At 38.5% G+C, this 553,402-nt stretch overlaps 5 protein-coding genes and 1 long non-coding RNA gene across 30 annotated transcripts; 3 read left to right on the top strand and 3 right to left on the bottom strand.

Moving 5' to 3' along the window:
* Positions 1-10,502: 10,502 nt before the first annotated feature.
* LOC113260350 (uncharacterized) lies at positions 10,503-41,427 on the bottom strand. Of its 3 annotated transcripts, XR_008956320.1 has the most exons (4): positions 41,147-41,427; positions 40,700-40,772; positions 13,251-13,340; positions 10,503-12,693 (listed from the first exon to the last, which is right to left on the bottom strand). It is a non-coding gene; the product is annotated as an uncharacterized LOC113260350 (long non-coding RNA). The 3 variants fall into 3 exon arrangements; XR_008956319.1 differs by lacking the exon at positions 13,251-13,340 and having other exon boundaries at positions 40,588-40,772; XR_008956321.1 differs by lacking the exon at positions 13,251-13,340 and having other exon boundaries at positions 10,503-11,521; positions 40,704-40,772.
* LOC113260347 (serum paraoxonase/arylesterase 2) lies at positions 41,221-67,709 on the top strand. The gene is made up of 9 exons (XM_026506066.4): positions 41,221-41,383; positions 50,159-50,229; positions 56,305-56,360; positions 60,422-60,587; positions 61,126-61,252; positions 62,774-62,974; positions 65,505-65,586; positions 66,329-66,457; positions 67,077-67,709. Exons 1-9 carry the CDS (start codon positions 41,310-41,312, stop codon positions 67,233-67,235), a joined length of 1,065 nt encoding a protein of 354 aa, XP_026361851.1. The 5' UTR covers positions 41,221-41,309; the 3' UTR covers positions 67,236-67,709.
* A 9,964-nt stretch (positions 67,710-77,673) lies between these two features.
* On the top strand, positions 77,674-117,841 carry LOC113260329 (serum paraoxonase/lactonase 3). 8 transcript variants are annotated; one of them, XR_007188130.2, is made up of 10 exons: positions 77,703-77,834; positions 79,380-79,450; positions 86,238-86,293; positions 91,376-91,541; positions 96,139-96,265; positions 99,671-99,871; positions 100,894-100,975; positions 101,231-101,359; positions 112,745-112,893; positions 113,116-117,841. XR_007188130.2 is itself a non-coding variant. In XM_026506032.4 (9 exons), the coding sequence occupies exons 1-9, from the start codon at positions 77,761-77,763 to the stop codon at positions 103,937-103,939; spliced, it is 1,065 nt and encodes a 354-aa protein (XP_026361817.1). In that variant the 5' UTR covers positions 77,674-77,760; the 3' UTR covers positions 103,940-106,566. The 8 variants fall into 8 exon arrangements, 7 of the variants coding, with proteins under 7 accessions (XP_026361817.1, XP_057160175.1, XP_044242572.1 ...); XM_026506032.4 differs by lacking the exons at positions 112,745-112,893; positions 113,116-117,841 and adding an exon at positions 103,781-106,566 and having other exon boundaries at positions 77,674-77,834; XM_057304192.1 differs by lacking the exon at positions 112,745-112,893 and having other exon boundaries at positions 116,978-116,998.
* A 5,463-nt stretch (positions 117,842-123,304) lies between these two features.
* PON1 (paraoxonase 1) lies at positions 123,305-156,212 on the top strand. 2 transcript variants are annotated; one of them, XM_026506017.4, is made up of 9 exons: positions 123,305-123,533; positions 131,031-131,101; positions 132,598-132,653; positions 133,821-133,989; positions 139,128-139,254; positions 142,459-142,659; positions 143,969-144,050; positions 152,906-153,034; positions 155,807-156,212. In XM_026506017.4, exons 1-9 carry the CDS (start codon positions 123,460-123,462, stop codon positions 155,963-155,965), a joined length of 1,068 nt encoding a protein of 355 aa, XP_026361802.2. In that variant the 5' UTR covers positions 123,305-123,459; the 3' UTR covers positions 155,966-156,212. The 2 variants fall into 2 exon arrangements, with proteins under 2 accessions (XP_026361802.2, XP_026361810.2); XM_026506025.3 differs by lacking the exon at positions 142,459-142,659 and having other exon boundaries at positions 123,318-123,533.
* A 2,380-nt stretch (positions 156,213-158,592) lies between these two features.
* PPP1R9A (protein phosphatase 1 regulatory subunit 9A) lies at positions 158,593-457,210 on the bottom strand. Of its 15 annotated transcripts, XM_044386596.3 has the most exons (23): positions 457,046-457,193; positions 456,147-456,353; positions 453,249-454,869; positions 302,569-302,701; positions 294,269-294,389; positions 272,630-272,734; positions 253,789-253,924; positions 249,876-249,938; positions 248,795-248,860; positions 229,353-229,508; positions 214,347-214,400; positions 211,535-211,764; positions 209,945-210,041; positions 209,666-209,837; positions 192,962-193,119; positions 192,164-192,461; positions 181,101-181,188; positions 180,912-180,995; positions 170,868-171,066; positions 168,703-168,822; positions 167,606-167,629; positions 166,313-166,495; positions 158,593-164,934 (listed from the first exon to the last, which is right to left on the bottom strand). In XM_044386596.3, the coding sequence occupies exons 3-23, from the start codon at positions 454,641-454,643 to the stop codon at positions 164,725-164,727; spliced, it is 4,092 nt and encodes a 1,363-aa protein (XP_044242531.1). In that variant the 5' UTR covers positions 454,644-454,869; positions 456,147-456,353; positions 457,046-457,193; the 3' UTR covers positions 158,593-164,724. The 15 variants fall into 15 exon arrangements, with proteins under 15 accessions (XP_044242531.1, XP_044242529.1, XP_044242538.1 ...); XM_044386594.3 differs by lacking the exon at positions 456,147-456,353; XM_044386603.3 differs by lacking the exon at positions 456,147-456,353 and having other exon boundaries at positions 192,164-192,407.
* Positions 457,211-534,273: 77,063 nt separating this feature from the next.
* Positions 534,274-534,729, bottom strand: LOC113266778 (galectin-7-like). The gene has a single exon (XM_044389111.2). The coding sequence runs from the start codon at positions 534,727-534,729 to the stop codon at positions 534,274-534,276; it is 456 nt and encodes a 151-aa protein (XP_044245046.2).
* Positions 534,730-553,402: the final 18,673 nt, after the last annotated feature.

The following is a 553,402-nucleotide window of genomic DNA, read 5'->3' as shown; positions in this document are numbered from 1 at the left end:
ATACATATACTATATGCATACATAGGGGAAAAAAGTCTGTAAGCATCTATTTCCAAATATCATGAGCTTTTATTTCCTTGTGGTAAGATTACATTTGATTTCTTTTTTATCTCTTTCTTATTTTCTGAATTCATCTACAATGAGTATATATTACATTTGTGATAAGAAAGTGTTTCTGTATATGTATAATACTAATATGTATATAGGGATAACTTGTTAACTCAGAATAACGACAGAATTGTGAGTTCCAGGAAGTAAGAAACTGAATTCTTCTATGTCCTTGGTGCCTAGCATGAATGAATAAATGAATAAAGAGTTATTTATTGATTATTTACAAGGTCCTTAGCACAGTGCTTGGTGGCAAATAAGACACCACTGTGTCTTTGATATCCACGTGGGAACTCATGTAGAAATACAGCATTTATTGATATTACTGATATGTTTTATCCCTTTTTGACAAAACTAAAAGGGAAAAAAAACATTCCTGGCAGAAGAAACAAAGAGATCAAGGAGTTTTGCATTATTGGAGGCTAATTTTTGCTAAAGAAGTCCACCAAAATGGAATCTATGGAAAATGAAGACCAAATTTCACAAGATGGGGGCGGGGGGAAGCTCATTTTAAATTCATCTTAAAAAATAAGGGCAAAAATTATGGGGAACATTTTTTCACCTAGTATTTAACAACATTTAAGTTGACAGAGCTATGTGTATTCATTGGACCACAAAACAAATAGTTTACTATTTTCGAGGTAAGATCATTCTTCTGATCCAATTTTATAATAACATGAAGCAATATCCTTTACCTTTGGAGTGACTTTTGTCAAATTAATATAAAAAAGATCATATTTACAAAAGTGTTCAAGAGCTTCATCAGTTTTGCCAAGGGCCCGTCTTCATTGTTTGACATTCCGGTGACTTTCAAACCCAGTGGCTGCAGTTCCCACTGAAATACTTATTAATCCTTATGTTTTCAAACTCTCCTCATTCGATTATTAACTAATGAGGATTAGTAAATAGTTTTGTATGTTATTTGGGCAGTTCCCTTACATTTTCATCAACTTCATGAAATCTTACCTCATTTACAAAATGCGCGATTTCACTTTGCAATGGACGGCAGGTAATCAGAGTGAGCTCTGGACTCTGCAAAGATGCGTTGTCAGATTAGAGTTTGCCCCCCCACTTAGGGCCCAAGAGAGTGAACAATCAATTGAAAGGCCCCGTCATTGTAACGGTAATGAAGTTTTAAATCTAACCCTACATTCCAAATCTTACATTTTTCTGCTTTCAAGAATATACAATGAGTTAAAGGGAAAGGGAGGCAAATACCATGAATATTGAAAAGAAAATACAAGATAATACGTGATTCTCACATCCTGGTTCACAAGCAATCCATTCCATTACCGGAAAATGAGAGTCAGTATTTTCTTTGTTACATCGAGCCAAAATTGCCTACCCATAATTTTTTTTTCATTGGGTCTAATTATGAACGTGCAATCATACATTTATTCCATTCTCATCCTTAATGAATTTCTGACATTTGAAAATAGCATCCTATCTCTTAACATTTTTTTCCTTGACTAGTATCAACTGGTCCCTATTTGGGAGTGGTTTTCAGAATTCTCTTGTCCTGCCTGCTCTCCCGGATCCTCTCTAGTTTATTGTTGAATGCCCCTCTTAAATTTGGGGGCCTAAAATGGAACATAATATGCCTAGAGGGAGCTGACAACTAGGGAGTATGATAGGGACACTGGGGGACACTGCTTTTGTTGATATTGTTTTACTATTCCTAGGAGGCACTTTGCAAGCGTGCCTCATGCTACAGTTGTAATTTCTTCCGCAGATACTTACCGAGCATCCGCCATGCGCCAGACGCTTATTCGGAGCACTGGCGGTACAGCAGTGAACAAAACAGACAAAAATCCCTGCCCTGTGGGTCTTAGTGTTGCTAACGGATTTAAGGAAAACTGGAAGTCCCCAGACCTCTCCAATCTCCTGTATACCAGGATTGCTCACAAAGCTGCAAATTCACTAAATTTCGTAGAGAAACAATGTAGTTTCTTTATATTCGATTAACTGCTCGGATCCTCCCTTTACGGGTTCTGCACCTTAGTGGCAAAGGGAAGGACAACTTAATATGTTTAGTCTGATTCAAATTTTTAGCAGTCTCTTTAGGTAAATGTTCAGTCGCTGTGAATAAAATTCTCTACCGTTGAGAGTTCTGAGTTTCCCTCTAAGATGGTTTCTGGAAATATGGGATATGTATAGGAACAATATTCAAAATACTAATATTTAACAACCAGGATCAGTTAGAAGAGACTTTGACCGTAAATAATCAGTATGGCCAGACTAGTGTATAGGAGATGAATATCAGTCAGAGGTAGGAGTGTAGCTGCTATGATCTCATGGGGAGAGGGAGGGTCCTCAGATGGACTCATTGTCCTGGAAACCCTCCCGGATCTCCACGGCAGAGTGGCAGAGTGGCTCCTTTAAATTGTTCCTGACTCTATTCAGATTTCCAGCTCCCACCATCAGAGCACATGATCCCGGTCAATTGTCTCTAGATGTGATATCTTCAAACACGGCAGCCTTCTGATTACGTTAATGCAATGTATACACAGGAAACCCCAAGTCCTCTCTTCAGGCACTGCCACTTCCTCACACTTCGTGAGGAGCTAAGCCTCCTTCTTGTCATCTGTTTAGGGCCAGAATGGACACAGACCTAAGCTGAGGGTTGGGGTTCTCCAAGGAGTCTACACTCTTCCTGACGCTGGCCACTCACCTCCATGTCCTTAGACCCTCTCAGGCATATCTGGTTGTTTCTAGGTCTTCTCCCCCGCCACTGCTCTCCCAAAGTTCAACCCTGGATGAACATTTTAAGTGTGTGAACACGGATGAGAACACGGCATCCAATCTCTCGATCAACCTGTAGTTCTTCTCCCTCAAGATGTCCAGCCTTGCTGGCTAGAAAGGTCCAGTCTTGGATATTTTGCTTCCTCTTTAACTTTTCTTTTTTTCCCCTTAGCAAGCTTGACCTCCCACCATAGGTGGAAAAGTTGTCACCTTTGCATTGTGGAGGAAACTCTGTGATCCTGAATTTTTGGGCATGGTCCTCGATACACAAAAGAAGGAGTTAAAGTGATCTCGAAAAATCCTTATTTTCTTAATAAGCCTGATTTTTACAACATTGTCTTTCTAAAAGTGAGCATTGGGTCTTAAATTTGATCAATGGCCAATTTGTCCTAGGCTGTTCCATACTTTCTTTCCTTGGGTTGATAGACTTCAAGACTTGGCCCTGAAAGCTATAAAAAATGTGATTTTAACATAAGTAAAAAGCATTGATTTAATATTTGGAAACAAATTTACAGTTTTAACCTAGAGAAAGAACCTTGTTTCTTCCCACAGAAGCTATTTCAGTCCCATCTCTTGGCCATAAAAATAAACACATCTAAACTTGGTGGAATAATTTGAGAAAACAGCGAATTTCCATGCAGAAATGTATAAAACTGAGAAAGTTACCTGTATTATGATGCTAAAAAAAATCAATCATTGACCAACTTACTTGAGCAGCAGAGGATAAAATCAAGAGATAAGCACTTGCACTTACAAAACAAATAGCAGTTTAATTAAATTGCCCATCAAAGTCACTCTAACATACAGGAAGCCAGGTGACCAAGGCGAATAAAACAGAGACCTGCCTTTATTATTCAGATCATCCCTTCAAGCCACCATCTCTCTAAACCTCGGGAGGCCATATTTTCACAGTGGTCATGTTTCATGCTGTCCATCCGGGCCTGTCAGAAATCCCTGTCTCCTCAACTCTTAAAAATGAAAACTCTTCAACCTGTAAGACGAGTTTTTTATTAGTGTTTCACGACACAGCCGGGACAGTGTCCTCTGCCCTTGGAACAAAATGAAGAGCTTTCTGACAAGGCGATGATATTGTGGCAAGTGGCCCATAAGACCCTCTCGTACTCTCTGGGGACCTCCGGGGGCCGGAGCGATCACGGAAACTTGGCGGCGTGTTTTCTTGATGCCCGTGGACAACACAATCTGGCCGCCTGGCGTATCTTCTCTGGAACACAAATAGCCCCTTGGTCCTTTATGGCATTTAAACATGAATTTGATGCTATTAAGCCAGCAATTACCCGTCAAATGCAGTCATAAGGAAGAAATTCGAAGCCAAGGTTTCTAAAATATACCTACAGAAACGGAAATTTCTATGAAGACGGATCCCCACTGGGCCTCCCTGACTTCCCCCGGCGGATGAATTAGGGTGTCCTTGCCATCAGCTCACGGAAATGGTTGATACAGCGATCTGATATCCCTTTCTTCTTAGTTGTTATCCTTGAGTCCACCATGTATCATCTTACTCGTTACATGTCATCTGGGTTTGTTTGCCAGTGTTTTGTTTCTGTTCTTGTGAGAACTTTGTATAAAGAGCTTTTGGGTGTAGGTGACACCAACAAATGGAACTGGCTTAAACGGTAAAGAAGGTTTATTCGTTCACATAATGGATAATTTTGCGGCATGGGTTTCAGGAGAGCCCTGATCCAGGGCTCTGCACTGTCAACAAGGCTCCTCCAAGTTGGTGGTATATGTTAGTAGCATAATTCGGTTATGGTTACTTCTGGTGTACAGATTCGGAAAACCAAGAACCAAAGACTATAAGTGATTTATTTAAGGTCAAATGGCAAATAAATCACAGATCCTAGACTCAAGCCTACATCTAGAGACTCTAAAACCACTGACATTGTAGAGCTGAGACTTTTTATACAGTTTTGTTTAGGTTAATAACGGACATTATATTACGATCACTGAGTACCCTGGGGAAAAAAATCTGCTTATGTTTATCTCTTAATTCAATGAATATTTAGAGAACTTATTGTGGGCCAGTCACTCTTTAGCTATCTCTTGCTACATAACAAATAACCCCAAAATGTACTGGCTTCAAGCACTAATAATAGTATCTCTCATGGTTTCTGTGAGTCAGGAATGCAAGACAGGACACAGTGGGAAAGGCTTGTCTCCGCAAATGCTATTTGAGGCTGTAGCTGAAAAACTCAAAGGCTAGGAGTTAGAAGATCCCCTTCTAAAATGGCTTGGTCATTTGGCTGGCACGTTGGTGCTGACAATCTGGTTCCTGTCCATGGACTCCATGGTGCTGTATGAATGTCCTCATGGTACAGCAGCTGTAGGAGATCAGACAATTTAAAAAACAGACAGCAAAATAGATAGTTTGTCAGGTGGTAATACACGCCACCGAGAAAAATCAACTCGGGAAGGTCTAGGGTCATAGCCCACCCACAAGTTACTCTTGTACAGATTAGAAAAAGATGGGCTCCTCTGGGCCTATAAATAAGGAAAAACATCCTGTACTCCCAGGCTGGGCCTGGAGAGGTGTTACGGCCCTGGAAAGCATTGCAATTTCAAATATATGATCAGGGAAATCCTCACTTTTCCTGAGCAAAAACTTGAAGGAAATGTGAGACGAAGTCATGCTGATCTCTAGGGGAAGAGCTTTCTAGGCCACAGGAACAGGAGACGTGAAGACCCTGAGATCAGGAAAAGAAGGTGGCCCTAAGAGGCCATCTTTATTTAGATGCTTCCACCTCTTTTAGGTATTTTTAAAGCTCCATAAAGCATAGGAGTGTAAACTTATGGATACCCATCTATTTCATTTTTTCTGCTTCTTGAACCCAAGTGCAATTCAATTCTCTCAAAGTTTAGCCTAGAACAACATCTTCATATTTGCTCTATGTCTGGCCTGATACCTTGTAGGCTCTCAAAAATGGCTTATAACAGAGGATAATTTCATATTTTCCACAGGTAAGCAGTAAAATGCACATTTTATTTTATCTATGGGTATTCAATCCTGAAGTGGAGGAAACACGAAGAAAAATTCCAAACCACATTAGGGTTCCAATTCTCTATCTTCCAAGGCCACTATGTGACCCTCAATCTTAGAGCATGGCAATAGGATTATAACAAAGACCTAAAAAAAAAAAAAAAAAAAACTAGTAGAATTAGAACTATACTTTTATAACAGTGCAGATCAATTCTGTGTTAAGCATACTATTTCATGAGAATAATTCCCAAGGTTGTAAGAATCAAATGAAACAATGTACATGCTTTGCACATTGTAAAGCATTCTAGAAGCATTACAGGACTACTATTGCTGCCTTTCATATCACTAGAATAGCAGAACTTCCCAACTCTCCTGAGGAAGACTATATCGTGTTACTGTAAAAGAGCGTGGATAGGGAAACCTGGATGGTTTCCAGTTCCGGTGATAATTAGCTGTGTGTTTGAATAATTCAAAATACCTCTCAGTGACTCAGTTTCCTCTAAGTAAAATAAGACATACTAAACCCACTTCTCAGCCTGTAGTTTCTTTCTCTCATTGAATAGAGTGTCTCCTGGATACTGGCAAAACTTGGCAATGTTTTACAAGGGCAGAAGTTTTTGCTGTGATTTTCTGAACAGGCTGCCCATGACCCTTGCCCACAGACAGGGTCAGTTCCGTCTTCAACCAGTGGGGGGCGCTGGAAGAACTCTCAAAACCAGGCCAGTTCCAAAGTCCTGCACGTCTATACTCTCGGTGGTAATTACAAACCGGAAGTGTGCATTTAGCACAAAATCTGTCTTTAAAAAGTCCCACAAATGGCTGAAAGGATTGCTTTGTAAACAACAGGGGTCAAAGTCCTACTCAAGCACATCTTCGCTTAGAACTCTATTTATGGCCTGGCATCCCTCACTTTGGAACGCTGGGGTGATTCTTCGGCCACGACTTCGCACTTCTTGAAACTAATATGAGAACAAACCAGCTGTCTTTCACGTGAGAGTATTTAAACTGAATTTGTAGTGAATCACTGAGCTCTCCCGGAGCATCTTGGTCACTGGCACGACGTTAGATTGTTCTCTTTCATTTGCTCCCTTTATGGGTGGCGGATGATACAATGGCTGGATTGACAGAAGTAATAACCAAGCACTGGTCCACCTGAATTTTGACAGACTATACATCGAATGTCATCGTTGACTGTGAAAGACAAGGTTTCTTGAGATGAAACATCCCGCGCACACAGCGGGGGCATTAGCTCTGTGCTCCAGGTCTCCTAGCAACTGCCCTGCATTTACGTGCCCTTCCGGCACAGTTTAAACATCAACGCCAGCTTGTATTTCCATCCCTCACCCTGTTACACGCGTCACGAAATCAACTCCAGGGAATAATTTACCATCATTTTGTCTCATCAGAACATTAACCTCACGATTGTGCTCCAAGCGGTATCTGCATCCTCTTCTTACTTTTGACAAATTTATGAAGCAGAAGGTGTAGTTAGGGAAGAAAATTGTCCTTCCCTTTCAGGTATTAAAGACATCAGAGTGTTCTGAATTGTCTTTTCTAACATTCTGGGACTTTTTTTTTTTTTTTTAAAGACCTACAGCTCTCAGAAGCCGGTAAGCTGTTTGCCAATTTCAAAGATTCATCAACTTTATTTTCTGTCTGTGGAGATAACCTACACTGGGAATGCCCACAAAGTGCATGAGAGCCGTTTGCGCTGGAACGGTGCTGAGCCCAACACATAATCTCTGCGTTCTTGCGGAGAGAATTTTGCATGAGTCATGCAGACAAAGCTTCACTTAGGGCTGGGGGAGGGGCTCGGGAGGAAGGAAGAGGATATTTACAGGAAAATCACAGGGAAAGAAAAACATTCTTGCTTTTTAAAGAATGTGTTTACTTGTCAGGTTAGAATCACAGAATTATCGACTGGAAAGCAGTTTTGACTGAAGTGTATCAAACCTAACTCCATTTAAGAAAGTAGCGAGGCCACACAGCCTATGTGACTTGCTCAAAATTACATAGTTAATTAGTGGCAAACTGAAGGCTCCAACCTAGTGTCGAGCTTCATACTTTTAGTTTCTGAACCGCACCGTGCTGTCTGCCTACAGTTCCTTACGTCACCCTGAACGGGCTTACCAGTGTGCAGAAAAAAAGAGGCAGCCACGTTGGTTTACATGATAAAGGTATTCTACTGTCTTTACAGTGGCTACATTTATGAAAACTTTACAAATTTATAAAGTAAGCAGAACCATTCATTATTTTGTAGATGTGATATTTTTAATGTGGTCCCTATATACTTGGGGGATTCAAAAACTGACACAGAGTTCATCCTTTGGCAGATACCTTCACGATGCTACTTTAGAAGTGAATCAACAAACCCAGCTTCAAACAACAAAGCACATTTTAAAGCTGCACACATTTCTCTGGAGAGAGCATCAAAATTAAAACCGTGCGGCCGGCTGTCTCTTAGAAGCTGTCTTTACCACGGCAGGCCGCATGATGGCAGTGTTCCTCGGCAAATGAAGCCGGAAGAACAGCGGCAGGATCCCTGAGGAGGGAAAAATCTGAGCCAATGCAGATAAAACGTGATCTAGATTAAATCGCAAATATAGATTAAAATTTGGGGGGGGTATCCACCTAAACCATATCTTTCCTTATCATATTTTCCCAACAATGAATTTCCCTGTTCAGAATTTGCCACGGATTTATGATGTTATAGATGAATTTCAAGACCTGAGTGGCTAACACATACATACATATAAATTAAACGTTGTTTGGAGGAGGAGGGGGGGGCTGCCCGTTTCTTGTTTGTTTTCACCGCAGTGGTAGTAAGAGCGCTTAAAATAATAAACTAAATACGTTTTGTACCGTGTATCTTCAGATTCTTTCCAGACCGTTATTGTTTTATGAATCTCTGTCTTTTGGTGTGGGAAAGCAAGACGAGCTTGCTTCTCATGCTCACAATTTTCCTTTTAGGCTGAAAATATTCCCTGTAAGACCAGAGTGAGATTTCCTGAGTGTCTTCTAAAAAGGCGTGAAGCCACAGATGGAAGTTAAAGCAGCAGCTACTGTCAGTCAAGGCCCCAGGCAAGACTGTGAAATCAAAGATTTGTTCCCGTTTCCCAGCCCCAGCCCTTTCTAGTGTTGTATGCTGCCCCTTGATAGCTCCAGGGGGTAGAAGAGCTAGGCTCGTCCTCGAGATCTTCCTTCTATTTCTTGATCCCTCCTAGGTGGATTTTGTATTTTAAGCACGGGTTGTAAGCTTTCTATAAATCTTAAAGAGAACGAATGTCAGTTACCTGCAAGGGAATATTCTGGGACAAGTGTGGAACGTACGCCTAACTCATAACAGCTAATAGCCTTGGCCAAAAGCTATCCAATGACTCTCTGGCCTTGCCTGGCAGCCCTGTCACTGCATCCACAACACAACAACGATTGACCAAGTTATTATTGTGTCTGACACTGTGTTAGGTGTTACGTGTGGCAGAAAGAGGAGTAGGGAGCAGGCTTGATCTCAAGAACTCAGGGTCCAAGCAAGACAATACTGGCTACACAAGAAGGCAGAATGGGGTATACTGTGAAAGACACATCAAACCCAGGAGGGGAGCAGCTGGAGCATTATGCAGGGAGAGATGGCACCTTCCAGTTGAAGGACCGAGAAAGATTTCAGAAAGGAAATGATATCTGACATAAGATTTTGGTAGAAACCAAGAAGCTCTGGTGACTTGATACATTTGATTATGCCATGGTGCCATCCAGGAATGTGCTCTCTCATGTATCTCCACTTACCAAAGGCCCTTCCCTGTCTTAACTTACGTCAGTTGTCCCTCATGCAGAGAGTGAGGGCATGGGGGAAGAGAATGGTAATCCAATTTCACTAAGATAAGAAGAATCTGAACAGGAGAAGATAACGTTGGAAACATGACTTGGGTCTACAAATATAGGAGGACTTGAGTGCAAATAGAACAGTTGACATTAAATTCAACCTGTAGCGGGGATCACTGAAGCCTGCCAATAATCCAGGTGGCGATTTTACTTCCAAATTCAGTTTCCAGCTGGGTATGGGGAGGGACTATTAAGGAAAGATAGTCATTAAGTATAATTTATGATCTATTTCCTTGCAGCCTGGATTATGATAGCAGTTCTCAAACTTTAAGATATTTCAGAATCATCTGGAAGGCTTGTTACATCACAGGCTGCTGCCCCCCTCCCAAAGTTCTGATTAAGTCTGAGAATTTGTTCAATGCCAATGCTGCTGGCTGGGGGGAGCACACTTAAAGAACAGCTGGTTTATGGGCTCTATAGACTACTTGCCAGGTTAAAGAAAGCCACTGTAAAAAATATTTCTTAAATCCCCCTTCCTTGATTATTGTTTGTATATTTCAATGATCAGGAACATCAGATCATTTTTTCTCTTAACCACATTCCTGTTTGGGATAAAAACCATTCTACTCATGAAAACATGGTATGCATAATGATACAGAAACAAATCTTAAAAATTTGTTTAATTTCCATTTCACAGACCTCATCGATTTGCAACTGTATATTAAACATCATAACCAGTTATCGGGGATGAGAATAACTTAGAATTTTGAAAAAAAAATTAAAAATAATGAAGACACAAGAGAGACATTTAAATGATAATGAGCAAAATGACTGATTATCCCATTTGTTAAATTTTATTTCTTTAAAATATTAAAACATGCAAGTTATGATTAAGTACTATCCTACTTTTATATTCTGACAAAAAGAAAAAGAAAAGAAAGAAAAATGCAAATAGCCAAAAAGAAAAAAAAAATACAAATGGCTGGGGCAATCGTTAAAGTGAACAGCCAGGAAAAGGTAAGGCTAAAGGTCAGGACACTTAGGCTCTTGGGAGCTAACGGGAGGTGTGGAAAGTGTATCAACCTGACCATGTGATCTTCAGTCTGGGCCCTAGCAATCATGGGTGTGTCCCAACTCTTAGCAAATACCACACATAAAAATCCAGCTTTACAGAAAAGGTCAGGATTCATTGAATGTTAAAGCTGGAAGGAGTCTTTGAGATAATTTATGGCTTTATTTCACAGTTGAGGAAGGTGCAGTCTGAAGATGAACCAACGTGCCCAAAGGCACCCAGTTTCTTCTTTCCATCCCCCGCCCCACGAACTCCATAACCAGTGAGTAAATACCCTTCCCCTCTCCGCTTTCCCACAGCATTCACGGGCAAAGACCACAGCCCGGCATTTGCTTACACCAGCCCTGGAGTCCCTCACTATTGTTCCCCATCTGTTGGCTCTGTCTCTCCAACAATGATTGCAAATGCCTCAAAAACAGGAGCGGCTTCTTCATCCCTTTCCTGAATTCCCTATGGATACATTAAGGGGCTGATTATTCCGTTTATTAAAAAAAAAAAAAAAAAAAAAGAATCTCCAAATTACAAAAGCATTCACAATGGGATCTGTATTCTATAGGCTCTTTCAGGTTGCAAGAGCAAGGGAGACCAATTGTGCTCCCCTCGCTAATGGGGGTTTATTGTGAGGACAAACAGGACGCAGACTCAGCAGCTGCACACACAGCCGGGCCCCACCGGGAGCTCCTCGTGGCCCGTCATTGTCCCGGATGAACCTGGAGCTCCTGGCCGGCCATGCAGCTGCTCTTCTGACTTAACAGCATCCCCTCTCTGTGCCTCGGGTCCTTCACCTTTAAAAGAGAGATGATAATAATACCTATCTCATTGGCTTGTTGGGAGGATTAACTGGGTTGACATATGCAAAGCCCTTACAAGGGTGTCTGGGGCATAGTAAATGCTAGAAGATGTTGGCCGCTGTTATTCATTCAGCGTAGCCCCACAGATCTCCTTGAATATGAGGTTTGGGGCTCCTCTGAATGATAGAGGCACAAAATTCTCTTTTTTGTCTTTTTCAAGAAGTGGGCTGTTTCTCCCTTAGAGTTTCTGCTCACTGGTATCATTACTGCCCTGGTTGGAGAAAATCAGCTCACCACCCTTCACTTCGGAAAAGGCCTCAGAGCAACCGATTCCATGGAAACTCGCCATTGGTGAGCAATTATTTATTCTAGTGCCAAACCGCTCGAGCATTGAGAGACCAGAGAGAGGACTTATCAGATGGGCTTCCTTGTACTGAGGCAGTTTGAGTCTTCTCTACAAGTTTTGGCAAATCTCAACTATAGCATGCCGAAATTATGCAAACATCGTGGGATGGCAGATACAAATGTCCGGGAGGAGCCGAGCTGGAATTTTATACGGAGCCCTCTGTTCCTCTGCAGGGGTGATCCTTGGGGCCAGACAGGAACCTAGCTGAGGTTAAGAGTGTTTTATCATTCCGCAAAGAGGCTCCCTGGTCGTTAACCCCGCTGTTGAATTTGGAGCCTGTCCTGAGCCTTTTTGCTCCAGGCTGTGCACGTGGACCTTGGCAGAGCTTCGTTAAAGCCCCTATTAGTGAGAGCTGACTGCTTTCCCCTGTGAAGAAAAGTATTACATTGCAGTAAAATGCAAATCCACTAACAGGCAACTGCAGATTTATCGCACTGCAGTTCCAGAGGAATCACGGGGAAATAGAATCTTCTCTCCCCCGGTAGACCGGAGCTGCAAACTTCTCCAGATTGCTCAGGATTTCCACAGAAGACTAGCTATGTAATTTGCAGGGCCGAGTGCAGAACAGAGACGCAGGACCTTTTGTTCAAAAAGTAAGACTTTCAAGATGGTGACAATAGAGTGTTAATCCAAGCGTGGGGTCATTCAGACCGCAGGGTCCCTAGCGACAGCCCAAGTCACATGCCCACGAAGCTGGATCTGATTCTGTGGGTCACTGAAAAATGACACTTTCCGTTGTGATTCGGACGCATCATATGGCCTATGGGGAGACAATGTGAGCACAGAGATCAACCTTATTTGCCCAAGTCCCTCAGCCCTGGGCACAACCACCAGATTGGGGGGGGGGGGGATCAAAATGGCCCATGTTGCTGTGCCTCCACCTACCTTTACTAGTGGTAGTGTAAGTCTGCCCCAAACACACACACACACACACACACACACCTCCCTTCGCTGTGGGTCTGAGAGCGCTCACACTGCCCCTCTGGTCCTTGTGTTCTCTGGGGAGCATCCAGTAAGAGATCAAATGACACAGTGCTTAAGACCCTACAGACTACTTGTGCAACCCTGGGCAACTTGCCTAATGTGTCTGTGCCTTAGTTTCTTTATGTGTAAAGATGTGGATAACAGTAGTCCCTCCCCGAGAGAGCATGGTATGTTAGCACACACAAAGTGAGACTCGTCCTCGGCATACAGTAGGTGCTCCAGAGGCTTGAGCTGTTACTAACCTGCTGCCTTTGCACCCCCACCCCCAGCAGACTCCTGTGTTGCTACCAGCACTGTCCTCAGGACTCCGGAAGTGAAGGTTGGGGCCTTTACCTATTGAACAAGAGGGCATTGGGCCAGGACTCCAGATTCATCAAGGGACAGATGTTTAGATGGTTGTTTTTATTTCCAGATGAGGTTACACTTCAAATGTAAAAAACAAAAAACAAAAAACAAAAATTTAAGTACAGTACAGCACAACGTTGGCACGTCTTCATTTTTAAATACACTGGGGCCTGAACAAATGGGGGGGGGTGCTGATCAGCCGTGTCAAAGGTCCTTGACACAACCACTCCTGACCTTCCTCTCCTTTCCTTAGTTAGAAAGGCAGGAACTGGAATCCACATTGTTTTGCAGATGAGGAGCCCACAGGAAAGAGGTGGGAAAGAACAGGGGTTAAGAATATCTGTACTCCCTAAGGCCTGGCTGCCCTGGTGGTCAGCAGGATACATACTCAGAAAACAACCACAATAAGAACGCAGCCAGAGGGGAAAGGACAAAGGGAGACGTTTCAGACAGGTCATCAAGAACGAAATCACTCTGGTACCAAGGAGAGCTGGAAATGGAAATGGGACAGAAACCAGGAGTGGGCTTTCAGGGTCTAGAAGAAAGTAAGGAGTTGAGCTTACTTTGTAAACAGGATACCATACCATGAGTTTCCGTGTGGATTTCTCTCTCTTGCTCAGTGAGAGATTAGAAAGGAATTTTAAATAACACATGGAAATATCTTTCCTAATGGGGAGAAAAAAGAAAACCCTAGCTTTAGTTTCCAATGAGTTCATGGATGGGCAGTGCTTTGAGAAGCCCTATTATGTAACTGCGAGCATTATCAGCCTTCCTTCTGACATTCAGCCACCACAGCTGCAAGGCGTGTCCAAACAGCAAACAGGAAATGAGAAAGGAACCACCACGCAGCGGAGGCCAGGGTTTATGGGGCCTCCCGGTGGTGCGGGGGGGGGGGGGAGGGGGGCATCCAGTCTTGAGCAAATGTGTGTTCTTTCTGCTTTATAGATAAAAAGAGAATATTATTGCACAAGGTTTATCAATATGGCCTTTGCAACACGTGTTTGTTCATTTTTTAAAAACTTTTAATGGAAAACGGTATTTTATTTGCTTAGATCTGTGCATTTTAAGAGTCTTTTAAAAAGCGTTAAAGAGCTCTTCTTGCAGCACAAAGATCAAAGAGAGTTGATTTCCTCCCACAGCTATTTCTTCAGGTGTTTTTCTTTTATTCTGAAATGTGATTTTCTTCTTCTTCTTTTCAAAATGGTGCCCAGAATGAAAAAGCAATCTGTATTTAAATGTTTGCGTTATACTTCTTCTGCTATTCAAGCAATTGTGTGTGGCCAGGCATTTAGTGGTCAGATGACACTTAGGAGAAAACTAGAACAAATACTCAGAAATTGTATACCTATAATTTGGGGGAGATGTGTTCAAAATTAAAATTAAAAAAAAACAACAAACTTTTTCCAAGAAAAGGCTCTGTGCACGGTATTATGATGGGGCTACTCTGATTCAGAATCCGTTGCCATGGTGACCAACCTGGGTGCCTCTGTGGGCTCCGTAAGGGAGGCCAGGGTGGTAATTATATAAGCTAAAGTGCTGCTGGATAACCCCAGGAAGGCAGGACTGCCACAGTGCAATTTCTAGGAAACCATGATTTTAAAACTCATGCATCATAATGCCTTCTTCTTTTATATGGAAATCCACCATTTTAGTATTTTTTGTATGTAAATCTGGAAAGACTGATATAGTGGACAATAAAACTTAGTAAATTCTGAACATCAGAAATGAGCCAAGTGAACCATCTTGTGCCCTGTTGAATGTGTTTCCAACAATTCTGATTTTTTTATGAATGGACATGGGACCAGCAATTAAATGCCTTACTATTTCTCCTAACATGCCACATGCGACTAAGTCCTTTTCCTTCATAAGTAATATAGAATAATTATAAACGTGTAAGCAGGTAATTGCTTAGAACAATAAATCAATGCCAGGTTAAGAATGGTTAAGTTAACCAAGTTAATTTGGTTAAGCATGAAGTGCAATTAATACATATTTTTCAATGAAACATCTATTTAAGAAGAATTCATAGAAATTTTCTCAATCTTTTTCACATTTTGCATTTCACATTGTCATGTGTCATACACGATGCTTCTAGGAGAGAGATAATTACTCGACCTATAGGAAGTTGGTTTCTGGTGATGATGTAATGTTATTTCTTTATTCAACAAATACTTATTTAATAAGAAAACTAGGTACTTCACCTTGAACAAAATTTTTCACTTCCTAAGCCTTCAGTTTCCTCATCTGTAAAATGAGTTTGTAGTGAGGGCCTTTCCAGCTCAAACATTTCCTTGTGCCAGAACTCACAAGATAAAATAGTTTGTATATCAGTCATGGAGAACTTCTACTTTGAAGGAAGAAAATCGCTATTTATTCAGTAGCAATCATATCCTGACACCGAGCCAGACATTTTGCTAATATTACCTCTGGCGCTGTAACATAGGTACTGTGTTCCCACTTAACAAATGAAGAGACAGGTCACATGACTTGAATCTGTCCAACTCGAATTCCATGGACTTTGCATCGCACCATGCTGCCCACACACGAGTGGAGAATCTGCAGCTACCTCTATGGATGGATGGTTTTTGTGATGAAAAAGAAATGAAAAGTGTGATTGCAGGATATGTCCAAAACTCTGAGACACTGCTTTTTTTAAAAATTATTATAGAACTCTGGAATCAAAGTGACAAAAGACTAAATTGACCTATCATGAAATAGGGACGTCCAGATTCATCCAAAGGCAACGGGATGTAGAAGGTGAATGCATTGCAGCGCAAAAACGATCCAAAAAATGGGACTTGGACGTTCGCTTACTGTTCATTAGTACCCACTTGAGTTTAGTCATACTCAAAGGATTATCATTGATCTAGGTCTGATCACTGGATTTTATAAAAACTAAATACCGATAAAAATAATTATTGTAATGAGCACTTAACATGACCGATAGGACTTACTGCAGGCTTTCTTCATCACCCGGAGTGTTTTCCCTACTACTCCCCTGATAGCGCTTTCCCTCTCCCTGTATTTGAAGATGAGGCGGTAACGATGCTACCATTCAGGTGTCTACATTTGTTTGCAAAACCATTGTGTATTCTGCAAGCTCCCTCCATTACATACATGGTTTTTCTCTTCAGTAGTTTTATAGACTTTTTCTGAATCAATACTGGCCCTTTCCTGTTCTGTCCAAAGAAGAGGCCCCCCAAATGCTTTATAACTCAGTGAATGCAATTCTGCCTCTTTATCTTTGAGACTTTTTTGCCTCAAGTCCCGATGTTATACCCCATCTCGTTTTTTTGTTGTTGTGTGAAAGAGTGGTCAGATGACAGATTTCATTTCCCAGAATTTATTACCTATTGTGTATTTGCTGTTCAGTCACAATGACCCCATCTGCATTTAGGTTGAATGGGGGGTCCCACCCTGACCCAATTTAATAAAAAAAATAATGAGGCCACTCAAAGCTCATAGATGTGTCAGCACTATGAAAAGGGTCTATAATCAATGCAAATGTGATGTTTTCCTGCTTTGTGGAGCACAGAGGTTTGACACCCATCTCTTTCGCTGGATCAAATCAGACTCCCTCTTTGCTTTGAGAATCTAATGAAAGGTATGGACGCTCCCCTCAAAAAAAAAAAAAAAAAGCATGTGCCTGGATAATTTATTGAAATGTTAATTGGTGGGTTGTTTCATGCTCTATTTTTCCCTCCCCCCTGTTCCAAGAATGTGGTCAAGCCTCTTGAGATGTGAATGGTGCCCCTGAGGTCGTACAGAACACAACCTGCCAAGCCATTCATGGGAGGCCTCCTGAAAAGTTCAGGAGCCTTTGTATACCACCCAAGGATGGGGCTGGCATACTATCAGTAATGACCGAGCTTGGCTTTCCTGCCGTCCAAGGCAGAACAGGGGCTTGAGGTCAAGTTTAAGTTGATTTAAAGTTTATTAAATAATGTGATATTTTTGCACCCTTGCATGTACATACAAGTTCCCATCCTCTGTAGAGGTGGGTGCTCTCACGCACCATTTTACACAGTATTTCCAAAGATTTGTGACCCTCGTCCCCCGACCCATCCTACCCCACCCTCTGAGATCCACAGTTAGAATTTTAACATTTATTAAGCACTTACTATTGAGTCTTAACAACGAATAATTCATGTATTTTTCATGAAGAGAAGCAAGGGTTGAAAGGTTAAATAACTTTCTGAAGGTCACACAGCTGTATCTATAGAGGCAAGATTTGAATCCACAGACACGGGTTCAGTTACACGGTGGCCACAAAAGCCATTGCACTAAGATGCTATCCTCAGGACTAGATTTTATTTCTCCTGTATCTTTCTAGGTCTCCTAAAAAAATAATCCTTTAGTAAGCCACAACCCTGAACCAAGTCATAATAACACTCAGTGCAAATCCCCATCCAGAGATCAGTCACCGTTCACACTAGGACAGGTCAAAGGAGGTCCCAGCTGCGTGCCATCGCCTGACAGACCCAGCACCCCGGCACGCCTCTTAGAAGAACCGTGTGGCCCTCACTGCCTGTTTTGCCTCTCAAGACTTGAGATTCCTTATCAGAAAAATGGGGATGGTAAAAACACCTATGAGATGAGATTGTTGTGTAAATTATATAAAAAGCTGGGCACATTAATTACTTGGCCTAGAGCCTAGGACACGGTAAGAGTTCGATAAACGGCAGCTCATTATTCTAGTTAAGCCACACTATTCTAATTGTGAAGACTTGCCCTCAGTTGATATTTGTTTGTTGATAAGCAGACAAGGCTGTGGGGCTGAGAGGTCTTCTGTGACTCCTTTAAGCTTGTAAATTCTTCTTCGGCATTACCAGAGTATTTTGAACATATTTCATTGTTGCATTTTAGATTCCATAAAAAACTGTATTTTCACGTTTCTGTTTTGCCTAACTAGACTGCTAGCATCACGTTGATATTTGACATCTCAGTATCTAGGACAGGAGCAAGCACTTAGGCCAGAGCCTCCAGGGGCACCATTGGTATTGTGTTCATTGTAAACGGTGCCCACCCCCTCCAGTTGCACCTTGCTGCGACCTGGGTATACCCAGAGTAAAATATGGCTCTAATAATAATGGCTCTGTGTGTTGGAATATTAGGCATGAAATCATATCTGCAATGGAATAGAAAAGGATAAAGTTCTGTATTTTCAAATATTTTCCCACCTTGTATTAAGTTTCTTCTCCAGCTTTTTTGAGATACAACTGACTTATGAGTAATAATCTTTTTTCTGATTCTCCTAAGATGTCACTTAACTTTCTACTGTAACAGAAAACATGGAATATAGCAGTGTTCCTAAAGGCTGGATGGATGCATCCAACCATCGAGTGGACTAGAGATTTTGTTAGGTGTCCTGTAAGATTTGATTTAGAATCTAATATTGAGAAAAATAACATATCATTGACAAAACATAAAACTTCTTGCCTTTCCCCAGTTTATATAAATTGAGATCATTATAAGTCAAGATTGCTAACATAAAATGTCTTCAAAGCTGGTGCATAGAACTCCTGTACCAGTCATTTAAATGAATTCTCAAAGACTTGAAAAGAATCCTGATTTCATTCAATTTACTATTGATGTGTCTCATGGAGAGAAAGGTTGACTATTAACAAAATAGTCAGACTTGAGGAAAGATTTCAGAGAAAGAAAATGAAAAGCATTTAGATTTTAAAATGTAAATCAAGCTTTTAGCTTTAGAACAGAATATAATTCAGGCCAGACTAATTTCAAATTTATGATAATTTCATTAGCTGCATTGAAGCTTTCCTTGATCCAATCTGTAAAAGAGTAGTTTGCTAATTAATAATTACAAAATATGGGAGATATTTAAGGCATTGTTTTCAAGCACTATTTGCATTTGTTGTTTTCAAGCACCATTTGCTCACAAGCTGCTAATTATAATTTTAATTCATTTATTAATCTAAGTCTAACAGAATCTCTAGTAATGCTTTCTTATTCATTACTAATGTTATTGTAATTACTTAAAAATTATATAAATGCATTTATGTTCGAATAATATAATCCAGAATTTTAAGGCAATTAAACTTCATTTGCTGGTACAGGCTTTGTGTTAGCTTTCAATTTACTCCAAAAGATTTAACAGACAACCTCTAAATTCCTACTCTCAACTGTAAGAGAAGGATTGATCCACTATGAAGAAGTAAGTAAATAAAACATTCTTACAAATATGTTAAAAGCCTGTCAGTGATTTCTTTTTACTAAGTTGCAAAATTTTTGTCTGTCTGAAATGCACACTCATCAGATAAAATAATTTGTTTAAGCTTTCTAATGCAATAGGACATCTTTCCACTTTAATTAAAACCCTTACATGCCCACAATTGTCATCATTTACTTTTGTTTCTCAAATTGTCCATGTTAATTTCAATGATAAAATAGTAAGTAACAGTAATTATCATAATGGATGATTAAATTAAACACAACTTGTATCAATCTATGGTTGCTCTTCAAATGGTGCTATTTTTTTTCCGTGTAAGTAGTTTTATAGACCTCACTGATCTAATCTTCCCCTTAAACCTCTGACAAATCTTTTTAGAAGTCACCCTGAGACCCTCCTTTCACATTTCTCTGGGTTTCCCTTGGGATTCCCACCTAAATTCTGTCTCTTTCCCCCTTTTATTTGCCTTTTATTTCAACTGTTGCCATGGAACCAACTGTAGTAATGATCCCCTATCAATAGCTGTCTGATTTCTCAGAAGCAGCTCAATGCAGTAGCTCAGTGTCTCTGTGGTATTTATTTATATATGTAAACCCAGCATAATCTCAATTTTAAATGTTCAAATGCTTTTTTAAAAAGATTTTATTTTTTTATTTGACAGAGAGAGACAGCCAGCGAGGGGGGGAACATAAGCAGGGGGAGTGGGAGAGGAAGAAGCAGGCTCCCAGCAGAGGAGCCTGATGTGGGGCTCGATCCCAGAACGCCAGGATCACGCCCTGAGCCGAAGGCAGACGCTTAATGACTGAGCCACTCAGGCGCCCCTCAAATGCTTTATTAATTGATGCATATGTTTTCTTGCTGAATTTGTATTTCTTTGCATAGAATTTTGTTGTTCTCAATAAACATGATTTGTTAAATGACAAATAACATAAATTCACAGAAATAAATGTTCTTTATAGTCTCTTTCTAGATGACAGGCTGATCCCATGTGGAAACCTCTACCTACCACAGTGAATACCCAGAAATAACAGAAAACATGTATGAGTTAAAAATTTACTACCACAGAGGAAAACACGAATGGGTAACCTCGGAGGAATCCTAGAAAGGTTTTAATCAAACACATGGAATTAAATATGAGGATAAAAGCTACTAAAACATAAATAAGGTACTACACAACCTACTAAAAAGAGTGCTGTTCTGGAGCCTGGTGGTTCCAGACAAAATGGAGGAAACACATTCCATTTTATTCTTCCCACTAATCACAATAAAAAAATCTTAGAAAACTAGTGTAAGACACAGAAAAATCTGAAAGGAGGAGAAAATAAGGTGGAATGCTATGGACCTTGGGACTTGATAGAACAATCTGATAGTGAGCTCCCTGAGTTTTTTCTTGCCTCATGAATACCCACAGCCTGAATGCTAGACAAGCCCATAATCTAGAAACACCAGGAGTCACAGACAGAAAATAGCACCAAGAAAAGTCTGCTTTCTTTAGCCAGAGGATTAGGAAAAGCCTGGTCCAACAAGACAGAAACACTTTAACCATACCTCCCTTTTCCTGAGGTAAACACCAAGAAAAACACAAATGGCTCTCCCACCATAATGGACACTACAGTCCAGAGCCAGTGGGCAGAGCTCTGTTTTTTGCCTTTCCCTCTGTGATAAGGGGAGGTGTCTCTCTCCCAAAAAAACCTGTGGGCAGAACTCTGACTTCCACATGCCTTTTCAGCAGCAGGTAATGCTCTTCCCTGCAGAGTCTTGAGGCATAACTCTGACTTTGACTCTCTTCTACTAACAAGAAGGTGCTCCTTGCCCAGACAGCCTGTGTGTAGATCTGACTTATAAGCTCACTTCAGTTCCTGAGATGGGACATCCCCACATGAGTCAGAAGGTAAAACCTTATCTTCCAAACTCTGCTGTGCAATAGAGAGGTGGTACCCCTTCACCTATTCAGACAGTGCTGAGAGACTGTGGCATGCAGTGTTGTCATCTGCGTAACATAGGCAGAGTAGATCAGAATAGCATGGCAGAGACTTGACAAACTAAACTGACATTTGAACTACAGCACACAAAAGGAGCTTCAAACTATACATTCTGAACCTAAACAGGTTGCTAAAGAAGATTTAATAGGAAGTGGAGGCTTATAACACAACTCTCAAAATGTCCAAGACACAGTACAGAATTTTGTCATACGAAGAATCAAGAAAATGTAGACTTAAATGAGAAAAGACAAGTAATAGTTGATAATACTTAGATGACACAGATGTTAGAATTGTCTGAACAGGATTTTCCAGAAGCTGCCAAAAAACGCTTAAGCAAGCAATTGCAAACACTTTTGGAACAAAAAAAAATTAGAAAATATTATCAAAGAATTAGAAGATGTAAAGAAAATCTAAATGGAAATTCTAGAACAGAAAAATACAATAATCTAAGTAAAAAACTCAGTGGATGGGCTCAAGAACAGAATGGAAATACCAAGGAAAGAATTAGTGAACTTTAAGATAAGTCAACAGAAATTATTCAAACAAACGAGCAAAAAACAAAAAAAACAAAAAAAAAAAAGGAAAAAGAAAGAAAAGAATTTTTTTAAAATAAATTGAGCCCTAGGGACCATGGGATAATAACAAGAAATCTAACATTCATGCCATCAAAGTTGCAGGAGGAAAGCAAAAAGAATACAGAGCTGAAAAAAAAATATTTAAAGAAATAATGGCTAAAATCATCCCAAGCTTGACGAAAGATATAAATCTACAGATTCAAAAAGTTGAGTGAACCACAAACAAAATAAACCCCAAAAAATCCATACCTAAATATATCATAGTCCAAATTCTGAAAATTGAAGACAAGACAAAAACTTTTAAAAGCTGTTAGTGGAAAAACAAAACAAAACAAAAAAAAAAAAACACAAACAAACAAACAAACAAAAACCCCAATATATTACCTACAGGGGAATAATGATTCCAATAGTAGGTGATTACTAATAAGAAATCATGGAGGTCAGAGAAAGTGGTACAAAATTTTGCAAGTGTTGAAAGAAAAGAATTATCAACCCAAAGTTCTATAGCCAGTAAAAATATGCTTCAGAAACAAGAAAAATCAGTACATTCAACATTAAAAACAAAGGCTAAGAGAATTTGTCACCAGCAAAATAAAAGAATAGCTGAAGGAAACACTTCATACAGAAACAAAATGATTCCAGAAGAAACTAAGAACATCAGAAATGAGGAAAGAACAACATAAAGGGTAAATATATTGGTAAGTCCAATGGAATAGTTTTTCCTTACAATTTTTTAAAAAATTGTGCATAACAGTTTAAAGTAAAAATTATAATGCCTGATACAGTTCTCAATGTATGTAGAAGTAATATTTTAGGACAACTATATTATAAAGGGGGAGGGTAAAGTAACCTAAATGGTGGTGATGTATCCACATCCCACTTGAAAGTGGCCAAATACTCCTAACAGTAAGACTACAATAAGCTGTCTTTATTATAATCCATAAAACAACCACTTAAAAAATTATATGAAGAGACAGACTCAATGAATAACACCACAGATAATCAAAATGGAATACTAAAAAAGTATTTAAGTAGCCCAGAACAAGACAAAGGGCAATGGAGGAATAAAAAAAAAAAAAAAAACAGGGAACAAAAAAACAAAAAACAAAAAAACAACAATAAAACAGCAGACATAAATTCTGAAATGTCAATAATTACCTTAAATCTAAAAGGCCTAAACACATCAATTAAAAGACAAAGGTTGGCAGAGTGATTCTTAAAAACAACACGACTGACTACATGGTCTATACCAAATATGCCTCAAATGGAATGCTATTATGTAGGACCTATATAATGTAGCTTAAAGGTGAAAGGATAGAAAAAGGACAGCATGCCAAACACTCATCAAAAGAAAGTCGAAGTGGTTATGTTAATATCAGATAAAGTAGACTTCAGAAGAAAGAAATCATCGGTGACAAAACAGGACATTATGCAATGCACAAGGGTCAATTGCCCAAGAGATGTAACAATGGTAAATGTGTATTCAGCAAATAAGAGAGCGACAAAGTACACAAGGCAAAAATGGGAATGAACAGAGAAATAGTGAAATCCACGATTATAGCTGGGGATTTTAATACCCTCTTGTTAGAAATTTGTAAAAACAGCAGAAAAAATATCAGCAAGGATTTTAAAGAATTGAACAATATTATCAACCTGCGAAATCTAACTGATGTTCGTGAGAACATTTCACCCCAAAACAGCAGGATCCTCATTCTTTTTAAGTGTTCATAGGGCATTCACCAGAGACTGTTTCTTAGATCATAAAATAAACCTTAACAAATATAGAAGAATTGGAATCATGTAAAATATGTTATCTGACCATAATGGAATCAAACTAGAATTCAATAAAAGAAAGCGAACAGAAAAATCACTAAGCACTTAGAAATCAGACAATCTACTTCTAAATAATCCCCATGTCAAATAAGTAGTCTTGAGAGAGATTTTTTGAAAAGTCAACTAAGTTAAAATGAAAACACAAAACTGTGGAAAACTATAATGAGATACCACTGCATCCTTACTGGGAAGGCTCAAAAAAAAAAAAAAAAAAGTGACAGCACCAAATTCTGGTGAAAATCTGAAGAAACTAAATCTTTCACACATTTCTGATTGGAATGTCAAATGGTGTAGCTACTCTGGGAAACAGTTTGGCAGTTTCTTAAAAAACTAAACATGCGAGTATTACACTACCCAGCAATTACACTCCTGGGCATTTATCTGAGAAAAATGAAAACCCATGTTCACACATAAACCGACAGATGAATGTTCATAGAAGCTTTATTTGTTACAACCAAAAACTGCAATCAGTCCAGATTCCTTCAACGGGTGAATGGTTTAACAAACTGTGGTAGTCACGGACCATGGAAAACTACTGAGCCATTACTTAAAAATGAACTCTGCAACATCTCCAGAAAATTCTGTTGTTCCAAAAAGGTCAAGCCCTTAAGATTACATGTGGTATGATTCCACTTTTATACCAATTTCACAATGATTTTAGAAAAAGAAGGCAAACCAGCGGGTTAGGGAAGGGAAGGGTGGTGGAAGGGAGGTATTGATATAAAAGGACACCATGAGGGATCCTAGTGGCAGTGGTGTTGGAACGCTTCTACTTGACTGTGGTGGTGGATACATGAACATATAGAGGTGATAAAAATGTGTAGTCCTTATATACCCACCCAAATGAGTACAAGTAAAACTGGGAAAATCTGAATAAAATCAATGGATTTTCTCAATGTCAAAATCCTAGTTGTGATTTTCTACTATAATTTTTCAAAATATTATCATTGAGGGTACCTGGGCAATGTGTACAAGGGATCTCTCTGTATGGCTTCTTACAACTGCACGTGAACCTACAATTATTTCAATAAAAATTTCACTTAAAAATCTCTGTGCTCTATGGTTAAAGCAGTACTTAGAGGAAAATGTATGGGACCTCTAACCACCTCCTAATCCCTGGAACCTGTGAATATATTATCTTACTTGGCCAAAGGGACCTTGCCAATGTGATTAAGGTTAAAGACCTTCAGATGGGGAGATTATCCTGGGTTACTCAAGTTATCTCAGTCTAACCATATGAGTCATAAAACAGTGAGAACCTTTCCTGGCTAGAGTCACAGATATGCAACAACAGAAAAAGGATCGGAGAAATGCCATGTTGCTGGCTTTGAAGAAGCCAAGGAATGCTGGTGGCCTCTAGAAGGAACCAGATTCTCCCCTAGACCTTCTAGAAAAGAATGAAGCCCTGCCTACATCATGATTTTACCCCAGACCTCCGACATACAGAACTATAAAACAATAAATCTTTTGTTGCTTTAAGATGCTAAAGCCATGGTGATTCGTTATGGCAGCAATAAAAAACGAATACAAATAGTCATTATGGGAATGCAAATTAAAACCATGACCATCTACACACCTATCAGAATAGCTAAAACAAAAATTACTGACCATAGCAAACACTGGAGAGGATGCAGAGAAACTGGATCTCTCATGAATTGCTAATGGGAAGGTAAAATGGTACGGCTACTCTCGGAAACAGTTTAAAAGTTTCTCAAAAAACTGAACACATAATTATCACATGATCCAGCAATTGCACTCCTGGACATTTATCTTAAAGAGATGAAAATGTGTGTTCACACAAAAATCTATAAAGTAATATTCATTGCAGGTTTATTTGTAACAGCCCCAAGCTGGAAATAATCCATATGTCCTTCAATGGATGAATAAAGAAGCCGTGGAACATCCATACTATGGAATAATCCTCAGTAATAAGTAGACACAAAATACAACAACTTGACACATGCAAGAGCATTATTCTGAGTGGAGAAAACCAGTCAGTCTCAAGGGATTAAATACTATACGACTCCATTTGCATAACATCCTCAAAGTGACGAACTCTAGTGATGGAAAACAGATCAGCGATCGCCAGGGATTAGGGTTGCAGAAAATGTGTGATCATTAAGGGATAACATGAGAGATTTTATTTGTGATGATGAAACAGTTCTGTATTCTGATTGTGATGATAATCATTGAATCTATGTGATGAAATTTCATAGAACTAACCCCCTCCCCAAATGCCCGGTATATAGCAGCAGCGTTCATAATAGACAAAAAGTGGAAACAACCCAACTGGCCATCCACTGATGAATGGATACACAAAATGTGGTATATGAATACAATGGAATGTTATTTGGCAATAAAAAGGAATGAAGTACTGATACGTGCTAGAACGTGGATGAAAACATTAGGCAAATCTATACAGACAGAAGGTAAATTAGTGATTGCCTAGGACCAGAGGGAGGAGAATCTAATGGATAAGGTTTTCCTTTTTGGAGGTAATGAAAATGTCCTAAATTTAGATTCTGTTGATGGTTGCACAACTCTGTGAATATGGTAAAAATCATTGAATTGAAAACTTTAAATGCACAAAATTTGCGGTATATGAATTGTATGGCATATGGTATATGAATCATATCTCAATAAAGCTTTTCTTTTTTTCTTAAAGGAGTGCCTGCAAAAGCGGGTGAAATCTGAATGACATCCGTACTCGAGTTCCTAGTATTGTAGCAACATGAGTAGCTCAGCTCCGACCACATACAGTGTCCTGAGTGTGGGAATACAGGCATTCTTTGTGCTGTTGTGCAATGGCCTGGGAGTCTGAAACTGTTTCAAAATAATTTTAAGAAAAGGGTGCTGCTCCACGCACTTGGATGAAAGAAATCTGAAGTAGGAGGGAGCCCTGGGGCAGTGATAGCAAGATAACAGGGTTGCTCCAGTGGGAGCAGCCGAGTAGGGCAAGCACTCCATGCTTCTCCGTGTAGAGCAAGAAGCCAAGAGCCTTCAGCCCGCCACGATGCCTGCAGGGGCCTCTATTGACAAGGCGGGACGAGGGCCTTAGAGTCAGGGTCACGGGCAGGAGGAATGAGCAGGGCCCATCTCAGAGACTGGCTATAGGCACCCCGAATCAGTAGTCTATTCCGCCACAAGCCCTCCCCGTCCCCCCTCCCAAAGTGACTGGAGGTGCTCTGCCGGGCCCCGGCCGGGATCGCTTCAGGAATCTCCTCCATGTACAGCCTGGAGTAAACTGATAGAGCTTTTCCATGATGGCTTAATAGGGCGTCACAAATACAAGATAGACATAGGACCATCTCTCAGTTGAGAGAAGCCAGCATCACAAAAGAGAGACACGAAGCGTGGGAGAACGCACACACACAGAAAGCGTTAATAGAGGGGCAGCACTGGATTTTAGAAACACCATCACTGCTCCATTTAATACATATTTCTTGGTCTCTCCAATAGGTACCCGGCACTCTTTTAACTACTGGAAATACGATGATAAACACAGCAGGCAAGGTTGCTACCATCAGGGACATTCCAATTTACTGATGGGGAAAAAATAAAACAAATAAAATATCAAAGGACAAGAGCCGAGTAAGTAAAGGGTGGGGAAAAGAGCAAAGCAATGTGTGCGTGAGCGCCTTATGTGCCGCTCTGGCTAAAGTAGTCAGGGAGTATCTCCCTGATGAAGAGGTAACCTTTGAGCACGGATCTGAATAATGTGTGTGAGCAAGCCTTATCACCTCCAGGGGAGAAGGGGGGAGCAGGGAGGAGGAACAGGTATAGGTATAGGGAGGATCTGAAATGTTGACAACAGCAGGGAGACCAAAATGTTCGGAGCAGAATGGGCAAGGTGGGGGAGTTCAGGGATCCCCAGGAACCTGATCGTCTAGGACATTCTAGGTCATTTCAAGAACTAGTGATTTCATTCAAAGCTTAATTAATACTCTATACCGAGAGATGCAAGAGAGTATTTTAAACAGGAACTCTTTAAAAAGAATCAACTAGTAGTCATGTAAATTAAAGGCTTCGTCTTTGAAATGAATCATTCAATAGACGAGCAGAACAGCAGATGGGACACAAAAAAGGAGCAAATTAGTAAGCTGGAGGAAAAACCCAAATATTTTTTCTTCCCCAGAATACAGGACAAACATACAATTAAAAGATGCAAAGTCAGACAAGGAAGATAGAGACTCAAAAAACCCATCCAGAAGATTCAAATTTTATCTAATACAAGTAGACAATTTCTACTAGAAATAAAATTAGAGGCCAATTTCTCTTAAGAAATAGAAGTAGATTCCTAAACAAATATTAGCAAATCAAATCTGACTTTGTGCTTTCGACCTTCCCTCCTACCCCATGCCTCACCCTGCACCCACAGCGGAAGATGGGAATGACAGTTCCGGCAAGAATGTTGTAGGGCCAAAACCTCCCCCTCACAACCAGTAGGAGGAGTTCCTCAGATGACTGGAAACGATGTCAGCTGGAGCCCACCCCTGGCCATGACCCATAGCCTAGGCAAACATGAAAAGAAAAGACACCCTTAACCCTAACCCCGTGCAGGTGCCCCTCTGGGCCTGCCTGCTCTCCCAGCTTGAGAATGCATTGTCCTTCAGCAAGTGCTTTGTGCTTGTCACCTTCCTTCTGGCTGTCTTTACTCGATCCCGGATCCCCACCTAAATCTTTCCTGGGGAATCCAAGAACCGAGACCTCCATTCACACAACGCAGACTCTCCCACCAGTAAAAATTGTTGCTTCAAATATTGTTTCTGTTCCTTTCTCTTTTCTTCTGGTGCTCCCACTTGGCATCTATTATGCCCTCTATAGTTGTCCCACAGTTTTTGGATATTCTGTTTTGTTTTCTTCAGTCTTTTTTCTTTTTGCTTTCCAGTTTTGGAAGTTTTTGGTCATATCCTCAAGCTTGGAGATTTTTTTCCTCACGGTGTCCCGTCCACTAATGAGCCCAACAAAGGTATTCCTCATTTCTCTTACAGTGTTTTTGATCTTTAGTATTTCTTTTTGACTCTTTCTTGGATTCTCATCTTTCCGCTTACATTATCCATGTGTTCTTGCATGTTGTCTACTTTTTCCATTTGAGCCCTTAACATATTAATCATAGTTGTTTAAATTTCTGGTCTGATCTTTCCAACATCCTTGCCATGTCTGGTGTTTGTTTAGTCTCTTTAAAATGTGTTTTTTGGGATAGCTGGGTGGCTCAGTCAGTTGGGCGTCTGCCTTCAGCTCAGGTCATGATTCTGGGGTCCTGGGATGGAGCCCCGAGTTGGGCTCCCTGCTCAGCAGGGAGTCTGCTTCTCCCTCTCCCTCTGACTCTCCCACCACCCCGCTCATGCTCTCTCTCTTTCTCTCTTTCAAATGATAAATAAAAAATCTTCTAAATTTTTTTTTAAAAAATTTAAAAATGTGTTTTTTGCCTTCCGTACATCTTGTAAATTTTGGCCTGATAGCCAGATATGATATACTGAACAGAAGGCATGTTTGTGAGAAGGCCTTTAGTAATGTTACGGTAGGGTGTGGGGGGAGGGGAAACGTTCCGTAGCCCTGTGGTTAGGTGTCATTCCTTTAGTAAGCCAGCGTCCCTGGACTGTGAACTCTAGTGCTGCTTACCTTTTTTTGCCTCTTAGGTGAGAAATGGTGGCTGTAGGGGGCTGGAGTTGGTATTTCCCTTCCTCCAGGTAGTGTAGGCTCTGATAAAACCCCAGCAAGTTAAACTCTGGTAAAATAGTTTCTCCTGAGGGCAGGCTTTGTTAAGAAGAAAAGAATGCAATGGAATCTTTTACAATGGTTACTTTTCTCCTCTCTCGGCCAGAAGCACAGGGGACATTTCTTTGATAGTTACTGTGAGATACTGGTGGGGATCCTACCGAGGAAACTCAGAAAAGTGTGGGGATGTCCCCCACCCCCACTCCGGACTGGATTCTCCTGGAGTTTTTAATACTCAAACTGGTCCAGATGGAGCCGAGAGCAATTCACTAATTATAGTCCAGGTTTTCCTACCACAGCACTGCTTCCAAAAGAGGTTTTTCCTCACCGATTTCTGTTCCAGTAACTTATAAATCTCTGTATCCCCCTCTTTGTCTCTCCAACTTGGGAGGTAGTGGTTTACCCGGTGATCTCACTTCTGTGATAGAGCTAAACAGAGTTGTTTCTTTTTCAGTTTGCTCAGATTTTTACTTGTTTTAAGGATGGAATGGTGATTTCTAAGTTTCTTTAACTTGAAAAAGGGTACCTGCCAAAAACCTAAGCCATATTCAATGACAGAACTTTAGAAACACTTCAGTTAAAGTCATCTCCTCCCTTTTTACTATTAGTCAATGTATCTTGGAGGCTTTACAATTTATAAATACTAGAAAAGGTGAAACAAAACTCTTTCTTTGCGGAAAATATTATTTTCTACTAGAAAATCCAGAGCAATAAACTAACAAACGTTCAGAATTACAAAGAAAGTTTAGTTAGGCATAAAATACAAGATTAATTTTTAAAATATTTCCATGTATCAGTAAAAATAAAGTAGAAAATACAATTTTTTAAAAGACCCTTTCACATAAGCAACAAAATCATTAATTATTTGAAATAATGTTGATTTAAAATTTGTATAAGACCTTTGTGGAGAAGCTATGAAACTTTATTGAAAAACATAAAAGAAAACTTGAATATATTGAAAAGAATTCAACATTTTATTAGAAGTCTTAAGCAATGAAAGAGATAGAAAAAACAAAGTATAAATGGTAGAAAGGAAGATTTAAAATTGGTCTTTTTTGCAGTCAATAATATTGATTTCTCAGAAAATTAAAGTGAATCCAAGAAACTGGCAAGATATTTTCTTGGATATTCAGCAAGGGAGATAGAAGTATGATCTACATGCAAAAATTAATATCCTCCCTAAAACCACTTAGTAGCTAATCAAAAAATATGTTAGAAATAACTGAACTATTTGTAGTGGGTTGAATCATGTCCCCCTAAAATTCATGTCTATCCAGAACCTCAGAATATGACTTTATTTGGAAATTGATTTTTGCAAATATAATTAGTTAAGGTTCTCGAGATGAAATCATCCTGAACTTAGGATAGGTCCTACATCTAATGACTGATGTCTTTATAAGAGAAGGGAGAGGGAGATTTTGGAGACACAGGGAAGAAGGCTACATGAAGACAGAGGTAGAGATTGGAATTAGGCTGCCGCAAACCAAGGAATGCCAGGGGCAAGCAGAAGCTGGAGGAAGCAAGGAAGAATCCTCTTCCCAAGCCTTTGGAAGAATTATGGTCCTGCCCACACCTTGATCTTGAACTTCAAGACTCCAGAACATTGAGAGAATAAATTTCTGTTGTCTTAAGCCACCAAGTTTGTGGTAATTTTTTATGACAGTCTTAGGAAACCAGTACAAAAAACAAACAAACAAACAAAAAAAAAAACCAAAAAGTCCTATAAATTCCCTAGGAATAATTCCAACTACAAATGTATACAATCTTCATGAAAGAAATCAGATATTTTTACAGAAAAGCAAAAAGAAGACCTCAATAATGGGTAAAAAACAAGTTCGTGGGTGGGATGTCACCATTTTAACGATACCAATTCTCCAAAAATTAATCTATAAATTCAGTATGCCCCATATAGGAGATCAACAGGATGTTTCATAAACTTTTACATGTTAATTATAAAGTTTATATGGAAGTGTAAATTTTTAAGAATAACCAAGATATTTTTGTTTTGAAAAAAAATAACTGGGCTGGAGCAATAAAATTTGTTCAATCTAGTATGTAATCATATTATAGATTTATAGTGATTAAAATAGTGTTACTGGCACACTAAAAACCAGATCAACATAAAAAGAATAAAAATTCCAGAAACAGACCCAAGGATGTATAAGAAAGCCAAATTCCAGAAGTATTGCAAATGACAAATGAATATCCAAAAAGATATTTAGCTTCACAAAGATTCTTAAGAATACAAATAAAAAGGAAAATGAGAAAATTTAATGTTTGTGTTTCATAATCATTAATGAAACATTAAGAGAACTTAAAAATTGCCTATTTATAATTTTTTTGATATATGAGTTATTTAAGTACTTGCAAAATTTTTGTTGGTTAAATTAAACAATGTAGAACTTTAAAGGAAAAAAATATGTTAGTTTCATGAACACAGGTTGAAATTAAAAATTTAAATAATTTTATAAACTGGTTTTAATATTAACAAGGACCTCTTACAAGTGATCGTTAAAATTTGCTATGAACAGGTATTTGTAAGCACTACCTCAAATATAATAAACAGGTTTCATAATCAGTAACTTTAATAAACTATTACATTTTAAAACCAAAATAACCTCTGAAGAGTGTTTTCTGTAGCAAAAAAAAAGCCATCCTCAAGGCACCAAAAAAAAATTAGTTGACAATATTGTTCAGTAAACACATATGCATACAATAATACCATATGTTTCTATAGGTACAAATAACAGACAAAGAAAAGAATACATATGAAACTAAGAATAGTGTTTTCCCTCAGAAAAAGGTCAGGGAGATTTGAATTTATCAGTAACTGTTGAATATTTTGCAATGCAAAAGCATTCATGTATTGCTTATGTAAGTACAAATAAAGAAAATTTTTCGTCAGGTCATGTGTACCCATTTTGGGTTCGATAATCAGGGTCAATATACTTATGACTCTCTATGTTGTCCCAGAATAAGTCTGTGTAAGACAAAGTTATTCTGGCTCCTTTTATAGCAACAGAAAGCCACGCTCTAGCAGCATTTCCCACCACCTTCCTACATGAGGAGCTTTAGACAATGGGTAAAACTAAACAATACAAACAAGACTCAGAGTGTAATTTTGGTACTAATGCTGAGAATTTAGTTGTATTTGTCAATATTATCATGGCAAGAGTAAAATATCTTATAATGGTCTATGGAATATCAATGAAAGAAATAGAAAAGCCTACTCAAAAGCAGGCTCTGGGGTGGGGAGTTATTGACATACAAGACCTTATTTCCCAAGCATAGCCTGGAGAAAACACTTATTTTGGAGAGCTAAAGGTAGAATTCCTCTTGGTGAGCTAAGACTTTTGTTTGTTTGCTAGCAAAAGAACCTGCTGCCAGGTTGGGTGTGAAATGATAGGCTTCGAGGCAAGGTCTGGAAGAGAAGGCAGAACAAAGGGAAGACTGCAATCCTTGGCATAAAGATTTCACCCTCGGGCAAAAATGGAAAGGTCCTAATATCGAAGCCAAGCGTCCTTGGATCGAAGTCCTTTTAAAATTATCATCTATGATCCCGTCTTGAAGAGCAAATAGGCAAAATGAAAAGCTCAGATACAGAGGTTTCTGGAAGATGGGATGTTTAATTAAAATTGCTGTTACCCGTTAAAACCTTGTGCTTAGAGATTTTATTAGTTTGTAAAATTATGGGGTTTTAACATTTATTTATTTTTTTCCTAAGAAATAGGCCAGGAGTGCATATTGTCTTCCCTGGCTGAGGCTTCAGTAATATCTGATAGGATTACAAAACTGCTTGATAAAATTGTGTGTAAAAATTTGCCCAACACAAGAGACAATGCCACCCTGACCTGGAACCTAGAGCCAGGAGCTGAAGATCTGTCCGACTTCCTTTGCTCCTACATGTTAGGTCTTAGAAGAGCAAGTCCCAGGCTCTACAGGTGAGATACCCAACTCCTGGGTCCAGAACCACCCCTCCCTATCCCAGGTGAGCAGGGGCTCTCCCCCTGCCAAAGGGCAGTCTCTAGGGATGACGGCAATAAAGATCATTTCTGTTCCTACATAGTCAGAATGTTAGGTACAATTAATCAATGAAAGGCCAGTTGGAATTATTTACAGAGAAACATCCTTCAATGCTTTCCAGGGACAATAAGAAAACACAGAGAATGTGGTTTTTGCCCTTGGAAACCCAAAAGGGAGAAAGACGTGCTGGAGAAATGGCTTGATGGGCCAGGAAAATAGCAGGACTGCTGGGCTCAAGGAGAAATAAGGACCAGAGGGAAACACGCAGTGATGAAGATGACTGAGAGCTAGAGCAAGGACAGGTAGGATAAGGTAAAGTAATAGTAACTTTCATACTGTTTATTTGGCTGTGCTGTGACGCTACTTTCCTCCAACCCCTACCTACCTAAATCTTCAGCGCCACGTGCATTAATGGTCTTAGTGATTCTTAGTTGATAATTAAAGGAAATGAAAGGGAGCTGCATACCACAGGAGGGTGGGAAGAGAAGAGACACAAGGTACAAGACACAGAGCAGAGACGGAATTCCAAGTAAACAAGAAAGAAGGGTGATATAGGCCCCTGAACTTCATGCCAAGGAATCTTTGTAGAGATTTAGTGTGCCGATTATGTGAGATGGAGCTTGAGCGAGTGCAAAATATATATTAAAGAGAATGATAATCCCAAAGTTTGGTGGTTTGGGGACCATCGAGGACTCTGTCATGTGGATTACATAGTCATTGACACCAGACATGGAGAAATAAAGAGCTCAAAGAATGGTTCTTTATATTCCTGTGGACGCTGACATTCACCATCTACCTCTTTATCCGTCATCTGCCCACCCATCACTGACCTTATCCATCAACTTGCCCACCCCCAATTTTCCTCAAAAACATTTTCTATTTCCCTTAAGCTTTTAATGGTTTTGTTCAAAGTTTGAGAAATTCTTTTCCTTTTCCTCGGTACAACAGTGAGTCTGTGGCCACACCAACCTAAATCCAACGAAATGCAAAATGCATGCAAGTGGGAAAACTGGGCGGCGTGAGAAAAAAGTACTTTTTCTTGCTGTTTCCCTCTTTGGGGGCAGGAGGTGGCATAGCAGAGATTTAGGAGATTGCCTGGCTGAGTTTTTCTGTATCCCTTGCAGTGCCCCTGGGACAGCTATGAACCCCAGGTAGCTCCATAGCTGCCCTTGGGCTGGAAGGAGGTCAGCAGTCAGTGCTCACGGACAGTCACCAGCCCGCGTGGTGGCAGACGCTGCTGGCCCTCGCACTCACAGTCCCCTTTTAGGTCTTCCTCCTGGAGTTGCTCACTGTCCAATTCTGTCCAATGTCCTCCACTAAGAATATTCCATTATCCCACTGGCCTGCCTGGACATACTCCTGTGATTCCTCGTGGCTTATGGTCCTGTAGGCAGTGCCTCACATTGCTAGAACTGGCTTCATTTTCCATTCTTAGGACTCTCGAGTAACCTCGATTTCTTCTCACATAGAAGAGTCACAAGACTTTCTTCTAAGATTTATATGTATATATATTCATATGTCAAAGAATGTAAAAAAACTTACTAGAAATGAAACATAAGTTTACCAAGAATACAGAGGACTTAAGTTAGTATACCTTCTCTCCATCTCTGTAATTAATCATACTTCATGTAAACATCCATTATGTTTTTAAGTCATAAAATGTTAAGTCAACACATATGATATCTGCTACCTACGTCTGAAATGAGATATCAGCCTGCCCCTAACTCCCATGCCAAAAGCGTGCTCATCTTCCCCCTAAGGCACCCAGGCAAATTCAAACTCCACAGCTTCTGTGAAATATAAAATAATGAAATGAAAATGTACAGGTTTAAAAAGAAATAATGATAATAATAATAAAACACTGCTTGCAGGGATAATAAATGAAAGGCAGAAAATGAAATAGGTCTCCAAAGTAATTCCTTAAGACTCTCATGTCTATCCTCCTAAAATAATACATATCAAATAAAATCTAAATTCCTCCTGCTTGTCTGTGCTGTACACACATAGTTAATTAGCAGAGGAGATGGGTGTCCTGGAAATGGGACCATTAACCGAGTGAGCGTTTTCCTGGTCTGTATAACATCGCCCCTACCGAGGCAGTCCCTGGCCTCTCCCACTGCCCATCACTGTCCCTTCATTGACCCCAGCAATGGTTGCCTTCAGCTTCCACTTGTAAACACGCGGTCTTGTCCTCCCAAGCTGCACTCAGGTTCATGCTGACCCTGACAATGTCAAGGACTAGCCCCAGAATCTGATAGTCAGCTGGCTAATCTTTACTCTGTTCCCCAGATGTTTCCTTGAATGGGCTTTGAGGCTCCCGTCTAAAACTGAAATCTATGTGATACTCTTCTTTTGTTTTCTGTGGCAGGCCCCGTTCTATCCCTGGCACTGCTTTTGTCAGCCTGGATGAGTCAAAGCTGTTCACCAGAACAAAGAATAAATGGCAGGAAAGGGTACTCAAAGGAAGAAATAATGCATTTTTCAGAAAACTCGCCCACTTGAAGAAATTAGCCGAATAGTTTTTCGCTAGTTCTTCCTAGATAAGTGTATATGGTCACCCTCCGAACTTAGAACTGCTACTCTAAATTTATATATATGCTATTTCAGTGAAAAGCCACTTTATAAAGAATCAGCACTGTGAAAAGTGAAATTAAATGGAGTACGTATGAGTGAGAGGCGATAGCTTTTAAGAAGAAGTAAGACATCAAAACAAGGTCAAAAATTTTCAAAAGTGGAGTGAGAGAACAAGCAAAAAAAGTAAGAGGTGGTAATGGTAAAAATGAGATCTTAAAGTTGAAATTTTGGAGGTATTGTCATATTGGTAATGGCAAAGTCTTAAAAATATAATGGGAGTAGGTGGCAGATTAGACTAGAGACAAGCCCATTGGAGGAAAGGAGGTCATGGAACTGAAAAGTTGGGTCTGGAAAAGTTACAGATGTGGATGTTAAGATCACCAAGAATTGAATACAGGTAGTATAAAAGGGAGTGACTGTGAGCCAGGAGCTAGAACCTTCTAAGACAGGTGGGAAAGTGTCCCGGTTGGGGATCAGGAGATAATGCAGAAAGTTGAAGAGAATATTTAGAGAAGACAGTGAGGATATAGGGGATTTTGTTAGGACTATGAGTTCCATAGCACACAACAAAAGGCATTTGGAAGTTAGGGGGGAATAGGGAGATGGGACAAAGTACTCAGCCAAATGGGAAGAGAGTCTGAAGGATAAAGATTGACTAGGGAGATTGGGCTTCACATGGTGACCACATAATGTAGGGATAAAGGGTCTAATGAGATTACATAGATATTGAAAGTAAGGCAGTGGGTGTTGAAGAAGAGAGAGGTCTTGCCAGAAGCACATTCTTGAAAATCCTGTTAACAACTCCTGTAACAAGCTCTCTTGTAACTCTTGCCAGTGGAGGTATAGAAGTCAGGAGAGGGGTCTTCTTATGCCAAGCAGAAACAACTTTGGAAATTTCTTTCCAATCCCCCTCTACCTTCATCTTCCACGTGGGTCCCAGGCCTATGAAGGGATAACAAATAGGTCTCACTTGCCATGGATAGGGAGTGACTGCCTGGAACACCGTGGTATGAACAACTTCAAGACCATGCCCAGATTCAGGAGACCAGGCAAACAGCCCCATCTATGCCAGTGTCTGTTTTCCCCAGTTTAAGGTAATTCCCTAAAGTTCAATTCAAATCCTCATTTTCCATCCCACCCCTCACTTTGTAACCCACCTGCTAGCCACTTACACACCCATAAAGCTTTTAGGACCTTAACATACACTACTTCACTCTGGGCTCCAACCTCCACCCTTCCTGACGGCGATCTACTCAGCCTGCTACACTGTCTGCTAATGACCCCCAAGTCTCCATGTCCAGACAAGGCCTCATTCCCGAGCACCAGAAACTTCTCTGCAAGTGTCTCTGGGACTTTGAGCACATCAGGTGTGTTCTTCACATCTCCCTGTCCTTTCCACCCTGAAGGGTCCTCTCGCATCCCAGTTGGTGTACCCCCATTTGCCCATTTGAACAACCCGAGTGATCTTCAACTCTCCCTGTCCCCCACCTCATTAGTCACCAGTTTCTATGCATCCAGCCTCTGACATTCCTTAAACTTGCTCCCTCACCTCCCTCCCTACTGCCTCTACCTTGTTCACAACTGTCTCTTCTCTCAAGCAGACTTGGGAAGTACACTTCAGCTCCCCTTTCCCACAGCCATCAGAGTGACCTTTGTAAAACAGAAATGTTTCGCTCTTCCTTAAAGGCTTCATGGCTTTACATCACCAACAGGATAAAGATCAAAGTTCTTATTCTTTGACACACAACATCGCATATGTTTGTCCAGGTACCACTCTCTCCTGCTAAACTATGACCGCCACCAAGGCAGGAATGTGCCCCTCTTTTATTTGGAATTCCCACTAACGGCTTGGAGATGCAGAAGATACTCAATCCAGGTGAAGTGAAGTAATGCAAGCAGGTAGAGGGAAAGTACAAAAAACAACCTAGTTTTAAATACTCTCTCTCGTGCCAGTTGACATGAGATCATTTTCTACTAGCTCTCACCACCAGCTCGTTCACCTCTCTTCCTACCATGAACAGCAGAGACATAGAAATTTTTTATTTGACAATTAATAGAAGATATACCAAGGGTGGAAATGGGGTCTTGATATGAATTTTCTAATATTGCATTCCAGCTTCACCATTTCCAGGTGTGCAACCCTGCACAAGATACTTAAACTCTATAACCTTATATAACCTCTATACTAATAGTACCTGATTCAAGTGGTTCTTATGGGGATTGAATGAAGCAGTGTGTATAAAGTGTATGGAATAGGAAATGTTCAGTAAATAATAGCTGTGGTTGATACTCCGAAAGAGGTCGCATGCATGGTTCATTCAGAGATAACTGAAAGCATTACTGCTGTTAGTTAGACAACACGAAACATGCATGTATTTCCTAGAAGGGGGGAAATGTGTCTTTACTTTTTCCATAGAGTTCAGGCCATACAGAATCAGCTTCTGAAGGAGATTGGGAATTTTTATCTCTGGTCTCCCTGACTTTTTTCTCTCCCAGTGTTTTCTACCCCTCTGTCCTCTCCCTCCAGGGTCCTACTGCTCCTGAAGAGACTCAGCAAATCCTACAGCCCTCTGTAGAAATAGACTTGGGTCTAGTGGGGATAGGTGGGCTATCTTGTTGATTTTCAATATTATCTTAGAATTTGTCTATCCATATGTCGTAGCAATACCTTGACCCAATTGAATAAACTCCTTCCTTTGAAACTTGACTTCCATTACTGGACCACAAATTACATTGTATTTGGTATCGGGGTGTTTTTGACCTTTCCAAAAAAATCAAGTTCATACTGTTCAACCTAATCACTGAAGAATGATAATTTGTTAACTATAAATATTTAAATATGTATGCATGACCATTTTTCTGTTATTGAACTCTTTCATTTGTTAACATATTGGTTCTCAAAAAAATGACTTGGGCTGGGGAGGCAGGTTTCCTTTACTCTCTGAGAAGCCATAGAGTGAAGCCATCTATAAAGCAATTCTTTCTTTTACTGACAATAATTATCTTTTATAACATCTCCTCAATGTATTTTTGTGTTAAAAGATCTGCCTTCCTCTTAAAAGAGAGGAAAGGGAGAAAAATAAAAGGCATATGGAGGGATCATATAGTATATAAAATGACAATAATCATGAGCCACCTATTTCACAAATTACCAGGGACATTACACATGATAATACAGGCAAAGAACTTTAAAGAGTTAAAAGTACAATCACGAAAGGCAGTCCACTTATAGTGTACTCCGAAGACCATTTTCAATCTGTGAACTCTTTGTTTCTGGTCCATGGTGAGATAAATATGAAAATTTGAAAGCAAGCATTTAGAAACTGTTATAGAAATTTGACAAAGTAATTTTACGTCTGTTGAATCAAATAATAAAAGATTTGGGCTTGTATTCTGTATGTCTGATTTTTTACTTCATTTCTAGTAATTATTTTCATTGTACTTCACAAAGGCAAAGAAAAACCTGTCCTTCACTACACATAGTTTGAGAAGCATTGATAAAAGGTATTATTATTTCTGAAATTTTGCTTAAGAACCGTTAAATTTCTAATTATAAACTAGTTACATGTCATTATCTGCAAAACACTGTTTCATACCAAGTGTAAAGAGTTGCCAGCATACAAACAAGTTTCAGAACAAGTTTGTTTTGTGTTGGGTAACTTGGTTATTTAAGATTAGAAACCATTTTTCCCACAAAATAACACAAACCTGGGGTTATGTTCTTGGTGTAGCCCAGAAATTCCAGTTATCTCAAAAGATTGCTAAGCTATACTATAAAATTTAATAACAGGTATATACTATAGCCTTTAATAACCGATCTTCTCCATCCTCCTACAATGGAGAAAATAGACTTCTGATTTCCAAATCAGAAAAGCTCTCTCTTCCCCATCTGCCTGTGCGAAATGGCGATTCCTAGCCCTAGCCTGGTGGTGGGGATGGGTAAGAATGGGGGCTACTTCGGCAGAAATTGTTTCAACAAGCAACACTCAGAAGGAAGAAGAGTACAGAGCTACAGCATTCTTCGCACAGAGTGATGAGGGAATTGGGAGATGGAGTTTGAGGGAACTCACTGGCTGTATTAATAAGGTTAAACTAAAGTTTCTCCAAGATTCTCTGAGATTGAGATTGAAAGCCCTGGTTCTTTACCACAAATACCTCCGCCCTAAACTCTGGGGTGTTGTTCCCTTGGTGGCCCAACACCAAATTGGGACTAGGCATCATCCTGAATTGAGATTTGTCCCTGCCAGAGGGACCCATGACAAAGAAAGGTAAGCCTTCTGTTCTTTCAAAAGGCAACTATCTACCATTCAGCATAACCTAATAACCCTTAAGACTAAATCAGAGATACAAACAGAAGCAGAGGGATCTTTTTTGGCGGGCGGCAGGGGAGGAGGGCGGGGCAGATGAGAAACCAGAATGTTTTTACTTACTGATTGTTTATGAAACTGATGTTTGTTGAAAATTAGCAATTGTCTTGACTTCTACCTACATGCTGTAGGGTGGCAAACCCTGGAAACCAGTAGAAGCTTACTGCAGGCATACTCACTTGTTCGAACTGTCTCAGTCTTAATGAGTAAGTGTCCCTTTTACACTTTTTTCTTTCTTCATGTTAGGGCTGTTAAAGTAAAAGAAAACAAAAATCAAAAACATTGTTCTTATCCCATAACCCGAGTTGAGATCAAAAACAGCGTCCACGTCTTGAGGTCTCTAGCGTAAATGAGCACTGCTAGGAGCAGAAAGTCTCTTTCCTTCCGTCTACACCCTGTTATAGAAAGTAGTTGATTCCAACATGAGTTATTTACAAGAAAGAGCCTGAATCTTTCAATGAAACAGAATCTCTCAAACTTTATCTAGAAGTTTCTTCCCTGTCTATGGAGAAAGGCATGTCTGTGAACACTAGGATGAGAAAGGTTCGCGGGCCGCTTGAGGCTCTTGGGGGGTCGTCCGTTTGGGAAAGGAGGTGGAGGAGTCCACGTTTCAGGGCCTTACCCTAACTGCATTCCGGGAGAGTGTCTGAGGAGGCTGGTGGTGACAAAGGCCAAAGGCCGGGCGGAGGGCGGAGACGGGGCGGAGCGCGGCCGGAGCGGGGAGGCGGGCGCCGCCCACCGTGCTCCCCGACCCGCGCGAGCGAGGCTGCGCCGGCTCCCGCGCCATGGGGCGGCTGGTGGCTCTGAGCCTGCTGGGGATAGCGCTGGCGCTCCTGGGCGAGAGGCTCCTGGCGCTCAGGTAGGTGGGCCCGCGCGCACCGGGCCGTGGGCGCGCCGCCTGGCTGTGCGCCGCCCTCCCTAGCGGACCGCGTGGGGCCCCGGGCCCGGGTGGCCGCGGGCGCCGGGCGGGGGCGCAGGCCGAGCAGGATTCTCGGGCTGCCGGGTGAGAACTCTGGATTGTTCTCAATTCCGCAGCTTGGTGAACACCTCCGTTCCCGCCCCCAACCTCTAGCAAAACCCCGCTCAGTTGGGGCAGAATCTGGAGACTTCCAGGGAAGTTGAGAAGCCTTTGCTGCTTACCGAGTTCTTTTCCACCTCGTTTGAGCAGCGAGGGCTCTGTAGTTACTCACAGGCAAACCCAGCGCTTTAACTTGAAAGCAAAACTATTATTCATGCATTGAACCTGTAATTATAATGATTTATTTCAGGTCTTTGGTGCTGCTTCTCTTCTTGGGTCCCCAAACCAGCCGCCGTCTTTAATAAAGTTGCTCACCATCCCTTCCCTGCATAGTTTGAGAAACTTTTCAGCTTTCTAATCTTGGCGCTGTAGATCGAAGATACGTGAGATACTCAGCTACTGTTCTTACATCACTTCCTTATTTATCTTCACTCAGGAACCCTGAAGCCAGAATGTCAAACAGCACAAGCCTGGTCCATCTCCCAGTTTATTGTAATGAAAACCGCGCATGGGTCGACATCATAGTTTCTAAATTACCAACTCAAATTTTAGAAGCCTCATGCAAAAGGATTCCAGAAATACGGAGCACCTACTACATATTGGTGTGTCATCCTGGGCTCCTGTAATGGAATGAGGCGCGGTCCTTACCTTTAAAAAGTTCACCCTGTTACAGGGGAGGAGAGAAATAAAGCAAATGTATCCATTAGGATGTCCAGACCAGGTACAAACAAAGCCCTACACGCTTAAGGAGGAAAGATTACAGCCCCTGAAGGTGGGTGGAGTTCAGGAGGAAGAGACTGATATTGGCCTTGAAGGATGAGTGAAACACATACGGGGTCATCCCAGATGAAAAGTGCAGTGCGAACAGAGGGGAAAGGTGGGGAAGTTTGGAGACAAGTAGACCAGCTTGCCAGGAGCATAAAGTTAGGGAGCGAGAATAGTAGGGGTTGGGGGAGGATAGGTTTTGAGATGGTTAACTAGAAGTTCAAAAATTGGGGCCTGCTTTGATAGGCAAAGGAGAACTATTGATGTTTGGTGTGTGTGTGTGTGTGTTTAAACAGGAATCTGTTTAAACCATCTAAGACAGAATCAGTTGCTGTGCTATAAAGCATAATTAATTGTGCTCCTGCAGAGATGAAGCTGGAAGGATGGATGGGAGGAAAGCGATAGTTCTGGATCCTGGCTGTACATTAGAACTCCTGGCAGGCTGATGTCTGGGCTGCACTCCCAGAGATTCTGTTTCAGCTGGTCTGCGTGGGGCCCAGGCATGCGTGGTTTTTATTTTTAAAAATTCTCCTTATAATTCGAATATGTGGTTACACCTGCGAAGCAGTAGAATAGAGAGTGGGTAGACATGGGGAACGTAGTGAAGACATGACAGTAGTTTGGAGAGAATAACAGGGCAGGGGCCCACACGCTGGAGCCTCACCGATGAGGGTGGGGAGTCTAAGGTGATACCAGGGTTTCTGTCTCTACTGTCCTCTAGCTGGAGCCTCACCTGCTGATGAAGGGATGCAAGCAGGAGGACAGTGTATGGTGGAGGAGAAGGAAATGGACATGTTGACCTGAATTTTCATGTTACGTAAATACTCAGCCTGCTCTGCAGAACATTCTTGAGTTGGATGATTTTGTACGATCTGTCCAGTTCTCAGTTTCAAAGGCAATACCACTAAATTCACAAGCTCATGAAATTGTTCTAAAGTTCAGGCCCCCAGGGTTTCCACAAATAATGTTTTTTTCTTCTTACTAATCTTAAAGTTTTAAGTTTAAGTCCCTTTACATGATGTTACAGTTACAAACCTAGGAAAAAGTAAATACAGTTTATGTACATAGAACATACCTTATAGGTAATTCAGAGTTTAATGCATCTTTTTCTTTATAAAGATTTGACTGCAATAAATTTAACTGAGCAGTGACTTTCTAGGTTGGTAATGTCATTGGATAGTTGAAGTCCCAAATCAGCTGATGTGAGAATGTTAGGATATGTGATTGGTGGCTAGATTCAGCAAATAAAAATGCGGGATACCCAGTTAATTTTGAATTTCAGATAACCAACGAATCGTTTTGCAGTATAAGCATATCCCATTGCAGTATTGGGGCATAATTATACTAAAATATCATTCTTTATTTGGAATTCAAATTTGGGCATCTTGTATTTTATCTGGCGACCCCGTGCTCATGGATTATCGAGTGCCTGCTGTTTACAGAGTTACAGGTCGAGTGCTCAAATGCATAGTGTGTCTCCTTTCAGACCCTTAGAGTCTGTTTTGAAAAGCAGCATGTTCCTACCTCCCCATAAGGAAAGGCTCTTCAAAACACAGGCTTGTTTTTGTTTTGTTTTTTTTTGTTTTTTGCTCTCATCTGGTGCCTGCTATTTCATTATCCTATTTTTAGAGGTGGCACTTTGGTACTCAAGTTATTTCTCTCCCCCAGGGTGCCCACTTAAATTTCAACTTGAATTTCAGATAAATAATGAATACTTTTTTAGTATAAGTATGTCCCAGATGGATACGTGGAATCAAAGCTGTCTCTTTCCTTCCGAACTGTAACTGGCTAAAGTTCCCAGGGGAAGGTGGCATATTATACCCAACTTTTCCACTCCTCCCAGGTTGAGCAATAAAGGGGGAAATAGAACTACACAAATATCCCCAGGCCAGTTGCTACCTGTTGCAAAGTACACACCCTTGGATGAATCACAGGACTGGAGTACATCAGAGGCCTACGCATGAGCAGGAATCCCTGAAACAAGCATCTGAACATTCTGCTTGTTGCCTGATAGATTTTATGACAGCTGTACCAAAAAGCTATGCAGTCTGCTTTCGAACACTTCTGCAAGGTCAGGCTTTATTTTTATAAACTAGCATCCTCCTTATCATTTATTGTGTGACTACTGTGTTCTGGTCACTGTGTCAAAAGTGTCAAAAGTTCTTTATAATAAGCCAAAATGTACATTTTTAAAAAGATTTTATTTATTTATTTCAAGAGCGTGTGGGGGAGGAGCGGCAGGGGGAGACAGAGAATCTCAAGCAGACTCCCTGCTGAGTGTGGAGCCCCACGCAGGGCTGGATCCCACGACCCTGAGACCATGATCTGAGCTGAAATCAGGAGTTGGACACCTACCCCACTCAGCCACCCAGGGGCCCCTACACCAAAATATACATTTACTGATATTTGGAAAGAGAACCCTTTTACGTTTATGTCTTCATTCAGTCTTCATACATGTCTTCCTTTCTATATTAGACATGTTAAAAACTGAAGCTGGAGGAGGTCAGCTAATTAGTTCAACAGGGAATTAGTGCTGAACCTGATTCCAAATATACTTTGCCCCCGCTTCCCCACTGCCTCCTAGCTTTTCTGCCTTTGCAGCAAATTACTCCCCGCCTAAGATGCCTAATCACAGATTCTTAGTTACTAAGTATTACAGGCATTACGGGGGCCCGAGGGGTGAATTCCAAGGGGTATTACAAGTCTGTATATAAAAGATAAGGCCCCTGTTTGTCTGTATTTAGGCCTGTACTTAAAAGATAAAGCCTGGTTAGTAGCTGGTAAATTCAAAGGCGAGAAATATGGAACGAAGTAATGCCAGGTAGTAACACTGTGTTCCTAGGTTGCTGAAGATGAGGCAACATAATAGCTAATTGCCCCCACCTAATCCCACTCTGGATGGGTAATGCTGTCCCCTGAGTGAAAGAAATAGAAACTGAGGGGCGCCTGGGTGGCTCAGTCGGTGAAGCGTCTGCCTTCGGCTCAGGTCATGATCCTGGGACCCAGCCCTGTGTCTGGCTGCCTGCTCAGCAGGGAGTCTGCTTGTCCCTCTTCCTCTGGCCCCCTGCTCCTGCTCTCTCGCTCTCTCAAAAAAAATAAATAAAATCTTAAAAAAAAAAAACTTAAAAAAAAAAAAAAGAACTAGAAAGTGATTCATGGTAATGGCTGTTGGTTAAGGGTTCATGGTCTGTGGCCAGAGAGCCTCAATTCATTTCTTAGCTCCACAATTTACCTGGGTTTTTGGCTTTTTATTTCACTTTTCTGTGCCTCGATGTCCTAATCTGTAGGATGGGGATATTAATTCTACCCACTCCATGGTGGGGCTATGAAAAATAAAGTTCATTCTTGTGAAGTGCTAAAACAACCAAAGATACATAGAGAGTAGTCAGTGAAAGCTACCGTAATGACAATGTTCAGGCAGGGGTTCTTAGACTTTTGTGCTGTAGATCCGTTTAGCAGGCTGGTAAAGCCTTGACTCCTCAGCATTATGCTTTTATTTAAAAAAAAATTTTTTGTGGTGCCCCTCTTTTTTTTTTTTTTAGTTTTAATTTTAATTCCATTTATTTAACACACAGTGTTATATTAGTTTCAGGTATACAATGTAGTGATTCATCAATTCCATACATCACCCTGTGCTCATCGCAAGTGCCCTCCTTAATCCCCATCACTTATCTCACACATCCCCCCCTCACCTCCCCGCTGGTCACCATCAATTTGTTCTCTGTAGTTAACAGTCGTTTCTTCATTTGTCTCTCTCTCTCTCTTTTTACCCTTGGCTCGTTTCTTTTTTTTCCTTAAATTCCACATATAAGTGTAATCATATGGTATTTGTCTTTCTCTGACTTATTTCACTTAGCATTATACTCTCTAGCTCCATCCATGTTGTTGCAGATGGCAAGATTTCATTCTTTTTGATGGCTGAGTAATATTCCACTGTATATGTATATACAAATAAACCACATTTTCTTTATCTGTTCATCAGCTGATAGACCCTTGGTCAGCATCATGTTTTTAAATGGGTGAAATAAAACACATAGGATTCCAAAACAAAATTAAATACTATATAAGTTAATACTAATTCAAATACTTAAATACTATTACCAACCTATTTTAAAAATCAAATGTATGATGTAATAACATGGGCTTCTTAATTAAAGCCTTAAATAGATATAAAGGTAGTTGAATATATAGCAATAGATATTTTGAAGTAGCAGAGAGTATAAATGGTGTTTTGAGATATCTACAACAGCTGAAATGTGATGTAACAATGTCTGATTTCTGTTATTGACAGAGACACAGGTACTGCTAGTAGAAAGTTCTGTGCTTTCTTGCCTGCACTCATCATCAAAGGAAATACTTAGTTTCAGTTAGGTTTAAATAAAGATAGATGTATTTTTTCCCCTATCCCTGTTGATGGATCCCTGAATTTTACCCATGGACTCCTTAGAGGTCACTGGACCCCAGATTAAGAACCTTGATGTACATGTTTCCGCTGGGTGTCACTGGGGAAGTGATTGCTGGCTCCATTGAGGGAAGACGGAATATTTTCTTTCTAGTTGTAATTCAAAAGAAAATGACCCCATCTTAATGAAAAAGAAGAGGAAAGTGAGAAAAATAAAAGGAACCTAGAGCAGTAGTGGTTGCCTGGGACATTGTGTGTGAGGCTGGCTGTGGGGTAAAGGGCAGGAGTGCTGTGGTTGATTTGCAAGGTCTGCAGGAGAGCAGACTGCTGTCTCTGACCTAGTACTCTCATAAGCATGCGAGGACAGAAAGTGCTAGGGAGCAAATAGCCTGTACCAAGATTATTTGTGTCTGTACCATTTGTCTATTTATTTTTAATTTGGCATGAATGCATTTAGGCTAATTGATCTGCTAGTCCAAAGAGGTTTGTGTAACTCTCTCTTGTATGTTCTCCCAAACTTCTTAAATCTCTTTAACAGTTAGGAGTGCTTTCAGCTGCAAGTAACATACATCAAATTAATTGTAACATATACAAATAAAGGCTTATTTTTCTCACATGATAAAAATTTTGTAGGTGAGTCCATCTACAGCTTGTCCCTTGAGCCCATGATCATATCAGAAACTTAGGTTCTTATATTTTTGTCCTTCAGTCCTTCACTATTGGCATTGTGTCCTCATTCTTGTCATGTTAAGAATACCAAATGGTTGTTATAGTCCTAAGCACCGCATGTGTGGTCAAATCATGAAGAAAGGAAAAAGGGGGGATACTAGTTAGCTTTCTTTTTGTGTCTGCCTTTTCTATCAGGAACAAAAATATCTTTCTCCAAAGCCTGAGTCATATGATTACCCCTAAATACAAAGGAGGCTGGGAAAGCAAATGTTTGGCTTGCCTGTCTCTGCAGTGGAAAGGAGCAAGGAAGAAAGGGGGTGAGGGTGGCTTTAAGTTTGTCAGCTAAGAGGGCCTGCCAGCCTGGAATACAGATGGTCACTAATGGGTAGGGAACTGGTAAAAAGCCTAGCAAGTTTCCACTGAAAGAATTTGAAAGTCCTGATGGCCCACAAACGTTGGAAACAAAATCCCATCTTTCTTTGATTTTGAAAGAGAGATAAGAAAAAATGATTTGATTAAGCAGAAGTTATGCACAGCCCTTTTGCAACTCCAGTTTTAATAGTAGGCAGTGTGCGTAGAGATGGTATTGTACAACTAAACTAGTTGATGAAGATTGCCTATTGGCAATGTGTAATTATCAGGCATTTGTGTAGACCTAAGTTGACTCTAAAAAATAACCCATATTTAACTGTTCAAACAGAACTGAATTTTATTTTATCCATATATTTCATCTTTGAAAAAGGTAGATGACAATCCTCATTATCCCTATTTTTGTGTAGTTAATAGGAGGTTGCTTAAAATTGACACCCAAACCAATCCATGATACAGAAACTTGATGAAACTGCAGCTGGGACCTACTGGCATATCTCCATCTGTTTCTGGAATCATGCAGTGTCCACTGAACCTGGGAGGCCATCTAGCCTCATCCTTATTTTGTGCATAAAGAGGACTGAGGCCCATAGGGATTCACCTGCTAATGGTCAGGCAGTCTTGCTGCTAAGACAGAAACAGATCTTTTCACCCTTTTTGAGAAAAATACCGGAGTGCGTTAGAGCACTGCCTCTGGAAAGTTCTTCTCAGCAGGTGCCAAACCTCAGCAAAGTTCCTTCACCTCTGAGTCACTTCCCTCATCCCTAAAGCAGGGACAATGGTACTTACTTCTTAGGATTGTTCGAATAATTAAATGAAGTCATTCAGGTAAATCACACAGAACCGTGGTGAACTCAATCAGTTTTAGCTGTTTTTATTACTGATTTCCTTTTGCTACCCACAGTCATTAGCTGCAGCATCCCCATCATCACTAGTATTACTGCCACCCCATTAGGCTAAATATACATATTTTCCCCCTTTAAATCACTCCTGAGACTTGTAAATGTGAGATTCATTGTCTTTTTTATTGCTTTACTTTAAAATTTTATTTTTAATTTTTATTACATCTTTATATTTTAAAAATCTATATATTTCATATATTTATTTTACTCACTATAATTTTATTTTATTGCCTTATTGCTATATTATTTCAAAAAATTTTGACACTATTTGAATTATATGATGCAAAATAACATACCCATTTTTTTTTAAAGATTTTCTTGAGAGAACGCATGCAGGGCTGAGAGGCAGAGGGAGAGGGAGAAGCAGACTCCCCACTGAGCAGGGAGCTGGATGTGGGACTCGATCCCAGGACCCCAGGATCATGACCTGAGCTGAAGGCAGACACGTAACTGACTGAGCCACCCATGCCCCCCTCAAAAGAACATATTGATTAACATTTTAATCAGAAACGTTATGTATGATACGAGTTGCCAGATTATATAGCTGCTACCACCTGTTGGCAATTCTGGGTTAAGTAGGCCTTGGCCTTCTTCCACGTTGCTGAGACCGGTAACCTTCCCCAAATTCGGTGTCTAGAAGTCAGACGCTGTCAAGGATATGAATAGGAGAGGGACAAGCAGCAAATGGTCATTTTTCTCTCTTAAATGTGTGGTCTGTGTGACCCATTTTGAAAAAATGTAAACTACTCTGCAAGCACTTTTATGATTTATGACTGTAGAGAACAGGAAGAGAAGGTGAGAGACAGTGAGGAAAGAGAAGGGAAAGCCTACAGCATGTGGCTTCCAAAAAAGAGCTCCCAGATGTGTTTGGCCAAACCGTTCTGTGGCCCTCTCCCAGGGCAGGGGCTTGGGGAAGGTATGTCATAACAGTTCACCATTTCCTCATTATTTCCGCACTCTTACTTGTTGTGAAACAACAGCAGCAAGCACTTTTGTGACAGTAGTTGGTGTTCTCCAAAGTTCTCACCCCATAAATTTTGTGACGGGGATGGGACCTCTTCCACGTGTTGTGCCTGGCTCTGAAAATCGCCTCTTCTCCTGGCCTCCCGTCAGGCCCCGTGTCATTTTGCGGAGGGTCTGAGCATTTTTCCACTGTTCTGGGCCCTCCGCTTCTGGTTTGACATCGGGAGCTCTTCCCACCACACCAGAGCCGTGAGAAATGTGACCTGGTGCTGTGTTCATATTTGCTTGGGAACTTGCATTGCAAGTTTTATTTGTTGAGTTATTGGCTTTCTTTTATGACCCACATTCACATGTAGAATTTTGTGATATGCATTTTTATTTTAACTTCATTTCTGGTGCTATTTTATGTTCCTACCCTTGTTTTTCTATCTTCTCTTCTATCTGCTTTAGATTTACGCTGTTTTATGTATTGCTGTAAGCCTCTTTAAACCTTGTCTGCAACAAAGCAGGGAATACATAAACAGATTTTTTTTTTTTAAAAAACAGGAATCGACTTAAAGCCTCCAGAGAAGTAGAATCCGTAGACCTTCCAAACTGCCACCTCATTAAAGGAATCGGTAAGTATGAGAAAATGCTTGTTATACACCTAACATTGTTTGGCCACCAACAAGAAAAAACTCATTAACAGTATTTTGGCACGCCACTAGTGTTGATCAGAGGAAAAATCACATTAAATCAAAAAAACCTCTTCAGTCAATCTTTTTTTGATCTCATGCACCTGCATTTCTTCTCTCTCTCCCTCTTACTGCAATTTGTTAATTATTTGTGTAATCCTATGTTTATTGTTTGATGTCTTGCTTGCTTAGTGACTTTTCTGAACTAGTTTTGTAAAGTCTGTGTCCTTTGCTGTGTGTGGCCGCTGAAGCCCGTGCTCTGTCAGCCTAGCAGTCAGCTAGGGAAGGTGTCAGAAGGAAGAGGAGTCACAAAATGGAAAATAACAGTCTCTCCAGAAAATCTCCATTCCCCACAGAAACAACCCCAGAAAGAAAGTTTTTCTTCTCTTTCCTGATATTTCCAGTTCAAATGCAAACAGACATATGCATACATATGTATTTTTCACAAATGGCATCTTAGTATAAGAATATATTCTACAACCTGCTTTATGCCAAATGCAATGTGAACAGCTTCCCACATCAACACGTGTAGACCCGCCTCATTCTTTTTCATGGTACCCTGGTGGATTTAAGCATTTCCCTCTTAACGCATTTGGATGGTTGTAGTTTTTTTGCAACTGCAAACAGTTCAGTGAACACTGTTATACACTGAACTCTCGTAGAGAGGTAGCATAAATTCTTAACAGTGAGATGTTGTTCAGTTAGCATGTGTGTTTAAAGTTTTGATGGTCGGAGCACCTGGGTGGCTCAGTCAGTTAAGTATCCAACTCTTGGTTTTAGCTCAGGTCATAATCTCTGGCTTGTGGGATCAAACCCCGTGTTGGGCTCCACTCTGGGTGTGGAGACTTCTTGGGATTCTCTCCCTCTCCCACTCCCCTCCCCCTCACGCACATGTGTATCTGTGTGTGTGTCTGTGTGTGCACACTCTTTCTCCCTCTCTTTTTAAAAAAAATAAATAAATATGTTAAAAAATGTTTAAAGCTTTGATAGTCGTTGCTTAATTGTCCTGGAGTTGGCAATGCTACTAAACTCAGTACCTGACATTTATAAGCACATTCACTACAGACAGGGCTCGAAGTACTCTTTGAGCAAAAACCAAGTAGTGACCCTTTCCTGGATCACACACAAGAAGGCTTCGTTTTCATGAAACCTATCAGTTTTCAGAGCTGCCTTCTCTGCTTCAAAATTTCTTTCCGGTTCTGTTATTTGCCTCTCCTTCACGCATCTGTTTTTTCTGTGCCCTGTCTTCTCATTTCCGCTGCTACTTTGGTACTTTTTCCCCAGTCGTAGCTCCCTAGGCCTAGACTCCTTGACTTCTTTCTCCCGGGGCTTCTCCTCTTTGCTACTGTTGCCCACACATTTAGCAGGAAGATACAAACTCAGTATCAAATAGCGGACTGGCTAGATCTGTGCGGATAAGGAAGACAGTTCTAGAAATAAGGTTGTCTGGAGTCCCAAGAAACTCCGCCACTGCACCCTGCCTTCTGACTCAGTCAAGAAGCGCCCCCGCCCCTCAGAACCAGCCCCTAAGCAAGAGCCAGATGGCTTCTGTGAGGGATGTTGTACCAGGTTGGAAGGTTGAGTCCATGATCTCGAAGGTTACTGTTGCTACTGAGTTAATAATTGTCAAATTATTAAACAGCCCTTGGCCCTGTGGAGCCCACCTTCTGTGAATTCAAGTCTCAGAGTAGACAGTAGGGCACAGCCAGACACATTACAGGATGACCCGCCCAGTGTATTGCTGCTACAACTCCCTGGGATGGAGGGCTCCTCGGAGAAAAACAAGCCCAAAGACATTTGTATTCTGAACAGGCGTCTGTCTGTGTTTGTGACCTTTATGTTGTGATGTGTGTGAGCTGCTGTCTGGAATTGGAAAGAATGAGGAAATATGTCACCTATGGCCCTTCTCGTGAAGTGTTTAATGCCTCTGAGGCACTTCAAAAGGCAACAGAGCAAAGACGATGAGTGATTAGAAGCACATTTGGGATACATTTTTAGATCTAATTAGAATTGTGCTTCTTTCTTTCTTTCTTTCTTTTTTTTTTTTTTTTTTTGTTTTTTGCTCTGTGGTTAGCACGCATCATATGAACATTTGTTGAATTCTATGTTAGTGATGCATAATGGCTAATAATAGCCCGTGGTTATATGTTTTTAATAACAGTCACTTATTCAGTGGTCTTTTGATTACAAGGAATAACAGTGTGCTGGGCACGTACATTCCCATACAGGCAGAAGCAACTTCTGGTAGGCAACAAGGGTAGAAAGGTTCTCTTTTTTAGTGTGCGCTTTGGAAACAATAGTAGCCATGCACTTGAGGCCAACAATCCCTCTAAGAGGTAAGACCACTTTTCCCTACCTTTCCATCCCCATCAACACCCATACTTACACACCAACGCACACACACACACACACTCCAGTGCTACATTCACCATGACTAGAAATGAACTCTTGGCAATTCTTGGGTGCTTTTTACATATCATCTCATGTCTTTCTGTTTTAACAAATAGTAGTCATCTACCACGTATCATACAGGATGTGTGCCTTCTGTGGGGGCTCACTGTCCCATTTTTTCTATTCCTTCCCAGTCTTTTACAGGCAGAAACCAAGCTCTTACCCAAGATTTGGCCTAATATCAACATCTAAATAATAAAAATTATAATGACAGGTGCTTGTTAAGTCTATTTGAGGCTTAAAAGCTTAAAACATTTTCTAAATGTCTTTGAAAATGCGGGCATTCAGAGTTCTGGACTAAAATAAAATTTTGAATGGATTGTCTCTTTGAGTTAATTAGCGGTTTTATACACTTGGCAATCAAGACCTTTACAAAAACTGCTGCTGGGGAGATTAAAAAAAAAAAAAAAAAGCATTGAAGTTTGCAGCCCTTGTGATCGGTTACTTTACAGTCTACCTATGAAAGGAAAACAAAATATACACTGCTGTGAGATTTAGATTTCTTTTTTCTTTTCTTTTTATGACAGATAAGGACCCAAAGCTCAGAGAGGTTTAGTACCTTTTGCAAATTCTCTTTCCAATAGAGTATCTCCTCCCAGAGTGATTAACACACATACCTCACCAGTGAGCCAAGAGTGGACAAGAAAAGGTACATTACGTATCAGGTACTCTATTGGGCATGGCCAGGGCTGATTTGCTGTTATAAAGTTACACCTAGAGGAGAGAGAAATTTATCTTCTTTTACTTGGCCATCAAAGATAAGCAAATGGCCTAGGGTGATAAGATGACTACGACCTGTGCGGCGAGTCTGGTACAAAGGCTGACGAAGCAACACAGTTGTCTTCAACATCCTGCTGCTTTCTCGGTCCACGACTGGAACTCCAGTTATTGCCACTTCCCAGCAGGAAAGGGTAGAAAGAACATTAACGTGGCTATTATTTTTAGTTTCTTTTACCCAGAAATTGCATGCATACTGTGTTCTCGCATGCCATTAACATGAACGGAGGCAAATGGCCACAACTATTGCAAGAAAGGGTAGAAAATCTCTGTGGCTGTGTTGCCATGCACCTGGAGCTGCAAAGGAGGAAGGGGAGCATGGACAGTGGGGGGCAGTTAGCCATCTCGGACATAGAGCATTACCAAAGGAGTAAGAAAAAATAAGAAATCAGATGAGCTAAGCTAGAAGACTTTCTAGTGCAAGAGGGTTTTAAAAGAGGTTTTAAAGAAAAGTGCAGAATATGGATTGGTGAGGAACTTGGGAGGAGGCATGGAAGCAAAACTTTTGGGAGGAAAGCCAACCTGTGGAATTGACCACAGTCAGATTTACAAAGTACAGTGTCTTCAGAGAGGAACCAGCAGATGGTTCTGACAGAGAATTCATTCGATGCTAGGTTGTCTTTTTTCTGTGTGCTTTTAAGTCAGAACAAAAGGACTTGAGTCCCACCTTCCCAGTTTGTGACCTTGAACAATCTCCCTAACTGCTCAAAGGCTCTAATTCCTTAACTCTAAAATGAGAGATAATAGTATTGCTGCTTAGGATGTAGGAAATTATGTGAAATAATGTATGTAAAGCGCTTACAAGGAGCCTGGCCCTTGGTAAACACTGTATCTTAGTAGCTATTACTATTACTACTAGTACTACTCCTATTATTAAATTAGAGGAGAAAAAATTTCTCCAGCATTGACTACTCTTGCAGTAATCACACCAAAGAGGTGATACGAAATGATAAAATTCTCTTGTAGTGTTGGATGTAGAAATGAAGATGGGGTGGGGGTAGATCTGGAAAATATTCTAAAGAAAACTAGATAAGACTTTTTTTTCCTTGGAATAGGCAATGGAGTTAAACAGAAAGAAGTTACAGTGTGGTTGAAATGAAAATATCTTTTAAAAACATTGTTCTTTTCTTGATTACTAAAACAATACTATCGTTTGTAGAAAATTTTAAATAGTAAAGATGAAAATGAAAAAATCACTCATAATTCTGCCACCCAAAGAAACCTTCTTAATTTGTTTCTTTATGTCTTTTCTTGCACTTTGTATAAGCATGTACACGTGGAAATTAAGTTGCTTTAAGTAATTTTTCCGGAGCAACAAATTTTATTTCATTGACTTCCTACTAAATGGATCCAGAAAGCAAACCTTGGACTGACATGTGCATGTGAGTGCGTGCGTTTGTATGTTTGTGGTTGCAGGTACACACGTGTGGTGTCGAGTTCCCCTGGTCCCTGCTCATTACCAGTTGAGAACCACCATGGGACTAGAGACTAGAAATTTTTGACTTTTTTTTGCGGTATTACTGACCCTTTTTTAAACCAGCTGAAAGCCAAGGATCCTTTTCATTGAAAATGTCTCAGCTGAGCATACAGATGATATTTTGCATTGCATAGAGTTTTAACAAGTTCACGGACTCTAAAAGCCATTTGTGGCTCCTTAGGAACCCACGGCCCCAGGTTAAGAACTCCTCCACTATGCCGTGCTTAAGCTATAGATGTATCTTCTTGCCAAGGAACAGGCATTGCAGGTGTTCATGATTGCAGTCCTCTTTACGAAATGAAGTTCTTGGCATTTTTATTTTCTTTTGCTTCTCTCCACTATGATAGAGCCAGCGACACTGGAGGCAACCGGCCAAATGCAAACGCGTGAATCAAAACCAAAATGGCTGCATAGATGCTGTTTGTTTCTGACAACCTAGAAATAATCTTGGGGAAAGCCTTTGGAGAGGCCTTAAAGGGGAAGATTGGATTTTGTGGACTCAAAGAATGTGTCATGATTTGGCTTAATCTAAGCCATTTTTATTCCTCTTTTCTTGTGTTTGGGTCTATTATCTGTCTGCGGAATTTACACAGTGAGACCACTGGGAAGGTCTTATGTCTAATTATTTGCTGTGCTGTGTGGAGTATGCTCAGACAATCAATAAACAATCAATAGTAATTGTAGCCTGCTCAGAGACAAGCGTTAGAAGGTCCAGCTGGCTTAGGTGCATGGTATTTTTCATTAATTTTCTTTTGCTGGTTGTTTTCTGTAGTTTAAAGCCTAAATTTAAAGATTAAATGGAAAGCTTTCTTTGCTTATGAGAACAAGCAGACATTGTTTTTTTAAAGAGGGAATATATAATCCCAGGTGTCTTATCTCTGTTAATGGGAGAAATGTCTGTGTTTGCTTCAGATTGAATGAGCAGAGAAAGGGACAAGGATATTTGCATGGTTAAATGACTATGAGCCCTTCTCTCTGAAAGTAATATTCCCCTGATGTCAATTACTTTTGTACAGACATCTGGATGTTTATCATAAGAGTGTACAGATGTCAACATTTTCTGTATTATAGCTGGAAATGTAGTGATTACTTGACTTTGATTTGAGTAAACATAAAATATCTAACATTTAAAGTCAGAGGTTCACTGCAGGAAGGGATTTAGACTGACGTGTATTAAAGAGAGTGGTTGGGAAAAAAATTAGAACCATTCCTAAAAATGCAGGCACTGATAGAGTAAACTAAGTCCCAGTTATGTTACATCTAACAAATAACAGAATTTGAATGTGACATTTATCTATTTCTTGAACTTACAGAAGCTGGTGCGGACGATATTGACATACTTCCCAATGGTCTGGCTTTCCTCAGTGTGGTGAGTATCTCCTTCCTTCCCCAGTCTCCGTGGACGAGGTACAGGGGAGTTTGATGAGGCCTGCAGGGCAGTAACTTGTGTGTAAAATTCCTCACTTTCAAAAATATGTTCGGGGGCGGGGGAAGACAGTTTAAACAGGATTTTGGAAAATGTCCTCAAGCTTATCTAAATGTAGAGATGAAAAAATCTTTGGCAATTGATTAATTGCTCTTTATGTCCCCACTGCATTGCATTAAAATATTCCAATGCAATCTGTGTTTCGAAAGTTTCTTATTAAAAAGCATACTTTGGGCATTGTTGTGGATATTCCATACTACATTATACTCTTCTAAATACAGCATCTATCTCTCTTTCCATTAGCTTCTCAATTTTAAGCTCATATTCTTGCTGTTATTGTTTATTTTCAAACGATATACCAACGTTCCCAGACCAAGGCTTTTTCTTTCTTTTTCCCCCTGAATAGCTTCTCATGAAAGTCATCAGCTGAGTTTATTTATACCCTTTCGCCTTAATTTCTTAGAAGCTGAAAAATAACCACTTCCCTGGGCATACATTAGAAAGGCTGTAAAATTGATTGGCCCGCATGCTGGCCTACACCAGCAGCCATCTAATTGGAAAACTGTGTAAGTGGGCGATGAGGAGGTTCTGACCACGTTCTTCCCTGGCGTGGGCCCCCAGGAGTGTCCTTGGCATCGTCATGGGTTCGGTTTTTCTTGAGGAAGGCAGCCTGTGCTGATTCTGTTCCCTCTCAGCGTCCATTGTTTTCAGACTCTGAGACTCAGGTGTGAAAAGCATGGAGATACTTCAGAGGAGCCACAGCACCAATAAAACAGTGGTCGGACCTATGGGAGACGTGAGAGAACTGGGCTGAGAGGAGAATGAGGCGTGGGATACCGGTCAGGTTCCTGATGGTTTTTAAGTGGAACACTGAGCAGCCGGTTGTTACCACTGAGGTAAAAAAAGAAACATTGTAGGCTTTGGCAAGAACACTAATATATTAAATTTTAAAAATATCGTCTCAAAAGACAAGGTTATGTCATTACCTTCACAGAAAAAGTAAAATGGATATTTCTAGTAGGACTATCGGTTTGTTTGGAAGCACATGCTTACACGTGTCTGTAGGCTTAGGAGAAAACCCGGGGGCTCCTTGTCAGAATTGTTCGTTAACTAGAGACGCAAAAATCCCGAGGAAAGTAGAAATCACTTGCTTTTTTTGTCCCCCCCAAAAGAGGTATTCTCAGAGATTTTTGTAATCCAGAACTCACATGTTTCAAGATCTCAACCCCCATAGGAATAAATCGGAATTAGAAGTGAGGTCTCCGAGCACATAAATCTATAGTCATTTCCACGGAGGGACTGATGACAGTCACAATGATCTTGTAGCCATGTCAATAGAATTTCTTCAGCTTTTTTGTCCTTCCTTGCTTATCTGACTGTCTTTTTTTCAAATTTAGAAACAATCCCACTTTACTGCTGATTTTTAAACTACTCAGCATTGTCTCTACTGTTTCCCAGAATTCCCTCCTTTCTAAACGAGTAACGTGTATCTCACGTCAGCTGTCTCTTCCTCTTCCAAGCATGTTAGCCCATCTGACCCATCCTGTTCCATGGTTATGGGTTTGAGAGTCACCCCAAAACCAACATCACACTTACTGAAGAATTGGGTGACACAAAATGGAATAGAAGAAAGATTTAAATGACCACGTGAGTGTACTTAACACCGCTAAACCATATGCTTAAAATGATGAGGACGGTAAATTTCGTGATGTGTATTTTACTGCAAGTAAAAATAAATCAAACTTTTAAAAAGAGAAAAAACAGATTTCAATGGTAGGGAGTATTAAAATGACCATGGATAGTGATCACCGTCCCTGGTAGAGCTTTCTGTGCCTTCGAGTCATGCTCTTGTTTATGGGACAGTGATACAAAATAGAGATTATCAGCCACTGCAGTAGTGCCGCCATGTAGGGATAGTGTAATTCCAGTTTTTTCTGCTTCCTGAGCCTGCCAGCCTTGAAGGTTTATCATTTTGATAGATTTTTTTTAATTGGAGATAATTTCTATTATGTTCAACTTTGTGCATAACGTGAGACTTAATTTTTGTATACTCTTTTAGATTTGCATAAAATATGACTTACAAAGATCTAAAAGAGAAAAGACCTAGATTATTTCAGTGAGTCCCAAGAAAACATTAAAGAAAATTCAGCGTTTCATTCCTGGTTGAAAGCTCCAAGAAAACTAGAAATGGAAGGTAATTTCTCTGAAACCTACAGCAGACATCATTCTTAGTGGTAACACATTAGCCGCCTTCCCATAAATGTTTAGAAAAGGAAGAAAATGCCTCCAAATATTATAACTATCAGTAATCCACTAGAGTTGTTAATAACCCAAGAAAACAAGAAAAAGAAATATGAGGTAGGAAAAAAGTCAAAACTACCCTAATTTTCAGACATCATCATTACCTGCTTTTTAGACAATCCAAGACATTCAACTAACAGACTATTAGACCTGTGGGGAGAGTTCAGTGAAATGGCTGGATTCAAAATGAACATGTAAAACTCACTGGCTTTCCCATGCACAAGGAAGAACCAAATAAAACTGTAATAGTAATAAAAATAAAAATAATAATGTTCCATTCAGAATAGCAACTTAATTGTCAAAATTTATACAGAAAAACCGATGAGCAGAAATATCTAAAACTAGTTTGTGAAAATAAAACAATGAGGTGTGGGATATGGGGACTCACCATAAATGTATTGGCTGTATGTATAAATAAAGCTATAGTAATTAAAGAGCAGTGTATTGGTACAGGAATAGGCATGAGCGCCCAAACAGGTCAGTATACAAAGGGATCTTGTACATAAGGGTGATATTTGCAAACTATATGCCAGGCACGGCTCCAGGCCCTGGGATCTAGCAATGAACAAAGGAGACAAAGTCCTGACTCATGTTGCAGCGGAGAGAGGATGAATCTGTGTCAGATGCTAGCAACACTTTAATGAGAAGTAAAGGAAGGTGGGGCAGTGGAGAGGGACAGCTGTGCTGAGGGTGTGGTCAGGCCGTTTATGTATATCTAAATATATGCGTCTGTGCCAAACGGCAGTGTGTGCCATTTGACATAGATATAAAGCATCTAAGAGCCCTAGATCTTGCAGGGTGGAGTGGGCTGAGGTGGGGTGGGGAGCGTTCCTAGGCAGAAGGAACAGTGTGTATAAAGGCCCTGAGTGAGAATGTGCTGGTTTATATGAAGAGTATCAAGGAAGCCATGTGGCCAGTAGGAGATGAGCGCGGAGACCTGGAGTGTTTGGGGTGGGGAAGGTGCAGGAGAGTGAGCAGGGCAGATGGTACAGGGCCTTCAGTCAATCGGAAGATCTTCCACTTTGTAATCTGAGTGAGATGCAGTTTTGATCAGAGGCGGGACGTCTGACATAATTTGGATGCTGGTGGGAGACCCGGTCTTCCGGGAAAGGCAGAAAAAGTCAGAAAGGGCATTTAGTTGTGAGCCGTTGCCATAATTGTGGGGGTGGTTTGGACCAGGGCAGTCATGGACAAAGTGGTGAGAAAGGCTCTCATCCTTATGAAGGGACTTACTTTCAAGGTAAAGTCAACAGGATTTGCTGACGGATTGGATCTGGAGCATGAGACAAGGAGGGAAGCCTTGACTGACACCATCCACCAAGACTTTGTGGCTCTCTAGGAGCAAAGGGCAGGCCAAGGGCTGGAGGGTCAACAGCCCGTGTGTAAACTTTCACTTCTCCCCCACCCCCCTCAACTCTGCTTGGTATCTCCCAGTCCACCAACCTTCTGGTTATCCCCTTAAGAGACTACACCCCTAGTCTTGTTCCTCAACTCAGAAAAATCAGTTCCTTTTCATCTTGCGGCTCTCACCAGCCTCCAATTCCTATTTTTTCTATCGTCTCCTCTCTGCTTTCTTGCTGTTTGTAGCTGTAATGCCGCCACCTTTAACCAAAGTCTCTATTTATCATTTATTTATACAGCCCATTTTAGCCTATAAACACACTTAAGCTTCTATATTTAACTTTTTCCTCTGTTTTGAAAAGGGTTTAAAATGTCCGGGACTCCACAGCTTTTCCCCAGATAAGCCTGGAGGGATACTAATGATGGATCTAAAAAAAGAAAACCCGAGGGCTCTGGAATTAAGAATCAGCCGTGGGTTCAATTTGGCTTCGTTCAATCCACATGGTATCAGCACCTTCATAGACAACGGTAAGAGCTGATGAGCTCCCCACACTGAGAAACTTACCATGGTTTGCAAATGCCTGTGGAAAACAGATTTGGATCGTATCTATAGTAAGAGAAGAACAATTAACTCATGAATTCTTTCTGTATTCTTCATACAAATAAGTTGATCATTTGCCTCTCCAGCTAGCAGCCAACATAGGCCACATGGGGAATTTCTAACAGTTAACACCTGGGAGAATGGTTAGATTTCATAACCTTTTCCATATATCTATGATTATTGCATTAAAAAAGAGCTGTACTTCTGAATTAAACTATAAACAGATTATTCATGAATTCTGTATACGGAGTGGAAAACACTCTTTCTTAAAGGTCAGGGGCCCAATGATCGGAAATAACAGCAGCCAGACAGTGATGGGAAAGACGGGGAAGAAGAACGATCTGTTAGGTCGCCTCACAGCTTATACATTCAGCCTCCCCCGCCCGCGGTATGTAAATGTCAGTGTCTGCCCAGGGGTCTTACGGTTCTGTCTTGTAAATTAACTCTGTTCTTTCAATTCTTTAGACGACACAGTTTATCTCTTTGTTGTAAACCACCCAGAATTCAAGAATACAGTGGAAATTTTTAAATTTGAAGAAGAAGAAAATTCTCTTTTGCATCTAAAAACAATCAAACATGAACTTCTTCCAAGGTACTCAGCCCTTGTGTTCATTCTCCAGTTTATCTTTGGCATTGCCATGTATTCCCCACGATGGGCCTCTCAGCCTTGATAAGAGCTAAAATACGTGCATGTGTACACATACGTAAATACGTGTGTGCGTGTGTGTGCGTGCGTGCGTGTGTGTGTGTGTGTGTGTGTGTGTGTGTGTGTGGTTTCCTTGTAGAGCAGGGGAAGTCACTGTCACTCATAATAATCAGTGTTCTCTGAGGACTCCCTTGAGAAATGATAAAACACTGGATTACAGGGGAGCTCTCTTCCGGGCCATCTTGGGAGCAGAAGACAAGCCTCCCTGTTTTTCCTGCTGTCACCTTCCATCTCGGATGACTCATCCCCCGAACCATAATACTTGTCCTGCCAAAGAGGAGTAGCCTGCTTTAAATGAAGTCCGTGTGCTTTGTACGGGACGAATACAAAGGACCTGCACCGGTGTCATGGTCGCTGGGGGCTAATGGCCACACAGAGTTGGAGGGATTCAAACTGGAAGCGGTCACTCCTACTTCCAGAACATACAACCGGTTGATAATGTGGCTAAAAGAGAGTCATGTGTATCTCCCCAGCTCAGTTTGCGTTAGCTTACTGCTTCTTTTAAGTTTGAACTTGATGAATATTTTTAATTTCACCATCCCTATCTCAGGCTTCTGCATATAATTTCCAATCGTTCTTCCAAAAAATGCACTTCATAATAATTGGAGCTTAAATACTGTCCAGGCAGCCTCTGCATCACCGTGCTCTTTCAGAAAGAGGGAACTCACCTTCCCTGTAGCTCTGTTTTTCATTTAACAAAGAAGAAAGCAGCTCTTTCAGAAATTTTTGCATAGGGTAATTGGAATTTAAATTTAATAACGCCTTTGCCTAACTGGTTTTAAAAATGTAATTGTTTTTAGTATATAAATCTCTCCCCTGAAGCATTGTACTCCAGCAATTTCATCATCCATCTCTCTGCAAGTGTTTATTGAGTGCCCGTTTGTTCTCGGCAGGTCGGTTTGTGAGGCAGGTAGAAATTGAACAGTCAACCTTAGTTTGACTAATAACTAAGCAAAGGAACTCAGGAAAATCCGGCAACTGAGTAAATGAAAGCTAGGTAAATGTTATGGACGGCCTAAGCAGCTCAGGAGCCAATGAGGCTCTGTCCAGCTCGATACTATAGATAGCTGTATCCTTCCGTGTTGTTGCCAGACCCTACATTTCTTGCTGTCAAAAAACATACCCTGTTGGCACCAAGTTCTTTTTTCTTTTATAATAGCCCTGCCATAATTGCTAAATGACCTGTCTTCAAATTACCTGTTATCATACAAAATTGTTCTCTGAAAAATGATATTACAGTAGATTGCATGTAACTCTAGCCACGTGAGTTTTAGCTGAGCTTTTCCTGGGGAACCTTGTACCAAAAATTTAAAGCATAGGTTGTGTGTGCCTTCCAGAGACTTAATCTTTAATATGGAGACCAACTGGCTTCTTATTTTCTCTCACATGTTATTTTTTCTCTTTCAGTGTGAATGATATCATAGCTGTTGGACCAGCACATTTCTATGCCACCAATGACCACTATTTCTCTGATCCTTTCTTAAAGTATTTGGAAACATACTTGAACTTACACTGGGCAAATGTTGTTTACTACAGTCCAAATGAAGTTAAAGTGGTTGCAGAAGGATTTGATGCGGCAAATGGGATCAATATTTCACCTGATAAAAAGTATGACTCCTTATAAGAGTATCTTCATTTCTCCCTAGTAGTGGTGCTGGGTCAAATTCTTCACTTTGCTTTATTTTTCCAATGTAAAAAGCTCCCTTGATATTTTTTTGGTCTATGATATATATATATATATATGCATATAATATATACATTGATGTATTTGTATTAAATATTATTAAATATATACAATGTTTATATGTAATATATAATATATACTAAGCACACATATATTTACATATAATATCTAAATTTTGGTAGGTATCTTTATAGAATTTAATTTTGTAAATATAAATTTTTATGAACTGGGGTCATATTTACATATACATATTAAAGTGTGAGGTTGGTGTTTCCTTTTAAATGAATACATCTTTGTTTTATTGGCTGCATATTATTCTACTAGAGAGATGATCCTAAAGTAATTTAACCACTTCTCTGTTAATGGATATGTAGGCTGTTTTTCATATATATATTTATTTTATTTTATTTTATTTTTTACAAAAAATGTATTTCTCATTTACCACTGAAGCTTCTCCAGATATTTTTAAGGAACAACTCCTGAAGGGAGCATTGCAGCGTAATCCGTCTTCAGGTTTGGGGATGATACAGACAGACCTGGGTTCGCGTGCCAGCTGGGCACGGGCTAAAAGTGACGCTCTGAGCCCGCCCTCGCTGCACGTTTGTGCAAGTGTTTCTATAGAATAAAACCCTCAAAATAGAACCACTTAGTCAAAGAGTGACCCCTTTCAATGGTAACTGTAATCGATATTGCCCAATGGCCCCCCCCAAATTATTTCACTGTTTCTATACGTCCAACCATAACATATAGAAAGGATATTAATTTTACTAACCTCCCCTCGTACTACCTTTAGCACGCTGAACAATTTAAACTCCTACAAATATAACGTGAAATAAATTTGGCATTCTTGACGACGCAATGTCTTTTTTCATGACACACTTTCCTCCTTCTTGTTGATTATAGAAGGTGAATGTAGAATCGTTTAAATTGTCTGTCACTCTCTTGCCAAATCTGTTTTTCTCCCCCAACTCTCATCTTTGAATTATGAGTTTCAACTTTCCAGCACCCGAGCTGCAAACAATAAATAATAACGAGAGAGGATTCAGCTCTAACTCCTTCTCTTTTCACCCTCCTGGGCCAACCCGTGAGCGAGCCATCATCCTCGTCTCCTTTCCTTTCCCACCGACGCCTGCCCCCTTTAGGTCCTCATCCTCTCTGCCTAGAGTAGTAGTAGACTTTCTTCCAACTTGTTTTCAGTCCACTGACATTTTCTGCCTTGCTGCCAGTTTTGTCTTGCTGTTTTCCACGAGCCTTTAAGGCCCTCGGAGAGAGGGGGCTCGCCGCTTCATCTTTGACTCCTCCCTGCTGAGCCCTGCCAGGTGCAAAGCAAATGCTCTGTACTTGTTGAATGGAACTAACCATTTGTTATTATGCCACTTTGTTATTCTAAAAATTCAGTGGGACCCAATTGCTTATCAAATGGAGGCAAGCTAAAGGCTCGGACTTGCTTTAATAGGCGAGCTTCAACCTCCCTTTTTGATCGTTTTCATACTTACCCTGCTTTAGACAAAGAACTCATTATTTTGCAAATATGCCTCTCTCATTCTTGCCCCGGTGCCTTTGCTCACATGTTTTTTTTTTCTGCCTGGAAGGTGCTTTGTCCTCATTTCCTCAAATCCAGTCTCTCCTTCCACAGCCACTGCAGATGCCTTTCCTTTGTGAAGCCTTCTGTGTTCTCAGGAGTTAGATATTTCTTCGGTCTCTAGGCCTGAAATCTTTCTCGTGCTCCCAGTCATGCTGTATTATTTGTTTCATGGGTACAAACCAGTCTGATCATCCCAACACACTCTAAACTTTGTAGGAAAAGGCTGCCTCTTCTTTATGTCCGTCACAATACTGAGCTCATGGCTTTACACATGATAATGGCTCAACAGAACAGTTGCCGTGGAAGGGTCAATTCAATGAGCAAAATTACCGTAAAGTAGTCCATTAATTCACCTCCTTAGATGTAGACAGATTATTCTGAATAGATACTTATCTCTTACTCTGAAAATTCTCAATATGTTAATAAATATTTTATTAAGTATGAATGACTATTAACAAATAATAAAGTGTGTTCTGTTGCGTACCGTATATTTCTACGTGACCATTATACCTAGAAATACCAAATTATATCATGGAATATAAAAGCTTTTTTTCAGAAGCCAGACATTGGTTTTGTTGTCCTTTCGGTGGCAAATATCACAGACTTTATATTCAAAATAATGTGCTGTATTGCTTTCCCCCTTACAAAGCTTTTGAGAAATAATTTAACAATTCCATGATTGTTTGTAGCAACAATGAATTGATTTTGAAAGCTTACTTTTTAAATAAAAATTGACCTTTATCAAGCATTCCTTGAGGGCCCATCATTGATTAACTTCTTGGCAGGTTATTAAGACTTATTCTTCCACGCTGTATTAATGAAGCTTTATATTGGCATGGAGCTCTAACCAGTGTGTCCTTTCTGCGAAGGTACATCTACGTTGCTGATATACTGGCTCACGAAATTCATGTTTTGGAAAAACACCCTAATATGAATTTAACTCAATTGAAGGTAAAATACTGATTTTCATATGTAAAGGAGACATTAACCTATTATGCTTTGTAGTTTTGTGGTTACACTGTATTATAACAGTACTTCACCTTAGAACACAATATGATGCCAGGGTTGCTATTCTGGGTTTTTAAATATTACCTCCCTGCAACAGGCCAAGCCTCCTATCCCCAGCAATCACAAGGACTGACTGATTACGTGCAGCAGAGGGTTGGGAGTGATATTTGCATCAGATTTAGAGCCCATTCCATGAAGTACTGATGGTACCCAATGAATTCCAATAAGAATTTTCACAATTGAAAAGCCTAATAGATGAATTCTGAAATGAAGATTTATGCACATTGTCAGCTCTTTCAATAATAAATGAGGGTAGAAATTGGGTTCCACACCATTATTATTTTCTTCCTGCTTGACAACACATATTTTAGATTGATTAAGAATTTCCTATTTGGCTTTGAATGAGTTCCTTGAGCTAACTGATCATTGTGCATCTTTTAAAGGAAAAGGAGTTCATTTTTTAGAGAGATTGATCATCACCCTAACTTTCTTAATTTCAGGGAGGATGAAAAGTGGCTCTAAACCAGTTTATTAAATTTAGGTTAAGCCATATTGGTGTTAAAAGGGTAGACGCAGGGAGCTGTGTATAATTTTCCCGCATGTAGAGAGGCAAGAAGGGTTAGCCCTAAATTATTTAATCAAGTTTCTCAAGTCATTTAGATATTGACATTTTTTCATCTGGAAGGTACTCAAGTTGGATACGCTGGTGGACAATTTATCTATCGATCCTTCCTCGGGGGACATCTTGGTAGGCTGTCATCCTAATGGCCAGAAGCTCTTCATTTATGACCCGAACAATCCTCCGTCATCAGAGGTTTTTCTGTTCTTTTAAACCTTAATTTTTCAACTTTAATTATTGAAGTCCTTTTGAACTAATAATACAGTAAACTGTCACAGGGATGGTTTGTTTAGTCATTTTAAACCAATATTACAATAAACTTATGCAGTGATTTTGTAAGTGCTTTAAGCCAATAATTGGCAGAATTTCACTTATTCAAATACTTTTAGAAAGATAATCTTTTGATGTATTAAATTATGGTGGAAACTAGTCAAAAGGCATTTTCTATAAAGACATGTGCCCTCCTTGTGTGGTAGACTGGCAATGTTTTTAAATACCTGGCTTATTGTCAGCTCCCCACATGACATGACTTCTGTTCATGCTAGCGTAATGTGGAAGTATTTCCATCAACGCTCAATTACTATAATAACCCGAAATCCTGTGTTGGCATGCAGTAGCTAGATGGTTTAAGAAAGTACTTTCTTTGAAGGCTTAAAAAAGTACTTTCATTTTAACATTAAAAAGATTGGTAACTGCTGTTTTCAACAGCATGTCCTCTTAATGATTGTGTCGTTGTGGAAGACAGGGATTATTGGTGATTGAGTGACATGGGTGTATGGTGGTCCGGTATTAATCTTTTGTATCCCCTGAATAGGTTCTCCGCATCCAGAACATTCTATCTGAGAAGCCTACTGTGACTACAGTTTATGCCAACAACGGATCTGTTCTCCAGGGAAGTTCTGTAGCCTCAGTATATGATAGGAAGCTGCTTATAGGCACTTTATATCACAGAGCCCTGTATTGTGAACTCTGAATTGTACTTTTGGTATGCAAGTGTGCTAACTTCTTTTAACACTTACTTTTCTATGAATTGCTAACTGTGTGGGAATTTAACCGGCGAAATGGGCCCAGAAATGTATGACCTGTATAGTTAATTTTATTTTGGTAAGGAAAGGCCCCTTCAGTTCTGATAGCACTTTTAACACAAAAGGGAAAGGGACAGTTTTTAAAAATGTGGAGTGAAGGAGAGAGAAGACAGCTGCTTCCAGTAAAGTGGATTTTCACTGAACAACGGAAACCTCGTCTCTGCCTTCCAATGGCCAGAGCACACATTCCACCGAAACAGGGTAGACTGTATTTCCTGAAAATACAAATGACCTCAGCTCCAACAGGGTGACCACTGTGAGTGTTCAGAACTACTGATAGGTGACATTCGGATGTTTTGTGCTTACATCTTTGTTTACTGTTAATGCGTTGGAGTTCTATTAAAGGCTAACTAAAATCTGAATTTGGCCTGTCGCTTCATTCTTCAGGCATGTCCTCAGGAGGGGAATGGGAAAGTGGCTCCTTCCTCGTGGGGTTTTCGTCGGGATAGGCAGGCATGGCAGCCTTAATTTCTTTCACTGAAAGCTGAATGTAAATGAGCTCTTTATTGGAATAAAACAGAACAAAGCATCAACTAAATATAACAACTCCAATTCTCAGTGAGTATGGAGCGCTCCCTCTGCTCTCTTCCTTAATGGCAGCCCACCTCGCCTACAAAGAGGAGATAAAAGGTTGGAGCCGGCCTGTCATGCCACCACCCTATTGAACACAACCATGAACTTCACCGGGAGAGATGAAGTCAGCTGTCCGGGGCCGCATGGTTAGTCCTAGCAATGCTGGGGTCAGGGCCAAGGGTGTCTGCCTCCCATAGGAGAGTTCTTTCCTCTCATTAAACGTCCTGTAAAATCAGCGTAAGCCCTGCAGAGAGACTTGCGTGTGTTTCTATCCTTTGTAACTTACCAAGGCACTTTGCTTCTCATGCTTCTTTTTTTCCCATTTTCAGCATCATTTTCATGACAATATTTGCCAGTTCCTTAAATTTGCCAGATAATGCACTAAAAATGGCACCTCCGTTACCTCATGGAATCCTAATTACAGTCCTGAGGGAGTAGGTATTGATATTACATAACTGTTAACATTTCACAGATGTTCCAGGTCACACACCTAGTGAGGGGGGGGCTCCGCCTCTAGTTCGATGCCACACAGGCTGGAGGGTCACCCACAGGAAGGCACTGCCATGCAGCTAATGAGGATCTCTTATTTACTTTTACCTATTGTAGAGTTTCTTCTGTTTTTTTAGGTATCAGTTTGAGTTCTGGTCTACAGTGAATCTTTTAGTAACTTTTAAATGTAAACTGCAGAACGGTTCTTAACCTTGGCCACTGTCTACTTGACCTGTGATTTTATTTACATTTTAAAATGGGCTCTGACTAATGTATATTGGAACTGTTTCATGGTAAAATAATTCCTGTTTTTTGCCGTTTTCATTATCCATAGGAAAAAATATAAGTCACAGACAAATAAAGCAAGATTAAATATTGTAAACCAGAGATCCAAAACCAAGAAACATATCAGATTTTAGATGATAATAGTGACTATCTAAAAACCTACATTCATGAAAAGTAGCAGAATACAATAGGTATAAAATTAACTTGTTTTCTATTGTATTTATTAGAAATTTTATTTTAACAAAAGTAAATATAATTTTTATGAGCTCATCTATTATTTATCTTAGAAATAAAAAAATTTAAATACACTCTGATTTTGGCCTCTATGGATCAGGGATTTTGTTTTGTCTAAGCATAAAGACTGCATTTATATATGATGATCTTATTGTGATCAAATACTGAGTTTAACAGTTTGGTTGGTTATTAAGTCAAGTCACTCAAAAGGACTCAAACTGCAATTGGGATATGTCACCACTAGGTGGATACAGGTCCCGAAGGAGTGTAAGTGTTTTCTTGCTTTTTAACCTGGCGTCCTGTTCAGGGACAATAGGTTTATCTGACTATCCTTTTGGTTTTTCACAAAATCTCAGCTCTTTTCCAACAGCTAAATGTGAACATGAATTCCTAATACATGGAACAAGGAAAATTTAAGCTGTAATACAGTATTTTTTTCTCATTTTGTATATGGATTAATTATTAATAATAACTACTCTAAGGCTGAACCTTCCTCTAAACCCATTTTGATTTGCTCAGTTGGAATCAGGAAATAAGTTGGAGAAACCTACTCCCCCCCCCCCCCACCACACACAACTTTTGAAAAGTTTAAAGTGGAGAAAAGTTAAAAGAGTAGTTCAGTGACCTAATGTATACCCTTCACCTATACTCACAAATCCCCATTTTGCCACATTTGCTTTGTCTTTCCAAGTTTAGAAGCTTGCGTTTGGGGGAGAATCTATTTGAAAGCCAGTTGCATGCCTTAGCTTGCAGCCTCTCAGTACAAGACCATTCTCCTACGTAACCACCGCGTAATCCTAACACCTAAGAGCATTAGTGATGCATTTGTCATGCCACCTGATTCTTGATCCGAATTCAAAATTCCTTTAATAGTTGCTTATCCATACATAATCCAAATGCCTTTAACAGTTGCTTTCCCTCCCAAGCCCACCCCCGATCTGGGATCCAGTCAAGCTTCTCAGTAGCTTGTTGCGTCTCTTCACTGCCTTTTAATCTGGAACAGTTGCTCTGTCATTTGTTTGTTTGTTTCTTCATGACACCTTTTTTCAGGGCTGGCAGATCTTAGGGAATGCCCTGCATTCTGGGTTTATGTGATTGTTTCTCCCTGGAGTTTTTAGCTTAATTCAGTCAGTATCATTTCTTCCTGTAGAGTTCCCGGTAAAATTACTCAAGGCTCAGATTCAGGGTAAGCAATTTTGGCAAGAATATTTAACAAGTGGTGTGTTCTTCACATCGCGTCGCATCAGAATGTACGGGCATTTGGTTCCACTGTTCGTGAGGCTGAATGTGAGTGATCCAGGTGACGACGACCAGATCGACGGGGTTAGTTTTCCCTCCACTTCTAAGTCCATGGGAATGTTCTGTTCCCTAAAACGTTTCCTCTGGTCGGTTGCAGCTCCCATTAATGATTCTTGCCTGGATGGTTGTCATAGCGGAGTTGCACAGTGGTGATTTTTCTATCAGTTCTAGCACTGATATTGGCAGGCACTCTGTTAAAGACATCCTCTGCTCTGGTCTCCCATTTGCACTCTTCTGCATTGTCTCCCTTTTTTTCTGGGAATCATTTGCCATCAGATCCCAGAGATGCTCTTCATTGCTTGTCACGGATTTCTGTCTTAACTTCTATCTCTAAAGTCAGGATTATACTCATTCTGTAGGAATTTAGTTGAATGATCTAATAATTCTTTTGCCTTATTAAAAAAACAAAATTCAACTGAGTACATTTTAAGGATCTTAGGGGCTTTATTCAATGACTCATGAAGTGGGCAGCATCCCATCCAGCTAATAAAAAGGAGATCTGACGAGCTGTACAAAATGAGAGACTTTTCTAGGCAGAAGGCAGTGGAACAAGGAAGTTATCCTAGCAAAGAGATGATTTTTCAGGCAAGGTCACCTTTCTTCAGCGGATGGCATTTGTCTACCAGGCAGATGACCTCACAGGTGCCGACTGGTTAATTCCAGACTGACTGGTTAAGATTACATTCCTGGGAGAGGCAGTTAGGTTAGGTATGAAGGCTCAGTTTGGTCATGTGAGTTTAGCTCGAATGACTCAATTTGGGGTCTGTTGTTTCTTTTTTCACAGCCTCCTTTGCTGGTTCCTGCACCTCGTTTGTAGTGGTTCCTTAGGGTCCGGAGCTGGGTGCCCTTCCTCTTTCATCTCTCGTTCATTCCACTGGTTCACATACCAGCTGAGCGCTGATTGCCCCAAAATTAACACTGTCAGCTTGAACTTTGCAGTCATCTTGATTTTGGTTTTGTCCTTAACCATCAGAAACTCCACCTCATTCTCAAACCCAGTCTCAGCCAGCTCCGCTGCCAGCTCTGTGGCCGAGCCCTCTGTTAACCTCTTACCTGAAAGGGCTTTCCCGTCGGCTCCTCTCTTCCAGGATTTGCCCTCTTGAAGCCCTTTCCCACTCAGTAGCAAAGTACTCAGATCACCTCGTGTCCCGCTTCAAACCTTTGTGTTTATCCATTCTCTTTGAGAAGGGCCGCAAAGTGTTGTGTGAGCTGGGCTCTGCTTCCCTCTCCAACTTCATCCGGCGCCACTCTTCTCCCTGTAACTGCTGGAGCGCACGTCCTGCCATCCACTGAGCAAACTCTTCCCTTCCCCGGGATGGCTCCTCCTCCTGCTCAGTTTTGTTTCATTTTATTAAGTAGGCTCCACACCCTGGGTGGAGCTCAATGCTGGGCCTGAACCCGCACCCTGAGATCCAGACCTGAGCTGAGATCAAGAGTCAGACGCTTAACCCACGGAGCCACCCACGCGCCTCTCCTCCCGCTCATTTGTAGTGTCATCTCTGGAGAGTAGCCTTTCCAATTCTTAGAGACAGCAAAGGGCTCAGCCTGGGGCATGTGTCCGACAGACAAACTACCCAGTCCAGAGCCATACCCCTCTAGCTACTCCAGGAGACCATATTCCTCTGCTGTGATCCGCCCAGGGCCCGGTGCTGGGCAACCAGAGACCACCCCTATAGCCCAAAGCCCACCGAAATTATTCATACTGGCCAAACCCCTGCCCTGCCTTGCCCTTCATGTGGAAACCCCAATAAAGCAGGAACCTAAGCCTTCCTCCCCTGTCCTCTGCCTCCTGACCACCCTGGTGTCTTTCCCAGGTGGCCCTGCATGGCGAGCCCCGCCTCCTGTCTCTAGGACCTGTGAATACAATACATTGTTTCTTCAGGAGCCTCTCTGTCTTCTTTTGTGGCCACAACTGACCCACCACTTCATAAAAAAATCCAAAACAATTTGTTTACTTTGTCTTTTTTTCTCTTCCTCATCTCCTTCTTTTCTGTCCTCCTTCCCTTCCCTCCTAAAAATATATCTCCCTCTCACCCCAAATGTAAGCTTCTTAAAGGCGAGGATATCTTGTTCCCGATGGGTCCTCGGTGCCAAGTAAGTAGTCGTAAGTGCTCATCAGAGATTACTCTAATGTGAACGACAAGAAACGTCCCATCCTTCGCCTCCCCCTCCCACGGCCCCATCACACACTGTTCCAGAGCACAGGGTCAAGTGAGTGGATGCGAACTGGTATTTTGTCACAGCATAGTGTTAGATGTGGTCTGTTTTTCTTTGAAACAAATGTTCACACTGACATGTGAAGCAACAGCAGCAGCAGCAGCTCCACATAGTGTGTGAACTCATGAGCTTTCATCCACAATATGAGTCATTGTTTTCATGGGCATTTCTTCCTACATGTTTCAAAGATCAAACTGACATAATAAGGTACATGTTGATAAGTCTCTTCTTGTCCCATTTGCCCCATTTACAGGAAACCAGTTTGTTAGTCTCTTGTGTCTATCTTTTCAACTTTTTTAAAATTTTATTTTTAAGTAATCTCTACACCCAACATGGGGCTCGAACTCACAACCCCGAGATCAAGAGTCACACTCCTCCTCCAACTGAAACAGCCAGGCGCCCCACTTTCCAGTATTTTTATATAAATACAAGCTGATACGAATATATATTTTTCTTTCCCCCTTTGTATCGCAGAAGGTAGCAGACTGCACAGAGTTCCACATATTGCCTTTACCTAAGGATAATTGTTGGACATGTTTTCATATCATTACAAGGAGATCTTCACTAATTCTATTTTATAGCTGCCTAGTACCCCTAGTTTAGTTAGCCAGTCCAGTTACTTGCTATTCCAAACAGCGCTGCAGTAAGTAATCACGTGCAGACCTTCCTTTGTATGTGTGCAGGTGAATCTGTGGCGTAAGTTCCTAGAAGTGAATCAAAAGGGGTTAAATCTGGATCAAAGGGTAATTTCAGGGGCGCCTGGGTGGCACAGCGGTTAAGCGTCTGCCTTCGGCTCAGGGCGTGATCCCGGCGTTATGGGATCGAGCCCCACATCAGGCTCCCCCGCTATGAGCCTGCTTCTTCCTCTCCCACTCCCCCCTGCTTGTTTCCCTCTCTCGCTGGCTGTCTCTATCTCTGTCGAATAAATAAATAAAATCTTAAAAAAAAAAAAAGGGTAATTTCACTTGAATGTTTGACAGATACTTCATAACTCACTACAGGAATTTTGCAATGTGTAAGAATTTCCCCAAAGCATCACCAACAGGTTTTGTTGTCAAACTTTCAAATGTTTGCAAAAATGATATCGCAATGTGTTTTAGTTTTCCTTCTGTTACTACAACTGAGTTTAAGCACGCGTGCAGATAATCAAAGAGATTTGCGTTTATTTTTCTGTGAACTTTCTTTTCTTTTTTTTTTTTAGGACTTTGACTTTTTTTTTTTTAAATCATTTCCTAGGAGTTCTTCATGTGTAAAGGGTAGAATTATTTTTCCAGTTCATAACTGCAAATCATCAGTTATGCGTTTCTTTTTTTTTTTTTTAAAGATTTTATTTATAGTTATGCGTTTCTTGATAGGGTTGGGAAGCACAAGAAATGATGTTTCCCACTAGAGCAGAAAGCAGTACACAATTTTCAAGCTCCAAAATCATGGAACCCAGCTATCCCATCATTTGTGGTATTGAACCACAGGACTCATTAGTCAGATTTTCTTCAGAAAGAGCTAATGTAACAATAAACAAAACAAACTTCAACAAATTTATTGTATGGACTCAGTTCAGAGCCTGAAAATGATGATCGTGATAAACGTGACTTTTGTTGCTCGACTTAAAGAAAATGCAAAGATTTTCCCTATAGTATCCTAATGGAAATCAGAGCTTTCAATGGACTCCCTGCTTTTCTATCTTTTGCTCCTGCCCTCTGGTCCCCAGATCCATGAATGCGTAACTCTCCACCGGATTCTCCACACCTAGGCACCTTCCTTAATCTGTCCCTGGTCCTCACTATCTCTGTGTTCACATCCAACCAGTTGCCGATGCTATCAGCCCCCCTTCCCAAATATTTCTCAAGGCCCTATGGTTCTAAGGACATTAGGAACTAATTAATCCCCATTGCTTCTCCAATTAGTTCCCCAAGGCCACCAACTGTTCTGCCCGCCACCAGGAGAGGTGAGCTCCCTACCCCTCCTTAATCCACTCTTACCTCAGAGTGATGTTTCTAAGACATCTACTGGGTCATGTCACACCCACGACCCCCTAGGATAAGAGTGTGACTTTCCTCACTTGGCCTACAAGGCCCTACCAACCTCTCTGGATTCAATTCTCAGCATCTTCCTCACAGTCTTTTGTGCTCTAGCCCAGTGGTCCTCAGAGTGTGGTTCCTAGACCAGTAGCAACAACATTACATGCAAACTTGATAGAAAGGCAAATTCTCAAGACCTACCCCAAATCTAACAAATGACAACCTCTGGGGCTCAAGTTTACCGGTCTGTGTTTTAACAAGCCTTCCAAGTGATTCTTATCACCTGGTGTGGGAACCCCTGCTCTGTCCTTACTGGACTTACTTCGTTCCGGTTCTAATTCCCCAGGACTCTGTAGATACATGCTGCCTTTCTATGGGCCTCACCAACCCTTCTTCTGCCTGACGAATTCCCACTTCTCCTGGTCATGCCGTCAATCCCACTCACTGCCATGTATATGGCCCAGTGAACACAAGGCTTAAACCCAAATCTGTCACACACAGATGTCTATTACCAAAAATGCATGAAAATCATCCTAGGATCTGTTGTTCTGGAAACTCAATGAAGATCCAGCTCTGTCCTCTGTATTTCAACAAGCTCTGTATTTCAACAAGCATGTGACAAAAAGTTTCCGTCTGAGACAAAGTTTTGAAAGGAGGGTTCAGTTCACCTCAGATCAAAAAGCAGAATCTTCCTTGTCAACAGGGTGGACCCAGCACACACTAGTGTTCTAGAATTGGTGCTATGGTTTAAATGCTTATGCGATATGTCTTGCTAACCGGCTTCTCTAATATTATCTCTAATATCTCAAGCTAATGAATGAACTCTCCAGGTGCTGGTTTAAATGGTGACCCTTGATACAGTGGTGCCCAAAGTTGGGAATCTTTCAAAGCTAACTAACAGGGCTGGGGTTTTGAATTACTGATTATGGTTTTCAAATGATAACTAGCTACCTCTAAGGTTTGAAATTATGTGCAGACACGCACACACACCCCTACCTTGGCCTAAAGTGAATAATTTTAAACCAAATTATAGATGACACAGCACCTGCAATAAATTGCCCAAGAATCCGCCTCTTATCCCTTATCCCTGTCTCCGTGCTATGCTGGGAGGCAGCGAACACACTGATGAGGAACATGTACTCTAGAGTCACTTGACCTGAGTCCAGATGAAGTCCCTGACACTTCTTAGTTATGTAAGCAAGTTATTACTCAACCTCTCTAGGCTTCACTTTCCTTATTTGCGAAGTGAGGATGGTTAGAAGGAATATGAGAAAACATGCAAAAATGCTTAACACATAGTACAATTATTACTATTTCATCATGCACTCTGCGTCTTCCTACGTTCCCAGTTTTTCCTTCTGCCAAGTCCACATCTCGCACCCATCCATCTAATCAATTTTATAGAGCATCTATTAAGGACACAGTCCAGTGCCCAGCACTGGAAGACCCAGTGATCAATGGGATGGGGGTCTGAGCCGACGCTCGCACGTGGAGGCTCAGAATTAATTGATGGTCAATGTTTATTGACTCCTCACCATGTACCAAAGTGCAGTGCTGAGCACTTTGCACTCATCATGAAATTTGATTTTAAGCTGCCTATGAGGCAGATATTCTTTTACCGAAGAGGAATCTGAAGCATCAACCACTTAGTTGGGCACCTAAGACTAGCTGGACCCAAACCCAGGCAGCTTGAGCCCCGAGCCCTGCATGTACGGCTGTACCACACCTATGGACCCCTCAGCTTTGGGAACGGTCCTTTCTTCATCTCTCTCCTCAGAAGCCTTATGAAAACAGCATTCAACTCTTCCTCTGCTTGAACTCTTAAAATTAGTCATCTTAAAAATAACTATCAATGCAACTCTAGATGTTACAGTTCTCCTTTGGTACAGCTTTCCTTCTTGGCCAGCCTTCACAGAAGCAGCACGGTAAAGGGCACAGGCTCTGGGACCCACTGCCTGACTCTGCCACTCGCCAGCTCTGTGACCTAGGGCACGTTACCCAGCCCCTCTGTGCCTCAGTTTTTCTCACCTATAAAACTGGGATAATGTTAACTGCCTCAGAGGTGGTCCTGAGAATTAAGTGAACATAGGCAAAGTACTAAACACAATGCAAGGGACATGGTGTGTGCTGTGTAAGTTGTAGGCGTCGTTATTCATGCCATGATTATGGATTCATACTGTAATTATATGTCCCATAAGTCAGGGACCAATTTTTCTTGTCTTAATATCTCCAGGTCTGGTAAATCTTGTTCTCTCAACAGCGTGTACTCAGTTGAAATCAAAAGAACCATTACCTCTTTCTCTTGATAAATAAAAACAGATCATGCTTGAAGATGCTATTTTGCTCGGTCCTAACTCCTAAAGCCTTCCCCACCTCCAGCCAGCCCTTTCCCCCCCAGCCTAATCTTCATTATGAGAGGGGAAAATTCATTCTCCGCGTGGCAGGGACTGAAGATCCAGAAGAAAGAAGAATCAAGGAGTCTTTTGAAAGGCTAACTTCCCTAAGAAACTATTTTTCCGTTCCCTCCACTTTGCTCATCTCCTTGTTACCTATCTACTTCTTTTCCTTCACTTCTCCTGATGTTCTTTACCCTGACAATGATGGGGACAGCCACGGACATTCACAAATCCACCCAGTCAACAGACGAAACTGGGCTCCCACTATAGTCAGCCTTCTGAGGACAGAAAGGCCAGGAAATAAGTCCCTGCGCCCCAAATCTTGGAAAAGGGTGGGTTAAAGCTCTTTGCTTTGATTATCTCCCAGTATCGCTCCGCCCAGTGTCTCGAGATCAATGTTCCGGCTCATCTTTCGTCTTGCCTTCCACAAACGCGAAGTTTCGGCTCTGAATTCAGCTCCCCGCTGTCCCCTGGCCCTTCCGTTTCCCGTTTTGTCCTTTGGAGGAGCTGAGGTAGAATTTCGCAGCTTTTAGCAGCAAACTTCCTCTACCGTCCTAGCGACAGACGGGTGTGTTCTTGCCGAAGCTGCCGTTCCCCCGGCTCTCTCTCTGTACGTGGAGCCTTGAACAGAAGGAGTCCCGCGAGTAAAGGGTTCCTTGGACCTAGTGCGTGGAAATGGCCTTGAACCCAGGGCGGCGACGCGGGGGGAGGTGACCTGGACCTCAGCCTCAGCTCCCTGGTGACCTCAGCTCACCTCCCCTCAGCGCACCTGCTCGCGAGGGGTGGGCGGGGCGGGCAGGGAGGGCGCCGACCAGGGGGGCGGGGCCAGGAGCCTGCCCGCCACGCCCTCGGGAGTGCTAGGCGCCCGCTCGTCGCCGCAGGGCACCCGGGCACCGGAGACCATGGGGAAGCTGATGGTGCTGACCCTGTTTGGGGCCGGCCTGGCCCTAATCGGGGAGAGATTAGTGGCGCTTAGGTGAGTTGGCATCTTGATGGGGGCGTCCTTGTTCTTTCTCTCCTCTTCCAAGTTTCAAGGGCTGTCCCGTGCCACCCTCCTAGCAGGTAGGAAAGAGCATTTTTAGAACCTCACTCCTCCTCAGTTCCACCCAGCAAGCTATCCCTTGAGAAGCGCTGGTGTGGAAAGTGAGCTGTTTGCCTTTCCTAAGATGGTAGAGCAGAAGCATCCCTCATTTATTTTCTGAAAGTCGTGCCCCCCCCCAAGCCTCCCCCCGCCCCATTCCAGGTTGTCCTCGGCAGGCATTCTGCTCCTGAAAAAACGAACTCGTTGGAAGCACTGGACCTGGAGGGGACCAGGCTACCAGCTGGCTGTTTACAGCCCACTCAGATATTGCCCAAGGCCAGTGAAACACTGATGAGTACTGGGATACGGAGCTCATCGTAGATTAAAAGAGCTAGCCAGACAGCGGGGAAATGAGCTGAAACTTGCAGGTGGTGAGCGGGGAAATGAGCTGAAACTTGCAGGTGGTGAGCACGGTCGTTTTGCAGGTATTAGGACCTTTTGAAGTGGAAGATCTAGTGGTGATAGGCAGAAATATTTCAAGAGAAGTCAATATACTGGGCTAGAAAGAAACGTTAGCTATGATACGCATTTCTGAGTGGATCTAAAGCTTCTGCTTGCCTTCACTTGTCTTTAAGTTGCTTTTATTTATTTCTCCAAGCAGAAGCTGATCTCAGAAGTTCACATTAGAATCTATTGAGAAGCCTGATGCTTTTGTGAATACTTTCTAATTCAACTTGAGAGTGTTTATTGTTACATTTGTTCCCAGTGCACCCAAGTGAGAGAATCATAAAAAATAATAATTACTAGGTAGATCTAAGGAGTATTTTTACAAAGTGACAGTAAGATAAGTCTAAGTGTAGAATCTTCCTGAATACAATCTAATAAAAATTTAAAATTATCCCTGGTGTTTAGAAGAATGGTTCACTGTGAAAACAGGAACGCTATATTGAAAAATAATTCAGCCAATTGTTTACATTGTGGTCAGTTTGATGACTTCTATACACTTGCAAAATAAGTCAGCATAAAAATTTTTTAAATAATGAAGTTGAAGCAAAAACTACAGGGTTTAGCCATTAGGAAACACTTGAATTTGGGGAAAGCATTTTGGTGGAGGAGTCAAAAGACAAGACTATAGGGGGTTAAAGTGCAGATTTATAATAGATAATACTTTAGCAAATTAAATAATACTACTCTGTACATTTGCAGTAATAATACTGTTCAGTTACTTATATTATCTTATAGTATCATTTATCGGGCAGCAAAGTGTCGTCCATGTATAATGGCATTTTAAGCTTTCAACAATAACCGGGTGAGATGAGTGGATACAGGTGCATTATGCACATAATGTCCACATTATGTAAATAAATGTAAATAAAAGGAGGTACCTACTTACTTGCTGTATCATCCGTAAATGATGAGAAACAAAGTTAATGAACAAGAAGATGATTAAAGACAATGTTTAGACATTGATTTTGGATGTTGTGTTTTTATCTTCTATAGACAGCGAACTAATGCATCTCGAGAAGTGGAGCCAGTGGAACCCCAGAGCTGCCACCTTATTGAGGGACTTGGTATGTATGTGACAGTGCAATTTCTTGGTCACTACCTAGTCACTACCTACCTAACTGAGGCTGCCAACTAATTTATTTCCCTGCTACTCCTTAGAGCCTCCTGCCAGGGGCCTCTGCCCCATTTACTGAAGCCACCTCATCCCAGGTCTCCAGGGGCCCTCCTGAATGTCAAAGTCTGTAGCTTTCCCCCAGCCTTTTTTCCTTACTGATGTCTCTCTGTCATTTGAAGGACCTCCTGTCCCTTACTGAATGCCTCTCCTGTCCCTTTTGTGCTATTTCACTCCCCTCTCTGTCTTCTTCTGGTGTCTACGTTACCTCTTTTCTCTCTTCTTCCCTCTCCTTCACGGTACTCCTGGCTTCAAATATCACTTCCTTCTAAATTTATCTGCAAGTTCCAAAAGAAATATGAACTAGCCTTTACCCTGAGGAACCTCACAGCCTACTCAGATGTCTTTAAAAAAAAATTAATCAAAACTCCATAGCTGCCTCCCTAAGCTCTCAAACTGCAGGCCTTCTTTTCCAGTCTGAAACCACTTTCCATTTCTGTCCTTTCCTCCCTCATACCCTCACCCACAGCTAGCTCTTCTTCTAGACTTCTCCTGTGGATGGTAACCCCATTCTCAAAGGGCTCAGTTCCATATTTCGGAGCTATATATTTTCCCCTCGTCCCTCATTGTTCTCATGACATGTGTCGGTATCAGCCTCCTCTGTGGTCCCACACAGGGCTGAGCTCACCCGGCTACTGTTACTGCTGCTTATCTGGGCTCCAAGCCCCCGTTCGCCCCGACACTGCTGCTAGAAAAACAGTTCCAGGCAGATTCTGTTCACCGCTCGGAGAATGTGCTTTTTCATTTTCTCATGGTTGCTCATGAAATCCCCTGCACCAATTTCTTCCTCTTTGCTTGCTGAAATCGGCTGCAAAGTCCTCTCCCCAGTGCTCTGAAACTCTGATTCACTTGTGACACCTATCACACACTGTATTTTATGACTAGCAGTGTTTTCTCTCTCTCTCTCTCTCTCTCTGGCAGACTGTAAACTCCCTAGGGTCAAGGACTGTGACTTATTTATCAGTATGTGACAGGATGACAGCATAGTTTCTTGTGATACGAGTTTGTATTTTCTTTTTCTTGGTACATATATTTCTTTATATACAATCTATTTCAACTATATATACATAGAGAGAGAGAGAGGGAGAGAGAAGGACAGAATAAGAGTCTTTTTGATTTTGGTTTTCTATCTTTGTTTTTCTCTCTTAATTTCTAAAAAAGAGAAAGAAAGAAAGAAAGAAAGAAAGAAAGAAAGAAAGAGAGAGAAAGAAAGGGAAAAAAAGAAGTAGCCTTGGCCAATGTGCTTCCTAGCCCATGGAGGAGGGTTGTGCCCTTGGGTAGAGACAGAAAGAACTGAGGACAAGCTGCTTCCTGACTCTTGTTCTCAAAAACCCCAGCTCCTTCAGAAGTTTCTGATGGACAAAGGATAAGAATATGTGGATTTTTTGAATAACGGGGATCCTTTCCCCACCGCCTGATGTCATTCTGGGGGTGGAGCAGGACCCCTGAAAGAATGGCTGCGGGGCGTTTTCAGGGAGGTTTGGATCCTTCCTACTGTGTGTCCCAGCCCGAGCACAGCTCATGTGCCCAGCCGGGACCTGGAAATGGCAGAACCGTGTAAATTAAAGGGAACACACGGGCTTGGCAGTGAGTAATTCGGTGGTGACTAGTACAGAATAAAAGCCAGATGGACCTCCCCAAATATTCTGCTTTTTAAAAACTTGCCACCTACGATATTTGCACAACCCTGTCAGAAGACCCAGTAATGACTGAGATTGAATTTCCCTTCGGTTTAGTGGAATGTGGGTGCAGGGTCAGATTGAATCTGATTAGGAAAAAAAAAAAAAGGAAATGTAACATTTGCTCATTTGTTTACTGTTTTGTGGAGTAATATTCATACTTACTACACATCTCTCTCTCAAAAGATAGGAGCTTGCCAAATAATGTAACGGGATAATTAGACTAGCTGATTGCTAACGCCTGGTCTGACTTGCAGATAGTAGAATTCAAATAGAGTTGAGAAGCAAAAACTGGGGCTAATGTTGTAAGACAGATCAACGTTCTGATTATCTAAATATTTTTAAAAGAATGGTTAAAATGGTTGGAAACTGGCAGAGAGCAAAAGAACACAACGTGACCTCTTGTGTCTATTGGCACATCTCCATTTTATATTTGGAGTGCGAAACAAGTTTGTCAATAGGGCAATTTTGATATATCTCTAAAAATAATGCCACTGCCTTCATCTATAAACATTCTGCTGAGTTCTTTACAAACATTGACATCACCCTCACAACCGACCTGTAAGGTGGGCGCTGCTTGCTGTCTGTCCTTGCTGATTAAGAAACTGACACACAGCAGAATGAAGTGACTTGCCTTGTGGTCCAGAACCAGAGGGTGGTGGGCCTCGATTATGAGCCAGAGTGGTTTTCTTCTATGCCTTGTACTCTTTGCTGTGTGACCCTGCCTCTCTTATCTACTGACAACACATTTTATTGTGGAAGTGTCGGGGAAGTATGATGGCGGCAGAAAACCAAAAATCTAAGATGCAAAATGGTGAAATATTAATAAACAGAGCTAACCAAAACAGGACAGGCTGGGCATTTCAATACAAATCACTAGTGAGACCACCCTCACGAGACCCAACTATTTGATGAGTGGAAAGCCTTATGAAGCAATGGAAAACCAATAAGGATTTGAGGCAGGGCTTGGTAGGCAGTTAACAGAGCTGGAGAAGAATTCTGATTTGTGTTTTCTTCAAGACCTAGGCTTTTGTGGTTAATTTTATTGATGGAAGAAACTTTCCTCTTTTTGTTTTCCTTCCCAGTATTCTTTCTGGGAAGAAAAGTTGAAAAGCGAAATAATTCTAACCTCCAGAAATCATATCTCCTAGATCTTTTTTTCTATGGAGTTTATCTTTTTTCCAAGGCTTGGAGGGTCAAGGATTGTTTTAACCAGGAAGTTAGTTGGCTGCCCTTGGCATCTGATCAAAGCTGCACATGAAATTCGAATAGCTTTCCTGGGGCTCCACCCTTGGCAGGATTATCTCGTAGACAGCCATTGTCTTTGGTGTCTTCCTATCTTCCTCTCCAGCCCTTTTCCTCTCCAGCAGCTTCCCCTATCTCCAAGATCTGTTTCTACTCCATGGTAGGTCGCATTTGTTTTCTTAGTTGCCTATCAGAATCTTCTTTCCAAGATGTGAAATTGTGATACTATTAATTGATCGTAATGTTTCAGCGTGACACTTTCTCAGGGTATCCGTAGAAAATGATCAAAGGCCAAGGAGACAAAGTCATGCCACATAGAGGGCTGGCAGGTTAGAAAGCAGCAGACACCTATTTGGGAGACCGGTTTTAGACTTATCGGCGGGGTTTTAGTGATGGTTGTGCACAGGCTAATAAGTATGTGGGGAGCACTCAGGGGAGGGTGTCCTGGGGGCCCTTACTCCCACAGGTGTCACCGTTGCCGAGATGCACGGTGTTGTCACGCAGGTGCAGTGTAGGTAGGGGAGGTGGGGAGAGAGGGGCGGGAATACTCTGCAGTCAGCCGGTGACACTTCTTCACATCTGAACGGAAAGTACCAGCATCCCTGTGCTCTGGATTAAGTCAGTCAATAGAGACAAGCACAGCACTCAGAACACGCCCACTCCTGTTGTGGCTGCATTACCGAGGTAGGTGAATGCTGGCAGAGGTGTCAAGTGGTATTTGGAAGATAAAAGGACCAAACTAAAGAGCACACAACTCAGGACACCTCATGCTCAGAAAGTACCACTCATTTGTCAATAGTTTAACTGAAAGACAAGACAGAGTTCAAGAAACTAACGTGGTTTATCTTATTTAGTCAGTCAAACAGCTTTTATTGAGAGTTTTTATAGTGAAAATGTAGGTATTATGTTGGGTGCAAAGCTGGAGCACTGAATGAAAACTGGCCCTTGTTCCCAGGAGGCTTACTGTCTGGTAGGAAATCAATAAGTCAACAGAAGTTTGCAGCCCAAGTGTGAATGAAATATCATGGTGGAGGTAGTCACAGGTGACTGTATTAGTACATAACATGGGTGCTAGAACTAAGGGAACTGGGAGAGGTTGCCGAGGCTGAGGAGGTGGTCTCCAAGCTCTTCTCTAGAGCCCATGATACTCAGGCAAGGGGAGGTGAAGGTGGTGTGGGAGAGATGTGGGTTGCCAAGAAGAGGGAGCAGCATGGGCTGAGGCAGGCGGGTGAACAAGGCTGACACATTTCAGCAACTACCAAGGGAAGAACTGCAGCACAGCTGGCCTGGAGAGTGGAGAGTGGGGGCCAACAAACCGAGGCTGGAGCCAACATGTGGAGAATTTGGAATCTAGACCAAGAAGCATAAGATTTCTGTTGCCAGCTCTGGAACACCTCTGCAGGGTTTTAAGCAGGAGAGTGGCAAGATGGACTCTGCAATTTGCAATGATGACCGTCAGCAGGTGCAGACAATGGTAGCAGGGCAGCAGAACTGACCTGTTAGGAGGCTACTGTGCAGATCCAGGGGGGAGTTCTAGAGCTCCAATGATAGTGCTCCACTGGATTCGGGGAGTAAGGAAAAAGAAAGCATCAAAGATCACTCCAGGTACTTCAGGGGATGGGTACTTGGGGGATGGAAATGCCATCCACTGAAATCAAAATATAAGAAATGGAGCAGATTCAAGGGGGAAATGTCCAAATGAGTTTGGGACATGTTAAATATGAGAAATGAAACAGCCAGGGAGGACTGCTCAATGTACAGGTGAATACAAAGGTCTGGAAGTTGGCAGAACGATTTGGTCTTGATTCAGAGATTAGGGAGTCAACGGCACATGGGTAGGAGCGGAAGCCAGGGGACTGGAGTAGGTTACACAGGTAGAAGGGTTGCTCTGCCATGGGAAACAGGCAAAGGCAATTAGGGCCTGGAAAACAACCATGTCCAGAACAGAACTGTGCAGGAAAATAGGGCAAAAGGAAACCGAAAAGTGGTGTTCGAGAGAGAAAAAGTAAGAGAGGAAAAAAAAAAGTTGGTTCAAAAATTAACCAACTTGAATTCAATGTGATTTTTTTAAATTGCTTTATTCAGTTTGCCGGGTTCTCCCCATGTCTGTTTTACTCCATGTGGAAATAGCACTAAGTCTTTCAAGCCATTAAGATACCATAGATAGATAAATCTTGATTAACTGGAATGTTTAGAAAATGGAACGCTCTGATTAATTTAATTTTCAGGTTACAAGTTGGGGATTAGTTTCAGTAAGTGAATATATAATTAAATCTTCCTCTGTTCTCTCATTTTCAGTACCCATTGCCCATTATTCTGTTGATTCAAATTTGCAGTTTATTCGGCTTTGTCCCACTTTTCTTTTCCCCCCTCCCCGTCTTTGCTCAGTTGCCTTTTGACCAGCCACACATTACCTCACACCACCTTTTCCCCACGTGTGCCGGTCACCATAGCTGTGTAACAGACCACCTTGAAACCAAGGGACTGACTTAAATGTCCATTATTTTGCTCATGAATTTGCAATTTTAACAGGGTTCAGTGGACGCAGCTCATCGCTGTTCCATTTGCATCAGCTAGAGTGACCCAAAGGTTGAGAAGTGAAGTGACCTGTGACTCCTCCAGTGTCTTCTCTACCTTCTGTAGTCTCTGTATAGTCTCTCCTCTGTAGCTTCAAAGTACCCAGACTTCCTGCTTTTAAGTTTAGGGTTCCCAAGGCCCATGCTGACAGAGAGAGACAGAGAGAAGGGGGAAGGGCAGGGAAGGGAGCAGAGAGGAGAGAGAGTGAGAGAGAGAGACAGAGATTGGGAGTGAACCAACAGCAGCTGTGGTTGTGACTTTACTTTGTCATAACCGTGTGGCGTCGCTTGCACCTCATTTAATTTGTCAAAGCAGTTACCGTTAATCCAGACTCAAGGGGAGAGAACTTACCTCCTGTTGGAAGAATATGAACATCATCTTTTAAGAAGGGCATGTGACTATGGTCCATGTTGGTTCTCCCATATTTGCAGAATACAGTTTGCCAAACTAGATAACCACTGCCTTTACCCTCAGTCCTGCCTGTTTGGGACCACATCCTCTGTGGGTCTGTCTCTCTATTAGGAGCTATGTGAGCCCCCTTTTCACCCTGTTTGTGGTCATAACTTACTTCTTATATGCCTCTTTCCATAGAAAAATGCTGAGGACCAACTCTTAATGAGAAAGAGAACTGACTAAATTGTTCAAATTTATCTATATTTGGTAGTCTTTCCTAAGACCTATTGCTTTAATAATGGATAACAATTATCCAAAATTTCCCTATACGATTGGATAATGATATATTTTTAGACCTCAACAAGTTGGAAGAGAGAAGTGTTTGGCCGAGAAGCCTTTAAGACACCCTCACAATGATGACTTTCCAAATGTTATCAACCCATTTGCACATCAGTCTTCTGTGGGGGATAAAGCGGAATCTCTCAGGGCATACCCTAGAAGTTGTTATTTAAAGAATAAATTTAGGCTATGACTTTATTTTATAGTTATTTGCTTTTTTCTCCTGAAAATTGAGTTCTAAAGAAAGAATTTAGTATTTAGGGAATCTGACTCAGGTTTTACTGTAGAGTAGCATGCCTATGGGATTCCTGGAAGTTAATGTAGTTTCCCAAGTAAATAGTTGAAAAAGTTAATGTAGTTTCCAAAAGAAGTCTAAAGTTTTGTCTGTGAGATTTACTTTTTAAGCCTTCATTCATGCGTCTTCCTGATCCTCCGCTTCTTTTGCAGAAAATGGCTCTGAAGACATTGATATACTTCCTAGTGGGCTGGCTTTTATCTCCAGCGTGAGTATTTTCCACGCCCCTCAGACGCTCATGTCAACAGCTGAATAGATATACATTAGTGTTGCTGACTAGAGCCGCCAGGTGGACCCCTACACACTCATCCCGACTGTGGTTAAAGCAGTCTTTAACCAGGATTCCAGAGGGCTCATCGGGCCCTAGGAATGCCCACGTGTGCTCGCCCCCTGTGTGGGCAGCTCCCTATGGGCAGTCACAAATTCAGTAGGGTCTCAGTAAATGTATATTGATTTCCATTTGATTTCTAGAAGAGTCTCCAGATTTGTCCATTCCCATCATTGTTCTATTTTGCTGGACCTCAGTTTCCGGTCGTCATGTCCGCCCTAACTGGTGTTCTTCCCTCTATGCCTGCCTGTGTCTGGGGCTCGGGAAATGTTTGTGAATCATCTGTTGACCATGTTACTCGATTCAAAAGCCTGAGCATTTTCCGTCTTGGGTCCCCTGCCATTCCTTCCAGCTCTTTCAAAGACAAGTAGAGAAGGGCCTGCATTTTATTTCTAATACCACCTTCACAGGTTTGGGGCGATCAGAAAGCTATGTGAAGGACTGACAAAAAAATAAAAATAAATGAAGTACAATAAGTTGAAATATATATGGTGTGAAGATATTGAAAATTGCCATGTGTTTATTGAACAGTTGCAATTTGGAACGTGACCTAAGATTCTGAACAAGCAAATTGACTCCATTTTCAATGTGAATTCTGACTGCTGGAATTGCATGTCCTAAATATTCCATTTGGACCAATAGAATACAACCAAATAACATGAATTTTAAAATCTATATTTTTTTTGGCTAAAAGGGGACACGCATAATAATTCTTAAAGGCCTGAATATCTAAATTCTTAAGTATGCACAGTATAGTGGGGTTTCATTTGGATTTTAAATTGCTGTTGGTGGCGATATGTGTTGGGGTAGGGGGGTGGGAGGGATTTTATTTCCTTAGTTTTCCTCCAAAACAAAAACTCAAACAATGCTGTCTAGAAACGTTTTTCCTTTGTTGTCTTAAATCTTCTATTGTCAATTTAGATGTTCAGTGTTATGCCAAATAGACTTTTAAAAATGATTATTCTGTAACTGGGAGATTTCTCTGCTCTTAGGAGATAATAGTTGTAGTTGCAGCTGTATGCTTCTTTTCCATTTTCACCGGAACTAAAAGTACTGAACTATTGCTGTATAGAAACTAGAGACTTTCAGCAGAGAAATGTTAACAAGGGGCTTTAAGTAATAGAGCTCTTCCTTGTAAATCAACAAACAACTCCTAGGCTAAGGATGATGTTGTTTGCTTCTTTTCAGTCTCTTTGCACTGCAGTAAGTTCAGGTCCTTGTTCTTGGTTTTTCCCATCTCCCTTTCTTGCCGTCACAGAGCACGTTTGGAAGGTGCTGAATGAGAGAGAAAGTCTGCGCGATATTCGTAGTCAGTCTAGAGAGCGGCCACGCAGGTTATTTGCTTCCTTGCCTCGGGACCTGGCAGGCTGCGCTACGCCTGCCTTCTTCACACCTTGTGGAGCCAGCTCCTCGTTGCCCGTCAGGCCTTCCTGTGGCCACACTTCAATTCCACGGGAAAGTCTCCCCCAACGCCCTTTCTGGGCAACGGGCCTCCTCGACGGCCCCTCACGTTCTCCGGGCCGAGGCTCTTCCCTGCCGCATCGTATTGGACGTGCTGGCTCGGTGCTGCCGCCCCAGGTTTCAAGCTCCTCGCGGCCGGAGCCTCGTGCAGTGTCTGTTCCCGCGCTCGGCGCCTAACGCGCTCCCTGACCTGCGCGGGGGCTTGGAAGTTACTGAACGCGTGCGATGGGCAGTGAGGGCGGTAGAGAAGTTCAACGCCTACTCACACGCACGTGTAGCCTGTTGGGGAAAATAAGATGCTGCCCCTCCAGGGGATCTGCACCATTTTCAGGGGCGAACGACATCCGCAGAATTGCTTGCACTCCCTTGCTACAAATTCGTACCCGACTGTCTTAAGCAGAAAACCAGTTGCATATGAAGCCACTTATTGGAAGTGTTTCATTCAACACGACACTTAACGTAGGTCGTTTGTTTGTAATGTCCTACCTTTATTTACATATTAAATCATTTCAATTTTGAGAACGTTCAGTCTCTGAACTAGCTGGCAGTGCCTTTGTGTGCGCACCCGGGCTACCAAGATACTTGCTACAGTGGTCTTCCTTGAGCTTTCTTCCTCAGTAGCTTTTCCACCGTCAAACCCGTCCTTATGGTGTGGCAGAAAGAGTGTACAATTAACGATGTGAGTGACTTAGGCGATTCACTTCTCTGGGCTTAATTTTCCTTGGGTGAAAGGGAAGAATTAGATGTCTCTGACATTATTTGTCCATTATTACCATGACCTAAGCTGCTGGGCTTGGTGACAGCCTGACTCTGCAGAAAGGGTAGACTTGAAGACTGAATGTCATGATTTCATGGCCTGATATTGGGGAGAACAGTGCTGGCCTTAACTGAGAGTAATAGATACAAATGAGAGGAAGGGTTTGGGGAGAGGATGTTGATTTTGTTTCTGACAATTTGATTTCGAACGGCTGTTAGGAAGAAGTCGGGAATGCAAGCTAGAGCTCCAGAGAGAGGTTCCAGGTAAATGGGCAGACCTGACAATAACCGGTATAGAAGAAATACCTGAAACCTTATGAATGAGATCTGCAAGGAAAGAGTATAGAGCAAGAAGAAAAGAGGGATGGACGAGGATAGAAGGAGGAGGGGGCAGAAAGAAAAGCAGGACTCCTATCTGGAAAGTCTACTTTTGACTTTTTGACAAGGAGTAAAGGGGTACATCAGAGTGTCAGATGCCATAGAGATACAGATAAGGAAAGGGGGAGGGGTTTTCAAATGAGATATTTCGGAGAGCACTGAGGTGACCTTGACAGAGGTGCTTCTACAAATCGGTGAGAGTTGGAGCCAGTCAAGGCAGGCGACAAGACCAAGTGATGTTTCTAAGAGAGCTGACAATGAGGGGAAGGCAAGATAATGTGGTTTGAAGGAGTAGTAAAATTAGGAGAAGATTTGTCTCGAGGAAGGAGAAATGAGCAATTTTTCAGGCAAACGAAGGGGGCACTGGTGAGAAATGAGGGTAAAGCAAGAGAGAGACTGTAAGTTCTAAAGACAGGTCCCCAAGAACAGACAACCAAAGAAACAGGTGAGGGAAGTAATTAACTTGAGAACAGAAGAGGGAAACTCTTTCCTAAAGAGAAGAGGGAGAAAGGAAGAAAATTGACAAAATTTACCAGACAGAAAGGAGGGAGTCAGAAGAAATTCATGCTGAGCTGCTTGAGTTTTTTTTTGTTTGCTTGTTTTTTTGTTTTCAGAGAAATAGGAAGTAAAGTCATCCATTGAGAATAAAGAGGAAGAAGGTGGGTGCTCTGGAAGATAATAAAATTAATTGACGATGGATACTTAGGGAAATGCAAGAGATTACCCATTAGAATGAACAAAAAGATTGACAAACAGTATTGAATGTCTGTTTGAAGTTGGGATGATAACTTTGCAGCAGAAGTTTTCTTTTTCTTTTTTTTTTTTTTAAAGATTTTATTTATTTATTCGACAGAGATAGAGACAGCCAGCGAGAGAGGGAACACAAGCAGGGGGAGTGGGAGAGGAAGAAGCAGGCTCATACCGGAGGAGCCTGATGTGGGGCTCGATCCCGTAATGCCAGGATCACGCCCTGAGCCGAAGGCAGACGCTTAACCGCTGTGCCACCCAGGCGCCCCAGCAGAAGTTTTCGACCTGATTTCGACTGGCCCCATGTAAAAGCTAGACCAGGGCAAGGGGAGTTGGTAGGAATTTGATAAAGAAGCAGTAAGCAAAGGGTGTGGCTTCCTTAGGAGACTGACTGTTGGTTGACAATGACAGCTTCAGGGTCTGGAAGGAGAAGTTTGTGGCTAGGGGCATGTGGTTCTCTCCACCAGGTGAGGTGACCTAAGAAAGCTGAAGTTGGAATGATACCTCCTTGGATGGGCTTTGGCAATGTCATTGTGGTCTGGGGGAAAGCCAGGTTTCCGGTAAGACTTAGGCATAGAAGAACTGTTCTTAAAAAAGCTTGAAGATGTATGTGAGGTTGTTTGCAACCGAAGATTGACTCCCCCGGGGGTGGGGTGAAGGGTGGTGGAAGGGCCAGGAGTAGTATTATTGTAAGTAAGTTTGTGGAGGTGTGTATGCGTATTTATAAGAAAGGGAGGGGACAGGAAGACAGAAGACAGAGTAAGAAGATCATTTAAATCAACTGTAAATGGAAACGAGGGTGTAAGAAAAGATATGACATTGTTGATGTTGTTATATATCAGAATGATGGGGGAGGGTGCCAGAGACAAAGTGGGCTGAGTTTTGTCATTGGTGTAGCACGAGCCAGCTCCAAGTTTGACACAATGACCTGGGATGCAGCAAAGGCCCAACTGGTCCTTCCAGGAGAAAAGAGCCACTATCCAAGTTACCGACATAAACTTTTTGCAATATTTGAAGAAAAGGATTCATTTCTAAGTTTTCGGACATAACTGTAGGAACAAAATAGGTCAGAAATAGTCAATTTTATGTGACTGGTTCCCTATGTGGATTCTTGGCTGCCTCTACTATTTGTCACTACCTAATATAACAGGCGTAGGGATGGGAGCAATATAATGAGAGCATATATCCCTTCTCTCTGCTTTAAGGAAGGTTAGTTGCTGACTGTCAGGACTGGAAAACAGACTGTCAGGACTTAGCAATCCAACACTTTAACTTCCTCATTTTATAAATGAGGAACCAGAGGCATAGGCAGGCCAAGCCACTCACACAAACTAACCCAGCCTAGTGTCTTGCGTTACACTTTTTGGCTTCCCCCCTTCTCTCTATATTAGTAATTGAATATGGGTTCTTCCCACATTCCCATTCCCATTCCCAATGGCCCAGGGGTCATTGGTAATCCCTCAGATCAGATAATGGCATCAGCTGACAGAGCAAAAAATCCCAGAAATCTAAAAGAAATGCAGAGCTTTGAATATTTTTGTTAGGCTTTGAGATTCTAGCTTCCATATGAAAATATTGTGAGGCATATATATGCACTTACTTATTTTATATTTTGTACAGGGATTAAAATATCCAGGTATGCCAAGCTTTGCACCAGACGAGCCAGGACAAATCTTCTTGATGGATCTGAATGAGCAAAACCCAAGGGCCCAGGCACTAAACATCAGTGATGGTTTCGACAAAGCATCATTTAATCCACACGGAATCAGTACTTTCATCGATGAAGGTAAAGCCCGAATGCTTAAAAATAAAGGGTAAATGAGGGAACTATAAGCCACTCAACCTCCACGACTCAGTGTGTATGTGAAAGGAGGGAAAATTCTATTTTATCAGAAAAATAATAAATGTGTACCAAACATTTGTAGACATCACATTAAAAACAGGAGACTAGAAGATGGTCATTCCTTCTTCCTCACCTTCTTCTCTTTCCATTTGACCTTCAAAACCAGTTTGGAGATTGTTCTCAGAAATCTAACGTATGAACTCAAAGCCCTTTGAAAATAATTGTGTGTCATATTAGAAAACATAACATGAAAGAAAATGAGATAAACTGGACTTCATCAAAATTAAAAACTTTCTGCTTCAAAAGACGCCATGAAGAAAGTGAAGAAATAGTCCAAAGAATAAAAGAAAATATTTGCAAATCATATATCTGATAAGAGGCTTGTATCCAGAATATATAAATCATTCTTACAACTCAACAACAAAAAGACAACCCAATTAAAAAATGGACAAAGGATCTTAGTAGACATCTCCAAACAGATATGCAAATGGCCAATAAACACATGAAAAAATATTTAATATCCTTAGTCATTAGGGAAATGCAAATCAAAACCATAATGAGATGGCACGCCATTCCCACTAGGGTGGTTATAATAATAATAATAATAAAAAAGCAGACAATGACAAATGCTGGCAAGGATGTGGAGAAATTGGAAACCTCCCACTTTGTTGGTGCGGCCATTTTTTAAAGCAGGTTGGCGATTCTTCAAAATGAACACAGAGTTACCATATGATCCCCAAACTCCACCCCTTAGTATGTCCCCAAGAGAATTGGAAACATAGGTCCACACGAAAACTTATACACAAATGTTCATGGCAGCATTATTTCTAACACCCAAAAGGTGAACATAACCCAAATTCTCACCAAGTGATGAACGTATAAAAAGGAGTGAAGTTCTGATGCATGCTACAACACGGGTACACTTTGCAAACACTATCCTAAGTGAAAGAACGCAATCACTAAAGGCCACATAGTGTATGATCGCATTTGTATCAAGAGTGCAGACCTGGCAAATTCACAGAGACAAGAATGTGGCTTAGTGGTTGGCAGGGGCTGGGGGGAAAGGGGAATGACCAGCTAATGGGTTTGGGCTCTCTTTCTGGGGTGATAAAAACCGTCTGGAGCTAGAGAGTGGCCATGGTTGCACAACTCTGAATATACTAAAACCACTCAATTGTACATTTTAAAAGCTTGAGTTTAACAACCATGGATTATATCACACAAAAAGTGTTGCAAAATATCTAAGTTACTAGTACGTTGTATATACTTTACAACAACCATTTCTGATGTTATTTGCTACCTGTTCATAGTTCATAATTCCTGACTAATATAATTTTCAGATATTTGTGGGTCCATAGGGCATGTGGAAAATAAAAACAGTGGGACCTCACTAATAGTAACTACGGGAAGGAAAAGCCAAATGGAAGTGTTGCAATTCGGAATTTTTAAAGAAATTGTGTGTTAATTCTTTCATTATAATTCTTTACATACTGGAGTTACAATGTCTTGTTAAGAATGCATTTGTTGGAGTGGTTTTATTGAATTAAAAAAGAATGATTAATACTTATTAATCCGCTCATCCAACGGATCTTTGTTTAATTCCTTTGGTCAGCACGAATAGACTTGTTCGTTTTTAAATAAGTGGGTTCCTTTTAAAATATTCATATATAATTTATTTACTCCTCAAAATAAAACGCTGGGCCCAATCTTGCTACATCTCCCCTTCCTGCCCCATTCAGTCACCTAGTTTCAACATTCCGTCCAATTTACCCTCCAAATATTTCTCCAAGCTCTCAGCCTCTCCCCATCCTCGTGGCCACCATCCCATCCCAAGGCCCCGACATGTCTTCCCTGGATTCTATATTGGCCCCCTGACTATACCTTCCCTCTTATACCACCTCCATCCATTTTCATAAGCAAGAGTTATTTTTTATGCAAATCTGATCATGTCCCTCTCTTCTTAAAATTCTCCGTATTGTTTCCATTACTCTGGAGAAAAATCTCAATTCACCAGAGTGACCTGGGTTCCTAGGCGTTACCCGTGTGTATTCCGGCACGTGGCTGTTTTCTCCAGCCTCACCAGATACCACCTTCCCCTTGACTCCCTGGTCCAGCCACACTGGATTTCCTTTAGACCTATAAAATGCTCCATGGCTCAGGGCCTTTGCATTTGCAATTCCCTCTGAGTGGAATGTTTGCCACCATTCATGACTTACAATTCCTCATCATTCAGGCCTCAGCTTAAATGTCACCTTCTCAGGGAAGCCTTTCTACCATCTTGTTTCTGGCTGTGAACCTTATTATGTTTCTTCTCAGTATATTCCTTCTTTTGGCACTCGTCAAAATGGCAATTAAAGTTTCTTATTCATGTTAAATGATACCAACCTTCTTTCCCTCTCCCACTATTGCCCTATAGTGAGCTCCTTTGCATCTTTAGATCCAAGCTTGTCACTCTTTAAGTGGGTGCCACTCTATGAAGAAAGCATCTCCCCTCTCCAGTATTCTTGTATTTACTAGTTATTTCTTCCCTGTTTTCTTCTCTAGAATAAATCACCATAAAATGACGTGTGACTTGTTTATTGCTGAATTCCCATAGTCTAGAACAATGTCTCTTGTGTAGTAGGTGCTCTACGGACATGTGTTAAATGAATAAATGAGTGAGTCCCGTGAGACGGGGCAGATATTAATACTCAGTTTTACAGACGGAAAAATGGAGGTTGAAGAAAGTCAGCGACATGTGACGTCACATCTGTCATTAACTGGCAGTTCCAGAAGTAGAACCCAGGTGGTCTTCTTTTAATCCTATATCCTTTACTTGGGTGAAATTAGGGCTCCAGGCCCTGTCTAAATTATTTGAGTCACCGTTTTTTTTGTCTGACCTCTGGACACCTTCATTGGAAAAAGTATAATGAATGACCAGATTAGCCTGGAGCTATTTGATTGCATGGGATAGTGTTAGAGGTGGTTTTTTTTTTTTTTTTTTTTTTTTTTTGAGGCATGGGAAGTAGGGGTTCATGTTTTGATTTTGTTCTGTTTTTGTTTTTTGAGATGGAACCAATTTACAGATTAACCCTCAAGCGTTTAATCAGACTTTTAGAAGCTGAATATATTATGATTGCAATCTTATTTTACTTATTAGTTACTTCCTTTGTGCATTTAACAGGGGCAAAATATTACATATAAATTGGAATGGAATGAGAAGACAAAAACCAAAAATACTCTTTTTTTTTTTTTTAAGATTTTATTTATTTATTTGACAGAGAGGGACAGCGAGAGAGGGAACACAAGCAAGGGGAGTGGGAGAGGGAGAAGCAGGCTTCCCGCCTAGCAGAGAGCCTGATGTGGGGCTCGATCCCAGGACCCTGGGATCATGACCTGAGCTGAAGGCAGACGCTTAACAGCTGAGCCACCCAGGAGCCCCAAAACCAAAAATATTCTTACCGAGCATCTCTCCTATGGAAGGAGGGGTCCGGTAGAAGCCTAAAGAAGGGGTAAAACCAAGGCAGCATGTGTGATGTCCACGCTGCCACGTGGGGGCTGAAATCCAGCTCGGGCTTTGCTTGCCAAACCTCAGGCCCTGGAACAGAGCTGGGTTGGACTAAAAGAGAGATTCCCTGTGCGGGAGCGCCTTTCCTTAATTAGGGTGAAGGTACGTGTGTGGCTCTGGGGCCCTGAGTACAACCCCCGCATCTCAGAGCTGGCGCTTGCTCTATTGCACGATTGGGAACCCATCAAGAAAGGCATAGGGGACATGAATAGACAGGCCCTGCAAATGGAGGATGGGGTCAAGCTCTTTTCAGAGCTCGTCTGACCGAGAGCTTCCGTCAAGTCAGAAAACAGTATTTTGAGAAAACAGACTACTACCCTTCGTCCTGTCCCCAGCAATTCACATTTCAATATGAAAACAGCTAGGTGAACATTCTCAAGGTTGGCAGTACCTAGAACTGACTGGTCTTCTTTCTCTTGCATTCATATTCACTTCTGTGTCCGTCGGGCTCATCAAACATTGTTGTTGCAACGTTAGGTAGTTGACTTGTGTCAGAACTTTATTCTCTAGCTGGGACACGTTCCTTATTTTAAGATGTTTACCTAGCCCTGACATTTCTTGAATGTGTGTTGCAATGTAGGCGTTTCTCACAGAAAGGAATTCTCAGCATACTTTTGCTCACTTGCACCCCCTTCTTTTGTTGAAGGGCCACCTTGGGAAACCACATCCGTCTGTGCACCATTGTAGTTCTGTATCTTCCTGTTGGAGAGGGGATGTAGGTGAGGCTGAGGAGACCATTGAGAAACGTCTGGGCTTGGCTCTGCCACTTGGTGGCGGTGAAATTGCTGACGAGTTTTTCACCTCCTGAGCCTCAATTTTCTCAGTAAAATGGGGATTCTGACATTTGACCTCGCAGGTGTACTGTGGGAATCAAAGGCAAGGTGTGTAAGAAAAGTGCTTGAACGTGACCAAGTTGTACGCCAAGTCTAGTAAGGTAATAATAGTTGCAGTAGAAGTAAACTTCTTGGAAATTATGCCTTTTTTCCACCTTAGACCATACTGTGTATCTTTACGTCGTGAATCATCCCCACATGAAGTCCACGGTGGAGAAATTTAAATTTGAGGAACAACAACGTTCTCTTGTACACCTGAAAACTATAAAACATGAACTTCTCAAAAGGTACGGAATTGAAGTATCTCGCACTTCTATTTATTTTGCGCCTCTGCCGTGTGCTTTGTTTTCTCTGGTTCAGCAGGCTTAAACTTTTGTTTTGTGGCATTTTTTTCCCTAAAGCTCTCAAGAGGTTCCCATGGTGACACTGCCGAGCACCTCACTAGAAATTGCTGTATTCGGTATTGAATACCTTTATATTCTGCAACTTTCTGAAAGCACTTTAATCCTGTGAAGGTGCTCAGTGAGATTCCCGGCTCTAATTCCGTCCTCCACACCACAACAGTGCAAGACCCACTATTGGGCTCTCTTCAAACACCTACACCTTCTTCTAGTTGTCCCAGCAGGTTGTGTTCTGAGAGGCTTACCGACTGGGTGTTATAACCAGCCTCCAGATGGGCCACTCCTTTGTTCGCTGAAAGCTTCAGAGCAGGATTGGAAAAAAGGCTGTAGGCACACATGAAAATTCACATTTACTAAGCACTGACTACGTGCCAGGCCCTGTGTCAAAATACTTCATTTAATTCTCCCAACAGCCTTTAGTAATAGGCATGAGGAAACTGGGACCTAAGAAGTTTTGGGTTAAGTAACTTGCTCAAATTACATAATCAGTAAGTGGCAGAACCAGAGTGTAAGCCTAGATCGGGCTGAATTCAAAGCCAGACTCTCAGTCACAGTGATGAACATCCTTCGTACTGTGTTGAGAAAAATACCTTAGTTTTTTAGTGGATAGTTTGCCTGTTCCAAGGCTGTAACAAACGAGGAAGAATTTGTCTTTTATAAAATGGACTCATCGCTGAAAGACAGTAGAAGTTAATCTTTTCTGTGATAGAAGAACAGGAAAAGAAATGCAAGGTCACCTTCTCTCCTTTGCTCTCTTTCTCAAAATCGTGTATGAGTTTCTCCCTGTAGAATTTGGGGGTGACAAAAGCAGAGGGCAGAAGAAGAGAAGTTGGGGTGACTGAGCTCTTCCCATGACGCATTGCACTGGGTTCTGAGGCACAGCGGGGACCAGGACCACCATGGGCTGACTGAGAAACTGAACAAATTTCTCAACCTATGTTTCAGTGTCTTCAGTGAATGGGGGTTCTCTCACTGGCCTGACTTACCTAACTGGTGATTGTGACACGTGACCTCACTGAACGAGTTCCTTTCGGTGAAAGCACAGCATGCGGGAAAACTCAACAGGCAGCTACTTTACTGGAGAATTACCATCCCAGGAAATGGAAGTGAGGGATCAGCCTGAGGGGGTGTCATGGGTTGAATTATGTCCTCTCAAAAAGATATGTTGAAATTTTAACCAGCCACCCCCTCCCTGCAACATCTCAGAACATAACCTTATTTAGAAACTGGATTACTGCAGATATACTTAGTTAAGATGAAGTTATACTAAAAGTGGGGGTGGATCCTTAATCCAATATGACTTGTGTCCTAATCAGAAGACAGACAGGGAGAATGCATGTGGGGATGGAGAGTGAGATTGGAGTGAAGCATCTACCAGCCAAGGACTGTCTAGAGCGACTGGCAGCCGGAAGAGGCAAGCACAGATCCTCCCACAGACGCCTCAGAAGGAGCATGGCTCTGTCAGCACCTTGATTTCAGACGTCTCGCCTCCTGGGAGACAGTAGATTTCTATTGCCTCACACCCCCAGTTTGTGGCACTCTGTGACGGCAGCACGAGGAAACTCATGCAGGGGAGAGGCTCTATCGAGTGTGTTATTAAGCCAGCCCCTGCTAAGTGCAACTGCCTGGAATCATGGGATTGTCCTCCTGTCAGCAGCGTGAGCCTCATTTTAGGACATTCTGGCCACAGTAAGAAAGGAGAAGAGTTTATTCACCAGTCCCATCTCCTATGAGGTTTGCCCCAAAGGGGTGTTAAGTCCTGCACGTTCCTGGTTGTGCATGTGCACGTCAAGCCTGGTGATATCCTGGGCTTCGGCATCCACACAGAAGGCTGGAAGTCGGAGCCTGAGGCCTGCCGCAGAAGTGAGGTAAGGCACTGCAAGACTGCGCTGGGGAAGGCCTGTCAGAACCAGGCAGAATTGGCTGAAGAAGTGCCGTCTGGAACAGGGCAGGTGACGCTCTGAGGACCTAAAGAGGATTTTTGAGAGGTGCCCTGATACACAACCTTAACAGAGCTTTTCAAGGGGTAGAACAAGGTGCTATAGGATCGAACTTAACCTATGGTGTCTGCCAATACTTTTTGGAAGAAGGAATGCTTAAGCAGAGACCCAAAAGATGAGTGGCCTAATGACCTTGGGAAAGTCATTGTAAATCAAAACCTCAAAGTATTTCCTGTTTCATCCAAATTTTTTTCTAAATTTAATCTAAAAGTATTTAATCTTTTTTTTACATTTTTAAGTCACTCTTTTTTCTTTTCCAAAATGTAAATGACTGTATTGCTCTTTACTCTTATAAGAGTCTGACTTCTTTCTTTTAAAAATTTCAATAATACCAAAGAACATAAGCAAGAAAAAATAGCACTCACAATCCCAATATAAAGATCAGAATGGACTGGGTTATGTTACAATAACAGAAAAGAAAAACTGTAACATTTTTAGTGGCTCAAAACCACAATTTTTTTTTCTTACTCATGCCGTATGCCCAATGTAAGTGATTCAAGGACTCAATTTTATATTGTCCTCACGTAGGGCCTTAAGAGGCCACACTTTTAGTCATCAGAAAAGCTGCTGGTGGGGAGCCTGGGTGGCTCAGTCGTTAAGCGTCTGCCTTTGGTTCAGGGCGTGATCCCGGCATTCTGGGATCAAGCCCCACATCAGGCTCCTCCGCTGGAAGCCTGCTTCTTCCTCTCCCACTCCCCTTGCTTGTGTTCCCTCTCTCGCTGGCTGTCTCTCTCTGTCACATAAATAAATAAAATCTTAAAAAAAAAGTTGCTGGTTACTGTTGAAGGGTAAGGGAAGCATGGCGGATCACAAACTGGCTCGTCTTCTTTCTGGAAGGCACGAGTATCACTTCATTTCACTGGCCAAAAGCAAGTCACATGGCTGGGACAAAGATGCAGGGCATGGAGAAGCCGAATTCTAGAAGAAAGAGAACCAGAGCATTGGTGACCACCGATAATAACCATTACTGCCCTACAACCCCCACAGATAACCATTATTAACATTTACAAGTCAATTGTACAATTTGGAGTTGAGGTTTGTTTGTGTATCTATGTGTTTTTGCTGACTTCTGTGGAAGGGAAGATTGAGAAAATAAACAGCTTAAAGAAAACCCATCAGGTGCAATGAAATATCATGTACGTTGTGTGGAATTTCTTAATTCATACTGCTTCACATATACTTTTTCAAATGGATGAACATAATGGTCTTTGAGATTCGGGGTTTTTGACAACAATCTAGATATTTAAATACTCTGTGGTTTTGCTCTCTCTCTTTCTTTTTTTCACTTTAGCCTGAATGACATTGTGGTTCTTGGACCAGAGCAGTTTTATGCCACGAGAGACCACTACTTTACCAACTTCTTCTTGGTCCTATTAGAGATTATCATGGATCTTCATTGGACTTATGTTGTTTTCTACAGTCCAACAGAGGTCAAAGTGGTAGCCGAAGGATTTAGTTCTGCCAATGGGATCACAGTCTCACTGGACAAAAAGTAAGCTTTTATAATTTTCCAATACTTTGCTCTTGACATTTTAGCGGATTCCTTCCTTTAAGAGGTGATTACTTCCTTAGGCTTAAGTAGTCACTATATCAGCGGAAGGATCAGCTGTGGCCAGGGTTCGTTCACACTGTGTGTGATCGCAAGCACACCGTTTGTCCTCTTGCATGTCAGGCTCCCCCCAGTGAAGTGAAGGCTGTGGACTCAACGAGGTGAGGCCCTTGTTCCAATTTATTGTGAGACTCTAGAAACACAGTTACCCAACACACTGAAAAGGAGAACAAACGCACAGTATCTCTGCCCTTGATGAGGCTGAAAGCTATTTAACCACTTACACTAAGTTGAGTTACCCAAAAGTTCTTTTTAGAGAAGGAGACCTGACTTAGATTGGGCATTGTGATTGTATAAATTTCAGATTTACTGATATACTGCAGGAGAATTTTCTGTAAGAAAATACAATTTTATGCAACATGAAATTCTCCGAGAAACTCTTTTAAAGTGTTTTGAAATGGAAGGTTTTTTTAAAAAGAGAAGTACCCATGAATATTAAGATGTGCATTTGAGATATCTGAGACGATCCATGTAGAAAACAACTCTACGTGTTCTTCCTCTTTTTAAAAATGATTGTGATTGAGCCTCCTGGTCGTCTGATACTCCTTTGTAAGCGCTAGTTTTTTGTGGAAGTATTGACTCTTTTGACCTTATAATAAAGAGGTCTGCTTACCTTCACCCAATTTAAGGAATGAACTGTGACTCCTAAGTAACGAGACTGAGCTTATATGTCACCTAGAAACACCAAGTTCACTACTTTATAGTCACAGCTCATATCTAAAGCTTACTTAAAGCTCTTGAAGAATACAAAAATAAGACGCTCTTATCTTCTTGTACTATGGTTTAGAAAGACATTGCAGTGGCATGTGGCACTCTTGTGAATTGTTAGACCTCTCCTCCAAAGTAAAAGTTACTGTCATCTCTCAATATTACTTGCTTACACATAAATTCTATTCACTTCAAAGGTATATCTATGCAGCCGATGTAGCCGCTCAGAACATTCATGTACTGAAAAAACACGAGAACTGGGATTTAACTCAAGTGAAGGTAAAAGTCCCCTGGCTGGCCAACCCAACATGGCCTTAAGATCGGCTCCCATGCCTGACCTAGAAATGTGCTCTTTGAATGCAGGAAACATGACTATTTTAGAAGAATATCAGTGAGATTGTGCTTGCACTTCTAAAATTCAGTTGTAAGGGCCTTAAAAAGACCCATTTCAGGAGCCAGAAGGAGCTGGTGGGAGGGAGGAGGGGTAGAGGAGAAAGTTGGAACAATGTCTTTTTATTTCCTCTTTGTTGGAAGGTAATCCATCTGGGCATCTTAGTGGATAACTTAACTGAGGATCCGGACACGGGAGATATTTGGGCAGGATGCCACCCTAATGGCATGAAGCTGCTGATCTATAACCCTGAGGATCCTCCAGGCTCCGAAGTAAGTTCCTGTATTTCTCTGAGCTCACAGGCAAAGCTGCAAGAACAATTTGTTGAGGTGACTTGGGAGAATTTAGTGGGTCACATGCGGCATTCCAGAACTGAACGAGTTCTGCATATGGAAAAAGCAGAGATTTTGGCGGGATGGGGAGATACAGCCCATTAACCTTTTCAGGTCTCCTGGTGCCAATTTAACATCAGTGCTAGACAACATGTCTCATCCTTGCAAGGGTTGTACTTGCTATTGGGAGGAATAGATAAGTAGGAGCTTGATGATTCACGTTGACCTAGATTGCTATGTCATATTTCCAATCAGGATATAGGCTCTGAGAAGGGCCTGAAGTTAGGCAAAGGGAGTCCTATGTGGGACCATCGTCTTTCCCACCACCTACCATGAAGCTCAAAAGAAAGGATTTAAATGACTGTAGTCTCAAAACAAAATTAGTTTTTGCCACCAGGGTCTAATATATATGATCGTGTTGAAGAATGTCTCATTTTAAAGATGTTATTTGTGTTATTTAAAATCTCTTCTAAAACAGGGGTGTCTAGGTGTCTCAGTTGGTTAAGCACCTGACTCTTGATCACAGCTCAGGTCTCGACCTCAGGGTCGTGAGTTCAAACCCCATGTTGGGCTCCACGATGGTGTGGAACCTATGTAGAAAAGAAAAAGAAAAAAGAAAAAATATCTTCTAAAACAATAGCATACACCATTGAATTTTATATGACATTAAAAACAAGAGCAGCATTTTCTACAGCACTGAGTTTAAGAATAACAAATCTCTAGTAAGTTCAGTATAGATAGAAATTCTTGGCACACATACTCTGAGAGATTAATTCACAAAAATTTATTGAGCGCTTATATGGGCCAGACTTTGTTCTAATGCCTGGAATGTATCAAAAAACAAAACATACAAAGATCTCTGCTCTTCTGGATTTGGGGGATAGACATTAAACAATAAGCATAAGAAATAAATTAATTATATAGTAAGCTTAAAGGTGGTTAAGTTCTACGGGAAAAAAAAGTATAACAGGGTAGAGGGGATCAGGATTACTGTGAACAGGGGGATGGACAGTCCTAGTATTAAATACAGAAATCAGGGTAGTCCTCATTGAGAAGGTAAGGTTTGGAGAAAGATACAATGTTTGAATCTAGGTTTGGGGAGTTGGGAAATTCCGATTCAAACCCTAGCCTGGTAATTAATTGGCCCTGGTAACATACACTGATTTCTGCTTCCAATATTGCTCTTCCTCAGTTAAAAAGAAAAAAAAATTTTTCTCTAATTTATTACACATTAGTCACAGCTTCTTAAAAACAAACAAACAAGCAAAAACACCAAAAAATATAAAGAGAAACAAAAATCTGAGCCTAGAGCCTAAGCTAGCAATCTACCTTGGCTTGGTATCCATGCCCCTCAAAGGGATACATATTACTCTTTTATAAGCACCCAACAATGTCTGCTGTAGGAGAACGAAATTATGATCCGTAGCATGTTTGGAAAGTTGGTTAGGATCTTTCTCATGTCTCTATTTTCAAGTTCATCGTATGTTTATTTTAGATAAGACTTCCTCCTTCACAAAGACACCCTTCACTTGTGGTTGAGGCTAAGCTTTTCTACACAAATTCCAAGTTTGAGAATTTTCATGTAACAAACCTGAGATGAAGTTACAGGATCTTCCTTAAGATGAAGAAACAAAACTCAACTCAACTCTATTCTAATACGTGTTGATACATATTCATGACTCATGAATTTCTAACTGGTTTCCTTTAATCCCTATCGTGTTCTATTTGAGTGAACTTCATCCAGGCTATTTAGAGAACCGAGGGCTTACATGTTTACCAACGCGCACACTAAAGTGTATTAATCTCGAGGGTCAGTAACAGTAGTAGGCGGGGTATGTCAGATTGAATTCCAAAGTATGCATTCTTCCTGCTTCCTAGCCACGTTATGGATTCGAGGGGGGCTCTAGCTGGGAAACTACCATCGCACTGGTTACGAGGTTAGGTTGGCTTGCTAACTGAGTGTCCCTTCATCCTTTCTCTCTTGTGTTTCTCTCCCCACACAGTAGGCCTGGTCAAAGGCAAGACCCTTCCCCACAGAGGAATGCTATTCACTCGAGAATTAGATAAGAGCACCCACTGGTTCTCACATCCTTCTTCTATGGGAGATGCTTGAACTATCAAAATTGTGTAAACAATCTTGTTGGGGAATTTGGCGAATGTCAGATAACCAGTCCACTTGATTGCTTAGATATAATTAGATCATTAATACTGTCATCAGAATAAGAAAAAAAAATAATAGTACACACATTTCAGTGTATTGATTTATGGGAAATATATTAGTCCTGGAGTATTTGGGAAGGAACATGTCACTGGCAGCCTTTTGCTCATATAGTATACTGACGAATAATCTTTTCTTGACAGGTGCTTCGCATCCAGAATGTTTTGTCTGAGAAGCCTAAAATAAGCACTGAGTATGCCAATAATGGCTCTGTGCTTCAGGGAAGCTCCGTGGCTTCTGTGTACCACGGAAAACTTCTCATAGGCACGGTATTTCACAAAGCTCTGTACTGTTTGCTCTAGACTCCAGACATTCCAGAAAGTCTTGTCAATCAATGAAAGACAAAATTGCAAGCAGCAAAATAAATGTGTTTATTTGGGGGTCTTAGGGATTGCAACATGGGAGACACAGATTCGACCAGAATTGAAAGCGTGCTCCAGAGAGACAAAGGAGGTTAGAGTTTTTAAAGAGGAAAGAGGGGATTTACGTAAGTTGTTTGAAGAAAAGGTGCTTGGTGTTGGTGTAGCTGCAGTTACACTGACCTCTGTGTGATTGTGTTAGGGTGAGGCAGAAAGTCCGTTTACGCCCATTTTAACACCTGGCAGATGGCTCGGCTTTTAGCTGAGCTCAGCAAAAATTCTGAGAATTTGCTAGAGAACATGTGTGTAAGCCCCACCTCGATGTCCTCCCGGCTCCATTTTAAATAACTCTCATAGTAATGGTCACTCACTTTTATTGTCTCTGTTGTAAATCTACATGTTTGGTAAAAATAAACCCGTAATTAGGGGCACCTAGGTGGCTTAGTCGGTGAAGCGTCTGCCTTCCCAGGGTCCTGGGATCGAGCCCCACATCAGGCTCCCTACTCAGTGGGGAGTCTGTTTCTTTCTGCCTCTTCCCCAGCTTGTGCTCTCTCTCCGTCTCTCTCTCTCTCTCACACTCTCTCACAAGTAAATAAATAAAATCTTTTAAAAAATTACCCATAATTATATGATAAGTGGAATCATACATAAATGACAACCACCAATAATAGTATGCCCGGCTTTTCTTGGTGAAGAAGCCTCGCAATTAAGTAATATCCGCCAAGTCGTAAGTCAAGTTAGTGGCAGTCCAATAAGAAGCCCTACTTCTCAATGCTTTTTGTCCAGTATCTGCAATATTCTTTCTCCAGTAAGGTGTGTAAGCTGTGGTATCCAGCTCACCCAGGGCTCCTCGCCAACTGTGAAGCAAAACTACTTCCTACAACGGATGACCCGAGCCTCCTGCAGCCCAGATCAGGAGCAAAGCTCAAATACTGACGGTTCCCCTTCTCTTCCTGTGGTTGTGCTAGGCCCCAAACTGCCAGTCAAGTGCCTAGGCCATGGAAAAAAGCAAGAGCCGGCACCATGAAACTGCCCAAAGCCTTCTTAAACTTGCAGTCTCTCCAGTACACACAGGAAATAGGCTCTGGAAAATCTGAGGAGACAGGCCTCACTGGCTACTTTAGGGCAGAAAGGGCTGATCTGTTCCCTTGTAACAGGTGTTTCTGCGTAGTGCTATCTGTGTCTGGAGTACTCCAATTGGCTTACCTCGGAACTATGGGATGCAGCCTTAGGGCTGTGACCTGCAACTGCTTCAGACTTTCCCTGTGGTTAATTCAATACACACCCTATTAATTAACATCCCACAGACTTCAAACCAAGGAATCAGAAATAAATACTATGGTTCTGGGTTCGAGTCCCGTCTTAAGGACCAACTCAACCTTAATTTGATGAGAATGAATAGAAATGTCCCTTTTCTGGTCAAAAACCAGGACAACCTTTAGCAAGTCACTAATGGGAGTCAGTCTGCCCCAGCACCCCACCCTCTTCTCCTTTCACAACTTCTGCTGGGGAGTAGTTAGTTGATTTTCCCCCCTCTTTCCTCTGGAGATGGGGAATTGAGGAAGCTTCTTTATTTCCTAAAGTTTTTTGCTCAATTAGATCTAAGTTTTGCTGAAAAGTTTTGTATCAGGGTAAAATTCTACTATGTAGCCCATGCAACCCTTTCCGATTCAGACAAGAAGACTGTAGTTTCCATTGATACAGGGGAGGAAGGACCCAGCAGAATGTTCTAGTCAGTTCTTAGATTTTAAGTTTCAAAAGCCTAATCATCAGAGAGATACAGGAAAAAAAAAAGAATAACTATGAGCAATAACGAAGACACAGTCAATTAAAAAAAATGTCTTATTCTCTGTCCCTAACCCTTACACCCAATAGATTATATAAAGTTTGCCAGACTAGAGGGAACATGGAAAGCTAGAGGTGGCATGACTGAGGGCATTTTGATGCTGGTGGGTTCCTGAGAATTGGCACTGCCCTGGCTTCTCCTCAGGCCAATTTAGGAAAGGTTGGATGATAAAACCCCCACAGCCATTTGGGGGATCTGATTGTTGAAAGACCAATGTGTCCTTTCACAGAGAGGGCTTAGGAAAGTCACAGGGCTCTGGGGTTCGCCTTCATGTAGGTGGTCCCAATCTTTATGTGATTATCTTGAGCCTCTTCTGTCACTTGGTATGGGAAGAAGAGGGATTCCCCCTCCTAATAAATGTTGCATTTTGGTGACTCATTGTAATCCCTTCCCCGGTCTCTCTGTTTAAATTGTCAGAGATGTACCTGGGGTATACGGTGATGATTAGGGGTAGTTCAGCTCAAGAAGGAGAAAATAGTAAAGATAAGAGCAAAAACCTATATGGTAGCCAGAGCCAAGATGGCCCCTAGTGATGCTTACTTCCTGGTATTCATTCCCTTGCATAGTTTTTCCCACACCAAATATGGCTGTCCTCTGTTATCGAGAGCATATTCTAGAAATGATGATATGTGACTGTCAAGGCTAGGTTATATAAAAAGATTACCATTTTGACCTTGCTCATGAAAATCATGCATCATGATAAAAGTTTCTTGCTGTTTTAAAATGCTAAGCTCTGGAGTACTTTGTTATAATAATTAGCCAACTAATGAAACAGGAAACCATGTATAATGTAGAGATTCAACAAAAGCCAAAAAGTTCATTCTTTAAAAAGATTAATAAAAACTAATACACGTTTGGTGAGACTTATCAAGAAAAAGAATGGCTCAATTATCCAGTGTCAAAAATGAAAAATAAGACATGCAGATTCTATAGACATTAGAGAGATAAAAAAGGAGTTGATGAACTACTTTATGCCAACAAATTTGAAATTTTTATGAAAAGAACAAACTTCTAGAAAGAATATAACACTCCATTAACTAGGGTAAGACTAAACCATTATAATATATAGAGCAAAAATACAATGCCTTTTTAAAAAATGTGTGTTTATTTGTCTTTCATTTTCCAGTTCTCAGGAGAGTGACTGATGGGACAGCTTCCCTTGATGGGGCCGTTCATAAACATTGCTGGTCCAGATGTAGCAGGAAAGAGAAGGCACACTCAAACACGGCTATTGAAGGAAGTTCTTTCAGGGCACAGCTGACACAAGAGTAGGAAGGTTAAGGGACACTAACAAGGTACAATCTAACACCCCAGTGCTAGCAGTGGAGAGGGAGAGAAGAGGGGTAGAGGATGGGGAGGCCAAGGACTCTTTCTAACTGCAGGCTCAAAGCAACAAGGTGTGGAAGCAGCTACTAGAATCAGAAGAGAATAGATAATGTAGAGACCGTCACAAAAGATGCTGTGGTCATTGGTAGAAGGAGGCCGCCACCCTGTGACAATTCAGAGAGAAAGCAGAGGAAATAAATATCTTGACTTAACTCCCCTTTGCCCTCCCAGTTAGAAGCCAGAAGACAAGGGAAGCTATCCGTGGAGCCCGTAAAGCCTCCAGGATACAGAGCCATGGGGAGTGGCACGGAGAGTGGATCTTGATCGTCATGTTGCTGCACCATTGTCCAGGGGACTAGTTATCTGCCCAGTGAAAGCTAGGTCACCACCACATCTGTGTCCACCCAACTGGAAGGAGAAAGAGGAGAGAGGACGTCAAGGAGAAATACCCAGTGTCTTAAGGCCCAGGACTAGAAATGGTAGTCATTATTTCTTCTCCCTCACTAATGGTAAAGACTAATCACTTGGCCACACCTAACTAACTGGAAGGAAAACTGAGTGACGTCATGTGACTGGAGAGGCATATGTTCCAGGAGAGAGAAAGAATAAATTTTAGTGAACAATTCCTAATCCCTGTGCCATGGTCCAGCCTTCAGCCACTAAATATCCCTCTGTACCTTTCTCCCTTGCCAAGGAACATAAACGAAATTTCTATCCAATTTCTGGATCCAGCTCAAAGCCCAGGACCTCTGGGTGAGGTTTTGACTTCCGCATTAGGTGCATATATGGCTGCATGTGGCCGTCTAGAAAATAAGATTACTGCCCCGTACACGCATCCAATTACAATGGTTGAGGATGAACTCAAACACTCTCTGTAAACGAAAGGACGAACGGAATACACTCAGCTCCGGAACAAGATTATTCCACCAGAGAGGAATTGAGAAGCTTCCTTGTCTTGGCAGTGATGTACTTTCCCATGTTCTCTATGAATCCAAATTTTGCCCCTTGGGAATGTTTCCTAGTGCTTTATGCTTTAAGGCCACAGCTGAAGTGGATCTTGGAAAGACTGTAATTTTAGTAGCCTCCTTCCTACAGGTGTAGGTTGGAGAGTCTGAGGACGTTTTCAGGTCAGGTTTTTGCTTGCTTTTGAAATTAAGTAGCTAAGAAACCCGATAGGCTTCTGCGTCTGCTTGTTTTCATTCAGTGCCATGTGCCAACAACAACTCGCTCAGATTTCCTTTTGGAACATTGTTTTTAAGCCCACTTTACTTCCTGGTTTCCGTGTCTATGCATTGCTCTCATTTAAAGGCTGTCTCCTTTGAGGCTGTCTGAATAATGGGTAAAGTGAGGCCATACCATTAATATAATCTTCCACAGTGCTAGATGCCTTAGCTTTCCTAATTGGGAGGAATTTGGGGAAAGCTACAAGTCGTAGCAATCCTACCTCCTGCTGTTGGGGACAGAACCGCATTTCCAGACCTTCTCAATAGTCTTCTGCTTTATGTCCCCTAGTTTCTACCTGAGCCCATAGTTTCCTTACTGTCCTCTATTACAAACATCAAAGAACAACCAACACACATCAACATTCTTGTTACTCTCTGGTTAAGTGGCCAGCCTTTCAGATGACTGCAGGAAACAGTTTTATTATACATTTTTGTGATGACACTACAAGGGTCTGCAATTTTGCATCCTGTGACATCTGTTTCCTCAATTCTAGTCTAACCACATACTGAAGATTATTCTTAGAAACCCATTTCTAGGTTCAAATTTCTATGTTTCTAAAGTCATGCTAAGCTATTGTAACAAAGGGACCCCACATGTAGTGGCTTAAAGAATATAGACATTGCTAGAAGGTAGTACATCGTAGTGGGTGAGAGCACAGATTGGGAGAACCAGTTTTCTGGATTTGAATCCCAGCTCAGTTGCTTACTAACCGGGCAACTCTGACCTTGTCTGAGTCTGTTTTGTTATCTTTAAAACTGAAGTAATGGGGTCTCTAGATGGCTTGCTTGGTTGGGCATCTGACTCTTGGTTTCAGCTCAGGTGGTGATCTTGGGGTCATGGGAACGAGCCCTGTGTTGGGCTCTGTGCTTGGCATGGAGTCTGCTTGAGATTCTCTTGCTCTCCTTATGACCCTCCCTGGCTCACTCTCGCTCTCTCTCTGTCTCTTATAAATTGATTAATTAATTGATAAAATTGAGGTAATAATAGTAACTACCACCTAGGGTTGGTAAGAGGATTAGAAGAGATAGTATATGTAAAACTTTGAACAGTGCTTGTTATGTGCCAGTGTTACATTAGTGCTTGCTAATTTAAAAAAATACATTTCTAATCTCTTCCATATAAAAAAAAAATTGCAGATGAGCGTTCCTGAGACAGGTCAGTGTGAAAATTCAAATCCTTGTGGTAGTTCAGGGGCCTAGCAGTTTCCATGCGGTTGGCATTTCCCGTAGAGCACTGTCATCTTCACGGTCCATCATCGTATTGGAGTCCATCCCATGGAAATGGGAGAGAGGAAATGGGAGGAGGCGTACCAGATGTCTGCAGGCCCAACTGGAAATGGCACAGGCTGCTTCCACTGACATTCTCTTAATAAGAGCGTAGTCATATGGCTATACCTGATTGGAAGCAAGGCTGGAAAATTAAGTTTGGCTGGGGAGCCTTGTGCCCAGAAAGGAGGGCTTTGGGTTGGTAGCTAGTGTCCTCTACCATAGTACCTTAAATGGACTCAAAAAGAGTTTGGAAATCATAATTCTATACTCATTAAAGAAATTAGTAATAAAAATCATCACATTAAAAGAAACTAAAAACTAGAGAAATCACATGTTGATAAAGTTGAAATGGATAAATTATAGTAAATCCATACAATGAAATACTATCTAGCCGTGTATACCACAATTAGAGCCATGTGGAATGACATGGATGAATTCCACAAATAATGAGCACAAATGTTGAACTAACAACAACAACAACAACAAAGTGAATACATGTAGTATGCTTTTATTTGTGGAACATTCCAAAGGAAGCAAAATTAAACAATGTTGTTTGAGGACGCGTGTGTAAGTGATTGAGTTAGAGGGAGCACAGAGGTGATAGCTATCACAAGAGTCAGGGTAGTGGCTGCCTCTAGGGAAAGTGGGGATTGTGGTCAGAGAATGATACATGGAGAAACTTCTACAGTACTGACAATATTATATTTCGTGACTTGAATGGTAGTTTACATTGATATTTCTTTTATAATCATTCTATAATCATGTATATATTTTTTTCATAGATCTCAGGGATATGCAATATATCTCACAATAGATTTTTCATGCATATGGAAGAGCTAAGTTAACTTCAAAAAATAAAAATGAATGGCAGAAGTAGCCCTAAAAATAAAAAGTTCAGTATTTTTGAAAGAAAAAAGAAGGTAGATCAATGGAATAGAGATCTCAGAGATATTTCTCTTTGGGGAATTAATACCGGATAAAGTTAGCAGTACCAATTAATAGGCAAGGGATGTTTGCTTAGGAGATGACATTGGGAGAATGGACTCACTCTATGGAAGGAAATAAACCTATGTCCTACCTAACATCACTGGGTAACTACCCAACAGGTGTCTATAGCCTTTGGAGTTAATAGAAGACAATGTAGGACTGTATCTTTATGACCTAAGGGTAGAGAAGGACTTCCAAAATAAAATCTCAAAAATATAAATCCTATGAAAAAAGTTGGTTGAATTTGAGTCATCAAAATGAAGGATTTCCATTCAGGGAAGGTCATCATTGACAAAGATAAGACAAATATCAGAATGAGAAATATTTGCAATGTCAAACTGACAAGGTATTATTAAGTACAATATATTAGGAAGTCTAGAGAATAACAAAATGGAGATCGTAACCCCAAAGAATCAGAGGCAAATGGTATGAAGGAGCAATTTACAGAAGACGGAAAAATCAAGCACATGAAAAGATGCTCAGATGCACAGAATCCTTAGTAATTGGATGAGTGTCATTTCAGACGGCACAGTAGGGGCGCCTGGTGGTGTAGCCGGTGAAGTGGCTGCCTTTGGCTCAGGTCATGATCCTGGAGTCCCGGATGGAGCCCCAGAGCCCCACCTTGCTCCCTGCTCAGCGGGAGTCTGACCCACCCCCCACTCGTGCTCTCTTTCTCTCTCTCTCAAATAAATGGATAAAATATTTAAAAAATAAAACTGCACTCTAAATTGCTTTGTACCTATTAGACTACCAAAAATTAAAAGGCTCATATCGCCAAGTGTCGACGGTGTGGTGAGGCTACAGGGGATATAGGAGACGTCTCTCGTCTTCGGTGAGAGTGTGGATGGTTGTAGCCACAACAGGTGAGATCGAGGCATCACAAAGGACTGTCAGGCTCAGAACCACGTCTGTAGCCGAGGTCCATGCCAGCAAGCCAGATGCTTGCAATACAGACTCTTCCCTTAATCAGTTTCAAATTTTAATCTCATTGAAGCCATTCTGATTTATAGACACAGAATTATATCCTGTACTGCGGCTTCAAGATTGTTGGGAAAATAATAGGTTCTAGTTTCTTCTTCTGCAGAATAGGAAGGCAAGAGACTAGAAGACAAGAGACTGACCACCTCCTCCCCCATCCCCCCAACTGAGGTTCAGGTACTGGAGTTTTATAAAATCTCTCTGCACAGTTCTAATGTGTGCAAGGGTTTTAAAACATGGCACCCAAAGGATGCTGAAAGAGAGGTGGAAGGTGCTTTAGTGTCTCCACCATGAGTAAGACCTGAATGCACTACTCGGTATTATTGATGTACTTGTGTTCATATTGTTTGTCACAAGACGGGAGGAATTTGTCAACAGCAAGAAAACAAACCACATACCTTTTGCCAAAACTCATTTTTCCCACACAATGAGGTTGTTCAGAAAAGCAATTTACTGGAGATGTAAAAGACCATAATTAGCATATTCGAGAGCAAGTAATCCAATTGAGGAAAACCAAGAGGAATGTGCTGAAGTTGAAGCACAGACCGTAGTGGAAACTTTTAACACACTTAATTTGATACTCTCTGGAACAGACAGTAGAAAAAGCTCAGTCCATCAGGGATGACTTTGGGAAATGGAGAAATGAACACTTAACCACAAAATTGTGCTCTTAGAGCTCGAGGCTTTGCCCACCACAGGAGTCCTGTGGTTTCTAAGAGCTAGCTGGCGAATCACACAAACCTGCAGAGGATCAGTGATCGCATCAAGAGGTAAGACCTAAACGACGCGCAGACGGAGTACGATGCGAAGTGTTATTTCTACTACAGAAAACATAGTGGCTTCTGCAGTGACTATGAAGATTGCCTGTGGGTAGGATGTAAACTCCAGATCTTTGGAAAATAAATTGTGCACGAATGGATTCTAGAGAGGCCCACTGGCATTCAAAACGATCATATATGCTAAAAGTCACACACACACACACACATACACACACACACACACACACACAATACACACATAATAAATGGAAATAGTAAAATCAGATGTGTGCTACCTTAACAAGTTTAAATATTTTGGTCCTTTCCTTATCTTTTTCTTGTTGCTCTCATTCCTTTCCAGGATTTCTCCTGATGAGCCCTGTCTCATTAAATCATGTGCTTCTGAAATCTTCTCTCAATCTCTACTTTTAAGGAACCAGACATAGACACTTGACATCATTCCCGTTTGCCCAAGAGAGAAGCCAGATACTCACCTTCTCAACCTCTCTGGTAGGTTGGGTAACTGCTGCCCAACTACTCTGTGTCTCTTCTTGGTGGTACCTTCAGTAGGCTGATGCCACATCTCTGAGACTGGAGCTCAAGAGTGACCATACAACTTAGTTTGGCCAATGAAATGTTGATAGAAGTAACATATGTCACTTTCAGGTAGAAATTTTAAGAGCTGGTATGTGTTTCATTGCGTCTCTTTTCTCTTTGCCCCCAAACTGGTAGTATTCTAGATACAGTCTGCTCTGCCAGTCTGGATCCTGAATTGGTGATGGTAGGAAGCAGAGCTGCCACCAGCCTGCAATGGACATGTACATGAGGGATCAATAAGCCATTGTGGTAAGCCCCTGTGACAGCACGCTGTAATAGTTCATCCATTTTCATTTGCTGTGTGTAGCATTTCATTGTATAAATATACCACAATTTATTTATCTATTCCACTATTGCTAGACATTTATGTTGTACACAGATTTCTTAAATATTATGAACCACGCTGCAATGAACTTTCTTGTTCATTTAATACACATATGTACTTTAATGTAAACATTTCTGTTGGGTGTATATGCAGAAGTGAAATCACTGGGTAACAGGGTGCACAATATGCTCAGCTTTAGTAGATACTGACAAGCAATTGTTCAAAGTGGCTGTACCAACATACCCTCCCACTAACAATGTTAGAGTTCTAGTTACTCCACTTCCCTGTCAACACTTACTAGTGTCAGTTTTCCTTTTTTTAAATATATATATATGTATGTGAGTGTAAGCACATTGGTGTATACATGTTTGTTTTTTTTTTTTTAAAGATTTTATTTATTTATTTGACAGAGAGAGAGAGACAGCCAGTGAGAGAGGGAACACAAGCATGGGGAGTGGGAGAGGAAGAAGCAGGCTCCCAGCAGAGGAGCCTGATGTGGGGCTCGATCCCAGAACACCGGGATCACGCCCTGAGCCTAAGGCAGACGCTTAATGACTGCGCCACCCAGGCGCCCCCAGTTTTCCTTTTTATAAAAAAAATTTTAACGATTCCAATAGGTGCATAGGCATATCTCATTGTGATGTTTATTCGCAATCCTCAGGTGAATAATGAAATTAAACACATTTACTTGGGTTTATTGGCCATTTGGAGTCTTCTTTTGTAAAGGGAATATTCAACTTCTGGGCCATTTAAAAAATCTGGTTGACATTATTTGTCTAATCAATTTGTAGTTATGAATTCTTGGTGGATACCTGTATTGAAAGTATATTCTTCCACCTTTTGGTGAGACTTTTCTCTTTCTCAATCGTGTCTTTGATGGACAGAAAATCTGCAATTTTAATAAAATCTTAGATAACTTAGATATCAATATTTTCTTTTATAGATGTTGCTTTGTGTATCTCATTTAAGAAGCGTCCTGTTTAGTAGCTTACAAAATATGCTTCATGGTTATCTTATAAAAGATTTGTTGTCTAATTGTCCACATTTAAATTTCTCACCCATTTGGCATATATTTTAGGGTACGCTGTGAGTAGAAATCAAGATTCATTTGTAGCCACATGTATATCCAATTGATACAACATTATTTATTGAAAAGAAAATCCTTTCCCCACAGCATTGCAGGGACACTTTGTCATAAACAAGGTGACCATCCACATGTGGGTTTATGGCTGGACTCTTTACTCCACTAGATTGTCAATCATTGTGCCAAAATCACACTGTTTTAATTCTAATAGACTTGTAGTTAAGTCTTAATTTTAGGTGGTAAAAGCCTCCAGATTTGTTCTTCCTCAAAATTTCTACAGCTCTCCTTTACTCGTTGCACTTGCATTTAAGTTTAGAATCAGCTTGTCAATCACTACAAAACTTTGCTAGGATTTGACTGGGATTGCATTGAATGTATGCATTGAATGGGGATCATGAACATGGTTAAAATTGAAGTCTTCTAATAATGAATAATGTATGTTCCAGATTTTCTTTTCCAATCTTGGGTTGATTGATCTATTTGTGTATTTATTTATTTATTTCCTCTAATTTAATGTTGGATATAGGTGATAATAGCACGTATCCTTGTCTCTTAACCATCAAGGAAAGCTTTCAATTTCTCAACAAATATGATGTTTGCTATAGCTTTTCCCTTTTGGTTACTGCTCTTTGTCTGATTAAAACATTTTCATTCCATTTTTTTTTCAAGATTTTATTTATTCACGAGTGACAGAGAGAGAGGCAGAGGCAGAGGGAGAAGCAGGCTCCCCGCAGAGCAGGGATCCTGATGCAGGATTTGATCCCAGGACCCCGGGATCATGACCCAAGTCAAAGGCAGATGTTCAACCGATTGAGCCACCCAGGCGCCCATTTTCATTCCATTTTTAATTTATTAGGAACCTTTAATATTTTTTTCTGCATTTATTGAGATAATCATATTATTTTTCTTTTTTATTCTATCAAGTATATGATGCATTTAAAGCTCTACGCCAAACTTGTATACTGGGTGTATCTTCACTTGGTCACAATATATTACCTGTTTATATATTGTGGCTGCAATTGGCTAATCCTTTGTTTAAGATATTAATGTTCATATTCATGATGAATATTGGCTGTAATTTTACTTTTCCTTTCTTGTAATAAATCGTCAGGTTTTAGTGTCAAGATTACGTTGGCTTGATAGAAGAGTTGAGAAAGGGTTTTTTTATTCTCTGGAAGAGTTTATTAAAAACTAGTATTTTTTTCTTCCTTAAGTGTTTGGAAGATTCATTCATGAAGCTCTTTAGGGCTGAAGGCTTTAAATTATGGATTCAATTTCTTTAATGAATATAAAAATATTGAGATTTCCTGTTTCTTCTTGTGTCTTTTTGGTAAGTTTAAGAATTCATTCTTTTCATCTAAATTTGTAAATATAGTGGAATAAAGTAGCTCAAAATATGCTTTTAATTTTTAAAATATCTTTAGGACTTGGGGTAATATTCTGTTCTTTTTTCCCCATACTTAGAACTTTAAACGTCTTATGAGACGTTTTTAAATTTTATTAGTATTTTCAGTAATCAACTTTTGGATGATTTGTCTTTTCTATTTAATTTTTTAAAAGATTTTATTTATATGAGCAAGAGAGCACAAGCAGGGGGGAGCAGTAGAGGGAGGGGGCGGGGGAACAAACTCCCCGCTGAGCTTGATCCTGGGACCCTGGGATCATGGTCTGAGCCGATAGCAGATGCTGAACCATCTGAGCCACCCAGGCACCCCTGTATTTAATTTTTCATTGTAAAATTCAGATAACATAAAATTCACCATTTTAAGCATCTTAAAGTATACAGTTCAGTGGCATTTAATACGTTCACATTATTGCACAACTATCACCACTGTCAACTGCTAGAATATTTTCCTCTCCCCAAAAGGAAACCGAAGCTCATTAAGCTGTTACTCCCCATTACCCTTTTCCCCCAGCCCCTGGTAACCACTAATCTGCTTTGTCTGTGCATTTCTGTCTTCCGGCTGCGTCATAGAAATGGAGTCACGCAATAGGTGCCTTTTGTATCGAGCTCCTTTCACTTGGCGTAATATTTTCAAAGTGCATCCATATTGTAGCCCGTATCAGGACTTCATTATTTTTTATGACTGAATACTATTCTATACGACGGATAAGCCTTTCTTAAAGTCTGTGTTGTTGTTGTTGTTTTTAATCTCATTGATTGCTGGTCTTATCTCTATTATTTCTGCCTTTCTGCTTGCTTCGGGTTTTTCAGTGTTTGAGATGCATGCTTAGATAACCGCAGTAAGGTGGTGCAGTTCTGTTGATTTTGCCTTACATACTTTGAGATTCTGTGTTTAGCGTGTACATTTAGGACCACCAAAGCTAGACATACGTATTTGGGGCTCCTACACTTCCTAACTAGATGACTCTGCCTACAATGGGGATAATAATGTTGGTCATATCCCATCAACCAAGATGTCGCGAGATTATGTAGGTGAGAGCACTGTCTTAAAGTGTTCGTTTCCCCACTTGAATAGAACTTTATCGTTGGCACTGCAGTTGCTTTATATCTACATAGAGGTTTTGCAGATACTTTCTCATTGACTTCCTCCAACACACCCACAGGAATTCTCTTCATTTTACAGATGTGATTTCTGCTACTACAGAATTTCAGAAAGTGACCGTGAAGCTAGTATTCAAAGTCCAGCGCTTTTGTTTTTGTGTTTTCACCTATGTTTACAGAAGGTGCCTCTGGCAGAATGGTGTTATTGGAGTTCTAAGGACATCAGAATTTCACACTTTCACACCCTTGCGTGCATTGTAGTTACTGCCAACAAGGTTCAGCAGCTTCTAGAAGAAGAATACCAAGTACATCCACCAAATCAACCCCTTTCGCCTGCACAGAATTAAACTCAGCAAATCTGGCTCTCTGCCAGTGCACTGACAGTGTTTACTGACTACTCAGTGAATTTGGATTTTTGTGGGAAAATAAAAGAATTAGTACGTGTGTTTTTTTACCAAATATACTTAGAAAGTAACATTTTAACATGTGCAAATAAATATTTAGCACATGAGAACTAAGGTAAGAAAGGAAAGGAATTATAAAAGTAAAGGTGAATTTTTGACTGAGTTTTTTACAGTTTTTTTTAATGTTGGGTTGTAAATTGCTGTTGATAAAAAGAAATTCTAATTTAAAAAACCCCCATAACTTTCCAGAAGTTTAAAATTTTTATATTTCGTGGACCCACATAATAGTCTTTTTTATACATTTCAACATCTTCGAAATGGAAAATTAGTGCATAATTGATAGTTCCTTGAACTATCTTCATTTTACAGTTCCTTAAAACTATCAATTATACACTAACTGTGTTGTAGACTAATTGATAGTTTTTTTTCTTTCCTTGTGGTACATAAAATAATAAAACAATTAAAGTAATACAATAATTAAATGAAAATAATTATTTAACACTGATGACATTTTAAGGTTAATAAAATATGGCATATTAAATTATTCCAGAGGCTTCTCTAATACTTTCCAAACATTCATTCATTCGTTAATTCAATATATATTGGGCACCTCACCTGTGTTTGATGCTAAACCAGGCTTTAGGGCTATGACAATAAACAAGGCAGTATTATATGGGTTTATAGTCTAATGAGAAAAACAGAAAAGTAATAAGGTATGAATAATACAGAACGGTAAGAATAATAAAGACACATGGTGCAAAGGACGTATGAAAAGGGTACTTAAGAATTAGGGATCAAGAAAGACTAGCCAAAGTAAATTCCAAACTTATGCCTGAAGGAGCAAGTAGGATTTGGTTATATCACAAATAGGGAATAGAGATGTTGTGGGAAAAAAGTGTTTCAAACAAAAGAGTAGGTGCAAAAGCCCAGAGCAATATTTCCACATACAGTAGAACTCTCAAAGCAACTGATTGGAGATCATTAACTATTCAAAGAGTTTTCATTTTTCTTTTTGACAAGGATTCTTAATATCTAGCCTTGGTCACCAAGGGCTTTGGGGATGGACGTGTGAAACCACTGAAAGCTGGCGTGTTTTGTATATATATGAACCCAGGGCAAGGTTACTGCATTCGTCAGAGTCTCACAGTTAGCTGAGTCCCTTCCAAAAGAGTTAAGAATGACTGCTCTAAGTTCTCACAGGGTAGAACAAATTGGAAAGGATATTCATATATTGTCTAATTTATTCAATAAATAAATTAGTAAGTTAATAAATTAACTGGGTCAGAGGAGAAGGACATGGCATCTCTCCTCTACTCCCCAACTCACCCTCCAGTCCTGCTCTTCCTGCCTCTTTATGCCCCATTTTCTGCCATTTGTTTATTCTTTCCAAAGTTTTGAGCACCTACTGTGCCAGAAACTGTTCTAGACGTTGAAGAGAAGGTAGACGACAAATTAGTCAAGGTCTGTGCCCTCCTCAAGTTCACATGCTAGTGAGGGAAGGCAGGCCACCTGCAAGTAAACAAAAAGACAAACAAAATAGTTCCATAGGGTGAAGAGTGATGTGAAGGCAGGGATGATGGAGTCCTTAACAACCTGTCTAGCACATTCTCAGTCACAATGGACTGGGGTACAGTTTGGACTGGGAAGACTCCTGGAAAGCCTGTCATGGAAGGCAATCACCCCTTAGTTGCTGGATCATGACAAAGTGTGTGTGTAAGTGTGTGTGTGTGTGTGTGTGTGTTGGTGGGGGAGTTCTAGGGGAAGGGTAATGGTCAGTGTTGTGGAGGCCCTCTTGGGGGACCTGAAGACGTATTTACCAACCAGAACAGAGATATGTCACTATTCTAACAACCAGTAACCCTGTACTGGTGCTAATGACTTCACGTTAGCTGTGACTGGCGGTGGGTGGAGGATACAAAGGGAGGCTATTATAGACAGTAACATTGAAAATGGCCTCTCAGTGAAGACCTGAAGGACAGGAAAGAAAACCTCAAGGAGCAGTCAGGGAGCAGGTAAGGATGGGGAGAGCATTCTAGCCAAAGGATAACAAAGGCAAAAATGATGAGGTGCAATAAGCCTGACATGCTTACAGAATGATAGGGACGCTAGTGTTGCTGGAACATTATGCTGAGGGAATGATAAGAAATTAGGTCAGATGACAGGTGCAGGCCAGATCTTGTATGACCTTTTAGGCCATGATAAGAAAGTAAAATGAGAAATGGGGAAATGATATGATCTGACTTACATTTTTAAGAGCTTACTCTAGCTGCAGTGGGGAGAATGGATTGGAGGCCAGGGAAAGAAGAGTGAAGTGGTTGTTTGTTTGTTTGAGCCTAGAGACAATGGTTGCCTGCATCAGGGTGATGGCAGTAGAAGTGGAAAGAAGTGGGCTGATTGGATATTTCTTTGCAAACTGTGGTGGTTTTAGGTATGTCACACACTCTTTCCTGTGCCTTCTCTGAAGAGGTGGGGCTTCATTCTTCTCCTCTTAAATGTGGACTGGAGTTGTTTGCTTCCAGCAAAGAGAATATGGCAGAAGCTAGGAGGTGTCATTTCTGTGGTTTCCATGTTGGGGGCATACTCTCTTGCTTTGTTCATTTGCTCATCCCGAGGGAAGTCAGCTACTTTATTAGGCTACAGCTCTGTGGAAAGAAAGGCTCATGAGTCAAGAGACCAAAGACTGCCAACAACTATGTGAGTCATCTTGGAAGCTGATCTTACCTCTTCCACCCCACCCTTGATGAGCCTTCAGATGAGGGTACAGCTGTATTAGCCAGGGCTCTCCAGAAAAACAGAACTGATAGTATAGATGATAGATAGATAGATGCCACGATATGCTATCTGTAAGCTGGAGAGCAGGAACGCCAGTGGTATAATCCCGTCCAGTCTGAAAGCCTGAGAAATGAGGGGGCTGCAGATATCAGTTCCAGAGTCTGAAGGTCCAAGAGCCAGAGCTTTGATATCCAAGGGTAGAAGCAGGTGGATACCCCAGCTCAAGTAAAGAGAGAGAGAGAGAACATTTTTCCTTCCTCCACCTTTTTGTTCTATGCAGGCCCTCAAAGGATTGGCTGATGCCCGTGCACATTAATGAGGATTGATCTTCTTTACTCAGTTTATTGAGTCAAATGCTAATCTTTTCCAGAAACACTCTCACAGACACACCCAGAAATAATTTACCAGCTGCCTGGGCATCCCTTAGTCCAGTCAGGTTAACACATAAAATTAACCGTCACAACAACTCTGGCTCACAGCTCAGCTGCCAGTTCATGAAAGACCTTGAGCAAGAGCTATAGTTATGCCGCACCTAGGTCACTGACCCCCAGAAATCATGAGATAATAAATTTTTGTTGCTTTTAACTGCTAGATTTTGACACAATTTGTTGTGAAGCAATAGATAATTAGTACGGAAGGAAAGCCTATGGGACTGACTAATATATTTGGTGCAAGGAGGTATTAGAGGAAGGGGCAGGTGAATGAAGATGTCTGGGTTTCGGGTTTCAGCAACTGAGGGTAGAGGTGCCATTTATTGAGGTGTGGAGAGATTGGAGGACATGACATGTTGGGGTGGGGAATCAAGAGTTCTGCTATGGACACCTTTTAAGGAGACTATTAGACATCCCAGTGGGGGTATAAACCAGGCATTAGTCTCACCAGCCAACCAGTCACTTATGTTTAATAAGGGACTACTCTTTGCCAGGCTCCTTTTTATGCTTTGAGGTCATAGTGGGAAATAAGACAAAACCCCCAAACTCGAGGAGCTTCATTCCATTAGGCAGCAATAGATCACAAATGTATAAGGATATTAACAAGATGATTTCAAAAACAATGAGTAATCAAAGATATGGGATAATGTCAAAAGGTTGCTGGAGGTGGGTGTGCTTCTTTAGCTAGAAAGATCATGGATGGTTTATCAGAGCCACAGTAACAGGCTTGAGCTAGGTGTGTACATTTTGGAAACATCAGCATACTGATTGTGTTTAAATCCACTGGAATTGATGGTGTCACCTTCAGAGAGAAGGTAAAAAGAGAAGATATTTTAGAACAAGTCCTAGGGCTTCATCATTTAGAGGTCAGTGACAGGAGGACCCTGCAAAGAAGATGAGGAAGGTAAAGAAAAAATTGGAAGAGGGTGGGATCACAGAATCCAAGAGAGGTAAGTATTCGAAAAGGGAGTGGCTATCTGTAGTCAATGTGGTTACAAGCTGAATATGGTTACAGCAGAGAAGTAACCACCAGATTTGATAATGTGGATATTATGGGTGGTTTAATAAGAGTAAATTCTACAGTTGAGTCAAAGGAACACAAGCTATATTAGAATGGGTTAAGTGGCGCCTGGGTGGTGCAGTCGTTAAGCGTCTGTCTTCAGCTCAGGGCGTGATCCCGGCGTTCTGGGATCAAGCCCCACATCGGGCTCCTCTACTGGGAGCCTGCTTCTTCCTCTCCCACTCCCCTGCTTGCCTTCCCTCTCTCGCTGGCTGTCTCTGTCAAATAAGTAAATAAAATCTTAAAAAAAAAAAAAAAAAAGAATGGGTTAAGTGGAGAATGGGAGATTGGAGATATTCTCTAAAGTTAGTTGCTGAATCAATCATTTTCTTACACTCATAATCAATGAGTAAGGAATTTGGGCAGGGCTCAGTAGGCAGATTCTTCTGGTCCACATGGTGTCAACTGGGGTGACTCAATGGTATTCAGTTGGTGGCTGGACTTGTCTGGAGTGTCCACTAAGGCTTCATTCACACATCTGTGGCCTTGGCGTAGATGGCTAGAGGGCTGGCCACTTTCCCTCTCCATGTGTTTGGAACCTTTCCTGTGAACACTCCAACGGGATGACGATATTTATTATGCAGAAGCTCAAGGATTAAGAGCAAGTGTTCCAAGTCACAGGAGGTGGAAGCTGTTGGTGTCTAGGTTGTGCCTGCAAACTTGAATGGCGCCACTGAATTTTATGAACGAAGGCACTCAGAGAGTCAGCACCCACTGGAGGACAAGGTCCTGTGCCCACTCCTCCGTAAAAGAAGTCTCAAAGAATTTGTGGCCGTCACTCATCTGTTACAAGAGATGATAAAAGGGAAGCAGTGACTGTTGGCAAACCTTTCGGAGGTTTTTAAAAAACAGAGAAGAGCAGAGAAAGGGGGAAAAGTGAGCATGTGGGGTCAAAGAGCATTTTCCCCAGAACTGTGAGTGACACTAAAGCATGTTGGTATCTGATAGCATTATTCCAGAAAAGAGGACTAGATGGATGCTGCAGGGGAGAGGAGGTGCCACTGGGACCAAAATCCTTGAGAAGGAAAGAAAGGGAGTGGCTGGCCTTTAGTGAAGCAGGAAACACTTCCTTCACTGGTAACAGGAGAGACAGGAGACATAGACGTACAGAGGCACCTCCTTTCTGGCTTTGCTCAGGTGTCCCCTTAACAGCGAGGCTTTTCCTAATTCCCATTCTTTAAGTGGCGCCTCAGTACTCCCTATCTTTCTTCCCTGTTTTATTCTTTTCCATAGACTATGCGCATATCCCTGACGCATGCGTGCATCCCCCACAGCACTACATAGGCAGTAGCGGTGTGTTTGACTATTTCTAGCACACAGCAGGTACTCAGTATGTGTCCCTGAGCCCCGGAATGAATGAACATTGCAGGGATGGACGTGCTGAGCTGTGAGCTCAGGAGAGTTGCTCTGAGATTGAGATGCCCCAAATCCAGATGTTTGAAGGTGACGAGCAGTGGTAGCCTGGGGAGAATGAAGTTAGATCTTAGGGGTTCTAATCACAGCCCTTTCTTCCTTCCATGCCTTTTCTGGCTGAGTCACGGTGATCACATTACTGAACGCCTCTGCGCCACAAGGATTAGGACCTTGTTGGCACCAAGGGAGCGCTCATAAAGCCTAGCTCTCTTTTTCCCACAGCTCTCCATTTCCACCAAGGGGCAAGCTCTCCACCTCTTGCCGGGTCTGGGCAGCTGTTCTCCATCTCGTCTCTTTAAAGTCTCCAGGGAGCACGCAGCTCCTGGCCTCTGGTGCTGATCCCAAGCCAGTGCCCTCGGTGTTGCAGAGAGGGGCGGGGTGGGGCGGTCCGAGCCAGGCGGCACCAGCGGGGCTCAGGCTGCAGGCAGGCCAGCCTCCCGAGGTCTGCGGATGAGCCCAGTCCTCGCCCGTTCCTGTCCGAGCCATGGCGAAGCTGATGCTGCTCACCCTCTTGGGGCTGGGACTGGCACTCTTCAGGGATCACCGGGCTTCTTATCAGTAAGTCGGGTTGTGCTGAGGGCTGCAGCTGCAGTACACACCACCCCGCCGACCCTAGGAGCGCCCCTGAAAGTGGGGTGTAGTCTTTTAACTGAAAGTCCCCAGGTAAGTTTTAGGTGCACACGCTGCAGGCTGAAAACACGTCCTTGTTCACTGCCCGAGAGAAGGAGGAAGGAGACACATCACTGGTGTGATGGCCAAGTTGTTGGCATATACAAATTGATTTTTCAGGAGGATCTGTGTGCTTTGGATACAGAATCACTGCTCATTCTCGCTTCAAGATAGATCACCAGACCAGGGATCTCCCCTGACAATTGTGTCAGTTAGGGAAGGAGCTGCCCGGTCAGTGCCATAAACCTTTCCCAGCTTGGAGATTCTCAGTCTGAGGCCACACGGAGACGCGAAAGGCATGTGGAGCAGAGCAGATGGGAGCAAACACGCTCCGTGAGAGCCTGCCCCCACCTCTTACTCGCTCCAGTGGGTGGCGGGGAAGGGGGGGGAAGAACCCTGACTCAGTCATTTGATGTCCTGGGATCTCGTTCTGTCCCTTCCATTATAGGATCTTGGGCAAATCACTTTACACCTCTAACATTCTCTGCTTCCATAAGCCTGAACCGGTAAGACACATTCATATACGGCGCGGCTCACATCCTGCCTGGGACATAGTAATTATTCAATAAATGTTAATGCTCTGCTTTCCCTAAAGTACTTATAAACCCTTAGGTACTGTAAAAGGGGAGGATTAGTTTTTACGAATGTTTCAGTCGTTTCATGGTGACTTTACAGGGGTTCAAAGTCTAGAGACCATCCTAATTCCTAAGGTTTAGTCAATATCTTGTTATTTACTTTGAAGTAAAACATTACTAAAAACCAAACTGAACATTTTAGACTTTTAAAAAACTTTTATGACCCTAAGCTTTCTTTCAGAGTAATTTTTTTACAAACCATTGGGTTTTTTTCTTCTAATTGTTCATTATTTTTGTAATCACAAACTATTAAAAAAAGTAACAGAGTGATTTGGGGTTCAAATCATGTAAAAATTACAGTTTGCGGATTTTCATTAAACATAGTATCACTTGATGCTAACGGAGACTCTCTCTCTACATATATATTTTTTATTATATTTAGTTATTGAATTTATTTAAATATTTTATTTTATTTATATAAGTTTATATAAAATTTTTAATATTTTATTTATATATTTATATTTTATTTTGTTTTAATATTTAAATATTTATATATGTTATTTTTAATATATATATATATATATATATATTTTTTTTTTTTTTTTTTTTTTTTTCCCCCCAGCATGTGTGTAGGTTATGGTATAATCCTGGGTTGGAAATAACTGAGATATAAGGATCTAACACCCCTTGTGGGCTTTATCCTTTCAATTCTGCATCTGTACCTGGGTTTCTCCTGCCCCCACTTTTCCAGAGGCCCCACACCAAGATGTCTTCTGAAGGATTACAGATCTGCCACAAAGGAGTGAGGGTCTGTCTTTCTTCCTTAATCTACTCTGAGAATGGAGACCGTAGGCATTTTGTGCATGTTTTTGTGTAAAAGCATAGCTTTACTACCCCAACCCTGAGAAGTTTCTCTCTTAACATGTGGTCTTAGCTTATGCGATTCAACTTTAATATTTCCCCAAATCTGTTCCTTAGAACATAAGCCACAAGACTTGCTCCACAAAAACAAAACAAAACAAAACAACCAAAAGCACATTCCTTGGACATATGAATTTGGGAAGTGTTGTCTATTGTAGCCTTTTCCTAGAGATTGGCAGTGCCCTCTGGCATATTGAAAGCTTTGAAAAATCCTTCAGCTACAAACAAAAACAAAAACAAAACAATTTTGCTCTAAGTCACCATTTCACAGCTTATTTGCCCACACCTCCATTCTCCTCTCTTGATGCCATCTGTAAGCATCCTGTCAAAATCTCTGGGATACAGTTTGAAAAGGACTGTTTGACAGCATTGACTTGCACCAAGACAAATTCCAACCTGAAAAAGTTGGGACCTGTCCTTGGGCAGAAAGGGGGCCTTAGTTTCTGGGCCTCTTGCCCGCTTCTGATTTTTCTGAAAGGACCAAAATACGCTATGATGATAGCCCAACATCACTTCAGTCTCTGTGAGTCCCTTTGTTGGCCTTGCTTGTGGTTTCCCGTTGTGGATGGCATGTCTGCAAGAGACGCTCTGCTGTGGGGCGGCCTCAGTGGGAAGACCTGGGGTCTGGTTTGGAATTCAGAGCTTACTGCTTTATTTCACCACATGGATCCGGTGAGGGGGGACAGGACCTTAGTCCTTAAACTTCTACCTGTATGGCTAAGATTAACAACACAGGAAACAACAGCTGTTGACCAGGGTGCAGAGAAAGGGGAACCCTCTTACCCTCTTGGTGGGAATGCAAGCTGGTGCAGCCCCTCTGGAAACAGTACGGAGATTCCTCAAAAAGTTAAAAATAGAGCTACCCTATGACCCAGCAACTGCACTACTAGGTATTTACCCAAAGGATACAAACATACAGATTTGAAGGGGCACATGCCCCCCTGATGTTTATAGCAGCACCAGCAACAATAGCCAAAACAATGGAGAGAGCCCAAATGTCCATCCACAGATGAATGGATAAAGAAGATGTGATATATATATATAATGGAATATTCTTCAGCCGTCAGAAAGGATGAACTCTTGCCATTTGCAACAATGTGGATGGAGCTAGAATGTATTATGTTAAGTGAAATAAGTCAGTCAGAGAAAGACAAATACAACATGATTTCACTCACGTGTGGAATTTAAGAAAGCAAATAGAATGGGCAGAAATCACATGGGAAAGGAGGGAGAAGGAGAGAAGGAAACAAACTAAAAGAGACTCTTAAGGATAGAGAACAAACAGGGTTGCTGGAGGGAGGCGGGTGGGGGGATGGGCTAAATGGGTGAAGAGGATTAAGGAGGGCACCTGTTGTGATGAGCACTGGGTGTTGTAAGTGATGAATCACTGAATTCTACTTCAGAAGCCAAAATTGCACTGTATGTTAACTAAGTAAAACTTAAATTTTAAAAATCCTATTTAAAAATGAAAGAAAAAAAAAACCTTCTACCTATAATGAGACATTTGAGAAGGCAAGAGGAAGTGGGAGTGAGATGACCTCTAGTTTTAAAATGGAAAGCAGATCTCAAAGACCCTGGGGAACAGGAGCCGTGTAGGGCCAAGAGGGTGGTGGGTATGGAGATGGGGGATGGGAGCAGCCCAGACAGGAGAAGGAAGGCAAATTGCGCCCACTGTCTGAAAGGCCCTAAAGCCTCAGTCCTCAAAGGGGTTGGGGCTCTGTCTCGTTGCACAATCCCGGGCCTCATCCCACACTACTGAATCCGGATCAGCACCAGGTGCCCAAGGGATTTGTATGCACTTCTTTAAAGGGCATTCAAATCCTACATCACCCATGTTAGAACCAGATCAAGAGAGTCTGGTGGATCGGTAAATGACCTTTGTTACCATTTAAAGGTAAGGCCGGTGAGTCCCAGAGAAGATCATGAATCTGCCCAAAGAAAAGCCTGCATCAGGAGCAAGCCAAACCCCCACGTGGATACACTCTGTTGTTCAGAGATCTGGTAAACAGGGTTCACATGATATTGTGGAGGACTGGGGCTGGAGGGAACTTGTGAAAGGATTTAAAAGGCGTCTCGAGGGGGTTCCCTGATGCTCTCGAGGTGATAAGAGCTCCGAGGAAGAAACTGAGAGAGCTCCCCCGGGTCGGTAGTCTCCCTTGCCCAGCTCTGTCGTCGGCTGTTACGACTTTGTAGGTGCGCACGCGCAAGTCCAAGGACCGCCTCGGATCAGGCTACAAACAGCGCCCTGGGGTGTGGAATGTTGCAGCCCTGCATCTCTACGGCCACTTGCCCATTTCTAAGTTGCTGCTTGTAACGTGTGAGACCACGATTTCCCTTCATTAGAAGGAGATGCAAAGCTAGTGTTAGCCTTTCGGCCACCCCACACCCACTCCGCACCACGGTGGGAAGAGGGCAGTGGTGGTTTCCAGCAGACCTGGGCTGGATGCCATTTCTGCAACTTCCGAGTCGCTTCACCATGCTGAACCTGTTTTTCACCTACAACTTAACGGGATAACAGTACATGCCATAGCAAGATAAATGTAAAATCTGGCACATGAAAGGTACTCTGTAAATGTTAGCTTTATTTTTGCCGTACGCTGTCGCAAAAATCCCCCTTTGAATGGCCCACCTGAGTGATATTTGAATATATATTAGGATAATGCCTCATGCAGCCCTAGGCTGAGGATAAATAAATAACTCTCCAGCCTTCCCTATCAGTGCAATCGACACCACTTTTTCCATCTGATGCACCAGCCTAGTAATTCCACGGAACAACTTGGCAGACATCCACAGAGGACCTTCTCCCTGCTGGCACTAGGTTCTTGCTGGGTCACAGGGATAAAGAGGATGCAGATTCTGAGATATTCACGCACAGATTTCAGAGTTAATATGAGCCACGGGACCAAAAACCAATAACTGCAAAACAATAGTGTCAGAGACTTGATAGATGTATACGAGGAGGTTCCTGAGGATAAAGGAGCTATTAATCCTATCACAGACCAGGAGGAGCGACAGAAAGGCGTGGGAGGGAGTCTTGGCCCCTGGATTAGGAGCCAAGGGCGTTCTAGGCGGAGGGAGAAGCGGGAACAAAGGAAGAGAGGTGTGAACGCAATATGTAGAAAAGAGCCCGTATCATCACACCTCATTTAAAATCCCAGCTCTATCCTTTGAAATAGCAACAACAAGCAACCTACATAGCTTCTCCGTGCCTCAGTGTTCTTACCTACCAAGCAGGTAAAATATTAATTGTTGCCTCAAACGTGACAAGGAGATTAATTGGGGAAGTATGTGTGAGAGCCCTTAGCATAGGGCTTGGCACACAGTAGGTCTCAATAAGGAATATTGGAGGAATGAGAAGTGTATAGTGGCAGAAAGTGACTGATGAGGCTGACTGTGGCCCCAAGGAAAGTTCCAGAGTGGATTTCCTAATGCATAAACTAAAGATCCTCACTTTCTTTCGTGTGAAACAAACACATATTTGCGAAGAATAATTCCCAGCAGGGATTGTGTGATTTCTAGCCAGACTTCCGAGGCCTCAGGAATCAGGGACACATCGCCGACATTGAATTTGATCCCATAGACCTGGAACATTTGGACCTAACCAAGCCCTTGATCAGATATTTCCTGATAATGGAGATTAAGATAGGAAAACACGAGCTGGGTTATAGTAACACAGGCGGGATTTCATCTGGGGCTTCCTCCGGTCTTCCGCGGTGTTACCTGTGCATTTTGAGCAGAGGACCGAATGTGAGCTTTGCCTTCACACTTGAGTTCCAGTCCCCACTCAGCCACCTCACCAGCTTGTGGATTTGGAAAGCCCCTTAAACGTAGTCGTCCGTCAAATCCGGGAACTAATACCTCAGGGAGGGGTGGAAGATTAAATGAGCTTATGTTCAGTACCCGAACTGTAGCGGCGATGATGACTCTGTTGAGATGCGACTTGTGTTGGGGCCGCAGACTTGAACTCAAGCAACTGGGAGCTGATTTCATGCCTCCTTAGCTACCCTGGGCTCCCTTTGACTGGGATTATTCTACCTTTTCCAGATCAGAGATTGTCTTCCAAGAGAGAGAAGCCTGAGTCGGGATAGGGGCTGATCTGCTCTGCTTTTCCCTGCCTTCTGTGATCCCATCAGGCTTCATGGGCCTTGTGACCAGGCAGTGTGCCGGTTCTACCCGTGTGGCTTTGGCTCAAAGAAAAGCTAATTTGGCTCTCCTTGGTATTTTTCACAAGTCTTGGCCTACTCTGTGATTTCACGTCATTGAATCTTTTCTGCAGGACCTGCACCTTTCACATCTTTTGTGCTGTCCTTTGAATCCCGTGGGGCACTTCATGGATGTTCACTGAGCTTTGGTAGACCAATGTGTTTCTCAATGATAGTTCTCAAATGAATTTTAGTAGATTATGGCCAGCATTTTAAGATGAATGAAATAGAATTGAATAGAAAAGTTAAGAATGTATTACATGTGTTAGGATGATCATTCTTTTGTGAACCTGTTTTCGGGTGTGTGAGTGTGTACCGTGCAAAATGCTTTTCCTAATACATCATCATTTTCCCTCTTATTTCTTTATTGTGAGCTTTTGCAATCATAATGTCCGATTCCCATTTTTTTCAATAGCTTGTAGATTCTCAGGTCATGGGGGCAGATCCCAACCTTCCCTTGAAGTCTCCTTTGTAAATTCAAGTTCATCGTTCAGGGAATCACACTCTGCTCACAGCCCAGGCCTTCTTCATCTACTCGTTCATCTCTGGAGCTCTAGCGCCCGGGCTGGTGGTTCTCTACTCTGTGCTTCAGGATACTGACAACGATTATCAAAGCTGATTGCTCGGCCCCACTCCCAGCCTGTTAGGTCAGACCCTCTCCAAAGGTGGAACTGATGGCCAGCGCATGGCAGTAGGAACGTGTTACATTTTTTCTGGATGAAAGAGGGAGCACCCCAAATTCCTATCATTTTATACCATCTTAAGAATTTTATCCAGAATGTCCCCAGCCCATCCTCTTCCTCTGTGAGACTAAATTATCAGTAAGGCAAGGGAAGAATTTCTCGGCCTATGTTTAGCCAAATAAGATTTCTGGGCATTCTTGGATAATCGTTGCTCTTCACTAAGACCATATTGTATCACTAGTTCTCAAAAAAAATGTTGATTATTTCAATCTCTCAGCCGTGCTGTTGTTGTGGGCCAGTTCTTTTAAATGCCTCAGCAATAGTTTTGCTCTTCTCAGGCAGCCGGCTGGTACGTCCTTCTCACATCTGTCCTTCTTTCCTTTGTCCTTCGCTCAAATGCTCCCTGTGATGTTTATGCACTCAGATTTAATAAGTTGCTTGTGTGTGTGTGTGTGTGTGTGTGTGTGTGTGTGTGTGTGTGAAATGTCTTTTTATGTGCTGGCCTTGGGTATGATTTTCTGAAGTTATAAATCCTTTAAGCACACCTGTGTTTTTCAAGTGGCACACCCCAAAGCAGATGCCCAGTCCAGGCTTTGGAGCCAGACAGAGCAGATGGGTAGGAGACCCACCTGTCAGCAGCCCCAAAACATCAATGGAGTAAATTGGAACCATGTTGCTATTTAACCCAAATTTCCACATAGGACTCCTTACGCAGCTGATGAAATAGTTCCTATTCCGGCCAAAGTGCACAGAGCAGAGAGAACACGATGTGTTTCTTTTGTGGATCAGTCCACCTCGGCTAAATAAACACTGAATGTACCCAGAGGCCCCACAGGTCTTACCCTGGCCTTGTCTGGTAGAATCGCTGAGACTCCAGGGACCGCTGACCCGGGGGTTGAAACTCAAAGTCCAGCTGAGGAGAACTTTCTTGGCAGCTAACTTTTGCAGCTCAATTGTAATTTCTGAGTAGTTTTGTGTGTTTTATTCCTTTTTTTTCTCCCCCAGAACACGACTTAATGCCTTCCGAGAGGTAACACCAGTCGAACTTCCTAACTGTAATTTAGTTAAAGGAATAGGTAAGTATGTGAGAGGAGGAAGTATCTCATGGAACTTGCAGTATTATCTTGCTATTGATTTGATTAATACACCTGTTTAATTTTGTTCAAAAAATAGAACCATGAACCAGGAGAGAAAGAGTAAGTCAGTAGTTAATTATAAATACCAACGTACTTGACTTTTGACTTCACCAACGTATGGCCAAAGGATTGACTGTTTTTCACAGTTTGTTTTTGTTTGGTCAGTTTAGCAAAAACAACAGTGGGAACAGTGCTTGATTTTATGGTAATACAACCTGAGGCGATTCCAGGGGAGGGACAGGGGAAGGAGAAAAAGCAGCGAGTAAAGGGACAAATTTTTAAAAGCCCTCACACACCTTGGTAGTTACCGCAAGGCTTCCCCTCACGCCTCTCTCTTTTAAATATCAGGGAGGAATATTTTTTCCCAAAAGTTCTAAGCAGATTTCCCCATCAGATCTCATTAGTCAGAGAGAGACAACAGGCTGGTGTCCTAGCTGCAAAGGAAGCTGGGAAAGTAATTATCGGGCTTCCATGGTGGAAGGCAGGCCCTGTCAGCAGAGATGAAAGGCTAGGGAATAGCAGCTGGTAGGCAACCAACAGGGAGTGTCACAGGACTCAAGTCCCCTTCTGGTTTCAACCAACCACCTTTGTTATTTGAGGACAACTTGTTTGAGATCCATGTTTTTGTTATGTTTTGTTTTGCTATGTTTAAGAATTATTTATCTCCATTGACTAAGGTTGGAAAGGCTAGACCATATGACTTATTCAGTCATAATCAATAAGGTTGGCCAGATATCTTACAGTGCAATCTTTCTCTAGAAAATAAATATGATATTGATATTAGGTGTCACTGGATATTTGAAAAATAAACATCTCCACTAGGAGTGTCACTACAAAATCAAAAATCTCATTTGTCTCTAGGCTGATTGAGATTTTAAAAATGTACATGTAAAGTATAATTAACTTGGTGCTATTTTACTGATGCTTATACTTAATAGTAGATGCATATTTTGCATGTGAAATGTATCCCCATTTTAACTGAAGCATTTGGAATCTGCCTGTATCTCCAGTGTGGTTCTCAAAGAATTTACTGAATTTGGAATTAAGTAGTAATATATGTTGGTAGTTTATACTGCGTCTTTAACAGAACAGGAAGGTGTTTTCAAATTATCGTACCTTTTATAAATTTTGTGAATTTCCGTGAACTTCATGTAAGAGATCTCAGACTCTGAGGAAAAAGTTCTAGTCCGTTAATTTAAAAAACATATATTACTTGTAAATTTTAATTACACTTAATTATATCGGTGTCTTCTAATTTTTACAGAATCATATTAGTCAATTTGAATAAGTAAATGAAACAGTTAATTATTCTGAATCTATCAAATAAGAGCTAAATCTGTAGCCCCATTTTCCAGTTAAGAGTGATAAAGAAAAGGATCACTAGCTCCCTGTAATCATCTACAGAAATTCGTACTGACTATTCTCTTTTCTGGCAGAAACTGGCTCTGAAGACTTGGAGATACTTCCTAATGGATTGGCTTTCATTAGCTCTGTAAGTGTTTTCTTTCTTCTACGGTGCATGACACCATGTTCTAGATCCAGCAGCTTAAGTCTTTTGTTTACGCCTGCTCTTTATCAATGTCCACCTTCAAATAAAATAAGCCGTCATACGGTTCAAAACACAAACAGTATGTGCATTTACCCTGGTGTTAAAATTATGGCCGTGTGCCTTCTATGCATATCGTACTCCTGTGTGAACGCTGAACTCGAATAATGCCTTATCTTCCATTGTAGCGATTTGGGAGTCCAGTGAGTTCAAGAATGGCTTTCCATCAGTGGTCGATCCCTTGATGCACTGAGGTGGTAGAGTCCTATATTGACTGAATTGGGTGTATGTTTCTATATATCCCTCCACATATCATTTAGATTTTACCTTTTTCTCTCACACTTTTCAAAATAAGCCCTTTAATCTGAAGTTACTGATAGGCCATTCCACAATTTCCACACTTTGAAGAGTGAGCCCAGCATGTTTGTTGAAACTCTTCTGCATACAAACCACTGTGGTAGTGACATAGCTCAAAATAGAAGAAGTCAACGCCCTTTGCTGCCTGTTGTAATTTATTTAGTCCAGTTTTCTCCTATGAAGATGGAGGACTAGTCATCTTCTCCAGCAGTGTCTTGCAACCCCCTTTTTAAAGCAACAGAATAACATATTCCAAGCAAAATCTTACATGGGACCCCAACATCTAAAACAAAAAACAGCTGTGTTGTTCTAATTGAAGGCTAAGAAAGAAGTTGTTTCTGGGCTCACTAGACTTTCGCTAAAACTCTGTCCCTGAGATGCTTCCAAGGAACCTGCCAGGAGACATTTTAAAAGCCATAACCAATGTTCTCTCTATATTCCTTGCTTATATGATTGAAACCCATTAACAATCACCCATTTGGTCTACTTTTCTATTTTCGATCTTTCTCATGGGACACACGTGGCTTTGCTGCTGGTGATGGAAGACTCCGAGCCAGTGCGTTGTGTGGGGTGGCCTGGTGGAGAATGTGGCTTCTGGAACCCCCCATGGGCCTATTGCACAAGCCAACCAGGATGTTTCCCATGTGGCCCTGTGACGCGAAGCAGACAGTATGAAACCATGTGCCATCTACCACCTCAATCAGCTTTTGAAGTATTTGTAATGTGCCTGTTTTTTTCTCCTTTGTGTTTTATAAGGGATTAAAATACCCTGGAATAAAGAGCTTTGCACCTGATAAACCTGGCAAAATTCTTCTGATGGACCTGAATGAAGAAGCTCCAACAGTGTTAGAACTGAGGGTCACTGGAAGTAACTTCGATCAGTCTTCATTTAACCCTCACGGGATTAGCACATTCACAGATGAAGGTAATGCTATTCAATGCTTATTAAAAACAAAACCAAAATTTAAAAAAGTGTTAAAGAGTGAATATTTCCTCTCATTCAACTACAGTATAATCATGATTAGTGTTATTCTTCCGTTAAACGTATCCCCTATGTGAATGAAATATAATATTATAACCACTCTGATGCTTGAGAATGCTAAAATACTTAAGATTTGTAAAGCACTTATTTTTAAAAATATCAACATTCACATTATCCCTGTAATTATGATAGCAATAATATTTAGCCCTGATCATTACGGGTTTTCCATTTTAAACATTTTTCCAGATCCAGGAATTTACAGGGATAGATTTTTCTAACGGAAGGCGTCAGCGACCTATAGATCCACTGACAGAAAGTCGCCGTGGTCAGTTTCCTTTCAGCCCTGTACCTTCCGTGCCTTTCTGCCTACTGGTTCCTCTGTTCTGTCTTCAAACTACTTCTCCACATCTCAAAGCTATCAGCATATCACCCCCAGCCCTCATGCCGTCCTTCCCTTTCTTCCTTTCTCCATGCAGCCATTTCTTGGGCCTCTACACGAATCCTCAACCCCAGCTGCACACAGAAACCCCTGCGGGATTTGACATCAACTGCATTTGTTTTCTTTTTACCTCTTGACTCTTTGTTTCTCCTGCCCTCAACCCCCCCCCCCCCCCCCCCAGCAATCACCAGTCTATGAGCTTTGTATTTCGCTTTTAGGTTTTAATTCTACATATAAAAGAGACCACATGCCCTTAAGGTCCATCCATGTTGTCACAAATGGCAGGATATTTGTTCTTTATTTATGGCTGAATAATATTCCTCTGTGTGTGTGTGTGTGTGTGTGTGTGTTTATTCATCCATCAATAGACGCTTAGGTTGTTTCTGGGTCTTGACTACTGTAAATAATGCTGCAGTGAACATGGGGGAGCATATATCTTTTCAAGTTAGTGTTTGAGTTTTCTTTAGATTAATACCCAAAATGGAATTCTTGGGTTGTATGGTAGTTCTATTTTTAATTTTTTGAGAAAACTCCACAGTGTTTCCCACAGTGGCTGTACCAGTTTACATTCCCACCAACAGTGCATGAAGGTCCCTTTTTCTTCACATCTTCACCAACACTTGTTATTTCTGGTCTTTTTGGTAATAGCCATTCTAACGAGTGTGAGATGGTATCTTGTTATGGTTTTGATTTGCATTTCCCTGATGATTAATGATGTTAAGCGTCTTTTCTTGTACCTGTTGGCTGTCTATGTCTTCTTTGGAAAAAATGTCTTTTTCAGATCTTGCCTATTTTGTTTTATTTTTTTAAAGATTTATTTATTTATTTATTTGAGAGAGAGCTTGAACGTGAGTGGAGGAAGGGGCAGGGGGAGAGAGAGAATCTTCAAGCAGACTCCTTTCTGAGCAGGGAGCGTGACACAGGACTCAATTCCAGGACCCTAAGATCATGACCTGAGCCGAAATCAAGAGTTGGACACTTAACAGACTGAGCCACCCAGGCACACCTCTTCTGCCCATTTTAAAGTCAGATTATTTATGTGTTTGTTTTTGCTATTGAGTTAAATGAATTCTTTATATATTTTGGATATTAGCCCCTTTATCAGATACATGATTTGCAGATATTCCTTTCCATTCGGTAGGTTGCCTTTTCATTTTGTTGGTGGTTTCCTTTGCTGTGCAGAAGCTTTTTATTTTGATGTAGTCCTACGTGTTTGTTTTTGCTTTTGTTGCTTTTGCTTTTGGTGTCAGATTTAAAAGAATCATCGCGAAGATCTCTGCCAAAGAACTTATTGCCTATGTTTTCTTCTAGGAATTTTATGGTTTCAGGTCTCCTATTCAAGTCTTTAATCCATTTGCAGTTAACTTCTGTGTATGGTATAAGATAGTGGTTGAATTTCATTCTTTTGCATGTGGCTGTCCAGTTTTCCCAATGTTATTTACTGAAGAGACTGTCCTTTCCCCATGGTCTACTCTATATTCTTGGCTCCTTTGTCATGAATTAATTGACCATATATGTGTGGGCTTATTACTGGGCTCTCATTCTGTCCCACTGAGTATGTGTCTGTTTTTACGCCAGTATCACACTGTTTGAATTACTATAGCTTTGTAATATAGTTAGAAACCAGGGAGTGTGAGGCCTCCAGTTTTGCTCTTTCCAAGATTATTTTGGCTTTGGGTTTTTTTGTGGTTTCATACAAGTTTCAAAGTTATGTGTCCTATTTCTGTGAGAAATGCCATCGGAATTTTGATAGGGATTGCATTGAATCAGTAGACTGCTATAGCAACATTTTAACAATATTGATTCTTCCCATCCATGAGCAGGGAATGGCTTTCCATTTGTTTGTGTCTTCTTCAATTTCTTTCATTAACATCTTAATAGTTTTCAATATACAGGTCATTCACTTCCTTGTTTAAATTTATTCTTAAGTATTTTATTCTTTTGATGCATTTGTAAATGGGATTATTTTATTTCTCTTTCTGATAGTTTATTATTAGCTTATAGAAATGCAACAGGTTTTGTGTATCGATTTTGTATCCTGCAACTTCACTGAATTTATTTAGTGGTTTTAACAGCAGGGAGTTTTAAAAAGCTTAATGACCAGATCCCAGCCCCAAATATTCTGATTCAGTCGGTCTGAGGAAGGCCTGGGTGGTAGGACTTGTTAAAAGTTCTCCAGGGGATAAAATGTAAAGCTAGAGTTGAGAAGCTCATCTGTAGTCATGGGCTCCATCACCTCAGCAGACAGTCCCTCCTTCCATCTTTCTTCCATACTTTCTCCACTGTGGTGACTAAAACTGCTATCTTGAACATCGTTAGCTATGTCTTTATTAACAAATTCCTTCCTTCCTTCCTTCCTTCCTTCCTTCCTTCCTTCCTTCCTTCCTTCCTTCCTTCTTTCCTTCCTTCCTTCCTTCCTTCCTTCCTTCCTACCTTCTTCCTTCCTTCCTTCCTTCCTTCCTTCCTTCCTTCCTTCCTTCCTCCTTCCTTCCTCCTTCCTCCCTTCCGCCTTCTTTCCTTTCTTCCCTTCTTCCTTCCTCCACCTCATTTATGCTGTTGACCACTTCCTCCTTCAAGTAAATTGCTCCTCCCCGATATTCCAATATACTTATCCAGCTTACTTCTGATCCTACTGCAGTTTTCTCCCTCAATCATTGTTTTGTCATTCATTTCACATTCTCTGAACATTCTCCAAAAGACCCATCTTCTGCCTCCCCTTTATTTGCTCTAGTTCAGAAGGTTCAACCAGGTCACACCCGTTAGCTCTGCCTGCTTTCTGGGAGAATTCCATGAATGGGGTATTCTTTTTTTTTTAAATCAGCTCTTCAGTTCCATTCCTTCAAGCTTACTAGATTATTCTATTTGAGTTCGTCTCCTGTAGCTGCTTTAAACTCAACATGTTGACAACTGACTTTCCATCCTTTTATCTTTCCTTCTTTACCTTTCTACCCCATACGACGTCTCTTCTTTTATATATACATATATAGTCCCCTTTTGTGATTGCTCCACCCCTTTATCAATACCATATTTTATTTTTAAAACATTAAGTGCAAAGAAATATACTCTTGGGTATGTACACTTCTAAAAATAAAAGGGAGTCATGTTACGCAAACCGTTCTATAAAGTGCTTTTGCATTTAACATTACATTATGGGCTCCTTTCTACGACAGCGCATTTCGAGCTCCTTTGCAATGGCTGTTTAGGATTCAGATGCATGGGATGCAGTAATATAGTTCTTCTGTTGATGGATATTCAGTCTGTTTCTGCCTTTATGTTCATTGCAAACAATGCCAAAATCAACATTCCCGTGTATATATCTTCTGTATTTCCTTAGGCTAGAGGCTTAGCAGTAGAATCTGCGGCACGAAACACGGCTCCAGGCTTTAGTGCTCACTCATGTTTCATTTCTGACCTCCTCATTCCTCAGCCATCATCAGGGACTTTTGATACTTCCTGTCAAATGTCCTCATATCCTCTTCTGCCACTTCGTGTCAATGCCATCCTTCTGGCCCAGTCCCTTCTGCCCCCACACCTGGATCACTGCTGCAACTGTAAGGTCATGTTACTCCTTGGCTCCAAGGCCCCAATGAGTAAGCCGTGAGTCCTTACCCTGAGCCCTAACAAGACTGGCCTTGGCTACCTACCTTTATGGCTGTCACTCTTTTCTTTCATTCATTCTACTCCATCCACAACCTCACTATTGAGAGATGTGCCAAGGAAGCTCCTGCCTCAGGCCCTTTGCACACTCTAGTCCCTCACCTGGGAATGCTCTTTCTCCAGATACTCACATGGTTTGGTTTCCTCTATCATTTAGGTTTCTGCTTTAGCATCACTTCATCAGAACCTCCCTGACCGTCATGAAGAAAACATCTCATTACTCTTCATTCTTTTATCCGGTTTTATTTTTCCTTTGTAGCACTTAATACCAGTTAAACACTTGTTTATTCAATGGCCTAACTACCAGGAGCCTCCTGGTTGGCTTCTCTGTTTAAATCTCTTCAGTTCAACCTACTACACTTTGCATTGTTTTTCTTTAAACACCAGTTTGGTCACATCAAAGGCTTCCAAAGACTTACTGCTTCTTAAGACAAAGACTGTAATAATCTAACTTCACTTGCCAACACTAATCACACCTTCTTGACCACTTAGATTGGTCTCTTCCATGTCTTAAAGCTGGACTGACTCACGGAAGCTGTTTCCCTTTGATAACATCTCTCAGGTGTTCTTTTTATGGAATTTATCATTTTACACTGTGTAAATTATGCCCGAGCACACCTTCTCACGTCGGCATTCTCCACATCTTTTATCTCTTTTATCTCCACTCTGCATCTTGCTGAGACCATTTGCGATAGAAAGCTTAACAAGCTCTTTGGAGTTTTAGCGTCAAGCGTTGCTCATTCTTAAGTTGAAGATTTTCCCCCCTGTGGAGTTTGGAGGTGTTTAGAGACTGTCACTAGTTCTTCCTTTAGCATTTTCCTTCGGAGTAATCACAAGTGCTTCTCTCTACAAGGAGATGAAAATATTCCATCTGCCTGACACCCTAAGTACTAGTTGGAGGTGGGCTGAAATTGCTTTTTGGAGACAGGGCTGACAGCTGAGAGCTCAGTTAATGTTTCGATTTTTGTTTTTAATCTCTTCTCAGATAATACCGTGTACCTGCTGGTGGTGAACCATCCAGATTCTAAGTCCACAGTTGAGTTGTTTAAATTTGAAGAAGAAGGAAAATCACTTTTGCATCTGAAAACCATCAGACACAAACTTCTGCCTAAGTAGGGAGATATATCATATTTCTACTTTCCTTTAATACCAGTGATGGTTAATCCACCTTTGGTTTCTTCTTTCAGCCAGAGTGGGAGGGGGGATAATGGCTGGTCAACTCTCCTTTCTAATCATCACAAACTCCTCCAAATGGTCTTCTGCAGATACTTTTGAGGATTCAAACCCCTGAGAGAAGACCCATTCTCTTCCTCTCTCATTTCCGAGGCTGCCTGGGTGCTGACTTATGGCTCCTGGCCTCAGAATGTCCATTCAGGCTGTTATTAAGACATAACTCTGTTCTTCTCCAAAACCAGACTTTGTATTTCAAACCCACACCAGTTTCACAGACAAATTCCACATTATGAGTTTGTTTATTTGTTCATTTATTTCCTTTTGTATTAAAAAAATAGAATCTTAGAAACATACACCCAAGGGAGACCTGAGATTTGGTGCCCCTACCACCTCCCCGTCCTACCCGTACTGCTGTTCAGGCACATGACTGGTGGGGTAGCAGATCTGTGCTTAACACTCAGCTCCAGTCTTAGGCTTCTTGACAGTATAACACAAGGAAAAAGAAAACACCCAGGGATCCCCGATCCCAGTCAACCCAACACAAAATCAACGTCCTCACTTGCCTTAGGATTTGGTTTGTGAGGCTAGTGATGGCTTTGGGACAACAATCTGACCTCGTCTTCCCAAACAATGCTTATTCTTTAATCATTAAGATCGTCTAGAATCCCACCCTTTATTTGAGCGGTTAGCTGATAGCATTGGACTACTTAGTATCGGTAAATCCAGATTTCTTTTCAACTGTGTGTCATTTACATGCGGGGACCTAGCAGAGTGCCTGCAGCACGGTGTTCCCAGGATCCCCTCCTCTCTTTCTTACCTGGTGGTTTTGAAGACGGGGAAACTGCAATTGGAGAGAAATTGAGTTACTGGATGAAGGTCAATCAACTAATTAGTAGCTGCATAGGAACCATATGGCCCAAGTCTTCTTTTGCATCCCGAGGATGAGTGCAAATTCGAGAACAGCTTCTGGTGAAACAGTTTATTTATACATGCATTCAACAAATGTATTTTGGAAAGAGAATGAGGATACTGAACGTCTGGCGGATGTGCCCCATACCGAGATCTAAATTAGGGGAAAGTATATAGAATAGAAAAGCTGGGCCGATAATTATTGTAATAATTGTGATAGTAACAATGAGCTTTAACTATAAGCTAGGTGCTACAATAACCAATTTAAACTGATTACTTTATTATCTTTTTACAAATACCTTCTGAATTAGGTGTTATTATTATGCCATTTTGAGTATTTAACTTGCCCCCACATAATACTATCGGTAAAATGGCACAGCTGGAATTTTAACCCTGGTGTCTTGAGGCTGAAACCGCTGCTCTGAGCCACTCTGAAATAGTGAAAACTTTATTGGTTTCACAATTAGTCTTGGAAATCTTGTATTTGTCCAGATTCCCAGGGTTAGAGGATGTTTTTTTTTTTCTGGGCCAATTGCAAAAATATGTGTCTTTGGCAATATAGAACCAAAGTGAAAAAAAAAACAAACAAACCCAAAACCATAGTGCCACAATTAACTAGAATTCTGTTCTCTCAACTGAAGGACTAGCCATGTCTATTTTCTGCTTTGTATTTAATGGCTGTTTATGTTGTTTATAGCATTAATATTCCTATTACTAATCTAGCACCATTGAAGTATGTTATTAACGATAGCACAGCGGTCATGCTCCATCATGTGCTATAGGCCAGGCAGAGTGCCAAGGTCTTTAGAGTCAGTCTTCCCTTTTATTTACCCTAACCTCACAAAGCCCAGAGAGGAAACTGAGGCATAGATTTTAGTGACATGCTATGGCCCCATAGACAGTAACAGGAAACGTCAACATTCAAATGGAGTCTATAAGATTTCAAAGCTATTACTCTGAAATATTCTTCTCTGCTCTTTTTTACGAAAAACAGGCAAATGATTTGTAAAGTATACTCACTTCGGAAATTTACTTTTAAAAAAGAGGGGGGAAAGAGAGAGAGAGAGAGAGAAAGAGAAGAGGTTTATGCCTGGAGCCTGTACACACGAATCCTAAGTTCCTAGACCTTTTTTCTCGTGTCGTGAGAGTGGTCGCCATCAACGGGGGGTTCAGCGAGCGGCAGGCTTTCTACAAAGCACACGGCAGGCGTTGTCTTACTGTGATTTCCACTGAGACTCCACAAATGAAGATTCTGACCCTTAGTCTTATACTAATGAGCTGCATGACTTTGGGAAAATGGTTAAACCTCTCTTTACAGACGAGAAAACTGAGACTCCGCGTGCTTATCTAACTGGCCCGGGAGCCCAGAGCGGCATCGAGCTGATGTGCTGGCTGTCACGCCTCCTGCCATGGAGCGGAGATAATTCTCTCCCAGATAATGGCCCTGGGGAGCTTCTGGCACTCAATCAGCAGAGAATGACTCACTTATGTGTTCACTGTGGTACCTATTAAAGCAGAAAAATAGACTCATATATCTTCAATTTTCAGTAGCGGAGAGAGAATCAAAATCAGAAAGAAAATATGCCGTAGCATCCCGTTCCTGAGCGTTCTTGCTCATGGACATTTTCTTCAGTTTAGAATCATGAAACTTTTACGCCGGAAGGAACCTTTTACGACTGAAAAAGGTCCAGGTCATCCTCCTTCTACAGAGAAGGAAACTGAGGCCCTGACATGTAAAACAATTACTTGTACCTAAATTGCACGGCTCATTGTGGCAGAGCTTTAACTAAAATGCAAGTCTCAAGGTTGCCAGTGTTTTCTCCTCCCTCCGCCTGATGGTATCGGACTGTTCTGTATGAACATAGATGCATTTGCCCTGATAATGATTCCTGGCTTAATTTAATGTCTACTGAATGTAGTCTATCTGCACACACACACACACACACACACGCACGCACACACGCACCATAGCACTATTTTTCAGATCCAGTTAATAGGATTTTTATGTTACATTGCTATAGTAACCTTTTAGGGTTTTTTAGAGTAATTATTGTCTTTGAGGATCATACAGGTGGGATTGATGTCATATTAATTCTGTGCCATGTGGCTAGAGTGAAAAGTTCATCCCACGCCTTGATTTTAGGAACAGCCATTAATGAATGCTAATCAGTGCCTAGTCCTGTAACTTACAATACCGTCACCTGTATGTATCCTATGTGTGTTTGAATCTGCAGTTTGAATGATATTGTTGCTGTGGGACCTGAGCACTTTTATGCCACGAATGATCACTATTTTGTGGAACCCTACTTGAGATCCTGGGAGCTCTATTTGGGTTTAGCGTGGTCTTACGTTGTTTACTATAGTCCAGACGAAGTTCGAGTGTTGGTAGACGGATTTGATTTTGCTAATGGAATCAACATTTCACCTGACGGCAAGTATGTGACCTCTTGACAATGTCATGCGTTTCCCCAGATTCTTGCTTGATATCTTTAGAACATCTGCATTTTCCAAATAACATGATATGCTCTAACATGTTATCCTGGTAAGAGGAAATTAGGAAGAATGTTAAAATATCTTAATTTTTCAAGGGATCAAATGCATCGAATCAAAATTTTCTATTTTGTGTAGGCGTATTCTTTTAAATTTGGGGGGTGGATGGATGTATATATCAACAAGGGAAACTGTGATAAATATTTAGTATTACTAAATAGCTTTGCTTTGAGGGAAGATTTTCGAGGGGTTATAAGATGAACAGCACGTAGTTATAGATCTCAGTAGTGATGGTTTGTGACAAGATAAAGAACTTGCACCAAACTGTATATCGAGACATTGCTTTCTTCATCAAGAAAGTGTTACTGTGGGAGAAAAGTCAGCTTAACTAGGCGGTGTGCTTCGCCATGTAGTTGATTTTCGCTATTACTTGATGGTGGCCCCGAGACAAACGATTCACAGAGCAGCACCGGTCTGGGGACCACAGCTTGGGCAACATTCATCTATCTCCAAAAACCACGTATCCAGTCATCTGTACCTTTCCTCATCTTCTACCATCACAGGTTTCAGAAAGTTAGTAACCTAATTAGAGAAAACAACGTGGACATATTTTCAGTTCTTTATAGCATCTCCTGGTCTTCCAAAGTGGCAGATAATAAGTAGTTATTTCTCTCCTTGTTCTGGGATGCGCTGACCACATGTCTTTACGGTGAGTGGGGCGTCGCGCTGCGTGCAAAATACTAAATGCACAGGGTCAGGACCAGGCTCGGGGCAAGAGGGGAGGAAGACTTCTCTCAGATCCAGGCCACGCATCTTGTCTTCCCTCATACTTTCTCTGGCCTCAAACAAGGGCCTGGCTGTCAAAGGGCTTTCCTGCAGCCTGCCCGAGAGAACTCGTTCTCCTCTGAGAGGCAGAACCTGGGGATTGTGATGGTATGGACAAGCGAACAGCAGTGTGCTACATTTTACTCCCGGGTATTAAGAGCTGGTCCTAGGGCCACGTTTCTTCCCTTCTAATCAGGGACAGTGAGGTTCCTAGCTCCAGAAATAACTTTTCAGAAATTAAAACTCCTTTGTGCACTGTAAACTCGTTGAGTTTTTTTTTTTTTTTCAGAATTTGGTGTGTTTTGAGAAGGGTCGCATTTTCCAGTCTCTAAGCAAAGTTCTTTCCTAGGAAGAGTTCTTACAACTTCGCCGTAGCCTTCTGAGCCGTATTACTTCAAGTGCTTTGATGTAGCTCTTTCTTCTTTGAAGGTATGTCTACATATCTGAATTGCTGGCTCATAAGATTCATGTGTATGAAAAGCACGCTAATTGGACTTTAACTCCATTGAAGGTAAGATGTATTAACACTATAAGTTTGCAGAGTGATAATTAGATTCTAATTGATTTGTGAAATTAAAAGTGAGCAAAAAAGGATTGTCTAATTGGAGTGGGTGAGAACCAATTTTTCACTTCTTTATTAAGAGGCAACAGCATCGCGTGTGTTGGTTGTTCACTTGTGGTCACCTGCAGAGTGGGAAGCAGCAAGCCAAATATCTCACCTATGAAACTGATTCTTTCTGCCCTCATGAATTCTCGTTGCTCAGTTTCCCTTCCCTTCCTCCTTTCCTCCCCTTTCTTTCTCCCTTTCATTTTTCCCTCCATGTTGATGAAACAGCCAAGAAATCACCTCAACTGGCATTTCATAGGACAGCGCTCTCCATAATAGTTACAAATAATGTCGATATAATATAAAGCCCAGTAAAGTATCAAGGACTCCCGGTGGCCACTAAGCACCCCTGCAGCGCGTCACTTTGCTACCTTTGGCCTCAGCACTTCCCCGGCTCGGCCTCCCCGACCTGAGCCTCCGTGTTCTGAGCTCACCGGCTGGAGCCCTGCCTCAGGTGGGGCACTCTTCCCTCTGCTCGCACGATCTTCCTCCAGATCCCTGCGGCTCTCTCCTTCATATCCTTCCACTTTCCACTAACATGTCACCTCAGCGAGGCCTTCCCTGGCTGCCTAATCCAAGCTCGCGACTCCGCGCGCCACGCTGCACGCATCCGGATCGTTTGCAACCTCAGGGGCTTCTTGGTCCACCTTGAACCCCCCTTCCCCTGCGTGCACCCGGAGGGCAAGGAGAGACCCAGCAAGAGGCAGGCCTCCCCAGGCTGGTGGGTGGCAGCTTTAATAAACAAGGGAACTTACTTCCTTGGCTTGCCTTGGGCTGCTGCAGGACGAGTAGCTCTCCGCACCCGCCCACCAGAACCTTAAATGTTTCTATAGAGGCCTCGATGGGGGTTCAGTCACATATACCCTCCAGAGGGGCTCGACAACACCTTACTCTGTCAAGGCCGTGTCCCTGGAATGGCTCCCACTGTGCGAACTGTGGGCAGAATGCACGTTGCAAGGACAGGGAAGGGGTTGGGGAAGCTTCCGTTGTCCAGGTCCAGCTTGAGGTTCAGCCAGTGGTCATGTCCTCTCAGTGACCTCCTCCAACACTCCATCCCTTGCGGCAGCTCTTACGAGCTCAGGTACCCCCCTCTTCTGCAACGTGCCCTGAGCTGTCAGCCAGGGGTTCACCAGCGCGGAGGCCGCTTGCTGAGCGGCTCTCTGGCTACACCGGGAGCAGATACCATAGCAACGGTACAGGCACAGGCAAGGGAACACGCAGGTTACAGCAACGATTCCCCAGATCAAGGACAATTTTTCCATCCAAGAGCCCCGTGACCTGAACCGCCGATTTATTAAGTCCCCCAGGCTGAGGGTCAGATCACTCCAGGCACGCACTTGTGTCCTCATGCGAGTTCATAAAGACGACACTCCGGCAGGTGCATCAGCTACGAGCACACAGCATTCTGTTTGGGTAACGGCACAGAGCTGGTCGTAGTGCTTGAGGCCGTCCTAGCTTGGAGGACAGCTTATCATATTAGGAACATTTCAGTGTTCAGTAAGGACAGGCTTTGCGGGGTCTCGTTTAAGGCTTAGTGAATGAATTTGGTCAGGGCTTTGCCAGTCCCGGGGATGTGTTTAAAACACATCGGGCGTGCTATTACTGCTTGACCAAGTCGCTCTATTTTGAGGGCAACAGAGCATCCCTAGTAGAAACATGCCCTCCCCCCGGGGCACTGGGGTGGCTACTCTTTCTATGCACCAATCTCTGTATCTCCTAAAGGGTTTGTTGCCAGAGCTTATATCCACGCTAGGATGTGAGCTTCCTGATTGCCAGGGGGTGTCATTCCCGCAGGAGCTGGAAGGTGGAAGACAGTGGGGACCCCCTCAGCTTCCTGCAGGCAGACTCAAATGTTTTTCCATATATCCTGACCCCACCAGGGCTTCTTCTCATCATCCACCCCTTGGTTTGCCACTGTCCCAGCCATAGGATTAATCCCTTTAGAACAGCCCAGCTGTCCATGCAAAGGGTTATGGGTCAGAGCTCAGGAGTGATCACCAGTCAAACAGTCCCGGGTTCAGCCCCTGGGCCGCTGCGGTTTCTTCCCGCTTCCATCCAGACGGTGTCAGTGTTGGGCTGAACAGCCGCTGCCGCTCGCGTGGATTCCGTTGACTACACCCATCCCCCACTCCCCATCTAGGAGCTGCAGGGACAGCCATGGGGGGGGGGGTGCAGGCAATGAATCTGGAGGATCTACATAGTCTAGGGCCCAGTAGTGCTGGTGTTTCTAGAGACAGTGGGCTGGTGGCTGGGGTGCTCGCGCTGCAGATGGGACCGCCACCGAGTCAACTCGGGGCTTTGCGCCACAGCAGAGAGGCGTGCAGGGAACATGTTCTCAACCCACCCCTTGATAGGAAAGGAAGTTCTTACTTTGATATACTCTTCCTTCCCCAGAGGCTCCCCCTGGAGCAGCACTGCATATACTGCTAGGAGCTGCTGCTCTATGGAGTATATGGAGTTTCTGTGCCCTTCCAGAGCTGGGACCAAAATCCTAGGGGTACTCCGTCCTTCCCCACCCGTTATCCTCACCACAGTGCCCAACCCTTCCGGAGTTGCAGACACATCTAACTCAAACAGTAGCCCTGCTTGGGAGATGCCCAGAGCTTTACTCTACTTCACTAGTATGGCTGCTTTCGCAAAGGTGACTTGCTGCCCTTATCCCCAGTCCTACGCATGTCCTCTCTTTATCGGTCCGTATCAGAGACAGAGACACCATGCCACATGGGGAATAAAAGTCCTCCCCAAACCCCAAATCCCTACAAAGGTTTGCACTGCTTTCAAGTTCTTAATGGTTGTTAAGCTTACGCCATTATCAATCACAGCTTCTGGAACATGTGTCTTGCCCAACCAGATGACTCCCAAAAGCCTTGGGGCAGTTCCTGGGCCTTGAATTTTCTGTGGGTTCATGACCCGTCTGTCTTCTCTCTTGCTGCTGCTCCAGGAAAGCCAGCGGCATATTCTTGGATAGTTTCTCCTAACTCTTTATGCCCCGAAGCAATTTATATTGTTTGACAGTTACCATTTTTCGAAGGGGTGGCAGGCCTACTGGTTCGCAGTGGGTGTTTCACCTTGGCACTGGTTTGATGACTCGTACCCAGGGTCAGAACTCCCAGACAGAGGTTTGCTGTTTCATCTTGTAGGCTGTCAATGCCTAATAGATTCTCTGGTATGGGAGAGAGAAAAACCTCATATTCCTGGGGTAGGGAGGAACACTAAATTCAACCAAGAACTGTCTCAACCATCACCATTTGCTCTCTGTAACCACTAGTGGTGCTGAAAACTTCTGAGGGTCACCATGTGTCAGGGGACATTTGGATCCAGTACCCACCAGAGCTGTCATGCCTGGAAGACCAGGGAAGAGGGAGTTCAAGCTGAGGCCTCGGGTCATCTCCACCTGCCCTCACCTAGAGGCAGTCCTGGCTGGTACCCATACCTGGAGTAGGGGAGGCACCCACCCCAAAGAGCCCCGGATTCCTGAGGCTTCTGCTGGAGCGGGCAGGGCAGCAGGGAAGGTAAGGGGAGATGGAGCAGGTCTGAATTGTTCAGGTTTTGCATCTTTCCACTGGCCAATGAGCACAGTGTTGAGTTGTCAGCTTTTCTGTTCAGGCGAGGTCCCCGCCGCAATGAGGTTGAACCACATTTGTTTTTGGGTTATCTTTACTGGACCTTTACAGCCGATCGGGATCGCCTTTAGGTTTTATGGGTGATCTCTCTGTCTCAGGTCTTTCCCACAGCCCATACCAGTCCCAGGATTTGTCAGTTTTCCCCAAATCAGCAGTGGATTACCCAACATCATAAATATCTTGTCCCACAGCTGGGCTCAACATGGACGTGAGTGTCCGGTATCAGCACTGGGGCGACTGGAGTATCCTCCTTCTCCTTCTTGCCCTGAATGTGGCCTGATTAATCAGGGCTTTCACAGACAGAGGCGGAGACTGCCTGTCTCGTTCCCAACTCCCTAAGCATTATTGGACTTCCTCTATAGATTTTCAGGCTTCCGCATCCCCAGGGAGGTGCCCCTCATTGGGTCAAAGCTCCCTGCAGGCTAGAATAATCCAGTCGATAAGGGAGTGAGTACTTTGACCCTTGGAGCGCTGTGCAGGGGCTGCCGGGGCACAGGGTGTGTGGTGATGTTGCTCGTTTTCTCTGCTTTCTGCCCAAACGGCATCTCCCCGTATCCCACAGGTGCGCTCACCACGCTGGGCTAGTTTCCCTGGCCTCTTGCTGGAACTTGGCAGCTGTAGCAATAAGCTCAGCGGAAGTACATTCTCTCTTCGTGAACGTTTCCTCAATTGCAGGCTGCCCTGCTGGCTGGGGTCGTTCTGGTGCTGTTGCTTTGCTTTGCACTCGGGGTTGGACTGCATGCAGCGTACAGCAACGTCCTCTTCACTCTCCTCACTTTCCCAGGCCTTCCACCTCTTAGCGTCCCAATCAGACCTTGTCACAGCACTCGGACCTTAATCCCCGGCAGCCTGGGCCCTCCCAGCTTTGCAAAATGGCATGCAAGGTCTTCAACTATTATTTGCTCTCTCCTTGTCTGCCAGCCCCGAAGCTACAGAGTAGTGGGCATCCACATGTCCTTCTCTAACCTCAACTCTTCTTCCCACTTTCTTTTTTTTTCAATTTAGTTTATTTATTAAAAAGACTTATTATTGATATCTAGTTGACACATTAACTTCAGGTGTACAACATAGTGATTGGAGAACTCTGTACATTACTCCACACTCATCACAAGTGTCGTCACCCTCTGTCACTACTGTCACCATACAATGGTATTACAATATTATCGACTATATTTTTCATCTCTGTGACTTATTTACTTTCTACCTGAAGTTGATACCTCTTCATCTCCTTCATTTATGCTGCTCTCGCCCCACCGCCTTCCCCTCCGGCAACCCCCAGTTTGTTCTCTGTACTTGTAAGTCTCTTTCCCTTGTTTCTTTATCATTTGGTTTTTTTAGATTCCATAGATAAGTGAAATCATATGGTATTTGTCTTTCTCTGTCTGACTTATTTCACTTAGCATGATATCCTCTAAGTCAAGCCACGTTTTGCGAATGGTGAGATCTCATTCCTTGGTACGGCTGAGTAGTGCATTCGATCGCAGGGCTCATGTGGTGGTTCCAAGCATCTGCCATGGGGGCTGCCCTTCCCCATGTCAGTGACCTTCCCCCAGGTCAATGGCCAACTCGGAATTTCCCCCAAGGATGCCTCTTTCCTAAAGCTCATTTCTTTGCTCTCCTGGCTGGCTCACCAATTACTAGTTTGTAATCTGGGGAGCTTCCTGGGTGCAGTCTGAAATAGCTCCTTTGCCCCCATACACAGAGGGCAAGGAGAGATCGAAGAAGAAGGCGGCAGACCACTTCAGATCGTTGTGTGGCAGCTTCAATAAGCGAGGGAAATGACATACGAGGCTTGTCTTGAGCAGCCGTAAGACAAGTAGACCTCCACACCCACCGACCAGAATCCTAAAAGTTTATATAGAGGTTTTAACTGGATTCAGCCACATACACTGTCCAGATGGTCTCAATAACACATTACTCTCTCAAGGCTTTGTCCTTGGAACAGCTCCCGCTGTGGAAACAGTGGGCAGAATGTACATCCCAAGGACAGGGGAGGGGTTAAGGAGCCTCCAATTGCCTGGGTCCAGCTTGAGGATCAACTGGTGGTCGTGTCCTCTCGATGACCTCCTCCAACACACACACACACACACACACACACACACACACACACACACTTCCTTTCTCCTTCTGGCTTTATATTCCCTTCAACATTCATTACTAATATTACATATTTTACTTATATTTTATAATGAAATACTATATATTTTCTTTATCCTCTCTATTGTCTGCCTCTTCCACAAGGGTGTAAGTTCCAGAAGGATGGGGTATTTTCCCTTTGTTCCTAAAAGAGTTCCCAGCACATCGTAGGCACTCAACAAAGACTTGTTAAATTCATATGAGGGGGCTGGGTACACTTCAGGGGTTTATCTTCTATTCCCACCGATGATGATCTGATCTGAAGGTTTGGGCCAAAAGGGGTAAAAACACAAAGGAGAGGAAAGAGAAAGTAACAGGAGAGTGGAGCAGTGTGAAAATAGTCCCCTTTTCCTTACAAACAAGACCGTAGCCACCCACAGCATGAGCCGCTGTCACCAGGCACTGTGGGACTGTTCCCGTCAGTACTTCCAATGTGCTGCCGTGAGGGGCTTCGCTCCGAGAAAATTACCTCAAAGCAGTATCCAGCGTAGCATCGTGTTTGACATTAAAAATCATTGGTGTGGCCAATTTGGTATTAGCTGAAGTAAAATGGAATTTCACACACTCCTACTGGCTGAGGGATGAAAACAAACGGTGGTTTTAACAATAAGTACTTCTGTAAATTGAAAGTTAAAGAATTTTATAAGTATAGAGCCCAATCCAATATATATTCAGCACAGAATGATAAAGACACCGGCCTTGCCAAGGACTGAGTCTAGCTTTGGCTCCCACTTTCGGCAACAGGTAAGGCCCCCATCTCCTGACATAACAATTCAGCTGAGTCTACCCCCACGACTGTAATGTTCTTTTTTCTTTCAAAGGATCAAATTAAACAAGACCAGTTAATTCATTAATACCTGGAGTGTCCGGAAATTTGATAAATGAGCTGAGACTGATCTTAGAATTTGTGATAAGATGTGGGCAGGTTTATGTCCTGTCAAAATGTGGTCTACACATACGATGGAATATCATTCAGCCTTAAAAAGGCGGTTCTAATACACGCTCCAGCATGGAGGGGACTTTGAAGACCTTATGCTAAGTGAAGTAAATCAGACACGAAAGGACAAATATTGTGTGATTTCACTTATATGAGGTTCCTAGAATAAGCAAATTCATAGAAAGTGGAATAGGGGTCACCAGAGGCTCACGGAGGGAGGAATGGGGAGTTACTGGGTACAGAGTTTTTGTTAGGGATGACGAAAGTTTCTAGAAATGGATAGGAGGTAGCACTTGCACAACTCTGTGAGTGTACTAATGCCACTGAATTGTACCCTTACTATGTTTAAAAAGACATGTTTCATGTAATGCATATTTTACTGCAATAAAATAATCCCCTCCTCCACAAAAAGAAAAAAAAAACATTCCAGGACACAGCCAATGAATTAGTCCCACTTCAGTACATTCCCATTCTCTAAAAGTTGGGTTGTTAACAGAGGACACAGCTTTTTTCAATGAGAATCATTTATTAAGTTTCCTTTATCAAGAAATGTACCATCTTCCACTTGGCTTTGAGGAAGCTTGAAATGTGTACGTTTCATGCATTGTAGTGAGTTAGTATTGCTAGGAATTAGAGATTTGCGAGACAAGAGCTAATTGCTGGGCCCAAAAGGGGCTCCCTGCTGGACTGTCGGCCCTCCTTGGCAGGAGCCAGGCCTGCCACTTACCTACCCACTCTCCGGGAGCGGAGCTGCTTGCAGAGCACAGTAATCGTGTGTCAAATGAATGGGGACCCCGGGCTTGGGTGTCCTTCTCTTCCCTCACCCCCAGCTCACATCTCTGTAGGTTTCAACTGCCATGCAATTCACCAATCGGCTGTTACCCCTTCCAAAGACAACAGCAGAGCCCAGAGACACACATTTTCCTCATCTACAGAAACGGCGGTATCGGCGTAGACCGTCTGACATTGTGATGGATGGGGGCTTGGGGGGACAGAGAAGGTCTGGGGCTGGTTCTGGCCAGAGGATGTCTGCTTGGCCGCCTCCTCTGGCCGACCTTGCCTGCCTCCAGGGTAAGAATGAGTGATGGCTCTGCGTGGAGGCTCTGCTGCGAGGCTTGAGCCCTGCAGCCCTTCAGGACGTGGGGGGAGAGGGCTCGTTTAGAGTAGGAAGCCCAGGGCAGGGCTGCTATGGTTTGCTGCAGCCGCCTGCCCACACTCTGGCCTTTGCAATGAGTCACCACCAGCCTTTACACGGTCTCTGGGCACTGAGGTATGCTGGCCTCTGTTTGAGGTACACAGCAGATATTGCTTCTCCAACGGAGAGTTAGAGGTAAACAAATAGATGGGATTTCTCCCCAGTAGAAGGCAGCCAAGATGATGAATGGCGGAATTAAGAATCATCGGTATTATTTACGATCCTGGTACAAAGCCTTGACAGCAATCCGTGCAGTCTTCACATGCTTGCAACTTATATTTAGAAAATAAACAACAGAAGAACAGGGAGTTGAATAACATCCGAAAAGTAAAGAAGAAACTTTTCCCCAACTCCACGTCAAAAATTAGACCCTGGGTGATCATTTCTCCTCTGGCTGCACAGCCTATGATTAGCCATTAAAGAAGAGCCTGCATTTCACCGATGTGCTCATCAAAAATGAATCTACATTTCCTGGTTCTTTTCTGAATGTTTATAAAAATATCATTTGCACAAGCCGTTTTAGAAGTCATCGTTTTATGCTGCACTTAAAACTTCTTCTTCCCTTCAGTTTTAGGTTCATGCACAGATGTTAGTCCAAATGATTTCATCTGACTTCTAACAATCTTGCTCGGCTTTCTGCAACCTCCCCTTCCCTCCTCTGTCCTGGAAACTGAGGAAATGCTAGCCTAGATGGGGAGCCAGAGGAATTCGCTGAGTGCTATCGGAAGGCAGCGAAATTGTGTCCTGGAACGAGCCATGTGGTGACCGAGGAGGAAAAGACCATAGCTTCTCCTGACGTATTGTTCTATTATCTCTCAATTGTTTTCACTTTCTGTCCTTCCTTCTCTCCCTGGCTTTAACCTGGAAGTCCCTGGACTTTGACACTCTCGTGGATAACATTTCTGTGGATCCTGTGACAGGGGACCTTTGGGTTGGATGCCATCCCAATGGCATGAAGATCTTTTTCTACGACTCGGAGAATCCTCCCGGTTCAGAGGTTAGTTTGAAAAATGCATCAGCTCAGCGACCTTATTCCCCGCTGTTTCTCAGTTGGAAACACAAATCTCAATTATGTGTGCAAATATGAGGAGGGACGCGGAGAGATGATCCAGATGATGAGATAGAAAAAGGAGTTTGACTTTGGGTGGCATTCTAGTCCGAGTCTAGGCAGGAGACAGATGGTACATTTAAATTGGGTAGTTTGAGGGGATTGAATAAGGGCACTCTCTACAAAGGTGCGTGTAAGGAAATGAACAGAAGATACTGCATTACCCCAGGGCTAGCAAGGGAGGCAGGAAATGGTTACCAGAAAGCAGAATGAGAGGAGAGCTGAGTGTGGAGAGGGTCCTCTGAGGGGAACCTGGCCTCTGGTTGGGGGACGTAGACAACCAGTGGGGACCCTGCAGGGAGGAAGCCTGGAACAAACACCCTACCTCCCTCTCAGTCCTCCCATTCCCCTGCTGCTGCTGCTCCTTGGCCGACCCTGACCCAGAGCTGGGGGACCAGGAGGACTTCCTAGTAGGCTTTCGGAAAAGTCTCAGCAGAGTGGAAGGCAGGGCTAGGGTAGCCAGCACTAGCCTGGGGTCCCTAACTGTACTTCAATAATGAGTTTCTTCAACTTGGGAATTCACAAGAGTTTAAAAAACGGAATGTACCGCAGTGCTATGGTCTAATCATTTGTTTGCTACTTGCCTTTCCTTTTACCCCCTCTTCCCGTGTGTCAGTATGTGCACAAGTTAATTCAGCGCACCTGTCCTAACGTGCAAGCGGCCATTCTCTCCAAACCTTCCCTGCAGAGTGGGAAGACCAGTCACTTGCTGGGATCGTTTTGGTTTAAAAGACCTTTCCTTCCATCTTAGTTATGGTACCCAAAGACCCCATTTGTGTTCATGGTCTTTCCTGGGCAGACTATTTTGGCAGTGCAAACAAAAATTCAAAATTGAACATTTACTCTGACTCCTCTGAGGTTTTCTATTTTGAGTTTTTCAGTATGTATTTTTTATACTTGTTATGTTAAATAACGATACAATTTTTGACATAGTTTACTGCTATGAATTCTTTTTAAAGCTTAGTTTTAAGAGTCAGTCTCATTCCCACCCACCAAAAAAAAAAAATTTTTTTTTAAAGCCCATGTCTCCTAGATTAAATAAACCCCAAACCAAATGTGTATTTCCAATTACTTTATGGCCCTTCATACCCTCTCTTTCTAGGCTTACAGGACAATCGTGATTATGTTTAATGGCAATCCTTTGTGCCTTTTCCTGGTTCATAGCTATTAGGATTGCTGTATAGTCTGTTTAACGGAATTGAAGAAATGTATGCTGTGGCGTGTTCACTGTTCAGAACAGAGCAGAATGTTAGATTCTCATTCGTTCTTGCTTGTTAGCTCCTCTGTGGAACTGAGCTTATTTGCTGTAGCATGGACTTGGTTTGCTGTTCTGGAAAAAGTAGTTCCTTTCTAATGATGGATCTGGTAAGGAATAGCAAAAAGTAATAACTATCCTTTATCTAACGCACGGCCCCACGGAAGAGCGACTGGCTTTTATTAGAAAGGGGCTTACTTAAGTCAAGGTGCGCCATCACCTATCTCCCAGTAAGTAACTACTACGTCTGTCTTTTGGGCCGGCTCTTTATTTTTTTAAAAGATATATTTATTTATTTTAGAGAGCGAGAGCGAGAGCGAGAGCGAGAGCGAGAGAGTAAGAGAGTGCACGCACTAGCGGCGGGAGGGGCAGAGGGAAAGAATCTTCCAGCAGACTCCCCGCTGAGCTCATTGCCCCCACGCTGGGCTCCGTGAGATCAGGACCAGAGCCCAAAACTAAGAGTCTGAGGCTTAACAGACTGAGCCACTCAGGCGCCCCTGGGGCTGGCTGTTTTAAAGACATCCTTTTAAAATGCTCCCATTAACCCTTTATATACAGGCACTGGCCCCCTAGTGTGCCATATTTGGTGCTTTTGTATGTTAAGTATCCTTTCTTCCAGACATTGTATTTTATCCTAAAGGCTTAAAAATGATAGGAAGTTAAGAGTTGAAAAGAAACTTAATCTAGACCCAGGCACCTTGTTCTACAAATGAGAAACAAATGGGAAGAAGGCGAAGATCTGAAACAGCACCCCGTCCCTGCCTTACCGGGTGCTCTTCACAGTGCTGTGGGTTATAGCAAACTGCCATTGCGTTGGCCAAGATGGCCACTCAGCTCCTCCCTGCGCTCAGCTTCGCGTGCTCCGACACCGTCGTTAATGACGCGGTCCTACTTCTGCTCACCTAAATGAGGGAAACTGAACTTACAACATCTCGTACGTTTAGAGTTGGAAACTTCAGTTCAGAGGAACAGCTGAGTATGGTACAGAGGTATTTTCTTTTTTAATTGCCAGAATTTAAAAACCAAGATTTAAGGGTAAGCATCCACATTCCTTGCTTATCTGTAAATACACAAAACTGGCCTGAATTCTAGCATGGCAATAATTTGACTATTCCTGAGTAACAGCTCTCCCCCCCCCACCCCCATTTCCCATAGTATCTGTGCTACTCACTCCTATTCCTTCCCTAGGCCGGGTAGGCCTGTGTGTCTCTATCCCTGTACGGGAGCACCTGCTTAAAACCTGTCATTTTGCCAATAAAGAAACCAGTGTCTTCTCGAAAGAGTAACTTTGGAACAAAGTATGATTTACCTCCAGGTTTCTCCATATGGAGAAGTGACCCGTCTTTAATGTTATGTTTTTGAATGATTTTAAAAGAAATAGCAGGCTAACGTTATTTCTTTGATAGGTGATCCGAATTCAGGACATTTTAACAGAAGAACCCAAAGTTACACTGGTTTATGCAGAAAATGGTACAGTGTTGCAAGGAAGTACGGTGGCGTCTGTGTACAAAGGGAAACTGCTGGTCGGCACCGTGTTCCACAAAGCTCTCTACTGCGAACCCTAGCAGGTCGATCTGCCCCCGTGCCACGGACGCTGTGAGCCCAGCATTTCAACCGCTTGCCACATCTCCGGGGCCACAGTGATCTCATCTGAATAGTGAATCCTGACCCTGCATTTGGACATCTGGAAGGATGAAAGTGCTGTGTAACTGGGAACACAATCAACGCATAAGGCTTTTTTGAAAGTACGCTAGCGATACTCGAAAACCCCATTTACAATAAAAATCCTATCAATAAAATGGCTAAAATTGCCGTGTCAGTTGTCAGGCCTTAAACCATTTAACTGTGTGTGATCCAAATGTACTTTCCCCACAACGTGTGTTGCCTGGGAGCACACGAGCCGAGCGCTGCCTTGCTGAATCTTGTTCAGGAAACAGAGCAGCAGGACGATCTCACCAGTCCTTGCAGCCTGCAGTCCTCACTCAGCCGCTCCGGTTCACCTGCTGGGAAACTAGAGGAGACCCACAAAGTTCCCTCAGCTCCAGGCACCCCTCCTTAGCAAAGCCATCAGACATCCCGGCACAGTCTGATTCCCTTTTCCCCTTCTCTGTAGGGCTTTCTCAGTACATAGAAACCTAAATGACCCCCATTTCTCCCTTTATTCTCACTTAATTCTCTGGTAGCGATGACATGTAGGAAAATCTTAACATTCTTGGGAGTCTCTGGTATCTCAGCATAAGCTGTATGTTTTAGTCGATTTGACCCAGTGAAAAGTTTGTTCGCTTCAGTGATTGAAGACAGACTGAAGCCCATAATGGATTCAGGTAAAGCTAAATGTCCCCAAAGATAGTATTGTTGTTACAAGTGGTGGTGGTGGGGGGTTGTTATTTTTAAGTAGGCTCCACACCCATTGTGGAGCCCAACATGGGGCTTGAACTCACGACCCTGAGACTGAAACCTGGGCTGAGATCAAGAGTGGGACGCTAACTAAGCCACGCAGGGCTCTCCTCACCCCCTGCTTTCCCCCCCCCATTGTAACTTGCAGGGGAGGCTTAGAAGAAAACAGTAGAAAGGCAAACAAAAACATGAAAAAAATCAACAGTCTTGGCCTATTTTCTGAGGGACGGACGTGATTAGGAAGAAGAGATGACTTTTGTCATTTTCTTATAAAAGCTGGTATGAAAAGGTTACCTGTCTTTGTCTCTTTTGAAAGTATGGCTTCCAGGCCAGATGATTTCTTTGGGGTGCTAAAGGCAGTCACGTTGGAAACAAAGTTCTTCTAAGGCACTTGCCACGATGACGTTCTGGCATTTGGGAAAAATGGTTTGCTGATAAATTGAGAACTATCAACATTTTAAGGCTACTAACTTAAAGTAATAAATGGGAACATTTTGTTTGGATCAAAAAACACTTCCCTTGTATCAAATGAGAGTTATTTTAGTCACAATTTCAGCATAATATCACGTGCCCAAGAGTGCTCAATTATTCAGTGATGCTGTTCACAGCCCTTGAAGCTGGGTTTTCTGAAATACTGTTTTGAGATCATCGATGGCTATTGGGCTTATGTTGAAAAAACCCCCATATTTTTTTAAAAAAGAGTTGCTTGATATCATCTTGTTCTTGACAGAATAAGCAAATTCTAGAGAAAGACAATTATCATATGGTTTCTCTCATCTATGGAACATAAGAACTAGGAAGATCGGTAGGGGAAGAAAGGGATAAAGAAAGAGGGCGTAATCAGAAGGGGGAATGAAGCATGAGAGACTATGGACTCTGAGAAACAAACTGAGGGCTTCAGAGGGGAGGGGGGTGGGGGAATGGGATAGACCGGTGATGGGTAGTAAGGAGGGCACGTATTGCATGGCGCACTGGGTGTTATACGCAACTAATGAATCATCGAGCCTTACATCAGAAACCAGGGATGTACTGTATGGTGACTAACATAATAAAAAATATGATTATAATAAAAAAAAGTAATAAGCAAATTCTGCCCCAACCCACCGAACAGGAAAAGCAAGCAAGCTATTCAGTTAGACACAGCGTATGCTCGAGATCACGCAAGGAGGGACACACGCTTCCCCTCAGTGAGGGGTTTCATAACCCGCTCGAGGAGAACAACCAGCTTACTTCAGTTATTTTTTGCTGAAGGTTTAGTCACAGATCAATTATGGTTCGTGTGTGTTTGTGTGTGTGCACGTGTGAGAGAGGGAGGGAGAGAGAGGGAGAGAAATTAATATCTCTCATTTGTTATATTCAAGTCTTCAGAACATTGAAGGTTTTAGAAATCAAACTGCTGCGAAGAACCCGGTCCTGTGGGCCGGCCTGCCCCGTGCTTGCCCCATGCTGGGGGAGGCCAGCTGTCGAATGCATTTGTCACAGATCCTTGCAGGCCTGACAGGTATCCGCGATGCGCTCCGGGACCTGAAGGCCCCGGGGGAGGGAGCTTCTGGTGGAGAATCTTCCACTTTCTGGCCAGTTCCATAACTGTGCTTTCGTATGTAATGCTAGCTGCCAATTTACACTTTATCAGGGCTAAAACTTATTTTTAGTTTCATTTCCATGGAAAAAGTGCACTTTGCTCTTGATTGATAGATGTATGACAGTTAATACAGGTTTACCCAGTCAAGGCTTGTTTAGTTGAAGGTGAAAATGGAAGAGGGGGAAAAAAAACCAACCAGCCTACTCCGACAGATGTCCGTATTTCTCTTTTTATTGCATTCGTTGTCTAACAACAATAATACTCATTGGCAAGAAATTTATTTACACTGACAAATTAAATTTAATCACAGGTATTTTTAGATTGGTCAGAAAACAGAGGACCATTGTGATAGTTTGCTTTGAACGCCTCTGAAAACCGAAGAGTAAGAAATGTAGCTTGAAACGGAACAATCTAGAGAAGTACGTATTAACCAAGCACAAGAGAACAATTCAGACGTGGCACTACTGTCTCTTCCATGCAAATGATCAGACACCAAAATGTACAAATCAAAAGTTTCAGATAACATGCTATCCATACTTGTCGGACTTAAAATGGTTTTTCAAACAACTCTTTTCCTTTAGTGATATAGAACGAAAGGTTAAAATAAATCAATGTCTTACAATGGAACGGAATTCATTCTCTCTCGTTTCTTTTTTCAGCTGGTCGGTTTTGTTAGTGATACGTAGCAGGCGTACTAGTGGTTTAATTGCAACACCATTAAAAAATACAAAAGCAGTAGTGGTGACCATAAATAATATTAAGGAAAACATATACGTATATATATACACATATATATATATTTAAGGGGTTTTACAAAACACTAACTAAATCTGATGTTGTTGGGAGGTGTTATCGAGCTGGCGTGCCTATTAATTCCTGCTTTTCAAGGTAATTTAACTATTTGTGGCCAATCGTTCTTTCACGGATGAAAGAGTAAATCCTCCAAAGAAACCCTGGGTGTGTGGATAAAATAGCTGCAAGAAAGAGAAATGTACGCCTTCCAACAACATACTCACACTCACATCCACTTGCACTGTATTTGGCAATGACCTAACCGTGCCGTCACTCCACAAAAGAAGTAAATAAATGATCATGGGATGGCAACAGCGCCATCAGAGAGCCAGTAGTTAGTGACGTAAGCATCACAGCTACCAGATACGTCACTGCGGAGCACGAGCGAATGCACGAGAACACGCGGTGCAATTTTTAGCCAAGGAGACTGCGGTCCGCAGTTGAAAATGCCCAAAGCTGCATAAATTTCTGAGGTTCGACTCAGCCATGTGCAATCTTGACATCAAAGCATTAACCAAACATTTGAGGAAACTTTATCTTACTAAAATACCAAGTATCTAATAAATCAATTTTACCAAAATATATAAACATGTAGAAGGATAAGTGCATTTAGTAGAAATACTTACATTAAAAAAATCTCTTAAAATCTTATGAGCCATTCAATGTATACACACACAGAAAGTGGCAATAAGGCTATGATTACTGCTTGGGGTCCTAACTGACATTACCAAGTTCCATATACAATATATATATATATATATATATATTTTATGCAGTGTGATTGCAGAGTGTGTATGTGTGTACATGTAAGGTGGGAATATATTCACACATAGGTAGTTCTGTACGTCTACACACGCGGCATGCACATTATTGAGATGTTGCCTCTGGTTCTCTTATGTGTTACCTCCTATTCATTCTTGAATCTCTACCAGTTTAGGGCTTGGAATGGGGCCAAGGCTTGGCAATCATCCCGTTTCGGTCCTTCCCCACTCTCCAGATCTGGAAGCAGGTCACAGGCTGTGTCTGATCCACACCACGCATGTATGTGAGCTTCGGTCACCACTGTTCCCTCGACACATCCACACAGACGCTCACACACAAGCACTGAAAGACCCTCTGTTTTTTACCCTAAGGTAGAACTTGAGGCTTTTATTTTCCAGGGGAAAATTGATCCTGTAAGCTTTTTCTTTGCCCTCTGACCTCCTGGTGGGATCAATTCTACGTTGCTACTAGAAGTTCTTCCAATACTACTGGTGTACTGTCTAGTATGATTTTTTTCCCCCAGTGCTTTGGACCAAGACTAAATTTCCTGAGACTTTAAATACCTAAGATAAATATAAAAACAAAAATCTGCCTACATACCCAGGCTGTTTTTCAGGAATGAGTCACTGAAACACATTCATATTTCTTATACCACGGCTTTCTTTTGAGGACTGACTGCCCACCCTCATTATCAGAAGGAAAACAATTCTAGTGGAAAATATGCACAGTTAATTTCTGGACTTCATCCTTCGGTGCTTAATTTCAGAATAGTAGATGGGTAGATCCTTGATTAAAGGTACATTTGAAAAGATATTTTTAAAAACCCTGGGCTTTTCATTTCCATTTTACCTTCCCTTCAGAAAGCACTGAGGACTTAGTATTAAGTAGGTGACATGACCTGTAGTGACTGCTGTCCACCAGAGTGAAATGCCCCTCACCAGGGCCCTACTGGGACAGAAAATCTGGTTGCTCAAATGGAATTTGGTAATTCTTAAATATGTCAATGTAATGAGGAGCTACGACACCTCCAAAGTATAAACATTTCTTCTAGAACTATTGGGACATCTCCCTTTAGAATCTTCAAACACTGGGTTTCTTCTCTTGAAGCTTGGTCTATAGAACCTTTAACATTTATAAATGAGTTAGAATATCCATATAAACGCAATTTTTTATTTACCTTTTAAAATATAATTTTAAAGCACATGTTAATCCTATTACACAAAGAACCTAGACGAGAATTCTTTGTCTTCAGCAAAAACCATAAAGGTTAATTAAGGTGCCAGGTCCAACAACCTGTGACTGTTTTTGTAGCTCGGGCCTGGGACAGCATATGTTTCGGGGCCAGGGATGACACAGGATGAAAGGCAGCAGCAAGGGTTAATTTGGCTCCTCCCCTGTCCTCTTGCCACTTCGTTTGCAACAACAACAAAGAAGCCCAGAGCAGGTGGTCCCACTTCATGCCCCTTGAAAGCGAAGTTCGGAATGAGCACTAGCATACTGCAGTCATGAACCATTGTGGGTTAAAAATACTTTTATGATGTTGAGGGCCGGAAATCCATGTCAACCCCAATTAAAGGAGGATAACATAGAATGATACATTTATTGTCATGAAATTAATGGTGGACTTCATCAATGTGTCCAAATGGGCAAAATTAGGTTTCTGCCCTAATGTATCACTCTGAAGCACACCTCGGATTCAGGCAAAAAAAAAAAAAAAAAAAAAGAATGAGAAAAGTGTTACATAAACTGTGAGTTACTTTAAGGGAGATGGTCTTAAATCAAGTAATCTGTTATAAAAACTGAAGTCCTTTAATGGAAAACTCTGTCCCAGACATTCAGCTCATACAATGTTCCCTGTCTACAGCTTGGCCTCACCACACATTCCCTAACCCCCAAAGCATTACCTACACCCCAAAACAATTTGGCTATTGTTAGAGTCATACTGAGCTGTCATTTAGGGAATATAGTTCATAGTAACCAGATATTCCCTTTTTGTTCATTTTCTGATAAATAAAAAACTGCAAAGTCTTTAAGGTTCATGAAGCAACAATTCTACGTGAAACTATAAGGACACCAAAACCACTAGCATTAAAGTAGGAGTTGTTGAAGACACTGGACCCTCGATTAGGCATCATGCATTAGAGTCAAGAAAAGAAATAATATGAAAACAAAATGTTCATAAGTTCTGAGGTCCTGCACTTTGTTTTCATACTCTTTGATCAATCCGTTTACATTTTATCCTTGGCTGGACAGTCAAATCAAGTGCCTTTTACGATTTCAGCAGTTTTTAAAGTAATAGTATTAAAATAACTCATTAAGACCTAAAATCACTGTAACTTAACTTAAAAAATCAAAATAGTTATAATACAAACTAAGTGATTTGAGGAATAAGAATTTGATTTATAATATTTTCAGTTGGTCATTGGTCTAAACATTGGAAATGTACAAATGAAGTTCAAGAACAATACTTCTAAGACACTAAAGAAAATGCAAAATAATAGAGATCATAAATTATGTGCAGAGACTGAGACTTATAGACATTTCCAGTATATACATCCATTTTCAAATATTACCAAAGTGTAAACATAACTTAAGATAATCATCCTCTATTTCCACTCTTAAAATGAAGACAGAGCAAAACTTCCAGTGTGATCCAGATCACTTTTTTCCCCCCAAAGATAAGCAAAAATGGCAAAAAATTTACAATAGCAAGCACTAGTATTACCAGATTTTGACTAATTTAGTCTTTTAGTATTAGAGAAGATCTGAATTTTGTAGTTCCTTGTTTCTCATGATATTAATAAACAGCAAAGCACCACACATCTCAAATAATAATAGTATCCAGTACGGCAGTTCCATTACACACACAAGATGAAGATAGTCAGGAAAACATATATAGTGACTCTGATAATTGCAAAACACGATGCTACTTTACGTCAATGTTTCTGAGCATTGAATGAATGATCGGTCCTAGGGACAAAAGGATTGAAATAAAACAGATAATACTCTGTCACTAAAAAGGAAACAGGCCTGAGGGAAAGACAGGATTATAAGTTTCTAGTTAAGCCAAATTCAGATTTCAGGTATTCAGGCAAACAAAAAAAAAAAAAAAGAAAGAAAAAGAAAAAAAAATTAAGTTAAAAAAAAAGTCACAATGTCCAAAATATAAGATGGCGCCCCTTTACATTATCTGTTACCTGTAATCTTCAAAGAACTTCCCCCAAGCTCTGTGTATACAACCTTTCCAGTGTATGATAATGGACAGAGACCCCCTTACCATGTGGTAAAAGGAAGTAAAACACTAGCTGAAGATTCGTCTGGCCTCAACTCTTATTTTGAAACTCATCCCTTGGAAAGTGGATGACCTCATATGTACAGCCAACGCAGCAGAGGCAACCAGAAACATGAGCATAAAGAGCAAAACAACATCAAACAACAACCGATCATTTGAAGTTTCTCAAGATGAGTTTTCTCCTCCTTCTGCCCTGGTCTCCTATGCTTGAATTAGTCAGATGAAATACTGAAATCCTTCATATACTGGCTTTAAAATAAGCATAACGGTCTCTGCTGGCAGACTGTATCCTGTGAACTCTCTTAAACAAACTTTAACTGTAACATGGAAATCTCTGAAGAATGAAAGAGAATGGCTCAGAAAAGCCATTCAAAACATCTCTAAAATCTGTCAGCTCTCCTTTACGGGAACATTCCGTGTGCTCAATAAAATTGCTTCTCTGGTTGAACGTTACTCAAATCTAAATTTTCTCTAACCGGTATATTTCTATTTTTCTTAAAAGTACATTTGTTAAAACACTAACTGAGGCCACTTGGGAAATCTTAAGTAGAAAATATGTGACAAGTTCCTGATTGTGTCACAGTCAGGCTGAAGACTAGCCAGAATGTTCCCCAGGAGAGGAAACCTGAAAATGTTGGTTTCCTTAAAAATCAATTTCCTGTTCAATTTGTTGGGGAAAAAAGGAACTACGTTATGTGTGTCGGTGTCGCTGAACTACTGAACACGCAGCGGGAGCAAAGTAAACAACGGATCCCCATATCCCGCGGCTGCATTAATGTCTGATTTTTTCCTCTGTTTGGCTCAATCTGGAGGATAAATGTTACCCTCAGAACTCCAAGGTAATACCCACATCCACATTCTGAAGGCTTTTGCTTCCTTCTGGGGTTAACGAATAACAAATTCTTCCCTCTCTTTCAGATGCCCGGAACCAGAAGAGTTTGCCTGCCTTTTGCCACCGTACGTAATTATGTGGCAGAGCACCCATGTTTCTACAGTGGGCTTGTCTCACTGTCCAGACGCAAACATGTGGGGGGAAACTCTCCCACACACTGGAGTAGATTTTGGAGCCCTGATCTCATGGCAGAGGGGTGCTCTCGGTCGTGCCATTGCCCGGTTTCAGGATTCCCAGACTGAAAAGTCAGGGCGCTCCACTAACACCACGCGGGTGCGTCATGCTTTTGCTGGGCAGGGTGTCCCTGGTTCCCCCAAGACACAACCCACCCAACGCGACACAAGAGGTTGGTAAGTAAGAGAGAAAAACACAGCCATCTTACATCTTTCACAAACGAGATCCTTGGTTTGGTAATAAACAAAGGTGGCTTGGGAATATTTTCAGGAGGTGAAAATTGAAAGTGTATTCTATTATTGCAGAAAATGCAATTATGCCGCACACGGTTCCCCAGTCGGCCTCGAGCACATTACCCCTGCCATCAGTTCCTTCGTCCCCCGGAGGAGAGCAGGGCGGGAAGAGGGGAGAGCTGTCTGGGAGGGGGTGTGTGTTACTGCTCGCCGGCACCCTCGGACGCAGCGGTCATCTTTTCTGTCTTTTTAGATTTCCTCTGCATCTGCTCTTGTTCCTTCCTCCTGAGCTTTTCTCTTTGTTTTTCCATCTTCTCTTGAGCCTTCCGAGCCTTCTCTAGAGATACCTTCATTTCCTTGAGTTTTTTTTTGACCACTGCTCGGTCCTGGGATGACGTCATTCCCAGAGCCTAGGAAGTAGAAATTACATAAACAAATTGAACTTGAAAACCAATGACCTCTCTGCTTAGGAAAAGGTTGATATCACAATGTGTTCAGACTCAAGAACTGATTCAAACATAATCAAAGAGGTAAACACCGAGAAAGAGCTGTTTACATTTGCCAAAGATCTCCGTACTTAGGGGCTGAGCTTTTTTTGACCTTGAAGTGCCTAGCACAGTGCACCCTAAACCCCATTAAATACATGCTTTCCAAATTGGTAATTAATGGGTGAAGGAAATAAAAAAGGGGGGGTGTGCTCAATTCTGCTCCTTCAACCCTTGGGCCATAGACATTTACAGGCAAAAGTATTGCTAAACATCAATATTTTTAAAAGCTAGGAGTGGGCACCTGCTGCCATAGAGGGCTCCAAGAAGGGCCGGGAGAACTGAAGTGGCTTCCTTTTTGCCAATGCAGTCATTTACAATGAGGACCAAAAATGTCTTTGGGGCCGGAATGCTCATGTCAGCATGACTAGCCATTCTCTCCCTGTAGGCAGACCTATAAAGGAATCCTGTTAATGAGGAGGTTGCTTAGTGAGCTTGGAATTGAGAATAAGAGGAGTTGGTTGCGTACTTTAAATGTTTCATGACCTTCAGAATCAACAGCGGGATGCATCCATCTCCCCAACAGGGACAGCCTTGTCAATGGGGCCTTCATAATCACAGCCTATTGATTGATCTCTAACCTTTTCAAGACTGTCAAGAGATACTCATCTGCCCTTCAGCCCAGCAGGGGGCTGAGGTTGGGGGTGGGGAGTCAAATGTAAGCTCTTTTTGCCCTTTTTCCACAGGGGTGGATCTCTACCCCCCTCACCCCCCCAGTCTCTAAAAGGGACGGACTGGACAGGTGAAATGAGAGTGGGATGGAGTGGGGGAAACATGGCCTGCACATACTTGGGGAATAAAGTTCTGAGGAGAATATCGTCCCACTTTTGGAGAGGTGTGCAGGGAGGAGCAGGGGTGGAGAAGAAATGAATAAAGAAGGAAAGATTCATGGATCTAGGTTTTCACTCTCATGTGGTGAAAGAGTCCACAGTGGCCATTATTACGAGTCCTACTACACAGGAAGTCAGCAGACTTCATACATGGACCACGTGTTGCTGGGTGGAAGCAATGGAGTGGGTCCCTAGCGCTCCTAAGTCAGCAGCTTCCTGTTGGATTCAGAATCCCTGACAACTTCTCAAAACTCGGTTTACTACTCAGAAATGATGCAACGTCCTTCCTGCTGACCACTGATGAGAATTCCCTCTCAGATATGCAGAACGCTCTTGTCTAAGGAAAACATTTTAGGTGCCATGAGCAACACAACTTACACCTGGTAACCTCACACAGAGATATAATTCTTTACCTTAAGTTTATTTCCATCCAACTGCAGGAGTTGCTCGCCAGTGATGTTTTGGGCACTGAATTCAGATACATACTGCTCCAGATTTAGGCTCATTAGCCAGTGGGAAACCTGCTGCACGCTCCATTCATGAACGGCCCGATTCTGACACTGACTGTGTTTGGGAGACTGTCCATCATCAAGGATCTGAGGTAGGAATGTTACGCAGTGTTGTTAAAGGACCAAAATGCTTTGGCTCAGCACGGCTTATTATGCTATCAAACGGAATTTCTTGCCTACTAGAGCCACATTTATCTTTCAACCATAAAATGAATAAGCTAATGGTTCTAGTTGTATGTGTAACACACACACACACGTAGTTATCACCTACATTTTTTTTTTTTAATTTGGAAATGTAAAAATTCCCCCAGATAAAGCAGCATTATTTATGTAGGATGTTTACTATTGAAAAATACACTCTGATGTTGCAAGCCTTTACATTAGAACACTCTGGAAAGAGTATGAGATGCAGGAAAGTATTTCATTGATCTCTATATGCAATGCATCACTCTGCGTGTAGCCTCTGATAAGACATTAGAGGTATATAAAAATACATTTAGAAATGTTGAGGTATCTTTCCCTTAGAAGAGGACGGCATTAAGTCCTCAAGCATTGTGAGGGGAAATTTCGCAGCCGTGGTTTCATTTGAGCAGCAAGCAAACCCGGGAGGAAGGCGGGGCAGGTAATGTCCATAATGACTTTAAATAGATGAGTAAAGTGAGGCTCAGCCCATCTACGCTCCGTCTGTCCGGAGCACGCAGCGAGTGACCGGGAGAGCTCAACAGTTTGTGGTTCATTCCCAATCTCGGGCTCTGCCCAGGGCAGAACACCACTTTGAACAACGTAGAGGGCAGCTTGGTTCCTAGAACCTCTAAGCTGAAAGGCGATGAAGGCGATGATAGGTCCGGGAGGAGAGACAGGAGTCACCTCGGGGAACACTGACGAGGGGATGGGGGAAGCCGAGATGAAGGCAGAGGAGGTGGAACAGAATGGACCGTGTCAAGGTAGTGGTGATGGGGGGGGGGGTCAATTGAGGGACGCGGCAGGTAGACTCTGGTGATCCTCTTGACTCAGAAACATCTCTTCAACTTAGGTACAGACAAGGGCAGAGAGCAAAATGATTTAACACAAGGAAACCCTCCACTACAGACACAAGTATTCTTGTATTGTTTGAGTTTTAAATCATTTTGCAGAGAGAGAAGAGGAGGTTCAAACAATACCACAGCAGCCACCACACGCAGCCCACTGATAGCTCACCTCGTCATCTATCATATCCAGGCTCTGAGTGAGGGAGCAACAAAGGAATCAAAAAGAAAAGTGTTATAGAAACAGGAGACACAACAAACATAGTACAAAGATTTAAAATTAAAATCACACCAGGCCTGAAGAGTATGGGCAGAAAAATTTAAGAGACAAAAAGTTTTATAAAACAAAAATCATGTTAGAGAGAAATAACTTGGGAGCAAATATGTGGAGGAACACAATCTTTATTTACAGTGCTTCTCCTCCTCCCACCCCCTGCCCTAAATAGTGGCATTTCTGTCTTCTCCTTATCTCTTGGAGCATGAAGTCCATCACTCATGTAATTTCCTGTTTCTCTGGAAACACACCGATCTGGGAATTCTTGGCAATGCTAATTTGACCCTGGCTTCTAAATAAGTGATTCTCACCCAGTTTTCCTCCCTTCTCCACTGCAGTGGTTCTCAATGTGGGGCCATGCTCGACTTGGGGTAGGGGTGATGGTGGGAGTAGGGATGATGGTGGGGTAGGGGTGATGGGGGAGTAGGGGTGATGGGGGTAGGGGTGATGGGGGAGTAGGGGTGATGGGGGTCGGGGTGGTGGGGGTAGGGGTGATGGGGGAGTAGGGGTGGTGGTGGGGTAGGGGTGATGGTGGGGTAGGGGTGATGGTGGGGTAGGGGTGATGGGGGAGTAGGGGTGATGGGGGGGTAGGGCTGATGGGGGTAGGGCTGATGGGGGGGTAGGGGTGATGGTGGGGGAGTTGAGGGAGAGAGGGAATGGACTGTCGGTAAACTCCCCTATGATTTCTTAGCTGTTCCTCTTTTTGCTCTCTGGTACCCAGCATCCTCTCCCACCTCCCCTGCTCAGGGTCTTCTCAATGAAGTCAGAGTAAGGTGGAGGAGTTCCCTGGAGAGTTTTCAAGGGGCTCAGAAACAATACTCTGCCTTCTTGTTGAGATAAGAGGGAGAGAAATCATGAAGATTTCACATCAAACATGAAATCATGGTCCCGAAGATTTACATGCAAAATCTACTTAAGAACGTTTTCCTGGCGCTAGGCACTGGGTACAATGGATGACCTGAGAAAGCGGGTCTGTGCGAGCGCCACGAGCGTACCTCATCTGACGACAGCGCTAAGGACTGAGAGAGCCCCGGTGTTTTGGGTTCTGCTCCCAGGCCACTAAGATCTGCCGAACTGGTACTGCTGGGACTGAAGTCATCGTTGAAGGTAAAATTCTGTAAAAATAAATGAAGCTCAGTGTTAAATGAGCACAGTGAGGGGACCGGAAGTAGGTGTATTTGCAAGTCCTAAAAAGGTTCCCTTTAAGTAATCGTCGAAGAAATTCAGATTTGGTTTGGTGATGACCTTCAAGCGGCAGTGGTGAAGAGTACTGTGCCTTTTGCAACTGATAGGGGATTCTGGGCGCTTTCTCCATCAGATGGAAAGATAAGTGTTTTGGAGAAATCATTCTTCAATCCCTCTTCAAGGATACAGCCTTCATTACCCTCAGCAACTGCTCAGAGGAGTAATGTTAATAAGCCTATCTTCTTTGACCCTACTCACGATGAGTTAACGGTGCAAGTAAAAATACAAGATGGTGTGGAGAGCCTGAGTTATTAGGAACAGATGGCCATCCATATTAGAAAGGTAGCTTGAGCACCCCCTGGGAAGGATCGCTTGCTGTTGGCCGTGATAAATACCGTGAGAAATGGCAGATCCTCCCGTGGATATAACCTTCAAGATGATGAGTTCTGGGGGAGGTCACAGTCTGACAATACACTAGTAGTTCCATGCTAAAATACAACTCTCACACAGCACCCGCAGAGCACCAAAGAGGCTGCAGAACAGATACTCTCTCCAAATAATCACCTGGGGCTGCTGAAGTTGGGGGTGGTGGTGTAAAAACCAAAAAAACCAAAAAACCAAAAAACCAAAAACTCCCCCAGAACTTCATTAAAATGTTCAGTGGCTATTAAAGTCAAGTAAATTCAGAATGACCACATGGCTGCATTTGTGAAAATATTTTAAACCAAATCTGGAGTCTCTCCAGTACAAGATAATGGTAGAATTATTCAAACTACATTTAGATTTCTCAGATCCAATACTGAAAATGTTTCAAGATCCAAGCAGTCTACTGCTGCCAAAACTTCTTTTGCTAGTAATTCTAGAATGACTGGCTTCCGAGGAACTCTAAGCCCTTGGTCAACACCATCTTGTTCCATATTTCGCTTCCTTAGGAACTGGCCCGTTAGTTTTCCATTAGGTTCCCTTGCCATTGGGTTCAGTCGGTTGTCAAAAATAACTACCATGCCAGAGACTGCCGAATTCAGCTCCAAACAAACCCCAGGGTCTGCGAAAACTTCAGACATGGAGACTAAATCCGAGCTCGCGGTGCTAGGCTAGGAGAACATGTAAGCAGCAGAGCATTTAACACAACACATTATGATTTGATATGGTCAACAGACACACAACCCCAAGCCCTGTCAAGACCCTGTGAGCTGCTGACCTCAAGAAAAGAGTTAAATTCAAGTCACATTAATCACACGTTTCTGTTTGAGAAAGAAAAGCGAACACAGATAAAAGGAGACCAAACGACATGTGAAAGTTAGCCACCGTATGTGTTTCAATAAAATGTTAGATAAGGTTTGCAGCGTCATGCTGGAAATAACCATCGTGCATTTAAAAACAAACAACACCCATGCAATTATATTTTCTAATTCTGCTAAAGTTAGAGAACTTTGGTGATGAGATTATAAGTTTTTCAACATGGAAGTTTGATTTAAAAGAAGAAATAAGTAAGGCTGCTATGTCAGCATTGGTTTGTTTTAAAGAGTTTCACTTAGATATATTGAACACATATTCAGTCCCAAATTTATTTGTTTTCCAGTAAATCTCGAAGAGCACAGTAAAAATAGTCTTGTAATGTAATTTAAAGTGGAATACTTGGTAAACAGATCTATCATACTGTTCCATGACTCAAATGCATCTTTCCCAGCATGGCTTAACTGTCAAACTGAGATTAAATAGCAATATGTGAAAAGACAGGCAAATCAAAGATTAACGTACAATCTAGAATGGAACAGCATTAAAGAAGGTGATGGTTAAATGAGGCTTTCCTTTTCCCCACACAAGAAAGACCATGCATGGTTTATTGCAGTGTTATCACATTGGTTTCTGGGGTCCAGAGTAAACACACAAGTTGAGAATGCTTTCCAAAGACTGGAGAGGAGGAAGGATTTGGGGTTTTCTTGATTGCTTTTTAAATCCATGTGTTTTCTACCTTGGACCCCTTTTTATCTTTATTTAGAGTTTCAGGAGAAGGCTGAAGGGGACTTGTAGGTGAAGGCAGGTCCCTGAAGGAATAGGATCCTTTTCGGCTCTCATCAAACCAGGAGAAAGGCATGCACGGCGAGCGGGTGGAGGCCTGAGGTGCAGGGGATGGCCTGGGTTTCCAGTGTTCCAGCCTGCCTCTGAAGAGCCTGTTTTATGAAAAAAATGCACATGTCAGACAAAGGAAAGGCAAGTGTGACACTTGTTGAACTGAATTCTGAAGGGACTCTGAATAAAGTTCAAAGTCACAGTTTGACAAATTGTTCCACACGATACAGGAAAAATTTTGCATTTTTGACTAGGACATTAATCTTAGTAGCTATCTTCTTTGCATGGAAATGGATTCGAGGACAATGGTCAACATTTTCATATCGCTATTGCCACAGTGAATTCTTAATGAAAAGTGTCTATTAAGTGGATGTGAATGAATTAAAGTCAGAGGGGCACCGTCTTTCTGGAACTGCTATTAGGTTAACCATCACATCATTCCCCTTATTTGGGTGACGCAGCAGTGCCTCACCACCAGTAACGTTAGCTCTTAGCCAGCATTCTCTCCTGGCCGCCTCTGAACTCATGCTTCCAAGAGTCTGGGACTTCAGAAAATGATGTATTTAAATAATTTGGAAATTTCAGGGCTTATGATATTTTAAGCAGAACACACACCTTATTGGTTTTTCATTATAATCCGAGTGCTAGCCAGCCACATCAGCCGAATCGACCCAGCAAGTGACAGATGTTGCAGCCGGATCGTCCTCACACCCCCTGGGAGGAGACCGGACCGCGAGTCTTAACACTCTACTTGGAGGTCCAGGATCTGTCACCTCTTGAATACGTGGCCTTGAGCCTTCTCTCAGCCTCTATTTCTCCTCTGCAAAAGGTGGATATCTTATGTAGCTCATATGCGGTTGTTAAGAATTAAATGAGATAATATGTGTGAAAGTGCCTGGGAAACTGTGAAAGTATAAAGACCTACGGTTATTGTTTAACATTTAAAGGATTCAAAGGCATTTGAGAACCACAGTCTGAAAACAGATATTTTTATTAGTGTGTATACTTGCGTATTTATCTTTTGGTTAGAGAAAGAGCTGAGGCAGGAATGGGCAGTAGTTTCTGTGCATCTGGGAAGAGGTCAACCCTCAGTATGTCCAAATGAGATTTGACCCAATGCCTATTATTTGTTGGCTGTTGATGTCATGACAACAAAGAGATTCCCTTTCAATGAAAAGTGCCTCCACACCACAGCTAGACAACTCATGACCCATGTGCATACTGGACTTCAGTCTTCTCACATCTCACTCCAAATATTTTGAAATATTATATACTTCAAATATTTCAAAACATATCTCAAATTTACATAAACAATATAGCTCCTAACAGTTCCTGTTCTTTCCGAAGTTATCGTGAGACTCAATGGGACAATAAATGTAAAAGCATCTTGTTAACTGCAAAGCAATCTACAAATGTAAAGGGATCATACAAATAGTGACTAAAGAGAATGGAGATGCCAGTGAAGTTTTGGTAGAATACTGAGATCACAGGTTGGGTGAGTATAATGATTGGTCATTTAAAGATTCCAGAATATCTGATGATTACGATGGCAAATTCCTTTAAAAAAAAAACAACAAGGGGGACTGTAAGGATAACAGAGAAAGCCCAACGAGAGATGTGTCAACCTTCAATCTAATCCTAAAGTCTAAACTAAAAAAATTCTATATCCTGAAGTCTACTTACTTGCTATTAAAAAGATGGGGTAGAAGGGGTACAATAACTGAACTTAAGAAACGATGCTAGCAGAGGCATGGTCTTCTGTAAGAAGCACTTTCTGTTGCTGGGTCGTGGACCAGTGCAGTGTTTCCCAAACAAGTCCGACAGGAATCACCAAATACAGATTCTTGGGCACCTAGACTTATTGAATTAGCGTCTGGGAGAGAGGCGGGAGGAGTCTGCCTGGAATCTGTATGTTAACACATGTCTGAGCTGACTCTTGAGGTTTTTAGTATCTATTTTATTTCTATTTTCCCGAATGCAAATATGAGGTTTTTGGAGAAGAGATCACGATTTACTTACGGAAAATCATCGCACTGGTTCCCCGTGCCCTACTTTCCTCTTTCCAGAGTGACAGAATGAGAGCCAGTTGTCATATACTTGGTCTAGACTGTAGGTGAGGAATCTAAAAAATACCAATCTGGATGATTAGATAGGACAGGGACAGTAGTGCTGTCCCCACCTCCCCTCTGGGAGAGGGAGAGAAATCTTATCTCCTTCATGTAAACAAATTCAACTAGGGAAGGATCTTGGGTTCTTACCCTTCAGAAAGTAATGTATGTCTTAGGGGGAGATAAGACCAGCGTCTCCAGCTTAACAAGCCTTCGAATGTCTCCATGAAGCTGGGTCTCAATCCCTCTCCCCATCCCACTCCTCGAAAATGAAACCACACACCTCATGGGAGGTAAATCTCTGCAGTTCTCACTATCTATCCAGTCATAGTTTAGCTTCTCAGGCTTCTAAGGCTTTTAAGCTCAGGTTCCACAGTCCAGTAAAAATGCTCAGAAACTGTGCACAACCATACAAATACTTTTTTTCTGCAGTCCCACGTTCTTATAATTAGACATATCTGAGATAAACTGGGACTAAGGATTATTTCCCCGTTGGTTATACATTTCTGAATCAATTAATCCAAGTAGCATGGAAGTTTTTTTTACAAGTTCCATCCATAATTCAAAAAAGTACAGTAGTGCTTAAATATATGGAAATTATTTTAAAGTTTATAAACAGGCCATAATTAATGACAGCATGACTATCTTGTCCTTCTTCCAAGAGAATTGCCTTTGTAACAATGCTTTTGGGGCAACCACCACCAACCCCATTTTTTTTAATTAGGAGGGAAATAAGAATATTGTTGCTTACCTACTGTCGTCCTAATGCCTTATTTGAAAAGGACTTTGGGATCAAATTCTGACCATTGAACATTTCAAACACAATCTCAAGACCACATATAATTAAACTCTTTCATAAGAGCCTCACGGCCAGGAAAATATTCAAGACTAATAATTCCATGACAACTTGTACAATCAGCGCTGAGGACGGGTCCAGAGGCCATAGTGTGAGAGTGACATCACTGAAGCTCAGCTTTGGGTGACATTCAGAGGCTTTCTTCTCCAGCTTTCTATACCAGATGATGGAAGGACTGGAGGAATTGTCATGTAGAAAGCAAAGAAAGCCCACTTCTAAGGAAATAACCTCACAACTGCAAACCGCCAGGTCCTGGAATCCTTTGAAGAGAATTTTCCAGGTCCCCGGGAGGTCTGGCTGTGCCCCTGCCGAGGCTATATCTTTGGGGTAGCCTTGACTCTAAAACCCCATGACCTGAGGTAACCTTTGTGTGTCTCCTACTATCCTGAATTGTCAGTAGGCTTCCGTTTGCTTGGACCAGAGTGTATTCATTAAAAAAAGCAAACTCTCCATTACTTCACAATTACAGATTTATCAGCTTACCAGACATGCTTTCTAAAATAAATACCAATTTCCTTTTGGACAATTTGAACTCTTGGGCCTACAAAAGGAGCAGAGAGAGCCTGGAAGAAGTCATGCCATTACTGACCACTCAGTCTGTTCCATTTGGTGGAGAGATCTGTTAAGAATAACAAAATTCTTCCTTCTCTCCTTACTGCCTTCCTCCCTCCCCTTTCTCCTCCTTTCCCTTCCTCCCTCCCTCTATTGACAGTTTTGACTCAGAGAGCAGGTTATGGTCTAGGGTGTATCAGGTTCATAGAGATCCTTAATAATCCCCTTGTAAGTCAAGACTGGTAGAAATGAGAGTTTCATGGATCTGAAAATAATTTCCAGAGGATCAAAATAGGTATGTGTGCTGCAGTTCATCTTCTTTTTTAACTTGTACGCTAATATCTCACTATCATTTTTGGTAGAAATGGAATTACAAGTCCCTGATGGAACCCTGATTGTTTTATTGTTAGGAACTGGGGGAAATGGCTTCAAATTAAGTCTCTGTCATATTTAATTGTCACGGGAGGGAGGGGCGGAATGAGGTGGGGGTAATCACTGTTTCTTAGTATTTAAATGGTTTATAATTAACAACTCTACAAAGCAGTTAACCCAATTACATACATCTTGAAACCAGTTTGTTCTGGGGTCAGCACCCCAAAATTAAGTTGCTCAGGTAAACATTCCATAGTAATTTATTTTTTATTTGTCTTAACTTTGAATACAAGGTGTGTGAAGTATTCAGAACAGAATGGAATGTCATCAAGATATAATTAGGAGTTCAGAACTGCCGAATAGAAAAAGTATAAGCAGAATATAGAATTCAAGCAGGTAGTTAAGGAGGTTAATTAAAGAAAGTTAGGTGCAATCAGAGGAAGGGTGGCAGACTTCCATTTATTCAAATCAGATGCAGGAATTCTGGAAGGCTCTAACACCCGCTAAGGAGACTGCGGTTGTAAAGCAAGCCCCTTTGGAAGGGCACTGGAAGACCGGACAGATCACAGCTAAGACAAGCAGGTGTTCATCTGCGGTTCAGGCCAACTTCCACTGACACATCCTGCTTGACTCTGAGTTACGGTCCAAAGCCCCGATTAATAACCAACAGCCCATCGGAGACGGTCACTGTAGTGTTTAACCTTAATTTCTGATGGGGTTCTGGACATGCTACCACAGAATATGGCAACTAGGCATAGCAAACATTTTCAGGTGAAGGAATTCGAGAAATGGCAGGTACATGAAGGGTTCTCTGACCTTTCCTGTTGCCCCCAAAGCGATCCTAAGACTCTTATGGGAGAGGTGCCCTCCCTATACCTGGAGGGAAGGAACATCCTTATCTCTGTAGATGGAGAGACACCAAGAGGAATCTGAAGGAACAATGCTTTTGGGAAGGAAGAGGCCTTGTTAAGTTTCCCACTGTTTATTTACTAGCCTTAATTCATACCTTTTTGTCCTCTCACATTTTTTCCAGGACTTTCCACTCTTCAACAAACCTAGCATTGAAATGCTCAGGCTTAACCACTTCTTTGGTCTTCATTTCCTGATAAAGGCTCCTGTACCACACAAAACTCACATTCAATCAATCTGTATGCTTTCCCCTTGTTGATCTGTCTCCTGTCCATCTAACTGACAGTACTCCAGCTGGAAAACCCAAGAGGGTAGAAGGAAAACGATCTTTTTTGCCCCCTCTACATTCATAGGAGATGGAGAAACTGTTTCCTTAGCGAGTCCTCCCCATCCTGGGAAGGTGTAAAATCAAACGGCAAGATGATTACGTAAATAAAAATTTGGTATTTCAGAACAAAACTGTTAGGTTTAGAAACAATAAATATATTGCTTAGGATTTAAGAAAATTTATATTATTAGAAATCTGAGAGACACGTTTGTCTTTTGCTTCTATTTTAATATATTTAACTGGTTAAGATGAAAAATAACCAAAGTGATAAGAGCACTGGACGTTTATAGTCACTATGTTACCATTTTAATCTACTAGGTTTTCAAGAGTTTTTTTCAAGTGGCAAAGTGTGGATATGTTAAGAATGTCAAAGTTTCTCAGCTTTCAAGCACTGGGATGTACTTAAGAAGAAAACTGAATAGATTAAATTTATAAGTGCAGTTTTGTAAAAACAGGACCGACAGTTACAAGGGGAACAGGTCTGCTCTACTGAGGCTAAACTAACATTATTCAAGGGTCTCTATGAAAGTGACTGCTTTTATTTTTTATAAAATTTTACTAGATGTATAAACGAAATGCCACGATTTGTAAGATGAACTGAAACTCAAAAAAAAGGTAGGTTTTAAAACTGGAGACTTTAATAAATTACTTTTAATTTACAACCTAAATAATCCTCTGTTTAAGGAAAGCAACCTTTGGGCTTTAAAAATGAAGGGGAGAGCCCGCAGAAGTGAGACCATCGAAGTTAAGCACTCCATAGGGGCTCTACTGAGTTTTCACCGTCATTGCTCCCGCCTTAAACACTAGCTTCGAAACTTCCCTCTCCACTCTCCAATGGCCATTCTCCTCTGGCCATTTACAACTGCATTTTATTTCCTGTTTTTTAAATCATTTTTTTTTTAAAAAGAAATTTTGGCTCCTCTTTGGGGTGCCTCTGTGGGTCAAGTTTAGGCAGAGGTGAGGTGCTTTTCTCTTCAGGCACATATGACAGTATTGTTGAAGATGTTAGATTTTAAGTACCAATGTTGCTTTTTGCTTTACCTTATTTTTTTCCTATCCAATTGGCCTTTAAAATAAATTATGCTGCTATATCTTTTTTACCTCTGTGGATAAACAAATTAAATTGGGAACACAGAGGAGTAGCTATAGATTTAAAAAAGAATAGACAAACAAGAGTACATGTATCGGGATGAGCACTGAATAATACACAGAAATTGTTGAATCGTTACGCTGTATACCTGAAACTAATATAATACTGTATATTAATTATACCTCAATAAAAAAGTGAAAAAAGAATAAATAAACATGAAAAATGACAATTTAGAGACCAACGGAATGAGTCAGAACTCGAAAGGGGATGTTTTTCATAGAATCATATGGATCAACACTGTCCAACAGAAATATAATATGAACTACATATATACATTACAATTTTCTGGTAACCACATAAAAAAAGAGGTAAAATTAATTTATATTTTATTTAACCCAAAATATTCAAAGTATTATTATTTCAACATGCAATTGGTATTATAAAATTTTTACTAAGATATTTCACATTCTTTTTTTTCATACTAAGTCTTTGAAATCCTGCATTCATTTTCTCCTACAACACATCTCAATATAGACTAGCCACATTTCTAGTGCTCAATGGCCACACCTGACTGGAGGCTACCATATTGGACAGTACAGACAGAGAAGGTTGGGGAGTTAGAGACCACGTAGTTTTAATCCATCTAATTATTTTTTGGTAGGAAACCAAGGTCCAAGAAATTCAGAGCCTTACCTATGGCAAAGTCAGGATGAATACTCGGATTCCAGAAGTGTTTTTTCCTCCGTTCACACTTTTAAGGGGAATGCAAATTCACCTCCACAAAGGAGTGCCATCTCCCCTCCTGTCGTTTTCCCACACGCCCCCGTCTAGCTTTGTTCTGAGATACACATAACTGCTTACACGCTTTTCCATTCAACCACTCAACCAGCAGCTTCTCCCACAGAGCCCCAAAGTAGGTACTCCACTGACATCAGTGGCAACTTACTCCACAATGAGGATAGTATTTTATTTTTCTCTTTGTCAACAAGCTCTGACAACTACCTTGCTAACTCTTTCCTGCTTTTGTTATCTGCTACTGCCTGTTTAAATCAGAATGTTTGCTGAGCACATATTTGAAAAGGCTAGAACCGAGCCATATTTTTTGTAGGGTTTATTTATTATTAAAATTATCGAACCTCATCTATTTGTTTCATGTTGGTCATGCATTTGAGTCATTATGTCTCCACAAGGAATACAATAAACTAAACTCTTAACTCTTGAGGAAGGAAAAAAACTAAAACCAAGACTGAATTTAGCAAACCTCTTGTCTTGCCTCTTTTAAGTCCCACAGCCTCAGGCTATAACGGATAGAACGACCTCATCGGATTTTTACAGCCTAGTAATGAAAAGCCTAAGAGAGAAGATTACTAACTCAATCCATGAATCATTCCCTCTCTTTTCTGAGAAAGTTTCACAGAGGTGATGAGTTTATTCCCAGCCTTCCACAACTGCAGTGGGGACCCTGAAGCTGATGGTGCTTATCACCCACCCACCTTCAGGGGCCCTGTGAAACCAACTCAACTGCACTAAGCCCCTACTGGGCAGTAACTCTGTTTTCTGACACATGTTGTAAAGGTTCTGGGCCCGTTATCAATCTATATAGGAGAACAGAGGCTGTCATTAGATTTGATTAGCGTTAACCGACTACTGTGATAGCTCAAAAAATTATTTTGTGAAACAGGAGAAGTCCCTCTTCTTCCCTTGTTCTTCTATTATTTCAATTACATGAATTCCTGTCAGGCCCGTCAAAATTCTACTAGAATTACAGACAATTTTAAAATTGTGACTCCAATTGAAAACTATTTTGTAGCACTGGTACATGTGTAACTTCTTGTGACCAGTGAAGCAGAAAGGCTCCAGAGTTAGTATCTTAAAAATACCGAGCTGGCCGGCTGCTGCTTCCAAAGCTGCCATGAGCCTGACTCCCCGTGGCTGGCCTGGAGTAAGGTGCGCACTCACCAAGAGAGTCAGGATTTGCTTGCTTTTCACCTGGAAATTGTGCAGGGCGGTGATACCCTCTGGCTACTATGATGACATTCAGTCAAACTTTCTCCCACTGTTGGATGCTTCACTTCCGTCCCTTTCCGGGTGGAGCCTTAAGGTGAGAGGAAGTGACTGCCTCAGAAGTCCAGGGACCAAAAGGAGGGCAGTGCTACTACAAAAGTGTCCCAGCTTCTCTCCCGTTGTGTATCTGGGCATCTCTCTCTCCCTGAAACAGTTTCACTTTTTATTGTATTTTATCCTGAGTATACTTGATAGTTTCCTATTCTTAATTTTAAGGCACACAGCAGACTGTTTTCTATTTCTCACTCCAAAACCACACAAAGTTAAACTGCTTTTGAGTTGGATCATGGACTTATTTTTCCCAAGACTGGTGTCCTCAATATAAACAGCGCTTTTTACCCTTTCTCCATCGTACAGGATTAAACCACCACCACAACAGACTAACACAACTAATTTGGGAATCCTCTCTTCTCATCCCTGACCCTACGCTCCTATAATCCCAGGAAGAAGGTACAATTTCTCACCAAGTTGTATGCCAGAGAAAAGAAAAAGAAACATAGAGGACAACCTATAAAATGGATCAGTGGTCCCCAAATGATTTGACGATCTTTTGTTGTTAGCATTCTGTTTCTTCCTTAGTCTACTGCTGTTGAGATGATTCCCAAATTTCATTAAGAGACTTCCGCATCATTCGATGCATAAACAAGTGGAGGGGAGGTGTTGTGTTGGAAAGGCATCTGGACAGGGGGCACAAGCCCCGCTGTGTTAACTGTCTGCTGCATAACTGTGGGCAAATCAATTAAATTCTATGAAGGTGAGGTTTTTAGCAAAGTATGGTATTGTTTTCTGCCCTCCCAACCTTATTATAGGGATCGACTGAAGTGATAACTGTGAAACTGCTCTGTAACTTGCAAGTAATAATGACAGCAAACTGTGATCATCATCATTATTATTATTTTTAAATACCTCCTACGTGCCAGGTACCATCTGACGTGCTTTGTAAGAAAACGTACTTAATCCTTACACAAAAGTTATTAGGTAGATCCTGTTATTTACCCTTCTTTCTCACAAGGCAATGGAGGCAAACAGGTTAAAGACCTTTAAGATTTTAAAGGTAATAACTGGGAGAGCTCTGATCCAAACCCGGGCAGTTGAGCTCCATGCTTTATTGCCCCGGATACAAATCTAAACTTAAGATTATGTAATCTCAGAATAAAATTGGGAAAACTTGACAACATGCAGTACAAGGCTCACTTCTTTATAGGGAAGTCTTCACTGAACAGTAAGAATAGTTGGTAGGGCCTGAAGAAAATGAACTAAACAGCTGAGTCCAGCAAGAGATGATGGTCCTTGTTACATGTGGACAGAATAGTCCTGAAAACCAACAAGGTACTTAAATATAAAATTACCCTTTCAGGTCATGAAAAAGAGGACATTAGTATCGTGGGTAGCCAGACAAAGACAATGAAATACGCCTAACTGACATATTACATAGATATATTTATGCTGTCTTTACAGAAACATATATTGAGACTGTTCATGTGACCATAATTCTGCAGTTAAGCCCTGGATATACCCGACGCCGGTGTAGGCTACAGCTGGGGTAGGACAAATATAATCTGTGCAATTTCTCTTCCATCTCACCTCCAGGTGGATGACTTCAGCTTAGATACTGACCGCTGACTTGGTTAACCCGGGGGCGGGGGGGTTAGATCATCCACCCGTACCTGCTACCTGGAGAAAACCTATTGGCTTCTTTTTCCTTTTCTTTCCATTTCTTTCCCTTGTTGGAATTCCTTCGCAAAGGTGCCCTAAAAAGAAAGCACACAGTCAGAAAGGGGAAACTGACATTTTCTCTTTTAGCCCCCCCACCTTTTTAAACAGAGGGTTTGTTTTTCACATCACGAAATGCTTACCCCAGATCCACAAACTTCCGCTTAATTTTTCCTCCTTGCACCACCAGAGAACTGGATGCCCTTAGCGATTTGGGACCGTTGGTACCATCTAGGATATACACACATGTGAAAAAGACCCATTATTATTCTTTTTAAGGCCATGAGTCAAAAGTCAGTGCATCTCTGAATTGAAGGACTTTAACCCAATTCCAAAGTGTAAAAGAAAATAAGGTATTCCTTTCTTAAGCCACAGGAAACACAGCTATGTGGAGGAATGTTCAGTTACGCCAGGAGTGGTCCTGCTGGACAGAGGCCCAATACTTACCACAAAGTTTTGACTTCAAATATACTGGAATGAGCAAAATAAGCAAGAATAAACACTATCAAATAATTCTTTACATTCAAAGCAGGGACCGACATGACTTTCCTTTTGTTCCTTCTCTGGCTCCAACTCTTTACTTCAAATACCAGGCTCCGGCCTTTGGGTTTTGGTGCCTTCTGACAGGAACCCAGCCCACTTCCCCCATACCTTCCGAGTCCAATACATAAAGGGACCCCTGAGAGTCTGGGAGATTTAGGGGAGAAAGTGAGAGTGAAAGCTTTCTCTTCTGGTCTCTCCCTTGCTAATGGCCTGTGGCCAGTCCTGGGACAGAGGAGGGCAGAGCATGGGGGAGACTTCTTAAGCTGGGGCTCAGCTATAAAACACTGATATCTTTGAAAGCCTTCTCTCAGAAGTTGGGTTGGAGTACAACTTGGCTGGCCTCCTGTGATGTGGAAGATGCCAAAATTTCCTCAGTGTTTGGAGCTGAATGATCTTTGCCTCTCTGAGTTATGCTGGCTGTCAAGGGCAACAGCTGCTGGGGGATGGGAACACTCAACATGATGCTGAAAAACCAGTCCGAGGGGAGGCTTTGAGAGTGGAGTTCAATGTCAGATGTGGCTAGATTCCAAGGGTGGCACTTATTCCTCCCTGGACATGGGAGATCATTCTGAAGTCTCTACCTGGAACTCTTCAGCAAAGGATGCCGTTGAGTGTCATGTTTCAGTGCATCCAGTGATCTGAGATGACTAACAAAGGGTGTGTTAAATTTGATGCATATTTGTGTGTGAACCTACTCCTTCCTGTCTGTTGGTGTCTGTCTCTATCTTTGTAAAATTAAAAATATTCCAGCAACTTTCTGGCATGGGCTGTGGAGAGAACAGTGCTCCTACAGAAGGGTTTAATTAACCTTGCTAATTAATTTTGCTTCTAATTGTAGTTCAGGATAAATTTCTAAACACACACACAAAACATGAATTGCACACGCAGCTCTTATGTAGGAGTTTATGTTCAAAGCTCTAAAGCGGTAACACGGGGTGTTTACAAACTCTCTAAGGACTTTCGGCAATGAGTTCTTCATATTTTTAGGTAATGATACTTGGATTACAACAATCAATCCCTTGGAATGTACATAATGAAATATAAGAGTCAGAAATATGTCCATGTCAAAACCCACTTCTAGCCTCAAATATTTATCATGGATATTTGCATCATTACGCTGGGTAATGGAATTAAATAGCCACAGATGTGAGGCAGACACAGAAAGAAAGTCCACAGACATGGCACAAACGCCTTCGGAGGTGATTTTGCTAATGGACATTTAAAAAAAAAAAGCAGGATTTCAATTTTCTTAATAGAAGCTGAAGGGAAAAAAAAGGGCTGGATTCCTCCAGATCAATCCTAAAGCAACTCTTAATGGCTAGGACTGTGCGAAGTTTAAAAGGAGACTACCTCATTATTTTCTGAATTAGAGGTAGCAGGGTGATGTTTTAACGAGTGTTAAGAGGACCAGATGAGACAATGTACGTGGAAACACTCTGTAACCTCTTCGTGTTGCAGTTATTTGGACATCTTGGGACTAAAAGCCTGATTCTGCCCATTACAGAGCCTGCTGCTAGGCAACCTCACATCATTACCTCTCACATTTGCCAAAGTGTGTTCCAAGGAACACTTAAATGAATGCTTTCAAAAGGCTGAAGAGGCAAGATTAAGTAATAATGCACTTCCCTATTTTAAATCAATCAAATCCATCCTTAATGCACATTAGAACTTCCAGTCTGCACAAAAACCAACACTGGATTGGTATGATTTCAGGAAAAGAAAAAAAAAGTGACCTGTTTTTATTTATTTAGCTTTATGTATAATTTCCATTAGGCTTTCTGAAATCTCTCCAACACTACCTTCAAGAACAATCAGAAGCCTGAGCCCCCGGGTTAGGGGCGGCAGCTTCAAGCTTTGGCAACCTGGTCCTCAGTGTCGAAGGCAGTAAGTGGTCTCCTGAAGGCTACATGCGACGGCCTTTTCTCGTACTCCGTTCTCTCATGGGCCCCAGACTCTTGACCTCTTCCTTTCCTCTGGGGACTGCCAAATCTGCCCCCTAGCCCAGCCTGTCTCCTGAGCTCACAACCTCTTCATTAAAAACATGAGTTCAGGGGCGCCTGGGTGGCTCAGCTGGTTAAGCATCTGCCTCTGGCTTAGGTGTTGATCCCAGGGTCCTGGGATCGAGCCCCACATCGGGCTCCCTGCTCAGTGGGAAGCCTGCTTCTCCTTCTCCCTCTGCCACTCCCCCTAATTGTGCCTATTCTCCGTCAAATAAATAAAATCTTTTTTAAAAATGCAAGAAAATGCCCTTTAAAAACAAACAAACAAACACGAGTTAATTGTCTTCGCCCCATATTTCTGATCTCTCATGACAGGGCCATATTGCCTGAGGCTAGAGACCCTGTGGTCAGTTTTGAGCTCCTCACTTTCTTCCCCTGTATCTAGGCAGCTTACGTTTCACAGGCTCTTGCGTCGCTCTTTCCCTCATTGTCTACTGCTCCTCCTTCCATGTCATCCCTCCCCGTGTCCCCTGACTCATCTTCCCCACACCTCGTTTCTTTTCCTTTTTATTCCTCTATTCAAACAGCTGTGGTTGCCTAGTAATACGGTGAGGTATCTAAGGCATTTAAATTCTAGAGCTGATGACTTCTCCTTCCTATTCAATTTTATTGCAACTATTTAACCTGCATAAACCAACTGCTTCCCTTCAGGCAGGCTAGGCAGCCCCATTCCTTTCAACCCATCTCATCGGTGCCTGTCTCTGCTAATGCCACCTCCATGCCTTACCTGCCTTCCTTGGCTGTCCTTCTTCTCCTCAAGTCCCTCAATGGTCACCCGAATTGTACATTTTTTGTCAAGTCTTATTTACCAATCTCAGCTGGACGTAATCTCGCCCCTCCTCTGAGCAATGATAAAATTTACTATTTCTGTATGTATAAGGGTCTAATGCCATATATAAATGAATTCTGTAAAGATTTTGCAAAATCAGGTTCTATTTGCCAGGACATTAATTCAGCGAATATTTCTGAAGGCAAGTTCTCAGTCAAGCAACGTGTTAACAGTCACCTATAGACTTAGAATAATCATCTCTAGAAATCACAAGTAGAAAACTGATAGTGCTTAATATACTCTTCTTAACCTTGTCTGAACAAAGGCCCATTGCTATGGAAGTCTAGAGACCAAAATGTTATTATTAGGCTACTCAATAAATGTGAGAAAAATATTTTCATGCTTTCTACTGTCATATAACTTGTTTTACAAATCTCTGGAAATAATCTTACACTTCCTCTTGCTTTAATTGAAAGGGGGTTAGGTGTTTATCATTTATCCAGTTACCATGGGGCTCTTTCTACCCCAATTTCCATTGAGGTCCCTCAAATATACAACAAAAGGACGATTCACGAATGCGGTGTTTAGAAAACACCCAACTTCAATTAGTTGTTCAGTGATACCAGCACATTGCTAGCCTTGAAATTACAGTCAAATACAGCTGTAACTAATTATTACCTTGGATAGACCAAAAATAATGGTATATTATTTTTTTAAAAATCTAGATAAATGGCAACAGGGACTAAAACATTTTCAGAGTTTACCCAGCAATGATGAGCAGAAGGAAATAAATGCCTAGACCAGGGGTCAGCAAGCTTTTTCTGTAAAGGGCCAGAGAGCAAATATTTTAGGTTTGTAGGCCACACAATCTCTGTCACAACTCCTCAACTCCGCTTATTGTGGCCTGAGAGTAGATAGTATATAGCTAAATGAATATGGCTCTGTTCCAGTAAGACTGAATTTATAGAAACATGTGGGGGCCAGATTTGGTTTGGTGACCTGCACTGATTATCTGGAGAGACCTGCCTGGTAATTTATCCAAGAAACTTATGAAGCCTCAGTTATATGCCATACTCTTCGCTGGGCTTCAAGAATATAAAGATGAAAAAGATGAATGAGAAAACTGGTTCATCCTTAACAACTAGATCACTTATCATACACAAAGTGATAGAAGCAGAAGTAACAGTGTGAAAATTCCTGTGCGATCAGAGAGAAGAGAATAATTCATTCTACCTGGGAATGGGGAGAGTATACTAAGAGTCCACGAAAGGAGGTAAGATTTAACCTGGCTTTGGAGAACACAATTTCCCTGGAATGGAGTGTTAGGCAAGAATGTAAACATGAGGTCTTGCTGGACCTCATTCTAGTTCCTCTACTGATGAGCCAGTGAGTTGTAAGGACCTCACATGTGAACACACACACCAACACATGGAGGAAAAAGGTTAACCATACCTGACCTCTGTTGAATCCAGGTCTGAATAGAGTAATCTCCCACAGCCAGGGACTCAAGAATTTTACAGAATGTTATTTCTCAAATTGGATTTCGAGGACAATGAAGGTAGATCTGACTCCGTTAATCCATATTGTATCAGCCCCCGCAATGTCATAATATTTTAAAGATACTGGAGTCCGTTTCTTGGGAGGTAGGGTGGGAAAGTCCTGGAGGGACACAAAAGTGCCCAAGTAGCAGGGGTGCTGCCGTGAAATGGGCCATTCGTCAGTCAGCCCAGTCTAACAAGCATATTCCTTAGACACATCCGGGTAACTTTACTCTCATTTTATGCCCATTGAGCAACTTTCTGATTTATGAACCTACCAAGCAGAGGAGAGAGAACAGAACATAGGAAGGATGCTGGGTATTATGTCAGCTGTACCTCCCAATCAGAAAATTAGTATTCTGGTCTAGAAATCAGTGTTTTCTAAGTTAGAACAGCAAGAATCAGCCACTCTGGACTTGATTAAATTTGAATTGTATTACTGAATTTCTGGACTTATAACACTGAGGACTGGACCCTTGACTTTCGAGGTGCCCACTGGTAATAGGCTGCCGTCTGAGAGTCAGTTAACTGAAGGCCTCTTTGATGTCTTTCCAGGTGTTACAGAGCCTGAGGCTGGAAGGCAAGAGAGAATAGGGCCTTCCCAGTCACTGATGGTGGGATGTCAGAGATAAGATCTGTTACAAAACAAACTACCAATTAGAGAGAGAGAGGCAGACAGACTCTAGTCAGCAAACTCCTGGAGAGAAAAGACAGAATCTTGTCAATCCTTGTACATTTAGCCTTTAGCACAATGCCTAACACAGAGTAGCTGCTCAGTAACTATTTGTTTCATAAATACATAAATGAATGGATTACTGGCAATGAACAGGGCAGGCAACGAAAACTCTTCAAGGCTGGAAACTTTTTATTGGGGGAAGAAAAGAATGTGAGGCACTGCTTTTATCTGATCATAGTATGTAATAGTGGTCATCGTACTAGTAACTACTGATGAAGTTCATACTTTATCAAAGCTCAATTAACTGCTTCTTCCCTGGTACCCAGAAGCACAATCAGCCCAGGAAGACTGAACAGGGGAAAGCCCAAGTACTTGGTTTCTGGAGAAGAAGTTACCCATCTCCCATCTCGTTTCCTGCTTACTTCTGCTGAGAGCTTAATCCCAAAAGAGAAAGAGTAGCAAACAAGGAAGGCATTGGGGAAAGGATGGAATTCTCACATTTGACTCCTACATTACTGCTAGTGGACTGCGGAGCACAACCCAAATCCACGTACATACTTCTCCCACCAGGGAGGAAACATCTGCTGACTTTAAAGAATCATAAATAAATAAAAAAAAAAAATAGAAGTAAAAGAGAGAACTCATTTAGACAATATTTAGCCACTTAAAAAAACTCGGGGGCCATATTTCATGTGTGAATGATCCACACTCCCTGACTATAATGTAATTTCTCTCCGATAGCTAGTTATGTCTGATAAACTCGAACAGTAGACCACAAAGTATTAACCTATAGCTCCAAAATACATGTGTCTGTTGTTTTGTCTTCTTTTGTACCAATTAAGGTCTATATGTATTTTTTTAAAGAGATGACAGAGGGCTTGCCACAAGTGTATTTCTATAAAAGTGCTATTCTAATCCGTAGTTTGGGTTAATAAATGAGAGTTTTTGAAGTCTTCAATTCTTTTGAAAGTAGGTAAGAATAACCATGCAAGTCCTCCACCAACTTGAGAACTAGCTTTGATGAATTAGCACGCTTGACATATTTTCTTTTGCTCCTACTAGTATTTTTTTTTTTTTTTTTTACTTTTCAAGTACTTAATTTTTACCCCAAAACTTCTAAAAGAGCTGCGCTTTGGACCAGTCTGTGGAAGATAATTCCAGCAATCAATAGGCTCAGGAAAGGAAACCAAAGGGAAAAGATCAGGAATAAAGCTATGGTACTTATCAAGAGTTAAAAATAGATTGAGCCCCCCAAATCAAATGTATTTTTAGAAAGATTATAATTTTTGATCTGGCAGAGAGAAGTGAGTATGCACTTTTCAAAAATACAGTCGTGTACAATCACCCCTGCTATGTATGAGTGTAACCCACACCATTGCTGGCACTAGTTGTTGGAATTCTTTAAAAGTTTTGGCAATCCGATGGTGTCTGATTTAAATGATCATTTCTCTGATCATTAGTGAGGCTGGTCATCTTTTCCTGTAAGTAATGTGAATTTTCTCTTCAGTGAACCAACAGTTTTTTTCTTTTGTCATTTTTTGACTTTTTAAAAATTCCTTGAAGCTATCTGTATATTAAAGTCTATCAATTAACTTTCTACATGGGGTCCTTTATTATGCTTATTGACTACTATAACCAAGAGTATTTATTAGATAGTTGTAGCGTATAAAGAAAAACCAATAAAACAAACACGCATTTCTTTGATTCCCCCATCCCCACCACAGTTTATACTTACAAAGTCCCCATTCAGTTCCTGGACACTCCCCACCAAATAACTGATTTTTGTCATTCCCACTTATAACCTCAGCATTTTGTTTGTATATCTAAGCATTCCACTAATTTTTTTTTAGCACTATCTAAATGGAATCATAGGGATGCTTCTGCAATTTGGTTTATTCTCTCAATGTCTTGTTCCACAGATTCACCCCTGCTGTTATGTTTCAGCGTGGTTTACTCATTTTCCCTGCTACACAGATTCATCATATGAATATACTACAACTCATTTAACTATTCTCCTAGTGATTATTCCAGTACTTATCAGTTTTTAGGTTCTCCCAGGTTTGTCTTTTTTTTTTTTTTATCACACAGTAGGGCTGCTACGAATACTCTTGTATGGCATTCCTAGTAGGCAAGCGTAGAACCTGGCTGGGTCACAGGGCATGCATACTTTCAACCTTTCTAGGTCAATCCCAAATTGTTTCCACCGGCACAATGAAAACTCTTCAGTCTCTGGTTGTTTCACATAGTTTCCAGCATTTGGTAACATCAGACCTTAATATTTATGGCAATATGGTTGGTATAAAATGGTATTTCATCTGGTTTATCGCATACTTTCCTGATTACTAATGCAGTTGAACACCTTCCATAAATATTTTGGCTTTTCGGTTTTCATTTTCTATGAAGTGCCTGTTCAGGACATTATATATTATCTCCTGTATTATTTGTCTTTTCCAAGTGATTTATACAAGTTATTTACATACTCTAGATGCTAACTGTACGTTAGTTACACAGGCAGTAAGTATCTTCTATCCCACTTCTGTGGGATTCTTTGTTGTGTGTTTGAGAAATAGAAGTTCCTAATTTTAATATCTGATGTTATTAATTCTTTCATTATGGTTTTTTTTCTTTGCGTCTTGTTTAAGAAATCCTTCTCTACCCTGAAGTCACAAAAATATTCTATATAGTCTTTTAAAAGTTTAAGAGTTTGTATTTTCCAGTTAAGTCTTAAATCCACCTTGAATGCATTGTTTTGCAAGGTATGGGGGGGTCTAATATAATTTTTTACAATATGGATAACCAGTTGTCCCAGAGCAACTTGTAAAAAACTCTATTCTTTCTCCAATGATCCACCCATCCAACTGTCATAAAATAAGTCCATATCTATCTATCTAGCTCAGGTATTCCTGCCTTTTTTCATTTCTTATAAACTTAGGATCATCCTATCAAGTTCCACAAAATGTCTGTTGTATCAAAGCTTTAGATCAGTATGGACAAAAATGACATCTCTGCCACTCCGTTTTTTCAAAAGATAAAAATTTTTTTACAGTGAACAAATATATATCTACTACCTATATCCTACAATTTCCATTTTACATTTGCTTTATCACATAGCCATCCCTCTAGTCATCCATTAGTCCATTAATGTTCAAATGCATTTCAAAGTAAGCTGCAGACACTTCACCCTTACACACATGAAGATATTGATTTTACATATTTATTGTATATCTGGACACTTAATCTTCTAGACAAATATTCATATAATCCTTAAATAAAAGATACTTTTGTCTTTTCTGCTTCAAATGTATACTTATTATTTGATGTTCCTATCTTCCTGCAATTAGAAAATTCTCAAAAACTGACTTGAAAATCGTGATGGTAGCTGGCATTCATGTCTTATTCCTAATTTTTGTGCAAATGGCTTAAGATTCACTATTTAGTGGTTGATTGCTGTTAAGTCACCAATCATATTCATAAAATTTTTTCTAATTCCATTTTTACTTTAACAAGTTTTACTGAAATGTCTGAAGAATTACATCAAATGCCTCTCGACTTCCATTACTATTGTAACACTTTACCTTTCCTGTGTTGATATGATGATTTATATTGTTAGATTTTCTAATGTTGAACTATTCTTACATTTTCAGGATCAATGCTACCTGATTATGGAATATAATTAACTTGCACTCCTGGATTCAATCGATTAGCATCATATTTAAAATGAATCTACATGCGTAAGATTTCCTTTTTCTACACAGTTTTTAGGACTCTAGTTTTTAGGACTCTAGCTACTTAAATAAATGAGAAACAGCCTACCTGGAATAACTAGGATAAAATAGAGCCTATCTTTTTTTTTTTGGTTAGGCAGAATTCAGTTATAAAACCACCTGGCTCTAGTAACTTTCTAAATGGAAGCATTTATAAAAACACATTTCATATTTCTGTGATTATTGGTTTATCCAAGTTTTCTTCTTACACAATTTGAATAGACTAATTTTGTAGGGAACTCCATCTCCTTCAGATTTTTAAATTACTGAGTTCACATACTATCTTTAAAAAAAAATTCTTTTAATCTCTGTATCTCCTTTCTTATTTCCAATGCTACATTTTTTTGTTTGTTTCTCTATTTTTTTCTTAATGTGTCCTTCCAAGGGGCTATTCACTTTTAGCTAGAAAAATTTGCACATTTTTACTATATCTTTGGGGGGGAGAGGGGAATTAAGAATAGGCTTTTCATTTCAATAAAAATTAAATTCAGCTTATATCTCTTACCTGCTCCTATTTTCTGCTTTTTCCCCCCTGCCTTTTGGTTGTTCTGTTCCTATTATTCTGAATATTTATTTTATTTATTTTCAGTCTTTATTTTTAATAATAAAGGAATTTAAAGCTATACATTTTTCTCTTGAGTACAATATACTTTGACTACCAATTCAACTTTTGAAAATGTATTCTAAAGAAATAAAAGTGACAGTATATAAGAATATACAGATGATTGCTATAACTTTTTTCACAGTGGTAAGCAAACAAGCTAACGTACGAAAAGAAACCTTCCAGAATATAGCCTAAATGTCCGCCAATATTAGAATGGTTGCCTCAGTTATATTATAGGCTCACTATGTAAGATTCTCTTGATCATTTAAATTTGTGTATATTGCCTTAGAGGGATGTCCATAAAATATTATTATGTACAAAACAAAACTGCAGAGTCATGTGACTTATATGATTCATTTTTGTAAAAAAAAAGTATACAAAACAAACACAAACATACAAAAGGTTATTTTTGTTTTTACATCTGCACCACACACGCGTGCGTGCATCCCTACACACATAACATACACTCGTGCGTATTTCAGATGTGAGAGATAACAACCAAATTTACTTGGTTACTGTAAAGGGACACATCAAACATGGTAGGAAAAGAATGAGCCTAATGTTTATACATCTCTGTATCATTTAACTTGTTTAATGAGAATTTATTACTTCTACAAATTAAAATGACTAAAGTCTATTGACATGACTACGAAATTTTGGTGTTAATTCTAGGAGCTTATTTTAAAATTTAATTGACTGATCTCTCTGCATTATCTTTATCATAGCTTTCCTGTCACAATTTTTGTAATATAAATCATTACTGTGAAAGTTTCTTCTAAATAAAAACCAACTCATGGTTTAAACTCTATGCTGCTTTCATATTCCTACACACACACACGTGTGTGTATGTATGCATATATGCGTGTATTTAATGCATTTTTATAGATATTATATACATATATATTTAACATATATATTATATACACTTTTTTCCCCCCAATGTGAGTATGTTAGTGTTCATTGAAACTCTGGGCTGCTACTCTACAACATCTCTGGTAGGCCTCCTGAAGGATTTCCTTCAATAGTAGCAAACTTGTAGAGAGCTGAAGAAGTAAAAACACTAACCTGGTAGGAAAAGATAGATAGATAAATAGATAGATAGATAGATAGATAGATAGGTAGAAAAATAAATAAATGGAAGAGGCATGTGCTTATCCCACAACATAAAAAGAAAGCAGTATTAATTCTTAGTTGTGAGAGGACAAAGGACTTATGACTATGACCAAAAAAGCTATTCTTATATTGCACAAATCAAAGAGTTAGTGAAGTTAGACAAAACAAAAGCAAAAACAACAACAAAAATCAACAGTACCTTTTTCTTGTGATATTTTCTTGGTGGTGGCTTGATGGTGGCATGGAGATTCTTCCAGATCATGATCAGATTTTGAAGGCGAGGAGAGTGAAGTGTCTCCCCAAATAAGGGAGGAAGGCTCCTTTTCCGGGTGCAGTGGTCCCTCTTGAAATTCAGCTATGTGGTCAGACGAGGAGGGCACACTGCCAGCCACTGGAGCGAGGGATGGAGCACCAGAACCTGATTCTGGAGAAGTTCTCAAACCCTTGGGCAGAAGTGATTTGGTAATGTGCGTGTGGTTATAGAAACTGTTTGAAGGCTGTTGGCATAAGAGATTATAAAGGAGGTTATGCGCCGCTGAGCATCAGCTCCATGGAATACTTACTTTGAAACCAGACCGAACTTTTTTTAGTAAATCCCTCGAAAACCAATTGTTTGTGGGTTTACGGATGAGACTGCATAGCTGACAACAATTCACCATATTACCATTGTAGCTAAGACAGACATCTAAGGCACAGAAACAATTACTGTACATCCTTAGGTCCCACTAGGTAAAACCAACAGCTAAATATAAAAGCACCATCACGAAATATGACAATATGGATAATGCTCTTGGGTTAGCTCTTTGAGTGAGAACAGAAATAAGGTGAATCACAATATATCGAGTTGAATAAGAATTTAGGAGACAAAGCAGTGAACTATTCCAGCTGTTGCCATCTGGGACATAGAATCTGGTTGCAGAAAAATCATCTTCAATAAGCTGTAGGAACAAGGAGACAGCTCAACACTACAAGTCAGAAATCAGTCATTGGTGCTCACCTTTCGCTCCAGACTGTCTTCCCCATCTGTGGAACTGACACTATCATAGAGTCTTGTCCTAGAGGGCCTCTGGCGTCTGTTCTTCACAGAGAGCTGGGCTCGAGTTTTCAGTGCTTTTGAATCCAGGCGCTCTGTCTCTGGGACTGCCTCATTCAAGTCTAAGAAAAGAATAAAGCAAAATAATCGGCGAGAGAAACCTTGAGAGAGGCTTGTCAAACAGACCACAGACACTGATAACAAAAACCTCAAGGTTATCAATAATACCAGGCAAAGAATAGGTGGCAACCATGCAGGCCGGCCTGATATACCACAGGTACCAAATCAGTGAGATTTAGGAGGAATGTACAAAGCCTAATGGAAGAAATCAACACCAAAGGTGACCAAGGCAACCAAAAAATCTAACTTCCAAAGAGCCAGAGTGATCCTCCGTGGTCTGCCTCTCACCACCTTTAATCTTGCTGCCCCAAGTCCAAGTCAGGACTCCAAGTCACCATTCCAAAGGGGAGAAGGAAAGGTTACCCATCGATCTACGTAGTTGTTCTCTGGCTGAATTTATCTGGAATGCTACTGCTCCTCAGAAATAATGTAGTTTGATCATCACTGCTATTTTATCTTTTTAGAGTGGCAGTCATTAAATGAAGTCATAACGTTCATAGAATTAATTAAGTGCTTCTGGATCTAAATTATTAAAAATAAAGCATATAACTAGGCTACAGAAAATTAATATATACTGATATTAATGGAATAAAACAATTTCTTACAGTAGCGTTACTGGAGGAAATTCCTTTTCACACTATTATTATGAAGGTGTGCGGCTCTAAATAGATTATAAGACCAAAACAGGGAAGAATCGCAGGTTGTGCCTCTCTTACCTATGGAACTTTGCATTTGGCACATGGTTCTAACAAATTATATTAAACATATTTTCCCTAGGAGATACATCCACTGAATGACAATATTTACAGAAGGTTCTGACTCTTCATTTCCTGTATTTGAAAGAAAAGTGAATATTCAGAAAAGTCAGACTATTCAGGTATTTATAAAGGACAGCTAAATATTTTCTAATTAGTAGTCTCTTTATTGTTTACATGTCAATGGAGAAAAAATAATCTCCTTGATCACTTTAATTTCTTCCTTTCAATAAAATCTAAACTTGCAGCTGCTGATTAAGAGTTCATTAGTTGTGATAATTGAGAGATAATCAACCTTACAAGCTCTTGTTTACATATAAATGTGGGAACACCACACAGATGAAAGCAATAACATAATTAGATAGACTGCCATACAAGCCCGTTTCGCAGTTTATCTATCTTGTATTTGGATTGTATCTTCTGTAACAGAAAGCACGGTCACACACACCACCTCACGTGTTCCTCACAACCCCATGAGACAGAGCCACCAAGTTATGTTTTATCCCCTCCTGAAGTTCAGAGAACTTGAGTAACTTGCCCTTATCTGCAAAGCTGGTGGATGAGCTGCCGTGATTCTTCTTGTTTTTTGATTCCCAGGCTATGAGTCTGTGCCCTCCAAATTTAGGTAGGGTTGAACAAGTCACTGAAGAAGAACTTTCCTGCCATTACAGTTCAGTGTTTTTGGTTGTAAAATCACATATAATGTGACTAATCCAGAAATTCATTTCTCCAATTGGCTACATATGAAATATTCTTATTAATCTTCCACATATGTGTTAAGAAAGCATAAAAAGGAAGACATGTTGAAAACTATAGAAAAAATTATTTCTCAGACGATTTCTTATTTGGTTGGTTTGTAACAGCTTTGGTTAATTGACGACAAGATGACCCAAGGAGGAAGCTTGTTCTATTCTTGTAAACATGGCTCCTTTCGCAACAGAATTCTGGCCCTGGAGGACCCAACATAGTACCCAACTTCCAGGACTGCAGTGGCTACTCCATCACTAGGTACTGAACAAATAAAGTAGGGGAGCATGAGAGCTACTAATTAGCAGGGTTTAGAGTGTGGAGAATTTATTCTGGGACTTCTGGCTCTGTTAGTATTCAGTAATTTGCCTGGTACTCATACCAAACAACCCCCAACGAGCCATCCAGAATCTCTGCTTTAATATGAGCCAGCACTGAGTAGGTGCAAACTGCTGGAGCACACATACGGAGTTACATCTACTAAAGATGAAGTCAGCTGGAAAAGCAGTGCCTTACATCCATTAGCCATGTGGCCAACACACGCTGCATCCAATTAACAATTTCTGAGGACCCGAAAACAAAGTTCACCGGGTCCTTTTATAGCAGTGATTCGTGAATTACAAATCAGCAATTTATATATTCCATCCTGAGAACAAATGTTTTTTAAGTAAAGAACCAGAAAGATGGAATGGAGCGGAGAACTCTCACTTCAACAGCAGGAAGTTGGAAGGAAAGCTGTCCAGAGGAAGCAACTACTAAAGACGCTGCAAGCTACATCCCCCTCAGCGGTGTTAGAGGACGTGTGCGGAAGAGAAGGAAAATGTGTATAGACTTATGTGGTTCGGTAACCAGAAGCTATCTTGTTCTATCATGTTGTATAAGCATCAGAATATTACAACTCAAAAGAACCTTGGGGATTCTATCCCAGTCCTCTTTTCCGGATAGGAAAAACAAGGCTCAAAGAAGATTACTAACTTGTTTACTAACTGCATCACACAGTTAATCTGTGGATGAGACTGGACAGAGCTCAGTCCTCAGAAGCCTATCATCTTGGGGCGCCTGGGTGGCTCAGCTGGTTAATCATCAAACTCTTGATTTGCCTCAGGTCATGATCTCAGGGTCCTGGGATCCAGCCCTGCGCCAGGCTCTGCACTCAGCACAGAGTCTGCTTGTCCTTCTCCCTCTGCTCCTCCCCTTGCTTGCCCCCCCCAAATAAATAATAAATAAAATCTTTAAAAAAATGCTTATCATCCTTCTGGAAGGTCACTCTCAAGTCTGAAAGTAATCTTCACAAGTAATCTTTTGCCTTCATCGAGTCTTTGTTTTAGTCTTAACTTTATGTTCCAACAAAAATACAGGTCAGGTACTAATTTTGCAAATTTCCAGAAGTATACAGTATTGAAGAAAAAAAAAAAAACTTGAGGGATTTTATTTGTTTTTTTTTTTTTTTTAAGATTTTATTTATTTATTTGACAGAGAGAAAGACAGCCAGCGAGAGAGGGAACACAAGCAGGGGGAGTGGGAGAGGAAGTAGCAGGCTCATAGCGGAGGAGCCTGATGTGGGGCTCGATCCCATAATGCCGGGATCACGCCCTGAGCCGAAGGCAGACGCTTAACCGTCTGTGCCACCCAGACGCCCCTATTTGGTTTTATATTTATCCAAGGAGTATAATTCTTACATCAAAAAAATAGCTGTCAGTTTTGAGGATGACAATGTAGCAAAAGAAATCCAGCTGGCTCCACATTGCTAAGTTACATGCTCCTGAATGTAGGGGCTTAGGTGGCCATGTTCTCTCACTGCCATTCACTTTCTACAGAGACCTTATCAATAACCTAACACTGCTTTTATAAACCCAAGACCCTGGGTTCTTCCTCTACCCTTTTTCTCCAGGCTATCGTTTCTGTTGTTCATAAGAATCAGAGGGAAATTTCCTTTTCATCTCTCCTTTCTTTCTCTATTCTTTTTTTTTTTCAGACCCTCCAGTCTCTGAAAAAAGCCCATCTCTGACTCAAATGCAGCTAGAAGTACAAAAGATGAGCAGACTCAAGTGGATTAATAAACGCAGACAAACACAGAAAAGATATGAAGTAGTTAACAAGAGAGCGGTGTTGCGTGGGTGGGCTCCACCTCAGTGTACCTGCATTTTAAGACTAGTTTCAATATTGCTTCGAATTGCATCCTTTAAGAAAATTTAATGGATTCGATTATGATTTTAGCAGCTGTTATGAAAAATGTTCTGTGAAATTAGGATGTTATATATCCTATTACACAGCAACCAGTTCCCTACAGTAATGCTGTGAGTCATTCAGTTTTTTCACTAGATTGACGTTATTTTTGACGTAAATGGAATGCTGCCCACAGATCAGCTAGAGATGGCAAGGGTAGGAGGGGAATGGAGCAGCATGACGACGGGGGCTGCTCTGCATTCTTATGGGCACTATTCTCCTCGAAAACAGTCCTACTTCTATTATCTCACTTATGCTATTATCAACTACAATGCGGAGCATCATGGACACTTGGCAGCATTTTAAAACTTGAACAGTAGCTGCGTATCACTCACAGTCACTGCAAGGTCACAAAAGGTGGGCTCGTGGGTTTGGGTTGATACATCCTGCGTTCAGAGGTAGGTTTATGTATCCCAAAGAGGTGATATGGAGTTAGTCTTCCTCAAACAGAATCCAGAACAGTGGCTCTGTCACTGACTTGGGCAATCTTCCTAACCGCTCTGTCTCTTAGAATCCTCAACTGCAAAATGGGCATGAGGATAACACAGCACTAGTAATCACACTGCTGGGAGGACCAAATGCATTAACAGATACACAATGCTTGGAAGAGTGACTGTTACATAAGCACTCAAGGAATGTATTTACTGACATGGAAAGGTGAGCAAGATATTCTTACATGACTAAAGCAAATTGTAGAACCAAATGTACATTCATTTAAATATTTTAAAAAGAGCAACATAAAATATATTTTCTCATGATAAACAGATGCATACAATTTAACAGAGAAAGAACTGGAGGAATATACTTCATACTGACAACGGTGGTTACCTCCAAAGAAGGTATTAGATTTGGAGATCTCGGCCAATAGGTACTTTAAACTTATTTGTAATGTTGAATGTTTTTGTATTATATGTATTTTTTTGCATTTATATATTACTTATATATTTAAAACTAGTAAAAAAAAAACACCACATATTCAGTACATTTTCTTTTACAGACATCTTAATTCCATTCTAATCCAAGAGCTCTGGTGTTTTAGGACTCAGGATTCCCAGATGTTGATATTAGCCCAGGACACATTGTCAAAATCCGTGTGACTATCTGCCTCCCTCATGTGAGAAGGCTGCTCTTTCAATTACGTCTGTGGAGACTGTTTGCCTGCCTTGCTACTCCACTAACTGCCGGACGATCTGGCTTGATTAGGGCCCTCTGACTTAGCTTCCAGTCACTACTTTGTTTTAGTATGGCACAGCAAAGATGTATTGAATCGGATACGGTAATTTGAGACAAAGTTACACAACTTCATCTCATCTTATGACAGCACTTTACTTAAGAACCCACCCGCAGGCAACTCTCACCCTGAACTCTATTAATTTAGTTGCTTTCCTTCTGGTTGCCTAAATGCTGATACATTTTATACCCCAAGTAGTATTTATGAAATTTCAGGAAGCTGATTTCTTACAGTTTCAGAACAAGCAGATTATTGCTGTTTCCTAATCTTTTAAGTAGGTCTGAATTTACTGTTGTATGAACTATACATTTCATTTGTTAATGTTCAAAAACTATTAAAGAATTCCTTTTTTTTGCCACTTTATTAATAAATGCAACCTGAAAACTATCTGTGTGGCCTTTGAAACATAATTCTGTTTTAGTGTAATGCCTCTCCAGTCTGATACCAACATAACCTTCTTCAACTTATGGTTAACCTTACCCTGTTCTCAAGAGGGCAGAGAGGTCCAAACTCTGTTGCCCCTGACTCTTTAGTAATGCCACTAGACTGCCCATGGAGATAGTGGCTGTAAGGCAGAAAAAAACTACGTGAGGTATCCTAAATTCCATCAAACTTCATTTGTAACACTAGTAAGAGTCGCTGATTCTGAGAATATGAAAGGATAATTTATGTTTAGACAACAGGGAAAGGCATTCAATATCTTAGGATTCCTTCACTGTCAAACATCTTTAGAATCTGATAGAAAAAGCCTAAAATTCAAAGAATTGTAAAATCTAGTCAAATGGGCAGACTGGTTGGGAACTGCAGACTTCCATGGGTAGGACCATGGGGTCATGTACATAAATTGGGTCTAGGAAGGTGCGATATGTAAATGTCCTCTTCTTGATATTATAGTGTCTCTGAAAACAATAAACAAGCTTCAGGGCTGCCTACAAAAAGCTCTGGATATTAGTAATCCCAAGTATGCTAAGTAGGCAACCCCCCAAATTATTTATTGTGATATAATAGTTTCCTTGAGTACTATAAGAAGAATTCAGAGCTTATGCCTTTGGTAGGAAATAACCTCAGTTACTTGAGATAACAGTTGTTGGGGCTTCCTTAATGGGAAATTATCTTCCAACTATGGAAAGACTTAATTACGTACATACAGCATGAGAAGGTTTAAGAAAACTCAAGGACTACACTACTTGTAAGTGTAATGTACCAGATGCACGAGAATTTCTTAAGTACTTGCAAAGACTGTCAGTCACTAAAAATAGTATTTAAAAAGAAAGTCAAACGTAATGAATTTATAAATGCAATCTAAAATGTTTGTAGGTGCTAATTAGCTATGTTTGTAAATAGGAACTAAATATTATTCAAAGATCCCTCAACAGTGATTTCCAAATCAAATTTAAAAACTAGGTTTTTGATAATACCGTAGCCTGAATAAATCAAACATTAACTGTAAAACCAAAATAAATATCCGAAAGACTTTTTGGGTAGTCTTAAGGCCCTTACTGTCATCACAAAACTCACAGACAACAGAGTTTTCCATGTACCTAAGTTCTATGTTTCTTAAGTTTCCTAATATGCGGCATTTCCTGTAGGTTCTCCGACATAATTAGTGTAAAGTACTGAAGTAGAACATTACTTCATGTCCACTGGGATTCAGTCATAACTTGATATTAGTGTCCTGCATTCACAGAAAAAACCCTAAGGATCTCATTACTACTGAAGCAATATGGTTGGAACATTGTTCAGAACCATACACACGAGATAATTTTCTGGTCCTAATTCCAGAAATAGCTGTTCATTGTTTGGTCTCAATTTTAAAGAGGCTGTGACACCAGGATTGATCATATTTCCCTCTTGGCTGGTAGACAGCGTAAGTGAAATCTGTGGTCCACCCTGAAAAATTTACAGGAGCCTACCAACACGCACTGCACTTAGAAACCACTCGTGCAGCACCTTCTTTTGTATCCTCCCATCCTGACTTCCCAGCCTGTTCTTCAGTCAGTTTTACCTTAACATAACTACACAGCATCTCCCAAACTATACAATTAGAATATCATGGTGAACCTGAGCATTAGCTATAAAATGTAAGAAACTTCAGAATACAGCTATCTTGTAAAGTTTCCTTGAAAAGGAGCTATATCTAACATGCGGGTTAAAACTGTCTTTACTTCCAGGGCGCTTGGGCGGCTCGGTCGGTTGAACCTCTGGCTCTTGGTTTTGGCTCAGGTCGTGATCTCAGGGTCTTGGGATCCAGCCCCGCATCGGTGTGCAGTCTGCTTGGGATTCTGTCTCTCCCTCTCCCTCCCTCTGTGCCCCATCCCTCTGCTTGTATGCTCTCTCTCTCAAATAAATAAATAAAATCTTTAAAAAAATAAGATTGTCTTTACTTCTAGATCATAATCTACCTTATATATAGTTCGATTCCAAGCAAACAAAATTTAAAAGTCAAAATAAAATATAAAGCAGCCCGCTTTTCCTAAGGTGGAGAGAGAACTACTAAGCTTAAGCTCATTCTGACAAAATAGCTTGTTTTCTATCAAAACAACTGTAGGTATCTTCTAGTACTAATGCATACCTCAGCAGGCCTGAAGGGTCTGGTGACTTCTGTGAACTGACAAAGAGGAAGTGAGAAACAGGAACCAAGGAGAGTTATCATTTTGCAACTGAATACCTCCTTCTGAATGCCTCGTTGATTTGGCAACAAAAGTCTTAATGACTTACACAAAGACAGATGCAAAACTTGCACAAAACTACACAGGCAATTTAGGTGCTTTGCTTTTTGAGTAAGAGAACAGATTTTGGCTCTAATGATATGCCAGAAAACAATCAATAAGTATTGATTTCTCATTCATTTGGCTTGTTCATTAAAATTTTCCATAGTGATTTACCGGGAATGTTCACCCTTTAATTAGTGCAATTCAATAATATTTCATGGTCAAAATTATTTATTGGGGATTAAAAGTTACTGCAAATAATTTGTTCAGGAAAAATGAAAATGATGAAAGTTTACCAAGAAATTGTATCGGTATGCATCACCAAACCAAGCTTGAACCTACTCCAGAATTCTCTCCTGCCCCAGTTTGGAACAAAACAATGAGACAGCATGGAATAATCACCTCATTGCTCTGTATCTAATGCTCTTGTATAAGACACTGTTGATAATGTAGTGCAAGCATGCACTCTCCTTTTAATGACTTTCCATTTAATTCTGGCTTTAATCATGCCTTTAACCTTATTTTAAAATTCTGGGTTTCAATGCTAAAAGTGAATGCTTAATGTACTCGCAGACTCCGTCAGGAAATAAATCAGACATGGTGGTAGGGGGCTAGTCTGGCTTCATATCCACAGGTATCTGAAAAGAGCCACTAACATTGAGGGCCCAGGGAAAGGCAAAAAGGACAAAGACAACACATGATTATAGCCTCAGCAGAAAATGATTTCTTGGAGGAGTCCAGTGACCTCAGTAACTGCCTTATTGATGCAAATGTCTCTTGGTGTTGACTTTCCTCCCCTTATTAAATCTTAAGTATTATAAGCCCCGAAAAGTCTTTTGTGGCTTTCCTCATTCTTATCTTTCAATTAAGCAAATTAAAATTTTCTATTTTAATGTATTTTATTTATATAAAAATTATACCGTATATGTAAATCATTTAGAAAAAGAAGGAAAAAGACACCCATTTTCCTACAATAAAGCCTAAAAAATAAAATTGGTACTTCTGAAGCCCTCTCTAAGCCTCATTTCTAGTTGTAGCCCCTATTTTTTCTCCTACTTATTCACAAAAGTATCCCTAAACAATATAGATTAATTTTGCTTGCTTTTTAAGTTTATATACATGGTAATGAGCTGTATTCAATATTCTGCAAATTGTCATTTTGTTTGCTCAGCATTATGTAGGAAGATATGATCAATTCACTTTTTTCTGCAATTGTTATGAACAATAGCGCTGTGCATGTTTGAACTTGTCTTTTGGTACACATGTGCAAGAACTTACGGAGGCATATGCATGTGGAAGAGTCAGCTTGGTGGGCCACAGAATTTGCATATCTTCCATTTTACCGGATAATACGAAATCGCTTTAGCAAAATAACTGTATGACTTTTCCTCCATGCTGGCTATAACATATTACTGTGAAACTTTATACCTGAGAATCACTTTATTTTTACTAATGAGGTTGAATGTTAACTTATGTTTACCAAATTCTAGGTTTTCTGTTTCTGTGAACTGGTTGCTTATTGTGTTAGTCCATTTTTCTATTAAGTTAATTGCGTTCTTAGTATATTCTGGAAAACAATCTTTTTTCTTAGGTAAATGGGCTGCAAATATCTTCTCTCAAAATTTTGGCATGTCTTTCCATGTTCTCTAGAAAGACAGTACAGTGTCTTTCAATGATCAGGTTTTCTTAACATTACTGTGGTCAAATTTAACAAACTTTTCTTATGAGTTGGAAGTTTTGTGTTCTAAATCATATAAACATTCTCCTACATTCTTTTCAAAGAGTTAGGAACACTGGCTTTCATATTTGAGGCTTTGATCCATTTGGAATCTATTTTGTGAATGATATGAGGTTAAATCCAATTTCATTTTTTCCCATATGGTTAATTTTCCCAGCATCATTTGTTGGTCCATCCTTTCCCCACTAATCTGCATTGTCAGTTCTGTATTAGTCTCAAATTGGCGTGCATGGGTCAGTCTGTTTCTGTATTTCACTCTGTTGCACTGGTCTACTTACTTGTCAATCACTGAGACTACACCACACTATCTTAATCACTATTACTTCATAATGAATCTTGGCACCCGAGAGAACAAGCTCTTTCACCCTGTCCTTGCTCAAGTATATCCTGGTTATTCTGGCCAAGCTGTTCTTCTATATACGTTTTAGAAATAACTTGTCAAGTTCTTAAAACAAACAAACAAACCAAACCAAACCAAAACAAAAACAAAAGCCCTGTTCAAATTCTAATCAGAACTGTATGGACTACATAGGTTAATTTGGCATTATGGCATTTTTGTAATACTGAGGCTTCCTACCTCTACCAATTTATATAGGTCTTCTTGAACGTTCCCCGTGGCTCCTGAGCTTCTTTTGCTAAATTCACACTGGCTATCTTATGTTTTTTGTTGCCATTGTAAATCACTTGTACAAAAATTACGTTTTCTGTTTGTCAGAATTAACTGATGTCTAATGATTCTTGGAGCCATCCATGCTGCTAAACTCTTGACTAATTCTAATAATCTGTATTCTTGAAGTTTTTATGTATTCAATTTTATTATCAGTGAATAATAACAAATTTGTTTCTTTCTTTTTATTCCTTATGTTTTTTATTTCTTTTGCTTGTCTGGTACTTGCTAGGACCTCAAGGAAAACACTGAATAGAAGTGGTTATAGCACATTAAGTGGTGAAATGCTAATAATATTCTTAATTTTAAAGAAAATTCTTGATTTTAACATTTCACCACTTTATATGTTTGATAGACTTTTGTTTGCTTCACATATCAAGTTAAGAAAGTTCTAGTTTAAAAAAAAGAAAATTCTAGTTTAATAAACTTTTATATTTCTAGTTTAATAAACTTTTTATCATGAATAAGTGTTCAACTTCATTAAATATGTGTCTTCATCTAATGAGATGATTATATAGATTACTCCTCTAGTTAATGTATGAATTATATGAGTTTTTCAACATTAAACCAACTTTGGGTTCCTTGTATAGACACAAGTGGGTTATGATATTATATACATTATATATAAAAATATATATAAAAAAGCAGATAAAAAGAACAAAGATTTTGGGGCGCCTGGGTGGTGCAGTCGTTAAGCGTCTGCCTTCGGCTCAGGGCGTGATCCTGGCGTTCTGGGATCGAGCCCCACATCAGGCTCCTCCGCTGGGAGCCTGCTTCTTCCTCTCCCACTCCCCCTGCTTGTGTTCCCTCTCTCACTGGCTGTCTCTCTGTCAAATAAATAAATAAAATCTTTTAAAAAAAAAAAGAACAAAGATTTTTGTTTGTTAGATTAGAAACAAATAGTAAGAGCTTAGATTTAAACTCAACATATCAGTAAATAAATTAAACAACAACTTTTTAAATCCATCTTAAAAATAAAGATGGAAAAATTAAAAAGATTGAGAGACTGTAATAAAAAAATAAACACCTATATACTGGTACAAAAGACATAGGAAGTTTACAGTAAAACAAAATGATATACCGTACAAACACTAATCAAAAGAAAGCTGATACAGCTCTTCAAATATCAGACAAGGCAGATATTAAGGTGAATTACTAAAAATAGAGACATTCTCTGATGATCAAAAGTCAATCTACCAAGAAGATATGATAATTCTAAACTGTATGTGCCTATTAACATCACTTCAAAAACATAAAGCAAACCTGACAAAACCAAATGAAGAAACAAACACAATTATAGGGTGAGATTTTTTTAAAACACATCTCTCTCAACAACACATTCTAGAAGTTTTGAACATGGTTAACAAATTTAACCTGATATACATGAAAGAGCACCTGAGCACCAAACTAGATCAACAGAGAGCTGAGTACATTGTGTCTTATCCATCCTCTCCCCAATAATTTACACTGGTTTTACTGAACACTACATTACACATTTGTGTGATGCCATTAGTCTACACTGAGGGTTACTGTGTGAAAATGTCCTAATAACAATCATCAGTCGATTTACTTAAGGATGTTATCAATATTAATATCACTGTGTTCTCCAAATCATGCATTATTTGTGCCAATAGTTGTACTTCTTTTAAGCAGATGATTTGTTCTTTTAACTTACGGACACTGTGAATAATATAATGAACAAGGGTTTCCATTTCCTTTGGCAACAAGGAAACTTAGAGCCAAATTAAAGGTCTTGCCTCAGAAATACTGTAAGCATGGTATATATACTTGTAGCATTATTTTTAGTTCCACTCTGTGGTCATCCTCATTGTTCTTTCTTATCTTGCCACTATCAACTTACCCAATCCTGTCACATAAAGGCGTCTCTCCAAGTTACTTCTAGACAATACATGAGTGAATGAAGTATAAGGATAAAAACATATAGATTAAAAAAGGGTAGATATCCTTAATGGCAGTTGGTTACTCACCTTTGCTCTTCCTGATAAAGACTTTATCGAAATCAGAGTAAATTTCAAAGAAGTTATTTAATTCAGAGAAATCAGATTCCATGCAAACCAATAAGCTAACAACTGGGTCACAACAAGCAAATACATGTGAATAGGGCCTGATGATCAGAGAATTGGCTGGCTTGAATACCTAAGTGGGCTCAGAGTTCCACTGGCATGTCCACAAATCCTGGGTTTCTGACCAAGCATCCTGGGTTCAGGATTCAGGTACAGACTACCATTTTAGGGATCTACTTTTAGGAAATCTAGAGCTTAATTGCAACAGCCAAACTATTTTGTGGAAAAAGTGTAAGGGAAAGGAGAGGAAGAAAGAAGGTATTATTTTCATATCCTTATGCTCCTTTCTCCAGAATATTCTTAAATTACCTGGAGGGTAGCTAAGAAATATCCTTTTTTTTTTTTTTTTAAAGACACCCAGGTTTGAGTAATTAATTCTAGATACAATCTATGCTGAAAGTCCACACTTTCCTACAATCTGCCATCTTGCACCTTCAGTCTTTTTCTTCTGGCTCAGTTCTTCTTAGAGCTAAGGAATAGTAAGTAACTAAAGGAACTAAGAATGAAAGGCTTTATATAATCCTTCAATGGTCATACTTAAGGAAGATAACATTCGGTGTTTTCTAACTAGTGGCCCACTAGCTGAGTAGATGGGTATGAGAAAGAAGAAGCATTTGGTAGTAATACCCAAACTTCACGGGGATACTTGAACTACCTTTACAAACCTACAAGTGACCCAGTTCCTGTTATGCCTCAAAACTACTAATGGATCACAGTACTTACAGAAATAGTTATGACTTCTCCAGCATTCAAAGCCTACTTTTACTCCAAGAATACCGTGAAGCATACCTTTAACGTAAGGTCTCATTCTTTAACATAAGGTCTATGAATCAGAAAAAAAAAAATTATTCTAATTTTATTCATTTTTCCCCCTCTTCTTCAAACTCCCTCTCATCTCTTAGAATGTTCATCTCATTTATATTTGTCCTCTAGCAAACCATTCATCTTCCTCACCCTTTATCCTACAAATGACACACCTTGTTGTATAACTGGCAGGGACAAACACTGTTCTTTCTACCTAGAAGCCTTCCTTCCTCTTACAAGTCAGTGTGGCACCAGGCTTTCAGTGTTCAAAACACTTTTCTAAAGGTATCATACTTCTCATCTCTCGAGGCAGGATAGTGATAATCTGCCTTCATAGGTAACTTCTACCAATTAGTCCTAGTTTTTCTTTCATTATCTCTATGGAATATGCAGAACCTCTCACAAGAGCCTTTAAAATATTTGAAGCCGAAAACAGTATCATCTTAAGGATCCTGGAATATCTGAAGTGCAGGAAGCTCATATTGTTCAAGTGAGTTTTCCAGGGAATCTAACCAAAGTAAGACTACAACCCTTTTCTTCCAAGATCTCTCTAACATGCCTATTCTCTGCTCTTATTCTAATCTTGACTTAAATACCTGGACAGTCGCAGACATTTCTAGTCACTTAGGGCCCCTGGTTATAGGACAGAGAACTCTTACGTAGACCAGCACTACTCAGGCACTAAGAAAGGAAAATAAAAACATGGCAGGAGGGCAAAATAATTACTTTTCACATCCTGGAACCCAGGTAAAACAATGTGTTTTATTTAATAAATAATAAGTGCTAATGAATAACTCTTAATAATTAAGTAATAATCCTTAATAAGTGTCTGTCATGGCTCCTGGTGAAAAAATTTGTTATATTTGCTTTATGTATTATGATAAAAAAATGTATTAAAGCATATCAAGTAATGGATTTGTATAATCTATCCAAATTTTAATGAGATACTTGAGTAGGCTTGGTTTATAGAGAGAACCACATAAATAGTGTTCAAATAGAACTGTAACTGTGGTGAATTTCTGCATGGTTTGAAAAATAATTTTATCACTCTGAAAACTTATAATAATAATTCAATACTGAGAGTCACGTAATTAATCCCTCCTCAGCTGGGAAGCTCATTCTTAGAAGAACATGACTCCCTGTGAAGAAAGGACTGCTTGCGGGCTCTTCCTTTCCTGCTCCTCCCATGCTGCCTCCTTCATTCTCTCCTTTCTTTTTCTTTCAGTATTTCATTCTAACGTAGTTTTTCAATGACTTTAATTGATAATCCTTATGCTTCACCGAGCTGCCTTAAGCCTAAAGATATGCTAAACCACTCATCCTACCAATAAAGCACTCCAGTGCTCAGAAAGCAAGTCAGAACTGGACAGTCCACAGGAAGTGGGGAGAAAGGGCACTGCATCTAAGGGGCAGAAACTAGCAGGACTGAGGGCAACTATTGCGCCCACCCTGTTGCCAAAAGGTGTGTGTGGGGGGTTGGGGGGGTGGGATCTTTAAGTGCCGAATGGCCTGTGTTTGGTCCTCAGTTTTACTTCCTTTTCTAAACCTCTAGGACTTCAGCGTTCCCTAGCAACAGAAGCAAAGGATCAATTTAGAAAAGTGCTTTCCAGAGCATTCTAGCTACTGACCAAGCCATTTTAGTTTATGTGATCAAGCAATTGAAATTCAAGGAGATTTATCACTGACTGTCCTCGGCAGCAAAACTGGAAGAGCACCACTTGATATGTATGCTACTAATGTCTAAGATGACTGATTCTACCTCCACTGCACAAGCACGGATTGGTTTCAGTAAGAATTAGTAGTCTCTGCATCTCACTGTGAGCCGACAGTGTTGCTAGGGAAACTGATAATTATGTGGCAAAATGGAGGGTGTAGAATAGGAAAAGGGTTCAGAAGAAATACAAGGTTTTGATCCAAATCAGCATGTTAATAGTAGAGTTTGTTGATCTTCTGTAGTCACATAATTTAATAAATACCATTAATTATATGTTTGACAAGATACAGATTTCTGAATGGAAATAAATGAACAGAAATGAACTGAACATTGCAAAGCCACTGGTTACTGATCATACTTGGTGCACGTCACAGCAGACACACATATTTATTAGAAACTACAATGTCACAGCAGAGACACATTTATTATGAACTACAACTAATTTAATTTAATGGAATTAAAATATTCAAAATATTCAAAAAGGTGAAAAAAACATTGATTTTTTCAAAATATTCAAAAAGGTGAAAAAAACATTTATTTTTTTTCTGACATTTTTCTTTAGAAATCAAAGCTTCTATTCACCCCACTGACTAAGTCATATAACCTCAAAACACCCGTTAGCGTGGAGAGGAAAGAAGTGTTACTATTTTTATATTATACATAGTAAAACCAATCCAGAGATGCTAAATGACCTTCCCGAAGACACCGGTTCTTCAGTGAGCGTAATGCTGCTACTAAATACCTGTCTTTAAGCTGCCCAGGGGGCACTATTTACGCATCGTATTCTATTAAGGGAAAGCCCAGCAAAGGGATATAAATGTAGTAAATGGTCTCAAATTTCTAGATCTCACTTTAATGCTAAATGAAGATTTCCAATACTTTTCATTTTTAATGGCTAAAAGTGCAGTTCTAAAAGTTAATGATATGACATAAACATCTGTGTATCAAGAGAAGTCTTGTTGGAGACATTTTAATATGTGAGAAAGATCATCAGAGAATTAAACAGCTCATTAGTGAACAGTTTTCCTGCATGTCAAATCACTGCCTGTGAGTTGTCTGTCCCACCATGACGGTGTTGATTCACAACATTCTTTTCCTTTCCCTTTTTCCTAGGACTGTTAGGTAAAAACTTTAAAAGATGAAACCAAAGGTTTTATATCCTCCTGTGTCTTTATCTTTATAAATTCTTACACATTTTCTAATTTATAAATATACTATAGATATTAAACATTCATTCACACTCATATACACACAATCTCTGTATGGACGTGTGTTTGTGTGAGAAAACAAGTGATCATTTTATGGCTGGTGCATAAAACAAGACAAACATTTACAATAGCAAATGTTTCCAGTGTTTTGATCTTATTTGGTCTTTGACAGGAAAGACTGAGACATATAGAGAGGACACCGAGGTAAAAGCATAAAACTATACAGAACTTCTTAACTCAATGAATTCCAAGTGCCAGAAGTAGGTAGTCAGACTTCCGAAGTTAGGAAAAAGATTTTCATTCTAATGACTTAAAAGTGGTAAGCCTTGCTTATTAATACATAAGTAGTAGCTCACCCTAGATGGGATGAACTAGCATGTTAAGCTAGTTTATTTACTTATTTTTTAAAGGCAGCTCATTAAGTCTATCAATATTATGATGGCTTAAAAATATTTGGCTTAGGTTACAATTTTGTTATTTCCTTTCATCAACGCATTGGTTTTTGGTAAAATAAGAGCCAAATGATAGGTTCTTATTTTGATAAGCCTTTTCTTATGGCAGGAAGGTTGTCTCAACTTTTAAATCTCTGGGTAAGAAAAAGAAGAATGTAAGGCCAAATTTTATAGTCACTGGAAACAATTTTTGTGGTTAGCTTAAACAAACCTTGACTTAGGCCATCATGACAAGATGTCTGCTTGACATCCAAATTCTCCATGGTATCACCTTTAGAGACGTCACCAAGAGATGTTCTTCTCTCAAAGATGTTGTTGTTATTGTTAACTTGAGTTCCATTTTGCTTCAGTAGTCTGAACACCTCAGCTTCCAAATCTCTAATCTAAGGGGAAAAAAAAAATCCATCCATAAAACTCTAAGCCAACACTCCTCTCTAAGTACTCAGCAAAACCATCCTATCACTTAGTGGTTTCGAGCACATTAACTCACCCGTACTTGCAGACCTTGAACTTCCACAAGATGAGCTTTTTCCAAATCTTCTATTTTCTTTCTTTCTGCTTCCTGTCTTTTGATGAAATCAAGTTCTCTTAAGAAGAAAATAAAAGATCTGATGGCATCAAATAATAAATGAGGAAACGTCAAAGTTCTTATCTGAAGTGATAAATTGCACAGTGGGACAAATAACTGGGCAGCTATTTAAATAAACAAAACTCAATCACAGTTTTAAAAAAAGGTATCTAGTAACGAAAGCAAATAAAACATTCTAATGGATCGTAAAGAAGAATGCTTTGATTCTGCTTACTGTGATTTTCGTTTTTTAACTCCTGATTCTAGGGCACCCATACAGATTTAGAGAGAAGCTACTGAACTAATGACCCACCTTGGGTAATTTAGTGGAGATGGTTACATGTCAGGTAGTTATAATCCCATATTTACAAAGTCATATACTTCGTAAACCGATGGGACTAGACGGTAAGAGTTTACAGAAGATAATTACAATTTGCTTTCTACGAATGACTGTGGTGCGAGGCTGGGTGGGTCAGAAACACTGAGGGGGAGCCATCACTTACATACCTGAGGGTAATAGGGGGAGAAGGAGAAAATATCTCCATTTTGAGAGCCTGGAATACAACCTGCAAATCTGGCAACATTTACTATAAAGTTATCACATGAAATACAATTAGGTATGACATTTTTGGCAGGAAGAGTTAAAATAGTGATGTACTGGATTCATGATCACAAAGAGTACTTTCCCCTTTTCACAATGAACTTTTTATAGCAATCTCCTTTAAATATGAAAAACATTATTTCTGTGATAGGAAATAACAGAGACATCGTGAATCTTACACATTCACTTCGCTTCCAGAGCTTGGCATGGAAGGCCAGAAGTGGTAGGGCACGGCTCTGTATTGTTCTGACTGGCCAGAAGTACCTGATGAAAAAATCCAGTAACCATCTCCCTGAAATTACACCAAAATCCAACAGAGGGAAGCAAAGCAGCATTCGTGTGGGAAGAGCTGATGAGGTTCAAAAGCAGAGTGTGCTGCTGGACTCCCTCACTGCAGTGAAGTGAGGCCCTTGCGATTCTCTCAACAGCTGAGCAACGCAAAATGGCAGGGCAGGGGGTCTTGCTAGTCAAGAGTTACTCTATCTGAGGTGGGAAAGTTCTGCAGGCCCTGACTCTGAGAACAGAGATAGAAGCAGCCTCCTCAAGGCCCCACTTGCTGCTTTGCATGGTCAGTCATTCTGCGTAACTTCAACGGGGCTGCTTGCTTCCTACTCAGAGATGTTTCCAAAAGGATAGAGATTCAAACGTTCTCATAGTTACTAGGAATGACTAACTATGAAAAAGAAACCAGGGGGTAACGGACGGCCAAAAAACCGTAAAAGAAACCATATATAATCTCACACGAAAAAATGAAAGAAATGATTTCTCAAACTGAATGTCTGATGTTTTATAACTCTGGTTGAAGGGATCATCAAGATTATCTTTTCTATTCTGCTGGACGTTACAAATTACTGGATATAAGCCTTATTTAGATGCACACAACGATTCCTTAGTCATTAGAAGCTGCTTACTTTTGCTGAAAATCCTTGATCAATTTCTTTGCCTTGTTGTATTTCTTCTCCAAGGCCTGATACTGGCTTTGAGTCTCCTTGAGGTGCTCGTTCACTGTGTGGCATAAGGTCTGAGCCTCAATCCAGTAGCTCTCCAACTTCAGCATTCTCTCTTTATTCTCTTCTATATTCTGTTGGAGTTGGGTTTTTTCTAGTTCCCACCTCACTTTCTCATTTTCTGCTGCTTGCAGCTGGATAAAGCAAATGTCAAGGCAAGGATAATCTGCGTATTCTGTAGCAAAATCCGTCATGTTTTTATAGCATGTTTTAAATTAAGTTCCATGTCACGTATACTCAATCATCTAGAACCTTGAGATGAGAAGAGCAAGCCTTATTTTCAGCATTTCAGAGATTATGAAATGGAAGCCTTGAAAAGGGAAATGCTTTGTCCAAGCAAGGTCACACATCTGATAAATAATAAAACCTGGATTTGATTGCGCCTCATTTGATTTCCATTGCACCATGCGGTTTGAAATTCTGTGAGCAGTACATACTGTTTTAGAGTTTGACTGGATTCTATCCAATGAACTTCAATGTACTTTCTTTTAGATGTTTTTCCTACATATAATTAGGTGTAAAAAACTAACTGAGAAGTGAAGGGGCAGAGGCACACTGGGAAGGAGAGGGGGGCAGAAGCACAGTTTGGCCTAATAGTTAAGAAGGGGTCTCTGGAGTCATTCGGTATAGAGTTGAAGCCCAGCTCCACCATTATTGGCCTTTAAACCTTGAGCAAGGAATTGAAGCCTTCTAAGACTCAGGTAGATTATCTTTAAGACGAATTGTGACGTAACTCAACGGCATGCCTGGAACAGCTTCTTGGGCATAATCTGATAAATGTTCGTTATTTTTACTTTGGTGGGGTTTTTTTTATCCCTTTTAATAATATGATTACATCCTTTATTTCAACTGACACAAACATAGTCTATAGTTCATTATTTTGCTGGCAGTGTTCTGAACTTCCAGAGCCTTACAAACTTCAATTTGCATAAAAGTGTAAAAGATTGTGTAAGTAAAAATATAACTTATTGCTGACTTATTTTAAATCCCTCTGATGGAACAAAAAGGTAGCTTCCTGTGTTTCCAGGACTCGTAGGAATGGATAGTATACTAGTCCAACCCCTTATTTCTACAGAAATTCAAGGTTGATCCTTTAGGTGAGGGGTCAAAGGTCATTTATTCACAATAATGGACCTCTAAATTAGGGCTTCTTCTAGTTCACATGCTTCCTTTCAAGTTCAAAAGGATGCAGAGTCATTATAAACTAACAATTTCAAAATCGAAGACATCCCCAAACCATACCACATTCAACAAATATATATATATACCTTTTAATGTATATTTTAAAAGCTAAATACATTGACAAAACAGAGTACAAAGTAAAAAAATCAAAACCATTTCAAAATTAGGAATTCTATTATCAACATGGATATAAAGAGTCACAGTAAAGTAAGCTACTATAGATATTACATGCCAATATAATAAAGAGAAAAATACAAAATACTAATTTATAGGATTTTCTAAATTAAATGTTTTTGGTCTAACACATAAGGTTTGTTAAAGCACTTACAATCCACAGGGGAATCTTTCTCCCTGGTTATAACCAACAATTTAAAAAAATCTATTCTTCCATTCTGTACTAAGAAACAATAACAATTTAAAACGAGACTAGGTGTTTACTGCATCTTTTATTAAGCAATGTTTGGTATTCAAGTTGTTTATTTACCAACCACTACTAATTTAAAAATGATTATTCACAGAGCTTGGCTGACACCATGAATGATGTATAGACATGTTTTGACTAAAGAGCTACAGAGTTATTAGCTCAGAATACCATTTAACCAAAATAGCCCTGCTAATTCATCTCCATTTAAAACACATGGAAAAACCAAAATAAGTGTTCAATGTGAACAGGAAAACAGATCATTAGTGGTGGGGGGAGAAATTGTGTCTTAGTTTTTAAAAGACCATAAAAACAATAAAGAATATTATTTTTAAAGTAATTCAAAAATATTTTTAAATCCTTGAAATTACATATTTGATAAACCTAGACACAATTCTAGGAACTCACAAGTACCTTAAAATTTACCAACTAAACATGTCTTTTGAATCTTGTGTTATTTCATATATAAACTAAAAATACATACTCTCTTTTATCAAGACCTGTTTTTTTCCACAAATTTAAATAATGCAAACTAAATTTGTCTAAAAATTTCCAGTAGCATCTGGCATCTAAAATCAATTTTTCACATATTATATTAAATTTTGTAATATTTCGTTATTAGAAATTGGAATTTTTTCTATGAAAAAGTATTAATGTGCTACATTAAAATAGGTTGTTTCTGATAAATAAATTAAAAATAAGTAAATGATTAAACCTATTTAAAATAAGGTAAATAAAGAGAAAGAGATATAGCATAATAGCTTGTATAATAACAGCATAATTAGTGGTCAAAGCAGAACTCGGATGCTAGAACCATTAACAATATTTAATTTTTGAGGAAATCTCAGAGGGAACTGACCACATAAGTGTAAATATGTAAATATGTACTTTCAAAACGCCCTGCTATTTTCACTGGGAGTATGGTGGTGCTTACCCCTAGGGGCATGTGCTCTCACTGGCAGGTCTGTCTCCATATCTAACGGTGGAAATGAACCTCTCACATTTGTATTCTTTCAAATGCACAGGAACAAATCCTTTAGTCCTAGGGTTGAATTTATTCATAGCATCCGAAGTTTAAAAAGTACAATTCAAACACCATTTAATGGTGCTTACCTTGGTCTTCAATTTTTGAATCTCTGCTTCTGTAACTGCATGTTTGATTTGCAACTGGAAATTGAAAAGAAAAGAAAAAAATCTGAACTAAGAAAGTGTATCTATATTTTTGAAGTCTTGGCGGCTAGAAGAATACCTTATCACATAGCAGAAGGCCCAGAAAAGTGCTGCAATGCAGCAGGTTGTAAATTAAAATGTCTAGTGTGTAGAATGGCTCACTAGGTGCACACGAATGAAACACGGGGTCTATGGCCCACACTCCCTAACGGATTAGGTTACGAATTTAATGGCTCAGGGACTAAAGAAAAGAAAGCACATTTTCTAGCCCTCTCTGCAGCTCTTCCTGTACAGTCTGGGTGTCAGGGAATTGTTTCAGAGCCCAGAGCCTTGTGGCCGGCAAGGTTCCGGCAGGCAAGGGGGCCCGCGGCAGTGCGAAGATCCGATTCCGAATCTGGAAGAAAGATGGCGCTATGGTTCCGCGAGTCCCGCGCACCGAAGGCCGAGCCGCTCCTACACAGCTCGGGCCGCTGCCAGACGGAAGACCAGGATGCTGCGGTTCCACAGCGACATTGGTGATTCTTTTTTTTTTTTTTTTTTTTTAATTGCAGGAAAGGTAGAGATCCAGATTTCTGCCCCCCTCCCCCCACATCGACTCCTATGGAGGACCTAGACCCCCAAAAGCTTCGGCTGCAGTTTATTAGCACGGGAGCCACCGTTTACATTTGTTTTGCTTCTCCCCTCCCCCATTTTGTTTTCTCTGTAAGGGTGAGAACAACAAACAAAACATTCATTTCCTTAAGGTATTAAGAAAAATGTACCAAGATTTACAGAAAACAATTTATGGGTTGAAAGTCTCTTCTCTGAAATCCTTGGGGCCAGATGTTTTTGGAATTCAGAATTCTTCCAATTTCAGAAAGGCAGGGAGAGGCATTTTCCATAAATTGCCTTTTACCCACAGCTTGGTCCATGGAGGCCCTCTGTGATCGAATACACGAGTATTTTTGCCACCCAATATACGTATTTCCCACTAAGCGAGGTAGATAATAGAGACTACAAATAGTGTCCCGTCTGTTTTGGTCAGGTTTACCACCAAAGAGTTTGCGGCAAAATTATTGTAAACAAACTGTTTTCAGAGTATTTTGGATTTAGAATTGTACAAAAAGGGCTGCAAATGCCTAATATTTCTATGATCAAATGAGTCTAAGGTTTTCTTACCAGAAAAAGTGAGTCAGTTGATGGAAGGATAGAAACATGCACCTTGGAGGTCATGACACCTCACAAAGCTCAGCGATCTTTGGTTTGTAACTTGCTTTTTCCTGGTTTTCAGCCAGCTACTAGGGGCACCGGGGAAGGATGGAGAAGGGTGCTCCCTCCTCCATGCTCTCCGGTCTCCTGTTACATTTAAGGCCCTGTGGTCTACACTGCTACAGCTCTGTTACTTCTCTCAGTCCGGGGGCGGGGGGTGGGGGTGGGGTCTTGAAACTGTTTTAAATTTGATTCAGCCCCACTCACATCATTTCTCTTACTTTACCACTTCCTGACCTGCACACTCTTGTCCTCTCATCAATGTGGCTCTTGCTCCATTCCCCCTCATTGGCTCGTAGGGGCTCCTGCACTCAGTCTCTAGAGAGGAAGGATTCTCTGTGCAGCCGTCATTCTTTTATGAGGCCCCAAACAGGCAGTTCTGGCTCTCTTGGTTTCTCTCCATAGCCTTGGTGGTACAACGCTTAACCTACCCACCCTTAGGAGTTGCTCAGAGCAACAGTGTACTTGGCAAGTGCTGCTCCAGATTCATGGGAACTCCCTTCCACCTCGCTGCCGAGGTCTGAGCTTACCCAAAGCCCTAGTCTGGATGAATCTCTCAGGAGCTGACAATGCCAGGCAACCCGGCCCGACATGCTCAAATGACCACGGTATACTCCAGCTATGAGCTCTACGGTGAACACATTACTTGCACCATCACCAATCCTAACATTTCTGGACTCCCTTGAAGATGTGGAAAACTAGGGCACGTATGTGGAAACTGACCTGGCTTATTAGATTTTACAGTGAATTGCTGTTAAAACCACGACTAGAACCTAGATCTTCTGCTTCCTGATCCAATGCCATTTTTCCTTAGAAGATAAGGATTAATTCAATAGGCATTTATTGAAGAGCTGTTATGTGCAAGATGCTATAAGGAGAAAGGATGACTCTTTCCCCTTCTAATAAATACCAGTGTTAATCTCCTCCACCAATATAAACCTAATAAGCTGAAAATGGCGAAATACTTGGATATTAGGTATGTTACATTATATACTACGCATCTAGGCTGTCAGGAATTATTTTCTGTGGAGATCTTATACTTCAGTGGACACACACTCAGGCATCCAGCAAGTCCATGTGCCTAGCTGATTCTGATGTATCTGGAATTGTTACCGACAAGAAGAGTGACTCCATGGCCAAGTGTGAAGCTAGACTGAATTCATCCCAGGCCTACCATGAAAGAACTCCACGACGCTGGAAAATCACTGAACCTCTCTTACCTTCACTTTGCTCACCTGTACAGTTCTTCATAGGTCATAACCTTCTTTATTGGAAGATTAAATGAGATATAACCCATGTAAAGCTTTTAGCACAGTGGCTAGCACAGAATAAGCCATTTAAAGTTAGCCCAGACGAAGGCAAGAGTGATCTGAAGAACTCAAATGTAATGACCACAACCGCACTTCTCAGCCAAAAGTGCTAAATGCTGTAAAATGTCACACCTGAAATAAAACAAATACCTCTGCTTCTATTTGAAGAGTAGCAAGAAATCAAAAGGGCAGATTTTACGACAAACACTGCAACCATGGGGAAGTGCCAGATTTGATTTTCTCAGTGGTTGACTCTCTTCAACACAGGGTAACCAAGTATATGGCATGCAGCTTGTTGGGACTTTGGGTTTTCTTTGTTCAGATCACTGTGACCGACAGCAAGCTGCTTCTCTGGGCCCCGGCTTCCCATATGAAAAATGAGAGGGCTAGATGGGAAGAACTCCAAGGCCCTTGCAAACACTACAGGTGTGACATTTACGAAATGAAGAGCCTGTAGATGGTTGTCATGGTTGCAGAGTCTAGAAATTCTTGTCTCAAGTGAGCATGTTTATTCTTCTGAAGGCATATATAGATTAATCCATTGATGTGAGGGACAAGCCCAGGTAAAACTGAAACAGCCAGACTGATCTCCAGATATCCCACCCTCCCATCCCACCAAAATGGATAACAGAAGACAGCAGGACTCATTAGCAGTGAAGTCAGAGCACTGATAAAAGCTTGGAGCGCTACTAAGTACAGCCAAATTCTGTGGATACAGGAAAACAGACTGAAGTCTGTAAATTCAGACATTATTCAGAAGATGGACAAAAGTTTTAGTGCAACGTTTTCTTAGAATTCACAGGGCCTAAAATGACGGACACGTAATTATTTTAAGGCTGTATGCACATTAAGAGAATTTCTACAAACCCACCTCCATTAACAGGAAAAGTATCAAAAATAAACTAATCATAAGAAGTAGGAAGATTGGTAGGAGAAGGAAGGGAAGAATGAAGGAGGGGGGTAAACAGAAGGGGGAATGAAACATGAGAGACTGTGGACTCTGGGAAACAAACTGAGGGCCTCAGGGGGGAGGGGGGTGGGGGAATGGGATAGACCGGTGATGGGTAGTAAGGAGGGCACATATTGCATGGTGCACTGGGTGTTACACGCAAGTAATGAATCATGGAACTTTACATCAAAAACCAGGGATGTACTGTATGGTGACTAACATAATATAATAAAAATTATTATAAAAAATAAACTAATCGAACTTTCATTTTATATAGGAAGAAACAGTTTCAGCAGTACGTGCTGCAGAGCTAGTAAGCGTCAGAGCCAGGTTTTGTACACTTTAGTCCATGGTTCTTTCCCCTAAATTTCTTACATTTGTAGAACCCTTTATCTTTTTTATCATCTCCTTTATCATTGCAAATGAGTCTGTGAGGGAAGGCGGACAAGCACAGTCCACCTCATTGTTCAGGTGGGGCCAGAGGCCCAGACAAGTTACATGGCTTCTTCACGTTCCCAGTGGAAGCAGGTGCTGGAATGGAAAATATCTCAGGTCTGACTCTCCCTACCTTAACCTCTTCACCATGCCTAATCAGCTTTGCCATACATTTTTTCGATTAATCCTCAGAAAAACTCTTGAGCCTTATGTCATCATTGTGACCTCCTAGTTGAGGAAGTACTGCTCGGGCTGGAAGCAATGGATCACTTCTGGTCGTCTCTGAGCGTTCTGACACTAAATACAAACTGGTGCTCCGTCAGCTGCTGTGATTATTCACGGAAGTTAGGAAGAAACAGCTCCCTCATTATTCAGCTAGCACTGACTTAAGGACATTGTGTGCCGTGCTTGTCACATGACACAGAATCTACCTTCAGAACACCTACTTTAGGAGATTAATAAAGATCACCTTCTGAGAGAAGTTCCTAGATCACCCCGAGAGAAACATCGCAGGGAACCTGCTCCAAGATGAACCCGCTCTCCAGATGACCCTTAGGCTTTGGCCTATTTGTCTTATCTCTCACTTTGGCAAATGGGCAGGAGGAGACCGAGATGCCTCCATTTCGTGGAGAGAGGAAGAAAAAATTGCTTTTCAAAGAGGTTAAGTGACTTGACAGCAGAAGCACATTTGGTGAAAGGTCGTGTCAGGTTGACTGTAGGGGCAGGGAGTCAACAGGACTGGTTAATAGAAACTGAGCCTAAAACACCTGTTGGAATTTTGGGGCTTCAGAAAATCTAGATTTGAAAGAATACTTGGGAAGAGAGAATATAAATAAAAAGAAAAGGTTAAGGATTGCAGGTTAGTGTCTTAACTTACAAGACCAATCTCATCTCTTCTCTTCTCTTTTAACGTGAATACCAAAGATGTCCACCCTGGGATCACAGCACAAATAAACACATGCCTCCTACAGAGAACAGCAGCTCTTACATAACACTCTGCAGGTGTACCTGCTGTGTACATTTTGTTTATTTCTTCCAAAAAAGATGAATACAGAACATGTACCCTATCACTGAATCAATACAATCCAAATATAACTGTGCTAGAAACAGAAACACCCTTATGCGGAAACAGAAATGGTAAGGCTGAACTTCTACACGTTCTTTACCTATCCTGTGCAAGAATGGAAAACACTTTTCTTTAGAAAGTGCAAAATACTATCTTTGCAGCAAAGATTTTAAGAGATCTCTAGTGCTAGAGATCTTACAATCAGATAAGAGCAACATTCTCTGTTCCTGGTTCACAAGGCTGAAATAATAAATGATATTTGCATAGAACTTTATAAAGTGGTTTCAGCATTGTGATCAAATTTTTTATAATTATCTTTGTGATTATTTGATTGAAGGCTGTCTTACGTATGACAGGGTAGCCTCCACAGAAGAAGGAATCAGAACTGTTTTTGCCTGTACCCAGGTGCTGTTAAAATGAAGCTACGTCATATTCCGTTATAATTTATGCTCAAAGCTTTATGTATGGTACCAATCTTAACACTACCCAAGTGTTTTTCACAGGGAATAGTTTATGCAAAATTAAGCCGAAGTTGGGTGACTGAATAGTATAATAATCTAATCTGAATGGTACCACTAATTGCAGCATATGTAGGCTAGGGTGAGCTACCCCAACAAGGTCACTCTCCAAGCAGGTATTCATAAACTAGTTACTAATGATGTAGATGAAAATGGATGTAGGTGAAAGTATGTAATGACAGTTTCTTTTTTAAAGAAATATCTGTTTGCTGCTAAGTACACTATTTTAGATAAACTATTTTATAGCTCCTCTACATGTTAATGGAAAGTTCCATAAAGATAACTTTATATTATTATCCAAGGCACTTACAACTTTCTCTAGATTATTTTTCATACATTTTCTATGACTTAAGTAAAGTAAAACAGTACAGTGTTTAGACTCCATTTTTTCCCTCAAGACCCCCATGACCACTGAGGAGGAGTGTGAAGGGAAACACTAGACAACTGGTTTAAACTGACCAGCAGTTTCTGATTCAGCCTCTTCCTTCTCCCCACTAAATTTCCAGTGAAATCACATTTAAAAAAAAAAAAAAAGAAAGAAAACTCCCAAATTCAAATGGACACTGAACCCAAAAACATGTTATTAGAATATGAAAGAATCACAAAATTGAATTAAGAAAAGCATCCAAGTTTCACTCCAAGGAGAGAGGGATGGTTTGTCCATCCTCAATGACTGCTGGAGATCCTGAGTCTATCCAGTGAGAAAGCTGGGCAACCTCTACTGTCTTTCCCAGGAACTGTCCTCAAACCAGGTTCTCCAGCTCTCTCAGGAGTCCACATTCATCAGAAAGCAACAACCAGAAAAGGAAAAGAATGCAGGAAGATGGCTGAACAGCGGCACACTGCATACTTTGAGCTCCAGACCCCAAACTGGAGCAAGATAGATAGGGATGATCATAGCAAGGGTTTTGAGAGCAGGGGATAATCTTTTTTTCCCCCTTAGAGAACTGAGTGCAAGATTTGGAAGTATCTCACCTAAGCATCACCTAAGTATCACCAGATGATAGACCGCCAGAAAACAGCAACCAGACAGGAAACAAGGCACACATATATGTCCTCCTGATGTGAGTCTAGAAATGGGATGCGTAATTTAAGAAGTGGATGACTGCTGACCATACAAACAGTTTTTGCCTCCTTTCCAGATAAATATAGGACAAAAAGGCAAAACTGAGCCCACTATTAAATATTTCAAGTGAAGGTAAAGAGAATATCAACTTAAAAACCCAATTAAGTAAACTGGAAAAATGAGGTTATCTCATTTTTATAAGTAAAAATACTTTAAGGTAACTCTCTGGACTACAGGGATAGAAAGTGATGGACCACAAAGAATGGATGGAGAGTAAGGAAACTAAAAATGTTATAAAGGAATTAAGTCATGTTAGAGGTGTTAAAAAGCACAAATGAATTTGAGGTTAAAAGCATATTTAACGCTACAGAAAACTGAATCGTTGATATGAGAGGATGCATTTTAGAACAACCTCAGATAGAAAAACCAGAAAAGAAAATATGAACAAGATAATTAACACAGAAGACAAAGTGTTTCCAGAAAAGAAACAGCAACAGAGAAAAAAATAACAGAAACCGAAAAATTGTTAACTAAAACCAAACCAAAACACAAATATAAAACAAGGAAAGCAAATTAAAAGAAAAAAAAAAAACCTCAATGAAAGGAGGCTTACTTGAAGAAATTGTGATAAAAATGTAAAATACAAGACTAAAATAATACAAGTAACCAAATGCCAGGTTGGCATTACACTTTTTCTTTACAGTATGCACCTAGCTCAAAGCAGTGAAGCCTGCCTTACAACACTGTCAGGAAAAAAATGTTGTGAATCAAAATATTAAACCCAACTAACTGTCATTCCTATGTCAGGAAAATTAGATTTTTCCCATTCTCAGTATAGGAAGCCCATGAAAGCTATAACCTCCATGAGTATTTAATAAATTACTTAAGGATATACTCTGAGAAATGAGAAATACTGGTGTAGAGAGAATAATAGTTGAAACTGAGTAAGTCAAAAGTCTAACGACTTATTGTACACAGTATTATAAAGCTAACTGAAAATGCGACAATATTTTAACAACAATCTTGTCTTAGAAACCGAGACTATCAAAAACATTCAAATGATATTGTTTTAGAATATCCACAAGGTATTGTTTTGTTCTTAATTTTGAAAAGTATAAAAACAGAGAATAGTTTTTAAAAAGTTAAAGATAATCCCTACCAAAATCTATAAACGTAAAGGAAGCATAAAGCATAAAATGAGATGAGGTAAATTAAACTCTGAATAATTATAACAACAAACTTAAGTTGCTGAAGTTTTGTACTAAAAGAGCTCCAAGATAATATTTTCAAAATTTACAATAAAACAAAGTACTTCAATTAAATTTACATTATAAAAGCAGGTACATACACATGTTTACAAAAGTGTGTTTATCCAGCAACTACAAACAAAAGTAGCAGTCAGATTATTACCATCAAACAAAGAATATTTAAGGATAAAAATCTTTAAGTCATATTTTATATGCTTTCAACATAACATTAAAATAGATAATCAAAGCTACTAAGCACAAAATATAATGAGGTGTAATTTTACTATATGGGTCTAAGTTTAGTAGGTTAAATAGGAAAAATGATAGAAATACAGAAGGTGGAAAACACCTAATATCACTTTTCTCACAATACCCATATTAATCTATAATAAAAGCACCACTTTAAAAGAAATCAAAATTTACAGACAATATTATCCGACCACAATGTAACAAAAACATTAGGTTAATAATAAAAGTTACAAATTAAGAACTATTTCCTCAATTATTCAAGTCAAAGAGAAAATAAAAACATTTAAAAATGAAAAACATAGACTATTTGTAAAATGATGACAAGAAGAATGAACATCAAAGATGTTGCCAAAGACTTAGCTAAACAGAGATTCATAGTTTTAAGTGCTTTCATATTTAAACAATAAAGTATTACAGTAAATTAAGCATTTATTGCCATAAGTTAGAATAAGAGAAATCAAACATTCCAAAGGATAACAGAATGATGGAATGAATAAAAAAATAAAGATAAAATGACTGAATTAGGTAGGGGCAAACAGTCAGTGCAGTACAACATCATACACTAACAAAAACTATTTACTGCCTTTCCTGAATGCAACTTTGGAGATGCCAAAAAGGAAAAAAAAAAAAAGTCTCATCCATCAATTAAAAAAAAAAACTTGTAAGAAATTCTTAAGAGACAGAACATAGGTGTTTCCAGATATGTTGGGAAAAAATGAGTATATGAAGCAGACAAGTGTCTGTAACCAGGAATGGGAGACAGCGATCTAATGCATCTTTCATGTTATACATGTGACTGGGTAAACCTGCGTCTGGAGGTAAATCAAGGACAATCTATTCCATTCTCCTGAGGTTTAGACATCCTGGCCACAAACTTAAACTTCGGTGCCATGTGGTAAAGTACTAGCACCAACATGATGTTTGTGAATTAACATCAGGACAGCACTGAAATCCCATCAGCGTTAGGGAGAAGTATAAGTGAGTTGGAACTCATTATTTTGTAAAAGGCATGCTTATAAATATATCTAACCAAAACTCCTGAAATACAAAAAGATTGAAGAGGGGAGGAATGCAATGGCTATTACTTTTGTTAAATGGTAGACATAACTACTGATCTGCATTCTATGTAACTAGGGGAAAATAACCTAAGACTGAGTCAAAACTACTCATGTATAATCTCTAGAAGAACTGAATGAAAATGCATAACTTTCAGCAGATGAAAATTTGATGTATCTAATGGCAAGTAGGTAAAAGATAAAAAAGAAACAAGAAGAAAGCATGAAAATTGTAAATATAAAATAAGGTGGCAACTCTAAGTTCTAATATTAAAGTGATTAAAGTAAATGTAAATGGGTTAAACTCATGAATTAATTCACAAAGACTCCCAGAGTAGTTAGGAGTAAGATTTAAGAATAGGTTGGCTAAAGGAAACACATTTGAACAAAAGGCTATGGAATGGCTGAAAACAAAGATGGAAAAATAGATGTTGTGAAGTAAACATGATCAAAGAGAAAGGCAGTGATGAAGTTTTACTATCAGAGAAAATAAAATTTGGGGTAAAATGCATCATAAGGGACAAGACAGATGTTACAATAAATCACAAAGTTGTAACAATCCTGAACATATATGCAGCTGATATCAAAGATTTAAAATATATGAAACCACAACTGATAGAATTACAGGAAGGAAAAAAATAGCTGTACTTTGTGATTTTAACACATGCTTTTCAGAATTAATAGATCAAACAGACAAGAATCTAAGCTATACTATGGAGAAGAAATGTATATTTCTATTATTACTCATATTTACATAAATGAGCAACATATAAATTTCATACCAAAGCACAAAATATGTGTATATACACAAAATTTCTGTATGCATGAAGACTATTTAAACAAAATTATTTATGAATTAAAATACAAAAGAACTCTTGAAAATTCTAAATAGCTATCATATGGAATATGTTTTCTGACCAGAATATGATAAAATTAAAATCCGGTAACAAAAGGTTAACAAAATAAAGCTACATATGTCTGGAAAGTAAAATATATCACTAAATCATTCTTGTATTAAAGAGAAAATCTTGGGTGGCTCAGTCAGTTAAGTGTCTGCCTTCTGCTCAGGTCATGATCTCTGAGTCCTGGGATCAAGCCCCGAGTTGGGCTTCCTGCTCAATGGGGAGTCTGCTTCTCTCTCTCTCTGCCCTTCCCCATGCTCATTCTCTCTCTCTTCCTCCCTCTCACAAATAAATAAATAAAATCTTAAAAAAAAAAAGAAATCCCAAGAAAAGTTACATCTAAAAGACAAAGGCATTCTAAATGTAAAAAATTGCAACATGTAGCTAAAAATCAATATTTAGAAAAAGTATAGCTTTAAATATATTTATCGGAATGCAAGAATTATCAAAAAAAATGTACTAACAAATGCAACTGATCAATACTGAAACAAGAAAGGAGGAAAAAATTAAGATACCGTAGGAAATAATAAGTACTTTTTAATTTAAAAAATTAGGAATGTAAAGGTTAACAAGAGAGACAAAAATTCTAGAAAAATAACTAAGAAAAAATATTCAAATAAAGAATGAAACAAGAATAATTATAGACAGTAAAGATTGCAGTATTTAAAAAGTATATTATAAAAATGTTAGAAAATATGAATGCTTAGAGGAAATATATCACTTTCTTGAGAAATGCAAAGTACCATAACTGGTACAAGAAAAACTTAAAAACTTGAAGAGAGTAATAGTTTTATAGAAGGTTTTTAAAATCTTCCTCCACAAAGGCACAGATGGTTTTATAGCTGAGTAATAATAAACTTCTAGGGAACAGAAATTTCTATTTTATGCAAGTCATTAAGTCTCTCTTATAAAAGTCGTTTCTGAAAATAGAAAAATAGAGAAAACTTTACTTATATTGAAGCTAATGTAACCTTTGTTGCAGCTTTTGATTAATCCACTCTAGTTAGATGTTCTGTTACATATAGGTGGATGCGGGTGTAACTAATAGAGGGGACTATAAAATTTTAGAAAGGGTCAGGGAAAAAGGCTTGAATTAAACAGATACATTCCATAAACTTGGATTAAAAGAGTCAGTGTGATAAAAATGCAAGCTCTCTGCAAGTTAATTTAGTAGTTTAATGTAATTACAATAAAAATGCAAAGAAGTTGTTCCAAGGGAATTAATAAAGTGATTCAAATGTTTTCCTGAATAGGTTGAACACTACAAGAATTTTTGAAGAGTTAGATGAATCTGATTTATTCCACCAATGTTTAATATATATTCTAACAGCATTGCACTAAAGAATGATTTGAAGACAGAACAGAATATAAAGGCCAAAAGCAGGCCAGAGTGTAAAGGCACCAATTCTGTAGATAATAATGCTGGCCTTCCAAGCAGAGGGAAACACGGAAATGAGCATTTAATAAAAGTGCTAGCTATCTTGTCAATTATTTGGGGAAATTAAATTAGGTACCTGTCTTGAATTATACAACAACTTCCAGTATATGTTTTATGCCATCCATTCACCAAATATTTAACCACTAGCCATATGTCAAGAACTATGAGAAAACAGGATACAAGAGTGAGCAAAAACAGAGGAGCCGAGAGGCTGGGAGGAAGAAAGGTAACAGGCCGACAGGACGACTGGTTGAGATAATGTCAGTCTAATGTGCTTTCCTCAAAGAGTACAACATGTACTTGTTTGATATAACGCAATTAAGAGAACCCTCTGTAATAGGAGACATTGTACAGACCCTGATACACATGACTCCCCATCTCCACCCCACATTTTGTGCATAATCTTGTGAAAAATATCTAGTGCTCTAAGTATTTGGGCATTTATGTTAATCGCATACAGAAATTTAAAACCGTGATAGTGGCAGTGTACAAGATACGAATGCTGTGACAAATGCCATCAGTGGCAATCTCCTGAAGAAATGAATATATTAATATGTTAAATATATAACAAAAGAGAATACAAGAATTAGAAGTGAAATAATGTGGTATTTGTTTGATCTTGAGGTGAGGACGAACCTCCAATTCTTAAAACCAAATTAAAAGAAAACTACAGATCTGGTTACTCAGGCTAAAAACAAATCAGCTGGGTTACATAGAACGGGTCCAGATCGTGCAGTGGCCTACACCAAAGTCAGCCCTCATTTCTGTAAAAAGCCAGAGAGCAAATAATTTAGGATTTTCAGGTCACATGGTCTCTGTGCAACTACTTAACTTGGCTATTATTGTAGCATGAAAGCAGCCACAAACAGTAACTAAAGAGATGACCACGGCAGTGTCGAATACAACTTTATTTACAACAAAAGGCAGTGGGCTAGATTTGGCCAACAGGTCACAGTTTGTCAACCCCTGGGTCTAGACCGCGCAGTTGTCTACACAACGGAGTACACCTCAAACAGTATTTACAGAGCACGGAGTCCTTGGCTCAATTCAGAAAATGGAGGCTATAACCTTCCACACACTGTTTCTGCTTTTTATACTCTTTAGCTTCCATAAAAGAATGTGGACCCCACTTCCAGCTCAATTATCTATCAAAAAGTAGGGCCATACTCACCTGGCAACGCGGATAAGCTACAGTAAAGGCTTTTGCCCAGATATACTACTTTGACTTCACTGCCTCAAAGCTGGATTGAGAGTTACAACATTCAAGGAAGACTTTTTTAAAGAACAAGTGTCCATCTATTCTTCTAGATAATCTGTACTCGTGGGCCAAATCAGAGGTGCAGAGAAATAGGTCCCTAAATTGCCCCTTCCTCGCACTCAGCCACTTCCAGTAGAACTTTCTTTTTCTGCACTGCTCTTTGGTTTGAAGCTACCAGCTGATGCAGGAAGCCTTTGTAAGAACTAGCCCTAAGATAAGCATTGCTACTCCCACTGTAAGGGAATTCTGAGTTTTGCGATCATTATAGAATAGTGTACTTCATTTGTCCCCAAGATGTTTGAATCTGATTTAGAACTAGGAATAGTCATAAATCATCTGGAAAATCCATGTATTTTGCCTCAAGGACTCTGTGAACTATACAAATGGAAATGGCGCAACCTGACAAATAATGATAGGTGGGAGAGAAAAGGGCACTCAACACACTGAGTGGCAGAAATAAATTTCTCTATCACCAAGAAAAGCCATTTTGGTGGTAACTTGGCATTAAGTACCACAAGTCTCCAAAATACTCATATTCTTTGATCTAATAATTCCATGGTGAGAAATTATCGTAAGGATAAGTACACACATATCAACTGGAGTGTAACTTTTAAGAATAACAATTTTTTAAGACCTGGAAACAAAGGAAATGTTCCAAGACAAAAAATTAAGTAGATCAATGATAAGAGACCCATATACTAAATCAACATCATTTATGGAAGAACATTTGATGACATGAGAAAATCCTGAAGTACAATTACATGTGTATCAAGAGTAGGAATTTAACCCAGTACGGATTGTATAATCCCAAATACCACAAAATTAGGCTCATGAATGATTTTTTTGGCACTTATACAAATGTGCATTTTCCAAAATTCTATAATAAACCTAAGTTTTTTTTAAAATAAAAATTTACATTTTAAAAGTACATTTCACTTTGATACTGGTCTCACAAGTATAAATTTATCATAAGGAATTATAAAGGCAAGTCAGTATTTTAGGCATGGCAGGTACAACATCAGAGCATATAAAACTGAACTAATTATGATACATCAAAATGAGAAATTATAAATGAAAGAAAATTAGAAGCCAGAAATAAAAGTAGAAATTATACATTTGCAATGATCAACCTTGTTTTTCATATATAGGGGAACTTTTTCTTCCAAATGGTCAAGTCCCTAACAGGCTCGAAACCACAGAGCTTCAGTGCCTCAGGGTCATCGTGGGGAGGCTATAAATAATGACACACTTGCCTTGACAATGGAGGATGTTTCCTAAAACAATGAAGAATAATCTGTCTGGGGACCTGTTCATCACTGTTTCTGTTTTACATGTTGGAGCTTTGAGTAGTTAATCTGGAAGACGAATGTGTGTGTTATCTGCATCTGTCTGCCCTTCCGGGATCCTTTCTTGGCCCTTTTCGGAAAGTTGCTGCCTTGGGAGACTGACCTCTTCAGACTCCTGCCTGGGTTTGGCCGATAGGAGGGAGGCATTCACAGGAGGGGAGAAGGGGCTGAGTGTATATCACCCTTGTCCCCAAGATGCAGTTTTTATCAGTGGCTCCATCTCATAAAGATACCCTTCTTGGGGGGGAAAAAAAAAAGAAAGAAAGAAGAAAAAAAAAAAGTCTTTTCCTCTTTACTCCTTAAGGCCTTCTTTCAGGAGGAAGCTGGAATGACTGCCTGCTGTTGCCAGTCCCGGAGCACCTCCCCATCCCTGGGTAGTTCTAGTGACTCTGTTCAAATTTCATTCATTAAACTTTAATTTCTTCAATTAAGCTACTTAGGTATGTCATCTGATTCCTTTTGGGATCTTGGCTATTTTAGGAAAAGAAAAAAAAAAACCTTTCTAAGCAATTACTGCCTTAGAGGAAAGATTATCATCAGGTCCCCAAAATTCTATCAAGCTGAAAAAAAACCACCTGCACTTCTCATGAAAACTGCACATTTAAAGCCACAGCTTGAAAATATGGAAGAACAGACCAGTCATAAGCTATCACTACAACAAATAACAAGCATTTAAAAATTAATGATTGTGGAATGAGATCTACTTAAATTTTACCTTGAAATCCAGTGAAATTCAACACAATGTTATCAAAAGGCTTTCTTTTGAAAACTGATTCTTCTCAGTACACTTTTCAACCAAAAATATAGACTTCATGATGGAATGGAAAGGTACAGAAAAATATTTTGCAGATCAGCAACTTACCTCTTTGAACTTGTGACTGAGCTTGCTTGTGTCCAGGTCTGATGGGGAAAACATGTCCTCATTTTCGGGCAGCTCAAAGACTTCAATGGCCATGTCACTGCCAGGAAGAACAGGTCCTACCTCATCTTCCTCTTCATCTGTGGCATATTCTCCTGTCTGAAAGGAAGGGGATTTCAGAGATCCAGCTGTCTTCACCCCAGGTGGAAGTGGGTTATTTGAAAATGTTTTATAAAAGAGAAATAAAATATGTCACCAAATGGTGAAGTGTAAGTAGGCTTTTAAGTCAAGCATGCCTCATGCAGCCAATGTTATAAACAAATGTTAGTTCAAAGATCCAAAGTGACATGTCTACACCATACGTAAGTGCATTCCTAAAAACCTAACAGCATCAGTAGCATCTTTAGTATAGCAATACAAGTTGTTCTCCATCTAAGAATGCGGTGGTTTTATGAAATAAAATTACATTGCTAAGGGAAATAAGTGATTCCTATAAATCCCCACCACTGTGCGAATAAGTCACCCGATACTAAGAGCAAGGAAGAAGGAAGGGGAGATCAAAAGATTCACAGAGCTGGAAAGGACCTTAATTAAGCCTTACGAAGGTTTAGCAGATGGATTCTCCTAAACTTTAAGAGTTCAATCAACTCTGTTTTGTTTGCTAGCTAACGTGTTGGTTAACCAGTGACCTAAATGAAAACCAGAGGTTTCTAATTGATAGCCCACAGAGGTGTATTGCTTTGCCTACACAGCATTTTGATAAATCTTAGTATGTTGTCAATGTTAAAAAAAAAAATTTACATGAGATTCTAGATTTCCAGTTTTTCTTGAGAAAGCCAAAGATCTGGCAATATGGGTATGTTGTGACATGAAAACAACCGGCTAGTTAGCAGTGGCTGCCCCTCTGGGATGGGTCACACACCTCCAAATACACCAGAACTTTCATAACTCTGTACGGCTATATGCTGTTAGCTTCATTCCTTCATGGTAGCCCCAGGCCCCTGTAGCTATGTGAGTTCATGGCCCCTGGAATAAATGGTCCTCCATACCTTCCCTAGCATTATTAGAAAGTAGCTCCTCTCCTGGCAGCACACCAAGCTATGAGGCTCTAACTCAAAATAATTGTTTGAAATCTATACCTTATGATATAATTTAAAGACAAATAACGGATTCACCGGGTTGAGAAACAAAGGTCATTTAACGTGTCCCTGTTCTTTCAGGTAGTATTATATATAATATATAAAACAGACAAGAAATCATATTGCCTTTAAAAACACTTTCATAAAGTGTGTGGAGTGATTTATTCCTTTGATTAAATAGGCTTAGCATCTAATTGCTGTTTTTTTCTTTTGGTTCTATACTACATTCTTCTTGGAAAAGTTGAAATCTTATTTCATTTAATGTTTTGCACATGAAGGAAATCTGGTCATTAACCTCAATGTAATAATTCCTAATGTCTGAAAGACCATTATTAAATTGCCATTCTGATTTCTCCTTTTCAAGTAAAATAATGCTGGTTTCCCCCTAGGTCTCATTCTCTGTCACTGTCTTTGTGCCTCTACTCAGACTTCTCTCTAAGTCCTCCATGCTTGTTTTAAATTGTGGATCGCAGAAGTAGGCACAACTTCCAGTAAGGAGTCTGAGGGCCGTTGACCAGGGTGGACAAACTGCCTCAGCATCCTTCAGACACTACTTCCTCACATGAAGGCTATTATCACGAAGACCTTGACTTTGGTGGCATTTGCATCAATAGTAAGCTCAGTGTATCTCTGGGTTGAAACAGCTCCTCAGGACTCAGAACCCCTGGACTCTTTAGAAACCAGTCTGAAAATGTGTAAACTCTAAACACCATTCCAAGTGTCTCTGGCACTGGCAGGAGAAGGTAGCTGAACAGTGGGGACTGCTGATTCTAGGTAGCTCCCACTTGTTGGTGTGATTATATCCTATAAATCTTAGAAGAAATGATCAATTTGATTTCCCTTTGCCAGTATGAAAATAGATACTTCTTTATTATGTGTGTGGGAATGAATATAATCATGTGCCTAGAACAGGGCCTGACATAAAATAGGATCTCAACAAATATTTTTAAAAGAACATATCCAAGAATGCCTATTGCACTTGCTTGGTAATATCTATAACCTCCTAAGGAGGTTTTCAATAATATATATATTTTTAAAAAATGAACTGCAAAGGCATTTGTTAAGAAGGCAGTATTCTGTCACTTTTATTTTTTAACACTTTTTACAGTGAGTAATAGGATTAGGGTATATACAATATATGTAATTCTTATCTCTAAGTATAGTTCTGGCTTTGTCATCCATTTTAGTTATCAAAATTACGTTCATAAATGTAAATGTATTAAGAATTCTTCCTCTTGATTCATTTTTTTACTTTATCAATCTCCTCAATATCCAAATTATCTGCGATTCTGCTGAAATTCTTTTTATCTTTCATCTTTCTACCTACTGATGTTTTCTCTTTCTAATTAGTCTAAGAAGCATACTAAGATCAAGATAACATCTTTAGTGTCTTGATTCTAGAGGTTCTGGATGGGGGGTTTAAAAACTATCGTGCTGGGGCTCCTGGGTGGTGCAGTCAGTTAAGTGTCCGACTCTTGGTTTCGGTTCAGGTTGTGATCTCAACGTCTCAGGGTTGTGAGACTGAGCCCTGCATGGGGCTCTGCACTCAGCAGGGAGTCTTCGTGAGATTCTCTCTCCCTCTCCCCCACTTTCTGCTCCACCCCCTCCTGTGCGCGTGCTCTCTCTCAAATAAATAAATAAATAAATACTTAAAAATAAAATAAAAACTATCATGCCAAGTGGAATTTAAAAAACAGAACAAATAAGCAAGGGGAAAAAACAAGACAGAGAGGCAAACCAAGAAACTGACTCTTAACTACAAAGCGATGGTTACCAGAGGGAAGTTGGTTGGGGAACGGGGGAAATAGGTGATGGAGACTAAGAATTGCACTGGTTGTGATGAGCACTGGGTGTTGTATGGAAGTGTTGAATCACTCTATTGTACACCTAAACTAATATTATACTGTATGTTAACTAACTGGAATTTAAATAAAAACTTAAAAAAAAAACTATCTTGCCAATCTCTCTTGCTGATCATTTATCAATCCCAACATAAATAGGGTGTATAATAAAGGATGCATTTACTACAGAACCTCATAAACATCTAGAAGTTAAAAAGTTACATTTAGTAGAGTAATAATAATGTGTTCTCCTGATCTGTCTTTACTGAAACTGGACATCACTTTTATGGTTAATCTGAAAATAAATTACATGGGATGATAGGTTAGCAGAATTTCATAAACCTCAAAAGTAGATTGGACTGAATCTGACATTTACAGAGAAAGATGGACACTACTGTATCCAAAAAAAAAAAAAATGCCACAACCAAGTATTTCCATTGGTATCCATCTCCTCCTCTTTCTTTCTGGCCAGATTCAGTATCTTTCAAGTAAACAGAGACTCCTGAAAGTTTTTTGTCCCAACCTGAAAATCTATTTTAAAGGAAGTGAGAATAGTTCTTAGTGTAAGAACTGACAGAGATAGTAAGGGTTCCTTTTCACAACTCATCTACCTTCTTGATTAATATACTTTTTATTGCTTTCCCAAGGGTGCAAAAAAGGAATAGCAATTCCTTTGTAACTTACTGTGTGCCCAACACTACATTCCTCAAAGACTGTATGATACAGGTATTACTATGCCATTGTAATTAGAGGAAACTGAGACTCAAAGACTTTACCCAACGTCAGACAATTCATTATGTTGTTGAAGCTAACATATCCCAAAGCCCATGTTCTTTCTCCTACACTATGCTGCCTGCAGAATACAGAAAGTAAAGCTTTCTAGGAAAAAAATGGGAATACACTCCTTTCATATTTCCCTAGCCAAAAATGTTGGTGCGTAATCCTGTTGTGTTGAAATTCACCTTCCACATCTTTGAACGTTTTCATTCAATTCACTCTGAAGACTTGTCTCTGGTAAGCTGCAACTTTTTCGTCCTCTTCTTTTCTCTCATAACGTGCTCACCCTGGCCAAGTGCACAGAAGTCTTCTTCAAGAGGTTTGGCTGACTGATGTTTCAAGCCCTCTTTCCGACATAAACCGGAATCGTAGCATATCATCTATAGAATTGTTGCAGGATCTTAAAATGGATGGAAAAGATACTTGCAAAGCAAAATGAACGCAAAATTCCTCTAGATGTTTATGGTCTGTCTCTTTTACGTTTCCTTCTCATATCTAATTTCTTGAGCTACCAATCTTTACTGACTCTTCCCAAAGTGTTTCATCTCATTTTCATGGACATAACTTCCTTTATACTCATATGACATCGGAGCACTTCATATTTTATTAAAACACATAATTACAAGAATAGTAAGTACAGCTGACAGGTTCTGCCTCTTGGTAAACATCTAACTTTCGACTGGTGGGAGCAAAAGCATGAGACATTCTTGAGCTTTGAGCACTCAGGAGAGCTGTAGATCTCGGTTTAGGTTTTACAGAAGGAAGGGATGTTTTCTGTTATATTGGTGAGCTGGTTAAGTGGAGGCCAACTAGACAATCTTGATTTTGAAGTCATGTAGGCCCAGATTCAAACCCTGGCTCTACGATGTTGGTAAAGTTAGCCTCCAGATCTAAGTTTCAAAGTCCTCATCTATCATGTGAGAATAAAAATCCCTCCTTAGGATTTACCACAAGGTTGTCGTGAGATTAAGTCAGAGGTGCCTCTAAGCTGTGGCACACGGTAGGCGCTCGAAACAAGCAACCGCTGCAGCTGCTGGTCGTGGTGCTGATCCTACAACAGCAACATACGCCACGGCTTCTCTAAACCCCAATCTTGTAACCAGACACTCCCGAAGCTTTGGTCTCAGAAATATAACGTCCTAGAAGACCCTGCCACATGAATCTTTCATAAGCAAATCGGTCATGTCTGAAGTAAAACTCTTCTTTTCCCAAACCTGTTCCTCTTCTTATATTCCCAGTTTTGGACGGAGGCGTCGGCTTCTACCCAAGATCAAGAAAACTTCCAGGCCTCTGTTGTCTTCACTTACTGCCCACCCCCCTCCTGCCCGAGGGATCCAAGATGAAGATCCATCTACTCAGCTCATCCTATGAAGCTGCTGCCCGAAGACTCTTCTAATTCACTCCTTTATGCTTCTACTGTATCCTCATATCACTCATAAACCTTGGTCGTTTTTATATCTGCCTTTTATCAACCACTTTGAACGGTAAGCTCCTTGAAAGTGCCAGGTATGATTTATTCCTGTAACCCCAGTGTGGCTAGCACACTGCTTGGCATATAGTAGGCCCTAAACAAATGTTTGCTGAATAAATTAATACAGTTTTAGCCACATCTGCACGGCACAACAGAGCCCTGATTTTCCCGTTAATTCTCAGCTTTCAAGTAAGAAATATAGTGAAGCACAGCTGCAGCTGGGGCCTAAATGACCCTTTTGGGGATTTTCTCTTGTTGTTAGGTTCAACCATTAGCAGTAATTTTTGCTGTAGCAATGTTTGCTCTGGTAAATTCCGGGAAACTAAATGGTGCTAATCATAAAAATAGCCTTGATTATGCAGTTTTTGTTGGAATTTGTTTACTGGATTTGAATTTGGTTATATATATTTTCAGACTCAGTTCTGTTAGAGAATAGAAGAGAGTTGCTTTTTCTCTGGAGGAGAAAGACCTCAAACTAACACTTTAATGTTTAAAATTCCTAACTCTGTGCCAGCCATCCAGATGGCTTTCAGCAAAAGCATCCCCTTCTTTGCAAAGGCATCTCTCTTTCCATCTTCTGTCAGTTGACTTCTGTGTGTCCTTGTTTTGCAATGTTAGGCCGCTTCGTCTCTTTGCTCATCTTTATAATGGGAATAACAGCATCTTCTTCCTAAGGTTGTTGGGAGAATTTCCAGGAGTGATATCTTCAAAATATTAATCACAGAGCTTAAAATATGCAAAAAGGCTGGATGACTTTATGACTATGATCGTTTTCACTATCCCTGGCTTCTCCAAGGCAATGCCAACAAAAGCAGCATGGGTTTTGGGGCTGGAGAGACCAGGGCCCCAAAAGAGAAAAAACAACTTCACAGTTGAACGATAGCCAGCAAGTCATTTAGCATACATCTTCTGTGCTCTCCTCTTCTATAAAATGGCCCCAAAGATACCAATCTCATAGTGCATTGAGAGGATTCAAAGAAATATGTAAAACATCCACCATGATGCCTGGACCAAGATATCTACTGATTTCTCAAGTCATTCAAAATTTTCTTGTCACTCTTTGTGCTCGGAATGTTATCTGATATTTCACTTCTTTCTACTGTCTAGCTAACTAAAGCAAGAACCATCTACCATCTATATCTAGGTTGCTGATATGGCCTTCCATGTTCCCTGCTTTCAAGCACTCAGCTCCTCAGATAATTGGTAATACTTCTGGCAAATTATTTTCCTAAAATTCTGACTAGATTGAAGATTTGCCTATAAAATTTTTGTAACAATTCAAACTCATCTTTTCCCCTCTTAAAAACTTCTAGCAATTGTGGTAGACAGTTTATAAATGAGCATTTGATTTTACAGTATTTTAATACCTTCTTTAGATGTGTGTGTGTGTGTGTGTTTTTTCCTACCCATTCCTTTTAGAAAGTATACTCCTGAAAAGCAGGGACCCTATCTCCCACTATGGTAAGCAGGCTCTAAAATGACCCCTTAATGATCCTTCTTTCTGGGCAACCATGCTCTTCTGTAATCCATTCCCCTTTGAATGTGGGCTGGACCTAGTGACTCACTTTTAACAACCAGAATACAACAAAAGCGATGGGATGTCCATTTGAGATTAGTTGACAAAAAGACTATGATTTGCAGTATCTCTTTTGTCCTCTTGCTCTTGACAAATGATCTGCCAGGTTGCACGTGGCTCTATGGAGACGCCTACATCATAAGGAACTGATGTTTCTGGCCAACAGCCAGCAAGGACCTGAGGCGTGCCAAAAGTCACATGAGGGAGCTTGGAAGTGTATCTCCCGTGTCCTGCCAACAGCTGCAAGTGAGCTCGGAAGCAGATCTTCCCCCAGCTGAGCATTCAAATGACTACAGCTCTGGCTGACACCTTATTTGCAGCCATGTGACAGATCTTGAGTCAGAGGCATCTAGTTAAAAGGACCCACAGATAGTGTGATGTATAAACATTTCTTATTTTAAGTTGCTAAATTGTGGTGGTAATTTGTTATACAGCAATAGAAAGGGGGTACTGTCATAGCAAATGCAGAAAAACGAGGAAGTGGCCTTGAAAATAGGCAGTAGAGGAAGGCTGGGAGGATTCTGAAGAGTATATTAAAGCAAGCCTGAATCGCCTTGAACACACTGCGAATGGAAATCCGGGGGGCGGGGAGGGGGTTCGTGTAGTGGAAGGAAGCTTAGCAACATTATCACCTTCTATAAGGAGAAAGCTGGAAAGGTCGCTAGTGAATGGAGTGATCTAGCTAATCAGACTTCCAAACACATGTTGAAGGTGCTGCCGGATTTCTTCTTGCTGCTTAGGGTAAAATGTGACCGAAGAGAAAAATTGAGAGGACCATTAAACAGAAAGAACCAAGACTTCATGGCTTTGCACACCTTGATTCTAAAAATAAGAAAAAGTTTCCAAGCAAAGTTCAAAGCCAGGGTATGGCCAGGAGAATATGGTCTAAAAATGAAGCAGAGGGTGGAACTAACATCTTTTGTTAAGGATGCTGAATTTAGGTATGGAGATGCCTCAAAAAACTAAAAATAGAAATTCCATTACTGGATATTTACCCAAAGAATAAGAAAACATGAATTCAAAAAGACATATGCACCCCCATATTTACTGCGGCATTATTTACAATAGTCAATATATGGAAGCAAGCCAAGTGTCCACTGATAGATGAATGGATAAAGAAGTTGTGCATTTTGCACACACAATGGAATATTACTCATTCATAAAAAAGAATGAGATCTTGCCATTCATGAATGGACCTAGATGGTATTATGCTAAGTGAAATCGGTCAGAGACAAATACCATATGATTTCACTTATATGTGGAATCTAATAAACAAAACCAATGAACAAACAAACAATAAGTAGAAACAGACCCATAAATACAAATAATAAACTGATGAATGCCAGAGGGGAGGGAGGTAGAGAGATGGGTGAAATAGGTAAACGGGAGTAGGAAATACAGGCTTCCAGTAAGGGAACGAATAAATCATGGGAATAAAAGGTACAGCATAGGGAACAGAGTCAGTGGTACTGTGATAGTGTTGTATGGTGGCTACACTTGGGGTAAGCACAGCAATATTTATAAACTTGTCAGATCATTACCTCAAATCATTACGTCAAATCACTTGTCAATTCACCTAAAACTAATGTAACATCGTGTGTTGACTATACTCAAATTTAAAAAAAAGAAAGAGAACTGAAAGCAGGTACATGTACTATAATCTGTAACACTCAATTATGAAAGCAATTTTCAACCACAGTTTCTTAAATTTTACTTTTTGGAATATACTAATCTTATCCATCTCAAACTCTATAATCTTTCCCCCTTCCAACAATTTTACTATATTGAATTTGTGGTGAGTATTCAAATATCAAATATTTTTTAAAAGATAGCTTCATTTTCTTTCTTTCTTAGAACAAAGTCCCTTAAAATAGTTGTTTCTAATTATAATTACATTGATTGAGGAACATGAGCCATAACCCCCCCCCCCAAAAGAATTCTGAACTGAGGGAAATCATATTTTTTTTTTATAACATGTAGTATGCAAGTCTGTCATGTGCCCTAAAGAGAGACACACTATTTTCCAAGGCTGTTCACCCTACACACATCATTAAAAAGGTAATCTGAAAGAAAGGCCATGAGTGTCTCTGCTCACAAGACACCCAGAGAAATCAGAGATCCATAGAGGAATTGTCTCCCAACTGATATCTACCCTTGCTTCTGTACCATTCTGGCTTCTGGTGAATTTTTCCATTATTATGATTTTCCCTCAGCTACACTAATCAGTGTGATCACAGTGGCTAGGACCAAATCCATTCAGTCTATTTCATATAATTAAGACCACTATTAAATGAAGTCCAAGCAACAGAATGAGTTCAACTTGCAGTAACTGAGATCAACCATATTCCCCAGGCTTTCAGACCCTACTGGCTAAACAAATCCTATAAACCATCAGGGTCTACCTTAGAAATTCAGATGGCTTTCTCCTTAAGCTTCTTTATTTATTCCACTTGGCCCAAGGTATTAATCCAGATATAGCAGGATGTATCAGTGATTGCATAAACCTGGTATTGGCCCACAAGAATAAAGTCTAGGATTTAGGGTAATTCTACCACCTAAAACAACCCTGGCCAGCGAGTTGAGGTTGATCTGAATGCCTTCCAGGACTGAGATGGTGTCCCTCACCACTTAAAGTCAGGAACAAATTTTGTACCACCTTATCTAATTAAATGAGTTCAACCCAAGAATAATTGCCTGCACAATGCATATAAAAAACAAGTCAGCTATTACTTTGGAAAGCAACCATTAGTAAGCAAGAATAGCCTCATTTTAGAAGGACCTCTAGAATCATCTAAGGGCTGTAAGATCTAATGATGGTGTTTCTTTAAATACATGAAGGCCTCTTACAACCACCCCAAGGTGAACCTATGTGAGCAGACCAAAGAGTCTGACCAATTGCCACAATCTGTTTCCATAATTTGCCATCCCAAACTCAACCTATTAGTTTATAATTTTCCAAGTGACAGACCAAACAGTTAGGTCACTGACAACAGCTCAAGAGTCAGTAAAACATTTAACACGGTTCATCAAGGGGAGTATTACCCAGACCTATAGGAATGGCCTTGAGTTATGCCCATTGAGCAAAATGACCATGTCCATTTTTGGGTCTGCATAGCTGGTACTGAGTTTGGAAAGTCTAGTAGACAGCTTAAAACAGCTTAGCTTAACCATCAGTGAACCCAAAACCAGGCATTTAAGGAAACCTCTATGAACTGAGGGCCTCACTGAGATAATGGCCTTGTTTCAACAGACAAAATAACAGATAAATTTCCCACAAAATGGAAAGCTGCTACTTGTTTATGTAAATCTAAGATGCTGCTGGGAGAGCTCGTTAGCTTTCTTGAATTTATCATTACCATTTGACAAGCAAGGTTTATTAGGCCCTTCTAACCTTATTGGTCAGTGAGTTCAAGTTGACCCATATCAAACTGAGAATATTAGACCAGAGAGTCACGAGGCCTTCATGGGTCAGACATTCAGTTTCAGTCCTGGTAAGAGCTTAGTAGAAAGTTAATAGCTGCCTTTTTTTTCTTCCTTTTCTGGTTGCTCCATCAGACATGCAGCATTGTTATGTTGGGAAATGGCCCGAGTAGTCTGGCAGCCATGATGTGTTTAAAGAAGCTGTGATTTCTCCTTCTTTTTCTGAGAGTCTATATTGTTTCTGCTGGCCCACCCAAGAGAAAACAGGGAAAATGTTTTCTCTATTGTCCTACTATTACTGTTCTACATTGCAATCCCTGAATGAGAGAATCTCCACTGGCACTAATGAGACAGAGAAGGGAAGGTGTATAACACATCAATTCCACTATACATTGAGCAGTGGAAGCCATAACAGTATTACATTGCATCTGCCCAAAGGGTTCCATCCAAAGGCCATTTTGCTTCCCTTCCCACTGTGAACCCTGCCCAAACCACATCAGTTGAATTTGGGCATCCTTCCTCACTATGTGACCAGGTGAGATGGTGATCTGTAAGCCAGTATCCACACAACCATGAAGTTGTGCCTCCCCTCCCAAAGTTCTCCAGCATACTCAAAGGGTTCACATAGCATCTGGTCTCTCTGGAGGACAAAGATCTCATCCTGACCCCTAGTCACCTTCCTCCTTACAGCAGCTGAGTTCAGGGTAGAGAGAGGAGGCATCAAGGGGCATAGAGGTAGAGGGCAGCTCTGTACCAGTAATAAGGTGCATTTATTTTCAGTTTTGAGCAGTGCAGTGGTTACTTGTGTTTTAACCAAACTTTCAACATCTACCGCCTGAAGCACTATATAAGGTGTCATCATTACTGACACAACCAAGTTAGCTTTGGACAGTCTTTGACCCAGCAGCCACCGCCTTGACTCCCACAGCAGGAACATAATGTTATGGAGGCCATCTCAACCTGGAGCCCAATCCCAAGTTTGGTTAGAACATAAGGGATGGGCAAGTTTTCCAAAGTGGTAAGGCTAATTTTAAGAGTTTAGCTGGACTATTGTGGGACACTTTCTTATTCTCCAGCAAGTTACTTTCATCAGCACTGTAGGCCAGCCGGGTCCCAAATACTCATCAATGGTTTCCCACAAGAGTCTGTCTATCTCAGAGAACTCTCCCTGACAGGGCCGATATGCCTTTGCAGCACCCAAGACACTGCAAAAAACTTTGAGACCTTTTAGTGTCTCAGTGACTACAGCTGGCATGAAAAACTGCAGGAGGGGCTGAGTCAAAAGGCAGCCCAACTGTTGCTCTTTCTCCCTAAATTAGCATTATACGCCTTGCTCCATTCTCTCCACAGTGAACTCACTGAGGCTATAAGGATTTACCAGGCTTCTGATGGTGGCGATTGCAAATCCCCTCCTTTCAAAAAGTTAGGTGTCAGTGTGTTTCTCTAGGACTGTGGTCTGAACAAGGTCAGAACATTCCTCTAACCCAGAATGGGTCTTTGTACTAGTTGATACAGACTATCATATCTTTGTGTTGATTCCTCAAACTCCAATTTCTGAAGAGTGATGAGAAGAGGGCCAGATGATACCTGCACAAGCAGGCCTGTCCGGAGAGGACCCCAGAGCTCAGGGTAACCTGCGCCTTTTATAACAGGCAATGTCACCACCCTTGCTCCAGAAGGGAAGACTATCTCTGTCTTCCAAGACTGTTCACTACACAAACATTTGATAGTCCAGAACAAAGGGCAGTCAGTGCCTCAGAAACGTGAAAGCGTCGTGGAGAATCGTTTCCCAGTTATTATTTAATGGGGAAAAAAGCCTAGAAATTCAGCTGATTTTTAACGTCCCCATGATATTTTTCAAATTACCTTTTCAAAGACTGTCCAACTAGTATTCCTTTCCACATACTCTGCCTGCAGGTAAACTGGTTTTTTATTTCTTGAACATATCCAATATTGCCCTGCTTCTAGGTTACAGAAAACAAACAAAAACAACAAAAAACTTCTTGCAAATAAATACAAAACCACAAATCTAAATTCGTAATTTCATTTTGTATGTCCTTAGTTGTGATGACTCTTTCACACTATGGTTATTTGGCCTTTTGACAGGTTGCCTTGAAAGGGCTTTAAGCTCTTTACGATATATATTCATTATTTCCAAAACAAAATAGCAAGCCTCTTGGGAGTATAAACTATATTTTTCCATGACTCAATATTCCTAATTCAATTCCTCTTAACAAATGCTACCTACTCACTAAGACGTAAATGCCACTGTCTTTAAGTCCCTGATAAATATATTCTATATGAGGAGGGAACCAAAGATCCTTATTTTCCCCCCTGAGATCCAGAACTAAACAGTCAACAGACCAAAGTAGACCTCTGTAATTCAAATGTCACACTGCAATTTCAAATTGGCAGCCTTCCTTGCGTTTCATTTTACTTGCCAAGGAAACAATGAAGCACTTATTCTGATGCCAGCAGAACTGTGGGAAGAGACTAAGAGATTTGTATTTCCCCGAATTTTTAATCTGCAAAAGAGAACAGCTACAGGGACCAAAGTGGCACATGTTATTACTATTTTAATAATTCTATAATTATACAACTAATTGAATCTTGGAAAATATGGTGTGTACATATACAAATTGGCTCACATGACTGCAAAAATGCTAACAGATTATTAGTTAGAACCAGAAGTTACAGTTATAGAATTTATAGTAAATGAAAAGGTAAAATCAATACAAACATCATTGACGATATTTCTATGGGTTATCTATGAATTAATGATAAATACAATCTTAATTTTACAACTTCCTTTGAGAGAGAAAAATTCTACTCCTTTCCTCATGGCTATCTGATTGTTCGTGGCCGAAATTCTTTCTTACAAAGTCTCTGCAATACCAGGACTGAAAGGTCAGTTTTCCTGGCATCTTTAAGCTGGACAGCTCTGGCTCTGATTGCGTCTAACCCCTTCCCACAACTCCCTAAATCCTAGACCTGATACAATGCATATTCTGTTTCACTAGGTCTGAGGCTGGGTGGAGAAATCTGGAATTTTGAAGAAGTACCATGAGATTGTCACATTGAGTCAAGTTTGAGACATGGAGTCTTAACGTCATTTTGTAAGTCTTAAAGAGCAGGAATTAGGTAATAGTCATTTTATATCCAGATAACTGCTAAATATAAGAATTGTACATGGCAGATATTAATTTTTCATTAAATATTGAGTTGGCAGGAAGCATATTTATAAAACACATAGACAGTATATGAATAATGATATCACCACGGCCAATGAACAACCTAGTTCAAGAAAAGGAGCAGTATCACTACTCTCTACTAGTCCTCTGTGTGTGCTTTCCTGCTTCTACTTCAGTTGCTTGCCCTTTAAAGTAATCCTGCTGAATTTTATCATTCTTGGTTTTTCTTTGGTTTCACCATATTTATGTAGAGCAAAACAACGCGTCATTTATTTTTAATCGTTTTAAACCTCCTATCAGTGAAACCATATTGTTTGTATGCTCCTGTGCCTTTTTGATTTTAAATGGTGTGTTCCTGGGATTCCACCAGTTGTGGTGAGTTGCTGAACGAACCTCTGCATGTTATTCCACTGTATGAATGTACTACAGTATATTTACCTAATCTCCTGTTGATAGAAATACAAGTTGTATCCAATTTTTTCTCTTACAAGAAAAATATTACAACATACCTTACAGCCCATGTATATAAAAGTTTTACTAATTGTTTATTAGCTGGGACTACTTTACTAGATGATGTCAAATTGTTTTTCAAAGTGGATGGATGGGTCACTTAATATATCCTATGAGCAGAGAATAATAGTGCCTTTTACTCTATTATCCTCATCAAAACTTAAAATAACCAACTTAAATCAATTCAGTAGATAGCAAATGATATTTCATTTTGGTTTTTAATTTTCACATTTTAATTGCTAATACGTTTGGGCCTCTTTTCTTATGTTCATTGGCCACTGAGGTTCCTCTTCTATAACATGAGCATTAAAGCCAATGGCCATCTATATTCTTTTCTTATTGGCTCCTAGAAGTACTTTTTATATAATTCTCTTTCACTTATTTATTTTTCAAATATTTTCTTCCAGCTTCTGGGTTGGCTTTTTGCTTCCAGATGAACAGAAGTTCTTAATTTTAATGTAGTATATTTTCTCAATCCTTTCTTTTATGGTTTTGCATTCTTAGGTGTTTCATGCAGCAAAACCACTTCTTACACTGAGGTTATAAAGATATTCTTCTATGGTGTCTTCTAAGTTTTATAGTTTTACTTCTTGCATCCGAGTAGTTAATCCACCTGGAGTAAGCTTTCGGGTACAGACTGAAATGGCGGTTGCAATTTCACCATGATTCCTTCACTGAAAAGCCTAACATTTCTCAACTCAGAGTGTTATCTGTGCCACTAATCCAATTTTCATATGTGTGAGGGGCTGCTTCTGGGCTCCTTGACCAACCTGTTCTTTCTTTTGCTCCAGAGACTAAATTTCTACAGTTTAATAATAAATATCTCTTTTCTAAGGCATGTTACATGTCATGGTTATTTCTGGTGCACTGTTCTTTCCTACAGATTTTAGCGATAGCTTACCAAATTCTATTTTTAATTCTTTAGAATTATTTTTACTGGAATTGCATTGAATGTATAAATCGACTTAGAACTGACTCAATTAAACTATTGACTCTTCTGATCCATGAACAAGGTTTCTTTATCCTTTCATATAAGTTTTCTTCAATATATTTCAATACAATTTCTTTCCGTAAGGGTCTTGTCTAGGTTTTGTTAGACAAGGTTTTGCCTTTAACTAAAGTAATTAATAATTTATAAATTATATTTTCTCTCTGTGGACACCTTGAAATAGATGCTATATTTTATATTGATTATGTATCCAGCAGATTTGCTAAAATCTTACAATATTTCTAATAATTGATCTATAGGTATATTTGAGGTTTTCCAAAGAGATGACCACATCGCCTGCAATAATAACAGTTTTATTTCTTCCTTTCCAATTTATTTCTTTTACTTCTTCTTGCCTTCCAGTATGATGTCAAATTCAAGTAGTGACTGATTTTCAAATATTAATACTTGCATTATTGGCTAAACTCAACTTGGCTATAATATCTCTTTTATATGTTCTTGGATATGATTTGCCAATATTTTATTAAGGTTTTTTTGTGCATTTTTGTGTGTGTGTGCATATTTATGAATAGGATAGGCCTGTAAGTCTTGTCATCAATATCTGGTTTTGGTACCAAGTTTATACCTCATTATCCAATACATCTCACACTCTCAAGGTTTTACTTCCTGGTATCAGAGTTGAACTACTTCTATTTTTGTCTTCTGGAATAAGTTATATACAACTGGAGATATTTGTTCCAGTTTGGTATAACTGATAAAATAACTGGGACCTTATCTTACTTTCCTTTCTTCTTTTTTCTCCTATTCCTTCTCACTTCCTCCCTGCCCCTTCCTTTTGCTCTTTGTTACTCATGGTGATTTAGTTCCCTGTGAGTTTTGTACTTTGAAATTGTAAGCTCATTTTTCTTGAAACTTTAACTTTTAAACTTGCTGAAGATAAATGATTTTGGGCACCTGGGTGGTGTAGTTAGTTAAGCACCCGACTCTTGGTTTCAGCTCAGGTTGTGATCTCAGAGTCATGAGATTGAGCCCTAGGTTGGTTCAGCGTGGAGTCTGCTTGAGTTCCTCTCTCCCTCTTTTTCTGCCCCCCTTCCCCCACTCTCTCCCTCAAATAAATAAATAAATAAATCTTTAAAAAAAAAAAGATGAATGGCTCAAGAAAGGACATGCTTTTTTTTTTTTTTTTCCTCCTGAAAGGTAGCATAAATTTAGGCTGCTGTGATCACAATGTCTCAGAAAAAAATTTTTCTTCCCTTCCACCTAGCATCAAGGTTTGACACTGGCAATTTCTCATGCAGTCTTTGGAGTGGAAGATTAGATTTATTTTCATCTTATTGAGTAGTGTAGACCATGAGACTTCAGCTTTATGATGGAGTTCTCCAATCAGAAATCCCACTTTGGCTGGGCCCTGGGCTTTGTACACTGCAACTCAAAGCAATACGAATTACAGTCTCATTATAATATACAGAACACTTAGGATAAATATAACATCATGAAAGTGAAAGAAGTCAGACATTAAAAAGTACATATTTTATGGTTCTGTTCAAATGACATTCTAATCTCTAGTGTCAGAAAATAGATTCAATGGTTTGATTTGGGCTGAGAGTAACTGCGAAGTTCTGTAAGGAAACTATTTGAGGTCATGAAAATGTTCAGTATCTTGACTGTGGTGGTGATTATTCATGAAACGGTCTGCCCACATGAGTACATTTAAAATTGGTACATTTTATTGTATGTAAGTTATCCCTCATTAATGTTAACTTTAATATCTGAAACATGGATATATAATAATAAAAAAAAATCAAGTTACCCACTTAAGACCTACACATAGTGACCTGTGTCAATTTTATGTCAATAAAATGATTTTTTTTAAAGCCCCTTTAAGGACTGGAATTCCAGAAATCCATTAAGAGTTTTTACTACTACCCTTACTAGCATCAATATCAGTTTAAAATAAATGGAATCCTTATCAGACCTGTTAAGCCTCCATAATAAGGCTGCTTTAGAACATTGGGGTCTTTGGACAGGTCACCATTTAGTTCTTAGTGATGATGAAAATGTATTTCTATGACTGATGGCTATTGGGCAGAAGATGGGTATGTATGCAGTACTGATCTTGACATCACTTAGGCCATTTCAACTATTCTATTGCATGTTTATTCAGTTATGACTAAAAACAAGTCATGTCAATGTGAGTCACCAAATTCCTGTTTCTAAGACCCAAAGGTTTTCAAGGAATGAAATATGTATATTCATTTTTTTCTGGTTTTACATGCAGACAATTGTGGTGCAGTGTGATAGAGATAGGGCCTTCTTGCAAATTCACGTTCTCTCAAAACAACTAAGATATGGAAGCAAAAGCCTATAGAAAGATGTGAAATCCCAAAGTGCCAAAGGCAAGTCCAAATTATTCCTCAATCCCTATCTCCAATCTCTAGTCTTGCCAGATCTGACATTCCTTTTACCCATGTACTCTGTGCCACTCTTCCCTCACTATCTCAGACTATGTTTCTAACTAAATTTTGTTCTCATTTAACTCTACTCTCTAGTTTTCATCTTAGCATCCTTGAGTGATTCAATTCAGTTCAATTTCTCTCATCTGCCCAGTGCTGTGCTCATGGCGGTGTGTATTAAAAATCAACCAGCTATTAAAACCTGTCATTGAAGAATTACAAGCTAGTGGGGGATATTTATGGGTAAATGATAGAGATACACACAGTACTATTGTTGACTCATACAGAACAGAGTCCCGAACTCAGCTGAGAAAGTCCAAGAAGGCTTTATAGAAAAGATACACAAAACCTAAATTGAGCCCTGAAAGTGAACAGGATTTGAGGGCACACAAGGGCGACCAAGAATGGGTTTAGGGAATGGCATTCCAGGAAGAGAAGACCAAAGGAGCAAAGGCATGGAGAAGCCACAGGATTCCTGTGGCCCACTCAGAAGTAAGGTTGATAAGGTCCATTTCTCACAGTGCCTTTTTGCATTTTATAACTTTTTGGTAAAAAATTATATTCAACTTATAAATGTTCTTAAAGTTGGAAAAATGCTGACATTTGTGTTTATTTCTGTGACATCTCTCAAACACTTCAAACTCTGTGATTCATCATTGTAATATAGAATTGTTCTAGCATGATTTCTAGGACGTACAAAGTCTATACTCTCAGAGGAATTTAATAGCATAGCAGAATTTGACAGAGTTTATTTAGTATTTTACATCTCACTCATGAATAAATATCATCACAATGTGGTAGTTGGAAAGAAAATAACATGAAAACATATGCAAATCACTTGCATTATGATAAACAATATAAAGAAAATGAGCTACAAAAAGATGACATTATTTAGGCAAAGGTTTCTATTCTAACCTCTATCTTCCCTTGATACGATCCATCTTCCTGTCTGTGCTCAATATCATAAATAATCATGTTTTCACATACAAAGAATATTTCTAAAGAGGGTCCTTCAAGTATAGGAGGATGTCTACCACCAAGGGATAGTGTGTGTGTACGTGTACAATGCTTAGGCTAGATCAAGCATGGATACACAGTCTTCAACTAAATGTTTTCCAAACATCTTATGATTCTGGGTTTCAACGACAATGACCAGTACTGTAGATTTTGGGATCACAAACTAAAGGATGTAATTAAATTTAATGATTTTAAAGATCCAGTCAAACTGGAGTCTATAAACAAGTTGTTAAAAAGGTTTTATATTTCTCCTATTCTTCAGGCTCCTCTCATCACCATAATCCAATCTCCATTTTAAATATACTTGATTTCTATTTTTAAGCTCCTCTATTTCTGTTACTGGCAGCTAAAGATAGTGAGAATTATTTTATTATTTGCAGTGTAATAGTTTTTTAGACATTTCACTAGGTCTACCATATAAATCATGTAAATAAGTGGTATTATAATTTAAAGATATGTGTATTTACTTTTTTGAAAAATGAAGAACTTTGTATCAAAAGATTCTTTCCTTAAAAAAAAAAAGGGGGGGGCGCCTGGGTGGCACAGCGGTTAAGCGTCTGCCTTCGGCTCAGGGCGTGATCCCGGTGTTATGGGATCGAGCCCCACATCGGGCTCCTCTGCTATGAGCCTGCTTCTTCCTCTCCCACTCCCCCTGCTTGTGTTCCCTCTCTCACTGGCTGTCTCTATCTCTGTCAAATAAATAAATAAAATCTTAAAAAAAAAAAAACCCACTGGGTTTAAAAACAATGTGTACACTATATTGTATATACATCATACAGCCTAGTTGTTGAGTATCTTTTTCTCCCCCTTTAATATGAGTCACAAAATACTTAAAAGTGTTAAGGGTTAACAACATCCATGGCTAAACATTAGGAAGTGAGTACAACTTGCAGAACCCACACCTATAATATGTGCTATATTTCAGAATTAAATACTATTTTCAAATGATAATTTTCCCAACATTATTCAACACACAAAACACACAGCTCTATAGAAGTTCTTCGAGCACAGAGCTAGTTAATAAGACACACAGAATATTTAATTTCACACGTGAAGCAGAAAGGTGCAGATAAGCATTATTTTCCACCGAAAAAAACAAACCTTAAGGAAATAGTTGTTATTGTTATTGCTGTTGCCAGACACTCCTTGCAATTCAGCCACAGTGCTCTAAAACGGTTGACAACACAAATTAAAGAAGGCTTTTCCCCATTAAAGAGAGCAGCCTAATGATAAAGGGTAGAAAAAACACTGAAGTTCCGGTGCTTGCTAGAACACACACGTTGGAGAACTGAGAGAATGCCTCCCACTCTTAGTTTCTTAACATTATGAACAATGTAAAGTCAATTCACATTATTAAAAGGCCACCCATAATAATTGCAATCTCTGGTTCACACAACACAAGCTGTTTCCAACCAGGAACAGCAAACAGCATGAGTCAAATTTAACGTTATCCCTTTAATTTAAAGCTTTTCACCTAAAAATTATATTCTTATAAACCATTTAACACTTATGCAAACCATAGCTCCATTATATTTCTGACTCTTAATTATTACATGTTAACACAAGCAATAAAAATGCATAACCATGGAGGTAGCTGCTCTAAATTGTATTCAATACCTTAAAAGATTCTAAAAGCTAATGTTCTCATGATATAGTTATAATTATATTAATTTGCAGTAATGAAAAAAATTATGAAAGTGAGCTTAAATTATGCTTTAAGAGAAGGGGCCTCAGTCTCTAGAGTGATGATTAACCTTGTTATAAACTACTGCCTGAAGAGACTCTGACATACCATCTATAATCTAAGACTTTAAAATGCAATAATTATCATATTTTAAAAGCATATTTAAAGAAGCAAATCAAAATAATCCTATAATTTCAAAGTGCATGTAAAATAGTTTATTTTAACGTGAACGACCATATGCATTTTCTAATTCAAAAAAGTGGTACAGCACCAGTTCATACTTCATTTCTAGTGTGAGCCCACTGTATTTCACACTGCATAATGATCTCTGATAGAAACACATACCCACAATTTACATACATGACCCATGCCACACAAAACATATACCAGAATTACAACATCCCACCACTAACAGGCTAAACATTGACAGCTGTGGAGTATGAAAGGAGATTAAATTTGTTATTGAAAATGAAAATCTAGTTGAAAAATTTACCATACCCCCAGAATTTCGTGGGCTAGTGCTGACTGTGTGAGGGGCTTAATGAAATCCTCCATCGTTACCTTCCAGATTGTTTAAAAAAGAAAGAAAGAAAAAGAAAAGAACAATGATTCTATCATCCAGAATTGCAATCGCTCATTACAGATATATTCAGATCTACATCTTAAATGTTTCAATTGATCAGATTTAATCTTTCTCTTCTTTAAAGGATCCTTCCCCTCATTCTTCAACCTTTGTGCAGAGCCCTTTTAACTTTTTTTTTTTTTATCACAATGTTTAACAGAGAGTAAACAGAAACAGGAATATACATTAAAACTGATTTGGCTGTTTGCTTACTGTAAACTCCTCTAGTTTACGTATTTTGGGGGAAAAAAACCCAGAAAGTGTAGAAATTTAAATAGCGTTTTGGGTATATCTATATATTTTAAATTCTATTAAAGTACAACTTATAATGTCCTAAAGCATTAAAACAGCTACATGTAAGCACACACAATACATGATAAGGTATTCTTATTCCTAAATATGGTTTTGATAGAGAACTACTGTACTTTTACAATTTCTGGATATATTTCTCACATTGCAATGTTTCCCCCATAGTCAATTCAAGCAAGCAACTCCCCTCTATCAATGTGACAAGTTCCAAGTTAAAATCAACCTTGGATGATTTGACCAAAACCAGAAGCTATCTATCCTTCAGTAGACAATGCTGATCTAAGTGCTGGCTCTGGAAATTAGTTGGACGAACTCAGTTGTTCTGCATTTAATTAGAGGTTTTCCTAGCTGGCCCAGGGAATGTCACAGGGGATACTTTGAAATAAAAATGATTCTAACTTTGAAATCACAAGATGATTCCATAAATGATAAGGAAAGTGAGAAGCCAAGTGATTGATTACACAATTCAGGATTAACAAAGACATGTAAATCAATACATGGCTCAATTACACATAAAATTAACTCAGTTATTCAAGGATCATTTACCCATTGGATAACCAATGGTTATTGGTTCTTCTCACCTCCGCTATGTCTCTTGGACATTTTACTTTTCATTAACAGAGAGAAAGAGAGTAGATAAAAAAATAGGGACATATTATTCAAATTGATTTAACAATATTTGGAAGCATTTGTAAAAAAGGAATTTAAATCAAGTAAATAAATTAGAGTGAATTTTCATTATTTGTACAGCTTTCATCTCTCCTATGCACAGAATATTAACAATTGGTTTTAATTGAGCATATTTTGGCAACACACAAGAAAGGGAGAGAAATACAAGTCAGAGAGAAGCATGAGAGAGAAACAAAGAAAAAGGCTCCTTGACCTTTTCAGTAAAGTGAAGGTTACTTGGAATAACATAGTAGCAAGCATCTGATTTCTATTTCTACAACTTGAAGACAGAAGAAAAAGTTTAACCTAAAGCTAAACTCGAATTAAAAAAAAATCATATACTCAATTATTCTTCCCTTTAAGCCCTATCTTCATAGGATACTTACAGATTATTTGCCTAGAATAAAATAATTCTCCAAGTATTTAATTCCCCTAATTATTAGAAATACAGAATAAAGGATCATAAAACCTAAGTATTATAAGAAACTCCATCACCCAACACAGGAATCCTCTCCAACACCTCTTGTCCCCCAGTTGTTCTGTGTGTGCCTGAACAAAGAAAGACCCATTAGTCCACTTCATTCAAAAACAGCAATGTCTTGTAAAGAGTACCAACTTGGGAGACAGGAAGATCTTATTCCCATCACAAATCTGCCAACTACTAGCAATATGCCTAAAAAAAGGCTCGTTTGCTTCATTTCTAGAAAAAAAAATCTCTTCCATGTGCTATAAAGATTAAATGAAATCAGGCAGGGAAATGCACTTTGCCAAGTGCCAGGCACTGAATATTTATTTACCTTTCTTAGTCCTGAAAATACCTTCCCAGGTGACAATCAACTTTGCCTTCCTCATAAAAACTAGGCAAACAAACAAATCTATATGGTGTGCTCCTAAGTATAAAAGTTGAGTAATAAATACTCACTTGGCATTGACTCAATTTACTAAATTAGAGAGAATCTTACATCAAACAAAAAACAAAAAGCTTTAGAGGCTGGAGTTGAAAACTTTTGGGGACTAAATGTGCTCAATTCCTTAAAATAACTGGAAGAAGTATGTAGTCTGTAGTGATCTAAAATTTTTACTTGGAGAGCTTTAAAGAACTATCTTATCTTCCCTCTTTCCTTGCTCGACTTGATGTTTTATTTCACACACTCACAGAATATTAAAAGCTAGAAAGACTGCAGAAATTTAGCCCGATCTCTTAAAGTCCTGGAGGCCCACAGACTGGGGAGCCTGGCCTCCTCACCTTCCTCCACTTGATGTCACCTGAACTCCCCCGAATCTCACATCCAAATTCTTTCTAGCAGAGCCAGCAGGTAAAAACCAAACTTGCAGAGAATGATTCCACAATCCTAAAAATAGGCTTGCAGCCAAAGCAAAATCAGTGTCTCTGATAAAACACAAAACACTAGCACAGAGAACTGAAGACTAAGATGAAAATTACAATATTTGAGGAAATTGTTTTTAATTTCTAAAATCAACGTAACATTTTCACATATTATATCTCAGTATGATAAAAAAAAACACTTGCGATTTCAAATGGACTCTGCAAGTAAAAAATTAAATCAACTAGATAGATTTCTAAGAGACGAATACATTCACATGAAGACTTTGTAGTGTTTATTCTCCGAACAAAAGTTAACTGATGCACCATTTTTAGTTGTCTGCTATAATAAACAGAGAATAAACTACATTAAACTACCAACACATAAAAAATTAAGATACATTTGGGTTAAAACATTCTAGACTAAAAATACATGAAAATATTTCAATGTCTATTTATTAATCTTCACTATGTCCTGGCTAGAGACCAAAAAAAAAGCTCTGGAAAAAGAATATATTCAGATGAGTAGAGGTTGAACATATGAAGTTGCACTGTCCTTATATCAGCTGGAATAAATAATATATGCTTTACCTGAATATTTGCTATATTTATGCAGCATGAAATACTCTGGTTAAATTATTGATGGGTCTTTTGACATGCCAATATGAAACACATGCATGTTTAAACATGTTTATAATAAAGCATGTTGTCCCATTATATCAATGTACATTTGGCATTTACATTAGAAATAGACCAGCATCTGCATTACATTACAACATATAAGGATTCCGGAGAGCCACTTTCACTTGGGGGTTAGCTTCTATTCATTTACTTGATCTTCTACAGAGAGCAGGATGCAAAATTATTCCAATATGTATCTACTCTATGGAATATGTGCTGGTGGAAAGCTTTGTTCTGCATTATGTTAGCACAAATCACAGTGAGCACATCCAAAGAACTTTCTCTTCCTGGAAAAAAGAAACCTGAAAACACCCAGCAATTTTTAGTACTTTTCTGTGTGTGTTTGTGTATGAATGTGTGCATTTTTTCAATCAAAACGTTTGCTGATTTTTTTTTCAAAAAGCATTACAAACTTACTGTAGAAAACTTACTGTAGAAAATTGGGGGAGAAATCGAAAAAATATAAAGCAGAGAGAGAAAAAGACCAAATTCCAACAATAAAGATAGCTACTATTCGCATGTTGGTGTTTTTACTCTTTTTTGTTTCGGTGAATTTCTTTTAATAGTGCAGTAAAACATGACTTATTTGATCCCAAAGTCTTCATGTCGTAAACAGGATACCATCACTTGATTCATAAGTTAATAACAGATGTAAGTAATATCCCTTTTGTGTGAGGTTGAATGTAGACACGTTCTCCATGAGAAACTGCAAAGAACCTATCATACTTTTACACGGTAAAGAGAGTTTTGTAAAGTAGAACGTGCTGGGGAGAAAGGTAGGAAGGACGTTTGCGAGCACTACTTACCTCATCATCGTCGGCGTCGTACTGGGCGTAGTGCTGCTCGAGCAGCTCTCTCTGGCGCCTTTCTTGTTCCAGCGTCTGGCTTATCAACTGGGCAACCTCACTCACTTGTCCTGGCTTTTCTCGCCCAATAACAAACCTGTAGGAAGGTGAAGGGAGACTTAGTTGGATTCTCCAGCAAAAAGGAGTGCTAAAAAAAAAAAAGCAACTGAGCTTGATAGCTCATCACAGTCTATCAAGCCTCAAGAAAATAATACCACATATAGACTCTAAATGGTATGCCTGCATGGAAGGGGAGGTTAGCTGAGTGATTGAACAGGCGATTGTAGACATACCTTAAAGGAAAAGAAAGGAGAAAAGTAAAGGTCAATAAAAAAAAAAAATGGGGTGTCTGGGTGGCTCAGTCAGTTAAGCACCTGACTCCTGATTTCTGCTCAGGTCATATCTCAGGGTCCTGAGATCAGCCCTGCCTCCGGTGGGCGCTGGGCATGCAACCGGCTCAAGATTCTCTCTCCCTCACCTTCTGCCACCCCTCATCTCCTAATCCCCACTTGCATGCTGCTCTCTCTTAAAAAAAAATATATTACTTCGGTAGAAGACAAAAGAGATGTAATCCATTCTACAGTACTTCACACATTTTTGACGCCCTACAACGTGGATGCGAACTTATAATTTCTTGTACCATTGAACTTGAGAATCATTTCCAGAATACTGTCCTTTCTACAACGCAAAAATTGCATCAAAAACATTCTGAGGAATAGCATGCCTTAAGTGGGTAAGTAGAGGCATTAACTTCTGCTAAATTACTATAACACTGGAGATAAAAGAAGGGGAAACAAATGTAGGTTTTGGTTTTGTTTTTAAAAAGAAAAACTAAAATAAGGAGAGGTCATGATTTTGAAAATTCAGTTTTGGACAAAGAGATGTTATGAGGAAAGGTGTGGTTTCAAGAAATAAAGGGACAAAGAGAAATATCTGTTCATATCAATTACTGTAAGAAAAAAAGTATAAAGTAAAAACAAGTCACGTACGATACAACCTCATCAATACTAAGCGTCTTGCTTAAAAAATTAATATTCACTTAACATCTTTTCACACTAATATATGGTTCTATTTTTCTAAAAATATATGAGTAGTACACATGATTTTGTTTCTATGTATCATTTAAGTTCATGATTTTGGATGTGACTCTTTGTTTAATCGTGCTTCTATACTAAACGGATGTTTTCCTCTGATTATAGTATGTTGCTGTATTGGATCATAAGTTTAAATGAAATACACCACCACTCTCTGTACAAATGCATTAAAAGTCAAAATTTTCACACTTAGATGCTAGTAATTAACTGTCTTTATAGCAATATTTTTATAGTTCCAAACAGGACTTTGAAATTATGCTTCATAAATTATTTATCATTTATTTTCCTCTGGGAATCAAGTGTAAGCAGAATTTATAAATTCTATAATTTTCATCCTTATTCAGGTATAATTTACACATAATAAAGTACATCTATTTTAAACGTACAGTTCGATAAGTTTCACAAACATAACCTGTAATCACCACATCAATAAAGATACACAACATTTTCATCAACCTAAATTATACCATTTCCCTTTCTAGTAAGTCATCCTCACGCTGGGTCCATATTAGATTTGTTTTTTCTAGAGTTTCAGAATCATAGAGTGTCTGACTTCTTTTGCTCACCATGTTTTGGAGACTTACCATGCTGAGGCAAGTATCAGTAACTCATTCCTTTTAATTACTGAATAGTATTTCATTGTACCAGATGTGCTACATTTGCTTATCTATTCTTCTACTGGAGGGTATTTGAGTTGGATTTTGGATATTACGAGCAAAGTTACTATAAATGTTTCTGTACAAGTCATTGTGGGGGCATAAAATTTCATTTCTCTTAGACAAATAACTAATAGTGGAATTGTTCTATGGTAGTGTATGTTCAACTTTTAAAGAAATGGCCAAATTATTTTTCAAAGTAGTGGTACCATTTTATATTCCTACTAGCAATGCAGGAAAATTACAGTTGCTTTACATCCTAATCAACACTTGGTACTGTCTTTTAAATTTTTAGCCATTCTACTGAATATCTAATGGTACCTTTACAATGGTTTTAATTTCCAATGCTTTGATGACCAATGATGTTAAGTATCTTTTCATGCCCTTAGTGAGCATTCATGTATCTTTTTCAGTGAAATACCTTTTCAAACCTTCTGCCAATTTAAAAAAACCTGGGTTGTCCATATGGTGACTAACATAATATAATAAAAAATATTAAAAAAAAACTGGGTTGTCCAGCTTTTTATTACTGCACTGTAATAGTTCTTTATATATTCTGGATGCATATCTTCATCTACATATACTGTATATAATAAATACACATAGATACATACACACATACAAATAATGTCTGTGTATCTCTGTTTGATTTATTATCCTCTCCTAGTCTGTGGTTTACCTCTTAATTTTTTTTTCTTTCTTTAAATTTCTAAAAAAAGATTTTATTTATTTATTTGTCAGAGAAAGAGAGAGCAAAAGCAGGAGGAACGGCAGACAGAGGGAGAAGCAGGCTCTCCACTGAGCAAGGAGCCTGATGCAGGACTCCTGGGATCATGACCTGAGCCGAAGGCAGAAGCTTAATGGACTAAGCCACCCACGCACCCCTATCTCTTAATTTTCTTAATTGTGTCATTCAAGGAAGTCTTTTTAAAGACTTTTTAAATCTTTTAAAAAGATTTGTGCCTTTTGTCTCCTATCTAAGAAATCTTTGCCTCATTTAAGATTGCCAAGATTTCTCCTATTTTTCTTCTTGAAGTGTTAATGTTTTGATTTTATATTAGGTCCCTATCTTTCAAATTAATTTTCATGCATGATGTTTGGTAAGGGTGGAGTTTCATTATTTTCCACATGGATAACTAGTTGTTTCCACACTATTTATTGAAAAGACTATTCATTACTGCCATTGAATTACTTTAGCACATTTGTTGAAAATCAGTTGATGAGATACTTGGGTTGACTTTTGGACTTTCCAATCTTTTCCACTGATGTATTTATCCTTGTGCAAATACCACACTGCCTTGAATACCATATAATCACTCTTGAAACTAGGTGGTGTGAATTTTCCAACTCTGTATATCTTTTCCAAAACTATTTTGACTATTCAAAGTTATCTGCATTTTCGTATAAATTTTACAATCAGCTATTAATTTCTTTTAAAAGCCCATTGATGTTTGATTTGGGATTGCTTTGAATCTATAGATCCATTTGTGGAAAACTGACATCGTGATATCGAGCTGATCCGTGAACATGGTTCATCTCCGCATTTATTTAGATTTTCTGTACTTTCTTTCAGTAATACACTACAACGTTCAGTGCAAAGTTGTAGCCATAGTTTGTTCAATTTATCTCTATACCATGTTTTTTCAAGTTACTGTAAGTGGTACTGATTTTTAAATTTGTTTCTAATTGTTTGTTGCTAGAATATAGAAATATAATTGACTTTTGAAAATTGGCCTTGTATTTTGTGACCTTGCTAAACTCACTTATTAATCATAGAAGACTTTTACAGATTCCTTAGAATTTCCCAAATATAAGCTCATATCCACTATGAATATCCCCTATTTTTATTTCTTCTTTTCCTACCTGTTTGTCTGTTTCATTTGGAGATACTCGGTTTCTGTGATGGAAGATACATAAAGTCTTTAACATGCCCAACTAATCTAGACATATAAGGACTATCTTGAATTCATTATATTTTTGGTTAACAGTCTCAAAGTCAGAAATGATGTCTAGTGATATAAATATAAAGCAATTAAGAAACTCATATCCTAGAATGAGAGACTTAGGAAAACCCAGATTGATCTTTTATGTTTCTTCAAATGTATAACAGAGTGGGGCGTGAGGAAGTACCACTTACATACATACTATAAAGCTGACAGGAATTTGAAAGAAGCAATTAATGTACAAAATGGTATTAACTGAAAATAGTAGCCAAGCTCAAAGTAAAAGGTAAATTAGAATTTACATTCATTTAAGCCATAAATTCTTTAAACTCATTTGAGAATTACACTGTCAGATTTTTTAGTTGAACAGTTTTCCCTAAGAATGGAGAAGTTTATTTCCTCTGCAAGGCAAGTGTTTAAAATTACTCTGAACACAATTCAGGGAGAGAAAAAGATTGGTTCTCTTGCCAACAAGTTAGAACCACTGCTGATGAGGTGAATGAAGGAGTCTTAAGAAAGACCTTGTGAGAAATTTTAAAGCAGAAAATTATTTTTAAAGCCCAAATTATAATATTAGAGCATATCATATCGTAATAAATTATATAATTATATAATAAATCAAAACTCCAATATGACATGCAAGTTTCTTCCTGCCCTCCAAACATGATCTCTAATTCCAAACCAGAATTATTTGTGATGCTAAAACTGAAAGGAATAAATACACGTATAATCGAAATTTCAGAGGAAATAAAAATTGTCCCACATTGCATAAGAAACCAGCATTTTAAACCATGAAGGCAAAGTTGCTCAAATCACAGTGTGGCTTTCTGAACTGGTCCCTACAATTTAACGTTATTCACTATTTGCCCAACATTAGTTTGTATTCAAAATCACTTTACAGTTATGAAATAAAAGTGATTTCTAATTGTATATAAAATAAACAATCCACCTCATGAAATATACTTTTTAAAGCATTGGGTTACAGAACACATCTGCTCATTCAGGCAGCTGTTTGGGGTAGTGTTATAGCACCTAGCTACACACATCTATACAGCCTTGTAATTCACTGTAATTTATAGTTCATATGTGCATGAGTAAAATGGCATCCTGATAACTATGGTTCAGAGGGAAAGCACCCAGAGGTGGAACTAAACTATTCTCCACGCCTTATTTTCCTCATGTGAAAACTGGTATCTACTTCATGTGTCTAAAGGAGTGATGAAAGAATAAAATGTGGTATAGATAGGAAAGAACATTAGGCACTATTATGATGATGATAGTGATAAAATCTCCCATTTGGAAAATGTGTAACATTCAAATTACCTTTCTGTATGTTCTTAAATGTTTGGTCCCTGTTGAAGCTGTCTTTATAAATGGACTGCTGTAACAATATGTGTACAGTCTAGCACATGCGTGTGGAATTGAGCAGAAAATGCAAAATTTAAAGTTAGGTTTATTATTGCAATTATGAATTCACACTATGGATATGCTGTGATGGTAAAATGTAGGGGTTAAAAGTGTCTGTAAAAGGGGGAAAAGGCTGTGATAGGACCAATTCACTAAACCATAAACATGACTTACTGGCTCTGTGACCTTGAATGTATTAACACTTCTAATCCTTAGTTTCCGTATTGCAATAAAACGAATATAATAACTTAAATAAACACTATATAATACATATAAAAAGCTTAACTAAGGACCTAGTGCCTAAAGAGTATTTAACAAATGTTTACTGTCGTTTTTACCTGGATAATGTATTAATAGCTAGATGGGGGTGAACGCATTTTAAAGTGCTATCTGTGCACACTGGCCCAATTACATCTTATTTGCATCACACTAGCTTTGAAAACAGAGTAGGTTTTTGAGTCAACCATGGTAAAAAGGTCAAATACTTGCACTAAAGTTCTGAGAACCTTAATTTCAGTTACCGTCAAAATATAAAAGTATAGTTTATGTGATTCCTTTAAATTGAATATTTAAAGTCTTCAAAAATAGAACAATTAATAAAGTCAGCAACAGTCCCTCTGAACATATGTGACCAAATCAACTGATATTTATACACAATTATGATTTATATTTTAGACATTATCTCTGACTGAAATGACATGCATGTAGTCAAATCAGCCTCGAAGATCCTTCAAAAAAAAAAGTTTTCTTGTTACTTTCTAAATTCGTTTACTATGCTTCCACAAGGAATGGAGTGATCTTTTTATTTTTTAGCTATAAAGGATGAGGTAACAAGAGCCAAACTGTAATAGACATTCAAATTAAAAATTAGGTATTTTCTAAGGTTATAACTGACAAAGGCTAAAGCTAAAATACAAAATGAGGGTTTATGTGTTCAGCATGACTTGTTTCTAGTGTTTCAAACAATTATCTTGTTTCGACGTGAATTATTTCAATAAGAACTGCCTCCCCTCCCCCTCAGGCTGAGATACAATAAGTAAAGACAGATAAACCAGTTTTCCCTTTACCTTTCATCTATTAGCAGACCAAGCAGTGCCCATGCACTGTCCTTTAGAGTTTAGATGACGAGATTATACAGGATTCACTGGATTAGCTTATTGAATTCTCTGGTGAGCTGTCAAACAAAAACTAAACAACTATAAAATTGAATTTACAATTTGCTGAATTGAAGTCATAAAGATCCTACATGTTCAGTGTAAATGATATGAGAGGTCATGTTGAAAATGATGAGTTATGAGTGCCTTGTTTTGCAGACATTTATTCTAATAAAAGTGATATACTCGTCAAAAATGGCACTTAAATGATATCAAAACTTCAAAATTTTTTTAAACTAAAGAACTTTTAATGTAGACTTAAGCAAGTCTACAAAAGGAAAAGCTATAGTAGGATATAGTTGTTAGTTCTTACAGAACCAGTTCTTTTATTCAGATATTCTGTAACAAATATTTATCGCGTGCACACCAAAAACCTAAAAGATATACTTAAAAAACAAAAAGAAAAATATATACACACCACCTACTCTCATTATACTGGAGTCTTGGATCATAAGATCACATGGTACTTTTAAACATTTTTGTAGAAAGTTGTCTCATTTTTTTCTATGTTTGATCACATTTTATGGCCTTACTCTAAACTTGATAGCTTTTAAAATACCTGACTTAACTGTACTTGAGCAAGTGGTGCTAAATGTGTATTTACTTGCTCTCACTGAGATTTGCTATTAGTATCTAGAGGTTAAAGTCCTACACAACAAAGCTTTTGCCCCTTTCTTGTATTTGGGTGCTCTTACATATTTTTCCTTTCTATATTGGGATTTAGATTAATACAACATACTCTATATTTAACATTTAAAATTTTTAAATTCATCTAGGAAAATGTTTGCTTTTATTTTTTTGCATTACAAATTTTTATTTAAATTCTAGTTAGCTAACATATAATGTACTATTGGTTTCAGGACTAGAATTTAGTGATTCGTGACTTACATATAATACCCAGTGCTCATCGTAACAAGTACCCTCCCCTCAATACCCATCAGCCATCTAGCCCATCGCCCACCCACCTCCCCCCATCAACCTGTTTGCTTTTAAAAGCTAGAACTTAAATATCTAGATCTGAAATGTTTAAACTTAACTGTAAGCATTACTTCTTTGAAATGAATTCTGTATCTAACCCAATCTTAATCGTAAGAACGTTATTCTACCACTGTATTTCAATATAGAACAAAAGTTTTTTTAGAGATAAAAAAAACATTGCCTAACACATGCCATTTCAAGGACTATATACTACATAACAGGCATAAACTTAAATATTTTCTAAAAATGCTATACCTTCTCAAGAAGTGACATTTCTTGATTTGAAAGCTAACTTTGATATTTTGGGTTTAAATAGTTATGCATACAAACATTTAAAGGAAAAATTTTTGAATGCTAACCTGTATATAATGGTACCAGAATATGTCTCATTAAGGTAAGGTCCCCTTTAAAACAATTTTTTGAAATTTCCACTGTTTTAAACTTCTATCACCAGTAGTTGTAATTTAAAAGTTGTAATATCCATGGTCCCAAATCCATAGTGGCCATTCCTCTTGTCTAAGCACAAGGCAGTAATGTAAACACAAAATCTGTAAGGACTGAGAATTCCCATGAACATGGTGGTGCCCTCACTGCCCTCCATTACAAACGACACTCCATTATGCACAATCACAAAATAAAGAGAAACTCTCAATTTCCCCCTGTGCTGTAATGGCAACAAAACCTCTTATTAAACTGATGTCAACAAAGCAAAAACATTTCCAGATTTAATGTACTTCAAATGGAAATCTTCCAATGGAAAAACCAATGACTTTAGGTAAAGAATTTTTTTAACACTTTCATATTTAGAAATTATATATCCAAGTATGAATCCAAAATTAACAAGTGCGTATTTATTTTAAAAACTCAACATCCATTCGTATTTTTTTTGAGTATTATAACCTCTTCCAAAAAGGACAGGGAAATATTTAAGACCTTCAGATTAGTTTATTTTTTATTATGTGTAACTACAATTCCTACAAAATCCTCACCCCCGGAAGTGTCATACGGCTCAATGTCAAAAAGTCACCAAACACATATACTAACGACAAAAGCATGATGAATGCATAGTTATTGATCATAGGTAGCAGTACTTGCCGGAAAGCATTTAAAGTTTTATGTAAATGGCACTGAAGAGCAAATATACAATTTATTAGAAATTTCTCTTATTGAATCACAATCTCTCTCCTGTAACATCATTTTCCTATAATGGCTGTCCTCCAGTACTAGGACAGCTGTCTGGAATTAAAAAGAATACCTAAGTCTTTTCCCACAGTTCACTCTTTCAAATGCTTCACAATCGTTACTACACCTTCTTAAAATTTTCTATTTTAGGTAAAAGTTGGCAGAATATTTAATTTTTTTATATACAAGGAGAAAATGTTTAGATCTCTCACCATCCTGGTCAGACTTTCCTAAACGGTCTCAAATTTTGTGGTATAACATTAATCAGACTGCCTGTCTATCCATCCATCCAACTAGTTATTGATCGCTACATAATACGCAGACTCTAAGATGCACCTGAGTGATCTCTGGCTCCTGATGTTCATGGAGTTTAAGAGGGACTTGTTAGCTCTTTTCGCAAATAAAATACAAAACTGATGGAATGTCACTTTAGATATTAAGTTATGAAAAGACGACAGGTTCCATCTTGGGTCACTCCCTCTGGGAAATCCAGTTTCCATGCTGTGAGGCATCCCTTCAGAGAGGCTCTCATGAAAATGATGGAAAGTAGATCCCGTAAACTATGAGATAAAAAGTTTGTTGTTTCCGATATTGCATGGTGCACTGGGTGTTATACACAACTAATGAATCATCGAGCCTTACATCGAAAACCGGGGATGTACTGTATGGTGACTAACATAATATAATAAAAAATCATTATTAATAAAAAAAAAAAAGTTTGTTGTTTCTAGTCACTAAATTTTGAGGCAATACATTTTGCAACAATAAGTACACTATGTCATTTACATAGCGGTAAACCAGATCGGAAAGGTCCCACTTAAAGCTGTATTCCCAAAAAACCATGAGTTCTTAATAGCTATGTTGCAAACCCATGTCTGAATAAAGAAAAGGCTCCAGACAAGAATTTAATATAGATATCTTTTTTCTGGTAAAAAATTAATAATGGCAAGTATTTTTTAAAAAGAAGTAAAGAGCGTAATAACATACACATATTGCTGAGGAAATTCAGTTTAACTACATCTGCCTTTCTTAAGTAGACATTGTCTTCCTTTCCAAATCCCCATCCCCATCAATATAATTAGTTAGCATGGTGCTTTTTAAGTTAATCATAACTATTAACATACATTTAAAAAAATCAGTTTTATTGAGATCAATTTATATACAATAAAATTCACCAAATTTAAGTTGTCTAATACAATGAGTTCTCACAAATATATATACAGTTGTGTCACAAATACAATAGCCACAATATAGCGCGTTTTCATCACCTCAAAAAAGTCTCTTAAATGCTTACAGCTTAAAGTACAGTATGAAGGTTTTTCTGTCTGCCTTCTTTAGTCAACGTAATAGTTCTGACAGTCAAATATTGTGTTGAATATACTGGTAATTTGCTTCTTTGTATTGCTGAGAAATACTTCATTACACAGGATACAGTACAATTTGCATATCCTTTATCAGTTAAGGGCATTTGAGTTGTTTCTAGCTATTATGAACAAAGTCCTATGAACATGTAAGTATGAGTCTTTGGGTAGATATATATTTTTATTGCTCCTGAATACATAACTATGAATAGAATTGCTGGCTGATATGGCAAGTACATGCTTAACTTTATAAGAACCTGCCAAACTATTCTGCAAAATGGCTGTGCTATTTCCATTCTCGCTAGCAACGACTGAATGTTAAATTTGCTCCACATCCTTGTCAATGCATAGTGTTATCAGTCTTCTAAATTTCAGCCATACTAGTGGGTGTGTAGTAGTACCTCATTGTGGATTTAATTTGCATTTCCCCAATGATTAATGATGTTAAGCAGTATTTCATGTGCTTAACTCTGTATCTTCCTCAGTAAAGTGTCTCTTTAATTGATTTGCACATTTTTAATGGGGTTATACATCTTCTTATTAAATTATAAAGAGTTCTTCATATCTTCTAAATAACAGTCCTCTGTCAGATAATTGTTTTTGCAAATATTCAGTATTTAGTTTGCTTTTCAATTTTCTTAAGGATTTTTTTGAATAAATGTTTTAAATTTTGATGCAATTTAATTTATCATGTCTCCCTCTTAATATTTCTTGCTTTCGTATCTTAAAAGATCTTTGATTAACCCAATGTCATAAAGATTTTTCCCTGTTTTCTAGATATTTTATGGTTTCAATTGTTGCACTTAGATATATGATCAATCTTGAATTAATTTTTGTATATACTGTGGCACAAAGGTCAAGTGTTCTTATTCTTTTTTTTAATATGGTTATTCAATGGTCCCAGCACCATTTGTTGAAAAGACTATAATTTCCCCCACTGAATTATCCTGGTGCCTTTGTCAAAAATCAATTGTTCACATCTGTGCAGGTCAATATTGGAACTCTTTTTTCTGTTCCATTAATCTGTATTTCTAGCAATATGCCTAAACCAGACTGCTGTGATTAGTGTAGCTTTGCGGCACTCAGAGTTCTCCAACTTTGTTCTTTTTAAAAAATATTAATTTCTACAAAAAATCTTACTGAGATTTTCACTGGGATTGTCCTTCGTCTGCAGATTTGGAGAAAATTGAAATTTTAATAATACTGAGTATTCTGATTCATGAGCGTGGTCTCTTGCTTCACACTCATTTAGGTAGTCTTTATTTTCTCTCAGAAATACTTTGCTGACGTTGTCAACATACCATGTCAGGTTATCCTTAAGTATTTCATGCTTTTGATGCTAACGTAAATGTTATTTTTAATCTGAATTTTCAATTCCTTCTTGTTGCTGGTATACAGACTAGAGCTGATTTCTGTACATCAACCTACGCCCTGTAACCCTGTTTGACTCACTTACTAGTTTTAGTAGAATCTTTGATAGATTCCTTAGGACTCTCTACATAGATGACCATCTCAACTGTGAATAATTTTACTTCTTCCTTTCCAATCTATGTGCTTTCCATTTCTTATTCTTGCCTCACTGACCTAGCTATGAGCCCCAGGACAACGCTGAATAAAGTGGTGAAAGTGGACATACTCACATTGTTCTTATACTAGAGAGAAAGCATTTGGTCCCTCATCTTTAAGTACGATACTAACTGTAGGTTTCACTTGGATGCTATGTATCACATTGAGGAAATTCCCTTATATTTCAAGTTTCCTGAGTTTTTTTGGTCTCCATCTACTGGGATGAGCATATGAACCTATGATATTTCTCCATTCTTCCATCAGAATGGAAAATTTCATAGGCTGAATTTCAAACATTAAATCAAACATGCATTCCAAAAATAAATGTCATTTAGCCATAATATATTATCCTTTTTATATATTCCTGACTTCAATCTGTTAAATTTTTGCTAAGGACTTCTGTATCTATGTTCATTAGCAATATTGGTATGTAATGATTTTTGTTTTAATATCTTTTCTGACTTTAATATGATGGTAATGCTGGTCTCATTAATGCAGTTGAGATGTGTCCTCTTTTTTATGTTCTGGAGAAGTTTATATAGAGGTCATGTTATTTCTCCCTCTCAAGATTCACCGATGAAACAAACTGGAACTGGAGTTTTCTTTGCCAGAAAGCCTAAACTCTAAATTCATCTTCATGTGTACATATACACACACACATGCACACACTATTTTTTCTTGAGTGAGCTTTGGTACTTTGTCATAGTACTGTCTTCTAAGAAATTTAACCATTTATTCTGAGTTGTGTTTATCAGCATAAAGTTCTTCGTAATATTGGCTAATCCTTATGTTAGGTCTATAACAATGTCCTCTCTTTTATTCTAACTTATATCATAAATAATCCCCAAATTAGACATTTTATCTTCCATAGTTTCTCTGAGTCAAGAATTCAGGAGATACTTGACTAGGCAGTTCTGGCTTGGTGCTTCTCACTAAGTTCAATCAAATGTTGACAAGGGCTGCAGGTATCTCAAGGCTTTCCTGAGGCTGGAAGATCTCACATGGCTGGATAGTTGGCACTGGGTGTTGGCAGGCCTAAGTTCTTCCTTGTGTAAGCCTCTCCAGAAGGCTATTTGAATGTTTTCTCAACATGGCAGCTAGGTTTCCCCAGAGCTAGCAATCCAGAAGACCAAGGTAGAAGCCACATGCCTTTTAGCCTAGCCTCAGAAGTCACACATCACTACTTTCTTCATACTCTAATTATCAAGGCTAGTCAGGAGTCAATGTGGTGGAAGACTGAACAAAAGAAGCAATACAGGGGAGAGAGGATCATCAGAGGATCATTTGATTTGAGGCTGCTATGTAGAAAAACATGGTAATGTGATAGAAACTGACTTGGGGTTTGTACAACATAAATACCATAATATAAGATTCTTATAAGAATCACACTGAAAGAGTGATTTTTGAACTGAGACTTGATAAGAGGGAATCAGCTAAATAAAGATCATATGATTTTTTTTTTTTGGAGGAGGAGGGTACAAGCCAGAGAATTGTAAATAATAATAATCTGAACATACACATGTGATGTGCCACATGAAATTTAAATTTGAAAACCACATGAAGATCTCAAGTAGGAAGTTGAATAACTCTCAAGCTTAGACAAGAGAGGACAAAGCTTTAAGTAATAAAAGGAAATAGAATGGGCCAGAACAGCTTAAAAAAAAAAAAAAAAGGCCATGGCTTACAAATAAATTGGTAGTCTGGAAGATTAAATTGAGAAAACTCTTAGAATACATTAACAAAAATGTAAACAGATGGAGATTCTGAGAGAAAAGAAGATGCCAGAGAATATGGCCATGGTATCTAATCCCCATTAAATACTGGTTTGAGAAGGGAAGATCAAGACAATGAATAATAAATAAGGAAAATAACAAAATGATATAAAATTCCCAAACTCAAGTGCTCAGATTGAGTTTCAAGCAAAACAAACAAACACAGATCTAATTATAGCCTGATAAAAATTTCAAAAACCAAATTAAGAGGGGGAAAAAAGCCCCAAAACAGAAAACCATAAAGGACTACAAATCAGATTAATATTAAATCTCTCTTTACCAATTGTAGATATTAAAAGACAATGGAAAATATCTTCACATACTGAAAGAAAAAGATTTGAACTCAAATACTATATCTAGTTATATCTGAGGGCCAAATAATATATTTTCAGACATGTAAGCACCCTGGCAGCTATGTATGACCCAGAGGAAATCAAGAAGGCTAGAAATAAATTAAGTCAGTATCCATTAGAACCTTTATGCCTTGAAAAGTGACAGAGATCAAGTGACATAAAATTACATTTCATTTTCTATCAATTTAGTCATACTACTTGATTCTAGACTGAATAATATTTTTATAACATTATAAATACTGCTTATTGGTTTTAATTTTTTGAATGAACTTATAGAAAAACTACCTAAGACAACTGTAGCCATATAACAGAAAGTGAATGTCATAAACTCTTGCAGAAGTTTTTAACTGGGAAAAAAAAAAAAAAAAACCCTGGTAGGTGAAAGTTTTATTAAAAAACAATAATTAAATTTTTATCTAAAACTGAAAAATCAAGAAATGAAGAAAAGACTTATATTGGTACTTCCAAAAGAACTAAAAAGAGAAACCAGTAACAATGGTTTCCTCTGCAGACTATCAGATCTTGTGCCTTTGTCAGAAATGGCTATAAAATTGACTCTCAGTTTCCTAACAATCACAGGAACACCTAAGAAGGAATCAGAGTTTTCAGAAGAAAATAATAATCACTAATATTTCATTGAATTTCAACTTTCTCTAGGCATTCATCATATGTTTTAACTCAATACTCATCTCAAATGTATGCAGGAGGTACTATTATGATGCCCATTTTATAAATGAAGCTACAGCACAGGGAGATTTAAGCACTCCCATAAACTCATACATCTAAGTGGTTAAGCCAGTATCTGAATCCTGAGGGCTCGTTTCACGGGAAAAAGGGTAGTTACCAGAGAAAGACAATTATTCCTAGTACTAAGTGCATAAAGAAATATCAGTGAATACATTAAATAATATTTATAATTTGTAACAGAATCAGCTGTATGATTGTGCCTATTCTCTGGCCATACTATAATTCAAACACATTCTTCCCCTTGTCCACAGAGATATAACAGAAGAGATTGAGTCAAATGTCTACATTTGGGCCATCTCTGGCAAAACTACATCACAGAAAGCTAAATTTTATATCCAAAAATAAATGGAAGGTAGTTTGTATAACTTTTAATCTCCTAATATCTAGAGATTCCTACTTTCTTTCCATAGGTATATAACCAGTATTTTTATCTTTTTCGAATTATTTTTTTTCCTAATAACTTTATAATTTTAAGTTTGAAAGTATTTTTCCATAACTTTACATGGATGAACAGACATAAGGCTCTTTAACGATCTCCAAGAAAAGCATCATTTAGTATGTTTTGACATAAAAATGAACTGTAAGTAGATAAACGTGATTCAAATGAACTGAATCTAAACTGTTTAAATTATTTTTTATATAATGCAGGATCTGACAATAAGAACAGAACTTCTTTCTAAATTTTTAACTATATTACATATGGCATGTTATGTTCTATCAAGCACCAAAAAGATTACAGGTTTGCAAATAACTTAACAACGTTTTCATTTTAGGTTTTCACCAGATAACATTGAATGTTCAATAAATACGCTCAAATAAAAAAAAATTTAAAGAAGAAATATACAGTAGAAACATACTAAGTAGTATGGATCTAAAGTCAAAAGGAGAGCAGTAAATGTGTCATGCACTATGTATTCCAGAGCATGAGTTAATCTCGAGACCAGCTGGGATGCAACACAGACTTGCCTAGAGCACGGTACTGAACGTTGGTCAAAGCCGTGAGATGTACTAATCAGGGATAAACGATGTTTTGCAAATATGGGTCCATGAGCTGCTTCAAGGCAAGACAGACTAGCCTGTCGAAACTGTTTGGTAATAATCATTGGATTTATTCCTTCTACCTGGATTTGGTGGAGTCCAGGGTTGTATTCAATGATTTCAGTGAGAAATCCCTACCATGCATAGATTTTGGACTCCTTGGTACCAAGATGCTGCATGCACACGCCCGTGGTGGCTTAGCATCTGGAGCCCAACAAGTCCTGCGAAGCCCAGGAGAGCGATGATGAAAAAGACTGTGTCTGGAGCTCGCCATGCCCACCCTATTAACGCTTAGCTTTCCCCTGCTGCCGCTGTGCTGTTGCATGATTTTTGACTATGAACTACTTGAGTCCTGCGAGTCCTTTCCTAATCAATTAAGTAAAGTAATTACATGATATTAGCATAGTACTTATCATGAGTACTTAGCTTTAAATGACATCAGTAAAATGAAGGAAACAGTAGTTGTTTACTGATATTTCGTGTCAGGCCTAGACTTTCAATCCCCTAGGAACCTCACCTGGTTGGAACTGAACCACTTCTTAACTCACATGAATGATGTAGAGTTGAAAACACATAAGCCTTAAAAATTATCACCTAAAATACTTGTGATTTCTCTAGTGTGTTAAAAATGTCATATTAATGGAGTCTTTGTTAGCAATATTAGTTCATAAATTCAGGCATTGTGATTTAAAGTTTAATAAAATAAAGCAGACTGAGGTCAGATGGAAAATAATTCTCCGTGAGTGCGGACGAAGTCACAGAACTTCACTGTGTGATTTCGATGCGTATCCAAATGCTGGCACCAATTTCATATACGTTTCCAGGAAATGAGTAAAAATCTTGACCTCTAATACTTCAGAAATAATCACATCCAAACCTCAGTTTTGTTTTTCTCATCACTTCTAGCTTCCTATCTTTCTCCCACTTGTATCTTTAGATCCATGGCTTACGCACATTCCTCCCAGATCTGTGCTTAGTAGTTAGGAAAAAAAATCAAACTAAATTTACTAATTTTTCAGATATCCCTTTTTGAAAATAAATTTCAGTAAACACTAAATGTGACAGCTAAGTCACCAATTAATAAGAAATATAAAAACATGCATATTTCAAATTCTCAGTTTTAAAAAGTTCATTAAAAATACAGGTCTAGTTTTTGGATCCTGTTTTTGTATTAATACTTTATGAGGAACTACTACCTAAAATATACCCAGAGGACTCATATATTATTTTTAAGAAGTTAAAACTGAGAAAAGACTTTCTCCTTATATTCAATTAATTAAGACCCTGGGTTAAATAATTTGGGGGGACAAGGAGGGTTAAAGGTCCCATTTCAATATCAAGATTTGTGCAAAGTGAATGAGGAAATAAAATGTATGCTTTTAAAAGATGAAAGTAATATTCTGTAACCTCAAGGTCAAAAAAGTAGTATGAATGATGACTGCTACCAGGAAGAAGAGATCACTAGGGGATATGGAGGTCAAGGAAGACTTCTTGGAGGGTAAAGGAGTTGAAATATGTTCCTCGAGATAAGTAGGTTCTAAACAGAAGACAGTATTTTAAACAGAAGAAATGACAGCGAGAAAGGCACAGTGACAAAGCAATAATTCACAAGTCACATTTGAAGGAATATGACTACACCAGTGTTACTGTACCAAAGCATGAATACAGGGAGACGTAAGTGATAAGACTGGGTGATGAAAGATTTTAATACCAGGATCAAGAGCTTAGATTCTGGGGCGCCTGGGTGGCTCAGTTGTTAAGCGTCTGCCTTTGGCTCAGGGCGTGATCCCAGAGTCCTGGGATCAAGCCCCACATCAGGCTCCTCCCCTGGGAGCCTGCTTCTTCCTCTCCCACTCCCCCTGCCTGTGTTCCCTCTCTCTCTGGCTGTCTCTCTCTCTCTGTTAAATAAATAAATAAAATCTTAAGAAAAAAAAAAGAGCTTAGATTCTGTACAGAATGGGGGGCCACTGAAGGTTTGTGAAGAGGAGAAGCACATGATGGATGCGGAATTATCACTTCTACCCACAGGTCTCAGATCTTCCAGTACTAGAGTTACACAGAATGAATTAATTCCCTTTTCCATGACAGCCCTTCCTAGATTTGAAAACTGCTATTACTTTCCTCCGTTCAGAGGAAGGATGAGAAGGACAGACTGAAGAAGGGAGAGACTGAAATCAGGAGATAATTAAGAAGCCATTTGTAATTTGCAGGAGGCTTGAAATAAAAGGATGGCTATGATTTCATGTAACTATAAACTTCCTTGCAACTGATAAATGTTCTTATAAAAAAAGAAAGAAAAAAGAAAAATGTTCTTACAAGTTGAATGTATATCTTACTTATTTCACTTTAAAATTCACTTCAAAGCCTAACAGGCAGCTTTAAAACCAAGCTCTCTACTGACAGAGGAAAGTGCTGTCTCAAGAACAGAGAGCAATCTGCAGAAAGACAGTCACATTTCCTGAGGGAGCCCACCCACGCAGCTCTAAGAGAGCATCAGACAGTTTTTTCTGTGCTTTTTCCAATTATTTCACTTACTTTTCTCGGGACTATGGGTAGTCTTGAATCATCAACAGAGCACCCATAAAAGTCACTGATGTTGTATTCCTTAAACATTTCCTTCAGCATTAAAGGGTATTTTCCAACTGAAAAAGTCTAAATTCTAAAACTTAAACCCATGTTTGTGCAACATAAAACACGCTGCAATAAAATCTTCATGTTACCCTCTTTGCAGCAATATTAACTCATTGATATTTCAGAATACTGGCCGTTACATTCTGATGATAACACTAAAACATTCTGATAATTGCGCATACTCAATAATGTCCCCTACGTGTTCCTTCATAGGATTGATGGAAAAATATTAAGACATAAGCAACACAATATTTAAAAATAAATACCCTATGACCAAATAAAATGGATTTCAAACCTTGACCTTAGTTGGCTCAAAACTACTTTCTTATCTGTTTTCTAAGCTACAATTTTCAGAACCCCCAGGACAGGATATATATTTCAAGGTCCAAAAGAATGTACCCTCTGTCCTATTAAGTTGGCAAAGTTACAGTTTGCCAAAGATTAGTTCTATAAAGCCTATAAAGAATTTTTTTATATGCATGTATTAACCTCAAATAATTTAGCCAGTTTATCTATAAATATGTATCACTGGATATATGTATAATCATTTCAATTTCAATTTACTGTATAACTAGTTTTATTAAAAGGATTTAGAGTCTAAATTCGTATTTGTTGAGGACTTAAGGAGAAATTTTATGCAGTTAGACACACTAACATAGCTCAGTAATTAACCATACCGAGTCACACTGTACACTTCATATCTTCATGTCATTCTAAAATACCGTAATGTTTGGTCTTATATTGCATTTGCATAAACTAATTACAATAAAGAAGGAAACATTAAAAACTAAGGCAAGTGTTAAGTATTTAGATAAAATCTTCATTGTAATTACATACAACTATAGGTACAATTCAAGAAAACTAAAATTCAACAAAATGTTAAGTAATGAAATTATACATATCCAAAGCAACATATTTACCTGACATTGCCCTTGGTGTTTCTGAGAACTGTTGCAGCAAAATTCTGTGTGACACCCACCAAGCTGATTCCATCCACTTCCACAATCTGGTCATTGACTTGTATTCTTTGGGAAGAGGAGAAAAATGAGCCACAATTAACTTTTCTGATAGTACATTACCATTTTCAATACATGAGTTGACAAAATACTTGATTTTTATGATACTCTTATTGACCCAAAATGTGTCTTTTATCCACAAGCTCCCAATGTTAGTCAAATGCCTAATGTTTTTAAAAAATTGTTTTGAAAAACAGATTGTTTTGAAAAACAATATTAAATGGAGAGATTCAGTTTACCCAATATTCATATTCCTATCACAAAGAATTGGTAACTGCTAATGTATGACATACTTATCATTTTTTGTCCTTAATAAATTATATAAACCATAACAGATCCAGCTGAAATGTGCTGTGGGCCTCACCCCTAGTTCTGCTTTCCAATTCTCCTCTTCAAGGAAAAAACATCATCAGGAATTGCAGGGAATCCTTCCTATTCAAGTTGTACGCTTGAAATAGATAATGCTCGTAACTGTCTGTATGTGTATGTGTGCACACACGTATACAAATGCATATATTTATTTATGTTTAGGAGCAATTTACAGTATTAGTGTTGTTTAATGCTTTTAAATTTATAGAAATGTTTTATACATACCATTTTTTTAAAAAGATTTTATTTATTTATGTGGCAGAGAGACAGCCAGCGAGAGAGGGAACACAGCAGGGGAGTGGGAGAGGAAGAAGCAGGCTCCCAGCGGAGCAGGGAGCCTGATGTGGGACTCGATCCCGGAATGCTGGGATCACGCCCTGAGCCGAAGGCAGACGCTTAACGACTGCACTACCCAGGCGCCCCTATACATACCATTTTTTTTATTCCTCAAAAGGAAGTATTTCTCCCCCCCCCCCAGAGTGTTTCATTCATGGAGAAATTCAGAGGGAATTAGGTAATAAACACCCATGTGCCAAACACCCAACTTTATCAAATCTCAGCACTGTGCAATATTTGAGTCAGATTTTTTTCTAAAGAAATGTATTCCAGAAAAGCTTAAGTCCCTTTATTATTCACCTCTTATTCTAGTCCCTTTGCTGCTTCCAAAGAGGTAACAATCATACTAATTTTGATGCTCAGTCTTCCTACGGATGTTTTGAAGTAGAAATAATACGCATATGTGAATATGCACAATATGTGTATATTTGCAGTTTTCAAACATTATGAAGTGTGCCTCTCATTCCACAATTTAGTTTGCTTCACTCAACGTTATATATGAGATTTATCCACAGTTATAAATACCATTCTACTAGGTCATTTTAACAACCATGTAAATATATCTTCTCTGAATATATCAAAATACATCCATCCATTATTTGCAGATGGACAATTGTACTGTTGTCCACTTTAGCCATTATGAATACTGCTCATATGGGTCTCCTTACACATGTATATGCTTCTCCATGATATATACCTAGAAACAGAATTCCTCAATCAAAGAACACATATGCCTTTTCAACATAAACAAATGCACAAATTTTACTTCAAAATGCGTATGCCAATGCACATTCTCAACAGCACTGAATGAAAGGTTCTGACTTCCCACACTCTCACCACTACTTGGTATGTTCTGACCCTTTCAATAGTGGGGATCTTCTAAGTGTAAACAGACATCACACTGTGATTTTAATTGCATTTACCTGACTACTAGCGTGGTCGAACATTTATTTGTCTTCTGCAAACTGTTAGATCATGTCTTTTACCCATTTTTGTTGATGTTGTTGGGTTGGGTGTCTTTTTTCTTATTGGTTTATTTAAGATGTCCTTATCCATCCTGTATACTAACACTTTCTCAATTAAATATGTTGCATATACCTTTGTCCCAATCTGTGGCTTGTCTTCTCACATTTCTTTGAAAAATCGTGATTTTGAGGAAAATAATTTTTAAAAATATAATTACATTTGTAATTTCAGCTTTGTATCAGGTAGTTCTGTGTTTTGTTTCAGGAACCCCTTTCTGCCTCAAGGTTATAACAACGTTCTATATTGTCTTCTAAAAGTTTTAACATTTTGCCATTCTGCCAGGTAGTTATCGACCTGGAAATTATTTTTTATTATAATAATGTGTTAGCAATCTATTTTTATGTTTTCCAAGCATTACAAACAAATGCCTTAATAACATTTAATAAGAGTTTACTTTTCCTCCACTGGTTTGCAGTGCTGCATCCGTCAGGGTTCCAAACGTGCATCAACATGTTCTGGGTTTTCCATAGTTTCTACTTGTCTATCTCTGCACACTCTACCGCTTCATAATTAGTTTTGACATTTCATAGGATAATTCCCTCCACCTTTTTCATTGTCCTCAAATTTTTCTGAGCTCTTCGTGAGCTTTTTCTCTTCATAATTAGCTTTGGACTTACTTGCCAAGTTCTATAAAAGCACTCATTAAAATTTTAATAAAATCATACTGATTTTTAAGATTAGTTTGGGGAAAACTGACATCTTTATCATACTAACACTTCCAATCAATAAACCTTGTGCCACTATAATTACTCTGGACAAGTGCTGGGTATATCATATGTTGTTGCCATGTGTTCAGAAAAGCTATTGAAAGCTTGAAAATAAGAATAAAAAGGAGAGCAACTTATCTTTTCAATATGATTTTGGTACATTATTTAACAGGTCCAACCAAGGATAATTTGGGGGAATGTATTTTCATCGATCCACTGTTTAAAATTGATTAAAATCCTGGATATACTTAAGTTGCATGTTAATTTGCAGATTTTTCTGTCCTGAATAAATTCAGATACTTTCCTTCTGTTAGAAAAGATAATCCCATAGGCCATGGTTTATTTCCCTGTAGAATACTAACTAGTTTTATATCTAACTTAGTAATGTTATTCTAATACTACTTTATTAACTTGCCTTTAACTACGTACTTCTAAAATGTCCCCTGAATCACATTTACCACACCTCGCTGGTTCTTTCATTAATTAGTGAGTTAAGTAAAGTCTAATCCACGTTCATTTTGTATGTATGAAAGTCATTTTTTTAACTCTCTGCATATTAGCCTCCAATAGCTTTGGAGCGACCACCAAGATGCTGCCGTGGTTTCACAAAGCCCATGCAGCTGTTACCACGGAAATACACACGGCGGGCTGCTTAGGCCCAGGCGTAAGGGCTTGGTCCCAGGCGGATGCTAAGCAGCAACAGAGCACTACCTTTGTTAACATGGTTTTTGCCGAATGTAGTACTTTTGAATTTTTTTCTGGTTTTGTCCATTTTGGTTCTGGATCTAGTTTGCTCTACACAACGATGACAAGTAATTCTCCACTGGGAGCAGCAATGAGGAGGAGTGTAATTTGATACTCTGACCATTCGAGACGGCTATTGGGATTACAGGGATCTGTTATCTCTCACGTGAGAGATGATTAAAAAAAACCTGAGTTACTATCCTTTAATATTTCTTTGTCTATTTGTGGGCTTAAACTATTTCATAAAAAATTTCCTGAACACTAGAAAAGAAAATAGCCCTTTGAAATCTTGACTGGTGAGTTTTTGTGTTTCTTTGATTACTTAAAGCTGTTTCCGAGGTTGCAGAACTGAAGCGACAAAGTCTCTGTGTTGCTGTAACGGAGAAAAGCCGTTCTCTCTCACTGTGTATGCATGAAATATGTTCCTAACGTAGAAGGGTATTAAGTTAAAGTATAAAGTCTTGGATTTTAAAGGAGTGATAATCCGGTTCACAGAAAATAGTAAGCGCTTTCATAAATCTTATATTCTAGTATCTAATGAAAACTTTAAATGTGCTAGACATTTAAGGAAAAAATCCTTCTTAGAGATTCCGCTAGAAGCTCAGAAATAGCTTTAGAGAAAGCCCAGTTCACATAATAAAGTGAATCTTTAAACAAATAAGAGTAATTTAATAATTTTGGTTTAAAATACATACTTAGGTTTTCTCCACAATTTTGTAAAGGTATGGGTTTGTATTTTCCAAATGAAGAGAACTTCCTAATATCCTGATATGGATACTGATCAAATTAACAGTATCCTTACCTAAAGCTTCAAAAGCATAAGAAAATTAAATTGTGTTTAAATAAACTGAATCATAATTCTGACAAACTTTTATATCGATGGGAATTATGTTTTACAGAGTGTCAGCTTAAACATGATTTCCAAGATTCTTAGTTATCTCTAAAACCTTGGTCATAAAGCATAGCTTTTATTATATACACCTCTGCTTATATTAAAATGTTAAAAAGTTACTCCAGCTTTGCATCATGTTAAGGAATGTGTTTATCTTTGCGCTTTAAGAAGATGTAAAAATGGTGTGTGTGGCCGCAGAAAATGGTAGCTGCTAGTCTGGTATTTCTTGTGCATGACAGACAACCATCATCAAGTCCCCATCTACCTGCAAAGGTTGGTAACTAGAAGTTGGTTAAGTAAACTGTAAATTAAGTGTAATATGGGTAACTGAGACGATGCTAGCAGCAGCAGGGACAGAAAAAAGTACAATTGTGTAGGTGAGGTAATGGGACAAATTTTTTTTTTTTTTTTTTTTTTTGAGAGAGAGAAAGGACAGTAGGTTAGCCCTACAGTATCAGCCTGTTCTAGGATATGAGAGAATATAATGAAGATCAAAACTGAAGTGTGTATAGCAAGTTGAAGAAGCTTTGAAGAAGTGATTTTTGTTTGCCTTGGTTTATACCATCTGAAGCCAAAAAGAAGATATAAAATGAGCTGCTTCAGTCTTGAAGGACTTATTCATAATATAATTTAGAAGAAAAGAGTATAGTTCTTCTACTAAGAGTTACACAGAGTGAGTCAATTCCTATTTCCATGATAGCCCTTCATATATTTGAAAACTGCTATTATGTTCCTCCATGAGGGGTAAGGAGGAGAAGAGACTGAAGAAGGGAAAGATTAAAATCAGGAAGACAGTTAAGAAGCCATTTGCAATTTGTAAAAAGCTTGAAATGATGACAGCACAAAATTATGAATGAGAGCTCCTTTTACTTCATATCCTCACCAACATTTGGTGTTGTCAGTGTTTAGGATTTTGGACATTCTAATAGGTGTAATGGTATCTCATCCTTGTTTTAATATGCAATAACTCACAGACTGGGAGAAAACATTTATATACCATACATGTGATATGGGGCTTGTATCTATAGTATTATAAAGATAGTTACAACCCAATTACAAAGAGACAAACAATCCATTTTAAAACTAAGTCAAAGACAGACAGATAATGTATGATCTCACTTATATGAAGAATCTAAAAACCAGAACAAACAAACCGAAAACTAAGGCTCACAGACACAAAGAACAGACTGGTGGTTGCCAGAGAGTAGGGGGGTGGAGGATGAACAGAATGAATGAAGGGGGTCAAAAGGTACAAACCTCCAGCTACAAAATAAATCAGTCATGGGGATGTAATCTACAGCATGGTGACTGTAGTTAATAACACTGTACTGCATATTTGAAAGATGCTATGTGACTATATCTTCAAAGTCCTCATCACAAGGAAAAAAAAATTGTAACTATGTATGGCGATGAATGTTAATTAGACTTACCATGATGATCATTTCACAATGTATACAAACCATTATGTTGTACACCTGAAACTAATATAATGTTATATGTCAATTATACCTTAAGAGAAAAAAAAGTAAGCAAAGGATCTCAATCACCAAAGAAGGTACCCAAATGGCCAAGAAGCACACGGGAAAGATGCTCGATATCAACAGCCATCAGGGAAATACAAATCAAAACTAAAATAAGATACCTCTTCACATCCACTTGGAGATGGTTATGATCAAAAGACAGATAATAACAAGTGTTCATAAGGATGTGGAGAAATTGAAACCTTCATACATTACCAGAGGCAATATAACATGGTGCAGCTACTTTGGAAAACCATCCAGCAGTTTCTCAAAAGGTTGAACATAAAGTTACCACATGACCCAGAAATTCCACTGTTAGGTATATACCAAGAAAAATGAAAACATGTCCACACAAAAATTTGTACACGAGCAGCATTATTCATCACAGCCAAGAAGTAGAAACACCCAAATATCCACCAGCTGATGTCAGAATAAACAAAATGTGATATATCCATTCAATAGAACATTATTTGGAAATAAAAAGGAATGAAACGTGATACATGCTACCACATGGATGAACCTTGAAAACATTCTGCTACTGAAACAAAGCCAGTCACAAAAGACCACATATTGTATGATGCCATTTGTACGAAATGTCCAGAAAAGGCAAATCTCTACAGACAGAAAGTATATTAGTGCCTAAAGCCGGGGAAGAGGGAGCAGTTGGGAGAAAAGGAAAATGACTGTTAATGGATATGGGGTTTCCTTCTGGAGTGATCAAAATGTGCTAAAATTAATTGGTTACACACATCTTGAATATTCTGGAAACCAATGAATTCTATAATTAAGTAAGTAAACTGTATGGTATGTGAATTATATTTCAAAAAAAATGTTAAAAATTCATCTTAAAGAACAACTTTATCCAAAATACCACCAGCTTTGTCATTCCCATAAAATATATTTCTAAATCGCTTAGTGTAGCTATCAAGTTTCTTCAGCATTAGGTCTTAACCTAATTTTGACATTTTTATCCCACATTATCCTTCTTGACATTTAAACTTTTATCATTTGTCCCCATCTGCCTCCACCCTTCACCATGCACAAGACTGGAGTACTTGTACCTATAAGAAAGAGGAACAGTGCTCAAGTTTAAGAATCTTTGGTTGGCTATTGGGCTAGAGGGTGGGCTCCTCAAATATTAATAAACGGATTAAATCTTACAGTGAATTAAAAATTCTAGTATACAGCATATGTTTCCCATTTGATCTATGTGGTTGAGAGACACAACTCTGTTCTCCCATACAGCAGGTCCAGGATCACTTTTTTCTCTCCTTTTTTTTTTTTCTTAAAGATTTTATTTACTTATTTGAGACAGAGAGAGAGAGAGAGAGATTGAGAGAATGAGTGCAAGGAGGGCAGAGGGAGAAGCAGACTCCCCAAAGAGCAGGGAGCCCAACTCGGGAGAAGCAGACTCCCCAAAGAGCAGGGAGCCCAACTCGGGAGAAGCAGACTCCCCAAAGAGCAGGGAGCCCAACGTGGGACTCAATCCCAGGACCCTGGGATCATAACCTGATCCAAAGGCAGATGCTTAACCAACTGAGCCACTCAGGTGTCCTCACTTTCTTCTTTTGCTAATCATTCTTCTCAGGACTTTGGAAAAGCCTGCCCCTCTTTAGTTCTCTAGTTTACTCTCTACTCCCCTTAAGTGGAAAGATGGATACGTCCACAACCATCTCCGCCTACTCTCATTCCTTCTCTTCCTTCCACAAAGTAGGGAGAACACCGAGTTTGCTCGGAGCTTCTTAACCATCTGAACAGTCTCTCATACTTTTTGCCAATATAGCCTCTTTCTAATTTTCCTCTAGGTCTAAGGAGGCATTGTGGTGGTAACATTATAGACTTGTCTTAGAAACAAAAAACCAATCAAGTGCTTTAGCCAACACCAGACTCACGTAGCTTAAACACTCTGCCAGATTAACTTTCCTCACGATGAGGTTGTGAGTCATAGCTTTGTGTTATTTGTTCTATATTTTCCTTTATGTAAAAGACATAAAACTGAACGAGGGCTCCCACTTGAGGGAGTTGGAAGAGTTGAAATTCAGCCCTCGTCTGGCCGTCAAGCCATGCACCCATAAGGTGGCACTTCTGTACGAGGTGCAGTTTTTGAATTGGCATGAAAGTATGATAACTAGTAGTGGCCCTACCATACTGGATAGGATAGTCCAGGGCACTAGTTCCCAAGCTGCCTGGCTGCAACAGAATAAAATGGAGCAACTTGGAAAATTATAGATTCCTGGAGTTGCACCTCCTCTGAAATTCTCATCCAGGAGATATGGAGTAAAACACAGGAGAGACAGTTGAGCTATTTCCTGATTTCGTCTAGTAGAAATAAAGGTGTCATTCACAAACAAGCTTTTACATAAATACATGCTTTCATTTCTCTTGGAAAATACCAAAGAGCATAACTGCTCACTTGAAAGGTAAGAATCTGTTTAACTTTAAAAGAACTGCCACACTGTTGTCTTAAGTGGCAGTAAAATTTTATATTCCCACAACCATGTATGAAGGTTCCATTTCTCAGCATCCTTGCCAACATTTTATATTGTCAGTGTTCTTGTTGTTAGCCATTCTATTAGGTGTGTGGTGGTATCTCAATGCAGTTTTAATTTGCATTCACTAATGACTAATGGTGTTGAACATATTTTCACATGCCACTGGCCATTCCTATATTCTTCTCTGTGATATGGCTGTCAAATCTTTCGTCCTTAATTTTTAAAATTGGGTTGCTGTTATTCACTTGCAAATGTTCTTCATATTCTGTGTGCCTGTTTTGCAAATATTTTCTCCTTGCTTATAGCTTCTCTATTCATTTTGTAACTGTGTCTCTCAAAGTAAAAAAGTTGTGATTTTAATGAAATTCAATTTGCCAGTTTTTTCCTTGATGGTCCGAGCTTTTGTTAGCTGTCTCAGAAACCTTCATTTAATGTGATGATACAAAGATTTTCGTCCATGCATTCTTTTACAGGTCTCACAGTTTGAACTCTTATCAGGTCTCACAGTTTGAACTCTTATGTCTAGACCTATGAATAATTTTGATTAAAGTTAATTAATTATGGTGTGGTAACATTTGTGGCTCAATGTTTTTTTCCTCATATGGATAGCTAATTCTTTCACTGCTGTTTGTTGAAAAGACTGTACATTTTAGCACTGAGTTATCATGGCACTTTTACTGAAAGTCGACTGACTATATATGTCTCAATCTATTCCTTACTTTCTATTCTATTCCATATATTTCTATTTTTATACCAATATCACATAGTCTTGGTTACTGAGGCTTTATAGTAAGTCTTATAAAATCAGGCAAGGTCAGTCCTCTAATTTTATTCTTTTTCAGAATTTTTATTCTAGGTCCCTTGCATTTACACATGCATTTTGAAATCAGCTAATCAATGTCTTAAAAAAAAAATGCCCACTGGAATTATTGGTTCCCTTTCCATCATTTGATTTATGCCAATCTCTTTTCTGTGACAATATCTTCTCTTGGCCAGTTGTCATTTAAGTACTTTTTCTCAGAGACTACCTAGAAAACATCTTTCTTGATTAAATGTTACTTAATCTTAGTAGCATTTTTTAAGCTTTCTTTGTGTCTCTGGTACACATAATTTGTGTAATATAATTTAACATTTTCTTGTGTTGCTTTGTAAAAGTTATTTTGTTGTGTAGGGATGTGTTGGGGGTGGGGATGTTGTGTTTTAAGTTGATTCTAAACTACTTTAATGGCCAAAATTACGACTTTATTTCTTCCTAACCTTTACAAAAAATCAAATGGAATGCTATGGAAGCAATATATGCTCAACACATGCTTTGACAGCAACAGTTCCTCAATGTTTCTGAGTGACCAGTGACTGTGCCTGTAAACGCATGGCAGCTCTCCAAGGAACTTTCATGGCAGTTCAAGAGCCTGATTTACCAGTATCTATCGAAGATAGAGGCAAGAAGGAATTCTTTATCTTTCAACTATTTAACTGAAAATATACTTTGTATTCGGAAAAGCCAAATTAAAGTTGAATTATAGAATTTTAAAGAGGAACACAGTTGGCCTTCCGGGGGGTGGGGGGAAGTAAAGCTGAAAAGCTCAAACTCTCAAAAGGAACGTCATTGTTATGCTTTTATAAAATGAAAAGATGGTAAGGTGACTTTAATCGGGCAAGAGCATTTGAGAAGGTAGACATTTTAAGAAAAGACGTAAGTTTAAGGATGAGCAAGGGGACTACTAAACAGGACAGAAAACTTCTAAAACGGGTTTTCTCTGTAAGCCAATACATACAGGGCTAGCATTTACTGGGGAGGAAATAAAAGTAAAAACAAAATATAGGTTTTTACATTGATAATAGACAGAGTAATCAGAGTTGAAAGAAAATGAGGGTGATGATTGTCTTAATGGACAAGAATAAAGGAAGTACAAGCAAGGTCAAAGAAATTTCTGAAAATACACATCTTTGTACAGGATAATTTAGACAAAATGCAATGAAACAAATACAATTAGAGGGACATTTCTAAGTACTCTAATCAGAAGGAAGATAGAAAAGTGCTGCAAAAATATAAGTAGAGAAAATAATATGCTTGCTTCATTGATTTGATTGATTCATTCAGTCAGTAATTTAGCAAGAGTGAGTCAATCCAACTGTAGTCCAAAAACAGTGAGTCATTGGGATATAAATTTGAATGAAGTATGATTCCTGTTTCAGAATATCATACACACACACACACACACACACACACACACACACATTTACAGAAGTATAGCGGTATGTCTGTATGTTGCAGGAACTGGAGACACAGAGTGTGAAACATTACAATAAGTGTGTTAAGAAAGATATGGATAAAATAAGTTGATATTAACATGGGAGGGCTATTGTGAGGTGAGGGTCAAGTGGAACCAGAGCAAAGAAAAAACTGCAAATAGATGGATTCACAATGAAGTCACGGTGTTTTTGCAAGTAAGCCAAGAAAGTCATCAGCTATAGTCTAAGATGCTATCAAAATAAACAAACAAAAAGTAATGGAAATGTGACCCTCACAAAGACTAGAGATTACTGGAAATTACCTTTAGAAAGAGTAACAGATCAAACATTAAAAACTAAAGTCATAAGGAAATTTGCTCCCAAAAGACTGAATCTTAGAAGTGGTATCAATCCATTCATACATGGGCCTAAATGCTTATCAAAAGTCTAGTACCAGCATATTGCCATAGAAGACACCAGAAATATAACTGTAGTCCCTGCTCTTAATGACTTAACCATAAATCCAAGGATTCAGTCACTATACATGACATGATGACAAACACATAAACATAAATGCATGTGCTACAGACTATTACATTCAAGTGTACAGAGGCCAAGCCTTCGGCTGGGCTCCACCAGTGACATCTGAATGGTTTCAATGATGACCTGGACACTAAGGTTAGCCTTGAACAAAATGCTGAGAAAAATACTATTTTGGGTAGGACGAAGAGTATGAAAGAAGTATGGAAATAAGAAAAGGATCTGGGTCTTAGAGTTGCTTAGAGCTAAATTTCAATCCCAAAGTTTTCACTTACTGATAATCTACTGAAAGTACCCAATACGGTTTCCCATTTGCATGCTGTTTTAGGTGTACTTGTAAATCTGTGTGATGTAGAGAAATAGAAAAAGCAATGACTGAAAGATAGAAAAAGAAAAGAGCTAGAAAGCCGATAGTAGACTGGGAGTGAATGTTTCTACAAACCAGCCCTGGGAAGAGAGAAAGAAATCTGAGGTTAAGTAAATCCAGAGCCACCCACCAATCCTGTAAGCACAGTGAAAGTGAAGAAGGAATAAAGGGAGACTGGTGAGCTGAGCTACAGGGTCTCGGGCCTTGGTGGTAAACAAATCCAAATCTACAAAACTGGAAAAGCAATGAACACTTGGAAAAAGTACTGGGGGATGGGAAATGCCATTTACATGCATATCACCACCAAGAGGATAAAACAAATTCACAAGCACTTTCCTAATGCTGGACAGGAGTCAGCAAAAGGTATCCTACTGAAAAGTACATAACATGCAAAATGCTAAATGTAAATGAACGGGACTGTATCTATTATAGCAAAACTGTAAGATGTGTAATTGATAATCTCTTTCTTTATAACACATTTTGATTGCTTTATTTTAGCAAATGTTTATTTAGATGCTTTCATTCACTTACCTCAGACCACAGTTTTCTTAATCCCATTTTCTTTATTTTTTAAGATTTTATTTATTCATTTATTTGAGAGAGAGTGCACGTGCAAGTGGAGGGAAGGGGCAGAGGGGAAGGGAGAGGGACAAGCCCATTCCCCACTGAGCCACAGAGCCCTATGTGGGACTACACCTCACAACCCCAAGATCAGGACCTGAGCCAAAATCAAGAGTCAGATGCTTAATCGACTGAGCCACCCAGGTGCCCCTTAATCCCATTTTCTATGAAGCCTTATGTTTCTTCAACTATAAATTCCTGAAAGAATTAATCCTTAGTTTAGATAAAGAAGGTCTACTCTAACTACCATGCTGGTTGTAATATTAGGAAAAATGTATGGGAAAGGGTTTGCACAGTAATTGACGTATTATATGGCCTTAATACATTGTAGTTATAGTAATTATTATTTTGACTAAGAGAGGAGGTTGGGAAAGGAAACCAGTGCAGACAATAATGTAATCTTCCTGACTGAAGCAGACAATTGAATATGCACTTAAATAGCACAGGTATTCAAAGTCAATAAGACATTCGGCTCTGATTGGCAAGAAAAGGAAAAAAAATGGAGAGCAACTATACACTATTATTCACAAAGGCCATACAAACAAAGTGATAATTGTAGAAGAATAATCTTGGAACAAGGTAAGGATAAACTGGGAAAGATCAGCTGAAAGAAACCCCACACAAACCACGGCATAATTAGAGAAAGACTTGATCCAGAGATATGGCTCAAAGAATGAACACAAAAAAGAGTCTGAGGAACATTCCAAAGAAAGAAATATGCAATATAGTCAGATAGTCTATAGGTAAAATAAACGAAAGAACAGAGGATGACTGGAAAGTTTTACATCTACAGTAATGAAAAATGGGGTCAACACAGAAAAAAACAGGTTGTTCAGATCAAGGGAAAGGAAGAAAAAAAATGAAGAGAGGAATTCAATATATGTTGAATCTGAGATGAAAATAAGACATAAGTGATGTAAGTGACTCCATTCTACATGCACCAGGACTGGGGTTCGAACTTGGGAGTCACTTCTATGGAGTCGTTTAAGAAAATCAGTTCACTGACTGAATATAAAAATGAGTTTAAGAAGCTAATTTGAGAGAAAAACATTGTTATAATACAGAATGAAAAATAAGAGGGAAAGGATCTACATAGCTGTCTCCCTCTCCCTCTCTCTTTCTCTCTCTCTCCCTCGCTTTCTCTCTCTCTCTCACACACACACACAACACACCCCAACAAAAAAACAACAAAAACCAAAACCAAGGAAGGGGGCATCGATCTCATTAGAAAGAAGTGATTATAATATGGCACTGAAAAGTTTAAGAAGATTAGGTCTAAGAAAAAGCTACTGGATGTCTCAAGAATTAGGTAAATAATTTTCAAAGCAATAAATTTGACAGAAAATTAAGGGTATAAACTAAATACAGAATCTGACTGTGTTTAAGTTTAGAGTTGCACTTTAATTCTGTGTCTAGCACTTGATTGTTTTTGTTATCAAATTGGGGGAGTGGGAGAGAAAACTCCACGTAGTTAAGAAGTGAAGGCAGTTGGTGTGGGCCACGTGCCGTAGCCTTGAAGGCTAGCACCGAAAGGACAGAGGAAAGCACAGTTTTAAGACATGTAACAGGAAACAAACACATGGAAAATAATTTACAGGAAAAAAATACAGGCGTCCAGTAAACATCCTAAGAGTCTCAAAAACGAGAAATTAAAATTTAAAAATAATATCTCATCAGTTTATTAAAGATTTCAGAGCACGATATTCAGTCTCGCTGAGGGTGCAGTAGACTGCTGCTGACACTGCTCAGGGGTACCAACTGATCAATCTTGCTGAAGGGCAGCTTAGCAATGTGTTTCTAAAGCATTTAAAATGTAATGCACCTGGACACAGTATTTCCGCTCCAAGGAAGTAATTTCGAAGAAATCATTAGAGATATTCACAAAGATTTTTATATAAAAATGCTAATCTGATCACCACCTTGAAACAACATACTAGCATAACAATAGGTAAATGATTTCTCTATATAATACAACAGCAAAATGTACCCTTAGACTCTGCTGCAGGAAAGTGTTTAATGATGGGATATAACGTAACGTATTATTTAAGTATAGGCTCTGAAGTCACATATGCTAGATTTATAGCCAGGCTCTGTCACTTACTTGCTGCAACTGTTAAAGTAGAGCCAAAATGTCCTCATATATACAACAGAAATAATAATGATACATATTTAATCATAGTTATTAGCAATAATAAATAAATAACAAAATATAAAAAGCATAGAACACTACCTGACATATAGTAAGCACTCAACAGATACTACCTTGATGAATAGAAAGTATAAAAACCCACAAAGCTATATATTCAGCTGATCCTTAATTTTGTTAAGTAAGTAAACAAAGGCATAATAATATGCACAGAAAAAAATCCAGAAGGAAATTCACCAGCAGAATTTTAGTATTGATCAACTCTAGATGGTGGGATTACATGAAATTTTTATTGTCTTCTTTTTATTTTTCTTTATTTTTTTTTTAATTATTTTTTTAAATTTTAATTTTAATTCCAGTTAACATACAGTGTTATATTAGTTTCGGGCGTACAATATAGTAATTCAGTACTTCCATACATCACCCTGTGCTCATCAGGACAAGTGCACTCTTTAATCCCCATCACCTATTTCACCCATCCCCCCACCTCCTCCCCTCTGGTAACCATCAGTTTGTTCTCTGTAATTAGGATTTGATTGATTTCTTGATTTCTTGGTTTCTCTCTCTCTCTTTTCTTGATTTCTCTCTCTCTCTTTTCCCTTTGCTTGTTTTATTTCTTAAATTCCACATACGAGTGAAATCATATGGTACTTGTCTTTCTCTGACTGACTTATTTTGCTAAGCATTATACTCTAGCCCCATCCATATCATTGCAAGTGGCAAGATTTCGTTCTTTTTGATGGTTGAGTAATATTTCTTTATATAGATATTATTTATAGTAAATATATGTATATATTTAATAAATATATATAATAAATATATAAATAAGTATATATTTACTATAAATAACACTTGGGCTGCTTCCATATCTTGGCTGTTGTAAAGAATGCTGCTATGAACTATAAACATACGGGCATGGAAATGAAGCTTTTCTTAAAAACAATAGTATGAAAGTTAACATCAACTGAATATTTAGAGTAGGGAGTGGTATCTTATTCTTTTTATATAATAATATTTTTTATTATATTATGTTAGTCACCATACAGTACATCCCTAGTTTTTGTATATTTTTCTTTATTTTCTAAACTGTCAAAGATTACACTAAAACTTTTTAAATGTTTTCTAAAATTAGCATATGCTAATTTGACACTTGAGGATAGCATTTCATGGTGACTGTGGAAACAGTCTAAAAAGTTCTCCTTTAGACTGAAGCATTGTAGCACTTGTTCTTTATTAAAGACACATATGTGCATAACAATAAAATAACTAAAGGTTCTGGACTCAAGGATCTATCATCTATAACCCAAAGCCAAAAAAGGCTTTGTCTCAAAAAAATATAAGCGACAGAGGGAATTAATACACATAGTTTGAGCTTCTGCTTGTCAACAGAGATTTTACAATGCTTCTCATATACAAGTCACTTAAATAAGCAGAAAATACAACAATATGGATAGCACTTTCTAATTTTCTTAATTCATCTGTGTACACATACTTCTGGTTCATGCACTCATGTGCCTAAAATAAAAAAAAAAGTCTGGAAAAAATATTAAAAGGTAAAAACAAACAAACAAAAACCCATCAACCTAAAATTCTACACAGACAAAAAATGTATCTTTAAAAAAGCAAAGGTAAAACAAAAAGACGTTTTCAGACATACAAAACTGAAAGAATTCACCACCATCAGACCTGGTGATAAAACGTTAAAGGCAGTCCCTCAGGGAGAAGGAAACTAATACAAGATGGAATAGGGAACTCACAAAGGAATGAAGAGCACTGGCAATGGTCCCTGAGAAGACAGACATGACCTAAGCTCTATATAAAGCACTCCATGCAGCAGGGACAGTGACAACAGATATTTGGCGCGGATTTGCTCAACGAGAGGAAGAGGCGGCCCATGATTAAAATGCAGGTTCCTGATCCTACATAATTCTTCCCGCCTGCCTCAATACAGACAGCATTAAGGGGATGAAGAGAGCTCAGTGCTATTTGATTATTATTTTCATTAAAAGAATATTTATTTTAAAAAGTCCTCATTTCAAAGTGTTACATTCATTAAAGGAAAAAAAAATGAAAATCTGATACACAATTTAAAAACACCAAGGAAATAAAACCACCTTTAATTTAAAAAAGGGGGGGGAGGGAAGTTCTATTGATTTTGATATTCTGAGAGGCATTTTAATTTACCATTTCATAGAGGAAGACTGTGTGGTGATTAAGGTGGAGACAAACTCAAGAAACTAAAAATGAGCAGAAGGAGGAGGAGACGTAAAGAGGACTGGACAGCGGATGAGAGGAATAACACTGGTTAAAAAGAAAGGGTAGCAATTCAGGTTTATTGCCATCGTACTCTGAGCCTACAACCCACAGATCATAAGCCAGCAGGGTATTTAATACATAAATGGTTATAATGGTAGAGAAATAGGTTTTCCTATAGTAACACTGATAATCTCTGGAAACGTGGTTCATAATTAGAAGCACAAAAAAGACCAGGCATGAGTCCTGGTGGTAAAAATTAAACAGACAGCTCTCTGAACCAGACCATCCCGGAGCACAGAGAATACAGACAACCTGGGCTTTCCCCAAGTTTTACAGACCGACACAGGAAACAGCCTGCTCTTCCCTGGAAACACTGCCTACCGAACGGAGTCGACGGATGTACCTGGCTAGCCTGTCATTGTTTTCGTGTGCTAATGAACAACCGTGTACAACTCGTGCCCTGCAGCCTCCACGGTATTTCTGATATCCCTCAACTCGGAATCGAAAACCCAGAACCAATGGGGCAACGGGGGTAAGCTCACAAACATACATGAACTGGACGATCCTGGGGTTTGCTTCACGTTACTGGATAGTTCTCTAGTGACACGATGCATCTGGGAAGGGGAAACAAAAACAAAAACTCTACCTCACAGGGCTTATGTAAACAAAGCAACGAATGCCGAATGAAAGGGAGACCAGGGGGAACAACATTAACGACCTCCGGTCGACACAATTTTCCCCGAAATGTCAGAGAGCAGAGTTTTCGATGTATATGAAAATGTGTCCATATCAAAGCAGTAACATCCCAACTCTCTAACGGGGTGAACGAGCGAACTGTTTGATGAGGAGAGTGACACAGGAGTGTGTGCACAGAGAGGAAACCCTCGACCACGGACACAATGAAAACAGCAGTTTCCACTGAGGTTGTCTGGCCTTGAGGGCGCCCCAGGGGCACAGATGGGTCCTGCCCGAGGGAGCGTCTGCTGCAGGCGAAGCTCAGAATCACACTCTTCATCCGTTTGACGTGTTGCTGCTACCCAAAAGCTGGTCAAAAACAACTAAAATCATATGAAAACCTTGAAAGGCTTGAATGAAGGTAAACTTACATCGCGCCCTCATTTCACATTTGATCACTTTTTCAAACAAACTGAACAGGACAGTGTTCTCAAATGATGACATGCAAACACCTGAGAAACACAGGAGCCAGAAACAAAGCAGATCCCAAATGCCTGTTCAGTTTGCCTCCGGAGCACAGCGTCATTACTGTCATTGGTCAGTTACCATCCGCGGGACTTACTCCAGCAGCACTTCCAACTCTGTTACCATAAAGTTGATTTTGCTTTATAGATTCATGAAAGAGGACTGGAGAAATAACTCATGTCCTGTGTACCAATCGTAAAATGTATGGCCGCAAAGCTAATGGTTTTATTGTTAATATTATAATTCTTAATATTATAATATTATAATAAAATAATATTTTTACTAAGTATTATTTTTATTTCCATTTTAATAAAATATTTACTAATAGATAAAATGTATTTAATAAAATTAATATTTTACTAAAATTAATCTTATTTAATATGATTTGTAGTTATCTTCTACTAAAAAATTTAAAACTAAAACAGATGGTGGAAATGGCTATCAACACATGTCACTTAGCTAAATTGCAAGCTACTCTGTTTGAGGCAGGGTAGCACAAAAAAGAGAAAGAGGGTGAGAAGAGAAAAAGAAGGGAGGGGGACGGGAGGGGAGAAAAAACGTTAGACCTAAGTAAATGTTTTGAAAGTGATTAAAGCACAAGTACTCACTCCAACAAATATTTATTGAGCACCCCTACATTTCGGGCATCACATGAAATGGTACAGACAGACATGAAAAGCTTGACAAATGAAAATTTCGAATATAGAACATAATATCAAAAAGTAAGGAAGATTCAAAACTTTTTAAGTACACTCTGGATGACACAGGAGATAAATGCCCATGCCAAATTTTTAAAAGTGCTCAAAACATGGTGAGTTCATGAGATGTTTTGAAGGGGTAAAAGCAATCACAACAAAAAAGGTTTCCTGTGTGGGGGCAGTAAGTGGAGAGGTGGGAGAAAAAAATGTTCTGGGTAAGTCCATAAGTCTGTTTATTTAACATCCCTTGAAGGTAATGTGACTGAATCTGAGATTAAATTGAAATAATTTTCTTAAATAGAGTTAAGAAACTAAAGCAAGGGGCGCCTGGGTGGCTCAGTCGGTTAAGGACAGACTCTTGATTTCAGCTCAGGTCACGATCTCAGGGTCATAGGATGGAGCCTGGCGTCAGGCTCCGCGACGGGCTCCACGTTCATCACAGAGTCTGCTTAGGTTTCTCCCTCCCTCTCCCCCTGCCCCTCCCCTACTTGCGGACACTCTCTCTCTCTCTCTCTCTCTGTGTCTTTATTTTAAAAAAAACCAACAAAACAAAAACCTAAAGCAAGCTAGAAGTGTTAAAAAAAAAAAAAAAGACCTTTATCCTATTAAAGCTAAAAGGAATTTTAAAGAACACCTAAACCAGAACTTTAGTTTTGTCCACAACTGAGGTCTGAAGAGCAAGTTTCCCAAGGTCACATGATAACTTTATTATTTTTAGTTATAATTTAAAATATATATACAAGTATTATAAATTCTCTGCAGAAAAATTCAATATTCCGTATTAGTTGAAATTTTAAAAAACTCACACAGACTAGAGCCATTCAATACTTTCGTGTGTATTAATTCTACATTTTTTTGAGAGAAAGAAAAAGAAAAAGAGTGTGGGGGAAGGGTGAACAAACAGAAAACATATCCGCAGAGGAATGGCATCATAGTGATCAATGTGCTTTGCACATCCTGAACACAATATCCTTCTATGCCCATGTAGATGTAACTTTTTTAAAAAAAAATTATTAACTGGAGGGAGCAATCAACCGTTCTTTTTGTAATTTTTATACTGATAAATTTTAAACAAACATCTAAATATTGTGTTCAACATAATGACCACAACAGTAATGGTGGGAATAATAATATAATAGTTTAAAAGATATGAAGACTGCCATAGGTCTAATAATGAGACTATATATACACATATATATCCTCAATTTTTAAACACATGTAAAATAAAAGGTATGAATTTAAAGATCTCTAAAGTTCCTCTGAACCTCTAAAATTTTATGATTCTGTACATATTTTATACATCTTTCTGTAGTTTTTCATAAGACTTCCCACAATAACTATTTTTAAATAAATTTCAAGCTCATTCCTACTTCATTCAAGAACAGTTTCATACAAAGACAGCTCTGTGGAAGGTTTTAATTTACATAAGCATATTGAATGCTTACAACAATCCTGCAATATAGATAACATGAAAATTAAGTTAATTTGTTCAATATCTCACAGCTGGTAAGTAGAGGGGACAGAATTAGACTCCTGGTCACATGTTCCCAAAGATTCTGCTCATTTCATCAAATTGCCATCCTGAATATATTCACTGAGGCATTTATTAAGCATCTATTGTAACAACAGCAGGATTACCATCCTAGGTAAACATCCATTTAAAAGGACTGGGGAAATGGACACTGGGGCTGACAGAGCCAACTTCTACCGGTGCAAATACTGAACCTACGTAGAACAACAAATAAGGAAACAGGCTAATGAAAAGCAAACCTCATTTGAAAAGTGAGTGATGGAAAAACAAATAGGTCTGAGTTTAGAACAATGGGAATTGGCTAAGTGCTGAAAGCAAAATTTTCTACCTTTTTGTTTTTTAATCAATTTGTGTTTTTGTTTGGCTCCGTGCCCATTTAACTTAAGAGAGATGGTTCATAATAATTTCATCTTGTTTGAATACTAACAATAAGAAGTATTTCCTATCATTTCGGAACAGTTTTTAAATTTTTCATGAAACTTAAAAAGAAATGACACAGGTTTTACAAACAAATTTTAGCTCACTTGGAAGAAAGTTTCTAAATCAATAATGAGAAATTTTTGCTACTACCATGATAAAATTCATTGAAAGGGTAAAGAGATTATTTCCTTAACTACTTGAAGATGGGGAAGACTGTTAACAAATTACTTTTTAACACAAAATATTAATATCCCACTTTGTTTGTTTTAAGTGTGATACACATTCAATCAGGTGAACATTCACTCAGAAGATTCATTTCAGACCTTCTCTGTTCAAGTGCTGCGGGAATACAGCTAAGGCTCCTGACTGAGGTGTGGTCCCTAATTCACGGAAAGAGATGATACTGGTGTGGCTTTCTATTTAAATAAATCAATTTAGTTCCCCTTGGAAAATATCCATGTATATCAATATGTGTATTTAGGATTACAAAGAAATAAGGCTACTTCCTGTCCCATCAGAGATTTACAAATGATTTTCAACATGCTTTATCATTTCTTGATACATACTGAATACATACATACATACATACTGATACGTACTGAAACCCTGAAAAAAATCAAAGCCAGTTACTCTGTGCTCCTAAAAAAAAAAATAAGATGACATTTCTTTGAGTTTGGCACTCATATTTTCGGACCTACTTTTATTTCTACTGCCAACCTCTGCTCCAGCCCCAACCTGATGTAGCAGGAACGTAGAATGAGGATTCACCAAAACCTTTAAAGATGCTTGCAGCCTGAGATGATGAAAGCTAAGACATAAAATGACAATCATCTAACGTGCTGATGTGCACGCAGATTACCCAGGGCGGATGCTTAAGTAAAGACTACCGGAGCCCCTCTGACAGACTGAATTCCACAGGTTCAGCTGGCACTCAAGAACTTGTGTTTTTAGACAGAACACATTTTGAGAAACGTGATTTCCGGAATCATCATCATCGCGGAATCAGGTTTCCTATTTTCCCTTCTACCTTTGTCGTTCTCAAAAGTGCCAGAAATACTATCATTTGTTTCGATATTTCTGAAGTGAACCTATATGCTGATCTCCACAGGACATATTCTGAAACAATATACACCCATGTTTCTGCCCATTTCCCACTAGACAGAGAGATGAAACGATAAGGCGCCAAAGGTAGACAGACAGAGATAGTAGACCCAATATACACTAAAGAAAGCAGGAATTCTACCTGCAAATACCTAATATACACTAAAGAAAGCAGGAATTCTACCTGCAAATCAGAAAGTAATTCAAGTGTTTTAACCTTTTCCATACCTGAGACACATTCCAAAATTCTGTCCTAAAAAAATCAAAAGAAGAAAGCTACAACTGAAAGAAATTCCCAAAACGTTCCTAGAAGATTTTGGTTATTAACGACAGCAGTTAGCTTACCTGCCATCCCTCTGAGCAGCACCACCTTCTGTTACTGTCTTGACAAATATTCCCAGCTTTTCAAGTCCGGCATCTGCTCCAACACCCATTCCAATAATGCTTATACCAAGTCCATCCTCATCTATGAAAAAGGGAAAAACAACACAACAACCTAAGTTTTACACTAGCCCACAATTAGCTGGTGAGACCTCTCTTGCTTTTAGTTTTGTTCTTTATGGACTACATGACATGCTTGCCTTGGCAGAGTATTTTTTTCTATGCTGGGGAGTAAAGATGTTAAATGACCCCCTGAAGGGCTTGTGAGTTTAAACTCATCTTATTACTGCAGTTGGCTATTCATTTGTGATCCCAAGAAATAGTAATAATTTGATCACGGAGTAATCAATCTGCCTTAAAACACAGCTTCTCTAAATAATATATTTTAAACACAAAAGCATACACACCAAAACACATATATATTATTTTAAATGAATGTGTAATATATCTAATATCTATATTAGATTATTAGATTATATATCTATATCTATATTTTGTTTCATATCCCCATTCATGTTTAATAAGGTGGCATGTGTCTTTCAGTACTTTCCTCAGTCCTACTATACAAACACATAAAAGTATCAACAACTACAATATATATGTATATGTGCATAAATATAAATATACATACATATATGTATATGTGTCTACATACAATGGCTTATTTTTCCTTCCTATTTGCTTTATACAAATAAGATCGTATTATACCTAGTACTCTCTGCAGCTTACTTTCCTAATTCAATGATAGCTCATGGATATCAACTTACATAGCCTTAAATCACTTCTAATGATTGCATAATATTTCATGGTGAGATGGTATCATAACTTACCCAACCACTTCTCTACTGACAGGCATTCATTTTTGTTTCCATGTTCCTTGCCCGGTGAACAACACTGACAAATACGTTTTTAAATTCATTTACAATAATGTGTTTATCCATATTTCCATGAACATATGTATTTTAACATCAATGAAATAAAAGACACATTATTTCACATTCCACATTTTTTGGTCAACCTTGAAAGTTATTTTCTGATAGCCTCAAAGTCTTTGGAACCATATTGTATTAGCTCTATAAAAAAACAGACACTTGCTAATCAAGAGTGAAGGGTCGTCTAAAGGAAAACTGGCTCATCTAGTCAGCAGAACGCTTGATGCTTTTAAGACTTTTTAGCAGTAACAGTTAATACACTACGTATTCTTTTTTTTTTTTTTTTTTAAAGATTTTATTTTATTTATTTGACACAGAGACAGCCAGCGAGAGAGGGAACACAAGCAGGGGGAGTGGGAGAGGAAGAAGCAGGCTCATAGCGGAGGAGCCCGATGTGGGGCTCGATCCCGGAACGCCAGGATCACGCCCTGAGCCGAAGGCAGACGCTTAACGACTGCGCCACCCAGGCGCCCCCTACACTACGTATTCTTAATCAGTAACCTTTTGAATAGGGTTCATCTCATTGATTATTACTACTTGTCCCCGACTGCTGCTTTAAGTGTTTCTAAGTACAATTTATAATCCTACATCTGTATTCTACATAAGTTTAAAAACATGTCACTCGGCAAAAGTGTGATTTGCTTGCTCAGTTGTGTGCTAAAGAAAGCTTCGTAGAGTGCTCTCCCTGGAGGAACCGTTCAATGCGATCCCCAGATGAAGTTACTTCCTTCTGCATTGATTTTAGGCATAGGTGCCTCTCCAGCACGAGAACGTTAATGGTGACTAGTGCACAAGTCATCACCAGAGAAGTTCTTTCATTCCTTGTATTTAGAATGTTTGCACACATGTGGTTTCCCGTATTTATTTCATTCTCATTGTTCCTCTGGTACAGATACTCAAGTTCATCCAGAGGCTTTCTCTGGTTAAAAATTTTCCAACATTTAGGGTTTTTCCCAGAATGAGTTTTCTTGGGAAAAGAAAAGTTAGATTTGTGCTGAAGTCTCTTCCTCACTGGTCACATGTACAAAGTTTCTTCTCTTCCACAGGAATTGTCCTATGTGTATAGAAGGTTAGCTATACAACTGAACTCTTGCCCATATTCATCACATGCCTTGAGTTTCCTGGTGTGGGAATCTATTCATGTTGATGAAAGGATGAATGATGACCCAAAGCCTTCCCAGTGTTTACATACATGTAAGTGTTTCTCCCAGAGTGTTTGCTCTTGTGTCGTTTAAGAGATGATCACTGTAGACTCATCCACATTAAATAATGCCACAGGGCTTCTCTCCTATATGAAATCTGGTATATTCAGCATTTAACTGAATTCTTGTTCACATTCATTGTATTTACAGGAGTTTCTCTTCATTATGAATTACCATGTGTCAAGCTAACATTGGGCTGTAAGTGAAACTTTCTCATACTCAAAGAGCTCCTTTCAAATGTGAATTCTCTGTACCATCATGCCATTAAGTAGTTCCTTCTAGCAAATATCCTGCATGAAAATTTTGTCTTCGTTTTTAAGTGCATTTCCCTGCCTGGACTCAGGCTTTAGTAAAATTATCTTTCTTCCTGCCTTAGCAACCCTGTTGCTCTCACTGGAAAATCATTCAGATTTGCAGAGCTGAAAACCCAATTGTAGAAAAAAATGATAATAGCTTGAGCCATCCTCAATTCCAGTGCAGACTGCCTGAAAGACGAGATGATAACTGGAAGACAATTAAAAGAAGAATACAATCGAAACACAGAGACCAGATGACTGATTTCATCTCTGTACAGCTTTCTGTGGGATGTGTCAAGCACGGGTGAAGTCCAGAGCCACATCCTTGAAGGCCACTGATTCTTGTGACTGTCAAGAACCCAGCAGCCACCTCGTCTTCCTCTGTCTATCCTCCCGTAGGGGCAGGCAAAGCACTAAGTAGGCAAAGCAGCCAGGAAACAGTGGGAAAGACTGTGAGCTGAGTTACCATGAAAGATGCTGTCACCACACTCTGGAGCTCAGAGCTTATCTTTGCTCTTAGGAAAGAAGCTCATGTTGGCTTAGCATTCCCCTTATTGCTAGTGAGATTTGAGCTTGTAAATTCATATGAGCGTGGACCATTAGATGTCCTCTTTGGTAAATTGCCAATTTTTTCTACTGAGTTTTTCTGTCTCTTTTTTTCTTTTTTAAGCTTCTTATAGCATATTATACATATTAACTCCATGTTATTTATAATGAAGATGCCCCCCCTCAAATTTATCATTTATCTATTGCCTTTGTTTGACAATATTGCCTTTAAAAGCTTAAAATTTTGGATTGATTGGTCCCTCTTTTCTTTTCTAACTTCTGCTCTTCCACTTTGGTTAAGCCCCTCCTCCAACATGCCTATAGGATTTATGCAGTCTTATAAGATTTTTGTCAAATACCTTTGTTACTTTATTTTTAATATTTAATTATCTAATCCATGTAGAGTTGTTTTTTATATGATATAATGAAAACGAAGGTGCCCAACTCTACATTCTTCCACACAGATGCTCAGTTACACCTGAACAATTTGTAAAGCACCCAATTATTCCTAAATTAGAGTATCATACATGTCGTGTATTAAATTCTCATGCATATTAACATCTTTCTCTGGATTTTCTACTTTGTTCCACTGATCATTTGCTATGTGAATACAATTTTTTTTAAGCTTTACATTATATTCAGATATTTAAGAAATTAAGACCTTTCACATTCTTTTTCATACTTCCCTTAGGTCTGTATTTTTCCATATAAAATTTAGTATTACATTATGCAATCCTCTCTCCCAGTCCAAATCTGATGGCAGTTCTATTTGAACTGCATTAAATTTATATATTAATTTATAGGTATCAGATGGTATAGGTAGAGATGAAGACTAGGAGGGACTTTCCACACCTAGTCTTTTCATCCAAGAATATGGTATATCCTTCTATTTGTTTACAACTTCCATCTGTCAAAAAGATGGATTTTCAACAGACAAATACTGTTTTTCTTAGTGATTAATAAGTATTTTGTTGTTTTGTGCTATTGCAAATGAAATGTTCCCATTTTCATATTTATGTGCTTAATGTAAATATAGAGAAAAAACGATTAATTTTTTTACATGTATGTGGCACCTGACCTCCTCTTACATATAATTTTATCAATTCTAATATTTTAAAATTAGAATCAGTTTGGCTTCTCATTACAGTTTTCATATATATAATTATAATATATATTATATAATAAAAACCAGCAATTTCATCTTTTGTTTTCTATTGTTTTTACTATTTCATTTAAAGAGCATTCCAAATCAGACTCCTGGTTTTAACGGAAATATTTTTAGTGTTTCCTCAATTTAAAAGTAAAATTCTCTGTTGGTATTATAATCTATAGTTTGTATCATATTTACGTCTTTATACACTAACAACAAACTATCAGAAAAGCAATTAAAAAAATAATTCCAGGGGCGCCTGGGTGGCTCAGTCGGTTAAGCATCCGACTCTTGATTTCAGCTCAGGTCATGCTCTCAGGGTCCAAAGATCGAGCCTGGCATTAGGCTCCGTGCTGGGGTGTGAAGCCTGCTTAAGATTCTCTCTCCCCTTCTCCCTCTCCCCCTACCCCCCCATGTGCTCTCCCTCTCTCTCTAAAAATAAATAAATGAATCTTAAAAAAAGAAAAGAAAAGAAAAGAAAAGAATTCCATTCACAATTGCATCAAAAGGAATAAAATACCTAGGAATTAACTTAACCAAGGAGGTGAAAGATCTGAAATTCTGAAAGCTGTAAGACACTGATGAAGGAAACTGAAGACACAAATAAGTGGAAAGATTGCTCATACTCAAGAATTCAAAGAATTAATATTATTAAAATGTCCATACTACCCAAAGCAAATCACAAATTCAATCTCTATCAAAATTTCAATGACATTTTTCACAGAGATAGAAAATTTGTATGGCACTACAAAAACTTCTGAATAGCTAAAGCAAACTTAAGAAAGAAGAACAAAGCTAGAAGCACAACACTTCCTGGTTTAAAACAGTATTACAAAACAATAACAATCAAAACAGTATGGTACTGCCATAAAAACAAACACATAGATCAGTGGAACAGAATAGAGAGCTCTGAAATAAACCTCTTCATATTTGGTCAATTAATTTATGACAAAGCAGCCAAGAATATACCATAGGGAAAAGATGGCCACTTCAATAAATGGTGCTGGGAAAAGGATGGACACATACAAAATAATGAAACTGGACCCCTACCTTGTACCGTCCATAAAAATCAACTTGAAATGTATTAAAGACTTACATTTAAGACTTGCAACCATAAAACTCCTAGAAGAAAATATAGCATCAGTACCTTGATATCAGTCTTGACAATGACTTTTTGGGTTTGACACCAAAAGCAAAAATAAACAAGTGGGACTACATCAAACTAAAAAACTTCTGCACAGCAAAGGAAACCATTAACAGAATTAAAAGACAGCCAACAGAATGGGAGAAAATATTTGATAAGGGGTTAATATCCAAAATATATAAAGAACTCATGCAACTCAACAGCAAAAACCTAAATGCAATTAAAAAGAGGTGGAGGAAATGAATAGACATTTTTCCATAGAAGACAAACAAATAGTCATCAGTTACATGAAAAGGCATTCAACATCACTAATCATCAGGGAAATGCAAATCAAAACCACAATGAGAAATCACCTTATTAGAGTTAGAATGTTAGAATGGCTATCATCCAAAAAACAAGAGATAACAGGTGTTGGCAAGGATGCAGAGTAAGGGGAACCCTTGTGCACTGTTGCTGGGAATGCAAACTGGTGCGGCCAACTTTGGGGAAACAGGATGGAGGTTTCTCAAAAGATTAAAAATAATTCTTCTTCATTTAGTTCTTTTCTAGCTTAATTTTTTTAGTTCTAACTTTTATTTTGTGAAAAACACAAGAGTTTATGAAAACATTTATTTACAAAACACTGTGTTTAAAGAAGAAAAATAAACCAAATATCCACGTACTAAGAAAGATGCAGAACACTACCAACACCTGAAAAGCCCACTAGGCACCCCTCCCTGATAGCATAACTCTTCCCTTGTAACCACTATCTGAAATATTGTGTCGATCGTTCCCTCCATTTTTAAAACCACTTATTAAAACGACTTATTTGTGTATCTCTAAATGATATGCCATTTAATTTTTTCCGGCTTTGAAATTTAAATACAAATCTTCTGTGATTTGCTTTTTATCCCCCTTCAATTTCTTGTTTGTAAGAATCATACACACTGCTGCATGGAACTGAGGGTCCTTCACTTTACCCTTTTCTGTCATTAATGAATATTTGGATTATTCTCATTTTTGCTATTATAAGCAATACAGTGGCCCACAGCCAAATCCCACAGCTGTTTTTGTATGGACCATAAGCTAGGAATGGTTTTTACATTTTAAACGACTGAAAAATATAAGTATCACTCTTACATCCTTTTTAATCTCAAATGAAAAGTGTCTCTTAATGGGAACAATTAACCAGTCATGTCTGGTGTAATGACTAGTATTCTTTATATTTTTTTAATCCAAGTAATTTTATGCCCAATAGTTACAGTTTTCAACTCTTTTCCCCTCACCTTTGCTGTTTAGAACAAGTTGTTCTTTGTTTCTTTTCCTCCTTGCTAACTGGGAAGTATGCAGGTGATGTGTTCTTTAGATCCTTTAGGTATCAGCAATGTTCCTTCTTTCATCAGGAGAGGTAAATGCTCTCTGGGACGGATACAGGATTCTTCGATGTGTGAAATTTTATGTCTGCCTCCTGCGTCCAGTGTTACAAATGAGAAATCTGATGCTAGTCTACTAATGTTGCTTTGGCAAGTACCTTTGATTTGAGTGTGGTATTTTGTAAAATTTATACTTTATGTTGAAGATGAGGACTTCTCCCAGGCTAGGCCTAAGTGCGGGGTGTTTTTTAAGTCCTCTCTGAATCAACTGGCCAAGCCCTTCCAAATAGGAGGCTCAGGTCTTTTTTGAGCTCAGGAAAATTTCTTCCATGTTTTGTCTTATACGTCTCTCATCCTCTATTGTCTTCTCCCCTTTGGTCACCTACAATTTATATGTTGGGTCTCTGTCATCATTTTTCGTGGATGTTTGCTCTGTCATTTAAGAATTAGTTTGGCTCGGGGTGCCTGGGTGGCTCAGTCGTTAAGCGTCTGACTTTGGCTCAGGGCGTGATCCTGGCATTCTGGGATCGAGCCCCACATCGGGCTCCTCTGCTGGGAGCCTGCTTCTTCCTCTCCCACTCCCCCTGCTTGTCTTTCTCTCTCACTGGCTGTCTCTCTCACTGGCTATCTCTGTGTCAAATAAATAAATAAATAAAATCTTAAAAAAAAAAAAAGAATTAGTTTGGCTCATTTCTTAAGCTTTACCTTTTAGGTCACCAGTTTGAGTTTCAACAATACCATCTTTTCCTCTTCAATTCCTCTACTGAAATTTTTAATTTTAAAATCAACATTTTTGTTGTTTGTTGATTGGCTTAAGAATGTCTTTTTAAAGCCATACTTGATATCTTCATTTGGTTTTTCATTTGCTTCTTTTTGTCGTTCAAGTTGTCATCTATTTGTTCCTTTTTTTTTTTTTTTTTTTTTTTTTTTTTTTTGGTAAGGCTCCCTGAGATGTGCTATTTCCCTGTTCACGGGTCCCAGTCCATTCCCGGGTGCCCATCTTACAGGATGCTAAACATGACAGTCCCTGGTCCCATAGGTCCTCACTTCCCGCTGCAGGCAGGCTGAGATTCCAAGAGGAGAAATCAAGAGGAAGCCCCTCTGCTCCCAGTCTCCCTGCTCTCTCTTAGCCCTCTCCCCTCAGACAGGATTCGCTGTCTCCATTCTAAAATCCATAATCTAACGGCCCAGCACTCCCCCACCACTACATTCAGAGCCCAACCATGACCACTCTCCCTCCGTCAAGAACACAAAAACAAGCACAAAAACAGCCACCTGACCCCCCACTTCCACCTGCTCCCTCTGAGCTCACACCAGCACCAGCCCTTTGCAAGGGTACTGACCAAACATCAGGCCCCACCCACACCTCCCTACTCCTGGTCACCATCCCAGCCAACTAAAGCAGATAGATGGCTTTTAGTTGGAAGTGGAAGGGAAGAAAGAGTCTTTCAGTCTACCATCTATACAGAGCTCATATCAACTACTTTTGAAATTTAATAGACAAATGAAATCCTCCATGAGAATTAACATTTTATCCAACCCTTCAGGGGGAAAAAAGGCTACACGTGAAAAAAATAAAATCATTTCTATGTTAGTAAAATAGCCATATAATGATATTACAAACACTGTAGAGCTCATATACCTTTCTCTAGTTCCACTGGGAAAAGTTCCAGCTTTTCTACACGCTTTTCAAGTTCGTACTCGGCAGAAGCAGCCACGGGATCCACTTCATCATTCCTCCTGTCGTAGTCTTCATTGGAGTATGTGCTGAAAACCTGCAGTAGGTCAACAAGAAGATGATCATCCAGAAGGATGGCTTTCTTAATTAAAAAAAAAAAAAAACCCTGCTAAGTATCTAAAACTATGTAAGTTAAAGATTTTGTACAATGGATTTCTTTGAAACAACTGTTCTATCTTTAAAATCAATGGAGTTGTTAAGAATTAAGGAAATCAGAATCAGAATAAAAATAACTTGCATTTTAAAATCTATGTCATCCTACCACTTTTAATAATCTGGGAGACAACAGCAGCCACAGGATATATTATTTGAATAGCAATATCCATTGCTTTGTAAGGAATCAGAGTATACCATGTTAGCTGCAGTGCTCTGCTGGTTCCTGATGAAACTATGGTGAAGGACCTTGAGGCTACTACCAAAGCGAACACCCACACTGAGTCCATTTCATGCTATGACCTACACAAGCCCTGGTGTTGTGCTGTGTCAGTACTATAATTATATTTCAAGCCCAGGATCACTGAAACTGACTTCTATACCGTGCTGAGCTGCTCGCTTTGGCAGCACATACATACTGTACTGGGCTGGGCGAAGCTCTCATTTGTCACCTCTTATTTTACTTGCATGTAGACCCATGTTAGATTCCCACTGAGCCTTTCCATGAAACAACTATCCAAATACGGCTCAAGAGCTGCAGAGAACTAAGATATCGCCAGCTCTTTCTTTCTGACCTAAATCGTTCCAAAGATTACTACTAAATGTGGTCTTCAGGTGTGGTCATAAGAAACTTGATTGTCCTTATTTCTGCTGCCTTAGTTCTATTTGAAAAGTAACTGGAAATAGGTATACCACCCTTTACTTAATTCACTGAGGAATATCTAAAAGAAAGAAATGTATAATTCATCAAGTCCAATTAACATGTATAATAAAAACTCACATTTTCAATTAAATTTAATAAATATTAAGTATCTAAACTGTTCCTGAAAAAGCTCTGTAATGTCCCCAAAATCTTAAAATCTACCAAAAGTCCTTTTTTAAAAAATATACATAAGAAGCTGTAATAAAAAAAGAAAGCAGAACAGAAGGTCAGAGATGAAAGAAATCAAATCTATTGCCTGTAAAGCCAGCCCTCCTAGTCCAGGTGCGTTTTACATTCATATTATTGGAAAACTGACAACTCTCGTATGCTATATATGGCAACCTATAAACCAGGAATATTTGTTGTATATATAGAAGCAGATGTAGTGTGGTATAAATTTATCAAAATCATGTCATTTATAATATTTGTACCAGGATGAATACTGTTTTTCTTTCTGACTTTCAACATGTCTTCATGGCCTCAAGCCACTCATTTGGTCTCTACCACATTTCTCCATCATAATAAACATCACTACATCCAAATGCATATTTCTAAACTATAGGGTTCGTACCTTTTTTATTAATCTTTTCATAAAATACCCTTCTTATGTCTCTTCCACAGAACTCTGAGATTTTTCTTAAGTTGTCAGACTGATAGCATTCTCTTACCCCTTTTGATCTTTCACTTCCCTTACATTTGTGGTAATCACCGATTCACATTTATTCATTCATCAAAAATTTACTGAGTCTCAACTCTGTGCCAGACATTGTGCTGGACATTGGAGAAGGTATGGTCTCAAGTAACTCAGAGCTTAGTAGGGACACAGAAATCAATGTAAACAACCACAGTATAATGTGATACCTGATGTAACAGAAGAAAATGCCAAGTAATCTTTCTTACTTGCCTGAGAAAGGGAAGAATTTCATGAAGGGTGAAATATTTGAGCTGAGTCTTAGAGAATAAATAAGAATTCGTATATTTGAGTGTAGAAGAGGTAGAATGTGTATTTCAAATACAAGCTCCTAGACAAAAAAAATCCATATCTATATCTGTATCTTTTAGAAAACACAGCGGAGTGGACTACAAAGCAACATGTCTAGGGGAGCAAACTTTAACGACACACAAAAAAAGTTAGCTGGATCCGGAACTTACGTGTCCTGCAAACTATTGGCAGATGTGACTGGAAATCATTCCATTAATGTTTGCTACTTGTCTACATCTGCTAAAGGTCCAAGAATATATATGTGATTGCAGAACAAAGATATAAATGACATCCACTCTGGAACATGGCTCAATTCTGCTACCACATAGTAAGTGAACAAACAAATATGTGTGTGTATACATGCGTGTGTGTGTGTGTGTGCGCGCGCGCACGCACATGTAAAATGTAGTATGGGAGAACTGTTTCAAATGAATTAACACCTTCCTGACTTTTTTCAGGATCCCAAGCACTCTGTTATCAATTGTTCTTCTTCAGTTGGGCTGGTTTATAAAGTTCATTTGGGGATATCCTGAAACTAAATAAAACAAGTAACTGTATGACTCTATATTGGAAAATGGTATTTTAAATAATTTTTGAGGCATCTAGCAATCAGGTGACTATATCACCATTTTATTCTGTAGAAAAGAAATAACGTAAGATACTTTTCATCTTCAGCTTGCTCATAGTATGGCAAATAATGTGGGTATGTAGGAAAAACCTATAAATAACTGAAAAAGAAAAACCAGAATTCATTAGGTGCAGATTAAGCTATCATTTACTTGAAGAATCCAAGAGATTTAACATAAACATTATTAGAACCAGTAAGAGTTCCATAAAGTAACAAAAAATATATATTAAAAAACCCACAATAATTTAGAAAGTATAACAGAAAAGATCAGAAACTTATAAAATACCCAGGAATTACTAATTTTAAATATGCAAGGATATCCTTCTCTATAAAATTTAACTGAAAAATACAAAAAGCCCTAAATATGTATAATGGCATACTATGTTCCTGGATAAAATGCTTAATATTGTAAAGGCATCTACACTCCTAAATTACTGTAAATGTTAGTTTGCCCCCATTTAATTTATGACTACAGGGCAGTCAAAATTAAAACCCCACTCACATTTTTCATGTAAAACTAACAAACTATTTGAAAAGAATAGGATGGAAACAGACCCTATAAGATACCAAACATACAATAAAACTTCATTTTTTAAGGCAATATACTTTGGGCCCTGAGGTAGATCTATTTTTGGATTCCATTCTGTTCTGCTCCTCTACTTTTCTACTCAAATTAGTTAGGGTGATTTATTCAATAAATAGGGAAAGAATGGGATATCTGTCTGAAAAAAAAAATCCTATTTCATGTCAATAACAAAAGTAAAATTTCAATTGGTTAAGAACAAAAATAATTATAAACTTCAAAAGTGCTAAAGAAAATATGGGACAATGTTTAATCAGCTAGATAGGATGTTCCTACAAAGCCACAGATCCTAGAAATCTTAAAAGAAATGAATAAGCTATGTGATTACAATTCAGTGTTAAAAATTTCTACATTATAAGAAAAATTAAATATTAGGAAGAAAAACTGCTAAATATCAAGATGAAATATTAATATACATAATATACAAAGAACTTTATCACTTCAAACAACTACATGTGTAAGCAGGGAAAAGAAAATTAATTAGAATTCAACAAAGAAATATTAATGTTCAATAAATGATGTAAAGATGCTCAGCTTCATTAAAAATTAAGCAAACGTCAAGTACAAGGAAATACGAGGTATTCACCCATAGAATGGGTGGGAAAAAAACAAAAAACAAAACACTGCAACATCTAGTGTTCATGAGAATACAGGAAAAAGAATACTCTTGGAAAAGCAAAGAAAAAAAGCCTAACTTAAGAACAGCTATCAGGATTTTAAATGTCAATGCCTCTGACCTAATAATCTACATCCATGTATCTACAGAGATATTTGCAAACGTGCAAAAGAGGTACATGCAAGAGAGTTCATCACAGCACTATCTGTAATAGTCCAAAGCTGGAAATTGCTTCAATGTCCACTGACAGAGAATATGTCTTAACAAATTATGATACATATGAGTATGTAATTTTATGCAATGATTAAAAAGTTCTATCTCTGCTGACATGAAAGGCTATGAAACACATATATTATTAGAACAAAAAAGCACACTGCATATATGTCTACACATCGATATCCACACCCACATCTTTATCTACATATATATATATTCCCAATTGGTATGAGCCCAATTTTAATCTAATTTAAAGACCTCCTAAATTCTCTAGCTCTGTAGCTCTTGCCTCAGTGTCCTTATTCACAAAACGGCTGTTATAATAATTACACCTATCCCATAAAGTTATTGAGAAAATGAAATGTAATCATGCTTGGTTCAATATGAAGGAGAGAAAGCTTTCCCAGGGTAATATAAGCGATAACACTACCGCTTCCCCAGATACCTACACTCATCTCATACTCCTGTTTATAAATAATTTTGGAATATTTCATCCACTATGATGCTTAATGTCCCTGAAACCAAAATCTACATAACTATCCTGATATTATAATATAGATTGGCCTGCCAAATCCCTACCTGTGTCCAGAGCAATGCACTCTCACTCCACAATGGCTCACCACTTGCCTTGCTTTGTTTTGCCTTGACCAGGAAAAAACCTCAGAGATAAAAGAGATGTTGACGGAGGTAAACACTTCCCCTTTCTTCAATATGATCTTGATTCTTTTAATATTCTTACAACAGTTCTACCAATTTTATTTATATCACCATAAATGCTCTTCAAAAATATGTACAGCTAATCCAATAATAATCAGAACCCAATTATGATATTACTGGAATGGAAAAACCTCTAAAGGCCAACAGCACCCTGGGCCCTAATGTTCAACACCATCAAAATCAATCAATCAATCAATCTATCTATCTATCTATCTCTATCTATCTCTATCTGTATTTAGTTCAGTCACCTTCACATTGTTCCTGTGTTATTTCACTGAGCAGACAAAAGGGTGTTTAAATTTAAGACTTCTTTTTTCAGAGCCAACAAATGATATTCTGTTCCTTCACCAAAGGAAACAAAACAAGACCTTATCCCTTGCTTTGCAGCAGGGGCAGGCTTTTAGGCAGAACAAGTTTACAAATACAGTTAGCAATGACATTTCTGACCCAGTAACCCAAGGCTATACAAAACAAATAAAGCTAAAATTAGCTTACTGTAAGATTTTAACTAAGATCATTCTTTTTTGCATTTCTGGCGGTTTGAGCTACAGCACTTTTTCAAAACAACAGCAACACATTTTTAACAATAAGGGGGGAAAAAGTATTTCTTTTACTTCCTTATGACACATTTTCTTTAATCAATGCAGGTCAAAATAAATTCAGAATTTTATGTAAATATTGACTGGAAGGAATCTCCCACAAGGTTTCGGTTCCACCTGCTGTCTGGTTCCGCTTCATCTTCCTGACACATCGAAGATGGAAAACGTTCCAGGTTCTAGCACACTGCGTTCCAGATGGCGGCTTAGCACCGCGTGCTCCCAGGGGTTAGCCAAGCACTCGCATGCTTCCACAAACAGGCCCCCCAAACCACGAGCTTCCTCAACAGGACTCGAACCCACCTTCACATGATTTTAGTGCCTCTGCTAAAGTGACTCTAAATTGAAACTAAAACAAAGCTTGGAGAAGATAATCCATATGCTAAAGTTTTGAAGACGAATATGGCGATCAAACACCCACAGAAAGGAGCATCCTGATGGCCTTCGAGGGATGGACAACCTCCGCTTTCCTTTTCTTCCCCGAGAACCAAAAGCCAGTTCACCGATTTATGACAGTGAGAATGAGCATTTCTTGAGTGCCTAGCCTGTGCCAGCGAGTATGTTAGGTTTTTGCTGCAAACTGCTGTAAGCCAAACGGGGGGTTCACAATTATTGGGTACTTGGGGGCAAACACCCTGAGTGTCCCAAAGACTGTAAGTAGGTGAGGGCTTTCTGCTGTATACAAATACACAGAGAAGGAAGGTGAAAAAACAGACCCACAGTTCTATCTTGTAAAGTCAGGAAAGTCCCAGAATTCTGTTCTTCGGTTTCTCTGACAAGGAGCACACATGAAGGTACGTAAGCAATTATGACAATATTCTACAGTACGATGCGTCTAACCTTCAATTGGCACCACGCAGCAGAATCCTACATATCAGAGAACAGAGTCAAATGAGTGCTGGAGGTAGGTGCTACTCCAAAAGCTGTGAGCGTGCTTGCCTTGCCTAATTCGAAGTCTGTTAACGTAACATATTTCAAAGGCCAAGTCATATATGTGCAACATCATTCATTTCACCAGTTATTTGTAACATCCTTAACATTAATAAATAACATTAATAAGCCTTTTTGTGCAGATTTTAAGTACCCAATTCTGGAATGTTGACTTCTAATGAGGGTCTTTCAAATACTGACTAATCCTAGAGTGAGGTTTGTGAACAACATACCTGGAATGCTAAATAAAGCTGCTAAAACGAAGTTCTACCCACAAATTCTGCAATGCGTATGGTCAAGTAATTGCAAGTAAATTATGGACAGTATAAAACTTAACACAAATTATCTTTAACCCTGTACCAACTGATCCAGTAAATAAGGCAGGAAAGAGTAAACAGAGTGCATACTTTTTATATTTTTACATGAGAAATCCAAAGCTCTGAGAACAATATACACGGTATATACATAAGGATAATTAAGAAAGACAAAGTCTATAGGAACAAGAGATTTATTTCACTGAATGTAAGCCTAGGGTTTTCATGGATGACTGAAAAACAGGAAGTGAAAAGACCAGCATACTCTACGTAACGGGAAGTAAAGAAAAGGCTAGCTCAAAAGGCAATACAAAGAACCTTGTATTTGTCAGGATTCTCCAGACAAACAGAACCAGGAGGATGTGTGTGTGTGTCACTGTGTGTATGTGTGTATAATACATATCACATTTACAGACTATATAACAAATATATATAATATTTGCATTTATATTAAACTAGGTTTATTTTAAGGAATTGGCTCACCCAATTACAGAGGCTCACAGTCCAAAATCTTCAGGGTAAGCCAGCAGGCCAGAGACCCAGGGAGAAGTCGATGCTGCAGTTCAAGTTAAAGGCAGGCACTAGTAGAAGTACCCCTTCTTCAGAAGTCAGTCTTACTACTATTCAGGCCTTCGACTGGTTGGGTGAAGCCCATTCACATCATACAGGGCAATTTACTTTACTCACCACACAACATTGAAATGCTAATCTTATTCAAAAACACGCTCACGGAGACATCTAAAATAACGTCTGACCAAATATCTGGGTACTGTGACCCAGGCAAGTTGACACATAAAATAAACCATCACAAAGCCCTCAAAATAGAAAATTCTCTGGCTCCAAAAACTAGTCTTTTGACATCTGATAATCATATCCTGATAATGTTTTCTTTAATATCTCTTATAGTGTTGTAAATTTTCATATCCCTAGATGTATTCGTAGAATGTGTACAAAAACTGTGATAAAATCAAATATACATTTTTGTATTATCAATGACACCAACCACTTCATATTTATAGATAACCAACAACCAAATTTGGAAGAATTAACTCTTTAAATTTAGAATAGCTATGGCTGACTCTGTGGAAAGATAAGCTATATATATGAAAACTTTTAATAAAATATTTCAAAATAAGTAGAGTTTTATTAAGGCTACATATACACAAATTGTCAGTGAAATAAAAAGATTAGAAAGTCCCGTATCTCTCCATTTTGAGAATAGAATTGAATTATAATGAGTATCATTTATCTGCAATGATGTGATGTTTAAGTACTTGAAAAGTTTCAAAAGCTTTAATATCTCCTTGCAAAAACAGCTTATGCCATTAAAGTAAAATGACAGAAAGAAATTCTGTCATAAATAAATGTAAACCGAGCTCATCCTAAATCTGGACAAATTCTAAGACAATGAAGCCTGAATTAGTGTGTTTTTCCAGTAGACAGCTTAACAGGAAACTGGGTGATTCCCCTGATGTTCATGTTTTTCACAGTATTTTCCAAATTATTATAAACAATTAAACATATCCATGAGAAATTAGCAATGTTCTCTTTCAGCTCAGCCAGAATTTAGTTTAAATTGGAGACATATGCTTTACAAACTGACAACGGGTGGCCAGCATGACATAAATTGGTGGCCTTGGTCCAGTTCCCACTGGACAGGTGTCTTCATCATAGAAAAACTGAACTAATTAGCACCAATTGGCACCTTTTTGGGGGGAGATGGGGTAATCTCCTAAGATAAACAGCTGACTTCTCATTCACAGAAGTTAATACTCTCGTAAGGTTGCAACAGGATGAGTTAGTAAGTCTGGATCTGTTCTAGCATTTGTCTGAGCAGTTGGTATTCTCTTCTTCTTCCCCTACCAGTGCCAGCACTATGTTTCTGAAGGCCCATGGAAGGAGATTATTCTGAACTGTCTAAATAGGAGAGCCGATGGAGGGGAGTACTACAGTATGCATGGGTGGTGAGGTTAAGGGGGATAAAGGAGGAGGTTGGCTACACCAAAAGGGGTTTGAGGGCTTCTCTTGAGGCTGGGAAGGGAAGGGAGACTTCCTAGGGTATAGAAGTTCCCCAGGTATAGAAGGTTACACCCCCCATGTGAAGCCCCAAGGACTAAGGGGTATCATGAGAACTAAATACTAAGCTCTACGATCTTGGGAACCTTGGGAAGAGCACCCACCCTGGGTCCAAGATTTTGCCTGGAGACAGAGTAAAAGAGCTTTAAAGGTACTTTACCATTTGTTCCAGGAGATTATTAAAAGTAACAGTATGGATTAAATGTCTCTAATTTAAACTAAAAGTCTGGCTCCTAACACAAGGGTATCTACAAAAGTCCCAGAGACTGTTCATTTACCTAGGTGATATAAGAAATTTCAAAAACATCAGTGAGGCTGAAGTGTTAGCCAAACAAGTAGGAATCTCAAAAAGAAGGAATCTCAAAAAGGTTCACTTCGGCGCAACAAAGGAAAGGAATGGGATTTAAAGCATCCTGGTGGTGGTGTACCTAAAATGATTTTTACTTAGAGAAAATGTGTTAAGACCAAACTCCTCACACCAACTGTGATGGTCTCTGATGTGTCAACTTGACTAAGCTACAGTCCCCATTTCGATGTTGGCCAGTTTGGTGCCTTCATAGCACCTCACGCTCAAAGTGCCCCAAAGCAAAACTGCAGTGTCCCCCGTTCTCTACCTCCTTCAAGCTCTCTCCCGTTTGATGACAACTGGATCCTTTTGGTCAGGTGGACTTGAAAAGGCAGTTGGTCATTAACATATCTTCCTCTTCCTCTCCCCTGCCCCCTATACCCACTTGAAATTAGTCAAAATCTCCTGTTGATTCTATCTTTTAAAGGATCCTTGTTCTCATTCCTTCCTATTCCCTGACTGCTCAGATCCCTAATAATGTAATTACACTGTAATGTATTTATTGCATTCTGCTCTCCTACAATTTACGCAACACCACATCTAAATACCATTCTTCAAGTGTGATTCTAATCATGCCACTGTGGCTGGGGAACAGAACTGGGAGATAAGATTGTGGTAGGAAACAGAAAGAGACAGTGAATTTATGAGTGATTGTATATTTCTTCTGCCTCCCAAGGTTCTGGATTCCCTCAAGAATAAAGTTCAAATATTTTAGGACATCAAGGTTCTCCAGGACCAGACTTCAGCCTACATGGCTCAGGCTTTACCTGCACAACTTCCTTTCACTTATTCTATCATGCAAAAATTGTTAAGCTACTATTTTGTTATATGTTTGTAAAGCTTTCTTTAATCTTTTTTTCGGGTCTCTCCTCCAGAATTTATCATTATGTTATATACTGTATTTATCTGTGACCACATTTTCTATTCAAATATACTCCTTAGGAGTGTATTATAGTCTTACTCATCTTTCTATAATCCACTGGTTTTGCTTTTGTTTTTTTCTTTTCAGCTTGATGGAGATAGAATTAACAAAATAAAAAATGGTATCTGTTTAACATGATGTGTTATCTATCTAACAACATGATGTTCTGAGGTATGGGTACACTGTGAAACCTTTACCAGAATCAAAATCATCTACTATTAATAGTACAATGTCTTTTACAATGTCAGTGGTCTATATATGGGTGGTGCCTATATATGGGTGGAACTGCTTCAGAGCAAAAGCAAAGAGACCTTCAAAAGGCAAAGGGAGTCCCAATCATAAAAAGCTTTAAAATAAAACTTATGAGTGCAAAATAAGTAAGTCTTCACATACGCACAGTTTGGGATGCTCTTTAGTGATCATCTATCAGCTAAATAAACCTGCTATGCTACCCAGTTAGCATTATCATTCAAAGGGCTACAGTCTAGAAGAGATGATGTAATGACATGATCTTCATGATTGCTTCCATTAGGCATCAACTATTACAGAAGAACAAATATTTATTATAATTAATTGTATACCTTATTGTAGATAATAAAGGAAAAGACCACTGTCCTCCTTTTCTAAAGGCAAGTTAGCTTCTGGCAAGAAGGTTTATAATGCTCCCCTTTTTAATCAGTTTAGTGTGACTAACAAAAGACGTCATCTGGTAGAACTGATACTTTTTTAATGTATTTCAAAATGCTAATAAAAAAAGTCTATTGGTAGAAATAGGGTAGTCAAGGGCAATTAGCTTTATTGGCTATGAAAATGTATCATTTGAGAGAAATAATAATAGCTAATATTGAGTTCTCTGGTTGAAATGAGGGGCTGGCAGGTGGTAAAAGCGTGTGGATTTACATATGTAAATACATAAAAGCTGTTTGCTCCCATTGTAGCCTTGAGTGCAGCATCTGTCCCTAACGATGAGGGGTCAGTTCGGGCCCCAACGTCCCACAGCTGGGGCAGATTTGCTGTATAAACTCCAGCAGTCACTTTCACGGCTCTGCCTCTGGTCACGGTGGTCTATCTGTGAGAAACTGCATCTGTGGTGCCTGTCGTCTCCCAAGCCAAGAAAACACAAACCATCTAGTGTGTAAGAGCTCAAGGCTGCCGAAACCAGCCCCGTGTCATCTCCACCTGCCGCACTGGCACTGGGAAGGGAAATGGGTAGGTCACGCGTCCTAAATTTGATATACTCGAACTGCTGTTTGCCTCTTGCGAATCAACCTGATGCGGCCAAAGCACTTAGAAGTTCGCTACAGCCTAGACGTTGTAGACACGAGCTGAACTAGAGACTTGTGCCTCATCCTTTCACTTTGGAGGAAACAAAAACCACTGTTCCGTTGTTGGCTCTCTCACCATATATATAACAGAAATGTCTATCAATAAGGCTGCTATCATAAGAATTAAAAAGAAGATTTCAACAGTGACCATTAGGTGAACCAGGAGGAAAACCTACTCACTCTGTTTATAGACAAACAGCACACTTTGGTGGACTTTTCCTCCAATTGTGTTTAAAAATACCTAAACAGAAAATGACAGGTAGGTGATAACAAGGAGATAAGAAAAAAGAGGATAACTGTAGCTACCATTAAGTGACTCTTCTGAGATAAGTGGCTCATTTAAATCCAATAATGTTTCTATCCTGCAGCTCAGTGAACTTCAGGCTCATAAATGACAGTCTGCCCAAAGACACATGGAAAATATGTAAGTGACAACTGAAATCCAAGCCCAGGTCTGAATGAATTAAAACTCCATGCTCTTTCCCCCCTGCCATGGGGCTTTAAGTAGAAGCAGCACTATTAAGAACACCAAGGCACAGCGGTAATGGGGTGGCTCAGTGGGTTAAGCATCAGACTCTTGATTTTGGCTCAGGTCATGATCTCAGGGTCCTGCGATCCAGCCAGGTGCTCACCGGGGAGTCTGCTTCTCTCACTCTCTTTCCCTCTGCCCTTCTGCCCACTTGCACTCTCTCTCTCTAAAATAAATCAATAAATCAATAAGTAAAATAAAAGCACAAAAGGAGCACCCCTACACAGAATAAACACCACCACCCCCAACAGCACAACTGCAAAGGGCCAATAAATGGGGGTACGGAGGAGAATTCAAACTTAATAGCAAGGAAAGAAATGCAAATGATAGGGGCGCCTCGATGGCTCAGTTAGTTAAGCCTCTGCCTTCTGCTCAGGTCATGATCCCAGGGCCCCTGCTCAGCAGGGAGACTGCTTCTCCCTCTCCCTCTGCTTGTGGCTTCCCGTTTGTGCTCTCTCTCTCTCTGCCAAATATACATAAAATCCTTTTCAAAAATGCAAATGACATTCTGTCAAATAAATAAATAAAATCTTTTAAAAAATGCAAATGATACTAATGATGTACTGTATGGTGACGAACATAACATAATAAAAATTTTAAAAAAAATAAAAAAATACAAATGATAGAAGTCATTTTTCATCTATGAGGAATTAAAACCAGGCAATGGGATAGATAAACTGTAAATTTAATATACTGTGGAAAAAGAAAACTGGTGTGATTTTCTGAAGAGCAGTATGTTCAAGATCTTGAAAACCTTAGAATCAATTGACCTAATAAATTCTAAGGATTTAATCTAACGAAATTATAGATGCACAAAAATATTTATGTAAAACACTAATCACAGTATTATTTTAAAAAGGAAAAAAAATTCAAAGCAATCTAAATGTCCAAAAGAAGGATGAATAAATAATGGTACATCCATAAGATGGAACACACTGATTCTCACAGCTGTATCATGACGATCATGCTATATAAAGTTATTTAACTACACAAAAACTGTTCAAATGTATGGTATGTGAGAAGATTATAAAAGCACGTGTGTGTACACACATATAGAATATGAATGATCCCCATTACGTATACAGACATAATAATTTCTGAGAACTAGGATTATAAATTATTTTATTTTCTTTATATTTTTCTGGCTTTTTAAAAACATAGAGCTTTGATAAGTGAAAAATAATAAATGTTATTTTAAAAATACTCATTACCAAATCTTGAATGATCAGTGAGCACGTCTTTCCATACACTGTTGTAAAAGCAGGTTTGACTGGCTTTATATTAATTTTAAACACTTCCAGTGTTAATTTATATAGGGATAACTGATGTTTGCAATGATGACACTAAGGAACAAAAAGACCTTGTGTTTTGTAAATCTTAAATGCAAAATACAATCATGTTCAGGGTTTTTTGTGTTTTTTTTTTTTAATGTAATAAGCATATATATGTCAAGCCATGTAGAAACCATGGTTTTATAGTTATGGTATCATTGACCAAAAAACAGTATTTGTGAGTTTTGACCTTAAATACTAAAACACTTCCAAAGCCTTGATCCTCAAACAAGATAACAAAGATCGAGATCCGAATCCCTATTCAAAAGAACTTAATTACTAGAATATGCTGGTTTTAATTCTAAGAATATGCTACAAGAAAATCAAATGTGCATTCTCTTTCAGACATCTGGCTGAGGGGTTTATTCAGTGGAAAATCACGCTCACACTGAGCAAAAAACTAATACTATGCTTCAGTTGAAGTTTTCTGGGCTTGATTCACAATGCCTTTGTGTGTGTGTAAGTTCATGTGGAATGATTTTGTCATCACATGAAAACAGAAGATCTGGTCCCCTGAGCTACATCTATAGAGAGAGAGGTCTCACATAGTCATCCGTCTGAAAAATACTACTTAAAACTCAGTAAAATGAGAAATTAGTTTCATTCAGAAGAAAAATTAGCTTCTAAAGTACACAATCACAGAATTTTACAGCCAGATAGGATCTTGGCAATTGCCCAAATCCACATGCAAACAAAGGCCAGAGACGCCAGCCCCCTCCTTCCTGTGGTGGACTAACCAGGCAAGTCACGCCAGCCGAGTGCAGCCGCCCTCCACCCATCTTCAGTGCGGTCACCGCTAGCTGACTGGGTTAGGAGAAGGGCAAAAGACATGTATTTGCCATCTCTGGTCTCATCCCTCATTTTAGTTTCAGACAAACACACCCAAGATCACAGTTAACCAAAGCTGATGTTGGAACAGTAATTTCCAGATGTGTTAGAGTGTTCTTGGTATTACCTTGCATTCCTTCAGAATGGTTCTCTATACAAAACAAAAGCAGCAAGATAAGTCCTTTCACATCAACCAACGTGAGCCCTCCCTCAGAAAACAATTCCAATTTGGATGTAGCGTGTATTCTTCACATTTAAGTTGCACGCATTGAAAAGCACCTGAAGAGAAAGTATGTAAAAATTAAAGTCGTTGTTTTAAAGTAGCTGGATTATTGGGGCGCCTGGGTGGCTCAGTCAGTTAAGCAATCGGGCCCCGCATCAGGATCTCTACTCAGTGGGGAATCTGCTTCTCCCTCTGCCTCTGCCTCTGCCCTTGCTCTTGTTTGCTCTCTCTCACATAAATAAAGAAAATCTTTTAAAAAATTTAAAAAATTAGTAGCTGGTCATGAAATTGTTTTGTCTTTAATATTCTAATATTTTGTTTTACTGCACAAAAAAAGGGAAATGAGAAAATTCACTTAATTTTCTATTTAAAAAGCAATATATTATGATTACTATTTATAAATAGTATCAACATGGTGACTCAAGATCTGCTCTTCCACTTGTTATCTTAAGTAAGTTGACCTTTTTTAGGCCCACATTTGCCTCATCTGTAAAAATGAGAGAAGTCAATGAAGTAAATGGTCCAAGATCACTTTCAGCTCTGAAATTCCAAAAGTACACCTACAATCAATCTGCTATTTCAACGGAGGATAATAGGATTCCATTAATGGTTTCCAGTCTTCACAGTGACACTGACCATTTGGGAGAAATGGAACCACCTTTCCTCTGGCTTTATTTAATGGGAAGGGACATCAATTACTGTATGCCTCTAGGCCCCTTTACTCACCAACACCATCCCAGGTAAGAATGATTTACTTCTCCCGCTGGTACTTAAGGGTAAGTAACTCTGCTCTTCTCTTCGGGAGCAAGCTGTTTGCAGACAGCACACGTTCTCATCTGTGCCTCAGTTCTGTCCCCTAAAAATTCTCTTGGGTGGAGGGACCCATTGTTTTCTGGTGCCAGCAGGGACTGAGTGGGTAAGTCTAATTCTGGAGTTCAGAATTCAGAATGGCCACAGTCCTACAAACCTAAACTACACCCTCATATCCAGTCTTTAACAGGCGATACTCTGATCTCCACAGCTATCTCCACAGATATCACTTTTATCAAGTTATCTCTCAGGTAGTTCAGAGTTTATCACAAAGGAGGAATACTACTGATTAGGATCCTCAAACTCTAAACCTCCAAAACAAAATAATAATAATAACTGGGTGTAGTTCATCCTCTAAAACTCCAAAAAAAAAAAAAAAATCATGGCTGTAGTTCCTCTTCTTTTATCTTTTAAGGTTTCCTAATTAACAGTGTTTTCTAAGTAGTTACAGACTTCAGTGAGACTTCTGAAATTAAAGTTAGAAAGCATATAGTTAAGAATGCCATACTCTTGGGGAAAAACAAAAAAGGAGACTCTTCTAAGGACACCACTATCCATTCAAGTCTCCTTTAAAGTAGAAATCAGAGGATCAGGTCTAATGTATTTCAACCTCTTAAATAGCTTGAGTTTCTTCCCTCTCTTCCAAAGACAAATGCCCTTCTCATTAATAAATTACATTGACTATTCCGTATCAATTCTCAATACTACTTGGGTACCATTCTATTCACCCTACATTGTTAGTAGAGTACTCTTTGAAAACATGGATTTCATCAGAACTCTGCTCTGGGGGCGCCTGGGTGGCTCAGTCGTTGAGCGTCTGCCTCCGGCTCAGGGCGTGATCCCGGCATTCTGGGATAGAGCCCCACATCAGGCTCCTCCGCTATGAGCCTGCTTCTTCCTCTCCCACTCCCCCTGCTTGTGTTCCCTCTCTCGCTGGCTGTCTCTCTCTGTCAAATAAATAAATAAAATATTAAAAAAAAAAAAGAAGAAAGAAAGAAACCTGCTCTGGCTTAAAGATCCAAAAAAATTTGTCTCAATTTTTAAAGCCTCCAATGGCTTCTTATAAGCCACCCGATAGAGTCCCAACAATATAACAGATCTTATAAGATTTTTTTTAATATTCTCACTTCTCATCCTCTCCCTGACATACTCTTTTATCAGTATCTCCAACAATCTCAAGATCTCAAACTATTAAAAATGACCAGAATTCCCTTTCATGATCCTCTCATCCATCTTATAAACAACACAAACTATAAGATTCAATGTAGACATGACTTCATTGTGAACTCTCCTGACTGACATCATTGAAGTTAGGGGTAGGAGCTTCTTGGACTCAAGTTCTACAGTCTTCCCTATCGTACATCCTGGTGGCCTTGCACAGTTCCAGGAAATGTTCATAGCTTTTACCTAAAAAAGGGTTTCCTGGCTTCATACACCTGGGAAAAAATCAATTATTATATTCACAGTGAGTATTATCAGATTAAAGCCTCAGATAAGACCTGAGATTACAAAACAACAATGATGACGACAACAAAAAAAACCCAAAAAGCTCAAAACTGGCTAAACTTATTTGGACATCTGTTATAGCACACCTATAACCATCCTAAAGAGTAGTATTCCATGAGAAAGACAAATATATGAGACCATCTATCCCTTTACTATAAATATTTCATTATGTTTCACTTTTCCCATGAAACAATGAATCCCTCAAGCATTATGGCCCATGATCTAGCAAAGAGACTGCCCATATTGGGATTCAATGACACTATGAATAAAGGAAATTTATTTTATTTTACTTGTAGTTTGAAATAAAATTAGAGTAAGGAGACTAAAATTTCTAATCCTAATTAATATTACATTTCAAGAAGTAAAATATTTATCTTTAAATAAATATTGAGAGGATACCTGATTAGAGAAAGAGAAATCTGAAACACATCACCAATTTCTCAACGAGACAAAAGTAAACATCTTGGTGCTATCCATTCACATCTGAATTACGTTTACCTTTATGTCTTAGGGGGTGAGGAAAGTTACAGAAGGCAGATTTCAGCACAACTACAATAAGGGTATTAGGTGGCTTCACAAAGCAGAATGATAATGATTTGATCAACCTTACAATGGATCAGCTTTACACCTTTCACCCTCCCATATTCTAAACTCTTTTTTCTGAACTGAAATCGCATTTTCATGAATTTCATTGACTTCTTGTCTAAAGTATCAACTACTTTATAAGTTATGTTCACTATTTTCCTTGATGTTCTTTTCATGGCTCTTGAGCTAAAGTTCAAATGTATTATATACACTTTCTTGAGTCTCCAAATACTAGTATGTATATTTTACTAGTGAAGTGCAGTAGAAAAGCATAAGGGTGAGCAAAGAAATGCTTGGTCTAGAGCAAGAAAACTAGGGACATGTTTTAGGAGAAACCTTTACTTCCCATTCTAGTGTTTAGAACTGTCTACACAGGGCTCTGGATGATACTCCACCGACTTCTTCTATCAACAAACTATACAGCTATAAATGTTGAAGAATAATTCAAACATCCTTTTGGCTGAAGACAACAGGCTGAAACAGGCCACCATTTACCAAACTAATATTCTTCCCCACATTTTCCATTTTTACCAAATGATTCCACATGTCCTAGTTGTTTCCTGAAAGCCTTCTACTGTAGTACTATGTCCTGGGTCTTTTGCTAATTTCTAAATGAATGCAACTGAGAATCACTGTCAAGATCAGGAACCTTCTCCATATTCCTGCATTCTAACCCCCTGGAAATGTCAGATTCTAGGCAACAGATCCCTCCCAGCTACAGAATTCTAACATACCTACAATTATAACCTAGAATAAGCATCTTCCACCTCTCTGCAAATTGATCTGGAAGTTTCCACCAATAAGAAAATGAAGGTAGAACCTGCTCGTGTGCATGTACAAGGATGGAAAAGGCTAATCAGAGAGAGGCACTCAAAGGCATTAGGGATACCACAGCTGATCTTTGCAAAATTGTAGTTTTCTGAATTATAATATAGGACTCTCTGTTGTCCTAAATGGGATTACACACTTCACGTTAACATCTGTTACTTTTTAATATTATTATTGTCGTCATTGTTGTTGTTACTGGTTTGTTGTTAAGTTCTGTTTTCACTAATTAAAGATAACCGTTAGGTCATCCCTTCACAGATAAAACAGAATCAAGGCCAGTAAAAAAAAAAAAAAAAAGTAATTAAAACATAGAGGAATAGTGTGTCTGGGATTTTTAATCTTTGTTGCTGACATTTGTAAATATCCCAAATGTAGTTCATGAAGAAATCATTTCAGGTACAGTAGGAGATGGTAGAAAGAAAATTTACAATCCCCTCCCAAAAAAGCCACACATGCTATATGATTACATAAGGTTTCAAACTTATTTAGCCAAAATACAGATTATTATTAGAAACAAAGTGACGACACAGAAAAGAAATAAATGCCAAATATCACAGTTTAGATTCCACTGCCCCCAAAGTTCCCTGGCAGGAGGCCCAGGTGCTTACACAGGATAGCTTCTGCTAGAACCTAGAAGCCTACTTCTTCTTGCTAAACCACGACTCTTTTAAACTTTCAACTTCGACAATACATACCAAAGCAAACAAAGGAACCCTGTAGGCTGTCACTTAAGGGAATGTTTACAAATATTGAGCACTAGTGTTTCTTGCGCCTGACCCTGCATCAACAGATTCACACCTATCCTGAAAGCAGAAAGCAGAGAACACATCCCACAATCTCTAAACTTTGTTACAGTGTGTAAGCTTTCCATGATCCCCAGTGCCCAAATTCCCATAACTTCCTCCTTTCCCTCCACTTCCCACTGAGTTGGTACAGTACAATCTAGATGGTTCTGTGGAATGCAGTCTGAAAAACATTACTGCAAATCCATTTCACACACAGTGCAAGAGATATTTAATATTATACTTGAAAACATGTATTTGTATTTGTGTCCACATTTAGGATAGAACTACCCCGTTCTGATTTGAACCACCTTAAAATATGTATTCTGTCTTTTAAAAAGACAAGAACTGTAAAGTGAATTTCTGTAATGTTTTTGCTATGGAAAGACAAGGTCCCTTTCTATACCTCTGGACTGTATGGGACAACCTGCTCTGTGGTACAGGTTAAAGCCACACAAAGATGTTAACAATCTGGGATCTCGGTATGATACACATAGAAATTCTCTGTACTATCTTTGCAAGTTTCTTGCAAATCTAAATCTCTTCCAAGTTTTTTTGGAGGAAAAATCAAGCCTTATTTATTTTTTAAAAACCAAACCACTAGGAAAATACATCACAGCCTTAAAACAGCAAACAAAGGCTATATTATCATTTCAGTAATAAACTGGTAAAAAGACAAGGCCCTTATCTATTCTAAAGTTTAAAAGATCATTTGAATAAAAAAAGTTGGGGAAAACATTTGGTTACTTACATAAAAAGAAAAGAAAAAGAAAGGAGAAAAGAAAGCATACATTAAATTCTATCCCTACCTAATATCATATGTAAAATAAATTCCAAAAATTCCAAGTGGATTAAAGACATAGCTGAAAAGCAACCTTTTAAATTTTTAGATGAAAATACAAAAGAAGGTATTTATGGACATGAGAGATTTCTAAAAATGACAGAAAAAGAAGAAAAAACATATTAGAAATTAGGACTACACTAAAATTCAAAACTTCTGTATTTCAAAATATCATACACAGAATGAAAATATACGTTATAAACTGGGAAAACATACTGATTAATTGGTATTCAACATATATTTTTAAAACTCAAAATAGTTAATAAAAATGAAAATCAAACAAGTAGAATAATGGGGGAAGATATGAAGACACAACTCACAGAAAAAGAAAATCCAATGGCCAACAAACACATAAGGTGCCCTACTTTATTAGTAATCAGAAAAACATAAATTACAACAATGAGTTCCATTTTAAATCCATCAGATAGCCAAGTATTGGTGAGAATGCGGAGGAACAGGAACCAGTGAAGGATGGAAGAGTCAGCATAGCCCTCTGAAAGGCAATCTGGCAACACATTACTTTCGGATCTAAAGTTACAGATACATTTCCTAAAACCTGGCCAGCCCACACAGAGAAACCCAGCATGGAGAAACATTTGCTCCTGTGCATATGTAGATATGTACAAGGATATATATGGCAGCATTGTTTGTGTGAGTGATAAATTCTAAGTAACTGCAATATCCACAGCAAGAAAAGGAATAAATTCCGGGCATAGTGAATACATGGGGGCGATAGCTCATGAATCAATGAAGACAAATCTCAAAATTTTTAAATTGACGGAAAAAGTTACCAAAGAGTGCTTTTATTTGATACCATTTACACATAGCCTAAACACATAAAATAAAAATATTATATTTATGCACGTATTTTAAAAGAATAAAAATGCTTGGTAACTAAAAGCACCAAATTCAGAACATGATGACTCCTAGGAAGGACTGCAAGATGATTTTACATAGAGTGACGGACGCTGTGGACACTGACTGAGTCTGTAATATTCTATTTTTTTAAATAGAAAAATACAAAGTAAATGCGATAAAACATTAAAATTTTACAAAATTGAGTGGTGGGTATCATACCATATATTTTCTATATACTCCAAGTGCTTTACAATAAAAATAAGTAAAGAAAAAAACTTGATGGAAATAATTACATAGTGGTTTTAGCCTATTTTCCCAAGTTTTTACTACACTGCTTTGTCATTTTAATTGTTCTCTGCCCTCTATACATCCTTCATACATCTAATAACGACTGTCTCATTTCTCTGTCCAATCTGACTTTTAACATCAAGAATTTTTTCCTAGACTTTTCTTTTAACACGGGCCTTAAATATAGTATCAGCTCACTGGTGAACATAACCCGTTTTTCCTTTCTCTTTTAATAGAGTGATGCCTGTGGCATATACGCGCTATTTACGTGTACAGATTTTTCCTTCAGGACTTGAAATATCCCTGCTGTTTTCTAGCTTTATTGTTTCTCATAAAGAAATCTACTGTCATTTTTCTTTTTTTTTAATTTTTTATTTAAATTCAATTTAGTTAACATACAGTGTATTATTAGTTTCTGCGGTAGAATTTAGTGATTCATCATTTGCATGTAACACCCAGGGCTTGAAATATAAAGTGCCCTCCCATCTTTCTTATATGTAATATGCTCCTGTTGCCTGTGATGCTTTTACATTTTTATTATCACTCACTGGTTTTCAGCATTTTGATTATGATGCATCACCTTAGTGTAGTTTTCTTCATATTTCTTATAGTTGAGTTCTCTGGAATGCCTGGATTGTATCATTTTCATCAAATATGCAAATTTAGAAAATAGCATTATTTCTTCAAATATTTTTTCATTCCCCACCTCGTTTCTGAATCCACTTACACATATATTTCTTGTGGTGGTGGTTGCAATCGATGGTTAATGGCTTTTCTGAACTAATTCTGAAAAGCCCATATATATTTTTTTCTTTTTTCTTAAGATTTATTTATTTATTTCAGAGAGAGAGCGAGCAAGCAAGCAAGGGGAGTGGCAGAGGGAGATGGAGAGAGAAAATCTCAAGCAGACTCCCCACTGAGTGCAGAATCCCATGTGGGGCTCGATCTCATGACCCTGAGCTCATGACCTGAGCCGAAATCAAGAGTCCAATGCTTAACCAACTGAGCCACACCCAAGTGTCTCAAATTCTATATATTCTTTGTGTTCTGTTGCCACTGAATTCTCTGTTTGGTTGGCTTAGTACATAGCTAATTATTTTTTTTTCATTTTATAAAAGTTAGATTTATGTAAAACTGTTGAGTAATACTTTTGTTCATAAAGTTAAGGCATGCTTGTTACCAAATCTAATGCACTTTCCTCCTGTTGTAAGAATAGCACACAGATACAACAAGAAGAGGTTATAAACAAAGTTTTTTTAAAAAGCACATCATGCCATAACTAAAGTAGGTAACTTGTTTTTTTAGCATGAATCAGTTGCACTACTCTTTGACATTCAATAAATGAAATATCCGGTTTTCAACCATCCTTGCACTGGAGGTCATTCAGAGTCTTCTCACCTGTCTAGCTGATGCATAGATGCAGTATCTGCAGGGCCTGCAGGGAGGAGGAGGAGGGGGAGGTGGAGGTGGAGGTGGAGGAGGGGGAGGGGGAGGGGGAGGTGGAGGTGGAGGAGGGGGAGGGGGAGGGGGAGGTGGAGGAGGAGGAGGAGGAGGAGGAGGAGGAGAAGAAGGAGAAGAAGAGAGAGGAGGAGGAGAAGAAAAAGAAAGACTATTTGCACTCAAAGAGCCCTGAGTCAGGACAAATCAAGAAAATCTTCATGAGCAGTGTCTTCCAGAGGATCACTGGACAGGTCAAATAATGACAATTCTGTGGAAATGGTGTTGCAAAAATCTCCAGCACATATGCCCCCTCCAGTGGCTGCCAGGGTGGTGGTTTTCAAGGCCACCACAGAGGTGGGGGGTTGGGGGGAGGAGGGGTAAGAGAGCAAGTTAAAACACCACAAAGCTTGCTGTTCTTACCAAGATTCAGTTGCTTTCCTTGATTAAATGCTTTTATGATTAAATGCTGCAAGCCTCTGGTTTATTTCCTTTTGCTAATTTCTGAAAAAGTTGATTCTGACCATTTTTGCCAGTGACTCATGTCACTACACATGTATTTGGCCACTAAAGTTGTTTTTCAGTTTACCGGCACCTTTTCCCCCCCAGTCTTCTTTCTGTGAGTTTCATTTTGGAGAGTTTCTATTGCTATGTCTTCAGTTTCACTCATCTTTACTTGTCAACTAGCTAATGTACACTTAAATCCATCCAGTACATTCTCCATCTTAAACATTACATTGCTTATTTCTAGAAGTTTACTGTGGGTCTTTTTTTATAACTTTCATTTCTCTACCTCATACTTTCATCTTCTCTCTAGCATTTCAAACATAGGGAACACAGTCAAAACAACTATTTTAATATGTTTGTGCACTAATTCTACCATTTGTGTCATTTCAGAGTGAGGTTTTTTTTTTTCTTCTTGTTATACTTTTTTTTCTGCTTCTTTTTGTATGCTTGGAAATTTCTCATTGAATGCCAGATACTGTGAATCAGGTTCTTGGGTGCTAGATATTTTTGTATGTCCACAAATATTCTTGAGTTTTTTTCTGGAATATGATTATTTGGAAATTATTCAGGTCTTGATTTTAAGGTTTGTTAAGAAGGAATGGGTTCTATTTCATCTAGGTTTAATTTAATTTAATTTTTTATTTTTTAATCCACTAAGAAGGTGAGACCCTTCTTTGATACTCTAACCAATACCTACAGAATTTGGAGGTTTTCCACTCTAACTGTTGGGAATAAGCACTATTCAACACCAGATATGACATCTGGGCACTGTTCTGTCTAATTCTACCTTGGGTAGTTCTCTCACATGCATGCACTGATCAGTATTCAACTTAATCTTTGCAGAAGAGCCTCTGGAGATCTCTAGCGTTCTCTCCCTGTGCAGCAATTTCTTCATCAGCACTCTGCCCTGTAAACTCTAGCTATCTTAGCTTCCCCAGACCCCCACCTCTGTCACTTCACCTCAGTGATAGGGACAAGCTCTGCCTGCGTTCCACTTAACTGCACCATAGTCTGGCCACTTTCTCAAGTGAAGCTGGGCTATTTTGTTCCCATCTCTCAAGGATCACTGGTCTTCACTGCCATTGTTTCATACAATTTGTCCATTTTCTCTTTTTTTCAAGGAGGAGGGTAAATGCAAACTTTGTTAATATATCATGAATGGAAGCAGAAGTTGAATTTACTCTTGAAATGAACTTGGACTGACCAACTTTTATTCAACCTTATTATTATTTTAAAGCTTTCTGCAGACAAAGCAACTCTGCATAGCCTGTACCCAGAGCCCATCACTCCCACTGCCCTGCCCTTGGTGTGCCACTAATCCACATAAAAGCATTGAGGAACATGCAGAGACTAATGGAAAATAACTACATTGCACTAATGAGCTTTCTCAGGAAAAATGTGCTTGTGCTTATGCATACTTGATAATGAATACCAGTCAGCCAAGAGATTTATCAAAACAAAGATCTCAAGAATTAGCAATTGGTGGTAGGAGAAGACTGGTACAAACTTCTAATCATTTGCACACAGTAGAGGTCAGCAAAATACGACCCACAGCCTGTTCCTGTACAACCCACAAACTAATAATGGTTTTTAATTTGTAAAGGGTTATAGAAGAAAATAAAAATAATAAAACACAGAATATGTATATATGTGTCCCACATAACCTAAAATACTTGCTATCTGGCACTTCAACAAAAAATTTTCTTAACCCTTGATATAGAGAATGAAGGCTAAACAGCTCTTGAAATTACATAATAATATATAAGATAAATGGCATAAACAAGTTCTATGTAAAAGTAATGTCAAAGATAAAAATGTTGTGTTTCAATGGAAATTATGCATTTTACATATAGCATAATTAACCTTCTGGGTTAATGAGTTCTAGTTCTGTTACTGGATTTCAGCTATTTTGCAACTCTTTGTAAATTATAGTTAAGTGATAGGTATGTAAATTCTGAGCTGACTGATAGTTTTAAATTGACTTCCTACCCCCTGTCGAAAACCAGCTTTGCTTCCATTTGCAAGTCATTCAATATTTCTTTACCTCACATAAATCTATGCTGTTCTGACTTCCACTAAGACTGTTACTTGGTTCCCGGAACATGAATAAATTAAATTCTTTAGCACATGTTCGTTCTTAAATCTGTATAAAAAATGATTTTACAATATTCTGAAAATTATCTTTTAATGCAGCAAATAAAAATTAAAAGGATGAGAGGGAAATCAAGGAAAAAAGAAATGGAAGTTGTGGGAGAGGAAAAGTTTTTTCTCTACTCTCTTAGGTTCTTGAGCTGGGGACTACAAATTAAACTGACAGAAGACATATTAACAGGAGAAAGGCATACAATTTTGTTTTTGATGTGTTTAAATACATGGGGAATTCACAGAACAGCAGTGAAAACCCAGAAAGGTTTTCAAACTGGTGCTTATAAACTATTTTAACAAAAAGCATAAAATCGTGGAGAACTGACTAAACATAAGAAAGGGAGAGTTGGGCTCCTACAGGTGATGATGACTAGGAAATATATGATAGATAAGGTCTGTTTAGTGAGGTTTGCTATTCAGACTCAAATCCTCTCCTGTTCTCTTCTTGGTACAGGAAAGGGAGCACCTTTATAAAAGGATGTTCATTTCACTTTTTAAAGGAAAATTTATGCCCTGTTTTTAGGCAGAAAGGGGGGAAGGCAGAGAGTTTCCCTATATCTGCTGTTTCTCAGTTGCCTTTAGCTCAAAATAATGCTTATGCCAAAGTGACGTATTTTGGAGTGGCATATTCTGACCCTTTTCAAAGTATACTAATACTCTCACCTTCAGTAGTCTCTACCTGATTAAAAAAAATTACATATTATATCATTTAAATTTTTAAAGATCACTATAAAGTGTAAACAAGAATTAGGAAAGATGTACATCTTAAAACAAAAACCAGAAAACAAAGGAAGCACTGGAAACAAAAACTATAACAGAGTAAGCTGGCAAAATTGAGGTGAAACATCTTTGTCTTAACAATAACTGCTTACTGAGCAGTCAGTCATTCAAACAAATAAGAATTTCTGAATGGATTAAAAACTAAAGCCAACTATATAGTTACACAAAAAGCTCATTTGGAATAAAGTCACTCAAAAAGCTTGAAAATAAAATGGCAGTTTTTGGAAAAAATCCAGTGAAATGAGACAAGAAAAAGATATAAAAGGTATAAACACTGGAATAACAGCATAAATATTGAATGGAAAGAGACATGACTATAATTGGCAAATGATAGAACTAAAACAAAAAAATCAACTGGAAAATATCAGCAATATTATAATTAAGTAAGGGGTCTAATCATAAAGCTAATATACATAAACTGAAAGCTTTCTCATATATAAACAATAACGACAAAAAAGTCTAATGAAAGGAAATATCCTATTCATGGTCATCTCAAAAATTAAGTTTCACTTAATATTAAGATATTAAGTCCCACTGAACTTATAAGCCCAATGGATTCTCACTTAAAGTAACCCACATATATTGCGGTGCTCTTATTTTTAAATATGACAAAGAGTTTAATTTTTTCAGGAAGAATGAACTAGAAATTTCTGGATAAAGATAGCATTGGGGTGGGGTAGCTGGATGTAAGAAATTTTAAGGTATTACACAAATATACAACAAGTAAGATTGCTTATTATTAGTGTAATAGTAGACGGACAGATTGATGAAACAAAATAGAGAGTTCAGAAAGATCCAACTCAAATACACACACACACACACACACACACACACACACACACACACAAGAAACTTTAGGAGAAGTGTAATACTTCAAACTAGTGAAAGGAAGATGGATTGTTCAATAAATGATATTGGTAAAACATTACAAATATCTGGGGAAAGAAACGAAACTAGATCCTTATTTCAAATAAGTTTGCAATGAATCAAAGATTTAAAGGTAACAATAAAAGCACTAAAGGAATAATTAGTAAATCTTTTTAAAGGTAATCCTATTCTGGGAAAGACCTTTAGAAAAATGATGTAACACTCAGAAGCAATAATAAAATAAAAATATGTAAATCTGAATACATAAAAAATTAAATTATGGCCAAAAAAGAAAAGAGGATACAAACATACTACTCAAAATTCAATAGTAAACTGAAAAAATTATTTATAGTACAAACGGGCTGACAAATGGTTATTTCAAGACAAAGTATTCTTACAAAAACAATATAGAAAACATTGATGAACCAATAAAAAAAAATGAGTCAACTACACAGACATATACTTCAAGGAAAAGAATACAAATGACTCAAAAGTATGAATAGTTGTTCAAGTCTACTTATATTGAAATAGAAATTAAAATAAAAATTAGCATCACCAATTACATCATCCGAAATTGAAAAATCAAGTGTGCCTGGGTAGCTCAGTCAGTGGGTCATCTGCCTCTTGATTTCTGCTCAGGTCATGACCTCAGGGTGGAGATCAAGCCGTGTGTGTGTGTGTGTGTGTGTGTGTGTGTGTGTGTGTGTGTGTGGTGCTCCACCCTCAGCATGGAGTCTGCTTAAGACTCTCCCCCTCCCTCGGACCTTCCCCCCTTACTCGCCCATGCTCTCTCTCTCTCTCTGAAAAAAAAGAAAATTGTTTAAAAATTGAAAAATTGGTAATGTCTAGTACTGGAGAAGACAGGAGGAGAAAAGCAGTCTCATACGATCTGAAGGACAATTTAGCAATATCCAAGGAAATTTAAAATATGTAGTCTTTGGCACAGGAATTATGCCCCTAGGACTTTATCCTACATATTTATATTAAACGGGCAAAATCATAAGAACAAAGCAGTCCGTGTAGCATTGTTTCAATAATGTGAAGTCAGTAAACAGTTCAATGGTCCATAATGGGGGAGAGATAAATAAATTATAGAAATATTAAAACAGGATAATCTGAAAGTTATAGCAAAAGTAAAGTGCTTTTTCATAATTAACTTATCAAATGTTCACATCAACTCTATGAGATAGATATTAATATTGTCCACCATTTTAAAAAGCAAAAGGAAAGTGAGACACCAAGATATTAAATAACTTGCCCAAGTTGTCATAGATAGTAAATGCTGGAACTGGGGTTCAGTCTCCAGCAGTACAGGCCGAGATACTAGGTTTTTAACCACAACAACTAGTGTAACAGTATGTCTTAAGGTGAAAGTTAGGTTGCCAAATACTGTGTGTACGTGTGCACATGCTTCTATAATATTTTTATATGAAAAAGTATATACATATATATGTATTTACATATGCATATAAAATTTATAAAAGGAAATTTATCAGCAGTTCTTCTGGACAATAAGACTTTACAAAACATTTATTTTTTGCTTTATACTTTTCTGAACTGTTTGGAAAGTGTGATTTTCTTTTTTAAAGAATCAACATTTTATCTACCTTATCCACTAGTCTTCCTAATCAGACAATTTTAATATTTCTATCTCAAAACTAGAGGAAAACTAAGTATCTAGAAATGCCAAGGTACTAAAGTGATTAGTAGGTCATGATTAATTTTTTATTAGTAAAGAACAAAGAACAGTAAATAAAACAGTACTAATACAAAGTACAGAGATACATGCTTTCACTTACAACACCTCAATTTAATTTAATTTGAGATTAATCAGAATCCATAAAAATAAACTGTTACTGAATTTGAGATGTATTTACACAAGCAGACCTTGTATGTAATCAGTGTTGAACTAGTATCCAAAACACTTTCCACACATCATGTTAATCTTTCAACTAAAATTTCACTGGATTTGATTTAAAAATTTCTGTATTAAAGAAAACTATACCATGTACTATGAGATAGAGGGTTGAAGGGGATCAGGATATGCCAAAATATGCCACGTGGGCATAAGGATTATTTTGAACTGAAGGCCATTGAGAATCAACAGTGAGTAAAGAGTTCTCTGCCCTCACCTTATCCACCAAAAAACAAGGCAAAAATGTCCCTGTGAAATTAGTGCCATCAAAAGATGATGCACCCAATTAAGTAACCTGCCATGTGATTTGTAAAAGTAGTTTCACGTGATACCATTCATGTGTAGGCTTCCAGAAATGACATAATTTTACCTTAGAAGACATAAAATTTTACAGATAAAAAAAATCACCATGTGAAGCTTGAGAAGAGGCATCAGAACTAAGCTGCATTTTCAAATAGTTCCCGATTCCAGTGTATTTTTTTGGAATAGTTTTACAACTGTGACCAAGTATGGTTTTGGTGATGTTAATGAATTTCTAACTTGACGAGGGACTGGAAATCCTGATAATCCCAGGTTTATGTTTTTAGTTTAGTTTTGTTTGTTTGTTTTCTACTTGAGCAGAGATATTAAAATCTCCTCGTAAGTATTTCCATGTCCTCCTGCCTAACCTATGTATGTAACAGCCCACTTCCCACCATTATCATTGTGAGATTCTGGGCAATGATGGAAAGAAACAACAAAATAAATGCAGAAAATACTAGATATGCACCTTTAACCCATTCAGCCCTCAAACCTGGCTTAAGGGTCACACGGGCGGGCTATTGGGATATGCTTTCACGTTAAAGACTCTCCAGGAGCACCTGGGTGGCTCAGTCGGTTAAGCGTCTGCCTTTGGCTCAGGTCATGATCCCAGGGTCCTGAGATACAGCCTCATGGGCTCTCCAAGTTATCTCTTTAATTAATCCCAATGAATAGAGTATTGTTCATATTTTAACCTAAAATAGATAAGAAAATCTATGAGAACATATAACATAAGGCTATATATTTCATATATCTTTCCACATCGTAATCATTTTTAAATGAAATTTCAAATGTTTCTGGTATACAAGATTCTGTTGAAAGTCAGACACAGAAAATGGCTTGAATTATTTTGGAAGAATTCTGTCATCTTCTCATTGGGGAAAAAAAAAATTCAAGTTTTGAAGAAGCCTGCCATTGAAATACATACACTGAAAATGTTTAAAGAAAGTCAAATCCAAATTCAATCTTATTATATTTTATATATGCCTGTATCTTTATATGTAGCTATAGTTAAAACAATGTTATTTCATAATATGAACACTGAAACATCAAAATGATTAACTATATATTTTCTTTTTAATAAAAAATTGTATATAATATACAAATATTTTTTAAAATATAAAATTAATAGTTTCTCATAAAAACACCTAAATGATATGAGTTAGTTAATACAGTATGGTTTTAATGTAAATATTAATATTTCTTTTATAATAAATCTAATTAATAAGATTAATTCACTTAAATTAAACATGAAATTATGGTTCACCCATATAAGACTTTATAGCCAAAAAATTATACTGCAGAATAATATTTAATGAAATGGACTGCTATGTAAAACATATTGGTAAGGCAGGGAAAACATGATAACAAAGTAAATAAAATATCATCCTTTAAAAATTAAAAATAAATGTATTAAGGTTAAAATAGCCTGAAAATCTACTTTCAAGTTGTAATAGTAATGAACACTGGGTAACAGAGTTAAACATTTTATTTCCTTCATGCTCATATTATTTATTTTTTATAATAATTATTCTTATAATAAAATATTTTCTTTTAAAGCCAACTATTACTATTTGGTTTGGGTTATAAGAAGAGTAATCCTCTCCCTCACTTCTCCACACTGATGATTTCTGTCCCCCTCCCACCTCCTTTTTGAGCATTACACACAACATACACCACTCTCCTCACATGTTGGCCAAAATCAATATTCAGTATTTATTATTGTTGTTGTTGTTATTTAAAAACTATTTATGCCTGAGTCACTCTGTGTATATTACCTTTATTTTTTTGTGTTAACTCTAATGTTAATCATTGCTTTTATTTTTTGGATAACTTTTTTGGGGTATTTCAACCAATTTAGCACCAGACATTCCAAAAGAAATATAAACTTCCCTTACTCAAGTGCAACACATCAAATAATATACCAGTTTTATGCTTGATTGTTTTCCTAGACACACTCCTAAAATCTTCTAATCTTGACTGTACACTCTGTAGGCATTTAGCCAACTACTTTCTTAACCTTCACTATCATTCTGGGAATTCTCTTTACATCTCTCTGCTGAATCCCATTCCTGGATTCCATATATTCCTTCTTCTATATTAATTCTCTTAGTTTTATGGTACACAGCTCCAGCAGCTTCCTCAGAAAGGGCAAAGGATAAATATGTTTAAAACACTGCATATATGAAAATACCTTTATTCTATTCACACATGTGATTGACGTAGAATTCTAAGATGGAAATTATTTTCCCTCGGGATTTTAAAGACACTGCTCTATTATGTTTTGACCTTTCTTTGTTATAGTTGAGAAATTTGATACTATCCAAATTTCCAAACCATTGATGTGGTTTTCTTCCCCCAAAAAGTTTCCAAGTTCCTCTTTTTATCTCTGGTGCTGTAGAATTTCACAATGATAAGCCTTGTTGAAACTCTTTTTCTTTACTGCACTTAATAAACCTTTCTGTCTCAACATTCACATGTTTTAATTCCAGGAAAATTTCCCTGCATTATTTATTTGATAATTTCTCCTTCCTTACTGACTTTTCTCCAATTTTCTGAACTCCTGTTAATTGTTGGATCTCCTGGATAACCTTCTATTTTTTCCCTCCTATCTTCCTTATCTACTTCCACTATTTTGGGAGATTTCCTGAACCCTATCTTCAAAAACTCGTTGAATTTTAAAATATCCTCCACCATTTTTAATGTCCAAAAGCTCCTTCTTGTAACTCTGAGTATTTATCAAAACATATTATTCTTGTTTCACAGATACACTGTCTTCTATTATTTATCATATTTTTAAATTATTTCCTTCTCCTTTCTGCATTACCTCCACTGTCTTCTACTCCCAATTTTTGTTTATCTGTCTTTGATGTTTCGCTCTATATTCTTAGACTGGTGACTTAAACAAAAGAAATTTATTTTCTCACAGTTCTGGATGCTAGAAGTCCAAAATCAAAGTGTTGGCTGGTTTGGTTTCTTCTGAGGCCTCTCTCCTTGGCTTATACACAGCCACCTTCTGTGTGCGTCCTCACAAGATCTTTTCTCTGTGTGTGTGTTTGCGTGTGCACACATGCACACATGCATGTACTTGGTATCTCTGTGTGTCCAAATTTCCTCTTATTATAAGGATACCAATCAGATTAGATTAGGAACCACCTTAATGGTCTCATTTTAACTTAATCACCTCTTAAAAGACTTTATCTCTATACAGAGTCAAATTCTGTGGGGCACCTGGATGGCTTAGTTGGTTAAGCATCTGCCTTCAGCTCAGGTCATGATCTTGGGGTCCTGGGATCAAGCCCCACATCGGGCTCCCTGTTCAGCAGGGAGTCTGCTTCTCCCTCTCCTTCTATCCCTCCCCCTGCTCATGCTGTGTCTCTCTCTCTCAAATAAATAAAATCTAAAAATTAAATAAATAAATAAATAAATAAATAAATAAAGTCAAATTCTGAAGCACTGGGAGTTAGCACTTCAACATATGAATTTGGGAGGAAGGGACACAATTCAGCCTTTAACAGTATATTTCCATAAAGCTGATTGAAGTGTGATCTAAAGGTGGGTTAATAAAGTGAAAACCCAGCTGTCTTAATTGCCTGTCTCCAAATATCAGTTAGAATTTTCTTCTGGCTTAGAAAGTTTCTCAGAGATGAATCCTCCCCTGTTGGGAACAACATAAGGGAAGGACTTGTAATCTTACTATTCAATATGCGCATATCTGGTTTCCCTCAAATTCTTTAGATAGTAAGGCTCTTATTTTCTTCTAGTGGTGAAAAGGAAGAGTAGAAAGTAAGTGCCTGGTTGTAGTGTTAGGGAGAAGATCTATTCCTCTTTCATACCTTCAAACAAATCTCCTGATCTGATGGCACTGCACACTCCAATCCCTAGAGGTACCTGGAGTCTCTGAGTTTTTACATTCTCAATGGCTCTTCATTTCTTTATGTGGGTCTGAGTTTCTGGCTGGTATCATGTTCCTTGTGTTTGAAGGACTTCTTTTAACACATTATAGGACAGATCTGCTGGTTATGAATTCTCTCAGCTTTTACTTTCCTTTTTTTAAAGATTTTTATTTATTTGAGAGAGCATGAGAGAGAGAGTGAGCACAAGCAGAGGGGAGGGGTAGAGGGAGAGGGACAAGCTGACTCCTCCGCTGAGCTGGGAGCCTGATGTGGGACTCAATCCCAGGACCCGGGGACCATGACCCAGGCAGAAGGCAGACACTTAACTGACTGAGCCATCCAGGTACCCAGTTTTTACTTTTCTTAAAAGTTTTTGTTTTCACCTTTACTTTTGAAAGCTATTTTTACTGAGTATAGAATTTTGGGTTGACAGGTTTTATTCTGTCCAGTATTTTAAAACGTTTTACACCTATCTTATATTTTGCATAGTTTCTGAAAAAAGTTCTGCTGAAATTCTTAACTTTGTTGCTAGGTCTGTCATTTATCTTTTTTCCACCTTCAATTTTTTCATTTACCCTTTCATTTTTTGACAATTTGAATACAATGTGCCTATGTGGATTTTCTTAATATTTATCCCACTTGACAATGTTGGAGCTTCTTAGAACCATAATTTAATATATTTTTTTAATTTTGGAAAGTTCTGGCCATCATCTCTTCAAATATTTCTTCTTACTCTATACACTCTTCTCCTACATTCTCATCACACATACATTAGACTATTAGTATTGTTCAAGAAGTCTTTGAAACTTTGCTCTCTATTTATCCACTCTCTTTTTCTGTTTATTTTTGGGTTTTGGGTAATTTCTACTGATCTACACTCAGGGTCACTGATTCTTGTCTCAACTGAGTCAGGTCTCCAAATTAGCCCATTGAAAGCATTCTTCATCTCTGCTAATGTACTTCTAAAAAACTTAGCATCGGCTCTGAATTCAATGTCAAGGAAGCAACAATATTAAATAAGGTGTCTCTAAACAGAAATGCACATAAGACGAGTTATATATTGATTGACTGATGAAAATAGTGTGACCAGAGGCTTGCAGGAACTATTTCTCCTAGGAGCAATGATTCAGTATTAACTAATATTGTGTTTGCAGCAACTTAATAGAACATAAGTGCTACAAATAATAATAACAGACTTTACTTTAAAAGATAAAAGAAATTCTGTTGAATGTATAAACAATTTAAGAAGTCCAAGTTAACTATTACCAAGATAAGTAGATCACAAGAGTCCTCCTTTTTATACAAAATTTTATAATGCCCTCTTTCCTTCCTTGAAGTGGATTCACATAATAAAAACTACCCTGCATATAATTTTGAAATAAATATTATGCCTATTTAAATTAAAAGGAAAAATAATATGATTTATGAGAAAATAATAATGTATTTCATTATAAATGTACATCAAACTCAACTACACTAGAAGACAACTCTCCATAATTTCCACAACTCTTCTGATAACAACCATCTGTTCATTCATTTGGCTCCTTTGTAGTGTTTTGTTTTAGAGAGAGAGAGAGAGAGCACACGTGCGTGCACGTGGGGGGAGGGGCAGAGGGAGAAGGGGGAGAAGAGAATCTTAGGCAGACTCCATGCTCAGCATGGAGCCTGACTCAGATCTCTAACTTGGGACCCTGAGATCACGACCTGAGCCAAAATCAAGAGTCAGCCGCTTAACCGACTGTGCCACCCAGGTGCCCCTCTTTTATAGTTTTTATGAAAACTATGATTGTAGTATGTATGGCAGGCCTAAGTAACTTTGAACATGCAATTTTATCACAACCGAACTTTACACATGAGAATCTGTGGTGAATCAGCAAATACAGGTAAAATGTACATTTAACTGAGTGAGGCGTGTATTTCAAGGTTGTACAAAGTTAATTTGTGAAGTGAAACCCTCTTAGAATAAATAATGGAATTGCTTTCTCTTTCATCAAAATATTCTATTCGTGACACTTTTCCCAATCACCCCCTAGAGGCCTCTTAAGGTCACAACCCACTGGTTTTCTACTAAGAAACCTCACTGACATTACTCAGGATAGAAGTTTCCACGGCTCAGATAAATAGCTTTGCTTTTTTTCACATTAGACTTCCACCTCTGCTTCATCATAACGACTCTATTTGACCACTCAATTTGCCATGGAAGTTTATTTTAAAATATTTGCAAGACTGCAGCTGCAGCCCTGCAGTCCCCCATCTGCCTTCAAACACCCACAGCCGCTGCTGCTACCAAGCAACGCTCCCCCTTTCATAAAGGGAGAAACACAGATGTAAGTGCTCTGTGACGGCAAAGCCTGTTATGGATATTTTTCTTTGAGACATTTAGTGGCTCTGATAAGAGCAAAAAAGCCGGGGGAATGTATAGTTTTATAATTATACTACAACAGTTATAACTCAAAGTGAAAAAAAAAAAATCCTCACCCACCTATAAGCTGAACAGCTTCTATGTGTAGGAGCAAGAAGGACCTGCAAAGGACATTTCTGGTCTCTTTCACATCAACGCATCGTAGATGGGGAAAGGTAGGTTTCTCAATTCCTATCTCACACCCTCTCAAATGTTAATTGTCAAGTGCTTTTCATAAAAACAAAGGGTAAGAGAATTTGAGTCTTTTAAAAGACTTTAAAAGGTTCTTGAATCTGTACAATAACAAAATCCTAAATACGATGCTCCACTCACCCTAAAAAGTCAGCTAAGTTACTCCCCTAACTCCAAGCACTTTGGTCAGCTGAGCAAAGGAGTACTCTTCTGGCTTCAAGACATACATAATTGCCCCTGTCAATTTTCCTGAGAATGTTCTTCTCAAAGGAAAAGAAGAACCAAAACAAGTATCAGAATGCAAGCTAATGAAACTCTCTTCAGTTAAACTGCCTTGGTGGTTTAATTTTAAAAGAATCTGGGACTCTAGTATAGTATATTTTCATGGTAATTCAGGTTTGTTCAAATAATGAAGGTATTTTAATCAAATTCTATATTCACTAGCCTAGTATGTCACTGATTTTATTTTAAGGTATATTACAAGTCATTTTCAGGTACCTTGCTCTGTGTTAATAAAGTTTTATTGTCTCTTGGGGAACAGTGACATTGCTCTGTATCATGCTGCTTATTGATAAAGACAAAGCCACTGCTTATTAAACACCATTCAAAGAATAATAACAACTCGTATTTTTTAAGGTCTGTTGTATTTTTTAATTATTTTATCACATAAGTGATAGCTTTCCAAACTGCAGTTATTAGTATATCACCTACCAAATTTTTGCTTGTTCACTTGGTATTTTTATATATGTTTCACACATGTTTAAAACTTCTGGAGATTTCCACAGAGAATTTCGCATTGGTGGTATTCTGTTAAACGTAGCACAAGGGCAGGAAGGCAAAAGCGGCCAGAAAATTGCAGGTGTTTTGTTTGTCCAGGTGTTTTTGTTGTCTGGACCTGGAACTCCCATTAAAAGGCAAATTGTTCTTTTTTTTTTAATTCCATGTTACTACAGGACTCTGTTGTAATAAATTTTTATCTCAACGTACATAACATATTTAAACTAGGAGGTAAAATTTCTTTCTTTCTTTTTTTTTTAGGTAAGCTCTACACCCAACATGGGGCTCGAACTTATGACCCCAAGATCAAGAACTGCATGCTCTACTGACTGAGCCAGCCAGGCGTCCCCCAGGAGGTAAAATTTCTGTCTGTGCACCTTATCACCACTCCATATCGCAGCCACTACTATTGGCTCCCAGCCTTCCTGGGTCAACTACCCCATAACACCTGCTCGCCTAACCACTCTACGTTAAAAGTCAGTTACACTGGGGTTCATGGATATTTATATTCACTAAGAGGCCTCATGTGGAGAGTATATGGTATGTACGAGTGTGCTGCCCCATGGTACACGTGTATTATGTTAAAGTCATAGCTAAATTGGAATATGAATACCCTACAGCCAATCTGGGCACCTGATCCAGTAAAGTTGGGGTGGGGTAAACATGTCAACTTTCTGAGGGTGCAAAACCACACTTAGATGATGCCAGCATCTAAATCTAATCATAACTTGTGGGAAAGTCTGGGCGCTTCTGACCTCTCTTTAACTACGGTACATAATAAACCAAGACTGAGTGATTCCACTATTTAATTTACGGGAACCAACGATCTCAGTTTATAGTTCTACTTATGAAAGACCTTCTCATTAGGCAGTGGTGAAGGGGGCATGGCCTGGGTGATGACGGGCCATGGCTACTTCACATTTCTTTTACATAACTGGTCATTATTAATTAGCATCCAAGTTCAATTCTAATGTGTTCCTTAATCTCTGCTCCGTAAGGTCAATTTATATAAATCTCCAACTCTGCTCCTCCTTGCCAAACTGCACGGCTGCCTCAAACTCCCACTGTGGAGTAGAAGGTGTCCTGTGTGGGACCTTCAGCCTACCCAGGACATGTTATTTGTCACACAATTGTGTGGTAACAACTCAGATACTTGGATTTCAGTTTCTCAAGTAAACCTGGATCTGTAACAGGCTAGGCTTTAGCCCAATGAGGCCTGAAGGCACCATAGCACTTACAGAGCTGGTGTTTTAATGGCAGACTCACATCCTCTACTGTATGGGAGAACTGGGAATGGTAGCAGGCCTTAGAGAACCATCAATCTATATCCAGGGTTTTTTTTTCCATTTCCAAGACCCTTTCCAACTTGTCTGCTAGATCTCTCTCAGACTGTAGCTTTTCCTGCACCTTAACCCTTTCCAACATCAGAGGCAAACATCTCAGTCACACATTGTTCAGAAACTCCTTGATGTTCCTGTATCCCCTCCCACTCTTGCAGGACAAGAGCCAAAGGGCTAAAAGAGGGGTCTAGATCAGGATTCAAGGACGACCCAGTGCACACTGAGAACGAAGGAAACCAAGGAAAATTCAAGTTCAAGTGGTGGAGTATTTGAGCTACAAAATTATTTTGTGGGGGTTAATACATCAGAAAATTTTCTGCCCTTAAAACCCACACTTAATGTATACAAATTCCATCATGTTCAACCACACATAAATGGCTAACTGCTTATGTTCTAGGACTGACATATATAGAAAGATCAATTAATAAAATATGAACTTTAGCGCTCAGGCCACAGTCTATTTGGGGACATATGCTTGGGCAGTTTAATCATAGTCACATGACAGACTAGCTCAAGGCTCTCTAAAGTCTGGGCTGACTTTAACACTACGTTGCTATTCTCTTGTATTTTAGAGAGAATGGGATTTTCGTAAGGATTAAAAAGCCACGGTGAGGGGTGCCTGGGTGGCTCAGTCGGCTAAGTGTCTGCCTTCAGCTCAGGTCATGATCCCAGGGTCCTGGGATTAAGTCCTACATCAGGCTCCCTGCTCAGTGGGGAGTCTGCTTCTCCCTCTCCCTTTGCCCCTCCTCTCCACTAGTGTGTGCTCCCTCTCTCTCTCTCTTTTTCAAATAAATAAAATCTTAAAAAAAAAAAAGCCACTGTGACATCATTTCATATTTCTCTTTCTCTGTCTGACTAATTTCACTTAGCATTATACTCTCTAGATCCATCCATGTGGAATTTAAGAAACAAACAAAGAAAAAAAAAGAGACAAACGAAAATACAGACTTTTAAATACACAGAACAACTTGGTGGTTGCCAGAGGGGAGGTGGGTGGGAAAGAAGGGTGAAATAGATGAAGGGGATTAAGAAGTACAAACTCCCAGTTACAAAATAGATAAGTCATAGAGATGGAAAGTCCAGGGAATACAGTCAATAAGATGGTAATAACATTGTCTGGTGACGGATGGTGACTAAACTTATCACGATGAGTAATGTATAGAATTGTTGAATCGTTACGTTATACACCTGAAACTAATATGACACTGTATGTTAATTACACTTCAATTAAAAAAAAGTTATGATGCTAGATTTCTCTGGCACTTTATAAAAAGAACATGAAAGGATAAGCAAGAAACTGGTAAGAATGATTGTTTATAAGGAGTGGGGCAAATAAGGGGTAGGAGAGAGCTGGGATGATTGTGAGATGAAACCTAAATACACTTTTTATAAAATGTTGATTATTTTTAACCATGCAATACCACCTATAAAAGTAAAAAAAAAAAAAAAAAAAAAGACTGAGAAATAGTTAGGATGGTAATTAGAAATGAAAAAAAAAATATGGAGATGACAGATGAATAACTGGAGTTTGAAAAATGCCTATTTGATACGAGAAACTTCCATTCCTCCCATCCTTCCCCCCACCGGTAAAGCCAATTTTCTAATGCTCATAACTTGACCTATTACTACAGCTTCAACACATTCGACTATTCCCTCTGAGGACTGTCCCTTTGCCTTGACAGTCATGCGACCTTCCCTGTCTTCTTCCCACTTCTCCAGCAACTGCTTCACAACCTCGCTTTCAGACCCCTCCGCTCTAAGCAAAGGCTAAAGACTATAATCCTGAGGACCCCATGAGAGGTCCTCTTCTCTCCCCAGTCTACACCCTGCCCTTGGGAAGTCTCATTTACAAGCCCCAACATATACATTGTCTGATATATGTTGTTTTCTTTCTTCTAGGAAAAACATCTTTGCATTTTCTACTTTACTCAGTGTAACGCTTAATATCTAGTAATGGACCCATTAGTAGTCCAATTAATTACTTTAATTTAGCCTAAACCATTCTTCTTTACTTATAAGCCAACTAAACAGTCCAGCTGAAGACAGGACTTTGGAGAGGTAAATCTCCAGAATAATAAGAAGTCTTTTTTTTCCTTTATAAACCAATCCTTAGTTTCATTTAAGGTGACTTAAGAACAAAACTGTTGTCAATTATTTCTAGCACTTATTTACAGGGTCACTTTGAGCTTACTAAGCCAGAATCTCTGGGTACATACTTGAAAATACATGTTCCCAAATGTGTCCATAAATTTCTAGTGCTCAGACAGGTTTATAACTGTTGCTCTAGTATCTGTCTAATTGGCAAATATGGTCACTCTAATTACTCAGAACGAAAGTCTTCCCAAGTCCTGATCTACCGCCCATAACTAAAGTTCAAAACGAGAAGAAAAACGAATGATTAGGAAGAAGGTAAGTGAAGCAAACTTGAGAACGACTGTTCAATGTAATTAATTTCTCTTCAACGCTATACTAAAACGGTACGGGGAGAAGGAATCGAATGGATTTTGTTGCAAAGAAAGTCATTCCGAGGAGAAAAATGGGTAAGTGGAAGGCATAAAAATGAGTAAGGAAAGAAGAGGGTTATTAACAAATGAGCTCAGAGAGGATCAGAAAAAATAAAACACGGGGGTGGTTTTGCAAGTTTTAGAGGTTGTGTGAGTTGTCTGTATTTATTTCTTTAATGTACTTAAAATTCATCTGCCAGTTCCTTATTGGGAAAAATGCCTCAAGTTCATGGAGCAAACCCAACTTAAACCTTTCTACCGTGACCATAATTTCTTATACACCACCCCAGAGAGGTAGAATAGTCCACATCTGCACCAAATGAGGAACAAACCACCAGTATTTGATGCTGCACTCAAAGTAAGGTAGTTACTTACTCAGCTATAGCATTTTGGCTGCATGAATTATTCTATTACTATGGAGACAGTTTAAATTTTCCCTGTTTTGTTTGCTTTTCTGTATCCTTTGCTTTTCTCCATATTCAAAAAAAAAATCAAAATCAATTTCATACAAATACAATTTGTGGCATATCTAAAACAGCTGTGGCTGAATGACGTAGGATTTGAAATCCCCCAAATTATGTGAGTGTAGAGACTGAATTTCTTGGAAACAAACACCAGTAGAGAGAAAGAAAGGGAAAAAAACAAAACAAAACAAAACCTCAGCATGAAAGCCAAACATATTCCCTAATGAGGCTTTTGATGAGGTCATAAATTCCTCTTTTTCTTTTCTAAGTGAAGTCTCCAAACAATACGTGTCATAAAGAGAGAGAGATCAAAATTCAACTGTTTTTTTTAAAGCCGTAAATCACATTAATAATTTAATCAGTGCTTAGATATAATTTGAGTTCGTCTCACAAATGTTAGTGATGGTGTGTTTGATTATTTTTAGAACTGCCCTGGCTGAATGTCCAAATTAAATATTTCATTTAGATTTGGCCTTTTCAAGATTCAATGGTGTATCAATTCAATTTTTCTTAAAAGCTGCCGTTAAAGCAAATACCTGCAAAAATATACTAGTTAAAATATCAGGTTTAACCAGATCAGTGATAAGTTTCATGAGGTGTAAATGCCATTAGCATTACTTCAGCCAGACTTGGCTACTGCCAGGCAACTTCTGGGAACACGGTAATACGATGCATGCAATTTTCACACACTGAAAATTGCAGCAAAATCGTATGGCGGGGAAAAAATCACATGGCAAGAAAAACCTGGTATTTTTTAACACCACAAGCTCACCATGGTTAATAAGAATGCAACAGTTCATTAACCTCAGACCACTGGAAACTCCAGAGTCTGAAGTCACCAGTATCAAAAAGAAAGGAAAAAAAAATCTGCCATGCTGCTCAAAGTATTATGCTGAAATTATCTTGGCATCACTATAAACCAGTGTGTTGGTCTGTTGTGGGGAAGGGTGAATACCACACAAATCCCATGCTTATAAATTTGTTCCTAGATAACAAATGCCTACAGGTAATTAGCAAATTCACTGAACTTCTGTCATCCTAATTTAATTGTTTAGATAAGAACGTCTTGGGTCACTGAAGTTCTTCAGCACACAAATTCATAGGTATCAAGTGGGCTGATGATAAGAAAAGGTCAGCCATTAGGAAATATAAACATACATGCAATTTTAACAAGTGTAAGTGAGAACTTAATATTGCTAACAGTATGCGCAGGTGAAGAAGTATGAGATGCAGGCCTTGCTTCTGAATTTTTTATGCTGAAAACACATTTCTATACAGCAGTTAAATAACAACACAAGTCACTAAATAACTGCATTAACCTTTCTTAGGTTGCTTTGTATTGATTTTGGCAGTTACTGAAGAAAACATTTAGAATATGATTCCTGGCATATGGTAGATACTCAATAAATGGAAGTTAGAAGAGGTGCACCATGTGTCTGTAGCAGAAAAAAAGCACAAGAACTTTTTAAGTGCGTTGAGATTAAATGTGGGGTGTGTTGTCAGGAAAGACTTCCTGGAAAAAAAATTATAAAGTATGTTAGAAAAAGCCAAAAACAGGGGGCTCCTGGGTGGCGCAGTCGTTAAGCGTCTGCCTTCGGCTCAGGGCGTGATCCCGGCGTTCTGGGATCGAGCCCCACATCAGGCTCCTCCGCTAGGAGCCTGCTTCTTCCTCTCCCACTCCCCCTGCTTGTGTTCCCTCTCTCGCTGGCTGTCTCTCTCTGTCAAATAAATAAAATCTTTAAAAAGAAAGGAAAGGAAAGGAAAGGAAAGGAAAGGAAAGGAAAGGAAAGGGAAGGGAAGGGAAGGGAAGGGAAGGGAAGGGAAGGGAAGGGAAGGAAAGGAAAGGAAAGGAAAGGAAAGGAAAGGAAAGGAAAGGAAAGGAAAGGAAAGGAAAGGAAAGGAAGGACTTCCTGGAGGATAAAGTACTTGAATGGAAAGAGGATTTTATGTTTGAATGAGAAACAAGTGGAAAAAAACACACTCAGAAATGAGTGCATTAATACGAAACTGAGGAGATGGACATGAGGCAGAAATTCTCATGCAGAGTATGACCTCAGAAGACCCCAAAGGCCAGGCTGAGAAATGTGGATGTTTTCAAATAGGCTGTGGAGCTCAGGGAAGATTACTGGCAAACCTCTCTTTGAGAGAAGATTAACCTGCCTTTGGTAAGCCTGCTGGGGAAGAGAAAACAAACACATCAGATGTTATCATAGTAATCTAGGAAAAAGTGATGAGGCACTAACGTGGGGTGTTAAGTAGTGGTAATAAAAACTGAAATTGGAGATGTTTCAAAGGAAGAATTAACAGAGCTTACAGACTTAACTCCATGTCAAGAACAAAAGGGTGGGTACGGTTAAGAATTATTTCTAAGGTTTCTAGCCTGGAGGTCTTAACAGAAATGGGGAAGTTGGAAAACAGCAATATTTTAAGTGGCAGAGAAGTGGAAAATATATGGTTATACCTTCTAATTATAAAAGCCCTCTAACAGTTTACACAGTCCTTTCTCAAACATTTATTTTATACTACTAACGGTGAGGTGGGTAACACAGTTATAATCCCCACTTGACAGATGTGGGAACTGAGGTTCTGAAAGGGAAGGACAGTCAGTGAAAGCTTAAGTAATCCAAGGAAGTAGTCCCATCTGTCTCCTACAATAAGGGGCTTTTCCCCCAAAATAACTTTTGGGGGGTTTTCTGTTCTGTTTTTTGTTTTTTTTAAAGATTTTATTTATTTATTTGACAGAGAGAGAGCACAAGCAGGCAGAGCGGCAGGCAGAGAGAGAGGGAAAAGCAGGCTCCCCAAGGAGCAGGGAGCCCGACGTGGGACTCGATCCCAGGACTGGGATCATGACCTGAGCCGAAGGCAGACGCTTAACCAACTGAGCCACCCAGACGCCCCAAAATAACTTTTAATGTCATGATATTTAATTCATCAGGAGTCAATCAGTTAAGTTACAATAATTAACTTGCTTTTATTTATTCAACAAATATATTTGCACCTTACATAACAGGCAATGTCCTAAGCACAGGAAGCATGGTAATGAACAAGACAAACACAGTACCTAGTGTTTATTTTATGGGGAAAGACAAACAGGTAAGTGAAAGAATACACACAAAATTTCAGGTAGTGTTAAATGCTATGAGAAACAAAGGCTGGTGTGCTGGGAAGAAGGGCAACTTTAGAGAGATAGACAGGGAAGCACTCACTGATGAAATGATATTTGTGCCAAGACCTGAATGACAAGGGGTTAACCACGTGAGAGTCTGGAGGCAAAGTGTTTTAGGAAGAGGAAGAGAAAGTATAAAGGCTCCAGGACAAGTACAAACCTAGACCAGTCAAAGATGAGAAAATAAGACCAGTCAAAGATGAGAAAAAAGGCCAGTGTGGGGAAAAGTGGTAGATGAGGTGGGAGGGACAAGCAGGGATCAGGGACCAGAGAGTAGGACCTTAGAGTTCAGGTAACCATACGTTTTAACTTGCACAGGACAGGGCTAGGTACTCCTGGTTCTTTGGGTGTAATTAGTAGTGGCACTTTCTTTCACTCTCAAAAGAGTTCTAATTTCGATGATAAATTAAACGGTCACCCTGGTTCCAGGCAATGAATGGTAGACTTAGAATTAATTCCAAATACAATGGGAAACCATTGAAGGAAGCCATAATCTAAAATCTAACTTAAAATGATCAATGTATCCATTCTAAAATGTCATGGTTCCACAGATACCCAACATAAGCTATCTATATATACAATAAGTAGCTGTTTTTAACATTCTCTCTACCAGATTTATCTTTTTAGGCTAAACAAAGTTTTATGATTGCTCTTCAAATCTTTCCTATCTTCAGAATACCTAAATGAGTTGAACTATCTATGCTTCCAGACAGCAGTCTATGAGGTATTTTGTTAGGGGGCTTTCCAAAGCAATATAGTTCCATTTCTCCATGCTACGGCCTGCTGCCCAAATAGAGCAGCTGATGAGGCCTTCTGAAGTTTGGCAAAAGCAGCAAAAATCTAGAGGAGGAAAGATCCTATAGCCTACACTTACTACAAACCACCACACAGAACAACACGGCACGAGGCTCACAAAGAGATTCTGACTGAGCCGCCATCTTCTCCTCAGCTTCAGAGATCCAAGCTGTGAAGAGCTCTTCCCCCTCTCTCTCCCACTAGAGTTTAAAAGTAAAGTCACACAAAAGATAAGACTTTCCATGCGGTTGTCAATATTGTTTTCACTGTTATTTAATATTTTTATGCTTTTGGTCTTAAGAAATTTAAAACTGTATTGAATTTTGCTGTAGTATTTCTTTCATGCACACAAAGGAGACTCTCCCAGTGCCAGATGTACTTTGAGAAAAATGCAAATATACTTTCCTCGTGCTTGGTCCAGGGTCCAGTGACTCTGCTCCCAATTTCCTCTGCACCAGTCCTCTTGATAACAGCCATGACAAATTTCTATTACCTTCCCTCAGCTATGATTTGTGAAAATGTTAATCATCTTGTTTGCTCTTCTTTCAACAATAAGATCCTTCATACCCATCACAACATACAGAGACTCAACACAACGAAAAACATTCTAATGGTAGCATGAGGATAGAGAGGAAGAGTCCCACCAACCTTCCTAAAAAGCAATGAAATAGATTCTACGAAGGTGGTATGTTTTATCGCGCATGGAAATTGCTCTGAGGGCTTAGTCAATAATGACTTGGCAGAGGGGGAGACCAGAGGCAAGCAGGCTTTTGCACTCTTCCAGAGTAGAAATGATGAGGGCATGACATAGAGCAAGAGCCGCGACAAAAGAAAGGAGTAGAGGAAAAAGAGATATTGCAGAGTTAGAACTGATGGCACATGGCAACTGATTGGACACAGAAGCAAGGGAAGAAGAAAATGAAAATAACTCCAAGACTGCTGTCCCCAGTTCCTGACTGTTGGTTGATGACAATAACTAAAACTGGGAAGGCAGAAGGAAAATTAGGCCCTGGAGAGAAGATGAACTGACAGGCCACCCATGTGAAGATATCCAGCGGGAACAGGCTAATTTAATGACTTAATATTATATAATTCTAGGATATAAAGACTAAAATATGTCCAGACCTTCACCTGCTTCTAAGACCTTTAGTTTGAGAATCAAAGGACAAAAGCCACACTAGCAAATTATATACAACCTAATACTTTCAAAATATAAGTGGGAGAAACATGGATGCTAAATCCCATGAGCATTAAGCACAGTAATGCTGTAAACATCTAAACATTTCTGTGTAGGTCCAAGAATGAGGACTTTCACATTGGTCTGGGCATTTTAGTGCCTCAAGTATATTACAACAGAAAAAGAACGAGATAGAAAAAACATATAATAGTCGAAACACAAATTCCTTGGTACGCTCTTCAGCGGCCTGCTATGCTTTAGCAAGGCAGCCAAGTTCTGAGATTTTCAGGAAAAAAATATTTACTTACTTTAATATCTTTAATTTGGCTATTTATCACATAACTGAAACACATTAAACCATCTCCCATTGTCTTAAGCAAAGAAAGAAACATAAGCTCACTGTATTTTATTAAAGGAATAGTGCAGCAGTTGAAGAGGCTTCTTTAATAAAAATTTTATTAAATTCATTTAATAAAAATGAATTCCTTAATAATAACCACCCATCATCACCAAATAACATATTCTGACATGTATTTCCCCCCAAAATTTCTTATGAATACTGCTAATTCTCCAAATGCCAACTCGGGCACATAAAACAAAATTAAAACGTGCTGCAAAGTTTTAGAAATGCTACTACCTATGGAAGAAGGCTCGTGCAGAATTTTAGAAACCTTAAACAGCAGCATTTTTTAGAAAAAAGTTTTCTGTTATAGTTTTACAAACTGCTATTACTTTGAGTCAGTCACAAATGTTTAATTTTTGATCATTCAAAATGGATTTGGCTTCTTCAAGGCAAAAAGAATTCAAGTCAGTAGGATGACACAGACTGGACTCACACTTAATCTACTCTGAGATAGCAAAATGAAAATCCTTTAATGAAAATAAGAAGTCGGAAAGGGCCCATGTCAAAAACAGCTGGTCACCATAGTAATGCCTGAAAAACTTTTGTTCTGAAAGGGGAGTCAATACGCAGGGCTTCTAGGAAAGATTACATTCTGACCATGAGGTGAGGAAAGGCAGGACAAACTCTAGTTTTCGGGGAGGAGCTTAATGGAAATGCAGAAGGTGGAGCCAAATGAAAACATTATGCACAGAGTTGACAATACCACTCAGCTAAAGATGTGACCACCAGAAAGGAGACCAAACCAAAGAGCCATTTTCACCAGAGACTCAAACTTCTTTTCTCGAACAGTGACAGTCTAGAGAGCCTGTGCTCTCTAAAGCCCGGAATTCAATAGCAGGATTCTGGACGTTCATCCAGTTGATTTTTTTTTATTGATTTTCAAAATCAACAACTTTCATGCACCCATCATATGATAGTGGATGCTCGTTTAGCAGCAGCTGAAAGGGCATTTGATTACCAAAAAGCTTCTTGAATTTCATAACTGTATAAATGAAATCACACTTCATTGAACAGGATCGCTTCCACATCAACTTGGAAAACAGCAATACATATGTGAGTCATATATTATTAATTAAATCTACAGTCAATGCTGGGTTTTCAGAACTCTTAAAATCACCCAGCACACATTTACAAGTTTGAAATCACTGGTAAAGCTTATCATAGAGGTTTTCTTAAAAAGCAGAGATGATGCAAAATAGGTTGCTATACTAATATTTCTATTACTGTATATTGTACTTCTTACATATTTATTTATCTTTCACACCCAAGTTTCTCAAGTTAGCTCCCAGGAAAAGACTATCCTATTTATCTTAAAATTCTACCAGTCACATAATTTTTTTGGATGAACACTTTAGAAAATGATAAACAAATGAGTGGGTTCTAATACAAGAAGTCATAAAATAAATGTAATGGACGCTAACTATTAAGGAGAGAAATGTTCCTGAATTTTTATCATTTTAGTCAACGAAAAACACACATCAATATTTGTACATACAACTGGTTTTACATTAGACTTTTTGCACTATCATTTAATATACATTTTTGTTTTATGTAAAATTAGATGTGGAATTAAAACACAATGAAGTCTTCTTTCTAATTCTGTTGACTGCTGTTCCTTTCTAAAATAAATATTCAATCTGGAAAAACATAACGAAAATCCTATTTCAATTTGATCATTTCATTTAAGGAAAAACAGGAACTATTTATTAACCAGCATGCTTTTAATACTTATATTTTGTTATATCCGGTTAGCTTATAGATTACATTTTTTTAACCATCAAACACCTTCTATATGGATTTCTAAATGGATTACTTCCAACTGCCAAGGCCTAAAAGAATTAGCTGCCTCAACAACATGTTCCCTTTAAATCTACACTTCAAATCACAATGCAAAAAGATAGAGAGGTCCCCAATATTTCAATCTTCATATCTGGCAAAAAGTTATTGCAAAGCCAAAAAGAAAACTAAAAGTAGCTGAGACAACCTGGTGAGATTGAGGAAATTCTTCAAAATCTCCTTTGGTTTCAGCAAAGGTAGAAGCTGAGAGAAAGCATACTCAGAATAGACCTTTTGGGCTCAACAAGAAAGTCAGCTAGAGCACTCAACTGTATTTACAACAAAGCAGTATCAGAAACATTCTTTACTGTGAATAAACAATGAGCTCATTCAAACCAGTCACACAAAAAAATCCTGGAGAACTGAGGCGATTACGGTTCAAGGAGTGAGTTCTTGAAAAGGAAAGGTTTACAGTGAGTTGGAAAAATATAGTCAAAGATCATGTCATTGAAGACTGAAACTATATTGATGGCATTCGGTAACTGACAGGATACACAACCACTAAAATCTATATATATACTCGAAAATACTTATTCCAAAAAACTCACTTCATGGCCCCTACTGATACAAGTTATTCATTTATACTATAGAAGTAAAGAACTATTAAAATAATGCAAAGAGATGGCATATTGACTTTAATCTTGGGGTGGGAATGACCGTAACTCCAGCAGAGGTACACGTGACGTAACTCAGCTACTGCCAACAGCACCTGGAGGGCTCGAACTGGTCCCTCTCTGCTTTCCTGAATCACTCCATTGTTGAAATCAACAAATCCAGGAGACAGCCCAGCACCAAAACCAAGACACACAAAAAACTTTCGATTACAAATATCACAATGCACTTGCACAATGCGCTTGACTCTGGGGGTCACAGATGGCTACCGCTCATTGTTTCTCTGAGAAAGAGCAAGGAAAGAAGACTTATCAACCCATTTGGTTATGAGCATTCGGAAATAATTTTGGAATTGCAAGGTCAAGATCTGAATGTTTGCTCTTTATTTGAGGATGCGTGGGCTTTTATTTCTGGTCTAATTTAATCAAAGATGATGGATTACTTACAAACAAGTGATTTCGAACTCATGGGAAAAAGGAGGAGGTGAGAAGCCAGTAGCTCAACAGCAGCTGTTGTCCCATCAGCTGGAATCCATAGCAGAGAATCCCTGGGACTCAGTCCAACTACTACCCATGCAGGCCTCCACCTTTACCTTCTGGAAAGTGTCTTCTTAGAAAATGAGCATATTAAGGAAAATTTTTAATAGAAAAGAGAAAAATAAGTTCTCCCTATGACGCTCCAAATTCCAATGTTATAAAATAGTAAAGAGTCCAAAAGATTATAGGCAACACAAAGGGTCATCAGCTGCTTTTAGGAAAAAAGTATCTGAAACATTTGATAAAAATAATACCTAATCTTAATGGTACTCAATGCTGAGAATTCTACAGTTTCCTTTAATAGCCTGTTTCAGTGTTTAATAACCCCTTAATTCAGAAATGATAGACTCTTCTCTGTTGCTGCAATTTAAAACCATTTTCTCCATTTCATTTTTGAAGAGATACAAGTGTAGTATGGGTCCATATAATAATCTTTCGTATGCTTGAAGGAGTTAGTCATCTTGCCCAATCTTCTAAGGACAAAATAAAGTCCCAAGTGTTTTCAATTTTACTCATAGGACCCATTTTCTATTCTTTTCATCCTCGCTCTTTACTGAAACCACTCAAATTTTGCTGCATCCTTTTCAACCAAATCTATTCCACTAACAAAAACTGGATCAAACTATATCAAGCTCAAACAATGGAGAAGATTGCTAATAACAACAACTTATGTGCTGTACAGCCCTTTATAGTTTTCAAGCCGTTTTCATATTCATCTTCCTTTTTTAGACTCACCAGAACCTTTCAAATTAAAAAGAGAATATGGACATTATATGACTGATCTTTCAAATGATACTGCAGGGGCAAAATGCTCTTTTTTTTTTTTTCTCTGAACTTCAATGACTTACATACCCTTGAAGAGGCAGAAGGGAAAAGAGCATGAGTGCTGACAAAGAGCAACAATTGAGGTGCAAGAGAAGGAATTCACTTCAGGTGCCCTCAGTCTCTTCAGGACACAGGAGACGAGAATGATGGATAAAGTGTGGCTTTCAGGACGTAAGGAGAGAGGAAACAGTTCAGAGCAGCCACTGGGGGACAGTGACCGGAAATTAACTACAAACAACTAAGAAAGCAGTAACGGCCTCATTTCCCCCTCCCTTAGCTTAAGGCTTCTTTTGGTGCGTCTCCTTGTCAGTCAAATTTTGAAGCACAGAACCTCCAACATGTTATTTCTCTTCTGAGATAAGTGGAATTTCAATATTGGCCAAGCTAAAGAGTGATCCACTAAATCGTACCTCTGAATTCCTTCAAAGCCTAAGAAAATTAGAGAACAAGAGGCTTAGAGGTAGTTTAGGTCAGAACTGGGGAGAATTACTAAGACAAAAGGTAGAAGCAGGAGCAGAAAACAAATGGCATGGCGCAGCCTGTGCCAGGAAGAAAGTGAAGTGCATGTTTAGAAAAGATGCTTCCCCAGTTTATTATTAGAGGAGTACCGCCATTTAAGTTTTCATTCATTTGTGCTGTGTGTTATGTATTACTGTCCAAAGTATATTCGTTGTATAGGAAGCACAAGCGAGGGTGTCTATTTAGGAGTGGGTGTCTGTTTTTTCTCAGCGTTATTCCAGGCAGAGGGAAGTCTTACCACACTGCCGGCATGATCCTAATGAGGCGCCACCAATTACCTCAGAGCACACACATACCTCCATGGAAAGAGAACCCAAGGGGGATTCAAGTCTCTCTAGAATTCAATTTGAAATCTCATTCCCTTAAGTGATGGAAATACCTCAAAGGAGTACAATAATATAGTTTTAAAGAAAGTAGAGAAAAAAAGACTTAATTAGCAGTCTCATTTTTTATATATGTTACTGTGGCTACGCGGTAGCAAGGTTTCCACGTCTCTACTTATGAAGGGAGAACATTTTTAAAATATGGTTCTAAGTTAGTGAAACTGATAGCAAATGGAATACCGAAAATATGTCTTAATGGAACATTTTTCAGCAAAAATATACTTTTATATGTATTGGAAATATAATAATTCCAAAATGAGAGTTATCAGGTAAAAGTCTGCAACTGGAATTTATTTCAACATGTGGATGACGCTAAAACCATTATATTTTGGCAGCCCAATAGCTTTGTCTTTCTCTTGATCATGACAATAACATTAGACAATCTACTGACTAAATTCACCATCGATAAGAAGCTTTACATCAACACATCATGAGGTTCCCGTTATTGTGTACTTGTGAAGAACAGATACGTTGTCCAGCCACAGATATTTAGAGATTACACAACAAAGAAAACTGACACACTGCCAATGATCTAAAACTTAAATTCATCACAGTATCTGGTTTATGCCCTCTGCCTCTCCTAATGAAGCCTATCAGTTTCAAAAAGTAGTAGCATAAGCAACAACTTCCGGGTTTTAACCCAAAATTCCAGAAAGAGACCCATTTCACTGCCATAATGTGTGTGTATCACATATTCTCTAAGCACTTTTTCTTCCTTCTCTACTCCTAATCCTGCAACTTCTGAGACAGTCAACACTTAAACGCTATAATCCTAAAGTGAAATGCACAGGCATAGGTATACTTCATGTACAACTAGAACGGAAGTCCATGGGGGCAGGAAGAGTGCCTCTGGCTACCTGTCTTCCCCGACAGCCAGGTGATACCTGCTTCCCCCCAGGCTCTGCCACGCCCAGGCCTGGAAGCAGACAGCCAGGCCCAGACAGATAGGAGGACCCTCCCCCCACCTGTAAGTGAGGCTAGAATGAGTCTTCTGACCCCAAGGGTGTGCTGCATGCCTTGCATTTTGCCTTCTAACTATATAAAGGTCCTATGTTCCATTTGCAACATTCAGTGAGTGGCCAGTCTCTCAAACTGACTCTCTGGTCTAGGTCCTGCAAGTCTCACTAAAAACAGTTTAAACAAATCATGAATTTTTAAAGGATCATAATATATAATAACAAACTATAATTAATATTTTTATATATAGGTCACGTCAGAATGATTTAGTACTCCTTAAAGGCATGACAGTGCCAAAGCAGGAGATTCCTAGTTACTAGAAATTGCAAATAAAAACTTCTTGTATAAGCTCAGGTCATGATCTCAGGGTCAGGAGATAGAGCCCCACGTGGGGCTCCCCACTCAGGGTGGAGTTGCTTAAGACTCTCTCTACCCCTCTCTCTACACCCCTTCCCCCATTCTCTCTCTCAAATAAATAAATAAATCTTACAAAAAAAAAAAACCTCAATGAACCACAGCTTTTACGACAGGAACATTATCAAGTATACCTTCAGATATTTGGATGACAGTTGGAGAAATGCAAATATTTCAGGAGGCTATAAAAGAACAGCACAAAAAATCTTAAGAAATGAAAATGCATTATTCTCCTCAAATTTGCCAAATAATCCTACATTTAAATTGTTAAGATGAAATATAACTACAAATGAAATAAAACTGAGCTCTCTGGAAGACTTTAAATTCTGCCAATGCAAGTTTCCAGAAACGTGGTTAAAACCTATTTTCTCCTGAGATTAAGAGCGGAAAGGCTTTCCCTCCTATTTTTCTGCATGACAGAGTCTTTGCAGATTATAAACAGACACAGAGGCTCGCTCCTAAAAATCTTGGAGAAGAAATCAGCATTTGGAGACTCATGTACTAATGTATGTCATGACCTCATACGCAGCTGGCCTATTCTCCATGCTCATTACTACCAATATGACTTCAGTCCTGCTTCCCCTCCTGTTCCCGTTCCCAGAAGTTCACATTCTTCATTCAATCCCAGCACTTCCCAAACTGTACTCTGCAAAACATTCGAGGCCCAGGAGACGTTAAATGGATATTTCTGTCAAATAAGTTAGGGAAACATTTCATGGGATATCTCCTCTCAGGATTCAAAAAACGTAGTTTGTGGCAGAATAGGAGGGTCTTTGAAAGACAGGCTGAAGAGAAAGATTTTATTCTTTAGGCAATGCAAGAAGCATGGAAAAGGTTAATTAGGGGAGAGAGATGATTAATCTGTTTCACGGAGAAGGTACAGGATGCTGGAAAGATGAGATTGGGAAAAGAGTGAGAGATCAACAAAATAATCATGACAGATATGCCACGACTGAGGCAGAAACAGAGAGAGCACACTGAACAACTTGTGCAGAGAATGAAAAGTGCCTTACAAGAAAACTGGACCTAGTATGAGAACAGGGTAGAAATAACGGCGTCCTCTGTTGTCACTATTTTCTCAGTGAAACAGAAGGCAAGATAGCTTGAGTGAGGAGCTGGTGAAAATTTAAAGAAATGAGAGGAAAATGATGAAGGTCAAGTTTTGGGTCAACTCCTGTGGGCAAGAGGAAAGGAGCTGTCCCTGGCCAACCCAGGCAGTACAAGCTTTCCGTTCCCTCAGGCCCCCATGACACTTTGTATGACCACTACCTCCCTTGCGGTAACTTTAAAATCTGAATATTATTATTACTATTATTATTATCATTATACATACACTTTTCTTACTTCCTTCTACCAGATTTTACTACTCAATTGGAGAGGTCTTTTTTGCCAGTATCACCTTCCATAAAACATGACATTAAATAGGAATTTAAAAAGTCATTGCTAAATTGAAGGTGTAAATATGTGCTCATTAAATACTGGAAACCTTGCTTTAACATCCACCTTTCCTGTCCTTGCTCCCCCATAGGTAAAGTATTTTTCCCATCTGGCTTCTTTCAAGATTTTCTCTTTGCCTTTGGTTTTCAGCAGTTTAAATAGGATGCGTGAGTTGTTGGTCTTTGTTTTTAGTTTACTTGTTTGATTGCTTTTGGTATTTATGCTACCTGGTATTTTCTGAGCTTCCTGTGTCTGTGGTTTTCATTAATTAATTAATTAACTCTGGAAAGTCATTAATTTTGGAAATTTTTGGCCATTATCAATTCAAATATTGTTTCTGCTCCTTTCTCCCTTTATCTTCCCCCCTGGTACTCCAATTATAGGTATGTAAAACCTTTAAAAATTGTCCCACAGTTCTTGAATGCTCTTTTTTTTTCTTTTTTCTTTTCTTTGCATTTCAATTTAGGAAGCTTCCATTGACCTATCTTCAAACTCACTAATCTTTCCTTAGCCATGTCAAGTCTACTGATGAGCTCACTAAAGGCATTCTTCATTTCTGTTACAGTGCTTTTGATTTCTAGCATTTTCTTTTGATTCTTTGAGTTTCCATCTCCATTCTTATATAAGCCATCTATTCTTTTTTTTTAAGACTTATTTATTTATTTGAGAGAAAGAGAGAGAGAGGACAAGCCAGGGGAAGGAGCAGAGGGAGAGAGAGAGAAGCAGACTCCCTGAGCAGGGAGCCCAACGCAGGGCTGGATCCCAGGACCCTGAGATTATGACCTGAGCTGAAGGCAGACGCTTAATCCACTGAGCCACACAGGTGCCCCTAGCCATCTATTCTTACATGTTGTCTACTTCTCTGATTAGAGCCCTTTTGTATTAATCAGTTATTTTAAGTTACCTGTCCGATAATTCTAACATCATCATCACACCTGATGATTCCTTTACCTCTTCAGAGATGCCTTATAATTTTTTGTTGAAAGCAGGTATACTGTATTGGGAAACAGGAACTGAAGTAAATAGGCCTTCAGTGTGAAGATTTATGTTATCTGGCTATATTCTGGGTTGTCTTTAATGTTTGCCGTGGCTATAGGTGGGACAGACAACTAATTCCTCTATTATCTTTGTTTTTGTCCCCCCCGCCCCGACTTTGGGCTTCCCTACGTACTTCTCCTCAGAGAGAGTCTGAGTCTTGCAGTTCTTTCAGCTATAATTCCCTGTTATTATACTGGGGACCTGTTGGGATAGTGGTAAAATGTGGTGAGAGGTAGCGTTCCATAACCTGATTAAATTTCAGTCTTTTAAAAAAAAAATCAGTCTTCTAAGATTTCCATGCCTCTGGCCTGTGACCTTTACAGAGCATTTCACTCACTTCTTTCAACAAGACAGGAAGGCTACAGGGGACTAGAGATGAATATCTGACTTCTGTGGCTCCAGGACAAGGTTCTGACAAAGTCTTTCACCCTAAAGAGCAGGCTTTGTATGGAGATGGTTCTGGGTGTATTTTACGATGATTATTTACCCAGGCTCCTGTCAGAGTCACGCAGGTGCCATTTTCAGATCTTCACTGTGAGAACTTGGTGGGGCTCCCCTGGGTAAGGTTCATGAACATGTGAGGGCTGGGGCCCACTGTGAGATTGGAACCCCCAGGAATATTTAACTCTAACACTAGTGCATATCCAGTCTTGAGCAATTTATCAAGATTACCACTTAAGTGTTACTTCTTCAGAAGCTTCTGCTCCAGGGAAGCAGATATTGGCTGACACAATCTGCATGCACCCATCCCTCCAAATGTCAGGGTGATGGTTTGCCCTGTAACCTTAGGTCTATGATGAGAGATACGGATTTTTTTTCAATTTGTCCAGCTTTTTCTTGTTGTAAGGATGGAAGTGACAACTACCAAGATCTCTAATTGCCAGAGCTGAAACTGGAAGTTTCAACATCCACTTTTCATATTAAGTTGGTGTTAAAATACACACACACTCAGGTGCATACACCCACTATGCACACAGCACACAACACACCATTCTTTCAGATCCCTATACTCAAAAAATGGGTAAGGGAAGAAAATACATGTATAGAAGACATTCAAAGATGCTAATGATTGATAACAACTTAAGTATACTTCAGTGGTGCAAACCTGGCATTTGGGGTCAAGATCTGGCCTTGATACTTTTCAGATGTAATACGCATGTCTACCATTTACGTCTCTAATCTTAATGCAATCAAATGATATGAAATTACTTTTTGGTCATTACAAATGTGTTAATTATTATCATAACCCTATGCAGCATTTTCTTTCTAAAATAAAAAGATAAGAGTGACAATGCTTTATATTTACGAATACAATCACTAATGAAAAAATTTCAGAAAGTGAGGAGGATCAATATTCTCCTCTATATAGGTCTCTATCACTGTAGTTCAGTTTCTTTGTTTCACTGCTTCCGTCTGTTACTCTTCCCAAACATAACAGCCAATTTTTAAGTTAAAGTATGAGCAAAGATTTACATTTTGCATTTATATATTTTTAATTTCTAGTTACAGAAATTGTCAAAGACTACAACAAATAGAGAATAATAATCGACTACTACATACCCACAACCCGGGTGAGGGTTATGAGGTTATGTGAGGTTTTCTAACAGCAGTGCTGATAATGGCACTTTCCTATTTTCTGGGTGTCAAGAGGCAATTGTGGCCACAGCAGGAGCAGATTAATTCTGGCTTCCTGAATACTTAATTGCAGCTATGGGGTATGTTCGCAAACTCACAGGTCCAGCAATAGCCTCAGATGTATGCGGTTTTTAAGTGGATCAGATCTATACTGTCTGGAAGTCATTCCGGGTGGCACAGCCCAGAACCCATTCTTTGTATCTTCAATCAATTTTATAAGCACCTAATTCCCTTGCATTAAATATCTTCCTGTTTAAAACACATCTTGTTTCTGTTTTCTGCACTAAATCTTGACATACACTATTTGATATTATCTGTGGAACTGATACTAAATTTTCATGAACAAATACTTAATTTTACTATGCTATACATTAATTTTTCTATTTTACCTGTCCTATTTAAAATCCTCTTAAATTTATATTCACTTTAAAATTTATATTTCCAGGGGCACCTGGGTGGCTCAGTCGGTTATGCAATTGCCTTTGGCTCAGGTCATGATCCCAGGGTCCTGGGGTCAAGCCCACGTCTGGCTCCCTGCTCAGCAGGGAGTCTGCTTCTCCCTCTGCCCCTCCCCCCCCCCACTTAGGCGCACTCTCCCTCTCTCTCTTGCTCTCTCTCTCAAATAAATACATAAAATCTTTAAAAAAATAAAATAAAATATATATTTCCTTTCTAATCTATTCCTTAAATTAAATGCTGATTGCAATGTTTCAAGTCTATTTCATGACCCCCCAGTGGGTCGCAAGCCTCAGTGTAAAGGACACTGCTTACACCATAGTGTTATTAAGAGAGCTGAGAGTATATTATAGAAAATCATAACACCATTTACTTATTTTTCTTTATTTCCCTCCTAGCCTACATAGCAGACAATCTAGAGTTTTTCCTGCTATCATTTTATTGACCTCTACCCTAAATATGAGACAGCTCTCAGGCAACTCTCCTTGTAGCTAAGAAATATTTTTAAGAAACAGTCAAAAATGGAAAACAGAGAATAGGAAAAAAGTGGTATGACTGACATTCAGGTTTGGGGAAAAGCTACTCTTAACTTAAAAGAATGCAAGTTTTTCATGAAATCATTTTCTGAAAGCTTTCATTGACAAGAGTTGATTTTTTTTTTATTAAAACATACCTCCAGAAACCATATGCAATGTTTAATTTTTTTTTTTTTCCTCCATCTACTCATTAGTCAAACAGAAATCTAATGGGGACCAAAGGAACTTTTAAAAACTAAGCGTCCTTAAATCTTGTTATATGAATAGTGAACTATATTCAGTTTTTAGTTCTTGATTCCAAAACCAATAAAATCACAGCAAAATGTTAAATGAATCCACAGATCTCAGAGGATAACAGATCATAAAACTCCCACAGATTTGGCAAGGTGACAGTCACTGACAGAAGGAGAAAAGATATATAAATATAAGCTAAAGTTTCACATTTTTCTATTCTAAAAAAATTGAGCTTTATGTAAAAAGGGGGGTTCTTAACTATAAAATATTTTTTCTATTTTAACAAAATGATAACATTAATGAGCACTATCTCTATGCATTATATTTCCTCTCTTCAATAGGAAAAAAAATGCTTTGAATCCATTTGTATCATAAAGCTCAGCAGGCTTACACTTTGATTTTCATGTTTTGAATAGAAATCTCTCCAAAAATTTATTATCTTCTTTCTCGCTTAGTGAAACAAAATAAAATGAATATTAATTAGCCTTTTGATGCTTCAGGTTTTTCATTGTCATCATCAATCACCATCCCATTCTGAAGTACTGTGCTGCCCTCGGGAGTTACTCCTATGTGACAAAATGCTGAAGGTGAAAACATCATGGACGCTGGTGTCGGACACAACCTGGTTCAACCAAGGTACTCACAACTTTCTAGAGCTATGATAATAGGCAAACTAATTAACACCCCTACATTTAAGTTTCATCTGCTATCAAACAAAAACCATATGCTGTTCTCATTAAGTTCTTAAAAGGATTAAATGAGTATATGCAAAAGAATAGAGTAATGCCATTAACACTATAAAATCAAGTATCTGTTACTTCTCAAACAGAATATTTCATAATTCTGAATAACTGACACAACTTTATGACCAGCTGGTGGGTGAGTGGGGCTCTACTGTCTTTGTAGAATCAATCAGCAGCAACTTTTAAAGTTAAAAGCACAAAATAAGGTGGCAAATTTAAACCTTAAGTTGAAATATACTTAAAACAGATGTTTTTGGCAAATTTTACCTTTTTAAATTTTATTTTGTTTGTTGCTGCAATACAGGCATATGACTAATTTTTATTTTAATTTTGTATACCAGAAATCTTGCTAAGTAGCAATACATCTAACAAAAGACATATACAAGAGTCTACAGACAGCTTTATAAAATTTTACTGAGACATGCAAGAAGACCTAGATAAATGAAGAAATATACTATCCATACTGGATTAAGGAATAAATTTTCCCCAGATTGTTCTATAGACACAATGTAATCACAATATATAATTACAAAAGGGTCTGAGTGGAAATTGACCAGCTAATTCTAAAATTTATATGGAAATGCAAAAGGCCAAGAGTAAACAAGGCAATCCTGAAGAACAAAGTATATGAGAACTCCATCAGATATGAAGAGTTATTATAAATAAATGGCAATTAAGACAACACAGTATTGCTACAGCAATAGAGAAACAAAAGATAACTGGGACAGATGAGGGAACATAGAAACAGACCCACAATATATGAAGAGTTGGCTTAGGACAAAAGTAGCACTTTGTGGAAGTAGGGAAAGGACAGTCATTTCAGTAAACAGTGTTGGGACAATTGGATATCTATATGAAAAACAATTAAGTCCTACCCTCACACTATCTAGAAAAACAAAACAAAACAAACTTCAGATGAAATTTTTAGGCCTTAATGTGAAAGACAAAACTATGTATTTAGTTTTTAGAATATAAGAAAATATCTTCATGATCTTGGGGAAAGGAAAAAAATTCTTAAACAACATTCTAAAATCATGATTTCCATAAAGGGAATAATTGATAAATTTGACTAAGTTAAAAATAATAAACGGTTGTTCAGTGAAAAACATAAGACGGAATGAGAAGACAAGCTGTAGAGTGAGATGAGATATTATAACCCATGTACACAACAAAGAGTTTCCAGTCAAACTCTATGCAGAAATTCTGCAAAGACAGGACAGATGTGTAGAATGAAAAAAGAATAAAGGACTTGGACATGTACTTTTCAAATAGATAAAAGTAAGGGGCAAAGTACTACCAAAGGATACATATAAGTGTTAAAAAAATAACTATATTTTAAAAGGAATAAAATAAAAAAAAAATAATAAAGAAATTAAAAATAAAAGAAACAGGGGTGCCTGGGTGGCTTAGTCGACTGAGCATGTGACTCTTGATTTCAGCTCAGGTCATGATCTCAGGGGCGTGGGATCAAGCCCCACTTCAGGCTCTGTACTCAGCGGGGAGTCTGCTTCTCTACCTTTCTCTCCCGCTGCCACTCCCCCTGCTTGTTCTCTCTCGCTAATATAATTACATCAATCTTTTTTTAAAAATTAAAATAAATAAAAGGAAGAAAGTGCTTATCATTAAAGTCAAGGGGTAGTGGTTGCCTCCCAAAGTTAGAATGATTCAGAGGCAATGACAATATTCTTTATTTCTTCATGTGGGAGGTGGTTACAGGGGTGTTTATTTTATAATTTATTCATAATTATATACATTGCACAACTGTTTCATACACTTCTGTGTATGCATTATATTTTGTAATAAAAGCAGATTTTTTCAAGTATACTAAAAAGTGCACCAAAAGGACAGACCAGATGGTAACAATGTTCCAGATAACCCAGACTATATTCCCCAAAACAGAGTCTCCTTAAAATGTAACTTCTAGATTCAAATTGTCCGCATTTTCTTGTTCTAGAGTCAGACTAACCATTGTAGGCCATCTATTACTTTCTCCAGAGAAGGCTATATGGACGAGGGATCATGTGGTCTGGGTCTTAAGGGATAAGATTTGGATGTGGATAGACTGGGGAAAGGATTCAATTAGTCCTACTAATCCTACTGTCAGTTTGATGAGTAAATCTTCCTGAGTAAGCTTGCCTTCCTGGATCTCAGTTTCCTCATTCAATTAAAAAAGGGGGGGGGGATTATGCCTGAGTAAAAATGCAAGCATCGAGTTTTTTCCTCCCTGGTGATAAGCTTTCACAACCTGCACATTTGAGAAGGATTCCACAGATCTGCCCGGTCTGTTAACTCTCACTGTGATCTTAAGCAACCTAGAGCACACAGAGGAAACCTTTGGCTGGCTGTGGTGGAAAAAGGGACAAACTGCATGTTTGACTCAACCAGTGTGAATAGGGAAATCAGACAGATAAGGAACCAAGCAATTCTGGGCCTCAGTTACCTGAAATTTCAAACAGAAACAATAACTTCCACGCAACATATCCTGAAGCTTATATGTCATAACTGTTGCCAACATGATCCAACAAAGACAAACTGTAAAGAGCGCCCTCACTTCTTAACACAAACAGGTTACAGGAGACGTAAAAGGAGTCCAGTTCCGGCTTGAGCATTTACCAGCAGGGTGACTGACCACAGATGGGTTGGACCAATCCAGTTCAAATCACTTAAGGTTCTTTTCCCAACTCCATGATCATATGTAAACTACAACTTCCACAACTATATGCCATCTAGGGGGTCTATGCTCTCTGAATACTGCTTTTGTGACAAACCTAATAAATACAAATTCAATATTATAACTAAGATAAATTAAAAATCATCACTTCATGAAAGGATTCAAACTAAGGTTTCTTTAAATAGTTTTCCCAGGAACTAAAGCGTGAAAGCTAACATTTTATATATACCTTCCTAAAAAGGCAATGTTATATTCAGTTATACCTACGACTATCTCCCACAGCTGATTAAAGAAAAAGAAAGGAAGAACAAGTTTCTGTTAAAACCAAAGTGGAAATCAGGGAGAATGACTCCAGTTGCAGATGTACACATTCAGGTGAACCTGAGGCCGATGCAACAGTTACAGGATTCTGTCCTACTCGGCCCTTTGACAGAGGACCTGAGCGCCCTTCCGCACACATGCGGCCCAGTCCCCGCAGCCAGACCCCTGCAAGGGCCACCTGCCCTGGCCCCGCCCGACACGTCCCACATGTCTACAGCTAAAGATCAAAGCCCTAGTGGAACAGGGTGTCTCCAGAATGCTGTTCCAGTCATAACTCCTTGAGCCCATGCCATTCTAGTCGTTAAACATTTAGAAAGTCACTGTTAGGTAAACTGGAAGTAAGTTTTTTTTGTTTTCGTTTTTTTCATTCTAAAGTAAAAGCAAGGGGTTAAGCGAGTCGGACTTACCCAGTTTTCCTACTTTGTTGGTTGACGTGGTCAGATTCCTGGGAGCTGTCAGCAGGTAGACAGCCGGAGGCACTCTTTGTCCTTTTCTGGGTTGCTACATCTCTCTCCTTTGTTCTCATTATGTAGCAAGAGGTTCAGAACTAACACTTGGACAAGAAAACTCTGCTAGACTGAGCACAAAGTATTTCCCTCTAAGAAATCAGGTATACAAAATATATACCGGTCTCATTCCCCAATCTCAACCAATACAAAAAAAAAAAAAAAAAAGTTCACAAAAATGGCTTTCACACAGCATGTTCTCCTGGCTATCTGGAATCAATTCAATTCAACTTACTGACCGAACAGTGAAGATAAATAATATTTACATTAGACTTTTTAAAAGCCTCTCCTAAATATTACCTCATTTGGATCTGACCATTTATCTTGAGATATAGGTTATTATCTCTATTTCACAGATGAAGAAAACGACGCTCTGAGACATTCGCCTCACGCTCAGCTGGCGAGCAAGAGGGATGAATCTGCAAGAGCAACATCTGGAGAAAGAGCAGTAGCGCAGGGCCAGGCACCGCGTGCAGCACAAAAGCAGCCTCAAGTGTTCCGTAAACCTTTACCATCCTCAGTGAAGGGCAAGTTCAGAGAGATAAAATACAGAAGGTTCCGAGACGAGAGATAGGACTATGGAGCCTCTTGCACGGTCATTACCAAATTCACCCTACTCCACGGGCTCCTGGGAAGGGATGGAGGGAGCCCCATGCTGGTACCAGCTACCATGCTCAGATTAGGCCTACTGTCACTTCTAAACTGTAACAAAACTACACGACATGTACCAATCATTTAATACACTACACACCAACTAAAATGGTAATGTATGTCAGTTCTGATTCAGTAAAATGGGCATCAGAAATAAGAAATCAAACACCACTAAGTAATTTTCCAAACAGCAAGTAACTAATGAGTAAGACAGAAAAGATATACTTCAAATAGGATTTTCTTCCCAGAGACTTGGTAGCTAAAACTCTCATTTGAAAATTAATGATAATAATTTCAGCAGTAGAGTGTTATAAATCTGCTATACCTAATAGTTCTTAATTGAACATATTAAGGGAAAAAAAACTATTTCACTTTACATATGCACATGGCTTCTTCAATAATTTCTTAAGACTAAACAAGCCTTTTGGGATCCCAACATCCGCTGAAGATTGAACACCTAATTATCATTTCAATACGCATTCTATCAAACTGCTTAGAATTTTAACATCATAAGCTACTGCCTGATAACTGATTATCTCAATCACCAATTTTCCTGATACTTTTTTTCTAAATCAAAATCTAGGCTATTTCCAATAGGTTTGAAAACTTATTACATTTCCAAAATACTAGAAAGTTCCACTAATGTAGGACTTACTAACAACAAATACAATAATAATAATAACAAATTTCAACTGACATTTTTATACCATCTTTTAAAAACTGACTTGGTCATCCATGAAACACTTCCTCACCCTATGAAAAAGATTTGTGGCAGAGCAGTGTGAGAAAGGAAGGTATTTGGTGCAAAGAATACACAGAGCCTCTGTATAGTAACATTTTATCAATGCTACAGTGTCTAGAATATAGTCTAGAGCTTACCCTCCAAAAAGCAAAAAATATTAAATGAAGCTCTTCAAACGCAGAGGCTCAGCTGTGACATATGTACCAAAAACAGGAGCTCTATTTTCCTTGGCTTTTTAAAAATAACTTCTGAGAATTTCTTTTGAGACTAACCCACAAATAGACGGTTCACACTGACCTCCTTGTTTGTCCAAGCATGGCCTAAAGAGTGAAACCACGACGTTTGGTAAGTAAAGCTATCTTCCTGCTTCAGGCTCCACTCAAAGGGGGCTATTATATCGACGCAGCCCTGTTACACAAAACTGCTGTAGGTGCTTCATTTCTGTCACCAGAGAACGTCTGTCTATGGAATGCGTATGTATTACACAGGATGTTCTTTATGTAATGAGTATAGCAGAGTAAGACTAATAAGCATATTCAAGAGCATTCAACTTCATAAAAGGCACTTTTTTCCTGAACATGAAAAAAAAAAGATGCTTTTTCTTGATTCTCTACACCCATGCTCCACATTCTATTTAGCCAAGTGAACACACATTCTTTCCCCGCCCCTAAGACATTTGTCTAACGCTTGTCCCATCACAAGAGTTCTAATAAAAACTTACCTAGATTACTACGTGTTGGCATGTGCAATTATATTAACATTATTTAATAACATTTGTTGAGTTGATTTGAAAATTTCCCTGAGCAAAGCATGAGACTGTTCTTCTAAATCATTCGAAATACACAGTAAGCAACATGAAATCATTTTTATATAATAAAAATTCATATTTCTTGAGAATAATAGAACCTATTTCATGCAAGTTGTCAGAGTTACAGGAGATAATGCCGATGCTGACGATGAGGGTGGTAATTGTAACATTTACCAGGCACTACCTGTGTGTCCCGCACAGGGCTTTGCACACAGAGTCATTTACTCCCCATGACGAGGCCCTGCTGTTATCCCCACCTTAGAGACAGGTAACTGCTCCGGGGAAGATGATGTTTGCCAAGCACCAGCACGCGGCTGCTTAGCGGTCATTAGTTTTCAATCGTATGGGACTGGAACAGCTTTTGTGGCTTCCAACGGTACTTTCCGTAACAGAGCCTTGCTATGCCACTTCTGGGTATCACGGCTGACTAGTGTTCCTGCTTTTAATTCCAAACTTTGAAGCCTTTGTTGATCTTGGAAACATTTCTCTTAACTGAGCCACTATCAAAAAATCCATTTTCTTCTTCTAAAGTAATGGAGTTGTTGAAACTAGAAGCGACATTTCCCAGCCTCCCTTGCAAGAAAGTCATCTGTTTGACTAGGCCCTGGCCCAAAGAATGTGAGATGGGACATATCCCACTTCTAATCAGGACCCGTGAAGGAGTGAGTTTATCTCCTCCACAGGCTCTCTCTCCTTACTTTCCTCCAGCTGGAACCCATACATGCAGTGACCAAGCTTTCACCATCAGACAACAAAGCTCTAGGCCAGGGGTCAGGAAATTATGGCCCATGGCCAACTTTGGCCCACTACTTGTTTTTACAAATAAAGTTTTGTTGTAACATAACCATGAAAAAAAATTCATTTTTCTTACATTGCATTTATACTCCTGATTTTAAATACTGGTTAATCCAGACAAAGACTGGGTTTTCATCTGTGGGCAGTTGTTTTCTGGTTGTCAACTGTGCATTACCAGATTAGTCAAATATTATTTAAAATATTCTCTAAAAGAATTAACATGATCTATTTGAGTAGATATTCGTGATCTCTCTATAATGCTTCCTTATGAAGTGATTCTGAATCCCAAAAGACCAACTGATCCATAATTATAATTACAGACTTTCGAAGACAGAAGAATCTTTGGTGATCTGATATAACCCTAAATTTACAGTTGAGGTAAGTGAGGCCAACTGAAATTAAATTACTTTTATGTTATTCCCCCAGCCTAAATATATGGGACTATATGGACCTAGAAGTAAATACATAGGCAAATTATTGATGAGGCAAACAAAACTCAATGAATGAAGTGGGGAGGGGGGAATGTAGCTCTTTTGTATGAGAAAGCTGAACTTAGAAAACTGAATATTCTAAAAAATAATAAAATATTTAATAGTGTCTTCTTTTTCCCATTTTATTGAGATTTAACTGACATACAATGACCTACCTATATTTAAAATGTATAATTTGGTGAGTCCTGACTTACATACACACCCATGAAAATATTACAACAATCAAGATAACAAACATTCCTACCAGCCCCAAGAACTTCCTGTGCAGACCCTTTATAATCCATCCCTCCCCCTACTGCTGTTGCAAGACTAACACCGATCTGCTTTATGTCATTATAGATTCATTTGGGCTTTGCAGAACTGTATGTAAATGGAATAACATAAAGCGTATTCTTTGTTTGGCTCCTGAGTATTGAGACTCATCCATAACGCTGCATGTATGAGCTGCTTGCCTGTCCTTTTTACTGCTGAGTAGTAGCCCACCGCATGGGTATGACACAGTTAGTTTATCCAGTCACCTACTGATGCCATTTAGGTTGTTCCCAGTCTGGACTACTACAAATGAAACCACTCTAAGCATTCATGTATAAATCTCTGTGTAGGCATATAATTCATTGCTCTTGTGTAAATAACTAGCAGTGGAACACGTGCATGCGTGTGTGCGTGTGTGCGTGCGTGTGTGTGTGTGTGTGTGCGGTATATTTTTTAAGTTTTTAACGGTACATGTATATTTAACTCTTTTAAAAAGTGCCTGCCAATGTAGTTATACCATGGTACATTACATTCCTATGTTCAGCGATGTATCAAAGTTCCAGGTGCTCCACATGCTCATCATTCTAATGGGCAAGGAGTAGGATAAAACTGCAATTTCGCTTTGCATTTCTCTGATGACACATTATGCCAATCATCTTTTTACGTGCTTACTGATCATTCACTGGTTGTCTTTTGTCAAGCATTCAAACATTTGTCTACTATTTTTTTTAATTGGACTTTGTCTATTACCAAACTGAAAGAGTATTTTATGTATTCTGGATACAAGTCCTTTGTCTGATACATATTTTGTAAATGTTTTCTGCCAGCCTTACCTTGTTCCCTAATGGTTTTTTTAAGAGAAAAGTTTATTATTTTGATAAAATCCTATTAGTCAATATTTTCCTTTATGATATGACTTGCTGTGTCTTACCCCAAAGCTGCAGGATTTACGTTCCATGCTTTCTTTTATCAGTAGTGTAGTTTCATGTTGTACATGTGGGTCTGTGTGTCATCTTTTATGTTAATTTTTACATCTAGTATGAGGTCAACGTTAATGTTCATTTTTTTTCCAAATTTATAACCAGTTGATCCAGTGCCATTTGCTGAAAACAACTTTCCTTTCCCCCTTTTAACTCCCTCAGTACTGTCAAGAACTATGAAAGGTCTTATGTGATCCTATTTGTAAGCTACAAGTTAGCCCTGCCACAGTTTCCGTGACGCTAGCAGGAGACCCCAAACTCCTGGGTCAGAGATAAAGTACCTTGTAATTCTTGGCATATCAGGCAGCTGAGCTTCATGTTTATATTGCTTCATCGTGTTTCCCAACTCCCAAGGGGAAATGTAGGAGTACATTCAGCTAAAAAAGGCTGCACACACAGTGGGTCTGAGTCACAGGAGGATCCATCTTAAAAATATTGTGTCTTCCAATTTCTGAAGACAGATAATATTAAGTATGGTTTAATCTCTCTATTCATTCAGGCTTCTTTAGTTTCTTTTAACAATATTTTGTATTTTTCACTATAGAGGTCTTAGTCTTCTGTTGTATTCACACCTAAGTGTTTTATGATTTTTGGCACTACCATAAATAGTATTCTTTTTAATTTCATTTCCCAATCATCTGCTGTTAGAATATAAACATACAACTGATTTTACTATATTAACTTTGTAGTCTGCAATTATGGAAATTCGCTTTTTCATTCTAGTCACTTTGTGAAGCAGCCCAATCAATCCACTATTGAATGGCTCCAAGTTTTAAAACTATTATATTATTAACCAGCCTCCCTAAAGTGTCTACCAGTTCAATGATCCTAGTTCTGCCTTCCATAAGGAGTATGTCCATTGCCGGAAATCTTCCTTTCAGACCATGTTCCCCAGCATTCTCCTTCACCAGACTTTCTCGTGCCATTCCTCCAAATACAATTGCTCTTCTTCAAAGTGTGGTCTTGTTCACTCATGTGGACGGACGTCCTATTATTCCGTAAGAGAGGAAGTCCAGAATAGAACGAATACTCCTGAAGAGCGGATGGTACAGTTCAGGGAGCCCCTTGGAAAACCTGATTTTGAAAATAACTATTACAGCCCATTATTACTTTGGCAATTTTAGCAGCTTTATCATATTGTTGGCTCTTGTAAAACAAGTAGTCAACTAAAATCATTTTGCTGAGCTTTCTTGAACTTAAGTGACTATTTTGTGTATCTTTCAAAGCAGACATCTACATGTATCCATATTAAATTACATTTTCTTTGCTGCGATAGCATATCAGCCCATTGGGATCATTTTAAATTCTAATTTACTCACTCAACACATTAGCTATTTCTTTCAACTTTACATGGAGTTGCAAAGTTGAGCTTCGTGTAGTGAGTGAAGTCTGACTTAGATTACATGATTTGGGAGTCATCTAAGTCATTCAAATAAAAAGTGGAACAGAGTTAAAGAAAGAGCTCTCTTTCCAAGCTGACACTGATTCATTTAGTCCACTCTCTTTCAGAATATTTAGCCACCCAGCTGTGAATTATTTTAACTGAACAGTTGTTCCCTCTGGTAGTCTTTAAATGCTAGTCCTCATGATAACTCCTGACTAGTAGTAAATGTGTGACTAATAAATTTTAATTGAATAAAGTAAATAATATTAAGGAATCGTAGAAGAAACAGTTTACAGAGAAAATAAAGATAAAAGGATAAAAATACATAGGATGATTACTTGTGAAATTGATTTGATTGCTCAGTTTAAAGAAAATCAAAAAAATAAATACCATCTTTATTTCCCCCTACAATCAGTACTTCACAAAATAGACCACAATCTGCCAGGACTCTCCTATAAAAAGAAAGTCATACTCACTCTGAAAAAGACCAAGCTTGCCAAAATTTTTCCAGTTGCTTTTACTTGTAAGATAATCTAAAAAAAAACCTTGTAAAAGAATGTCATTATAATTTCCACATTTAAAAGTATAAAATTAATTTTGATGTGCTTACTTCAGATATTAATGTTTGAATGCTTCTCATTTTAAATTTAACACAATATTTAGCATGAGGTATTTAGATGGAATATGCTGATATGAAAAATATCTTTAAAGAAAGGCTAAATTCTGAAAGGCAGTATTGTTATCTTAAAGAAATTCAGGCCAAGTGTACAGAGAGAGTTCTATTCAAAGAGGAAAATTCTCTTCTTAGACTGCATTTCTGTCAGGCAGACTATCCAGTTCAACACTTCTATTCACTTGCGATGTGCAACACTGATATCAGGGGAACTTGTGTGTTTTTATGGACAATAACACATACAACTAAATGAAGAATATCAACACAGGAATACTGTTCCCTTAACAAATCTTCCTGTTTAATCTTCAAATTTTGAAAATGTTATCCATTATAGCAACAGAAAATACAAGCTCAGAATGAAATGAATCCAAAACATTTAATTCTTTTTTTTTTTTTTGAGAGGTATTTAAAATACAATCACTCTGCAATTCAGAGAATTTCTTTCTGGTCGAAATAGTTATAATTTTTTAAAAGAGCAGCATGTAGGATTTTTAAAAACACCACATGCTTTGATTTTATATTTTAAGGCAAGCCAAAGGAGAGGACAAGGAAAACACTGCTCAGGCCCACTACAGAAAATATTGATCTGTGCTGCTCATAACACACTGTCAATATTGGGACACCTGGGTGGCTCAGTCGGTCAGGTGTCTGCCTTTGGCTCACGTCATGATCCCAGGGTCCTGGATGAGTCCTGCATTGGGCCCCTTGCTCAGCAGGGAGCTTGCTTCTCCCTCTGCCTGCCACTCCCCTGCCTCGTGCTTTCTCTCTCTCTGACAAATAAATAAAAATCTTTAAAATATATATATACTGTCAATACTGAGTAACAACACTAAAAGCCACAAACTTTAACTTAAATATCACATAACTCGACCCCCCACCTCTTGCTACAAATTCATTATGAGTGGGATTCAGTGGGAAACCAAAAAGACACAGTAAAATTAAGAGAACAATTCCCTTTCATTTAAAACAGAGATAATTATCAAACTTCAAAAGAAAAAAATGGGGGAAGTTCAGAAATTAGATTGCATTCAGAGGAAGGCATGAAATTTAGTATCTGCAAATAGTCTTTGCTATCAATATTCCTGGAACTATTAATATTTTGTACCCTCTGAATAGTACATATAGTACCAAAAATGCTAAATATGTTTTTTTATAAGCTCTCTCGCATGGAAAGTTTCTTAATAGCATATATCATTCATTAAATGAGTGACTTAATACAAAGGGGTTCTGGTTTTCTTATAATCAAATAATTTGCTATATATTTCCTTTCTAACTTCTTACGTATTTACTAGTACACACAAGCTATAAAATAAAAATCACCACTTAAACCCAGTATAATCAGGCTTTGAAATAAAGTTACTATTTCAATTCAGTAAAAATTTATCATTTGGTTTTTTTTTTTTTAATGTACTCGTATATAATTAGGAGGGACACATGTGTGGTTCTCAACCATAATTTTCTCCTCCAGAGGACATTTGGCAATGTCTGGAAACATTTTTGGTTGTCGTAAAAGCAGGGAGAAAGTACCACTGGGATCTACTGGGTAGAGACCAGGAACACTGCTTAACATGCTACATCACACAAGAGAGCCCCCACAGAACAAAGAATTATCTGGTTCAAATGCCATAGTACACACATTGAAAAATCCTGCCATAGAATAATTAACAATCGAGGGCAAAAAGCTCTATGCTCCAAAGAAGCACTCAAAATTTAGGATGACCATTCAAAGAAAAAAGGTTGCTGCAAAAATATGGAAAGGTAGATCATACATATAAAATACACCCACACACGAATTAGACCTTGAAACTGTGCTTCTCAGGGGATGAGAAAAAGGGACAGTGGTGAGCTAACTGAATTGCTGGAGAAGCAAACCAACCCTGTCTGACCTTAGGCCTACCATGTCAGAACTGAGAAGAATTCTGGCAGGATTCTCTTTAAAATGAAAATGCAGTAACTTTTATTTTTTCTCAAAAGGGTAGCAGCAGGCATTAACTACTGAATTAAAAGTGAATTTCTTGTGTTGTAAAAATATTTTTAACCAACAGTTATAACAGGTTGTGCACCTTATTTAGGGCCTTCTTTTCTAAAATCAAAGGCATAAGAAATATTCCTAAGATCTCAATTTATTTTCATCCTTATGTAAATTTCAAATTGTAGCAAGTGGTTTAGATCTCTCAAGTGGGACTCTTGGCAAAAATTAACAAATAAGGCTACTGCAAGAATATTAAGGCACCAAAAGCTTAATAAAAAATCCCTCCACAAAACTATCACCAAGCATTTTACAAAATTACAATCTATAATCAAGATGCTAAAAATAAGTGTACATTATTTCTAACACCCTCTCCGTCTCTAAAATGTGTGATTCTCTATATCCTCATTTTTTGGTATATCTTTAGGTGAGAATAATTTATGCCAGACAATAGAAAAAAGCCAATTTTTCCCTTAGTATCTGTTAATGGGGACAGGTGAGGGGGCTCACAAATACTGTTCTATTAAGTTTACAGGGATTATTTATATAGTCTGCTGTAAATACAGCCAGGACATTTTTGTGAACCAGAGATCTTAAAGAAATTCTATATTTACTTTTCGGGTAGATGCTGACCATAACCAGATGCTAGTGCATATCACATTTTACAATATATAATAGTCCTAAAATGATGTGAAATTTGAGTTTTTGAAAATAAAATTAGATCTAAACTCATTTAAAACCATTCTATAGAAAGTTTTTACACAGTTAAGTGTTTTGAAATAATAATAATCCAGTATGATTCTGAATGGAATGCTTTAATATAGTTCATATCCGTGATTACATGCCTTGGAAAGTTTTAAAATCTTATTTCAACTCTTGTATAAAAGCTTACTATAAGAGGAAGGCTAAACACTAATATTCAAGTCATTAGATTGTTTTTACTGTTATTCTCTATAAAATTAATTCATAAATTATTCACAAATCATCAGTTGTACTGTCTTTAATAAGTCGTAAAATAAATTATAAAATGTTACCTACCATATTAGCCCTGTGAAGAAAACTGTAATTGGATTATATCATATAATTACAAAATCAAATAACAAGTAAGAAGAATGAAAAAGTCAAAAAGTAGATAAATGACTTCATCAAAATCTAAAACATTGCGCTTTTATTGAGGATACAATAATGAGCAAAACAGACCAAATTCCTGCCCAGATGGAGCTTAGAGTCTAGTAGCCTGGCACTCAAATAACAAAATGCAAAATCTAGCATACTCCACCAACAAGAGTGTATGTTTCATAAGAATTACTTCCATCACCTCTGTTCTAGGATAATCAAAAATCTTTATCTAATCGATTGTCAGAAAATCTATTCTTCCTTCTCCAGAAGGAAACACCCCTCAGATCTCTGATAGGGTATGGACTGCCATCAATGGGCAAGAATCATTTCTAGCATGCCCTCACCTTCCACATGGCAGTGCACAGAAGCAAGTGTTGGAGATCAGGGACTACAGGCAGCAATATCATGTTATATAGGTATGTGTGTCTACAGATACATATCACACCAGTTATACTATGTACTGCTCTGGTTTGGGGGGGGGGAGTTAATTTAGGTATACAGTGTCCAGAATTGCTAATAACAACACAGATTCCCTATTCTTTTCAGTCTTTCAACAGTTCCATACGTAAGGAGCACAGTCAATAAATACGTATTCATAAGATTAGTTAATTTAGAAATGTATAATTAAATTTATACAACAAGTGCAGCACAAATATGATGATGACTAAATAAGCTTCCTTTAAAGACTTTAAACCCTTCTCACAGATTTTAAAAGAGACACAATGTACCCCAGGTGTGTCCTCTCTTCCTCTCCCTCCAACAGTAGCTTTTTTTTGGCTCTCATGCTGTTTTAAAAATAAATCTCTTTACAAAATTACCAGTGATTGCACTGCCATAGCATAGCCAAAAAGCAAAAAGGAATGCTTTTAAATTTCTTTGGTTTGAAATGATACACACAGATCCGTTCCATTCATATGTTTTTCTGACAGATTACCTGATACTCTTGACTCTTGGCACAATAACTTTTTTCCTAAAATGCTAAAAAAGCAAGAGATGGTCAACTTTATACTCAAAGTCAGGCAGAATCAGAGAAGCAAAAATAATCTCTCATTCCCATCACTCTTGGCAAGAAATGCCACCACACCACAACATTCAAGAACATTACTTCCAAGACTACATACTAGCCTGTGTGTCTTGGTGCCCAGGATGCAAAACCCAGGCCTTCACCTGCTCCCTTACCTTGATCCTGTCAAATAAGCAGAGATGCGAAGTTAATGCTACAGGTCACTCCTCTCCTTCCTCTGTCCCCTTCTGACTTCACATGAAGACAAAAGAAAGTTCAACGGAATGTTTCCAAGGCAGTGGTTCTCCACTGTGACCACACATTAGAATTACCTACAGAACTCAAACATTTAAAGCCCGCTCCAGACCAATACTAAATCACAACCTCTGAGAGTGAAACCACATTGGTAATTTCAAGAAGCTCTCCAAGTGATTCTAAAGAGCAGCCAAGTGAAAAGCAATGCCATAGGTCAAACAAATCAGGAAATATTTGGCCTATGTTTGGAACTGAGGGTTGACTCTACCTACTTTAAATTATTTCTATAAAAATCTCTATATAAAGATTAAAGCCAGGGCTTCTCATCAAAAGAGAAGATTTTTGTTTGAGTATGGATGGACTAAACAATGTTATATTTTTGTTTCTTCATCAGAGTCTTCAAATTGAAGGAATATATCCTTAAAAGTATCATGCTTTTCCATTCACATGGTAGACTTTAATTTCTAAGTGATTTTACTTGGAATCAATAAGGACGCATTATTTTTCCAAAGTACAGAATAATAGCTGAGTGACCATGTTTTGTAACAACTAACAGATCCAGGAAATTGTGTTTCCTTGTTCATTTTAGAGACAATTGTGGACTTAAATTTTATGCACGATTCTTCATATTAATTGAGCCATAACAATAATTACTTGTTTTTCATAAAGGCTTAAATCTGACTACTGAAAACAGAAGAAAACAACAGTTTTAAAAATAATAACACATTACTAATATAATTATTCATGAATCCTAAGGAGAAAAATTTGAATAACTCAACATTTTTAAAGGCAATTTTCTGCTTATTTACTCTTAAATACTTTTTGAAACACACATTCATTACATGTATCTGGTGGGGCTTTTTTATAAGCAACACAGGCAATTCTCCAATCAGAAGGCCTCATGATCAGGTTCCCATAGACATACCACTGGGTACCACTGCAATGTGGCCATCCAAGGAGTCATGAGGCTGGCATTCTCTTTTCTAGTCATTACAGCTATCACTAATGGAAATGTAAATACTGAGTAAATTCAGATGAACACTTTCATTACAGTGTAAGGACATCAGAGAGCATAAACTACACACAGGTAAGTTAGACACCCATAATGCTTTCAATTAGCTAGCTCAGGATAAAAATATGCCCTTATTTCTTTCTGACCCCCACTGTTCTATTTTTCCTAGGAGATGATAATTTCCTCTTCCACTTTTCATTCCTATTAGATCATTCTACTTCGGATCTTAGGTCATATAATAGCCTTCAACCTCATACGTTTTCTATTGACTCTGTGTTCAAAGGCCACAAATCCATCCTCAGGTCAAAATTGCTCTTTCACTGAGTGTTTGTTTTGATGAAGATCACTGGGTTCTCTTAATGGGAATCCCCAACTAGCCTGTCCTTTGATTTCAGGCACCTAGCACCTTTCTCAGATTCCCTAAGGCTAAGCTTACTCTCATCTTCAGGTGTCCTACCTAGATCTGCACCCCAGCTACCTCTCAATTCCTTCCTTCCTTTCCTTCCTAGAGTTTACAGGACTTGGATAAATTTCCAGATCTCCTGACTTCTGCTTTGAAGGCCCTCTTAAGTGAAATACAATTCAAATCAACATATAAGACTTTCAAAGTGCAGGCATACCTCAGAGATATTGTGGGTTCAGTTCCAGACCACCACAGTAAAGCAAATATTGTATACAAAGCTAGTCTAATGAACTTTTTGGTTTCCCAGTGCATACAGAAGTTACATTTACACTACACCGTAGTTTACTAAGTGTGCAACAGCATTATGTTAAAAAAAAATGTACAAGCATTGTACAAATTTAAAAACACACTTTTGTTAAAAAATACTCACTATCATGAGTTTTTGCAAGTCATAATCTTTTTGCTGGTCGGTCTTGCCTCAACGTTGATGGCTGCTAACCAATCAGGATGGTAGTTGCTGAAGGTCAGTGTGGTTGTGGCAATTACTTAAAAGGAGACAACTATGAAGTTGCTACATTGATTACTCTTCCTTTCACAAAAGATTTCTCTGTAGCATGTGATGCTTAATAGGATTTGACTCATAGTAGAACTTATCTTTTTTTAAAGATTTTATTCATTTATTTATTTATTTGAGAGAGAGAGTGTGTGTGCATGCTCGCACGCCAAGTGAGGGGAGGGGAGGAGGAAGATGGAGAGAGAGATAAATCTCAAGGAGACTCCCTGCTGAGCGCAGAGCATGGTGGGTGGGGCGCTCAATCTCTCCACCCTGAGATCAAGACCCTGAGACCATGACCTAAGCTGAAACCAAGAGTCAGATGCTTAACCAACTAAGCCACCCAGGTGCCGCATAGAACTTCTTTCACAGTTGGAGCCAATCCTCTCAAACCCTGCCAATGCTTTACCAGCTACATTTATGTAAGATTCTAAATCCTCACAGCATCTTCTCCAGGAGTAGATTCTACCTCAAGAAACCACTCTCTTTGCTCATCCATAAGAAGCAACTTCTCATCCACTAAAGTTTTTATCATGAGATTGTAGCAATTCGGCCACATGTTTAGGCTTCACTTCTAATTCTAGTTTTCTTGCTCTTTCTACTACATGTGTAGTTACTTCTTCCACTGAAGTCTTGAACCCCTCAAAATCATCCTTGACGGTTGGAATCAACTTCTTCCAAACTCCTATTCATGTTGATATTTTCACCTCTTCACATGAATCACAAATGTTCTTAGTAGCATCTAGAATGGTGAATCCTTTCCAGAAGGTTTCCAATTTACTTTGCCCACATCCATCAGAGGAATTGCTATCTGTGGCAGCTACAGCCTTACGAAATGTATTTAAATAATAAGACTAGAAAGTCAGAATCACTCCTTGATCAATGGGCTACAGGGTGGAGGCATAAACACAACATTCATCTCAGTGTATGTACATCTCCCTCAGGGCTCTTGGATGATCAGATGCTCTGTCAATGGAGCAGTAGTACTATTTTAAAGGGAAGCTTTTTTTCTGAGCAGTAAGTCTCAACGGTGGGCTTAAAATATTCAGTAAACCATATTGTAAACAGATGTGCTATCACCAGGCTTTGTTGTTCCATTTATAAAGCACAGGCAGAGCAGACTTAGTATAATTTTTAAGGGCCCCCGGATTTATGAACTGGTAAATGAGCACTGCCTTCAACTTAAAGTCACCAGCTGCATTAGCCCCTAACAAGATGGTCAGCCTGTCCTTTGAAGATCTGAAGCCAGCCATTGACTTCTTTCCAACTATGAAAGCCCTAGATGGCGTCTTCTTCCAATATGAAGCTGTTTCATCTATGCTGACAGTCTGTTGTTTAGGGCAGCCACCTTCGTTTACTCTCTGACCTAGATCTTCTGGACACCTTTATCAGCACCTGCTGTTCACCTTGTACTTTTACGTCACGGAGGAGATTTCTTTCCTCATGAGCCAAACTTTGCTAGCTTCAAAACTTCTTCTGAAGCTTCCTCACCTCTCCCAGACTTCATAAAATTGAAGAGAGTGAAGGTCTTGCTCTGGATTAGGCTTTGACTTAAGGGAAAGTTACGGCTGGTTTGATCTACCCAGACCACTAAAATATATCAGCAATAGCAAAATCTGCTATTTTGCTTTCTTATCCTTCATGTGTTCACTGGAGTAGCACTTTTAATTTCCGTCAAAAACTCTTCCTTTGCATTCACCACTTGGCTCACTATTTGGCATAAGAAGCCTAGCGTTCAGCCTATCTCAGCTTTTGGCATGCTTTCCTCACTAAGCATAATCACTTCTAGCTTTCGATTTCAAGTGAGAGACATGTGACTCTTCCTTTTACTTAAACACTTAAAAGCCATTGTAGGGTTACCAATTAGCCTAATTTCAATACTGTGTCTCAGGGAATAGGGAGGCTGGAGGATCAGGAAAGAGATGGGAGAACAGCCAGTTGGCAAAGCAGTCAGAACACATTTATCAATTAAGTTTGTGGTCTAATATCAATGCAGTTCTTGGCACCCCAAAACAATTACAACAGTAACATCAGAGATCACTGATCAGAGATCACCATAAAAAGCATAACAATAAGAGAGTTTGAAACACTGCAAGAACTACCAAAATGTGACACAGAGACACAAAGTTAGGCAAACGCTATTGGAGAAAGTGTGCCAATAGACTTGCTCAATACAGGGTTGCCACAAACTTTCCATTTGTGAAAAATGCAGTTATCTGTGAAGTGCAATGAAAGGAAGCACAATAAAATGAGGTATGCCTGAATAAAGAAATCCTATTCTGTAATGTTGCAATTTTGTAGTAATATTCACATACGTAAGATACGATATGTCATATACTTTTAACCACATATTTTTGGACAGACTGGACCCTCCCCTTATCATTGAGGGTTAGCAAGTTTGGGTATGAAAGCCAATTTCACTCCCACAAATTATTTTGAAGTGTTAGCTGCTATTTCCTCCTTAAAAGATCAACATCAGGGGGCGCCTGGGTGGCTCAGTAGGTAGAACGTTGGACTTTTGATTTTGGCTCAGGTCACTGTCTCAGGGTCCTGGGATCAAGCCCTGCGTTAGGCTCTGCGCTCAGCGGGGAGTTTGCTTAGGATTTCTCTCCCTCTCCCTCTGTCCCTCCACCACCCCCCCTCACCCACATGGGCACTCTCTCTCTCTAAAATAAATAAACAAATCTTTAAAAAAAAAAATCAACATCAGTTTTCACCATAGATGAGACCACTTTACAATCACTGCAGAGAAGACACTTATTACCAAGTTCTCTTCTCTAAAAAGCATGGCTTGGGACATTTACAAGAATACTAAATATTTCAAAAAATTTTGTAGATGATTGACTTTTAGAGTAGACATACCAGATTATTGTCACTTGGAACAAATACTAAAGTCTCCTTTTTTTTTATTTTTCAAATATGCCTCTGGAAAGCGAGAGCTTAATATCAGATTTTAATGGTATTGATAAATTTTTTAATGAATTTGTCTTCAATACATTTAGAAAACTTTCAGTGTAGGTAGACGTTAGTATTCAGAAGGCAGTAAAACTGATGAACAGAAAACACTAATCAAAAAGAAGGGAAATATGCAAAATGAAAGATAATTATGAATAAATAAGGCTAATAAGTCAAATTAAAATTTGTTTCAACCTATTTTAAATGTTGACAAAGTCCCTCAAGGCATCATTTTATTCTCCTTATACAGGGTTCACTGTGGGATCACATGGCAATTAGATCTGTAAGGATCTCACAATTTATTATTTTCAATGTATGATATTATGCAAAGGTTCTCACTCACTGCAAAGATTTAATACCTTCCGACTTTCAATTCTTCTGCCTTCATATATAAATGCATGCCAATCACTGTGATGGTTTATTCAGTATGAGAGGAAAAGACCACTTTGAAAAGCTTCAAATTTTCTATCTCAAAAATAAGGTTAAAAAAACTTTTTTTTTTTACTTTTAATAGCTCAAAGGAATAGCTACATAAAGATTTGAATTTTAATTATAATGCAGGCCAAATCCTTGTTTACAACAGCCTTCCTGAATTCAAGTGCAAGTACACCTCCAAATCTAAACAATGTGGGTCCCCTGAGACATGTGAATTCCAGACTAGCCTCCCACCAGTCAAAATTCTTATCTGTAAAACATCAAATTATCACAGCAGTAATAAGAGATCTGGGGATCACTGTTTTCTCACCATCTGCTTATATCACAAACAAATTATTGAACTGAGGTTGTAAAGACACACAGGGCCCTAAACAGAGAGTTACAGTTGTAAGATGTAAATATATACATATATTTACGTAAATATATGCATATATTTATGTAAATATATATACTTAAATATATACATATATATATATAGCAGAATCAACCTTTGAAATTATATTATCTTCACTAAGTACAGTGTCATTTCCTTATTTTTTCATCAAAATTGCAAGTCAATTCTAATAAAAGTTAATTAAAGCAAACAGATTATATCACTTTTTGAAACATAATATTCAGAGGTAGTTTGGAATCAATAGAAACAACACTGACCTCAAACTCTTAACCCTGAAACTTAACTAGTTGTATAACTTTGAAACACGTAATTAACCTACCTGCTTCACTTGTTTTACCTGCCTACCTTCCCTACAATGAAGTTGAGGGAGCAAACAAGAGAACATGCATGAAAACCCCTCCTAAATTGCTTTTCTATAAATGTTAGTAATCAGTCAAAAAGCTACAAATTTTATTTACAATAGGGGGAAAGTGTTCACCTGGGAAAAGGAAAACCAAATTAAATAAATTCAAGTTACACAGGCTACAAGAAGAGTATACAGAAAAAGCATCAAAATGCTACATTAAAAATATGATATTTTTTAATCAAAATTTCTAATCAGTGTTAGAAAGGAAATGGCTACTAATACATATTACGATTAGAGAGTAAATGTATGTGCATGTGAAGTGTAGATGCAAAAATTAACATAAGATTATTATAGCCGTGGAAGAAACACCTTTCTCAAGATCTGCCAAGCCTGCCCATGAGCACACTGAAATGTGATAAAACAGATTTATTGGTCTCCTTCCATAAACACTTCCTGAACACCGCTTATGGTGTGAAAAGCCTTCTGCTGGTACTGAGTGCACGAAGATTGGTGTGAGGAAATTTCCCTGCACTACTGTTGGAAGAGCTGTATCAACATGGCAGGATTAGCCTTAACATAAAAAGAAGGTAACTGAACTGGTTCTGCCAGAGAGCGATCAGATTCTTCTTGTTCTGTAAAGTAATGCAACTGGAATAGTTAAATCACCAACAATTTCTTGGGGGGTGTTTGCTGGTTTTACTGGGTTTGGTTCATTTGTTCACTGGACAAGTATTCACTGAGTCCCAAATAGTGATACACATGTATCTCAAAGGAAATTTCACTCTAAGACTAAAATCAAGGACATAATGGATAACTAAATTATTTGGTGTTTTCCTTTGATTTCCTTTTCGGTCGGAACAAAATAGAACAGAAGAGCAGCAACACAATTCTTCAACACTGACGTCTAGCGCAACCAGCAGACTGGAGGACTGGACAAATGCCACATCTGTTCTACCTGTCTGCTTCTCATCCATCTGTGGTGATTGTCCCATTTCCACATTACAGACCACACTAACAAACAGTGAATAAACACAGAATGGACTTCAGAATGAAATAATTAAAACTGCAAGCTCTCCGATTCTGATTGCAGACAGCCCCAGGTGCACACAAAGCAGGTTTCTGCCAAGTAATACAGTGCAAGCTGTTGACCCTCAGCTTCCTTCAATATGAAAACTTCCCCAACAATTCAAGGTCACAACCAATTGATCTACCATTTAGAGTTCAAAGTACAGCATTCTTTAGCATACAGTCCAAGTAGTTTCCAGGAGATTAAATAACATCAGCACTATAATTGAAAGAGGAGGGAGGAATAAGACATCTGTATGTGGCCATCTTCATCTGCAGTTCTTGTAAAATGGATAAGCAGAAATCTAACATACACAAGTACTGAGAAAGCAGAATAAACCAAAATGCTGGACTGGTTTTAAAATAAACTATTCTAAGACTGTTTAAACAACCAGAAGTTACAATAGAGCCCATATGGGCTCAGTGCACTATACAAAGGTTAACAGAAAATGGAGTTCTCTTAAGAATCTCATGCTGAAACAGCTCAAAATCAAAAGGATTTTTTTTTTTCAATCAAGCTGACCTAAGGGGAATAAGACACTAAGTTTGGATATAAGAGGTCTTATTTCAAATGCTGGAAGAACCCACATACGAGCAAGGTAGTTTAAGATTCATTACTTTAGGACAAAACAGTTGACCCTTCCAGAAGTTACTTTGCTCATATGTAAAATGAGAGGGGTAAATAGTTCACCGGTCTCCAAATTTTATTTTCAGGAGTACCAGAGTGCTTCAGGGCTAGGTGGAGACCAAGCCAGCTCTGAACCTCTCTTAAATGAGAGCAGATGACGCTTCAACTATTTTCTGTGCTGCAGTTCTGTGTAGAATTTCATTTGGAAAAGGAGGGAGGGGGACTCTGCTGCTGAAAAAAATTACTCAGAAAACAACAAAAATAAATAACCTCAGATCACATTCATTCAAAATCATGACCGCAATAGATATTTCTATTAAAAACAGAAACTGTCCCACTTCTGCCATTATGGAATCAGTGGAATTGATCATGCCCTCCTATCATAAACAACTAGAAAACTGGAAAAAAGATATTTTTTCAGACACTGAGACAATAGCCAGCCCAGGACTATGATCTGTGAGTGAAGAAAAACAGACAAAAGACTGAAACTCTTCTTCCAGGAGGCACTTTCCATAACAGAGTGCAGGGAAGAGAACTTCCTGAAAGTAATCATGGCCATCTCACTGAGCCGAGGAGATAGAAATCAGATTTGGGAGAGACTAAAGACGCTGGAGTGTGTGAGGCAGAATACCAGAGAGTTGGGAGCTTGGCAGAGAAAAAGCTCCAGAAATCTGCACAAAGGCCCCTTGAGTCTCTGGCTGTCAATTAAGCTCTACCTATGTAAGGGGGAAACTCCATGAAGTCGGGCATGGGACTGGGGAGCTGTCATGGAAGTAAGTCCCAGTGGTCTCACTGGGCTGGGAGACCTTCGAGGACTGATGGACAATGAGTAGAGAGACTCACCGAACACCCCACACACCCCAGAAGGGACACATCTTAGAAGGAGGGCTAAATTAGCTTGCGTAAAGCTGTCGCTAGACCAGCAAAAGCAAACCTCAAAAATACAAGCTGAAGTACAACTTAGCCGCTACCAAGGAACACAATAAAATCTAGACATTTAATGGCATAATAATAGTCATAATATTCAACATCCAATCAAAAAAATGCCAGGCATGACCATGGGTAAAATGATAAAACTGTGATCCATAAATAGGTGGGAAAAAGAGAAAATAGAACAGACCCCAAAATGCAAAAAACAATTAGCAAACAAGGAAGCGTTCAAAGAGTTTATATAGATAGACTCAATATTGACTTAAAACAAAATATGATAAAAAGGAAAATGGAAGACATAAAAACGGAACTTACAAAGATGAAAAACACAATATCTTAATGAAAAGAACAGTAAATTTTTAAAGATGGCAACAGAAACTAACAAAAATGGAAGAGAGGAAAAAAAGGACTGCAAAAACAATAAATAGAGCCTAAGCAACCTGCGGAACAGTGTTAAACAGTCTGATGTCTGTGTAATTAGAATCAAGAAGAAAAGAGGGAAAGATTAGAAAAAGCATTTGAGGAAATAATGGTCAATAATTGTCCAGATTTTTATAAAAATAATAAACTCGCAAACAGAAGAAGCTCAAGTAGGATACGCACGATGAAAAGCGCACCACAGTACATCAACATCACCTGACTGAAAACCAGTGATAAAGATAAAATCTTAGAGCAGCTGTAGGAGTTCTTCAAATAGCGTACATAGGAGTCTTTTATCAGATACACATATGGCAAACATTATCTCTTAGTCTCTAGTATTACTACTCATTTTTAAGCAATGACTTTTGATGAGATTTTAATTTTTATCCTATCCAATTTATTATTTTTTTCCTTTACACTTAGCATTTTTATGTTCTATATTATAAACCGTATCCTATCTTCAGACCACGAAAATATTCTTCTATGATCTCCTGTGGCCCATCACAAATTAATATTTGTATGTATCATGAGCTGGAGGTCAAGGTACTTTTTTTTCCCAAAAATATCCAGTTCTTCCAGACTGGAAAACATAATTTATTGGGCATTATGTAGAGCACTGAGAAGAGCCTTACCTCAGTAGTGAAGAATACTGCTGCTCTTGTCCTACCCAACAAATATTTAAGAGAGAGATCCAAAAGGATCAGACTGTTTTCAAATAACTGCATCCCAGAAAAAAAGCTCAAGAATATTTATAAGAATACAAAAATATCTAGCACCCAATAATGTCTATTAACCAATCAAAGATCAGAGAAATGCAAAGGCAGGAAAATTTGAACCATAATGCTGAGAAAAGTCACAATCAATTGAAACCAATCTAGAACTGACACAAATTTTAGAAATGATAGATAAGGACACGAAACCTTTATCATTATCACTGTACCAAGTGGTAGGACGGTTAAGTACAAATAGGACATATTTAGGGATAAATCTGACAAAAGATCTGCGAGAATGTACACCGAAGACAACTAAACCCTGCTCAGAGAAATTAAAGACCTACATAATTGGAGAACCACACCTTGTTCATGAAAACTCAGTATCATGAGATTTCAATTCCCCCAAATTGATCTGTAGATTCAAACAATTCAAATAAAAACAGAAGTAGTCTCTTTTGTAGAAACTGAGGAACTAATTCTAAGATTCACATGGAAATGCAAAGTACTTACCAGAGCCAAACAACTCTGGAAAAAGAAGAAGCTGGAACACTAATTCTTTCTGAGAATTAACTAACTTTTGACAGAGGCAATTCAGTAGCAAAAGGGTAGTCTTTTCAACAAAAGCTAGAGGAACAACCGGATAACCATATGAAAAGAAAAGAACATTGATCCATATCTCATAGCATATATAAAATTAACTCACAGCATGCAACATGCACTTAAAAGTAAAACCAAACCTATAAAAATCAAGAAGAAAACATATGAGAATATTTTTGTGACCTCAGGTTAACAAAAGATTTCTTAAATATGACACCAAAAGGTGATTCATAAAAGAAAAAACTGCTAACCCGGACCTCAAAATTAAAAAGCTTCTTCTTTCCAAAGACTCTATTAGAAGAATAAAAGGACAAGCCACAGACTAGGCACAAGTATTCGCAAAAACATGTATCTGATAAAGGGCTTGTATCCAGAATATATTTTAAAAACAGAAAAACTTTAAAAACTTAACAGTAAGACTTAGGAAAATACATCATATCCGCAAAATAAGATAGATGAGTGACAAGAAAAAGACACATTAAAAGGGGCACAACATCATCAGTCATTAGGGAAATTCAAATTAAAACCATAACAACATTCTACTACACATTTATTAGAATAACTAAAATGAAGAAGACTGACCACATCAAGCGTCGTTGCAGAAGTAAAAGAACTGGAATTCTCTCATACACTGTTAGTGGAAATGTAAAGTGGTATAAGCATTTTGGAAAACAGTTTGGCACTTTTCTAAAAAATTAAACATACACCTACCATATGATGTGATCACAACCCATGCCTAGGTATTTACCCAAAAGAAAAGTGTATGCTTAAACAGAAACTTGTATACATACATTTCATAGCAACCCTACTTGCAGTACCTTGAAGGAAAACAATCCCTATGTCCACCATCAGGTGAATGGATGAATGAACTGTAGTGTAACATAAGATAGAATCCTACTCAGCAATTTAAAAAGAAAAATGAAGAACTGATTAGTGCACAACATGGGTAAGTACGCTGAACAAAAAGCCAGACAAAAAAAAATATGTACCATGTAATTCCATTTACATAAAATTCCAGAAGATGCAAACTAGTCTAAAATAGCAGAAGCATCTCAGTAGTTGCCTGAAGTGGAGGGGGGAGATTATAGAGAGACTCAGAGAAACTTCTGGATGTGATATGTTCATTATCTTCATTGCTGTGATGATCTCATAGGTATACACATTATATTCGAACTTACCAAATAGGATACTTTAAATATGTATAGATTGTTGGATATTGACTATACCTTAATAAAGCTTTTTTTTAAAAAGCTATAACCAGTCAGGCTGTGAAAAGCAAAGGGAAAAATGAGAAAGACTAAATGGTGAACTACAATTTAGCACATACTTAATGATTTCCACTGTGCAACATTCAAAGTGTCACGCAATGTCAGTGTTAAGAAGACCTTGGGTCTTACTTGGATCTCTCATCCCAATTTTCTACTTAGAAAACAGAGGTCCAAAAAGCAAGCTCCTTCATCACAGGAGCCTTGATGCACTTATCTTTATGTTCCCACCACCACCATGAATTACAAGTTCTATAACTTACTAGCTACAAAAGGGGAAGAGACCATGCTTGACCTCCTAAATTCAGTGCTCTTTACATTACACTGCCTGGCCTTTTAAACTAACTGGGTTCTTTTAGAATTATGAGACACATTTTATTATGTATAAAAAGGCTGACTTAAGATAACACCCTACTAAAAGATCTTCAACTAAAATTTTTAATATTTTCATTAATCAAATGCTTTTAGAAGCACATTTTATAATGGATCAAAACAGAGCCTTTTTCTAATTATGTTCAAAAACTTCATAACAACTTTATTATATAAATGCATATTAAATTCCTTTAGTCAATGAATAGGTTAAAATTTTCAGCTAATGGGAGCAACCTGACCTAGATTTCTCAAATAATGAATTGGCTATATACAAAATAGTTTGTATGATGGGAGAAAACATGTGATTTAGTAAAGAAGTGTTATGGATATACTAAATCTTTACTCTGTTATATCAAATAATGGTTCTCAAATTCTACAGTCCATCAGAATCACCTGAATGGTTTGTTAAAAAGGTGAACACTACGTTAAAAGCATATTTGTAAGTAAAGTAGTCTAAGGAAATAGGGAATGAGAAAAGAGAATACAGTATGCTCCAAAGGAAAAATGGACTTGGCTGTGCACACCCTACTTTGTCATCTGATTCCAGACTTCTGACTTTGAGCTGTTTTACAAATCCAAGTAGGTTGTAGACAACTGACTGTCATAGGTAACTGAGAGCAATGTAAATTATTCTTGTCTACAGACATTCTGTCCAGTGGAAGTTCAGCTGACTCCTCTAAACAGAAAAGGCCAATTTCCCGTCCATTTGTAAATTCACTTCAATATTCCCTTATATCATAGAAATCTTAATTTCTTGGACTTCTTTAAATTGGCTATAACATCTGCCTGGTTCCCTCTTCATTATGATTTAAATAATGTTTTAATATGTGTTCAACATGTATAAAATTCATGGTTGTACATCGTATGAGAGTGATGATTTGACCTTCTTCTGAAACTGTAGTAATGAGTTGTATAGTACGTACGCTAAAGCACTGTTCTTTTTCGGAGTGGTACCCCAACCAGCAGCGGGTAGCATCACCTGAAAACTTGTCAGAAATGTGCATTCTAGGCCACATTCAGACCTACTACATGAGAAAATCTGGGAATGAGGGCCAGCAATCTTTTCTAACAAGTATTCTAGATGATTCTGAGGTAAGCTAAAATTTGAAAATCCTGAACTAAAAGATTCCTTAAAACTGAGATAAACCATTGCTCAGGGGTTAGTTATATTTACCTTGATTATTTTCCTGAGTAGAGTCAAAAGGATCACCATAAGTAAGCACTAGTTTTATAAAGAAGTAAATAACCTAAAAGATGTAAGGCAAATTTAAAAGTACTGAAGAGCTGAGCACTGAAAATCTCTGACTAAAGCAGGAGTTATGCAATATGAGAACTGCAGGTTAATACACCACCACCCAAGGGGGTGGAGGTGGAGAGACGGTGTCAATCACTCCAACATGTTAGGATAAGGAAAAGTACATGGATTTGAGTTACATCTACTCTACTTTACACCTAAAGAATGCTTTCCTCTCAGCATATATTTTGACTTGCAATTTCTTATTTCCATTTTTTAAAGTCTTTTTTCAAAGAGCAACTTTAGGTTTACAACAAAATTGAGAGGATGGTATTGAGATTTCCCATAGACCCCTGCCCCCACAAAGCATGGCTTCTCCCATTATCAACATCATTCACCGCAGTAATAATTTGCTACCAAGGATGAACCTACTCGGACACACCATGATCACCCAAAGTCCATAGTTCACCATTACTCTTGGTGTATGTTCTATGGATTTGGACAAATGTATAATCTCACAGATCCATCATAACATCACACAGAATACTTTCACTGCCCTAAAATCCTGTGCTCCGTCTGTTCACCTCTTTCCTCTCCCCATCATTTTTTTATAAAATAGAAGTTTCTCAATTCACTTTTCCACTGTTTTCAACAAAGGTTAAGAAAATGTAACAAATAATTACCCACATAATTCAGACACTCAAATCCTGTTTTCATGGTCAATAGGAATTATTTAACCTGGCTTTCTAATCTAATCAGATCTGCTGAAAACTGGCTCATCTCTCCAATTCACTAATACTTAAATACACGCCATTTGGGGAAAAAAAACAAAAACAAAAACAACCTTACAAAACTGCTGAAGTGGCCTCTTATCCCGCAATTTTTTGAACACTGGGTAAATTTCTTCTTAAACAGTTAAACTACAAACATCTAAAATAAATACCAGAATATGAGAAGATATGAAAGTCCTATAATCAAATTATAAAGGGACTTCGATATTCTTGATTTTTATTTGTTTGTTTGTTTTAACGGAGCTATTTCCTCCAGAGTTGCCATATACACATTTGGGTCATATCTACATATTCCCAACATCTGCTTCTAACAAAATTTTCTGGTATTTTAGTTGTAATGAAGACCAAATATTAGAAGGTAAGAGTTTCCCATCTGGAAACACAGATGACAAATTCCTAGGCTTCTTGCCCACAAGTGTCAAGGGTAATGAACCTCTGACCCAAACGGAGTATTTACTGTGTTAGCTATTTTTTAAATCCAACAAGGAAAAACTTATACACGAAAGGATGTGTTTTCTCACCTTTAAGCTAAAATATTAAATACCTGAGACTACAAGAGAGCTGTACTTCAAGGGACAAGGAATATTTTACAAGAATAAAGCCGGTACTCTGAATAACAACACACAGTTATGTAATACGGAGCAATTGGTAAAAAGGTAGCAAACACGTCAAAAGGGAAAAAAGTTATTCTAAACATGTTTTCAAAAGTTAAAGGCATTATTTGAGAATTTAAAAATGATTCACACAGAAGCGGTATACATTTTCTTTTTATATGACCCATGTTGCTATGATAATTCCATACATATCCCTTTTAATGATTATATAATATAGCATTTAGAAAAGATACCTAAAATGTTACACTCTAGGATAAGAATACACATATAAGGGTAAAATATATGTGTTCACATATATAAATAATGCAGTATAAATAATGCTACAAAGAATATTCTCCTGGTTTGTCTCCCTCTCTGATTTCTTTCCAGTTTTTCCTCCTTTCCCCTGTGATAAAATAATATATATTATTCTTTTAAAAAAGAATATCCTTCTCCTTTTGGATTATTTATATAGTATACACTATAAGAAGGGGAACTACTAGCTCAAAGGATACGAACATGTCTTGATTTTTACTGGAGAAAATATCTCTCCTCCTGCTGTCATACTTAATGCAAAAAGAGGATTACTTTTTCTATAGCTAAGATATGATTTTCTTAATAAGATTTAATTTCCAACTCCCCACCTATTTTTGTAGTTTCACTGAATTTACAATTTTTCTTCTTTTACACAAAGTTCGAAATCCTATTGCTCTGCTGAATAAAATGAGTTATTTTATTTAACATAAACAGCAGAGGCACAGTCAAAGCTAGATTTAAAAGAGAAAAAGTGTTTCAAAAGATAAATATTTCTTACTTCATCAACAACACGGTATTGTCTTCTAGTTAATATTTTATCAATTTCTCTCCGGTTGCAGGTATTTTACTTATTCCAGTCAATCTCACTGGCCTCTCAGTTTGAGGTCACCAAGGAACCAGACTGTTCAGGTAGCTTATTATAGTTCATGGTTAAAAGGATGGCCCAAGTGACAGCCAGGCAAGAAAACAGCTTCTAGGCCAAAGGCCAATGCTCAAAACTCAAACCCTACTTGGTCATCTTACACTTGGTTGGAAAGTATCTAATACTTTTAGAGCATTAAAGATTTTATACAAACCAATGCAATTTGTAGAAAAACAAATCAGAATTATCAAAAACTAGAAGCATCGGCTTTTTTAAATCGAAGCATAGTTGACCCACAATGTTATATTAGTTTCAGAAGTACAACATAGTGACTCAACAAGTCTATATATACATTATGCAACACTCACCATTAGCGTAGTTGCCACCTGTCACTATACGATGTTATTACAATATTACTGACTGTGTGCCCTATGCTGTACTTTTCATCCCCATGACTTACTTATTTTATAGCTGGAAGTCTGTACCTCTTAACCTTGTTCACCTATTTCAGCCATCCCCCTACCACCTCGCTTCTAGAACCACCAGTTTGTATTTGTGAGTCTATTCTGTCATTTTGTTTGTCTATGTGTGTGTTCATTTGTTTTGTTTTTTTTAGGCTCCACATATAAATGAATCATACAGTATTTGTCTTTCTGTTTTATTTCACTTAACATGATACCCTCTAGGTCCATCAATATTGTCATGAATGGCAAGACATCATTCTTTATGACTTTTTTATTCTTTTTAATATTCCAGTGTGTGTGTGTGTGTGTGTGTGTGTCTGTGTGTGTCTGTGTGTGTATGTCACATCTCCTTTATCCATTCATCTATCAATGGGCACTTAGGTTGTAGAAGCATCAGCTTTTTAGAAGTATACATTCTATTCAAAACTCAGAATCATGAATCTCCCTCTGAATACCAATATTTTAATCCATCTGTGACAATAATTTTAGTATTTTATTGTAACAGAGCACAAAATCGGGTGGGTGTGTATGAAATACTGGAGAAGGGAGAGAAGAAAACAGACAGGGTCCTTTCAGAACTTGAGCAATGACACTACAGGCTTAACTAAAAAGAAGGTAACAGTAGTGGTAAAGATAGGGCACAAACTTGAAAGAACCTAGCTAACATCTCCAATATTATTCAACTAAGAAAAGGTTATTAGTTTCCTCTCTATCCATCAAAATTTGCCCCATTATATTTTCTACCAGCTGATCTCAAGTAAGTTTCCACAGCTTGAAAAAATTCTATGTCCCTCTTCCATTGAAAACCTGAAAAGGGCTATCACTTTCCCTCCTCCCACCTGCCAAATCATCTTTAATGTCATTTTTTTCAAAACATTCTAATATACCTTCACAGCTAGTAGAATTAAACTGGAAAATATGAAAATTTTATGATTCCATTTCATATATAGAAGGAGAGGAGTGTAGAGAGACACTCTCATTCATAAGAAACCCTCCTCTATAATAGCTACAATTTGTAACAACCCCAATCTTTCTTCATGACTGCTATGGAAAATGGTTATCACTGTGAAAATATTAAAAGCAGAAAAGTGTTTACATTAGAATATACATACATACATATGTACATATATATTATGACTATCTTAACCATGGGAAACCACCTAACATGAGGATATTATGTGAAATTACTAAACAGAAAAGAAAATTATCTGTCATACAAAGCAAGAAAATGCTTAAAAGAAAATTATTTTTAAGAATCAGTTTTTTTAAATATAATGCATTAGACCTCCTGCCTAAGAGGGCATATGGAGAGGAGAGTACCATACCTGACAAACAGGATCAGATACCTGGGGCCAAAAACCTAGGCTTCCAGCTACCATCTTCCTTCTTCCAATGATACATAAATAAGGTAATTAGAACTATGAGCAAGCAACCATCTTCCATCATTCTCTCTCACAGCTCCATGGTAATTTATCTTTCTTATTTATTTATTTTCTCTTCCACTACATGGGAAGCTCCTTGAAGCTAGAGACAGAGACAGCCTTTGTTTCTTTACCTTAGCATATGAGGTGGTTAGCTCAGAACGAGACACACAGCTGCCACTCTGTAAAGATTAGCTGTACGAATAAATGACTCTGTCATAAGCATTTCTTTTTCTTTTTTAGATTTATTGATTGATTTTAGAGAGAGAGAGAGAGGGAGAGAGCAAACAGGAGCAGAGGGAAAGGAAGAGAGAATCTCAAGCAGACCCCCTGCTGAGTGCAGAGCCCGACACAATCCATCTCGCAACCCTGAGATCATGACCTGAGCTGAAATCAAGAGTCCGCCACTTAACCCACTGAGCCACCTAGGGGCCCCAAGTCATAAGCGTTTCTTAAATTATCTGATGAAGATTACTTCCTTAGGAACAGTAAAATTCAAGTGAACATGCCATACTTTTACCATCTTTCTCATAGGAATCAACATTCCATAGTTGTGGGGCACCTTGGAGATCAGTTACACAGAATTATTCCAATAGCCAGTCAGGACCCAGTAATGGGTTATGAAATCCATTTAGTTCATGTACAATATGTTTTTCAACAATTGGTTAGAATGAAAACATTCTAATGTACTACATGATGCAAAGATTAAGTATTTCATGAAACTTTCATATATATATATATATATGTATGTATATATATATATATCAATCACCTATTACAAATTATAATTAATTGTTAACACACATATGCACATACAACACCTGCATACTTACACTTAACATACATATACACGTCCAGGAATGTGTGAGATGGTGCACCAGGTTAGAATGTAGAATGAATTCTTACTACAAGTTACAAGTTGTGGTCAAATTTTTTAAAAAACAATGATCTAACCAATTACACCAGTGGCTCTGCACAAGTATTAATTTTCAGATCCAATACTTCAGTGTCATGGGTATGTACTAAAAGGTATTCCAAAGCCAAAAGATAATAATTTTTACATTTCAACCAGTATGAATTATACACAACTATCATTGTCTTCCTGTTACTAGATCATTGAGAATTCTGCCTACATAACATCAAGCTAGAACGTGGCTTCCACTATGAACTTACTGCCTTTGGATACAGGAGACAGCTGCACAGTTATCATTCATAACAGACACTGTGTAATGACCTTTACTCTTCCACCTTGGACACCAAAGAATCTCATATCTCCTCTGTGGACAACTAAGAGGTAATAACGATACACGATTCAATGAGTATTTGGAAATCTTCCATGAGGTGACCTTGATAATAACAGATTACAAGTAACTAAAAGTCAACTGAAAGCAACTTTCTAAAAAAAAATTTTAAGACCACATTATCTTTAAGCAACCTAAAATTACTGTCAACCCTTTCCATCATCCATTTGCTAAACAGCATTTAACATCAGTGCTTATTATCTGCCGTAAAAATATAAGGGTGATACACTCAAATCGTACATCCCATTGAGAGACCTCCAACAGAAGTCATATGAGACAGCACTGATTAGTGGCCATGGCATCCTACAAAGACTTGCGGATGGAGAAGGATGGACTATGCCTGGCTATTATTAAACAGGATTAATGAAATTTAGGGCTGAAAAACTAAAAAATTTGATCTGGAATTACAAATGTATGATAGATTTGACTTAGGAAATAGTAAGAGTTTGTTCAAACAAGTCAATTCTAAGCGTAAATAGTAAAAGAATCATTTCTTTCTGCAGAATTTGCCAGAAAGCTCAATAAACCATGTAAACTCAAATTCTACCATTAAAAATTTTGATGTTTTAGAGGAATCCCTACTCTGAACGCCTAAATCAAATGGATACTGAAAAATAAATAAGTCTAGAATTTCTAGAAATTCTAGAATTGAACTGAAAAGTTGAAACAGTACTCAGGATACTTATTCCACGTCATGATTTCACCCTAAGTACGTTGATTTCAGAGAGAAGCACTCAGCAAAAATTCACTGAATGAAAATGAGTGCAGCCCCATAAAAAAGGCCAAGACATTTTTTAAGAATTCTTAGAATTTTTTTTTTTTAAAGATTTCATTTATTTATTTGACAGAGATAGAGACAGCCAGTGAGAGAGGGAACACAAGCAGGGGAGTGGGAGAGGAAGAAGCAGGCTCATCACAGAGGAGCCTGATGTGGGGCTCGATCCCAGAACACCAGGATCACGCCCTGAGCCAAAGGCAGACACTTAACCGCTGTGCCACCCAGGCGCCCCAAGAATTCTTAGAATTTTTAAGCAACTTCTGAGAAAAGGAGTAAATGTATAGGAAAAATACTGTTCATAAATACCTAAAATCATCTATCAGGCCATAAGAAATTTACTGAAAGGAGAACCCATAAAATTTATTCATTCTTACAAGCATTTATTTTTTCAACAGCCAGTTACATGCCATACAAAAATCTATTTTATAATGTAACTTGATTTAAAACATAGAGGCTCAATATTTACTAGATAGCCACAGTTTGGCTTTTTGGTGCAATTCAATCTCAGGTAAACTAGAGCAACTTTACGTCAAAGTTCTATAAGAAATGTTCTATAAGAAACCATTTGATTGGCCAAGATCAAGGCCGTAACCCCGAGGTCTAGGTGATCTTGGCCAGACACCCACCCTTTCCTACCCCTTGCCACATTCATTGGCTTTGCATCACAATCTACTTGGAAAACTATCAGGCTAAATACATCCTGTCCTTATCCCACTTACATCACTCACCCTTACAAGAATCCCAAGGAACCCAAGCTGTTCTTCACCACCTGCTCTCTCATGCCCACAATGCACTCTCTATTCCCTGATCTCGTCTCATCCCCCACCCCTTCCTCAGCTCCTGAAAGGCTGCCACTGCACCCTCCGGAATTCATTGTCGACTGTCTGCATATCTGGCTTTCATTTCTCTCCTTTAAATTCTCTCCTCAACCCACCCCACTCAGGCTTTTGTCTCTATCTCACATGAAGAGGACTTGTCAGAAGTCACCAGTGTCCTCAGTGTTGCTCAATCAATGGTCAGTTCTCATATTAGTCGAACTATACACAACATTTAACAGAACTGATCATTCCCTTTTCCTTGAAACATTTTTTAACTTGGCACCAACTATCTCGGTTCTACTTGAAGTTCACTGGCTGCTGTTCTTTGTCTTCTGTGCTGATTCCTTAGCTGCCCAATCCCTCAATTTTGGAGTGCTTCAGGGCTCAGAGCTTGGCCCTCTTTTGTTTTTACATCCACTCTTAGGGTGACAATTGCCAAATTTCTATCTTCAATCCAGACTTCTCCCCTGAACTACCTACTGAATATCTCAACTTCAACGCTTAACAGGTACCTCGAATTTAATACATAATACCATATTCTTGATTCATACCAGTACTTCCAAGCCCCCCTCTCCTGCTGTCTTCCTCAAAGTAAGGAAAGGCAATTACATACCTCGGGCTGTTGAAGCCAAAATCTCTGCTGATGATACCCTTGACTCTCATACACCACAGCCAATCTGCTACCCAAGTGGGATCCACCTCCACAATATATCCAGACACAAGATATATTTACTTATCGGTTATTGTTTTCTCTCTGTACTCCCAGCAAGAATATAAGCTACATATGGGAAGGAATCATATCTGTTTTGGTCACCGTAGTGTCCCCATTATCTAGACAAGAACTTGACACACACTCAATAAATATATGTGGAATGAATAATTAAATGAATGAATCAGAGGTTCCAGATCCTCAATTCCACTCAAAACAACAGCAATCCCATCAAGGTAAATCATTCCTTAAGGCTAAACGTAGAAGAGCCTTAATCATTGTTTTATAGAACCCCATTCATTGAATGAATGCATAGTCACCAACCATGACCAGTCAAAACGAAATACGGGTTAAAAATAAAACAGGTTAATCATATATATTTTTTATTTTTATTTATTTATTTTTGTGAGAGAGAGAGAAAGAGAGAGAAGGAGCATGAGCAGGGGGAGGGGCAATGGGAGAGGGCAGAGAGAGAAGCAGACTCTCCGCTGAGCAAGGAGCCTCATGTGGGACTCGATTCCAGGACCCGGGGATTATGACCTGAGCCAAAGGCAGACACTTAACCGACCGAGCCACCCAGGCGACCAAAACAGGTTAATTATAATAGAAATAATTTATTATTGCATGGCTCAACAAAATTCAAATCCTTAAAATCCAATACAATAAGCAATACGATAATATTTCACATAATTTTAAGTCATTGATAATTTAATAGATATTTCCGTTTTTTTTCCTTGGACAACACCAACCATCACCATCCTTGCCAGGTAACAGATAATTTCCTAAACAAGCTTTCCATTACAAGCCCTCACCAGCCTCCTTTAAGACAGAAAATGAGCCTATTAATTAATTCTGGTTATGAAATACAGGAGCACTAGATACTTTACAGCCAAATCTGTTACAGGCAACCCCAGATTTACAAACATGCACTTAATAATGAACCACATTTGGGGAGAGAAGAGGAGAAAGGAGAGAAAGCAAATAAAGAGAAGAGTGAGAAACTGAAGCCATCTTTCTGAAACAGTAATCACCAAGACAATGAATACCCAACAAGTGCATCTTTATAATGGGGAGAGGATAGCTACCTACAAATGTACACCGAATAAATCACTGGTTCCCAGCTTAACCAGTGACACTTTCTGAGAAGACTCTTAACCCCGCTAAACAAAGATCACCTATTCCTTTCAAACTGATTTGGGGTGTATTTTCCTGCAGAAGCAAAAAAACAGATATTAACTTGGTAAAATGAAACTGAACAGTTAAAACTTAAGGTACATTTGGGGTTAAAAAGATTTGTGGGGGCGCCTGGGTGGCACAGCGGTTAAGCGTCTGCCTTCGGCTCAGGGCGTGATCCCGGTGTTATGGGATCGAGCCCCACATCAGGCTCCTCTGCTATGAGCCTGCTTCTTCCTCTCCCACTCCCCCTGCTTGTGTTCCCTCTCTCGCTGGCTGTCTCTATCTCTGTCAAATAAATAAATAAATAAATCTTTAAAAAAAAAAAAAAAAAAAAAAAAGATTTGTGAGCTGGCCTGGGAACATAGCCAATACTTTTTTATACTGTTTCAATAAGAGGTAAAAAAAAATGTGTTCTGAGTTCCAAACAGCTGCCTTACACATAAACTTTTGAAACACAATTGGCTCATATGCTGGAAACTATCTGCATATAGGTTAGGTTTCATGGGATTCAATTTGGCCCATGGCATTTCTGAGTATGTTTAAGAGTAAGTCACTTTGTATTAGGCCTCTTCCGCTCACATACCGCCGTTTCAAAGACCTCCACAGCTTGTCCAGAGGTGAATTAGCTTGCTTAACATTTTATAAAATCTGCAGCAAAGCCAAAAGAAGTGCTTCAAGCTATCAGGCTTTTTTTTTTCTTCTATGAACGGACTAAACTAAACTTCCTTTATCCCAGTGATTCGTATCAATTTAGAGATTGAAGTACAATGTCACTACTTAGTTGATTTAGAGACCAGAGCAATTTATATATCAAGACTCTTTTAACCAGGGCAACACAGTATTTGTTTTCCAAATTAAAAGAAGTTAGAATTAATTTGTAAGACTAACTAAAATTACCTGAAAAGTTTTCTGAGGGTCCTGAAAAATACAGATCGGTAACTATTTATAACGGGAATATCTCAGATACTATTAACACAACATCAATGTCTACATTGAAATAGGTAAGGAGGCAGAGGGCATACAGCCAAGTAAGTCACAGGCATATCATCACAGATTAGTACTATAATTATTAACAGTGCTTTATTTATTTATGAATTATTTTAATGTGTCTCAACTGAATAGCTAAAACAGCCGTCTACGGTGGTTGAAAATACTGTTAGCTATGTCAAGACCAGCATGACTCTGCCAAAGACATCAATGATTCCTCCCCAGGAATTAAGAAAACAAAACAAGAAATGTCAGTGTCCCTTTAGAAGAAAAAAGAAGACTGCAGCTGTGTTAAAATGACCTAACTAAGGCGATCCATCAGCGCCCTGGTGTTTCTAAGGTAAATTAATTGGAAGAAAAGGTCCTACTTCCTCCTATACCCTTCCTCTGGATGCGTCATCCTCTCTCACAGCCAGAAAACACACTATTTCCACGTGGATGTCCTGCCATCAAACTCACTGCAGCATATAAATATCACACTCAATTTGTCCAAGGCCAAACTCACCATCTGCTGCACAGAGTTACTCCCCTAATTTCCGTTTTTTAGTCTATGATGATCCAGGTATCTCCAACTGGAAACTTCTGTGTGACATTTCCATCACAATTACCTAGAGTACCTTTAAAAATGCAGATTTCCACCCTCTAGCCATCCTTCTAAAATCAGACCCTCAAAGGGTGTGTCACCCGGGAATTCTGAGCTAGCTCCTCAGGTGCTTCTTCCGCACATTCAAGCTTGAGAACCTCTAGAGCACGTTCATGCTGAACTCGTTCAGTTCATCTAATATCACGCCCTTCCTCTCACAAATCCGACTGCGGCAGACTCTAAGAACCTAAAACCACAATCCATTTCCTAAATGTGTCAACTCTTGCTCAAACTGAAATTTCTCTAACACCATTTTTGTTTTCCCTGCTCTATAACTTGTCTTGACCTACAATTAAAACTCTTCTTCCTAATTTTTGAGATCTCTTATAATCTGATCGATCCCAAGCTCTCTCTCATCCCCCATGAACCCTCTACTCCAATCACAAACCCTGATTCAAAATGCTAATTCCTACTTCAATGATTGTACTCATCTTAGTCTGACATACTCCACCACTAACAACTGAACTCCCCAAAATCTATAACACCCACTCCTCTCTTATCTTTGTATCCGTCAAGGGAAAACTTAAGACCCAAACCCCTTCGTGGCTCCCAACACATCACATTATTGCAATTGCTTTCAGACTTTCTCTTAGCCTTCCATTAACTTTACATCCTCTAAACAACAATCTTACCAAAGGACTTTTTAAAAATCCCTCCCTTACTCAACAATAGGCAATAGTGGTCCTTATTCTCCCTTCCACATGTCCAAATCCAAGGGCTAGCATAAAGGGATCCATCAACTGCACTAAATCTACTCCAGCTCTCCCCAAAACATGACTTTATCCAAGTTACTCTCTTCTAGAAAGATCTTCTCCTCCCACTCTACCGATCTAAAATCCTGTATTTCTTTCAATACACAGTATAATGCTCAGTATCATTAGATTAAACAGTTCAGCCCTCCTAACTATAGGCATTTATAATCTAAGGTAAAAAAAAAAAAAAAACAACCCAGTAAACAACAATAACAAAAATATACAAACACATACATTATTTTCATGATGGAGTGGATATATTTTTTACTTTGTTTTGTGGTGGTTCCTTGTTTTCACAGCATTTAAGTACAGGGACAAAAATCTCCTAAAACAAAAAAATGAAGGAACTGAAATCTCAGCATTGTTTAAAATAACTGAAACATTAAGGAAATGAAGTAGTTTCTACTTCTTCTTTTTTAATTATTCTGTCCAGGAAGTAGTTATTTTTTCACCACTAAAAATCTATTTACTTCATTGGTCTTTATATACTACAATGGATTGGAAAGAGCAGGGAACTTGGAATCAAAAGTGTGTATTAAATTCAGAACAGAACAACTTTTTGGCAAGTTCCTCTATCTAAGATTCAGTCTTCCTGTTGGTAACACTGTAGCTACCTGACCCCACGATATTGTGACATATAACATTCAGACCATCAAAAGCCTAAAGTATTTCAAATGCTCTCAACCTGTCTTCAGATTAATCTTCCTCAGGGCCAGGCCAGTACACACCTACTGCAATCTATTTAACTGGCCATCCATTTTCTTCCTGTGCAGCAAGACCAGTTCCTGAGAAGAAAATCCAAATCCAGGAAACACAGCTGGAACAAGTTAGTATCCCAGCCACTCCGCTAATGCTAGAAAACTCATAGATCTATTATTCATGGGATAATGCCCAGCTACTTGTGACAAATTGAAGGTTGAGAAAATATTTGCACAAAGAGCCATCATACTAGCTGAGCTAGGGCCAAGGTAGAGGTCATTGCCAGAGAATGAGCAGCCTGTCACAGTTGTAGGAAAAAAAAAAAGTCTTAACAGCATAAGTTAAGAATGCATTGCTTCATCTACAAAAGGTTGTTTCCCTTCTCCCTGTTCTATGTTTGATTTGCATCAGTGTAATAAATCATGAAAGCTGAGGTCAATATGAATCTTACTCACTTACAGATTTGGAACTAAAACTTAGAAGAGACAAACTGCCGAATTATAATAACAAGACCTTGAAATAATATGTACGAAAACAAGGATGTATGAAAGAAAATACAGATAGCTGCATTTATGAATTAAAATGAAGTGGTGTCTTCATAGCCCACAGTCACCTTGTATGTGTGCCTCTGGCCTAGGCAGAAATATCTCTGTGCCTTTATTTTAAATCAATCCATTATAAGACTACAAACTAAGTAATAAATTATAGATCAGTATGCAAGGGGAAAATAACACAAGGGGAGTTTTTAATGATGGAAGACTTCCTTCAAGGCAGAACTTCAAACCAAGTTTTAAAGGAAATGATGGTTAGAAAAGACAAGGAAGAACCAGAGAGGGTAAGAAAGAATTCTTACATCCTGACCAATTTCAAAGACCTGGAAATGTCAATTTCTGAACAAACGCCATTGTATTTTCCTTTTTAATAGCACTAAAGAAGATTTTTATACTTCAACTAGATTACTGCTTCTAGAACAAGTCTCGGCTCACCTTTTTTTTGGTTGCTGTTTTATTTCTCCAGTGACCCACATCGTTTGCAAATACTCCTATGGGAACATCACCATGATTACTAAAGATTACCACATATGAAAGATATCAAAGTTGCATACGCTTCACCTGCTTGTACAAAATGAGTAGAAAACTGTACATGCTCACAACAAAAGCAAAACTCAGTAAGTGGGACTGCATCAAACTAAAAAGCACAGCAAAGGAAACAATCCACAACATGAAAAGGCAACCTACAGAATGAGAGAAAATATTTGCAAACCACATTCTGGTTAGTGTTAACATCCAAAATATATAAATAACTCATGGAATTCAGTAACCAAAAAAAAAAAAATCCAATTTTTAAAATGGGCAGAGAATTTGAATAGACATTTCTCAAAGATGACATACAAATGACCAACAAGTACATGAAAAGGTACTCAACATCACTAATCATCAGGGAGATGCAAATCAAAACAACAAGGAAGTATCACCTCACACCTGTTAGATTGCCTATCATCAAAAAGACAGGAGATAACAAGTGTTGGCGAGGATGTGGAAAAAAGGAACTCTTGTGCACTGCTAGGAATGGAAACTGGTGCAGCCAATCTGGAAAACAGCAGGGAGGTTCCTCAAAAAATTAAAAATAGAACTACCCTGTGATCCAGCAGTCCCACCTCTGGGTATCTATCCAAAGCAAATAAAAACAGGATCTGGAAGAGGTATCTGCACTCCCATATTTACTCCCAACATTACTCACAACAGCCAGGATGTGAAAACAACCTAACATCCCATCCATGGATGAATGGATGAATGGCTAAAACTGTGATACACACACACACACACACACACACACACACACACACACACGAATATTATTCAGCCATGAAAAAGGAAATCCTGCCATTTGAGACAACATGGATAGACCTTAAGGACATTATGATAAGTGAGGTAAGTCAGAGAAAGGCAAATGCTGTATGATTTCACTTATATGTGGAAGCAAAAAAAGTCAAATTCATAGAAACAGAGGGCAGAGGAGTGGAGAAATTAGGGAGATGAGGGAGATGTTGGTCAAGAATATAAATTTCCAGTAACAAGACGAGTAAGTTCTGGAGATCTAATGCACACATTGTGATTACAGTCAACAATACTGTATTACCTTCCTTGAAGTTGCTAAGAGACTAGATCTTAAAGATCCTGACAACAAAAAAAAAATGACAATTATGGTACATGATGAACATGCTAGCTAATGCCCCAGTGGTAATCATACTGCAATATAAAAATGTATCAAATCAAAACATTTCACACCTTAAAGTTTAAAAAACAAAGGCTTCTCCTGCCAGGCCTCCTGGAGGAAAGCTGCCCTCCACGTACTTGGTGCTCAGCCAGGGCATCAGTCTCTGTTGGGAGCTGGAGTCAAGACTCAAGCTCATAACCACCGTCCCACTCATGCCCAGGCTGAAACTGGCCAAGCTTATGCAGTATACAGACCTGCATTCCTAGTCCAAACAACTCCATTCTGAGCCTTTCTCACCAAGAGATCCTCAGCCAAGACCATTCCCAGGCATTTCCTTGTGAGGAGATATTTAACTACAAAAGAATTAAATGATTATTAAGCCAATAAAATTTAATTTCTTCTTAAAAAAAGTTGAATTCTCACATGCTGATCCCAAATAGTTTTTTTTTTTTTTTAAGATTTTATTTACTTATTTGACAGAGACAGCCAGCGAGTGAGGGAACACAAGCAGGGGGAGAGGGAGAGGAAGAAGCAGGCTCCTAGCGGAGGAGCCTGATGTGGGGCTCGATCCCAGAACGCTGGGATCACGCCCTGAGCCGAAGGCAGACGCTTAATGACTGTGCCACCCAGGCACCCCGATCCCAAATAGTTTTGAAAGTGACTAGAATAGTTCAAGTAAGAGTTAAGAGTTATTTTTAAGCTTAATCAGCTTGTTTTACATTCTTCTGCAATGAGAAAAATAACTACAAAGTCTGGCAACGAGTAGTAAAGAAAAAAAAAGGGTTGTAGTCTTTTCCTGCTTGGTCAACTTTAACAATCCATCTAGCCAAAATTTTAAGCACAAAATGATTACCAAGCAACTTTTGTTATAAAATGTCATTTACCCATTAATCCAGTTGGCTGACTTCTTGAGGGTTGCTTAAACATCACTTTCACCAAGAGATTTTCACAGACACCCCTTCACCCACACCCTGGCCCACAATGGATAAGGTACCACTGCTCACCAGTCCACCAGCGTTCAGTGATTACCACTCCCTGGGCATGCACAGCACTGGCTTCTATCTGTCCACTAATGAATTCTGCTTTTCTTCCCCTTCTCCCCACCTTTCTACTAGCCTCTGAGCTCCTCTGAAGATGCACTATCCCCAAGTCTTGGCACAAATCTGCCACAAAGGAGATACTTAGCAAATGCCTGCTGAATGAGCGCACACACACACACACACACACACCTTACAGGGTTTATATATATATTTTATATAATTTAAAATATATATTTATATATATTTTTATATATATATATATATATATTTTTTTTTTTATTTTTTATTTTTTTTTTTTTTTTAAGAGAGAGAGAGAGAGAGCTGAGCAGGGAGCCCAATGAGGAACTCAATCCCAGGACTCTGGGATCATGACCTGAGCCGAAAGCAGACGCTTAACCAACTGAGCCACCCAGGTGCCCCCACACCTTACAGTTTAAATGGACAGAGACCTTCCAGTCTCTCACTTGCCATGTAAGAAATTAGAGATATAAAAAGTTTAAATGCTAGAGCCAAGGTTAAAAAACCCATTTCCACTACTCAAAGATGTTTCCTTATGTCAGTTTATTAGAAACTCATTTATTTTTAACAATGCAAAATTAATGGTTTCAAAGACTCACTATACACTTCTTGGCACTCATCCAAAAGAAATGAAAACCTATGTCCCTACAAAACCGTATATGTGAATATTATCAACAGCATTATTCATAATAGCCAAGAAGGTAAATGAACCCCAAATGGCCATCAACTGATGAATGGATAAAGAAATATGACATATCCGTAGAAGGGAATACTATTTGGCCACAGAAAGGAATGAAATACTGATGCATACTACAACATGGATAAACCTTGAAAACGCTATACTAAGTGAAAGAAGACAGACACAAAAGACTGCATCCCTTATGATTCTGTTTATATGAAATGTGAGGAACTAGAAGACTGAGACACAGAAAGTAAATCAGAAGTCGCCTAGGGATGGGGTGATAGGAGCAAGGGGACTTGCTTGGTATAGCATTCCTTTTAGGAGTGATGAAAATTTCTAAAATTGCTTGTTGTGATAGCGGAGCAATTCTTTGACTATACTAGAGACAACTTCATGGTATGCGAATTACAGCTCATTGAAACTATTATAAATACAGTAACTTTGTGCAAACTGATTTATCTGGCATATTAGAACTACGAAATTCTCATTCACAAACTTTCATTCCATGCCGCCCCAATATAGGGTAAGTATTGCTTACTTGGTAAACCTGAAATTCATTCCAAATGCCTAAAATGTCAAGCATACATCGCACATGCACAAAAACACTATATTCAAAACTTTTTTATATTTAAAAATAACTTATTTTACTATTTGGAGAATTGGTTGTCCGTGTAAAGGCTATGTGATTCTATAAACCTGAATGTTTGATTCCTCAAGCATCCTGAATAGAGATTCTTGCTATATTGGAATGTTAAATGCGACCCCTTCATATATTCAAAAGCAGACTGTTTCACTGAGAAGGCAAAAATGAAGAGGAAGCAAATCCAGGAAAGAAATTTCTTTCTCAAAGAGCTGTTATGTATTATTCTGTTATTCTATGGCAAGTCTTCTGCCTACGTGGAAACTCACAGATCTAGAAATTCAAAGGAACTCTATTAATATGCTACCTTGACTTCAGTGGGAATATACTTAGTCCCTTTATACTCAAGTCAATGACACTGTAGTCACTCAGATTCCCAAGATCAAGCCTAAAATTAAGGTGGATTTCATTGCACTGAAGGTATATTTATTTTTCAGAATCAATATGCATAATTTCAATGTATTTTTTAATGCAAGGTGATTTTGCTAGCTACTTATCTGAATTTTCAACTTGAAATTTTTTTTTTTACTTGAATACCACATGCTTATAGACAGAACTCTAGATTTTTTCCTGATAAGGCGTAACTTCTACATTTCTTTAAACAGAAAAGCAAGGTTCTCTTATGAGGAAGAGGTTAAAGAAATCCAATTATGGGTCATATATTATAAACCCCCAACACAGGGGTAAAACTCTTTTTGAATATTTGTAAAAATGTTCAGCGGAATTTTTTGAAACCCACTAGTTTCATCTGACAACCCAATATAATAATATTAATCTTACTTTATCAGAAATTTCTTTAAAAATTGAAGAACATCTAAGCCATTAGAGTTAACAGTATCTACTTAATGAAATTAATTAATAACAGATATCTGAGCAGTAGCACATTTTTGTGATTTATACATTTTAGGAATAAGAAATTGCACAGAAATACAGCATGGACGAATGTAAGATGAACTGGATATAAACGAGTATTTTTTAAAATCTCATTCTCTAGAAAGGATGGATACCCAGGTGGACTGTAAGAAAAAGGGGAGATTTCTAGGAGACTGAGTTCTGACACTCCTGATAGTTGATTAGATTTAAGTTAAGAGTAGGGGGGCGCCTGGGTGGCTCAGTTGTTAAGCATCTGCCTTCGGCTCAGGGCGTGATCCCAGAGTCCTGGGATCAAGCCCCACATCAGGCTCCTCCACTGGGAGCCTGCTTCTTCCTCTCCCACTCCCCCTGCTTGTGTTCCCTCTATCCCTGGCTGTCTCTCTCTCTCTGTCAAATAAATAAATAAAATCTTTAAAGGAAAAAAAAAAGGGCACTAAGAGTCTCAACATTAAAAAATAATAATAATAGTAAGTTAAGAGTAGGGAATTCACTGAGCTGCAATGAACCCCAGGATATTCATCTGAATCTAAAGTAAGTTTGCATCTTAAAACCCACTGAAGATTCAAAGAGTAGATTCAATATATCTATTACAAGATACATATTAGGCACATAATGAGCATTCAGATATTTCTGTAATAATCAACAAATGTTATAAATTAGGGCAAAATGAGCATCCTCTGACATACTGATTGTCAGGCTCTGCACAAATACATTGGTTATATCAACAAAAATCTGTTCTAGGATATATGCTCAAATCACAAGTAAAACTAGAGTGTGTTAAAGAGCTAGGGCAAGCATTTTCCAAATACTTGAACTCAAACTTTAAATAGTAATTTGCTGCCTACAAAAGCCATTTACATCCAAATTTGGCACTATCTGCTACCACAGTGGGTATAAATATTTCTAAGTAGCTTTTGCAAAGGGGGCACCAGTCATTTCTAAAATTAACCTTAACTCCTTAGATGCTTCAATTTCCTATAGATAACCAGCTGGGACTCCTAAATCTGTCTAATTTTATATTTATAAGGAATCTCTTAGTCTTCCATTTTGTTTAAAAGATTATAGATTTATTACTCTGAATTAGCCCAAGGTAAGTGACTTAGGTTATTCATTTTTTAAATTTACTTATTAATAAAATAGGAATAACCTGTCCTACCCAAACCACTGGGTAATCAGAATAATATACTAATATTATTAGTCACGATGCCACTTTGAAAAGCATAACATCTGACACAGCCAAAAGATAACCCAGTTATACGAAAAAGAAACTCTCCCTCATAAGGCTCCAGTTTCCCTTTTAGATGTCGAGGAGAAAAAAAAACAAAAAACTTTTCTTCTACTCTCTTAGGTTCGATAATGATTAGCCTGTAAATTAAATTAACAAAAGAGACTAACAGGAGACAAGGCATACAACTTTTATTAATATCTTAGGTACATGGGAGGTCACAGAAAAGAAGTAAAACAAAGAAGTAGTTAGACTCAGGGGCTTATATAACATTTTAGCAAAGAAAAGGGGATTGAGACTTCATGGGACAATGAATTCTGAGTAAGTAATATACAATATATGGGGGAAACTAACGTAAGGGCGATTTTAATAAAGTTTGCTTATGCAGACTCATCTCAGTGCCAACTCGCCAAATCGGGTTATAAAGGGTCACTCTTTTTCTTCCCCCACCGTCCAGGAGGACGGATTCCCTTGCAAAGGAAATTTATGCCCTGCTTTTGGACAGGTAAGGGGAGGACAGAGAATTCTTCCTGCACCTGCTGACTGAATGTCCTTCAGTTCCAAATAATCCTTACACCAAAGTGGGGTAGCATATCCTAATCCCCTTCAAGTGCAAGTTTGCCATGTTATTGGCCGGTTTTTGTTTCCTTCTTATGAAGCAGAGGAAGGAGAAGAGGACACACCAGAGATGGAAAGAGAGTGAACTTAGAGGAGTTTCCCTTCCAGGCGATCTGTATCATATCACTAGTCAAGTTTCCCCTTTACCCATCAAAACAAATTTACATAGTGAAAAAACTACGGAGTCCTGCAAGTACATGCCAGCTCTACGGAACATGCACGTTTCCCTGCCAACAAGGGAGTCTACACAACCCAACAGGGCCAAGTCAGGAAACGCACTCAACTTTGCTTTCCTACTAAATACATTAGTTGGGAAAGCAATGAACTACGAGGAAGCGTCAACCAGAAGAAACATATTTGTTTATATGAACACAATCTCCACTTTATTTTCATTTGTCTTCTGGCAAGGCAGGGAAAGCCATCTGAACACAAAACAGATCTAGATTCAAACTCTGGCTCCACCACTTAATAGTTTTATGACCTTTGGCAAGTTGTTACCATCACTGAACCACTATCTCTTCATCTATAAATACAGACACTTTATGAGGAACCAGTAATGCCTCCCTGGCAAGTATATGGTAAGAATGAAATAAATTTCAGTTGGATAAGTGTGAAATGCCTAGCAAAATGTAGGCCTTAAGTGTTATTTCCTTTATCTTCCCCTACTTTCTAAAAGGATTTCAGAATTCTCTCTTCCTTTTTTTTTTACCTAAACCAAAAAGGAACAGACGCTATCACTTATAATACAAAGATATCATAGGATTAGTGACAGGGCACCCTTTGAAAGCACTTTCTTTTTTTCCCCGCTTGTACAGAGGACATACACAAACCCTTGAAGAAGGATCAAGAGACTAACAGAGTTCACTGACTGTTTTTATTTAATATCTGTAGAATGACCTTGAAAGTTGTAACTGAACAAAGTCTTGAGAGAATGCCAGCATTCTATCAGATATTTTTAATATCAGTAAGATTTTTGTGCTCCAGCGAGACATAAAGAACATTAAAAAAAAAAAAGTTAATTCCAACAATTTCAAAGGTCTTGGGGAAAATATATAATTATCTTATAAGCCAAAGAAATACAAAAGCCCACCAAGTATTATAGACTACATTCTCTACATGAGTAGAAAAGGGATGTGGGCTGTATGGTTAGAAAGGGACTAACTTAGTGCGTCCCTATTACCTATAAATAAGGTTTATTCTATCTATGAAAGGAACTGACAAGAATCTGATAAGCATCCTGCTCAAATTCCTCACACAGTCTCAAAGGTTGAGAAAATTACTTGGGGTGACACAATCCTAAGGAGATTTATATTTAAATGTAAAAAATATTTGGGAGAATCAAACTCTTATCATTACCATTTTTATAATAATAAGTTCAATTACATTTTAAGGATTTGTAACTTTTAAGAGAATTTGGTCTATTAAGAGTGATAGGTCAGCCTTGTAATTCCAATTAAATTACAAAATTGAGTAACCAAGTTAGACCAATGATTTTAAGTATTTCTAACTCTGTATACATAGTGTTGACATTTTAGGGGAACTTTAGAGTCACCATATTTATAAGTTTAATTTGTGAGATGTGTAAGAATTATGCTGGTCCTCAGAAAAATACTTAAGTCAAGTATAATAAATTTTATAGAGAGCTTTAAATGGCTTAAGGCATTTAAGTTTGTAAATGTGACGAAGTATCACTCAAAACCTTTAAACTGTTAAAATTTAATAGACCTGTAACAAGAATAATATGATTTATATAAGCTGGACTTAACATGCCAAAGGTAAAACTAGGAATTTGAATCTTAACTTTAAATATTAATTTTTAACATCAATATAATCTCTGGATAATTTTTTCTGCACATAACCACTAAGCTCAGGAATGCTAAAAACATTATATTAAATAAGGCAAATTTAATGACAGGCTTTAAAAGTGGCTACTTCTTCTATAGAAAATGAACTCGTATAATCCCTTCAACTATCAGTGGTTACTAAATACTGAAGGTTTAAGTAAATGACTCTTTCCAAAACTAAAATGAAATACTTAACACTAATCTTGACACGCTCTGTGCTCTTTCATTTATACCCAAGCTAAATTTAGAATCTGATAATGAAAGAACACTCTTGATTTAGTTTGGATATAAATGAAAACTTTATTCTACTTTCTACTGGTTGTTCATTAACCACTTTCATTAACTTTGTAGTAGTCATTCATTAACTATTTTCCCAACTTTGTAATCTGTAAAATATGTAACTACATTCACCCTTGATATTTCTAAGCCATACTGCTGTTATAAAAGCATTTAAATGGAATTTGGGCAACAATACAGAAAATGTTTCTTCTAAGATAACCAAGTCAATTTAAAAAAGAAATCGTCTCTATAATCTGGGATTTTAGCCAGGTTTTAATTTTTATGAATGGAAATAAATGTATAATCAATGTAACAAAAATGCAAATACAATCACAAAGCTTAATTTTGCTGATGACTTAATGAAGCCACACTATATTAACCCCAGAGCCCTAATTTGACACAGCCATTTGTTATATTTTAGGGCTCAACTCTCATTTATTCCTATAATAACTCCGACAGTACCCCCATGACAAATAACCACCAACAACAAAAGGTCTGAATGAGAAAATGTACATATTCAGTTAGTGAACATTTCTGAGTACCTGCCTTGTGCCAGGCACTGACCTAGGCCCTGGGGATAAAGAGGTGAATGAGAGAGACAGTGTCCTGGAGCATAAATTCTAATAGGAGAGAAATAACTGAAGGAGAAAACATCAGGTATTGATAAGTTATCTTGTGGAACCAAAAAGTGTGATTCAACAGAGCCTAGGAGGCCAATGTAAACTGGACAAGAGAGAAGGCCTGTAAGCACAGTGACCTGGATATCAGGAACTGGCCACAGAAATATATGGAAGAAGGGGGAGGTTCAGGCTAAAGACATCTAGATCAAGGCCGGAAGACAGGTGCAAGCATGGAGGCCGCAGTATCAGGTATCAAATTTATAAACTCTATATGGGATACATTATTCACAAAATGTACCTAGCTTCTACCATGTTCTTGGCAAGTGCTGGGTCTCCTGAGACCAGCAACCTCATGTTAGCCTTTTTTGCTCACAAAGCACACATTATGTCTTACCTTCGGTGAGCACTTATAAGTCACACTTATGTCTGTCTAATGATTAACAGAATATCAGTACCTCAACCCACTTTTTAACATAAAAAAGATTATTAGCTACTTGTAAAATTTCTACCCAGGAATCATGGTAGCAGACCCATCAAATGTACAGGTGCCTTCTCATAACTATTTGGCTAAAGATATCAAGAAAAATTAAAATTGCTTTACTTAGTATGGCTTACTTCCTACTATTACTGTTGTTCCTACAAAAAGAGGTATGGTGAGCGGGCTTCCACCAGAGTTGGCTAAGTGTGATAACCCAGGTACCAATTTTTAACTTCACCAAAGCTAATCACTATAGGTCTCTTTGATAGCAACAGAAAAAGTAATAATCCAGATTCCTTTATTTGTTAAACGATGAAAGTTTGCCCCCAAATTTTATACAGATAATTTCAAAGGTAAAAAATAGAAAATGAACTAAAGATAATGTAGTTTTATTAATACACCAAATTTGTATTGGAAAAAAAGTTTAAAAATGAGGTGCATACCACCTCCGATAATGCAATAAACTCAAAGCCTATATAAACATCCCCATCAGAAAAAAAAAAAGGAAGAAAGAAAGAAAAAAAACATCAATCCCCCCTCTACCTAACCTTTGGAATCCAGCTCCACCCACACCTGACAATAACCAGCAAGTTACAGTTCCAGCTGCCTCCTGACCACTCTCGTCCTACAATTCTGGCGTTCATCCTTCCACCGATACTCCCCCAAAACATTCTTTTTTCCTTTTCTATCCAGCAGAATCACTTTTTCACAAGACTCTTCCTTCTTTCAGACATGGTCTTCCAAGAATGCTATCAGTAATATTGACAGGGCTGTACTCAGAAACACAAAACTTTTGAAAGGATGAGGAACTCCAGGGCTGACCCCCTTCAGGTATGAAGGCTGAGTAACTAGACTGGAATCTGGGCGGTCCTCCCCCTTTATGCTGTGAATGACTGAGGCAGAAACTTCCCTTTAACCATCTGAGGTAGTGCCAAGAATAAGTCCACTATTAACAGATAAAATCTGCTGCAGAATAGTTTTAAAGCAAAGGATATAGGGAATCAAATTTTCTACTTGTTCCAAAATAAGGCAAAATTTGAGAACTCTGTGATTTGGTAAGTCTCATATGTACTAAAAGAAATAAAGAATAATGATAATTATATTTTGAAAGATGCTTAAATGTGATGGAAACCACTCTGATGTTTAACAATTTATGAAAAGAAAAACTTATCATGAATACTGATATCAGGATACAAGAAGCTGTGGGAAAGTAGCTATCTTTTAATTACCCACATCTTTGCAAATATTGACAAGTGAAATTCTGAATCTAAACTTTAATGCTAGCTCATCTGATTGATTTTTATTGAAACACTGATTAAAGCCCTACTATACACTGTGAACACACACTGAGCCAGGGACTGTGGAATAAAAAAAAGGTAAGATTTGCTTTCAGGGGGCTGGCAATCTATATATACATTAACTTGTATATTTTAAGTAAAAAGTGAATATCCATACAAAAAAATTAACATAAGCCATCAGGCATGGAATTCAGAAGAAAGAAAAATTACTTAAAGATACCAGTATGATGACAGAATTATTTGAGGGAAAAAAAAAACTAATACATTTACTGCTCTCATTTGCTTTTACACTTAGAAGTATAATTCACAGGAACAAAAATGCAAGCTCTGGAAAACACTTTTTTACCAAGGCAGCATTAATTTCTAAATTTCCTACTAAAATTTCAACCAGTCACACTACAGTGCAACTTCTGTTGACTTACAAAAATTAATCACTTGGTAACAACTAAAATATGAAAGAACTCAATTAGGTAATATTTCAGTACTATACAAAAAGAATCCATTTGTTTAGCGAAATTAAATATGACAAAATAATATGAAATGCAAAATGAAGAATGAAATTAAGAAATCGATATTTACAAACAAAATGAAAGATTAAAATTCTACTCTTAGGGCACCAGGTGGTGGTTATATTTTTGTTTGGAAATACACTGTAACCCAAGAATATTAACACTCAATCTGTTTCCAATAGAAGGTTTCTCACTTGCAGCTACCTTCTCTTGAAAGCTCACGTTACAAACCAACTCTATCCTTTCTGAAATGCCCACAGGTACTTTAGTACAGGGGTTCACATAGCAACAAAATGGGCCATCCTGGAAAATTAGACACACCTACTGAAATGAATGGCTTGGAAGTTTATCCAGCAGCATTCACCGATGGAAGGAATCCAACCAAGCTGGGGACCAGAAGTAACCGGAGAATACAGCATCAGGCAACAGGACAGAGTAAGCAACATTGTGACAGGTACAGGCTGGCAGGTAGGCAAGCAGGCCTGGCAGCAGATAGCGATATCCCAGCCACGGTTGCCAAGGTACCTTGAAGGCAGATAACCAAGCACAGGAAGCAAGATAGAAAGCTTCATCACTACAACAGCAGCATGGAACACCTCATCTTCCCCAACTGAATCAATACTGGCCCCAAAGCCTATACCAGGACTGATTCAGAAAATGGGGCAAGCTTACGGGAGACTGGTAGAATCTGGAGACAGTCATGCAAGTTATCACGATGTCAGAACTACAAATACACAAGTATCTTACCTAAGTCCTATCTCTCCCTCAAATAAGCACTGATTTTTAAAACCGTCAGACACAACACATTTGCAACTGCAAATGGGCTGAGAATATCTATTCCTCTTTTATGAGGAAACTCAGTGCCCAGACAGGGGAACTAAGAAAATTAACACAAGTCGAGTTCAGATATTTTTATAGGACAGCAATTAGAGCAAAAAAAAAAAAAAAAAAAATTACAATCCAGTGGGAATCAAAAGAAATAGGAAGACTATTTTGGGCATTTTGTAATAGAAAAAGATTCTGAATCTCCTACAGGTTATTCTTGATTATCCATGCCACAGGAAGAATACAGGGCTATGGATAAAATGAAGCAACAGATATTACAAAAATCATTACACTTTGATATACATTTTAAGAAGTAAAAATTTTACACTAAATTTGTTTTACTACAATATGAACCAGATAATGTGCTATTTATAATGTTGCTTAAAGTAAGCATAAATCTTCAGATAAAAATATGAGAGGGCTTAATACCAATAATCTTTTATTAAAGGAAGTACACTTCAGGAAAAAGGAAACTAATCCCAAAGGAAAATCTGGAATACACAATAAATGGTGAAAAACGAAAATGAAAAACAGGTACATAAACTGTACGTAAATAAACAATGACAGTGTTAATAATAATTGCCTAACTTGATAAGTTTTTTAAAAGACCTAAAATATGGACAATTTTGTAAACATAGGAAGAGGAGTAATAAAAATTACTTTTGTGGTTCGGAAGGGAGTAAAAACATTGAGTAACATTAGACTTCAAGATATGCATATACATACACACATACAAATACACATAAAAACATATATTTCTAGAGTAACCAACTAAAAAATAGACTCTATAACTTACAAACTAGTGGAGAATACAAAACAAGTCTGAAGGAAAAGCTCAAAAATTCACAAAAAGGAGAGGCAAAAAGAGGAGAAACAGCAAAAGAGGGAGTATACACAAAAAATGCTCAAAATAAACACAAATACATTAGTAATCATAATAAATCTAAATAGACCAAACCCCTATTAAAAAGAAAAGTTTAATTTTTTTAAAAAAGTCAGTGGTATGTTGTTCATAAGAAATGCCTAAAACATAAGGACACAAAAAATTTGCAAGCAAAAATACTTCTTAAAATGATATAGTAGGACTACAAAGGAAGGCTGAGATAGCTTATTTGCACCAAACGTAATAGACCTTAAGCAAAAATAATGAAATGATATGTAATGACACATAAGGAAGGAATGGCTTTAAAAAAAAAATAAAAAGGAAAACCTAACAACTCGAAATTTATATATACTTAACAAATGGCTTCAAAATACATAAGTAAAAAATTGTCAGAGAGAAATACAACTCTCTCACTAATAATATATAAACCTAATAAAACACTCAGCAAATGTAAGTACCAAACTTGAGTTAATGTGCACATACAGAAAACTGTTGTTATGAACTGTAGACTACCAACTCCTTTCAAGCATACAGGGAACAGCTACAAAAACTGGCCATAAACTAAGTCTTATAGCCAGTCTTAATTTCAAAAAAATCAGCATCATATAACCCATATTCTCTGATCATAATGAAGGTTAAGTTCAAAATAAATAATAAAAACATAAATGGGGGACATGAATTAGAACATTTTAAAACATAGATCTAAATAACTTATGGGTACAGAACTAATCACTATAGAAATCAGGAAATACTTAGAAGTGAACAGTAAAAACATACTAATATAAAAATTTGTGAGACTCGGCTAAAAATTCAGTCTGAAAAATCTCATTAGAAAGGAAGACTGAAAATTAATGAGCTAAGCATCAAATTAAGAATTTACAGAAAGAACACACACAAAAAAATGGAAGAAAAAATAAACAGCAGAAATTAATAAAATGAAAAATAACAAAGAAGATCAAGAGACACAAGCTGGTTCTTTTGCAAAGACTAAATACGGCATATTGCTGTAATAAATTAATAAGACAAGTTAACAATATTAAAAATTATAGATGCAACAGAAATTTAAAAATGAGAGAATATTATGAACAACTTTATGCTGGTAATTTTGAAAACCAGACAAAATGCACAATTTCCTGGAAAATATAACCTATCTAATTGACTCAAAATGGCTTTAGGGGCACCTGGGTGGCTCAGACAGTTAAGCGTCTGCCTTCAGCTCAGATATGTCATGATCCCAGGTCCTAGGATGGAGCCCCGCATTGCACTGCTGAGCAGGGAGCCTGCTTCTCCCCCTCCCTGCCAATCGCCCTGCTTGTGCACGCTCGTTCTCTCTCTCTGTCAAATAAATTTTAAAAATCTTTTTTTAAATGGTTTTAAAATTAAGAGTGCTATCATCTTTAAAGATACTGAAAGAAAACTTTAAATCTCACAAACAAAAAAAAATGTCTATATGGTCTCACAAGAAACTGATTCAAACACTCAAGAAGGAGATCAATCCAGCATTACACAAACTATTTCAGAAAATAGGAGAGGAACCATTGCCTGGGTCCCTTGCATGAGACTGGTATAACCCTTATATCAAAACCAAGCAAGGATAGTAGAAGGAAGGAAAATCATGGGGCTTGTCTCACTCACAAAGACTGACTGGTGCAAGGCCCCTGAAGAAAATGTTAGTAAATAAAATCAATCAGTAAATTAAAAATGTAACAAAGTTAGATTTATCCCAGGAATTCAAGAGCAGTTTAACATCAAAAACATCTATTCATATAACAAAGGAGAAATCCTATATGATCATCTAAATAGAAACAGGAAAAACAGTTCAGTACGTACCCAAAATTTAAAAAACAAAACACCAAATAAATAACAACTGAATAAAACTTTCTTAACCTGATAAAGGATATCTACCAAAAAATGATAGCAAGTGCCATATGTAATAATAAAATATTAAAATAACTTCCATTAAAGTGAAGAACAAGACAAAAAATGACCCCTACCACCACCTCTGGTCAATATTTTAAGGGAGATCCTAGTAAGACAAGAAAAAGAAGACAAACTTACAGGCTTAGAAAAGAAGAAATAAATTATAATTATTAAGCTATTGTATGATTATCTTTTTTAGTAAACCAAAAAGATCTACAAGAAGAATTTTAGAATTAGTATCAGAAAGTCACCAGTCACAGGAAAAATATTAAAAATTAATTACCTTTCAATTCATGGATTAAAAAAACAGAGAGACAGAGACCATTTACATTAGCAACAAAAAAATTTAAACAAAAGTTATACAACTTAAAAAAATAAAACTGAACATTTACCTTTAAAAACAGTTATATAACTTACAAAATAAAGATATTAAAGAAGATCAAGGGGCACCGGGTTGACTCAAGTCGGTAGAGCGGTGATTCGTGATCTTTGTGTTGTAAGTTCAAGCCCCACATTGGGTGTAGAGAAGAAAAATAAAATTAAAACAAAAGCAGAAGACCCAAAGAAAGAGAAAGGTATAGCCATATACCTTCCCATAGCCAAGGACCAGAAAATATAAAAATTCTCTCAACTTTATGAACAGATTCAAAGAAATTCCAACCAAAGTGGAAGAAAAGATTTTTGAAGAATTTCACAAGTTGATTCTAAAACACAGAAGAGCAAAGGCTAAAACAAGCAAAGCCACACTTAATGAAGCAAGGTGAAAGAACTCTGCACTAATACCAAAACTTACAAAACTGATAAAATCAGTTTATGACTACTATAGAAATAAAGACAATCGATCATCAGAACAGTAAAGAGATCCCAAAACAGAACTCTGCTTACATGGAAATGAATATCAGAAAGATGCCTGGCTTGCTAATCCAGCTCTCTGAATGATATATAACTATATAAACTGTAAAACTTCCAACATTCACTACTCATACTTCAAGAATGACATGTCGAAACCATCCTATCTTCTTAAGTCAAGTGGGGGGGGGGGTGAAAATTACTGAAGATTAGTGAGCAGAGACAAATACTTTTCATAGAAACTTAATTTATTCTTCATTGTACAACAGATATAATTCAACTAGAAAAAAAAGTTTTGAGGCCCTCAATAATTTTTGTGTAAAGGAGTCTTGACACCAAAAAGTTTGAGAAGTGCTGTTTTAGGAAGGGGGGGGGTACCTCTTAAAAGAATGGGACTTTCAGGAGAGGTAACATACGTCTTTTGAAGTATGCACAATTTTGAAATGCCCACTCTATTAGTCAAAAGACATAAGCTTAGGAGAGAAGTATCCAGTGGAGAGAGGAGCCAATCTCGACATGATACCCTGCCATTAACTTTTCCTTAAAGTTCTCTAACTTGTTTCCCCCATCATCACCCCACCAGCCCCCAGCTGAGGCTCCTGCCCTAGTAAGAAGCTTTCTAGAGCTGTGTGTTCCTCTGACCCTGCTGTCACTGCAGACAGCATCACACTTTGATCAATTCACTGCCACAGTCTGAGCCACTAACTGGCCTAAGAGCAGTCTCAAAATCCCTAAAATATCACGGTAGCCTCTTATTTTAGGTAAATCCCTTTCTTGTTCTACTTAGGAGTCACAGCATTTGCCCCCATTTCTAAAGAGCCTCCTTAAACTATACTAAGCGTCCCATTCCCTGCTCAGTCAGAACCAGCAAGAGGTCTGAGTACTATTCTTCTTAATATAACCACTGAACCAAATGGTCCTCATGAAATTCACCTGTTAGTGCCCCTCCTCCTTCTTGTATCAGTGGTGAATTGGGGAAGAGGGGGGGTGGGTAGAAACAAACAGGCAAGGGTTTCAGGAGAATCAGACACTACACTCCCAAAGGTAAATGCTAGTCCTAGATTTTGCCCCATGTAAACCCAGCAAAGTGCTTACATAGGCTCATTCGTTTAAGTTGGTTCTGCTCACTCTAGCCAAAACTGGAAAATAGCTGGACAAACCTTGCCATATATTTCTCTTTTTTAAAAAAATATTTTCTTACCATTCCTCCCTTAGTATTTAAGAACTGTTTGAAAATGCTAAGCTATCTCAGCCTAAAGAAGGGGGCTGGGGGGAATGGGCCATATTTGGACCACAACCTTAAGGCCAGAGGTTTCTAAGGAGCATTAAGGTGTAAGTTACCCAGGGTATTCCCAGAGAGCTTTAAAGTGCTAGTTATAGAGAGGAAAAGAAGCTTTCAGAACCTCTGCTATAGTACAGGTATTACATTAGTTTGAGAAGAGTTTCAGTACATCTTTTTTATTAATTTTAAGCTTTATTAAGAATCTTGGGGCACCTGGGTGGCTCAGTCAGTTAAGCTTCGGACTCTTGATTTCAGCTCAGGTCATAATCTCAGGGTCCTGGGATCCAGCCCCAAGCTGGGTTCTGTGCTGAGTGGGGGAGTCTGCTTTCTCCTTCCCCCACTCCTTCTGCCCTTGCCCCAGCTCGCAAGTGCACTCTCTCTCTCAAATAAATAAATAAATCTTAAAAAAAAAAAAAGACTCTCTGTACATTCTTAGCATCATATTAGCTTTCTGATGACTGTAAGTTCCCAGAACTAATGCTATGAGAGCCACTGATCTAGTAAAATAAATTAAAATTAATATTCAGACTAATGAAACAAAATTCAAAAAATAAATTTTGTACTTGTACAAACCTCTTTGTTAACAAGTTCTTTTTTCTCTATTTATAGTGGTTTGTGCATGTCAAGCAGATTACTAAGAAAATATTTAACAGATTCTAACTGTTTTAACAAAAACAAATTTACATCTTTATTGATTCTCTTCCTCCAACGTTTCCAAATTTCAAAACATATGTTCATAAATATTTTAGCCTACTTCAACTGATAGAGTTTAATTGAATGTTATTGTCTTCTCACTGTGACAGAGCAGCAAGAGGATGTTTGTGAACTGGGCATAAATATGAAGTGACTAAAATGGCAGTTCTATGCCAATTTCATACAAAACAAAATAAAAGATTGGCAAGTTTTCAGTGAACCGGGACAAGTACAATAACTCAATTTGAATTATTTAGACACCCTTCCTAAAATATGTCCCTCCACCCCCATAAAACGTTTTTCTCAAGGTTTCAGACTTAATTACCCAGATAACCCTCACTATGTTCGCTTGACCTTAAGCATCCCTGTCTTTTGTATGTGTCACGAAAATAAGCCATACAAACTCCACTTAAGAAGGTATATTCAAGCTCATTTTGTAAGAGGAAAGAAAAGCACGAGAGGTTAAGTAACTTACATGACGTTACTCAAGCTTGCAAAGAACCAAGAGACCCACCCTAAATGCTTTCACTACCATCCTGCCCTGATTCTTTTAAATACACATGTATACCTAATGAAAGTTAAAGTAAAGGTATATACCTTATGTAAGGAAAGGCAGTCGAGGCAATAACATTTTTAGAAAGAAAAGTCTGCCTCTTGGCTACCATGTGCCAAAAGTATTCTCTCAGGCAGTTTTACTAATATAAACATCATAGACCATCCCCCCTCAAACCCACTGGAACTGGGTGGAGAAGCCATAGAATTCAAAGTTCGATTAAGAATTTCAATTTTTTGAATCCTTGAAATCTAACTATTCATACATCTGAAAACTTATTACCCCCAGTGCCCTAAAATAATGGAGTTCAATTAAGATTCTAGAGTAGCTCTCAAAATCCTTTTCAGAGGTAACCGGAATCCCAAATCCAGGCATACTGCTATTTTGAGAAAAATCAGAGAGCCAAACAAAGTATACAAAAAGCGACTGTAGAAATGGCTCTGGAAAAGGCATTGGAATTTCTACAAATGAATAAATCTGTCAAAGAAATGTCTCTGATCACCATGGTCATCATTCTGGTTTCAGTCCATGCTTGGCTTTAACTGCAGGTTTAGGAAATGAGGGGCCCTCTTCCCTCTTACGTAAAAACTAGCTGATCTAAAGAATCATGAATCAACTCCAAGGAACAGTAGTAATGATCTTTTTTTTTTTAATGGAGCACAGTTCTACCAGAGTCACAAACTACTCCACTAATTATATGTTTAATAAATGTGTAGAGGACATGATGCTTAGCACTGCTGGTGATAACATCTGGCACTTTTCATTTAAATATTAGAGAGGCTGGGTGTATGCGTTGGGGTAGGAGAGCAGGGAAGGAAGGACAGCCTCAACAAGGACGCGTTATTGGAAACAGACTTACATAAACAGAAGGAGGTAGCATTTCACAAACAAAGGAACAAACTCAAAAATAAGCCAGCTGACAACATTTAAGAAATAAGTGTTCCAGTTTTGCCAAAATGTAGGTCACAATTGGGCTTTCCTTGATTCTGTCATAATCATACCCCACTGAAGAAATCTGAATGCCCAACACATTTCTAACTTCTTTTATAAGGTATCACTACCTACCATGCATAGAAATGATAATAATTCATAGACCTATCTTTTATTTTTTTTAAAGATTTTATTTTTAAGTAATCTCTATACCCAACGTGGGACTCGAACTCACAACCCCAAGATCAAGAGTCACACACTCCACTGACTGAGCCAGCGAGGGCGCTCCTCACAGACCTATCTTAAAATGTCAATATGGACAAGGGCCTATCTTTACGTATGAAACATACTCAATAAATATTACCTCCATCCCGCTGCCATCCCCCTTGAGCTGTGATGGTTCAAAATACATTTTTAGATGAAGTAGATGCAGATAAAAGCTTTACTTCCAAAAACAGATGTCTAGATGATACAAAAGAAATGCTTATGAAATTCCCTTAATCAGCACTTTACTAAGGTTTAATAACCTTGAAACAGTTTTCCAGAACTTTTGGAATAAAACACATGAAATAGCAGTAATGAAGACTACATGCTCTGCCCAAAACACCTAACCAGCCCAAGAATAGTGAACTAATAAGATCTGTGAATTCTAGATAACATTTTATCTCACCTAGACTCAGTGGAGCAAACTCTCAGAAGTTGTAAGATGGGTTTTTTAATGAGAAAATCAACATAACTGTTCAAACATGAATACTTACGCCAAAGTTTTTCAGGTGATATTCACCTAAAGAAACTATAACAATCTTCTAAATCAGTGGTTGGCACACTTATTCTGAAAAGGGCAAATAACAATCTCTTTTGCAACCACTCATTCTGCCTTGATAGCACAAATAAGGAATGGAAGGGTCTGTGTTCCACAAAACTTTATTTACAAAACCAGAGGTCTAGCTTTGTCTCAGAGGTCATGGTTTGCCAACCTCTGCTCTAAATTATTCAATTATGATGATTGCCTTTTAATTGAGATGGTTGACTTATTCCTAGATGGGTCCATACCCGCCCCACCACCAAGTGTAGGAAGTGGCTATTTCCTGCTGTGGAATACAGAAGAACTCATTTGAAGCTCAAATTAAACTCCAAGGGAATTTCTGTAGCCTAGGGAAACCGACCTTTCTGCTCTGATGGCTTCTGAGAGACTGGCCCAAAGATGAAAAATCAGAGAGAAATGTTCTAACTGAAGGTAAGATGGAAGTGGGGACGATAATATTTATTGAGTGAGTCTATGTAACAGACACAACAAACTAGGTTATTTAAATGCATTTCATGTAATCTACAAAATCGTATGAGGCAGAAATTATTCCTATTTTCAGGTGAGGAAACTGAGGATCAAAGCAAGGATCTTCAGCCCAAGGTCACAAGGATGCAAAAACTAAGATTTAAATAACCAAATCCATGCTCTTTCCAATGAGCTGTACTGCCATGCTAAAAATTCAATGATTGTTTTTCTCATTTCCTTGACTACTTAAAAATAAAAACAGCACTCCAACCCTCAACACCACGATGATTTTTTTAAACAAAATTTGATTCTTTTTTTCCTCTTTTAAAGATTTTATTTATGTGTTTGAGAGATAGAAAGAGTGAGAGAGAGCTTAAGAGTGGAGTGAGGGGCAGAGGGAGAAGCAGACTCCCCGATGAGCAGGGAGCCTGATGCGGGGCTTCATTCTGGGACTCCGGGATCACAACCTGAGCTGAAAGCAGATGCTTAACCAACTGAGCCACCCAGGCGCCCCCTCCAAGATGAATTTTTTAAGATTTTTTTTAAATGCATAGGAATTAAAACTTAACTGTAGAAAAATCAAGATTTAAATGGAAATTAGGTTCCCATAATTGCCAGCCCACAGAAGCCTATCGGACCCCCAAATGCAAGTGGCTTTTAATTTTGGGAAATGGGTCAGCCTAGGGAAAAAAGGGGGGGAAAGCTGACAATGAACTGAGGTTTGACAATTTAAGTATGAAATTGTATTTTAGGAACCTTTAGATAGACTCCTTTCTGAAATACACAAATCCAGTCACGCATTCTTAAAAAGGGCACACTGCAGAAGCTTGAATCTTCACTGAATCATACTGTCACATATACACATGTATAGACACCAGAGCTAAAGATACATGTAAAGATGCAGTTCCAGTGTCCTTATCTTCACTGCAGTTGATGCAACAATACACCACACACACACACACACACACACACACACACACACACACACACAACACACTCTCACCACAGTACCTGCTCATGGCAAAACCTAGCGCTGCTTGGTCCCTTTGTTACCAACTCTTGTCCCATCTGATCTCTGTAAGGGAGTCTAAATGTCACTGGCTTTTTTTTTTTTTTTTAACCTCTTCCCCTCTCTACTTCTGTTTTATCTTTGTCTCTTGTATGTGACCATCTGCCCTGCTATTTCTCAATTTTTTTTAAATGTTGGTCTTTCACAGATAGCATCAAAACCAAGTAGAAGTTACTTGTCTTTCGTCCTTTCTGGCAAAATGAAGAATCATAGTGACAGTGTGCATAATGTAATCTTCAAAGTTTCAGTTCTTCTCTTTTCTGCTGCTTGAAGAGGTCTGTTTCTTCATTATGCAAAACTTTTTATGGCTTACAGAAAGGCGGGAGTTGGGCAAGGTACTTTTTGAAAGAGTTAACACTCAAGAATCTCAGTATCCTAACTTTTTTTTAAAGTCTTCTAATTTAGAAAAGATTTTTCCCAATTTAAAAAATAAGTCTGTTTCCAGTTTTCAAATTCTATGAAATCTATCAAAACCTTATATATGATACTTCATCTTTTGACCCTGAATTCAGGTCTTGAAGAGAAACAGGTTTAAGCAGAGGAAGATAATAAAACAGATGAAGATATCTGAAGGAATTCAGAATAAACTTCAATTACTTTTAAGGACACTAGAAGCTAACAGCACTGGTTTATTTTACTTTAAAGTTGAAGTTTTCCTTTTTCCTTATTACAAATACAACATTACTACCAACCTCATGTTTAGGAACTATGATTAGCGTCATCTTTGGCTCACAGATCACAAGAGGGAGAGACTCTTTGGAGCAACTAGGAATGAGGTAGCAGGGAATGGGAACAGTGTTAGGGAGGATGCTGGACATCTGGATAAAACAGACTAAACCCAAGTTAACTCTGCTACAGCAACAGGAAAAGAAAAAACAAGAGGCTATGCTACACTGGTTCCTCCCAGGTAGAAGAAATAAAGAAATGGGAGATGGCTATAAGATATCAGGCAAATTATCTAGCCTCTCTGAGATGCCAATATTTCATAAGTAAAATGTGAATAATAACAGCAGCCTCTTGAGGTATTGAGAGTATTAAATGAGTTACTGCCTGTAAGCCACTTAGCAGAGGAAATGACAGTGTGTTAACTAAGGTCAGCCATTATGACTGCTGTGGCTCAAGTTCTTTTCTGTACAAACACTGCTAAAGCAGGACCTTCAGGGGGCACCTGGCTGGCTCAGTCAGTAGAGCTTGTGACTCTTGATCTCAGGGCCGTGAGCTCAAGCCCCACACTGGGCATGGAGCCTACTTAGAAAAGAAAAGAAAAGAAAAGAAAAGAAAAAAGAAAAGAAAAGAAAAGAAAAGAAAAGAAAAGAAAAGAAAAGAGAAAAGAAAAGATTAACCAAGACCCTCATGTGGGGCGCCCGGATGTCTCAGTCAGTTAAGCATCTGTCTTCAGGTCAGGTCATGATCCCGAAGTCCCAGGATCGAGCCCCATGTTAGGCTACCCGCTCAGCAGGGAGTTTGCTTCTCCCACCAACCCTCCCCCCTCTCATGCTCTCTCTCTCTCTCTCAAATAAATGAATAAAATCTTAAAAAAAAAAAAAAAGACCCTCATGTATTCATGAGTCAACAAATATTTATTGATCAGTTGTTATGTCCTAGGCATTGTACTGAGTGCTGGTGGTGTGGAAGTGAATAAGATACAACCCTGCATTTATAGAGCTTTCAATCAACAATCAGAACAGGTCAAGGGAGGAAACAAAGAGACAGCATATCTGATGGGCTGTAAGGCTGGGTGAGCTAGCCACAACACTGCTATACAATCCCCTGGGTCTGAACACATGGTATGCTCCCAATAAATTTTACCTAACTGATTAAATAGTAAGTGTATAGTGCATGTTCAATAAATACTGATTATGTAAACTGTTTTTGCAATATAAATAATTTGCATATTTAGTCTGTTTTCTTAACTAAATTGCTCTATAGCCCAATGGGATATGGAGCAGCCCATTATTATTATCAACATCTTATCTCTGCCAGAAATCTATGTATTAGAAGATTAATATTTCCTGATTTGGAACATACAGAAAGAAATAAAAAGGAGTAACCTGAATGTTCTGTTAAGAAGCTGTGGGTGGCTCAGTCAGTTAAGCCTCTGCCTTCGGCTCAGGTCATGATCTCAGAGTCCTGGGATCAAGCCCAACATTGAGCTCCCTGCTCTGTGGGGAGCTTGCTTGTCCCTCTCCCTCTGCCCCTCACCCCCACTCGTGCTCTCGCTCTGCTATCTCTCAAGTAAATAAATAAAATCCTTAAAAACATAAAAGAAGCAAATTGTTCCAGCTTAATTTCCCCCTGATTCATTTATTCACCAAGCATTTATTTAATACCCACTATCTACCAGCACTATGCTAGGTGCTTGTACGCTAACAGTTCCATCTATCAATGTAGACAACACTTTTACGTTTAGAAAGTGCTTTCACATATTCACTTACCTAATTCCCAAAACACCATTATGAACAAGTACTATTATCCCCTTTCCTAGATGAAGAAATTGCAACTCGGAAGAGAGGTGTGGTGTTACACACCCAGGAGGTCCCCAACCTAGGTGTTCTCCCTCCAAATCCCCCATCCCCTCTACTACCCCTCACAGCTCTCCGTCACACATCACTAAATTCCTCTCATTTAGCATCCCTATACCATTAAACGAGTAATAGTGCATTTGCTCATAAAATTCATATACCTTTTTTGCACAGTTTTGGGGAGAAAAGTCACCATTTCTTTCTCCCTTACAAAACACAGGAGTAGCATATCTGCATCATGACACTTACATACTTACATACAACATGGCATATTTCAGTTTTGTGCCCCCAAAAAGGAGAAGTTACTTAAAGAACCAACTGATTCTATCTCTGGTAGTTTATGCTTTTGAAAGTAGTTTTACCGTTTGTTCACAAATTGGTCTGATGAAATTTACAGATTAATTTAAAAATGGGTTTGATCAAGAAAGATGAGAACCAGGACCACTTCTGATCTTTTGACAAGTGTAATCTAACTCCCTTTGAAAAAGGATCAAGGACAGTTTTTGAATAAACTACATTAGGGAGAATGACAGGAAAAAAGACAAGAACTTGCAATAAAAACATGAAATCATCAACAATGGTAAATTAGGAGCACTTTTCTCCTGGTAACAAGAGCAATGCATATACACATATATAGTCAACATATATACCCCAAGGAGAGGCAAAAAATGAGGGAAGTAGCAAGTATCTGTGAATGAGAAAAACTAAACCGCAACTGTCTAAAATCTCTGAAACGCCTGTCAATTACAACAACCTTCTACTCTACCAGACTATCTCAGTGGTCTGGAAATCCAATGTGGAGGCCTCGTGAGGCTGGTTCCCCTCAGTGATGGGAAACTGTGAAGGCACGTGGAAAAGAGAACTAACATTTCCCAAGTGCCTACCATGTACCAAGTCTCAGGATAGGCATTTCACATTTAGGATCTTCTTTAGTCCTTCCAATACTTTATCTTAATATATAATACTATCTTCATTATACAGATGAGGAAAGCGGGCCTCAAAGAGATCAATAAACCTGCCCTAAGTAAATGGCTATGGTATGCCACAGGGAAGATGCTTTCGAACATCTGACTCCCAAACCTAGATTCTTTTCATTCTACCACAATGCTGATGACAGAAAAGTTCTCATCCCCTGATTTCTAATTAGGAGAATTATCTCAAGAGACTTGTAAAACATTTCATTCTGTAAGAAACCACACCTGTGTAACTGGGTCATGCCAAGCTTCTGAAATGTAAGTTGCAAAGAACAGAGGAGCTACTCTATGTTGATGGCTCTGGATTTCAGGAGCTATGTTGTCATGATCCAAATGCACTGGGAAAATAGTACTAGAGTGTTAAAGAAGTCTGTGTGAGACAGGCCAAGACTAAAACGGAGCAGCTAGATACTGATTTTCAAGTTGCAAGTTCAAATTTATTCTTAATTACTACGTGCTCAGTGTTGGGGATACAATAACTAAATCACAACCTGCATCCCTTAAGAGCGTCCAGTGGAGGGGAGAGCCTCATACTTACAATAAAATATGGTTCAGTACTGGGTTAGAGGGATGCACAGGAAGCTTTAGGCACTTAGGAGAGACAGATGTAACCCAGCTTGGAGGATGGGAAAGGACTCTGGGTCGCACTACTTCTAGGAATCCATCCCAGAACAACACTCACACACCTACACAAAATACATCAAGATGTTAACTGCAACACTGCTCAGAGAAGCAAAAAAATTTGGAAATAACCAAATATCCATTAATAGGGGAAAATTAAATAATAAATTATAATATATTTATACTAAGGAGCTGTTTAAAATGATGATACACAGACCGTATATACAGATGCACATGGAATGACCTCACAATGGCTTTAACTGCCATACTATTAATTGAAAAATGAAAGAATCATCATAACGACAAAAAAATTCAGTCCTATTTTTACTTTAATATGTGTAAATTTATTCAGAGATTTCTAAGTACATATATGAACTGAGAAGTCTAAGAACCAGAGAAAATGACTTTCCCAAAATCAAGGAAGCAATTAATGACTATGAGCTGGTCATTCATTAAACTGAACATATTACAGAATTACTGTTTTGCCATTTGGTAATATTTCCCCCTCAGCAATTTTAGAATTCTTATTTGGGGTTGTTAGGTTATTCTTTGAAATAAATAAATATGTATGTATATATGTTTTTCATTGTCCCTGTACTTAGTAGAAGATTTTATTAATATATCAATCTAAACGACTTTAATTTTATCTCAGGGTAAAATACTTACAAAATTTTTTCAATCTGATCTTTGCTCAGGTTTCCCTATTTATAATCCTACATAAATATGTCCTACACAAATAAGATTCAAATCCACAGAATAAAGAAGACAGTGCATGAAATAAGACAGAAAAGCATCAGATGAAAACAGAGAAGTCCTTTACTCTGGACCTCCAGTATTAATGAACAAAGAATGTTATTGCCCTAAGCCTCATTTGGTGTTAAAAGCTTTAAAGGCAAAAAAAAAAAAAAAAAGAGAGAGAGAGAGAGAGAAATGAAAGTTTTGTTTAGATACAGCAGTAAAGAAAACTGAATTTAGGAGCTGGAAGAGATCTTAAAAAAATCATCTAATAGCTCTCTTTCATTTTACAGAAGAGGAAATCAAGGCCCTTTATAAAAAGATCACTCATAGCTAATGATTACCAATAGTCTCAAGAATACAGCCAGGAGAGTCTACAAGTATCCTCACTGTAGGCCCAACTGCCTTCTCTGGTACCCACACAGCAACACTTAACCCTGTTATTGAAGAAAACTACTTTAATTAGGCTTCATTATCCAAACGGTGTATCTCTAGGGGATGAGATTACTACTCAAATCTCCTTTTCCAAGTGCAAACACAGCCTAAAATATTTACTTAACTCTTATCAATTATTTAAACAATAAGAAGACAATGTTTTAAATTTTCTTATGTTTTATAGCAATACGGTTATCATGAGACAGAAAATAGAGCATGCTAATAATCCAGGCTGATTCAGGAGATTAAAAGAAAATTTTAAACCCAGAATCTTTGGTTTCTAGAACGAAACAGCAAAAATGGACTACTTCAAATCAACAAGCTTTACTGCAAGTTAAAATAGCAGTACTTTCATTAATTGAAACCACTTTATCATAACCCAAATTCACTATTATAAAATTAAAGATTTCTGGGATAGTCAATAAAGGAGGGGAAGGCAGTAAGAGCAAATGAACCTTTGAAATGCAATTTAAAAGAAAAATTCTGCTTTAAAAACTGTACAAAAGGGGCGCCTGGGTGGTTCAGTCGTTAAGCATCTGCCTTCAGCTCAGGGCGTGATCCCGGAGCTCTGGGATTGAGCCCCACATCAGGCTCCTCCACGGGAAGCCTGCTTCTTCCTCTCCCACTCCCCCTGCTTGTGTTCCCTCTCTCACTGGCTGTCTCTCTCTCTCTCTCTGTCAAATAAGTAAATCTTTAAAAAAAAATAAAAGTAAAAACTGTACAACAGTTTATCCCAAAGTAGCTCCATGAGCCATGGAATGCTAACTGACATCATGGAATGCTAAATGAAAAAGAATCAGGTGTGCAGAGAATTTTTTTTCTGTAACAGCGTGGTCTCCTTGGAGCCTTGAAGAGGCTAATAATACTCTTGCGATAGAAGATGCTCTAGTATAAAGTTTCCCAAACATAATTAACCACAGAACCATGTTTTCTAAGTGCTCCCTAAAGAACTAATATCCAGTAAAATACATCTTTGGGATATGCTACCACCTCTTATTATTTGACTCTAGACTATACAAAGCCCTTGCTTATTGGTGCTCTAAGAAGGGCTTTGGCAAGGAATAATGTTTAAGTAGTAGCTCAGCCCTACCATCCTCTCTTTCCTTGGCAGAGAGAAAAGAAAAAACTAAATTTAACCAATTTCAGGCAGGGAAAATGACCTCTCCAGAGACAATGTATAAAAACACAAAGTACATCATTCATGAGCATACAATCTATTCTGAAAGCTCAAGCCACTGCATCTATTATGCTCACACTTTATTACATAAAATTCTGCTAGAATTGTTGCTAATCAACAAATGATATTCATTATGCCAGAAACATGAAAGTATTTTTTTAAAGTATAATGGCCAAAAAAGGGCAAAAAAATGACAAAGGGTCAGAGAGCAGACTAAACAGAATACAAAGGTACTGTGAACTGCTGATCGTACGCTTTTTGAAGTGTGGCCTTAACTCTCCACTGAATCTGTTCTGAATTCAAAGGCCAGATCTTTTTAACAAAAATAATAATAATTTATAAACATAAGGGGTAATAATTGGATGATAAAATTCAGGAGAGCTCTCAGCAGTTAGGGTTGAGAAGTTTTCAAATTTATACCACATGTTAGGGACCTTGAAAGGTCATATTAGGAGAGATTAAACAAAGGACAATATGTTCAAAGCAAGTGTTTGATGTCTAAATTGTTAAGGGTGTGCTGCTGTGACTCAATTATACTTACAGAGCTGTCAGTGAGTCTGATACAGGAAAGACACATTAACTGACCGATGGTCCAGCGCTCTATTCTGGACATAAAATGTAAATCCAGGAAAAGGCAAAAATGTTGCCACGACAGAATTCCACACTCAAAGTACTCCTGGATCATCTCTTAATCTACCCTGATCTTGTGGATTTAGCACTCCGCCGCTCTGGTTCCCCACTTACTAGGATCAACTATTTCACAGAAACTTTTCAAAGACTAGTCAATAAAATGACATTAACAAAGAAAAACCAAAAATGTAAGAGTTTCACATGTCGCAAATTGAGAATCTGACTTTACTTTCATCATGCTATGCAGTGGCAATCAGTTCTAAACTCAGTTAAAAGCATTAATAGAAAAACTATTTTCCAAATGGGAAAAAAAACAAAAACAAAAAACAGACAAGGAACACCTCACTGGCTCAGTCAGTAGAGCATGTGACTCTTGACCTCAGGGCCGAGACTCTGGGCCCCATGCTGTGCACGGAAAGGCGACAGCTTATCACAAAGAGCCTATTCTAAAGACTGACACTTAACCACAGTAACCACATTTATCAAGGTGAGCATTTTGCGAACTATGTAAGTGTCGAATCACTACGTGGTACACTTGAAATTAATATAATATCGTATGTCAACATATATTTCAACCTAAAAAAGAAAGAGCAAAACAAAGTCTTACATGAGTAAAGAGCACAGGCTCTGGGGCCAGACGACCTCGGCCTCACGCTGGGTCCACCCACAAACGTGGACTCCGGGGTCAAGTGCGATGTCTCTGGGTTTCTGCTGCCGTAAAGTAACCGGCTCTCCTAAGGACTAAACGGATTAATGTCTAGCATCGTAAATGTTAGCTCTTTTTATTATTATCAACAGGATAATGTTCTATGCAAAAATTTTGTTTTAGGAAAAAAAACAAAAGCTTTGTTGCTTCTGAAGTAAAAAATGCTGAGTATACGTCCTTCTCACTAGGATTTACGGGATATTTCAGATCGCATGTGAAGCACAAAGCCAGAACCATTTCTGCTGATTTATAATCTCCACGTTTGGGCTTCTCTTCACTTTAATCCTGACTCTCCATTTAATTCTATTTGTTTTTATTGTGTTTTCTTGATGTAAATCACTTGGAATCCTTTGGGAAATAGCATCCACATCACCAAAAAAAAGAAAAGCTTCTAAAACTGAAGTTTTTCAAGTAAGAAACAAATGTGTTTATGTAAGCAAAATAAAATGAAATGGAAAACAGCAGGAAATGTTAGTAAAAAAGGGAACTAATGAAAGAAAGTATAGAGGGGAAAACCTTAGAAGTGAGGACACAATTTTGAATATTAAGTAGATGGCAATGGGGGGGGGAATTCTATAAAGAGATTTATGGGTGAAAGTGGGGCCTCAAAATGGCAATTTAATAACCAAATTGTACATATCAACCTAACTGGGGAGTCTGGACCTTATTATGGAAACTATAACCAAAACACATCTGAAATAAAACCAGATTTAAATTTCTGTTGCTGAAACAGAATCACAATTCAGTTTTGTTAACTAAAAGAAAAAATTATTCGATTATATCAACTCCAGCCATATGATGTTTACACATAACAAGCTACAAAAGACAAAGACAGCAGACTTGAGGGTTCTGATTACTTTCTCAAGGGGAAAAATTAAACCATATAAAAGCAAAACATCGAAAACAGAAATAAGAACAAGAAAAAAATAAAAGTTACCCATAAAGTAACTATAATAATATAAACATCTAAGCAATAGGGGCGCCTGGGTGGCGCAGTCGTTAGGCGTCTGCCTTCGGCTCAGGGCGTGATTCTGGCGTTCTGGGATCGAGCCCCACATCGGGCTCCTATGCTAGGAGCCTACTTCTTCCTCTCCCACTCCCCCTGCTTGTGTTTCCTCTCTCGCTGGCTGTATCTCTCTCTGTCAAATAAATAAATAAAATCTTAAAAAAAAAATCAAGCAATAAACATTTTAAAGTCCAAATAAATAATATATTAAAACACCACTTTTGTATACCACCAGACTTAGACAAGGGTACAGTAAGAAGATGCTTGAATTGAATTTCACAAAGCACCTTCTCCACTAGGAAAAGGAGGTAACCATGTATTTTAAATAAATAATACCCTGGGGGCGCTGCCTGGGTGGCACAGTCGGTTAGGTTTCAACTCTTGGTTTCAGCTCAGGTCATGATCTCGGGATGGTGAGACTGAGCCCCACATCAGGCTCTAGGCTTAGCGCGGAGTCTTGCTTGAGATTCTCTCTTCCTCTCCCCCTGTCCCTCTCCCTCTGCCCCTCTCACTTGTGCACACATGCTCTCTCCCTCTCAAATAAATAAACAAATCTTTAAAAATAATAATAATACTTCAAATATCTGCTCCCTTCTCATAAGCACCATCATAAATTTGCTGGGATAATGGCAAGGTAAAAACCAAATCTTTCCACGAGCATATGGAGAGATGTCTAAAGTATCACCATGCCCAAAGCAAACATTCAACAAATCAGTATGGGCAATATTGCAAACCCATAAAAGAAAACTAATTCAAAGTTATCCAAATTAAACTAAGAAATGAGATGGCTTGGCAACCTATCCAAAAATGCTATACCAATTTTTACTTATATCACCTCTTACAAAAAGGCCAACATCCATTACAGTGCCATCTATCTAATGACCTGGCTAAGAAACCAGGCCATCAGGTATCTTGAATACCTTCACGTCAAAAATCAAACAGAAAAAAGAAAAAAACAATTTTTATTTCTCCAATTTTTCCCTAAAAAGCAGTTTACATGAGCTGCATTATAGTTCTGTATTGAACCAAACCACCTGTCACCATATACTTCTAATTCACAGGCTTCATTACTCTAATGCCTAAGAGTTCTGGAAATCAGGACACGTGCCATAGAACTAATAGGGGTAGATGGCTGTAAAATTTCATTCATTCACAACAAATTACTGAACACCCAATCTATGCCATAGACAGACACAAAAATTACAAAGACATAAAGCTCCTTGCCCTTCAGGAGCTCACAGTCATGCAGATTATTTGCTTGAAGCAGAGTAACAAAAGGACTTTTAAAGGGCAAGTTTGTGAGGTAGAGTACAAATGAATTTCCTGGAGATCCAGGATGAGTAGGCCCCCAAATACTTTTTGATTGTTGGTCCATTGATAATGGATAGCACGCCTATACTCACAAACCTATAGAGGCTATTCTCTTAGCTCTAGAATCAAGACTGTTTCCTGTTATTCTATTACTGTTAAGTGTTCATGTGATTAGGAAAATTCCCTCAGTTATGAGGAAATCCCTGGGTGGTTACAGAATCGAGACAAAGTAATTAAACTAAAACTTACTCAGGTGACTTCACCTGGGGGCTGTGAGCACCCTAATCGTCTATATCCCACTGCTTTGCCCTAGGATACGACTCTTCAGCTCATCCAAGTTTGACGGGTGAGAGGCCCTGATCATACTGATTTTCCAATATAGGCACACAGCATTAACCACACTGGAACTGTCTCCAGCACAGCTGAGAGAAGGGAGGAGAATGACTCCCACTTCACCTTCTATTCTGATCTCTCTGCCTGTCTACCTGAATTCAGTGATGACTTAAGAAGCACTTTGATACTTTACATGCTTCGGTGGCATTTCCGCAAATAGTTCAGAATATTTTAATTTCGCCTTGTTGTATTTTAGACTTCTCAGAGAGGGAGCAGCCTGTAGTTAAAAACTGAACCGTAATAAATTTCTTTCTGTTAATCTCCTTATAAATTTGCACATTTCCAACTGAATAACGGCAAACTATGTTCCCAGAGAATTTCTTTGAGCTTTGTAGTTTGATAATGCAGCTGTTCTTAATAATAAGACACTGATATTTTCCTACGTGACGGCAGGACAATACATATGCTATAAACTTGTATGTGCAGAGAGATGTGGGTATACATATACAGCAAAGACAACCTGTGTGTATATGTGTGTGTGTGTTAACGGTCAAAGCTAATTCTTTCCTGACTTCTAATCATATAGTCACATATTCTGTCACACGAGGCTGCTCAGGAGATACATACCACACTCCTGACCATCTGTTTCACAGTTATGTGATCCCACTCACACAGGAGATCAATTGATAGAATGTAGATGAATCAAAACTCTATTACCTTTCCTAGCCAAAAAAAAAAAAAAAAAGTATATGCCCCAGGTAGACTGGAATCTCCATCTCCATCTTTGTAAATGAAGAGCATCATTAAAAAAAAAAAAAAAAAGATGTATCATAATTATTGGTAGAGTAGGTGGTTCATTTAATTCATGAACTGTCATGATGAGTCCCACCATCCCCTGTGCCCTTCCTCTCAACCACTCCTACCTATAATTCCAAGGTCAAATGCTATGAATATATAGTCTCTCAATTTTAACACAGAGCTAAATTTAACTTCCAGAATTATCTCTCCAAAACTTTGCCTAAGTTCTAATAGACTTAGCAAACACTAAATTAACACCTCAAAACAACATTCATAAAAGTAAGGTGTCTGATTATTCATGTAGCAAATCAAGAATTCTATAATACAGGCTTGAAATTTTATATCCACAAAGCACTTTCAGATATAAAGATTATCTAATCCAGCACCTTCATTTTAGGGAATTCAAGTATGAAGTCGGTACCAACACAATCTGTTTGACACCATTAAGCAAAATATAACACCAAATCCAAAGTGTCTTTCGGCCGGTAGATACAGATTCGCTTAAAGATGATAATCATGGCGCACCTGGGTAGCTCAGCCGGTTAAGCAGCCGCCTTCGGCTCAGGTCGTGATCCCAGGGTTCTGGGATCCAGCCCCGTGTCAGGACTCCCTGCTCATCAGGAAGTCTGCTTCTCCCTCTGCCCTTTCCCCCCTTCATGCTCTCTCTCTCTCAAATAAATAAAATCTTTAAAACAACAACAACAAAGAAACCTGAACTTGTCTTTAAAACTGGTTAATGTCCAGCCCAACACCTACCTCAAGTAAAATAAATGCCAAAAGCCAGGTCAGTGTATCTTCAGGGGCAAAAATTCACTGAAGAAGAAATAGCCATGGAAACAGCCACTCCCATCTAAATACTTCTAGAGGCACACATTCACACACATAGAAGTGGTATTTTAAGAACCCACAGCCAGTCTAATTCATGCAGAAAAATCCCTAAAAGGAACATTTCCATTATTACTGTGTTGGTTAGTATATGCCCTATTTGCATTAACTTAAACTGTATGTTCTCTTTATTCATTTCCATGACTACTTTTAGCATTTTTATAAAGTGACATCCCTTCATGGGAACAATATCTCACTGTATGACATCAGGCCAACAGGAAAAAGATTTCAATTTACAATGACCTGTCAAAAGGCTATTGCTTGAAATCAAATAAGGAGTTACCAGAATACCATCTGAAGCTCACCACACCTTCAGAAAAGAAAACAAATACAGTATCTTACAGAGGAGACCTTATTTGTGCAATACAAATTAAGACTGAAAGAAGTCCTATTTCAGTCCACTGATGATTTAGAATAATATTCACGGTTGTCACTCTGGAGCCTTTATTAAGGATCATCGCAGATCTGGTATCAGGGCAAAATACAGCTAGAAAAATCTACAAAGGAAATAAAGAAAAACTTTCAGCTGACCAGACAAAGTAATTCTACAGAAAATAACCACCATCTGTGTATCTGACCATTTTGGAGGGACGCATTAAAAATCTAGGGCTTAACCTACAAGATCCTGACAGCTAAGCAGAACACTGGGTACTCTGCTTAGCACTGGCCCTGAACTCTGCTTCCAAATTTGCCACCAACCTTGGACACAGCTCTGAGTTATTATTACAGTTTTTAAAAGGTCCAGTAGTACCAATTCATTCAATCAGAAATAAATGTGAGTCAGTGTCTTTACATCTCTGTACCTCTGTGACCTTCCCTGATCAGAAGTGCTCTTCCCCAAAAGGGATAAAGAAAGGGGGGGTAATCAGAAGGGGGAATGAAACATGAGAGACTATGGACTCTGAGAAACAAACTGAGGGTCTCAGAGGGGAGGGGGGTGGGGGAATGGGATAGACCGGTGATGGGTAGTAAGGAGGGCACGTATTGCATGGTGCACTGGGTGTTATGCACAACTAATGAATCATCGAGCCTTACATCGGAAACCGGGGATGTACTGTATGGTGACTAACATAATATAATAAAAAATCATTAAAAAAAAAAAAAAAGAAGTGCTCTTCCCCAGTCTCAATCAATAAATGTTACTAGCTTTCTTCAGAATTACTCGGAGTACCCTACTTCACCTACCAACCCACTAGCAAGGTTGTTAGGCCTTTATACTTCTTACTACTAAACGTCTCTTTCAAGCTTTCTCCAAAGCATTTTTCTGATCTTTGTTCCTCCAAAATGTGGGCCTGATCCATCATGCTGCCTCCCCATCCTCCCCCAGGTCTTATTCCCTTATCCTCGTCTTTCCGCTCTTCATGGTACCCCAATGCCATAGATACCTGGATCCAGCTCTCACACCCACTGCCCTCCCTAAAGGGCCCCATTAGTTCATCTACCCAATTTTGCAACTGTTGGATCAAAGACAATCAACTCCCTCTTTATATGCAGCTAATTCCTTCACTACCTCCCATTTACTGAGTACTGGTTATAAACCAAGCACAGGGCAAGGTTCTATTTGGGGAGGGAAGGAGAAATACAGCAGATGAATAAGAAAGAGCTGCATGTGATTTTTGTACTTAAAGGTTAACTTTATAAAAAATAGCACCTCTCATCTTCTGCCTTACATCTTGCCCCAGCTTGCTCTTTGCCCGTCTTGACCCTCTATTCTTATAAATATTCACCAGTCTTATCTCTGTTCATTTGGATTCCTGCATACCCACCCCGTCCCCATCTCCATACCTGTCCCTTCGATCCATCTTCCACCTTCCATCAGAGTGGCCTCTCTAATATACAAATCTAACCATGCCTTTCCATGCTCAAAATCCCTTCCCATGACTGATAAGTTTTCAGAAAAGTGTGCAAACTCCTAAGTCTAGCACAAAGAACCCTCCTGATCTAAAGCTGCCTTACCATGTATCGACAACCTTAAACTACTTAAGATCTGCAACAGACAGTGCGCTTTTCTCTCCTCTGTACCTCCCTACCACCTTGCATACCTTCCCCTTCCTCTGCAAATACTAAACCTTCGAAACTTAGCTAGAGCTTCATTTTCTCCCAGAAGCTTCTCCTCACTTATGTCCAGAACCTAGGCGACCTTTCTCGGCCCTCAGTGTCCTGTGCACACCTCTACCACAGTGCGTCTCTCACTACATTATAACTGTTGGCTTACCCCTCTCCCACTGGAATGCACTCTCTCTGAAAAAGAATATGTTCCAATATGTAATTTAGGTGATTAGCTTAGTGCTTTCTTGGCAGAAGCAATTTGGACTAAGGATTTGTCAACTAATTGAAAAAAGCAGTTAAAGTGGGGAATCATAAAAACTGACTTATATTTTATCAGGTCTAGATTAACATAAGACATCTGAAAGTACATTCATTCATTCACTGGTCTCTGGATATCGGGCCAGAGCCTTTGCTTTGGGTTTACGTCTACAGATGAAGAATCAGCATTATGCACCAGCTATGATGGCCAGTTTGACTTTCTCAAAGTGGACCAAAGACTTAAAGACATTTGAAAACTAACTAAAGTAGTTGATCATTTTTGCTATTTGTTAAGACAGCTGTATTAATCCACATCACCCTCATTTAATTCAACGGCAAAATTTTTAGATGACCCCCCTCATCAGATCTTTCTGAAGATTTCAATTTACATTTTTATAGAAAAAGCATTTAATGCTTATATTTCGTATACATAATATTCAATACACACCTAGCAAGACAAGAAACAAGCAAAAACAAGTTTAGAATCTAAGCACCTAAGATAAATGTTTACTGAAAGAACAGAGGAAATGAACGTATGAAGAATGGAAAACTGATGGATTTCCTCCAGCTTTCCAGAACCAGGAACATATAAGAGGGAGGCACTATAGCAAAGAGGTCAACCATCTCTTTAAACTCCTCAGTGACTCCCCACAGTTTGCATCTAATTCCAACCCCATAGTACAAGTCTGTCCTTGAAATATTACCTGCCCACATTCTTACACTACACACACACACACACACACACACAAGCACACGCACACACGCACGTCCGCACACACCTACAGTTCCTCCAGTAGTTCTGATTTATCTACACAGTTACCTCAAACGTACCTTTCCTGGACCTAGAATGTCCCACTTCTCTACCTAATTAACTCTTAATCATCTTTAAAGTGTCAAGTACCATTTCCTCTAAGAAGACCGCCCTGATGAGTCCCCTCCTCCCAACGAAGGGGGACACCTCTGCACCCTGTTACATGGAGGTGACGTTGTGTACTGGATGCCCTGGGTCAGTCCCAGGTTATGGCTGTTGTTGCAGACTAAGTAATAACAGCAGTCCTTTCACTATCAGAAAGTGTCCCAGTTTGACAATAAATCATAGGGTCACCCCAGACACTGTGGGATACGAAGACGACAAAGCTCTATGGTCTTCGCTCTTTTTAAAAAATAAATAAAACACATACACACTGAGATTTTCTGTTTTATCAAATATAAATAATTATTATTCATCCCTATTTTATTCTGAAAAGAGTCACAGTTTGGCCAAAAAATCACATATGGTCACTTTCTGAATGTAACTATATCACAGTACTTACTGCACTATCCTATAAATGTTTTATTCTCTATCTCCTTGTCAAGACTACACATTTCTTGAGAAGCAAGGGCTTCTCTTATTTATCTTAATATCCACACATCAGAGCCCAAAGTTCAACACATACTAAGTATTCAGTAATGTTGGTTGACTGTTAACAATCAATTAGAAGACAATGCTTCCCTAAATGGCTGCAGCATAACCATTTATAAACACCTGAATCATAGGTGATCTATCAACCCTGACTAATGCCCAGACAGTAATTGTAGAGTGTTATAATCATATTAATCTCAAAGCAAAAATATCATCAGCAGTAATAACATAGTGTACATAACAGTATTTGACATACTGGCTCAATTCATTCAAATAATATGAACATAATATACTGTCACATGTTTTTACCAACATCACTACCACCAAAAGGTGATTTTTTTTTTTACAGAACACTTTTTCTGTGTCACCAGAAATGTATATAAACTCCCAAAAAGTAATTGTATTTTTATTTAAAAAGAAAAATGCAGAATACAGCTTAGCAATTCTCTTCCTTAGAGTGCCATTAAAAGCTATTTCTGCCTGGGGAAAATGACATACATTTTGTACCTAAACAAATTTACATGAACAAGCAAGGCCATCGCATAGTTTAGCCTAATAACAACTGTCAGACTTCTCCCAGATAATATAATTCATGGAGGAAACACACAGACAAAAAATATGATTTGAAGACCTTGGATTATTTGTTCCTATGCAGTTTATTACTAATTACTTACAAGTCACGGAGAAAAATGGAAAACTGTTTTCTGGATAAACAAAAGTCATACTCAGCAAGAGCCTGCCTGATTAAAGAATGAGAAAACTGACTACCAAAATAATTACAAAATTATAACTTACGTCTGGAATTAAAACCAAAGACATTTCTAAAATCAATTATCAAAGGGGTGGGGGGGCAGAAATTATCCAACAAAAGGGGGGGGGCGTTTCCTCTCTAATCAAAGAAAACTACAAAAGAAACCACATTTTAATAAACAAGTCACGAAATAAAAGGTGGGGAAGAGACTAAATGGTAAGAAATAATTCAATTGCCTTCTTTAATTAAATTTTCAATTTTCATGTAGGAATACAGATATATTCACATACACCATTTTTTACCAAAGTTGTAGCAAATTACTGCAATTTCTAAGTAGCTTTACAACTTTCATATGGAGCCTCAATTTTTATATTTTCTTGCAACTAATTACAAGCTTGGTCGATCACTCAAAGCAGAAATAAAGTTAAGGCAAAATGAATACTCCCCCTTCAACCCTCACAGCTATATCTCATGCAACTATACTTTAATGACTGTTTCTGGTTAGTTATAAACTGTCATTATCTTACAGGGCAATAGATTGAGATTTCCCAAATGAAAGAGCACAACAGCTTCAGCCAGCCAGAGCAGGGGCCAGAAAAGATTACAATCTGTAATGGAATCACTCAGCCTTCATTTCTAACTGCTTACTTGAAGGATTTCACTTATAAATAAATTATACAATCATTATACATGTACAAATATTATCACCATCATCCCCATTTGGACCTTCAAATGTGGGGAGGGAATGGGGAAGGAGCATGGGTAAGGGACATCAAAGGTTACTCCCACTGATTGTGTACCTACTATGTGCCAGGCACTGTAACAGTCCTGGAGACACAACCATAAGACAAAGTCCCTGCCTTCAAACGGTAAACAAACTTTATTAAGTAGATCATATGTCAGCAGGATCTGAATCCAATTTGATTCCAAACCATGGGATCGTCCTACTATGATTACTGCTTCTACAAACTGCCCCAAGGAGAATTCCGTTAGCAGGTTTTCTAAGAAAAACAGAGGCAAGAGAACAACTCCACTAAGATACAAGGAAAAAAAAACTTTTGTTTGTTTTTGTTTTTTCCTGAAACAGCTTCAGAGGGTAGAACCAAGTAAGAAAACCTGATGGTGAGAGTTATTTTTATGTGTCAACTTGGCTGGGCCAGGATGCCCAGATATTTGGCCAAACATTATTCGGGATGTCTCTGTGAGGGTGTTTTTGAATGAGATTAACATTTAAACTGGAGTAAAGCAGATTGCCTTCCCTAACATGGATAAGCCTCATACAATCAGTTGAACACCTGAATTGAACAAAAGACTGACTGCCCTTGAGCAAGAAGGAATTCTCCAGCAGATGGTTTTTGAACTTGAACCCTTACCCTCCAGCCTGGACCCTTCCCTGAGTCTCCAATTTGACAGATTTTAGACTTAAACTACAACATCAGCCCTTCCCTGAGTGTCCAGCCTGCCAGCCCATCCTGTAGATCTTGGACTCGCCAGACTTCATAATCATGTGAGCCAAATCCTTAAATAAATTTCTCCCTGTCTCTGTCTCTGTTTCTCTCTCTCTTTCTGTCTCTCTCTCTCTCCCTCTGTCTCTCCCTTACCCCCCCACACATACACATCTATTGATTCTGTTTCTCTGGAGAACCCTGACTAATAATACTACCTAAACATTAAATACAACACATGGAAAAAAGACACCTTCAAAAGTATTTCACGTTAATTTGTTGTGATGAGCACCGGATGTTGCATGTAAGTGCTGAATCACTAAATTCTACACTTGAAACTAACATTATACTGTATGTTAGCTAACTAACAAATTTAAATAAAAACTTGGGGAGGAAGTATTTCATATTAATATTTACAGTCTATTTCCACCATCCTCCAGTGAGAGGAATCAACTCTACTTAGTCAATGGTTTCTGTCTAGATTAAGGGTAAGAATTTCACAAAACAGTAAGAGCCAAAACCAAGTAACTTCAAACTAAAACTTCTGATTGCTATATCTGCAAATGGAGCAATCTCCTGAGAGTTCTCTAGCTCCTTAAAATACTACTCACAGAACTCATTATTCCGAGAAGGAACCAGCAACATAAAAATTCCACAAGCATCAGACTCTCCAATGGAAAAACATAAGTTTCATCTCAAAGTTAGCTGGGTGCATAATAATGTTGCCTTTTCTCCTTTATATAATCCTTAAAATTATATACAATCAATCGTATGAGTGTTACTACTATAAAATCAATATTCAATAAAATACAAATAGAATTTATTGGCCACATTTTATGCAGTAAGATTTAAGTACACCTAATAGAAAATGGTAATGCAGCACCAGTGTAATTAATAAGGCAATTTAATTAGGACTTCACCAGAGTTTATAAAATGCCAGAATTGCTTAAAATGCTAAGATTTGAGTTATCAGTTGATCTAATGAGGCCAGAAGCAATCCTTTAAACTTCTAATTTCAGAAAACTCTGCCACTCAACAAAAATATTTTTGTTATCACCTATATGCTCCAGCATTATCTACCAAAGCTTTTCAAAGGCAGAACACTATCCAATCCAATGCACGAGAGGAACTGACCCTTTGACCCTAACTAAAAATATTATATACGACCATATAGTCTAATCATACATCAAATGAATCTCTTTTCAGCTAAAACTTTTGTTAAGAAGAACAACAGGAAACTACATATTGGCTGGTGTTTTGTAACAGGAAACATATTCAAAAGGACGCTGTGGAGTCCTGGAACTCAAAATCCTGTTTTTAACTGACAGCATGCAAATGTCTTCATAGGATTACATATAATCAAGATACTAAACTTGACATCTCTACTCTCCCAACTTTTGAGAGAGAAAAGCCGTTGAAGCTCAGTAATTTAACAGATCAAAAAGAAAGACATATAGGAGAATTGTTAGGCTTTTTTAAAACAAATATTTACTATGTTTAGTAAGGCTACTCATTAAAATATTTTTCTCCTCAAATCCAAAATACATGCTCAATTTTTAAAAGCATACTTTAGGTTACACGTTAGTATATGACACACACAATAGCAACTCACGGAAAGTATCTAACACCTATGCAAATGTTATCATCATAATTTAAAATACACGGGAAGGTCCTCCCCCCATAATATTCACAAGCTTAACCACAAACGTGGGATCAATTTTACAAAGGATTAAAAAGTATGCATTTAATGAATTCAACTATTAAAAGTTCATCCATTTTCTTAAACTAACACTTTCTTCAGTATTCCAAAAATGTATACTCTCCAACCAAAATTTTTCTGTGACATAATGACCTCCAAAGAAAATAACATTAAAAATTAATCATTTTAATCTTGGACAATATGAAAAAATGTTTTTGTCAACTTCTTAAGTTGTTATTACTGATCATTCTAATTGTGTTCCCATCACCTTTTTTTACATATAATTAAAGAAGTAACATATGCTCATTGTAGAAAATTTAGTAACTCTAGAAAAATATAAATAACTTTTTTAAACATCACCTTTATTCTCTTCACCCAGGAATTACCATAGTTAACATTTTAATGTATGTGCTTTCAATCTTCGTTCTAGGTACAAATATACATACACTAAAAGTAAAATTGTGATAAAATGCATATTAAGTACTTAACCAGTTTTTTTACCCTATAGTATACTGAATATAGCAATAGCCTTCATCTTTAAAATTTTAAAAGACATGACCTATAATAGATTTATCCTATTACTCTATATGCATATATCATAATGAATTATTATGACATTATTATGAATTATTATGACTACCAAGACAAATAACAACTTTGATGTACTCCTTACCAACAACCATTGACCAAAAAAACACACTGACCATAAAAACAACACTCAGAACTCATATCCAAAAAAGGCCTATAAACACATGAAAACATTTAGCCTCACCAATAAATCAACATAAACTATAGAAATTATGAGAGACATTTTTCACCCACCAAACTGGAAACTATGAAGCATATAAATAACACCAAGTTATTGGTGCAGAGATTGTGAGATAAGCATTCCAATGCAATGCTAATTATAAACTAATACAACCTTTCTAAATAATAATTCAGGTGGTATGTACAAACAGCTTTAAAATATTTTAGCCAATAATTTTATTTTTAGAAATCTATACTACATTACAGAGAATTCTAGATCCTGAACAAAAAATTGCATACAGGGTTAATTCCCTTCTAATCCTAATATAGTGTTATGCACATATAATCAAAAGTCAGTAAAGACTTGCTCTATGTTATCATCATTCTTGTATTCTGCTTTCCCTATTATTTTGTAGATTTTCATTTCTGATCCAGTTTTTGTTTTCATAAGGCTTGTTTGTGTGTTTAATGTTTAGTGCCCAATCTTAAAATTTCTAAGAGGAAATGGGTGCTCTGGGCAGAGTACATTATATAAGAACTCATGCACAACTTAAATTACTGCACTTTATTATTCTACCTACAGAAGAAACTTCTAAAAATAAACACATCTTATGTACAGGTGCACAAAATGACAGTCAAACAGTAACTTTTGCCACCCCCCTGAGAAATGGGTTCCTTTACAAGTATATGTATATATACCAGTTGATTCAAAGTGCAAGTGTGAATTTGTCTTTTTCTTTCTTTATGAAACAACTTTGCACATTCATTTTATCTGAAACAACTGGCTGGTAAAAGAACCGATCAATACAGCACTGACTCACAAATTGATCTTAAATACCAACCAATAAACCCACTCTTCCCTCTCCTCAACCGAGGTCCCTTACAGTGAAAGGAAAACACTTCAAAACCCTGAACAGATACCTCTGATTTTGAGTACAATTTAAAATCCTTCTATTTGGGGCACCTGGGTGGCTCAGTCAGTTAAGTGTCTACCTTTGGCTCAGGTCATGATCCCAGGGTGCTGGGATCAAGTCCCGTGTCAGGCTTCCTGCTCAGCTAGGAGTCTGCTTCTCCCTCTCCCTCTGCTCCTCCCCCCCACATGTGCTCTCTCTCAAATAAATAAATAAAATCTTTAAAAACAAAATAATAAAATAAAACAAAATCCTTGTATTCAAGATTATACAAATTTTCAAGCATGAATGTACCCTCCACGGAACTTTATCCTGACATACTTTTGAAAGAGGAACAGAAGTAAAAAATAATTTTTGGAGAACAGCTCTTAAATGGATGAAAGAGAAAGGTCCGCCTCACTGCACAGTGACAGACTGAAGGCACAGAGTCATCCAGTTTTCAGGGTTATGTCAGTCCAAAAGCATCACAGCGAAAATGCCACAAATAGCTACTCGGGAAGCCTCTCACCTGGTCACTCCTGGAAAGAAGCCTCCATAATCATGACTCTATCTGTTTGACCCTTGCCAACCCCTACATGTTCCAATCTAGCCCACCTTATTTCAGCTGCTATAGAAAACAACTTGGAGGATCAGCTTTCCCCAAAATGAAGCTCATTATCTGACTTAAAAAAGAGAGGAAACTAACAGGTCTATGAGCCATTTCATCTAAAACCACTTTCCCTGCTACATAAATATATGGGGGGAAAGTTTTAGCTCTACAAATGCTTTTCTTAAATCCCTCCAAAAATAGATAAAGCAAGTGAAGAACAAAACTTTCCTCCTCCTGAAATATAAAATTTCCAGACATCTTTATACTCGGCCTGATTCACTGTCCTTTTTGTAAGAATAGATGCGTGAGAAAGAGAGAGCAAGTTAGACTGAAAAGTTAGGAATTTTGCAAAAAAAAAAAAAAAAAATCATCAATACCTCAATCATGTTGAACTGTGCTATGAAGCTATTTCCAGAACAAAAGTGAGTGAAGCAATTAATATGTCAGCAACTATATTACAAAACATTTCTTTATTCTTAGGCTCCTCTGCAGGGTGTTTAATATATAGTTCAACCCATACTTTCAAAAGTTGAGTTGCTCTAAAAAGCCACTCTATAAAAATGTACTCCCCTGGATTTAAAATTTTAATCATTTTAAACTACAATTTACAGCATAAATAACATTCTCAAGAGTAATTTAATATAAATTCATTTCCATATTCCAACAAAAGATGTCCATTACCCTTTGAAATAATAGCACAAATATTTATGATAGTGGTACTTACTGTACAAATCTGTTTAAGAGATAATCAGAGAATCACAAGATGTTAATGCTGAGAAGGGGACTTTTACAAATAAGATAGCCTCCATTACAAATCAGAAAGCCAGGGTCTCAAGAGGCAATTTGTCAAGTTTACAGAATACCAAGTCACTCTTGGTGTTACTTGCATTACCAGTTAATAATATTTAATGGCAATATAGATACTATGCTTCAGTAAATAACAGGCAATAAACTAAATGAATACCTGCTCCAAATTACTCGTCTCATAAATGGTTACATTACGGATAACAGCAAGTATGGCATATGAATTCTGTATTAAAATATTGAAGAATGAGGAGAATTTTAAAGATAAAGAGTGAAGTTTGTCTATGAACAATCTCAATGAACATATAAGAATAAGGAAAGCAACAACGTAAGAGCAGTAGGATGGAAATAAGCTGATCAGATCATCAGAAAAGGACAAGGGTCCCTTGTGCTAAGACCAATGTAAACATGAAATCAGCATTAGCGCTATCTGTGCCTTTAACGACACCCCACGCTGGAGCAAACACTTAGGCTCCATCAGCGGCAATGTCAGATTACATGCATGGAAGCGCAGTGCCCCACACAAGGGAGCTATTCCAACCATCCTCTTCACCACAGACACCATTCTTCCTCAGTTTACAAATACCTTCATCCCCTCCTGAAACCTGCTGTCTCCTCAGCTTGTTTTTTTGTTTGTTTTCTTCTCCATGAAATTGCATAAGGAGCAGACAGCATCTGTTGTTCTCATATCTTGTCACTTGATCTTTACACTATGTCAGCACCCAGAAAATTCTTTTGCCCCTGCTCTTTAGACTCTCCTATAGTCTGCTGTCCTCAAGATGTCTTAAATTTTAACATATCGCAAGTCACACTCGTTGTGTCTCCCACATTCCCGTTCAAAAAGCATGCCCCTGATTCCATTTATATGAAATGTCCAAAAGAGGCAATCCATAGAGACGGAAAGTAGATTCGTGTTTGCCAGAGGATGCAGGAAGAAGGGGAATTGGGAGTGACTGCTAACAGGCACAGGGTTTCTTCCCAGGGTGACAGAAATGCTCTAGAATTAGATAATAGTGATGGTTGCACAACACTGCGAATACACGGAAAGCCATCGAATTGTATGGTGAATTTTATGTTACTTGAATTTTATCTCAGCAAAAAAATTGCAAATTAAAAATAAATGAAAATAAGCACATTCACAATGCTCTACAATTACACACACAGAGAGACACAGGGTGCCCCTCCTTCTAACTTTCCTTTCACCTTGCAAAATAATAAACTCCCCAAAGGTGGAATTATTAAAGCAGAAGCCAGATGATCATCTGTCAGCAATGTGCTATTGAAAAGCTAACTGGAGTGAGGGGAAAATTACACTAGATTACCCTGAAGGATTTTTCATCTTTAAGTTTCCGTGTCACAAACCAAAATGAAGAGATAAGAACCAGGGGAAAAATCTTTAAGTGACCAGGAAGAAAAAATATGAATCATCTCTTCCCATTCAAAATGAGAACGACAGAATATAATGAAGCAAAAGAACAAAAATGAAATAGATCCAAAAAGGAAGAGCACAGAATATTAAGAAAAGAATATTAAGTAAATTAAAAAACAGCACAAAAACCAAGAAATTATATTCAGAGTTTAATATACCAATCCTTGTTTTGTTTATAAAGAAATTATCCCATAGTTAACTGTGTCTCTCTAGAGAAATTCCAACACCTTTTTTGTCCTTGAGTGGTGAAGAAGTAAGATGTTGCAAAAAAAATCTAATGTAGATGAGATTTAAATCAGATTACTACTGATGGGCTAGTAACTGGGTTAATAAGGTAAACAAGGTGTGAATAACATAATAGAAGGTTATTTTCCCCTAAATACAGCCTCTTCCCTTAAAAATCCATTAACCCAACAACCAGTGTCCTTTGTGAGGAAGTTTAGAGGGAAGACAAAAAATTATGGATGATACAAAAAATAAAAAAACTAAATCTACTACAAATAAATGCCAGCAAACATCTGTAATAGTTTATTGTAGAGAAGAACCCCTTTTTGAATACGAAATGACCAGCGTCTGGTAAAATAGAGAAGAGGTATTAGTATACACACTCAATATCAGAAAAGGGGTACAGTAAAATATTGGTACATTAAATTTGTACAGTAAATTAAAATATTTGATATATTTACCTGGTTATAAATCATAGGTTACAAGACATCTGAATTTTAAAGGAAGTCCAATTTAAAGGATATGACATCAAAGTTATCTAAATAAAAACAAACTAAATAAGACAACAATCCTTATACTCTTTCTAGTTTATTAATTTAGGCTTCCAAAAAAATGAAGGAAATGGAATTTCTGAGTCCATCAAGAACTTCTTCCTCTTGTTTTTTTATAATTAAAAACGTATACTCTTGTATAAAACTCTTGTTTGGTCTAACACAGGAGTCTAGGATGTGACATTTTAATGACCTAAATTTTTTATGAATTTAGGGATCATAATCCACTCTTGTATCCACAACCATCAGGCACATTACAACTTTACACCTGTGTCAGCTTCAAAGAATACAATTCCACACAACCAGCGACAGCAGACTGATCCGGAAAGCAAACGTGTGAAAGGAGCTTCCCCAACATTTTGTGACCAGCTCCTCTCAGAAGCCCGAAAACCGTACTTCACAATCACATTCCAAAAAGCCATCTGTTGATCAGCAGCCTCAGCACCCACTTGAGATCTTTTTAGGAATGCGCAGTCTCACCTGAGACCTACTCTTCGTGCATTTGCTGTATTACTCAAGAATATTAAATTCTGTTATAAAGGTCAAGAAAACAAATGGGATGGATGGAACTCAGAAGTGACGGTCACTAATGGTAAGTAAGCTAATAGCTTAGGAGGTAAAGGCAACACTCAGAGGCCCCATCAGGTATAGATTACAAAAGCTTGTAAGCTTCTAAAATGAAGGCAAAATTCTCAAGATGTGTTAAAAATAGGTAAGTTAGTAAGCTGTAAGACATTCCAAAATAGAAAATACGATGGAACAAACAAGAGGTTCACTTAAAAGAAAAGGGATGAAAAGACCAAGTCATCATCATGCCGTCTCTGGACTGCCAGGTACGCCGTCTCCGTATCAGCCACCCACCGAAGACGCCCAGGCTGGTCTTATTCCCAACCTGCGGGTGCTTGACCCAAGAAACACCAAGAAAACCCAGGGAAACTGGCAAAGCTACAGCCGTATGTTTAAGTGTACTTGTACCATCTCTCTTCTGTAGAGCAAATATCACGATATCATGAGCTGAGGGGATTATTAGTATGTGGAGCGCTTGCTCAAAAATCAACTCTGGTCCTCATAACCACACCCTCAGTCGGAAGGGTGATGTGAAAGCAAGAGGGTTGGGACATACGAATATTGTGCCCCCGGGCCTCAGATGCTGTGGTCCTTCCAACCTTCACACCTTACATGTGTTAACTTACCCCATGGCTTTCCTCTTGCTTCTGGCTGCGTATTTTAAACTGATTTGATAAATACAGTGATTCAAACATTTAATTTGGTTGCTGAGCCTGTCTATTCCATATCCCGTGGGAAAGCTGGCGGTGTACTTGGAGGCTAATCTTCACATGAAGGTGATTTCCCCTCAAAATACCTACTGAACCAGAAACGTGCATCTTCAAAGATCCCCAGGTGATTCATAAGCACATTTTAGTTTAAAAGCACTGAGCAAGACTATCCGAAGAAACAGAATGAGAGAATTTTGGATCTCAGAACTATACTCTGAACACCATCCCGAATAAACGCTCTCGTCTATGCCCTGTGTACCAACTCACAGCCCCAAAAGAGACAGAGAATGCTAAGGGACCCACTTTCAACAAGTATCATGTAAGATTTGGAGAAGCACTGCTGCCCTTGGTGAGTCTCCTTTGAACCCCAGCTCTGTAAAGCTCCATACAGTTGGAGAAAACACTCAGAAAAGTATATCACAATATACCTTAACACTAACCCTGCAATCTCCTTCCTGCTAAGGGAATTACGAAAATACCCTTTTTCATCTATGCTGTGTTTCAAGAACACCTATCCAAAGGACATAAGGCTACCAGAAACAGAGAAAGGGTTATGACTGCCTTAAAAAGGTTGCAGTGACCTTAGAAAGAGCATCTAAGAACAGTTCAGCAGAACAGCCTGAGAAGCATCCTTAATGGGCTATCCACTTCCCACCTCCTAGCAGTTGCTGACCTGATCGGCTCCAGTCATTTTACGTATTTATTACATTTTATTGTATATTGCACTGTTCCCCACACATAGTAAGGGCTCAGTAAATGTTCCAAATTAATAGAAAACAATAATGAAAAACATCACCCCTTCTCTCCTGCATTCATTTAAAGCAAATCTAATTAATCCAATCTCTTGGTTTTGAGAAATTTCTGAGAATGAAGGCAATAATTCCACATCTCAAATTAGCATGGTTCGTAACACTCTCTCATTCCATATCTCAAACTTGGATTTTATATTTTCCATTATTAATCAATCCCACTCTAATTTTCCACAACACTGTGAAACACATCAACCTACTCATTAAGAAACAATCCATTTCTAAATGTCACCAACAATTATGTATAAGTAATATGCAACAGAGGAAAGATCAGCTATCATTTTGATGCTTTTCTAGGTCCAGATTTAAGATGTCTTAGGAAAGTATCTATTTAAAACATCTACAGAAGAACTGAAATAAAAACTGAGGAAATGATCACACACACAAAGATCATAAACAAGATGTAAAACAAAGGTTTAAAAGTGTTGAGAATATTTGCTCTAGTGAAGAATAAGATGAGAATATCAGGAAAAGAATGGTAAGGTTCTAAAGATCATTTCTGTAAAGAGTATGTCACCTATGGTTGCTGAAAGAGGGAGTATGTTTAAATTTCGAAAGGAAAGATTTAGGTTGGAAATCATAATCTCCCATTCCATAAGTGAATCTTTACAAAAAGAATAAGGAAACATACATAGGGAATGGCTCAGAGTATTCCCTTCCAAATGGTCTATCAAACCCTGTTCAATCCATGCATTTAGCACAGCCAAGGACAGTTACAGTCCTTATTGGACATTAGACATTTCAGCACAGGTTTTCAGACTGTTACATGGGTTTTAAATACCAACTGTTGAAGAACTGACTCCACTAGCTCACATAGGAAAGAGGTAACATTGCAGATTTGTGTGTCTTCTACCTCTAACAGCATGAGCACAAACACATGATAAGCCTCCAATAAATACTTGTTGAATTGCATTATTACCACCCTCTGAGGCAAAAATCTTAATTGGAGAATAATCTAAACACTACCATCACCACTACCAGTAGAAAAGTGCTCTCAAAATTTCCAAGTGAATCCACTTACATGTTAAACAATGAGAACAACAAGAAAGAGTAATTGTCTTATTCATTACAAAAGGCTAAGAATGAATCTTCTGTTTGCAAACTTAATCCACTCCAACTAGTACTGTTAAACCTAGTGCATTATCTTTGTTTCACAAACCTTACGCTTGATCTATGTTCTTGATAAAATGTGTTACAACTTACATGTATGTAATCTATTTCATTCTTTGTTACATAAAATAGTTTCTTTAATATATGAAAATTAAAAGGCAAAATGCTTTTTGTTATAAGCAACAGTAGGAAAAAAAAAATCACTTGAATTTCAGAATATCATACCCCAAACCTGGTTTGTTCACCTATGCACAGCCATATTTCAATGAGAAATCCTTTAAAATGCATTAAACCTATCACTGTGCGTTATGTTTTGGGCAGCACAGGACCCAAATACAAGGCTGGTGCCCCATTTGGTTGAGTGGATAGTGTTCTACTTGATAAATTTTCATAAGCTGCTATCCCCCATTAGGGAGTTAGTCACTGGTTTTAACAAACTCCTTGAAGAGTTCATTTCAGTTATTCCTGCCTTGCTCAATGTGAAACAATTTAATCTTATTGCTTTCTTCCTAAGGGGTAGAAAGACGGTGTTCAAAGGACAGCACTTGGGAAGGGAACACGCATGGTGAAATTTAGTAGCTCTCTGGACAGGCCTGAGGGAAAGACACCTCTAAAGAGAGAGCCTAGAACTGGGGGGCAGGGGGGAGGCTCACAAAGGAAAGTGAGAAAACACAGCAAAGAAAGTCAGCTTAGTCAGAAACCACACTCATATCTCTAGTTATTTTAAACATAGTATAACTTGGCATGGCCCATTCTGGTCCAGAAGTTTTGTCTTACACTAATGAAATGAAAATTTCCCTACTAACACCTATAAGTAACTTCATAAATTATTACTTTATTTCAAATCAGTATTTCATAATTAAAGCAAAGTCAAATTTTTCTTTGCTTTGTAAATTATCTCTCTTACAGCCTTACGTGGAAGTTTCAAAAGATGGAAATAACAAGACAGTGATTTCAGATTCTTTTAAAAGATATCATACCAAATTCCAAATCTATCATATATCCACACTGGACAAGCTAGGAGTCCCTGGAAAGTGGTTTCAAACTACACCTTCTACCACCACAACCTTTCAGCTTCCCCTAAGAGGGCATGCCAGAGGCTTAGGACAGAGGCTGATGGGCAAGTACACTTCGCAAAAGCCCTCCAGCAGACTGTGATCCTCAACCTACCGCCTCCTGCCCCTCCCGCCATCATCAGCTAATAGCGTTTCACCTCCCGCTACTGATGTACACTGTGCTGTTTTCTTCTATACCAAATGTTAACTAAGTGAAGTCATTAGAATAGAGCACCTGAATTCAACTGGCATTTATCCAGCTTTTAAGAGGTAGAAACATATACATGAATGACAAATCAGTTTAATTCCTTTCATAAAATTTCATTTCAGGGCTACATCACAAATTCTGAACTCAAAGCTATTCACAGTCATAGCTTTCCAATTAAAATATTCAAGTCCGCTAATATAATTCCATGAATCAAACTTTCACTACTAAGTAGCAGTACAAAAAAAAAAAAAAAAAGAATATTAAGTTTCAACATTCCTCACAATCCACTTACACTTAAGTAAGAGATAACTCAGATTTTTTAAGCAAGTAAATAAAGACTATTATTTCAAGGTCAACCATAACTCTCTCATTGTATATTATGCCTCATATCCTAGAGTGTCCAGATTCAGAAAATTTTATTACTTATGGGTACTTTTAGTAAAACTAGTTAAAGAGGTAATTCTATTTCAAACTAACACTCCCGGTTTTCAGTGTTCACATCATTCATACTCCAGTCCACTGGAATGTATCTCACAATCCCCAAACTTCTTCAACTTTACTATTAGTCAATACTGGCTTAAGCAACCATAAAGCATATTAGGAAAAATGTGGACATCTCCCAAACTTTTAAAATCACTTGATAACATGTGTATATCAACAACCGTGAATTCCTTCTAGTTGTCAAATTCATTCTACATACATTTAGGCCCAAATACTAAAAAAAACAAAAACAAAAACAAACCCAAGAAAACCAAACTTAGAAAAAAACTTCAAAAACAAACTGAGAAAACATACTTACCTTAATTGGAGCACTACTAAACTTAATTTTCCTATTTGCTGGGATGTCTTCTTCTTCTGGCAATCCAACGATTTCCGAGTATTCCATATCAGGTTGATAGTAATTGTTTTCATCACTCTCTTCCTGCTCATCCTGCTCAGTGCCTGTCTCTCCCCAGTCTGAATTATACCTGGATCTTACCCTGTATACGTTATAGTCACTGTGCATGTAAACATGGGAGCTCTCAAAATGATCTGAATCTTCAGGTACTTCCTTTCCACACCTGGATCCAGAAGCATCAGCAGAGGTAAAATCACCACCTGCAAGTTCTTTCTTCTGATGCATTGCTGCCTCGCTCCCAACTGAATTAGCTTCGGCGTCTTCTAAAGGTTCATTTTGTGGTGAAGGGATTTCAGACTCTGGCATTGCCTTATTTTCAGCACAAGTGTCTTCAGGAATGTCTCTGTCGATGCTGACAGGAGTCTCTTCGTTAGATGCGGAGTCCTCGGCTTCCTTGCTCTGCTGTGTCTCTTCACTGGGCATTGAGGCTAGAGAGGTACTTTTTAAAGCCACTTCTGGTGCTGGAGCTGCATGACCCTTCTGAGCATCCTCTGCATCATCGCCGTGTTTGCTTGGAGGAGACCAAGAATTAGAATCCTTAAGGTGACCAAAGGTGTCAAGATTCGTAACAGTAACAGATGGCAGATTCAGGGGATAATGCCCAGTCACTGAGTATTCGTTGTTCTCAGCCTTCTCCGAAATGATGGCACTGGGGGAATCGGTGTTCTCAAATACTGCACTCAGTTGACTCACAGTTGGGGAGACAGCCTCTGTCCGGGAGCTAAGGCTGTCCAAGGAATCGGTACTGCCTCTGTTGGACTTTGAGCCACCCCATTCATCCTGAGGTTCACTCCCTCCAGCTTTCTCTTTCTTTGGGGAATAGCGGTTGTTTTGTCCTGATTCATGCACGCTTCTCTCAAACATCTTCCGAGTTTCTGTGAACTTAGAATATGAAGGGCCATCGTACATTGTGTCAAATCTACTGATTCGTTCTGAAACAGAGGACTCCAACTTAACAACCGAGCCATCTGTTTTTTCCAGAAATTCTTTGGGCCTCATTCTTCTCTGTGGAGATGAAGGTCCACCTTTCCCCCTTGTTTTGGCAATAACTGCAGCATTTTCATTGGGTTCCATACCCATCTGCATAAATAGATTTTTAATTCTGTTGACGTTGGAGCCATATTTCCTCCCCCTGCTCTGCTGGGAGCCCTCACCTTCTTTTGTTTTTTGTTCCCCATCTGACTTGGGTTTGTCAAAGGTACTTTTCAGTGCCTGGAACTCAGTTCTATAAGCATTCCTGTGAGGAGAGGCACTTCTGAGAGTGGTTCGTTCACCTGAAGACTCGGTTTTCAACATTTTTACTCCAGGGGTGAAAAGCCAATGTTCATAATGATCAGGAAAAAAGCAAAAAACAAAAAACAAAAACAAAACACCTCTCTTCTCTAATCACCAGTACTTGGTCAAGAAAAAGTACCTCTCAAATGGCATACTGTATCAGTGATCCTCCCAACGGGTGTATTAGGAAATTATTCAGTCAAGAGCTACACAAAATGGCTTTTTCAAAGCAAGACTAGAGGTTCATCTGTAATAGAAAAGAATGAATTTCTAAATTCATTTACTTATTTGAACTTAAGTTTAGTTAACTAATAATACACTTTTCAAAATGGCTTAGCCATATGTCAAACAGAAAAAAAAAATTACTTACTGAAATTGGAATTTAAAAAGCCAAGAATTTAAAAGTTATACCTCTGATTGGTCTTTGGTAACACAAATGTTTCAAACACAATTTGGAGATCACTACAGAAATCACACACTAACACACACACAAGTTACACATAAGTAGAAGTACACTACTTTAGCCTAAGTTTCTGTTGCTTTTGTGAATGACCTTCAAAGAAACCAGCAGTTCACAGATATTTTAAGATATCATCAAACTGTTCAGAAAAATGGATTTCATTTGGGACGCTCCACATCAGGTAGAATTTATTTTCTGTATAAGCACAATTAAAAGTTTGGAATCTACGTTTTCAAAGTCCAAAATATGCCTACAGAGGCTTATTTCACTCTCTCTGGTCCAATATTCACGTTTAAAGCATCCCCAAAGCAACATTAAGTACATTTTCAGACCAAAACAAGCAGAAGAAAGTTCTTACATGAAAATAAGTTTCACTCTAAGTGCTCTCACATCTAATATTTGCAAGTTTCCTAAGAGTGGACACTACTAATTACAGAGTGAGATGGAGAATATCATGGGAATAAATGCAGGAGAACGTGAGGATCAAAAAGCAAATATAACATGAAACCTCTTTTTCATAGCCCTGATTTGTTTACTCCCATTTGCCTCTTACTACAAACTCAGAATGCAACGCAAGGCATGCTTGCTGGTCTCCACTAGCCCACAGCTGGATTTTGTACCAATATGCCAGTAATCAAATACTTCAAGATCTGCTGAGGCGCAGACAATGTAGTTCCAAAGATTTTTCATTTTGTTTTTGCTTTGTTTGGTCTTTTAATATTAGGCCGAGCCATATCACCCTCACGCACAAGCAGCTGAGGAAGCACACACTTTCACTTAACCCGCCTCCAAACTCGGCTTCTGGCCCAGCACGCATGCATGGCCCATGCAGACAAACAAGAAAGGCTGGAGAGTGTGGTGCCTGTTTTTTTGTAAAGCATCGACAATCTCCTTGTACCCTGACATTTGTTTAAGCCTCACACACCCTCCCCTCCCCCCTACACATACACCCCACTCCCTCCCCGGCCAATTCGAACCCAAGGGGGCGGGGGCGGGGGAGATGGGGCCGCCGCCGGGGGACTCAAAACCTGCCCTCACAAAAGACAAACATAAATAACACCAACTTGAGAGGCAGCCGGTTCCCAAGCCTGCTTCGGGACGCAATCCCTCGGCCCCGGGGCAGGGCCGGGAGAGCAGGTGACGCCAAGCGCTATGGTAGGAGGTCGCAGTCTAGCTTTGTGCCAAAAAGCACCTGAAGTCCTAACACATTGGCTGCGGCTCCCGGCGGCTGCCAGGCGGATCCCAGTGTGGCACGGGGAAAGCCGAGCTCCCTGGCCACATTAAAAAAAGAAAAAGAAAAAAAATTACAGGGTAATGATAATAAATCCCTTTGTTTTTCCTCCCAATGTGCCAGGAAACAATAGATCCCACTGATAATGCCTCCGATCCTCAACCTATCGCTCCCCAACCACAACCCACCCCCACCCCCAGCCTGCAACTCAGCCTTTGTACATCCCGATTTTTTTCCTCTTCATCTCCACCCTCCCCAACTCCTCGCCCCGCGCACAGCCTCCCCCTTACCCGAGCGGGAGCCGCCGCCGGCGGGGAGGGTCGGGCGGCCGCGGCTCCCACCCCCTCCTCAGAGGCGCCCCCCGCCCCACGGTGGCCGCGGGTCTATCCGCGCCGGCCGGCTCGGCGCCCCTCCACCCGCCGCTCACGGCGCAGCGCGGAGGGCGGCTGCGGCGGCCGCTTCCACTCGCGCCGCGGCCCCCACGCGCGCCCAGCCCGCGGCGGGCGGCCCCGGGAGGCGCGCTGCGCTCCCCAACGCCATTGCGGGCGGGCGGCGGCCCGGGCCGCGACACGCTCGCACACTCGGGCCGGCCTGGGGCGGGGGTCGCGGCGCGGAAGGGGCTTGGCCCACGTGCGGTCACCCGCGCCGGGCCGTTTGGGCCGCCCGGGAGCTGGGGTGTAGTGGGGTAGAGGCTGCGGGGGTGAGGAAGGCCCAGGGTAACAGGTGCCTCACCTCGGCTGATGGGATTAACTCTAGGGCCGCAGAAAGAGGGAGCCCGGCAGCAAAATCCCAGGAGAGGGAGAGAGAGAGGGAGCCTCTGGCGGCCAACGGAGGGCGAGAAACACCGGCCGAGGCGAGGCCGCCCCACCCCCTCGGCCGTGGGCTAGGGGCCTCCCCGGCCTGGGGCAAGGCCTGCCCTTCTGGGGCCTGTCCGCCTTGCTGCTTAGGGGGTTGGCTCAGCGGAAACTGGGCTATCGGTCGGCTGGCTGCTGGGCCACCACAAAGTCTGCAGTTAACTTCATGACCCCAGGGCATCTAAAGCCCCAGGCCACTCTCCAGGCCCGGAAGGCCAACACCTAGGCCACTGTGACCCGCCTGACACCCACCTCGACCTCAAGTCTCCACTGTTAAAAGGAAGAGGACGAGGAGGTCTTCTCTCAGAGTTTTTCAGACCCCCACCCTCAGTCCCCCTTCCTCCCCCTCCCCAAAAAGATACCGGAAATGTTACAGCCTTGCGGCAAAATATAAAACTGATGACAATGTGGATCTTTAAACCAATCCTCCCAAAGACTCCATAGGGTAGAAATGACTAAAGGATAATTTTTCAAGAGGTAAAACCATAACTCTCATAGAAATATAAAATTAAAAGTGCCAGAAATATCATTTGACTCAGGGAGAGAATCGCAAGATGTTACAACCCATTCAAACAGGGATATGAAAAGCAGACCTTATGGACAATTAGTAAAGAGGTGAAAACTGCTTAAGGCACAAAAATGTAATGTTTTGAATTATCTGTTCTACCGGGAGGTAATGGTATCTCTAAAAAACAAGTAATTTTGCATTTCTATAGATAACATTTACATTACCATTAGTTTCTACAGCCTATAAAATGGTAAAATGGCCTTGTCAAAGGTCAAAGGCGCAGACTACTGTAGAACCAAAAAACCAGAGTCCTGTAGATAACATCCAGCCTTCCATTGAAAGGACAACCAAGGATATTTGCCCATTTCAAAGTCTTAAACAAGTTTTCCCAACAGAACTATTATTATCTGCATTTCCCAGATGGGAAAACTGAGGTTTAGGTTTTGTAACTTACCCATAGCTTTATCAACTAGTAAAAGATTGTAGTTGGATATGAACTCCAGCAAGTCTGTATACAGAATCTAGACTCTGGGAGCAAAATCTCTTCTCACTTAATTTCAAAAGGCCTTTGTAGCTACTCAATTCTTAGTATCTTTTATTTTGAACAGTGAATTTTTTTCTTCAGGCTCACCAAATTCTGGGTGCTTTCCCAAGAAATTGGCATTCTCTGTCTACAAAGTGGATGTCACTTCTATAAGCATAAACAGATGTAGCAGGCAATGTGAGGGGGCTGTGGTTCCAGTCTCCACTTTTGGAAAGAACATTTGTGCTGTCTGGGATAATTTAGTGGAAAAGTTCCTGTCATTTATTTGCAGTATGGAAACCATGTTTTTTAGGAGAATAACCTAAATAAATGCAAGAACCTAATCACTGAGTTCTGTCTGTAGAAGAGGGGGCAGAGTTGGCAATAAAATCAGTCTTACACCTCTTTGCAAAAAGATGATTCATACAGAAAAGCAACCTAAAGAATTTGGTTGCTTTGGGTTTTTTGTTGTTTTTTTTTTTTTTTATGAACCTTCTGGAAAAATTCATACTGAAGGAATGAATGATAGAGTTTTTAAAACATAATGCTGATAATTTTAAGATTTCTTGATTGCCCACAATCTACTTTCCAGTTCTAACACTTACCTGTTTCAAGGGTCTACTAGACCAGTACTAATCCAACACTTGTGGCTATTTAAATTACTTAGAATTAAACACAATTAATTCAGTTCCTTAGTCCCACTAGCCACATTTGAAGGACTCAGTGGTTAGTGGCTACCCTACTGGACATTTCCATCACAGAAATTTCTTTTGGACAGTGCTATCCTAGACATCATTTGCATTTCTATCAATTAAAAAAGGTATATTGACTTTATAAGGGTTAAAACTTAGTTCAATAGATCACTGATGTATTGAGGATTCAAGGTCATAAGCTTTGCGTGTTCCAGTTGGAAAGGGGCTGGAGCAGCGTTAAGATGTAAAAGGTGATGTTTAGTATTGACATGCATGGAATACAAACTACAATGCATTGGGGGAGATGATTTTCACATACGATTTCTCTCATAAGTCCTGGAGAATACTGTGGACTATTATTCTTAGTTCCTTAGTAAAAATGGACCATAAGATTAGTAGATAAAAACAACAAAATGTAGGGACACCTGGGTGGCTCAGTCTGTCAAGCAGCAGACTCTTAATTTCAGCTCAGGTCATAATTCCAGGTCATGTGATTCGGGCCCTACTCAGTGAGGAGTTGGCTTCAGATTCTTTCTCAGGCTCTTCTTCCTCCCTCTTTGCCCCTCCAGCTCACAAGCTCTCTCTCTCTCTAAAATAAATAAATAAAATCTTCAGAAAAAAAAAAAAGGTATATTCTATGTTGTCTTAGGGGTTTTCTCAATATATTTTTAAAGTTCTTATAATGGATATTGTGAGTAACTAGTCCAAGAATTATATTATTGACAAGTGTAAGTGAAATATTGGGTGCAGTTATAAAATTAAGCCTAAATCAAGCCTGAATCAAATGTTAAGACTAGGTAATATTAACTAAGGTAAGCCTGAAGTCTGCATATCACTCCATAATTTAATGCAGGAAGGCGTCTGGCTAATTGAATGTTAACAGAAGGTCATGAAGAGAAAAGAATAGAGCAAAGTTAAAGGTCTCTACAAAAATCTCTTTATGGAACACAGGAAGTAATGGAAGAGCAATTTGTATCAGTAAGCTTACACATAGCTTTAGCATAAAAAGGTATTTTCCTCCTACTACTGTTTCTTTACCAATACTAATAAGAAAAATGTGCTGATAGTAATGAAATAACTTGGTTACCAAACGTGTATTTATAACTGCTTATTTCACATTTGCAAATACCAGAGTTCTTTGTCCCCTTCAGATGTAAATGTTGGTATTCAGGTATCTTAAAGGTCCATCTTTTAAAATAACCATCCCTGTTTAAGGATAAAAATTTAAGTCTGTCAATAAGTCTGTGTTTTAGTCTTTTGGTATTTCGCACACATTCTGTTGTACAGATGAAATTTATTTCTGTAAAACAATGATAGAGTCCTCAGGCTTACATTCAGAATACATCAGAGATCTCTATCATCAGTCCGATTTTGTGATACTAGCTATAAAATTAAGCTTAAATCAATAAACAGATTTTCTAATCTAGAAGGTGTCATTTCTGCCCAAATAAATTGATAATGATTCAGCATTGCTTTCTACCTACATTCATGGTTTGGGCATGCCACTGAAAATTTATACAATCATCTTGATCCATTTTTCATTCTACAATACATCCAGTATCTTGGCTGTTCAGCCTAAAAGTAGGCTGTCTTATGATGGGTTTGAGTATTTACTTTTATTTGAAAGTAATGAACTATAGAACTTCTTGGGATTCCTAAAGTCATTTGTTAAGTTGTTATTAATTTCTTAGCTCTACAAATAAAGCACAGTAAATTTACAGTGTGTTTGGGCCAAAGTGATGCATCTTCTCTTTTTTCCCTATTTTTACTTTATTTGGTTGCCCACACAAAACACAGTAAACCAAGAGTTTTATTGGACTAGACATTGGTATGATGTTTTCATTACTGTCACTGCTTCTAAGTTCAAAACAATAGTTGCTGTAACCATTCTTCTCAGTTTTCAGTTTTATAATGGTATAAATTGCATGTTTAAAAAACAAGTGTGAGGTGTTTACCTGTTTCTACAGAAGCCCATTTTACTTTCAGCAGATTAGCCCCTCTGGCAGAAGGATTCTGGTGGTGGTATTCTATCTGCCAATCCTCCGCCCACAAAGTGCACCTGAACTCTGGCATCTTTGGGATTGACATGTCTACTCTGCTTCAGAATAATTTTATATTTCAAGACAGAAACAAAATGGGAGAGGCATGGTAATCCTTCACTGAAAAAACAGCAAAGTGTCAAATTGAGATTCAAATTGAAAACATTTTACTGGAATTCATATTCATTATTCTTTTACCTTAGAAATGGGATCAAGCCCCAAGAAGGGCTCTGCACTCAGCTCAGAGTCTGCTTAAGACTTTCTCTCCCTCTCTTGGGGTGCCTGGGTGGCACAGCGGTTAGGTGTCTGCCTTCAGCTCAGGGCGTGAACCCAGCGTTATGGGATCAAGCCCCACATCGGGCTCCTCTGCTATGAGCCTGCTAATTCCTCTCCCACTCCCCCTGCTTGTGTTCCCTCTCTCGCTGGCTGACTCTATCTCTGTCGAATAAATAAATAAAATCTTTAAAAAAAAAAAAAAACTTTCTCTCCCTCTCCCTCTGCCCCTCCACTCTGTGCTCTCTCTCAAATAAATTTTTTAAAAAAGAAATAATAAAAAATTTGTTCTGAATTGTTAGTACATTTTCCATAGGTTCTTAGCTATAATCCTGATGTCCAGCATAGACTTTCATCAGCTACCATTATTTTAAAATGAAGTTTGAAAATATATCATAATGCTTTACATATTTCTACACACTTCAATTTTTGAATTGGATGAGTAATGAACAAGTGCTTCTCCTAATCAATGGGCAGATCTAGAGCGACCCACACTCTTGTTCATGTCCTAGGACAGTACGCAGCACTGTAACTGTATTTGGAAGTGTTGCTGGCCTTAGAGTTAGTTTCTTGATTAAGCCACGACAAATTTTTTCACTCAACTAGTGTCTTTGATTAGAGTCTAAATGTGTAGATGGATCACGTACTTTCTGGGCTTTCTTGTTATTGTTAGAAGAAAACAAACTTTCAAACCGAAGTTAAGAGATTGTAGTTTTTTAAAAATGTATTTGTATAAGTTAAAATAAAGAAACCAGTTAGTCTAGAAATCTTGTATCGTAATCCTGCTCTTGATTTTTGTCTAATTAAGGAAAAATACTGTTAAATTCTACATTAATAATTCTCTGCCTTACAAGCCAAGTGTTTATTCCCTTTTAAAAGAAAGCCGTGGACACCAAGGTGTTATATGTCCGTGCAAAAAAGACCATATGCTATTCTTTCCCATGTTGAATTGTGGCGAAAACTTAAACAAGAATCTAACTATCTTATTTATTTTACGACTACAGAAACAGCAGAGTGAACAGTTGAAAACTGCCTAATACCTAGCTGGATCCTCAAAGGAAATGAAATTCATGTTTTATGATACTGAGAATAGAAACAAACACATTAATGTGAGATGAAATTGAGCTGATATTAATTAGAATTTTAGAAGGGAGTTAAATACTACAGTTTCAACAAAACAAAAAGAAGATATCATCTTTGCCAGGAATGTAGATTGACCTGTTGTAGCTTTAAAGGGAAGAATACTGAATTTCGTGGATTTTTAAAGAATTTTTGCTTTGCTCTAGAATTTAAAAAGCTCCTCTGACATGATTTTGTGAAACCTGAATAATTTTCTTATAATAAATTACATGCATTTAAGTACAGTGTGCTATAATTTAGCAAAGTATACATATTTTGCAAGTTCATAAGTTGAGCTCATCTCAAGAGCCTTAGAAATTAAGCAAAGCCAGCTACATACAACCAAATGATAGTCTACCACATGCTCACCTAGAGGAGAGTTGGACCAAAGCCAAATGAGGCATTTAGATGCATAAATAAATAGTCATTTATTATGTGTTGTAGCTTTATTTTCTGAAAGCAAATGCACCTTCAAAAATCTAACACTAAGCTTAAAATTGACACTGAGAGACTCTTGGATGAGTGCTGACCCAGAAACTTACATATTTACATATAAACACGGTTTCCGAAATATTTGTACATAATCATCACCTCACTGAAACCTTTCTGATCGCTTCTCTGAAATTTTTGAATCACAAGGTCAATGCATACTATAATGACTTTTATTTTGCTCTAAGTAAAATTTTCTCCAACTATGGAAGATAAGACTTCTCTGCAAGATTCTAACCATGCGTTTGGGTATGTAAAACCTAAAAAATATAAGAAACAAACAATTCAGAACCGTCACAAAATGTTTCTTAGAAATTACTATCTTTTAGACTCACCATGCAGAAATCAAATACACAATCAATTTTGACTAGTTCTTGGTAGGATTTAGAAATTAAAAGAAAAAAAAGTAAATGCCTGGTATATTAGTTAAGTTCAAAAGAAAACCAGGCGTGTAGCTTATAGAATCTTTATTAAATCATAAGACTCTGCTATATTCCTCGCTCGTAAGAAAATTTGATTATCTGGATTTAATTACCCTGGCATTTTGCGAGGCATGAACAATGAACATTAGTTATCCTTGGCTTGGTAAGTGATGCTTGGAGGGCAATATAAGAAAACACATAAATTATAATGCAATATTTAGAAAGTATTTTTCTTTCTTAGTAGTATTGTACCCACTGCTTCCAAACCTTGTGTGAAAATCAGAATCACCTAGGAGCGCCTGGGTGGCTCAGTCAGTTAAGCGTCAGCCTTCGGCTCAGGTCAGGATCCTAGGGTCCTGGGATATCAGGCTCCTTGCTCAGCAGGAAGTCAGCTTCTCCCTCCCTCTCTTCCCCTGCACCCTGTTCATGCTCTCTTTCTCTCTGTCAAATAAATAAATAAAATCTTTATAAATAAATAAATAAATAAATAAATAAATAAATAAATAAAGCGTCTGCCTTTGGCTCAGGTTGGGGTGCTGGGATTGAGCCCCTGCGAGCAGGGAGCCTGCTTCTCCCTCTCCTCCCCACTTGTCATGCTCTCTCTCGCTATCTCTGTTGCTATCTCTGCCTCTCACTCTCAAATAAAGAAACAAAATCTTCGAAAAAAAATTTTTTTTAAACAAGAAAAAAAGAAAATCAGAATCACCTAGAGAGCTTGATCAGATTCAAATGCCTGGGTTGTATGCCAGCCATCCCAATAAGAATCTCTAGGGTGGAATCTAGTAAATTCCAAAATGTTCCAAAGGTGATACTGTTGAGCAGCTGGATTGAGGATGGATGTTTGGGAAACACTAACTAGATGATGCAAGTGATATTAGAATCTAATAAGCTGCTACTGTCCAGTATATAACTACAGTTCTCATTCTTGACTCACTATTTGGTTACTGCTATGTAGAGTGTTGTCATCTATGGGGGGGAGCTTCTGGGACCATGAGTAGGAGGTATAAGAAACAATGCTACTCCATCTTCCCTGCTATATTTTTGGTTATGGAAGTCTACACTTGGCTTTCTGGTTAAGAAAATCATGACAACCATTGCTTTGTAGTTACTGTCCTGACTGGCTCTCTACATGGGTCCAAGTAGGCTAGAAAAACTTATAAATATGGTACTCACATTTCTAAGAATTGAGAAGACTCCTGAGTCCTTCTGCTCAAAACTTTCCTCTAACTTCAAAACTACACAGGAAAATTTTAATCTCTTAGAATGTATTTAAATTTGAGAGTACAGTGATATGTTAGCTACTTTTGTTGAGATTTCAGAAACATTTTGACCAACTGGAAGGTACTTCTCAGAACCACTGAAACTCTAATTCCACCAGAAAATGCAGAAGTTTTGGAGGCAGACAAATATTGAGCATGTTGTTCACAGATCATTTTCAAAAAAGGTAAAATCATAACTATCATATAGATTTAAAAATAAAAATGTGTTAATGATTTTATTTGATTCATTAATGAGTAAACTGGCAAGATATTGCAACCAATTCAAGAGAGATATTTTTTTTAAAAAAAAAACACATCTATAAATCAGAAATATTGAAATTAATGTATATATGAAAGCAAAAGTGGCCTGTTCCCCAGTGAGGGAGAGAAGGCGGGTGAACCTCTCTATCTGACAGAATGTATAGGTCTACAGATGGGAATTATTTTGCATTGTTATCAGCCACCTACACTTTAAAGAGTTGTAAACTAGCTCAACAATAATGAAGAACTAGAATCAGATACCTGAAGGAATGTGATCTAAACAATGTATAGTTTTCTGTTGAAGCATAATGTTCTTTTTACAATGTCAGACATCCATAAGGTTTCCCTTATTTTCAAACACTTACATCAGCAATCTTTGGGCTATACACAGGAATGTTCATAACACCATTATTAACAAATAGCCAAAAAGGGAAAGCAACACAAATGTCCACCAAAGGATGAATAAATAAAAAAAATATTGTATATCTATACAAATGAATAAAGCTTGAAAACATTAAGCTCAATGATAGCAGTTGATCGCAAAAGGCTACATATTGCAGAATTCCATTTACACAAAATGTCAGAATAGGCAAATCTATAGAGACAGAAATTAGACTAGCTGTTGCTTAAGCCTGGGGGGGCGGGGGGCTGGTGAGTGACAGCTAATGGGTATGAAGTTTCTTTTAAAGGATAAAAAATGTTCTAAACTTCATGGTGGTGATCCCACAACCTTATGAATATACTAAAACACATTGATAGGTACACTTTAAGTGGATGAGATGTATGGTATGTATATTATATCTCAATAAAGCTGTAAGAAAAAAATCTTTGGCCAATCTATAATAAAGTCCACAGTCCCACAATTAATTGCCTAGATCTAGTATGATTCCCATATTTCAAATCGAGTTGATTTTATTGATTAACACTGTTGTCTACCACTGAATGGTTCTCGTAAGGTACTAGACAGATAGGTCAGGGCTAATTCTCATTATAGCCTAAGAATTGGTAAGCTAAAACTAAGTGGAGTAGTTCAGATTTTTACAGTTATGTGAGAACCTGTACACTATTAGTAAACAGAGTTGGAAATGATAAATGTGTTTCATCAAAATATCAGAATATTAGACCAATAATTTCACTCTGTATTGGGATTTATAGAATCTGTGACTGGGGCTAGAGTTACCTATACCATGCTTAAAATTCTTTTTGGAATGCAGTGAAGATAAACACATGTATAGAAGTAATTCTTTGCCTGATTTGACATATCTAAAACATTAGAAGGAAATATGTGAGGTACTCATGGGCAGGTAACCTCTGTAAACACTTGACTTTGTCAGTTTATTTATTATCTAAGATGTCTCACAATTAGTCAAAACTTTTTATATATATAAATAAGTACGTATCAGGCAATGTGAGTGATTTTTAAACAAGTATGTCCAAAATTTATTTGTATCCAAACAATTCTTACCTCAAATCAATTTCCTAAGTCTACTTAATAATGAATGTGTTCATTCTTTGAAATGGAATTTGACGTTTGTAAACAATATAAAGCCATTCATAGTTAAATATGATATGAGAAATGAAAGTAGTGAATCCAGTTTTATTAAGCGGCTCCTTGACTAGATCAGAGGCTAGTTCATACTGAAGAGGAGCTCTAAAGGATAGTTCTTAGCATTATTTGCATGTGCTTGGAAGAGGATTACATTCATTTTGATGCATAATTCACGTGATTGTTTTCTTTGTCATTTTTAATGGCACATCATTATTGTCATAGTATTGGTTATCAGTGCTCTAGTACTTATTATACAATAAACACCATACAAATAAAAACAATCACTGTTTACCATGTAGTAGGTAATACTGCACAGTTTCATTACACAATGGGAAGCTGTCCCTACCATACTAGGTAAAAATGTATAAGAGGCCGACACAGAGTATTGTCTCAAAGCCAGTTTTCATTGTTAGAAGTGTGATTGTCTCACAGTCAATTTTCATTATTTCATTTTCGTTGTTAAAGGTATGATTTCATCTTAAGAAAAACAAAGCTGGGGGCCTCAAACCTTCTGATTTCAAAACATATTATGAAGCCACAGTAATCAAAATAGTATGATACTGGCAAAAAGATCTATAGACCAATGCGGGGGAATAGAGAATCCAGAAATAAACTCTTACACATATGACAAAATGGTCTTCAATGAAAGTGCCAAGGCTACACAAGGTGGGGAAAGGACAGTCTCTTCAACTAATGGTGTGGGAAAAGAGAATAAAAAGCGGCAAAAGAATGACGTTAGACCATTACATTAACATCATATACAAAAATTAACTCACAATGGATTAAAGACCTAAACACTTAAGAACTGAATCTATAAAACTCCTAGAAGAAAACATACGGGGAAATCTTCATGACATTAGAATTGGCTATGATTTCTTGGATATGGCACTGAAAGCACAGGTAACAAAAGCAGAAACAGGCAAATACGACTGTATTAAATTGAGAATTTCTGTGAAGCAAAGGCAACAATCGACAGTGGAAAAACAACCTACAGAATGGGAAAAAATGCTTGCAAGCCATGTATCTGACAAGAGGTTAATACCCAGAATATATAAAGAACTCCTAAAAATAATAACAAAATAAATAACTCCTACAACTCAACAATAAAAAAATTAATTTCAAAAGGAGCAAACAACTCTAATAGACCTTTCTCCAAAGAAGATATACAAATGGCGGCCGAGCATATTAAAAGATGCTCAGTATCACTAGTCATCAGGGAAAAGCAAATCACCTCACACGCATTAGAATAGCCATTATCAAAACAAAAACAGGGGCCCCTGGGTGGCTCAGCCCTTAAGCATCTGCCTTCAGCTAGGGTCATGATCCCAGGGTCCTGGGATTGAGCCCCGCATCGGGCTCCCTACTTAGCGGGAAGCCTGCTTCTCCCTCTTACACTCCCCTTGCTTGTGTTCCCTCTCTCGCGGTCTCTCTCTCTGTCAAATAGATAAATAAAATCTTTAAAAAACAAAAAGAAAACAAAACAAACAAAAACAGAAACAGAAACAAAAGAATTCTCATTGTTATTGAGGCTATGAAGAAAGCGAAACCCTTGTACACTTGATGACAGGAATGTAAACTGGTACAGCCACTATGGAAAACAGTATGGAGTTCCTCAAAAAATTTTTAAAAGAATTACCAAATGTTCCAGTAATCCCACTTCTGCGTATTTACCCCAAATAATTGAAAACAGAATCTTGAAGAAAGATGTGTACGCTCGTGTTCATTGCCCTGTTATTCATACGAGCCAAGATGTGGAAGAAGCCTAATGTCCGTCAGCAGAAGAATGGATAAAGAAAATGTGGCATATGCATACAGCGCAAGATTGTTCAGCCTTTAACAAAAAAAAAAAAGGGAAAAAAATCTTGTCATCTGCTACAACATGGGTGAAACTTGATTGCATTATGCTAAGTGAAATGAGCCAGTCACGAAATTACAAATACTGTATGATTCCACCTCTATGAGACATCTGAAACGGTCAAACTCTTAGACACAGAATAGAATGATGGTTGCCAGGAGCCAGGGGACGGGGCTGGGAGAGAGGCAAAAGAGAAATTGTTCAACAGATATAGAGTTTCAGTTTTGCAAGATGAAAAAGTTCTAGAGCTCTGTAGTACCACCATGTGTACGTAGTTAAATTCTACTGCATTGTACAATTTTTAAAAGTTGATAATAAATGTGTGTTTTTGCCCACAGTAGAAAGAAGTGTGATTTCATTGCTGCGAGGTAAACCTATAACAAAGCAAACCAATTTCACATGTATTATCGTCCCTAGATAATCATCAACATCAAAGTTAATTGGCAGGAGAAGGTAATTCATACACAAGTGTACTTTGCCAGATTTCATGTTTCTAGCTTCACAAATGCCTCAGAAGGTAGGGAAATTGTTTCCTTATTTTTCAGGGACTTTATTACTTCGCTGGGTCATAAAATCTAAGTGCCATATAGTTTGAAAATATATAAATGCTTAAGCTCTTTTAACCTTGACTTTTGTATTTGTAATTGCAGGTCTGACTTCTTCTGTACTGATGCAGAACAAAAAGTCAAACAACTATTTCCTCACAAATCCAGATGCCATTTGGATTCTGATTCCTCTTCAGGGGAGTGGATTAGGTGGAGACACTGTATCCGGTCTCATAAGGAATGACTTTAGCTGGTCCAGTCTCACTCAGATTTATCTTTACTCTGATGAATGAGATACTGTCAGTTCTCTGGTAGTTCTGCCATAAAGCTAATCCCCTAAACTTGAGCCAGAGAGGTCTCCAATATTCACTGAACTCTGGAGTTCTTATGTCATTGGGCCTTACCTTTCCCTATGGTGAAATTCTCTCTCTCATCATTCTGACCAGCAAACAGTACGAACTGTGTATCTAGTTAAACTTGAACATCTGTAAATGGCAAATGCATGTTCATTTCACTTTTTTACTTTAACCTAAGGAATCGAGTTGCATTTGTTTATTCATTCAAAAAAGCAAATGAATAATACATTTGATAGGTCTAATAAAATCATGCAGCTTGGTTATTGGTCTGAAACTGCATATTTAGTTGCATTAAATATTGGAATTTTAAAATATGTCTTGTAAACTAGACTGAAATACCAGTATATTTCCTGTTTATTTAGATGTATGCTAATTTATAAAAATGAATGTGAGAAAATTAATGTACTGTATCAATGGTGTGCTGATAATGTTTAACAACTGGCTTTGCACAGGGACTAGGGGGGCCCTGGTTTGCAGTATTTGCAAATTTTCGTGGTGTCATTACTCCAACCATGGCCAATTTCAAACTACCAACATAAAATTCCTGAAAATTTAATAGCTCTCAGGCCAGTATGACCCAGTTCCAATTGATCACTGAAGAAAACCCATATATTATTAAAAAGATATATATGCTCTGGGGCACCTGGGTGGCTCAGTCGTTAAGTGTCTGCCTTCGGCTCAGGGAGTGATCCTGGTGTTCCGGGATCGAGCCCCACATCAGGCTCCTCCACTGGGAGCCCTCTTCTTCCTTTCCCACTCCCCCTGCTTGTGTTCTCTCTCTCGCTGGCTGTCTATCTCTGTCAAATAAACAAATAAAATCTTAAAAAAAAAAAAAAGATATATATGTTCAGTAAAAAATATACATGTATATGTATATTCAGTAAATTTTAAGCAATACATCCCTCAAAGTAAAATATGAGATTTGAAGTATGTTTGAGACTTTTATATGAATTTATAAAAGGCACATTCATGACAATAGTGGGTTATGTCATTAAAAACAACTTCACTTTTACCTCATATCATGATTTTACACTGTTATTTCCTTTAAAGTCCTGAGACATAGGTGGATGGCATGAGTCAAAAAGATAATTCAATAAAAGCAAGTTAATGAGAGTTTCAAACAGATTTGAGACTTGGCTTAATTTTGAACATCCGGTCTGCTTCCAAAGGTAAAATGCAGGTTTGGGGTACCTCAGTCAGTTGAGCCTCCAACTCTTGATTTCTGCTCAGGTCATGATCTCAGGGTCCTGGGATTGAGCCCTGAGCATCGAGCCCTGAGCATAGGGCTCCACACTCAGCGGGAAGTCTTCCTGAGATTCTCTCTCCCTCTCCCTCCTGACACCACTCACACTTGGGTGTGTGCGTGTACTCTCTCTCATAAATAAATAGATCTTTTTTTTTTTTAATGTAGGTTTTTTATTATTCAGGTTTGGTGAAACAATAAATTAGGAGGTGATTGCCACCGTAAAGATGGCTTGTTACTCAAAGCAAGGAGGGGGCCACACAGGGAAGCACCAGTCAGGAAGCAGAGAGAATGAGAGAGAAACACGGTAAGAGATTCTACTGTGTTATCTGTGAGAAGAAACAGGTGAAGCAGGGTAAGCCCGTTTAGGATTGGCTAGTTTGAATAATGTCAGCAGGCTCTGAGGCTGTTTCTGAGGCTGGTACCTGGGCCTTGGGTGATTAGGGCAGAGGAATAGTGGCCCTGAGTGTGAGAACCCAATAAAGGGGATGTCTTTGGGTATGGGCTCCAGACTGGTTGGTTTGCATTTGAAAGGTGCTCTCACAGGTACACTGTTAATGATAATCTCTAGGAAGTGGCTTAGAAGGGGCAGTCTCTCCAGGGTCAGCAAGGCCCTTGATGTCAAAACATCAAAAACACACAAAATAAAAAGGCTTAATCAATATAAATGAGGAAATGTACTTGAAACGCTTCTATCAATCTTCCAATAATTTTTCTCCCTACAGGGATTATAAGAATTGGGCAATAAACAGTTTAAGATGTATTCTTTGGTAGGACTTTGAAATGAACATATTCTATTTTGCCAAATAAGAACCAATTGATATGCTCTGACGATCAACTAATTGGCAAAGTAGGAGGAGTCCTTCTTATAAAAATGAAGACCACCAAGGAGGCACATTTTTTAATAGAAGACCAGAGTGCTTCCAGCAGAGATGGGCCAAGAATCTATTTTTAGACAAAGCCAAGATTTTCTTCCAAAAGTAATTCTGGATCTTCTTAGTACTTAGATAAATGAATGAGGAAGACTTCAGTGTCCTACTTTAGACAGCAGCAGTACTTTACCATAATTATTTTTGCCTGGGGAATATTTACGGGAAATGATACATAAGATAACTCAATAAAGCACCCATAAAATATTGGATTTTCTAAAATATAATATTCTAGTGAACCTTCCAAGATGAAGTAGTTGCAAAATATACCCCTACATACATTGATTTAATCTCCTATATAGGATCAATCTATATCATTAAGATATAAGTCTAGCAAATATTGGCCAATGTCTACCCCCAAATGATAACTTACATTTAATACTGGTTGCTTTTAATCCCTTCTTTCTGGGAACAATTTAATAATAAGATAATGAGTACTTTGTGGGGGTAATAATTCATTCATTGACAATAAAAATATTTAATCAGGGCATAGAAAATTCATGTTTATGTCCCTTCGATCTACAATTGCTCACTGGGGGTGCCTGGGTGGCTCAGTCAGTTGAGCGTCTGAGTCTTGATCTCAGCTCAGGTCTTGATCTCAAGGTCCTGAGTTTGAGCCCTGCGCTGGGCTCCACACAGGGCACAGAGCCTATTTAACAAAACAAAACAGAACAATTGCTTACTGAACATTTACCATATATGAGGCATTGTGCTAAGCACTGGGAACTGTTATCCATGAATTATACCAAATCATTAATTAGTCAGTTAATATACTTTCCCTGATCTTTGTGATACATCTATTGTTAGATATATATACTCAACACTACTCATCAAAATACAAATTTTCATTTAGCTCTGTCTCCTGGATATTTATGTTTATTGCATAAAGCAAAGTATGTCATGAATGAGGGAGTATACTAAATTTATACAAGTGATCAAATCCACAAATATAAATACATATATGTGTGTGCACAATTTTAGGCTTGGTTTTCTTAGTCTGTAAGTGCAGTAGCTTCTCAAGTTTAAGGTTGGTGAGTAGAAGGGGTGAGAAGCAGTAAAAAGGCCAGCCCAGATGGCAAACTGTGTCTTCAGTTCATTTATGTAAATGTCTGGCTGGTTCTGTTAGCTCTCTTCAACTCCCAAGGCCCCAGTTACCTTGTTTTCTCCTGGCCACAAACACTTCCTTTCCCCAGAAGAATCTCTTAATGCAGTGTTTCATTTCTTGACTTCCTCTTCTCCATTGTCAAAACTTTCCAGTCTGGTGTTTTATCATAGCAACTTTTGGCTATTGTTGCCAACTAAGAGTAGTTGGCCATTCAACAATTGTTGAATTCATTTTAAAAACTATTAGCAGTTCTCATCAAGGCAAGTGGCTGGACCTTGGGACCAAGTGGTATGTTACAATGAAGGAAAGTCTTACATTAAGATTCTTGGACTGTTATTTTATTGGAGTTCATGCTTTTTCCTTGTCAATTTGCAGGAGTTCATTCTACATTACATATTAGTCCCTTTCTGGTTCTAGACATTGCAAATATCGCATGTCCCACTATGTCGTGTCTCTGACTTTGAACCTTAATTTTAATGTACTCACATTCATCTCTTTTTTTGCCCTGGAATCTGTGCCTTTTGGGTTTTCTCTAAGAAATCCTTCCTTAGATCTCTACCACAACAATATTCTCCTATATTATCTTTTTCTTTTTCTTTTTTTTTTAAATAGGCTCCATGCCCACTGTGGAGCCCAGTGCAGGGCTTGAACTCATGACCCTGAGATCAAGACCTGAGCTGAGATCAAGATTCAGACACTTAACTGACTGAGCCACCCAGGTCCCCTTATATTATCCTTTTTAAACGTGATTGTTTTGTTTTTCACATTCAGGTCTTTCATCCATTTGGAGTCTGCCTTTTTACAATGTTAGGTGGTGATCATGTGTCATAACTCTGGATTATTTTTATGGGAAATCACCACATACACATTGTAATAGCTATGGAAAAATAAGAAATAATGAGTTGTTTAATCAGTTGTAGAAAAATATTTTGTACTTCAACAAAAAACTATGCATTGTCTGTAACACATTCTTCCAGTTGTCGAGTAATAGCCCTGTTCATTGTCTTTGAGCTATTTTGCACCTTTTTTTACATTGCAGATAATGAATGGATATGCAGACCCTGTTGTCTAGTAGAGATTTGTTCAACTTCTCTAACTCCTGTAGAAAAATCAGTTTTGCCTCCCTTTGTAATCTAATTGCTTTATTTCATATAAATTTGTGCTTGTTGACTTTTCCTTTGAACCAGTTTTAAAATCTGTCTGGTTCTCTCATTGATTAACCAGTAAAATAAAATCTTTAACACTATATGAGAATCATTTTTTTATATCTGAGAGTCATCATTTTAATTTCTTCTGAGAATTATCTTTTAACCCAGTTAGAACAATTATCCATGATATATTAGCTAGCTAACAACCTTTTTCTCCGGATTTAGAAGTGTCGTGTGTAAACCGAAATGATTCTTGAGATATGACATTCATATAGCTATGCTTTAAGGAAGAAGCTCTTCCTTTATCTTAAAGCATATCTTGTAGTGGCCTCTGGTCTGCTTGTGTGTAAGACTGGTCCAGAAGAGATGCTTGAGCAAGTGATACTGAGGCTACTTTCTTTAAGTCTGACGAGCCTGAAGCTCATTCCTTCAGCTTTGTTTTCATTCCTCTGCTTCTTGGCAAATGGAAAAGGACATAGTGCTTTCCTAAAGAAATAGGGTGGTATCATAGTCGGGGTGCAGGGGTGCAAGAGCACCTGGCTGGGGGTTCCCAAACAGACCAGTGTGTCACTGCTGACAGAATCCAAAGGCAGAGAAACAAGTGATGGTGAAACAGGAAAGGAAGTTTGTTCTATGAGGCCCACACTGGAAAGACAGCGGGCTAACATTTAAAGACTATCTCCAAAGTGCCAAAAATACTTGTGGGTTTATATAAGGAAAATGTGGGGCAAAGGTGGGTGGGTACCTGCAGGAAAGCAGTGAAGGTCAGATCCATTATTATCTTGGAGTCAATCGTGGGCGGGGGTCTTGCTGGCTCAAGGTAGTCCTTATTGTTTGAGGGGCTACTTTCAATTCCTGTCTGGGGATGCTTTGCCCTCAAGGTATTCTGCCTGAGCCAAGAGACAAGCTGGAAAGAAGAACCCAGCTAGAAAGTTTGAGGTCAAAATGGAGGCAGCCGAAGTCCTCTTTCAGTATAAGTTCAAGAAGAAGAAGAAGAAGAAGAAGAAGAAGAAGAAGAAGAAGAAGAAGAAGAAGAAGAAGAAGAAGAAGGAGAAGAAGGAGAAGAAGGAGAAGAAAAAGAAGAAAAAGAAGAAGAAGAAAAGGAGGAAGAAGGAGAGGAAGGAGAAGAAGAAGAAGAAGAAAAAAGACTAAACTTGAGAGTCAGAAGTTTCGAGTTCTAGTCATAGTTATCATTAATCACTAGATACTGGGTAAGTCCGAGTGTCTCTGGACCCCCATGATCTAGTCTGTCAAATGTGGAGACTGGATTAGCCTTGTGGCCACTTAACTTGATCTCATCATTTATGATTAATTAGGATCTTTTTTTAATAGCTACTATATGTGGCCACCAATATTTAGAGGTAAAGGCTAGCACAACCTCGCTGTTAGGCGAGATGTACTACAATGAAGGAAATCACAGACCAGATTCCTTCACACATGCACACACTTACTAGCAAGTAGACACAAGCTGTTCTGTAAGCTCACAGAGGTACCAATTCTCTGTTTTGTTCTTTTAGACACTCCAACAAGCTCCTTGTATGAAAGTTTCATTTGGGGATACTATACAATATCATAGCAGCAGAATTCAACTAACCTTTTAGGAGGCAGAGGACAAAATTTTAAGTTACATAGTTGGATATAGAACTCGTTCGAAATATTAAATCTAGGATGCCATTCACTGCGTTTCAAACTTGAAAGTGCATACAAACCTTACTTTCTTTTTCCTTCCTTTCCCCTATGTTCATCTGTTTTGTTTCTTAAATTTCACCTATAAGTGAAATCATATGGTATTTGTCTTTCTCTGACTGACTTATTTCACTTAGCATAATACCCTCTAGTTCCATCCACGTCATTGTAATAGCAAGATTTCATTCTTTTTGATGGCTGAGTGATATTCCAATAGAGAGGGAGGCAAACCATAAGAGACACTGAACTCTAGAAACAAACTGAGGGTTGCTGGAGGGGTGGTGGGGGGGGAATGGGGTAACTGGGTGATGGGCATTAAGGAGGGCACATGATATAATGAGCAATGGGTGTTATATGCAACTGATGAATCACTAAATTCTACCCCTGAAATTAATAATAAAGTATATGTTAACAAAATTGAATTTGAATAAAGAATAAAAAAATTTTAAAAATGAAGTGCACATGAATCTTGTTCAAATGCAGATCTTGTTAAGAACTTAAATCTGTGTCAGTAGGTCTGGAATGGGGCCTGAGATCCTGCATTTCTAACAAAAAAACCTGTTGCTGATGCTGTTGGTCTAGACCACACTTTGAGTACCAAGAGTACAAACCATTGATCTTGGTAAATTCCAATACCCTATTCATGCAGGGGCAGGAAGACCTATGCAGTCCTCTTAGCCAACCACATATCTTGGGCACCAGTAAAAAATTTCTAATATTTCTCATGCCATTTTAAACACACCTGTGTTTATAGTAGTTAGAATAGCTGCCTCTCTAACTATGGACTATGAGAAACAAACTGAGGGCTACAGAGGGGAGGGGGGTGGGGGAATGGGATAGACCGGTGATGGGTAGTAAGGAGGGCACATATTGCATGGTGCACTGGGTGATATACACAACTAATGAATCATCGAGCCTTACATCGAAAACCGGGGATGTACTGTATGGTGACTAACATAATATAATAAAAAATCGTTATTAAAAAAAAAAAAAAAAAAGAATAGCTGCCTCTCTAAAGCATAGAGTATAGAATTGCTTAGCCTTTCAAATAGAAACAATCTACCCTGGGCTGTGCATTCAGGATTGGGGTGCTTGAAATGTTAGCTTATTTCTCTATTACGGCACTTAATGCTGGGTCATTTGATGTAAACTAGGCTCTTTTCTGCCCTGAAACTCGAAACTTAATCCTCCCCTTTCCCCTTTCCTCTTCTTCTCTGTTTCAAATCTGGAAGTTAAGTTTTCCTCTCCACTACCCTTCCTCACTCCCACTTTGAATTATAGCCCTAATGCCTTTGCTCTCAACCCTGGCCTTCTGTTGTATGAGCTGGGTAACCTCAGAACAATTCAGTGGGAGTCTCTAGGGATGATCTCCAGGTCGCTAACCTTGTGAACCGTCCCTATAACCCTAATACACATCCAGTGACTCTAGTGCACTGATTCTTAAATGGCTACATGTTGTAATCCCTCGAGGAGCTTTTATTTATTTTATTTATTTTTTAAGATTTTACTTATTAATTTGAGAAAGAGAGAGAGAGAGACAGAGATAGCACCAGAGAGCATGAGCGAGGAGGAGAGGGAGAAGTAGACTACCCGCTGAGCAGGGAGCCTGACGCAGGGCTCAATACCAGGACCCCAGGATCACGACCTGAGCAGAAGCCAGACACTTCACCAACTGAGCCACCCAGGCGCCCCCATTTGAGAAGCTTTTAAAAAATGCTTCGGTCCCACCCCAAAAGGTCTTCATTGTTCTGGAGTGTGGCCTGAGCATCAGGATTTTTAAGAGCTCTGCAGGGGATGCTAATATGTCTCAGAATAGAACTCAGCTTGGTTCCATTTATAACCCCAGTTTCCAGGAGTGGTCAAAGTAAGACAGCAGGGTGCCTAGCAATCTCTTTTACATTAGGGGAAAGGATTCCACTTACTTCCAAGACATAATTTATGACTCATTATTCAGGCCCTACTGAAAATCTGGTAAATGTTATTTGCAACAACATGGCTTGTTGTAGGATATGCGTACGTCTAAGGATACCTTAGTGGAGCTCTCAAATTTTAGACTGCATAACAATCACCTGGGATGGTTGTTGACAATGCGGATCAGAATCTCCAGAGATAGGCTGGAAAGATGGTTTAGTAGTCTGCATTTCTAAGGAGACACATGGTTTATACTGACAGCCTTTGTGAGATTATGGTGAGCACACCATGAAAACAGAGCTCGCTGCATAACTAAGTGCTTGGGGAGCCCTGTCTCTACTGTTGTGTGAGCCTGAAGATCAGGATATGCAACCTCACAATGTGCCACTTTGACATGGGGATTATATTAAGCTAAAGGCAATTGACAATCAACATGCAAAAAAAGTTCCCGCCCTCTTTTATCTGCTTGAAAGCAGGCATAAATTTTCCTTTGTGAAGATGCTTCCTCCCCTTCCCTCCCCCCTACCAGGAAGAGCAACTCATTTTTACCAGAGATGGAGATTTTATACCCACCCAGAGGAGTTTGCATAAACGAATGTTTCTAAAATAACTCTTATCTTCCATTAGTTACCTAATACATTTCCTAGTCACTTCCCTATAGTTTATCATCCCTCAAAGCCCAAACCCCCTTTTCTTTATTCAAATGGTATAAAAGCCCCCAAGTCTAACCACTTCTTTGAGTTTCATTTCTTTTCTGTGAATTCCCATGCATATAAATATCAATAAAAATTGTGCGCCTTTTTTCCTGTTAATCTGTCTTTTGTTTAATTCACAGGCCTCCAGTACTAAACCTACAAGGGTAGAGGAAAAGTTGTTGCTCCCTGACAAGGTTCACATGTGAGGCTCTCCTGTCCACCACGACCTCATTTACTGGACTTGCTAGGGTGATGATCGTTTCCACTCTGGACTCACTCCTAAGATGAGGGAGCTTTTCCCCCATACAGGTAAAAACACCAGTATGTTACCTGAAAATAAGTCATTGTCACTATTATTCATCACTTTTGGTTGGTGTGCTCCCTATAAAATACACAGGATATGGAAGTAAAGCAATGGAACCCCAAAAAAGGTAAGTTATATTTTGATAACAGTAGAGTCAAGATGTTCTAAAAAATGGCACACCAACAGGAAGAGCAAGGCCAGGGTGAAAAATATTGGGCTCCATCAGACACCTGGAGGCAGGGATGCATGTGGAAGTCATGGTAATAAGAGAATGAGCATATAGGTAGGCACCTGTTGTAGTTTGGATGAAAACAATGAAAAGGTTTAGGAAGGAGTAAGTGAAGAAAGGCATGCACCTTCACCTACGTCAATATTTGGCCTTTTGCTAAGTAATAACTACCACTTACTAGGGCAGTGTGTATTCTAGATAATGTCCTAAGCATATCACATTGATGCTTATATCAATTCCTACAATACCCCTATGCGGTGGGTTGTATTTTCCAACGTTGTTAGGGGAAAAAAAAATCTCTAAAACTCAGAGTTTACATACTTCTGAAAGCTGTAATATGAAGTAGGACTAGAATATGAACCAGACTAGTATGATTCAAGAGCCCTCTTTCCTCCTTAATATCTTCCGCTACAAATAAAAAAGCAAATTAAAGTTCTGTGGATGAAGAAGAAAAACTAGCAGAATCTAAGCTCCATTTGTTTTAACCAGGGTGGTTGAATTAACTCATCAACATTTGCCGAGAATTCATGAATTCTTAATGGAATTGTGAAAGTTCTATCACCTTTGCTGATGTCTACTTGAATAGAACTCTTTAATTTAACTCCTGGGTATTTAAATTGTTTGTCTTCTCAGAAGCTTCATTTGATAGGCCTTGACCTGGAAGTCGGCCAACAGCTCTTGACAATAGAGTTGGCCACTACACCAAGAAATTGTATCTCGTGTGCTATTAAGAACCAGAGCAAAAAGACTATCACTGAGTACATATGGCTCTATTGGTCCAACTTATATGTCCTATAAATTATTAATGGTAGGCACATATTACCACATAAGTAGAAAACAACACAAACAAAAAAAGTCCTTCTTTGAGAAGTGAAGCAACTTTACAGACTGCACAAGCCTATAGAAGTCAGATGCTGTGACTTCTTCTATATTGCTCCCACCCCCCCCTTAACACTAATAGCATTGACAGCTTAGAGGCATTATAAACAAGCAAATGAGGCTGATAACTCTAATTAGAAACAATTTGAACTACAGAACGTACACTGTGGCCTAGACTACTTTGTAAAATTGAATAAAAAAATAAAAGGGAAAATAATGATTAGCATATATATAGGGGCACATGAGTACTTACCAGTGATGCTGGTTATGCAGGAATTATGCAAAGTTGCATTTTTAGTGTTCCAGAGAAAATATGAATAAGAAAAAGAACTAAGTATGAAAAGGAAAACCTATTAATATTAAATATCTCTTCTTCCCAAGGCAAAATAAATGTCTTGGGCCTAGCAAAGGACAAAGAAAAGTCTTATTTATTTCTTTAAGTTTAGATTTCTTAGATGGAATTCTCATGCATTCCCAGGCTTTTATAATCAGCATTTTAATATTTAAATGATCTCACAGATAATCTAATTCAATACTTAATAGTAGTGTCGTCCAGACACTACCTGAATCAAAATCAATTGGAATGACTAATAAAAATGCAGGTTCTAAGAAATCACACCAAACACTAAATCAAAATCTCTCATAGGAATCAGTCACAGAAGCTTGCTAACTTGGAGAGTATACAACGCTTCCTTTATTCATAGCTATCACGGGAGACTCATAGAGGAATACCCATGCCCCTCATTCGCCCACATTTCCCCCAAGTTCAGAGGATTTGGTTTGAATACGCACTGTTATGGACTGAATGTTTGTGTCCCCCCCAAAATTCAAATGTTGAACCCCCCTCCACACACACACATACACATTCCACAAGATGGTATTAGGAAGTGAGGCATTAGGATGTAATTAGGTTCAGAATTAGGTTTAGATGAGGTCAGGAGGGTGGCCACAGTCACCAAGATGGGATTTGTGACCTTAAAAGAACAAAATGAGACTATAACTTCCTTTCTCTGCCACATCAAGACTCAGCGAGAAGGCAGCCGACTGTAAACCAGGGAGAACTGAATCTGCAAGCATGTTGATCTCAGACTTCCCGGCCTTCAGAACTGCAAGAAATAAACATCTGCTGTTTAAGCCCCCCCAGTCTATGGTGTTTTGTGATAGAAGCCCCAGCTGAGACGCTTACCCCCAACCTGTCTTCTATGTCATTTTTTGTAACCAGGACATGTTTTTGCCTTTTTTTTTTCTATCAAGTGTCCATAAAATGATTGTCATAAGATGAATTTTTTGTTGCACATATTTCTATCTTTATCAGTGGGAGAATGTTCAGATTTTGTAGGAATAATAGGCATTTGGGATTTGTAAGACCTGTGCCTGTCAGATTTTAAGTTTTATGAGGTTCATACACATTCCTGAAAATTAATCATGTGTGATCTTTTAAACTTGGCAAGGGACACAGCCAGAATTTAATCTCAATCCTCACTTGTTACTTTTTCTTTTTCAGTATATGATGCCATCTCTAACAATTTATGCCACATAAAGATAGTGTTATGGTATTGAATTAAGAACCACTACAACCGGGGTGCCTGGGTGGCTCAGATGTTAAGCATCTGCCTTGCTCAGGTCATGATCCCAGGGTCCTGGGATGAGCCCCGCATGGAGCCCCGTGTGGAGCCCTGCATGGAGTCCCCCATCGGGCTCCTTGCTCGTCAGAGAGCCTGCTTCTCCTTCTCTCTCTCCCTCTACTGTTCCCCCTGCTTGTGCTCTCTTGCTCTCTCTGTCAAATAAATAAATAAAATCTTAAAAAAAAACAAACAAACACTACAACCGTGAAGGTCTATTAAATTATTGTTGTTGCTGTTGTTTTTTGTTTAAGTGAGTAAATTACAAAAAAGATTTGTTTCAATGTTTTAATAGAGGATTACAGACTAGAAAGATTCTTAAAAATAATAAAATATGATCTTCCTACTTTACAGATGAGAAAAAGAAAAGATTAATAATCTGATGCTTAGTCATGAAAAGTGTTGACACCTTAGTTGCCATAAAAGGCTAATGAAAGAGATGGGTGGGTGGACTATTATTTATTTTTGGCTAATAAAATATATCAAAAAACTATTAATAAAAAAAGAGCAACACCCGCACTCTACTGTCAAAGATAAGTGTGACAGCTAAATCAAAAATACTTTTCATGTTTCTACAAAGACTTAGCTCTGTTGGAATTAAGAACATGGATGCTCACTCAAGGAAGAAAACCATAGCATTAATGACCATAACAAAAAAATTCAATTGTGGGTGGATCTGAACACCACCTATTCCTTATTTTTTTTTAAAGATTTATTTATTTATTTATTTATTTATTTATTTATTTATTTATTTATTTAACACAGATAGAGACAGCCAGCGAGAGAGGGAACACAAGCAGGGGGAGTGGGAGAGGAAGAAGCAGGCTCATAGCGGAAGAGCCTGATGTGGGGCTCGATCCCGTAACGCCGGGATCACGCCCTGAGCCGAAGGCAGACGCCCAACCGCTGTGCCACCCAGGCGCCCCACCACCTATTCCTTATTAACAAAGAGCAGTGTTCACAAAAACTAGGTATTCATTCAGTAAATATTTGTTTGATGTCTACCATGAGTCAGAATGTACGAGAGCACTTGAAATTCAGAGAGGAAAGAGACAGGTTCCTAAGCTCTAAAACCATGCCAGAAAAAAGATAAAATAGAATCCCATGTAAATATGTAAATATTTCTTCAATAATATCAAAAGTGGGATAGTACTAATTAGCACCTATGAAGTATATTACGTTTTCAAGACCCTTTGCACATAAGCTTATTTGCCCTGCTGTGAGAAAAACAAATCTTGAATTCCTTTTAATAGTTAGTAAGGAAAATGAGGCTAAGAAATTATGTGATCCACCTATAGCAATCAAAAGGTAAACTAGTGTTAAAAAGAATTTACCCAAAACTTGGAAATGGGGGGAGGGGCATGTACAGTATGACCTTTCAGTGTAATGTAGGCTACTGCGTTAAGGGCCCACCCAAGGACTATTTAATTCTCTAAGAAAATGTACCTGTGCTTGACTTTGCTATTTTACTGCTTGATTAGAACACAGATACTATAACTGACATGTTAACTTATAGATTTCTATTTGGTGGAAATGGTAACTACAAAGGTTATGGTTTAATGGTCCTACAGGACATTAACTAGTTTGTATTTAACATTCTTCCCCTATCACTCCCAAAATGCCAGTAAGTAACCAGTTTCTCAAAATGATCTTTGAACAAGCTTTATCCATCTTGACTGGTTTCTTCATTCATGACTTAATGTATCTATGACAAGTATTTATATTTGTATGAGAGTCACTTTCAAAATTTTCCAAAATTATTCTTTGACACCATGCTAATGATTCAGAAATTGATTGAATTCCATAATTATGACAATTAAAAATAACATTATTACTCTGAATTTAAAAAACCAAGTGTTTTCTGACTAATTCAGCAACCAGTGAATAAATATTCTTATAGCATTGTCAGTGTCCTTCACTGTATATTTAATATGGAATGATAACTGTTCATCATGCTTTTTCCTTGTCAATTTGTAGGAGTTCATCCTACGTTACATATTAGTCCCTTTCTGGTTCTAGACCTTGCAGATATCACATGTCCCACTATGTCGTGTCTCTGACTTCGAGCCTTAATTTTGATGTACTCATATTCATCTCTTTTTTTGCCCTGGAATCTGTGCCTTTTCTCTAAGAAATCCTTCCTTAGATCTCTACCACAATGATATTCTCCTATATTACCTTTTTCTTTTCTTTTTTTTTTAAATTAGGCTCCATGCCCACTGTGGAGCCCAGTGCAGGGCTTGAACTCACGACACTGACCTTTTTTTTTTTTTAAGATTTAATTTTTTATTTGAGAGAGACAGAGATAGTGAGAGAGAGCACAGCAGGGAGGAGAGGAAGAAGCAGGCTCCCTGTCGAGCAGGACCCTGGGATCATGACCGGAGCTGAAGGCAGATGTTTAATCGACTGAGCCACCCAGGTGCCCCTGGAATGATAACTTTGTGAATAATCTCTCACTCTGTCCAGATTTTGGAATATCACTCCTTCTTTGCATCCCTCAGGGTGCAAAACGAATGAGCACGATAGATTCTCAGTATTTATGTTGTAAATGAACTGAATGAACTATGTAATACATTAATGTGCACAAAGTAAGTATGTCCAAATTGGTATTTACAGAGTAAGTGTTAGACAATTCTAACAAAATAGAACTGGAATTGGCTGTTAGGGAACTAGAAGAGAGAAATGGTATGATTTACATGTTTCATACAGCTGCAAGTCTATATGTGACAAGTTTGAAGTATAATTTTAGATTTCACAAAGAACAACAAAAACTTATAAGCACCTATAGCAAGGTAGCATGTATTAATTAAGAGCCGGGTGAAAGAACAAAGAAAGTGGGAATTTTAATTAAGGCTGGAAAAAAATGGCTCCGAATGATAGATGTGACAGATACAACCAGGGTCCCAAATTAAAAACTGATCACAGTGAGGGTAAGAGACTTTCTGGGTTTACTCTGGTTATGTACAGTAATGATAAGAAAAAGCTTTTAAAAAAATAAAAAGCAGAATTAATTAGTTCTTTACTTTCAGTATCACCGTGTTGTTGTTAGAATATAAACATTCTATTTGACCTTTTTTCTCTCCATCCTTCTAAGGCCTGTATCAGTCTAAGCAGCATTATACATTCAAGATATATCATTAAATTACCAGGGTTTTGTCATCTACAGCCCAAAAATTTGTGGAGGCCCCATTTTTCCCTCAAAAATAGTATAGAAGGATAGAAGTGACTGGATAGAAGAACATTTAGTAATTGACCAAATAGTACTGGCAATAAAATTAATTATTCCTAAACAGTCAAAATGATCTTCAAAGCTTTGCTTTCAGAATAAGCTGAACATAGTTCTCAAATATGAAACATTCACAGCACTAACAAACAGAAGATGACATGCAATTCAAGATATCAAGCATATTTAATTAAACAGCCTTCATGAAACATTCAAATAAACAATTGTTTTAGAGCGAGCAAACAACCTTGTATAGCTTTACTCATTTCATGTTTGCTTATTTCACAAAGACATGGTTTTTCTTCTGATTTGTTATAATGCCAAATTGCATGCTGGGAACACTCATAACAGTTTTGCAATTTAGCTAAATATTTGTACAGTTTTATTACAATGTTGATTTTTGTGAATTTGTTAAATATCTCCTCTGTAGGATTTGCTTAGTTCCTCCTTTTATTTCACGAATGTAGTCAATTCACATTATCTACACTAATGCTTAAGAGAGAGAACACTGGTATCTTAAAAGAGGACGCAGGGGTGACTAAGAATATCATTTACCATCATCCTGTCACATTTCAACCCCAAACCTACACATGACGTGCATTTTACCCAGCCTCATGCTCTTTGGTTTTGCCTTATAGCACCATATAGGGGAAATATCTGAGAAAATGGTGAAATGAAAGAAATAATTTGTGCTTTGGGCTGAAAGGTAGGAGGATGATGCACATTGTGTGTCTGGGTATACATATGTATTAATATTACACTTGCTCAGAGGATGAACCAGGGGATACAGATATGATACATCACACGGGATATAAATGAGGGTAATATTCTGGACTCCAGTTAGAGAGATAAGACAGAAACAGGAACAACTATCAGGCACTTGGTTCAATCACTCAATTTGAACACCACAAAGAATCCTAGAAAAATCTCTCTGCTCATGTAAGTATTTGTACTGATATCAATGTTCTGTTATCAGTCACCTCCCTTGCGAGCACATGCCCACAAAATTTGAGTGAAGTTTTACGAAAAGTTAGAAAGATTCAGAAGATAAAACAACAGTCTATTGTTGCAATGTTTTGACCACAGAATAAAGAATCTTCAGCACGTTCCAGAGCATGTCTCACTTCCCTAGCTGTGAGAGCTGTGCCACCCAGGTCCTTTGGATACAATGTGATGACCATATCTCATCTCCACCATCTCCACCATCTCCACTGTCACCCTGGTGAGAGTCATGTAGGGTCCCTTTCGGCTAGACCATCCTCTACTGGTGCAGCCCAACATTTCCTGGTCATGCCTTCTCTTAGACATCCAAGTCATCCCCAGTCCTTGGGGATTTATGTACCAAACATTTCATGAACGTCAGTATTTGCCAGGCCACTGGTCACCTTAGATATTTGCAAGAGCAACTTAGGAATTCTTTTAATCTGACGGATGATCTCAGCAGTACAGTTTACACTGCAGTCCTAGCCTCTGGGTGCCCAAGCTGTGGGAAACTACTCCTTGGACTAACCCCTTGTTTCACAATTCAACCCCAACCACAAACACTGGACTCAGCTGTGGGGTTGACTGTGACTCCAAACGCCACTTAGCTCACACTCATTCTAAATCCCAGAATAATGGACAAATAATTAAGTAAAATCAGAAACTCTTTTCTGAAAGAACCAAAAAAATTTATAAAATTCTATTCACAGTGATCTGAAAAGAGAAGAGAAGAAAAGGAAAGAAAAGAAAAGAAGATAAAAATGAAATGAAAATCAGGAATGAAAAAGGGGGCATCACCTATACATCCTGCAGACATACAGGGTGATACGAAAAACTTTATGCCAATACCTGCAACCATTTAAATTAAATGAACAAGTTCCTTGAAAGACATAACATGCCAAATCTGGTTTGAGAAAAATCAGAAAATCTGATTCATCTTATCCCTTTTGAGTAAAAAAAAAAAACAAAAACAAAAAAACCTAAAGACTCAGTTAATGGTAAATTTAATAAACACTTAAGAGTGAGATAACCCCAATTCCAGACACCTTTATCAGAAAATAGAGAAGCAAGAAACTCTTGTCAACTCACTTTACAAGGTTAACATTACCCTCGTATCAAAACCAGAGGAAAGTATTACAAGAAAAGGAAGCGACAGATTAGTACTCTTCATTAACGCAGTCACAAATATCCTGAACAAAACAGTAAGGCCTCTCTGGGTTAGATGAGGTTATTTGAGTATGTTTGGTCAAGGATTATGCATAGAGTCTATGTGTGTTACTTCTCTGTTGAAGTGTTTATAGCTGATCTAAAACTCTCCAAAACTATTTCTTTCCCTCTGCTACACACCAGAGGCGATTTTTGAGATAGTAGCTGTTTCCTGGAATGAGGTTGTGGCTAAAGCAGAACGTCCAGCTAACCTGAAAAGGGCTTATTGTGTGAGAAAAAAACCAAAATAGCTTTATGGTGTAAAGCCACCGAGATTTTGGAGTTTTTTGTTAATGGAGCATATCCTATGCTACCCTGATGAATAAACTATGAGATCTGCATGTATGTCCATTCTAAATATCAATTTTGTGATGTTCATTAACCTATATTAATGTTATGGTGGTGTATCATCATGGGATTAATACATTTTAGATAAATTTCTATATACTCGGTAAAACATGACATCATTACAGACCAGTACCCCCAGAGACGTGATGAAAAGGCTTAGAAGGGAGCAAAAGAGATGAGTTTGGGTTTTTAGTTGATTCTAGGAGATAACACAATCCTCCTTCATATTTTAGTGATTCTTCTTGTTCTTCCTGACTGCTCTGGGTAACCACTGCCCAAAGTTCCACTTTTGCTTTATTATTCTCACTCTCATTACTGCCTTGATATTTTATCAATTTCTACATACTTCCTTTAACATCTACCTAGATGTCTTCCAACTCGATTTCCCCATCAGGGCCATTATTCCTGAGCGCTGTTGAAAGATTTATGTGCGTTACAGCATGTAGCTGTGCTCAAACTGTTATTCGTTACTCACGGATTCTGTATTTGCATATTTGCCTACTTACTAAAATTTATTTGTGATCCCCCAAATCAATACTGGTGTCATTCCTGTGGTCATTTGTGGACATGCATAGAATGGTAAAAAAACTTGAGCTGTCTGACATGCATGTTCCAAGCTGAGATGGAACAAGGTAGGGCTGTCTTATTTCAGCTCCCATACTGTCATCTTTGTGGTCTATTTAGTGCCATGGTTTTTCCTCTTTGGTGATTTTTGTTGGTGATTTTGCTATTCCAAATGGCCCCTAAGCGTAGTGTTGAAGTGCTGTCCAGTGTTCCTGAGAACAAGTATGCAGAACAAATACGTTTTAGATAAGCTTTGTTCAGGATGAGTTATAGTGCTGTTGTCCGTGTTAAAAAGAAAATCACAGGCCCAAAATGTTGTTACTTAAGCCAAGTCACCAAATCTGGACTTCATACCTAACCTAACTGCAGTTTTAACCTCCCTCAGAAATGTAGTCTTAATTGGTGGGTCGGGAATGTTCTGCTCAACTTCAGCGAGGAATGTCAGTCACATGGGCCCTCTCCATCCCCCAAAAGATGAGGTAATCTTACTAGACACACTGTCCTCCCCCCTAAGGGAAGGTGATTTTACCTGGAAAAATTCTTTTTTCTTTTGCTAATAACTTCTTGACCCACCTTCTTTTCTATAAAAGGATTCTATTTTGTACAACTCCTCCAAACTCCCTTCTATTTGCTAGATGGGATGCTGCCCAATTCATGAATTGTTTAATAAAACTAATTTTTAAAAATAAAGCACACTAATCTTAAAAGGAGATTTAAATGATTTTTTAATACACATATACACTTGTGAGACTACCAACTAAATCAAGATACAGAACATTGCAATAACGTTCCTTCATTTTTCTTCCCAGCCAATATCCCCAACCTGAGGTAAGCATTCTCCTGACACCCAATACTATCTATTTTGTCTGTTTTTTGAACTGCATGTAAATAGAATCACCCTGTATGTATGTACTCTTTGGTGTCCGTCACCTTTTGTTCAACATAATGTCTGTGTAACAGTTGTATTTATCAGTAGTGCATTCATTATATATTACTATGTAGCATTCCATTATGTGAATTAACCAAAATATATCTATCTATCTAATATGTCTGTCCCCAATTGGTAGCCATTTAGATTACTTCTAGTTTTAGGCTATGATGAATAAAATTGCTTTGAGTATCTCATGCATGTATTTTGGTGGACATGTAGACAATTTTTGTGAACATACAGCTAGGATTGGAACTGATGGATGTCCCTACACTGTAGGATAGATGTAGGTTAGGTGTGGTCAATTTTCCTAAATGGCTAAATGGCTCCCCCCTCCCATTAAGAATGTATGAAAGTTCTAGTCAATGCACACTCACCAGCATTTGCTATACAGTTTTCTGTTTGTTTGTTTTATGTTTTAGTCATTCCAAAGAGTATGAAATGCTACGTCATTATGGTTTGAATTTATATTTCCCTGATGGTTAACAATATTGGTCAGTTAATGCTATTTATTAATTAAATTAGTTAGTTTGCTATTCTTTTGTGTTCTGTTTAAGGAAATACTATTCATTCCAATGCCATGAAAGTATTCTATGCTATATTCCAGAAGCTTTAATGTTTTCTCTCTTAAATTTAGGGCTTTTGGTATAAAACTGTTCCAGCACTATTTTTTTTTTTTAAACAATCCATTAGCTTTTGAAATTTAAATAAAATGAATCTGTCTTAAATCAACTGGTCACGTACGTATGGTCTATCTCCATACACTTTTCTATTATGCTGGGTTCTTTGTCTATCCCTTGCACTAATATCATACTGCCTTGATTTTTATAATTTTATAGTAAGTGTTAAAATCTAGTGCCATAGGCCCTACATCGCTGTCCTTTTCAAAGTTTTCGAGTATTCTACATCTATGTAGAATACCAGCAACAAATTATGGGAAAAAGAAATTTACAGATAGCATTCATATTAGAATTTTTAAAACATTAAATGCTCAGATATAATCTTTTGAAGATGTCCAAAGCTTCTTCACTAAGAAGTATAAAATACTGATAAGTTTATAGTACCTGTATTTATTTGTATTGAAAGGTAGTATGAGTCTTCTAGGGCAGAAAGAGATTACATCCTGATAACAATAACCATATTATTTCTCATCTGCCCCAATTCTTTTCTCTTTGAGAAGATAGGAAAAGATTCAGATTAGATGTTTCCTTAACAGTACTGGGGTCTGTACTATGGGCCAGGAGTCATAAAAACGTGAATAGGAAGTTTAAATAGGAGAAGGATAGCTGTTTGACTTTCCCTTTTGAGAAAAGGAGAGAAAACTTTGCTCCCTAATGTAAACATTCCTTGAGAAGAGGAAAGGAATGAACTGGACTCTTACTTTTTATGATGTAAATAGATGTCTTTAGGGAAGAGAAGAGAAAAGCACCTTTGATTTACTAGTAAGGTTTTATCCTCATTGCTTTAGGACCTATCCCCTTGAAATATGAAAACTCACCTCTGTGAAAGTAAATCTCTTTAATTCTCACTATTCGGTTGTTATTTAATTTCCAAATCTTGTGTTTTACCCCAGGTTTAGTTTTCTTTCCTTCAGAAAGCCCTACCCATGCAAAAACATTTTAAAAATGTTCTCTATGGCTCCATCAATACTACTCAAATAAATTTAAAATATCTTAATAAATATCCATAGACAATATTTTCAAGATCTTAGTTATTAGCAAAATTATTTGTATATTCAATACAATTCCAATTCAAATCTCAGGTTATTTCCAGAGGAAATTGAAAGGTTGATTTAAAGATGTATAGATCATGGGGATACAATGTACAGCATAGGAAATACAATTAACGATATGTAACAGCTTTGTACAGTGACAGATGGTGGCTAGATTTATCATGGTGATCACTTTGTAATGTATATAAATGTCAAATCACTATGTTGTACACCAGAATCTAATATAATATTGTCCGACAACTACACTTCAACAAGAACAATGGGAAATTCAATTGACTTTTTTTTGTATATTTAACCTGTATCAATCTTGCTAAATTCACTTATTAATTTATTTGTTTCTTTGTAGATTATCTGGGGGCTTTCAATTGGTTGAAATTTTATGGTTCAGTCTCTTTTCTTTTCTTTTCTTTTCTTTCCCATCTTTTTCTTTTCCTTTTTTTTTCTTTTATTTTATGGGTTTTTTTTTTTTTGGTGGTTGTTTGTTTGTTTGTTTGTTTGTTTGTTTGTTTTGTCTTGGTGTATTGACAAAGATCTTCAACACAATACTGGATAGAATTCTGTTTCTAATCAGCTAGTCTTGTTCTGGATTTTAAAGAGAAAGTATTCAATATATCCCCATTAAGTATGATGACAAGAAATCGATTTTACTAGATACTCTTTTTCAGATTAAGGACGTTCTATTCCTAGCTTTTTTATAACATGAACAGAATTTTAATCTTTTTTAAAATGCTGTTTTTTCCGTCTATTGAAATTTGTCTTATTAATGTGGCAAATTAACATGTTTGTTTTTCAAATATTAAACTGATCCTGCATTCCCGAAATAAAAATAGTTTCTAATGTAAAACAGCAGCATGTCCATATAATATTATGCATATAATGGTTATGTATAACATATACTCATACATATATTCATGGTTAGATTTATTTGGTAATATTTTGTTAAGGATTTTAAAATTTATATTCACACAAGACACTGCCTGTAATATTACCTTCTTTTAATGTCCTTACAAGAATTTGGTAGTTTTGGTATCAGGGTTGTGCTAGATTCACGGAAATGATTGGGAAATCTTTCATTTTTCTCTGTTGCGTCAAAGAGTTTGTATAAAATTCATATTATTTCTTCCGTAAGTGTTTGAAAAGATTTGGCAGTCATCCTTGCCTTCATTGTAGGAAGGTTTCAATTACATTAACAGGAAAAAGATTTTTCAGATTTCCAATTTCTTTTTCTATTAGCTTCATTGTTATATTTTTCAAGAATTTAAAAAATTTTACCAATCTGTTAAATTTGCAATAACTTCTGAATTTTTTAAAAGATTTATTTATGAGGAACCTGGGTGGCTCGCTTGGTTGGGCATCTGCCTTTGGCTCAGGTCATGATCTTGGGGTCCTGGAACGAAGCCCTGCATCAGGCACCCTGCTCAGCGGGGAGTCTGCTTCTCTCTCTGCCCCTCTCCCACTCATGTTCTCTCTGATTTATTTATTTATTTATTTGAGAGAGAGAGAGCATGAGTGGGAGGGGTAGAGGGAGAGGGAGAGAGAATCTCAAGCAGACTCCACCCTGACTGTACACCCAGAAGCGGGGCTCGATTCCAGGACCCTGAGATCATGACTTGAGCCAAAATCAAGAGTCAGATGCTCAACTGACTACACCATCCAGTTTTTTAAATGTGTGTTTTCTCTGAGTTTTTTAAATGTGTGAAAAATATCTTTCTCCCTTTTAGTAATGATGTCTCCCTTTCCATTCTGGATAGTTTAATTTGTGCTTTCTCAATTTTTCTAATTTCTGGATCAAACTTCCAAGGGGTTATCAATTTTTAAAATATTTTCAAAGTAGTAACTATTGATCATTGTAGGTCTGCTTTTTATTTAATTATATTCTTACTTTTATTATTTCCTTCTTTTTATGTTTTTTACATTTATTTTTCCTTTTCTACCTTCTTGAGATAAAAACTTCATTTTTCCATTTTCCATTTTTCTAATATATGAATGTAAAGCTAAGCACTTAACCGTACTCCTCAAATTTTGTCATATATTAATATTATGTTCAGTTCAAATGCCTTCTAATTTTTACTGTGATTTTTTTCTTACCTTTTGAGGTGTTTAGAAAGATGTTAGTTAATACATACATTTGGGAGATTTTCTGCTTCTGTTTCTGCTTTAGATTTTCAACTTATTATTCCATTATTCAATCCTTCGTAATTTTTGGAGACATGCTTTAATGGTCTAGTATGTGGTCTATTTTTGGTAAAGATTCTTATGTACTTAAAAAAATAGGTAATTCAACAATTGTACTATGAAGTAATCTAAACATGTTATTTAGATCACAGTGGTTAATAGTATTATTCAGATATTTTATATTGCTGCTGATGTTTTTGTCTGCTTGTTTTAATAATTGTTGAGAGAGTTGTGTTAGTATCTTATTTGTATTAACATCACTAGTATTTTTATGCTTCCTGGTGGATTGACTCTTATCATCAGATGTCCATCTTTAACTCTGCTAATACCACCTGCAGCAAAGTTTTGTCTTATAATAATATAACCACATGAGCTCTCTTTTGGCTAATATTTGCATGGTATATACTTTTTCATTCTTTTTATTTCAGCCTGTTAATTTTCCTACTTTTAGTGTGTTTACTGTGAATAGAATATATTAAGCCATTTAAAAATCTGTCTCACCAATTTCTTTTAATTTTCATCACTATTTCATCACAATGTGATTACTGGTAGAGTTGGATTTAATCTACCATCTTGTATATTTTCAATTTTTGTTTCGTCTGCTTTGTTCCAATTTTCCTCTTTTCTGCCTTTTTGTTGTATTAAACAATTATTTTAAAAGTTGTTTGCGTGGAACCAGAAAAGACCCCAAATCGCCATGGAAATGTTGAAAAAGAAAAACAAAGCTGGGGGCATCACGTTGCCTGATTTCAAGCTATACTACAAAGCTGTGATCACCAAGACAGCATGGTACTGGCACAAAACAGACACATAGACCAATGGAACAGAATACAGACTCCAGAAATGGACCCTCGACTTTATGGTCAACTAATCTTTGACAAAGCAGGAAAAAACATCCAGTGGAAAAAAGACAGTCTCTTCAATAAATGGTGCTAGGAAAATTGGACAGCTATATGCAAAAGAATGAAACTTGACCACTCTCTCACACCATACACAAAGATAAACTCCAAATGGATGAAAGACCTCAATGTGAGACAGGAATCCATCAAAATCATAGAGGAGAACATAGGCTGTAACATCTTTGACATCGGCCACAGCAACTTCTTCCATGACACGTCTCCAAAGGCAAGAGAAACAAAAGAAAAAATGAACTTGTGGGACTTCATCAAGATAAAAAGCTTCTGCACAGCCAAGGAAACAGTCATCAAAACAAAGAGGCAACCCACAGAATGGGAGAAGATATTTGCAAATTAAACTACAGATAAAAGGCTGGTATCCAATATCTATAAAGAACTTCTCAAACTCAATACATGAGAAATAATCAAATCAAGAAATGGGCAGAAGATACGAATAGACACTTTTCCAATGAAGACATACAAATGGCTAACAGACACATGAAAAAAATGTTCAAAATCATTAGCCATCAGGGAGATTCAAATCAAAACCACTTTGAGGTACCACCTTATGCCAGTTACAATGGCAAAAGTTGACAAGGCAGGAAACAACAAATGTTGGAGAGGATATGGAGAAAGGGGAACCCTCTTACGCTGTTGGTGGGAATGCAAGTTGGTACAGCCATTTTGGAAAACAGTGTGGAGGTCCCTCAAAAAGTTAAAAATTGAGCTACCCTATGATCCAGCCATTGCACTACTGGCTATTTACCCCAAAGATACAGACGTAGTGAAGAGAAGGGCCATATGCACCCCCAATGTTCATAGCAGCATTGTCCACAATAGCTAAACTGTGGAAGGAGCCGAGATGCCCTTCAACAGATGAATGGATAAAGAAGATGTAGTCCATATATACAATGGAATATTACTCAGCCATCAGAAAGAACGATTACCCAACATTTGCAGCAACATGGATGGGACTGGAGGAGGTTATGCTAAGTGAAATAAATCAAGTGGAGAAAGACAATTATCATATGGTTTCACTCATTTGTGTAACATAAGGACTAGCAGGGAGATTGGTAGGAGAAGGAAGGGAAGAATGAAGGGGGGGTAAACAGAAGGGGGAATGAACCATGAGAGACTGTGGACTCTGGGAAACAAACTGAGGGTTTCAGAAGAAGGGGGGATGGACTAGCCCGGTGATGGGTATTATGGATGGCACGTACTGCCTGGTGCACTGGGTGTTATACACAAACAATGAATCATGGAACACTTCATCAAAAACTAATGATGTACTGTATGGTGACTAACATAACATAATAAAGAATTAAAAAAAAAAAAAAGTTGTTCTATGGGGCACCTGGGTGGCTCAGTCAGTTAAGCATCTGCCTTCGGCTCAGGTTGTGATCCCGGGGTCCTGCCTGCTTCTCCCTCCCCCTCTGCCACTCCCCCTCTTGCGTGCTCTCATGCACTCTGTCAAATAAATAAATAAAATCTTTAAAAATAAAAATAAATAAATAAAAGTCGTTCTATTTTATCTCTTCTAACTTTTTACCTATACCCTTTGTACTAATCTTTAAGTGGTCATGTTGCCCATTATGAGTTATCCTTGAGCTTCTTTCAGACTATGTCATATTAGTAATTTTACCATTTTATGGATAATTCAGAAATCTTTTGACAGTTTAAATTCATTCGCCAATCTCCTGCCCTCCTGCCCTTGGGAAGGTGACAGAGGAAACTGTCTACACCTGCACGGGGCACCAACTCAAGTCAGACATTGCCAACATCTGGACTGGATGTTGAATCAAGACTTTACCACAGCCTACAGAAGTATTATAGAGTTGAAAATGCTGAAGGGGTTGGTGTTACATGATATCCTGACAGAGATAACACCTGTTTGTGCAGAGCTGACTTCCATCTTCAGTTCGAGTACATTTATTGACCAAAATGGCAGACAGTGAGTACAGACTTTGTGTTGGCACCAATGAGAAGATTTAGCTGAGTTCCCTCACTGCGCTTTCCAGGTCACGAGGGACCTGACTGTCACAGAGGCCTAAAGCTGAGGACCACTCGCCACAATTTGCAGGCCCCGCAGTGACTGGAGAACAGGGGACTCAGTTGAGGGATGAACAGCTGCCCAGGCCAGGGAATGAAGCCACAGTCACCTCAAGTTTTGGAAAACTCTGTTCCAGACATGGGGAGCAAAAGTTTAAAGAGCATCATGTTTGTGGCTGTTTGGAGCGGGTATATACAAAACAATCCTAAAGTACGGCTCTATTATCACACTGCCCATTTGTGTTTTACAGGGAAAAAGAACAAGCAAAATGCCTTTTTTTTTAGCCTTAAGGCTTTAACCATTCAGTTGCTTGGATGACAGGAAATTGGCCTATATCCCATTTCAGTCTAGAACATAAGTTTTCCAAATCTCACATGGTGCCAGTGGCTTCTAACTCAAGATAAACAGCATCTCCAAAACTCAGTGTATAAATCTAGTGGCTCAGATGGTTAAGTGTGTGCCTTTGGCTCAGGTCACAATCCCAGGGATCTGGGATCAAACCCCGCATCGGGCTGCCTGGTTAGTGGGGAGCCTGCTTCTCCCTCTCCTTCTACTGCTCCCCCTGCTGTGCTCTCTCTGGCAAATAAATAAATAAAATCTTTAAAAAAGTAAAAGTATATAAATCTAATCTGTGGCACCATCTCTGTTTCTATTTTAAATAGGTGTTAATGAATTTCTGGCCCAAATTATTATACTCTTCTTCTTTTTTTTTTTTTAAGATTTTATTTATTTATGTGAGAGAGAGAGATAGAGAGACAGCGCCTGCGCAGAGGGAGAAGCAGAAGCAGATTCCCTGCTGAGCAGGGAGCCAGATGCTGGGCTCCATGGGGGACTCTGGGATCATGACCTGCCCACGGCAGATATTTAACTGACTGAGTCACCCAGACACCTCCCCAAACTATTGTATTCTTATAAAACAGCCTCACTACTCTTACTTTAAAAATGTCTTTTTACTTGTCCTCTACTAGCAGGTTCCTAATTGTGGTGTAGACATTGAAGGGTCACTTTATGCCCGTGGGGGCAAAGCTACCTAGTGTTCCCTCGTTAATGCAGGGAGGGCAGCTGTAATGTGATGTGAGGAGGTGAGCTCAGGCTGGACTGTAAACCTGCAGGTGCTGGAAGGATGAGACCGTGTACAGCTAACAGTTTATTTTACAGCAAACAGGCTCCTTTTATGATAGTGTTCTTCTCAATAAATTAAAGCAGCTTAAAAAAAAAAAATGGGGCACCTGGCTGGCTCAGGGGTAGAGCATGCAAGTCTTGATCTCGGGATTGTGAGTTTGTTTTGTTTCTTTTCTTTTTCTTTTTTTTCTTTCTTTCTTTTTTTTTTTTTTTTTACCAAGAAACGTTTTATTTTACTTGCAGTAACTTTTTGTTAATTGCCCAAAATCGTGTTTTGTTTTTGCCATTTAAACATTATCTCACAATCCCATTCTGAAAGACAAATGTTCATTAAAAACAAAGCAAAAGTAGGGGCGCCTGGGTGGCACAGCGGTTGGGCGTCTGCCTTCGGCTCAGGGCGTGATCCCGGCGTGATGGGATCGAGCCCCACATCAGGCTCTTCTGCTGTGAGTCTGCTTCTTCCTCTCCCACTCCCCCTGCTTGTGTTCCCTCTCTCGCTGGCTGTCTCTATCTCTGTCGAATAAATAAATAAAATCTTTAAAAAAAAAAAAAAACAAAAAAAACAAAAAAACAAAGCAAAAGTAAAAATTCACAACCTTAATTACCTAGAAGATTTGTCACTTAAAGAAGGCTTAAAGGCAAAAATGGGGCAGCAGAAGAGGGGCTTTCTTATAAGCTTTTTCACAAGTGTCACATTTTCTCCTAAAAGGGGAGGATTTCTAAACAAAGGTGAAAGAGCTTAAACAGAAACACTCCTAAGAAGCAACTTCACAGAACTATCAACATTATTAAGACAACACTAACCAGTTTCATTGTAGCCTCTTCCCTCATCCCCACCCCCCACCCCCTACCCAGAGTGTCCACCTAGGACTAGAACACGTTTTGTGTCAGACAGAAGAGAATTCCAAATCCCAGTGAAATTATGCCAAAAACCCACAGGCATCTTCCCTGCCCTCCCTCTGTGTTCTTCTGAGATCCCCTAGCCTGGGCTCTGATCAGTGGAAAAGGGCCAACCAAGGTTGTGAGGGGAAGGGGCCCACACCCGTGTGGCCTCATTATACATATTCATTAGAAATGCTGCCCTGCAAAGGGTGACTTTGGAAAATGCAACCCACGAGGTGGGAGAGAACACTGACATCCTTTAAATAACCTCCCCTTGTTTTGATGTCACGTTCCAAACCCCTCTGGTCCCCTATCGGAGGAGAAATGTTAGGGTCTCAAGGATGTCTTAGATCTACCTGTTAGCATGAGGTAGTGCAGGCTGGATCAGGCCCTGCTATGACCTCCTGCTGTTCCCTATGTATTTTTCATTTCTACGTTTGTTATAACTCAAGAAGACATTGATTGTTTCTGATTTAAACAGGTAATTCTTTTGTGTTCACCTACATGTTTACGTCTCGGATACTTTTTGTTCCTTTCCACAGTGTTATATGTCTCCATCTGGTATCAGTTTATTTCAGCCTGAATAATTTATTTTAGTCTTTCTTGTCCCGTGGGTGTGCTGACAATTATTTCAGCTTCAGTGTGTCTATAAGCATCTTTACTTCACTTTCATTTTAAATGATATTTTTGCTGAGTATAAAATTATCATCTGTTAGTGGTTGGGTTTTTTTCCCCTTTTGTTGCATGAAGATGTCATTCACTTGTCTTCTGCTTCCAGTGTTTCTTTCGAAAATTTGTCAGCTTTCTCCCTTCCTTCCATCCTTCCTTCCTTCCTTCCTTCCTTCCTTCCTTCCTTCCTTCCTTCCTTTCTTTCTTTCTTTCTTTCTTTCTTTCTTTCTTTCTTTCTTTCTTTCTTTCTCTGTCTTTCTTTCAAAATTTATTTATTTGAGAGAGAGCATGAGTGGGGGGCGGGGGGCGGGGGGTGGGTCAAGCAGACTCTCCGCTCAGTGCAACGTCTGACTTGGGGCTCCATCCCAGGATCCTGAGATCATGACCTGAGCCAAAATCGAGTTGGAGGCCTATCCAACTGAACCTCCCAGGCGGCCCAGCTTTATTTCTATTACTACAACTTGAACGGGTCTTTTTCTCTGGCTGCTTTTATGAGAATTTCTTCATTTTTATTTTGAGCAGTTCTACTATAACATGTCTAATGTGTGGTTTTCTTTATTTATCCTGCTTGGAGTTTCTCGAAGTTCTTGAATCTCTGTGTTTATATATTTTGCCAGTTCAGGGAAATTCCTGGATATCATTTCCAATATTGTTTCTGTCTTATTTTCCTTCTCCTTCTCTCTTCCATCTGGGTCCCCAATTACACTTATAATAAACTGAGTCCTTTTTCACTTCGTTTTTTATTTCTTTTCCAGGCATCTTGTTGGTAATGTATAGAAATGCAACTGACTTTTGTGTGTTGATTTTGTATCTTGCAAGTTTACTGAATCCATTGAGTAGTTCTAACAGTTTTTGGGCTGAGTATTTAGAATTTTATACATACATATATATAAATATACACACATACACATAAGATCGTATCATCTGCAAATAAAGACAAATTCATTTCTTCCATTCTAATATGTATGATTTCAATTTTTTTTTTATCTTACCTGGTTGCTCTAGCTAAGACTTCTAGTACTCTGTTGAGTAGGAGTGGGGAGAGCAGAGAACTTGTCTTGTTCCTGACTTTCAAGGAAAAGCTTTTAAGCTTTGGCCATTGTGAATGACATTAGCTGTGGCTTGTCATATATGGCCTTTATTATGTTGACGTATGTTCCTTCTATACCTAATTTGTTGAGGGTTTTATTATGAAAGGATATTGTATTTTGTCAAATGCTTTTTCTGCATCTATTGAAATGGTCATATGATTTTTACCTTTCATTCAATTAATATGGGGTATCATATTCATAGGTTTGTATATTTTAAACTATTCTTTCATCCCAAGGATAAACACCATTGATCATGATCCTTTAAATGTGTTACTGAATTCAATTTGCTAATTTTTTTCCAAAGAAGGCATACAAGTGGCCAGCAGGTACATGAAAAGATGCTCAACATTACTAATCATCAGATAAACACAAACCAAAGCCACAATGAGATACCACCTCACATTTGGTACAATGGCTATCATCAAAAAGACAAAAGATAACAAGTGTTGACAAAGATGTGGAGAAAAGGGAACCCTTGTGCACTGTTCGTGAGAATGTAAATTGGTATAGCCACTACGGAAAACAGTACAAAGTCTCCTTAAAAAAAAAATTAAAAGTAGATCTACCATATGATCCAGGAATCCTACCTGTGGGTATATATCCAAAGGAATGAAAACAGGATATTGAAAAGATATCTGCACTCCCATGTTTATTGCAGCATTATTCATAGTAGCCAAGATGTGGAAACAACCTGTGTCTGTCAGTGAATGAATAGATAAATATGTATGTATACACTACTGATATGCACACACACACACAGCCATGATAAAGAAAGAAATCCTGCCATTTGTGACAACATGGATGAAATTTGAGGATATTATGCTAAGTGAAGTAAGTCAGCCATTGAAAGATAAACACTGTACGATACCACTTACTTGTGAAATCTAAAAAAGCTGAACTCATAGAAACAGTAAAATGGTGATTACTGGGGGCTGTGGGGTGGAGGAAATAGGGAGATTTTGTACAGTACAAACTTCTAGTTAGAAGATGAGTAAGTTCTGGGTACTAGTGTATAGCATTGTGATAGAGTTGACACTACTGTATTGTATACTTAAAAATTGCAGAGAGTAGACCTTAAATGTTCTGTCTCTTAAATTCGTTTCTGTCGCATTTTATATTTCCCCAAAATAAACTGTAATTATGTGACATGATGGACGCGTTAGCTAATGCTACAGAAGTAATCATATTGTAATATATATATATGTGTGTCAAGTCAACACACTGTATACCTTAAACTTATACAAGGTCAATTATACCTCAAAAAAGCTGGAAAAAATTGTGGAGGCTCACCTCTAGAGTTTACAGTCTAGTCACAATGAGAGAACCCACACATTAGTAACCCCCAGGCATATTTAAAAAGCAACATCAAAAAAGGTGCTAATTGGTGGAAAATGCTAAAGCAGGCAAGAGATTGACTAAATGAGCAAATCAAGATTTGGACCAGGTGTTGAAGTAGAGGAAGCCTTGTAGTAGTAGCAGGAGTGAAGAAGTTATTTTCAATTGGAAGAAGCACTTGAACAGAAGGAGAGAATAGGAGGCAGATAGATTCTCATGTTTTGTTTTAGAGGAACAAACAGACATAGAAAGTTCAGGCTGTTCGCAATACTTACGTATTACCTGATCATCTCACGGACAGCATGTCTTTGTTCTGCTAAAAAAAAGAAAAAGAAAAACAATACATTTACTCCAATTCCTGCAAATTTAGTTGCTATTGTCAACTACCCATCTCCCTCACATTCTTTTGCTAAGCAGTTTTACTTCAAGCTTTGCGTCTGTGTTCTACCGATTTTGTTTTGGACACTCTGTTCGCTGCTGCCCTAATTCTGTACAACTTACAGACACCGTTCCGCAATATTTCTCTCATTTGTTCTCACGTGTCCTGGCCAGCTGACTTGTGACGCTAGGAATTCAGCTTTTCAGCGTGAGCAGACTGGCTGTGTTTCAGGACATCAGTGTAGTTCTTTCTGAAGGCAACGAAGATGAAGAACTTTGGGAGGGCTTTAGTCTAAGATGGACAACTTTAGTTTCAGGTCGTACCACACTGACTCCCGTCAGCTCTCTGTGGTTTACTGAACTTATCTCTGTGTACCTTACTCTGCTGGCTTGGACGCGGCCTTCTTAACTTCATCTACCTCCAGCTTTATACCTACAGTGTGGCCGCCGGCCAGCACCTCACTTCTTTGTAGAATATTCAGGAAAAATGGGTCTTATACAATTGTTTTATTTTTTTTCTTAACCACTGTGATTCATGTGGTTTTGAGAGTTGAGTGCTGCAAGCAAAGTTAAAAGTCTATTTGCCTATTTTTGCATTCGTTGATGGATTTTATATAAAACAATTTTTAAAATGTAAAGGTAAGCTCAACTGTAGGTGTTAATTATTGGATACATTTTAGTCATTCCAGCCGAAACATGTGTACTAACACATTGTGCAAATCTACAAATTTATTTAGCACAATAATCATCATTCTGAACTGCTGAGGCATTTTTTTAAAAGATTTATTTATTTGAGGGGGACGGAGGGGCAGAGGGAGAGGGAGAGAGAGAATCTTGAGCAGACTCCCTGCTGAGTGGAGAGCCGGACATAGGGTTCCATCTTACCACCCTGAGATCGTGACCCAAGCCAAAAACAAGAGTCGGATGCTTAATCCACTGTGCTGCTCAGGTGCCCCTTGGGTTTTTTTTTGGTTTGTTTGTTTTTTCTTTTTGTACAGCCTTTGCTAACAAAGCCCCAGAAGTCATGTAGCATCTTTCCCGGCACATTCTGTTCATAAACAAAGCCTTCCCCAGGTTCAAGTAGAAGAATCATAGACCCCTCATCATGGGAGAAGTCAAATAACTAGTTTTATGTCAAGGAATTTGTATAAATGTTTAATAATCACAATTGCAGACTCTTTCTGTCCAAAATCCAGGTTGGGTTTTTTGTGGGTGTTTTTGATAGATTGCATTATTGGCCCTGTTCTTCATCTATCCCTTTAATGACGACCAACCTGTCCTAGTCAGCTCCATCTGCTATAACAAAATACGAGAGACTGTGTGACTTAAACAGCAGACATTTTCAAAACCACAATGAGAGACCACCTGTTCACAGCAGTCAGAATGGCTAAAATTAACAACTCAGGAAACAACAGATGATGGTGAGGATGCAGAGAAAGGGGAACCCTCTTACACTGTTGGTGGGAATGCAAGCTGGTGCAGCCACACTCTTGAAGACAGGATGGAGATTCCTCAAAAGTAAAAATAGAGCTTCCTACAACCCACCAATTACACTACTAGGTATTTATGCAAAGGATACAAACATAGTAATTTGAAGGGGTATGCACCCCAGTGTTTATAGGCACAATGTCCACAATAGCCAAACTATGGAAAGAGCCCAGATGTTCATTTATGGATGAATGGATAAAGAAGATGTGTGTGTGTGTGTGTGTGCGCGCGCGCACACGCGCGCACAATAATGGAATATTACTCAGCCACCAAAAAGAATGAAATCTTTCCATTTGCAATGACATGGATGGAATTAGAGGGTATTATGCTAAGCAAAGTAAGTCAGTCAGAGAAAGACAAACACTATATGATTTCACTCATGTGGAATTTAAGAAACAAAACAGATGAACATAGGGGAAGGGAAGGAAAAATAAGATAAAAACAGAGAGTGAGGCAAACCATAAAAGACTCTTAAAGAGAGAGAACAAACTGAGGGTTGCTAGAGGGATGGTGGGTGGGGGAACGGGGTAATTGGGTGATGGGTATTAAGGAGGGCACTTGATGTAATGAGCACTGGGTGTTATATGCAACTGATGAACCACTGAATTCTACCTCTGCAACTAATTAAAAAAAAAAAAACAGCAGACATTTATTTCTCATAGTTCTGAAGCTTGGGAGTCCAGGGGGCTAACAGATTTGGTTACTTGAAGGCTCTCTTCCTGGCTTGCAGGAATCTGCCTTTTTACTGTATCCTCACCTGGCAGAGAGATGATGCTTTGATGTCTCTTCCTCTTTATATAAAAGCACAGATCTTATTGTGGGTACTAATTATTAAGCTAATTATTACCCAAAGGCCCCACATCCTAATACTATTACCTTGGGAGTTAGGGCTTCAACATATGAATTTTTATGGGGACACAAACATTCAGTCCACAGCACAACCCTTCCATGTGACTTTGCAGTCCCTTCCACTCCTCCATAGGAAGAGTAATTTTTTCCTGCCCATTGACTTTGTCCTTGAACATGCAGACCTGCATTGGTCAATGATGTATTAGCAGCAATAACCTAAGCAGAATTTGAAATGCTCTTTTTTTTTTTTTAAAGATTTTATTTATTTATTTGACAGAGATAGAGACAGCCAGCGAGAGAGGGAACACAAGCAGGGGGAGTGGGAGAGGAAGAAGCAGGCTCATAGCAGAGGAGCCTGATGTGGGGCTCGATCCCATAACGCCGGGATCACGCCCTGAGCCGAAGGCAGACGCTTAACCGCTGTGCCACCCAGGCGCCCCTGAATTTGAAATGCTCTTGAGTCATGGGCCTGCCTTTTTGAGCCTCTGCCACTGCCATCAGGAGAACATTACCCACGTTTACTAGAGTCTGAGAGGAGGATGAGACAGACATGTGTTGAGCACATCTGTCCCAGTTGCCACAATCTGAAGAAGAAGCACACCAACCAGTCTGCAGAATTCTAGGGAGAAGCAGAGCTGCCAGCCAAGCTCCTCACAGGCCATACCCCAGCAGATCTACAAAGAAGTGATATTTTAAGGCACTTAGTTTTGAGGTGGGTTTTTTTTTATGAAGCAACAGTCATCCAAAACAGTCTTAAGTTATTAAAGTATATCTTGTGTTCCATGGTGGAATTGCAAAATATTTTTCACATATGTCCTTTATAATATTTCCTTCCAAGTATATTCCCAAGTTTTTGCTTATACATTGTTACTTGGAATGAAATATTCACCATTGTATTTTTCTTTAATTAAAATTTTTTTTTTATTTTACGTAAAGGGGCTTGAACGTGGGGTTTGAACACACGACCCTGAAATCAAGACCTGAGATGAGATCAAGAGTCAGACACTTAACTGACTGAGCAACCCAGGTGCCCCTCACCATTGTGTTTTAACTGTAAATAGCAAACCAATTAAGACTTTTTAAAAAATATTTTTTATTTTTTTATTTATTTAACAGAGAGAAAGAGCAAATACAAGCAGGGGGAACAGGGAGAGAGAAGTAAGGTCCCTGCTGGGCAGGGAGCCCAATACTGGGCTTGATCCCAGGACCCTGAGATCATGACCCAAGCTGAAGACAGACGCTTTAACTGGCTAGGCCACCCAGGCACCTCAGCAATTAAGATTTAAATATTAGTTCTGTGTCTAGATACCTTACTGAATTTTCTTATAATTACTAACACCTTTTCAATATTGGTTATAAAAAACTGCATTCGAGGGGTGCTTGGGTGGCTCAGTCATTAAGCGTCTGCCTTCGGCTCAGGGCGTGATCCCGGCGTTCTGGGATCGAGCTCCACATTGGGCTCCTCCACTGGGAGCCTGCTTCCTCCTCTCCCACTCCCCCTGCCTGTGTTCCCTCTCTCGCTGGCTGTCTCTTCCTCTGTCAAATAAATAAATAAATAAATAAAATCTTTTAAAAAAATAAAAAACTGCATTCTATTTTGTATAGATACTAGATGATTATATTTAAATCTATGTTTCACTGTATTCAAATCCAACACCATATTTCCATGCACAATGTCTTTACCTGTAAGTTATTATTTCAAGTCATCTTTTATGTAACTGGACTATATCCTCAATAAACTCTATGCAGGCATAATTTATATGCAATAAAACACACATATTTTAAGTGTACAGTTTAATGAGTTTTGACAAATGTATACAACTAGGTAACCACTACTATACTCAAGAAACAGAATGTTTCAATTACTCTATAAGACTCCTTTTTGCTCTGTGGACTCAAACTCTATCCTGAACCCCAAAGCATACGTTGATCTCCTTCTTGTCACAATAGATTAATTCTGTCTCTTCTAGAATTTGGTAAAATTAGAATCATGCAGTGTGCTCTTTTGTATCTGGTTTCTTTTGCTCAACATAATATTTCTGCAATTCAACTATGTTGCTGTGAGTATTGGTAGTACTGTTATTATTTCTTAAATTGTCAAGTAAATGTTCAACATCTTTTCATTACTGAGTAGCCATTCAGATATCTTGTGTGAAATATCTATTTAAATCTTTTGCCTATTTTTAAAGTGTGTTGTCTGTGTTTTTATCAATTAGTGGAAGTTCTGTATATCTTCTGAATTGTAGAACATGTCACATGTGTTGTAAAAATTTTCTTGTGTATGCCTTTCCCGTTCATGTACTTAACAGTATCTTTGGAAGAGAACAATTTTGGGAGACAATTCTTTGCAGGTTTCTCATGTTTCTTCATTTATTGTGAGCAAGTTGCTAACTGCACTTTTCTCTGGACTGTGTTTTAATGGATGTTTGTATGGCACTCAGCCTTGAAGGAAGGAGATGGTGTCTCCCTCCAGAGCAAAGGGCAGGCATGCTGACTGTCCAGCATAATAAAGATAATGTTTCCTTGGGGTGCAAAGGACAGTCATGCCTACTGCTCAACATAAAAGATTTGAGTGCCTTAAGCTCCGGGTTCCTCCTCTACAGCACAACTCACTGCCTGTTCAGGCATCCATCTAGGCCCATCTGCCGCACCCCAGTGGGATTTGGGGACAAAGAGAAATAGGCTAATGTTGACGCTACTTGCTGTGCCCTGAGTAATCAAGCCCTGACTTAGGACTCTTGCGCGAGAGCATCCATGGAACTAAGGGAGGCTAACTCGTTAGTTTGCAAGTTCAATGAAATCTCGGTTCTTTCACAGTTCTTGGCAAAAGACCTTTTTAACTTTGATGAAGTATATTTTGTCATTTTTCCTTTTATCATTCATGCTTTTTGTTTGTTCTGTTAAAGAAACATATCCCAAGATCACTAAGATTTTCTTCTAAAATTTTGTAGTTTAGATTTTATGTTTAGATCTGAGATCTATTTCAAGTCAATTTTCTTGTATGTTATGAAGTGTGGGTTGTTTCGTTTAAGAAAACATTGAAACCTAGTTGTTCTAGCACCATTTTTGTAAAAATTATTCTTTTCCTCTGCATTATCTTGGCAGCTTTGTAATAATCAAAGGACCATGGATACATGGGTTTATTTTTGGATTCTCTGCAGTCCCATTAGTCTATCTATATCTACTTATGTACTACAACTTCATAATATGTCTTGATATCAGGCAGCTTAATCCCTCCAACTTCATAATTTAAAAAAATTAATTTGGCTCTTCTAGGTCTTTGCTCTTTCATATACATTTTTAAATCATCTTAGCAATTTCTACAAAAGTCTTGCTGCAGTCTCTTTGGGATTGCATCAAATCTATCAATTTGTGGAAAACTGAATCTAAATATTTAGCTTTCCAATCCATTAACAAACATCGATTTGTTTCAGTCTTCTTGATTTTTCTCACCAATGTTTGGTAATTTTCAGTTACACTTCTTTTGGTTATTTTGCTAAATTTATTCCTAAGTCATGCTTTGGGATGGTATTGTAAATGGTATCATTTTATACAATTTATTATTTATTTATAGCATAGAGAAATATGATCGGTTGTTGTATCTTGACTTGGGTCCTACTATTTTGCTGATTTCTTATTAGCTCTGGTAGCTTTGTGTCGATTGCTTGGTATTTTTCATGTAGATGATCAAGTTATCTGTGAATGAAGAAATGTTTACTTCTTCATTACTGATCTTTATGAACTTTTATTTCCTTTTCTTGCTTCTTTGCACTCTGTAGCTTTCTTTGTGGAAGGATATTTAATCAGAAATTTAATTTCATTAATAAATATAGGACTTTCTGGCTATTTGGCTTCAGGAGTCTGTTGTGTAAATTTGTGCTTTTCTTAGAAAAGTCCTCAACCAATTTGGCTTTTCTATTTCTTCTTGAGTTTATTTTGTAATTTGTGTTTTTCAAGGAACTTGTTCATTTCATCTAGCTTATTCAGACTATTGGCATACATTTTTAAAGTAATCTCATTCTTTTAATGGCTGTTGTATCTTTAGCCATTTCTCTTTTATTCCTGATCTGGTAATCTGAGTTATCTTTTTGTTTTGTTACTCTTCAGTTCAGCCACAGCCTCAGCAATTTTATTACTCTTCAGAGAACAGGTTTTTGTTTCGTTAATTTTCTCTTTTTCTGTGTTTTTTGTTTTATTGATTTCTGCTCTTTATCATTATCATTTTTACTAACATTAGATTTAATATTGCTCTTCTTTTTATAGTTTCATAATGGGGAATCTTTGATAATAGATTTTAGAATGTTTTTTTTTTCTAAAGAGGATTTAAAGCTATAAATTTTCCTATAAATAATTGCTTTAGTTGCATCTCAAATTTTATTATGTTTTATTTTCATTTTCTTTTAGTTCACATTTTCTGTTTTCCATTGTGATTTTTTGGGGGCCCATATTTATTTAGATCTGTGTTTTTTAATTTACAAGTATTTGGGACACATTCCAGGTATTTTTCCATTATTGACTTCTAATTTAATTCTATTGTAGATAGAGAACATGGTATATAATTAATAGGGACCTCTTTTGTGGACAGTAAATGCTCTATCTTGGTGAATTCCATTTATGCTTGAAAAAACATATATTCTGTGGTTATGGCAGGGAGTGTCCTATAAATATCAATTAAGTCCAGTTGGTTTATCATGTGCATATCTTTTATACCTTACTGCTTTTGTCTTTATTTATTCTGTAAATTACTATCAATTGCTCTATCAATTTGTCCTAAAATTACTACAAAAAGTCATGTCAAAATCTCTTAACTCTTACTGTGGATTTGTCTATTTTTCTTTATAGTTCTGTCATGTTTGTGTTTCACATGCTTGGATTTACCATTTCTGGCCGTCTTCATTTTTTTGTGTATATCCAGGTTTCCATCTGAAATTTTATTTCTTCTGTTCTACAAACTTTTAAAAATATTTCTTATAGTGCAGATCTTCTGGTAACTAATTCCTCAGTTTTTGTTTATCTAAACTTAAGTCTTTAGTTTGTTTTCATTTTGGAAGATAATTTTGCTGGGTGTCGAATTTCAAGTTGGCAGTATTTTTCTTTCAATATTTAAAATATGTCATTTCATTGTTTCCCAACTTACTTTACTTATGACTAAGGGTCTGGGCTCATTCTTATTTCATATCCTTGAGAGTAGATAAGCAAAGACGGTAAACCCTACAGCTCACTGCCTGGAGACAGTGTTCGCTCAGCAGCACACTGAGGGGAAAGCCAAACATAACCTAGTAGTATTGGTAAGGCAAGCATACAGTTTAAGGTTTGCAGAGGTCACGGGAGCTACAGTTTTCAGGACATAATACTGAAGAGGATGGAGCTATCAGGGAAGAGTTCCGTTGCTCTGCAGAAGAATATTCTCGTCTTTGACTGGATACTGACCTGCGCATGCGCAAGAGGAAAGTATAGACTGATGAAGAGCCACCAGACCAAAGTGGACACAACAACTCCTGGAGCTCACGGGGAGGTGGGAACATGTTGTGGTCTAACCTCCTGAAGTCAAATGTCCTCCTAATGAATGAGGCATCAGAGTTCTCAGAAGTGCATTGCCTCTGCAGTAGAGCCAAATAGACTTTGACTAAAGGACAATGATGTTAACTAATGAAGCTTAAAAAAGCAAACCTTAAAAAAGATCAAACTGAATCTAAGGAACTGATCTGCACCTCAAGACATGCCCTCAAATCTCTTTTGAATTTGATTTTCTTGTGGTAAGAACACTTAACATGAGATTTACCCTCTAAAGTCATTTTAAAGTATACAACACATTACTGTTGACCATAGGTGCAATGTTGTAAAGCAGGTCTCTACAGCTTATTCATCTCGCTTAACTGAAACTTAAACACATTGATTAGTAACTTTCCATTTCCCCCTCCTCCTAGGTCCTGGCAACTACCACTCTATTTCTTGATTTTATGAATTTGACTATTTTAGATATTTCATATAAGGGAAATCAGGCAGTTTGTCTTTTTGTGACCGGCTTATTTTACTTAGCATAATGTCCTCAAGGTTCATCCATGTTGTTGCATATTGCAGAATTTCCTTTAAAAAAAAAAAGCTGAATAGTATTCCACTATATGTATATACCACCATTTCTTTATCCATTCATCTGTTGATGAACACATAAGTTGTTCCCACATTTTGGCTACTATGGATACTGTGTCAATGAACCTGGGAGTGCTAATGTCTCTGAGACCCTGATTTCAATTTTTTTTGGATAAATACCCAGAAGTGGAATTAATGGATCATATGGTAGTTTTATTTTTAATTTTTTGATAAACCTCCATACTGTTTTCCATAGCAGCTGCATTATTTTGCATTCCCACCAACAGTGTGCAAAGGTTCCAATTTCTCCACTTACTTGCTGACACTTACTGTCTTGTATTTTTGATAGGTGTGAGGTGATACCTCAATGTGGGCTTGATTTGCATTCCCCTGAAAATCAATGACATTGGGCATTTTTTCATGTACCTGTTGGCCATGTGTATGTTTTCTTTGGGAAAAATGGCTATTCAAGCTCTTTGCCCATTTTTTTTAATTTATTTTTTATTATGTTTATCTTTGACAGATCTAAAGGAAATATTCTAGGGTGAAAAAAAATGTTAAAAAATGACCACCTGAAATTCATAAGGTTTTCACCATTGATTATGTCAGCTGTGGGCTTTTCATATATGCCTTTATTATGTTGAGGTACTTTGCTAGTTTGGTGAGAGTTTTTTCACGAAAGCGTATAGAATTTTGCCAAAGCTTTTTCCTTATTTCTTGAGATAATCATGATTTTACACTTTATTTTGTTAATGGGATATATGATATTAATTGATTTTCCTATGTTGAACCATCCTTGTAACACAGGGATAAATCAAGATACATGATGATTTTAATGTGCCAATGAATTTGGTTTGCTAGTATTTTGCTGAGGATTTTGGCATCTATATTCTTTTCTCGTGCTGTCTTTGTCTGGCTTTGGTATCAGAGTAATGCTGGCCTCATAAAAGGAGTTTGGAGATACTCACTCCCCTCCAGTTTTTTTGGAAGAGTTTGATAAAGATCGGTGTTAATTCTTCTTTAAATTTTTGGTGGAATTTCCCAGTGAAGCCTTCAAGTCTTGTCCAAATCCAAATGCATAAAGCCCAGTTAAAGTTCCACTCCAACAACACTGCCTTCCTCCTCTGCCCAATAGATGTCTCCCTTCTTCTCACATATTGTTATATTATCATTTGTATCAATGTGCAGACCATATAGCACACACTCTCAATTAATTAAATGTACTATCATGGGATTTTTATTCTGTATTTTATAGTCTTTTAAAGTTTTTATTTAAATTCCAGGTAGTTAACATACAGTGTATTATGAATTTCAGGTGGTCATTTTTTAACATTTTTTTTCACACTAGACTATTTCCTTTAGATCTGTCAAAGATAAACAAAGTCAAACATTAAAGTGGGGAAAACAGGGGCTCCTGGGTGGCACAGCGGTTAAGCGTCTGCCTTCGGCTCAGGGCGTGATCCCGGCGTGATGGGATCGAGCCCCACATCAGGCTCCTCTGCTATGAGCCTGCTTCTTCCTCTCCCACTCCCCCTGCTTGTGTTCCCTCTCTCGCTGGCTGTCTCTATCTCTGTCAAATAAATAAATAAAATCTTTAAAAAATAAAGAAATAAATAAAGTCGGGAAAACAGATTTTATTCAGGAACTACTGATGGTAGGAGAAAGAAATGAGCTCCATTCCAATTGGTGTAGAGGTGACTGAACATTTTAAAGGGAAATGGAGTGCTCAAGCAGTGTCAGGGGAGTGAAAAATTACAAAAAGTAGGTAAGAGGGTCGGTCAGTGTAAATGCAGTTAGGCCAGCTGTGTCTCCTAGCTAGCAGTTAAAGTTAGGATTATATCCTCCCACAGAGACTGGGAGACAAAGGTCCTATCCCTCCCAAAGTTTATATTTCAAAGGGATGGCTTCAGTTTCTTGAGAAAGACACTCCTAAATTGCAGGAGATAAGTACATATCTCAAAGGGACAGGGAAGGATTTACAACTGTACGATTTATTTATTTATTTATTTATTTATTTATTTATTTATTTATAGGAAATGTTCTAAGAAGGTGGGGGCAGGGGCCTATTGTCAGGTGTTGGACTGAACGAACAGTAAATTCTTTTGACAGCCTGGAGATTTTTCAGGCAGGAACTCAGAAAGAGTGGGTAGTCCCAGGAATGTGGCCTTAGGCTGCTGAGAGTCCTAACTGGTTTGGAAAAGTCTCTTAGTGTAGGAATTTGAAGAAGTAGTTCTGTCCTGAGAGTTCTTCTGTACTTCCTAAATCCCATCCTTATCTCCCTTACCCAATATTCCTGGCACAGAGTAGGTTCTTAAAGGATGTTGATCAATTTCATTTAAATACTAATAGTCCTATAAAACAACAAGATCCCAATCATTTTTTTTTTCTTTTCTGTTGGTATTCATTGGCCTGTTCTACTCATCACTGCATACTCGAGACCCAGTGCTAGGGCTACCTTATGCAGTCTATATACTGCGCAGATATGTCTGGATGAAGGGGTGGAGGGTAGCTTCAATCCGGTTTGTGCTGTACTTGCTGTGAGCTCTACCACCAGCATTCATATCCTCGAAATCACACAAATACATCATATGGGCTAGTGGCTATCCTGTCAGTAACAATGCCTGGGTCACAGGGTTCTAAATGATGCCAGATGGACATGTTCTAACTTGTGGAGATTTGAGATGAAAGCAATTTTAAACCAAATTCTTCAACAATGACCTTGATTTTTGCCTTGCTTTGCAACAAGTTTCATTTGCTAAGGTTCGGGTGTTTGAGCGCTAGGGAGCACAAGTTAGTCCATTATAAGGGTCTGTTTGATTTAGATCCTCCTGAAGGTTTTCAAGAGATTGGATTTGTAGCCAGGGGCCTCTCAGATATAGTCATTACCTTGGTAACCAGTGTCACAACCAAGAAAGACAGATTCCTCTCTCGGGAGTTAACCGTCTTTTTGTTGATTTTGTTTTTTGGATTAGGGTAGATTCGTCTGTTTTCATTATCTTTGTTACACAAGTTTATGCAGAGATACTTTTAAGCAGGGCCATCATTTATTCTTGAATAATACTAATTTTCTTTTTTATGTTCATGGTTTTTTTTTTAGACGTTGAAAGGCTGTACCTATTTTTCAACTCCATAGTTTGCCAGTGTTTCTTTTCTTCACATATTGACTTATACGTTCCCATTAACCCATCCCCAATTTTCTCTACCAAAAACAAACAAATCCCACACACACACATAAAAAATGAAACACCATTTTGACTTTTTGCAGTGTTTATAAACTGCATTTATATTACTTAGGAAGTAATTAAAAAATTGACAATGACAATGGAAGGTGATATATTTGCTTAAATTAAGAAAATTGGTTTTTAAAGTTCTTTGTGGTAGTGTAAAATATTTAATGTCAGATAATAATATATTCCTGTGTATTCTTATATCTTGAAAAGGATAAAACAGCTTGTATTACCCTCAACTTCACTAATATCTACCTTCTAGGCTTGTGTAATTGACAGAACTGGATTTTTTTTCAGCTTTTGTCTGAAACCAAAATAGATTCAAATGTCTTCCATTAAGCATTAGAGAGCATTAAGCATTAAGCATTAAATTGTTGCCCACTTGTAAGAAGCAAAGATTCTTATTTGTCTGTTTCAAGACTCATCAGAGCATATTCTTCAGTTACCATGGAAACTATCTCCAGCTAAATTTGAGAGGGTCTCTGAACAGAACTGAAATGCCAACACTAATAGAAAGAGCCATGTTTTAATTCTTCTGGAAATTATTTGCCTTTTTTGCAGGGGGCTGGCGGGGAGACTCAGCTAAGGTGCCAAATTATTCGGTCAGACCGCAATGACTTGGCTATTAATGATTCTGAAGATATACTTCAGTGCGCATATATATATATATATATATATATATATATATATATATATTTTTTTTTTTTTAATAGAAAAAGAAGAATGAGAGGATTTGGAAAAGAAAAGCTGACAGAATTCATACTGATGAACAAATTTTTTAGTTTTCAAAGTTGGGCATTTCTATTGATTTCATCAGTCTTACTCAAAAGTGAATGCTATGATTCACATTAGTGTTTTCAGATAAATAAGTGACAATCCATGAGATGCTTATTTTCAGAAGCTATTCTGTAATCTTTGTCATATAATATAGTTACACTTTTAGTCAGTATATCAAAAATATTACAGAATGTCCAAGTTTAAGAGATAGTCACAATTTCGTTTTACTTGGTACAGTTACAGGTAATGTTACAATAAATTGAACATTTTTCCAGTAATAGCAATTCACAGTTGTATTATAAAGGTTATTTTAGCTTTTTTGAGTAATGTAAAAACTAGATATAATTATGACAACTATTTTCTTTTTTTCCCCAGTAGAAATATTTAAACTTTAGATGCTTTTTTATATTTTCATAAACATATGAATTTTATTTGGAATTTATTTTTCATGATAGGCAAATTTAGAGAAGTCAATGAATTGTGAAATGGAAGGGAAGGAACCTAGACATTTTCTAGAAGTTAACCCAGCCCTCTGATTTTCCAGGTGAAGAAAACACTCCCAGGTGATTTCCTAATTTTGTCCTGTCACCCCTGTAGTGCAAACTCTGTTGGAACCTGAGGTTTTTAGTCCCTAGTCCAGTGTGGTTGGCCTTTCCATGTGACTTATTTTATAAGTCACCTTTTCCTTTTTTTTTTTTCTTTTTAGAGGAGAGGGAGGGGCAGAGGGAGAGGAAAAGGGAGAATCTTAAGCAGGCTCCACGCCCAGCTCAGAGCCCAATGTGGGACTTGATCTCACGACCCTGAGATCATGACTTGAGCCAAAATCAAGAGTTAGACACTTAACCAACTGGGCTACCCAGGTGCCCCTATATCACCTTTTTATCTGAAGACTGTCCAAATGGTAGTATTATGTATATCTATTAAAGTAATTGAAAAACCCAAAGGTTTACTAGATTTCTTGGCCTTTTGATCAAAGGTGAAATTTGCCTCTGTAATTAAGACTGTAATCATTCAGTAAAAGGATGATAAACCCCCAAGTTTTCTGACTCTGTGTGCTTTGGGAAACTCCAATGTAGGTGGCACCAAATATTTTCAACAGAAAATACGTGGGAAACAATTAGAAGTTGAGGTTTGTTATGAAACATATAAACGTGAATGGACAAGGAAACACACATTCACTTCTTTGCTGGTGGGACCTATCTCCATTTCAAGTGGTACACTATGATGTTTTCACTTCTCATGCTAATGTTTTTGTTGGCATGGCTAATTCAGACTTTACTATATATGCATACATGCTGTTCCTGTGGAATTAAACCCTAAAAATATTGTTTCCTCTGCTGAAATGTGACATGAGGTTTTAATAAACCCTGATATAAAATAATCAAAAGTCAGAATATGGATATTGCTGTCTTTTGGAGCAAATGCTAAAGGTCAAGTTAAAAGTCTTCAATTCAAATTTTAACCATGTCACTTACTTGTAGATAACAGATTCAGTAAGAACCTGACAAATGAACAGAAGCAGGGAAAGCAAGAGGTTTTCCCTGGGACAGGATTTGTACTTCCATGACTATTTATTTGTAAAATGCTGATTGTGTTATGTAAAGGCCCTGACAATTAGGGCCTTCGCATCATCAATACTGGCTACGCCAGCCCAGATATTTTGATGACATTTCTTTGTTTTGTCCCAGAAGCTATATATAGGAGGACTTTGAGGATGAACATCATCCTTTGGAACTTTATCCCGAGGCTGACTGAGTAGCCAAATATTTGTTGTTCATTAATTTATCTAAATGATTATCTAATAAAATTTAACTTAGTAGTTATTCTGTCCCTGTTTTATGTATTTCAATTATTTAATGTACTTTATCCTGTGGTGATTGTATCACCACAAGGACAATTTATAAAACTGACTACTTGATAAATAATAATGTTTAGTTATTTAGTTCCCCCCATAGAATCAACAGATTAAAATCTATTTCATTCTGTTGAGGGTAATAGTTGATGAGAAATGAGTGAATATTGATCTTCATTAAGAAGTGATTTTCTTCTAAAGTGTAAAATGTTAAACAAAAGCATTTTCTCTATCTGCTTAAAAGCTCTTAAAGCTTATGGAGCATTCAACTTGCTCACCCATCACAAGGTCAAACTGTTCAGCTTTGCAAACGTTAAGCCCCCTCTGTTCGTTCCATCAGCACATATGGTAGCTCACAAACACTGTCCTGAGCCACCTCATAATCATAAGTACATGAGGGCATATGGGGCAACAGGGAAGAGGTGAACTCTGGTGGCAGTAATGTAGCTCTAAACCAATGAATCTATGCATAAACTTCTTTTCAGTGACCTGTTTTAGCAGGTTGAAGAATATAGGAAGGTGGAAGGGCTCATTTGGGGAAGCAAAAGTAAATAACTTTGGATCATTTTATCATAGCATGACTCATATAACTGTAGAATAAACGTGGGTCACATATGTATTTGACTTATTAATAAGGGTGACTGTAGGACAATCAGAGAAATGTCTGATTTTAGGGCTGGGGCAGGAAATAGACAAGATGAGCCTGGAGCATCTCATAATGCCAAAAGTTTGGAAGTACTAAAAAAAAAAAAAAAAGAAAGAAAGAAAGAAAAGGAAAGAATCGTGGGGCATATGAAATGGACACAAGCAAACTGAAAGATTTTCCAATGGTCAAAGCTGCAGCTATTTGGGAAAAAAATATATTGGATTTACAACAAAGTATAAAATAAGAATCCAAGAGTCCATACTGATAGAACTAAATGACTGAGTAAATAAATAGAGCTAAAGAGACAAATTTCCCATGCAGAGTTTCAAATAATTTGTGTAGGCACTCTGTTGTCAAGAATGGGGGTGTAACTAACTCAAAGAACGTCTGAGATACACATACACACACACCCCCGTAATGTATGTTATACATACGTATTATGTATCTATATGTGTATATCTATCTGTGCAGGTGTGTGTATATCTATACAGGAAGAGAGAGAATGAGATTGATTGAGACTGGTTTCTATTAAGTCAGTGAGGAAAAAAAGACTTGCTGAAATAAGTATACTCAGTGAGAGACAGAACTGATTAGTACCCTACCGGGCAATAAAACCTACAACCTTTTGGGTTATCTTTCCTGCCAAAGAGAAATCATTTGCACCTCTACTGGAAAAAAAATCCATATCATTGACACATAATTCACAGAACCTGGGCCTAATCAAACATAACTAGTAAGTCAAACAAAGGTACATCCCCTAGAGAATTAGATAATCCTTGGGTGGTCATGTTAGACAATGTCCTGATAGGATATTGAAAGGGCATATAGTTATGCTTTTGTCCTATTTTGAATCGGTATAATTTTCTTCAGTGATACCAGTTTCTTCCCCTAATATCTAAAGGCTGCTTTCTGTAGTTCTAACAGCATCATGCTCTAGTGAAAGCCCCCTATTTTGAACTGAATGATCCCCCTTTAGCATCATAGAATATGAATTTCTGCCCAAACAGAGAAGTAATTTTCTTTCCAGAATGTGTCTGGGGTTGTACAGAATTTTAATATCAGGGAAAAATCTTTGATCTTAATAATTATTCCCCAAACAGAGACACAGGAATTGGCTGTGTATTTGTATAGATATGGTGAACAGGCCCCCTATGCCATGTTGAGAAATTCTGAAAAAAGTGAAAAACTATTACATAAATATTGTTTCTAACCATTTATAAATGTTTTCAATAATGATGTGCTTTGAGTCCTTTATTTTGTTTTGCTTATTTATTTTACTTTCTTTTTGCCAGGGCTGCTACAATTTAGCCATTGTCAAAATAATTTGTACAACTGTGTACTTGGTCCTTTTCTCGGGGTCATGTTTGGCCCTCAAGATCCACAAGATCCAGAGCTGTCACATATTGCATATGTCACATAAATATTTTGTTTCTCTCACAAGGCACATCTTCCTTTTCGGAGCACAAAAGTAATATATGTGAGATCTGCATTTTGAATGCGAGATTTATTTGAACCTATCACGGGAAGAACGAATGTCCTTCACTTAATAAAGTTGAAAATCCAACTCCATAATGTATTGTTTCGGAAAAGAATTTTTATTAAAAAATATTGCAATAAGAGGTTACCGAATAGCATATTGAAGAGCATACGTGGAAGTTTTCACCTGAGGGAGTGAAAGTAAATAACTCTGAATCATTTTATCAAAAGAATGCAGCTAACATTGCAAACCAAGGAAAGAATAATAAATCATAACTCAATACAATTGACCTTTAGACTGCGAAGAGTTTATACATGCAATCCCAAGCCATGTGGGCTTTTTATATTTCAACATATACTTTAAAAAATATGGACCTCATTTTATAGAACAGTTTTAGACTATGGAAAAACTGAGATGATACTACAGAGTTCCCTTATATCTCACACTGTTCTCCTTATTGGCATCTTACATCAGTGTTTTTATCACAATAAACTAATATTGATATATTATTTTTATGTAAAGTCTATATATTATTCAGATTCTCTTAGTTTTAACCCAAATTCTGTTTTAGGATTTTTTTAAAGATTCTATTTATTCATTTGACAGAGACAGAGAGAGAGAGCACAAGCAGGGGGAGCGGTAGGCAGAGGCAGAGGGAAAAGCAGGCTCCCCACTGAGCAGGGAGCCCGATGTAGGGCTCAATCCCAGGACCCCAGGATCATGACCTGAGCTGAAGGCAGATGTCTAACCAAATGAGCCACCCAGGCGTCCCTCTGTTTCAGGATTTTATCCAGGACACCATATTATATTTAGTCATGTCTCCTTACATTCTTCTTGACTATAGCAATTGTCCAGACTTCCCTCATTTTTGAGGACCTGGACAGTTTTGAGGGGTGCTGGTTAGGTATTTTGTAAGTCTCTTCTATTGGAATTTGCCTGAAATTTTTCTCATCATTATACTGGGGCTATGGATTTCTTTTTTTTTTTTTTTTTTTAAAGATTTTATTTATTTATTCGACAGAGAGATAGACAGCCAGCGAGAGAGGGAACACAAGCAGGGGGAGTGGGAGAGGAAGAAGCAGGCTCATAGCGGAGGAGCCTGATGTGGGGCTCGATCCCATAACGCCGGGATCACGCCCTGAGCCGAAAGCAGATGCTTAACCGCTGTGCCACCCAGGCGCCCCTGGGGCTATGGATTTCTGGAAGGAAGACCACAAAGATAAAGTGCCATTTCCATTACTCTCTACCAAGCACACATACTATTAATGACTTATCGCTGTTGACATTAACCTTGATTAGTGGGCTGAGGTTTGCCAGGTTTCTCCACTGTAAAGTTACCTTTCCCCCCTCCTTTTGATTCTACACCTTTTGGGAGCAAGTTACTATGCACAGTCCACATTAAAGTGGGGGTTATGCCCCCATTTCTTGACAGCAGAGTATCTATACAAATTATTTGGAATTCTGCATGGGAAATTTGTCTCTTTAGCTCTATTTATTTATTCAGTCATTTAGCTCTATCAGTATGGACTGTTGGATTCTTATTTTATACTTTGTTTTATAATCCAATACTATTTTTTTTTTTCAAATAGCTGCAGCTTGACCATTGGAAAATCTTTCAGTTTGCTTATATGTCCATTTCATATGCCCCTATGATTCTTTTTTCTTTTTAAAGCACTTCCAAACTTTTGGCATTACAAGATGCTTATCTTGTGTATTTCCTGACCCCAGCCCTAAAATCAGACATCTCTAAGGAGCCCTGAATGTGTATTATATGTATGTATGTACTTGTCAAAATTCATCAATTGTAGAATTAGGTTTTGTGCAGCTAACGGTATATATACACTTTGCCTAAAATCAGATCTGTGAACATGGTTCCTGTTAGTAGGCTTACTTTTCTCAGAGTATGAGTTAACAATTCTGAAATTAACTTTTGTGTATTCTGGATTTGTGCAAATGGGTAAAAGTATTGAGGATAATGGAATCCAGATTTCTCACTGTTCAGGAACCAGTGACAGAGGGATAAAAATATAGAAAGAGGAGAACCATATGTGACCTGTGGTATTGAATTCAAAATCTAGTTATTTAGATATAGAAAAAGAAACAAAAAGAATGATTTCTCAATATTTGCTGCAACATGGATGGCACTGGAGGAGATAATGCTAAGTGAAATAAGTCAAGGAGAGAAAGACAATTATCATATGGTTTCTCTCATCTATGGAACATAAGAACTAGGAAGATCGGTAGGAGAAGAAAGGGATAAAGAAATGAGGGGTAATCAGAAGGGGGAATGAAGCATGGGAGACTATGGACTCTGAGAAACAAACTGAGGGCTTCAGAGGGGAGGGGGGGTGGGGGAATGGGATAGACTGGTGATGGGTAGTAAGGAGGGCACGTATTGCATGGTGCACTGCGTGTTATACGCAACTAATGAATCATCAAACTTTACATCAAAAACCAGGGATGTACTGTATGGTGAATAACATAATATAATAAAAAATATTATTATGAAAAAAAAGAAAAAGAAACATAGAGATAGAAATAAATACAGATATTGGATACAGGTATAAATAGATGAAGATATTTCCCAGCTCTCTGCTAAAAGGCACTACAGGCAATAAATATCAGTATCAAGGATCAGACCTACCATGCAAATCTTAGTATCTAAATGCCATTCTTGACTAAAAACAACCAGTTTACCTTGGGAAAATGGAAGTAAGAAAGTGTTCAAAGAAACATGGAGATATGTTGGAAGCATGAAGGAAAGCCTCAGCAGAAGCATGGACTGCACTTCCTGGCCTCTACTACTGAGCTGAGAAAAGGACAGGCAGGGGCATTGGTTGGGAATGACTCCGTAGGAAGCATAGTCCCCAACAAATACTGGCTCATTGGCATTCTCAACAGGCTCATTCAGAACAATTTAGGTTACAGATTTAAAAAATCCAAGTCAAGAACCAGAGACCACAGAATATATCCCAGTATACATGCAAAGAGGGTTACAAAATTCAAGACAAAAAGAATAATAAGCGACAGAGAATTTCTCTTTACGAATGTATGAAAGCAGATCTGGACTCTTCTTTATTTCTTTTTGTATACCTGACACAGAAATCTAGGAGGAAAGTACGTCTCCTTTGTACATTTACAAAGACATTGATGAACTCAAAAATAATCCTGTCAACGTTTAAAAATGAAAGTATGGAGTGTGCAAAGATCTACAAACTCTTACAATGAGAGAGAGCAAAATGGTTCCTGAAAAACAAAATTTTGATGGATGATGTGGGTTCATGGCCGACACACAAAAGGAGTTAGTATTAGAACATTTACAGACCTGATGACGGCCTCCTCCCATGTCATAACAAGAAAATAGTCATCCGAAAGACAAAAAACAACAGATGCTTTTCCATAAGCCACTGCACTTAAAACTAAAATGGTGAAAAGCACAAGAGAGAAGGTCGGTGTGTTTGACACCTAACAGGATGTTCTGTTTTACCTGTAAATTATTTTCTAATGTAGGAAATTTCTTACCGAGTCAAGATTATTCTGTTTGGAGACCTTTGAATAAAAGGTTGAAATTTAATGAGGCATCTCTTATACATCAACAAATTTAACTACAGGAAACGGTAGCGCTAATGAAAAAACAACATAATTTGAAGGTTAAAAAACAAAGAAGAGGACAACTTCAACGGATTCACAGTGGGTAATTCTGGAACAACTGTAGATCAAAATAAATATAGTAATGGATTACAACTAATTTAATAACATAAGAAAACATGAACACATACAGATGTAAGTAACTAGGAGAGAATGCATAGTCTTCCTTATAGCAGAATGTCAGTAAATGCAGAAGGAATGATTGAGTTAAAAATCAAGAGATGTTAAGATTAGTGAATGAAAAGGATCAGGACATTTTCACAGCCTCAGATTATCTCAGATTATCTCTTCACAAATTACTTATTAATGACACAATTGCTCCAAAGTGTAGAAACTTACAGACACCACCGTAATCAAGTGACCCAAACTAATGTCACATTGCTCCTTCTATCATGCACAGACAATGACACAATAGGACTTCTGTGATATTTCCTCCAAAATGTATAACCCACATCTCATCAGGAGGAAAGATCAAAGTCACATTGAAAGACATTTTGCAAAATAACTGCTCAGACCTCTTCAAATTTCCAAGTCAAGAAAGATGAAGAAAGACTGAGGAAATCTTCCAGACTAAAGAAAAACTAAAGAGATATGATAACCAAAGCAATGCTATAAAGAACATTATTGAAACATAGATAAATACAAATATAGACCGTGGTTCAACAATAGCATATCAATGTCTAACTTCCTAATTTTAACAACTACACTGTGGTTACAAGAAAATATCCTCTTCCTAGGAAATACACATATTTAATATTCTTAAATATTTAGAGAAAATAGGCATCTTTTCAACTTATTCTCAAAATACTTCAGAAAAAATTAGTATAATGTAGCATAGCAATAGAAAAACATATTTGATATACATTTTGCATATAACATACTTATATAAAATAATACAGAAAATGGGCAAAATGTAAACAATCAGTGAATCTGGGTCATGGGCAAATGGGAGTTTCTTGTCCTACTCATCAACTTTTATACAAGTTTGAAATTAAATGTTTTTTTAATTGAATATGTTAAAATTTTACCAAGGAAGTTTTTAAAAATGTTGATTAAAGAAAAGAGAGATAAATAAATAACCTCTACATACTCTAATAAAAATAATAGAAGGTAAACACAAATAAACAAGTTTAAGAATGAAAAAGTAGGTACGGACATGATCCAGAGGATACTAAAAGGTTAAAAGAAAATACCAGCACAACTCTACTGATAAATTTGAAAATAATTCTCTGGAAATTATAGATGAAATACAAAGTAGCAACAAAAATTATGCTGTTGAAGAATACTAAACGGAATGACAAATATTTGTGACATATACATTTAAAAATGTAGAACAGTTTGCAAATTAAATTGACTCTAGCATTATAAAAAGATATAAAATCAGAATTAGAATAATACATAAAAACAATCTGATGATAGAGATTATCTATATAAATTGATTATGGGGGCCCTTTTGCATTTTACAAACATTAGGCAATATTGTGTGCTACTTTTTCAAAAATTACGAAAAACGCTCCAAAATTTTATGAAATATCTATGAAAACACACATTAGAAAAACATGTGCAATGGCTCTGGAAACTAAGGATTAGAATTTACCATATATCAGAATCTTGGAAGGACTCATACTAATTACAAGCAGATGTTAAGGCTTACACAAGTCTAATCATAGCCAATGAATGTTTGACCTTTTGCCCTAGAACAATGCAATAGGGAATGGACGCAGTCCTCTGACAGGAAGAGGGTCAACAACACGGAAATTGGCTGGACACCATCTTCGCATTGCATATATTTTCTGAGGGAGGAAATTCTTCTCCCTGTACCCACCCCCTCATTAGCTCATTCTTTCTACATTCATTTAGAATATCTAAGAGACCTTGAGAATTATCAGAGTGGATATTTTGCTTCCACAGCTCTGCTGTCTAACAAGCTCTGTCAAAGACTAGCAATCCCAGCATCAGAAAAAGCAGAGTGACATCAAGACAGGGACATAGGTTGCTCCTGACTTTGCTCCCTGTCACAAGAACAACTAACAACTACTCAAGAACAAGACACCACTGACAGAACCCTGGGACATGGGGGTGAGGCTGAAGCACCCTCAGACCATCAGAGACCAACACAGTCTGCATTAGAAGCATAAGAAAAGTGACAACATTGACCACATTGCCCTTCCCTGAAACCAAAGCTGCACTAAGTGGAGAGATCTCCCCTGAGCCTTCAGCTCCTCCAGTGGGAAAAGAGAACCCAGGGGATAACCCAGACTCCCAGCATTTTGAGATATTTTGTGGGAGTCCCCACTCTGCTCTTGCACCACAAGAACGCAGGGGAATCAGCAGGGCTCAACCACAGTCAATCTGACTGACGAAGAAGTGGAGGGAAGAGCTTGCAACAACCAGCACATGTATGTTCACTGACTTCATACCTGCAGTACCCAAGTAGTAATCTCAACCAGCAGTTTGGCCATCCACAGAGACAAGTCAGGGGCACACTCTGACCAGGGAACTTGAATGGGCGCAGATCTGCCCGATTCAGATCTTCAAAGAACTTTTACTGGCCCTAAAACCCAGTTTGGACACACCCAGGTAAGAAGCTGAATCATGGCCCCGCCCTCTGTAGAGAATGTCTTCTGGCCCCATCTGACCAGAAGGAATGGGGACAACTCTGGAAGCTGTGCAGCCCAGTGGTGCTCAAGCCAATAGATAGGTGAGCAGAACCGATTGCCCCCGAGTACAGCCCCCAGTACCAGGCATGGAATATTCCTGTGCTATGCAAAGGCTTGGTATTAATTCATTGCTGAAGACTGAAGAGAGCTCCCAGCCCCTCCCAACCAGAAAGCCAGTTTGACAGTAGCCTAGAGCTACTCCTTTTCCTCCCACCCAGGCAAGGAGCTGAATCACAGCCCCACCCACTGTGAAGAGTATCTTGCAGCCCCATCTGACAAGGAGGGCTGACAATAATCTCTGGAACCTGTGTGGCCAAGGGGCACTCAAGCCAAGAAGTGGGTAGGCAGAGGGAATAGTTGGCAGAACAAAGCCAGTGGGTTTGTTTGGTCAGGGAACTTGGAGAGCAGGTTGGCTCCAGTTAAGACAGCAAAGAGCTTTACTAGTTTTAAAGCTGTTTTCCCCATTGTACCCAGGCAGAGAATCTAATCAAAGCTCCACTCATTACTGAATAGAGCCTTCAGCCTGTCTGACCAGGGAACCTAATCAGAGCACCGAGGAAGCTGCAGAGCCCATTCAACAGCCCTATGTATAGTTGCCCTTCAACAGAGAACACTACTTGTAGTTTGCTCCACTTGTAGAGCAAAACTAGTGGCCTTACCTTACCAGGGAATTCAGTGCACACTCTGCCTGATTTTGGTCCCTAAACAATAAACTGTACAGGCTCTGAGTCCTGTCCTGCTGCCTACCAAGGTAGGGAAGCTAATCCATTACCCCTTCTATTACTGAATATAGTCCCCAGTCCCAACCATTTAGTAAGCCTGACCAAAGAATCCAGGCAAGCCCATCATACAGCCTCACTTGGGTAGGGAACCAAGCTATTAGTCCTACCCAACTATTCTCAGCCAGTGGCACACACACACCCCATCCTCAGAGCTTGAACAGTTGCCTCACTCCAAAACAGACCATAATATAAGGGCCCACCTGCCTAAGAACATTACCCGTAGACACACCCAGAAACCCAAACTGAGCTGAATTGTGAAGAACAGTCTCTGTCAAAGCAAACCTATAAAGTCTGGAAGAAGAGCCTGATTTCTCAAATGAGCATATACTAATGTAAGGAATCAATGATCATGAAAAATCAAGTAAATATGATACAACCAATGGAAACTAATAAAGTGCCAATAACTGTCCCTAAAGGAATGAAGAGCTATGAACTGTCAGACAAAGAACTGAGAATAATCCTCTTATGGAAGTTTAATGAACTACAAAAACCCCAACAAATAACCAAAAAACCCACAACCCACAGACAGATAACTAAACAAAATTAGGAAAACAATGCATGATCAAAATGAGAAGTTCAACAAGGAAAGAGCAACTGCCCCAAACAAACAAAGCCTAGAGCTGAAAAATGCAACTGAACTGCAGAATTCAATAGAGCTTCTAAAGCAGACTCAACCATGCAGAAAAAAGAGTAAGTGACCTGGAAGATAAGACACTGGAAATTACCCAGTCAGAGGAGCAAAATAAACAAACAAACAAATAATGAAAAAGAGTGAAGAAAGCCTATGGGAATTACAGAACACAAAGAGAAAAAGCAATATGTACATTATGGGAATTCCTGAAGGAGGAGAGAAAGAGAAATAAACAGAAGGTATATTTAAATCAATAACTGCTGAAAACTTCCCAAACCTGGGAAAAGAAGTGAACATCCAGATCAACAAGGCCCAAGGAATTCCAAAATTTGAACATGAATAGGGCTGCACTGAGATACATTGTAACTGTCAAAAGTCAAAGACAAAAAAAAAAAAAAAAAAAAAAAAAAAAATCAACCAGGGATGTACTGTATGGTGACTAACATAATATAATAAAAAAAATTAAAATAAAAAAAAAGAAAAGAAAAAGTTTAGTTTAAAAACACGCCAAAAAAAAAAAAAAAAGGAATTTTAATAGCAGCAAGAGAAAAGTTATATACAAGGGACTCACCATAAGACTATCAGCAGATTTCTCAACAGAAACCTCTTAGGCCAGGAGAGAATGGGATTACATATTCAAAATACTGAAAGAAAAGAACCGTCAACCAAGATTTCTATAGCTGGAGAACCTGTTCTTCAGAACTGAAGAAGGGATAAAGACTTTCTTGGACAAACAAAAGCTAAGAGAGTTTATTACCACCAGACCTATCTTATAAAAAGTGCCAAAGGGAGTTCTTCAAGTGGTAGTAAAAGAACACTAACTGACTTTGTAAAAGCATAAAAAGGTGGTATAAACTTCATGAATAATGGTAAACATACAGTTAAATTCTGCAATATGGTAATAATAGTGCATAATTCACTGACAGCTGTAGTTTGAAAGTTAAAAAGAAATGGTAAAGAGAGAAAAACAAGGTCATTATCTAATGATAAAGGGGTCAATACATCAAAAAGATATACTATAAATATTTATGTGCCCAACATTGGAGCACCTAAATATATAAAATAAGAACTAACAGAGGTAAACAAGAAGAGAGCTAAAACAAGAAATAAACAATACAAGTAATACAATAATAGTTAGGGACTTTAATACCCCACCCTCAGCAATGAACAGATCATCCAGACAGATAATCAGTAAGGAAATAGTAGGTTTGAATAATACTATAGACCAGATGGACAAAGACATGTACAGAACATTCTATCCAACAAAAGCAGTATATAACTTCTTCTTGAGCACACATGGAAGATTTTCTAGGCTGGAGCATATGTTAGGCCACAAAACATGTCTAAGCAAATTCAAGAAGATTGACATCATATCAAGTATCTTCCCTGTCCATAATGACATAAAACTAGAAATCAATAACAAGAGAAGAACTGGAAAATTCACAAACACATAGAAATTAAATATTTTCTTGAACAACCCAATGGAAGGTGGTCAAAAGGTACAAACTTCTGGTTATAAGATAAAAAAACACTAGGGATGGAGGGTACAACTTGATGACTATTGCTAACATTGCTGTGTGATACATTGGAAAGTTCTTAAAAGAGTAAATCCTAAGAATTCTCATCACAAGGAGAAAATATTTTTCCTTTTTTCTTCTTTTCCTTTTTAATTTCATTTTATTTACTTTTTTGTTTGAGAATATTTTAATTTAAATTCAATTAATTAACATGTAATGTATTATTGGTTTCAGAGGCAGAGGTCAGTGATTCATCAGTCTTATATAATAGCCAGTGTTCTTTACATCACGTGCCCTACTTAATGTCCATCACCCAGTTACCCCCTCCCTCCATCTTTTCATTTTATTGTATCTACATGAGGAGATGGATGTTAGTTGAATCTATAGTGGTAATAATTTCACAATATATGTGAATCAAACCATCATGCTGTATATACCTTAAACTTATACAGTGATGTATGTCGATTATTTCTCAATAAAACTGGAAAAGAAATTCAAGTTAGAGAAATAGGTCAAAAGTTTTTTGTTTTTTTTTAAGATTTTATTTATTCATTTGACAGAGAGACAGCCAAGGAGAGAGGGAACACAAGGAGGGGGAGTGGGAGAGGAAGAAGCAGGCTCCTAGCAGAGGAGCCTGATGTGGGGCTCGATTCCAGAACGCCAGAATCACACCCTGAGCCGAAGGCAGACGCTTAACGACTGAGCCACCCAGGCGCCCCAGGTCAAAAGTTTTAAAAAATGGCAGTGAATGATAGAAAACAGAGTTGAAGCAGAGCAATACAAAAATCATTATTTCATTTTGGCAGATCAACAGAGAAACTTAGAGGTTTAAATATGATTGATTAAAACATTAAAATGAGCTATATAATAGAATAATTTACTAAGGAAAAAGAATTTTTAAAAAGATCAGTGTAAGAAACACATGGGAAGGGAAAACAAGTCTATAACATAATAAACTAAAGAGTAAATATAAAATAAGTTGAATAAAACAAAATCAAATTGAATAATTGATTTGGTTAAATTCCCCCATAAAAAGATCTTCAGATTGGTTTAAGAAATAAAATCTAGCTATATACTGACTACAAGAAACAAATAAATGATGAAAATAAGGAGATGGAGAAAGACGTTAGGCAAAGTTGAATTAAAACATCAGACGATAGGGGGCGCCTGGGTGGCACAGCGGTTAAGCGTCTGCCTTCAGCCCAGGGTGTGATCCCGGCGTTATGGGATCGAGCCCCACGTCAGGCTCCTCCGCTATGAGCCTGCTTCTTCCTCTCCCACTCCCCCTGCTTGTGTTCCCTCTCTCGCTGGCTGTCTCTGTCTCTGTCAAATAAATAAATACAATCTTTAAAAAAAAAAAAAAAAAAGATTGTATTTATAAAAAAAAAATCAGACGATAGGGGGCGCTGGTTGGCTCAGTCAGTGGAGCATGTGACTTTTGATCTTGGGGTGATGAGTTTCAGCCCCACCTTGGGTGTGGAGCCTACTTAAAAAAATTAAATTAAATTAAAATTTATTAAAAAATCAGATGATATTAATATCAGATGTAGTGAAATTAAAAGGTATTCAACAAAAATTATATTTATAATGATAAACAATACAATAGAAATTGATATGACATCACTAATATTGTATTTACCAAATGACTAAGTATACAGAGATTTTGAACAAAACAGTCATCCATATATATTTTGTATCTAGCCATCTCTATCCCTATACATATTTCTTATTTCATTACATTCATAAAGCAATTATAAAAAGTCATCTGAAATTGGGCAGATAAAAAGCTTAGAAAAATTTTAAATGAAGAAAGTAATGCTCTTTCAATAGAATGTGAAAAAACTAAACTCCGTAACAAAGAAACAATATAAACTTAGTTGTTTTGTGATTGAAAACATTCTTTATTACGATCTCAAGAAGAAATATAAATTTTATAATGAAGTGTAAAATCATTAAGAGATTAATGGAAAGCATAACATAATAGATAAAAACCTAAAAGAACACAGCTAAAATTCTACTTGACTAAATGCTTCAAGTAGAAATTCTTGATACTCATTTTGACAACTGAGAAAAGAACAAGAAGAATAAAGTAACAACCAAGAGTCAGCAAACTCCAGCCTATGGACCAAATCTGGCTTGCTGCCTGTTTTGTAAATAGTTTCATTGGAACATAGCCACATTTCTTTCTTTATGCTTTGCCTCTGATTGCTTTACACAACAGCGCCAGAAAGGAGTAGTTGAAACAGAGGCCACAAAGATCACAAAATCTAAAATATCCACTACCTAGCCCTTAATGGAAAAAATCTGATCCTAAAATAGACCATAAAGAAATAGCAAGATAATTACAGTTAAAAAAAAAACTGATGTAAAGCAAATAAATCAATCAATGAAATGGACAATACCCAGTAGATTCATCTTTAGACAGATTGGTCAGGGAAAGCTAGTCTGAGGAGATACAGAGGTCTGCAGGATAAGACTACGTCCAAATGTGAAGAACTAGGGAGAGAGCATTCTTGGCAAAATAACAATATGTAAGAAAGGCTAATTATCTCAGGAAATAGAAGGTAGGCTAGGGGGATGGAATACTAGCAAGCAAGGGCCGAGGTAAGAACTAGATCCCACAGAGCAGGGAAAGTAAATGGGATTTTACTCAAAAAGCAGTAGAATTTACAGTAGAAAGACAATTATAGTTAGGTGATCTATCAATATAATATTTATAAATACAAAAAGCAAAAATATGAAGTGATATTGATTTTTTTTTAATATGGTAACATTCATCAGCCTTTCTTGATTACAACTCTAACCAAAAGAAACAGAAAGCAATTCCAGAAAGACAGGCTTTCTCAGAAACCAACAACAACACAGATCATACAAAACAGAAAAACACTGAAGTCATTGCCATTGAAACCAGAAAAAAGACAGGAGTATCTGCCATCGCCACTATTCAATTTTTTTCTGAAGATTCTAGCTAATGCAAGAAGTACAAGGCATAAGGACCACCTCTGAAAAAAGAGATTATTATTTGTATTTATTATGAATCTATGCCTAGAAAATCCAAGAAACTCAACTTTGAAAACTAGTATAGCTAGTCTGAGAAGTTAATAAATGGCTAACAATAAATATGCAAAAATCAATAATTTTTATTTTAAAAATCACAGCTAAAATTAAAATAGAAAAATGACCTGCATCCATAATAGTGAAAAATTATACAATATGTAGGAATATATTTAACAAGAAAAATAAGATTTTGTGAAAAAGAACTTTTGAGAAAATATTAAGTACCATAAAACAAATCTAATTAAATAGAAAGACATCATTTTCCAGGATGAGAAGACTTCAGGTGCAGTCTTCCCAGAATAATACATACATTGACTGTAATGTCAACTGGAATCCCGAAGATATTTAACTTTGGCACTCAATAAAATCATTCTCAAGTTACTGTAAAAGAATAAACACATGAAACTTGCCAAGAAGTTTGTGAAAAAGAATGGTGTAGAAGTTGCGCTACTAGATATGAAAACTTTCTTGAAGCTGCTTGACTAAACTGGGAGGATGCTGGTGTAGACATAAACAAATAGATCAAGAGAGTCTACAAACTTATCTATGTATATATTGAATCCTAAAGAGAGAGATTGTGGAAGGGGGGAGAGATGTAGCATTAAAAGTTAGTGGGAGAAAAAATATATTATTTAATAATTATGTCAGTGCAACTGGTTAAACGCATGGATGATATAGACGTGTATATATATATACACGAATATTAGAAAATAAGACAACGAGCAAAAATCTACTTCAACCACTCCTATCTATCTAGAAGAGATAACAAAAGTGACTACTAAGAATATAGAAATTTGCCCAATCAGAGTTTATTGAGTCTCTTGGATGTACAGATTTGTGTCTTCCTTTAATTGGGAAAATTTCAGCCATTATTTCTTAAAATATTGAATATCTTTCAAGTATTCTTCTTGCCTCCCCCCCCTTCTGAAATATTCATTATGTGTTTGTTGATATGCTTGATGGTGTCCCACTATTCTCTTAGACTCTGTTTCTTTTCCTTGTTCTTCATCCTTTTTTTCTTTCCATTCCTCAGATAATGTAATTTCATTTGATTTATGTTTAAATTCTCTTGTTCTTTCTTTTCTCTGCTCAAATTTGTTATTCAATCTCTCCAGTGAATTTTTCATGTCAGTTATTGTATTTTTCAGCCTCAAATATTCCACTTGGTCCCTTTTTAAAATTTTTATCTCTTTGTTGGCATTCTCAATTTATTGAAATGTCATTTTCCTGGTTTCCTTTACTTCTCTGTCCATGGTTTCCTTTAGCTCTTTGAGCACACGTAAGACCATTCGTCAAGGACTTTCTCAGCTCAAGTGCAATGTTTGTGCTTTGTCAGGAACAGTTTTTGTCCATTTTGGTTTTTCTTCCTGGGAAAAAGCCATAGTCTTTTCTCTCTGTATGCCTCATTATCTTTTATTGAAAACTGGACATTTTGAATATTATGATGTGGTAACTCTGGAAATTACATTCTCGCCTCACTCCAGTTTTGCTGTTTTTGTTTGTACTGGGTTCTAGTTGTTTGTTTTTGTGATTTTTCTAAACTATTTTTATAAAGACTGTATTCTTTGTTATGTCTGACTCTGAAGTTTCTGTTCCTTTAGCTTAGTTGTTCGCTAATTGCTTGACAGAAATTTCCCCAAACTTCTGGACACAAAAAGAAAAGAAAAGAAAGAAAGGAGGAAAGAAAAAGAAGAAAAGAATTCTCTCCGTATCTTTGGAGACTGGCATGGTGTGGAGCCACTCCTTCATTGCTTAGCCTGTCTGTTTACAGCTCTCACTTAGCCTTCGCTTCCTGCTTTCATGGAACCTAAAGATTAGCCAGAGGTGAAAGGTTACAGTCTTTTCCGTTCTTTTTGAGCTGGCATCCCACCCTGGGCATGTGTGTGGTTTTCTAGGTTCCTCATTATAGGCAGAAGCTTTGCAAAGCCCTTAGTCGCCAAAGATTCTCACTCTCCAAGTTGTTATACCCTCTTTCTATGTATCTATCCTTTGTCCCAATTGTTCTTTTTTGGTCCAGCTGACAGAAATTCATTCTTTTGACTTTCTGTCTTGCAGAGGAACATTCTCCGTGTAGCTGCTTCTCCCTCTAGAGAGTTCCAAGTCAGGTGAAACAAAGGCAGTCTCCTTGCATCAGTACTCAGGAAACCCACGGACAGGTCAAAAGAGGAAAATAAAAGTCCTAGGAACAAGATCTGCTTGGCTCACTCTGGAACCACATTCCCACATCCGTACAGCTCTTGTGCTGGGGAGATGGGTAGGGCAAGGCTAAGTGAATGTCACAAAATTTTCTCATCCTGTATCTGTGGCCTTTCTCCTAGTTGCTGCAAACCTTGGACCTCTTTCAGAGTTCCTATGGTTGATTCTGAAAGTTCTTGCCAGGACTTTGTTGTTTTTTGGGAGACACAGGCTCCTGGAAGTTTATGCTTCACCATTTTCACTGACATTCATGTGTCTTAAATTTCTTCTTTAATGGAAGGGTTGAAGAAATATTTTTCCCCTTTATGATACCAAAATTCAGTGTAGGTTGCATGAAAAGTTTAAATTACAGACCCATTTTATCAACAATTATGTCAAAAATTCTTGTGTGTTTCAATGGAAACTGCGTCACTTATATCCTTCTAGGTTATCAGATTCTAGTTCTGTTCACTGTCTTTGAGCTATTTTGCGTCTCTTTCTATGTTTAGGTAACTGATAAATATGTAAATAGTATTTTGTCTGGTAATAATTTTAATTGATTTCCTCCCCTCTCTGAGAAAAATAGTTTTGCCTCCATTTGCAATTCCTCTCAACATTCCTTTACTCCATATTATTTTTCCTGTTATTTCTATGAACTGATTATAACATCTGTTTGGTTCTCTCATATGGAAGTAATTTAAAAAATTCTTCAACATGCATATTTTTACATTTGTACAAGTGTCATGATTTTTGCTTTTGCTGAACATTATTTGTTAATAATTATAAATGTAAATATTCTATATACAAACATTTGCAAATAAAATTTGTTATCACAATATCATATGTATGATATCTCAGGAATGCAAGGTTGATTCAATAGGATAGCTATTATTATATATTAACATATTATAATATTTAAAGAGAAAAAGTCATATATCTTTCCTCTAAGAGCTTAAATTTTTAATGGTTACTGGATAATTTTCAAAAAGGTGAAATCATGTCTCATGAAAATATCAAATGAACATATGTCAAAGATTTTGTTCAACTCATCGGTTAATGAGGGAATCAGTAAGATGCTAAATCTAGTTCAGAGAGCATTTAAGGAGCCAGGAATCTAGAGGTAATTTAATGAAAGAATATTAGTATTAGATTCCTGGTTTATATTTTACAGGACAATAAATAATACAGGGTAGAAGTTATTTATATCTCCACTGGACAAAAGTCTGCATGTTAATTTCTGTCCCTACAGAGTTGTAAAATACTGCAGGCAATAGGAAGTTAATCAGAGCTGCAAGCCAACACTGTGCTTAAAGAACACACTCTACTCACTTATGCTTATTTCTGGTTCTCAGATAATTTTCTATCACATGTGGAGATATGTTAAATCTCCTACAGGGCTGACTGGTGTTTGAGTGTAATTTTGACATTTCTATAATACCATGTGACTGGAAAATGTGTTCCCCAAGCTTCTTTTCTTACCAGCAACCCTCTTAATAGACCAGCTAGTGGAGATGACTGGGAAGTCACTGGCAATTTACTATTCAGTATCTATATCTATGGTTATAGGGTTAGTTTTCATAGGTGTCTTGGAAAGTGGGATGACCATATCCTGGTTTTATTAAAGACAGGCAAGCATGGATGAGTTAGCTTGACCTCAAAAACCACTGAATTTGAGATTTCCATTATTTTTGGATAGCTTTGAGCACATATAAATGATTACGTGTCTCTATGCATACATATACATACATATATATTTTTTAGAGTAAGACAAAATGGCATTTTTACTCAGATGTGTTGTCTCTGGTTCGGGATCAAGTAGCATAATCTTTATAGTGGCTCTGGGTGTGACTGGTGCTCATGAACTTTTCACAGCTAGAAACCAAAATTTTTCAAACGGGAAAACTGAATGGAGGATGTGGAATGAACGAAGACAACCCAAGCGAGACTAGACAGCAGTTATTTACTCACTTTGCTATATCAAGGCAGTCAGCCTCCATCACTTGCATTTGGCAGAGACTCAAAGGCAGACGGGAGAATATAAATGGTGGAAAAAAGGGCTAACTAGAAATGGGGCATCTCATTTGACTGGTTTGGGGGAGATTAATCAACTGTCTCTAGTTCATCCTGACTTGGAACCGAGGGCAAAAATTAGGGAACCCGGTTGTCACTGACTAAGTTCTGATCCTTCTGGGCTGATTGCAGCAGACATCATGGGTCAGAATTGGATTACACTTATGGTCTGGACATTGTCAGTTTGATATTTGGTCTCCCAGTCTCCTTTCCTGCCAACCTTTGGTAATTTTCTCACTTGTGAGAGGTTGACCAATTCAGGGACGGCTAAGAGATCTAGATCTTAAAAAATTGGGGGTTGTTCAGTCACCTCTATAGTCAACTGTATTGAAAAATCTTCAATTCATGAAGAGGTGTTATAAGCTCAGAAAGATTTGGCACCAAATGTCTGTAATATCCAGTTAAACTTAGAAATCCCCTCAATGGATACAGGACACATTTGGATTGTCTTTAGTCTATTAGGAAAGACTTGTTCCTTTTTAATTAGGCCATGCCTTAAATAATTAGGGGTATTTTGGTAAAATTGTAACATCTTTTGAAACTTTATGTCTCTTTTTTGCTATGGCTGAGAGCAGGTGATCTGTTCCACAGGCTTCCTCGTTCCTCTGAATAAAGTATGACATCATCTACATATTGTAGCAGAACTAAATCAAAAGGGAAACTTAGATCTTTTAAACCTTGATCAAGGACCTCTTCCTATAATTTCAGGTTTTTCTCTGTTTCCATATCCAAATATGGATATATCCAAAAATATATATACACACACACATTATATACACACATAACATATATATATATACACATATGTGTATATGTGTATGTGTGTATACACACACACACACATATTTCCTTTTTTTTTTTTTTTTTTGTAATGTGCGCTGAAATTTCATTTGCCATTCAATGCCAGGTACCCCATCCCACCCGCCCTCCTGAGATGTCTCAGAAGATCTCTGGGGCCTCTAGCTGCAGGTCCCTGCCCACCTCCAAAAGGCACACGCACCCAGGCAGGAATTGGTAGCAGAAGTGGTGATACTTGGAGTCACTGATCACCGCCTTGAACCATTCTTCAGTGGCGACAAGGAACACTTCGAAGGGCTGCTCATGCTGGAAGGAAATGCCTGAGCCATGCTCCTCTCGGCCCCAGGTGCCCTGCTCCAGGGTGTTGAATGCCACCATAGATTGGTCCAGGTGGGGACTGAAATGCAGGGCAGCCTCAGCCTCCTGCCCCTTGCCCCATGGCAGGTTCACATGGAACCTGCCAGCCTTGTTCCGGACAACACCACAAACTCTCATCACAGTGCTGACTGGGATGCCCCTGGGCAGCGAGGTCTTGTGGGGCACATTAGAACTCTCTGCTTTGGCTGGGACAGCAGAACAGGCAATGGTGGTGTCCATTCAATTTTTATTGGAAATATTTCAGGCATGGTTTTAGGAGACTTTAACCTCATTTTCGAGCCTTTTTCTGACTCTCAGATTTATGGTCAAAAAAGGGATCTTGTAGGTTTCTGAGTTGATCCAACCAACGTTTGTCATCCAGAATTTAGTGTCTGAGGTTCTGATCAACAGGTAGGTGTACATATAAGCCAGGTAACCCTGGGTTATATGTGCCTGAAATAAGTCATCTACGAATAGCTATCAGTCTTGTTTGGGTTTAGGGAAATCCTGGACCGTAGAAAGAAGAGGAAGGAGTCCAGGAAAGTGCAGAAGGAGAGATCAGAGGATAAGAAAAGTGAGAGCTGGCTATAAGGAGACAGCTGGAGGACAAGGAGGGAAATTTTGAGCCCAGTTGGTTTTTGCTTAAATGTGTTAAATTGCTCCCTGTTTGTTTTTTTTTTAAGATTGTATTTATTTATTCGACAGAGATAGAGACAGCCAGCGAGAGAGGGAACACAAGCTGGGGGAGTGGGAGAGGAAGAAGCAGGCTCACAGCGGAGGAGCCTGATGTGGGGCTCGATCCCATCACGCCGGGATCACGCCCTGAGCCTAAGGCAGACGCTTAACTGTTGTGCCACCCAGGCGCCCCTTAAATTGCTCCTTGTTTTTAGCCAAAGGTTCTTTCGGTAAATTTTTTATTCAGAATTTCATTTAGGTCTCTGCATACCAGTCAAAACGTGTTGCTCTTTAGACCCAAGAAATCATATTCCCTCTCTTTTCTCAGGTGCCTTTCACACGGTATTGTTCACATTAGATGTTCCCCCAGCATAGCCATTGAAGGCCCCATTACACCATTTTGAAAGATTTGTGCAACAGTTAGGATTGCGATGCGAATACGTAGGAAGACATGGCTCCCGAAAGGGGAAGGTTTTGGCTTAGAGGACTCCATGAGAGCTGGCAGTGGTCAATAGAGATGTGATGCTCTGCACTCAATATTTCAGGTCTCTAACCTGAAGGCTGGCCTTCAACTGTACAGCCACTGATCTGTACCCCTTCAACCCCCCCAATCCCGCAGGATAAAAGCAGAGGAAACACTCTCTCTGGATCAAAGGCAAGCTTTCAAGACCAGAGGTTAAGACAGAAGGGGAAATTGCTGGTTTTTGGTGATCCTCTGCAGAGTTTGTCCAAATGGACACTTGTCCAGTAAGAACAGGAAAATCACAACTCTGTGAGGTGAGCTGGAGCCACAGGCTTATAGGGCCTGGGCTTATGTTTTCACCTGTGAGTCTCCTTCTTCCAACAAACACTTCCAGGCAGTACAACCCAGAGCAGAAGCACAAAACACAGCAAAACAGATGCAAAAAAAGTGATCTGATTCCACTAAGAATGCCAAACAAACGGGAACCAATAACAAAGTCTGTCTGTCAAACGGAGGATAAACAGCCAGGGAACTCAGTGCGAAGACAGCAGAGTTCAGACGGGTGCTGACTTACCATGTGGGCCGGGTCTCCACAGGCCAAGAGCTGCAAGGCACCATGAGTAATGCAACTGGTCAAAGGCTGGGTTCCATGGCAACAGGCAGTGCAGATCATATCTAGGTGAGGCTCCCAGTAAAACTGTGGAAATAAATGAGTACCACCCAAATAAGAATTTTGAAAGACTATATTCAGAGCTTGCTATGGGTGGGGATGGGAGGTAGGGTCAGGCACCTTTGCTTGCCTTTGGCAGATACTCCAAGGCAAGGAAGCTTAATAACTAGAAAAAAAAAAAAAAAAAGATGGGGTAGGCCTCAGCAATGCTCTGATTAGAGGTTGTTGGCATGGGAAAGTGAGAGGGGCTAGCTAGAAGTGGGGCATCCAACATGACTGATTTGGGAAATTGACCTGGCTTTCTCTGGTCGGCCCTGAGTTGGATGCTGGGCAATCATTAGAGGAATCTGGCAGTCACTGACCAAGTCCTGATCATTTGGGGCTGATTGCTGCAGAGGTTGTGGGCGGAGTTGTATTGTCATATATATAGTCTGACATTGTCCATTTGTATTTTCAGTCTCTCAAGGAGAGCGGTGATTTTTTTTTTTTTTAATCTGAAAAATGTTCGTTGAACTGATAGTTGGAGCAGGTCTTGTGGTTATAAGAGGTATAATTTCAGATGGATTTCTCCTGCCCCTACTCGACATGTTCCATTGGACCATTGGTCTGGGGATTTCTTTGGAGGCACTTTCATTTTTATAGGCTACTTCTGGTTCTCATTTCCTTTCCTCTTATCCCGCTGTGTGACCCAGTGCCCTGAAGCTGACATATGGCTACAGCATGCTGCCCTGGCCTTGCCTGCCCAGAAGTGTTCCATATTCCAAAATGGCTGTTAGAAACTCTTTGAAGTCCAAGGCTTCTCCTTTTGTTATTCTTTTAAATTGTCAATAATACGAACACAGTCATCTACACACAGAGGGTGATCAATAAGTGATTTTGAGTCATTTAAAAATGTGCCTCTGATTCACCAAAGCCCAGAGCTCAGAGAGAAACTTGCTCATTAAAATGGTATCACACCAGGTCATCCTTATTATCTTCCCCCCAAATTATTAAATGTACATGTTACCGAGCAGGGTGCTTTGCAGATTACTTAAAAAGCAAAGAAAATCTATTTTTGATTGTGAGAAAATCTTTGAGAACCAGAGACATAGTCAGTTTCAAACTGCTTTTGCACCTGAGCAGAATTCTAAGTTACTCTGTCCCGGGGAGGAAGAGAGAATTAGCTTCCTCATTATCAAGGCTCCTGGTAGTCTTGGCCCCACAGGTTCAGGCTGACCCTGCAACTCACAGATTGCCTGCTGGTGAGGCAGTTAATGAATAAAGAACTGAGTAAAAGCTCTGAGGTTAAAAATTACCAAGAAGGGTTCAATATGGTTCAAATAGGAAGACAAATACTCCACATCTACATTTTTAGCGGTGGGTCTCTGCAATCGTGGAATGTAGTTCTATTTCTATTCTAAAGGATACCTGACTTGCTCACACTTTGTCAGTGGTGATTAACAACTAGTTGTGAGCTTGCTGCAACCCAGCTCTCTTCTTTACAGTAAATATTATTATCAGAATGAAAGTGAGATTTTTTTTATTGAAAGTGAGTTTTCTATGCCCTCAAGAACAGCTTTTCTGTGTGGAAAAGGCCATTTACTTAGGTTTCTTTTTAAATGACTATTTTATTCACTTGATTCTTTCTTAAGCTTTTAATTTACCTTATACCGTGAATTAAAAAAAAAAAAAGTTTAGCAAACATTTACAATTGCTTTTAAGGGGGATTTTAGAACCTTATTAAAATCCCTTAAATATCTCGACTTATTAAATTTCCTTTTATGTTTAACATTTCACATTAAAATGTTCAATTTTCTTTTCAGCAATACAATCATCTAACTTAAACAGTCTACCTGACTACTTAACTCTATGGTCTCATAAACTAAACTTATAAATACATTATCTTAAATTTTTCAAGAATGTACATAAATTTAATAAGAATAGAATTTAATGTCATAAACCTAAATAACTGCACAGATACACTTTAGAAAATGGAATTACAAGGCTAATAAGCAAACATTATGATAAAATACAGTAGCAAATACTCAAGATTCCTTAATGCAAAATATTAACACTATGGATTTTCTTTTTTCTTTTTTTTTAAAGATTTATTTATTTATTTGAGAGACTGAGAGACAGAGAGAGCACAAGCAGGGAGAGACACAGAGGAAGAAGAAGAAGCAGACTCCCTGCCAAGCTGGGAGCCTGATGTGGGGCTTGACCCCAGGACCTGGATATCAGGACCTGAGCAGAAGGCAGATGCCCAACCATCTGAACTACCCAGGCACCCCGGATTTTATTTTCTTAAGATTTTTATACATACTTCTTATTCTTCCTGGGTGAAAAGATGCTTCATCACTAAAGAGATATTTATGTAATACCAAAAAAATTTTGGAGATGACTTCTGAATAAGGTGAAGTTCTGGAATGATTCTTTCTCCCCCTCTTTTGTTCTTTTTTATTGCAGTAAAAAATGCATAACATAAAACTTAACCATCTTCACCATTTCTATGTGTATATTACAGAAGTGTTAAGCATATTCACATGCTCATGCAACCAATCTCCACAACCTTTTCATTTTGAAAAAGCTAAACCTCTATCTGTTAAACAATTCCCCATTTCTCCCCTCCCCCACCATTGGCAACCACAATTTACTTTCTCTTGCAAAGGATTTGACTGCTTTAGATACCTCATATAAGCAGGAGAGTACAGACTATTTGTCTTTGTGTAACTGGCTTATTTCACTTAGCGTAATGTCCTGAAGGTTCATCCATATTGTAGCGTGTGTCAGCATTTCCTTCCTTTTTCAGGCAGAATTATTCTAGAATAATTCTTAATGACAACAGTGACAAATTTAGTCTTAGTTATAACCACTGTATCTTTAAAGGAGGATGGAGAAGAGTTTTACAGGGTTCATGTCCATGAATTTAAGTCACAAATAAGTCACAGATTTCCTAATATAGACATAAGCTGCCTATTCTCTCCTCGGTTAAGATCTTTCCACTAGGATGCCTCCTGGATTTTAATACCCTGAAAATTCTCTCTCAAAACAATATTTTAGGCTGGTGTTTATGTGGGGGGAAATATATATTTATGTCCCCAAAGCTCAATGCAATATTTTTTTATTAAAATGATGAGGGGAAAAAACCTTGTGTTGAGATCCAAATACAACTGACAGAATGACAGGGTCCATACAGAAGCCTTCACAAGCGTAACGTATTGCCAACAGAAGAGATGTGACTCTTAGGATGTCTGTGGTGTAAAGAGAGGCATTGTGCCATTACCGTATATGATACAACATTTAGTTATAATAACTTCACATTCTAATAATAGAGCCTGTTACTCATATGCATTGGTTTCCTGTATTTTAAGAAACTGGTTGGAGGCATTGAGTTGATGGCTAACATATTAAAAGTTTTCCATTTAATATAATGAGGTATAGGTTTCAGTTAACAATTGTGTGCGTTAAGTGCTGACTGTCAGGAACAGTTTACCGACATGGCTCAGGACATGCCTGACCTTGTCTTCTAGAAGTACTCAGGCCCGCCAGGATTGTTGTCCCTTGCTGTATCATCTCGGTTGGATTCTCACTTCTTTGTCTCCTAAGATATTTAAATATCTTCCTGTTCACCTTCAAAAATCTTTGACTTGACCATATCTTCCATTCTTTTCGTGTTCTATCTTCTAGGACTGTAATTTTCATAAATATTAGAGGATATTTATAAAATAAACTTTAAAAGCCAGGTATCACCATAGGTTTGTCTGGTTTCTGCACTCTTTTTTTTTTGAATTTTTTATTTTTATTTTTTTATTAACATATAATGTATTGTCTGTTTTGGGGTACAGGTGATTCATCAGTCTTATCAATTCACAGCACTCACAATAGCAAATATCCTCCCCAATGTCCATCACTCAGCGACCCCATCCCTCCCACCTCCCTCCACTCCAGCAACACTCGGTTTCTTTCCTGAGATTAAGAGTCTCTTATGGTTTGTCTCCCTCTCTGGTTTCGTCTTGTTTCATTTTTTCCTCTCTTCCCTTATGATCCTCTGCCATGTTTCTCAAATTCCACATATCAGTGAGATCATATGATAATTGTCTCTCTCTGATTGACTTATTTTGCTTAGCATAATACCCTCTAGTTCCATCCATGTCATTGCAAATGGCAAGATTTCAATTTTTTGATGGCTGCATAATATTCCATTGTATACATATACCACCTCTTCTTTATCCATTCATCTGCCGATGGACATCTAGGCTCTTTCCATAGTTTGGCTATTGTGGACATTGCTGCTTTAAACACTGGCATGCAGGTGCCCCTTTGGATCACTACATTTGTATTTTGGGGGCAAATACCCAGTAGTGCAATTCCTGGGTCATAGGGTAGCTCTATTTTCAACTTTTTGAGGAACCTCCATACTGTTTTCTAGAGTGGCTGCACCAGCTTCAATTCCCACCAACAGTGTAGGAGGGTTCTCCTTTCTCTGCATCCTCACCAACACCTGTCATTTCCCGACTTGTTAATTTTAGCCATTCTGACCGGTGTGAGGTGGTATCTCATTGTGGTTTTGATTTGTAGTTCCCTGATGCTGAGTGATGTGGAGCACTTGTTCATATGTCTGCTGGCCATTTGGATGTCTTCTTTGCAGAAACACCTGTTCATATCTTCTGCCCATTTCTTGTTTGGATTATTTGTTCTTTGGGTGTAGAGTTTGATAAGATCTTTATAGATTTTGGATACTAAGCCTTTATCTGATATGTCATTTGCAAATATCTTCTCCTATTCTGTTGGTTTTCTTTTGGTTTTGTTGACCTTTTCCTTTGCTGCACAAAAGCTTTTTATCTTGATGAAGTCCCAATAGTTCATTTTTGCCCTTGCTTCCCTTGTCTTTGGTGATGTGTCTAGGAAGAAGTTGCTACAGCTGAGGTCAAAGAGGTTGCTGCCTGTGTTCTCCTCTAGGATTTTGATGGATTCCTGTCTCACATTTAGGTCTTCCATCCATTTTGAGTCTATGTTTGTATGTGGTGTAAGGAAATGGTCCAGTTTCATTCTTATGCATGTGGTTGTCCAATATTTCCAACACCATTTGTTGAAGAAACTGTCATTTTTCCATTGGACATTCTTTCCTGCTTTGTCAAAGATTACTTGACCATAGAGTCGAGGGTCCATTTCTGGGCTCTCTATTCTATTCCACTGATCTATGTGTCTGTTTTTGTGCCAGTACTATACTGTCTTGATGATTACAGCTTTGTAATAGAGCTTGAAGTCCAGCACTGTGATGCCACCAGCTTTGGTTTTCTTTTTCAACATTCCTCTGGCTATTCGGGGTCTTTTATGGTTCCATACAAACCTTAGGATTATTTGTTTCAGCTCTGTGAAAAAAGTTGATGGTATTTTTGATAGGGATAGCATTGAATGTGTAGATTGCTCTAGGTAGCATAGACATTTTCACAATATTTGTTCTTCCAATTCATGAGCATGTAAAGTTTTTCCATTTCTTTGTGTCTTCCTCAATTTCTTTCACGAGTCTTCTATAGTTTTCTGAGTACAGATTCTTTGCCTCTTTAGTTAGATTATTCCTAGGTATCTTATGGTTTTGGGTGCAATCATAAATGTGATCAACTCCTTAATTTCTTTCTTCTGTTTCGTTGTTAGTGTATAGAAATGCAACTGATTTCTGTGCATTGATTTTATATCCTGCCACTTTACTGAATTCCTGTTTGAGTTCTAGCAATTTTGGGGTGGAGTCTTGGGTTTTCCACATAAAGTATCATATCATCTGCAAAGACTGCGAGTTTGACTTCTCTGCCGATTTAGATGCCTTTTATTTCTTTTTGTTCTCTGATTGCTGAAGCTAGGACTTCTAGTACTGTGTTGAACAACAGCGGTGATAGTGGACATCCCTGCCGTGTTCCTGACCTTAGGGGTAAAGCTCTCAGTTTTTCCCGATTGAGAATGATATTTGTTGTGGGTTTTTCGTAGATGGCTTTTATGATATTGAGGTATGTACCCTCTATCCCTAAACTGTGAAGAGTTTTAATCAAGAAAGGATACTGTACTTCGGCAATTTTTTTTTCTGCATCTATTGAAAGGATCATATGGTTCTTGTCCTTTCTTTTATTAATGTAGTGTATTACATTGATTGATTTGCAGATGTTGAACCAATCTTGCAGCCCACGAATAAATCCCACTTGGTCGTGGTGAATAATCCTTTTAATGTACTCTTGGATCCTATTGGCTAGTATTTTGGTGAGAATTTTTGCATCTGTGTTCATCAGGGATATTGGTCTGCAATTCTCCTTTTTGATGGGGTCTTTTTCTGGTTTTGAGATCAAGGTAATGCTGGCCTCATAAAATGAGTTTGGAAGTTTTCCTTCCACTTCTATTTTTTGGAGAAGTTTCAGAAGAATAGGTATTAATACTTCTTTAAATGTTGGATAGAATTCTCCCGGGAAGCCATCTGGTCCTGGGCTCTTGTTTGTTGGGAGATTTTTGATGACTGCTTCAACTTCCTTGCTGATTATAGGTTTGTTTAGGTTTTCTATTTCTTCCTGGTTCAGTCTTGGTAGTTTATACGTCTTTAGGAATGCATCCATTTCTTCCAGATTGTCTAATTTGTTGGCATATAGTTGCTCATAGTATGTTCTTATAAATGTTTGTATTTCTTTGGTGTTGGTTGTGATCTCTCCTCTCATTTATGATTTTATTTATTTGGGTCCTTTGTCTTTTCTTTTTGATAAGTCTGGCCAGGAGTTTCTCAATCTTATTCTTTCAAGGAACCAGCTCCCAGTTTCATTGATCTGTTCTACTGTTCTTTTCGTTTCTATTTCATTAATTTCTGATCTGATCTTTATTATTTCTCTTCTCCTGCAGGGTTTAGGCTTTATTTGCTGTTCTTTCTCCAGATCCTTTAGTTGTAGGGTTAGGTTGTGTATTTGAGACCTTTCTTGTTTCTTAAGAAAGGCCTGTATTGCTATAGACTTCCTTCTTAGGACTGCCTTTGCTGCATCCCAAAGGTTTTGAACAGTTGTGTTTTCATTTTCATTTGTTTACATGAATTTTTTAAATTCTTCTTTAATTTCTGGTTGACCCGTTCATTCTTTAGTATGATGTTCTTTAGCTTCCATGTATCTGAGTTCTTTCCAACTTTCCTCTTGTGATTGAGCTGGAGTTTCAAAGCATTGTGGTCTGAAAATATGGAAGGAACAATCCCAATCTTTTGACACCAGTTGAGACCTGATTTGTGAACTACTCTGGAGAATGTTCCATGTGCATTAAAGAAGAATGTATATTCTGCTGCTTTGGGATGGAATGTTCTGAATATATCTGAAGTCCATCTGCTCCAGTGTGTCATTTAAAGCCCTTATTTCCTTGTTGATCTTTTGCTTAGATGATCTATCCATTTCAATGAGGGGGTGCTAGTATCTCCTATTATTTTATTATTGTCGATGCATTTTTTTTTATTTTGTTATTAACTGGCTTATATAGTTGGCTGCTCCCATGTTAGGGACATAAATATTTACAGTTGTTAGATCTTCTTGTTGGGTAGACACTTTAAGTATGATATAGTGTCCTTCCTCATCTCTTATTATAGTCTTTGGTTTAAAATCTAATTTTTCTGGGGTGCCTGGGTGGCTCAGTCGTTAAGCGTCTGCCTTTGACTCAGGTCATGATCCCAGTGTTCTGGGATTGAGCCCCACATCAGGTTCCCTGCTCAGTGGGAAGTCTGCTTCTCCCTCTCCCACACCCCCTGCTTGTGTTCCCTCTCTTGCTGCCTCTCTGTCAAATAAATAAATAAAATATTTAAAAAATAAAAATAAAAAAATAAAATCTAATTTTTCTGACATAGGGATTGCCACCCCAGCTTTCTTTTGATGTCCACTAGCATGGTAAATTTTTTTCCACCCCCTCACTTTCAATCTGGAGGTGTCTTTGGGTCTAAAATGAGTCTCTTGCAGACAGTATATCAATGGGTCTTGTTTTTTTATCCAATCTGATACCCTGTGCCTTTTGATTGGGGCATTTAGCCCATCTACATTCAGGGTAACTACTGAAAGATATGAATTTAGTGCCATTGTATTGTCTGTAATCTGACTGTTACTGTAGATTGTCTCTGTTCCTTTGTGGTCTATGTTACTTTTAGGGTCTCTCTTTGCTTAGAGGACCTCTTTCAATACTTCTTGTAGGGCTGGTTTGGTGATCACAAATTCTTTTTGTTTCTTTGTCCTGGAAGCTTTTTATCTCTCCTACTTTAAATGACATCCTAGATGGATGAAGTATTCTTGGCTGCATATTTTTCTCATTTAGTGCCCTGAATATATTATGCCAGTCCTTTCTGGCCTGCCAGGTCTCTGTGGATAGGTCTGCCGCCATTCTAATGTTTCTACCATTGTAGTTTACAGACCTCTTGTCCCTAGCTACTCTGATCTTCTCTTTGTCTCTGAGATTTGTAAGTTTTACTATTAGATGTTGGGGCGTTGACCTATTTTTACTGATGTTCGGGGGGGTTCTCTGTGCTGCCTGGATTTTGATACCTGTTTCCTTCCCCAAATTAGGGAAGTTCTCCGCTATAATTTGCTCCAGTATACCTTCTGCCCTCTCCCTCTTCTTCTTCTGGGATCCCAATTATTCTACTATTGTTTCACTTTATGGTATGACTTATCTCTCAAATTCTCCCCTCATGATCCAGTAGTTGTTTATCTCTCTTTTCCTCAGCTTCTTTATTCTCCATCATTTTGTCTTCTATATCACTAATTCTCTCTTCTGCCTCATTTATCCTAGGAGTTAGAGCCTCCATCTTTTATTGCATCTCATTAATAGCCTTTTTGATTTCGACTTGGTTAGATTTTATTTCTCCAGAAAGGGATTCTCTAGTGTTTTCTACACTTTTTTCAAGCCTAGCTAGTATCTTAATAATCATCATTCTGAACTCTAGTTCTGACATCTTACAAATGTTTGTGTTGATTAGGTTTCTGGCAGTCGGTACTGCCTCTTGTTCTTTTTTTTGAGGTGAGTTTTTCCATTTCGTCATTTTGTCCAGAGAAGAATAGATGAATGAGAGAACAAAATGCTAAAAGGATAACAACAACCCCAGAAAAATATACACTAAACAAATCAGAAGAGACCCAAAACCAGGGGGGAAAAGGGAAAAAAAAAAAAAAAAGAAAAGAATATGATCAGGCTGGTGAATAGAACAGAGCCACACACTAGATTTTGGGTGTATTTTGGTTGTTAAAAGAAACTGCCTCCCAAAATTTTAAAGAGAGAAAAACATATATATACAAAAAATTAGTTTAAATACAATGAAGGGATACAATATGACTGTAAAAATGAAAATTAAAAAAGATTTTTATAAAGGAGTTGATAAGAAGTTGGTTGCAAAAAGAAAGAAGAAAAACTTAAAAAAAGAAATAGAAAAAGAAAAAAATAAAGAAAATTAAAAAATTAACTTTGAAAGACAAAAGAATCATGGGGAAAAAGACACAAATTCTATGTGCTGTATTCTCCTAGCGCCAGAGTTTTGCAGTTCTCATCGATCGGTAAACTTGGTCTTGGCTGGATGTGCTTGCTGATCTTCTGGGGGAGGGGCCTGTCGCAGTGATCCTCAAGTGTCTTTGCCCCAGACAGAACTGCACCACCCTTGCCAGGGGCCAGGCTAAGTCATCTGCTTGGGTTTGCTCTCAGTAACTTTTGTTCCCTTAAGGCTTTCCGTACAGCTTTAGAGGATGAGAATGAAAATGGCGGCCTCCTGATCTCCCCAGTCGGAGGATACGAGAGCTCCGGGCCCCACTCCTCAGTGCACCCACAGATAAAAGCAGTCAATCACTCCTGACTCCCTCGTCTCCGGCCGCACTCCATGCTCACCTGGACTGTGATCAAGCGTTTCTGTCTCTGGCATATGGCCCTGTTAGGAGTCTCCAAACCCAGCAGATTCCTGCCGCGTGCTCCCATGCCGTTCCTCCCGGGGGAGGAAGGAGAGTCTCCCTGTATCTGCCGCTTGAAATGCTGTGGCCCAGCTATGCTGTGGGCCACGGTTTATGGCAACCCTGAGGTGAGAGCCCACTCCTCTGCTCCCTCTTTGCAGCCTGCTTCCCCGCGCCACAGATACCTGGGAGCTCTGCTGCACTGAGGCCCCCTCAGTCTTTGTGTGATCCGGAGAGTCCTGAGACCACACTGTCCCAGAGAGTGTTCCACCCCCCCCCCCCCGCTTAGCTTCCTGAGTGACATCCCTCACCCAAGCCGACTTCTAAAAGGTCTCATTTGGTGTTCTGAGGCTCTAGCACTGGCCGGTAGCCGGCTGACAGCTGCTCCCTCCCCCCGCGGTCTATCTTCCCATATATCGCCTGGGATTCACTTCTCCGCACATCCTACCTTCCAGAGAGTGGTCGCTTTTCTGTTCATAGAGTTGCTGCTATCCTTTTCTTTGATCTCCTGTTGAGTTCGTAGCTGTTCAGAATGGTTTGATAACTATCTGGCTGAATTCCTGGGACCAGACGAAATATAGGTCTCCTACTCCTCCGCCATCTTGCTAGTCCTCTGGCGCACTCTTGACTTTTAAGATCTTTCTACTGAAACTTACACGTGCAGGATCATTTTCTGTATGGATCTGTATTTATTTTTTATTTTTTTTAAAGATTTTATTTATTTATCCGACAGAGATAGAGACAGCCAGCGAGAGAGGAAACACAAGCAGGGGGAGTGGGAGAGGAAGAAGCAGGCTCATAGCGGAGGAGCCTGATGTGGGGCTCGATCCCACAACGCCGGGATCACGCCCTGAGCCGAAGGCAGACGCTTAACCGCTGTGCCACCCAGGCGCCCCTATATTGCCTATCCATTTATGCCTCTTATTCTGGCTTATCAAACTAAAAAGTTCTTTTTGGATGGGTTACAGAAATGTTTTAATATTTACTGAGTCAAATCATGTTTTAATTTCTGTTTTAATAAATGTAAGCAGTGAAATATGTACATTAGGCTTCCAATGCAGACTGCTTCACTCAATGACAACCAACAAAGACATTTTTGCTTTATTCCAAATTTCTGCTTTAGTTCCTATTACGAAGTAACTGGATGGATACTGTCATCTGTAATCTTATTTTTTGATTTACCAGTCATGTTAGAAGGAAAATGTCCGAATGGTTTGCTTTACAAAAGGGTCATAAGGGCAAGCTGCTAATTTTTCTTAACCTAATTTTTATGTAAATAACTGCAAGGTATTAAAGTCAGAAGAAGTGGTTACTAACCTTAGAAGTTTGATGAATTTTTGCTAGTTACAAATGGGAGCAGGTTAAGGAAGGATAGGCCAGTGTACTCAGGAAGCCTGAAAGAATCTGAGATCCAAACCCTGCTGAAACTTTTTTTAACTTTAATGGATTAACAACCAGTATTCCCTTGCCAGAAAACAGAAACAGAAATATTACCAAATCAACGAAAGATAATATATCATTCTAAATAAAGGGTATGTTCTATGGAAACAGAAGAAAATTCTTCCCCTGAAAAATATTAATTGATTTTTATGTGGGAAATCATCTTAAGGCAATACTGCTTTGAGGTATATCCCTGGACAAGCTGTAGCAGAGGTCTCAGAATATAAAGGTTCAGAGAATTCCGACCCCCTGTGCCAGCATGACACAACTGTTTGTTCCGGAGAACTCTGGTGCAGGGAGATAAGACTATAAATCAGTATATTTTACTATTTGTTCAGGGCATTTCTGCAGACTAATTTTGTCCAGGCAAATACTTGGCTCATTTGGATAAACAACTCTCCTATTAGAACAGTAGGTAGCTGGCTTGGACAAGCATCTTGCTTCCCCTTCAAGGGTTTAATCATTTTAACATCTTGCTGTGTCCACCAATCCGAAATTATTGTGTCAAAACTATCACAGTCAGTTACCTTCCATGAAAGACTTGCGTGAAACCTCATAAACCCAGCCACCTAAACCCTACAAATACTATTTCTTGAAATCTCCCTTCTGAGACACTATTAAGACTTTGAAGGTGCCCTTATTAAAGCAAGTCTAATAAACTTTAGCTTTGCTTGATCAACATGCTTTTCTGATGTTCTTTTGGGGAACTGACATTGACATTCTTGGAGACCATGAGAAGATCTGATGGAGAGCCCCTGGCTGACACAGCCTGAGGCCCTCAGCTCTGAAACCACATACATCCTTGAGGCTTGAACTTCCTGTTCAGGGGTCTCTCCCACTAAACTGGTCAGGTAGGTTCTGCCTTGGTGCTCAAGTCCAACAGATTTATGTGAAGTCCTCTCTAAAACAGTTTATTTTGTGTTCTGGGAATGAGGATTCCTCTCAGGAATCAGATTTGAAAACTGTTACATCTAGAGGGAAAGCTGGTTTGTTATCAATAACATAATGTCTTGGTTCTTTTTTGTGCTTGTCATTCTTTGTTGTGAGTCCATAAGAGAACGTTTGGAGGGGAAAAGATGAGTGTAGCTTCAATAGTCTGTCTCTCCATCCATTCTGGAGGACTGACAGGTTCAGAAGGGCCCATCAGACCAGCATCCTTATTGGACCCATTTTGCCGTGGGCCACCTATTCAAACCTACTAAGATATTTCCTCAGTCTTGCCTCTGTTTCTTTGATAATTACTTAATCTAGTTTCTTTTGCTTGGAGCTGGAAGCCTCAATGCTGTGAGACTGGCTGATCAGCCAGATGCTTACAAGTGTTGCAGGAATCTTGGGGTCCTCCTCTTTTCACACCTTGGGCCATGTCTGTGCTGCCTTCACACCTTCGTTCAGGTGCATATTTCTCTAACTGGTCTAATTTCACCAAGGAGAATTTAGAAATACTGTGGCCAGTTTGCGATATTTCTGACATGGACTGGAAGAGTCATTTCAGGGACAATTTAGAACAAATAGGAAGAAAACCTTGGGAGGAGATTCTCTGCCTTGTTTGTCAGAATGAGGTCACTTTTTATCATAAGAGATCACCTTCTCAGATTTTCCTACTTTGGGGTTAGTAAGTACCAACTTTTTAATCATATGGTTTGATTGAATCATTAAAGACCCTAGTTATTGTTTCAAAAGGCTGAAATGTTTTTCTCTGGTATGAATATGGGTTTGTTTCATCTAACCTTTCTTCCTTCACTGTAGAGTTTATAGGTAATTTGTCTTTTACAGTGAAATTTATAATATAACTGTTTATAGAATAACTGTTTTAAGTTGGCTTCCTCCTGCTTCTTTCCCCCTTCCTTTCCTTTTATTTATTTATTTTTACCTTTGGAAATTTGGAAATGGATTTGTTCATGTACATGCTCTGTCATTATGTATAAATTCCAGGAATATCTAGTGGAGATATAAAGTGAAGACTTTCCAAAAAAGGGGGAGGGCAGGGGAAATATTAAATTGTGTGTGCTTCTTTTGTATGTTTTCCCTTGCCAAGAGTGAAACTCAGAAAAAAAGTTAACTGTGAATCTGAGTAATAGACATGGTTCCCAGCTAGAAAGAAAAATTCAACACTGGGAACTTTTGGCAAAACTCCAGTCTTTAAATTTTTTGATATTTTAATACAGAGATTTATTTGTACTTGAAAAATCAGGAAAAGATATTTTTCTTAAATAGATAATTCTTTGGACAAATTAGAGTAATTATAGTTTAAAATCAATATTGTCTTCTTACTAATTTTATTAACATGTAAGAATCTTTAGCCGAATATTTTAGTAGAAGAGGAGTTTAATTTTTCATCGTGTAAATATTTAAGATTTTCTGCATTATTTCCATGGATCCAGTACGTAATCTTTGTTTCCACAAATTTTTTTAGGATTAAAAAAACAAATAAAACTGTTTAAATGAAAATGTAATGAGAGATGTCTTTTGAAAGAGTTTAATCTTTTAAATTGATATTTTTCTGGCCCAAAACATCAGTAGTGCCAAAGTGGAGAAACCCAAAATTATAGCTCTAGTCTGATTTGTTCAAGATTTCACCTTGATAATGTGGATTTGGATTCTTATATAAAAGTGCTTCTGAACTAAGTTCCTCTAGAAAGGGTTTTTTAGAAAGACTAACATATATAAAATATTAAAATTTAGTTTCTTTAATTTCTAGAGATTCTGGGACCATTAGCTATATCATACTATTGTAATGGGTTGTAATGGATTGACTTATTAACTTGTATAAACCAATCAGAACAGAGCTCTTTTCTTTTGTAAGACTTTACAATCTAATTTATTAATACCCTCTAGAGATAGGAAAATATTTGAAATCACCCCCAAAAAAGCTAAAAGCTTTCCTCAGTCACAAAAACACAGAGAGAGCTTGCAGCTTTAGGTCTACAACCTCAAGTAAAAGTAAACACAGAGAACAATAACTCCACAGTTCAGATACCAAAGGGCTATTCTCTCCAGTGAACAGAAAAATATTTTCTTAATTGATATGGGTTCACAAATAGTCAAACAGAAAAGCAAGCCAGATTCTCTGTTGTCTCTTACCTGACAAAGAACAGATCTCCATCATTCCTTGCAGATTACTAAATGGCAAGACCATACAAACAGGCTACCAGTCATTGTTGCAATCTGTTAGGAAACATTTATTGGCCACACACAAATTAAATTCATGTACACACAAGGTGCTCAACTGACTGCACAGTCAAGACAGCCAACCACACCACTCCCCCCTGCTCTTGGTTGTAGAAAGCAACCAACAGGCTTGACCAAAACAAAACTCAGGAGGGGAAAAAAAGAGAGAGAAAGAAAGAAAAAACAAAACAAAACAAAACAAAAACTGTAGAAACTGTGAGTCAGCAAAGATAAATTTCCACAGTTGACTGGGAAACCCTACAGGAACCAAGAAAAACATGGCTTGGCTAAACAGCTCATAAGAGCACACTTCTTGGGGGGTGCCATTCTATTGAATCTAGCAGATAAGTCCACTTGAGTGTCTCATGGATGACCATCAACATGTACAATGTTCAAAGAATTGAAACACAATTCTCATATGAATATAGAATGAACACAAGTCAAATATTTTGTTTAATTTTTTATTTTATTTCTTTTTCTTTTTTTAAATAGTAATCTCCACACTCGACCTGGGGCTTGAACTCATGATTCTGAGATGAAGAGTCACATGCTTTACCCACTAAGCCAGCCATGCACTCCTTTTGTCCAATTTTTTAAATAATAAAGAACCTGTCAAGAATTGTGAGGGGTCTGAGATTTTATCCTATTTGCAAGCAAAAAAGTTACCTGCAGTTGACTCATGGATGCCAGAAGATGCAAGATCCCTGGGTCAGAAGCAGAAAGAAATGTATTATTTATGGAATAGCAAGCAGCATGAGCATAGGCATGCTTGGCACCGTTCTTCAAACCACAATTTCTACACAGTGATATGAAGGACAGCTGATACCTGCACATGTAGTGGGTTGCATTCGAGAGGAACTCTGAGCTTAGGTAATGCACACTGAGCATGCCTGACTCCCAACTCAGGAGGGAGAACTATCTCTACCTCACAAGGCTGTAAGCAAAACTGTGCTTTGTTCTGGAAGCAAATCAGTGTATCATCCAAGGCTGTTTGCTGTATAAACATTCTTGGAAAGATAATTCAGAACAAAGGCAGTTAGTACCTCTACTCATAAGACACACAGATATGTGAGAGACCCATGGAGAATTGTCTCCTAACATTAGCAAGTAAAATGTTAAAGCTAATTCAAAAAACATTCTGAGAAATGATTATTTATAGGCATTTTAGTAAAGTAATGTTAGAATAAAATTGCTAGGTTAGATATAAAACCAGTTACTTCACAGTAAGAAACAAAAAAACACAACACAATTTTGGAAGTTCACTTTTCTATCACACAGAAATCTATAAGATAATATGAATTTCACAGTGTCTGGGCTCTCATCAAATAGTAAAAAGAATAATAAAGCACAGGTAAAAGTGCCAGTTTAATTTTCTTAAAGAATTAAATAATCCTCATTTTTTAAATTAAATAATGATCCAGTATGACATTGAAAATATGTCTGTACTCTTTTGGCTTTATTTCCAAGTTTTGGATAAGGTTTCATAAACTGTGAACATAACATAATTTGATATCTTTGCATGGAGACTGAGAATATGCTTACTTTCACCATTTACACAGTAAACATTTTCACATCCTTCAAAATATTACCTAAAACTGTTAGCAAAGACTAATGTCCATAGCTGTCATGGTAATATTCAGAGTTAAGTATATTATCTAGAACATGGAGATATCCAATTTTCTTCGATAAGTTTGCTCATATCCCAGAAGCAGACAAAAAGCATGTCTCCTATCCAGGAATTTATCAATTGTATGAATATTTTCAAAGAACAAACTTTTGCTTTGTAAATTTTCTCTATCGTTGGTCATTTTCAATTTCATTGATTTCTGCTCTAATCTTTCTTGTTTCTTTTGTTTGATTTACTTTGGATTTAATTTTTGTTTTAAGGCTTCTGAGATAGAAACTTAGATCAATACTGTTAAATGTTTCTGCATGTCTAATATAAACATCTAGAATGATAGATTCCCTCTCTAAACATTGCTCTACTTGTGTCTTGCATATTTTGTCTTTTTCTTTTTTTCTTTTTTTTTAAGTAGGCTCCACACCCAGCGTGGAGCCCAACACAGAGTTTGAACTCACAACCCTGAGATCAAGACTTGAGCTGAGATCAAGAGTCAGACTCTTAACCAGCTGAGTCACCCATGCACCCCATACATCTTGCATGTTTTGAGAAGAAGTCTTTTCATTATTATTTAGCTCAAAATATTTTAGGTTTTTATTATAATTTCTACTTCGACCCAGAGTTTACTTAGAAGTGAAATTTCCAAATACTTGAAGAGTTCCTGGGTATTTTTTTAGTATATTCTGCCTTTAATCAACCTTGTTGAGGTATAATTTTTGTATCAAAAACTACACTCAATTCAAGTATACAATTTGATGACTTTTAAAAGATATACAACTCTCATGATATCACTGCCAATCAAGATGCTGAATTTTTCCATCAACCCTCAAATTTCCTCATGCTCCTTTGCAATTTATTACCTCCCTGCAATAAATAGGTTAAAATGATTTAAAAGGCCTACTATGTAGGCAATAATTTTAAAAAACAGCGTAATATATTAATACCATACAATGTAGACCTCATAAAAAGGAAAT

The sequence above is a fragment of the Ursus arctos genome, unplaced genomic scaffold (genome assembly GCF_023065955.2).
Source record: "Ursus arctos isolate Adak ecotype North America unplaced genomic scaffold, UrsArc2.0 scaffold_3, whole genome shotgun sequence".
Classification (NCBI taxonomy): Eukaryota; Metazoa; Chordata; class Mammalia; order Carnivora; family Ursidae; genus Ursus; species Ursus arctos.
This window is presented reverse-complemented; position numbering and strand designations above follow the sequence as displayed.

Bases quoted from the DNA above. Each gene is read 5' to 3' on its own strand.
- PON1 (XM_026506017.4), top strand. From the start codon at position 123,460: ATGGCGAAGCTGATGCTGCTCACCCTCTTGGGGCTGGGACTGGCACTC. The intron at 133,990-139,127 runs GTAATGCTATTC...ATCTCTTCTCAG, and splicing joins TAGCACATTCACAGATGAAG to ATAATACCGTGTACCTGCTG. The intron at 144,051-152,905 runs GTAAGATGTATT...TTAACCTGGAAG, and splicing joins GGACTTTAACTCCATTGAAG to TCCCTGGACTTTGACACTCT.
- PPP1R9A (XM_044386596.3), bottom strand. From the start codon at position 454,643: ATGTTGAAAACCGAGTCTTCAGGTGAACGAACCACTCTCAGAAGTGCC. The intron at 294,390-302,568 runs GTATATGAGCTC...CCTTTTTCATAG, and splicing joins CCCAGTGGAACTAGAGAAAG to ATGAGGATGGACTTGGTATA. The intron at 272,735-294,268 runs GTAAGCTAACTG...CTCTTCCCAAAG, and splicing joins GCTGCTCAGAGGGATGGCAG to AATACAAGTCAATGACCAGA.
- LOC113266778 (XM_044389111.2), bottom strand. From the start codon at position 534,729: ATGGACACCACCATTGCCTGTTCTGCTGTCCCAGCCAAAGCAGAGAGT.
- LOC113260329 (XM_057304189.1), top strand. From the start codon at position 77,761: ATGGGGAAGCTGATGGTGCTGACCCTGTTTGGGGCCGGCCTGGCCCTA. The intron at 77,835-79,379 runs GTGAGTTGGCAT...TATCTTCTATAG, and splicing joins GAGAGATTAGTGGCGCTTAG to ACAGCGAACTAATGCATCTC. The intron at 86,294-91,375 runs GTGAGTATTTTC...TATTTTGTACAG, and splicing joins GGCTGGCTTTTATCTCCAGC to GGATTAAAATATCCAGGTAT.
- LOC113260347 (XM_026506066.4), top strand. From the start codon at position 41,310: ATGGGGCGGCTGGTGGCTCTGAGCCTGCTGGGGATAGCGCTGGCGCTC. The intron at 41,384-50,158 runs GTAGGTGGGCCC...TTTAAAAAACAG, and splicing joins GAGAGGCTCCTGGCGCTCAG to GAATCGACTTAAAGCCTCCA. The intron at 65,587-66,328 runs GTAAAATACTGA...TTCATCTGGAAG, and splicing joins TGAATTTAACTCAATTGAAG to GTACTCAAGTTGGATACGCT.